The 576716-nt window shown below is 38.7% G+C and overlaps 1 protein-coding gene, 2 long non-coding RNA genes and 1 pseudogene across 12 annotated transcripts in view; 1 reads left to right on the top strand and 3 right to left on the bottom strand.

The window, feature by feature from the left end:
• Window positions 1-27289: 27289 nt before the first annotated feature.
• LOC149180579 (aldehyde dehydrogenase family 2 member C4 pseudogene) lies at window positions 27290-27909 on the bottom strand (annotated as a pseudogene). Its single transcript, XR_016256698.1, has 3 exons — window positions 27778-27909; window positions 27542-27684; window positions 27290-27388 (listed from the first exon to the last, which is right to left on the bottom strand). The product of XR_016256698.1 is annotated as an aldehyde dehydrogenase family 2 member C4 pseudogene (transcript).
• Window positions 27910-29579: 1670 nt separating this feature from the next.
• LOC149180578 (uncharacterized) lies at window positions 29580-30116 on the bottom strand. The gene has a single exon (XM_089413916.1). It carries the CDS (start codon window positions 30114-30116, stop codon window positions 29580-29582), a length of 537 nt encoding a protein of 178 aa, XP_089270042.1.
• An 81957-nt stretch (window positions 30117-112073) lies between these two features.
• Window positions 112074-462499, top strand: LOC149180577 (uncharacterized). Of its 4 annotated transcripts, none has more exons than XR_016256951.1 (4): window positions 112074-112574; window positions 151913-151991; window positions 181411-181489; window positions 462135-462499. It is a non-coding gene; the product is annotated as an uncharacterized LOC149180577 (long non-coding RNA). The 4 variants fall into 4 exon arrangements; XR_016256950.1 differs by having other exon boundaries at window positions 112074-112578; XR_016256953.1 differs by lacking the exons at window positions 151913-151991; window positions 181411-181489; window positions 462135-462499 and adding an exon at window positions 150617-150853.
• A 103717-nt stretch (window positions 462500-566216) lies between these two features.
• Window positions 566217-576716, bottom strand: part of LOC149180576 (uncharacterized) — a 21294-nt gene continuing 10794 nt past the window's right edge. For 3 of the 6 annotated variants that reach the window (XR_016256948.1, XR_016256949.1, XR_016256946.1), the window contains one exon: window positions 575175-575995. This is a non-coding gene — a long non-coding RNA (uncharacterized LOC149180576). Of the gene's footprint in view, window positions 566486-575174; window positions 575996-576278 lie in introns of those variants that run through there. The other 3 variants (XR_016256947.1, XR_016256944.1, XR_016256945.1) reach the window with 2 other exon arrangements.

Raw genomic sequence — 576716 nt, 5'->3', positions numbered from 1 at the left:
GTGAAGCATCGTCCTACAGTTCCAGATAACCAAAGGTGTTGGCAAGTGTTCCAAGATGACAAAGAAATCAAAGATTTTCTGCAAGTTGAAGGTAAATTCGAAGACATTTCAATAGATACGGAAGCTGAAGGAGTGAATCAGATGGATGTGTTGCAGCTCAAGGACAATTACATTCCTAAAGGATTGATTCCTTTGGAGGAATTGTTTGATCAAGATGATGTGGCCCGCAAACCAACTTTGAGGCCTACAGATGAAGGAGTTGAAGATGTGAACCTTGGGACAGCTGCAAATCCAAAGTTGGTAAAGCTTTCAAAAGCATTGCCGCCTAAGGTAAAGCAAGAGTATATCAGATTATTGTCTTTGTATTCTAATGTTTTTGCATGGGATTATTCAGATTTGAAAACTTATGACGCAAGCATCATTCAGGATACCATCCCCATAAAGCCAAATCAAAAGCCTTTCCGGCAAAAGTTGAGAAGAATTAATCCTAAATTGCTGCCATTGATTGAGAAGGAAGTCAACAGGTTGTATAATTCTGGAATCATAGTGCCAATCCGGTTTTCCGATTGGATCTCAAATTTGGTGCCCGTGAGGAAGAAAACTGGTGAGATTCGCTTGTGCATAGACTTTAGAAATCTGAACAAGGTGTCATTAAAGGACAATTATCCGCTGCCCAAAATGGACCACATATTGCAGCGGGTTGTGGGAGCATCTAGGATGTCATTGCTTGATGGTTACTCAGGATATAATCAGATTTTGGTGCATGAAGATGACCGTGACAAGACAACATTTACTACTCCATGGGGTACATTTCATTATGCCAAGATGCCGTTTGGATTGAAGAATGCGGGTGCCACATTTCAATGGGAAATGGACATGGCCTTTGCAAACGAGAAGGATGTCTTTTTAGTTGTTTATCTTGATGATTTGACCGTGTTTTCTAAATCAGATGAAGAGCATCTGTTTCATTTGACTAAGGTGTTTGAAAAGTGCAGAAAATATGGTATCTCATTGAATCCGAAAAAGAGTCTTTTTGCTATGAGCGAAGGCAAGCTACTGGGCCATATCATTTCTAAAGAAGGCATTCGTATAGATCCTGCACGAGTAAAAGCAATTCAGCAAGTGGAGCAGCCCCGTAGCAAGAAAGAAATTCAGTCTTTCAATGGTAAATTGAATTTTCTGCGTCGTTTCATTCCCAATCTTGCTGAACATCTTAGAGAGATAACAAATATGCTAAAGAAGGACAGCGAGCTCAAATGGACCGAAGAGGCGGTGAAATATTTTAATTTGATAAAGGTAATCTTATCTTCAGCTCCAACTTTGATTAGCCCGGATTATACACAGGATTTCATTTTGTTTTTATTTGCCTCTGAGCATACATTGGCAGCCGTGTTAATGCAAAAGAGGGATGGAGTTGAGAGGCCCATAGCTTTTTTCAGCCGCATCATAAGGGACGGAGTGCTGAATTATAATATCATTGAGAAGCAAGCATTGGCCCTGATCAAAGCATTGAAAGATTTCCGAGTTTCCATATTGAATTCTCATGTTTTAGCATATGTTCCTAATGCAGCTGTGAAGGATGTTTTAGTGCAAACGGAACTGGAAGGAAGAAGGGGTAAGTGGATCGCTGCACTCTTAGAATATGATGTAGAAATTAAGCCTACCAAGTTGATTAAAGGTCAAGGTCTAGCTAAGTTGATGGCTGAAGCAAACCTTCATGTCCTTGATATAAATCTGATTGCTGCCTTGTCCGATGAAGATGAAGAAAATTCAGTTCTACAGGTGTCCGATATCTTTGTGTCTTCTCCTTGGTATGCTGATATAGTTTATGTGCTTCAAAACTTATCTTCACCTCCTGGGATGCCTAGAAACAAAGCTAGAACATTGAAGCTGAAGGCTGCCAAATTTTGCATTATCAAATCCGCACTTTATTGGAAAGATCCTGGTGGCATCTTGCTGAACTGTTTGGTCGAAGAGGAAGCAAAAACAACAGTAGATGATTTCCATAAAGGTGACTGTGGGGGTCACTTATTTTGGAAGACTACGGCTAATAAGATCTTGAGAGCTGGTTTCTATTGGCCTTCTTTATTTTCTGATGTGTATAAAGCGGTAAAGAGCTGTCATGAATGTCAAATTTTTCAAGGAAAACAGAAATTACAGCCATTGCCTCTCAAGCCGGTGGAAATCAGTGCACCTTTTCAGCAGTGGAGTTTGGATTTTATTGGCGAAATCCACCCAGCATCTTCCGGGCAGCATCGATGGATCTTGACCGCCACAGATTACTTCACAAAATGGATTGAAGCCATTCCCACCTGGCAGGCTATAGATTTGGTAGTTATTTCTTTTCTTGAAAATAATATCTTGTCACGTTTTGGCTGTCCACAAAAGTTGATTACAGACAATGCAGCTACATTCAAATCGAAGAAGTTGGTTGATTTTTGCTATAAATATAACATCAGCTTGGGGCACTCAACCGCTTATCATCCGCAAGGTAATGGGCTGGCTGAATCTTCAAACAAATCTCTAGTGAACATTATAAAGAAATTGCTGGAAATAAATAAGAAGAGCTGGCACAAGAAATTAATAAATGCATTATGGGCTGATCGGGTAAGTCAAAAGAAGTCCATTGGTATGTAACCTTTTGAAATTGTTTACGGAGTAGATGCAGTGTTTCCTACTTCACTTAGTGTCCCAGTAGCCAAGTTGTTTCAAGAAGCTAGTGGTGAAGAGGATCCTATGCAACGACGGATCAGTCAAATGATTCATTTACAACAGACACGAGAAGAGGTACACCAGAATTCCCTTAAGTTGCAGGAGCGCATAAAGAAGATCTATGACAAAAGGGCCAAAGCAGATGAGTTTCAGATTGATGATGTTGTGTTACGGTGGGATGCCCGCAATGAAGATAAAGGGAAGCACGGAAAATTTGACAACTTATGGAAGGGTCCTTATAAAATTGCAGCATATCGTGGTCCAAATGCTTTTCTTCTCAAAGAAATGAACGGTGATGAATGTCTTGGTGGGTCGGTGAATGGCCGGCTGCTCAAAAGGTATCATGCTTGAGCATTTTCTGCTCTAATCACTCTCATTGTAAATACCATTTCATTTTCTTTCTGCAGCAAGTGTGAAGCTGATTTTCCATCTTCAGTTTGGGGCCCGTGGTGAAGGCTATAATTCTGAAAATGGTGATTAGTTGGTGTGAGTTTTACAAGTTGTTTCATGTCAGTTTATTATTTGTATAGAGTAAGTGAGCTAGTGTCCAAGATAGTCTTGAATTTCAGTCAATTTTCCAAGTCAAATAGAGTTGTGTTCAAGTTGGTCACATGTGAATAAGTTGACTCCATTGCCCAATAAAAAGCACTGGTCTGCTCTCCCAGAGGTTTGAGGTTCTTGGTACCTCCAAGGAGCTACCATCCCCATTGGAGCCAATGTTAGTGTCGGTCTTGAAAGCCCTCCATCAGTGATCAAAACTCTTTGCATTTGCATTAGTAGGTGTCTCATCAGTGTCAAATTTTTGCATCCCGTTAGGCATGCCATAACCCTGATGGAGGACCTGGTCTATTTATACCCCTCTTGGTTTTGCTGGATCAGGTCATATCAGTCATTAAATTCTTTCAAGTTTGTCTTGTTTTGTCTTGAGGTCAAAGGTCCTAGGTCTAGGATTTTGGTCATTTATCTCTGCAAGGTCATGTCTTTGAAAGTACTTGAGTGCCCAACAAGCCAGAGGGAGGATTGTAAACATGTTTCTTTGATATTTTCATCATGTACAGTTCATTTTTAACCTTGGATTTAAAAACTCTGTTTTTAAAGCCAAGGTCATGTTAAATTTTTGTAAAAAGAATGAAATTCCAAAAAGTCTTCAAAAAGGCAGCAATAACCCTGGTCCCCTTGCCAAAGTCCCTCAGATGATCTACCTACAAAGAGAATCAAGTCAAAGCACTCAAAAAGTCAATTCAGGATAAAGGAAACCAAAAAATTCAGTGTTTTAAAAAGTGTCAAAAATAAACTTTATAAAGTGGGTTTATGGATGAAATTTTTTCAAAAAGGGAGTTTATAAAGGTTCAACTTCCCTCCTTTTACTCTCATTGTGCATCCCAACGCTTGGAAGAGAAGTTTGAGAGAGTGATTGAAGAGAGGAGCAAAATTGCAGTGATTTCAGGCAGCTGAGTGGTGCGCGACCCGTTGAAAGAGGTGCGCGACCTGTTGGGCGGTGCGCGACCCGTCTAGAACCCCTCAGCAGTGCAGAATTACTACGGGCGCGACCCGTTGGGAGGCCTGCGCGACCCGTTGAACCGTTTGCCTCCAAACTTCAACAAAATTCCTCAATCTCCCTTCAAATCATCTAAATTGGTCGAGGTAGGCTCTTTACACATGGTTTTTGAGATTGGTGATGGGTGTAAGCCTTCATGCTATGATTTTAACCACAAAACTTGCAAATGAATAGATTTATATGGCTGCAATGTTCATGACCAAATTGTGCTAGGGTTTATGGTGTTTCAAGCTGTTTTTCCCTTTGATTGGTTTCCTTCCCTTCCCTTTTGCCCACACTCATATGTACATTTCTTTTCCCATGATTATTTTATAAATGAAATACAAATCCCCTTCCCATCCCTAAATCACTAAAACTGAAAACCCTACCCCTCTCCCAAAGCATCAAAAACAAAACAAAGTGAAAACCCTAATTCCCCTCTACCATATGCATATGCAAGATATCAAAAACTGTTGGTAAAATGTCAACATGTTTGGTATATGGTTTCCCTTTTGTTTTTCCCTATTAAATATGTAGGCATATATTCCCATGTTCACTTTTATGCATGTTTTTCCCATATGCAATAATCTTTGCAAATGATTTCCCTATTACAAATATGTGTTCCTATATGAATATGATTTGCAAAATTTCCCTTAAAAACTCCCTGTTATTTTTATATATTCCCATTCCTGGTTAAAAAGTTCCCTCCCCTAACATTTCCCTCATGTTTGGTTCCCCTTGAAACAGCATAGATTTCAGCACTTTTTGCAGGCAGAGACAGCAGTTCAGTTTGTCCACTTTGCTCCAAAACCATGTCAGAAACCGAAACTTATGAGCAAAGTGATGACCATTCATCATCTACAAAGGTTGAGGAACAGAGGAGGCCTCGTAGAGGGGGTAAGGGAGGACATCATAAGAGGGAGGAGCCTACTTCTTTGGCAGAATTACAGGCCTGTCCTTTGGCAGTGAATTGCTTCCAGTACATGTCTTGCTATCAGTTTTGTGAGAGGATCTCTCAGATTCAGCATCATAGAGAGTTGGCCCGCTTGTTTGTCTTACACCTCCATGATGGACATGTCACTCTGGCAGGGGTGAACTTCACATTGACTCCTGAGGTGATCTCACAGGCTACAGGGATACCAAATGTGGGTGAGGTGTGGCCTAAGCGCAGATTGCTAGATTTTGTTCACTTTGAGCCCTATGTCCGGCCATCATTTGTGAGACTTTTGACAGGTGTTTTTCCATTCAGATTTCTCCGGAGTGAGTATGCTCCCATCATGAGGCTTATTATGCATTATTTTACCTGTGAGGGCAGATTTTCACAGGTGTACTCATATCACATTCGCCTTTTGATGCATTTCACCCGAGTGAGGATGATGAACATCCCGGTCTTCATGTTTCATAACATTCAGAGGATGGTGCCCATGTTGCAGAAGAAGACCCCGGCCCAGCAGTACAGGAGCCTATGCCATTATGGTTTGATTCAGCTCATAGTCTCACATCAGTTGACTCAGCAGGGCATCTCATGGGAGGAGTTCATCTCCCGTGAGTTTTTCACAGTGCCACCTTAGCCACATCAGGAGGTCATTCATGAGGAGGGAGGACCATCTCAGCAGCCTGATGCTCCCGTCACCCGACATGTCAGCTCCACTCCTTTGGTCACTTATCAGAAAGGCCCAAGGGCCTTATTTGCAGCAGCTAGGCGAGTACTATCTCCACAGCAGGTGGAAGGGGTCTCGCCTTCATCTTCAGCTAAGCGAGTGTTATCTCCACATCAGGTGGAAGGGGCCTCGCTTTCTTCACCAGCACAGGTACTACAGAGGGGCAAAGAGCCCATGATTCATGAGGATCCGGTGATTGATCTTGAGGTCAGTTCTCCTAGCCAAGAGGCGAAGGAGATCATTCAGCATCTCAGGGCTGAAAATGATGTTTTACAGAGGAGACTTGAGGGTGCTCAATGGACTATTACTTACTTGGAGCAGCAGAACAAACAATTGGAGGAGGAGAAGGCACTTGATGAGCTATGGAGGATCCGTAGCGACCGAGTCTTGAACCGTAGGAGGCTCGGTGATCCATTGCCCGCTGATCGAGAGTCACTACTCATTCAGGAGAATGCCCACTTGGAGAAGCTGTTGGCTAAGGCCAACCAAGAGAAAAAGCTATTGAGAAACATGAAGAATCACTATTGGGCAAGAATGCATGTATGTAAAGCCAAGATGAAAGTGTTCCAAAGGAGGTGGTCCGAGGCTCTTAGGCAGAGGAAGAAGACCAATCCACTCCGTATCTTGGCTGAGGCATCCCTCAAAGATCATGGCACTCACTAGCATCAGCTACAGCACAAATCCCAAATTTTTTTGAGAATTTTGGGTAATTTTGGTATTTTTTGGAAATTTACAGGTTTTGGCTTCTCAACGGGTCTCACCCCCAGTGAGACCCTTTGTCATCGTAGCTCCGTTTTGCGAAAACTCAACATTTCTAGATTTTTCATCCAAAGTTACACATGCCTATGGATGGACTTGAGTTTTTATGGGGATTTGGGCCTCCAGAAGGTCAAAATACAGGCAAAATTTGACTTTCTGCCCCTTTTTTGAGTTGCAGAAGCAGTCTTGGGAGAATTGACTTTTGACTGGGCAAATGACCTCCAAATCCGAAAATTCCAGTTGGGTTGGAAAGTAGACTCAGATACCTTTCCAACACGCTATCCCGCACCCAATTATGACACCGAGAAGGCCTCCAAACAGAGCTCCAAAGTGCGCGACCCGTTGAGGAAATGTGCGCGACCCGTTGAGGAAACTTTGCCAGATTTGACCAGTTCAGCCCAGAAAACGCAGTTTGTCTCCAGTTTGACTTTTTGAGGTGGATGGTGGTCCTCTTGGATGTAATTGTGACACTTTTTGGATATTTTTACTCTTGTTTAACTCTTCTAGAAGATTCTTGCATGTAAAGGGTAAAAATTGAATGTATGAACTGGTTTCCAAGTTTATAGAGGCAAGTTGTTTTGACTGCCTATTTTCTAGTGCTTAGTTTAGAAGTGGTTCAAACAGCTCCTAGGATAGTGAGCTCGACCCATGGAGGCAGGGAAAGAGGTTAGATCACCTATATTATGTACTTTATTGCTCATTTTCATGGTTGGACTCTTGAGGGAGAAGCTATCATTGTATTATTCACTTGTATCTCTGCAATTTTTGGCTAAGGAAGATCAGGGTTTTGCAGTCATCTTTGGGATTCTTGTGGACTGATGTGTTGATGGTGTGTTCTTCATGTTCTTGTAAGCTTTGTTATGTGATTCATTTCCTTTCTTTACTGCTGCACATTAAACAAATGAAGTGTTAAAGTATGAATTCATGCTAGCCATGCTCTGCTTTTAAATTTGTTTAATTTCAATGTTTTCTTCTGTCTAAAGAGAATTCAAAGTGATTGTTTGCTCTCTTTAGCTCCTCATCTTTCATTCCTCACCATTCATTTCAGTTAAAGGCATCAATACAGGCTCCTACCTCGCCCCAAAGACCCCCCTGCAGAAACTGTGTCAAATCCCCACACCCTAAATTGCAGTTCCTCAATTTGCCACCAAAAACCCAAAAAACCCCAAATCCACCTTTTTAATCAGTTTACTAGCCTAATATCAGTGTTACCTAGTTGGTCATCTCATCCCATTGAAGATCTACCGAGATAGACTGGAGAGAGCCTTCTCCTGCCCCGTAGGGCTAGCTACGAGGCTGAATGGTTTGATGTAGCCTTGAGGTTTACCTTTCTTAGCCTGAGGTGAAATTTCAAGCGCTAACATACTGGCGACCATACTGGGGAGAACATTTAATCCTTTGCTCATTGAACGTGTAATTTCATAAGTCTTAGACGGAGCCTGAAGTTACGCCAGGTAGCCTTCGAAAACGCTCTTGTTTTACATCAGCGCAAGTAGATAAACGCTGCTTCAGTCAATCTCCGTGAGCTTGTGAACATAGCGCTTCTTTGACATCTTATCCCCGTGTATTTGTTAACTCTGAGCCGTGGATGATAGGTTGAGAGTTTTCACAGGCTGAATGCTTTTTCTTTCCTAGTCATTTTGAGAAAACAAGCTGGCTACAGATCCTAAACCCATTTTCAGATCTCATTCATGCCCAGCTATTTTTGATTATCTTGAAGATTTAGATTTTGACGAAAGGTTCGAGTTGTCTCTGTTTAAAGTTAAGTCTGAAAGTGCGCTCGATTCTCTAGTTCTTGACCCTGATTTTGCAGCTGTTATTGAGTTTGAGAGACATAATAAATTGGTTGAAAATTTTATCTTAAGACATCTTCAGTCAAGTGTTCAAGCTACTACCCTTGCTGATTTTGTTGAGAGTATCTCTGATCACATTGGATCTACTATCACGGCTCACGAAGAATATTACCCTCCTTATGTTTCAGTTTCACCTATAATCACCTATCCTGAATCAACAGTCGGTTCTCCTCCTTCGTCTCCCACACCTCCGACTCCCACAACTCCACAAACTACACCTCCTCTTATAATAATCCCTACTATCACAGCTCCTCCACTTCATACTCATCCTACTTCCCCTCCGAGAGCAATGGCTGCCTGGTTTGCCCCATTGGTTTTACCTGCAAATCTTCATGATATGCCAGCTGATTATCAAAGTAAAATTCCCATGTTTGATGTCACTCCACAAAGTATTACAGCACAGCAACATATCGACAAGATGACCACATTTTTTGATCTATATGAGTTAGATGAAGAAGATGTTACCATGCGGTTATTCGTGCAAACATTTGCAGGAGAAGTTAGAAAATGGTTCAGAGGGTTGACAGCCAATAGCATCACTACTTTGGAAGCACTTCAGAATCAGTTTTTAGATCGGTGGGAAATTAGAAAGGATCCGCTTCAAATTAATGCCGAATACAACAACCTCAAGCGCAATCCGGGTGAGTCTGTTCAAGATTACATAATCAGATTCAATACAGTTTATAATGCTATTCCTGATGATTTAAGGCCATCTAGAAAATCATCACTTCTTAAGTTCCCGGATGGTTTTGATCCGGAGATGGCTTATTCATTGAGAGACAGAGATCCACCTACATTGGAAGAAATGCAGAAAATTGCTGTCAGCGTTGAGGCAAATTTGAATGATAAAAGAGCAAGGATGAAGGCAGAAAAGCGAGTCACAATTAAGGAGGAAGCATCCACTTCAAATCAGTTACATCGTGATGTTGAACAGATAAAGAGGGCACTTGAAAAGATCACCCTTGACAAGCCGGAGCCTCAGATTCGTAATCCTAATTTCAGAGGTCAACAGCAGCAACAATATAGGATCAAGCAGTGCGAAACAAAGGCACAAGACACAGCAGTTCAGCAGCAAATGAAACCTCCTTTTCAGCAGAACTTTGTTAGCCAAGAGTCTGAAGATGAAGGTGATAATGTTGGCGAGGAAAATCACTTCTTCACTCCTGATGATATGCCCACATATATTACGGAAGAAGATGAATTGTTGAGTAATTCTGTCTTTCCCCAAGACGAACATTATATTTTGTCAAATGATACAATACTTGAAGAAGAATCCGAAGAGTATCAAAGAGGGTACTTAGATGCTTTATCAGCTCAGCAAGGACAGCAAAGGCAATTGAGAAGCCGAGCTATTCCTATAAATCCCGTGCAGAAGAGGAAAGACATTGCAACAAAGAATGATTCAGTTTCCTCAAAAGGCAAAGATATAGTCGGTCCTTCAACAACTCAAACATCACCAGCAGCAAAGATTTACCAGCCATCAAATGCACCGAAGGATAAAGTTGAAAAAAGAAATAATCCGGCAAAAGAAGGTGAGAAGTTTCCAGTTTTCAGTTTGGAGAATGAGATTGCAAAGTTGAAGATATCTATTCCTTTAACGGAGGTCATGAAAAATACCACTTATCGAGGGCAAATTTCTAAGTTGCTGAATGTTGATCCAATGCTAGACATGGTGAATGTACAAGATGATCAGCCGGAGTTAATCTTTGGGCCAGCTTTGAATGGTGAGTCTCCCGAAAGTGATATTCCTCCATTTTATATCAGTTTGCGTTTGCATGAGTTTGTGTTGCACAATGCCATGTTTGACTCGGGAGCTTCACATAATTTGATGCCAAAAACAATCATGGAGAAGCTGGGACTTGACATCACAAGAAAGTATCATGATCTGTATTCATTTGATTCCAGTCGGGTAAGATGTATTGGCTTGATCAAAGAATTAGTGGTGAGCCTAGATCAAATTCCAGCGAAGAATGTTTTGATGGATGTGGTGGTGGCGGATATTCCTCCACGGTTTGGCATGTTGTTGTCGAGGTCATGGGGAGCCAAACTCAAAGGTACAATTCAGCTTGATTTTTCATATGCTACAATTCCAGTTTTCGGTCAAATGAGGAAGTTATATCGGGAACAAAAGATGAAATACATGATCACTAGTAAGGAAAAGCCCGTAAATCATCCTGTAAATTATGTACAAACAGATTTAGAATCTTTTGTTTTGTTTGCGGAAAATTTCAATGAGGTAGATAGTCAGTTAGTTCAAGTAGAAGATATACCAGACATTTCAGAAAATTTCAGAGAAGTTTTGAGAAAGGAAAGTGAAGAAAGGTCTGCTGTCATAAGGCCAATTGCAGAAATAAATGGGCAGCAAGCAGAACATGAATCAAAATCAGACTTTCAGCACCTAGAAGATGATGAAGAGGGTCTTTGGACCATGGATTTTGATGGTGCAGTGGGCAGCGATGGTGCTGGTATAGGTGTGTGGATCCGAAGCCCATTCTCAGCCCGAGATCAAGTTCCAAGCAAGGTACGGGTATGTTCTTATAAATTGGAATTTGATTGTTCAAATAATGAGGCAGAATATGAAGCTCTTATTGCTGGTCTGAAAATCCTTCGGAAGTTGAAGGCAAAGAAGATAGCGGTATATGGCGATTCCGAATTAGTTATCAAGCAAGTGAAAGGTGAATTTCAGGCCAAACACCCTCGTATGAGAGCATATCAGAATGATGTTTTAGATATCTTGAAAAGATTTTCTGAACATACTTTGACATGTGTGCCCCGGATTCAAAATGGTGTTGCGGATGCATTGGCTAAGGCAGCAAGTAACCTGAAAATACCCATGAATTCCAGCAATAAGTTTGAGATATATGTGAAGCATCGTCCTACAGTTCCAGATAACCAAAGGTGTTGGCAAGTGTTCCAAGATGACGAAGAAATCAAAGATTTTCTGCAAGTTGAGGGTAAATTCGAAGACATTTCAATAGATACGGAAGCTGAAGGAGTGAATCAGATGGATGTGTTGCAGCTCAAGGACAATTACATTCCTAAAGGATTGATTCCTTTGGAGGAATTGTTCGATCAAGATGATGTGGCCCGCAAGCCAACTTTGAGGCCTAGATATGAAGGAGTTGAAGATGTGAACCTTGGGACAGTTGCAAATCCAAAGTTGGTAAAGCTTTCAAAAGCATTGCCGCCTAAGGTAAAGCAAGAGTATATCAGATTATTGTCTTTGTATTCTAATGTTTTTGCATGGGATTATTCAGATTTGAAAACTTATGACACAAGCATCATTCAGCATACCATCCCCATAAAACCAAATCAAAAGCCTTTCCGGCAAAAGTTGAGAAGAATTAATCCTAAATTGCTGCCATTGATTGAGAAGGAAGTCAACAGGTTGTATAAGTCTGGAATCATAGTGCCAATCCGGTTTTCCGATTGGATCTCAAATTTGGTGCCCGTGAGGAAGAAAACCGGTGAGATTCGCTTGTGCATAGACTTTAGAAATCTGAACAAGGTGTCATTAAAGGACAATTATCCGCTGCCCAAAATGGACCACATATTGCAGCGGGTTGTGGGAGCATCTAGGATGTCATTGCTTGATGGTTACTCAGGATATAATCAGATTTTGGTGCATGAAGATGACCGTGACAAGACAACATTTACTACTCCATGGGGTACATTTCATTATGCCAAGATGCCGTTTGGATTGAAGAATGCGGGTGCCACATTTCAGCGGGCAATGGACATGGCCTTTGCAAACGAGAAGGATGTCTTTTTAGTTGTTTATCTTGATGATTTGACCGTGTTTTCTAAATCAGATGAAGAGCATATATTTCATTTGACTAAGGTGTTTGAAAAGTGCAGAAAATATGGTATCTCATTGAATCCAAAAAAGAGTCTTTTTGCTATGAGCGAAGGCAAGCTACTGGGCCATATCATTTCTAAAGAAGGCATTCGTATAGATCCTACACGAGTAAAAGCAATTCAGCAAGTGGAGCAGCCCCGTAGCAAGAAAGAAATTCAGTCTTTCAATGGTAAATTGAATTTTCTACGTCGTTTCATTCCCAATCTTGCTGAACATCTTAGAGAGATAACAAACATGCTAAAGAAGGACAGCGAGCTCAAATGGACCGAAGAGGCGGCGAAATCTTTTAATTTGATAAAGGTAATCTTATCTTCAGCTCCAACTTTGATTAGCCCGGATTATACACAGGATTTCATTTTGTTTTTATTTGCCTCTGAGCATACATTGGCAGTCGTGTTAATGCAAAAGAGGGATGGAGTTGAGAGGCCCATAGCTTTTTTCAGCCGCATCATAAGGGACGGAGCGCTGAATTATAATATCATTGAGAAGCAAGCATTGGCCCTGATCAAAGCATTGAAAGATTTCTGAGTTTACATATTGAATTCTCATATTTTAGCATATGTTCCTAATGCAGCTGTGAAGGATGTTTTAGTGCAAACGGAACCGGAAGGAAGAAGGGGTAAGTGGATCGCTGCACTCTTAGAATATGATGTAGAAATTAAGCCTACCAAGTTGATTAAAGGTCAAGGTCTAGCTAAGTTGATGGCTGAAGCAAACCTTCATGTCCTTGATATAAATCTGATTGCTGCCTTGTCCGATGAAGATGAAGAAAATTCAGTTCTACAGGTGTCCGATATCTTTGTGTCTTCTCCTTGGTATGTTGATATAGTTTATGTGCTTCAAAACTTATCTTCACCTCCTGGGATGCCTAGAAACAAAGCTAGAACATTGAAGCTGAAGGCTGCCAAATTTTGCATTATCAAATCCGCACTTTATTGGAAAGATCCCGGTGGCATCTTGCTGAACTGTTTGGTCGAAGAGGAAGCAAAAACAACAGTAGATGATTTCCATAAAGGTGACTGTGGGGGTCACTTATTTTGGAAGACTACGGCTAATAAGATCTTGAGAGCTGGTTTCTATTGGCCTTCTTTATTTTCTGATGTGTATAAAGCGGTAAAGAGCTGTCATGAATGTCAAATTTTTCAAGGAAAACAGAAATTATAGCCATTGCCTCTCAAGCCAGTGGAAATCAGTGCACCTTTTCAGCAGTGGGGTTTGGATTTTATTGGCGAAATCCACCCAGCATCTTCCGGGCAGCATCGATGGATCTTGACCGCCACAGATTACTTCACAAAATGGATTGAAGCCATTCCCACCTAGCAGGCTATAGATTTGGTAGTTATTTCTTTTCTTGAAAATAATATCTTGTCACGTTTTGGCTGTCCACAAAAGTTGATTACAGACAATGCAGCTGCATTCAAATCGAAGAAGTTGGTTTATTTTTGCTATAAATATAACATCAGCTTGGGGCACTCAACCGCTTATCATCCGCAAGGTAATGGGCTGGCTGAATCTTCAAACAAATCTCTAGTGAACATTATAAAGAAATTGCTGGAAATAAATAAGAAGAGCTGGCACAAGAAATTAATAAATGCATTATGGGCTGATTGGGTAAGTCAAAAGAAGTCCATTGGTATGTCACCTTTTGAAATTGTTTACAGAGTAGATGCAGTGTTTCCTACTTCACTTAGTGTCCCAGTAGCCAAGTTGTTTCAAGAAGCTAGTGGTGAAGAGGATCCTATGCAACGACGGATCAGTCAAATGATTCATTTACAACAGACACGAGAAGAGGTCCACCAGAATTCCCTTAAGTTGCAGGAGCGCATAAAGAAGATCTATGACAAAAGGGCCAAAGCAGATGAGTTTCAGATTGATGATGTTGTGTTACAGTGGGATGCCCGCAATGAAGATAAAGGGAAGCACGGAAAATTTGACAACTTATGGAAGGGTCCTTATAAAATTGCAGCATATCGTGGTCCAAATGCTTTTCTTCTCAAAGAAATGAACGGTGATTAGTTGGTGTGAGTTTTACAAGTTGTTTCTTGTCAGTTTATTATTTGTATAGAGTAAGTGAGCTAGTGTCCAAGATAGTCTTGAATTTCAGTCAATTGTCCAAGTCAAAAAGAGTTGTGTTCAAGTTGGTCACATGTGAATAAGTTGACTCCATTGCCCAATAAAAAGCACTGGTCTGCTCTCCCAGAGGTTTGAGGTTCTTGGTACCTCCAAGGAGCTACCATCCCCATTGGAGCCAATGTTAGTGTCGGTCTTGAAAGCCCTCCATCAGTGATCAAAACTCTTTGCATTTGCATTAGTAGGTGTCTCATCAGTGTCAAATTTTTGCATCCCGTTAGGCATGCCATAACCCTGATGGAGGAGCTGGTCTATTTATACCCCTCTTGGTTTTGCTGGATCAGGTCATATCAGTCATTAAATTCTTTCAAGCTTGTCTTGTTTTGTCTTGAGGTCAAAGGTCCTAGGTCTAGGATTTTGGTCATTTATCTCTGCAAGGTCATGTCTTGGAAGTCCTTGAGTGCCCAACAAGCCAGAGGGAGGATTGTAAACATGTTTCTTTGATATTTTCATCATGTACAGTTCATTTTTAACCTTGGATTTAAAAACTCTGTTTTTAAAGCCAAGGTCATGTTAAATTTTTGTAAAAAGAATGAAATTCCAAAAAGTCTTCAAAAAGGCAGCAATAACCCTGGTCCCCTTGCCAAATTCCCTCAGATGATCTACTTGCAAAGAGAATCAAGTCAAAGCACTCAAAAAGTCAATTCAGGATAAAGGAAACCAAAAAAATCAGTGTTTTAAAAAGTGTCAAAAATAAACTTTATAAAGTGGGTTTATGGATGAATTTTTTTCAAAAAAGGAGTTTATAAAGGTTCAACTTCCCTCCTTTTACTCTCATTGTGCATCCCAACGCTTGGAAGAGAAGTTTGAGAGAGTGATTGAAGAGAGGAGCGAAATTGCAGTGATTTCGGGCAGCTGAGTGGTGCGCGACCCGTTGAAGGAGGTGCGCGACCTGTTGGGCGGTGCGCGACCCGTCCAGAACCCCTCAGCAGTGCAGAATTACTACGGGCGCGACCCGTTGGGAGGTGCGCGACCTGTTGGGAGGCCTGCGCGACCCGTTGAACCGTTTGCCTCCAAAATTCAACAAAATTCCTCAATCTCCCTTCAAATCATCTAAATTGGTCGAGGTAGGCTCTTTACACATGGTTTTTGAGATTGGTGATGGGTGTAAGCCTTCATGCTATGATTTTAACCTCAAAACTTTCAAATGAATAGATTTATATGGCTGCAATGTTCATGACCAAATTGTGCTAGGGTTTATGGTGTTTCAAGTTGTTTTTCCCTTTGATTGGTTTCCTTCCCGTCCCTTTTGCCCACACTCATATGTACATTTCTTTTCCCATGATTATTTTATAAATGAAATACAAATCCCCTTCCCATCCCTAAATCACTAAAACTGAAAACCCTACCCCTCTCCCAAAGCATCAAAAACAAAACAAAGTGAAAACCCTAATTCCCCTCTACCATATGCATATGCAAGATATCAAAAACTGTTGGTAAAATGTCAACATGTTTGGTATATGGTTTCCCTTTTGTTTTTCCCTATTAAATATGTAGGCATATATTCCCATGTTCACTTTTATGCATGTTTTTCCCATATGCAATAATCTTTGCAAATGATTTCCCTATTAAAAATATGTGTTCCTATATGAATATGATTTGCAAAATTTCCCTTAAAAACTCCCTGTTATTTTTATATATTCCCATTCCTGGTTAAAAAGTTCCCTCCCCTAACATTTCCCTCATGTTTGGTTCCCCTTGAAACAGCATAGATTTCAACACTTTTTGCAGGCAGAGACAGCAGTTCAGTTTGTCCACTTTGCTCCAAAACCATGTCGGAAACCGAAACTTATGAGCAAAGTGATGACCATTCATCATCTACAGAGGTTGAGGAACAGAGGAGGCCTCGTAGAGGGGGTAAGGGAGGACATCATAAGAGGGAGGAGCCTACTTCTTTGGTAGTGAATTGCTTCCAGTACATGTCTTGCTATCAGTTTTGTGAGAGGATCTCTCAGATTCAACATCATAGAGAGTTGGCCCGCTTGTTTGTCTTACACCTCCATGATGGACATGTCACTCTGGCAGGGGTGAACTTCACATTGACTCCTGAGGTGATCTCACAGGCTACAGGGATACCAAATGTGGGTGAGGTGTGGCCTAAGCGCAGATTGCTAGATTTTGTTCACTTTGAGCCCTATGTCTGGCCATCATTCGTGAGACTTTTGATAGGTGTTTTTCCATTCAGATTTCTCCGGAGCGAGTATGCTCCCATCATGAGGCTTATTATGCATTATTTTACCTGTGAGGGCAGATTTTCACAGGTGTACTCATATCACATTCTCCTTTTGATGCATTTCACCCGAGTGAGGATGATGAACATCCCGGTCTTCTTGTTTCATAACATTCAGAGGATGGTGCCCATGTTGCAGAAGAAGACCCCGGCCCAGCAGTACAGGAGCCTATGCCATTATGGTTTGATTCAGCTCATAGTCTCACATCAGTTGACTCAGCAGGGCATCTCATGGGAGGAGTTCATCTCCCGTGAGTTTTTCACAGTGCCACCTCAGCCACATCAGGAGGTCATTCATGAGGAGGGAGGAACATCTCAGCAGCCTGATGCTCCCGTCACCCGACATGTCAGCTCCACTCCTTTGGTCACTTATCAGAAAGGCCCAAGGGCCTTATTTGCAGCAGCTAGGCGAGTACTATCTCCACAGCAGGTGGAAGGGGTCTCGCCTTCATCTTCAGCTAAGCGAGTGTTATCTCCACATCAGGTGGAAGGGGCCTCGCTTTCTTCACCAGCACAGGTACTACAGAGGGGCAAAGAGCCCATGATTCATGAGGATCCGGTGATTGATCTTGAGGTCAGTTCTCCTAGCCAAGAGGCGAAGGAGATCATTCAGCATCTCAGGGCTGAAAATGATGTTTTACAGAGGAGACTTGAGGGTGCTCAATGGACTATTACTTACCTGGAGCAGAAAAACAAACAATTGGAGGAGGAGAAGGCACTTGATGAGCTATGGAGGATCCGTAGCGACCGAGTCTTGAACCGTAGGAGGCTCGGTGATCCATTGCCCGCTGATCGAGAGTCACTACTCATTCAGGAGAATGCCCACTTGGAGAAGCTGTTGGCTAAGGCCAACCAAGAGAAAAATCTATTGAGAAACATGAAGAATCACTATTGGGCAAGAATGCATGTATGTAAAGCCAAGATGAAAGTGTTCCAAAGGAGGTGGTCCGAGGCTCTTAGGCAGAGGAAGAAGACCAATCCACTCCGTATCTTGGCTGAGGCATCCCTCAAAGATCATGGCACTCACTAGCATCAGCTACAGCACAAATCCCAAAATTTTTTGAGAATTTTGGGTAATTTTGGTATTTTTTGGAAATTTACAGGTTTTGGCTTCTCAACGGGTCTCACCCCCGATGAGACCCTTTGTCATCGTAGCTCCGTTTTGCGAAAACTCAACATTTCTAGATTTTTCATCCAAAGTTACACATGCCTATGGATGGACTTGAGTTTTTATGGGGATTTGGGCCTCCAGAAGGTCAAAATACAGGCAAAATTTGACTTTCTGCCCCTTTTTTGAGTTGCAGAAGAAGTCTTGGAAGAATTGACTTTTGACTAGTAAAATGACCTCCAAATCCAAAAATTTTAGTTGGGTTGGAAATTAGACTCAGAGACCTTTCCAACGAGCTATCCTGCACCCAATTCTGACACCGGGAAGGCCTCCAAACAGAGCTCCAAAGTGCGCGACCCGTTGAGGAAATGTGCGCGACCCGTTGAGGAAACTTTGCCAGATTTGACCAGTTCAGCCCAGAAAACGCAGTTTGGCTCCAGTTTGACTTTTTGAGGTGGATGGTGGTCCTCTTGGATGTAATTGTGACAATTTTTGGATATTTTTACTCTTGTTTAACTCTTCTAGAAGATTCTTGCATGTAAAGGGTAAAAATTGAATGTATGAACTGGTTTCCAAGTTTATAGAGGCAAGTTGTTTTGACTGCCTATTTTCTAGTGCTTAGTTTAGAAGTGGTTCAAACAGCTCCTAGGATAGTGAGCTCGACCCATGGAGGCAGGGAAAGAGGTTAGATCATCTATATTATGTACATTCTTGCTCATTTTCATGGTTGGACTCTTGAGGGAGAAGCTATCATTGTATTATTCACTTGTATCTCTGCAATTTTTGGCTAAGGAAGACCAGGGTTTTGCAGTCATCTTTGGGATTCTTGTGGACTCATGTGTTGATGGTGTGTTCTTCATGTTCTTGTAAGCTTTGTTATGTGATTCATTTCCTTTCTTTACTGCTGCACATTAAACAAATGAAGTGTTAAAGTATGAATTCATGCTAGCCATGCTCTGCTTTTAAATTTGTTTAATTTCAATGTTTTCTTCTGTCTAAAGAGAATTCAAAGTGATTGTTTGCTCTCTTTAGCTCCTCATATTTCATTCCTCACCATTCATTTCAGTTAAAGGCATCAATACAGGCTCCTACCTCGCCCCAAAGACCCCCCTGCAGAAACTGTGTCAAATCCCCACACCCTAAATTGCAGTTCCTCAATTTGCCACCAAAAACCCAAAAAACCCCAAATCCACCTTTTTAATCAGTTTACTAGCCTAATATCAGTGTTACCTAGTTGGTCATCTCATCCCATTGAAGATCTACCGAGATAGACCGGAGAGAGCCTTCTCCTGCCCCGTAGGGCTAGCTACGAGGCTGAATGGTTTGATGTAGCCTTGAGGTTTACCTTTCTCAGCCTGGGGTGAAATTTCAAGCGCTAACAGTACCCTTTATTGAAAACTTTTTATGATGATCTAATAAAGAAGAAGATTTGAAAGGGTTTACCCCCTTGTGGGGTTTTTCCCTGGTCTTGGACCAATCAACTGCCTATTATGGTTGTGTAGTTGTCTTCTTTGTCATTGCATATATCTTTATATCTTCAGATACAATTTATGATTTGTTACATTGCTAATAATTGGATCCATTGTTAAATGAAGAAGTAAATAGGGCTAAAGTAATTGGTCCACCATAGAAAAATATGAAAAATTAACATAGTATCAGAGCTAAGGTGAAGGAAAATCCAAAAATAAGACAAGAATTGAAGCCCTCATTATTATAAAGAATATTGTCCAGTCAAGGTCAATATGTCTTCCTCTACCATCAAGGATCATGAAAAGTTGGGTGACACATCAAACTTTGCTGCATGGAAAGTAAGGTTGGAGATCATAGATGACAACAATGATGTGATGGGATACATTCAAGGAAGGATGCTCGAGCCTCCAGAAAATGCTTCTGCTTCCCTTAAAAACATGTATAAGAAAGGTGAGTCCAAAGCAAAGCAAATTATAGCTTATGGTTTACAAGATCATTTAGTTGCATATGTTGGGAATTTAAGAATGTCTAAAGACATGTATGACAAGATAGTCGGAATGCATGAAATAAAAAATTTGAATGAAATCATCACCTTGAAATACCAAATCAAGGACAACAAGATGAACAAAGGAGAATATGTTCAATCCTACATTATGAGGATATCTTGCCTTAGAGATTAATTACAAAGAGTTGGAGAAAATGTGCCTAACAAGGAACTAGTAGTTGTGACTCTTAGAGGTCTCCCTCCTATTCGGGAGACCTTCATTACTATAATAAGAAACAACAATTCCCTCCATTCATTTGATGAAATCGTTGGGAAGATTACTCAAGAAGAATTAAGGATGATATCAAGAGGAAGGATTCAAAATCATGAAAAGAGAGAGCCCGTTGCATATATCACTCATGACAAAAAGAAGAAGGGAAAAGGAGGTCCATCAAGGAAGCCTCCTTCTCAAAATGAAAAAGGAAGGAATGATAGATATTTATCTCATATTGAATCCCATAATTTCCACAAGAAAGGTCATTATGCTTGAGACTATCCCGAGAAGAGGAAAATGTCACGTTACAACACCAGAAGAAACAACAATAGTAAAAGAACAAAAGACAATCAAAGGAATAACCGTGATAGAAGATATGAATGAAGAAGAAGAGATTCCTCAAACAACCTATTGGAATTATGACAAACTTCTTGTCCTTGATGGAAACCTACTTAATAAACATGTTAACATGATGGTAGCAAGATAAGTATTCAGGCTAGTACAAATGTGACAGAAATATTGGACAAAGGAATATCAATTTAGAGAAAGAGGAATGATAAAGATAAAGTTTGAATCAGTATATGCAGGTTCTATGAAGCGAATCTGCATACATATGTAGGTATGGTGAAGAAAATCCACGTATATGTAGGTTCTATGAAGCAAAGTTGCATACATACATAGGTTTGGTGAAGCAAAGTCGTGTATACGCAGGTTCTATGAAGCAAATTCACGTACACATGCATGTTTGGTGAAGAAAAGTTGTGTACAATTTCAGCACCATGGTATTTTAAATACCTAGGGTCTTTAAAATGGTATTGACCCATAGTAATGAGAATGGAAATGGATATTTGATCCCGTCTAAGAATACCATCAACATTACTAAGGATTTGACCTGTGTTATTGGATAATGCATAAGATATATAAGGAGATTAAGATCAAATTGTTTGGTGGTGCAAGTGATGAATATTTAATGAATAGTTAGATATAAAGCAAGTGTGCATGTAATGGGTTATTAATGGATTTTTTGATTTGAACCTAAGTATGCACCCGACAATTTTATGATGGATCAGATCCAATAGATTTGAAATGATTATATTGATAATGCATTTATTTTATCTGTAATATTTATGTCTAACACATGATTGATTATGTATGCCAAAATATGGATTTTGTCTGAAGACCTGATGTGCAGCAAAGCTATAAGTTAATAGTTACATATATGTATGCAGGTTTGATAATATAAAAGATGTGTACATACGCATGTTTAATGCTGGTAAGCCACAGGTCGATTCTACAGTTTGGACATATCTATACGTTTTTTTGGTTCCTGAAAAGAACGTATACACGTAGAAGTGTTTTATGGAAAGCATGCATATAAGCAAGCGTTTTGGTGAATAAGATGTCTAATCAGTTTAATCAGTGTTACTATGTTTCTATTGTTTGTCAATGAATTATTACTTGATGATCTTGGTTTAACAGTGATGATTAAAGTTGAATTGATTGATTGCAAAATGATGATGATGCTAATTGTATGTGATTGAAGAACTATGATGATTCTATGATTATTTTAGAATGATTCAATGGTTCAGTCTGTAGCTCACTATTTGTTTCAGAATGATAATGATTTAGTTTCAAGGTTCAATGTTTTGAGATATATACGTAGGTATGCTTCAAGGAAGTCATGTATACACGCGGATTTTCTAAAGTAAAGTAGCATATATATATTCTGACATTTTATTGACCAAGGGTTTTAGTTGGTTCAATGAGTTGATGCAGTGTTTGGGTTCAGTATTGGTATTATGGCCACAGTGATATAACTTCTTTAGTCAGGACAAGATGAAGAACCAGATCATGGCTATAAGTTAAATAGAGAGAGAAGATCAATCAATGGCTAGAAAAAAACAACTACTATTGATGAAGGACATGGACTGGGAAACAACTATAATTGAATTGATCAAGAGAAAGGGACAAGAGAAATTAATTGTCTAATTAACTAATTAATTAATTAGTTAGTTGTTCGAACTATTAATTTCTATAAACGTAATCACTTAATATACTCTATATTATTTAAACTTATATAAAATAAATGATTATTAATTAGATAACTAAGTTAGTTATATAGATGACTAATAAAGTTTATCTATATAACTATATAAGTAAGTAAATGTGGAGTATTTTCTTAAATAAAAATGAAATGAAATTATGTAGCTATTTTTATTTTATTAGAAAATTCAATTACAAAATTTATATATGTATATATATTTTTATTCTAATAATGGGATGAATGGGGATTAAAACTAATGTTTAATAATCAATCAAGCACTTATTTTATATGTTTATAACTAGCATTTGCACCAGATGTTGCCAAGGAAACGCCGTAAGGCATAAATTGAAGAACACAAATACAACAAAAGAATACTTTGATAAAGAATAAGAATATATTGAACGCTCAAATCAATGCCCCATTAACTGGAACCACTTAGTAGACATATCTATCAACATTAGGATTATACACAATGATCAAGAAATTTCCCATATACAAACAACACCTTCCACAACAACCTTTTGTCACGTCCACATTTTAAAAAATGCCTTGGAAAGTGATTGGAATCTCCCATACTGCTGCCTTCATTATGCAGATGAATCTTCCATATTGTTATTTTCATCATGAATATTGTTAGTTCATTGTTGTAAAGTGTTAGTGTGTTGAATTCAATCTCCTCTGCCTCTGAATTTCATGCCCTGTACGCATACTTTTAACGAGTTAGTCTGATTGTGTCTGATGTTTTTATCATTCTGTGAAAATCTATTTGCATTTCAGACAGTAAACCCTTGGGCCCCTTTGAATTGCTGTAATTTAGTTATCCGTGGTAGGAGTATTGGAGACATGTTTAATAGGAATTTCCAATGGAAGAGAAGTGGAATTAGTCTGTAGTTGTACATATAGAGCAAGAGTAGGAGAAGGGTCTGCTACAGTGGGGCACTTTCGGTCCAAAAGAGGAAGAAAAACAAGTGGGGCATTATCTTTCAATTTGTGTTTAATGAAGGTCTCTTGCGTACAAACTGTACTGGCAATTAACGCGCATCCAAATCCCAAAATTAACACGACTTTCCCGCCAATACATCAGGCAGGTACTGCCAGTGGGTTAACTTCCGACCATGTAATACAAGTCCTTAAATCATATTTTGATCCAAAGCAGGCATTGGGTTTTTTCTTCTCGGCTGCCAGACAAGGACAATTTATGCACACCACATATTCCTACAATACCATGCTAGAAATCCTCGGAAGAGCCCGCATGGTGAAGGAGATGGCACGCGTTTTAGATTTGATGCAAAAGCAACGTTGTAGGCTTAATTCCCAGACCTATTTAATAATTCTCCGCAACCTCGGAATAGAAGGTGGTTTGGAGCAAATTCCTTCAGCCCTGGAAAAGATGAAGAAATCTGGGCTTATGCTTAGTGACTTTGCTTACAATGGTCTTATAGGATTACTAATCAAATCAGGGTTTCGGAAAGAAGCCATGGTGGTGTACAGGAAGATGATTTCGGAAGGATTGTTGCCAAGCCTAAAATGTTATTCTTTACTAATGGGTGCCTGTGGAGAAATGGGAGATACAGGACAGGTGATGGGACTTCTGGCTGAAATGCGAAAATTTGGCTTGAGACCCAATGTGTACACCTTCACACTCTGCATAAAGATACACGGGAGAGCTGGCAAGGTCGATGAAGCATGGGGCTTGTGGAGACAAATGAAGGAGGAGGGCTGCAAACCGGATGTTGTGTTGTTCACCACATTAATGGATGCTCTCTGTAATGCAGGTAGATTGGATGAGGCGACAGCATTACTGAAAGAGATGAGAAGCAACAAATGTAATCCTGATTCTATCACATACAATACTTTGATAGATAAATATGGGGATTGTGGCCTTGTCGATGCTGCATGGGAGCTTTGGAAGGAGATGATAGCTGATGGATGTGCTCCAACTGTAGTTACCTTTACTACTATTATCAACGCCCTATGCACAGGTGGAAAAATTGATGAGGCACTTGCAGTGTTGGATGAAATGGTGGAGAGAGGGAGTTCTCCCAATCTGTATGCTTACAATTCGTTGATTGGAGGTCTTCTCAAGAATAACAGGTTGGAGGATGCACATAAGTTTTTTCAGGTTATGCACAATAGAGGGTGTGATCCAACATCTTTAACCTACAGCTTATTCATCGATTATTCTTCAATAATATTTACAAATAAAAAATTTGCCTAGAAATCTATGCCAATAATCCAAGTCAAATACCAATCAAATTTGGTCAAAACTCTAGCAAGTCAATGTTGGTCAAACCAATCGAAAGGCAAATGTGTTGTCAAACTTCAACCTGGTCAAAATCATCCTTGTGGTTAACTCTACCTTGTTCTACAGTCAAAGTCAACCTATTTTGTGGTCAACACTTGGTCAAACAATTGATAAAGTCAATTTTCTTTTTCCACACATGCGACCAAGAGAGAGAAAGATAAAAGTATAAAAGATAACCTCCGAAAATAGATCTTAGACTTGTTTTTCGTTGATAAAAAAATGAGATGTCACATCATATATTTATACTTGTGGAATAAGGTGAAATAACCCAAAAAATACCCCTTCATGAACTAGATCGACTTGATGCTCCAAAACTCAAATTTTATTTTAATTCTTCATAATTATTTTAGTCTAATTTAAATGTGCAAAAATACTTCTAGATACTACACAAACAAAAAAAATATTTATTAATATTATGTTTTAAATATTTAAAAAACTCAATTTATTTTTATTATAAAATAAAAATTATAGAGTTATTTTAAGAACATGATTTCCATAACTTTCAAATGTAATTAGAGAGGGGTCAATCCAAATCCATGTTGGATAGATAAAAATATCCATGAATATCAATCACTAGAAATAAATAAAAACTAATAAAAAAGTAATAACTTAAAAGTAAATTAAAAAACAAGAAGATTATATTTAGAAAATATATAACATTGTAAAAAGTTTGATTATTTATGTAAGGGTTGTGTAGTTTAATAAAATCTCATTTATTAAAGGTGTTTTTGGATTTAATTCCCAGACCTATTTAATAATTCTCCGCAACCTCGGAATAACAGGTGGTTTGGAGCAAATTCCTTCAGCCCTAGAAAAGATGAAGAAATCTGGGCTTATGCTTAGTGACTTTGCTTACAATGGTCTTATAGGATTACTAATCAAATCAGGGTTTCAGAAAGAAGCCATGGTGGTGTACAGGAAGATGATTTCGGAAGGATTGTTGCCAAGCCTAAAATGTTATTCTGTACTAATGGGTGCCTGTGGAGAAATGGGAGATACAGGACTAGTGATGGGACTTCTAGCTGAAATGCGAAAATTTGGCTTGAGACCCAATGTGTACACCTTCACACTCTGCATAAAGATACACGGGAGAGCTGGCAAGGTCGATGAAGCATGGGGCCTGTGGAGACAAATGAAGGAGGAGGGCTGCAAACCGGATGTTGTGTTGTTCACCACATTAATGGATGCTCTCTGTAATGCAGGTAGATTGGATGAGGCGACAACATTACTGAAAGAGATGAGAAGCAACAAATGTAATCCTGATTCTATCACATACAATACTTTGATAGATAAATATGGGGATTGTGGCCTTGTCGATGCTGCATGGGAGCTTTGGAAGGAGATGATAGCTGATGGATGTGCTCCAACTGTAGTTACCTTTACTACTATTATCAACGCCCTATGCACAGGTGGAAAAATTGATGAGGCACTTGCAGTGTTGGATGAAATGGTGGAGAGAGGGAGTTCTCCCAATCTGTATACTTACAATTCGTTGATTGGAGGTCTTCTTAAGAATAATAGGTTGGAGGATGCACAGAAGTTTTTTCAGGTTATGCACAATAGAGGGTGTGATCCAACATATTTAACCTACAACTTATTCATCGATTATCATGGAAATAATGGTGAGGCTGATGAAGCATATGACGTGTTTCTGCAGATGAAGAAAAAAGGAATTTCTCCAAATGTTGTTTCCTTCAATGTTTGTATAGATAGCCTCGGGAGGGTAGGAAGGATTAAAGAAGTGAATGAACTTTTTGAAGAAATGAAACGGACAGGTCTGTCCCCTGATGTAATCACGTATAATATCATGATATGCTGCTATGCCAAGGCAGGAAAAGTGGATGAAGCTATTGGGATGACCTTGAAGATGATAGAAAGTGGGTGTGAACCAGACACTGTCACTAACAATACTTTGATTGATATTCTTTACAAGGAAGACAGAACAGACGAGGCATGGGAGATGTTTCACAAAATGCAGCAGATGAATCTTCCCTCCACTGTTATAACATATAATATTCTGGTAGATGGGCTTGGCAAAGATGGCAAGGTTAAGGAAGCAATAGAGTTATTTCAACGAATGAGGGAAAAGGGATGCCCACCAAATGTTATTACACACAATTCAATGTTGAATGGTATCTGTAAGAATAAAGAGGTAGATATAGCTTTCAAGATAATGCAAGAGGTGACAGAAAATGGGTGTTACCCTGATGAGATAACTTACAACATATTAATTGATGGTTTCATAAAAACAAATAGAATTGATGAAGCTTGCCAGCTCTTTGAAGATATGGAAAACAAATTTTCTCCAAACCTTGTAACTATGGGTACTGTTTTGCCAGGGCTTGCAAAAGCTAGGCAAATGGATTATGCTTTGAGAGTGTTCAAGGAGTTCTATGATGTGATGGGACTGCTTCCCGATGATGTTGCTTGTGCATCCCTAATTGATGGCCTGGGCAGAGTGGGCAGGTTGGATGAGGCAATCTTGACCTATGAAGAAATGTTGGCTAAGGGTGGTAGTCAATACATATATGTGGTACGCTCTCTCATCAAATCCCTATGCAAAGCAGGAAGAGTGTTTGACGCTCACAGAGTATTTGAAGAATCAAAAGATCGAGGCGTTGCTCTTGACACTATTGCTTACAATACTCTTATTGATTGGTTATGTAAAGCTGACCATATGCGTATTGCCTGGGATCTTTTCAAACAGATGAAGAAGTCAGGTTGTAATCCAAATGTTTACACTTACAACGCCTTCTTTGATGCTCTTGGAAAGGCTGGAAGGATGGATGATGCTTTCAAGCTTCTTGATGAGATGCATGCTAGAGGATGCAAGATGAATACAGTAAACTACAACACCCTCATATCAGGTCTTGTGATGGCCGGTAGAGTGGATGAGGCCATAGAGTGGATCCGCGAACTTGTGAAGAATGCACCCTCTTTCCTGAACCGGCAGCAAGCTAATCTGTTAAAAGAAGAAAGAGAAAAAACTCAGAAAAGAAACCAGAAAACAACATAATATAAATATAGCAGAAGATGAACAATATTGATAAAGAAAGGGAAAAGAGAAAAAAACATAATGCAGCAAAAGATGAAGGGTCTTAATAACAATTATTACATAGCCAGACATGCGAGGCCATGGCCCATGATCAAATGCTGTGCGAGCGGCTTTTACAGCCAAATCCACATCTTCTTGCCTGGCCTCTGATACGCTCGCTATCACTTTCCCTGTTCGAGGATCCAAAGTCTCGAACTTTTTCCCTACAATGATACAAATAAATCAGCCCTAAAGATCTAAACACAAATCTTGATTTGACTTTAAAATACTGTGCAATGGATCAAGAAATTAAATACCTGAAACTGAATCTACAAACTCTCCATTGATGAAAAGCTTCGTATGCTTTACTGTAACTGGGGGGAAAACGGTGGCATTCGATTGGGAAGAAAGGGACGCCATCTCGGAGTTTCTTTTGGGGCAGAGAGAGGCTCCGAATGATAATCGAACGTTGCAGTGCGTGATACCGTGATACCGTGGATGATCTAGACGAGCCTGGAAAACGGTGGGCCAGGGTTGCTATTGATGTAACAGCACAAGGTTGCTACGTATGCAGGGAAGAAAGACATGGAGAGTCTCATCGCCAGTAGGCAGTCTCTGCAAAGAGTCTCATCACCAGCAGGCAGTCTCTGCGAAGAGTCTCATCGCCAGCAGAAGAGTCTCATCGCCAGCAGGCCAGTCCTGGCTTTTCATGGCCCATTACCATGGAAAAAAACTATTTTTCTATGGAAAAAATAGATTAAACGAACGGCAGAAAACAATCCAATCATCTAACACACATAATCAATGGCTCAGGATCACACACGTCACATTTTAGGGAGGTCTTTCTCAGAGGGAACGCCTTACGGCGTAATTAATTTAGTTATGTTAGGTTATAAAATATCAATATATATATATATATATATATATATATATATATATATATATATATATATATATATATATATATATATATATATAAGTAAAGGGGAAACAACCACCACTATGAGGAGGAAAAAATCAAAGAAGAAAACACAAAAACAAAGAGAGAAACAAGGGGGAAAGCTAGGAGGAAAGGGCAGGGATCCAACAATTACTGATCTTCCATCCGTCATCCCTATTGAGATTACTCGGTCTCCTTTCAATTTCTATGGCCTCCCTAAACTTCTGGTGATGAGAATGCGCAATTTTGGAAATTACCCAGGCCTCCTCAATACATATATGGTGCTTAATCTTCTCTGCATGTTCTGCCAGGGCTGAAGACCGGGTCCTTCCATGTTTGATTTCGGCTGAGTGCTCATGAATCCTCTGATTAATAGAGTGCCCAGTTTCCCCAACATAGGGGGTCCCACATGAACATGGAATAACATAGACACCTTTCATGTCCTTGGGGTCAATAGGGTCTTTTACCAATCTAAGGGAGCTACGAATGTTGTCAAGGGGTCTAAAGGTTGAGGGAACATTGTGCTTCCTAAGGATCCTCACAATCTTGTCAGTGGTCCCTTGTATGAAAGGGAGATGAACAACTGAGATTTGATCCTTAGGGTCTTTTTTAATCTTAGGACCTCTACTAGCCTTAAGGAATTATTTCAATCCTTGGTGTCTACTATAACCATTCTTAACAAAAACATTAAGGAGGTGGACTTTCTCTTTATCAAGGTTCTTTATATCATAGATTCTCAGTGCACGAGTAGCTACCGTGTTGAGAACACCCAACTTTTGAGTAGGGAAGTGATCAGAGTTGGAATGAAGATACTTCTCATTATGAGTTTTCTTCTGGAACACTTCGTGGGAGAAAGAGCCATCATCATTCCCCGAAATGAGGACATCAAGGAAAGGAAGGCACCCATTAATTTATTGCTCCATATTATACTTTATGGAGGAGGATTGATTGTTGAGATGTTGGAAAAATAGATCTAGCTCTTCTTTCCCATGAGACCGGAGGACACCAGTGTCATCCACAAATCTCTTCCAAAGCTTGGGCCAGAGACGGGCTTAAGCTAGGGCCTTGGATCTAAAGTCTTCCATAAAAATATTAGTGATGATTGGGGAAAGGAGCGAGCCCATGGAACTCTACAAGTTTTCTCATAGAATTCCCCTTCAAAACAAAAAAAAGTGGAAGTCAGACAAATCTCAACCATCGAGTAGTATCAGGGTTGGTGAGGCGGTTAATGACATCAATAACTTCCTTAATAGGGATGCAAGTGTGAAGGGAGACCACATCAAAGCTCACAAGAACGTCCCCAGGGTAAAACTTTATGCCCTTTAACTCAGTGACAAATGAAGAAGAGTCTTTAATGAATGACTCTGTAAGGCCAACTAGGGGTTTAAGCTTTGAGGCAAGGTATTTTGCTAGGAAGAAGGTTGGCCCTCCTATGGCGTTGACAATGGGTCTAAGGGGGGTCCCATATTTATGGATATTTGGAAGCCCATAGATCCTAGGCGTATTGGGGATACTCTCAATAAGCTTATGGCAAAATGACCCCACAGCGTTACTAGACTTAATAGCTAGAGTGACTGTTCTGGAGATCCTTTTCAGTGGATTCTTGCTAAGCCTTTTATAGTTGCCACTATTACAAAGATGATATAGCATATTATTACGATACTCCTCCTTATCAGGGATAACGACATCCCCACCTTTATCGGCTTTAAGAACCATGATGTCCTTGTTTTGGTTCAAGGATTTGAGGGCATCAAATTCATCCTTGCTAATATTGCTTCTAGGGGGCTTTGCCTTCCTAAGGATAATAAAAAAATATATCCTTATAGTGTCCTTGATATTATGAGGGAGGCCCCTAATCCCAAACTCTACGTCACACATAATAGCTTCTACAGGGATTTTTCTAGGAGCGAGAGAAGAATTTAATCCTTTTTCGAGAAGACTATAGATAGAAGGGGGAAAGGAAAATTTAGAAAGATTGATTACCTTATTATTATTATTATTAACTTTTTATTATTATGAATAATAAAATCATTAAAATCCTTATCAAAACTATATTTACTATTATTCAAAATATTATTCATGTATTTTAGGTCGATATTATTCTTATTACCTAATTTTATATTATCCAAATTCAACAAATTATTATTATTATTATTATTATTCCATTCTCTATTGCTATCAATATCAAAATCATAAAAAGATTTATCAGTAATATGTTTAGCATAACTAATGCATTTGAAATCAATATTGTTTTCATCTATGATTTTCAATTCATCCAAACACACCATATTATTATTATTATTATTATTATTAGCATCATCATCATCATAATCTTCTGTAATACTGTTATTAAACTTATAACCAGCCATTTTATTATTGTCCATAAAATCGAAATTTCTAATATCATAAATATCATTGGAGCCTAATTTAATTTTACTGCAATGAATATTAGGGCTCAACAATGAGGGCTTACTAGAAAGGTGGCTAGACTAACAGATATAATAGGAATCCCAGGGGGATGGAGGGTAGGACGTGTCATGAGGATCAAGGACGGATTTGGGTGAGGGAGACCAGTCAGCATTGAACGGAATTGGGTAGAGGGGACCTAGAAAGGAGGACAATGAAGTGATAACGGCTGAGGCTGGTTGGAGAGGGGCGCCATAGCTATCGAAATTAGAGGGTTTGACTTCGTGGGGATGGGAAACAAATCGAGAGGAAAATACCATCAACTGGTCCGAGGAACAATCCACCGAAGCGCAGTTTCAAATGGAGGGAAGAACAGGAGGGACCAGATCTGGGGCATTCGATTGGCTGGACTACGGAATAAGGTCCACATAGGGAATTGGAGGAATAGAAAGCAAAGGGTGAGGGAGATGAAGTAAGAACTCCGAGACACCGTCTTCTTCACCAGAACCTGACAAAATATCTATATCCTTTAAGGAGAAGTCACTAAGAGGATGGACATTTACCCAAGACCAAAGAGTAGATAATTGATTAACAGAAACCTGGCTCTGTGACGACTTGCCTAACGATGAAGACCTTTCAATTAACTTAAGAAACTTCGAACACTGCTTCTGCCTCCAAATATCTTCCATCTGCTATGATTTTAGAGCCAAATAGGCATCAACTCTAGACCAAAGTGAGGCAGAAATAATGCCAGAAAGTTCCAGATGTAAGGAGAGAAGATGCCTTGAAATTTGATCCATAACTCTTCTAATCCTACGAATCTCAGACCTCAATAATGCTAAGATGGCCCTCAGAAATACACTCTGTATCCTAGGAGTATTGAGGTGATGATTAATCTGGGTGAACTTCAGAATGATGGAGGAATCTCTGCATCTCTTAAGGAAAGCCAGATCTGATTTCATCTTCGAAACCTGCAAGTGTGCCTGCTCAAAATGATGAACCTTTGTCACAATGGCCCTTCCGTGCAGGGATGTGATTATTGAATTTAGGCTTCTGTGATCCATATAAATATTTTTGAGGTGAGCCTTCGACGAAAATCACATCAAAAATCATTTGTCGACATGTTTCGAACCAGCAAGTGTGGTTCATTGTCAGGACAAGATGAAGAACCAAATCATGGCTATAAGTTAAATAGAGAGAGAAGATCAATCAATGGCTAGAAAAAACAACTACTATTGACCAAGGACATGGACTAGGCAACAACTATAATTGACTTGACCAAGAGAAAGGGACAAGAGAAATTAATTGTCTAATTAAATAATTAATTAATTAGTTAGTTGTTAGAACTATTAATTTCTATAAACCTAATCACTTAATATACTCTATATTATTTAAACCTATATAAACTAAATGATTATTAATTAGATAACTAAGTTAGTTATATAGTTGACTAATAAACTTTATTTATATAACTATATAAGTAACTAAATGTGGAGTATTTTCTTAAATAAAAATGAAATGAAATTATGTAGCTATTTTTATTTTATTAGAAAATTCAATTACAATATATATATATATATATATATATATATATATATATATATATATATATATATATATAGATAGATATATATATATATATATATATATATATATATATATATATATATATATATATATATATATATATATATATATATATATATATATATATATATAATTCTAATAATGGGATGAATGGGATTAAAACTAATGTTTAATAATCAATCAAACACTTATTTGATATGATTATAATTATTTTAGTCAAGTTTAGTCATAACAAGTACAATAAAGTCAAGTAAGGGGGACTAAAACTATTGTTTAATAATCAATCAAATAATTATTTTATATGTTTATAATTAATTTATTTATGTTAGGTATATATATATATATATATATATATATATATATATATATATATATATATATATATATATATATATATATATATAATAACCTATATATATAGTTGTTTGAGAATAAGTTGATTAATTTGGGTCTGAGTTGGTTCAGTGATTGGTTGATTCAGTTGGTTCAATGATTGAGTGAATTGTTGTCGTGATCAATTTCAGTTTTGATATTTCGTATTGGGATTAAATGATGGTAGTGGGTCTAGTCTGAAAATTTGATGAAAAGTGGCCTACAAGTTGTGATGTTTTGTATCATGTGGGTCCAGTGTGAAAAGTTATGAAACTTGGTCCATGGTGGTGCTGAGGGAAGGAGCCTTTAGTAATAGATTCCAAGATTCTTTCCAGTGGTAGTTGGTAAATCAGATCAGGGGGTAGGATCTCCCTTCTGGTGGGCATTGATAAACGATATCACGAGGTTGGAGCTCTCTTCCAATGGGTGCTAGAGAACAAGACAAGGTTGTAACCATCTGCAGGTGGGTGCCTGCATGTTGGTATGAGTCTGCACCAGTACAAGATTGTAAGATTTTTTTTCTTTATAATAAAATATAAAGACAGAGATGACAATAGCAGTGGTTTTTCCCACATTGAGTTTCCACCTAAAAATATTGGTGTTCATGTTTGTTGATGTATCGCTTATGTGTGATGGTTTATTCTATTCTTACAGCACATGGTTATTATTACTGTCTAAATAATTATTGATGCATTATTTCAAGTTAAACAAATGATGAATTAGTTGAAAAGTTAGTTAACTAGATATATACTACTTATCCTGATCACAGTCACATACATATGTTGGTTCACTGAATTAAATTCGTGTACAAAAATATGAATAAGAAATTCAAAGGTTTTAGTGAGTTATAAAATATTGATTCACCTCCACCCTCCCCCGTATCTCAATATTTTTCCCAACAATTGGTATCAGAGAATGTCCTTTAGAAGAGGCATGATCACGTGAAGGAGATCCATTAAGAAGATGGGGAAGAAAAAGATAGTTCAATGGAGGGATTTAGAAAAATGTGATAGTGATATATCAGATGTAGTAACATATGTCATCAAATATTCATGTTTGGGAGCACGCCACTTTCTATTGATGAAGAATGGAGAAGACGGTAATAAAGAATCAAGAGGTATGGTATTTTGTTCTGACTATGGTCCATTTCCTTGTCAATGCAATAATGATAGTGATGATGATAGTGAAACAACTAAACTTTATCTCATGAGTAAAAGTGACAATAAGCACTCTAAATTTCCAAAAATGTTGGCCCTAGAAGTTGAAAATCAAGGAAAGTAAAAAACAATAAATAATGAAGGCATTGTTGCGAACGGGTTCCCTGGGGGTCAATTTTGGGGTTAAACACCCAAGTTTTGGGGCAGAAGACCAAAGTTTGTATAAATAAATGTAAAGTCTCCGCATTTTGTGGTCGTAGAGCATGAAGATATCTAAAGTCAAAAAGGGTTTTCTGTCCTTAGTCTAGATAGGTTGTGTAAGTTTTGGAGAATTTCCCTTGGTCCGCAGACCATGGGATTGTATAAAGAAGAGGTCTTAAGGGGAGTCTAAGTCAGTGGTAGAAGAGAAAGTAAGTGAAGTAGAAGCACTAGATGAGTCTGTAAAGAGCTAAGAGCGAGAGTCTTAGCGTAGGAAGAGGCTCTGCAGCTGAGTGCACAAAGGCCTAGGGTAGAAGTCCACAGCTGAGTGCGCGGACCACTGTAGCTGTGTGCGCATGGCAGATAGAGTCTATATTGGGAATCTGAATCATCAATAAAGAGAAGTATTCGTAAATTACTGCGTACTTTCAATCTGTGTGTGCGTTATTTTACTTATGTTATGAATATTGCAATTATGTTACGCTGAATATTGAGGTTACGGATTAATGCTATATTGATGCGCAGATCTATGTATTTCACTTTGTCATATGAACGCAAGTAAGCATATATGTTTTTGTGAAGATAACTATAATGCATGTTAAAGTTAACCAATAATTAAGCTAATCTGGGTAGACACAAAAGCAAGACTAATTATAGAAGCACGTAAGCACTTCATCTATTTATTTAAGGTCCGCAAAGGATGATTAGAGACTTTCGCGGAGGTTCTAAGGATGAATAAGAGAAGTAAATTGATAAGCCCTAGAGGGCTTATAGATCTGCATGAAGGTAGAGTGAAGGTCTAAAAACCGACATCACAACCATCTTAGAGTGCAGAAACTTGGTTCCTGCATCACCGCATACTGCTTTGGGTGAGACTTCAGTCCGCGCTCTGCAGATTGATGCCAAAAGGGCCAATAGTGTAGGGATTTGCTTGGTTGCCTAATTTTGAACCTGGGTTAGGGCCCATCAAGCCAATAAATGGTTTCGTTGTCAGGACAGAGATTTGCATAATGAGATGTGTGATGTCATATCATTGGAATCCAACTAAGATAGGGATCGAAGGCTGGCTGGATAGAAAGATCCACGAATTTGTGGCGCAAGAGAACAAGAATCCACAATTGAAAAAAGAACAGTGGTTGGATAGATATCTATACATAGAAATACATGAAATCTTCTTCTTCTCCTTCCCGATTGAGTTATACGAGTGGATCACGAAGTTGGCATACGACCAAGGAAGGTGGAGGCTTGACAATCTGATTGTTTGGACATCGAAATTAGTGTAGAGATTGGAAGCCTCTAAAGATAAGATCGTGCGCGTTGTCGACCATTGGCTCGACTGCATCATAGGAGGATTTGTGACATAATTCGCGTCGATGCTTCTGTCAGTTACAGTGAAGCAGAGCATTGCTTCTTTAAAGGACCGCGAGGTAAGTATTTGAAGTCACAACTACTTGGATTAAGATGCTCTTGTGTGAAAAGAGGGCCATGCAGTTACCTTGTTTGGAGCTACGCGAAGTGGAAGGTATTTTAGGGATAGAGGAAGAAAAGGTCTTGAGTATAGCTCGTTGATCGAGCTTCCTTTGAGTGACGAAGAAGGAGAAATATAGCCTTCTCCACTGAGCGTTGTTTGGCTAATAAGACAAGGGATCTTGCAAATACCTACACCACCTAAATCCTTGTCCCATCCATCCACACCACCTCCACCACTCACCCCATCTTCCACACCACCCCCACCTCCACCATTGTTCAACATGGTGAACTCCGTAAAGCTACATGTATTCAAGGGCATAGAAAATGAAGATCCAGATGAGTTTTGGTTCATCGTGAAGGCTGTATGGGAAGCTCAGGGTATCATAGATGACCAAATGAAGAAATCCACGCTAGTTAGTTCTTTGCAAGACCATGCACTAATGTGGTCCATTAAGTATAGTACTGACAACCTGACATCCACGTTGGCAGATATCCAGGCTGCGCTGAATACAGAATTCAGTAGACCTAAGTCTCAAGCGCAATCAATTGTGGGATTCAAGGAGATCATGATGAAGCCTGGGGAGATGCCCTGGGATTTGGATCAAAGATTGAAGTGTACGATCTGTGAAGCCAACATGAACCTAACTGATGGGTAGCACTGTGAATGGTTCGTGGCCTCGCTCCTGCCCCACCTACGGGTTGCACTATCACAACAGAAGATTGGGACCTAGGTAAAATCTATGGAAATTGTGATGAGACTGCATGAGACGCCAATGCAGGATGCTAATCTGGGGGTTCAACAAATTCACGCACAGTTGCAGAACCTTTGCCTCGAAATGCAAAGTCTGAAGAAGGATAGAACAACTCGTCCAAAGGCAAATGAAGAAGTTTGGTGCCTAAAATGCAAAGGTTAGGGGTATGACAAGGATGATTGTCTAGTCTTTGCGAACTATGTTACAGCAGGGGGACCAATGCCTCTACAGCCAAAGGCTATGGCAGGGCCAAGTGTAGGGCCTGTGCTATGGTGTGATATATGCCAGGTGGTTGGGAAACATGCGACCGACAATTGCAATTTGCTGCCGAAATTCGTACAGATAACACAACAACTCTTCTGCAATTTTTGTTAATTAGTAAGTCATGATGAGCGCAATTGTCATAGTTACGAATTAATGATAGACAGGACACCTGCATACAGGGTGCAGGTAGAAATGTGGCCTCCAGACCAAGGCGTTAGGGGAACGCGAGGTGAGTATCAGGGGCGCAACCGAGGTCGAGGTGGAGGGAGGCTTGGTAGAGGCTGAGGACAACTATTTTTTTACAATTGTGGAGGTCCAAGACACTACATGAGAGACTATCTGAATCTGATGCGACTATCATGCTGCTACTCTACTCAGCTTGACCATGCAACTGAGGATTTCCCTATGTTGTTGGCTAAGATTCGTGAAAAGGGGGCATAACCAACGCAAAAACTCTAGATGATGAAGGCTGAGCCTCATGAGGAAGATCCTAAGGTAAACATTATGTTGCAAAGCAGAACGATGATTGGGGAGGATAAAGGGAAGCAACCTGCAGCAGGTGAATGGGTCCGTAAGGCACCAAAAAAGGAGACTGGGTTTGATTTTGAGCACGCAAAAGAAACATTCACTGAAGAAAATAAAAGATTCACTAAGGCCTGTACCTCAGGAAGTCAAGAGAAACCAGTTGAAGAAATGGACCCATCCAAGATCACCACGTTCTTAGAGACCTGCATGAAACTGCTCTGTGATAGTAAGGTTGTGAAAGGCTTATAGGAATTGATGTATCCGTGAACTGGCAAGGATGGCACTACTGGCGAACCATGCATAGTCAGAAATCTTGGCAAGCATAAGGCAAGGACTGAGCATGAGATGAGACTCACTGCACAGATGGGGGAATACCAAATGGACCAAGTTATCTTGGATTTGGGGTCCGACGCGAATGTTTTTCTAAAACAAACATGGGAAAGAATGGGGAGACATGCGCTCCAGTTGTCTCTAATCTAGTTAAAGATGGTGAATCAACATAAAATTATCTTGATGGGGAGGCTACAGGTGGTAACAATTGACATTGAAGGTGCGAGCGCATTGGTGGATTTTGAGGTAATAGAGATTATGGATGATAGCAATCCCTACCCTGCACTCCTTGTAATCGATTGGGCCACTAACATGAATGGGGTAATCAACCTAAAGAAGCAAAAGATGATATTTGAAAAGAAATCACTCCACATAGTGGTGCCACTGGATCCTACAGAAGGACCGCGCTATATAGAACCAGTCCATGATTATGAAAGTGATAATGATTTGGACCAGATTTATAAGATAACGGCGCGAGACAAGGATTGGGTAAATCCGACAGTAGATGGATGTATTGCATGGGACTGCGAGAGCTCCAGCACATCAGATTCATATGAAGAATTAGAGCACTGGAAGAACTGATTGCATGAAGTTTCTACGCTGCATTGTAATATGATGACCAAGTCACTACATTGTGTATCATCAAAAGCAAGGAATCTACCTCACTATGATGGGCTAACTGATTTTGAACGCTTTTTGGATGCATTTGAGAGAGAAGTTCCAGAGAAGCATCGCTTCCAGCCCTTGGATTGGGCACTGCGCGCTACGCCTGCAAGATGGTGGGGTACACACAAGGATAATTTCGGTGATTGGCACGACTATAAGATGATGATGAGAATATGTTTTAGATAGTTGAAAGTATGGATGATAGACAAGTATGATGGAAGGGATGATCTGCGTGATCACCTGGCCAAATGGACTAAGGCTTATGGAGCGGAGCCCTAGCCTAAATGGGTGCATTTGTTTTTTCATGCCCTGGATGCCATACCAATGAATTTGTACTTGGAAATAGAGCTCTGCCATGGCACTGAAGAATGGGACATCTTGCGCCAGGGGTTTATAATGATGTTCAACTTTGAGGATGGGTTTGACTGTATTGACCCGATGCTACAAGAGGTTAAAGCAGCAACCTTTAGGATACTGTAGAATCCTTTGGACCTGATTCAACCTAATTGGACTACCCAACTAAGCCACACACTGGAATGCTATAACATGACCACTAAAGAAGAAGATGAGGATCCTAGAAATATTAATATTTCAGAAATCGAGGGTCACCGCGAGGTTGAAGGTCTGTAGATAAAGGATCCAGACATAACCACACCACTAAAAACTAGGTAGGTCAACATTGGCATAGAGGTGGAGCCGAAATTTAAAAAGATTGGGGATTATTGGGACGATGCGATAGTAGACTAGGTCGCTGAGCTCCTCTGCCAATATCAGGATTTGTTCTCCTCAAAGTTTTCCGATCTGAAGGGAATAATAGGAGACCTAGGTTTCATGAAGGTCACCCTGAAACGGGATGCAAAACCTGTGAAACAAAGACCTTACTGCCTTAATCCGAAGTATAAGGAAAGGGCCCACACTGAGTTAGATAAGATGCTCGCGGCTAGAATTATTGAACAAGTGGAAGAATCTGATTGGGTAAGCCCAATAGTGGTTCAGGAAAAGAAACAAAAAGAAGAAATAAGGATATGCGTAGATCTCCAGAATTGAATGATGCTTGTGTGCATGATCCTTTCTCGACCCTGCTCACTGACGAGGTCATGGATAATGTAGGTGGCCAAGAAGCATACTCGTTCATTGATGGGTTATCTGGGTACCATCAGATCAAAATTGTGCGTGAGGATAGAAGCAACACAACCTTCGTGACTGAATGGGGATGTTTTCATTACATCATGATGCCTTTTGGGCTGAAGAATGCACCAAAAATATTTTCACGCGTAGTCATTTCGGCATTCATAGACTTCATTCATATGTTTCTACAGGTATACTTTGACGATTGGGCAGTGTTTGGATTGGTCAAGTGCCATGTGGCAAGTCTATGCTTAATGTTAGATACATGTAGGCAATAACAAATCACGCTCAATCTGAAGAAGTGTTTATTTTTTGTCCCTTTTGGGATCTTGCTGGGTCATGTGGTATGCCGACAAGGATTGATGGTAGACCTTGTGAAGATCACAGTGATAATCAACTTGGAGGCGCCAAGGAATGTGAAACAGTTGTGCGCAACTCTAGGGCATACCGGATATTATAGGAAGTTCATCAAGAGTTATGCCTAGATCATCGTGCCTATGGAGAAATTGTTGAAAAAGGATGCTACATTCTATTGGAATGATGGATGTCAGAAGAGCTTGGATATGCTGAAAGAGAAAATGGTCACCGTGCCGATCCTAGTCTTCCCGGACTAGAAGAAGGAATTTCACGTGCACATGGATGCATCATGTATTGTACTTGGGGTCGTGCTGACATAGGCCGATGAGGGAGAACTAGATCACCCTATAGAGTTAGCGAGTAGGAATTTGTCTAAAGCAAAAAAAATTATTCCACGACAGAGCTCGAAGGATTAGCTATGGTGTACGTGCTCTAGAAGTTCAGGCACTATTTGTTGGGCAGACACTTTAAGATGTATACCAATCATTCCACATTGAAGTACCTGCTCAACAAGCCTGTGTTGGGAGGGGAATATGTAGGTGGTTTTTGTTGTTCCAGGATTATGAATTTGAAGTTATTGTGAAGTTAGGACGACTGAACATGGGACCTGAGCATCTGTTGCCAATTGAAACCAGAGAGGAACCTAATAATTTGGAGGAAGGGATGCCTGACGCATAGCTCTTTGCAATGTGCATTTTGGACAAATAGTTTGAAGATATTATCCAATTCTTGATGACAAGATAGGCTCTGAAAGGTTATACAAGTCAATAGAAGAAGGAATTGGAAGTGCATGCGGCATACTTTTCTATCGTTGTAGGGCACTTGTACAAAATGGGGTCAGACAAAATATTGTGACATTATGTGCCTAACTTTGAATGAAGCAGTATCCTCACTGAGGCTCATGGAGGAGTTGTAGGAGGACATTATGCAGGAAAGCAACAACGCAGAAGGTTCTATGTGCTGGGTTGTGGTGGCCAACCCTGCATAAGTATTCAAAATCAGATTGTAGGGCATGTAACGCATGTTAAAGGACTGGAAAGTCGTCACGGAGGGATGAATTGCCTCTGATTCCGCATGTGACATTACAACCATTCGAGAAATGGGCGATTGACTTTGTGGGTCCAATTCAGCCTCAAAGAAAGAAGACGGGTGCGTGATACATCATCACCACAACTGAGTACTTGACTAGGTGGGCGGAGGCCCAGCCTGTGAAGAACTGTACAAGCATGACAGAAGCAAAGTTTATTTTTGAATATGTGTTGAAAATAATTGGATGTCCAAAGATCTTGATGAGAGATCGCGGTACACACTTTCTTAACGAAACAATCAGCATGTTGACAAAAGAATTTTAGGTGTATCATCAGAAAAGTACACCTTATCATCCATAGGCTAATGGGACGGTGGAAGCATTCAGTAAGATACTGGATAGCACACTGATGAAGGTATGCAATGCTCAGATAAATGACTGGGATGTGCGCTTACCCATGGTGCTATGGGCCTACAGAATGGCTTGCACGAAGCTAACTGGGAAAATGCCTTTCAGACTCGTGTAGGGCGTAGAAGCTGTGATGCCAATGGAATACATTGTACCTACTCTGTGCATAGCGGCACTCACAGGAATGGCAGACCACGGAGCCTTGGACGAGAGGCTCACGTAGCTAGCAAAGCATGAGGAGGACCGATTTCTAGTTGGATTTCATCAACAAGTTTAAAAGGAGCATGAAAAGGCATGGCACGATGGCACATCAAACTACGGACCTTCAAGGTAAATGATCCGGTCTTGTTATATGACAGTAAATTTGATAAATTTCCAGGGAAATTTAGGATGCCTTGGCTAGGGCCATATGTCATCAAGGAGATTACCAATGGTGGAGCAGTTCAACTGGTTAAATTGAATGGAGAACCCTTCCCATGGAAGGTGAATGGCAGCCGATTGAACCCATATACTGGTGATCTAGCTAGGTGACTATACGAAGGAAGCACAGTCTTAGCACTCCAGGCAGCTGAAAGGAAGCACAAGACTATAAACCACACTTCCCGGGTCGGAGAGTTTCGCGATCGGGGAACTACATGTAACAAAGATATGTCACAGAGCCTATGGAAGTGCATAGGGAGCTACACTACCAAAGAAAAAACCACGTAAGATAGCCAGAAAGTGACTGTTAAAGTCATTGTTCATGATTTGACAATGAGAAAATGGCCAAAGAGAGCGGGGGGCGCACATTTAAGTCAAAATTTATGGACTAGATCTTTGAAAATTTGTCGCCATTCTAGCATTAATGAACCGATTTTGGGGGGAACAATCATATTTGAATTTGAAATTGCCTATAAATTATAGGTGGTTGCCCAAAAAAATCACTTGGTGTTTTGAGAATTGAGTTGTTGAGCTCTCAGGTGCACATGAACTGTGAAACCTTTGAAGTTTTTCTAGCAAGTTCTGTATTTGAGACATTACCACATGTGACATAGGAGTTGTTGTATATCATCATGTCGATGCCCACAAAAGCTATGAGCACCGAAATAGTGACAACCAAGGGAGTTGTTCCAGAAGTGGCTATGGAAGCATAGGGAGATGCCCCAGAAGTTGTGCCTGTGGAAGTGCTGACAGAAGTGCCTAAATCCCCCAGGACACCTCGGCCAAGGCCTACGCCAACCTAGGAGGGGCCAAAACCGAAGAAGGACAAGTAGAAAATGCCACCATCAGTGCGTGCATCACCTAGGAGGCACCTATAGGCGAGAAAACCCACTGTGCAAGAAAATGCCAAAATGATTGACTTAGAGCCGAAAGAAGAGATCGAAGAAATCCCCATGGATGATGAGGATATTGCAGTGCAAATGGAGGCCGTTGAAATTGAGGGGTTGAACCCCATATCTAAGCTGCTTGAATACATTCCTTCACACAGGGGCAAGATGAAGGTGCCCAAAGATATTGATGAGAGTAAGGTCACCTTGCACACACCCATTCTATTGGACCAAATCGTCTTTGAGGGACCACGCTTGGGGTGTGTCCCCTTTTTGAACTTGGAGGAATGGGATTTAGAAGACACAGAGTGCTTCCCTCATTTAGCAACAGACCAACTTGTGCATGGTGTCTTCCATTAAAATTTGGAGTGACCATGTTGGAGCTGAGGAAGTGGCTGAAAGGTGTGGACAAGGCAGGCCTGCTAAACCTGCTATGGGTGCCACATTACAACCATACACCTATCATGCTAGTAGTGATTAAGTAGCTAATGTGTTTATTGCACGATGGGTGTCTATGGATGGAGGAGCCGATACACATCAAGGACATGCTGATCCATAGGATCACGTGACTACCATATAGAGGAGAAAATCCAGCCATGGAGTTTGGTGAAAAGGCTGGCGAGCATGCGCTTGCTAAGGCAATGAAGGAAAAATTCAAGCTAGTAAAGAAGTTACGCAGCTACGCCATTTCGAGCATCTGTGACCTTGAGGTCAAAGTGGCGATGCAAACCTTAGCAGGAAAAGTCATGCAGAAGTGTCGCACAGATGAAGTGCCAACTCTAGTGATAGCTTTGGCGGCCCAATGCACGGAGGGAGTTCAATTTCCTTGGGTGCGCTACCTTTGTGGTGAGTTCCTCGCAAACTACCGTGAGGCACAAGATCACAGTAAGACCTTTCATTATGCATGGCTATTGCTATTCATAGTGATGGTTGCGTGGGAGCTACTTGAAGATAGCTAGTTCCCTCTGGTCGCGCCAGACCTACCAGAGGTAGCAAAGCTCGCTTCGCTATGGGTGACGAAGGATCCTCAGTGGATAAAGGACAACAAGTTCTTCTGTATCTTGATGGAAATGAGCATACATATGGCCATCAACTGCAAGCTGTGGTTGACACCTACAAATTTGAGAAGTTATAGGAATACATGAAATTCAAGGCTGACTTCCACCATGTGTCAATTTGGGCACAGAAGGACCCTGAGCAGAAATGGAACGACCTGCCATACTTGGCCACTGATGATGCAATTGTAGCATGCCTCGACTGCTAGCCGACAGATTGGTGCAATGCCACGGATTTGACGACGGGGTCTAGCAAGACCACTGAACAGCAGAAGGAGGAAGAAGCCAAGTTGAATATGGAATAGCGAACTACGAAGAGGACAAAGGAAGCCGATGACAAAGCAAAAGAAGAGTGTGCTGCCGCATAGCAGTTGGGTGGACAGGCAAGTGAAGAAGAGCGTGACTCTGACCGTAGTCAGAAGTCACCTTCTCCAGAGACCGAGGAAGAAGATGATTAGATGGAACAAGGAGGAGCAGGCCTAGAGATGACTTTGTTCCACACCAAGTGCACTAGAGATCTAGAGAAAGTAGGGTCACGGAAGAAATCGAAGGCTAGAAAGATGTATTTGGACCCGATCACCTTAACAGAGGGGGACTTAAACGACGTAGGTGATACGGTGTAGGATGCCACTACGGAACTGCTGCAGCAGTTCGAGCAACAACAATAGCAAGTGTTGGGAGCTATACAAATAGATCTGCGTGAGCCGTGGATCCATGCATGATAGATACAGACCAGCGCGATGTCAACCAGCTTGGTGTCGGGCACCCTAGAAGTAGCAGGGATGTTGCATGGAAGGGATCCCCGAGCAATAGCACTTCTGAATGGAGCACTAACAACAGATACTGAAGCTAATAGACCCACTGTCAATGTACTCAAGAGAGTTGGACTCAACCTGGTCGTGCTTCCAAATGTGGCGCTTTACCTTTTGCATGACATCGTGATCGTGGAACTTCAGGCTAGTGAACATCGTGTGTTATAGGTGATCAACAAATAGAAGGTCAACAATGCCCAACTAATTATGCAGAGATACTATGCCCTTAACCTTGTCAAAGACATTATATACAAGAATCAACGCATTACCACCGTCGTAACTCAGGCGTGTAGGACTATCTCGGAGTTGGGCATTCCTAAGGTCGAGCTGATCGATGTGAGGGTTCGAAATCTCACTGGTGGAGTGCGAGATGCACGAACTAAATTAGCAAAGGTTTAGTTGGAGCTGAACCTAAAAATTGCAGAATTGCAGTTGAGGGCCCAACCTTCTACTTCGCCAAAGATCAAAGAGCAGCACGGGACCACTATGAAAGATGTTGTAGTAGTAGTAGAGAGCATAGTAAGGGACTATACCTCGCTCTTTGAGAAATCGCTTGAGGTAGTCACTTGCATGCAAGAAGATCCTAAGGTACAATGGATGGAAACAGAAGCATGAGAGCTATAGTAGCGCTACGACGAAGTCAAAGCATTAGCACGCAATGTCGCCATCACGCAGAGGTTTGCTAAGCTGCAGGAGGCCAATGCGTTGAAAGAGAAGGTAGATGTAGCTCAGCCCAAGGAAGTCGTGCTGAAGGCTCACTTGAAGCCTTGGTTGGATGAGGCCTACTTTATAATGACCACTATTGAAGGCAAGCTAGCTAGTCTATAGGAGACTCAGAAGAAGATTAAGTTCGATAGCACAGAGCCAGCGACAGAGCAGTTGGTCAAGGAAATGAAGGAGGAAAAAACACACTGTAACGCCGAGGTAGCAGTTGTCCAAGTCAATATTGGAGGTCTTCACGACAATAACTTCATGCCAACAAAGTGACTCGAGGGTGAGTCACCATGTTTGTGTTGGCGGCCTGCTGGGAACGGGTCCCTTAGGGGTCAATTTTGGGGTTAAAGACCCAAGTTCTGGGGTAGAAGGCTGAAGTTTCTATAAAGAAATGTAAAGTCTCGGCATTTTATGGTTGCAGAGTGTGAAGATATCTAAATTAAAAAAGGGCTTTTAGCCCTTAGTCTAGATAGGTTGTGTCCATTTTGGAGATCTGCCCTTGGTCCGTGGACCATGGGATTGTATAAAAAGGAGGTCTTAAGAGGAGTCTAAGTCAGTGGTAGAAGAGAAAGTAAGTGAAGTAGAAGTACTGGTTGAGTCTGTAAAGAGCTAAGAGGGAAAGTCTTAGCATAGGAAGAGGCTCTACAGCTAAGTGCACAGAGGCCTAGGGTAGAAGTCCGCAGTTGAGTGTGTGGACCCCTGCAGTTGTGTGTGTAGGGCAGATAGAGTCTATGTTGGGAATCTGAATAATCAATAAAGAGAAGTATTATGAAATTACTGTGTACTTTCCATCTGTGCGTGTGTTATTTTACTTCTTTTATGAATGTTGTGATTATGGTATGTTGAATACTGAGGTTATGAATTAATACTATATTGGTGTGCAAATCTATGTATTTCACTTTGTCATATCAGCGCAAGTAAGAATACATATTTATGCAAAGATAACTATAATGCATGTTAAAGTTAACCAATAATTAAGCTAATTTGGGTAGTCACAGAAGTAATACTAATTATAGAAGCGCGTAAGCACTTGATATATCTATTTAGGGTCCATGAAGGACGATCAAATACTTTTACGAAGGCTCCAAGGATGAATAAGAGAAGTAAATTGATAATCCCTAAAGGGCTTATTGATCTGTGCGAAGGCAGAGTGAAGGTATAAAAACTGACATCACAACCTTCTCAGGGTGAGGAAACTTGGTTCTTGCATCCCCCCATACTGCTCCGGGTGAGACTTTAGCCCGCGTCCGCAGATTGATGTCGAAAGGGCCAGTAGTGTAGGGATTTTCTTGGCTACCTAAGGCTGAACCTGGGTTAGAGCCCATCAAACCAAAAGAATACCTATGCTAAGTAATGATAATTATCACCAATGGAAATAAAATATGAAGTCTAATCTAATGAACCATGATGTTTGGTATTTAGTATGCAATGGCTACACCAAAATTCCTCCATCAGATGAGGAAATACAAAAGAATAGTAAGGCATTAAGTGACATCATTAATAGCATACCTGATTCAACATTAAACAGGATTATGCATTATGCAACTGCAAAGAAAGTGTGGGATAAGCTACAAGCAATCCATAAGAGGAACTACCAGGTAATCCTATCCCTAACAATGTGTCAAAAAATGAACATGATAGAAAACTTTTTTTATGTTAGATGGAGTTATTGGTTTAGAAGAATACAAGTTAGAAGAAATTTTTGATCATAGAACAAAACTTGATCGTGACTTGAAAAATATTGTTGATCTTAAAGATAAGTTGTAGGCATATTATAACAAGGATCATATTAAATTAGTATATGTTGCTCTTGAATATAAACAATATTGTGAAGGTCTTGAACTGAGATCATCTCTCTAAGAACAGACCTTGAAAAATCAGATAAGTAGAATGAATAACTACTTCAAGCATTTGAAGAACAAGAAAATGGGCTGAAAGAAGAAATTCTCAAATTAAAGGAGAAAGTGGAAGAAGGAAGAACAGTTGAAGAAGATATGAAGAAGGAGTACTATGTAGAAAAGGAAAAGCAATATCAAACAATGGAGGTTGAGGTAAAAATTCTAAAAGGTAAATTACAAGAAAAGGATAAACATTTGAGCTTTAAAGATAGTACTAAGATTTTTGATAATATTCTTAGTAGTCAAAGGTCTCCTGCCATGGAAACTGGTCTTGGTTCTCATGAAACTGTTGAAGGAGAGTCTACTTCACAATTTGATGCAAAGAGTTTAAAGGGAAACAATGAAAAACCTGAGATTCTCAACAAAGAGATAAGAAGTCATCTTGATCAACAACCAAGGAAAGTGAATCTTCAAAGAAAATCATTTACTCCTAACTATAGAAATGTTAATTGATTCTCTCCTCTGAGTAATAATGTTGAATGTATTGTCCGCATGGGGTAGCTCAAGCGGCAGTGGCCGTGGAAATGAAGTCTCACCGAACCGAAAGTCTTGGGTTCAAATCTTGCGCTACCCTTCCCCTATAGTGGGGTATGTAATGGACATGAAAATAGGAGAGTCCTACCAAAGCATACAAAAAAATAATGTTGAATGTATTATATGTCATAATTATGGAAACGTTGCAGCTAATTGCAGAAGTAGACTATTTCAATCACAAGCAAATAATGACTTCATAGAAAGATCATCAACTTCCAGGTACTTAGGCTTATTTAAGGGATATCGTTTTGCTTGCAATATATTTGATCACAGAGCAATTGATTGTAATAGAAGGAATATGAAATAGAAATATTATGATTCCTCTTCTCATATAGGATGTTAATATGCTTGTAACAAGTTTGGGCATGTAGCAAAATAATGTAGGAACAAAGCTATGGATCACCTCAGACAACATGGCAAGAAATTAGATAAGAATATTGATGTTAGAAGACTTGAAAAGGATGGAAACACCAACATTTCTCATAATAAGTAGAAAGAAGAAGAACATATAAGGTGTGGTCTTCCTCTCTACTCATTTGTAGAAGAAGATAAATGGTACATAGATAGCGGATGCTCTCATCACATTACTGGAGATAAGAGTAAGCTGGAATCTCTCAAGAAAAACCAATATGGTAAGGTTATTCTTGGAAATAATGCTGCAGGAAAAGTTTTGGGAAAGGGTAGAGCCAAAAATAATAAACATATAGGAGCAACTGATACTTTATTAGTTCAAGGGATAAAGAAGAATATTCTAAGTGTGGGTGAAATGGAAGATAAAGGAAATGTAATTGTGTTTACATCAACCAAATGCAAAGTTATAGATGAAGAATCTGGAAACGTCATAGCAAGAGGATATAGAAACCCAAACAAATTATATGTGCTTAAAAAATAAATTCTCGCAAATATGAGGAGGATTTAGACTCAGAGTAAACAAGATGGTGCCCATTGCAGTCCATTATTCTTAAAAGAATACTTCTAACAGTGACTACAAAAGTGATGTTAGGTACATGGACTCATGAGAACAAAAGATGATTATCAGGTCCTCAGGATTAGTAATGTGTAATCTCAGGGGGAGTAATACATATGTTGTCTTGGTGAAAACTCCCATAGTTTTTTTGATATTTGTATTAGTTACATTACTGACAGAGCATCTGATGTAGTAAGAGTGAATAGGTACATACAATACAAGCTCACAGGGAGTTTTTGTTATGAAATTTCAGCATTTTACTTTCTGTACGTGGATATTATGAAGGATAGTCACGTATATACGTGAGTTATGATACAGACAATCGCATATGTTTTCATATGGTGAAGAAACAATAGGATGGACTTGGGGAAAGGCTATGATATGCTTCAGATAGTTATTATTTTGCTTTCTTGTTTTGATGTTTATGGTTACATTCTGGGGATGCTATGTAGAAGTGGTATTTGCTAATGATGGTTTATGAATTGCTGCAATATGCCATTGATGACAAATTTACTTATTGATGAAGTTTCTTTGATGACCTTACTAATGGATGAGATGATGTGATCAGACTTGATGGTGAACATTTGGCACAAGTTCAGGGGGAGTATTTTCTGTGCTTCTAATAATGCATTGTTGGCATTATGATTGCTTGAGAATTTCTTGTTACATAATGATGCTTATGTTAATGATGTTCATGTTGCTGAAGTTTTTGAATGATGCATCATGTTATGTTGTGGTCATGGGTTTCCTATGATGAGATAATGGATGATATTTATATATTACTTGAGCCACATAGTTTTTATGATGCTACTGATCAGATTTATGGTGATAGAAGATTCTTTTGATGATTCATATGGTACATTGCTTACATGTTGATATTCATAAGTTCAAGAAGATAAACAGAACTTGATTATACAACCTCATTATTTGATGATGATCAGTGTCGCTCATTACCTTTATGCTATTGTCATTGGTATAGTTATGGATTATGATGCCTATAGTGCTTGATTCTCACATGTACATGATATGTTGCACATGGTATATTGTTATAGAATTGTTTCTCTTGATGGTGTCAAGAATATGGGTTACTAAGAAAGTTTGATAAATGATGGCGAGCTCATGGTTTTCTATTAATGACTTTTCTCATTGATGAGAAGCTAGATACATACTACTATCTCTATGTCATGGGATATCATTGATGGGTGAGTTACAAATAACGATATTATGGATGATTACTTAAGTTTCATGTTGATGAAGTGGTGTTGGTGTGATAATTTTTCTAAGAAAATGGGCCAAGAGAATGATGTTACTACAAGTTTTCATGAAGACATGGTTATTAATATACTACTATTAAATCTGCTAAATAATACTTGGAGACATGGCATATTTTGTCACATATTGTTGATGTTGAGGAATGATGCTACATTTCCCTATATTACTGTATGATGATATGCTTGGTTCTCATATATGTTGATTGATGCATGAAAATATATGTTCATATGCTTTGATGAACATGGATTGAGGCTCTTCCTATTAAAGGAAAGAACAATTTGGCCTTGATGAGGTCAATAGGATGAGTTGATAGTACATCCCTCTAGAAAATATTATGTTGCATACTTGGTCACAGGTTGATGATATTAAAGCTACATTGTCTTATCTTGAAAATTTATGATGAAAATGTGCATGTTGCTATTCATTTTGCTGGTGACAAATGCTTATGGTGCAGATCCTATATGGTGTATGATAGTTGCTGATGACTATCATGGTCTTATTGAGGTATTTGTTTTTGGTTATAAGTGGCATATATTTAACTTGATGTAAAGGTCACGTAAAGACCTATGTAATAAATCATTGTAAAATTCAGTCATGTATGCATTATTGTGGTCAACACATGTAATCCCATCTTTTTGGGCATGTGGTGTAGTTTGTAACCCCACTATGTTGGGTGATCAATGTAAGAATGAATCATTGGTGATAGGAAATTTCATTTCTGGTTAAGTCATAGAGTCATGTACTTCTTTGTATATCTTCAGAAAATTCATCATGTGCTCAAGGGGAGCATGGTCAGTATTCAATATACATACTCAATAGATCAGATCTACAATGCTCATGTCAACAAAGGGAGAGAAGAATTCATTTAGGATTGGTCAACCCTTTTCCCTTGATGTAAAAGGGGGAGAGAAGCTTGGTGTTTGGAGAATGCTTGGTATATCTATAGATGTGTTTATAGGTACCTATAGGTGGTGGTGACCAAACACCAAATTGGTTGCCATGAATGATCTAGGTGGCTCCAGGAACATGGAGAAGTCCAAGAGGGCTCAGAAATGGTCAAAATTCAAAGTGGTCAGATTGCTTGCAAACTAGCACCAGATTGAAGTGCTCATCACCTTGATCCCAACTATGTGAACAACATTCTATATGAGGAAGATAAAAGCAGTCAAAGTTCAGGGTTGACTTGCCCATGGGGCAGGCTTAAGGAGGGCACAATTTGGTAGAAACTCAACAGTGGAATCTAGCCAGTTTTCCAAGAAAATTTGTGGTATCGTTAATTTTCCTAATAACTCCTATGTTTTGAGAAAATGCCTAAATTGGCTACTGATACATCTGGAGGTGGCGTGGCTTGAACTTGCCCAACTAACTTTCCCAACCTGCCTCCTAGGTGCCCCCAAACAAAACAAAACAAAATTCAACGCGAACCGAATGCCACCATTACCAAAATTTATGCCTAAAATGGGAGGTGAAGGGTTTGACACTATGACCTCTACCCTCCTAACCTCCTCCACCACCGCTAAGCCACGAGGGTCGTCGTTGTTAGCTCTACCCACGCATTGTATTTAAACTTCATTCATTCATTTTCCCAAGGCCATGGAGGAAGCGTCGAATGACAAAAAATAGTGGAGGAATGTGGAGGCGGAACTGTGACTATGTGGAACCTTGAGCCAGGAGTGGAGTAATTATTTACACGCCAGAGGCAGAACCTTGACATGTTTTGCGAGACGAGGAATATTCTCTTGATGTCAAAGATTCCTTGGGGGTAAGTTTTCTTACTGTTAGAATGTAATCAAGTTTACAGTCATTTTTCTCATATTTTCATAGGGAACATAATGGCAAGGTTAGATTCACCTTTTGAGCAGTGAATTTACAGATTCCCAGTGCAGGAGAATCTTTGAGAATCTTGAGGGAATCTTCCATATTCCTTGGTGGCTGAAATTTCCTAGATCTAGAATGCAACCAACTTTATACTCATTCTTCTCAGAATTTCACAAGGATCTCAATCGCGAGATCTGTTTTTTGAATTGAGTTGCAGATCTCCAGTCAACCTAGAGGAGGGAATCTTTGGAGAATCATGGGGGGGAATCTAAAAGATTCCCATAGGCCCAGATTTTGTCGGTGTCAGAATTCAGAAAATGGATAGTCGATTTTACACCTCTTGATGACAAAAATTCACTGGTGGAGTTAGTTTTTGCAGCCGAGCCTTCTATTTTTTTGCTATTTTCTAGATTGGAGTGACGATGTCAGATTTCAAAGCATGGATAGTCGATTCTATGCCATTCGATGCCACGATTTCGATGGTGCATTTAGATCCAGCAACTGAGTATTCTACTCTTCAACAAACATTAGATTTGAGGTATATGAAGTGTTGTTGTCATGTACTTCTTTGATCATTTGCTGTGAGTTGTACTATGTTGTTTCGATGCCTACTTGATGTATGATGCATAATATTTGTGTCTATTTCATGTGAGATGTATTCATCATGGATTGTTATGTATGTTTTGATTGAGATCCCTTTGTTGCCATGGCGGTGGGGTACTCATTGTCACCATGGGTGTTTTGGTTGAGATCCCTTTGATGCCATGATGGCGGGATACTCATGGTTACCATGTGTAATATTATGTCATGCTGATAGGAGGGCTATTGTGAGTGATAGTTCTTGTAGCGGAATGTCTTGTGGAGAGACTTTGCCACTCATGTAGAGGGCACATTCCTTGTATGACAAAAGATAATGTGCAGGTACATATTCACCATTTCTAGTGCTGAATGAAGTGGCCAACACCATCTTGACATCCGGCCCTAAGATGTAGTCCACACTAGATGAACTCCATTATCAATGTCTCGTGTTTATGATTTGTTGATTGTCATTATGTTTCCCTTTTCTTAAGCATGCATAGATGTTCATTTATGCTCTGTTAAAATGAAATTCTAACCACATCAGGAAAGAAAAAGATCTTGGTGAAATCTGGAAGTTGAGTCAACTTGGATCAAGTTTGGTATCAGAGCAGTCTTCCCGTGGATGTGAATTGTGAGTGTGAACAATAGAACATGTAGCAATGGAGGATGATAAAGAGATGTACGGGACCATTCTCAGATTGTCCAAAAAGATGGACATAATGTATGAAGCTCTACAAGAAGAGACAGAGGAAAAGCAATGATTGCAACTTCAGTTGCGAACCATAGAAGAGGCCCTAGAAGAATTGAAGCACATCAACTAGAGTCTTCAAGCAGATAATGCTGAATTGAAGATGCCTCTACAAGAAGAGAAAGAGGAGAAATAAAGGTTTCTATGACAACTGCAAGCTAAGTACAAGGCCTTGGAAAAGCTGCAGCATGACCCATGTGAGGTAAAAAGTTATTCTATGACGCCATGTATGTGTCCTGATGATGATTTCACTGTTTCTGAAAATCATACCATAGGAATTGGCTCCAAATTGTTGAATAGAATGGGGTATGAAGGAAAAGGCTTGGGCATTAATGGCCAAGGCATTTTCAATCCCATCAACATAGAGGAATTACCCCATCAGGCAAGACTTGGGTATGTCGGGAAGGAAGTTGGGGAATGCACCAAGGCAACCAAAAAGCCACCAACAATAAATGATGAGAAGCCCTCATCAATTCTTTCTAAATCAACAGTGAAGGAAAAATATGTTGATTTCCCTTGAGTTTCATCTTCACGTAGTATAATTTATGTTGGGGGTGTGGAGATACCAATTACAGGGACAAACATCAGGTTCCTTACCAGGATGAGGTACAAGGAAGAAGAAGGACTTGGTGTTAATATCCAAGGAATAACTCAGCCATTGGAGGTTGAGCAGGGACCTGGATTTGTAGGCTTGGGATACACCGAAGGAGAATGCTCAAGGGTGTCATATACTTTCGAGACATTGTTGAAATGGTCGAGGAAAGAGAATGATGGGAACTCATCACCATCATCCCATGGAAGTGCCCATTGCAGGGAAAGAGATGATGCAAGCTCTCATCACCATAATTATGCCAGAGACAAAAAGGAAAGGTATAACAAGTCTCAATATTTGAATGTTCATTTCGATTACAATCATGTTGTTAATGATGAATGTAAAACATGGCATCGAAAAACATATCGTTTTTTTGGTCTATATAACCATTTTTTTGATGAGTGCTGGAAGAGAATGGCAACACGGAAAAGGATGAGGCATGAAAGACCCTCTCAATAGCAGGCAAAGAAGAAGGTAAAGTAGATATGGAGGAAGAAGACTTATTGTAGTCATTGCAACAGAAGTGGTCATCAAAGGGCTACATCCATAGCAATCTCGCAAGGACAAAACATCAGTGCATGAACCAGATGAAAAGTTGTTTAACCATTGAATGCGCCACAAGGAGGCGACCCATCCACTTTGATAAGTGAGAAATGGTTCTTCTAGGTGTGGTAGAATGTCATGGTATTATTTTTGTAAATCATGTATTGCAATGATGATGTGTTTTCCATCACTTGTTGTAGCAACAATGATTTCTGGCATTATTTTGTGTTGCATTTTAAACTGTGAAAGTGATGATATGTTGCCATCGCTTGTTAAAGAAACAATAGTGTTTGGCCTTATTTTTGTAAATCATGTGTTGTAGTGATGATGTGTTTTCCATCAATTGTTTAAGCAACAATTGTATTTTGGCCTTGTTTTCATAGCTGGAGTATTACTTCCATTTTGATGTGAACTTGACCATAGAGTATGTGTTATGAACTCATGGAAAGTATGGGATGCTTGGGTCATTAGTTGGTCATGTAAATTAAGCATGTAATTTGCAAAATTTTACTACAGGTTTACAGAGGGTGTAGGTGTTGGCTCATCGCTTATGGCTCTAAAGGAAAAAGGTGAAGGAGAAGGAACGGTGACTTATTAGACACCTGTGGTGCAAACAATGTACAAAGAAGTTGCATATTATTTTTCATGCTTTTGGAGGATCAAAAGCTCCTTAGCGGGGAGGATTGATCCAGGTGGATCTAGACACTTGTAGAAGTCCAAGAGGGCTAAAAAATGGTCGAAATTCAAAGTGGTTAGATTTCTCTCAAACTAACACTAGATCAAATTGCTCGTCACCATGATTCCAACTTTAAGAATGATGCTCCAATCCGAGTTCATATACGGAATATAGAAGAAGTCAAAGTTCAGGGTTGACTTGATTATGGGGTAGGCTTAAGGAGGGTGCAATTTGGCAGAAACCCAACACCAGAATCCGGCTATTTTTCTGGGAAAATTTTTGGTATCGTTAATTTTCCTAATAACTCCTACGTTTTGAGAAAATACCTAAAATGGCTAATGGTCGTTTAAAAAAAAAAATAAAAAATTATGGGGTGGCAGGCCACCAACCCCGCCACACCCAACGACCAATGTATTATTAATAGAATGTGTTATATTGTGTGGGCTTCCTACCGGTGACCCGTGCCCCTCCATATTCCACTTGTCATAACCTGAGGCGGTGGAGCTTGAACCCGCCTAGCCAGCCTAGCCGGCCCACCTCCCAGGCGCCTCCACACAAAAAAAAACAAACTACAATGCCAACCGGATGCCACCATTAACAAAAATTTATGCCTAAAATGGGAGGTGGAGGGTTCGACACCGCAACCCTTGCCCTCCTAAACTCATCCGCCATTGCTAAGCCATGAGGGCCAACTTTTTTAGCTCTGCCCATGCATTGTATTTAAACTTGATTCATTCATTCACCCAAGGCCATGGAGGAAGCGTTGAATGAGAGAAAATGGTCGAGGAACATGGAGGTGGAACTGTGAATATGCAGAATCGTGAGCTAGGAGAAGAACCATGATTTGCAGGCCAGAGGCGAAACCTTGACACGTTTTCTAAGACGCACAATATTCTCTTGATGTCGAAGATTCCTTGGGAGGTAATTTTTGTCAGTGTTAGAATGCAATCAAGTTTACAGTCATTTTTCTTAGAATTTTGCAGGGAATGTAATGGCGAGGTTGGATTTGCAGAATTTTGAAAAGTTACATACAGTTTCTGCACCATAGTATTGACCTATAGTAATGAGTGTGGAAATGGATATTTGATCCTGTCTAAGCATACCATCAACATTTCTAAGGATTTGACCTGTGGTATTAGATAATTCCTAAGCTATATAAGGAGATTAATATCAAAGTGTTTGGTGGTGCAAGTGATGAATATTTCATGAATAGTTAGATTTGAAGCAAGTGTGCATGTAATGGACTATTAATTTATTGCTTGATCTGAAACTAAGTATGCACCTAAGAATTTGATGATGGATCAGATCCAATAGATTTGAAATGACTATATTGATAATGGATTGATTTGATCTGTTTTACTATGTATGCAGAGAGATGGTTTTGTTATGAAGATCTGATGTGTAGTGAAGTTGTAAGTTAATAGTTGCATAGTTGTATGTCAATTTGATAATCTGAAAGGCACATACATACACGAGTTTAATGCTGGTAAGTCACATGCTGATTATGCACTTTGGACAGATTTGTACGTGGCTTTGATTCCTAAAAAGCTCATATACACGTGGAAGTGTTTTATGGAAAGCAAGTATATAAGCTATGGTTTTGTTGAATAAGATGTTTGATTTGTCTAAACATTCTTACTATGTTTATGTTGTCTGTCAATGAATTCTTACTTGATGATCTCGTCTTAATAGTGATGATTAAAGTTGAATTGATTGATTTAAGAATGATGATGTTACTCAATGTATGTGATTGAAGATCTGTGATGATTCTATGATTATTTCAGAATGATTTAGTGGTTCAGGGTGTAACTCAATGTTTGTGTTAGAATGATAGTGATTCAGTTTCAGGGTTCAATGTTTTGAGATCTATATGCAGGTATGCTTCAAGTAAGTCGTGTTTACACACAGAATTGCTAAGGTAAAGTAACATATATATTCTGACATTTTATTCATCAAGGTTTTCAGTTTTTTCAAGTTGAAAATAATTATATTATTTTGTATTAATGGAGAAAATGGTTACATAGTTGTAACATATCTCCCTAGTTTAGGATTAGTTCCTAGAGTTTAGGGGTTTGGTTGCAACTTCCTAATTCCTAGTGTTGTACTTAAATGATGTAATCTTTCATTCATGATGAATAGAGTGTATGAGAGTGATCTCTCTATTCTGAGTGTAGTCTCCAGGTGCAGGCCTCACCTGTGAGCTACATCTCCTTCTTTTTCAATTATATTCACATTTTATCTTGGTATTGTAGAGCTATAAAAAGGGTCTCTTTCACCTCTAATTACCTCACATTAATATGTCAATCCAGGAGCATTTGGTTATTTGAAAGAGTGTCTCAGTATGAGGCTATCATTTGTCAGAGTAATGCTAGTAGTATAGCGTTCAAAAATACAAGAGTAAATGGATGCTTGTCTACAACTAAGTTACTTCAAAAGAGTAAATCACACACGCAGAAAACTAGGCAACTTATCAGTCAAGGGTTCGACAGCAATAACCCATCCCTTTGGAAACTGATGGAAAGGAAATTAGAGAACAGACCACGGGTCTGTGAGCCAGACAGTAAATTCCGAGGCTCACTACAACCTTAGATCGTCTCCCACACCAAAACAACAAATGCTAGTAAATGGAACAGCAGATAAGAAAATGGAACAGCAAATAGGAAATCGAACAACAAATCTGGAATGGAACAACAATTCTGAAATGGAATAGCAATTCTTAAAAGGAACAACAGCTAAACAACTAAGTCTCGCAAGTAGTAATCAAACTTAATCTACTAAATCAAATGCATTAATCGTAATCAAACAACAATATTTCACTCTTAAGGCAGATCAAGCAGCACACACTAATGGAACAGTGCTGATTACTGATAAGTTAAGGAACAACACTTGGAAACCATATACGCACACAACACGCTTAAATAGTAATCTGATCTAAGCATCAATCTCAATTAAAAGGAATACGACTGCGTTTCGAAATAGAACAGTGTTACTTCTGAATCCAACAATCGTAAAGAACATAACTCTCAAGATGAATCCTGTAACATGAATGTACAGCACAAAAGCTCTGTAATAAAATAGTAACAATATTCGGTTAAGACTAATAATATTTAATCAACTCTGAAAGGAACAATAATATAATGTAGAGTCAATACAACAGTTCTATCTGTAGAAACCTTAATGAATTAATCTTAACAGAGCATGTGATGTAAACTTATAAAGCATATCAGATTACCAAAAAACGACGATAAGCAAATCACGCAGAAATCAAATCGTAATAATACAGAAGCAAGTGTCCTCTAGGGTCGGGCCCTTAGCCTCCAAGGGTACACCGCTTGAGGTTAATCCAGACACAGAGATGAAATAATCACCAAGTTTGTATTAATGCATGAAACAAAAGTACAATGAACCAGTTCTTATCGAGACTCAATGATCAAAGTTTTGATCTTAACAAAAATTACATAAAAGCATAATCATGTCTAACTCTCAAAGCTAACAATGCTATCCCTTTATATAAGGGTGATGGCGGAGATGTCTAAGTAACACGATAAATAAAGCAGTGATCCCTCAGGATCAAGGATCCTGAGGGATTCACCGAACTGTTAATCCTTAATCATCTCTTTTCCCTCCTGCGCCGATCTAGTGACTTCTCCTCCTTTTCAGGGCCGATTTTCTTTGATCTGCTTAGCCTTGTTTGCACTCGGTCTCCCGTTAAAGGGAAAACGATTACCTTGTCCTTGTCTTTTTCTTTGGAACAGTAACTCCTCATTTTCACCCCTTCCTGCACGAGAGAATGATAATTATTAGTGGTTAAGTCTTGCATATTAATCTCACATGTTTTGTTATAATTCTTTATTGTTTTCCAAGTTCATGGTGCAAAAAGGTTTACAAGTTCTACTGAAAAGCCACTGAAATGATCATCAAAAACATACCTTTTTAGTACTCCACACATCCCCCTGCTTACCCTATTTCATGTCCTCATGAAAACGTTGTAGTTGACATGCAAGGTAGTGATAGAATAGGCTGGAGAAGGAATCTCATGCAAAGGCCTACAGCCATGATGAGTAACTAGGTAGTCAAAGAAATGGCCTGTTTGACCCTCAGGCATCTCATACAGGGCTTGGTATCCGGGTGCAGGGTGCCAAATAATTGGACTGCAGAACCTATATCCTAACCAGGATTTCCCTGCTCTCAAAATGCTTTCGCCATAAAGGTGCAAAATATTGGCAGCTAATTTAAAATTCTCATACTTAAACGGTTCCCTGAGCTGGATATTCGGATTAGAGATTTGATACCGAAATTTAGCTGCATCAATGGCAAGGTCTTTGATAGAAAGAAAATATTATAATCCTTGTCGAATGAGTCCCTCATGCATGGGTCCTAATGTTTCAATGACACCCAGAGTCTTCATGAGGTTTCTATGTTCTTTCCACAGTTGTACTGGGTTCCTAGGCTCAGCCCTTACCCACAAATCTAGGCCATTTTCTTGCCTCTGGAAAGTATTATAGGCTTTGAGCCATTTAATCTGATTAACCTCGAATGAGATGAATGCTTGCAATTGGATGTCTCCAACAAAAGGGCCAGGGTTCAACTCAGTCTCCTGGTGTAGTACAAGGTTATGCAAATAGAATTCGCACAGCAGTCTCTGGACCTTCACCCCGTAGTGTTTACAACAGTCTATAAAGTCATTGACAGTGTTAATTTGTATGGGAGCACCTGCTTTAACAACTTATTGTAAATATCATTCCAGTAAAAATAGGGCATAATTTTTGGCAGGGGCCCTACATGCTAAGACGTCATTGTATAAAGAACACAAGGTATCCATCTGCTTGATAACAGTATCTAGCCTACGAGTTACCTTTGCAACTTTCTCTTGTTCCTTCTGCCAACCTTCAAAGGCTTGGCTTTCGGATTGATTGATGTTCCTAAGTTGTTGCTGTAGTTCTTCATACTTTTTGTGAGGGACCGTTTGCTCTCTAAGCTTTTCTGCTTCTTGCTGAGCTTGTTTCAACCCCTTGCGCAAGGTTATTGTTTTTGGATCTCTTCTCCATGCAGCAGTGGAGGCCGGGAGTTTTACCTGAACTTTCTTATTGCGTTGCTTCGAGTTCAGAACCCTTATCACCCCTGAGGGTGGTGCCTCCGTCTAAATTTTCTTGTCACAAGTCATCATATCATCCATTTCTATTTTAACATGAATATCAGTTTGCTGCTGTTCCTTTTCAAATGGCATAGCAGTCTGTTCTTCAGCATCATTTGGAACAACAGCTGGATTTTCAACAGGGTTTTGAACAACAGGACGAATTTTGGTCCTCCGCCTTTTTGCCTTGTGAAGTTTTACTGGAGTGGTCACTTTTTTCTTCCCTGCAGTCTTTCTTACCCTCTGCCTTGCTTTCAGGATCTTGATCTGCTGGTGGAGCTGGGCTATTATGCTCAATAATCTTTGTTGTTCCTTTCGCAGTTCTTTAATTTCCAAAATTTCATTAGAAGGAACAGAAGGCTGTCTGCTGCGGCCTGGGCCGTGACTAGTCCCTGGATCTTCCTCCTGGGGTGTTTCTTCAGTGTTCTGCTCCGGCTGTTCTGGGGTAGGAACCCTAACTGGTTCTGTCAATTCCTGGGAAACTTCTTTTTCTGCCCCTACTTCCTCCGGAATTTCTTCCGGTGCCTTAGGAACAGATTGTTCCTGTTCAGTATCTCTTATTTCTTCTTCATCATGAACATACAGATTTCCTTCTTTTGCCTCTTTTGCATGTGGTTTTTCAGATGCATTTTCCTCTTGGGGTTTGTCATGGAGGTCTGATGGATTGGAAGGTTGGCCATATTCACCCATATTGGCCAAGACTACGGCCAATTCGTCTTCTCCCACTGGGTCATGTGGCGGGCTACCTTCCTGCTGTTCCATTTCCCCCTCCTACTTGGATTGTTCAGCTTCTACTTTAGAATGCTCAGCTTCTGTTTCAGAATGCTCAGCTTCTTCCTCATTTTCTTCTTCGGATTGCTCGGCCTCCTCTTCAGATTGCTCGGCCTCTTCTTTCTCTTCTCCTTTAGATTGCTCTGCTTCTTCTTCTAGCCGTGAGGATTGCTCGTCCTCAATTTCTACTGGCTGGCTGGTGTTTTCCTGGAGCTTTTCCAGCCTTCCTCGTATCCAAGCTAACCGGACCGATTTCCTGCATTTCTCTGGCTGTTTGGGTATACCGGTGGCATGCTTATGCTTTGCCGATTCCTGGCGTGTTTCTAGATGTTCGGATGTACTAGTGACATGTTTTTGTTTTGCTAATTCTCTGTGTTTTTCTGGTCGTTTTGGTGTGCTGGTAGCATGTTTACGTTTTGGGGATGGTGCTGTCAACCCCCCCTAAATCATTGCAATTAGATCTTCCCAGCTACTCTGCTGCTGGGTGAGGCTACGACTAACAATTAATCGATTTAACCCATGGTGACTGAAAAGCGACTCTACATGCTGTCCCTTTTTTAAGCTTCGTGCAACGTCATGAAGTAACGAATTCAAAAGTGTAGGCAAATTTACAGAGCATTTCTGCTTTAAAACGGCTAAGAGTTTAATATGTAGTGGTCTTACCACGTCTTTTCTACCCTCGCAGGTGATGTAGCTTTGAACGGTCCTTTCTAATTCTGCCCAGGGCTCTCCTAGCATTGCTGGCAGAACTCCCTTCCCTTTAATTGTCAAGCTCTGGCCTTCGTCCTAGAAGATTTCTATAATCTTCTGTAATCTCTCCTTTTTTAGCGTCCATACCGGTCCGGTGGCTGGTAGTCCCGAGACTTCTGCAATTATGTCATCGGTGACTATTATCTGTCTCCCCCTTACTTGGAGTAATCCTCTTGCAGATTCTGCAGGAATTCAATTGCCACTGTCTCATTAGACTCCTGCAAACAGTTGAGATAAGTCAGCCACCCTGCTCTTGCCAGGATTTCCCGGGCAGCAGCGGAGACTATCAACACCTGCGGTTCCCTTCGGATCGCTCTTCCTCTTATGGTTTCACTTGTGAATTCTCAATGGAACAGCAGCTGTTCATGCCGTTGAAACACATAGAGGGTAATAGACACAAGACTTGTTTGAAAAAAAACAGAGTATGCAACAAAAATGGGTTATGAACAGCAACTTTTGTAACAAAAATAGATATATCATACCGTTAAGTTGTGCCATACCCTAGTACAAAACTTTCCCGAATAGTGAGCTGACACGTAATCCAGGGAATAATGAGGTTAACCTCCCCCCTGCAATGTGATAGGCTGTCCCAGCCATCAAATAAAGGAGCAACACCCGATCTGCAATAGAGTCATAAAGGAACAACGTATGAAAATATGCCATGTTTAGAAAAACAACGAATTACCGAAATCGAGGCATAAAGTTTGATCACGTATTACGTAAGAGGCTGCTGTGATATGATGCGAGGCTGGGGGGCTAGGACGTCTGTCGTACTTGCCAAATCTCATGTGGTCATTGTCACTTACTTTGCCATGATTGGTGGTAATAAATTTTCATGCGATATATTAGTCGGTAAATGATATATGATTAGTTCCTAGGATATAAAAAAGAAAAGAGTATTAGTATCTTACCTATTGGTGTAACCAATGTGACTTCAAAACCATTAGCAGTGCTCTGCTGCCGACAGGTGTCAATAACCTTGGCAGAGTTTTTTATTTCACCCCTGGAACCATGATCCTTTGTGTGTATATTAGGGAGTGTAATTTCAAAATGTAGGCCATTATGCTGGCTTGGTAACCAGTTAACAATAATGCCATTCACGAGGAAGGATCGAAAAGTGGGCAGGCCGGCTCATGATGAGACCTCTTGTTCCAAGGTTTGTTTATTTGATATACCTTTTGGACCATATCCCTCGTGTGGTGGCCATAGTGGGAATGCCACTTCACTTCCATCCTCATGATCATGGTAGGCTGGCTCTTGATGAGACCCCCTATCCTGCATTTGACAACTTATAAGTCATGTTTACTTTCTTTTTTCTTTTTCATAAAGTACTTTTCCTTATTGTACACAAAGGGTGGTTCAACACTCCTTAAGAGTAAGAATGGTGGAAGAAGTCTTATCATCTCAATAGGAAGATATAAACGCTTTGCTCTTATTCCTAAATAATAATCAAAGAGGATTAAAGGGATCGTCATGATAAAGATAACCAATCAGAGCAAAATTAGTAAAACAATGACAACAAAAGATGATGAATAAGTGTGTCCTTCCTTTTTTCCTCTTACCAATGCAGAGCCTTATAAAGATAGCGATTTATGATTTTTGGATTTCAATATGTTGTGATTTTTTATTCATTGCATAAGTACATAGTTGTATCTTAAAGAATTGAAAGAACAGGAGCAAGAAGCATCATCAATTTAGATCAGCAAAAGGAATACGCTGTTTCACAAGGAGAGAAAAAGCATTTTAGTGGTGTTCCTTTTGGAAAAAGGAACAACAAAGGACCATAGATAGCAAAAAATGCGAATGTCGTTCCTTTGAAAAAGGAACAGCAGAACACACCAATGTCGTTCCTTTGAAAAAGGAACAACAAAAATAAAAAATGCTATTCCCTTGGAAAAGGGCAGCAAAACACTCGAAATGACGTTCCTTTGAAAAAGGAACAACAACAACCAAAAATGTTGTTCCTTTGAAAAAGGAACAGCAAAAATGTCATTCCTTTGGAAAAGGAACAACATAAATAAAAAATATGTTGTTTCTTTGGAAAAGGGACAGCAAACACACAACAGTGCTGTTCCTTTTGAAAAAGGAAATATCGAAATGCTGTTAGGATACAAGGTGCTTATTAGTTTTAATTATTGTGACACATGGCTGCGCTGGAGGATATAAAACTAAATTCTTGATATTTGGTCCTTTAGTTATGGTCATATTTCCTTGCCGGCAGCCAATGTAGGCATCGGCAGTGGCAAGCCAAGGTCTACCTAAAATCAGCGGGTGTCCATCAAGTCGGGTTTTCGGATTAATTATCAGGAAATCGGTTGGATATTCCCAGGAATCTACAGAGACCATGACATCATGTAGAGTACCCTCCGGCCTAACCACAGATCAGTTAGCCAATTCTAGCAAAGTAGAGGTGGGTTCTACAGATGTAATGCCGAACTTTTGGGAAGTAGTGGTTGTTAAAATATTAATTGCAGCTCCTAGATCAACTAAGGCATTAGACAGGGTCTGACCATAAATTTGAACAATTACAATTGGATTTCCTGGGTCTTCATATTTAATGGGTGTTTCTTTCTCTGATAGTAAATCAGATAAAGTGCCGACTACTTGGACTCTTGGATTATTTGTTATATTCCTCCTTGGTTTCTTTATGCACAATTCTTCGATAGTTTTTGCGTATATGGGAATGTCTTGAATGGCTTGAAGGAATGGAATTTTTATGTACAGATTTTGTAATTCTCCCAGAATGTCAAAATCAGGATATTGTAAAGGTCGAGGTATGACTAATCATTCTGGGAATAGAGGAGAGGATGTGGTTGCTTGATTATGAGTCTTCTGCTTATTCACATCCTCTTGTTGCAACAGATGTTCTCTTGGTAATTGATCTTCAATATGAACTATTTTATCTCCCTCAGTTTCAATAATATGTCTAGATCTTAACTGAAGATCATTACATTCCCTCAGGTCGGGTCCTATTTCTGGTGATTCTATAATTTGGAGAGATTGGACTGGTCTGTTATTTGGATTAGGGTTGGGTTGGGCTGGGAGTTGTGGTCTCAGATTAGACTAGGGATTTTTTTGTAAGGCTAGCAGTATAGGTTGAGGGAGAGGAATAGTTCCTACTGGCTGATGCATCGGTCTCTGCCAGTTTGTCTGCCAGGCTGAACTTTGTGAAGTAGGGGGAGTCCATTGTGGAGGATATGGGCTACTTTGCCAATATGGTGGAGTGTAAGGGAAATTCAGCCAACCAGATTGGCTTGCCTAATTCAGTCACGGGTTTGAAGAAGGAAACGACTGTGGTGACTAGTTTGCAAATGGGGGTTGGGACTGACTTTGCCACATACTATATTGTTGAGCATTATACTGTGGAGGCTGAAAAGAAGAAGTTGGGCCTGGAAACATACCAGATTGTCTCGGTTGCCACTGGCGGCGCTGGTTGATCAAGTACACCGATTCTGGTTCTTCTTTCACTTCCTTATATACCGCTTTCAATCCAAGGAGTGAGGGGAAGCTCTCCGTAAGGTGATCTTTTGTACAGATGGCGCATGTTTGGACTGTATCCAGTGGACATTCCTTGTGACTATGCTTTTTCCTGCATCGGGGACAGAAGATCGCCAAATTCTATTCCACCTCCATTTGTTTCTGTTTAGCCTGCATAATATCAAGTTGTGTAGTTAGTGTCCCCAGGATATCAGTTTTAAAATTTTCCAATAAATTTCCAATTTCTACACATGTTACTCCTTATACTGAAATTTCGTTATCTCTTACAAACCGATCATGTTCTGCCGGTTTTACTCTTGTGCTACCTCTCGAACTCCTGATACATAAATCAATGATGTCAGCAAAATTCTCTTGATAAATATCCCCTTTTCCCATGATGTTTAATGTTTCAATCCATTGTTCCTTCACGCCCCTTATCAATGCAGTTTTTAACACATTATCAGGTAAAGGTAATGATGCATAAGGAGATCTTTGTAGATTATACTGGAAACGTTCCACATACTCCTCTAATGTTTCATTCGGTCTAGCTGTCATTTGGAATATTTCGTCCTTCAGTTCTCTAGACCTGCAATAATCCTGATATTTCTTTAGGAAAGACTCTTTCATTTGATCCCAGATGTTTATGACCCCACCACCTAATCCCATAAACCATCTTAAAGCAGCCCCCTTTAATGTAGAGGGAAATAATTTCAATTTCTGGGGGTTGGTGGTGTAATCATATCCCCTGCACAACACATCAAATTCAAATAAAAATGCATCCGGATCTTCTGATGTGAGACCGTGAAATGTAGGGATATGTTGAAGAGGGATTGCTTTCATGGGCGCATTTTCTGCAGAGTCCACTATAGGGTATTGTAATGTAGAGGTTTGAGAGTTTAGCTGATTCTGAGCCATAGGGTCGAATATATGCCAATAACCTTCTGGGATATCTAGGAGGGTATTCTTAGGCTAAGAGGGAATGGTTTTGATAGGAATAGTTTTAATAGCACTTCCTCTATCTGGGATAATGAGAATGCCTAATGTATAAGGAGATTGGGTTCCTTCAACAATGATTTTTGTAGCACTCCCCTTGTTTGGGCTATTTAATGGATCATTTGTTCCAATAGGAGATCTTGGTTCCTCGGTTTCCCCTGTTTCTCCTTCTCCTTCACAAAGATTGCTGAAATTCCCTTCTTACAATAGTTCTGGAGTAGAATTTTCAATTTCTTGAAAGTCCTGCTCTTCAGTTTGACTATGCACCTCAGCAAAGGCTACAGATGGTGATCCTGTGGCCTGAAGGGAACTAGTAGGTTGTTTATAAATGATTTTCCTGGGTCCTATTGATGCTTGAGATTCTGTTATCTTATAGATTTCTTCTATAAAGGTCGTTCGGCCAAGGATCACCGGCCCCTTAGCTTTTTCAGGTTTGGGTGGAGGTTTGATATTTTTTCTGGTTTTTTTTGCTTAGTCATGCACCCAAATGAACTACTAAATTCTATTCAAATAAAGCAACAACAAATCTGTTAGGAAAGCGGACAGGGGAGCAAGGCTTTTACATGCTCCATACGCAGGTTCTTACCTTTCGTTTTTAAAATCCAACTCTTCCCTAGCAGGTTCGTACACTACTCTAAAAAAAAGGACAAATGGCTACACTCTTTCCCCAGCAACGGCACCAAAATGTAGAGCTATAAAAAGGGTCTCTTTCACCTCTAATTACCTCACATTAATATGTCAATCCGGGAGCATTTGGTTATTTCAAAGAGTGTCTCAGTCTGAGGCTATCATTTGTCAGAGTAATGCTAGTAGTACAACGTTCAAAAATACAAGAGTAAACAGATGCTTGTCTACAACTAAGTTACTTCAAAAGAGTAAATCACACACGCAGAAAACTAGGCAACTTATCAGTCAAGGGTTCGGTAGCAATAACCCATCCCTTTGGAAACTGACGGAAAGGAAATTAGAGAACAGACCATGGGTCTAGGAGCCAGACAGTAAATTTCGAGGCTCACTACAGCCTTAGATCATCTCCCACACCAAAACAACAAATGCTAGTAAATGGAACAGCAGATAAGGAAATGGAACAGCAAATAGGAAATCAAACAACAAATCTGGAATGGAACATCAATTCTGAAATGGAACAACAATTCTTAAAAGGAACAACAGCTAAACAACTAAGTCTCGCAAGCAGTAATCAAACTTAATCTACTAAATCAAATGCATTAATTGTAATCAAACAATAATCTTTCACTCTTAAGGCAGATCAAGCAGCACACACTAATGGGACAACGCTGATTACTGATAAGTTAAGGAACAACACTTAGAAACCATATACGCACACAACACGCTTAAATAGTAATATGATCTAAGCATCAATCTCAATTAAAAGGAATACGACTGCATTTCGAAATAGAACAATGTTACTTCTGAATCCAACAATCGTAAAGAACATAACTTTCAAGATGAATCCTGTAACATGAATGTACATCACAAAGCTCTGTAACAAAATAGTAACAATATTCGGTTAAGACTAATAATATTCAATCAACTCTGAAAGGAACAGTAATATAATGCAGAGTCAATACAATAGTTCTGTCTATAGAAACCTTATTGAATTAATCTTAACAGAGCATGTGATGTAAACTTATAAAGCATATCAGATTACCAAATAACGATGATAGGAAAATCACGCAGAAATCAAATCGTAATAATATAGAAGCAAGTTTCCTCCGGGGCCGGGCCCTTAGCCTCCAAGGGTACACCGCTTGAGGTTAATCCAGACGTAGAGATGAAATAATCACCAAGTTTGTATTAATGCATGAAACAAAAGTACAATGAACCAATTCTTATCGAGACTCGATGATCAAAGTTTTGATCTTAACAGAAATTACATAAAAGCATAATCATGTCTAACTCTCAAAGCTAACAATGTTGTCTCTTTATATAAGGGTGACGGCGGAGATGTCTAAGTAACAAGATAGATAAAGCAGCGATCCCTCAGTATCAAGGATCCTGAGGGATTCGTCGAACCGTTAATCCTTAATCATCTCTTTCCCTCCCGCGCCAAGCTAGTGTCTTCTCCTCCTTTTCAGGGCTGATTTGCTTTAATCTACTTAGCCTTGTTTGCACTCAGTCTCCCGTCAAAGGGACAGCGGTTACCTTGTCCTTGTCCTTTTCTTTGGAACATCAACTCCACATTTTCACCCCTTCCTGCACGAGAGAATGAAAATTGTTAGTGGTTAAGTCTTGCATATTAATCTCACATGTTTTGTTATAAATCTTTATTGTTTTCCAAGTTCATGATGCAAAAAGGTTTACAAGTTCTATTGAAAAGCCACTGAAATGATCATCAAAAACATACATTTTTAGTACTCTATAGGTATCATAGCTCAGATTGGGTGAGCCTGATCTTATATCACCTCTTGTGACTGAAGTGCCTTTGTGGCTAGCTTTCCTTGTGGCAGAATTGCCTGTGTGGTTTGAGGTGCCTCTGTGGCCGCGTGTACACAAGAGCTTTGTGCTCAATTGAGCAGGTGGACTGCAGAACACCTGGCTCGGACTCGGATGTTTTTTTTTTCTCTGAGTAGAAGGGAATTGGCATGCTTTTCTCGCTGACAGTAGCACCAGGAAGGGCTTTTGGCGCGTATGTTCATCTATTAATCGTGCCAGAGCGACAAATTACCCAATTGGCGCAGAAAATCACGGAAAAATCGCGCCAGGAAATTTTACACTAACTGACTTAAATTGGGCGTGGTTTTCTCGCTTGGGAACGCGCCAATCCACCTGCAAGGGGATCTGTGGGAAGCCTCATCTTTGTTTGAATATTTGTGAAGGGATTAGATCAGAGAAGTTGCAGATCTATCCAGGAGAGGTAGATCGGATCAGTTTTGATTATATCGATTTTTTGGCTGTATTGAAAAACGACGAATTTTCTCATCAGAGCGGAATTGATTTTGTTGAGTTGCCTGATATTGCCAGATCTGAATCAGTGAGTAGATCATGAGATCAGCAGATTGGTGAGAGATCGATTTGAAAGGTATCAATTTTTTGTTACTATTGGGTAGATTCATTTTTTATATCTGATCAGAATGAGTAATACGATGGAATCTTACCTCCATGAGTCTGGCAAACTCGATGGATCTAACTTCACGAACTGGAAGTTTAAGATCCAGAACTTTCTTGAAGGTGCATATGCCTAGTCCATAGTTACAGGTGATGAGCAGAGGGTGAATGCGGGGACCCAGGAGCAAGACTGGGATAAAAGAGAGAACAAGGCGAAAGTTTTGCTGAAAATGTCTGTGAAGGACAACGTTATTCCGCACATTAGAGATTTTAAAATGTCCGCGAAGATCTGGACGAGCATTAAAAATCTATATCAGACCCAGAACACAAGCCGAGTTATGGCACTTAAAAGCAAACTATTTTCGATGAGGATGAACGAAAATGAGACTGCTGCTGCATTTGTTGCGCAAATCAAAGATGTGAAAGATGCATTGGGAAACATCAGAGAGGCGGTGTCTGACTCTGATCTTGTCTCAATCACACTGAACAGGATGCGAGATGAATTTAAAATGTTCATCATTGGATTGGCAGCAAGGGAGAAAGCGCCGACATTTGATGATCTGACAGGGATCTTGCTGCAAGAGGAGGAGCGGAGGCAGAACTTGAACCCCCAGAGTGATGATCTTGCACTGATGGCAAAACGGCGATCATTCAGAGGGAAGCAGCCACAACAGCAATCACAGCAGAAAGAAGGAACATTGCAGAAGAGTCCACATAAAGGTATGATTGCAAATAATTCTGTAAAGAAATGTTATTATTATGGAAAGAAGGGACATGTGCAGAATGTATGCTTTAAGAAGCAGGCTGATGATGCAAAGAGGAAGCGGGAAAAGCACAGAGGATACTTTATTGAAGAAGATAAAGATTTCAGCCATGAATTTCGACTCTTCATAGTCGACCATGCCCTTTCAGCATCTGATGAGGACGATATATGGTATGTTGATTCCGAAGCATCCTCTCACATGATAGGTAAAAAGGAATTTTTTGATAGTATTGAAGAAAGTACATACGGATCAAAAATCTATTTAGGAGATGATAGTGAATATGAGATTAAAGTTTATGGGGTTATTCCAGTCAAGTTACCAAATGGAAAAATTAGTTATCTTCAAAATGTTTTATATGTACCTAGAATTAAGAAAAACCTGATATCTGTATCCATGATAAGTGATCAAGATATGCAAGTCGAGTTCTTCAAGACTCATTGTGTGATAAAGGATTGCAGGGAAGAAATAGTTGCAACAGGCGTGCGTGTTGAAAGCCTATATAGACTAGATGTGTAGAGTATATCAAAGTGAGCCATGGTTGCAGGAGGATCGATAGCCGAACAACTCTGGCATCAGAGATTCAGTCACTTGAATTTGCAGGACCTCATGCTATTGCAGAGAAAAGGTATGGTTGAGGGGCTCCCTATCTGTTATAGACATTTTTGTGCCCTACAACTCCAAGCATGAAATGTCCATAAACCAATTGCTCCTAAGTCCCTAAAAGTGTTGTTCTAACCCCTAAAGGAACAAGGTCAACAGATTACAGCTTCTCCCAGAAGTCCTCCACCAGAAACTGCTCAGAATAAGTCAAAACAGGATCATTTCAGCTCCTCCACTAGCTAGGTGCGTTGCATTGCACCTAAATACACTATGAGAGTGCGTTGAATTTCAAAAGTCCCTTCTGTGGGGTGCGATGGGCGAGAAATGACAAATGGCAGTGTCATTCCACGAGGTGGAGAGACAATGGAAGCTTCCAGAATCTTCTCCAGTGACACTTGCCTCACTGAATTCGACCAAGGATAAGTAAGAGGCCTTCAGTCTCCAAGTGGAAGCAAGAACTGACAGAGAGAAGACACTAATCAAATGACAAGTTGACTCATCCTCCTTACAGATATCTATATATGGATCCCTCATCCCAGAGATCCAGAGGCTGGAATTTTGCATATTGTAAGGAATTGCTGTTGGTTTTTGAGACAAACATCAGATTGTTGGGTGATCTATGCTTTGTTTGAGGTGAAGAGGGGCTTCTTTGCTGGGAGGTTGATGCTGGGTCAAGAAACACTGGTTGTAACTCCTCCTGGATCTTTTCTTGTTTATCAATAAAAGCTATTTGGGTTTTCCTCCATGCTTTTGTATCATTGATGCTTGTTGCATTTGTATGGTTAACTTAAATCTGATCCTAAGTTGTTTATGAATATAGATCCATGTCTTTGTATAGTTTTCTTCTTCTGTGATCTTATAGGTACTTTGTGAAGCTGGGCAAGTAAGGGAGCAGGTAGTTGGAGACTATCAAAGAAGAGAAGGATTGGATCAAAGGACTAGCACAAGACACAGGTTTGTTCTTTCTATTCCTCTCTATCTATAGTTCATAAAGGAAATACAAAAGTAGTTTTTCTCTGTTTGTTTCTAAGGCAGCTGTCACACCTTAGTGGGATAGAGCAGTTCTAAATAGACACTTTTCCCTGTAACAAAATGTCGACTCCGCTGGGGAGCTAACTAGTTTGTTCGTTTATCATTCTTTGTTTGTTTGTTTCATAAAATTATAAGTGGCATTAGAACTACATTTGCCATAACAAATGCAAAGTAGACATCTTCTGCTTCAATCCATTCCCTGGATCTATTTATGATTTAAACAACTGATTCACAAACTATCTGATTGCCCTTGTGATAGCTCTTAGATCCTCCTTAGATCTACCCCTGATTGTTGAATTACTGATTGCTTTTTACTCGGCCAAAAACCAAAGACTGAACTGCAAACTGTGACCCGGAACCCGGACAGAGTCTCGCTTCTGGCCCAGCGCAAGTACTGTTAAGAGATCCTGAATTTCAGCACACTTCCCGAAATGGAAACCTGTGCTGCATTTCAGATTCTTTGTGTTACAGGTGCGCTGATCAGACTAGCCCTGTGCAGCTGTGGTTCTTGTGCTTCATTCTTTCTAGTTCTATCTCTGAATTTTGCTGCCTGTGATCAGTATATGTCTGTTTGAAACCCCTTTTCCTTGCTGTTATTCCAGTACGGACTTGTGCTCCCACGTACCATCAAGTATATTTTGGGAGACCCCTATAGGCTTAAATCCTTTATCCATAGGAAGCCGTGTCTGCCGCCCTATCGATCGCAATGCACTGAACACAGCATTCGGGAAGATTGACTGCCATACCGTAAAAAGTATTCTGCAGTTTTGCGATTGGTTTGGTACCCCCTCTACCTAGACTTCCAGAGGAGTCCCTTTCGTTCCTTTTTAGACTCCTTAATGGAAAAGGTCCATCTGAGCACTTGTCACTTTAGGCTCATTAAAAATCAAAGGAGACTAGAGTCATCTTTTGTTTTTTCTCGACTCTTAAAAACTGAAAAAACAAGTTGTGTCAAAGCGTCTAAAATTTATTTTAAACGGAATATTCATTACCCCTTTCCTACGTTGATCTTGGGTTGAGAAAATGGAGTCCACCAACCAAGGAATTCCTCTTGGAGTAAATCCTAGTCCCTTCTCCTCTTGGGGAGATGTTGGTGCACCCCATATGGCCACATTGTCGCTTCCAGGACTAACAATTGGTTTGCCTGTATGGCTCTTCTCAACCTATGTCGTTCAGAACACCACTATTCCTAAACAATCGAATCAGCAATTAGACGAGTCCAGAGTTACCCGCTAACCTTCTACTTCCTCTAATTCTTCCTCTCCTCCTTCCTCTTCGCTTGATGGGGCTACTAAAGCCAAAAGTCAAGTACCTAAGGAGAAGAAGGAAAGGAAGAAGAAAGAGAAGAAGACGAAGGAGCCAAAAGCAAATGGGGGCAAACGAGTGTCGTCTAACGAAAATCCACATACTGCATCGACCAGGCCTAAATCGCCATGTGTCATTTGCAAGGGAGACCACTATCACAGAGATTGTCCTTGCATCCCTCGGATCTTAAGGGACTGGTCTCCCCATTTGCACAACCCGGTGTCGTCAACCTCTGATGATCATGTTGAAAACACACCGTCAACTAGTGAAAGTGAAGCCCCAGGACAAAAAGGAAAATATAGATTTCCTTGTAAATTGTGCGAAGGCAATCATGTCGTCCACCGTTGTCCCTTCTTAGACGAGGCTAAAGGAGTTTTGGATGATCGTCCGGTTTCACCGTCACGACTTCCTCCTAGATATAAAAAGCTCTTGCCGAGTTCGTCACCAGTTGAAAATCTGGCCAGCCCGCTCAGGTGGTCGGCTGAAGCACCTATCATTGAAGATAAACCATCTGAATCCATACCAGACGAAAGTCAAAACGTCGAAGTGACAGTTGACCTGGTCTTTCCTTCAGAGGTTTCATCTTCAGATGATACAATCACTGAAGAGAACAAGGATGACACCATCCAAATTCTCTTCATAAACACAGACTCCAACAAACATGGGGGAAATTTACCCATTCCTTTACTGCAGGAAGGAAGTTCGTCAGAGCCGTACCCGGCCGTTTATTCAGTCCCACCTCCAAGCAACCTAGTTGTCTCCTTCGACTGGAATCAACTAGGCAGATCCCATTTACCAGCTAGTATACCATTCCGAATTATTGTCCAAATATATAGAATGGTTATGGCTTGTACCATCATAGATGAGGGGGCTTCTGTGAGTATCCTTTCCTCAACTTCTTGGAAAGCGCTTGGTTCGCCATCGCTTTTGCCTGAGATGAGAAGTCTGACAGGCTTTGATAAAAGAACCAGTCGACCGTTAGGGATCCTTCCCAATGTGCCCATAACATTGAGAGGGAAAACCGTTCACATGAACGTGATGGTAGTTCAAGGACCCCTGGATTACAATCTACTCCTTGGATGAGACTATATTTATTGCATGGTAGCAATTGTCTCCTCACTCTTTAGAGTAATGTGTTTTCCGCATGAAGGAAGAGTGGTCAAGCTCGTAGACCAACTTTCATTTCCCAGATCACGCATAGCAAATAGTCATATACCATCCCTGAATGGTCTTTTCATGCAAGAAATGTCTCAATCTCCAGTTCGTCCACCCGATGAGTGCGAGTGATTCGGGGGGACATGACTGAAACCCAGGGGGCATGCATCCTAGTCTGCTTCGGCATGAAAACTTCGGGTATAAGGTAGGTTTCCACGAGAGAATATGACCTCCGTACTCTCGTCTGTGATTGGAAGGAGGAGTTGGACTGGAACAAGATCCTCTTGTCAAAGTTATGTTAGGGACGGTCACGCCATACCATCCGCTCACCTTTGTTTATTTCGGTAGACATCGCAAAAGAAGTGTTTTGTTTTCACTGTGAATAGAGCAATATTTGGGTAACCTGTAAGAGGTAGGCATCTCTCGGTAAAACTAATGTTTTAACGGACTAAAGAAGGGGTAACCTTGAAACTCTGTTTTATACCTGGGGGCATGCAAACCTTTTGGAGTGCAAGCGAAGAGCGACTATTTATTTTTTTAAATTTATAGGACCTCTAACCCTTTAAACTCATAGGATTGGTCGTCTCCTAACTTGCATAAAGAAAGGATGTGGGGCAAAAATCTAAAAGCTGTCGTTTTTATATGAGACATTCTTATCATACGACTGGATTAATCGAGCAGTTTTAGCACATAGTTCAAGCTCGTTAAAAAATAAACATAAGACATGAGCAAATGTTTCTACCCGCATTTAAGTTCGTTAAAAAATGAACTATTCCCCGGTAAATAACCATCGTGAATGTAGTACTTCAGCCATTAAAGCCTTGGTCGTGTTTGCATCGTCACCTCCACTTTTTCATTGGCCGATCATTCACCTCCATTTGATTGTTTACCCATTTTGAGTAACAGCTGCGAAGAGTGATCTCGCTAGCCATCCTTGTGACACTGCCCTGATTGGAAAATTCCAAACCTTACCTGGAATCAACTGCTACCCGTTTTATCACTCATTCCTCAAAAGACCAATCTCCTTTAAGCTCTTTTCAACTGACTCGTAAAATATGAAAAGATTGCCGAGTCCTTGGCCTTCCAACTCGTTAAAGGGACAGGAAGTGCTATCCCTCCTCTAGATTTTAATCTTTTTGGACCTGAGGGGTTATTACACAAAAAGATCGAGCGCTTGTTTTGTTCGGCTCATTAAAAGTATCGAAAATTCATCCCTTCTGTATTATTTTATACTTTTTCGGACTTAAGGGATTAGATGACGAAAAAGGAATTTTGGAGTTTCCTTTATGTTCCTTTTCAGACTCTCTAAAATTGAAATGGACCGAGTTATCTTTGTCGTTAAACTTGTTAAAAAGATTAATAGCGACAAACTTGTCTTTAGACGAGAACGAGTTTCACTATCACTAGGCTCATTAAAACGTAGCGATGGGTTTGCCCGAAGGGAAAATTATAGAACAAGCATATGTTATCCTCCTCAAGCTTGAAAAAAATAAATAGGTACTGGTCAGCAATGACTGGGGAAAAATTGGGAAGAAAACTCAAAGAAACTTTGTTGGTAGCAATTCGCTCTTGAACATGACACTTCCACTCTGTGTCCGAGTTGGGTTGGGTTGTTTTATTCACCGGTCACATCGCCATGGTCACGCCATACCATCCACATTTGGGGTTAATGCTACCAATCCATCACATCAGTGTCGCCAATATGTTCAAGAGAAGTCATCCAGAGAAGTCACCTGTGTCTCACCCACTACCATACATTATACTCCATTCTTTCATGACCGCCACCCTGAACCTTATATCACCAGATCGTTTTCACCTCCATTAAAATCATTTGCTCCGTTCTGTGTCATTGATGTGGGATTCATTAAGGCCCTCCTGTGACGGATCGCTTCTTGTCGACATCAGCTCATTATCCAAGAAGTTGATCGAGGAACACCCCATTCAGTACTTTGAAGCTTGCATGCCTCAATGGCAAGTTTCTCACTTCCGGTGATAGGTTTACATCAATGGCCTTCAACCGAAAGATTTTGCGTGGTGTTTGAAGCCAAGTCCTTTATTCACACCACGTGAATTGTACTGTAGTACCTTGAGGGTCATTATTATTATCGGTGATTCCTCTCTCACTTGTTAATAGTTTACATCATTGACTGGTAATCAAGCGATGTCTTTCCATGATTGACTTCAGAACATTTCTCACATGGATCGACTTGTACTTCGAGTGAAGATCGGACGAGATTGAAGACCCGGGATATAGTTTCATCCATCCGGGCTGCGATATATATTCAGGAAAATAAAGAAATTAAATGTACATCATTGCTGCACAGATAATCATCCACTCAAAAGGATGATGGCTCTACTAGAATCATCAGTCTACACTCAGACGATTGTCTGTCCTATGTACATGAAAATGAATTTATAAAGCTGAGCATGGGAATGCCCGCCTCAGCTAGATCATGAAAATAGTATGAAGATAATGTATTGTATTGTATCTTATTACAGGTCTCCTCCCAACATTGAAAGAACTTCGGATCCTCATAATAAAGCATTTCACCCGACACCAAAAGGTTAATGGCCTCATACTTTAGGGGGCAACTGTTATAGACATTTTTGTGCCCTACAACTCCAAGCATGAAATGTCCATAAACTAAGGGCTCCTAAGTCCCTAAAAGTGTTGTTCTAACCCCTAAAGGAACATGGTCAACAAATTACAGCTTCTCCCAGAAGTTCTCCACCAGAAACTGCTCAGAATAAGTCAAAACAGGATCATTTCAGCTGCTCCACTGGCTAGGTGCATTGCATTGCACCTAAATACACTGTGAGATTGCATTGCATTTCAAAAGTCCCTTCTGTGGGGTGCGATGGGTGAGAAATGACAAATGGCAGTGTCATTCCGTGAGGTGGAGAGACAATGGAAGCTTCCAGAATCTTCTCCAGTGACACTTGCCTCACTGAATTCGACCAAGGATGAGTAAGAGGCCTTCAGTCTCCAAGTGGAAGCAAGAACTGACAAAGAGAAGACACTGATCAAATCACAAGCTGACTCATCCTCCTTACAGATATCTATATATGGATCCCTCATCCCAGAGATCCAGAGGCTGGAATTTTGCATATTGTAAGGAATTGTTGTTGGCTTTTGAGACAAACATCAGATTGTTGGGTGATTTATGCTTTGTTTGAGGTGAAGAGGGGCTTCTTTGCTAGGAGGTTGATGCTGGGTCAGGAACCACTGGTTGTAACTCCTCCTGGATCTTTTCTTGTTTATCAATAAAAGCTATTTGGGTTTTCCTCCATGCTTTTGTATCATTGATGCTTGTTACATTTGTATGGTTAACTTAAATCTGATCCTAAGTTGTTTATGAATATAGATCCATGTCTTTGTATAGTTTTCTTCTTCTGTGATCTTACAGGTACTTTGTGAAGCTGGGCAAGTAAGGGAGCAGGTAGCTGGAGACTATCAAAGAAGAGAACGATTGGATCAAAGGACTAGCGCAAGACACATGTTGGTTCTTTCTATTCCTCTCTATCTATAGTTCATAAAGGAAATACAAAAGTAGTTTTTCTCTGTTTGTTTCTAAGGCAGCTGTCACACCTTAGTGGGATAGAGCAGTTCTAAATAGACACTTTTCCCTGTAACACTATCTTTCGTAGTATTCAGTTAAATTGTGATGGATGTGCCTTAGGTAAAATGCATAGAGAATAGTTTCCTGTGCATGATAGGAGGAAGAACAGAAGTCCTACCAGGTTTCTTAGCTTCAAAACTCCTTTTGAAGCTCTATATGGATTCAAACCAGCAGTAAATCATCTAAGAGTATTTGGGTCAAAATCATTTGCCCATATACCCAAAGTTGATAGGAAGAAATTAGATCCTAAAGCTGTGAAATGCATCTTTGTTGGTTATGGAACAAAGTTTAAAGCATATAAATTGTTCAATCCTGAGACTCATAAGATATTTGCAAGCAGGGATGTATCATTTCATGAATAGTTATAGGAAGGGAAAGATGACATTGGTGATGATTGGCACATTCCATTGTTGATGGATGAAAATAGCGAGGATGAAAGAGAACAGGAGCAAAAAGAAGAGCAAAAAGAATAACAGGAAGAAGGTGATAAAGCAAGCCCATTTAGAGCTGAAGAAAACAAATTTGAGGTAAGTCCCCTACCAAGGAGATCTGGTAGGAAGACTCAAAAACCATTAAAATTGAGAGACTATGCCTTGATGTCAAATGTTTTGATCATTGTAGAGCCCACTAATTACAAAGAAGCTAGTCAATTTAAGGAGTGGAGAGCTTCAATGAATGAAGAGATGGAATCAATTCTTAGAAATGACACTTGGGATTTAGTTGAACTGCCTAAGAATAAAACACCCATAGGATGTAAATGGTTGTTTAAACCAAAAATGAATGCAGATGGAAGAATAGAGAAATTAAAAGCTAGGCTAGTTGCAAAAGGATATTCACAGCAGGAAGGTATAGATTTTGATGATACTTTTGCACCTATAGAAAAGTTAAATACAATCAAAATGCTTATCGCTTTAGCTACTAAATATAATTGGGAGCTACACCAGCTTGATGTCAAATCTGCATTTAAATGGTGAATTAAAAGAGGAAATTTACATAGTACTGCCAGAAGGGTTTGTAAAGCAGGGGCAGGAACATCTTGTTTGCAGATTGAAAAAGGCTTTATATGGTTTAAAACAAGCACCTAGGTCTTGGTATAAAAAGGTTGATTCTTTCTTTTTAGAGTATGGCTTTCATAGAAGTTTGAATGACCCAAATTTGTATACCAAGTACAATAAGCAGGGGCAGATTATTCTGATTTCTTTGTATGTAGATGACATGATTATAACAAGAGATGCAAATGATTTAATTAGAGGAATCAAAAGGCTTATGTTACAAGTTTTTGAGATGAAAGATCTTGGAAGACTTCATTACTGTCTGGGATTAGAAGTATGTAGAGATACTGGCCAAACTTTTCTTACCCAAGGGAAGTATGCTAGAAATCTGTTAGAAAAGTTTGGTATGGATCAGTGTAGATCAACAGCGACACCTTTGCAGCAGAATCTGAAGTTGAGTAGTGACGATGGCACTAAAGAGGTTGATGCTACAATGTACAGACAGCTGGTGGGAAGCTTGATATATCTTACCACAATGAGACCTGACTCAGCATACTCTGTTAGTGTGTTGAGCCAATTCATGTCAAAACCGCTTGAATGTCACTGGGTAGAAGCAAAAAGTGTGTTGAGGTATCTTTGTGGTACTGTTAACTATGGCATTTTATACACTGACGCATTTGATGTTATTCCAGCAGGGTTTTCAGATTCAAACTGGGCAGGTAACTTGGATGATCGAAGGTCCATCACAGGTTACGCATTCAGCATAGGATCCGGGGTCATAGCATGGAGCAGCAAGAAGCAGAGTACTGTAGCTTTGTCTTCGTGTGAAGCTGAGTATCAAGCATTGTGTGCAGTGACGTGTGAAGCGATCTGGTTGAGAAGGCTTCTCAATGATGCAGGAAAAGAATAGAAGAATCCCACTTCCATCAAAAGCGATAACCAGAGCACCATTAAATTGGCATATAATCCAGTGTTTCACAAAAACACCAAACATATAGACACTCAGTTCCATTTTGTCAGAGAGAAGATACAGTAAAAAGAAATTACTGTTGAATATTGTAAAACTTGTGACAATATGGCTGATATTTTTACAAAGCCTCTTGCACGTGTGAAGTTTGAATTGTTTAGAAGGATGCTAGGAGTCCAGGACAACCCTTTCTCCATTAAAGGGGGGAGTTGAAAATAATTACATTATTTTGTATTAATGGAGAAAATGGTTACATAGTTGTAACGTATCTCCCTAGTTTAGGATTAGTTCCTAGAGTTTAGGGGTTTAATTGCAACTTCCTAATTCCTAGTGTTGTACTTAAATGATGTAACCTTTCATTCATGATGAATAGAGTGTATGAGAGTGATCTCTCTATTCTGACTGTAGTCTCCAGGTGCAGGCCTCACCTGTGAGCTACATCTCCTTCTTTTTCAATTCTATTCACATTTTATCTGTTCAATAAGTTGATGCAATGTTTGGGTTCAATATTGGTATTTTGGTCATGATGATCTAACTACTTCGGTTGTTTAAGAATAAGTTGATTGATTTGGGTCTCAGTTGGTTCAGTGATTGGTTGATTTAGTTGGTTCAATGATTGGATGATTCATTTGGTTCAATGATGGAGTGATTTTTTGCAGTGATCAATTTCATCTTTGATATTTGGTATTAGGCTTAAATGATGCTAGTGGGTCCAGTATGAAAATTTCATGAAAATTGGCCTACAAGTTGTGATGTATTGTATTAGGTGGATCCAATGTGAAAAATTATGAAACATGTTCCACAATGGTGCTAAGGGTTGGAGCCTTCAGTAAGGGAATTGAAGCTTCCTTTTAGTGGTAGCTAGTAAATCAGATTAGGGGGTAGGAGCTGCCTTCCTGTGGGTGTCGGTAAACAAGATTAGGGGGTTGGAAATATCTTCCAGTGGATGCTAGATAATGAGAGAAGGTTGTAGCCTTCTGTAGGTGGGTGCCTTCGTGTTGGTATGAGTCTCCTCTAGTATACGATTGTAAGAATTTTTATTTATAATAAAAAAAAAGAGATGACAACAACAAGTGGTTTTCCCCACATTGGGTTTCCACCTAAAAATACTCGTGTTCATGTGTGTTGATGTATCACTTATGTGTGATGGTTTATTATATTCTTACTACACATGGTTACTATTTAATTAATGTCTAAATAAGTATTGATACACTGGTTCAAGTTAAACAAATGATGAATTAGTTGAAAATTTAGTTAGCTGGATATACGCTACTTATCCTCATCAAAGTCGCGTACATACACTAGTTGACTGAATTAAATTTGCATACAGAAATATGAATAAGAAATTAAAATGTTTTAGTAAGTTTTAAAATACTAATTTACCCCCCCTCCCTCAATATTTTTCCCAACATGACCGTGAATAAAATCATCCTTCTCAAAAGAAGTCAAGAGCTCCTAGGAATGTAAGTAATGTTATAAATAAATATGAATACATTATTATTTCTTCCCTTACTAGTTCTTCTCCACCGGATTCGTGGGATAGTTGGTTGGTTGATAGTGGGACCACTCATCATTTCTCTGGATACAACAAAGTTCTCCCCAATCTAGTAGAGAGGGAGACTAAGATGAAGATCATTCTTGGAGAAAAATACACTCATCCTGTGAAAGGATTTGGGTCAATCAAATTTCAGTTGAATTTTGGGGAATTAGTTCTACTGCATGCTATTATGTATGTGTCAGGATTAATGAAGCATTTGGTATCTATATCCACATTGGAAGATAAAGGAATGAGGGTTGCCTTCATCAAAGGAATTTTTTTTAATTGATCTGTCGATTCACCTATGAGAGATGCAATCACATTAGGATTAAGATATGGAGGAACCTATAGAGTCACTGGAGGGCCACTTCTAGCATTACTTCATAATACTAATCATCTGAGAGATTTGTCTCACCGCAAATTGACTCATATACACTATGATGCTCTTCTAAAATTAATGAAATTGGTCTTAGGTATTCTTGATTTTCAAGCCCATCATGATGGATTTTGTCCAAGTTGTGTGAGTGGAAAGAAAACAAGGGGACCATTTCCTTGTAATGAAAATAAGAGAAACGGCATCCTTCATCTCATTCATTATTATATATATGGTTTGATGCATGTGCATTCTATTGGTGGTTATCTCAACTACATCACCTTCATTGACAAATTCTCAAGAAAGACATGGATATATTACCTTAAGAAAAAGAATGAAGCCTTTGAAATTTTCAAGGAATTCAAAGCCTTGATGAAAAATAAAACAGGGAAGAGAATCAAAGTATTCAAGTTCGACAATGGAGGGGAATACATGTCAAGCAAATTCATAGCATTTTGAAAGAAATAAGGGATCAAGAAGGAAACAATTGTGCCATATAGTCCCAAACATAATGGTCTAGCTGAGAGGAGGAATAGGTCTATATTAGAAGCTTCCCATGCCATGCTCCATGCTAAAAAGGTGCCAAAATTCCTTTGGGAAGAAGCCACACATGTTGTTGTATATGTTCAAAATAGGGTGCCTCATCAAGCATTTGAAAACAACACCCCTGAAGAAATATTCATAGGTGTGAAGCCCGATATTAGCCATCTTTGTGTATTTGGATGGCATGTATATTTTCATTTGCAGAAGGACAAAAGGAACAAGTTGTAAGCTACAAGAATAAAAGGTACGTTTCTCAGTTATTGTGAAAATTATAAAGCATATGGAATATATATTTCTGGTCAAAGGAAGGTCGACATTAGCAGGGATGTAACATTCAATGAAGATGCAGTTCTTGGAAAAGAAAGAGACATTCCCTCGACTTCTCATACCAAGAAGGAGAATGGTGACTCAAATATTTTAGATGGTCCCTTCATGCTTGAGTTCGATATTGTTGAAGATCCCATGGAGCCTATGGATCCTTTAGATCCTCCTCCAAGTGATCCTCTGACCAAGAAGAGACCACTTTGGCTCCATGTAGGTATCAGGGATATGTTGCAGCCATGAGCACTATGATTCAAGTCAAAACATATGCATTCGAAGAAGTTGTAAAATATAAAGTTTGGAAGGATGCTATGGCCTAGGAATATGAGTCAATTGTGGAAAATGACATATGGGATGTTGTACTAAGACGGTATAGGAAGTTTGTCGTGACTTTAAAGTGGTTATTCAAGATCAAGCATGACATTCATGGAATCATTGAGAAATAAAAATCAAGGTTCATAGCTTGAGGATTCTCTTAGAAATAGGGAGAAGATTACGATGACATATTTGTGCTTGTAATTCGATATATAACCATCTGTTCAATATTTTCCCTTGCTTCTAGTCAAGGATGGTCTCTTCATTAGATGGACGTAAAGAATGAATTCATTCATGGCATGTTATATGAAGAAGTATATGTTGAACAACCGCGAGGATTTGAAGTGGAAGATCAAAGAATGCATGTTTGTAGGTTGAAGAAGGCATTGTATGGTTTGAAGAAAGCTCCCCGAGATTGGTGCCCTCGCATTGACAATTATTTAATGAAGCTAGGATTCACAAGAAGCAATCTTGATCCCAACCCCTATTTCAAGGTAGTACAAGGTATGCCATTGATTTTGGTCTTATATGTTGACGATCTATTCTTGATAGGTAGTGAGCCTTTGATGATCGAGTGTAAGAGGAAGCTAGTCTATGAGTTTGAGATGAAGGAACTTGGTCTCATGCACTACTTTCTAGGTCTTGAGGTGTGGAAAAGGCCTCATGAGATTTTCCTTTCACAAGGAAAATACCTTGTGAATATGCTAGAAATATTTGGAATGACTGAATGCAAATCCATGGCTACAACGATGGAAATGAACTTTTAAAATTTATGTGGAGAAGCTGCAAGACCTGATTTGCAAATCCACCCAAGAATAGAAAATTAATTGGGGCTTCAGTAAACACATTGATCCAATTCATGACTGAGACACTTTGTGCACATTAGATCATTACCAAACATGTCTTTATATATTTGCATGGGTTTATTACACTGGTATGAGATATTCTATTAGAGATGTTCAATTTCATGGATATAATGATGTTCGCTGGGTAGGATGTGCCCTCTTCTATGATTAGTTATCTTATTGCTCGATATGGGTGGAAGCTATCCCTCCCAAATTATTATTATCTTAGATCCGATAAAGTTTCAGTAGATACAACTGAATAAAGACAGCCAAAGCATGATGACAACATGACAAAAAGATTTCATGATCAACAAATAGATATTGGCAGGTGGGATTCTTCCTAGTTGAGAGGGAGTGTCACTTTTTCCAACTAGGGTCAAATTTGGCCTTGGAAAGCTCAGATGACTGAGATGATGATTGCATTAAATTCCTCATTTGAGAGGAAAAACATCATCCTAAATATCATCCCATTTGGACCAACGGAAGTTGATTTTTGAATTATTTTATCCACTCGTGTTTAATGGAATGGGTCAGCACTAAGCACATGAAAAATTGGTTAGGTAGGCCTCAAACCCAAGTGGACCCTCATGGAAACCTATAAATAGAAGATAACTGAAGCTCATTTCAACACATTGATCAAGCCATATTCTACTATCTTCTTTTGTCTTTGTTCGCATAGGTCTGATGGAGGAAGTTTGCGTAAGATTCTTAAATCATAGGGGTGAAGCTCACACGGATCTAAGGTTTTTGTTTCTCAGACGCAGACACATAACTGGGTATTTTTGGCCCTAAAAGCTGGCACGCATTGGCTAAGGGAGCATCCAGGAAGTCTTAGACGTTGTCACAGAAGCTTGAAGACAACGTCTAGGGTTACTAAAGCAAACCAGGATGTTTTGGTCCCCAGGTACATGCACAAAGTGGTCAAGGGTGTATCTTGGCAATCCTAGACACTCACACAGTAACTGGAAGGTAAATTATGGGGTTTGAAGTATTTCTATGAGTGTTTGACCCCAAACACACGCATACAGTCTTCCCAGGAGTGTTCGAGTTAGACACAAACACCCTCATACAATGGTCAAGGGGGCATCTAGGGAGTTACAGACGCATGTAGTTTGCCTTGCTACCAAGGTTCTGATCTATGGTTTTATAATTCTCTTCATTTTCCTTCAATGATATAATGGATGAATGGTTTCTCTTTGCTTCTCTGTAGTTCAATATTTTATTTCTACTCTGTAAATCTCTGCTGCAAGTCTATGTATAGGGTTCATTGTACTCTCTGCTGAAATTTTTTATGGTGATGTAATAAAGAAGAAGATTTTAAGGGGTTTCCCCCCTTATAGGGTTTTTCCTTGGTCTTGGTTCAATCCGTTGTCTCTTATGGTTATGTTGTTGTCTTCTTTGTCATTGCATATATTTTTCTATCTTCCGTTACGATTTCATTGGTTACATTTCTAATAATTGGATGCATTGTTAAATGAAGAAGTAAATTGGGCTAAGGTAATTGGTACAACATAGAAAAAATTGAAAAATTAACATGGTATCAAAGCTAAGGTGAAGGAAAATCCAAAAAGAAGATGAGCATTGAAGCCCTCATTATTAGAAAGAATATTGTCTAGTCATGGTCAAGATGTATTCCTCTACCATCAAGGAGCATGAAACGTTGGGTGACACATAAAACTTTGCTGCATGTAAAGTATGGTTGGCGATCATAGATGACAACAATGATGTGATGGAATACATTCAAGGAAGGATGCCCAAGCCTCCAGAAAATGTTTCTGCTTCCCTCAAAAGAAGGTACAAGAAAGATGAATCCAAAGCAAAGCAAATTATAGCTTATGATTTACAAGATCATTTAGTTGCATATGTTGGGAATTTAAGAAAGTCTAAAGACATGTATGACATGATAGTCAGAATGTATGAAATAAAAAAATTGAATGAAATCATCACCTTGAAATACCAACTCAAGGAAACCAAGATGAACAAAGGCGAATATGTTCAATCCTACATTATGAGGATATCTCGCCTTAGTGATTAATTACAAAGAGTTGGAGAAAATGTGTTTGATAAGGAACTAGTAGTTGTGACTCTTAGAGGTATCCCTCCTATTTGGGAAACCTTCATTACTACAATAAGCAACAACAATGCCCTCTCGTCATTTGATGAAATCATTGGGAAGCTTACTCAAGAATAATCAAGGATTATATCAAGAGGAAGGATTCAAAAGATGAAGAGGGAGAGCCTACTGTGTATATTACTCATGGAAAAAGAAAGGAAAAGGAGGTCCATCAAGGAATCCTACTTCTCAAAATGCAAAAGGAAGGAATGACAAATATTTATCTCATATTGGATTCTATGATTTCCACAAGAAAGCTCATTATGCTCAAGGCTGTCCTGAGAAGACAAAAAGGCCACGTTACAACACCCAAAGAAACAACAATAATAACAGAAGAAAATACGATCAAAGCAATAACCATGTTAGATGATATGAATGAAGAAGAAGAGATTCCTCAAATGACCATGAAGAAGATCATCCTTCTCCAAAGAAATCAAGAGCTCCAAGGTATGAAATTAATGTCATAAATAAATCTGTATACATTCTTATTTATGCCCTTACTATTTCTTCCCCACCAGATTCGTGGGATATGTGGTTGGTTGATAGTGGGGCAACTCATATTTTCTTTGGATACAAGCAATTTATCCCTAAGCTAGTAGAGAGGGAGACTAAGTTGAAGATCATTCTTGGAGACAACTCCACTCATCCTATGAAAGGATTTGGGTCCATCAAATTTTAGTTGAATTTTGGGTAATTATTTCTGTTGCATGATGTTATGTATGTGTGGGGATTAATGAGGAATTTAGTATCTATATCCACATTGGAAGATAAAGGAATGAGGGTTTCCTTCATGAAAGGAAATTTTTTGAGTTGGTCTACTGATTCACCTATGAGAGATGCATTCACATTAGGATCAAGATTTGAAGGACCCTATAGAGTCACTGGAAGGCCACTTATAGCATTGGTTCATAATACCAATCATTTGAGAGAGTTGTGTCAACACATACTTTCTCATCTACACTATGATGCTCTTCCAAAATTCAAGAAATTTGTCTAATTTATTCTTGATTTTCAAGCCCATCATGATGGATTTTGTCCAGGTTTTGTGAGTGGAAAGAAAACAAGGGGATCATTTCCCTCTAGTGAAAACAAGACAAATGACATCCGCCATCTCATTCATTCTGATATATGTGGTTCGATGCATGTGCATTCTATTGGTGGTTGTCTATAATACATCACCTTCATTGATGACTTCTCAAGAAAGACATGGATCTATTACCTTAAGCAAAAGGATGAAGCCTTTGAAATGTTCAAGGAATTCAAAGCCTTGTTGAAAAATGAAACAACGAAGAGAATCAAAGTATTCAAGTTTGACAATGGAGGGGAATACATGTCAAATGAATTCATATCATTTTGCAAGAAATAATGGATCAAGAAGGAAACAATTGTGCCATATACTCCCAAACAAAATGGTCTAGCTGAAAGGAAGAATAGGTCTACATTAGAAGCTTCCTGTGCCATGCTCCATGATCAAAAGGTGCCAAAATTTCTTTGGGAAGAAGCCACACATGTTGTTGTATATGTTCAAAACAGGGTGCCTCATCAAGCATTAGAAAACAAGACCCTTAAAGAAATATTCACAGGTGTCAAGTTCGATATTAGCCATCTTCATGTATTTTGATGCCTCGAATATTTTCATGTGCCGAAGGAAAAAATGAACAAGTTGGAAGCTACAAGAAGAAAAGGTATGTTTGTGGGTTATTATGAAAATTCTAAAGCATATAGAATATATATTCATGGTCAAAGGAAGGTCAAAATTAGTAGGGATGTAACATTCGATGAAGGTACAACTCTTGGAAAAGCAAGAGAACTTCCCTTGCCTTCTCCTACTAAGAAGGAGAATGATAACTAGGATATGCTAGATGGTTCTTCTATGCCCAAGTCTGATATTGTTGAAGATACAATGGAGCCTATGGGTCTTTTAGATCCTTCTCCAAGTGATCCTCCTGCAAGGAAGAAACCACTTTGGCTACGCGATACTCTACCAAATGCTAACACAACTACTACCATTCATAGATCATTTAGAGAAAGGAAGCAACCATGCAAGTATTAGGGATATGTTGTAGCTATGAGCACCATGATTCAAGCTTAACCGTCCTCATTCGAAGAAGCTATAAAATATCAAGTTTGGAAGGATGTTATGGCCAAGGAATATGAATCAAATGTGAAAAATGGCATATGGGATGTTGTGCCAAGATTGAATGGGAAGTTTGTTGTGACTTCAAAGTGGTTATTCAAGATCAAACATGGAATTGATGGCAGCATTGGGAAAGACAAATCAAGGTAGGTAGCTCTAGGATTCTCATAGAAGGAGATAGAAGATTATGATGACATATTTTCTCCTATGGCTCGATATACAACCATCCGCTTGATATTTTTCCTTACTTCTAGTCAAGAATGGAATATTCATCATATGGACTTAAAGACTACATTCCTTCATGGCATGTTAGAGGAAGAAGTATATGTTGAATAACCACAGGGATTTGAAGTGGAATATTGAATAGCACATGTTTTCAGGTTGAAAATGGTATTGTATGGTTTGAAGTAAGCTCCCTAAGCTTGGTATGCTTGCAATGACAATTTTTTAACTAAAATAGGATTCACAAGAATCAATGTTGATCCCAACCTCTATTTCAAGGTAGTCCAAGGTATGAAAATTATTTTGGTTTTATACGTTGATACTATATTCTTGATAGGTATCGAGACTCTGATGATCGAGTGTAAGAGGGAGCTAGCCTCTGAGTTTGAGATGAAGGACCTTGGTATCATGCACTACTTTCTAGGTCTTGAGGTGTGGCAAAGGTCGGGTGATATTTTCCTTTCACAAGGAAAATATGTTGTGAAGTTGCTAGAATGATTTTGAATGACTGAATGAAAATCCATGGCTACATTGATGGAAATGAACTTTTAGAAGTTCTATGGACAAGTTGCAGGACCCAATTTGAAAAATCCATCTGAGTATAGACAATTAATTGGGGATCTGATGTTCCTTGTGAATGCTCATCCAAACATATGCTATGCAGTAAACACATTGAGCCAATTCATGACTAAGCCCCTCCATGCACATTGGATCGCTACCAAACACGTATTGTGATATTTGCATGGGTCAATCACACTTGGTTTGAGATATCCGCCAAAGATTTTCAGCTTCATGGATACACTGATGCTGACTGGGAAAGAAATATTATGGACGGAAATAATACATCTAGATGTTTCTTTAGTGTTTTATCTTCCATGATATCATGGATGAGTAGGAAACAAAAGTCTGTAGCATTTAGCATCACTGAAGTAGAATACATTCCCGCTAGCATGGCTAGCTGTGAAGTAGTTTGGTTGAGGAAGCTCTTAGAGATCTTTGAGTAGGTCCCAGATACTACAGTGCTATATTACGACAACAAGATTGGGATCCATTTGTCATAGAATCCAATGTTTCATCACAAGTCCATGCACATTGAGATTGAATATCATTTTATTCGAGACATGGTGCAAAGAGGAGTTGTTAGACTCCATCACATATTGACAGATGAACAAATTATAGATATTCTCACCATGGAATTATTGAAAGGAAAGTTCTTGGTCTTCATAGAGTAGTTTGGAATGATGAATGTGGCCCCTCTCAATAAGGGGAAATGCTGATTGAGGACACTGAGCCAAATCTTCGCACCTTGTTTGAGCTCCGAGGGTGAGGAATTGGGATAGAGGGCTCCCGGGTTTGAGGGATCTTTGGACAATAGGAAGCTCCCATATCTGTTACCCATAGGGTTGGAGATGTTGCTCCCTTATATTCATAGGGTCAGATATGCTTCTCGCCTATCTCGTTTATGTAGAGTATACCCTAGCTGGCATCATATGCTAATGAAATGCTTGTTGGGAATACTGCTCCCCATTTGGCAAACAAGCTAAGAGTGTACTTGGGGTGTACAACCCAAGTCGATTATGATGTAGGTGTTTTACCACATGACTATTGAGGGTCATTGATGGGAATATTGGTAAGAGATAGGATTGGGTTGATACTTTCTCCCCTTTTGAGATTCCTGGTTGAGAATGAGGTCCCTGATGAGGTTCCAGGGTTGTAGATGTGGTCCCCTATATGATTAGTTATCCTATTGCTCAGTATGGGTGGAATTTATTTCTTCCTGATTCTTCTTCTTTTAGATCCCAAAAAGTTTAATTAGATAGAGTTGGGTAGAGATATCCAAGCATGACGAAAAATTATAGGATGATGTGATGATCAACAAACATATATTGGCAGGTATAATTCTTACTAGTTGATAGAGAGTGTTAATTTTTGCAAGTAGGATCAAATTCCACCTTGGATAGTTCAGATGCTTGAGATAATGATTGCATTAAATTCATGATTTTTAAGGCACCAAAATCAACCTAAAGATCAACCCATTGCAAGGTTGGACCAATGAGTAAGCTCTCTTGTGACCCCCTGTGTGGAAAATAAAACAATAAGTGGGAGGATGTTGGGTTTGTGTTATATTTTTTCCATGACTAGTCATACATGCGGGAAGGTTACAAGGGGGGTGGCAGTTGCCCTTATTTGGTGTGTTGGGTGTAGCCCCCCTGTCGGGGGGTTTTAGGGCGGTGACAAACCCCTATACAGGCTCTGGGGCAACCCTCCAGGAATTTTTTTTTAGACCCTATATTAGGTGGGCGAACCTACCTATGGTTTCGTGCATGGGTTTTGCACATGGTTTTGGGCATGACGGTTTTTTGCCCATGGTATTTTTTTGATCCGATCAAAGTAAATACGGTGATATTATAATCCAGGGTTAATGGATTAGGGTTTATGGATTCTTCAACATGTATATATATGTATTGTAACATTAGAAGGAACATAAGAATGAAAAATCAATCTGGTAGTCCTTGTTTTGGGATCGAGGGGAAAATCTCTCTGTATATTTGCTTTATGTTTTATGTTCTCGCTATTGTTTATTTTACATTTTTAGAATTCGTATGTAGGTAATTTATGTACGGGTTTAAAACCTACATTTGATAACAGAGTTGTTTTAGCTTCAAGGAGGCACCTTTGCTATTGAGGGGTTTTTCTAGACCCTATTCAATGGAAGATCTGCGCAATCGATTCTTGTAGTGAAAGAAGATGGAAAGAAGTGGAAAGATAGAGATCGAGACATTTAATGGTCAGAGTTTTGAGTTGTGGAAACTCAAGATGGAGGATTTGTTGGTGGATAAATATTAGTGGATCATGGTAAATCTAGGTACTAAACCAACGACAATGTCAACAGAATATTGGACGAAGTTGGAATGGAATAAAAAGAGTATAATACAATTGTGTATCTCAAATTCAGTATTGTTGAATGTATCAAGGGAAGCTATAATGAGGGATTTGTGGGTCAAGTTAGGGACTTTGTACCAATCTATGTCTCTGGTGAACAAATTGTTCCTGCGAAAAACATTGTATAGCTCGAGGATGAAGGATGGAGACTTGGTCATAGAGCATTTGAACGCCTTTCATACTGTGGTAAGCCAATTGTTATCTATTGATATAAAAATTTCAGATGAAGATAAGTGCATCAATTTAGTGTGTTATCTACCAGATTCGTGGGATAGTCTGGTTGTTGCTATAAGTAGCAATTCAACTACCTTGAAGTTTGATGAAATAGTCTCATCCTTGTTATCGAAGGAGATGAGATAGAAAAATATGAAGATGCCTTGTCGGTATGAGGGTGGTCCCAAAACATAAAAAAAAAATAAGTCCTAGAGTGGGATATCTAAATCTCTAGGAAAACCTATAAAGGTATGTTGGAAATGTGGAAAGGAAGGGCACTATCAAAGGGGCTATAGATCTAAATCTCTTGAGAAAGGAAAGGGATCTGATGATGCTCCTTCTGTAGACGAAAAACCACCTCAGATGAAGGTGGGAATGTGTACTTGGCTTCTTCTTCAAGTACACATATAGATCATGAGGCATGGTTGATTGACTCAAGTGCATCCTTTCACCTTACTCCCCATAGGGAGTGGTTCTGCGAGTATGAGAAATATGATGGTGGTGATGCATTCTTAGGGGATGATAAGAAGGTTAGAATCATCAGATACCGAAAAGTCAAGTTGAAGTTACAAGGGGAAGGATTAGAACACTTCAGAGTGTTTTGAATATTCTTGCATTGGCTAGAAATCTAATTTTTGTAAGCAATATAGATGATGCAGGTGTAAAAACAGTGTTCTAGAAATATACCTACAAGATGGTTCGGGGAGCACTGGTATTGTTGTAGGGAGTTCATATTGGAACTCTGTACAAGCTTGTGGGTAGTACTGTTATTGTTGGATGCAATAGTTTTGTGGTTTTTGAAAGTGGAGCAGAAAATCTAGTGGTATTTAGAGAAAATACCACGAAGGCTTGGAAATATTGGAGAGAAGGGCCTTTGAATACTTCATGGTAATGTTATGGTAGAAGGTACGTCTAATTTATCTCTAGATTTCGATTTCTATGAATATTGTGTATATGGGAAGAAAAATCGAGTGAGTTTCTCCTTTGGTGCTATGAGGACGAAAGGGATATTAGAGCTTGTGAACAATGATGTGTTTAGACCTGTGTCAGTTCAATCACTAGATAATTATATGTATTATGTATAATTTATAGATGAATTCTCAAGCAATACATGGATATATTTCCTCAGGAAGAAATATGAAGTCTTTGACAGGTTTAAAGAATTTAAGGCTCTTGTGGAAAACCAAACAGAGAAGAAGATAAACGTGTTGATGACAGATAATGGTGGAGAGTTATACAAGAAATAATTTGAAGAGTTGTATAAGAAGTGTGGTATAACAGTAGAAGGATACTCCATAGACACCTCAGAAAAAGGGAGTTACAGAAAGAATGAATGGGACTTTGATGGAAAAGGTAAGAATCATTCTCAGTGGTGCTGGGTAGGACAAGAATTATGGGCAGTGGCAATGGAGATTGCATGTTACCTGGTTAAGAGATCACCTTCATCAGTATTGGAGGATAAGACTCCACATGAGGTATGGACTAGTAGGAAGCCCTCTCTTTCACATATGAGGATATTTGGTTATGATGCATATGTACATGTTCCATAGGAGAAAAGAACCAAGTTGGATAGTAAATATGAAAGGTGAACCTTTATTGGGTATAAGGATGGTTTAAAAGGTTATAAGCTTTTGTAACCAAGAAATAAGAAAAGTTGTGCACAACCGAGATGTGGTGTTTAAAGAGGTGAAAGATGTTATTAAACATGAAGTCCTACTAAAAGAACCTAAGAAGATAGATTTTGAGCTAAAGGAGGAAGAATGAGACTTTGCAGCTAAACATGAATCAAAAGACGAAGATTCACAAACTCCAGCTATGAGAAGATCGGTTCAAGAAAGAGGGAAACCAGAAAGGTATAGTCCATCTGATTTTTGTTCAAATTTTTCTTTATCTATTACTGATGATGATATCAGAACATTCAGGGAGGCAGTAGATTCAGAGGATGGGAAACTCTGGAAAGAGGCCATGGTTGATGAAATGGAATCTTTGAACAAAAGTGAGGCTTGGGATCTGGTGGAGTTGTCGGTTGGAAGGAAAGCCATTGGTAGAAAATGGGTGTTTGAGAAGAAGATGAATGCAGAAGGAAAGGTGGAGAAATATAAAGCTCGGTTGGTAGTAAAAGGTTGTTCACAGGTGCTGAGAATTGATTTTGGTGGTATTTTTTCTCATGTTGCCAAGGTAGCTTCTATTAGATTAGTTTTATCTGTTGTTGTTGATTTTGATTTTGAGGTAGAACCGATGGAAGTGAAGAAAGCATTTCTTCAAGGGGATTTGGAAGAAGAGATCTACATGAAGAAACTTGAAGGCTTTACGGTGAAGGGTAAGAAATAATTAGTATGTAGGTTAAAAAAAGTCTTTGTATGGGTTAAAATAGTCACCAAGGATGTGGTATCAGAGAGTTGATACATATATACGGGTACTTGGCTTCACCATAAGGAAAGTGGATCACTGTGTGTATTTTAAATTAATTGGTGACTGTGTTATTTATCTGGTCTTGTATGTGGATGATATCTTGATGATTGGAAATTACAAAGAAATTATCGAGGATTTGAAGACCCAATTGTCCTCCAAACTTGACATGCAGGATCTTGGTGCTGCAAACTATATTTTGGGCATGGAAATTAAATGAGATCAGGAAAAAGAGGAATCTCTGGTTAAACTAGAGGAGGTTTGTCGAGACAACACTACAAAGGTTTTATATGAAAGATAGTAAACACTGAAGGTTCCTATTCTTGTAGGTGTAAATTTATTTGTTGAACAGTGTCCCAAGGCACAAGAAGAGGAAAAGGACATGTTCCATGTTCCATACACAAGTGCAGTTGGTAGCTCGATGTATGTAATGGTTTGTACTATATCATACATTACACATGTTGTGGGAGTATTGAGTAGGTTTATGTCGAAACCAGGGAAGGATAATTGGACAACGATGAAGTGGGTTTTTAGGTATTTGTGTGGCACTAGTGATTATGGTTTGTGCTACCAAGGAAGAATATGATTGGAAAATGTTTTGGACATCCGTGGCTTTGTTGATGTTGACTGGTCTGGATATCTAAATCAGAGAAGATCTATATGTGGGTATGTGTTTAACCTATTTATAGGTGAAGTTAGCTGGATGAGAAAGAGACATTCTATAGTGGCACTTTCAACTATAGAGGCAGAATACATGGCAGGCACTCATACAAGCAAGGAATCAATTTGGTCGCAGAGATTGTGTTCAAGTATGGGGTTAGTATAGAGAACTATAAGGATAGAATGCGATAACCAAAGTGAAATTTTCTTCGTAAAGAACCCTACTTATCATTCAAAGACAAAGCACATTGATGTTTGGTATCACTTTGTGATGGATATGGTTGAGGATAAAAAGGTGTTATTGGTAAAGATGGAAACTTTGAAGAATTCTGCAAATACATTGATGAAGTCTGTGAGCACTGAGAAATTTTATTGGTGTAGAGAAAAAATGGGAGTTACAGGGCTGGACCAATGAATAATCTCTCACGTGACCCCCTATGTGGAAAAGAAAATAGCAACTGGGATAATTTTGGGTGTATGTTGTATTCTTTCCAACACTAGTCACACACGAGTGGGGGCAAGATCTCCCCATGTGCGTTGCGCCAGGGGCATCTCCCCCTATCGAGGGGTTTCAAGGGTTCAGTTATATTCTAATCTAGGGTTAATGGATTGGGGTTTATGAATGCTTAGATATTTATATATATGTATTGTAACATTGAAAGGAACATATTAATGAAAAATCTATATGGTAGTCCCAGTTTTCAGATCCAGGGGAAAATCTCTGTGTATACCTGATTTATGTTTTATGTTCTTACCATTATTTATTTTATATTTTTAGAATTCATATGCAGGTAATTTCTTTCCAAGGTTAAAACCTACATTTGGTATCAGATTTCTTTTGGCTTCAAGGGGATGCCTTTGTTTCTGAGAGGTTTTTCCTTGGCTTGTGGTAGACCTTGTTTAGTGGGAGATCTATGGGATCGATTCTTGTGGTGAAGGAAGATGGCGAGGAGTGGAAAGATAGACATCAATAAATTCAATGATAAGAGTTTTGAATTATAGAAACTCAAGATGTACGATCTGCTGGTGGATAAAGATCAGTGGATCATGGTAGATTCAGGTACTAAACTGACGACAATGTTAGCATAAGACTAGAAAATGTTGGATCAGATGGCAAAGAGCACAATATAGTTTTGTATCTCAGATTTAGTATTTTTTAATGTACTAGGGGAAGCTAAAATGAAGGATTTGTGGGTCACGTTAGGGACTTTATACAATCTAATTCTTTGGTGAACAAATTGTTCCTACGAAAAAAATTGTATAACATGAGGATGAAGGATGGAGTCTTAGTGACAGAGCATCTGAACGCCTTTAATACTGTGGAAATCCAATTGTTATCTGTTGATATAAAAATTTCATATGAAGATAAGTGCATCAGTTTGCTATAATCTCTACCAGGTTCGTGGGATATTCTGGTTGTTACTATAGGTATCAATACAACTACCTTGAAGTTTCAAGAAATAGTCTAATCCTTGTTGTTGAAGGAGATAAGATGGAAAAATTTGGAAAGCCAGAATGGAGATGCCTTGTTTGTATGAGGATGGTCCTAGAACATAAACAAAAATAAGTCCTCGAGTTGGAAATCTAAATTTATAGGGAGATCTAAATCTCCAAGAAAAGATGTAAAGGTATGTTGGAAATGTGGAAAGGAATGGCACTGCAAAAAGGATTGTAGATCTAAAGCTCCTAAGAAAGGAAAGAGATGTAATGATGGTCCTTCTGCAGAAGCGAAAACCACCTTAGACGAAGGTGGGGATGTGTACTTGGATTTTTCTTCAAGTACACATGTAGATCATGAGACATGGTTGATCGAATCGTGCGCATCCTTTCACTTCACTCCCCATAGGGAGTGGTTCTGCGAGTATGAAAAATATGAAGGTGGTGATGTATTCATAGGGGATGACAGGAAGGCTAGAATAATTGGATGCAGAACATTCAAGCTGAAGTTACAAGGTGGAAGGATTAGAACACTTCAGGTGTTTTGCATATTCTTGCATTGGCCATAATTCATATTTTTGTAAGAAAGATGGATGATGCAGGTGTAAAAATAGTGTTTGAGAAAGATACCTTCAAGATGGTTCAAGGAGCATTGGTATTGATGTGGGGAGTTCAGATTGGAACTTTGTACAAGCTTCTAGGTAGTACTGCTATTGAGGGGTGCAATAGTTATGTGGTTCCTCAAAGTGGAGTAGAAAATCTAGTGGTCTTTGGAGAAAAGACCATGTTATGGCATCAAAGGCTTGAACATATTAGAGAGAAGGGCCTTCAAATACTTCATGGTAATAGTATGGTGGAAGGTATGTCTAATTTCTCTCTATATTTCGATTTTTTTGAACATTGTGTATATGGGAAGAAGAATCAGGTGATTTTCCCCTTTGGTGCCATAAGGGTGAAAGGGATATTAGAGATTGTGCACAATGATGTGTATGGACCCATTTCGGTTCTGTCATTGGGTAAGTCTATGCACTATTTATCATTTATATATGACTTCTCAAGGAATACATGGATATATTTCCTTAGGAATAAATTTGAAGTCTTTGACAAGTTTAAAGAATTTAAGGCTATGGTAGAAAACAAGATAGAGAATAAGATAAAGGTTATGAGGGTAGATAATGGTGGAGAATTATGCTTGAAGGAATTTGAAGAGTTTTGTAAGAAGTGTGGTATAGATTTTCAGAAAGAATGAATAGGATGTGATGGAAAAGGTAAGAAGCATGCTCAGTGGTGTCAGGTTAGGACAAGAATTCTTGGAAAAGGAGGTGGAGATTGCATGTTACCTGGTTAATAGATCACCTTCATCAGCATTGGAGGATAACACTCCACATGAGGTATGGACTGGTAAGAAACCCTCTCTTTCATATCTGAGGGTATTTGGCTGTGATGCATATGTACATGTTCCAAAGGAAAAAATAACCAATTTGGATAGTAAATCCGCAAGGTGCATCTTTATTGGGTATAAGGATGGTTTAAAAGGTTATAAAACTTGGAATCCATAAACAAGGAAGGTTGTGTACAACCAAGATGTGGTATTTTGAGAGGTGAAAGATGTTATTAAACACAAATTCCTACCAAAGGAACCTGAGAAGATAGAGTTTGAGCTAAAGGAGGAAGAATTAGACTGGACAATAGAACAAGAATAAGAAGATGAAGAGCCACAAACTCCAGCAATGAGAAGATTAGTTCGAGAAAGAAGGAAACCATAAAGATATAGTCCATTTGATTTCTGTTTAAATTTTTCTTTATCTATTACTGACGACGATCCCATAACTGTTAGGGAGGGAGTATATTTAGAGGATGGAAAACTTTAGAAAGAGGCCATGGTTGATGGAATGGCATCTTTGGACAAAAATGAGGCTTGGGATCTGGTGGAGTTGTCATCTGGAAGGAAACCCATTGGAAGAAAATGGTTGTTTAAGAAGAAGATGAATGCAAAAGGAAAGGTGTTGAAATATAAAGCTCGGTTGGTAGCAAAAGGTTATTCCGAGTTGCCAGGAATTGATTTTGGAGATATTTTTTCTCCTATTCCAAGGTAGCTTCTATTAGATTATTTTTATCTGTTGTTGTTTCTTTTGATTTTGACATAGAACATATGGATGTGAAGACAACATTTCTTCACGAGGATTTGGAATAAGGGATCTAAATGAAACAACCTGAAGGATTTGCGATGAAGGGTAAAAAAGAATTGGTATGTAGGTTAAAAAAGTCTTTGTATGGGTTAAAACAATCACCAAGGATGTGGTATTAGAAATTTGATACATATATCAGGGGACTTGGCTTCACTAGAAGGAAAGCAGATCACTATGTGTATTTTAAATTAATTGGTGACCATGTTATTTATTTGGTCTTGTATGTCAATGATATGTTGGTGATTGAAATGACAAAGAAATTATCCAGGATTTGAAGACCTAATTGTCCTCCAAATTCGACATGAAGGATATTGGTGCTATAAACTATATTTTGGGCATGGAAATTAAATGAGATCGGGAAAAAATGAAGCTATGGTTAAACCAGAGGAAGTGTGTCGAGAAAATATTGTAGACGTTTAATATGCAGGATAGTAAACCAGTGAAGGTTCCTATTATTGTAGTTGTAAATTTATCTATTGAACAATGTCCCAACACAAATGAAGAGGAAGAGGACATGTCCCATGTTCTATATGTAATTATAGTTGGTAGCATGACGTATGTAATGGTATGTACTAGACCAGACATTGCACATGCAGTGGGAGTATTGAGCAAGTTTATGTCAAAACTAGGGAAGGAGCATTGGACAGTAGGGAAGTAGGCTTTCAGGTATTTGTGTGGCACTAGTGATTATGGTCTATGCTACCAAGGAGGACCAAGATTGAACATAATTTTGTACATTCATGGCTTTGTTGATGTAGGATGGGATGGAGATTTGGATCAGAGAAGATATACAAGTGGGTATGTGTTTAATCTATTTGGATTTGCAGTCAATTGGATCAACAAGAGAAAGCCTATAGTGGCACTTTTAGCTACAAAGGAAGAATACATGGTAGCCACTCATGCAAGCAAGAAAGAAATATGGTTGTAGATATTGTGTTCAAGTATGGGGTTAGTACAATGATCTATAAGGATAGACTATGACAACCAAAGTGTAATTTTATTGGAAAAGAACCACGCTTATCATTCAAAGACAAAGTGCATTGATGTTCGGTATCACTTTGTGAGGGATATGGTTGAGGATAAAAATTTGTTGCTGGTAAAGGTGGAAACTTTGAAGAATGTTGCAGATTGATGAGACTCATCATTGGGTAATTATATGGGCCTTAATTCACCTCCTATCTTAGTCAAACAAACTATTCTCATAACTTATTGCATACTTTTGATTATATTTTGTTTATGAGATGAGTTAGAGTTGGATATTTTGCTTTGTGGTCTAATGTGCATTTAATGTAGGATTAAAGGAGAAAAGAAAGGAATTTTGGAAAAGAACAAGGTCAAAACTTGAATCAATCAAGGGAGAGGGATTATAGGAGGTAAATCCTCCTTATTTACTACCACTCCATTCAAATATTCCTCCATCAACTCGGAGTGAAAGCAGCCAAATCATGAGGAGTAGAAGGTAGTCGTGCAAGTGAAAGACAAAGCACTAGTTTATCTCAAGATTGGGAGTCGAGCCTCCCTAATTTTAAGGAAGTCATTGGAGACTTCAGATGTATAAGTATAGAGGCCTAGGACCTAAGTAGGTGTTATAGCTCCAAATCTCACTCTTATGGTTTGTGATGCTGCACTTATGGCCTAGGGCAACCCCTCCTTCCAGACCTGGTCCAAAAATTTAAAAAACAGTGTTTTATTCCCTGTACGCGACTTTGCCCTGTGTTAAACGTGTGTACACGCGGGTCTGTCATACCCAACCCGCGTGTATCTATTAAAACACTTAAAAAAATATAATTTCCTCTTTTTCGGGCGGTGATCGCGGGTTTACCTGCTGGATCACCTGTTAGTGCCCGTGGCCCAACTGTTCCCAACCAACTCCTAACTAAAAAACTACTTTGGAGAGGGTATAAAAAGACATCAAAGGGAAGGCCAAGGAGAGAGAAAGGAGAGCAAGATTATTATGCTGAGATTTTTCCCTTAGACCAGGTCTGAAGTCCTTGGTGCATCCTGCACTTCCCCATTTTGCATAGGAAACCCTTGTTTCCATGTGTATTGGTGATCATTCATCCTTGACATCATCATTGAGTAAGACTTGGAAGGAGCTCTTGTTGAAGGCTGGAGGCTGGAACGAATCCGGGAGGAAGCTTGCTTGGAGCCTGCTGAAGGTGTTCAGGTGATATCTTTCCGATATATGTACTTTATTTGCCTTTATATATAAAGAAACACGTCTTTGTTCCCGAATAATCTTTCTTTATGCTTATGAGATTCTTGTGTTGAATTCTTATGAAAGTAGTTACTTAAAGATTATTTATAACTAACTTTATAGCATAAAGATGATTTATACATAAACTTCTATACATGTACTGTTGAGTTCTTTGATTTGTTTGTCTTGCAGGTCAGAGAAAGAAGAAGGGAACTCCAAGAAGGGTTTGCACCCTAACGGTCTTCTCGGACGTAGGACCTTAGGTATGTACCCTAAACATTAGAATTTGCTTAAAAGTAAAAAAGATGGCTGTGTGTGTGTGTTTCTTTGTATAAGCAATTTTCAGTCTGGTAGAGTCTCAGCCCAAAGGACTCTAGGGGTACTTTCCCTTCAACCAGAATTGGCGACTCCACTGGGGACAACATTCTTATTGTTCCTAGTTTGGGTAGTCCTCAAGCCAATCTAGGCTCAGTCCCTCTGTTTGTTGGTTCTGACTGTTTGATATTTTCTTGAACTCCAAGCTGTTCCAGTTTTTCAGTTTGTGTTTTTTATTTTTCTTGAAACACTTTATATACGCACTTTTTCTGGATTACAGAAGCGTATATACGCAAGTTGCACTAAGTAAACCCGCGTATACGCAGGTTTCCTTAGTTACAGTCGCGTGTACACGCATTCTGCAAATAATTGCAGGCGCGTATATCACATAATTTTCAAGATTTATAATTTTTCTTTTGGCTGAATGTCTGCAAAACTCTACTCTATTTTCAAGCTGCAAAACTCTACTCTATTTTCAAGCTGCAAGACTTGTGACATTTTTTGGGAGTAATCTATTGTTTTGCTAATAAGAATGAGTTTTGTTTTGAGCCAGCATAGAGTTAAATCAGAGGGATGAAGCTCTTGGGTTAGGGCCCAACCCTAGCAGCCAAGGCTCCTCTTTGTTGTACATGTATGCTAGTGTAGATTCATAGCTTAATTGTTCATTTACTTACTAGATGCATTTCCATTACAGTAGTGTAGATTAGATTAGTTGTGTGATAGTTTGCTTCCATTTGTGCCTTCTTTCAAGTAGCAGGTTAGCAAGGAGAAAAATTATCACCACAAGGTTGTCAGCAGGTGTCTCAGCCTCACTTCCTCCCTCTGGGACCATGACTTGAGGAAGGGACCCTTCAACAGCCACAAAAACACAGATTTCTAGTTCTTATATGAGCTTTGGAGTTTGTTGTTTTTGATTTAGTATTTGGTTCATGTTACAAGGCAGATTTCATTGTTATCATTTTCCATCTCCATTTTTGCAATAAGATATCACTCATGCTTTCATTCCATTCAACAACTTTCTTCCTGTATAATATAGGCAATTGATTCATGCTTTTCTAGTTTATGAAAATGTATCTTGTTGCATAATTCTTGGAAGACACACATGTTTTAAGTAGAGAAGGTACTTTAGGAGGATACCAAGACTTCATCACCAACAACCACCTTCCACTTCATCCACCTTAGCCATCCATTGTTTCACCATCACCCTCACTAGTTTTTCATCATTTTTCATTAAAATTCCCCTAGATACATTGAGTGAATCTAGCCATCTCTTATCTTGGATATTGACTCCTTAGTGCTTGCAAACCTTCTAACACTCCATTCCACCCATCACACACCTTTCCAAAGCTTCCCAACACCTCCAACACCTCACAATTAGTTCTCGGTTGTATCTTGTAGGTTTCTTGTAATTCCTACAGGATTATCCTATAGGTTTCTAGTACATCCTGTAGGTTTTCCTGAAATTGACTGTTTTGAGGCCGAATTGATGGGAAACCTCTAGGAAGTCACAAAATGCCTCCTAGGACCCCTCCACACCATCCAACCACTTCATAAACCTTCTAGCCATCCTCAAACACCTTCCATCCACCTGTCATATCCACAAGAACAATTAGTTTCCATACTTGATTTTTCCTAAAAAACCCAAAAAAGTGAAAACAGATTTAGTTTAGTTTCTTTGCTTGCACATTAGTATTGTTTGATGCTTTTTACTTCTGCAACTTAGATAGTAGCATTTGGTTAGTGTTGATTTATCAATTCTTCTTAGCATAGATTCTTAAATGGTTAATTAGGGTATGGTGTGGTTTAGAATTTCATGTTGGTTTTTTTCCATTACGGTAGTAGAGTAACTCTATTAGAGTAGATTTACTGATTCTTCCATCAAAGAATCAAGCTTCTTCTGACTCTATAGAAGTCTGGCTTGGAACCACAGTGGTCTCTTTCCAGCTGAACAGTGACAATAGGCAGAACCATCACTTTTACTTGTGCATACAGAACTGTCACCTCCAAGTTCATACGAACCCCGGGCTGATAAGTAAAGTTGGCAGCCCAAGAGTTGCAACATTCTTGCTGCAATACTGGTGCTCATCACTTTTTGGCACCGTTTCCAGGGAGATGTCTGAGTAGAATTTGATTACTGCTTTATTTTCTTCCATTGCTTGTCTTCAATATCCTACCATAGTTTATTTTTGCAAAAGTAATCTAGTTGTTTCCTTTCTTTCATTTTTCATTTTTTGCTTTACTTTCCATTATGCAAGTAGGATTTCAATTCAGCAAGTAGCTTTTTCATTATGTCACTAATTTTCATTCAATCAGCGATTTCAATTCTGCAAATACTTTCCAAGTTTTAAAAAGAATACAAAACCAACCCAAAAAAATTCCTTTCATGCCTAATAGGAATAGTGACAACTTAGGGAAATTTCTGCCAAATACCCCCATTGCATCCAACAACCAACCTTCTCTCTTCTTCAATGGCTGTGAACTTGAGCAAACCTTAGGTGAGAAACCTAACATATTTGAAGAACCTATAGGGGAAGAAGAAGAAGAGGAATCCATTCCTATTGAACCAATGGTTGAAAAGCGGAATGATAGAGGGAATAGAGAGAGAGAGTTGAGGGTGCCTTCCCCATCAAGGAAACCAATGGGGACACTAGGATGAAAAATATAAAGCCCTCTGCGCTACCTCATTTCCATGGCCTAACCACAGAGGACCCCAACACTTTCTTGTTTGAGTTTGTTGTTATATGCTGAACCAATGACTATACAAATGATGATAAAAAGTTAAAACTATTTCCATCTACCCTCAAGGATGCATCATTGTGCTGGTTCATGGGTTTACCTGGAGATAGCATCACAACTTGGGCTTAGATGCAGCAGGCCTTTAATAACAAATATTAGGACTACTGTCGGTCAAAGGATACTAAAGATGATCATAGGCCATGACGAATCCTTAGAAGACTACGAAGAAAGATTCCAGCTCAGTTACAAAAGAGCAAGGTGCACACTTGACCCTGAATCACTAAAGTTGGTCCTACTTCGGGGAGTAAGAGAAGATCTTCTAGATACCTTAAATTTGTTAGCAGGAGGAGACATCTACCAATTACCCTATGAGGATATCAAGACTGTCTTTAGAAACCATTGTAGGGAGGCCAGGAAAAATGGTACGGGTAGTCAACCTATGGCTAGTACATCATCTTCCAACTCATCCATCAAGGGTGAAATTGGAAACATATTGCAAGATTTCAAAAGTGAGATGTTGCAAACCCTTGCCTTGCAAATGGACACCATGCACATTAAAAGGAAGCAGGAGTAAGAAGAGAGAGCCTTGGCCATCTTTTGTCCTAGATGCACTAGGAGGCATCCTAGGAATTAATGTCCATTGAACTATATTGAAATTTTCTCGGTCTGTGAAGAAAACCACTCCACAAACAAGTGCCCTTCTTTACTCGAACTCAAACCTATATATCAAGGAGTTCAAGGGGTCACTGAGCAGCTTTGAGCCTACATTAACCAAAGGAGACCTCATGGGCCTAGACCATACCAGGAGGGAATGCAAGGGTCATCCCATTTATATTACAACCCCAACCAAACGATAGGTATACCTTCTTGGGAACCCCTTGCTCATCCTTCCTGGTCTACACCGCCTCCTTGGTCCTATGCATCTCAGTATCATTCCTAGCCAACTAGCCGTCATTTCAACCTTAGGCTTTGCCAAAACTTGAGTGGAATACACAAATCCAGGGGTGGAGGCCAAAATGCAACAATGCTCCAGCTCTATTGCCTCCACCACCTGCCCAACCGTAGCTCCTACACTCTTCTGCACCCAAGAAACCCCAGATGTCTGCCCAGCCAAATCTGAACCTGAACAATAGGCAGGCTCAACAAGTATACAGTGGAGAGACATCATATCCAACTTATGTTGTGGAAATACAGGAGATTAACCTGAGATCTGGGAGAGTTCTCCCAGATAACCAAACTCCCCCTCCACCTAGGGAGGTTGAGGAAGAAAGAGAGTAAAGCAATCTTAAAGTAAATCCTTCCTTTCTTGAGATATTAGCCCAACCACTCTAGCCTACCCCAGAAGAGACTGAACTTCTCAGAGTATTGAAAAATCTATGTGTAAAGATCCCCCTTCTCCAGGCAATAAAATATGTTCCCATTTACAATAAGTTGATTAAGGAGAAATTTTTCAAGCATCCAGGGAGGTGAAAAAGAGATGCCCCTACCATTAATGTCATTGGGCAGTTGCCTGACTTAATGCTAGGGTAGGTAATATGTCCAAAATATTTGGACTTTGAAAGCCCTGTAGTAGATGTGCACATCAATGGCACAATTGTCCCACACACTCTGATCTATCTTGGGGATTCCATTAATGTGACCACCAAGGATACCATGCTCAATCTCAACCTCCAAGGGTCATTGAGGAAGACCACAACAGTCCTGCAACTTTCCGACCGTTCCATAATAACCCCTGAGGGAATTGTGGAGGATGTGATGGTCTCCATTGACACCTAGGAGTACCCTGTAGATTTCCTAGTTGTCCAGCCTAAGGCTAAGCTTACTGGTCATCCTCTCAACCTTGGGAGGCCGTGGTTTGCCACAACTGATGCTTACATTAGCGGCAGAGCTGGGAATATGACCATCAATAATGGGCATATGTACAAGCAATTAATCTTATACGCTCCTGCTCAACCTTCTCTAGAGCATGATTTACCTTTATGGTTGGAGGAGGAGGAAGAAGATGAAGTTTATTCCACCCAACTTTATGCTTTGGAAGCAACCATGAGAGGAGGACAACAAGATGAGGATGACTTGATTGAACACCTGATCCAAAGTCCAACTTTTAGTTCATTGCCATTAGAAGAAGCAGTAAAGGAAACCTAGAACAATCATCCAATTGACTTATGCTTGGCCGATTCCAACCCACTTCATGTCAAAACCATAGAATTTGGACCAGAGAGAACCTTGAGAATCAATCCATATTTTTCTGCTCTCAAAGAGGAGAAGCTATGCAACATGTTAAAGGAAAATATAGAAGCATTCACTTGGAGTTACAAGGAAATGAAGGGAGTGCACCCCTCGGTGTGTACTCACCACATATACATCAAAGAAGGTTGCAAGCTAGTCCAACAACCACAAAGGAGGATGAATCCAGCTCTTAAAGTTATAGTCAAAGAAGAAATGCAAAAACTGGTAGATGCAAGATTCATTTACCCTATCTCTGACCGTGAGTGTGCCTCTCCTTTGGTGTTAGTTCCCAAGAAAAATGGTAAGTGGAGGATTTGTGTTGATTATAGGGAGTTGAACAAAGCCACAAAGAAGGATCATATTCCTCTACCCTTCATTGACCAAGTGCTAGATGGCCTGGCAGGGAAAAGGCTTTTCTCTTTCCTAGATGGATTTAGTGGGTACAACCAAATCCCGATCTTCCCAAAAGACCAAGATAAGACCAAATTCACTTGTCCTTGGGGTACTTTTGCCTATAGGGTCCTTCCTTTTGGCCTATGCAATGCTCCTGCTACTTTCCAGAGAGAAATCTTGAGTATTTTCGCTGAATTAGTCCATGATGCGGTGGAGATTTATATGGATGATTTTACACCTTATGGCTATGATTTTCAAGAAGTAATGTCTAACCTACGGAAAGTACTACACAAGTGCATTGAAATGAACCTGTCTCTCAGTCCTAAAAAATGTGAATTCTTAATGACTGCAGGGACCGTGCTAGGTCATTCAATATCTTAGCAAGCACTGTAGGTGGACCCAAACAAAATAGCTAGCATCCAAAGGGTCCCACCTCCTCAAAAGAAGAGAGATGTCAAAAGTTTCCTAGGGTTAGTTGGATACTACCGAAGGTTCATAAAGAACTTCAACAGGTTGGCCTCTCCTTTATTTGGTTTGTTGGCCAAAGATTTTGAGTTTATATGGTCAAAAGGATGTCAAGAGGCCTTAGACATCCTAAAGGATAATTTAACCACTCCACCAATTCTCCGAGACCCAAATTGGGCCCTCCCCTTTCATATTCATGCTAATGCTTCACACAAAGCCATAGGAGTAGCCTTAGGTCAGATAGATGAAAAATTGCCTTATGCTATCTATTTTATCAGTAAGAACTTATCAAACGCTGAACTAAATTATACAGTGACCAAAAAGGAACTTCTGGCTGTTGTGCATTCATTAAACAAATTCAGGCATTACATTATAGGCTATCAAACATCTGTGCATACTAACCATGCTGCAATCAAATATTTAATGAACAAACCAAATGTGAATGCTTGAATTATAAGATGGTTACTTTTATTATAGAAGTTTTATCTAACCATTGTTGATAAGTCTAGTAAGGAAAATGTTGTTACAAACTTTTTATCTAGGGTAAATTTTCCTACAAGTGAAGAAGGAATGGTCGATGACCAATTACCGCATGAGCACTTATTTTCTATTTCAGTTCTCTCTCCATGGTTTGCTGATATAGAAAACTATTTGGTATCATCTCAATTCCCACCAAACTTTTCCTCCAAAGAAAAGAGCAAGATAGTCAATAAAAGCGTCCCCTTCACTTGGATTGGGGGCAATCATTTCAAACTTGGCCCAGATCAAATATTGAGAAGGTGTGTGAGGGAAGAGGAAGTCTTTGAAATCCTTCTGACTTGTCATGATGGGCATTGTGGAGGTCACTTTGCAGCAAAGAGGACAACATTCAAAGTGTTACAATCAAGCTTCTATGAACAAGAAGAGGAGACCACAACAGAGGCATGGGATGTCAAAGAGGTTACGAGAGCCATGAAGGATATGGATATTGACTAAGTTGCTCAAAGGATGAGCAACACTTTTAGTAGTGGGGTGATGATGAGCCTCATCATTGGGTAATTATATGGGCCTTAATTCACCTCCTAGCTTAGTCAAATGAACTATTCTCATAACTTATTGCACACTTTTGATTATATTTTATTTATGAGATGAGTTGGAGTTGGATATTTTTCTTTGTGGTCTAATGTGCATTTAATGCAGGATTAAAGGAGAAAAGCAAGGAATTTTGGCAAAAACCAGGATCAAAAGTCGAATGAATCAAGGGAGAGGGATTATAGGAGGTAAATCCTCCTCATTTACTACCCCTCCATTTGAATATTCCTCCATCAGCTTGGAGTGCAAACAGCCAAATCATGAGGACTAGAAGGTAGCCGAGCAAGTGAAAGACAAAGCACCAGTTTATCTCAAGTTTGGGAGCCAAGCCTCCCTAATTTTAAGGAAGTCATTGGAGACTTCATATGTATAAGTAGAGAGGCCTAGGACCTAAGTAGGATTCATATTTTTATTGTAAAACTCTACTCTATTTTCAAGCTGCAAGAGTTGTGACAGGTTTTTGGATGTAATTTGTTGTTTTGGTAATAAGAATGAGTTTTGTTTTGAGCCAACACTGAGTTAAATCAGAGGGCTGGAGCTCTTGGGTTAGGGCCCAACCCTAGCAGCCAAGTCTCCTCTTTATTATACATGTATACTAGTGTAGATTCATAGCTTAATTGTTCATTTGCTTAGTAGATGCATTTCCATTACAAAGGTGTAGATTAGATTGGTTGTGTGATATTTTGCTTCCATTTGTGCCTTATTTCAAGTAGCAGGTTAGAATGGAGAAAAAGGATCACGACAAGGTTGTCAGCAGGTGTCTCGACCTCACTTCCTTCCTCTGGGACCATGACTTGAGGAAGGGACCCTTTAGTAGCCCCAAAAACACAAATTTCTAGTTCTTGTACGAGCTTTGGAGTTTGTTATCTTTGATTCAGTATTTGGTTCATGTTGTAAGGCAGATTTCATTATCATCTTCTTCCATCTCCATTTTTTCAATAAGATATCACTCATTCTTTCATTCCCTTCAACAACTTTCTTCATGCATAATATAGGCAATTGATTCATGCTTTTCTAGTTTATGAAAATGTATCTTGTTGCATAGTTCTTGGAAGACACACATGTTTTAATAGGAGTAGGTACTTTAGGAGGAGACCAATCCTGCATCACTAGCATCCACCTTCCACTTCATCCACCTTCGCCATCCCTTATTTCACCATCACCCTCACTAGTTTTTCATCAATTTTCATTGAAATTCCCCTAGATACATTGAGTGAATCTAGCTATCTCTTATCTTGGATATTGACTCCTGAGTGTTCCTACACCTTTTAACACTCCATTCCACCCATCACACACCTTTCCCAAGCTTCCCAACACCTCCAACACCTCACAGTTAGCTCTCGGATGTATCCTGTAGGTTTCTTGTAATTCTTACAGGATCATCCTGTAGGTTTCTAGTACATCCTGTAGGTTTTCTAAAACGACCTTTTTTGAGGCCAAATTGATGGGAAACTTCTAGGAAGTCACAAAAAGCCTCCTAAGACCCCTCCACCCCATCCAATCACTTCATAAAACTTCTAGCCATCCTCAAACACCTTCCATCCAGTTGTCGCATCCACAAGAACAATTAGTTTGCATACTTGATTTTGCTGAAAAAACCCAAAAAATTGAAAATAGATTTAGTTTAGTTTCTTTGCTTTCACATTAGTATTGTTTGATCCTTTTTACTTCTGCAACTTAGATAGTAGCGTTTGTTTAGTTTTGATTGAGAAATTCTGCATAGCATAGTTTTTTAAATGGTTAATTAGGGTATGGTGTGGTTTAGCATTTCATGTTGATTTTTTTCCATTATTGCAGTAGAGTAACTCTCTTCGAGTAGATTTTCCCCTTCTTCCATCAAAGAATCAAGCCTCTTCTAACTCTATAGAAGTCTGGCTTGGAACCCCAGTGGTATCTCGCTAGTTGAACAGTGACAACAGGCAGAACCATCACTTTTACTTATGCATACAACACTGCCACCTCCAAGTTTGTATGAACCCCGGGTTGATAAGTAAAGCTGGTAGCCCAGGAGTTGTAGCATCCTTGCTGCAATACTGGCGCTCATCACAGATGCATTGACGAAGTTTGTGAGCATTGAGAAGTTTACTTGCTGTAGAGAAACAATGGGCATTGTAAGGTTGGAACAATGACTAAGCTCTCTTATGACCCCCTGTGTGGAAAAGAAGACAAAAAATAGGCGAATGTTGGTTGTGTGTTATAATATTTCCATGACTAAGTCGTACATGCCAGGCAAAATCCCCCTGTGTTCGTTGCGCGGGACGCAACAGGGGGGTCACAAGGGTGGCGCAACCCCCCTTGTCGGGGGGTTTCAGCGGGGTGGTAGCCCCCTGTATAGGATTCGAGGCAACGCCCTAGGGAATTCATTTTGGACCCTATATTAGATGGGCGAACCTACCTATGGTTTTGTGCATGGGTTTTGCACATGGTTTTAGGCATGGTGGTTTTCTGCCCATGGTATTTTGTAGATTCCTCAAGGGAGCTATGGTTATGTTCTAATCTAGGGTTAATGGATTGGGGCTTATGAATGTTTCGACGTGTATACATATGTCTTGTAACATTTAAAGAAACATAATAATGAAAAATCAATATGGTAGTCCCGGTTTTGGGATCCAGGGGAAAATCTCTGTGTATATTTGTTTTATGTTTTATATTCTTACCATTGTTTATTTTTTGTTTTTAGAATTCGTATGCAAGTAATTTCTGCACAGGATTAAAACCTATAGATAATAGAATTAGGAGACCTTTTATTTAGTTAAAAATATCCCACAATGGAAAATGAGTATCTTAGAATGTCTTGACAAAGATAACAAATATAATTGTAACTCAAAATTGAGTCATCCACAATCTCATGCATTATAGTTCTTGGAAGTATATGTTAGTGCAATCCAAATGGAATATGATCAATTGTTTAAGAAATTTCTTGAAACAAAGAAAAAATATTGAGAAAAATATTAAATTATTTCAGTTTCTCTATAAGTATTTTAGAAATAATGAAGGTAAAATGATAAAAAACTTGAAAACACTCTTAGAAGAATTTGGAGATATTTATTGAGAAAAAACTGGAATTGATTTTTTTGGAGGGAGATCAAGCAATTGCATTATGGAGAAGCCTCATAATGTCTCCTATAAAAATAAGAATAATACGATAGTTGAACTCTAGCTCGGTGGGTTAGCTCAAGTGGTTGAGCATTGTAAATTATATGTAAGAGGTGTTAAGGTAAGTCTCCATGCTAGCTACCTTTTGTGGATCTTATTGGGCCTCACTCAATGTCCCTATTAGGTTAAGTTGTGAAACCTACAATTTTCCAATTTATTTCAAGTATCATCCTCAAAATGAGAAGAAGTATGTGAAAGGTCTACCTGAGATATATTCAATTAGAAAATAAATTAATAATTAGATTCTAGTAGCATACCAATAAGATTATCCAAAATAAAATACCAAAACCTTTTTTCCATAAATTGCAAATAAATATGTAATAAACTTCTAGCATCATATCATTTATATCATATAATTGAAGTAAATATATTATTTACATTAATTATATATTGGTTGGATCATTTCATTATTAAAAAAAATAATGATTTACATATATTGCTATTTTATTTTTAATTTTGTTATCCCAAGTGACACTTTAATTACATATTCATAATGATTAAATTCTTAATCTAATGATTTAGAAATCGTGTTACAGTTTTTGGAGGTAGAAACATCAACTCAAAATAAATTACTAGTATTGGGAGTAGAGGGATAGTTATTTGGAGTTTGAGCGTTTATTAGAAAAATATCAGACTACAATTAGCCTAAATTTCTTCATGACTATTACCTTTCATGACTTTTTAGTCCCAATATAATTAATGTTACATGACTTTTTAGTCCCAATATAATTAATGTTACATGGGAGAATTTTGACATAACTCTATGACTGGAGTATTTATATTATACGGGAAAAAATCATGATTAAATTGAAATGGTGGAAGGATGAAATGCTTTTATTTATTTAGCCAAAAACGTATTTATACTTAGTAACATTCACCCATGTAAGTTTATATTGGTTAAGTATTACATGTAAATTATTGAAAGATGTATTTATGCAAGGAGTATACAGATAGATACCAAGAAAAAAATGAAGTGTTGTTTATGGCGTGAGTTCCATTTAAAAGTCATTTGACAATTGATGGTTTAAATAGAAATATAAAAGCAATGCTGTGTTTATTTTTGAATAATTTATGTTAAAAACACTCAAATTCATAATACAACAGGAGAGGCTGCATGGCAGCTAGTCCTTGCTTGCTTTGACTAGTCACAACCCCGAACAAGTCACATGCCGGAAACCTAATCTGCTTGGACCAGCGACGAAACAAGTAACGATTGGCAAGTCGTGTTCAATTGTTGCATGTTCCAGAACCTTCTTCTGCGTTTTTCCTTTCATCAACAACCAACAACAGAAGCCTTTCAATAGATATTGATTCCGCAGGGTTGCTGCGCAAGGAAGAAACAACCCCAGCAGAAGATCCAGATAATAATGAAATTAACACATTTAAGTTGAGCTAACAGCCAATATAGCAAAGATTAAGTGAAATTGAAATAGCGCTAAAAAATAATATTAGTAGAAAACAACAGAGAGTACAGTTACAAATATATCGCTTGTGCTGGTCGCTTGTTTCCTATGAAAGAACGCTATTTAATGTTGTTTAGTCTAAGGCATATCAAGTTATGAGAGATAATAAATAATAACATTATTTTACCTGAAAGGTATTTAGCCCTCAGTGTGCAGAGATGCAAATAGAAGAGAAGATGTGAAAATAATATAGTAAATAGTTCATAACGCTTAGTTGGAAGATTTTTGAACTTGATAATTAAAGCGTCGAGGATAACCATTTTATGTGAGCATAATATTGAAAATAACTATACATTATTTATAATGCGTAAACTTGCCTCACTTAATCCCTCCCTCATTTCAATTTTCAATGCTCAATAGCGGATATACCTTAACAATGTTGAAACACACTTTATTGCAACCAAAAACTGGCTTTAATTCCCGCCACACTTGTCTTCACAAAGAACTAAAAGCTGATGGATTCTTGCCATACGTGTCTTGAGAAAGAACTGAGGATGGATTCCTGCCACACATCTGTCATGACTGAGAACTGACGGATTCTTGCCACACGTCTCTTGACAAAGAACTAAAAATGGATTCCTGGCACACATCTATTTTGAGAAGGAACTGAGAACACTGCCACAGATGTGTCTTGAAAAAGATACCCTGAGCAGCAGTGAGTGCGACCTGAGTTCAGAACACTACCACCCCAGGATCCATTGCTAAGGCTGCTGTGTTGAGGCTGGTGGTGAAGGTGGCATCTCGTTAATCCGCAACCGTACTTTAGGGAATAGAATTATGCGAATAAATCCATGCGAAGGAGCTTCATATTGCAGGTAAGCTGAAGCACAGAGGAGCCGACTGAAGGGGTGAGGTCAGTAGGCAAACTTGTTCAGACATACAGATCAGAGACAGTGCGGTAGGTGGCCAAAATTTCAAGTCGGCTCATCCTGAAGATAGATCAAGGGAAGGTATCAGACCGACTCTACTTCTTACCACCCTGAATTTCTCGTCTCTGTGCCTTCTGGAGTATGGTCGTTCCGAAGTCATCCTCTCAGTGTTGGTTGCCTTCTTCTGGAGTATGGCCATTCCAAAGTCATCCTCTCAACGTTAGTTTCTAGGCAGGCAGGTACACTATGCACTTTATCCTCCTTTGAGTGTCAATAACAGCATTAAGTATATTGCTTCAGCAGAGAATTTTTCAAAGAGATGATTGCAAAATAAAAACATCATTAAGTATTGCATACTCTGTGATGATTGATTTTTGGGTTGTTTTGCAATTTTACCAATATGTTACTTAGAAAATACTAAATCTTTTATTGTTTCTCTGGCTCCAAGCTCTGATGATTGACTTTTGGGTTGTTTTGCAATTTTACCCATATGTTACCTAGAAAACACTAATATGACCAATCTTTTATTGTTTCTCTGGCTCCAAGCTCACATCCCTAAGATGACCACCGACTACCTACTATTTCTCTCTCTCCAAGTTCACATCCCTGAGCATATATGAAAAGGGGTAATTTGTTATTATGCCATAAATACCTCAGATGTAACTAGCTAATACATAATACCTGACCACCCACTACCTACTATTTCTCTCTCTCTCTCCAAGTTCACATCCGTGAGCATATATGAAAAGGGGTAATTTGTTATTATGCCATAAATACCTCAGATGTAACTTGCTAATACATAATACCTGACCACCGACTACCTACTATTTCTCTCTCTCCAAGTTCACATCCCTGAGCATATATGAAAAGGGGTAATTTGTTATTATGCCATAAATACCTCAGATGTAACTTGCTAATACATAATACCTATTTGTAGACAACCACTGGCACAACCGCAGCAAAGGCAACATCAGCTCCTCATCTAGACAAGCTCCTCATCTAGACAACCACCAGCGCAACCGCAACAAAGGCAACATCAACAACAATAGAGACAGCCTCACCAGCAACAAAGACAATAGAAACAGCAGGGTCAGAGGCCTGCACAACAAGAACCCCCGAGGAATTGTGGCCAACAGAGGCAAGCTCACACCCAAGGGAGAGGTGGTAACCTCATGGCCAGCAAAGGCAAGCTCCCTAGGCTGCTCGACAGAAGGGAGTAGTTACCAGATTTTAGTGTCTAGTTCACTAAGGTCGGTCTTCAAGATGTGAGATGTCCAACCCACCTTAACCTGCCTGGCCACACCACCACACATGCACCCATAGATAGTGGAAATACGACTATAGCAGATGCAACCACCATGTGGTGTAGCCAATTTATATACAAGCATGTTCGTGACCCTAAGCTGAGCTAACATTTAATGCCCTAGACTAATGCCAACATTAGTTTAGGTAGTATTTTAAGAGTTTGAAAATATCAAACAAGCAAAAAAGTTATAACATATTCTCTTAGCTTCAGATTACCCCTATTCTCTTAGCTTTGGATTAGCTTTCTTCCTCGGGAAGAGGCCAAATAACATGATAAACTAAAATAACATGATAAACCAATATACTTACTTTGTTTATAGTTTATGGTACTTTGTTTATAGTTTATGAGCCCGACTAAGAATCAATTCAAATAATACTAAACAACATGTTTCTGATTACTATAATCCCATGCCAGGACAAAGGGACTAATAATGAGGAGAATTGTTTTAAATTGCAATCAAGTTGGACATTCAAATTTTCACAAGAAAGTGATATAAAACAATGGTGTATTTTAATGATAAATATATCTAACTTACTAATTGGTTATGGGAATAAAAAAAAATGGAAATGAAGGATATTTAGTGGATAAGAAAGAGATATAAAACAATGGTGTATTCTAATGATAAATATATCTAACTTACTAACTGGGATGTTTAGTGAATAAGAAAGAGATATAAAAGAATGGTGTATTTTAAGGATAAATATATCTAACTTACTAATTTGTTATTGGCAACAAAAAAATGAAAATGAAGGATATTTAGGGGTGCTTGTTGAAAAATAAAATATCATATTTATAATAACTATACTTAATGCTTTTACAATCTATGAAGATTATGCGTTAAAGGTTTTGCCTGCAAATACAAAATCATTAAATAAACAATATTATATTTAATATGAATGGATTCTTGTTATATGAAATTTATATTAAATCCCTTAAAAGGAAAAGGTATTTCTAGGAAATCCATACATTTATACCTGTACAAAGATTTGTTGGGTATGAAGAGGGTTTAGACAATTATTTGAAAATTAATTTATTATTTTTGAGGTCGGCTCATGGATATCTATGCCAAAAAATATAGAAAAGTGAATATGATTTTATCATTTTTATTGGTCAAAACTATATTGAAAATGAAGTAAATAAAAGTTATACTAATATAATATGATTGTAAAACCATATAATGAAAGAGTTATGTTGGTGTTGGTAATCCATACGTATATCTCAAAACATTTAGTAAAATTTGATAGATATTGAAGGGTATTTCAGGTTGTATAGACATAGTGATTGTAGACAATTTGAAAGAAAAACATATTTGTAATGATGAAGGAATAATTATGCAGGTACTAAAGTCTATAATATGACAATTGTAGACAATTTGAAAGAAAAACATATTTGTAATGATGAAGGAATAATTATGTAGGTACTAAAGTCTATAATATGACAATGTGAATGATACATAATTGTTAGATTGACTATGGCCTTGTTTGCTACAACATAATTGTGCAGGTGACAGGATATCTATTATTAAAAAACATGAAACTAGTTTGCTAAATAATGTAATTATTTTTCTTAACATTTTCTATATATGACAACCCTTGAATTGGGAGGGAATGACGAGGCAATGCAAGCTAGGGTCCACTCTATGGTATTTTGGTGCAATGAATAGGATGAAATACCTAGATGGGGATGGAAAGGAGATGAAAAATTTCGAGCTAAAGAGGAATACAAACTAACAATATATTGGGAAAATGAAATTTACTCATTGATCCAAGGTGTGGAATGTGGATTTGTGACCAAAATAACCATGTTCTTGTTGTTGTTGGCGAATAGAAAAACATTAACATGCAACAAAATTGTTTGGAGGGGATTCTTAAGAACATTTATGTGTCCAATATATAGAGAATAGGGGGACACACATCTACCTATTTGATGAATGAAATGAAATTTAATAATCATGGGATAAGGGAGTAGAGGTATTTAGATAATTAGACCACAAAACGGGAGATAACATGGCCATGCTAGGAGATGGAGATTAAACCCTTTTCTAAACATCTTAAATGTGGTTTGGAATTCATGACTTGAATTCCTACTCTAGAATGTTTGGAAGAAGTGAAAAATATGAATGTTTAAATATTATTCACTCCCTCTAAGCTCATCTGAGGATCAAATCCTCAAGAATATTATGGATTTCATAAATGTGAATCGTCGCCATAAGAATCATGGGAACCATTAGGTGTAGAATATATTATCTTTGATAATTGGCATTTACAAATATGCACTAAAATATTAATCATTATTAAGGAGGAAATGAGGACCCCATCCTTGATGATTGATCTCCTTCATTACCTCATCAGTTCAATTTTAATTTCTATGGAACCTTAATAGGTAACCATGGTATGTCAAGAGTGGTAGGGTCTTTTAGAATTTGTGAAGGTTAAATTCAAGTATAGTTTGCTAAATATTAGGTTATAATTCCCATACCGGCACAAAGTTAGCATGCCTCACATTATGACTACAAAAGGTAAACCAATATGATTTTTATAATGTGATGATAGAAAGAGAATATTGCATGTTGATTGAAGCCTTGGAAAGAATTGTTTATGGGTCTATCCCTAACAATATATCTACTAACTAGTGCTTAGGTTTTGAATTCTGTAAGGTGGTTGGTATGATTTAAAAAAATCAAGAGCTAGTCCCATCCCACATAATAAGAAAAAGAAATTATTTGGAAAAAATACTAGCCAACAAATGGATCCTTCAAGAACCTCTTCCCCAGGTTTGGACATCTCCAAGTGTGCCCCACTACACTAAATCTAAATTGTCTCAAAATTTAGAACTTATATTTGGAATCCATACATGGAGTGATTATCTGAGGGCTATGTGAGGGGGATAACTCATGTCACATGGTATAGGTTCTTGGTTATAGTTGAAGGGTGGTGCTCGATGGTGAAGGTTCTAGGTGTCACCATGCTAAGATCATTAAGGAATGTTAGGAGTGGTAAAACTACACCTACCAATTCATTTAACAAGGTACAATACCTTTATGACTAGCATGAGAGGAGGATTTCGAATCTTTGTGGTAATAGGTAGTGGATAAGGGATTAGATAGGGCATGGTACATGCTCCTCTATACCATATCATTTGTAAAGTACAAATAATGATACCCAATCAATTAATATTATGGAAGTAAGGTTGTGGGTTTATAAGAAGGAAGTGGTTGTTATTTTAGAGCTTTTGTTGTGGGGCAAGGCCATAGTGAGGCCCTCTATGGAGAACTAGACATTATTGGTAGTGACTAACACTATTTTCAGAGGGTTCAAAGGTTACTAGAATTGCAGGGGACATAACTATGCTTGCTATATTGGCATGGTTGGTAACGGGGGAGGGATTCTAAACCCTATATTTAACATCCAATAGCACCTCCTTGATGCAAAAATGGGAGAATAAGGGGAAATCTATTCAGTTATATCTCAAGAGAAAAGGGAGAATTATAGATCACGTAAACTAACTAGGTCTAAGTAGGATATGCTTCTTGCCAAAAGTAGGTTCCTTTATGGTTGTCCCATGGGTGTAAATGAAGCTATAGAGAACCTACATAAGGCAATGAAATAAATACATAATAAAATAATATGTTGCTGAGGTAATAGAAGCATACGTGGTGCTAGCTTAGGTGGAGGAATGGGTGAAGAACCTAGGGAACTTAGGGACACATGAGACAATTTTTTGAAATATTTTTTTTTTGAAATAACATAAATGTACTAGGTGATGAATATCTTGGTGGCCCAATAAATTTCCCTATAACACCAAACAATTATGGGCCTAAAACATGAACTGAGTATATTTGAAGGGAAGTTTGAAGCCCTTGTGAAGGGGTACTCAGTATTAGTATTTTAGTTTAGAAATTAAAAGGGAAGTTTTACAAGTAAAAAGAACTAGAGGGGTCTTGAGGCTTGGGAAAAACCCATGAAAACCCTATTGTCATCCTAAAAAATCCCCAAACATAAAAACCTCAACCAGTAGAACATCCTAAGAAAAAGTTAGGAGGATGTAGTCAAGAGGAGGTGATTCTAGAAATTTTCCTATAGGAATATCTCCATCTTTTGGTAATTAATTTTGTGTCTTGAAAGCATGAGTTTGGTCTAGTCTAGTCTCTAGACTATACGTCTAAGGTTTATGTTTATACTATGTCATCTATTGAAAATTAGGCTTTCAGTTCATCAAAATTGTGGCCTTTTGGGTTTTGAGGAGGTCTTAGCTTCCCAAGTGGTAGGCATCTAAACCATTGTATCATTTTCATAATAGTTTGTGAATCATATGAAATAGAAAGACATAAATTATATATATAATTACGTTTTATTAATTTCGTAATAATTATAGAGAACAATAATTCAATGTCAAAGATGATATGAATAATATAGATTAATGTGATTGAAAATTACATGCTATTGGGGAGATTTGGGGGCAAAAAGTCAAGTTTGATCCTATGGGGAACTACTTTATGGACCTCTTTGGAGTAAATATTTTAGTTGACATATTGTTGGTTCCTCTCATTTTAACATGGAGGAATGGACGCTAGGGTAGGAAGGTATTGCGAAGAGGCTGGACCCTTTCTTGGTCCATGAAAATTTGGTTGAAAGGCTAGGCACTTTGTGCTCATTAGTTGTTCCAGCTGGGATTTCAGATCATGATCCCATTATTCTCTATTGGAAAGGGGAGTGTGATTGGGTTGGTACTCCATTTACATTTAATCATTAGTGGTTATTAGATCATGATTTTGAAAAATTGGTCTGATCTACTTGGTTACTAGGTGGTTATTATATCTAGACATCTTATATGGAATTGGTGTGTAGAAAATTAAATTTCCTAAAGGGCATGGTTCATGAATGGGAGAAAGACAAAAACTAGAACAATATAAAATAATTGGTGGAGATTTATTAAAAAACTACATGCATTATCTAACCCATCTAGGTTGGATTTCGTTTTTGTGGATCAGGAAGACTTTTCCCTAGAACTTGAGCATCAGAGGCAGTTAATTTTAAATATGAAAGAGGAGGAATGAAAACTCAAGAGTTGTACCATTTGGATTGAAGTGGGTGACAAAAATACTAAATTTTTTCATAGGTATGCTTCTAAAATGAAAAGAGATCATTCCATTTTTGAATTAAGGGATGGCAAGGGTAGGGTCATCACATCATAGGAGGACCTTCAAAGGGAGGTGATTCATTATTTTGGACACCTATGTGGCACTAAGAAAGAGGTGGATATCGAAAATCAACTTTGGGTCATGCATTCATATGTTATTATGTTTAAAGATGGTGACAATGAAAATACTTGATTTCATATGAGGAAATGGTGAATGCTATTAAATCCTTTTAAAGGACAAAATTCCTGGCCTAGATGGGTTGTCAGTGGAACTATTTCTCCATTTTCTTGACATCATGGGGTAGGATCTACTTTTGATAGTATAGGAGTCTTAATCCTCAAGTTGGATCAGTGGGGCTGTAAATTCTACTTTCATGACTTTTATCTTGAAGGTCTTTGTGCCTACTAATTTTATGGATTTTAGGCCTATATCCTTTGCAATATTATCTATAAGATGATTTATAAGCTCATTTCTTCCCAGTTAAAGGGTACATTATCCAATTTATTGCACCTGAACAATTTGGGTACTTAAAAAATAGGCAGATTATTGATGCAGTGGCAATAGGCCATGAGTGTTTGCATATTATAAAGTTAAAAGAAATATGATATTCTTATGAATATTGACTCAATCAAGGAATACAACTGTGTGGATTGGGACTACCTAAGGATGGTATTTCAAAAAATTGGATTTTCCTTGAGGAATGTTGATTGGATTATGGCTTGTGCAACTTCAGTGAATTTTTTTGTGCTTATAAATGGGATACCCACTATTTTTTTCAACAAATTTAGGGGATTAAGGGAGGGTTGTTCACTTTATCCTTTATTATTTCTGTTGTTAATTGAATGGATGAGTAGGTTAATCACTTTGGAAAACTCCATGGATTCCCTTTCCAATTTCTCGATTACTGGGTCCATTTCCATTACATACCTTATATTTGTCAATGATGTTCTCATTATAGAGAAAATTTCCACTAGGGAATGGTCCACTCTTAATATTATTATTGGTTCATTGGTGATGCCATTGGACTCATCATGAGTAAAACTAAATCACTTATGATTGTGTAGTTGTCCCATCATGCTAGGATTATGGAGATTGCAAAATTATATGAAGTGGAGGTGGCCCCTTTAGATCGTAGCTTCAAATATCATGGGTTTTGGATGAAACCAGATAAACTTGGAATAAAATATTGGAGCTAGCTTATCAAGAAATTTGAGCATAGATTTTCATCATGGAACCATAAATGGTTGACATTGAGGGGGAGGTTGATACTGGTGCAATTTGTGTTGTAGAGTATTTCGATATATTGGATGCACTTATATATTCTACCTAAAAATCATCAGAAGGATCAATACATTTAGATCAAAATTTATATGGGAAGGTACCTATGATATAAACAAGTTACATATGGTCAAGTTAGATGTGCTTTCTAGGTAGTTTGAGGATGGAGGATGGGGGGGCTTAAATATGGAGTAGCTTGGATAGGCATTATTGGTCAATATATTTTGGTGTGCAATAAATGGGGTAGGATTTTGGAAACAAATTATCAAGGATAAATACCTTCATAAGAGGTCAGTCTGAGATTGGATCAAGGATGGAGCAAAATCTCCATGTTCATTTTCATATATATGGAGAAATTTTATCAAATTTAAACAATGGTTGATGGGAAATATTTGCTGGGAGCTTGGATCGAATGATAAGGTGGGGATTTGACTTGACCCTGTTGGTGACCATATTCTTCTTGACAGTCTTATCCAACACATACATAATTTGGGATTTAACTACAATTACTAGTTAAGGGTTTTTCAAGTGTCTTTCACTATTTTTCATTCCTTGATAGATGCTTAGGACTTGGGTGTTTATGGTGTATTGGTGGGAGGTCGGGATTGATATATTAACTGCATAAAACTGGATAGTATTTCATTAACGACTGGTAAATTTTTTTTGTATGGGATGAGAAATTGGTATAGGGACAAATTATTGTAGCAGATTCTTATAGATATATCATTGTTGTGCATCATCGAATTGGGTTTGGGTAATGATTATGTAAAATTTGGAATTGAAATATGCCATAAAAGCTTAAATTCTTTGGATGGTTGATTTCACATAATAAAATACTTACATGGGAAAATCCATGTAAATGTGGTTTCATTGGAGATGTGTTTTATGCCAACTTGGCTTGGAGGATGCGGCACACTTGTTCTTACATTGTCCATTTGCGTTTGTTATTTGGACTGGAGCATTGGAGATCCTGGACTTACTTTCAAACTGGAATTCCTCTTCCATTGAAGCATGTTTAATGGACTGGTGCAAGGAATATAATGAATTTTGTATTCTTTTGAGCTATATTTTATGGGGTATTTGGAAATTTTGGAATGCCTTCTATAATAAGCCACATAAAATTAAGATTACACGATTGAATATTTTTCTTATTACAATGAAATTTAGTTGGTGGTATTTAAAGGTAATATGAGACATATAGTGATACAAAATATTTGGAGCAGATCGTTTGTTGGTTTCTTTGATAGGGAAGCTTCAAATTAAATGTGTGGTAGTGGGGTAGTCATTGTCATTAAGTCGGGTCACTATTATAATTTTAGTTGGAACAATGGGAGGGGGACCAACACTAGACCGGAAACCATTGCTCTATGGGGTGTTTTACACTGTGCTAGATGGTTGGTTATTGAGTCATTTGAGGTATATGCCAATTCAAATGCATTTATTGATTGAGTGATGGATCATTCCGCCAAGAAAAGCAGAAAAAATCAGTCATACAGAACTATTTTTAACGAAATGAACAATACGATTGACTGGATTTCTTTTTATCCAACTACTATGGAACCACCTTTTATTATTAATTGGTTGAAAATAATCAAGATATTGATTAATATGTTAAGGGAGGTGCAATTAGTCATTTATAGAGAGAAAAAAAAACATTATAGATGGTTTATCAAAAGATGGTAAAATTTTTTACCATGGGAAGATTTTATATATTGTTTACTATGATGACGGTCTTCAAGGGAGTGGGAAGATCAACAACATAGAGGTTTTTTCTTCTTTCTATGGTTGTTGTAAACTAGGTGGACATTTTGTGGTATACTGAAAAATATGTGTTGAGATATAGTAGTTTCTTTTTTATATGTTACTATATAATATAATATGTTATCTTTAGCCTACATACATGTAAACAATGGGATACCTATTGTACTTTCAAAAAGACACTAGCAGTGGTGTAATTTTAGGACAAAATTTGGTCATACTTGAACAAATAGTTATTAATATAAAAGACCTATTGGTTTTTTCTTTTTGAAAATAAAAAATCTAGTTTAGAAAGTGTTAATATTAGATTCGAAACATCCAACATAAAATTCCTAAACAACAAATATCATGTTGAAAATTAAAAAAATAGAATGTAAAAGTGTCAATATAGACTCTTGGAAGTGCAAAATATAGTGATAAAGATGCCAATATTAGATTAAAAGGTGCAAAACCCAATTCCAAAAGTGCCAATATAAATCCAAAAGTGTATTTTTGTAATTGATATTAGTAGTTTCAAAACTAGATTTTGCAATTTAGAAACCCCATTTTTGTACTTTAAAAATATCAATTTTTTGAATGAGATTAAATTGGATTTTAATCCAATTTTAAGGAAATTGCAGTTAAATATTGTTACTTAAGAATAAAAGGTAGTGATGTTTAAGTGGGATCCCATGGGAATATCCAATGTAAACAAAGTTTTATATAAGCACCATTTAAAAAAACTTAATAGATGGATTTTGGAACGATAGGAACATCATTTTTTAATATGAATGACATTGTATCATCATGGTTAATATAAGGAATATGGGAAGGAGGAATAATAAAAATACAGAGTAAGGTATTTGAAGCAATTAAGTTATAATGAGAATGAGAACATGTTGAGCAAATTTCAGAGTAAGAGTAATGATGATGCATGATAATTTATCTCGATAAATAACTCATATACTTGTTATTTTTTTAATGAATTGTATCATACAAGAGTTTATAAAGTATTAGTTGGTTTTATTTTAATATATATTTCTTTTATTCATAAGTTAGCGTTCTATTTGACCATTAGTTTTTTATGCATTACACAACACCTAAGTTTTTTTCGAGGTTAGGGTTTGAAGCAAGGAAGATGGCAGGTGTAGGGGTAGGAAGGCCGTACAGGTGGAGGCCATAGGGCCGGGACAGTGACAGGGAGGCATATGGGAGGAAGACGGATGGCTACAACACAGGAAAGGACATCAGAACTGGGTTCGCTATAGGAGACAGGTGGATGCGGACGACAGATAAGAGTAGCCCCAGAATAGTAAACCAAAACCCATGTGTGGCTTAAGAAAATGGAGGTTGGAAGGAAAACGGGGTTAAGTAGTAAGCTTAGCAGCGTTGCTGCTCTCAGCCCGTAGCACACAAATGGTGAAAGCTTGGAGAAGGGCGATTTTCATGCTCAACAGTTACCAAGGTGTAGCCAGCAGTTATCAAGGCACAACTGGCAAGAGGATGGTCAACCCAAATGACACCTTTGATCTGGACCCCAAACCTGGTGACATCTTATCGGTCTAGGGTCTGGAGGTCACAGACGAGGTTTATCGTTTCTGAACAGCCAGAAAGAATTCTCCTTCATTTAGGAGACACAGGTTTAGAAATAATCTGAAGTAGCGGCAACTAAAAAACCTCAATTAAGTTTTGAAAACCGCCATCCCCTTAGCCTCTTCTATTCCAGAGGGTTAGAAGATGTAGTGATTAACTGCGGTTTTAGAAGCAACAAGAAATATAACCTAGGAATTAAGCTGGGAGCGGAGAAAGGTAAAGTTGAAGAGCTATGTTGGAGTCTAGATTAGATAGTAAAATTCCAAAATTCCCTCAGCCGCAGTCAGGCAAAGTAGTAAAATCAGTTCTTGGGGTCTGGGTTTGAGGGGATTCTGAAATTAATAGAGGGTTTCGAGGGAGATGGGAAGGCTGTGGAGGGGGGGTTGAAGAAGGGGAAGGAAGCAAATCTCGCAGAGACAAAGGGAAGGGGTGAAGGTGGACAAGTAGAAGGTAGACTAGAAGGAGGGAGTAGGTTTACTCAGGAAGAAATGAGTACACGAACACTCCATGTAGCATCAACAAATGTGGAAGCGACCAAACAATGTAGGGAGGAAGGGAAACGATAGACGTAGGTGGGAGAGAAGAGGAAAAAGCCCAAAATAATCAAGAGAAAAGGATCAGTAGCAAATCTGGTTCTTGGCATGGATGCAACAATAGATGAAGCTATGGAAGTCGTGGATATAACGCTGGTTGGAAGGGCAAGAGGGAATTTTTTTTTTGCTAACTACATTCAGGAATGGGCTTCCCACCATTGGAAGGTGGCCCCAGATTCAGTCTTTCAAGTCTCAACACTAGTAGAGGGATGGTTTATTGTAAAACTCGAGAAAAAAGAAGAAACGGATTGGATCTTGGGAAGGAATTGGGCATTCGAGAGGTACCATATTCTAATAAAATGATGGAACCCATTGTTTGATGTGCAGAGGGAATGAGTTGACGAACTGCCAGTTTCAGTCCGCTTGCTAGGGCTCCCTCCATTTTTCTGGGTAGAATCGGTCTTCGGGACTATTGGGAATCACCTTGGGAAATATATGGAAACAGACATGTCCTTTTTGCAAACCAAAGACTAGGGGATGGCTCGCATCCTAGTAAGCCTTGCCCCTTGGGCAGGACTGGCAGAAGAAATTCAGTTGCAATACAAAGACTTCAAATACTTGCAACAATTAGACTATGAGAATTTTCCATTTCACTGCCATAGGTGTCACATTTATGGACACTTGGCAAAAGAATGCCTGATGGCATTCAGACATCGAAGGAAGAAGAGGAAGGCAGAGACAGGGGAGGCAACTGAGGAAAATCTAAAAAATAAACCCTCGGGGAAAGGCAAGGGGGAGGAGCCGATGGACACAGACAGACCTCTGGAGGATCCAGTCGGAAATATGGATGAGTAGAAGGAACCCATCCGGGGACATCAAACACCCCAACAACTTGAAGGGAATGCACAAAACCAGGACATAGTAGCAGACATTGATGAGTGCCAATCAATCGACAGAGAGGGTATGGGTCTAGATTTAATCCTACCTTTTGCTACTCCTATTATTTCTTTAAATTTAGTTGAATCTGTGCCTGGTCCCTCTAGGAAACAGAACATTGTCATTGCTATTTTAAGTTAAGATAATATGCAAGTTGAGAGTATAATTACTTCCATTCCCAATCTAGATCTGAATCGTGAATATGCCAGAAGCAATGATGCCTTTCTGAGAGATGAAACCCTCACTACATCCAACCCTTATAACCTCAGGCCTCGAGAGAAAAAACCTCCCTCATGGGGAGTGGTGGGGGTAATGGGGGGAATCAACATGTAATCCACCCAGCTAGGTGACCATAAGGTGAGAGGGAGGAAAAAAAAACCTGTCGAAGGCTCAGTTAAAAGCCAAGCTAGATATTGCAAACGACAAGAAAATGTCCATTTCTGGGGTGTTTAGAGCAGCAAAACCCCCCCTTGAGGTTGATCAATGATCATCCTCTCCTGGAATTGCAGATGTTTAGCCAACAACCCTAAAAATTTGGCCTTAAAAGAGGTAATCTGAACCTCCAATCCAGACATACTCCTCCTTCAAGAAACTTTGGGAGTAGGAGAAGAAGTCTCAAAATCATTGTCAAAATTTTTTCTTGGCTGGACCATCTAGGACTTGGATGCCAAAGGTCACTCTGGGGGCCTACCTATGGTGTTTAAGGAAGGGAAATTAAAAGACCTAAATTCCTTGGGGATGGACAAGATAATGGGGATGGTAGTATATTCCCAAGAACTATGCACTAATCTGTTGATTGCAGACATTTACAGGCCATGCCAAGGAAGAGCCCTCTTCTGGAAGACCCTTCCCTCCAAATCTTTACTTAACAACCCAAATCTAGTCATTAGGGGAGATTTAAACTTCTCCATTGGCTCATCCAAAACATGGGGCCCGTCGACTAGAGAAGATCAGTTATCATATTTTTTTACCAATTTATTTAGAGAAAACAAGCTACTGGACATAAACTTATTGAATATTAGACCTACCTAGAGGAATAGGAGAATAGGGGAAGGTCGTGTTGCAAAAAGGTTGGATCGCTTCCCCCTTCGTGAGCAAGCAACAACAAATATTCCATCCTTCCTCTAGTGGGTGGGTGAAGGGGGAATCTTGGATCATATGCCAATATTGCTAGAACTATCCAAGCCCCCCAAAAAACTGACATCCCCCTTCAAATTCAATCCTGCTTGGCTACAAGAGGAATCCTTCAACTCTCTCTTTAAGGTCACCTGGAGACCTGCAAGGGCCAGTGACTCTGAAGATAAATCTTTCCCGTTCATGGATAATCTGAAGCGCCTTAAAAAAGCTACGGTGAGCTGTGTTGTTGGGAAAAGTATCTAATACGGAATGACCCTATCCCACTCTAAGGGTGATAGTACCTCAGCAACAATCGAAGCAAAGCTATCTAAGATTTCTTCTTTATGAAAGTAAAATAGGGGAGAAAGAGATCCACTAACCCATGTCTTTCGCTAATGGTTGATCCAATCTTCTCTCCTTGCTACTTGCTCCCAGCTCCTTGCTCTTTCACTGGCCCAGCTACACCAAGATCCTGCAAAATGGCAAGAGAGGGAAACTACAAGAAGCATACATTCATAATTGATTCAAGGATTAGAGTAAATCAAATACACAAGTATAACAATACACCATTGAGACACATGCATATAGAAGAACCTCAAATGCTTTATTAATGGAAGAAGTAAAGTTCAGGAAGTGATACAACCATAAAAGGCCCAATCCAGCATCACCTCCTAGCAGAAAGAAATCTCCTCTTCACCTCCTTCAAGCAAATCACCCAATAGTTCTATACTCAAACCAACAGCACTTCCTTACATTCATAAGATTCCAGCCTCCTTAGACCTCATGAGAGAGCTCTATATATAGGAGTTTTGGAGAAAGGATGAGTCAGCTTGAGGCTGGCATGAAGCTGACTAGTGTCCTCTCCCACTTCAGTTATTCTTCAGTTTTTGAGTCCACTTGGAGGTTCTTGCTTCCACTTGGAGATCTAGACCCTCTTACTCATCACCAGTTGAATTCCTTGATCCAAGTGTCATTTTGGAAGCTTCCTGGCCATAGACACCTTGAGGAATGACTGTGCCACTTGGCCAAACTCGCCCAACGCAGGTAGCCTTCTTTGCAGTTGACATTCAGCGCAGGTACACAGTGGAGCACTTGACATTCAGCGCAGATGCTCAGTGGAGCAGTTGACATGATCCAGAATTAGCTTGTTTTTGAGTGTTTTTAGGTGGAGAACTGATATTCAGTGCTGTGGTTTGCTGACCTTGTTCCTCTAGGGGTAGGAACAACATCTTTAGGGACTTTGGATCCCTTAGATTATTGACATTTCATGCTTCATGCTGTAAGGCACAAAAATGTCTATAACAGTTGCCCCCTAAAGTATGAGGTCGTTTATCGGGTGAAATGCTTTATCAGGAGGATCCAAAGTTCATTCAATCGCCGAGAGGTGACGTGTAATAAAATACAATACAATACATTATTTTTCATTCTGATTTCATGATTTAGCTGAGGCGGGCATTCCCATGCTCAGCTTTATAAATTCATTTTGGTACATAGAACAGACGATCGTCTGATGGTAGACTGATAATTCTCTGCTGAAATTATCATCCTTTGAGTAGGATGATCATCTGCTGCAATGATGTACATGTCAAATGTCTTTATATTTCCTGAATATATATCGCAGCCCGGATGGATGAAACTAGATCCGGGGTCTTCAAACTCGTTCGATCTTCACTCTAAGTACAAGTCGATCCATGTGAGAATTGTGCTGAAGTCGAACATGGAAAGACATTGCTTGATTACCGGTCAATGATGTAAACCGTTAACAAGCACGAGAGGAATCACCGATAATGATAATGATCCTCAAGGTACTGCAGTACAATTCACGTGGTGTGAATAAAGGACTTGGCGTCGAACACCACGCAAAATCTTTCGGTCGAAGGTCATTGATGTATACCTGTCGCCGGAAGTGAGAAACTTGCCATTGAGGCATGCAAGCTTCAAAGTACTGAGGGGGGTGTTCCTAGATCAACTTCTTGGATAATGAGCTGAAGTCGACAAGAAGCGATCCGTCAAAGGAGGGCCTTAATGAATCCCACATCAGTGACATGGAACGGAGCTAATGATTTTAGTGGAGGTGAAAACAATCTGTGACATATGATTCAGGGTGGCGATCATGGGTGGATGAAGGATAATGTATGGCAGTGGATGGGACACAGTTGACTCTTTCTGAACGACATCTCTTGAACATATAACGACACTGATGCGATGGATCGGTAGCATTACCCCAAATGTGGATGGTTTGGCGAAGACCATGGTGATGAGACCGGTGAATGAAACAACCCAACCTGATGTGATACGGAGGAAAAGTGTCATGTTCAAGAGCGACTTGCTACCATTAAAGCTTTGAGGTTCTCCCAATTTTTCCCTAGTCATTTCTGATAGTACCTCTTTATTTTTGTCAAGCTTGAGGAGGATAACATATGCTTGTTCTATAACCTGCCCTTCGGGCAAGCCCATCGCTATGTTTTAACGAGCCTAGCGATAGGGAAACTCGTTCTCGTCTAAAGACAAGTTTGTCGCTATTTAATCATTTTAACGAGTCTAACGACAAGGAAAACTCGGTCCTTTTCATTTTTAGAGAGTCTGAAAAGGTACAGAAAGTTAACTCCAAAATTCCTTTTTCGTCATCTAATCCCTTAAGTCCGAAAAAGTATAAAACAATACAGAAGGGATGAGTTTTCGATAACTTTAACGAGCCGAATAAAACAAGCGCTCGACCTTTTTGTGCAATAATCCCTCAGGTCCAAAAAGATTAAAATCTAGAGGAGGGATAGCTCTTCCGGTCACTTTAACGAGCTGGAAGGCCAAAACTCGGCAAACTTTTCATATTTTATGAGTCAAGAGAAAAGAGCTCAAAGAAGACTCGTCTTTTGAGGAACGAGTGATAAACAGGGATAGCAGCAGATTCCAGGTACAGGTTGGAATTTTCCAATCACGGCAGTGTCACAAGGATGGCTAGGTGAAATCACTCTTCGCAGCTGTTCCTCAAAATGGGTAAACAATCATATGGAGGTGAACGATCGGCCAAATGGAATGGAGGTGGCAGGTGCAAACACGACCAAGGCTTTTTATGGCTAATAAATTTACGATCACAATGGCTATTTACTGGGATAGGTTCACTTTTTATTTAACGAGCTTGAATGCACCAAAACACTGCTCAATCTTATGTTTATTTTTTAACGAGCATGAACTATGTGCTAAAACTGCTCGGATCTCGCTTTTCTGTTTTTTTAACGAGCATAAATTCCGCGGTAAAACTGCTCGATATACCAGTCATAAGATAAGAAATGTCTCCCGTAAGATCCCATTTTTTATAGAGCTCGCGCCTTACCAAAGCTATGCTCCCTCTCATCCTTTATTTATGTAAGTTCGGAAACGATTAATCCAAAAAACAGATAAATAACCGCTCTTTGCTTGCACTCCAAAAGGTTTGCATGCCCCCAGGTATAAAATACAATTTCAAGGCTGCCCCTCCTCTCCCCCACCTCTGCTTTTCTTTGGGTGTTCACAGCTACTTGTCGTCTTGCTAGTCTAATGTTAACGATACTTGTCTTCTTGTTATTTTTAACAGGTCTTATGCGGTACTTGTCTTCCCGTCAGCCCAACTTTTGACAGCTCTTTTGCAAGATCACAAGAGAACAGCTACTTGCGACAAGAGAGCAGCTACTTGCGACAAGAGAAGAACACTACTCAAAGACAAAACATATGTGTTATTGAGGGAGGCTTGCCTCTTTCTGGTTACCCAAAGATTGTTTTGTTAACTTCTTCAAATGAAAACATTTCTTCGGCACCGTCTACCGAAGTAGACAATGGTGAATGACCTTTGTCAAACAAGTAACCTTGACAAAAGAATCCTATTCCAGAACAACCCCTCTTCCATCCACGGACGGGGTACGGACTAGTCATATTCTCTCGCGGAAATTCTATCTTATACCTAAGGTTTCTTCTGCCCGAAGCAGACCAGGATGCATGCCCCTTGGGTTCCAGTCCCATCTTTCCGAATCACTCGCACTCATCGGGAAGGAGGACTGGGGGTGGAGACATTTCTTGATTGAATAGATCATTCAGGGTTGGTATGTGACTATTTGCGATGCGTGATCCTGGAAATGAAAGTTGGTCTATGAGCTTGACCATCCTTCCTTCGTGTGGAAAACACATTACTCTAAAGAGTGAGGAGACTATAGCTCCCATGCAATATATATAGTCTCGTCCAAGGAGTAGGTTATAATCCAAGGGTCCTTGAACTACCATCACGTTCATTTGAACGGTCTTCCCTTTCAATGTAACAGGCACATTGGGGAGGATCCCTAATGGTCGACTGGTTCCTTTATTGAAACCCGAGAGATTTCTTATCTCAGGCAAAAGCGTCGGGGAACCCAGTGCTTTCCAAGCAATAGAGGAAAGGATACTCACAGATGCCCCTTCATCAATGATAGTTCCAGCCATTACCATTCTGTATATTTGGACGATGATTCTGAATGGTATACTGGCTGGTAACCGGGGTCTGCCTAGTTGGTTCCAATCAAAGGACACAACTAGGTTGCTTGGTGGTGGGACCGAATACACGGCCGGATACGACCCTGATGATGTTCCTTCCTGCGATAAAGGAATGGGCGCATTTCCCTGATGCTCATCAGAGTCTGTGTTGATGAAAAGAATCTGGATGGTGTCACCCTTATTCTCTTCAGTGAGGGTGTCATTTGAAGATGAATCTTCAGTGACGGTGTCATTTGAAGATGAAACCTCTGAAGGCGGAACCGGGTCAACTGCCGTTTCGACCTTTAGACTTTCGCCTGGTCTGGATTCAGTAGGTTCATTTTCAATGACTGACGCTTCAGCTGACCACTTGAGCGGGCCAGCTGTATTTTCAACCAACGAAGGACTTGGCACGAGTTTTTTGTATCCAGGAGGAAGTCTCAGCGGTGAAACCGGGCGATCTTCCAAAACTCTCTTCGCTTCGTCTAAGAAGGGACAACGGTGGATGGCGTGATCACCTTCACACAGTCTGCAGGGGGATCTTGCTCCTCCTCTTTTTCTTGAACCTTCACTTTCGTTGGTCGACGGTAAGCATTCAACATGGCTATCAGAGGTTGATGCTCCCGAATTGTGCAAACGAGGGGACCAGTCCCTTAGTATCCGGGGAATACAGGGACAATCTCTATGGAAGTGGTCTCCTTTACATATGACACATGGCGATTTAGGCCCGGTCTGTGCTGTGTGTGGACTTTTGTCAGATGTCTTTTGCTTGCCCCCAGTCGCCTTAGGCTCCTTCTTCTTCTTCTCTCTCTTCTTCTTCTCCTTCTTCTCCATGGGAGCTTGGCTTTTGCCGGCTCTACCTTGCGAAGATGAAGGATCAGAGGAAGAGTTATAGGAAGTAGAAGGCTGGTGGGCAGCTCTAGACTGATCTAACTGTTGACTCGACTGTTCAGGAACCATGGTGTTCTGAACTACATTGGTTGAGAATAGCCAAATTGGCAGGCCAATTGTCAGTCCTGGAAGCGACAATGTGGCCATGTGGGGCGCACCAACTTCTCCCCAAGAGGAGAAAGGACTAGGATTTCCATCATGTGGAATTCCTTGGTTGGGGCGTTCCATGTTCTCAACCTAAAGATCAACGCAGGAATAGGAGGTGATTATGTTCCGTTTAAAATAAATTTTATAACGACGCTTTAGACACAACTTGCTTTTTCACTTTTTAAGAGTCGAGAAAAAGCTAAAGATGACTCTAGTATCCTTCGATGTTTTAACGAGCCCGAAGTGACAAATGCTCGGGTGGACTTTTTCAGTTATAGAGTTTGAAAAAGGCCAAAAGAAACTACTCTGGAGTTCTAGGCAGAGGGTGTGCCAAACTTTTCGCAAAACCACAGAATACGTTTTACGGTACGAGTGGTCGATCTTCGTGAATGCTGTGTTCACTGCATTGCGATCAGTAGGGCGGCCGACACGGCTTCCTATGGATAAAGGCTTTGTTCCTATAGGGGTCTCCCAATATATACGCGACGGTACGTGGGAGCACAAGTCCGTATTGATACTTATCGCTTCACCGTGGAGGAATCACCCAACCACTCAACGCTAAGATATCACGTTTAACGACGCCGGAACACGTCTCTAGCTTAGACCTCTATGTGTTTGCGTTATGTTTCAATGCGTTGTTATGTAAATTCAATTTATTTTAAGGTTGATCTTGTTTAGCAGTTTGCCTTTATGGATCACCACGAGATGTATGGTAACACTCCTAAATGCAGTCTAAGATGATAAGCAAGCTTTTTCAATCTTTCAACTTTGAAAATCTTAACTACTGAGGGAAAAGAAAGACATCATCTTTTCACACAGATCATAGAGCACACACTAATGCACTTTTTCCTAAATCAACATACAAGCTGTCAAAATGCACATGCACAATGCAGGTATTTCTTTTCTCTTTCTTAATGTTGATGTAATACAAAAAGAAAGCTGTTGTATAATTTCGAATTCAATTTCAAGTGAAAGCAAACAAGCTTGTCCAAAATCAAAAGACACCTTAATATTTACTTGTTTTGACACTAGAAATATATAAATTCAAACCATATGACGAAAGCAAAAAACTCAATCAGCTATGAACAGCAAACAAACTAACTCTTAAGATCAAAACGACACTTATCACAGGTCTAGATCTAAGAGGCCACAGCAAGACTAGTTCACTTTTCGTTATGGGAAACTGCAAATGATGTAAGAAATACACAAAGAACAAATACAGTTTCTTTATACAACCGAGGCGGAATAGTGGCAAGGAAAGTTGGTTCCAGATAGGTACATTGACTGACAACAGGCTGCAAAAACAAGGATGAAAACAGGGCAATAAACAGCAGGGAACCCTAGTAGCACTAGGCAAAACTGGTTTAGCGCAGGTGGTACACTGTCAGTTTGACATTCAGCGCAGGTAGCCCCTTCGGGATCTGCGCTGAAATGCAGACTGCCTTCACAGTGCCTGCACTGAAGAGATAAAATTTCATTTTTCTCAGTTTCCGGGTCACAGATTGCTCAAAAATTCACAGTTTTTGGCCAAATCAGAAGCTATCAATCAAGTACACACTAAGGGATGAAAAGGAGGATGAAAAGCTATCACTAAGAGTTGTTCAGAGTCCTTGTGGATCAGCTCTTCAAATCATAAACATGCCCAGAAATTGAGCTAGAGTAGCTGCCCTCTACTTTGCATTTGAAATATCCAAATGCAGTTCGATTCGGTACTCCCTGTGTTTATGAAATGAATAGCAAAAACACAAACAACCAACAAGATACGATCCCCAGCGGAGTCGCCAATTTGTTGTTGGGAAAAGTATCCAATACGGAATGACCCTATCCCACTCTAAGGGTGATAGTACCTCAGCAACAATCGAAACAAAGCTATCTAAGATTTCTTCTTTATGAAAGTAAAATAGGGGAGAAAGAGATCCACTAACCGATTTCTTTCGCTAATGGTTGATCCAATCTTCTCTCCTTGCTGCTTGCTCCCAGCTCCTTGCTCTTTCACTGGCCCAGCTACACCAAGATCCTACAAAATGGCAAGAGAGGGAAACTACAAGAAGCATACATTCATAATTGATTCAAGGATTAGAGTAAATCAAATACACAAGTATAACAATACACCATTGAGACACATGCATATAGAAGAACCTCAAATGCTTTATTAATGGAAGAAGTAAAGTTCAGGAAGTGATACAACCATAAAAGGCCCAATCCAGCATCACCTCCCAGCAGAAAGAAATCTCCTCTTCACCTCCTTCAAGCAAATCACCCAATAGTTCTATACTCAAACCAACAACACTTCCTTACATTCACAAGATTCCATCCTCCTTAGACCTCATGAGAGAGCTCTATATATAGGAGTTTTGGAGAAAGGATGAGTCAGCTTGAGGCTGGCATGAAGCTGACTAGTGTCCTCTCCCACTTCAGTTATTCTTCAGTTCTTGAGTCCACTTGGAGGTTCTTGCTTCCACTTGGAGATCTAGACCCTCTTACTCATCACCAGTCGAATTCCTTGATCCAAGTGTCATTTTGGAAGCTTCCTGGGCATAGACACCTTGAGGAATGACTGTGCCACTTGGCCAAACTCGCCCAGCGCAGGTAGCCTTCTTTGCAGTTGACATTCAGCGCAGGTACACAGTGGAGCACTTGACATTCAGCGCAGATGCTCAGTGGAGCAGTTGACATGATCCGGAATTAGCTTGTTTTTGAGTGTTTTCAGGTGGAGAACTGATATTCAGTGCTGTGGTTTGCTGACCTTGTTCCTCTAGGGGTAGGAACAACATGTTTAGGGACTTTGGATCCCTTAGATTATTGACATTTCATGCTTCATGCTGTAAGGCACGAAAATGTCTATAACAAGCTGGGCCAAGGAGAAGAAACTGAAAGAAAATTAAGATCTCATACAAATAGGAAGGAATCTTCAATCGCTTGAAAGCCCTAAAGCTGACAGTTATGAAACTCAAGAAAAAAGGGAAAGAATCATGCAACTGGAATCCCCAAGGAATAAAATCCTCTCAGCAAGAGAGGAATAGTGGTGAATGAAGAGTAGAGCCATATGGGTAAGGGCAGGGGATGAGAACACCAAATTCTTCCAAAACTATGCCAGAGGAAGGAAGAATGTGAACACCACTTGGAAACTGGAGGAAGAGGGAGGAAGAGAGGCTCGATCTTTTGAGGACCTATCTTAGATGGGCATAAGACATTTCCAAAACCTATTCACCACCCTGGCGGAAGCTTCTTTGGCTGAAGTAATCCAAACAACCCAGACTTTTCCTCATTATGTGGATGAAGAGGACTCACTAGAACTAATGGGAGAAGTTACAAGGGGGGAGGTGGAAGAAATTATAAAAGAAATGCCAAAGGATAAGAGCCCAAGTCCAAACAGATGGACAGTGGAGCTATTCCAACACTTCTTTGAGCAAATTAGACACGAAATCATAAGGAAAGGGGTAATATATCCCCCTTTCAACTCAACCTTCATAGCCCTCATTCTGAAAAAAGAAGACCCATCCTCCTTTGAGTATTTCTAACCGATCTCCCTCTGTAACTATATCTACAAAATCATAGCGAAGGTGATAGCTCTCCGTGTAAAACCAATTCTATCCAGTCACATGTCAAAAGAACAGTTCGACTTTCTGAATGGGAGGCAGATCCATGAAGCAATTGGAGTGGCCCAGGAAACCATCCATAGCATCAAAAAAAAGAAAATTAAAGGAGCAGTAGTGAAAATAGACCTCTCAAAAGCCTTTGACAGGGTCAGTTGGATGTATATGCAAATGCTTCTCACACACATGGGGTTTCAAGTTGACTTTATAAATAGGGTGATGGGATGCTTAACAAGTGTAAGCTTTGTAGTGCTCATTAATGGAGCAACCTCTTCTTTCTTTCAAGGTCAAAGAGGGCTGAGACAAGGATGCCCCCTCTCACCCTTCGTCTTCCTTCTAGCGGAAGAAGGACATAGCCATCTGCTCTTAGAAGCCATAAGGAAAGGGGATATCAAATGGCTAAAAGTGGAAGTCGACTTAAAAATAACCCATCTCCTATTTGTGGACGACATTTTTCTCTTCAGTAACGGAAGGAGGAGTGAAGCACATGAATGAAAAAGCATATTAAATCTCTTCTTAAAGGCAATAGGCTTCCAAGTTAATGAAGAAAAATAACAATTTCTGCTGGAAGGTTTCAACAGGCAGGAAGTAAACCAAATTAAATATTTTCCTTTCGAAGATCAAAAGCTAGCAGACAATTTTAAATACCTAGGTTTCTCCCTGAATCCATGCTCATATAGGAAACAAGATTGGAACTGGCTGATTGCAAAAATCGAATCAAGGATCACCCATTGGAGTTTTAAATGGATATCTAGAGCTGGTAGACTGGCCCTCATTAAATCAGTCCTACTTGCTATACATGTCTATTGTGCTGCTTTAACTTGGGTTCTGAAAGGGATTCTAGAAAAAAAATATAAGGGTTTGCAACAGATTTTTATGGGCAGGCTCAAAGGAAGACTCGGTACTGCCATGGGTGGCTTGGGAGAAGGTGGCAAGGCCAAAGGACTGGGGCAGATGGGGAATAAAAGATCTAACTGCTTTCGAGCCGTCGCTAGTAGCAATGTTTGGATGGAGGCTAATCAAAATGGAGAATCTCTGGACTATGGTGTTCAAGAGGAAATACATTGATCCAATGTCGTTGGAAGACCGTATTAAAATCCCAAATAAAAATAAAGGAAGCACCTCTTTAGTGTGGAAAGAAACACTAGACGGCTTCAAGATCATTGAACAAGGGATATCCTAGCAAGTAGGAAATGGAGAACAAGTCCGAATAGGGAAGGATCCATGGGTTGGATGCAACAAAGCTTTCACTCTATCCCCAAGCCTCATCAACCAACTCGATATAAGAGGCATCCAAAATCTTAGTCAGATTGAGAACCATGGCCACTCCTCCATTTGGGGACAAGCCTGGCTTTCAGGGACGAACCTAAAACTCAATCATCAATGGAGAGGGGAATGGAACACCTTCATCACAGAGCTATCCCGATCCAAAGTTTGGCTTAGAAATAGACATGATCATCTTGTCTGGGTAGACTCAGGTAATCATTCCCCAAAACAAGGATATAATTACATAATGATGAAGAAAGGTTGGGGAAATCAAGATTGGTGGGCTACCTCAATGTGGAAACTACAATGTCTGGCAAAACCCTGATTTTTCTTCTGGTGCATCCTCAAGGAGACGGTGCCAACCTGGGATATTCTTCAAAAATGATATAAGTCAGGTCCAGGGAGATGCGCCCTTTGCAAAATTTCCTCTAAATCAATTCATCACCTCTTTGTAGAATGCTCCTTCTCAAGAGAGGTTTGGCAGGCTATTAGGGAACTAATTCATAAAAGGGTAGCATGGGATGGGAGGAAGGTAGCTAAAGTATGGCAATATTGGTGGAAGAAAAACCTTGAAGAGAACTTGAGAAACCTTCCCTTAATCATTTCCTGGGGGCTATGGCTTGCGAGGAATAAAAGTATCTTTAAAGATCAAACTCCCTCGGTGGGGAATGTAGCTGTTGGATGCGTGACTATCTTCACTAGTATTCCTGAGCCAACCCACGAGGAAATACCCTGGCCTGTTAGAGAAGAACGCATTAAGGAAGGAGTCCCTTGGGCATACTTTGACGGGACCTCCAGCCAAAGTAAAAAATGTGGCACTATGCTGGTTATTCATCTAAACTCTCATAGATGCCTCAAAACCTCAGTGGGATTAGGGACTGAAACCAAAAAATTTGTAGAACTGTTAGCCTTAAAAACTTCTACTCTGCTAGCTTACCAACCTAGACATACCCACAATTTAGATCTTTGGGGACTCTCTGAATATTATCAAATGGTTCAATGGAACCAGCAGATGTTAGAAGTACATATTATCACCATTGTTAGAAGAGACCATTCATTTAAAGTCTTTTTTTAATGAACTTTATTTATGTCACATTTACAAGGAACGTAATGATACAGTAGACCAGCTTTCTAAAGTGGGTTTGCAATAAGATCTGGGTAGTTGGAGGGTAGAGGAATCTGATATGGATGTGATTCGAGTGTCGGATCTTCCACCATATGTTTAAAAATCCATAATCTCTATGTCTACAGCCTAGATTCATGCATTTCCTTTGTTTCACTTTTTTCCGTTCAAAAACAGCAGACGATTACTCTTTTTTTCATTTCCATAGCAAACTTTTAACTCCAATACAACATTCAGCTGACTCATTCCTGTTTGGGTTGTTTTCCTTTCTGAGGAGACCCAGGAATGATTTAGCCCTATCAGTTTGTGTTCTTGCTTATATTTGAGACATATGATGTCGTTTATTTTTCTCAGAAAGCTGATCAAACATGGTTGTTTTCCTCTTTGAGGAGGCCCATGGTGTTACATATCCATTTATGCACATAAAATCCCAACATTTAGATTAGTGTTTTAGGACTCATCAAACCCTAAAATCAGTTGTTTCATGCCCTAAACAAGTCAACCATTTGAATGCCTCCTTCCCAGAGAGTTTCATGACTTGAAGACATCTAGAAATTGCCTCTAGAGGGACCAACTCAGGTAAGCCCTTATGAAGGTGCGTTGCATAGCAGTTGAGTCCACTGCTAGGGTGCTCTGCAGAGCACTTAGGCATCCTTTCACTTGCGTTGGGTGATAATGAGTGAAATTCATGTAGGGTTAGGGGAATATTCTTATCTTTTTGAGTCATCTAGAAGTTTCCATGTCTTATCAACTCCTATGAGCTCGAAAATGGATGAGGAATGAGTTAAGGATCATCCTATCCTCTCATCCCTTCCTTCATGGAACTAATTCTAAGTATGGAAGGCCATTCATTGTCACCATTAATGACAAAACCTCCTTCATCTTCCTATAAATTGACCACTCATCTAAGTGATCAAGGACTGGATTATATTGAATTGTAAGGAGATAATGCTGCTATGAGCCTTGACTTTGGAGCAAATGATGTGATGCCACAAGCCTATCTTGCTTTTGATGCGATGTGGATGGGATCCAAGCTGGAGGAATGACTTTGAATCAGACACTGATGGTTGTAATTCCTTCCTCTATCTAATAAAGTGTTTGAACCTTTTTCCATATAACAATGTAAACTTTGAAATGGGAACTATAAACTCAAAACGGGAACTCTGGCCAAAAAACCCTGAAAAACATCAAAAACAGAGCTAAAAATGAAAAGTGTGTATACTGGAACGATGTTTTTATTTTTAGGCGTCAATTTTGAACATGTTTTAAAAATGGCAGTGACTTGAAATTTACTATGAAATTTTTGTGCAAAATATAGCTTCAAAATGAAAGTGATGATACTGGAACAATGATTTTTTTTTTTAGGGTCAATTTTCAAAAATTTTTAAAAATGCTTGTAAAACCAAATTTTTATGTGCCAAACAAAGTTTTTTATGAGGAAAAAAACACATTAATGTTTTTGGTAGAATATCATTTTTCTTTCCTAAGTATAAATTCAACATGTTTTCAACCATAACATGCTAGATACAAAAGAAATTGAAACTTTTTCAACTATAAAATTAAAAAGCCATGACATTATGAACAAATTACATTACTAAATGAATTCAAAAGTCATTCTTTGTATATTGAATAAAACATACATTATATCTCTAATTTAATATTGCACTGTAGATATTTTAAACAATAAAATTTATCATAATTAAGACATATAATCCAACAACATAAAAATGCCTCATAACTTCTCATTTAACACCATATGGAAATCATTAATTTTATTTGAAGATACGATGCATACATCAGTTATATAAACTGTCTTAAACAATTATTCAAAATAACTCATATTTTCTTGCACACCATCGGAATTCACATCTTCAGATGAGTGACTGGATGCTGACGAAGATGTTCCATATTCTTCTCTTTCATCAACTAGTGCCCCATTTGAGTCCACATGCCTGCCCAACATTTCAGGTTTCAAAATTCTTCTAGATCTACGACTGGTTTCAGCAGACTCCCATCTCAACACTGTTCCTTCTAGTAACAACCTTTTCAGAATCTCTATCATCTTGAAGCGAATAGTTCCTCTCTTTGTTAAATTGAAGTCATAAACAAGTATGTCAACATCCTCCAATTTTAATATGTCTGTGCGGCAGCGATTTATATTTGTACCCTTTAATTTTCTCTTTCCACCATTATTTTTGTCAACAACCATCTCTGGCTTATACACACCATTAAATGGGTGTGTATTTGTGGCATACTAATGTACTTCGACACTTGTAACATCCTCATTTTCTGTAAATACCTTTATAACTTTAGCAACCCAGAATGGATAGCCATTGGGATCTCCACCTGCTAGCACTACAATCATGCAACCCTCCTTAATCTCTTGTACTGAACCCCTGTAAAGGTCTTCCATGGCTTCACATTGTGCACGAGATCTTCTGGAACCAATATACATCTCTCTTTCTGCTACCTGTGAAGAATTAATAATACCTTGAGATTGTTGCTGTTCAACAATGTTTATTTCCTCATGTTCATTTGACACATTTTGTGGCCAAATAAATGGATTTTTCAAAGGTATGTCTTCATTTGTTGTTGTTGAAATGATATCACTTTGATTATTGAAAAATGAATCCCACCAAACTAAATCAGCAATGTCAAAGTACTCATGTATATCTAATACATTTTTTTATTTCTTCCAGGCAATCAAAATAATTTATATCTCTATTCTGTCTGCGTGCATTCTGAACTTCACCAATTGATTGTAATAACAATATTTTTGATGCAAATATTGAATGATCTAGAATGAACTTCAAAAATTGCAAACTTGATGACGGTGCCCATTCTGCAGTAGTTGAATACTTCTTTCCCCATATTAGTGTTTTCCCATTAATTTTTTTGATACTAAATTGATGTTGGAAGCTAATGTCATTAAGTTGTTCAATGCATTTCCCCTCACCATATGATCCTAGACTAAACCTTTGCATGTCAACAGTTTCTTCAACACATCAAAAGTAGGCTCTGGCATGTATGATTTTTTAATACATTCAATTAGTGATGGCAAGCTCCCAACTTTCTTCCTCCTCAATGTGATTGAAATACGACTGAACATCTGATCAATATGGTCATGAGTGTGCCCAAAAAGAAGGAAACCAACCTTTACCTTTTGAAAATTTCTCAATTCAACAAGCGTGTTTAGATATCCAAAAACAACCTGATTTTTGTTTTCGCGATGAGTGTTGTCCAATTGTAGCTACAAAACTTTAGGAAGATTACCAGACCAATGCGAAATCACATCATGAATTATGGTTATGGTCATATTTGCATCATTATGAATATTTGGAGCAGTGAAGTACACCCTTGGCAATATTTTCCCATTGAAGACCATACAACCGACTAAGTGAAACTGAATAAAATTTTCCTCCTATAAATTTTTGGTTGTGCGAACAAAAGGTGGTAAAAGTGTTTTCTTCTGGTCCATACCATTAATTATCAAACCTAAATATTTATTTGGATTATCATAACACTTCTTTCGATGCTTTTACAACTTCTTCCTTTCATTTGTTTGTTATTCGCAATGATCCTGAAGTTCTTTGACAATTAAATCTACACAACATAAAAGAAATTCATTAAGAAACATGTTTTCATAGTATACAATTTTAGAGGTTAAAGTTATGAATGCTTACCCCTTTCTGACCCTTCATATTTATCCCTTTTCGATTTAAGAGAAGCACATGTACTGCAAATCCCCATCCTTGTCTTCTTAGGAATACGGACATTGTTGAATTCTTTCTTCCATACTTTCACAAAATATTGATATGTAATAAACCAGCCATGTCCCTCAACACCTTCTGCATATTCTTTGTATAAGTTGTACATTTTTCGTCTTGAAAAATTATCTGGAATATGTATTGTCTCTCTATTTGGCATACACTTTCCATGCTTTGAAAAGAAATCTTTCATCCATGACATTGCAATATTTGATAATGGCCCAAACTGTATTTTATGACATATTTTTGAATAAAATGTGGGATCCTTTTCCAAATTTTCTTAAATTCTCGAGAGACGAAAATTCCCAATCGAATGAAACATTTTGAAAGCTTTTCTACAGATAAATAAAGTCCCAATATGATAATCATAACCTGACAATGTAGATTGCATGCACCCATCTAAATATGAATTTTGCATGCTTTTATTCATTGACAAATATCTCTTCCTTCTTTCTAATGAAAATTTGAAATCCATATGTTTCAAGCAATCTTTCTGGCAACATTCACTTGAAATGAGAGCGCTGATAGAAATTATTCTCGTCAGATATTCTACTCTACCCCTTTTATAACTAGAACAACTTGCACTGATACGAAAAGGTCTGCTCCTACTCCTCGATACAATATTTCTTGGCAACATCTCCATCATTGGATCATCATTTGTATAAGGATTTTCATCATCATTAAGAGGAATGTTATCCACACTATGATCAGCTCTACTTTTCAAATATTGACTTGGAGGATATTCTTCATCTTCCCCTTCTTTAGTGCTATTGTCGTAGTCCTTAGAATTCGAACTGAATGGAAAATCTGACTCGATGTTTAATGGATATTCTTCCTCATGTGCATTGTCAGTGCTACTCTCATAGTCCATAGAATTAGGACTACGTTGAAAATGTGACTGTTTACTTATTGAAGATGCTACATCCTGTCCTTTGTCACTGCTACCTTTATACTCATTAGAATTAGGACTAAGTGCATCATCTTGTCCTTCATCATTGCTGCTCTCATAGTCCTTAGAATTAGGACTAAGAGGGCATAGTGACACTCAATTCTTTTGAAATTCATCATCACACTCTTCATAACTGTTGCTCTCATAGTCCTTAGAATTAGGACTAAGTGGACACCGTGACACTCCAATCTTTTGAAATTTATCATCCCACTCTTCATCACCACTGCTCTCATAGTCGTTAGAATTAGGACTAACTAGACACCATGACACTCCATACTTTTGAAATTCATCATCATGCTCTTCATCACTACAGCTCTCATAGTCCTTAGAATTAGGACTAAGTGGACACTTTGACACTCCATTCTTTTGAAATTCGTTATCACGCTCTTTATCACTACTAATCTCATAGTCCTTAGAATTAGGACTAGGTGGACACCGTGACACTCCATTCTTTTGAAATTCGCCATCATGCTCTTTAGAACTGCTACTCTCATAGTCCTCAGAATTAGGACTAAGTGGACACCATGACACTCCATTCTTTTGAAATTCACCATCATGCTCTTCAAAACCACTGCTCTCATAGTCCTCAAAATTAGGATTAAGTGGACATCGTGACACTCCATTCTTTTGAACTTCACCATCATGCTCTTTATCATTGCTACTTTCATAGTCCTTAGAAGTAGGACTAAGTGGAATTTGCGACTCTTTATTTATTTGAAATTCTCCATCCCCTTTAGGCTTTTTCATCAGTGCTACTCTCATAGTCCTTAGAATCAGTACTAAGTGGAAGAATTGACTTTCTATTCATAGTGGAAGAAGTCCCACTATATTCATCAATATGAATAGAGTTTTTACGCGATGAAGATGTTGACGGTGTATAAATCGAAACTTCACTATCAGAACAATCCATCCCTTTCAAATAGAAGATGTTGAATGATACAAATGGAGAGTCTCCTAAAGATATTATATAGCTTAAAGAATGAATTTTTCCCTCCAAAAATTTTCACGAAAATATTTCCCTCCAAAAAATTTCGTGAAAATATTTCCCTCCAAAAATTTTCGTGAAAATATTTTCTTCCGAAAAGTTTGTTAGATTTATTTACCTTCATTATTTTATTCTACAATTTATTGAAAAATGTAAACTAAATTTTTCTATGAAATAAATCATTAAAATGAAAATTGTAAACTACAACTTCTACATTAATTATTTTAATAGTTCAAGTATATAATATTTACTAAACAATTGAATTTTTTTATTTTATTTTTATAACATATTGTAAAACAAATTAATCCCACATTCAACCTATTGTAAAACAATTCTACAATATTCGCTTTATAATATTTTAAAACAAATTATCGGTAAAACATCTCCGTAATTTCACTTATATATTAATATTTCATTATCACTATTATTCACATCACATCTAGGTTTTCTGAAAATCGTTGAAAGACTCGTGAATTTGTGGAGCAGCTACATTTCTATCAACAACATATTCAATGAAGAATTCTCATAATTGAAAGGTAAGTTAAATTTTTTTCCTTGAAAATTTTCGTATTAAATTAGTTTAATGAAAATGAATTTTTTATTTCTTTAAATTAATAATTCTTCTGAGCCAAAATAACAATTACATCCGTTGTGAGCATGGTGGGCCCGATCAAACTCAATCGCCTAATAGCCGTGGGTGGGCCGTCGTGGTGTCGCAGGGTGGGTGGGGAGGTCGGGAAAGCGAGCGGTGTGCGAGGGTGGGGGGGGGGGGGGGGGGGGGGGGGGGGGGGGGTGTGGGGGTAGCCCGACGGCTTGCCTGCCTGTCGCGGGGTTGGGTGATTCTGAGAATCACCAAACCCCGACGGTGGGTAGCCGAGCTGCCAGGGTGGGCACCGCAGCCCGACACACCCACTACCTCCCACCGCCCCCCCACCCCCCCAAAACACCCTCACCCCATTCACCCACACCCTGCGCCCCTACCCCCTTAACCCCCCCTCCACATTCTGCCCCATAGACACCACCCTCATCCCCTACCACCAAACCCCCAGACCCCTCACCCCCACATCCCCGCATGATTCACCAACCCTCCCATCCCCATCCGCACCACCCCCTTCCACCTCCACGCACCCACGCCGCCCCTATCCCCTCACCCACACCTACTCACCCTCCCCCTCACCCTCATCCCCACACACCCACCCGACCGCACCCCACATCAACCCCCCAATCCACGCCTCTTTACCCGCATGCCCTCCCCCTCATGCACCCTCTCCACCGTCGCCGCCCCCCCCCACCTGACCCGCACGCCTTCACCCTCACCTGCCCTTCGCACGCTCTCCCCCTCACCCACCCTTGCCACCCACGTGCCCTCCCCCTCATGCACCCTCTCCACCGTTGCTCCCCCCCCCCACCTGACCCGCACTCCTTCCCCCTCACTCGCCCTTCGTATGCCCTCCCCCTCACCCACCCTTCGCACGCCCTCCCCCTCACCCACCCTTGCCACCCACGTGCCCTCCCCTAACCCACCATTCGCACCCCCTCACCCTCACCTACCCCCTCACGCCCTCCCCTCGCGACCCACGTGCCCTCCCCTAACCCACCATTCGCACCCCCTCACCCTCACCTACCACCTCACGCCCTCCCCTCGCGACCCACGTGCCCTCCCCTAACCCACCATTCGCACCCCCTCACCCTCACCTACCCCCTCACGCCCTCCCCTCGCGACCCACGTGCCCTCCCCTAACCCACCATTCGCACCCCCTCACCCTCACCTACCCCCTCATGCCCTCCCCTCGCGTGCACTCCACCTCACTCACCCCACACACGCCCTCCACCCCCCCGCGCCCTCCCCGCACCACCTCCCCGCTCCCTCCCCCCGCCTTCCTCACCACCCCCTCCACCTCTCCTTCCCCCCTCCCCCCCACCACACTTCCCCCCTCCCTTCCTCCCTCCCTCCCCCTCACACATGCTCCCCCTCCCCCTTCCTCCCCCCCACCCCGCACCCTCCCCCTCCCTCAACCCCCCCTGCCCCTCCCCCTCACACACGCTCCCCCTCCCCCTTCCTCCCCCCCACCCCACACCCTCCCCCTCCCTCAACCTCCCCCTGCCCCTCCCGCACACTCCCTCCCCTCCCTCCCTTCCCACCCCTCCCATTCACCCCCCCTGCCCCTCCCCCTCACACATGCTCCCCCCTCCATCCCCTCGCCACGCACCCTCCACCTCCCCCTCCCTCACCCCCCCATGCCCTCCCTCCTCTGCGCCCTCCCTCCCTCCCTCCCACCTCGTCCACGCCCCGCCCTCGGCTGGCGCCACTCTAGCGGCCGCCCCCCTGCCCGATCAGCAACCCACGCCCTGCCTTCGGTCGTGCCACCCTGGCGACTTGCCCTCCCGCTCGACCGGCAGCCAGGCGATTCCCAGAATCGTGCGACTGCCAGTCGGGTGGGGGGGCGGGTCCCCGGCCTCGGGAATTTCCCGGTCGACTATTGGGCAGGTGGGCGGGCTCTGCCCGATCGACAACTATGCGATTCTGGCCGCCCACCCCAGTGGCCCACCCCCTCGCCCAGCCGTTTATCGGGCGGGGGGGGGGGGGGCATGCCGTTGGGGTGGCGCGGCCGGAATTTCCTAGCTGCCGGTCGAGCGAGGGGGTGGGTCACCAGGGTGAGCCTGCGCCATGCCATCTAAGGGTAGGCCACAGGAGGAGGAGGGCGGGAGGGGGAAGGGGAGGGGGAAGGCATGGGGAGGGAAAGGGAGGGGGGGGCTGAGAGAGGGGGAGGGCGCAAGGAGGGAGAGGGGGAGGGGGGGGTGAAGGGGGGAGGGGAAGCGGAGGGATGGCTGAGGGAGGGGGACGGCGCGTGGCAGGGGAGGGGGGGTTGGAGTGGGGAGGAGGAGGGGGAGGGGGGGTGACGGAGGGGTAGGGCACGTGGGGGTTTGGAGGGGGGAGCGTGGGGGAGGGTGAGGGGGAGAGGGGCGGTGAGAGAGGGCGGAGGAGCATGGGTGAGCAAGAGGGTGCCATGGGGGGTGAGGGAGGGGGAGTGTGAGAGGGAGGTCGTGGGGGGGAGAGAGGGCTGGGGTGTGAGGGGTCAAATACTTTTTTATTTTCAAATTTTTTTATTCATTACATATATTTTTTGTACTTATTAAGAAAATCAGACATATATTAAATGAAATATTAAAATAAATTGTTTTAAATTTGAAAATATTAGATTTTTGGGTTTAGTAGATATCAAGATGTAAATATCATTTTGAGCGTAAAGTTAAAAAAATGTTTACATGATTTTTTATTCTTTTACAAGAATCAAGATAGATCTATGAAGGTTTTGACTAAAAAGTAATAAAATGTAAGAATTTTATTATTTTCACTATTTTCATATAATATATACATAGTTAATTTTGGAATGTTTTATTCATGATTTACTTTTTCTACATTAGAATGTTAATGCATACCCTTTTAGAATGTGGGGAGGGGGGAATGGGTGCGGGTGAGGGGGAGGGTGTGGGCATGGGCGGGTGGAAGGGTGGGCAGAGGGCATGCGGGTGAGGGGGTCAGCGTTGGTAGGCATGGGCGAGGAGGGTGTGCGGGTGAGGGGGTCAGCGTTGGTAGGCGTGGGCGAGGAGGGTGTGCGGGTGAGGGGGCGGGTAGAGAAAGGGAGGGCAAGGGAGGGTGAGGGTGGGTGGAAGGGTCGGCAGGGAGGTGGAGGCCGTGGGCGGGACTATGTGGGGATGTTTGGTGGGAAAGGGTGCACAGGAGTGCCTAGTGTGTGAGGGGGTGTGGGAGGGGTCCGGTAGGTAGGGGGGGGGGTGGGGGGGCGAGAGGGGTGGGGTGTGGGAGAGGCGGGTTTGTGTGAGGGGGTGAGGGAGTGTGGGGGGGGGGGGGGGGGGGGGGGGGGGGCGAGAGGTTTAGCGGAGAGGTGGGTGGGTGTGAGGGAAGAGGGTCAGCGTGGGTGCGTGGGGGTGGAAGGGGGCCAGGTGTAGGTGGGGATCGGGAGGTTGGCAGGTCAAGGGGGCTGGGTGCGGGTGAGGATGGGGAGGTTGGGGGCCAGCCCACCCTGCCCAGCCCCATCTACATGCTCACTCCCACCCACTGCCTGCCCGTCCACACCCGTGCACCCCTCTCGCCCACACCCACCTGACCCGCCTGCCGACCCTGCCCGCCCTCACCTGCCAAGCTGCCCACCCCGCCCCGCCATCCCTCACTCGACCTCCGGCCTGCCCACCGACCCGCCCTCCTGCCCATTAGGGGTGGCTGGGCGATTCTAATTATACAAATAAAAAATTTATGATATATTTTCATTTTTAATTTAAGTTAATATGTTTTTGTTATTTACTGATTTATGTGTTTCTATTTTTCAGGAAAATGGCATCAAAGAAAATTTTTGTGAATCTTTCTGGACCAAAGACTCTTAAAGGTGCATCTTCAAGAAACATTGGTGAATAGACTTCACCTGACCTCATGGCTACAAATCTTTCAAGTGCCTCAATTGATAAGAAGATGATTTCAGATTGGAAGAATTCAAAAGAGGTGAAATTTCCATCAAGAATCTGGTATGTGAAAGAAATAGAAAGCACAAATGTGAATATATATCTATATATTGATATACCGAATGATAATGGAATTTTTGAGGTGATGGGAAGAGTCATAGATATGTGTTCGGTAATGGACACTGAAGTATCTACAAAGTATCTACAAAGTTGCGTAAACAAATCGTAAATGAGATGACACAAAACATCGTGAGTATTGTTATTTATATTTGTATTTTGCGTTCTTGAAAGTGTTTCGCTATATTTTTTTAACTTTGTTTTTTATTGACATATGATATTTTGTTTGGCAGAATTTTATTGAAAGTTGTTCAATTAGGTTGGGAGGCATTCATTTCACAGAGCATGATATCATGAAAGTTGTCAGCAGTTTTTACTCAGTGTCAGAAGAAGATATGGAAAACAAGCAAAATGTAGTAATTGATGATGCTACAAAACTACATCCAAAGAATCAGAAAAAAAGGCCTCTGGTGGATAAATCTAGCAAGGGTAAACAAGTTACTTTTGAGGATGATGAAGTTGAAACTGACAGTAAAGCATATGTTGCCATTACTGAAGATGGCATTGGAACTGAGAAGAGCAGTAAAAGACGAAAAGAAACAATGCCCAAGAATAAATCTGTTGGGAATGTTATGACGAAGAAAAGTAAAGTTGAAGATTTTGAAGCAGTCACTACCATCAGTCAAGAACCTAGTGAAACTTCAAAAGAAAGCAGAGAAATCATTACACTAGGAGCTGATTTAGAGGATGGCATTATCAAAACAAAACAAAATGCCATTCGAGAGAATTTGACAAAGGGAAACTTAATTGATGCTGGTCGTACATTTCAGCTTAATGTTAGGCAAACCTATAAGGAAAGTGGAGGACAATGTGAATATCAAGTTAGAAAGCCACATCACCTGCATGTTCACAACTTGAAGACATCGATGAGGTACAATCCATATGCTCATGTGGTTAGTTATTTGCTTCTTGTGTATCAACTTCAAGTTCCAAACAAAGAAGCATTTGATAAGTAAAATTGTTTTGAATACAATTATTATGTGCTTGGGGGGAACCATTCTGTAGAAGCTCAAAGACAATTTATGCAGGAATATCTTAATAACCCATGTTTTGAAATAATGAAATGTATCATTTGCGCTAGTTTATCAAATACAAAAGCAAAGTTAGTGACATGGGATCATAATTCAGATAATGAATATAGGATGTCTATGACTTTCATCCAAAGGGTTAGATTTATTCATAGTGAATTTGAAGAAAAATGTGGTGGGGATAGGATAAATGTTACTACAGATTTCCAAAAGGAATGTTGTATGGAAATAGGCTGTCAAATTGAAGAGAAAACCAATTCAAAAGGTGGAAAGGGCAACAAAAATATTGATTTATTCAGAGGTGTTGATAACATTTTCCAATTGGCATTTAAAACTGGAGATGTTTGGAAGTTGATTGATGAGATTTTTAGCACGTGGGAAGACACTGCCATTAAAAACCAGAGGGTCCAAAAGTCTAAGCCATTGATATGTAACAACAGTAAATCAGCTCCTGAAATGAAGCAGCTTCTAGACGATATGACTATCACACCTTGGAGGGCGATGCAAGGAGTGAGAGATGAAAAAATTGTCAAAACAATATTATCTCGTGTGAGGTCAGGGGAATTATCATTGGAGGAAATGCCTGAAGAATTTCAAAAGTAAGTTTGTTGAATTATTTTTATTTATTTCAAGATTATAATTATATTTTAAATAAAACATGTTGTTCTTGGTATTATTTGTTATACATATCATTATATTAGCTTTTTGTTACTTTATCTATGCAGTCACAAAGTTTACATGAAAATTCAAGAACAAATGGTTAGATTGTTGAATGAAGATAGTTGGGATGATGTTGTACGCAAATATCCAGATTCAAGTTCTACATCAACATTAAAAGCTTTTTATCTTGCATTTAAAAAGGTATCTTGATTTATACATTCATTTTTATTCAACTGTGTACTATTTTTAATTTATAATTTACACATATATTTGTTTATTTTATAAAAGATGAGGAAGGATGATAATGGAGCGCTAGATAGTTTCAAAACCTTTATTGAAAAAAATAAAGATTGAAAGACTGAGGAAGAAATGTATTAAGAATGTTCAACTTGATCCAACTCTTAATCATTTCATTTGGAATGGGATAGACACTATTCAATATCAAGCAATACAAGGCGACTGTGAATACATTGCTAAACTCATACCTAAAAGGGATTATGCCCTAGTCATTGCAGATATTCCCCATGGTTTCAATATTCCAAACATTGACTATGATAGTGACCCTTATACTTATCAAGCTCTTAGTAAAGTGATTGTGGGATTTGTAGAAGTCACTTCATCACCGTTATGGAGATTTGTGACATTTCATTCAGACACACAATTGGCAATGATATTGTCGAGATTCAAGGGGAAAACAAATTCAAGAATGCAGCTTACATGGTAAGATGTTTAAAATGTATATTTGATTAATGTTGAAAAATTTATTTATGTACAAGTTAATTTAACTTTTATATTTCATGTTACAGGCAAAAGTCAAATCTTCTTAACAATGAAGATCAACAATTTATAAATGATTGTGAGTTCATTCATAGGGTAGACGGAAAGATTCATAGCCAAATACTAACTTATGATGCTATTGTGAGAAAACTAACATATGAAGACAAAGAAGAAAAAGGAGAGATAGTTAACATTTATCAAAAACCACAATTATTGATTATCTTATAAACATATGTTCAAATGAAGAAGATTGAGTTCTGGATTTATTTTTAGGCTCAAGTAAGTTTTATTATATGGAATTGAATTTCATTATGTTATTTTTTAATTAATATGTCATTGTACTAATTTAGTTCATTATTTCTTTTGTGCTTGATAATTAGGTACAACACTAGCATGTTGCCTTCAAAAAGGAAGAAATTGCATTGCAATTAAAAAAGATCCAGTACAGTGCAATTTCATTCAGTAAAGAATTAATGCTCTTCAATTTCTTCTAGATGCAATGCAAGAAATTGGGTTGAAGAAAAGGGACTTTAGTGAATCACGTGTGGCAAAAAAGGCAAAGGAACCCCAACCACCATTACATGGAATGTTTGGAAAGACATACGTTGGGAGATTCACAGACATCAAAGATCTATTAGAAGAGGAAAATGAACAAAAGGAAACAGAAAATATTGTGGAAGAAGACAATGATGAAACTCTAGAGGATGAAGATTTTGGATTACGTGACATTGTTGATTAAATTTAAGTTATGCTTGGAAATCAAGCTTTGCAATGTTTTGACTTTGACATTTTATGAGAAGAATAAACGCTCAATTAGGGTTGTTATGCGTTTAATATTTGTAATATGTGATTTGCGCATTGATTTTTAAGTTAATCATTATTTTTTGAAAAAAAAAAGTGATTATTATTTTTTTTTGACATGAAATTCATAAAAAAAACTATTATTTAACCATTTTTAGTTACAATTTTCGTATAAAAGTTGTGATTTTGACATGTCAATTCTAGCAAAAAATTATCAAAACGTGTAGTTTTTTAGTTATATTTATGTTAAAAATGGTTATTTTTATGTCCATTGTTAAAAAATATTTTTTTTAGAAACAATTATTTCATGTGTATTGAAAAATTAATTAAGGATGTATAAATATGTAGAATATCGAAAATTCAAAATATCAACTTTCTAATTTAAAAATGCAAAACAATAAAAACCTCACTACAAAAAAATTAAAATTAAAATAAAAAACAAGAAAATATGAAGAAAACGACCACTTCAAAAATGATCAAATTTACAAAATAATTATTTACATTTTATACATTAGAAAATTTAAAGCCAAAAAACAGGTCTTTTAAAAAAAGGGTGTGTTGCAGAATACCCACTTTTTTAAATCAGCATGAAAATCACTACCATTCTAAAACATAATGTACATAAAAAAAATTAAAGTGCCAAAAACCATGCTCTAAAAAAACGTGTGTTCTGCATCACCCCTTTTCAAAATCAGGTCACTTTTTTGCTATCTCTACGAAACGGGTAACAGTATCAGTTCCCGTTTCAAAGTTTACATTGTTATATGATGTGTTCTTTCATAATGCTTATATGTATGAATTTCTTCTGATTTCTTTCATTTATATTCAATGGATCATATGCTCTGATCAATTTTCGTCTTCTATTGTGTTGACAGGGTACTTTTCAAGCGATTTAAGTATGGGAGGGAGCGACGGAATCGATACAGGGGAGACGAGAGGAAACATGAACTATAGGTAGGCCTTCTATCCTCTCTTCTTATCTATTTCTTATAGGGAAAGTCTAAAACACTTTAAACTATTGTTCTGGGCATAGCTACTTGTCTAGTGAATTAGTATTTATCCATAGATGCTAAATTCTCCAAAACAAATTGGCAACTCCACTAGGGAAGAATCCTCTTTCCTAGTAGCTTATCCACCTCCTAAGGCATCCTTGTAGACTCTATTTGTGTTCATAGATTGTAATTCAGCTGTTTACATTGAAAAATTCATCAAAACTATGTCAAATTGCCTCTTGAAATGGCTTGCTATCACGAGTGCAGGCTTGTGAGGGACATAGTGCGCTACAGAGCATCCCTAGCTTAGGGACAGTGCTCTGAAGTGCACTGTCTCCCACTTTGGGCTACACTAATCCTCCTGGGGTTAGTTTCCCAGCTTTGGAAAGAGTTTTTACGAAATTTTCTCTATTTGACTGTTTGTTGATTAATAATTGAATGTTATGTCTCTAAAAATGAGTGTTTATATCTTGGTCCAGCCCAGTTTTGATTGGATTGATTAATGTTTCTTCATGTTTTCTTTGTCATTATCGATAAATAGTCAAAGTTAGGATATAATTGATTAATCTTCATTCGAAAGAAAGTGTTGTAAAGTCTTCTCTTCCTTCGAATTTGAACTTTTGTAAAAGTATTCATTCATATGAAAGATTGATTGATTGTATGTGCATATTTCCTTTTTGTTCACACATGTTAAGGGAATCGAAAAGAAATACATGCATGCTGCATTGAGAAAGTTTGTGTGTGCTGATAGGAATATTGTAGTGAAATTTCATTTAGATTGTGCTCTTTTCTCTTTGATCAAAAGAAATCTGATTGCTCTATCCCTAAGTAGCTAGGATTTTCATCATTAAATTGAATGGAAAGAATTCTTATCACGATAGTTGCATTCCTAGGAATTTGAAAATACAACATGTGGTGAACTTGAAAGGCAAATTCCTAAGCAAGATCAACTTAAAGTAAACATCAATTTACCTAATGGAGCATTATCATTAACAAGAAAATTTAGTGGTTATAGGCCAGAGACGTGTTCCGGTGTCGTAAAACAAAGCAGTTGTCGCTAACTTGTCTGCAATACATCTCGAGTGTGATACTGTTAGGCCCCTATACTACTAGTGTAACCCCTTATTGTTATTAGTATAACCCACTTATTATATTGATGTACCCATGTAGTGCCCATATTGTTACTATTGTGCCCCATAGAAGCCCACTATTGTTATTATTGTGCCCTTACATTATTATTGTTATGTCGGCTCTGATTATGTTATGACCCCTTAGACTCCTATATATAGAAAAGAGGTCTTTTCATTTGTATCATCCAAGAATTGTTCATTTATGTAATGTAAAGGAGGTTGCCCCTCGAAGAGGCTGAATTCTAAGGCGTTGATCTATCTTTTCTATATTTTCTTGAGCTGGTTTCATAACATTTGGTATCAGAGCTTTGGATTCTAGGGTTTCGCTGCTCCAAACAGGTCATCGTGGCATTTTCGCTATAACTTTTTTTTCTGTGACATTTCAGAAGTCGCAAAAAAAAACCCATTTGAGAAGAAATCTCACTGAACCTTGGGTCTGAATTTCAAATCTTTTCGCGCTATATTTGCGGAGTTATGATCTGAGGAAGTTGGTCTTTTTGCAAACTCCTGAATTACATTCAAAACAGGTGACCTGGGGAAAATCGTCATAACTTTCTCTCTACGGATCAGATTGAAATTTCGTAAGAAGTTATAGAAAGAGGACGGACTGTAGTTTCTTGTATGTATTTTTTGAGATCCAAAGGTTGAAACAGTGACTCGTGGCATGCCGTACAAGTTCGCTCTACTGAACTAGTCTATAATTAGGTCATCTTGGGAGATTGTGCATAACTCTTTCTTGGAGAATCCAATTTGGATCAGACTGGTGGAATTGGAAAGAGGACACAGAGGGCTACTATAGGTCACAATTTCAAAACTTAAAGATCCGAAAGTACAAATTTACAGTCGTTTCAAGGTAGAGCTCCTAAAATCAAGAAAAAACAAGATGAGGAAGTTTGATGGCAAGGATCCAGTAAATTGGATACTTCAGATGGAGCAATATTTTGATATACATGGTGTACAAATGTTACAAAAGGTATGTATTGCATCTTCATATTTAGAACCAGATCAATTTTTATGGTACAAAGGGCTTTGTTCTCGTAAACAACTTGTTACGTGGTCAATTTTCACGGAGAAAATGATAGCACATTATGAGGATACAAAGAGCAACACCTTATTTAGAGCAACACCACAACAATTGGAAAGAGTAAAAGGGATTTGTGACATAGTGGAAAGAAAAATTATGGAAACCAAGAAGTGTACCCCTCACAACTGTAAAGATGGAAGTGTTGTTTCTCCTAGCCTTCCACAACCTACAAGGGTTACACCACAACGATTGGAAGAAAAAAGAGAAAAAGGGCTTTGTTACAATTGTCATAGCAAATGCACTAAAGGTCATAAGTGTGCTGAGAAGAAATTATTTTACATAGAATATGAAGAGGAGGAAGAAAAGGATCAAGAAACAACAAAAGAAGAAGATATACGCCAGGACCCCACCCCAGAGAAAGAAGAAATGAATCAGACCATATCTTGTAAAGCATTGGCAAGAATTACCACTCCTCAAACTCTCAAGATAGAAGGACATATCAAGAAGAAAAAGGTGCAAGAAGTGAAAGATCACATCGAGAAAGAAGAAATGAATCCAACCATATCTTGTAATTCATTGTTCGAAATTACCACTCCTCAAACTATCAAGATAATAGGACATATAAAGAAGAAAAATGTTCAAGAAGTGAAAGATCACATCGTGCATCAAGAAATAAATCCGACCATATCTTTTAAAGAATTGGAAGAAATTACCACTCCTCAAACTCTAGAGATAGAAGGACATATCAAGAAGAAAAAGGTTCAAGCAGTGAAATATCACATCGAGCATCAACAACAATTTCTCCAACTTTTAAAGGATAACGCCACTTCGGTGCAAAATCAAATGAAACAACAGGCACTTAAAAAATGGTAACCTTACCGAACGGGAAGACTCTTCAAGGATGAGGATGTGGAAGAATTGTTTTTTGCTATTTATATTATCCAACCAGATTGGATAAACGAAGCAAGGGATGAATGGAAGAAGGACGAAGAAGTATGGCCACTTATTCAAAAGTTGCAAAAGATCCCAATTCAAACAATATTGCCAGAAATTAAAGAGGAAGGAAAAATCATATTGGAACCTGGAGCAGTCACAGAAACAAGAACCCGACAGCTATGAAATTGATCAATTTCAGAGTATCTCATCAAGTGGAAGAACTTACCTGTTGAATATCCCACACGGGAGGACAAGAATTTTATACAGAAGCATCAAGAACTACTCAAGCATTGAGGACAACGCTTTTTGAAGGAGAGGGGCATGTTAGGCCACTATACTACTAGTGTAACCCCTTATTGTTATTAGTATAACCCACTTATTATATTGATGTACCCATGTAGTGCCCATATTGTTACTATTGTGCCCCATAGAAGCCCACTATTGTTATTATTGTGCCCTTACATTATTATGGTTATGTCGGCTCTGATTATGTTATGACCCTTTAGACTCCTATATATAGAAAGGAGGTCTTTTCATTTGTATCATCCAAGAATTGTTCATTTATGTAATGTAAATGAGGTTTCCCCCTCGAAGAGGCTAAATTCTAAGGCGTTGATCTATCTTTTCTATCTTTTCTTGAGCTGGTTTCATAACAGATACCTCATTCCACGTACGTGAGTATATCGTAGCTTGTCCAAGTACCTGCGGGTATATAGGGAAGTGTTACAGTACATCAAGTATATGGGATTGCTCTCACTGTGCGGTTTTGCATTAGACAACACTTATATGGACTGGGCCTCCACATACCTGTTGGGTGTGGAGCATGATTATCATCCTAGTTTAGAGGTATTTGCTTCATCCGGATGTATACCCCAGGAAGATTGTACACCCCTCCATGCGGGAGGGACCCTTCCCCCCTACGAGGGTTCGAGGGGGGGGGGGGGGGGGGCGATCTCCCCCGGCTAGGGGGTCCGGGGGCCAGTGGTCCCCCGACAGGGGTTTCGGGGGCATTGGCCCCGAGGCTAAAAACAGATGTAAAATTTCCTTATAAAAGTATATTAATTTATAGTCAATTTGGGCCGTTCATTAGGTCGATGATCTGATGGTAGAATTTATGTTTAGTTTGGGGTTTTTTTCCCTAGAAGGAAACCCCTCTCCTTTTATGAGGGTATTGTATTAAGGCTATGGGATGTGTGTATTCTCAGAGAAAGAAATAGAGAGGTGAGACTGTGAGAGGAAACAGAAGATATTACAGTGGCTCTGCTGTAGGTTGTGTCTCTTCATTTTGTTGGATAATAGAAAGGAAGGACTGGTTGTTCGGAGTGGACGTAGCCCAAACTGGGTGAACCACTTATATTTGTGTCTCTCTGGTTTTATGTGTTTGTGTTTTTCTACATATTATATGTCATGCATTTCTCTGTCATATATAATATTTTTCTAACAACTGATATCAGAGCCGAAGGTCTATTTGGCTGATAAACTCGCAAGAAAGAAGGTTTTCTCGTTCGAGTGGGAGAAATGGCAGAAGATGGTAAGTTTAGGGTCGAGAAATTTAACGGCCAAAACTTCCCATTGTGGAAGATGCATATGGAAGATTATCTGTATCAAAAAGATCTGTACCTACCATTGACCGGAAAAACAAAGAAGCCGACGACTATGATAGATGAAGAATGGAACATTTTAGATAGAAAGGCACTCAGAACACTATGGTTGTGCCTTGCAATGTCAGTTTCCTTCAACATTTTGAAGGAAAAAACAATAGAGGGTTTGATTTAGGTGGTGGCGAAACTATATGAAAAACCCTCAGCCTCAAACAAGGTATTTCTTATGAAACAATTATTTAATATGAAGATGTCAGAAGGTGGATCTGTTGCAGACCATTTAAATGATTTTAATACAGTTACAAGTCAGTTATCTTTTGTAGGGGTAAACTTTGATGATGAAGTTAGAGCTCTGGTATTCTTGTGCTCATTGCCAGATAGTTGGAATGGTTTATTAATGGCCATTAGTAACTCTATTTCTGGATCTAGTACTTTAAAGTTTGATGATGTTGTCGGTGCTATCCTTAGTGAGGAAATGCGATGGAAAAGCTCCAGTTAGACATCGAGTAAGGCTTTGAGTATAGAGTCTAGGGGAAGAAAAATGGAAAGAGGAAAGAGATCAGGATATCACAGTAAATCAAGGAAAGGAAGATCCAAGTCCAGATCGGGGATAGTGTGCTGGAAATGCGAAAAGAAAGGACATCTAAAGAAAGATTGTAGATCTCGGAAGGGAATAAAAGGAGATTCACAACAAGAAAACAATCATGAAGCAAATGTGACAGGTGAGATGTTACAAGATGCTTTGATTCTTTCTTTCGAATATATTATTGATTCCTGAGTTATAGATTCAGGGGCCTCATTCCATGCCACATCTGATAAGAAATATTTTCATGACTGTGTTCAAGGAGATTTTGGACAAGTCCATTTTGGTGATGATAAAACCTGTAAAATTGTTGGAATGGGTAAGGTTCTTGTAAAACAGTAGAATGGAAACCAATGGCTACTAAAGGAGGTAAGGCATGTTCTAGATCTGAAGAAAAATCTGATTTCAACAGGGTAGTTAGGCGGTGAAGGTTGTGTGACAACTTTCATAGATAAAGCTTCAAAGGTCACCAAAGGAGCCCTGGTAATAGAAAAAGGTAAAAAGGGTGGTATATTGTATTTATGCAATGGTATTTCTAACTCTGTTAATGTTTTAACTTCCAAAGGATCAGATGCAGGATTATGGCATCATAGGCTCGGACACATGAGTGAGAAGGGGATGAAGATTCTTCACTCAAGGAATTTGTTGTCGGGTTTGAAGAATGTTGATTTGGACTTCCGTGAGAATTGCATTTATGGAAAACATAAGGGAGTCATATTTCTCAGTGTTGGGAAATAAAAGAAGATTGAAAAATTAGAGCTTGTGCATACAGATGTATGGGGACTTGCTCAGGTATCATCTCTCAATGGCTTTCATTATTATGTTACTTTTATTGATGATGCAACTAGAAAAACTTGGATTTATTGTATTCAAAAAAAAATCTAATGTATTTGATACTTTCAAGAAATGGAAAGCTTTGGTTGAGATTGAGACAGGAAAGAAATTGAAGTGTCTCAGATCAGACAATGGAGGTGAATATTGCAGCAAAAAGTTTGATAGGTATTGTTTAGAGCATGGAATTCGAAGAGAGAAGATAGTTCCAAGAACACCGCAAGAAAATGGTGTGTCAGAAAGGATGAATAGAAAAATTATGGAGCATGAGATTGCATGCAGGATTTCCTTTCCAATTTTGGGCAGATGCTATAGATACTGTTGTTTATCTAATAAACAGAGGGCCTTCAAATTCCTTGGATGGTGGCATTTTAGAGGAAGCATGGACAGGTAAAAAGGTAAACTACTCCTTTTTAAAGCCTTTTGGTTGTGAGGCCTTTGTCCATATTAATAAAGAAAATAGAACAAAGCTTGAGGCAAAATCAAATAAATGTACCTTTATTGGATATGGTGTTAATGATTTTGGTCATCACTTATATGATTATGAAAATCACAAAATCACTAGGAGCAGAGATGTAATATTCAACGAAAAGGTCTTATATAAGAATCAATTGCAGAAAAAGAAACAAGAAAAAGAAAACAACTAATAAACAGTTCTTGATGGGATCACTGAAAAAGTAAAGGTGCTTGAAAATAATAATAATCAACAACAACAACAACAACAACCACCACAACAGCAAAAGGCATCCCAAACACCTGAAAGTGGTGTTAGAATATCTACCAGGATAAGTATACCCCCTGAATGATACTCTCCTTCATTATATTATTTATTGTTGACTGATTCTAGTGAACCCGAATGTTATGAAGAATCAATGCAGGTTAAAAGCGAGAAGAAGTGGTAGCTAGCCATGGAAGAAGAGATGGACTCCTTAATGCATAACCAGACTTGGGACTTAGTCAGGTTGCCTGCAGGTAAAACTACATTGCATAATAAATGGGTTTATAGGCTAAAGGAAGAAGATGGAGGAAAAAAGAGGTACAAAGCTATACTTGCGGTGAAGGGATAAAGGTATTTATTTTGATGAAATATTTTCTCCTATTGTTAAAATGACTTCAATCAGAACTATTTTAAGTCTAGTAGCAGTTGAAGATTTGCATCTAGAGCAGTTAGATGTAAGGACAACCTTTCTCCATGGGGATTTGGAGGAAGAGATATATATGCAACAACAACAAGGATATGAGGTAAAAGGGAAGGAGAAACTAGTGTGCAGGTTGAAAAAGAGCCTGTATGGCTTAAAACAGGCTCCAAGGCAGTGGTATCTAAAATTTGACAAGTTTATGTCTGAACAAGGTTATACTAGATGTCACTCTGATCATTATGTTTATCTAAAAAAGCAAAATGATAGCAACCATATTATATTGTTATTGTATGTAGATGACATGCTTCTTGCAGGGTCTAACATGTAGGAAACAAATGTGCTCAAAATAAAATTTGCAAATTCATTTGCAATGAAGGATTTGGGAGCTGCAAAACAAATCCTTGGTATGAGAATAACTAGACACAGGAAAAATCGCAAATTAACATTGTCTCAGAATGAGTACATACAAAAGGTGTTGAAAAGATTTAATATGAACAATGCAAAACCAGTTAATACACCTTTTTCTAGCCATTTCAAACTTAGTAAGGAGATGTGCCCAAAGACCCAAGAAGACATGGATTATATATCTAAAGTTCCATATGCATCAACCGTTGGAAGGTTAATGTATGCAATGGTCTGCACAAGGCCTGATATTGCACATGCAGTGGGAGTTGTAAGTAGGTACATGAATAATCCAGGAAAAGAACATTGGACGACAATGAAATGGATTCTCATATATTCGAGAGGTACCACAAATCAAGAATTATTCTTTGGTGGTTCAAGCCTTTCTATACAAGGATATGTTGATGCAGATATGGCAGGTGACAGAGATAACAGGAGGAGCACTACAGGATATGTATTTACTGTAGGTGGAACAACTGTTAGTTGGGTTTCTAAAATCCAAAGTGTTGTTGCACTTTCAACAACAGAAGCAGAGTATGTCGCTGCTACAGAGGCTAGTAAAGAAATGATTTGGTTACAAAGGTTTATGGATGAATTGGGTAAGAAGCATGATATGGGCACGTTATACAGTGATAGCCAAAGTGCCATTCGTCTTGCAAATAACTCATCATTTCATTCCAGGACTAAACACATATAGCTCAAGTACCATTTCATACGATCAGTGTTGGAAGATGGAGAGTTGAAGTTGGAAAAGATACACACTAGCTAGAATCCTACAGATATGCTAACAAAAGTTGTAACCAGGGAGAAACTAAGAATATGCTCAGTTTCAGTTGGTCTTCAAGGATGAAGATGAAGATGAGAAATAACTAGGTCCAAAGAGGAGTCATTTTCCAACAAATGAAGCAATGATGGAGTTGCTACAATCATTCTCCAAGTGGGAGATTGTTGGGTGTGGAGCATGATTATCATCCTAATTTAGAGGTCTTTGTTTCAGCTAGATGTATACCCCAGGAAGAATGTACACCCCTCCATGCAGGGGGGTGCGGGGGGGACTTGTCCCCCCTACGGGGGTTCGGGGGGGGCCATCCCCCCTAGCTGGGGGGTCCGGGGGCCAATGGTCCCCTGGCGGGGGTTTCAAGGGCAGTGCCCCTAAAGATAAAAATAGATGTAAAATTGCCTTGTAAAAGTATAATAATTTTTAGTCAATCTAGGTTCTTCATTAGGCGGATGATCTGACGGTATAATTTATGTTTAGTTTAGGGGTTTTTCCCTAGAAGGCAACCACTCTCTTTGTATGAGGGTATTGTATTGAAGCTGTGGAATGTGTGTATTTTTAGAGCGAGAAGCAGAGAGGTGAGACTGTGAGAGGAAACAAATGATATTACAGTGGATCTACTGTAGGTTGTGTCTCTTCATTTTACTCGATAACGGAAAGGAAAGACTGGTTGTTCGGGGTGGATGTAGCCCAAACTGGGTGAACCACTTATATCTGTGTCTCTCTGGTTTTATGTGTTTATGTTTTTCCGCATATTATATGTCTTGCATTTCTCTGTCATATATAATATTTTTCTAACAGTACCTTTGGGTATATATAGGAGGACAACACTAGGTTGTTTTCCATCCTTAAGTAATTGAGTCGGACGCCTTGTAAACTGTGATACACTAAACATAGCATTCAGGGAGATTGCCTGTCTGTACTTCTTGGTTCGCCGGGAGGTATTCCGCAGTTCACAGTTACTTGGTAAATATTTTGCCTAGTATACCCCTTTCTATTTATTGATTTTTTGATAATAAAATTAATCAACAATCGTGGAGGAACATCAACCCATACCCCGTCATTCGTGGATAACAGCGAGAAAACTGCCTTTGCCTCCGGAAGCAACACCAATTCGGGCAAAGCAGTCTTGCTTAACTAATTCTAGTACATCAAGAACTCCTAGTTCTTCATCTGAATTACCTAAATCATCTATTTGATAAGTACTAAGACTCCAGTTACTCCAACTATTTCTGGCCCATCTGTTTTTGAAGAATAAGTTTCACAATTACCTGAGGACATTAGCACTGATCCTAGTGAAACAGTAACCAAGGTTGTTCAATAACAAGTTGATCCTCAACTTGAAATTTCTCAACAAGAAAGTATTTCTGAACTTGAATCTGTTCAACCAAATGTTAATCTAGAATCTATCTGTAGGAATTTACAGGGTAAGTTCCTCAGAAAGAACACCAAAAGGACACCGCTCACAACCAGATCACAGATCAATACACCAGTATTTTTGACGTGGTTAAAACCCTCAAAGAGGGAAACCGTCCACGGCCTGCACCAACGTGGCTACTACAGGCAATTTATTAATCAAAGAATGAAAATTTACTTAAGCTTCTCTCATGCACGGATTACCCGAACAATGACCCTCCATGCGCTTTAAATAGAACTCATGGACCAATCGGGTGTCAAGCCACGGATCAAGTGTCGGTAATACCGAGGAGAGAATGAACCGTCGGATCACTACATATCATGACCGTCGGATTGTAAGTTACAAAATGTACAACGGTAAAGAAACACACTTTACCTAACTCTATACCTCACTCTAAACTAGACCAAGTTGAACTTAACTATATCCTATGTGTCGGAATATCCTAACATCCCCCCTTAAGAACAACTTGGGATAGGATTGAAGGATTTACAAATATGACACAATAGGAGAAGGAAGGAGGCACTAGAGCCTATCCCACCTTAGTGACAACTTCCTGAACTCCAAGCATATATCGAAGTTTAGTGAACTTCGCCTCTGTGAGAGCCTTTGTGAAGATGTCTGCAACCTGATCATCTGTTGGACAATATTGCACTTCAAGAACATGGTCATGAATGAGCTTTCTGATGAAGTGCATGTGTAGTTCAATGTGTTTGCTGCGCTGATGCTGGACTGGATCTTTGCATAGCTGAATGGCACTTTGACTATCACACCAAAGTGTGGTTGGATGCTGCTGCTCAAAGCCAAACTCTGATAGGATCTGACGAAGCCACAAGGCTTCCTTACTAGCTTCCACGACACCACGATACTCTGCTTCTGCTGACGAAAGAGAAATGGCAGCCTGTTTCTTACAAGCCCATGTAATAGGTCCTGAACCAAGAGTGAAGACATAACCGGCAGTAGACTTCCGATCATCAGGGTCACCAGCCCAATCAGAATCAGTGAAACCAACTAATAGAGGAGCTTCTTTGGCAATGTAATGAATCCCAAACTGTACTGTACCTCGAACATAACGAAGTATTCTTTTGGCTGCTTTCCAATGACTTTCACGGGGGTTTTGCATAAAACGAGCAACAAGGCCAACAGCAAAGGAAAGGTCAGGACGAGTATGGGTTAAATACAAGAGTTTTCCTACAAGTTGACGGTATAAGGTAGCATCAACTTCAGGAGAAGTACAAGAGAGTAAAAGTTTGACTCCAGACTAAAAGGGAGAAGGGGCTGGCTTACAGTCTTCCATGTGAAAATGACGAAGAATATCACAAGCACACTTGGACTGGGAAAGGAAAATACCCTCCTTGGATTGCAAGACTTGAAGACCGAGAAAATAGTGTAAGTGTCCTAAGTCTGTCATTTCAAATTTCTTTTTAAGGCTGGACTTCACATGGTTTATAAGGTTGGGATCACTACCAGTAAGAATAAGATCATCAACATAAAGAACAAGGATGATAAGAGAGTTGCCCACTTTCTTGGTGTAGACAGTATTGTCAGAATAACACCTAGAAAAGCCAGATTCTAAAAGAAAGCTATCCATTTTGGCATACCAAGCCCGAGGAGCTTGCTTGAGACCATAAAGAGATTTCTTAAGTCGACAAACAAGGCTGGAGTCTGTTTGGATGAAGCCAATGGGTTGTTCCATATAGATTTCTTCATGCAAGTCCCCATGCAAGAAGGCAGATTTAACATCCATCTGATGGACTTCCCATTTTAAAGAGGCAGCAAGGGAAAGAACAAGGCGGATAGAGTTCATTTTGGCAAAAGGGGAGAAGGTTTCAGTGTAGTCAATGCCTTCAACCTGTGAAAAGCCCTTAGCAACAAGACGAGATTTATGTTTATCAACTCTCCCATCTGGTCCATACTTGGTTCTGTAAACCCATTTACATCTAACAAGTTTGCGTCCCTTTGGTAGAGGAACAAGATCCCATGTATCATTTGTCAACAATGAATGATATTCTTCATTCATAGCTGCTTCCCAATGTGGATGGCCTGAAGCTTCTGCAAAAGTGTCAGGATCATGATTTACTGGAGCTTGAGCCAGTAAAGAAGAGGCTCTTTCAAACTGAGAACGTGTACGTCGCTGATCTGTAGGATCACTGGCAAGATCACCTGCTGCATCCCGAGTAGCACGGACCCATCTTGGAAGTTGAGGATCCTGAGAAGGTGGGGGATGATTGTCATCCTCACTTTCATCATCTGAAGAAGAAATGTTTTCAAAAGTAGAAGAGATAGGAAGAGGTGGCACATCCGCCGGACTAGGCTCCCAGGCCGATTTATTTTCATCAAATTTTACATCTCTTCTAATGATAACATTTTTGGACTTAAATGGAATAAGTCTATAACCTTTTACATCTTCAGAATATCCAACAAAAGTACATTTCTCACTCTTAGGTTCTAAAGCTTTATGCTTTTCATCTGGAATATGGGCCCATGCTTCACTTCCAAAAACACGAAAGTGACTTACATCTGGTTTAATGGAACTCCAAGCTTCTTCTGGAGTGATATTCTCTAGCACCTTAGTAGGAGTGTGATTGATTATATAATTTGCACAATTAATTGCTTCGGCCCAAAAACTAAGACTGAGTCCTTTAGATTGCAGCATACAATTAGCCATTTCCTTTAAGGTGCGATTTTTCCTTTCAGCTACACCATTTTGTTGTGGAGTGTATGGAACAGTATGTTGCATTTGAATTCCATTTTCGGTGCAAAATTTGATGAATGTGTTTTTAACATATTCTCCACCATTATCAGTTCTTAGCTTAAGAATTTGATGTCCAGATTGTTTTTCAACAAAGGCTTTGAAGGCCAAAAATGTGTTAAATACTTCGCTCTTGAGTTTTAAGAAGTATACCCAAGTGCGTCTGGAGAAATCATCAATGAAAGTTAAGAAATACTTGCAGCCAGAGAATGAAGCAACAAGAAGTGGACCACATAAATCACTGTGCACAAGCTGTAAAGGGGCTGAGGCGTGCCAAGAGGCACGTTTGTCAAAACTGTCCCGATGATGTTTTCCGAGTACAAATCCGGAACAAACACCATCTCTGCAAGATACCATAGGAAGACCTGTCACCATATTTTCTTTACATAGATGCTGAAGGGAGCGATAGTTTAAGTGACCAAATCGCTCATGCCAAAGTTTGCTCACTTCATCATTATGACCAACAAATACTGAGGGAAGATTGGATGACCCAAAGTTGTGAAACTTATACAACCTTGTGGAATCATCAGCAATACCAGTAGCTAGAATCTGTTTAGGATCTCTTAGATCCTTGATTACAACATCATGAGGTGAAAATTCAACAATTTTACCTTCACCTGAATGAGTTATCTGATATACAGATAGAAGGTTGCAGGATAAGGTTGGAACACATAATACATCATTAAACTGACCATTGTCTAGATGAACAGTTCCAGTCCCTACAACATTAAGAGATCTATCATCACCAACATATATATTTTTGGTGTTACAATCATTTAAAGAAGAAAACATGGCTTGGTTTTTGGCCATGTGATAAGAGGCTCCAGAATCAATGAGCCACTCATGAGAAGGAGAAGAAGAAGATACATTTAATGCATAACCAGACTGAGATGATTGACAACAACATGCAGAAAGTGCCATTCCGGAAGTTGAAGTTGAAGTGTGCTCCACATGGATGTTATGTTTCTTCATTGTGGCTTCCAAGGCTTCCATCTTCTTAAAACATTTAGATTCTAAGTGGCCATCTCGATTACAAAAGTTACAATGTCTATCAGTCTTCTTCCATTTGTTTTTATTGGTCTTATCATTTTGCTGAAATGATCTTTCATTTTGAGGCTGAGTTGGTTTAGGACCATTCTTTTGAGGATATGATTTCTTAGGATTCTTTGAATTTGGTTGCTACTGGGCGGCTAACGCTTTCGTGGAAGAGTTTCCAAGATTAAGAAGGCCAAGGTGTAAGATTTTTTCTTGTTCTCTTATTAAGGAATCACAAAAGGAGTCAAAGGAAGGGGCCTTGTAGTCTTTTCCTTGACAAATGAAAGCTTCCCTTGTAGAATGGAAAGTGGAAACAAATACAGAGTAGGCTGGTCCCAACTTAGTAAGGATGGAATAAATAAGGTTACCATATTCTTTCTTAACCTTAACACCTTCCAAGAGATATCTAAGGGTCTTGAATTTGGACAAGAAATCTTCAATGCAAAAAAAATTATTAGGATCCAAAGTAAGCAACTCATTTTCAAGTTGATGGGCTCTAATTTCATTTTTAATCCCAAAAACTTTAGCGATTTTTTCCAATGCTTCATGAGGAGTCTCAAGTTCTGCAATATGGAATCTAAGATCAGGAGAAATAGACATCCCTATCAAACCACGTGCTTGATCTTGTCTATTTTCCAATTTTGCAGCCTTGTCTTCATCTTTTGGTTTCTTCTCTTGGTCTGTGGCTATTCTGTAGAGACCTTTACTTCTAAGTAAATCTTCCATGTAGGCTATCCATTGGAAATAGTTAGTGCTGTCAAGAATGACTTGGCATGGACTTTCCCTTTAAAAAAAAAAAAACTGAAGCTGAATATGCTGAAAGTAAGTGTTCCAATGGATAGATCTCGAAAAATTAGGCTGTTTAAAAAAAAAACGGCTCTGAAAAAGGCTTCCGGATGAAGAAGTTATGGCTTTTTGAAAAAAAAAATTGTTGAAGTTGCCGGCAAAGTGCGCGAATGTGCGGGAATGAAAAAATCCGCCCCCACAAAATGGAGACTTGAACCCAAGACCTCTACTCTCTTAAAATAGCTTTGAACCAATTGATCTATACAAAAAATTTGAGAGAGAGAGAGAGAGAGAGAGGGGGGGGGGCCTTGGTTTGCGTGCTTGCCTTGAGAAAGCTCTTTCTCCCTACAAAACACAAAACACAAAACCCAACACGAATATGCAAAGAAAAAAGAACCTTGCGGCTCGAAGTTAGCTTTAGCCAAAAAACTAGATATTTTTAAAAAAAATCTCAAAGTTAGCTTTAGCCGAAAAACTAAATATTTTTCTCAATGTTTCTGATTTTCCGAGATCACACTAAGGTGTAGGGAAAAGAGCATACGCATGAGAAAAATCCTTCCTTTCTGTTTCTGATTTGCCCAGATCACATAGAGTCGCAGGCCAAAGAGCATACGCAGAGATGAAAGGTATAGGTCCGGTTAAAAAAAAGGGCTAAATAAACCGAAACCGAAATAAGCAGAGAGAAAATAACAGTAAACTGCAAAAACACTGTATACCTCCCAATCTGAAAAATGACGCAGCTAGGGCTACCGGAAACCTTTTCGCGTGAAACGAAAGGGGTTCCTCACTGGAACAGATGCTCCGAACGCAACAGAGCAGTCCTCTCGGCTCGAAAGCAGTCAGAAACAACAGATCTAGGAAACGACAGCCGCATGTAGTTCTACCGGCTTCAGATTTGGATCACCAACGGACGCGGCCCTCAAATAGCTCTGATACCATGTAGGAATTTACAGGGTAAGTTCCTCAGAAAGAACACCAAAAGGACACCGCTCACAACCAGATCACAGATCAATACACCAGTATTTTTGACTTGGTTAAAACCCTCAAAGAGGGAAACAGTCCACGGCCTGCGCCAACGTGGCTACTACAGGCAATTTATTAATCAAAGAATGAAAATTTACATAAGCTTCTCTCATGCACGGATTACCCGAACAATGACCCTCCATGCGCTTTAAATAGAACTCATGGACCAATCGGGTGTCAAGCCATGGATCAAGTGTCGGTAATCGTCGGATCACTACATATCGTGACCGTCGGATTGTAAGTTACAAAATGTACAACGGTAAAGAAACACACTTTACCTAACTCTAAACTAGACCAAGTTGAACTTAACTATATCCTATGTGTCGGAATATCCTAACACTATCCTAGTTCAAACAGAAGTTACATCTGAACTTGAAGTTGTTCAAGAACCTCTTTTTGAAACTGTTGTTCATTTACCCAAACATCTAGACTTCAAATTTGAACATTAAGAAGTTGCTACCTTACCAGAAGACGATCAACCATTACCCCTCGGACATTAGTAACTATTGAAACTTCAACTTCATCAACACCAGAAATCTTTTACGAGCCTGATGGTGAAGTTATTCCACTAGGTTTAATTGCTATAGAGGAGGAATTGGAAGAAGATTCCACACCTGGAACCCTGTTTAACTTTGGAATTGGGCTTTATCTTTACCCTAATACTCCTGATTTTTTCACTCCATTTGATCCTCCTTCTTTTCAAGTACCGTCAATTCTTTAGGAAAACTCTTGGGTCAATTAACTATGAGTAAACAACCGCCAATATCTCAGACTATATCATCTGACGCAGCTACAACAAAATCTTCTATTGTAACTTCTTTGATGTTTTCTACCACACCTGAGTCACACTTGTATGGTGAATCGTCTGTCCCAGTTGGTTACCAATCATTGTCTGGAACCCACTTAGGGGTTGCTTCTACACCATGGTCATCAACCACGTCCTCACCAGAATTTTACTTGGTTCTTCTCTAATGGGAACTCAACAATTTGATCTTACATATCAGTATCAAGCTAGGAAATCTAGTCAACAAAGACCTATGTATCCATTAAATACTAGATTTCCACCATATGGAGAGCAATATTATTCACCGTATCCTCCTTATTCTGGAGGACTAGCATATGGTAATATCCTGTAGTATTCAGGTCAATCTGCAATTAGAGTTTGTCAATGGAAACCAACAATGCCAGTTCAACCGAAGCTTGTGTATCCAACACAACCAATGCAAGTTGTGTTAGCCATTCCTACTACACTTGTTGTTACTACTGTACCATAGTCACAAGTTCAAACTGTTGTATCTCAACCAATACAAACTGATCCTTCTACCTTGAAACCATAAGTTTTAGGTCAAGAAGTGCAAGTTCCTCAAGTTGTTGTACAACAACCACTTGTTTCTGGAGTTCAAGAACAACGTTAGGTTAGTATACCCTTATCTGGACTGACTGTTGGCATTATGAGACAAGTGTTGTCCTTGATGGCAAAATGACAGATTATAGTGCAGCAGGTCAGTAGCAAAGAATTGATGATCAGACTACAAAGAATGAAGAAATAAGAGTATATACGCAGGTTCACTATATACCAAGTAGGGTATACACGTAGGTTCACTTTATACCAAGTCGCGTATATGCAGGTTCGCTATATACCAAGTAGGGTATACACGCAGGTTCACTATATTCCAAGTCACGTATATGCAGGTTCGCTATATACCAAGTAGGGTATACACGCAGTTTCATGCACGGAAAAGCACGTACATGTCGGAAATCTTACTTTTGGTCCGTGGTAGTTATTCCTAGGTATTTTAACCTATGGTTTTGGACCATGGTATCTCGACAAGTGTGTTGATCCCAAGTATTGGGCTCTTGGTATTGATTTATTATGGTTTTGGAACATGGTATTGAGCAAGGCCTAAGTCTATAAAAGGAGAAGAAGATCATTAGGCAAGGGCATCCGAAAAGTCTTGAATATCTTATGAAGGATGAGATCCAGTATGCAGGTTATGGGTTGATGATGCATTTCTTGACCTGAGCTAAGGAGGGATCTCACCGGTGGATGGAGAACAAGATCTAAGGATAGATCAGGATCAAATGGTTTGAAATGAACTATCTCTATATGATTGATTATGTTTATTCTAAATCTGTATACTGACACATGTAATGATCTGAACTGGGTATAACTTAAGTTTGAAATCGCTGCAAGTCATGATTGAATATTTATAGATCTGTACGCGGGTTGGCTTTGGTGTAAGCATGTATGTATGCAGGTTGAGTTCATTGTAGTAGCGTATATCTTTTGAGCTATGATATTTGAAGTTATAGGTGGTTCTGGTTGTTGAAGGGTTCTGATGACAGTTTAAAGGTGCCAGTATTCTGCATATCTTGTTTGGCTGATTGTGTTTAGCTTCAGTATTGATGGATAAGAACTAATATTGGATCAGGATCATAATGACTCATATTTATGAGATCTAATGAACTAGATCTGGGTGCTAACACATATGTTATCCTTGTATATGTCATGATATGGTTATGTCTGAAGTCAGGAAGTGCAGCAAAGTATGAATAAGTGATTAATGACATATACGCTGGTTCATCTTGATGAAGTTGCGTATACACGCAGGTTCAGCACTTCCAAGTAGCGTATGCACTCTGATGCATGATTTTGATGGTATAGTTGGTTCTGATTGTTATTGCAGAGTTCTGCTCTGTGTTCTGGTGACTGTGTTATTGACAGGGTTTCAGTGTTTCACTGATTCAGAGATTGATGATGTTAGTAGTGATTATTTTGAGCTTCAATGATAGTTATGGGTCCAGTATGAAAATTGGATGAAATGTGGCCTTTCAGATTATGTGTTGTGCTTCAAGAGTATCCAGTCTGAAAATATATGAAACGTGGTACCTGGAGGAGAGAAGATTGTAGGCCGGCGCCTACGTACTAGTATCTTAGCTAGTACAAGAGCAAAGGGGGTTGGAGCTCCCTTCCAGGAGAGTCTGGAGAATGAGAGAAGGTTGTAGCCTTCTGCAGGTTGTAGCCTGCGTGCTGGTAAAGGACTGCACCAGTACATTGTAAAAGAAGTTTCTTAATAAAGGAAGATAGAAACGAATTGCAGCAGGTGGTTTTCACCCACATTGGGTTTCCACCTTATATCATGGTGTTCATGTGTGCTTCTTGTGTGTGATGATCTGTTCTGTTTTTAGTGCACCTGCTTATTTTTCATATGGTTAATGAAGTTCTGATGCACTAACTAAAGATCAACATTTAACGGATTAACTGTATCATAAGTATTTTGGATATACGCTAGTTGCTTTAGACACAGTTGCGTATACACGCAGGTTCCCTTGAATGAAGTAGCATATATGTATCTAAGTATGGAAATGAAAAAGTTTTATTGATCTGATAATACGGATTCACCCCCCCCCCCCCCCCTCAGTATTATTTCCAACACTGACCCAGGCTTACGCTGGTATAGTTTATTCACAACCTGGCCAACCTTTCATTACTGGACAAAAGCAACCATTAAATCAACAATAGTTGTACCAACAACAACAACAGTTGATTCAACAACCGTGGTAGCCTCAATTTCGACAACCCCAATTCTAGCAATTCCAACCCCAGTTTGGACTTGTTCCATAGGCTCAACCTGGTTTTGGTCAATCTCAAGCTTACCAAGGTCCTGTTCAATAAGGCTTTGCAAGTTATGGACAACCACATATTCAACTTGGTTATCAACAACCACCTTATACTGGTTTTGTTCAACAACCATACCAAGGTTATCAAACACAGATGCCCTATGTCAGTATGCAAAGACCTATTTCTCAGGCAATTCCATCTTATCCTGGGTATGCCCAACCTGAATTGAATCGACAGTTGCCATTTGTAGCAACTTTAGAATTACCAGATTTAAATCGGCTCACTAATGATCCAATCTTATATACACCTTGGTGGCCGATAATTCCGCATAAGTTACCATCTGACATTCCAAAATTTAACGAAAATCCTAGAGAAGACCCATCAAATCATGTCATGACCTTTCATTTGTGTTGTTCATTAGACTTCTTAAATGATGATTTGGTTAGACTTCGTCTTTTCCAAAGAACACTTACTGGTCCAGCTACTAAATGGTACATTGAATTACTAAGAGCTTCTTTCGATAATTTCACCACTTTAGCCACTACATTTTTGACCCACTTCCAGTTACCTATTAGATACAAGACTAGAATAAAACTAATAACCAACTTTAAACAGACTACTGCTACCCATATATCAGATCATATTCATGAGTGGCGACGTCATTGTCGAATGGTTAATACATATGTTCCCGATCAACTTTTAGCTGAGTGTTTCATAAAATCCTTGTTGCCATCAATCACTGAGGATGTGGAAAAAGGTGGAGTTGTCACAGAAGAGCAAGTCATTTCTCGTGCCCAATACTTGGATTTGATTTACACACAATTCGGGACACTTTATGATAAAATACCCAATGCACCTCGACTAACTTTCACTGTTCCACCTCCTCCACAATCGAGTAAGGACTCTCATGCTGGCGATGGTGTGATCGGTTCTTCAAGCATGCAAATGGCAGGAAGACCATATGGTCAAACTCTTTCTATTTCCAATCAAACTACCAATGCATCAGAAAATACTCTTTCCTTCGAGATTAATGTCATGTCATCTGATAATGGCAAAAATCAAAAGCAATCAGGGAGCAAGATAAAGGGGAAAAACAAAAAGAAACAAGAAAATTCCCCTCTAGAGAAATCATCTGATTCCTCTACTTCGGCAAGGAAACCTCATTATCCATGTTAGATATGTAATGACAATCATTTTACAAGAGATTGTCCACACCTCTTTGAGGTCTCTAAACTTTTAAAGACTTCAAATACATCGACAGTTTTGACTGATCCGTTTCCAACCCCGGTGACACATTTTGTTGCAACAAACCATGCTTCCACATCCCAAGTACTCATGTTATCCATCACAAATCCACAAAACAAAGTTTTGGTGTCAACGAGAAACAAATACTATGGAAATCCATCATCATCGTCGAATAATCAGGCCACTGATCAACCTAATCCTTCGAATTCAACTTCATCTGAAGTTATTCCACCCATTGTACCTGAACTGACAATAAAACCACCAAAGGGAGTTGTGCACAAATCGAAATTCAACCATCGGGCTCGAGCAGCTCAAAATTATAACATAGTGGAAGATCTTACTCAATCACCTTCTACTATGTCGACACTCAAGGTGTTGCAAAATTGTCCCTCCCAGAAGTAGGCTTTATTGTTAGCAATAGGCGGAATAGATCCTACAGATTCAAATATTTTGGTTTTTAACCATGCGGGATATACACCATAGTTATCGGTGCAGTTAGCTTTCCTAATTCAAGTAAACTCTCTCAATAAGAATGTTCATTGAACTATTATTGATGAGGTGGCATCAACTTGCATTATGTCCATGAGTTGCTGGAAAACACTTGGTTCATCATCATTGTCACGATCACCAACCATGTTGAAAGATTTTGATGGAAGAACATATACTCCATGTGGGATTTTGAGTAACCTGCAAATCAAACTAGGGAGAAAAATAGTTACTGTTGAAGTTGAGGTAGTTGGCGGACCCCTCGATTACAACATTTTACTGGGAAGGCCTTGGGTATATGCGATGGCTGTTGTGGCTTCCATGTAATTTCATACTATTGCATTCCCTTTTAAGGGTGGAATCAAAGTTATTGATCATCTAGCCTTCTTTGCCAATAGTTCACAGGCTACGGGAAGCATTCTGTTGGTACACAAACCCACGCTGTCACTTCAAAGTGTTGGAGTAGGTCTCTTTGAAGATCCTTCCCTAATGGGTACTTTTACCCTACCATCATCATCATCTAATTTAGCAGAATTGGCAAGAGTAGGGACTTGCAACGTGATTTCCTCCACCTCATCTGATTTAAGGAGGATTACCAACAATGATAGTATTATTGAGGTGATGCCATTAAGCCCCATTGAATCATCATAGCAATCAATATTTTGGGCTTGTGTGGCAAACCCAAATCTGCACTCAAAAATTGTATGGGTAGATAGATCGTTATAATATGGTACCTCTTCGGATCCTTTTTCAGTATACATTCTACGAATGAAGGAATCATCCAATCAATGGTGATAGGAGAGGAACCATGAGAAGATTATCATCATTGTTCCCATCTTCCAGATGACATTGAAGATTATTCAAATGAACTAAACCACCCATTAGTCATTGATTTCGTATCGAATTCAGTTTTCATAGACACAATCGAATCTGAGCGAAACTTGTCAAATATTGAAGAAACGATTTCTATTAATATTTCGACCAAGCCTAATATTGTAGAGAGCATTCATGTCGGCAAATCTTGTTCTCCATTAGAACTCGATAATTACCATGCTCTTTTGCATGAATTTAGAGATATTTTTGCATGGTCTTATGAGGAGATGCCAAGCATTGACTCTAGTATTGTTGAACACGAAATTAAAATGTACCCTGATGTCAAGCCAATTCGACAACGACTTTGACCTATTCATCCGAAGAAATCTACTGCAATTAAAGTAGAAGTTGAAAAAATTTTGTGGGCTGGTTTCAATTACCCTGTTCCTCTTACTGAATGGGTTTCCAACATTGTTCCTGTCACATAGAAACAAGGAACAATACGAGTGTGCATCAATTATAGGGATGTAAATCAGGCATGTCCAAAGGAAAATTGTCCTACACATTTTATCGTCCAGATTATTGATAAGTGTGTCAGATTAAAAATATTCTCATTTATGAATGGATTTTTCGGTTAAAATCAAATCAATATACTCCCATAGGACCAATCAAAAACAAATTTTATTTGTCCATGGGGCACATTCGCCTATAGGAAAATCCCATTCAGTTTGAAGAATGCTGGGGCCACATTTCATAGGGCAATGAATTATGCCTTCCATGACATCAAGCACATTGTTCAACCTTACCTTGAAGATTTACCTACTCATTCACGAAAGTGGAATGATCACCCACAATACTTGAGAGCAGTATTTTTACGATGCCGACACTACAAGATTTGACTCAATCCACAAAAATGTCTGTTTTGTGTTGGTTCTGGTCGTTTTCTTGGATTTGTAGTGTCTCGAGAAGGGATTCGACTGGATCCATTAAAGGTTTAGGCAATTCTGGATTTGCCTCCATCTTCAAATCTTTTATAGTTATGGAGACTCCAAGGGAAAGCCAACTTTCTGAGGAGGTTCATTCCTAATTATGTTGAAATGGCTAAAGGTTTTACACATCTTTTGAAAAAGGAGATACCCTTTCATTGGGATCAGGTTGTGCAAGCTTCCTTTGACACTCTTAAAGATACCTTGATTAAAGCTTCATTAATGTATTCTCCAAATTACCAAAATGACTATTACTTGTATCTCGCCATTGCAGATACAACCATTGGCATGGTTTTAGTCTAGGAAGAAAACAGGATTGAACATCCTATTTATTACTTGAGTCATAATCTCAACGATACAGAAAGTAAGTACTGTTATGTCGAAAAACTAGATTTGGCAGCTATATAAGTTGTTCAAAGATTTCACCATTATATCATGTTACAGAAAACAACTATAATTTCAGATTGCAACCCTATGACATACATTTTGTCATGTCAATTGCTGGGGGGCAAATATTCAAAATGGATAGTTATTTTACAGGAATTTGATTTAGAATTCATCAAGTCTAAATCAAAGAAATCTCTAGTTTTTGCTGAGTTACTATGTTACCTTCCCTCGACCTCCACCGATTCAACCTCCGAACCATCAATTTTGGATAAGTCTCTGTCTAATTTCATCATTTGATGCCAGTATGGAGATATACTAATTTATCTCCAAACCCAAACTTTCCAGCAAGATACCTCTTGCTTGCAACAACAACGTATTCATTACCAAGCCAAAGATTATCTAATCATTGGCGACACACTTTACCATCGTGGTATCGATACGGTTTTACGGATGTGCCTCACGCATGAAGAGGCCAAGAAAGCATTGAATGATTTCCATTCAGGTGCCTGTGGTGGACACTTATCAGGATATGCAACCGCACAAAGAATTCTTCGTGGCGGTTACTTCTAGCCAATTATATTTAAAGATTGTATTATTATTGTCAAAAGTTGTCATGCAGGCCAAATATATGGCCGAAAAACTAGATTACCACCCGTGACATTGCATCTAGTTTTTGTTGTTGGCCTATTCACCAAATGGGGCATTGACTTTATGACATGTAACCCCACCTCGGTCGGGGGCATGGGCATATTATAGTCATCGTTGACTATTTTACCAAATGGGCTGAGGCAATGCCAAAATTGAACAACAGTGACGAAACGACTGCTCTTTTATTTTTTAACCATGTGGTTGCCTGGTTTGGTGTACCACAAGCCATAGTTATAGATCATGGGTCGCATTTTCGCAATCATGTGATGGTTGAGTTGACTGCTAAGTTAGGACTTTCACATGATAGTTTTACCCTGTATTATCCGCAAGCGAATGGACAAGTTGAGGCCATCAACAAGGTCCTGAAGCGGATGATGTAAAGAATGATAGGGGTTCATAAAAGAAACTGGCTTTTAATCCTGTACTTTTCCTTGTGGGATATCAAACCTCGGTGAGAAATGCAACTAGATTTACACCCTTTAAGTTGGTGTATGGTTTGGAAGCAATCTTACCGATACCATGGGAAATTTCATCACTCAAACTCGCGATTGACCTATTTCTCGACACTTCTAAAGATGAAGCATGTTTCTTGGAATTAATCAATCTGGATGAAACCCGTCGTGATGCCACATTGGCTAATGAAGCACATAAGAAACATATTAAGGTGCAATATGATAGGAATGTCAAGCCTCATATCTTCTCAGAAGAAGACCTGGTCTTGCTTTGTGATCATGAAGTTGATAAACTTGGAGCAAGAAAATTCGAACCAATGTGGATGGGTCCTTATGTTGTCAAGCGTGTTCTGGCGAAACGAGCCTACGAGTTAGTATATTATGATGGGATTCCATTGTCACAGCCCCGAAACGGGTAGTACCTTAAATGTTACTATGCTTGATTAAGTGCAGTAAAACTCACTATATATATGCTTTCGTTGCATGTGTGTGTGTGTATTTTATATATTTTTATCTGGTTAGTAATCCACTTTTCTTTTGTTGTAGATGTCGGAGTCTTCGGAACCTTTTATTGGTTACGTTGATGGTGCTAGTTGTACTACGCAGAATTTGTCTTCTGCAACATGGGCCATTTTCGCTCCAAGTGGAAAGTTAGTGAATTCAAAGGATTTCTGTAGGTCGATCGATGAAAAATATTGCTGAGTATAGTGCGTTGATTGAAATACTCTCTGATGCCATTTCACTTGGCATTTGCCGAATCATCATTAGGGTGGACTCGCAGCTCATTGTACTACAACTAACAAACATTTATACTGTCCGAAATCCAAAAAAATTTGATATGTTCCTTAGAGTTCGTATTTTGGAAAGACATTTTGAACACATTCGATATCAACATATTTCCAGAAATTTTAACACATTAACTAATTCTCTAGTGAATTATGTGTTAAATAGACATTTGTGACATATGTAAAAGTAATATTTTCAATTCACATCATCAGTTGAATAGGATTGCGTATAACCATAAAAAACTCTGAAAGTAAAATAGATAGGTATTTTAAAAGTTTTTACAAAATTTGTGCCCAAGACACATTTGGTTGTCAAACCCAAAAACTCAAAAATGCATACAAAGTATCCCAAGTAGATCTAGTGGTGCTCATGGTAACAGGTCACAGCCTATGCTATCATGCGCAAAAGCCTAGCCCAATGGTTAGGAACACCAATAGTGTGGTGCTACAACCTCATAGGTAACTCCTCAATCTGGATATTCGGAATGCCAAGGATTAATCCCTCTATGTGATCCTACAACTCTACTAAGATCTCGGCCAAATCCAAGTACAGGAAAATTTCTCTCTCGATGTTCCTCTGCGCTAGCCCACCTACAACTTGTTGGCGTACCACGCGTCAAACAATACCCACATATGTATGCATAAGAGTAATTTTAGTTTAGTCTTGGAAACATTAAAAAACACAAAAAACATGTAGAAACTTGAAAAATCAAAAAACACTTTGGTCAAACAACTTACCCATAGAACCCCGTTGTGCTCCCACTAGTAGAATCAAATTTGGATCTCCACGATAATCCATCCCTAAGTATGGATGCTTCTTGATAATGACATGTTGTCACTCAAGCTAGCTGAAAAATGTAGGGGAAAAAATGAATCTTGACTAACCAGCATGTTGAGCCATCAATTCAACCCACCTCTGCATACGTGGATCTCTATGACCAGCCACACCTAGTGTCACATGTTGTGGTTGCATCAATGGGATTTTCTCTAAGGCAAAAGAAATAAAGATCAAACCATAGGAGAAGTTATTCGTCTTTCTACTTTTTACCTTAGTCAATTGTTCTTTCAGTAGTGAAAGTAAAGCCTCGTACTAGTTGAAAAATTTTCGCTCTAGATACTCCAGTGCATACTGCATATAATATCTATTCGCCAGATGTAGTGTCATGTTGCCAGCCAATTTTGTGATCGTAAAGAGGATCGTTCTTAAAGGAAAATCACTTACATCCCAGATGTTTATTTTTCCATCCCTGCTAGGCTGTGTACCTGTCTGACAAAACTGTCTGATGTAATCTCTCACCGATTCACCTCCACGGGAAAATCCAGAAAGTGAGATGGGGACACCTCGCCTTGAGAGTCCGATAAGATAGTAAATGTCCTTAATAGTAATAGGTACCATCTTGTCCCTAATGTGAAATGTCTGATCTGTCCGATCCCATGCACAAATAAGGAACTGCAATAGTTCTATTTGTTGCCTCATTCCAGACAACTTAAAGTATTTGAGTAACCCGCAATTCCTGAGGGCCTCAACTGCACCCGGGTTATTTAGGGCAACCATGTCTTGTTCTTCATGCTCTCTTTCTCACCATGTAATCAATATTCTGATCCGATAAAAGCTTGAAACACAATCATAAGATAAATTAGGATCCTTTCCATGCAAAAAACAAGGCAAATTTTGGAGCAAACAACTAAAAGCAGCTTGGGAAATGCGCTCAACACAGCCTAGACACAGAGATAGTGTGTTGTAGAGCATGCAACCTTCTATCTGGGTGCTCTTCATTGCAATTTTCGATGTGAATTCTTGCGTTGATCCCAGGGCAAAAAAATGAAACCCCAAGGGCCCCAAAAAGCCCTAAAACTTGCATGAATTGATAAAAGAATGGATTGAAAGAAAGTAGAGAAGTTTAGTTGCTACCTAGTCTAGACGGCTTGAGAAACGGTCCATAAAATCTTTCGTAATCAGTTGGTGAAGTTTGAGGTAAAAACTAAGCTCAAAGAAAAAAACTGAATGGTAAGCTCCAAATGGTAAAAATGATATGGTAAAAACTTTTTTTATGTTTATTTCATGTTAATTAATCGACTAAACATTAGTATTTTCCTATTTTTTCCTGTGACACTGATATTTTTAATCCATTTGGTGATGTTTTGAGCAGGTTCACAACTGATCTGCAAAATTCAACATGCTCGATTGTAAGTTGTACTTTTGACCACAAAGCACACTTTTATCTCTTTTTCGAGCTTTGTTAAAAATGAAAAACAAACCCCCTTGGAGTCTTCTTTAAGCTCTTTTCAAACGCTCTAAACGTGAAAAGATTGTCGAGCACTTGTCCTTTCCAGCTCATTAATGGATTGGAAATGATATCTCTCTTGTAGTATTTTACAAATTTTTGGACTTGAGAGATTAACTTATGAAAAAGAACTCGTGGAATTTTCTTTTTGTCCCTTTTCCAATTCTCCAAACATGAAAAGGATTGAGTTATCTTTGTCATTAAACTCGTTAAAAACATCAAATAGTGATAAACTTATCCATCTAGACAAGATCGAGTTTCACCTTTGCTAGACTCGTTAAAACATCAAATAGTGATGGATTCACCCAAAGGGTGAAATTATACAACAAGCATATGTTATCCTCTTCAAGCTTGATAAAAATAAAGAGGTACTAGTCAACAATGACTAGGGAAAATGGAAAAAGGGGAAAACCACTTTATGGTAGCAGGTCACTCTTGAACATGACACTTTCACTCCATCACCATGACTATTTGGGTTGGGTTAGTAGATTGATGGTTATCACATCGTTGGTCTATCATACCATCCATTGCTTGTTTTGGGTCAATGCTACCAATTCACTTTAGTGTTGCCGACATGTTCAAGAGAAGTCATCCAGTCAAAATCCATCTTTTGCAATACCATAAACCTTCATTTTCATGACTGCCATTCCTGAACCTTGTGTCGTCAGTCAAATTCCATCTCTAAAATCACTACACTCATTTCATGTCGCTGATGTAGGATACATCAAGGCCCTCCTATGATGAGTTGCTTCTTGTCGACATCAACTCATTATCCAAGAAGTTGACCTAAAAACACCCATTCAGTACCTTGAGGCTTGCATGCATCAATGGCAGGTTTCTCGCTTTTGGTGATAGGCATACATCAATGGCCTTCGACCAAAAGACTTTGTATGGTGTTCGACATCAAATCATCCATTCACACCATGCAGAATGTACTGCAGTACCTTGAGGATCATTATCATTATCAGTGATTTCTCTCGCATCTGTTAACAACTTACATCATTGGCTGGTAATCAAATGGTGTCTTCCCATGTTTGACTTCAGATCACATATTCACATGGTTAGACTCATACTTGAGTGAGTAGTTGAACGAAATTGAAGACCCCGGATCTAGTTTCATCCATCCGGGCTGCGATATTAGGAGTACTAAATCATATGTACAATGGCTTTACATTGATAGTCATTCTGATCATGGGTCTATATCTGTAGATGACTGTTTATGTACATGTAATGAAAGTTTATAAGTTGAGCATGGGTATGCCTTCCCTCAGCAATTCATGTAAAATCAAATATCATGATATATGTATTGTAATTGATGCAGGTTACCTTCCACTTCAATACCTCCTCATTACATCATAAAGCATTTCATTCGACATTGGCATATTTTCGACTTCATGCTTTAGGGAGCAACTGTTACAGATCCATTTGGGCACATCAAATCCCAACATTCAGATTAGTGTTTTAGGACTCATCAAACCTAAAATCAGTTGTTTCATGCCCTAAACAAGTCAACCGTTTGAATGCCTCGTTCCCAGATAGTTTCATGACTTGAAGACATTCATAAATTGCCTCTAGAGGGACCAGTGTAGGTAATCCCTTATGAAGGTGCATTGCAAAGCAGTTGAGTCCACTGCCAGGGTGCTCTCCAGAGCACTTAGGCATCCTTTCACCTGCACTCGACGAGAATGAGCGAAAGTCACATAGGGTTTGGGGAATATTCTTATCTTTTGGATTCATCTAGAAGTTTCCCTGTCTTATCAACTCCTATGAGCTCGAAAATGGATGAGGAACGAGTTAAGGATCATCCTATCCTCTCATCCCTTCCTCCACAGAACTAATTCTAAGTATGGAAGGCCATTCAATGTCACCATTAATGACAAAACCTCCTTCATCTTCCTATAAATTGACCACTCATCTAAGTGATCAGGGGCTGGATTATGTTGAATTGTAAGGAGATAATTCTGCTATGAGACTTGACTTTGGAGAAAATGATGTGATGCCACAAACTTGTGTTGCTTTTGATGTGATATGTATGGGATCCAAGCTAGAGGAATGACTTTGAATCAGACATTGATGGTTGTAATTCCTGAATCTTCTATCTAATAAAGTGTTTGAACCTTTTTCCATATGATGTGTTCTTTCATAATGCTTATATGTATGAATTGCTTCTGATTCCTTTCATTTATATTCAATGGGTTGTATGCTTTGGTCGGTTTTTGTCTTCTTTTGTGTTGACAGGGTACTTTTCAAGTGGTTTAAGTATGGGAAGGAGCGATGGAATCAATACAAGGGAGACGAGAGGAAAGTAGAACTACAGGTAGGCCTTCTATCCTCTCTTCTTATCTATTTCTTATAGGGAAAGTCTAAAACACTTTAAATTGTTGTTCTAGGCACAACTACTTGTCTAGTGAATTAGTATTTATCTGTAGATGCTAAATTCTCCAAAACACATGGTTTCAAAATAGATCAGTGATTCAATGTCAGACAAGCGAGATGGTAGAAGGAGAAACCTTCAAATAACATCTCAACAACTCTGTGATTGAAAATCATACGGTCATCTGAATGCCTAACAGCATATACAATGTAACTTTTTGTCACAGCAATAAAAAGTTCGATTTTTTCCCTAGGAAACAAAAGTTATCATTCTATTTTATTAATAATATACAAAATATTTACATGAAATTCCAATTGTAGCTTACAATAAGGATCCAAGACTACAGTGGTTAAAAATAATAATATTAATGTTTTCAATGCAAACTTAAGTAGAATTATACCTTAACGAACCTTTATTGAACCAAATATGTTTAAAATTATAATTAAAACTCTATATATTTTAATTTGATCATGGCTACTATATTTGTCTATGACCAATGGAAAGTTAAAAAAGAATTGAGAGCCAATGGGCTAGAACCTAATCCCCATATTGAATATTTGAATTGAGATGGATGATTAATTAGATGGACTTAGTCGGTTAATATATATTTAGAAAAGTTTTTGTTGTTGTCATGATAGCCCATGATTCTCCATATTTTAGATGAGTTCAATGTTGGATTCATATTTCTTGTTAAGGAATTATAATTTGTCCAAGAATATCTAAATACCTATGTTATTCATTAGCTACTTATCTAACACATTAATGATCTTGGAGATTTAATCTTCCATCAAGTAAACCACTATCAATTTAGTCATTCAATAGAATCTCCCTGTTTGAAGTGCTTTGTGTCTCAACTTTGAGAAAATATTGTATTGTGAATCCATGACATAACTTCTACATTAATACATTTGGAAGAGGTGTTTCCTTGTAACAATCCCCAATTGATTTTCCATGTAAATAAAATAAGACCAAGGTCATATGACATGTATTCGAAGTTGAGTGGTGGGAAAATATTATAGTGGGCATCACTTGTGGATTAATAATGGCTATGGAAATTAGAAAAGAATCAATAAATGGAATTTAATTATGAAAATAAAGGGAAGTATGAGAAAAGGAAGGTGAAGAAAAACAAGTTTGCATGTAAAGGAAATTAGAGGAAAAATGAAGGAAATTGAAGAAAAAAAGGAGACCAATGATAAAAAGGCATTAGAGAAACAATTCATAGCTTTTGGCTTAGATTTTGGTCATTACAACTTTTTGACAATTTTGAGTTTATCTCTTGTTCATTCTCTTACACACTTAGAGTATTCTTGGAGCACTCTAGCATTCACTTGGATTAGAGAAAGCAAGTAAAGGACAAACAAGGAATTGGTGGGAAGTTGAAGAGAAGGTTGGATCAACAACTACAACTATATTACTTTGTAGGTAACAGGTTGCATGTGTGATTTCCTTGCTATTTTTTAGATGCATGGTATATGCATGTGGTTCCTTGGTTATGTGTTGTCATTGGCATGGACATTTTCCTAGATTGACATTGGTTTCATCCTTGCCTTTCCATTTCCTATATAGCCATCTTTAGTGGGTTCCCCATTTGGTTTTTTGATTGGTTTTCAGGTTCCCTTCGACCATGTGCTGGAACAAATTCTTCGGAGCCCTGAAATAGCTTGGGTTCCCTAGATGTTGTGGGTAGAGTTACTAGTCCCTCGTGTTATCACTCAGGTTGTTCCCTGCCTCCTGAAGGGAATACGGCCGAGATAACCACTAACCAATCTTTTAGCTGTAGGTTCTAGCCTACCTACAACCAGAGAGGGCTCTCTCTTTATAATTTATCTTTTTTTTCAAGTATTTTAGGCTAGTTATGATGTACAGGGTTTTGTTTTTTAGTTTGTTGGATGGTGATTTCCGGCAAAGCTGTGATGCAAGTCCAAAAATAGTCTATACCATTGGGCAATGGAGTCAATGATGGGGTACTGCTGAAAGTTTTTCTCGGGTGAATGGTAATGCTACAGAGCGAGATAGGCAATTTTGGAACAATTTTGAAATCTGAAATTGATGGGGTGAAGTCAGGTAATGAAAGGAAATCAAGAATCTTTCATTATGCTGGCCAGGGGAGAGTGCATGGATATTATCAAGGAGCAATGAAGAATTCCTAGGTAATATTCAAAGTGAAAGAATCAGTGCAAACATGAGCAACTAAGAATTCATATTTATGACTAATTCTGAAGAATACATCGTTAATAGCAGAGATTGAACACAGGGTGCTTTTAAACAAATCCTGGGCTATTCTTCTTCTCTGTTACCAAGATTATGGAAGATATATGGAATTTGCAAACATAGAAAACATAAAACATAGTTTAAAATAACTTATTGATCCATAGAATGACACAGGAATTCTGTAGCAGGTTCCAGAACCTCAAATCCACATCCAGATGGTCATCAACAGTGAAGTTCAAAAAATTTTGTATTAAAATAGTCTCAGAATTTACAGTGCAGTCCAGAGAGAAAATCACCAACCCTAAATACATATTATGGAGAGGTACTTATAAAAAAAGGGAGATACAAAATATCATGAAGATAAGTCTTGAATTCATAATTTCCTTTACCAACTCTTAAGAAGTAGTAAATGAGGGAATAAATGCTACAGTAAATATGAATGTGCTAGCTGTCCAATTTGTCAAAGGTATTTTGACTTTCTGGGATGAGTGAGTCGGCTGGTTGTTGCGCATTCATTCTGCATTTGCTGCCTTGATGTTGCTATGTTGCTTGTCGATGTCTTGGCCTTGTCATCAGTGTTTGATTTTTTTGCATTTACGAGCTGTAGTGACCATTGCATTTTTTCTTTGTGTTGTTTTTTATCCTTTGACAAGTGGACCGTGCCTCTGTAATTATCGACCTGTAGCTAACCAAAAATAAACAAAATTACCTGAGTAATGTCTCCAGCATTCCTTTCCACCAATCCTCTGTAGGCAACTAATGTCTTTTTATCTTTATCAATGTTTCATCAACTTCAGTGTATTTATAAAAGTTGGGCTGGACTTCAAAAATATGGTTTATCTCATGTTTAATATAGAATAGATTTTCTAGTTTGTCATAAAGACTCTGTCCAGAGGGAGGCCCTATTTCTTCTAAGGTGCTTGAGGATGCTGTAATTTGATTGGAGGCATAGTTGTTTACCCTGTTGGCATATTGCTCATGTGATAGCAGTCTTCCATCACTGGTTAATAAACTGGGTATCCCTCTGCTCTGTAATGCTACAAACTTTATTCTAAACTCATTTACCTCTACTTGCATTTCTTGGCATTTTCTTTCCAGAGTTTGCACAAAATTCCTTAGGGTCAGCACCCTTTTCACTAGTAAGATGGTATCTGTCCTATTCCTGATACCTATTGCCGCCAACTGCTCTTTGGTATGAGTGTTGAGAAATTGGATCATTATATTGGCTTGCTCAGGCATATTTCCTAAAGATGTTCTAGCCTTTTGATTTTCAAATTGAGCTAAGCCTATCAATTCCATTTGCTCATGTATAGTTTCAATGGATTGCCATTGGAGAATAATGGATTGGCCAATTTTGGCCCACAAAATTTTCTTGACTTCAGCTAGAGTCTTATCAAGAGTAAGCTCCTTTTCCAGCTCCTTTATCCTTTTCTCTAGGGTTTTTACTTCTCTTGTCTTCTCAGCTACATCCATCTTCGATTTGTCATATCTTACCTCAATTTTGGCCATCTTTTCTTTGGCCTCTTTCAATTTTGCCATCTGTACTTCCAGAGCCTTTATTTCTTTCATCATTTCCTCCATACTCAGACTGGCCTCTTGCTCTACTGCTGCTGTAGTTGTCGCTGAAACTACTGCTGAAGTTGAGGCTGGAGTTGAGGTACCTAGTATTGATGTTGGATCAGAAGGAGGGGCTGCTGTGGTGACTGTAGGAGGTGTAGTCTCAATAGATATAGTTGTTTGTGCTGGCTGAGAGGCCAACTCTCCCTGTCTCCCTTGTAGTGAGGCCTCCAAGGCACCCTCTGTTTCTATCAATCTTTTATGCATCCTCATAAGCAAAGTAACCACATCCTCCTCTTCCTTTTTTTGTGCTACTTCTATGGTTTGAGGATGAATTGTAGGTGGTAGCCTGAGTTGTCTTCGGAGGGTTGCTATGTCTTCCTCTTTCTTTTTAATCAAGGCCTGAATGCCCTTAGGATCCTTGGGATCGTGTCCCAATTCTATAATAATCTCCTCCAAGGATTTGATTCTATTATCCTTAGCCATTGAGGAAGCCTTCTCTAATTCTAGCTGGGCAGAAGTATTGTGCAATGAATTTTGCAATCTATGAGCCAATAATGTTTTGTCTGCCAAGGCAGAATATACCATTTCACCGGTTTGTTTGTGTAATTCAATCTGGTCCATTGGATGGATATATTTGGAAAGCACTTCTAGATTGGTTCTGATATAGTCAGCAGCTGATTTTGGTTGCTGGATTGTAGGTCTGAAATGGCTGAGGGTCATTTTCCCTTCTTGGATCTCATAGGCTGCCATTAGTCTTTGTTGATTGGTAGGAGCCATTCTTAGCAGTTGGTTATAAAGCTGGAACCTTACTGGCTCATTCCTGGCCTTGATATCCGTGAATGCTTTTTTAATGTCAGAGCCCTGTCTGCTCTGTTGCCTAGTGGATGTAACCTCCACACCTTGTTGTCTCTCTTGCTCTGGCTGAAAGGAGCTAGCTGATGTTTCCATGCTTGGGGGAACTTGCTGTTCAGTTGGTCCCTCTGGAAATTCTTCTTCTGAATAAGGATTTAATCTTTGTCTTTTTTCTCCTTGCTGATCTATAGATGTCTCTGTGGGTGTCTCTTCCTATCTATCCATTTTCTTGGCCCTTTCCTCATTAAGAGGAGTCTGTAACACAAGGATTTCAGTTGCCTTTGCTTGTGTTGAAGGGTCTTTCCGTTGAATTTGTTCATCTGTTGAAACCGACAGGTCTGCCATTGTCTCTTACTACTCAGAATGGTGCACTTGCTATTCTGAATGCTGCACCTCTTTTCCTTTAGATGTGTCTGCTGGTGGAGCAATTACTTGGGCAGGTTGTTGGGAGACCGTGGCAGATGAGGTGCCTTCTCCAAGGTGCCGAGGACCTGTGAAAAACACCTGTACAAAAGATTCCAGGTCAACTGATTTTTCAAGGTTTTTGATTTCTCTTTTTGTTATCTCCTCTTCAGTAAGCTCTTCCACTAGTGTGCCCTCTACCCATTCTTGTTGATTGGCATATTGTCCAATTTCAAGGATTCTGTGGTGTACATACCTTGTGAGCTTGTTTTTAACTCTTCTACAGCTTATGAAATGTTTAGGGTCATAAGGTGCCCAATGGAAACTTAGTTTGAGCTTAAGTTTCTCTCTCAGAATAGTGTCAGCATCCTTCCATGCTTCTTCCCTTTTATTAAAGATAAAGGGGCCCAATTGATGTCTTATTTTATTTCATTCCTTTTTCCTAGCACCATAGAAGTGAGTTAAATCTGCACTGTTGAATTGACGATAGTACTTCAAGGCAAAGAGTCTCATGGGGACATATTTTGGCAATCTATAGGGGGCTAATTCGCAGCCATAAATCCTTATTACAGTGTGGTATTGGTATAAGTACCAGTCACCAATGCTGTATCCCTTTGAGAGATGTAGGATTCTCTGCATTTCAGCAGTGAGCCTGGGAGGAGGATTTGTTGACAATAAGCAAGTGGCTGGATAGAAAAAAAGGTAAACGAATTAATAGTATGTGTATGGGGAGTAATTAACATGATGGAACACCGAGGACCAAAATATTACAGACCTTCGCTCCCCCCTAGCATCCAATTTTTTAAGGAAAACAGGGAAACTATCTGATTGATAGTACAACAATAAATGATATATATATGAAGTATATTTTAACACCCTTTCCCTCTCTAAGTTCATGAACTGCTCATGAATCTTGTTAGCTGTGAAGGTGTCATAGTCATACTTGACAGCAGGGGGCTGTCCTAGAGTAAACATGGACATCAAAGCAAAGACAGACTCATCCACAATTTCACTTGTTCTGAATCCCAGGATGTAGGAAATCATATCTATGAGCATTTTTCCATCCTCAGTAAACCAAGCATGGTGATAGGGGATTGTGAATCTGGAGTAACACTCTGGTGGCATAAACAGTTTGGCAATTCGATCAACTTCTGCAGAGGACAATTTTGAGGCTTGATCCAGTAATTTTCTCATGGAAAGGGGGACCAAAGGCTGAGTTGGCTTGAATTGCAACATCTCATTTATGGACTGAGGGGTAATGTAAAAGAGGACATTTCCAGTAGGGTCCATCACTGCCCTTTGAGAAGGCTCTTAATTAGCACAACATTGATGGATGAGGTCAGGGAAGACATTCAGTGAGGGCAGGTAATATATAGGCATGTTGGATTCCCATATTCCAAACAGGTCAGCATTGTTTCTGAAGTTATTCCTTATTTCACAGAGAGCCTGAAGGTGAGGCTTGATTCCCTCCATATCATCAATTTGATAGTCTCTGTCAGCAAGAGGTATCCACTCTAACTCTTTATGAGGTGCATTTACTGGTGCAATATTGAGGGATACTGGAGCCTCCATGATTGACTGTGATTATAGTTGGATTTGGCCTATATTTCAACAGAAAACAGAGTCCTGACAATGGATTTTTTGACAGGGAATTTGCAGTTTGAGTTCTGTGCGAAGGTGCCCCTGCTGAGTAGAGCTCAACGGGAATAGAGAGTATGCAGGGCTCTACAACAAGGAAGCTTTAAAGGAGTGGAGATAGCAGGGATTTTGCAGGTTTTTTAGTGGTTTTGCAGGTTAACAGGAGCTGGATTTCGAGCTTTAGTGGACAGTTTATCAGAGTCACAGAAATTGGCAGGTTTTTGCTCGAAAATATGGTTACTGAGTGAGGCAGAGCGGAGGAGATTGCGGGTGATAATGCTTTTGAGTTGAATTTAGCTGTATTGGTGATCTTTTACAGAGAAATTATGAAAAACAGGGTTTATGGGCGTTCCCGGGTAAATACCTATTTGTTTGAAACTTTGCTGTGGAATGGAGTTGCAGGTAGAGCCGAGGAGGTCGGGTTGCAGGTTGAATACGCCTGGGTGGCAGACTGGGACGTCAATAGCAGATTGGATGTAATTCTCATGCACAAACTTTCACCATTGGTCGCATAAAAATAAACAAAAACATCACTTTCGTGAGTTTTAACAAAATTTGTGGTTTTCGAACTTTTTGGCGATTATTGTGCTGACGTCAGCATGACGTCACCTGGTCTTGTAGCAAGGTACGACGGGTGACGTGGCGGCTGACGTGGATGGGTGACGGGGCAGCCACGACGGACTGTACAGTAGAATGGGCGCTGGAGTGGTGTATGACATGAGCGACGAGGAGTACGAGCGGTAAGCGGTTTCCATTGGACCGCTTTTGGTACGGGGATGGTTTCTGTCAGAGCGGGCCCAATGCAATCGAAACAGGCCATGCATCCCCACATACGACGTAAAAACCGCTTTCTATCGGGAGCTAACCCTCATACAGCGGGGCGGCTCCAATATCAGCGTGAGCCGTCGGATCTGCAGGGCTGGATCGGAGGGTTGAGAGGATGCGTAGGTGCTGGTACAATATGGCGCGGGGACCTGCCCGTATTTTAATATTATAAAATATCACAGGGGTTAAAAACTTTGGGTTTATGGGTTTTGTGGTTATACGGGTGGGTGTGGTTATTAATTCGACCAAATATCAAACTAACCCCATGGTTTATATGCGCACCAAGGTTTGAATGTGTGGTATGGTGGGAGGGTTTTGAGTGGTTATTTATTTAACCTGCGGTTAAAATAAATCCCAAGGTTTATACGCAGAAGGTTTAATATAAAGTCCTGGATGGACTTAATATTTCCTGAAAACTATATTGTATGGCTATATTTGCCAAGGGTGTAGGGATATTTATATCTTTTGGGCTTTTATATAATTTTTTGTAGAATAGGGGTAGGAAAAATGATTCAGGGAGCTAAATAATAAAGTTAAATGTTAATATGACTTTATGGAATGAAACTGTAAAAGCAAATGCTAAGTTTATAAAGTGAAAACTTAGGCATAAGAAAATGAGAGGAGTGTGGAACGATGATTTTTACACAAGAAATGTGGCTCCTTTTCACTAAGTAAACTTAGAATTTAACTTAGCATTTCTCATAGAAAGAAGTGAAACAGGACTATTGGGCAGATCCCAAGGTCCTTGAGGGGATGTTAGTAAAATATTTCTGGGGGAATGATGGGGGAATTAGTCATGCTTCCATCTCTATGCAACCAAAAAACTTCCATGGTCCTTGTATCATTGATGAGATGAGTCCTTTCTTGATAAGGCAAAAGATCACAACCTTGTTTCTGCAACCTCAAACTGCCTACCCAGCCTATACCTAGAATTTTTTATTCCTATTGATTGGGTGCACTTGAACTAGCAAACCCTGAAGTTCCTCTTTTCTTTTGACTGCCCTCCCATCTAGGTCTACCCTTATCTCTTCCAAGGGCCCAAATTAAGCAATTGGGCTCCTTATTTTCTCTATTTGTCTACTTATCTGCCAAGATTGAACTGTTTGGACATATATTCTTTCTCTATTCTACAACAGCAAATTTAAATATGGAATGGTCCAGATCGAACTGTTGGGCCATCCATCAAGTGTGGTAAGCAACAATATTTGCACATTGTGGTCTTGCAAAAAGGATAGCAGTGGCATTTTGACTGGCCACTTTCCCGGTCTTTTGGTTTGGGGTTCATTTTTATTATTTTCTCTAACCAATTCATTTTTCTTGCCCTTTGATTATTCTTTTAGGGCATACCCTCTTTTCATTTTTTGATTTTCCTTATCTGTATACAAAATATGGAACCTTTGCAGCATTAAAGGATGAACATATTTGGCCCTTCCATAGTCAATCATGAAAAATGAAACCTATTGGTATAGGAACCTAACAGTGGCTCCACTTGGGGATGGCTTTTCCTGGTGAAAAGCCAAGAATAGCAGGTTAGATGACCTTATTCTTGGTCGGCTGCTGTAATTTCAGAACTTCGTTGTCCTGGGAACCAATGATCTGCACCTTTGTAGCATGTATGCACTCCTCATGAGCTGATCTGTGCAAAATTACAGCTTTGTCATTGCTGGTTTCTCTGAGTGCTTATCATCATCTTTATAAATCCCAAGCTTTCTTCTTGATCTCTTGTGGTAAATTCAAAATTTCACACAAAAAGTAATGTACTTTCCTGAATTTTCCTCAAAATCTGCTGCATCTTGTTCCTTATCTAATTGCTGTAAATGAAAACTGGTGGAAATACAACTATTTATGTATAATATACAGTTGTGTTGTGTTGATCAAAGGGAATCAAAATAATGCTTGAGCATTCACCCATTGACTGGGCCTTCCTCAGTATCTGTGCCATCCAAACTCTTTAAAAAATAGGTGTTGCTACCTTGTACTACCTGAATAACAAATGGTCCTTTCCAAAGAAAATCAAATTTCCCATGTTTCCCTTTATCTTCCCTCCTAGTGTCCCATCTCAGCACTTTGTTTACTATGAAGAAATCTTCAGCTTTTGTTCTTTTGTCAAAGATCTTTTTGAGCTTATCTTGTAGAACCTGGGTTCTCTGATATACTACTTCTCTTGTCTGCTACAAGTGAATAGTTTGATTGATCCTTCTCTGAATATCATTAGGCTTTGCTTGTATTTCTTGCAGCAACTTGATCACAGGGATTCCCAAAGATGAAGGGAATCTTGCCTCCATTCCGTAAACCAATTCATATGGACTTGTACCAATAGATCTTTTGGTGGTCAATGTGTCTGCCCATAGTGCATTCACAAGTTTTTTATGCCAATTCTTTTTATTCTCCTCCAAGACCTTTTTAATGATGTTGATGAGGCTTTTGTTGGATGACTCAGCTAGGCCATTAACTTGAGGGTAGTAGGCTGTGGAGTGGGCCAAGGTAATGTGGTATTTATGGCAAAAGTTGATAATTCTTTTGGATATGAATGCAGCAGCATTGTCTGTAATAACTTTTTTCTGGACAGCCAAATCTAGACAAGATGTTGGTTTCTAAGAATTGCATGATGATTGAGTCGTTGGCTTGCCTACAAGGGATGGCTTCTATCCATTTGGTAAAATAGTCTCTGGCAGTCAAAATCCACTTGTGTTGGCCAGAAGAGGAAGGATGAATTTCAGCAATGAAGTCTAGACCCCATTGTTGAAATGGTCTTTCAGTTGAAATAGGTTTAAGGGGCAAAGGTAACAGCTTTCTCTCGCCTTCAAAGATCTAGCATTTATGGCATGAAACTACAAACTTTTTGACATCAGCAAACAGGGAAGGCCAATAGAATCTAGCCCTTAGGATTTTATCAGCTGTTGACTTCCAATACAAGTGTCCTCCACAGTCACCTGCATGAAACTCTTTGAGTATTTTGTCAGTTTCATCCAATGTTAGGAAATTAAACAAAATACCTTCATGATTTTTCCAAAATAAAACATTGTCTATAATACAAAACTTTGATGCCTTCATTTTCAAGAATCTCTTTTTAGTCCTGGACAACCCTAGAGGAGCTTGCAGGTTTAATAATACAAAACATGTGTCAGCATACCAAGGTCATTGTAAAAAGGCTTGATTGATCTGTGGAGTCACCATCTCGTGTTCGTTATCAAGTTCATTGATGTCAAGGGCTTGGAAATTGGTTTCAGTCATTAATTTAGCTAACCCTTGTCCCTTTACGAGTTTTGTAGGTTTGATTTCAATGTCATACTCCAAAATATTGGCTATCCATTTGCCCCTTTTACCTTCAATCCATTCTTGAGTTAAAATATCCTTAACCACAACATTTGGAACATAGGCTATCACATGTGAGTACAAGATATAAACCCTGAAATCCTTGATGGCTTTTACAAGGGCATAAGCCTGCTTCTCCATGATTTGATATTTTAAGGGAGCATCTCTAAGGGCTTTGCTGAAGAAAGAAATGGGCTTCTCACACCCTTGGTCATCTTTTTTCAATAGGACAACAACAATAGTATGCTCAGATGCAAAGGAAAAAATGATGAAATCTCTATCAAACCTGGGACTTGTGAGGACTCGTGTTTTTGTTAGAGCTGTTTTGATGTCCTCAAAGGCTTGTTTAGATTCCATGGTCCATTTGACTTTAGAATCTTTCTTCAGCATATTATTCAATAGTCTTATTAGCTCGACTAAATTGGGAATGAACCTTCTTAGGAAGTTGATCTTTCCTAAAAAAGATTGTAGTTCTTTGATGTTTTTTGGATGAGGGACTTGAAGGATAGCTTGAATTCTATTTGGGTCAATTCTAATGCCATCTTTTGAAATTATGTGACCTAGGAGTTTGCCTTCTTCTAGGCCAAATAGTGATTTTTTTGGGTTCAATGATATGCCATATTTCCTACAAATTAGGAACACTTGCCTTAAATGTTCTAAATGTTCTTGGTCTGATTTTGAAAAAGCAGTGAGGTCATCAAGGTATATGACTAAGAAATCATGGATCTCTTTGGCAAAGGCTATTTCCATTGCTCTCTGAAATGTGGCCCCTGCATTTTTGAGTCCAAATCCGAGTGGACTAAAATCTGATTGAATCCTGAGAATCCATCTAATAATGAGATCCTAGAGGCTCTCACTACCCTTTGTAGGATATGGTCCAATTTTTGTAAGGGGTAATGGTCTTTGAGAGAGACTTTATTCAAATTTCTCAAATCAACACACAATCTTATCTCTCCGGTTTTCTTCCTAGTAGGCACTAGATTTGAAATCCATCCTGAGAACCTGATAGGTGTAATGATTCTAGCTTCATACATTCGATTAACTTCGTTTTCAATCAGGGGAAGGAGGATAAGATTCACCCTTCTAAGCTTCTGTTTAATTTTTTTTTCATTTTCTTTTAGAGGTATAGTGTGTTGGATGACCGAAGTATCATAGGACTTGAGGTCCTCATAACTCTAGGAAAAGACATCTTGCAACTCCTTAAACAAGTCAAGTATTTTAGCTTTTGATCAGTAGGAAATGCTTTGGAGAGTTTTACCATTTTGGGATTTTTTGTGGTTCCAATGTTGCAGTCCTCAATTTCTGCATTGAGAGGTTGCATCTTTGGCTTTCTAGGGATGCCATTTGAGTCAAATATGTCCTCTAAAGGAGTTAAGCCCGTGGGCAGAAAATTGTCTCTTAGTTCAATTAATTCAGCTTCTGCCTCAGCTATTTCATCAAAATCTGTTTGCTTTAGTTCATGTAAATTCTTGTCATCAAAAGTTGTTGGGTACAAAATCAGATCTGTTGTTTCAGCTGATATATTTTTTTCAATTTTGTCCGTCTGTTGTTGCTCATCCATGGTGCTTGTATCAATGTTTATGCTTGAGAATTCTTCTTTCAAAGTCAGGAAATTATTTATTTGTGTATCACTTTCAAAGACCTGCCAATTTTTGACATTATCTGGGACAGCAGGTCTGTGTTTGATTTCAACAGTAAAATGGTGGTTGGGTTCAAATGGTAGTTTGCAAGTGCTAGCAAAAGTTGCCAAGTTGTGTGCATGTAAATTGTGCTTTCTAGGGATTTTGGTGAGCTGAGATTCTGAGAAAGTGTTAAGTATTTCAATGGCTGCCCCTCTGTAAGCTCTCAACCTAAGATCATTTGTGACAAAATTTCCCTTCATCTGTTGTATAATCAAATCTGAATCCCCTAGAATTGAAACCTTGGTTGCCCCTAGACCTCTGATCAGTTTGAGTCCGAACGAAAGGGCTTCATACTCGGCCATATTGTTTGTGCATCTGAAATTTAACCTATATGCATGACCTTCAGCATGGTCATTTTGCATGTTGTGTATCCAAACCCCTGCCCATGCTCCAAATTCGTTCACAGAGCCGTCAAATTCCAAGTACCATAAGATTTCTTGGTTATGACTATCCTTAAGAGTTTTGGAAGTTTGTTCAGTGGGCAGATTTGGCTCTTGTATTTCATATGATATGTCATTTTCCTTTATTGTATTAATCACATCAACATTTTTTTGATCTTGGGTGCTAGATTGTTCCTTTATGCTTTGTGTTTGTGCTGTTTCTAGGAGTTTGACATCAGTTTTGGAATACATCCCAACGTTATATAAAATGAATGAATCCATTTCAGAATGCATAGAATAGATGGGGAAGTTTTGGGGTTTCTCTTGACTGCTAACAACATATCTCATTAATGTTTCCCTGTATAATTTCTTTAGGTGTCCAAATATTGAAATAGTGGCATAGGACATGTCTAGTTGCAAAGACCCTTGGAGTTTTGCACCCTAAGATCTGGACAAAAGCATACCATACTTAGGTGGAATATCAGCTACCACCACATCCATCAAGATTATCTTAGCTAGATATTGGACAAAAGATACACAAAGGTCTTTGATTAGGCCTAGACATCTGACCTGGCTGGAATCAAATGAGAACAAGTCTTTGTAGGTTCTTGTGATGTCTAGATCTAGTCTTTCCATCACAGATTTCGACAGGAGGTTATGGGAAGCTCCGGAATCAAACATAGCATTATGCAGCACTTTGCCATGAATGTTTAAGCTCACATAAAATGGAGGAACCCCTCCATCTACCGTTTTACCATTGACTTCAGGACCAAAAATCAGTTCTGGTTGGTCATCTAGAATATTAACTGCATCCTTATTTTCTGGTACTTGTAATGACCTTTTGATTTGTTGTCTGTATACTTCATGTTTAGCTAACTCAGACAGAGGAATAACTATTTTTAGCTTACCTATTTATGTTTCTAAGTTGAAAGGTTTTTCTATCTGCATTTTTCTATTATGGACAGTAGACTTTTCTTTCTCAGCTGAATTTTCAGTGATCTTTTCTTGATTACGAGTGTTGTTTTGAGGTACAACTAATTTGAAATTATTTTCAGGAGGGTAGTTTAGATTTTCTTTTGAAGAATGGAATGTGTATGGCTGATTTTTTGAGGGATGTAAGTCTGATATGTCTTCCACAGTGACTTCCTTTGGGTCTGGGTCTGCTTTAGAGGAGGGTTCTATCAGGACAACTCTATCTTTTGTTTTCTTTGGCTGCTTGGTACCCTTTAGCTTGGCAGGTTCAGGAACATCTATGGTTCTACTTCTAAGTTTGTATTGTTTATGAACCTCATAGACTGCTGCATCATAGCCTTCCCTGAAATCAAATGACTCTCCGGATTTGGTTTGAAATTGATTGAAATTGTGAGCTTCTTAGTCATCTTGTGTTAGAAAAATTTGTTGCTCACTGTTTAACCCCATTAGGTTGATTTGGGTGTCCTCTATTGGTTCGCTAGATGTTGAGGCTTTGGCATAATTCTCTTGAAATGGAGGTCTGATGTTCTGGTCAGGGCCAGCCCTTCCAACATTTGGATTTTGATTTTTTCTAAAGTTTGGGTTTCTTGCAATGTTACTTGGTTGACCTTCCCATGATGATTTCCTTTCAACAGTTTCCACCCTATCCCTAAGTCTATCCATACCTTTGATGATTGCATCTAGTTTCTGTTCAAATGCTGAAGGCTCTTCTTTGAAAGTTGTTCTTCTTTCATCTCTTGCCCGATTTTGATTAGCAATTAGGTTTGCCTCCACACTAACAGCTATATTCTACATGTCTGCTAAACTTGGAGGGGCTCTTTCCCTCAGTTGGTATGCCATGTCAGAATCAAATCCATCAGGGAATTTGATCAAAGCTAAATCAGGTGGAGGTCTAAGGTTTTGACGAATAGCATTATAAACATTGTTGAACCTAGCACAATAGTCCTGGACGGTTTCCTGTGGGCCTCTTTTCAAATTGTCATATTCTGTTGAAATGTGTAGAGGGTCTTTCTTCTTTTCCTGTCTGTTTAAGAAGGATTGATAAAGAGCTTCTGAATCAACTATAGAATTTGCAGCAAGTGCTATAAACCAAATCCTTACATCACCAGTTAGACTTTGGAGAAAAATCTTCATTCTCACATCATCATCATCTATTTCATAATTCTCAAAATAATCTTGCATTTTCTTAGTGTGTTGCTGGGCTGTGTAGGAGCTAGTACCATCAAAATATGTGATTTTTCTCTGATAATCCTGAGGCATAGCCCCTGGATTTCTAGGCAACTATGAAGGACCATAACGGTTTGGCATATTCACAGGGATAAATGGGGCAATAGGAAGAAACGGGACCATTGAAACAACGGGGACTGGAGTGGAAATATATGCGGTGGATGGAGGTGTGGAGAAGGTGCTTTGAGAGGTGGATGAAGAACTAGGAGATGCAACAGTAATGTGAGGACAAACTGACGCTTTAGAAGGAGTTGGGATATAGCTCTGTTGAACTATTTCAAGGTCTAAATCAGCAAAATTCTCTTGAGCTTCTTGTTTCCTAAGGGTCTTAGGGATCAAGTTGGGATTTTCAAAAACAGCTAGAGGATCTGGGTTAGGGTTTGACCTGGTGTACCGGGTTTTCTTCTTTGGAGACAGCTTCTAAATTAGTTTTTTAGTATTTTCTGGGAATGTTTTAAGATCATAGTTTTGGCAATATTCTACAAGATTTTCTTTGAAATATGGGAGGCTTTGGGATTTCCTTTGAATATGTTGAAAATAGGGAAATTGATCAAGTCTTTGGAACAACTGTTTAAAGCCTAAAACTATACCGGAGATTGACTGAAGCAGCTTTTATTTACTCCTGTAAAGGCAGAGCAAAGACAGTTTCAAAGGCTACCTAGCTAACTTCAGGCTCCATTTGTAGCTTTAGCAAATAGACAGCAGTTACAAAAAGTCATTCAGAGGTCCCCAGTGGAGTCGCCAATAATGTTATCACTCAGGTTGTTCCTTGCCTCCTGAAGGGAATACAGCCGAGGTAACCACTAACCAATCTTTTAGCTGCAGGTTCTAACCTACCTGCAACCAGAGAGGGCTCTCTCTTTATAATTTATCTTTGTTTTGAAGTATTTTAGGCTAGTTATGATGTACAGGGTTTTGTTTTTTAGTTTGTTGGATGGTGATTTCAGGCAGAGCTGTGATGCAAGTCCAAAAAGAGTCTATACCATTCGGCAATGGAGTCAATGATAGGGTACTGTTGAAAGTTTTTCTTGGGTGAATGGTAATGCTACAGAGCGAGATAGGCAGTTTTGGAACAATTTTCAAATCTGAAATTGATGGGGTGAAGTTAGGTAATGAAAGGCAATTAAGAATCTTTCATTATGCTGGCCAGGGGAGAGTGCATGGATATTATCAAGGAGCAATGAAGAATTCTTGGGTAATATTCAAAGTGAAAGAATCAGTGCAAACATGAGCAACTAAGAATTCATATTTATGACTAATTCTGAAGAAAACATCATTAATAGGAGAGATTGAACATAGGGTGATTTTAAACAAATCCTGGGCTATTCTTCTTCTCCGTTACCAAGATTATGGAACATATATGGAATTTGCAAATACAGAAAACAAAAAAGATAGTTTAAAATAACATATTGATCCATAGAATGACACAGGAATTCTGTAGTAGGTCCCAGAACCTCAAATCCACATCCAGACGGTCATCAACAGTCAACTTCAACAACTTTTGTATTAAAATAGTCTCAGAATTTAGAACGCAGTCCAGAGAGAAAATCACCAACCACAAATACATATTATGAGGAGGTATTTATACAAAAAGGGAGATACAAAATATCATGAAGATAAGTCTTGAATTCATAACTTCCTTTACCAACTCTTCAGAAGTAATAAATGAAGGAATAAATGCTACAGTAAATATGAATGTGCTAGCTGTCCAATTTGTCAGAGGTATTTTGACTTTCTAGGCTGAGTGAGTCGGCTGGTTGCTGCACATTCATTCTGCGTTTGCTACCTTGATGTTGCTATGTTACTTGTCATTGTCTTGGCCTTGTCATCAGTGCTTGATTTTTTTTCATTTACGAGCTGTAGTGACCATTCCATTTCTGATTTTTGCTATTTTTTATCCTTTGACAGGTGGACCGTGCCTCTGTAATTGTCGACTTGTAGCTGAAAAAAAATAAACAAAATTACCTGAGTAATTTCTCCAGCATTCCTTTCCACCAATCCTCTGTAGGCAACTAATGTCTTTTTATCTTTATCAATGTTTCATCAGCTTCAGTGTATTTATAAAATTTGGGCTGGACTTCAAAAAGATGTTTTATCTCATGTTTAATATAGAACAGATTTTCTAGTTTGTTGTAAAGACTCGTCCAGGGGGAGGCCCTGTTTCTTCTGAGGTGCTTGAGGATGATGTAATTTGATTGGAGGGATAGTTGTTTACCCTGTTGGCATATTTCTCATGTGATAGCAGTCTTCTAGCGTTGGTTAATAAACTGGGTAGCCCTCTGCTCTGTAATGCTGCAAACTTTATTCTGAACACATTTACCTCTGCTTGCATTCCTTGGCATTTTCTTTCCAGAGTTTGCACAAAATTCCTTAGGGTCAGCACGCTTTTCACTAGTAAGATGGTATCTGTCCTGTTCCTAATACCTATTACTGCGAACTACTCTTTGGTATGAGTGTTGAGAAATTGGATCATTCTATTGGCTTGCTCAAGAATATTTCCTAAAGATGCTCTAGCCTTTTGATTTTCAAATTGAGCTAAGCCTATCAATTCCATTTGCTCATGTATAGTTTCAATGGATTGCCATTGGTCAGTAATGGATTGGCCAATTTTGGCCCACAAAATTTTCTTGACTTCAGCTAGAGTCTTATCAAGAGTAAGCTCCTTTTCCAGCTCCTTTATCCTTTTCTCTAGGGTTTTTACTTCTCTTGTCTTCTCAGCTACATCCATCTTCGATTTGTCATATCTTACCTCAATTTTGGCGAGCTTTTCTTTGGCCTATTTCAATTCTGCCATATGTACTTCCAGAGCCTTTATTTCTTTCATCATTTCCTCCATACTCAGACTGGCCTCTTGCTCTGCTGCTGTTGTAGTTGTCGCTGAAAGTGCTGCTGAAGTTGAGGCTGGAGTTGAGGTACCTGGTATTGATGTTGGATCAGAAGGAGGGGCTGTTGTGGTGACTATAGGAGGTGCAGTCTCAATAGATATAGCCGTCTGTGCTGGCTGAGAGGCCAACTCTCCCTGTCTCCCTTGTAGTGAGGCCTCCAAGGCACCCTCTATTTCTATCAGCCTTTTATGCATCCTCATAAGCAAAGTAACCACATCCTCCTCTTCTTTTTGTTCTGCTACTTCTGTGGTTTGAGGATGAATTGTAGGTGGCAGCCTGAGTTGTCTTCGGAGGGTTGCTATGTCTTCCTCTTTCTTTTTGATCAAGGCCTGAATGCCCTTAGGATACTTGGGATCATGTCCCAATTCTATAATAATCTCCTCCAAGGATTTGATTCTATTATCCTTAGCCATTGAGGAAGCCTTCTCTAATTCTAGCTGGGTAGAAGTATTGTGCAATGAATTTTGCAATCTATGAGCCAATAATGTTTTGTCTACCAAGGTAGAATATACCATTTCGCAGGTTTGTTTGTGTAATTCAATCTGGTGCATTGGATGGATATCTTTGGAGAGCACTTCCAGATTGGTTATGATATAGTCAGCAGCTGATTGTGGTTGCTGCATTGTAGGTCTGAAATGACTGAGGGTCATTTTCCCTTCCTGGATATCATAGGCTGCCATTAGTCTTTGTTGATTGGTGGGAGCCATTCTTAGCAGTTGGTTATAAAGCTGGAACCTTACTGGCTCATTCCTGGCCTTGATATCCGTGAATGCCTTTTTGATGTTAGAGCCCTGTCTGCTCTGTTTCCTGGTGGATGTAACCTCCAAACCTTGTTGTCTCTCTTGCTCTGGCTGAAAGGAGCTAGCTGATGTTTCCATGCTTGGGGGAACTTGCTGTTCAGTTGGTCCCTCTGGAAATTCTTCTTCTGAATAAGGATTTAATCTTTGTCTTTTTTCTCCTTTCTGATCTGTAGATGTCCCTGTGGGTGTCTCTTACTGTCTATCCCTTTTCTTGGCCCTTTCATCATTAAGAGGAGTCTGTAACACAGGGATTTCAGTTGCCTTTGCTTGTGTTGAAGGGTCTTGTGCTTGACTTTGGTAATCTGTTGAAACCAGCCAGTCTGCCATTGTTTCTTACTGCTCAGAATGTTGCACCTCTTTTCCTTTAGATGTGTCTACTGGTGGAGTAGTTACTTGGGTAGGTTGTTGGGAGACTGTGGCAGATGAAGTGCCTTCTCCAAGGTGTCGAGGACCTGTGAAAAACACCTGTCCAAAATATTCCAGGTCAACTGATTTTTCAAGGTTTTTGATTGCTTTTTCTGTTATCTCCTCTTCAGTAAGCTCTTCCACTAGTGTGCCCTCTACCCATTCTTGTTGATTGGAATATTGTTCAATTTCAAGGATTCTGTGGTGTACATACCCTGTGAGATTGTTTTTAACTCTTCTACAGCTTATGAAATGTTCAGGGTCATAAGGTGCCCAATGGAAACTTAGTTTGAGCCTAAGTTTCTCTCTCAGAAAAGTGTCAGCATCCTTCCATGCTTCTTCCCTTTTATTAAAGATAAAGGGGCCCAATTGATGTCTTATTTTAAGTTGTGCCTTTTTCCTAGCACCGTAGAAGTGAGTTAAATCTGCACTGTTGAATTGTCGATAGTACTCCAAGGCAAAGAGTCTCATGGGGACATATTTTGGCAGTCTGTAGGGGGCTAATTCGCAGCCATAAATCCTTATTACAGTGTGGTTTTGGTAGAAGTACCAGTCACCAATGATGTATCCCTTTGAGAGATGTAGGATTCTCTGCATTTCAGCAGTGAGCCTGGGAGGAGGATCTGTTGACAATAAGCAAGTGGCTGGATAGACAAAATGGTCAACAAATTCAGAGTATGTGTATGGGGAGTAATTAACATGATGGAACATCGAGGAGCAAAATATTACAGACCTTCGCTCCCCCCTAGCATCCAATTCTTTAAGGAAAACCGGGAAACTATCTGATTGATAGTACAACAGAAAATGATATATATATGAAGTATATTTGAACACCCTTTCCCTCTCTAAGTTCATGAACTGCTCATGAATCTTCTTGGCTATGAAGGTGGCATAGTCATACTTGACAGCAGGGGGTTGTCCTAGAGTAAACGTGGGCATCAAAGCAAAGACAGTCTCATCCACAATTTCACTTGTTCTGAATCCCGGGATGTAGGAAATCATATCTATGAGCATTTTTCCATCCTCAGTAAACCAAGCATGGTGATAGGGGATTGTGAATCTCGAGTAACACTTTGGTGGCATAAACAGCTTGGCAATTCGATCAACTTCTGCAGAGGACAATTTTGAGGCTTGATCCAACAATTGTCTGATGGAAAGGGGGACCAAAGGCTGAGTTGGATTGAATTGCAACATCTCATTTATGGACTGAGGGGTAATGTAAAAGAGGACATTTCCAGCAGGGTCCATCACTGCCCTTTGAGAAGGCTCATAATTAACACAAAATTGATGGATGAGGTCAGGGAAGACATTCACTGAGGGCAGGTAATATATAGGCATGTTGGATTCCCATATTCCAAAGAGGTCAGCATTGTTTCTGAAGTTATTCCTTATTTCACAGAAATCCTGAAGGTGAGGCTTGATTCCCTCCATATCATCAATTTGATAGTCTCTGTCAGCAAGAGGTATCCACTCTAACTCTTTATGAGGTGGATCTAGTGGTGCAATATTTAGGGCTACTGGAGCCTCCATGATTGACTGTGATTATAGTTGGATTTGGCCTATATTTCAATAGAAAACAGAGTCTGACAATGGATTTTTTGACAGGGAATTTGCAGTTTGACTTCTGTGCGGAGGTGCCCCTATTGAGTAGAGCTCAACAAGGATAGAGAGTATGCAGGGCTCTACAACAGGGAAGCTTTAAAGGAGTGGAGATAGCAGGGATTTTGCAGGTTTTTTAGTGGTTTTGCATGTTAACAGGAGCTGGATTTCGAGTTTTAGTGGACAGTTTATCAGAGTCACTGAAATTGGCAGGTTTTTGCTCGAAAATATGGTTACTCAGTGAGGCAGAGCAGAGGAGCTTGCGGATGATAATGCTTTTGAGTTGAATTTAGCTGTATTGGTGATCTTTTGCAGAGAAATTATGAAAAACAAGGTTTATGGGCGTTCCCGAGTGAATACCTGTTTGTTCGAAACTTTGCTGTGGAATGGAGTTGCAGGTAGAGCCGAGGAGGTCGGGTTGTAGGTTGAATACGCCTGGGTGGCAGACTGTGACATCAATAGCGGATTGGACATAATTCTCATGCATGAAATTTCACCATTGGTCGCATAAAAATAAACAAAAACATCACTTTCATGAGTTTTAACGAAATTTGTGGTTTTCGGACTTTTTGGCGCCTTTTGTGCTGACGTCAGAACGACGTCACCTGGTCCTGTAGCAAGGTACAACGAGTAACGTGGCGGCTGATGCGGATGGGTGACTGGGCAGCCACGACGGACTGTACAATAGCGCGGGTGCTGGCATGGTGTATGACGTGAGCGACGGGGAGGACGAGTAGTAAGTGGTTTCCATCGGACCGCTTTTGGTATGGGGATCGTTTCTGTCAAAGCGGGCCCAATGCAATCAAAACGGGCCACGCGTCCCTGCGTATGACGACAAAACCGATTTCTATCGGTAGCTAACCCTCGTACAGCAGGGCGGCTCCGATATCAGCGTGAGCTGTCGGATCTGCAGGGCTAGATTGGAGGGTTGACAGGATTGTAGGTGCTGGTACGATACGGCGCGAGGACCTGCCCGTATTTTAATATTATAAAATGTCGCAGGGGTTAAAAACTTTGGGTTTATGGGTTTTGTGGTTATACGGGTGGGTGTGGTTATTAATTTGACCAAATATCAAATTAACCCCATGGTTTATATGCACACAAAGGTTTGAATGTGTGGTATGGTGGGAGGGTTTCGAGTGGTTATTTATTTAACCTGAGGTTAAAATAAATCCCAAGGTTTATATGCGGAAGGGTTAATATAAAGTCCCAGATGGACTTACTATTTCCCGAAAACTATATTGTATGGCTATATTTGCCAAGGGTTTAGGGATATTTATATCTTTTGGGCTTTTATATAATGTTTTGCAGAATAGGGGTAGGAAAAATGATTCAGGGAGCTAAATAATAAAGTTAAATGTTAATATGACTTTATGGAATGAAACTGTAAAAGCAAATGCTAAGTTTATAAAGTGAAAACTTAGGCATAAGAAAATGAGAGGAGTGTGGAATGATGATTTCTACACAAGAAATGTGGCTTCTTTTCACTAAGTAAACTTAGAATTTAACTTAGCATTTCTCATATAAAGAAGTGAAACAGGACTATTGGGCAGATCCCAAGGTCCTTGAGGGGATGTTAGTAAAATATTTCTGGGGGGATGATGGGGGAATTAGTCATGCTTCCATCGCTATGCAACCAAACAACTGCCATGGTCCTTGTATCATTGATGAGATGAGTCCTTTCTTAATAAGGCAAAAGATCACAACCTTGTTTCTGCAACCTCAAACTGGCTACCCAGCCTACACCTAGCATTTTTTCTTCCTATCGATTGGGTGCACTTGAACTAGAAAACCCTGAAGTTCATCTTTTCTTTTGACTGCCCTCCCATCTAGGTCTACCCTTATCTCTTCCAAGGGCCCAGATTAAGAAATTGGGCTCCTTATTTTCTCTATTTGTCTACTTATCTTCCAAGCTTGAACTGTTTGGACATATATTCTTTCTCTATTCTACAACAACAAATTTAAATATGGAATGCTCCATATTGAACTGTTGGGCCATGCATCAAGTGTGGTAAGCAACAATATTTGCACATTGTGGTCTTGCAAAAAAGATAGCAGTGGCATTTTGACTGGACACTTTCCCGGTCTTTTGGTTTGGGGTTCATTTTTATTATTTTCTCTAACCAATTTATTTTTCTTTCCTTTTGATTATTCTTTTAGGGCACACCCTCTTTTGATTTTCTAATTTTCCTTATTTGTATACAAAATATGGAACCTTTGCAGCATTAAAGGATGAACATATTTGGCACTTCCATAGTCAATCATGAAAAATGAAACCTATTGGTATAGGAACCTAACAGTGGCTCCACTTGGGGATGGTTTTTCCTAGTGAAAAGCCAAGAATTGCAGGTCAGATGGCCTTATTCTCGGTTGGCTGCTGTAATTTCAGAACTTCGTTCTCCTGGGAACTAATGATCTACACCTTTGTAGCATGTGTGCACTCCTCATGGGCTGATCTGTGCAAAATTACAACTCTATCATTGTTGGTTTCTCTTAGTGCTTATCAGCATCTTTATAACTCCCAAGCTTTCTTCTTGATCTCTTGTGGTAAATTCGAAATTTAACACAAAAAGTAATGTAATTTCCTGACATTTCCTCAAAATCTGCTGCATCTTGTTCCTTATCTAATTGCTGTAAATGAAAACTGGTGGAAATACAACTATTTATGTACAATATACAGTTTTGTTGTGTTGATCAAAGGGAAGCAAAATAATGCTTGAGCATTTGCCCATTGACTGGGCCTTCCTCAGTATATGTACCATCCAAACTCTTTAAAAAATAGGTGTTGTTACCTTGTACAACCTGAATAACAAATGGTCCTTTCCAAAGAAAATCAAATTTCCCATGTTTCCCTTTATCTTCCCTCCTAGAGTCCCATCTCAGCACTTTGTTTCCTATGAAGAAATCTTCAGCTTTTGTTCTTTTGTCAAAGATATTTTTGAGCTTATCTTGCAGAACCTGGGTTCTCTGATATACTTCTTCTCTTGTCTGCTGCAAGTGAATAGTTTGATTGATCCTTCTTTGAATATCATTAGGCTCTGCTTGTATTTCTTGCAGCAACTTGATCACAGGGATTCCCAAAGATGAAGGGAATCTTGCCTCCATTCCGTAAACCAATTCATATGGACTTGTACCAATAGATCTTTTGGTGGTCAATGTGTGTGCCCATAGTGCATTCACAAGTTTTTTATGCGAATTCTTTTTATTCTCCTCCAAGACCTTTTTAATGATGTTGATGAGGCTTTTGTTGGATGACTCAGCTAGGCCATTACCTTGAGGGTAGTAGGCTGTGGAGTGGCCCAAGGTAATGTGGTATTTATGGCAAAAGTTGATCATTCTTTTGGATTTGAATGCAGCAGCATTGCTTGTAATAATTTTTTTCTGGACAGCCAAATCTAGACAAGATGTTGGTTTCTAAGAATTGCATGATGATTGAGTCGTTGGCTTGCCTACAAGGGATGGCTTCTATCCATTTGGTAAAATAGTCTGTGGCAGTCAAAATCCACCTGTGTTGGCTAGAAGAGGAAGGATGAATTTCAGCAATGAAGTCTAGACCCCATTGTTGAAATGGTCTTTCAGTTGAAATAGGTTTAAGGTGCAAAGGTAACAGCTTTCTCTTGCCTTCAAAGATCTAGCATTTATGGCTTAAAACTACAAACTTTTTGATATCAGAAAACAGGGAAGGCCAATAGAATCCAGCCCTTAGGATTTTATCAGTTGTTGACTTCCAATAAAAGTGTCCTCCATAGTCACCTGCATGAAACTCTTTCAGTATTTTGTCAGTTTCATCCAATGTTAGGCAATTAAGCAAAATACCTTCATGATTTTTCAAAAATAAAACATTGTCTATAATACAAAACTTTGATGCCTTCATTTTCAAGAATCTCTTTTTAGTCTTGGACAACCCTGGAGGAGCTTGCAGGTTTAATAATACAAAACATGTGTCAGCATACCAAGGTCATTGTAAAAAGGCTTGATTGATCTGTGGAGTCGCCACCTCGTGTTCGTTATCAAGTTCATTGATGTCAAGGGCTTGGAAATTGGTTTCAGTCATTAATTTAGCTAACCCTTGTCCCTTTATAAGTTTTTTAGGTTTGATTTCAATGTCACACTCCAAAATATTGGCTATCCATTTGCCCCTTTTACCTTCAATCCCTTCTTGAGTTAAAATATCCTTAACCACAACATTTGGAACATAGGCTATCACATGTGAGTACAAGATATAAACCCTGAAATCCTTGATGGCTTTTACAAAGGCATAAGCCTTTTTCTCCATGATTTGATATTTTAAGGGAGCATCTCTAAGGGCTTTGCTGAAGAAAGAAATGGGTTTCTCACACCCTTGGTCATCTTTTTGCAATAGGACAACAACAATAGTATGCTCAGATGCAAAGGAAAAAATGATGAAATCTCTATCAAACCTGGGACTTGTGAGGATTGGTGTTTTTGTCAGGGTTGTTTTGATGTCCTCAAAGGCTTGTTTAGCTTCCATGGTCCATTTGACTTTAGAATCTTTCTTCAGCATATTATTCAATAGTCTTATTAGCTCGGCTAAATTGGGAATGAACCTTCTTAGGAAGTTGATCTTTCCTAAAAACAATTGCAGGTCTTTGATGTTTCTTGGATGAGGGACTTGAAGGATACCTTGAATTCTATCTGGGTCAATTCTAATGCCATCTTTTGAAATTATGTGACCTAGGAGTTTGTCTTCTTCTAGGCCAAACAATGATTTTTTTGGGTTCAATGATATGCGATATTTCCTGCAAATTAGGAACACTTGCCTTAAATGTTCTAAATGTTCTTGGTTTGATTTTGAAAAAGCAATGAGGTCATCAAGGTATATGACTAAGAAATCATGGATCTCTTTGGCTAAGGCTATGTCCATTGCTCTCTGAAATGTGGCCCCTGCATTTTGAGTCCAAAAGGAATTTTGACATATTTAAAGGTTCCCCAAGGTGTTGTAAAGGCGGTTTTGTCTTGGTCATCCGAGTGGACTAAAATCTGATTGAATCCTGAGAATCCATCTAACAATGAGATCCTAGAGGCTCCCACTACCCTTTGTAGGATATGGTCCAATTTTGGTAAGGGGTAATGGTCTTTGAGAGAGACTTTATTCAAATTTCTCAAATCAACACACAGTCTTATCTCTCGGGTTTTCTTCCTAGTAGGCACTAGATTTGAAATCCATTCTGAGAACCTGATAGGTGTAATGATTCCAGCTTCATACATTCGTTTAACTTCTTTTTCAATCAGGGGAAGGAGGATAGGATTCACCCTTCTAAGCTTCTGTTTAAAAGGTTTTTGATTTTCTTTCAGAGGTATAGTGTGTTGGATGACCGAAGTATCATAGGACTTGAGGTCCTCATAACTCCAGGAAAAGACATCTTGGAACTCCTTAAACAAGTCAATGTATTTCAGCTTTTGATCAGCAGGAAATGCTTTGGAGAGTTTTACCATTTTGGGATTTTTTGTGGTTCCAATGTTGCAGTCCTCAATTTCTACATCGAGTGGTTGCATCTTTGGCTTTCTAGGGATGTCATTTGAGTCAAATATGTCCTCTAAAGGAGTTAAGCCCGTGGGCAGAAAATTGTATCTTAGTCCAATTACTTCGGCTTCTGCCTCAACTATTTCATCAAAATCTGTTTGCTTTAGTTCATGTAAATTCTTGTCATCAAAACTTGTTGGGTGCAAAATCATATCTACTGTTTCAGTTGATATATTTTTTTCAATTTTGTACGTCTGTTGTTGCTAATCCATGGTGCTTGTATCAATGTTTATGCTTGAGAATTCTTCTTTCAAAGTCAGGAAATTATTTATTTGTGTATCACTTTCGAAGACCTGCCAATTTTTGACATTATCTGGGACAACAGGTCTGTGTTTGATTTCAACAGTAAAATGGTGGTTCGGTTCAAGTGGTAGTTTTCAAGTGCTGGCAAAAGTTTCCAAGCTGTGTGCATGTAAATTGTGCTTTCTAGGGATTTTGGTGAGCTGAGATTCTGAGAAAGTGTTAAGTATTTCAATGGCTGCCCCTCTGTAAGCTCTCAACCTAAGATCATTTGTGACAAAATTTCCCTTCATCTATTGTATAATCAAATCTGAATCCCCTAGAATTGAAACCTTGGTTGCCCCTAGACCTCTGATCAGTTTGAGTCCTAACAAAAGGGCTTCATACTCGGCCATATTGTTTGTGCATCTGAAATTTAACCTATATGCATGACCTTCAGCATGGTCATTTTGCATGTTGTGTAGCCAAACCACTGCCCCTGCTCCTAATTTGTTCACAGAGCCATCAAATTCCAAGTACCATAAGATTTCTTGGTTATGACTATCCTTAAGAGTTTTGGAAGTTTGTTCAGTGGGCAGATTTGACTCTTGTATTTCATATGATATGTCATTTTCCTTTATTGTATTAATCACATCAATAGTTTTTTGATCTTGGGTGCTAGATTGTTCCTTTATGCTTTGTGTTTGTGCTGTTTCTAGGAGTTTGACATCAGTTTTGGGATACATCCTAGCATTATATAAAATGAATGAATCCATATCGGAATGCATAGAATAGATGGGGAAGTTTTGGGGTTTTTCTTAACTGCTAACCACATATTTCATTAATGTTTCCCGGTATAATCTCTTTGGTTGTCCAAAGACTGAAATAGTGGCATAGGACATGTCTAGTTGCAAAGACCCTTGGAGTTTTGTACCCCAAGATCTTGACAAAAGCATACCATACTTAGGTGGAATATCAGCTACCACCACATCCATCAAGATTGTCTTAGCTGGACATTGGACTAAAGATACACAAAGGTCTTTGATTAGGCCTAGACATCTGACCTGGCTGGAATCAAATGAGAACATGTCTTTGTAGGGCCTTGTGATGTTTAGATCTAGTATTTCCATCACAGATTTCGACATTAGGTAATGGGAAGCTCTGGAATAAAACATAGCATTATGCAACACTTTGTCATGAATGTTTAAGCTCACATAAAATGGAGGAACCCCTCCATCTACCGTTTTACCGTTGATTTTAGGACCAAAAATCAGTTCTGGTTGGTCATCTAGAACATTAACTACATCCTTATTTTCTGGTACTTATAGTGACATTTTGATTTGCTATCTGTATACTTCTTGTTTAGCTAACTCAAACAGAGGAATAGCTATTTTTAGCTTACCTATTTCTGTTTCTAAGTTGAAAGGTTTTTCTATTTGCATTTTTGTATTATGGACAGTAGACTTTTCTTTCTCAGCTGAATTTTCAGTGATCTTCTCTTGATTATGAGTGTTGTTTTGAGGTACAACTGATTTGAAATTATTTTCAGGAGGGCAGTTTAGATTTTCTTTTGAAGAATGGGATGTGTATGGATGATTTTTTGAGGGATGTAAGTCTGATATGTCTTCCACAGCGACTTCCTTTGGGTCTGGTTCTGTTTTAGAGGAGGGTTCTATAAGGACAGCTCTATCTTTTGTTTTCTTTGGCTGCTTGGTACCCTTTAGCTTGGCAGGTTCAGGAACATCTATGGTTCTACTTCTAAGTTTGTACTGTTTATGAACCTCATAGACTGCTGCATCATAGCCTTCCCTGAAACCAAATGACTCTCCGGATTTGGTTTGAAATTGATTGAAATTGTGAGCTTCTTGGTCATCTTGTGTTAGAAAAATTTGTTGCTCACTGTTTAACCCCATTAGGTTGATTTGGGTGTCCTCTATTGGTTCACTAGATGTTGAGGCTTCGGCATAGTTCTCTTGAAATGGAGGTCTGATGTTCTAGTCAGGGCCAGCCCTTCCAACATTTGGATTTTGATTTTTTCTAAAGTTTGGGTTTCTTGCAGTGTTACTTTGTTGACCTTGCCATGATGATTTCCTTTCAATAGTTTCCACCCTATCCCAAAGTTTGTCCATACCTTTGATGATTGCATCTAGTTTCTGTTCAAATGCTGAAGGCTCTTCTTTGAAAGTTGTTCTTCTTTCACCTCTTGCCCGATTTCGCTTAGCAATTAGGTTTGCCTCCACACTAACAGCTATATTCTGCATGTCTGCTAAACTTGGAGGGGCTCATTCCCTCAGTTGGTATGCCATGTCAGAATCAAATCCATCAGGGAATTTGATCAAAGATAAATTAGGTGGAGGTCTAAGGTTTTGAGGAATAGCATTATAAACATTGTTGAACTTAGCACAATAGTCCTAGACGGTTTCCTGTGGGCCTCTTTTCAAATTGTCATATTCTATTAAAATGTGTAGAGGGTCTTTCTTCTTTTCCCATCTGTTTAAGAAGGATTGATAAAGAGCTTCTGAATCAGCTATAGAATTTGCAGCAAGTGCTCTAAACCAAATCCTTGCATCACCAGTTACACTTTGGAAAAAAATCTTCATTCTCACATCATCATCATCTATTTCATAATTCTCAAAATAATCTTGCATTTTCTTAGTGTGTTACTGGGCTATGTAGGAGCCAATACCATCAAAATATGTGATTTTTCTCTGATAATCCTGAGGCATAACCCCTAGATTTCCAGGCAACTGTAAAGGAGCATGACGGTTTGCCATATTCACAGGGATAAATGGGGCAATAGGAAGAAACGGGATAGCTGAAACTGCAGGGACTGGAGTGGAAATATATGCGGTCAATGGAGGTGTGGAGAAGGTGCTTTGAGAGGTGGATGAAGAACTAGGAGAAGCAGTTACAGTAATGTGAGGACGGACTGACGCATTTGAAGGAGTTGGTATATAGCTCTGCTGAACTGTTTCAAGGTCTAAATCAACAGAATTCTCTCGAGCTTCTTGTTTCCTAAGGGTCTTAGGGATCAAGTTGGGATTTTCAAAAATAGCTAGAGGATCTGGGTCAGGGTTTGACTTGGTGTACCGGGTTTTCTTCTTTGGAGCCAGCTTCTAAATTAGTTTTTTAGTATTTTCTGGGAATGTTTTAAGATCACAGTTTTTCGCAATATTCTACAAGAGTTTCTTTGAAATATGGGAGGCTTTGGGCTTTCCTTTGAATATGTTGAAAATAGGGAAATTGATCAATTCTTTGGAACAACTGTTTAAAGCCTAAAACTATACTGGAGATTGACTGAAGCAGCTTTTATTTACTCCTGTAAATGCAGAGCAAAGACAGTTTCAAAGGCTACCTAGCTAACTTCAGGCTCCATTTGTAGCTTTAGAAAACAGACAACAGTTACAAATAGTCATTCAGAGGTCCCCAGTGGAGTCGCCAATAATGTTATCACTCAGGTTATTCCCTTCCTCATGAAGGGAATACAACCGAGGTAACCACTAACCAATCTTTTAGCTGCAGGTTCTAGCCTACTGTTGATGCCATGAAAATCGTTGTATCAACATTGGGGGATAACCACCCGGTCCGGACCTTAATACAACTCCTTTTCCGTTTGGAATGGTGGCTCTGACTGGGGATAATGGGACTAGTTTCCCAGCAATGAATAAATGGGATGAATGAATGATTGATTAACTAATCTAATGATAGGCGAATAACTTAATTTATCAGCGAAATAAAAAGAATTACTACTAATCCCGGGAACTATTGTACTTTGAAGTGCAGCGCTTGATGATCTACGTTTATTAACAGGCATGTGGATGACTCCATCTAATAAACATGGACATTTACTCATTCAAGGATTACTTTGTTTAAATAGTTAAACGAGGTGATTAACGCAATATTGCTACACTCATCATTTATATCATCAATACATATATGATTAAAAGAAAAGCATTACCATAAACATCCAATAGTGGAGGGAATAAAGAAATGTTGTTAAAACACATACATATATATTCGATAATAGCAAAGGCGATCAAATAACAATTCATATAAAAAGAATGGATTCAGACATAGATAATAGTACCATATGAGCTGCGAGTCACTCTCCAATATCAATCGCTATTTGAAATTCTTACTCTAATGCAGAAATACTTTCAAACAAAGACAGTAGTGCACATTTGCATAAAAGCTTCTTTGCCAAAATAAGAATGATTGGTCCAATTTTATAAAAGAATATGCCTGAAGTACAGTAGTGCAACTTCAGGTTTTAAGTCAAGTACAAAACTTTACGACCCTTTCCAAAACAATGAAAGGTTCTATAAATACTAAATTAAACTAACTATCTATGAAACTGAAATCCTACTTAATTGGTATCAAATGATCTTGAATATATTCTTCTCAGCAACCTAGCAGTCGGCGGCATGAATCATCAAGTAGGTTGTTTTCCTTTAAACTTGAGCTGACTTATCGCAAGCATTGGCTCCACTTCGGGCGGTCTGTTGAGGCGAGAGTTAAGCTGGGCGGCATAGGTGGCATCCTGAATATCGGGGATAATATACCTGATTGCATCTGTAAGGCATTTGAGGGCGGCTCTTTGACTGTGTGGTTTTACCAAGAAGAACTAATAGGTGTCCCATGTTAAATTGTTAATTCCAGCAATTAATCTCCCCTTTTCCTCTAGATCTGGATAACATGACTGCTCCAATGTTTTCACAACTGTCAATTTACCTGGAGTGCATTGGGAAATCATATTTGACAAGTAGAGAGTATTATTAACCAATTCAACCAAATTACTTGTGGCTGATTTGCATCTTGAAATTGCCCTCTCTGCTTTCATTAACTGGGACTGCCATTCTGTAAACAATATTTCTTTATGTGACTCTAAAATTCTTGGTAAATTTGCCGCTTGTCCCTGATTGGTATCTTTCCAGTCAAGAAATTCAGTTAATGTTTCTTCAGCTTGATCCAATTCTGTTCTAGCCTTTTCTCTTTGTTTAGTTATTGATGTCATCAATTCGTATAGTGGTTTTGCCTAGGTGATTTGTTGACATAGAAGCTTGATTTGTGTTATTAATGCCTTATTTATCTGTAATGCTTCTAATTTGGATTCAGCTATCTGTGGAACGCCCTTTGTCTTCTCAAGCTGCGCTGATAGTTGAGCAATCTTCTCATCTTTTGTCTTCAGCATTTGTTCATTTGTTGCCCTCAGTTGTGCCAAGGCCTCAGACAACTCTTTCTGCTTCTGGACTGCGTTGTGATCAATCCTTTGTTTCTCTTCTCGCAATTGTTGAGTTAATTGATTATTTATTTGCTGTTGTGTTAACAATTGTTGTTCTGCCTGCTTCGCTTTCTTTTGTGCTTCTGTTAGCTGTGGTTGCAATAAAAAGATTTCCTGGTCTTTTGTTTTTAATAAAAGACTCACCTCTGATGCCTTGTCTATTGTTGCTGCCGAATAGGCTCTAGCATATTGTGATAGCTTTGTTAGGTCATCAGAGGGGTCGAATTCCTCCTTCCAAACCACATTGCCCGTCACTGTCTATTCTGGGAAAAAGGGAAGGTTGATCAGTCCTTCTCCTCTTCCTCTGTCGTTTTACCACAGCTTTGTGTCTTGGGCTATAGAAGACATCCAAAGGAGGGAATTCTTCTATCTGCAAAATAATTTGATTGGAGGGATCCTTTGGGATTATTTCTACTTCCTTTGAACTGGGTAGGCCGCTGGTTCTAGTTGGAACCTGTTTTGAAGTGGTCTCCTGTGTATCTGCCACTTTTGAAGTTTCGGTGTCTTTTGAGCACTCAAGATTACTGATAATTGAATCAAATTGCTGCCATTCCTGGAGCAATTTGGGATCAATTTGAGTATCCACATTTACCTCTATGTTGCTCTGTTCCTGCCTTTTAGTCTGGGTTTCTTCCTGCACTTTCTCCTGTTCTTTGTTCTGGGTTTCCTCCTGCACTTTCTCCTGTTCTTTTGTTGTAACCGGAGGTTCCTTAGTATGTCGCTGTTCAGGCTCGCTTGGTCTTGTTGCTGGGGCTGTTGCTAACAGATCTAGAGGCAGAGTTTGCAACCTCTGTTCTCTAAGTCTGTTGAATTCAACTAACCCTTCATCTTTGTATTCCATTATGGCCAGCGATCTAACTTGATACATTGATTCAGCCGAAGAGAACAGGTCATCAAATTTATCTTCTACATGATCAAACTTTGTCAATTTAGCCTGTTCAAGTGCATTATAGGCGACTTTGTTGGGATCAAATCACCTACTTGGGAGAGTCGCTAGAGTTAATGATTTCATTTTCGCTGCTTCTTTTTCTACATGTTTGAAATCATGCAAAGTGTAGACACCACATATCAGAGGAAAGGAGGGCCAGACCTGCTTCTTATTTTTCTTCAGAGTTTGTGTAACTCCTTCGACAATAATCTGATAGGCTATCTCCCTTGCCAGCAGTTTGTCAGGTATGTACAAAGGAAGGACATGAGGTTCGGCTTGGCTGCCGAAAATTCTTACATAAGTAAATTTCTCCTCTCTGAACCATCTTCCTATTGATGTTAAATCAATCCCTGCTTGGTAAGAAATCTTGGGAGCAGGTTTATTAAAAATAGAATAATGAATGGGTAACATGAAGCCATTACAGACTTGGTATAAATGGTGCTTATAGGAGGTCTTCCACAATTTCTGATGGTATATGTGAATAGGCGTGGGGTCTTGCATAGTCGACCTACAGCCGAGTACAGGAAACTCAAAATTAAAACACAGGGTATCTAGTATATAAGCACTGTAGTAGAATGGGGGAATAAACCTTTCTGAGATGGAAGTTTTAGTTCTAAAACTAAGAACTGCTGTCGCTAGCTTATCTGACAGTATGGTTGCCCAATCCCTAATCTCACTATTACATGCCGCATCCATCAAGGGAACCATTTCTATGGTGAAATTAGAAGAATCGTGCAACCCCCACAATCTACACATCATTATCCAAACATAACAATACGGAGAACATAGAGAATCAACAGAGTACTTACCGGAAGTTTCATGCTTGTGTTTTGCCGGATTTTGCCTCCATTCCCGAATGGGTTCGGATTTAGTTTCGTTCACACTTCAGAATTTCTAGCTCAAGTAAATGATACATTTGCCTCAAATCATCAGCCTTGAATGAACCGAAGATCCTCCCATCTCTGGTGCAGAAAGTTCTGTCAGTGATTGGGATTTCCTAAATTGCCCACTTTACTACATCCATATATGGGAGAATTTGTTCGCGAGCCACTATCCGATGAAGGAAAGAGTCGGCCAAGTATTTCAAAGTACCATCAGATTTTCTACTGGAACCCGCTGTAGCTTGCACTGCCATCACCTTTGGTTCTTCGGCTTCGATCAAATTATAGGTACTTTGCTAAGTGGTCTTGCCAAGTCCTGAACATGTAGTATCAGATATTAATCCTTTCTTTTTAGTTGTTGGATCAGCGACGGCTTTTCCTGTGGCTGGTGCAGTGGAAGCGATTGCGATTTTCTTAGACTTCTTCCCCATTTTGCTTGAATCTATTACTTCAGAAAAATTCTGCACAGTAGTGGAAATAAGCGTTACACGGAGAATTGGTAGCGAAAACCAAATACGAGTGAGATATATTGATCAATGCATGATGAGGGATTAACTTAAAGTGGCCGCGGATACAATCTATGAGAAGATTTTTTTAAGCTTACTATTTCATTAAACGGCCATTAAAACCTGCCAATCCTTTAAATGCTCATTATATCTCTTATCGGCCACATGATTTGTTTAAGCATGCCTTGGACGTTTTGGCAGTTGAGCACAGGTGAATCACTGTTTGAAAGATAAGGCCTTAAATACGAATTAATCGTAATAGCTCAGATTTAACGGCTTTTTGAAGTTTGTGCTTTTGGCTTTATCGAAATCAGGTGTCGGGGAAAACTTAAATCTTTGTATTGACACCTTTTGAAATCCTCGATCGCCGATAGTGATATCACATCGCATCGCATTGGGAGTATGGGCACTTTAAAAAGCATGCATGGTATATCCCCGATCACCGATAGCGATATCGCATCGCATCGCATTGGGAGTATGGGCACTTTAAAAAGCATGCATGGTATATCCCCGATCGCCGATAGCGATATCGCATCGCATCGGAGCAAAAGGGACGTGATTGCATCGCATCGGAGCGAAAAGCATTTAATCGCATCACATCAGAGCGGGAGGCACTTTTGTTATAGGAACTTATTATTTCCGATATCTGATAGCCTACTGCATGTCATCGCATCGGAGAAAATCAACGGGCCTTTAAGTTATGCTTCCTTTGTCATTGCGATATGTGAGCTTGCGATCGCTTTATCGCAATGATAAAAGATTAATTATTTATATTATAAGACCAAATAATTGGTTTGTCAAAAAGGTTTTTTATAATGCTTTCATTTTGTTTTTCGGACCTTTTTGAATGATACAAAGTTGATACCAATTAAAAACAAAAAGGGACCCATTTCATATTATAGTTTTATGATTAAAATTGTATGAAATGGGGGGTTGTTGTAGAGCACAACACCTACCTGCAACCAGAGAGGGCTCTCTCTTTATAATTTAGCTATGTTTTGAAGTATTTTAGGCTAGTTATGATGTATAGGGTTTTGTTTTTTAGTTTGTTGGATGGTGATTTCAGGCAGAGTTGTGATGCAAGTCCAAAAACAGTCTATACCATTGGGCAATGGAGTCAATGATGGGGTACTGCTGAAAGTTTTTCTTGGGTGAATGGTAATGCTACAGAGCGAGATAGGCAGTTTTGGAACAATTTTCAAATCTGAAATTGATGGGGTGAAGTCAGGTAATGAAAGGCAATCAAGAATCTTTCATTATGCTGGCTAGGGGAGAGTGCATGGATATTATCAAGGAGCAATGAAGAATTCCTGGGTAATATTCAAAGTGAAAGAATTAGTGCAAACATGAGCAACTAAGAATTCATATTTATGACTAATTCTGAAGAAAACATCGTTAATAACAAAGATTGAACACAGGGTGCTTTTAAACAAATCCTGGGCTATTATTCTTCTCCGTTACCAAGATTATGGAACATATATGGAATTTGCAAACATAGAAAACAAAAAATATAGTTTAAAATAACTTATTGATCCATAGAATGACACAGGAATTCTGTAGCAGGTCCGAGAACCTCAAATCCACATCCAGACGGTCATCAACAGTGAACTTCAACAACTTTTGTATTAAAATAGTCTCAGAATTTACAGTGCAGTCTAGAGAGAAAATCACCAACCCCAAATACATATTATGGGGAGGTATCTATACAAAAAGGAAGATAAAAATATCAAGAAGATAAGTCTTGAATTCATAACTTAATTTACCAACTCTTAATAAGTAGTAAATGAGGGAATAAATTCTATAGTAAATATGAATGTGCTAGCTGTCCAATTTGTCAGAGGTATTTTGACTTTCTAGGCTGAGTGAGTCCGTGGTTGCTGCACATTCATTCTGCGTTTGCTGCCTTGATGTTGCTATGTTGCTTGTCGCTGTCTTGGGCTTCTCATTAGTGCTTGATTTTTTTGCATTTACGAGCTATAGTGACCATTCCATTTCTGCTTTGTGCTCTTTTTTATCCTTTGACAGGTGGACTGTGCCTCTGTAATTGTCGACTTGTAGCTGACCAAAAATAAACAAAATTACCTGAGTAATGTCTCCAACATTCCTTTCCACCAATCCTCTGTAGGAAACTAATGTCTTTGTATCTTTATCAGTGTTTCATAAGCTTCAGTGTATTTATAAAAGTTGGGCTGGACTTTAAAAAGATGGTTTATCTCATGTTTAATATAGAATAGATTTTCTAGTTTGTCATAAAGACTCATCCAGAGGGAGGCCCTATTTCTTCTAAGGTGCTTGAGGATGTTGTAATTTGATTGGAGGCATAGTTTTTTACCCTGTTGGCATATTGATCGTGTGATAGCAGTCTTCTAGCGCTGGTTAATAAACTGGGTAGCCCTCTGCTCTGTAATGCTGCAAACATTATTTTGAGCTCATTTACCTCTGCTTGCATTTCTTGGCATTTTATTTCCAGTGTTTGCACAAAATTCCTTAGGGTCAACACCCTTTTCACTAGTAAGATGGTATCTGTCCTGTTCCTGATACCTATTGCTGCCAACTGCTCTTTGGTATGAGTGTTGACAAATTGGATCATTCTATTGGTTTGCTCAGGCATATTTCCTAAAGATGCTCTAGCCTTTTGATTTTCAAATTGAGCTAAGCCTATCAATTCCATTTGCTCATGTATAGTTTCAATGGATTGCCATTGGTCAGTAATGGATTGTCCAATTTCGGCCCACAAAATTTTCTTGACTTCAACTAGAGTCTTATCAAGAGTAAGCTCATTTTCCAGCTCCTTTATCCTTTTCTCTATGGTTTTTACTTCTCTTGTCTTCTCAGGTACATCCATCTTCAATTTTTCATATCTTACCTCAATTTTGGCTAGATTTTCTTTGGCCTCTTTAAATTCTGCCATTTGTACTTCCAGAGCCTTTATTTCTTTCATCATTTCCTCTATACTCAGACTGGCCTCTTGCTCTGCTACTGCTGTAGTTGTCGCTGAAACTGCTGCTGAAGTTGAGGCTGGAGTTGAGGTACCTAGTATTGATGTTGGATCAGAAGGAGGGGCTGCTGTGGTGACTGTAGGAAGTGCAGTCTCAATAGATATAGCCATTTGTTCTGGCTGAGAGGCCAACTCTCCCTGTCTCCCTTGTAGTGAGGCCTCCAAGGCACCCTCTATTTCTATGAGTATTTTATGCATCCTCATAAGCAAAGTAACCACATCCTCCTCTTCTTTTTGTTGTGCTACCTCTGTGGTTTGAGGATGAATTGTAGGTGGCAGCCTGAGTTGTCTTCTGAGGGCTGCTATGTCTTCCTCTTTCTTTTTGATCAAGGCCTGAATGCCCTTAGGATCCTTGGGATCATGTCCCAATTCTATAATAATCTCCTCCAAGGATTTGATTCTATTATCCTTAGCCATTGAGGAAGCCTTCTCTAATTCTAGCTGGGCAGAAGTATTGTGCAATGGATTTTGCAATCTATGAGCCAATAATGTTTTGTCTACCAAGGTAGAATATACCATTTTGCTGGTTTGTTTGTGTAATTCAATCTGGTCCATTGGATGGATATCTTTGGAGAGCACTTCTGGATTGGTTCTGATATAGTCAGCAGCTAATTGTGGTTGCTGCATTGTAGGTCTGAAATGACTGAGGGTCATTTTCCCTTCCTGGATATCATAGGTTGCCATTAGTCTTTGTTGATTGGTAGGAGCCATTCTTAGTAGTTGGTTATAAGGTTGGAACCTTACTAGCTCATTCCTGGCCTTGATCTCCGTGAATGCTTTTTTGATGTCAGAGCCCTGTCTGCTCTATTTCCTGGTGGATGTACCCTCCACACCTTGTTGTCTCTCTTGCTTTGGCTAAAAGGAGCTAGCTGATGTTTCCATGCTCGGGGGAACTTGCTGTTCAGTTGGTCCCTCTGCCAATTCTTCTTCTGAATAAGGATTTAATCTTTGTCTTTTTTCTCCTTCCTGATCTGCAGATGTCCTTGTGGGTGTCTCTTCCTATCTATCCCTTTTCTTGGCCCTTTCCTCATTAAGAGGAGTCTGTAACACAAGGATTTCAGTTGCCTTTGATTGTGTTGAAGGGTCTTGCCCTTGACTTTGTTCATCTGTTGAAACTGACCGATCTGCCATTGTCTCTTGCTGCTCAGAATGGTGCACATGCTGTTCTGAATGCTGCACCTCTTTTCCTTTAGATGTGTCTGCTGGTGGAGCAGTTACTTGGGCAGGTTGTTGGGAGACCGTGGTAGATGAGGTGCCTTCTCCAAGGTGTCGAGGATCTGTGAAAAACACCTGTCTGAAAGATTCCAGGTCAACTAATTTTTCAAGGTTTTTGATTGCTTTTTCTGTTATCTCCTCTTCAGTAAGCTCTTCCACTAGTGTGCCCTCTACCCATTCTTGTTGATTGGCATATTGTTCAATTTCAAGGATTCTGTGGTGCACATACCCTGTGAGCTTGTTTTTAACTCTTCTACAGCTTATGAAATGTTTAGGGTCATAAGGTGCCCAATGGAAACTTAGTTTGAGCTTAAGTTTCTCTCTGAGAGTAGTGTCAACATTCTTCCATGCTTCTTCCCTTTTATTAAAGATAAAGGGGCCCAATTGATGTCTTATTTTAAGCTGTTCCTTTTTCCTAGCACCGTAGAAGTGAGTTAAATCTACACTGTTGAATTGCCGATAGTACTCCAAGGCAAAGAGTCTCATGGGGACATGTTTTGGCAGTCTGTAGGGGGCTAATTCGTAGCCATAAATCCTTATTACAGTGTGGTTTTGGTAGAAGTACCAGTCACCAATATTGTATCCCTTTGAGGGTTGTAGGATTCTCTGCATTTCAGCAGTGAGCTTGGGAGGAGGATCTATTGACAATAAGCAAGTGGCTGGATAGATAAAAAGGTCAATGAATTCACAGTATGTGTATGGGGAGTAATTAACATGATGGAACACCGAGGACCAAAATATTACAGACCTTCGCTTCCCCCTAGCATCCAATTTTTTAAGGAAAACCGAGAAACTATATGATTGATAGTACAACAGCAAATGATATATATATGAAGTATATTCGAACACCCTTTCCCTCTCTAAGTTCATGAACTTCTCATGAATCTTGTTGGCTATGAAGGTGGCATAGACATACTTGATAGAAGGGGGCTGTCCTAGAGTAAACATGGACATCAAAGCAAAGACAGTCTCATCCACAATTTCACTTGTTCTGAATCCCAGGATGTAGGAAACCATATCTATGAGCATTTTTCCATCCTTAGTAAACCAAGCATGGTGATAGGGGATTATGAATCTGGAGTAACACTCTGGTGGCATAAACAACTTGGAAATTCGATCAACTTCTGCAGAGGACAATTTTGAGGCTTGATCCAACAATTGTCTCATGGAAAGGGGGACCAAAGGCTGAGTTGGCTTGAATTGTAGCATCTCATTTATGGACTGAGGGGTAATGTAAAAGAGTACATTTCCAGCAGGGTCCATCACTGCCCTTTGAGAAGGCTCATAATTAGCACAACATTGATGGATGAGGTCAGGGAAGACATTCACTGAGGGAAGGTAATATATAGGCATGTTGGATTCCCATATTCCAAATAGGTCAACATTGTTTCTGAAGTTATTCCTTATTTCACAGAAAGCCTGAAGGTGAGGCTTGATTCCCTCCATATCATCAATTTGATAGTCTCTGTCAGCAAGAGGTATCCACTCTAACTCTTTATGAGGTGCATTTAGTGGTGCAATATTTAGGGCTACTGGAGCCTCCATGATTGACTGTGATTATAGTTGGATTTGGCCTATATTTCAACAGAAAACAGAGTCCTGACAATGGATTTTTTGACAGGGAATTTGCAGTTTGAGTTCTGTACGAAGGTGCCCCTGTTGAGTAGAGCTCAACAGGAATATTGAGTATGCAGGGCTCTGCAACAAGGAAGCTTTAAAGGAGTGGAGATAGCAGGGATTTTGCAGGTTTTTTAGTGGTTTTGCAGGTTAACAGGAGTTGGATTTCGAGCTTTAGTGGACAGTTTATCAGAGTCACAGAAATTGGCAGGTTTTTGCTCGAAAATATGGTTACTCAGTGAGGCAGAGCAGAGGAGCTTGCGGGTGATAATGCTTTTGAGTTGAATCTAGCTGTTTTGGTGATCTTTTGCAGAGAAATTATGAAAAACAGGGTTTATGGAGGTTCCCGGGTAAATACCTGTTTGTTCAAAACTTTGCTCTGGAATGGAGTTGCAAGTAGAGCCGGGGAGGTCAAGTTGCAGGTTGAATACACCTGGGTGGTAGTCTGGGACGTCAATAGCGGATTAGACGTAATTCTCATGCACGAACTTTCACCATTGGTCGCATAAAAATAAAAATAAAAACATCACTTTCGTGAGTTTTAACGAAATTTGTGGTTTTCGGACTTTTTAGCGCTTTTTGTGCTGACATCAGCATGACGTCACCTGGTCCTATAGCAAGGTACGACGGGTAACGTGGCGGTTGACGTGGATGGGTGACGGGGCAGCCACGGTGGACTGTAAAGTAGCGCGGGCACTGGCGTGGTGTATGACATGAGCGGCGGGGAGGACGAGCGGTAAGTGGTTTCCATCGGACCGCTTTTGGTACGGGGATGGTTTCTGTCAGAGTGGGCCCAATGCAATCAAAACGGGCCATGCGTCGCTGCGTATGGCGGCAAAACCACTTTCTATCGGGAGCTAACCCGCGTACAGCGGGGCGGCTCTAATATCAGCGTGAGCCGTCAGATCTGCAGGGCCGGATCGGAGGGTTGACGGGATGCGTAGGTGCTGGTACGATACGGCGCAGGGACCCGCCCGTATTTTAATATTATAAAATGTCGCGGGGGTTAAAAACTTTGGGTTTATGGGTTTTGTGGTTATACAGGTGGGTGTGGTTATTAATTCGACCAAATATCAAACTAATCCCATGGTTTATATGCGCACCAAGGTTTGAATGTGTGGTATGGTGGGAGGGTTTCGAGTGGTTATTTATTTAACTTGAGGTTAAAATAAATCCCGAGGTTTATATGCGGAAGGGTTAACATAAAGTCCCGGATGGACTTAATATTTCCTGAAAACTATATTGTATGGCTATATTTGCCAAGGGTGTAGGGATATTTATATCTTTTGGGCTTTTATATAATTTTTTATAGAATAGGGGTAGGAAAAATGATTGAGGGAGGTAAATAATAAAGTTAAATGTTAATATGACTTTATGGAATGAAACTGTAAAAGCAAATGCTAAGTTTATCAAATGAAAACTTAGGCATAAGAAAATGAGAGGAGTGTGGAATGATGATTTTTACACAAGAAATGTGGCTTCTTTTCACTAAGTAAACTTAGAATTTAACATAGAATCTCTCATAGAAAGAAGTGAAATAGGACTATTGGGCAAATCCCAAGGTCCTTGAGGGGACGTTAGTAAAAGATTTCTGGGGGAATGATGGGGGAATAGGTCATGCTTCCATTGCTATGCAACCAAACAACTGCCATGGTCCTTGTATCATTGATGAGATGAGTCCTTTCTTGATAAGGCAAAAGATCACAACCTTGTTTCTGCAACCTCAAACTGCCTACCCAGCCTACACTTCGCATTTTTTCTTCCTATTGATTGGGAGCACTTGAACTAGCAAACCCTGAAGTTCCTCTTTTCTTTTGACTGCCCTCCCATATAGGTCTACCCTTATCTCTTCCAAGGGCCCAGATTAGGAAATTGGGCTCCTTATTTTCTCTATCTGTCTACTTATCTGCCAAGCTTGAACTGTTTGGACATATATTCTTTCTCTATTCTACAACATCAAATTTAAATATGGAATTGTCCAGATTGAACAGTTGGGCCATCCATCAAGTGTGGTAAGCAACAATATTTTCACATTGTGGTCTTGCAAACAATATAGCAGTGGCATTTTGACTGGCCACTTTCCTGGTCTTTTGGTTTAGGGTTCATTTTTATTATTTTCTCTGACCAATTCATTTTTCTTGCCCTTTTATTATTGTTTTAGGGCATACCCTCTTTTCATTTTTTAATTTTCCTTATCTGTATACAAAATATGGAATCTTTGCAGCATGAAAGGATGAACATATTTGGCACTTCCATAGTCAATCATGAAAAATGAAACCTATTGGTATAGGAACCTAACACCTGGAGCCTGTGCACCGCGACAAATGCTTTGGAGCCTTGAAACAACTTGGGTTCCTTGTAGGTTTTGGGTTGAGTTACTAGTTCTTGGAGCCCTTGACAACTTGGATAGAGACCAATATGTTTTGGTATTAATGATCTCTAGAATGGTTAGATGAAATGATTGTGGTTGAGGGTTGAGGTGGTGTGGTCTTTGGAAGCCCTGGTTGGTTTTATTTTGGTTTAACCCATATGATCCCATATTCATTCTTGCAATATGGTGTGGGAGTGATTGGCTGAAAGAGATATTTGGTTCATGCCATTCTATGGTCGGGTGGTACGTGGAAGTACCTGACTAGGTTAGCATTTTCATATGTTAATATGAATTATTTTTCTATTGCGATCTATGAGCACTTGTACTAGTTATTATGGTGATCTTATGGTTTCTTTGTCATATTTTCTATTTCTAGATATATGTTGGTTTTATGCATGGTTTTGTGATGTGCTCTAGTTATGGCTCTTTTTCATGATTTGATAAGTTACTAGTTGGTTGATGAATGCATGGGCTAACAAGAACTATTGCAGCTAGCTTGAGAGGGAATTGAGCCTTGTTGGTGATTTTGAGATGAATTTCATAATTTTATGATCATATATGCATTCATGATTTGTAGCTTATCTGTTCACTATCTGTTTGAAGAAATATATATCTATTATTAGGCATGTCTAGGTAAAGATCTTATTCAAGTTTTGGTTATTTAGCATTATTATAAAGATCGTCATGGTTTTGGAAAGTTGTTGCAGTTTTGGGTAGTGGTTTGGAGGCTAGCCTGTAAAAGTGGTATAGATATCCCAACCACGTGCTTTAAACTAAGGAATTGGGGTCATAATTACATGTAGGAAGGCTTATGGGTGTGGTTATAGCATCCCAACCTCATGCACAGAGTGTCAAGGGTGCGGTTCGGGAGTTTCTCTTGTGAAAACGAGTTCCAACTCATGGATTTATCACCTGGGGTAGTTGCTAGGCTCTTGAGTGATATGTAGTCTATGAGGGATATTAGTTTGTTTCAGGTTTGTAGGCTCCACTTCCATAACTAGAACTTGGAGGTCAGGTAATGACACTCAACTCATGTTTTCTCTAGAGATTTTATAAAAGTGGGTAAATGTGGGAGGAGGCATTACAGGGTGGTATCAAAGCTTCCAAGTTAAAACACTTGGACTGGTGGATTAAATGCATAGTGTTATGCATGCATTATGATGGTTATGGTTATTATGCATGTGGTCATTATTGCATTTTTGAGTTATCATGCATGATGATTGATATGTTGATGTCATTATTTATCTATATCATGCTAATCTGGATTGATTGTGAAAACGCAATAGCCTCCCCTAAAATAAACTGAGGTATGATTTTGATTATGTCACTATTTAGTTTATATAAAATGGCATGTTAGTAAGAGATAGAAGATCAATTATGAAGAGTAGACAGGTGGAATATAGTTCACATGAGTCTCCTTGTAGGCCTGATCTAAATTCTATAGAATGAGACAAGTAAGTTGAGAAACAATGAGAAGAGTACTCTTCTGATATAAGAGATACATTGAGAAGTTTGAAGGAAGAAATAAAAAGTTATAAGGAAGCTAATAGAAGGTTGATTGAGGCACAAGAAAGAATTTCTAGAGCTCAAGGAAGTCAAGCTGAGGTTAATGCAATCATCCTTTAAAGTCATTTAGATTTACAGAAGAAGGAACAACGGAGGATTAGTCATCGACATGAGAAAAAAACAAATGGGGCATATGTTAACAGGTATCGATCATGATACATGTTGGACATAGATGATACAATTAGAGGTGGAAGATATTTGCATACACCTAACAAGAAGGCTAGAACTCATGAATTTTATTCTAGTTTCAATTTCGAGAGATATCATCATCATTACTACCAAAATCCTCATAGAAGGAGTGAGAAGAATTATTTTCTAGAGGAGTTCAAGGAAGAAAAGGCTCCTACCTATGATGGGGAAGCGAAGAAATCAAAGGATGCAGAAGCATGGATTATTGGGATGAAGAAGTTCTTCAAATTGCATGATTATTTAGAGAATATGAAAGATAAGATAGTTGTTTTCAGTCTAAAGGGAAAATAAGATATCTAGTGGGAATATGTGATGTTTGTTAGAGGCATCAGGATAGAGGAGTTGATTTGGCATGAGTTTAAAGACTCTTCAGGAAGAATTTTTCATTAGAGAGATATTATGACGGAAAGGCCAAGGAGTTATATGAGTTAAAGATGGGTTCCATAATAAATGAAGAGTACACAGCTATGTTTATGGAGTTGTTGAGGTATGTGCCCTACCTCAAGGATGGGAAGGCAAAGGTCCAAAGGTTCATCAATGGATTTCCTTTAGTTTTTAAAGATCATATTTAATATTATGAGCCTCAATCATTGGAGGAATTCATCACAAAGTTGAAGTACTTTTATGAGCAGTCTAAGTGCAAGTCTAAGTGCAAGTCTAAGCCTAAGTAAGATTGGAGAGGTAATGAGAAGAATAAAGTAAAGTGGGCTAGCAAGTGAGGAAGACCTCAGGATGTAGGTGACAAGGACAATATGGCACCTTATAAGAAGTTAAATAAAGTTGATAGAGGACATGGATTTCCACATTAGGAGCAAAATAAGGAAAAATAAATGAAGCCTTTGAGGTGTTGGAATTTTGGTGGAGAGCATCGCAGGAGTGAGTGCTCAGGAGGCACAAAAAGTTAGATATGTTGGTAAAATTATTCCTTAGATTTATGCAACAATGGATAATAGGAAGGTTGATTATCAAGAATCCATTATTGAGATGGAATCTAAACTTTTGTGATCAAATTGTTTCCATTTTGTTTGACCCTTGATCTAATTATAGTTATATCAGTCTTGACTTTAGCAGCTACAAACACCCTCCAAAATTGTTCCTTAGCTTCATTCTGGAGTCTCCCTACCAACCATCCTTAGCAGCATGTCTTGCACTGTCAAGTGCATGAGATTCAGTGGTTTTCTAGTAGATTTCCAGCCTGTGCATGATAGCTTGCTTCACTCCCCTCACAGGCTGCTTCCCCAGACTTGGTCCATCTGTAGGCTGAGAAGCTCCCTTAAGAAATTGCATAATTCTAGAGGGGAACCAGCCTTCCCTCCAGAAATTGCCCAATCCAAACCGACAGCTTGCTGGGCTTAGAAATTTCATAGCTTTCCTGTCAACCTTCCCATTGAAAACTGCACAATCTAGCCTAACAGGACTACTTAACCCATAAATTGCACAATTTTGGGCAGTAATTAGCTACTCCTCCCAAAAATTGTGCAATCCCTCTAGGCAGCTAACCCAGCTCCCTCCCATAAATATGCAAATTCTCCCTCAGGAAAGTAGGTTGTTACATGTGCCATCAGGTTGATTGATTCCACCCAGGACTAGGAAAACTTGACTTTCATGCATGTGCTTCTATTTCTTGAAATAACAAAAATCAACATGCAAAAAAGAATCCTTAGATTTTAGGGAGCTATTTTTACTAGTTGGAAGTTACATGCAAAGATTGTTTTATAATCTGATGCAGGGCTACCCTTGCACATACCCACAGTATGCATGAAACACATAAAAATAATTGTCCCAGGAGTTTAACTCCCTAAGGAGCCAAAACTTCAAAGCATAAATAGTTAAGCCCTTTATAACCGTTCCTTGTTATCGGAACACAATCACCCCGCTTAAAACCCTCTATCGGGACTATTTACCCCCTCAAAACCTTCATTAACATTTTTAATGGAGTCTTCCATTTGTTCTTCCCTATCAGGATTTAAACCCGCACCACAAACTTTACTTGACCCATAATTCATATATATAACACCCTTTCCCTTTAAACCATTGGTTAATAATGCAAACCACACAAAATCATATATCGGTGTTAAAATCCTTTATGACTCACTACAAAGGAAATCCACACAAAACATCATTTCCGCCTTTTGTACAACCTCCACACAAAACCCAAGGTTGTACCTCATCACTGGTCACAATCAGCCCTACCGCGGGTCTTTTAATACATATGTATGTGACTTATCCTTCCTCTGACTTCAGTCTCCGCAATTACCATAGAGCCAGATCTCAAGGTTTATATACTCACATATATAAATATATCGGGTCCGCTTTAAGTCGCCACTCCTCCAGTAGGTCCGAACTCCACTTGGCTCGATTGCCGATCTTTGATTGATCGGCAATCGGGTGTCTCGATACCCTGTCCGTTGGCCCTCCTATCCTGCGATAAGCGATTAGTCCTCCGTCGTTCGATTAATCTAATCCAATGGTCTACGTTGCATCGCATTATCACAATCGGCGTTTGCAAAGGGTTAAGACCCGATTTATCCACAAAGACTTCTGCCAATGCGATCAATCTCAACCATTGATCTTATTGATCTAATGGCCATTGAGCCTTCCTGCAACTATTTCCTTTGATCCTGATCTCGCTTATTTTCAATGAACTCTGCGTTAAAACGATTTCTACCTCACTCCGTCTTCAATTATGATTTCTTATATAACTTCTCCGGGAAGTCTTTGGATAAATGACTAGATATAAAAACGCTCAAACACTGCTATGGGACTAAGGACAATCATACTATTTCTAACATTGTTATTGTAATTTCGCGCATAAAACAGAGAAAAGGCTACAGTTTATCTCGCAGGAAAACATACAGAGAAAAGCAAGGATCCTAGTACAAATGGCCAATTAACACATGCAATGAACTATTTATTCAATATAACAATATTTACAGAGTCTTGGCCTCTGGCTTGACTACAGCAATAACAAACCTTGTTTCAGTTTTGAAATCCTTGCTCTCTCCTTTCTGATTCTCTCAAACCTCTCGCTAACCTGTCCAACCTCTCTCTCCTAGTCTAGCTAACCTCTGACTTAGACAAAAGCTCACAATTTATACAAAAGTGGATTCATGAACCAATTTTTCTTCAGAACCAAAAATCTCTCACTCTCTCCTTAAAATTCTCTTATGTTCCACTCTTTTATAAACAACCACTAAATCAAGCTTTCAGTTTCCTCATTTTCTATTTAAACCAATTAAATCTAACAGTTTGGCTTGATCTCCACACAGGGAGGATCAATAAGCCACTATGCCCCTTTTTAATCATTTTGACAATAATTAAACATTCTCATACATTTAAATAAATAAAATTAACTAAACTCTTTGTCTTCCAACCCCTTGCTAGTCACAACATGTGATCATGCTATCACATTGCTCACTAGGCCCGAATTCTCCTACATCAAACTCCCAAAGTTGAAAGCAGGGAAAATTTTAAGAACCCCCCCTAAATTTACATGTATAATAAATGGGCGAATCTCCATGGTATATAGGAAAAATGGAAGGCGATTTTATCAATAATATGATATGTATATATAATTTTTTAGCGAATCTCTCACCACTCATGGCGAATATTTTACTCAATTATAAAATATTGTGTTTATTGAATACACAAATGAAATCATTGCATTTCATTAAAATATCTTTTGAAATCAAAATTACCAAAATTACATATCGATCACCTAATGCGTGTAGGATAAAATTCACCCGTGCCATTCACAGATAGCATGAGAAAAAACCTAATACTATATATAAAACCAAGAAAAAATCAAATTCATCACTTCTAGGGACCTCATAACCACCCTGCCAATACACAAGTATGTTCCTATTTGCAATTAGAAAAATTACCCAAATTACAATATGTTTACTCCAGCATATGTTGGAAAGTTATAGAAGGATGACTAGTGCAATCAATCCATTCCTTTTAGCCTCCGATTTGTTTCAGTTTAAAACAAAAGTATACAAATATACTTGTCCAATGTCTTTGATTTAACCATTCACCTTAAGATGTTTTTACGATATAATTTCCTAAGTCTATTTAATATCTTCATTATCATAAAAACCAACCTATATCCATCTTAACTCCACATCTACCACTCTTAGGGGGATGAAATCTATTTTTCCCTCTGAGAACTTGGTAGACCTAGAATTAAGATGGATCTAAGATGATAGAATTTCCCCTTTAAATAGTTTATGCTCACATGAATACCATGGTATTACCATGGGTCAATACCATGGGTTATCATAAACCTAGAGCTTAAAAATTACTATTAGTAATTTATAAAAATTAATAAAATTAATAGTTGATTTTTATTTTTATTTTATTTTTTATTTTAACCAAGCTAAAATTTTTAACATACATTAAATTACAACATCCATTTTTACATTAAATTACAACATCCATTTTTACTCTTGATCAGATCAAATATTTTTTGACTCTATGCTAGTTTTCATATCACGATATTTGATACGTCTCGGGGGTTAGTAGATCTAGAGTAAAGATGGATCTATGCTGGTTTAATTCCCTCATTTAAATAGGCTACATTCCAGGTGAATACCATGGGTCAATACCATGTGCCATTTTGGTGAATACCATGGGTCAATACTATGTGCCATTTTTATTTTTATTAATACTAATATTAGGGTTAATAATGCTTTTCTGCATGGTATTAATAACAGTCTAGTCCATGGTATTTGTCCCATAGTACTTACTTTGCCGATAGTTTTCACCTAAATATAACTTATTTTTTGAGTGTTCGTAAATATAAGGTGACTTATGGAGTAAATATAAGCAAATGTTTTATTTGTTTACCATACCTCTCGTTTATTTATATATTTTATTAATTTACCATACCTCTTTTACAAATATGGTATTTGGCCCATAGGATTCACTTAAATAAAACCTCTTTCTTGAGCCTTCATAAATAGAACGAGGGTTATGAACTAAATATAAAAAGAGGTTTTATTTATTTACCATGCGTCTAGTTTATTTATATTTTTATTTATTTACCATACCTTTTGAGTAAGTATAAAAAAACGTTTTATTTATTTACCATACCTCCACTTTACTTATATTTTTATTTGTTTACACCCTTGCATGTATATAAGGTGACTTATGGAGTAAATATAAAAATGTTTTATTTATTTACCATACCTCTCATTTATTTATATTTTTATTAATTTACCATACCTCTTTTATAAATATGGTATTTGGGCCTTTGGCCCATATGATTCACTTAAATAAAACCTATTCTTGAAAATGGGCGAATGGAAGGTTGTAACTCCTAATTTCAAGGGCTAAATTTACCTTTTTTACCCTCTCCCTTAAAATAAGGTGGGCTATCTGAGGTGATTTGTAAAAATGTACTATGATACAAAATATTCGCCCACTAAAAATTTAAAACCCCTTAAATTCACCAAAGGGCGAACATTCGCCCCTAAAATTTTCTATGGTTGAAAGTTTCCATGGACTCCGGTTCATTAATATTTCTACTTCCTCTATTGTAAACTTCATCAGAATTCGTTACCCAACTGGTTACCTAATCCCTTTCATCTATAAGTGCATTTACTTCCTCCTTTGTTTCTCGTGGTTGCCAAACTTTGTGTTGTGGATGTCTTTTTCTGTGCATTCATAATCATCTCCTTTGCATAATTTTTTGGTGTTGATACCATGTATAAACACCTCCTCAAACAACATAAATCTATTTTTCTCTATCCACTTTCGACTTTTGACTCGATCACCAGCATCTCCTTTTGTCTATAAATCAATTTCTTTATGTTGTCCTCTATATCCTTCATCTCCCCTTGATTTGCTGACTTTGACAATTTCTTATACTCATTATCTTTGTAGTTTTCATCATCCATCTATCAAATAGCTTAAATAGATTTTTTCCAATCTCAAAATAAGATTGGGCATTGTTTAATACAAGAACATATAGCCTTTCAACTATATATTGTTCTCTGGCTATAGATATTTTAATTATTGAGCTTTGTTCAATTTCCTCCATTCTCCTATCAAAATTAGTTGAATTGTTCACCCAATTTTCCAATTGCATCCTCAACATAAACTCTTGACATTTAAGCCTTGTTTGTATTAAGAACAAAATTTGTCTGTGTAATGTACTTCCACATTTTCTTAAATCTTCTTCCTCTTTGGAAATAACTTGTTTAAGAGCTATGCCAACTCTCCTTCCTCTATTCCAAGCTTCTAAGTCAACTTGTTGCTTACTCTCATCCTCTTGTTTCCATAAGGAAAATTGACCTTCTGCAGCTCTAGAATTTACACCTTTCCTCATATTTATTAGTGCAAACATATCTCCAAGAGTAGTTTGTCTTTCATCCTGAAAACCACATTCAACAATTGATAATTCGAAGTCAGAAAATATATTACATTTTCTATCTCTTTCTTCGTTAATTCTACTCCATAAGTTTTCTGATTTGTCATCCTCTTGATGTATATATGACATGTCAAACTTGTCACATTGTCTTGTCTTGAAATAATATCCTTTGTCTTCAATTTTTTCTGAATGTTGTCTAAGTTCTGAATTCTTTTCTCTGCTCTTCTCCTTGGCCTTCCTTCCTTTCACACTCCCTTTCATTCTTCCTGTTCCTTCCTTACAAATCTGTAAGCCACTCTGCTAATCCTCCTTCCTCCTTAGTTTCAACCAAAATCTGTTAATCTCTGAGTTTAGAACCTAAAGTTCTATTTGTTTCCATACAAGAAACAAAGTCACCATATACCATAGGTTTCCCATTCCACTATTGAGTCCCTTTCACAATAGTGAAGATTATTGTCAACATCATAAATATCACCTTCCAAGGTTCCCCTGGGTTGCTCACTACATAAATCATCCTTACCTTCATCCTCTAAGATTGCCTGTCTATTTTTAGTTTGCTATTTACACTCACCATTACTCTTTCCGCAATTTGTATAGATAGCATTGTCTTCAATCTCCAGTTGTGCATCAGTGTCTATCGACCTCTCTTTGTGTTCATATTTATCCTCTTTTCCTTTCTTCTTCATAACCTTGAATGGATTAACTGTACCTCCTTAGGTTGAATCTTTTTTATAAACTTTGGTTCTATCATTTCCCATAATACACTCTTTAGTAAGAGTCCTTTCCATTGATGATCCATTATGTCCTTTCAAGATTATTTCTTGTCCATTAACTATCAATACAGGTTCATAATTTTTGAATAACAATTGAAGAGACAATTCCCTTACCTCAAGTGTTTGTATTGCATCTACACTCTTGGTTGCTCCTTCCATAAGGTCATCTTCATACCTCTTTCCTACTTCTCCATTTGCAATCTGCAACTTCCTTTTGTCTTCAGACTGTCTGCCATCTTTCTGCCAAGTCTTACTCGATTCATCATCTTCATCCTCCTTAGTAGTCTTCAACATGTGTCCATCTCCAGTGTCCTTGAACACATGGTCAATCAAGAATTTCTCTATTACATCCATTTCTTATAATAGTTTCATTTCTTTAGCAACCTGCATAAACATATCCTCTAAAGGTTGTTGATCACCTGCATACATACACAAATCATTAGTTTCAAAAATTCTAGGCTCCTTTTTCTTCGATATTTCAATCATCACATCTCTCTGCTGATTCAAACTTGTCCAATAGTTCAAGAAATCATCGATGATTCCTTTCTCAATAAGGTAAACCTATTGATTGTGTCTACAATAGCTATCCTCCATCTCTAACTCAACTGCTCTGAGTTCTTCTCTTAATTTGATATAATTTCTCCTCTTTACCTATTTCTGCAACATCTTCCACTTTATCTTCTCTCTTTTCATAGTCCAACCATATCTTTAGTTTCCTTCACCTTTTTCTAGCAGCGTTATTATGGCATCCATAATTGCCTTCAAGTTTATAATTTCTCTGTCAAGTATCTCTTGACTCATCTTCTCTCCTTTGCCTTGTTCCTTGGCATCCTCCATTCCTCTACAAACCCCTACTATGACTGTCAGTAGTCATTTCCTCATTATCTCTATGAGCTTCTCACTCACCATGAGCTACACTAAGCCTCTGTGACAACAACTCCTTCTTGTTGTCACATACCTCACCAATCCCTTCTCTGGACTTGGCCTTTTGGTAAGCACTGGTTCTCTATCTCTGGAACCTCTTAAGCATTCTGTTCTGCTCTCTTTAGGCTTGTATCCTCAACTCACCTTCTCTTGAGAACACTTTAACTATTCTACCTATCCAACTTTCCGTTGGAATATTTAGGTTCACTACCACTAACACAACTCCTCTCTTTCTTTACACAGTCTGCTACTGTGTGTTGCTGCTACCACTCTCTTCCCTTTATAAAAACAATTTAAATGAACCAATCATCAAAATACAACTCCTGCTGATCTATCTCTTTCACATTACTCTGGCTGGAAAATACACATGTTTCTTTACCCCTCGCTGTCTACACTCCAATCCTTCTTTCAACTGAATTTCTGTTCTTGCTGAGTACATCTATATTCACTTTCTCTCCTTACAATAGTTTTGTTGTAATTTCATTGCATGCATTCACCTACACATACCATTAAAGCTTTAAAACTTACCAGATCCTCTATGATCCTAGCTTCCTCAAATCCCTTTTTCCACAGTCTCCCTTGAATAACCAAATGAAGTCTTCATTTCCTTTACATGTCAGAATTCTTCTATGCATGAATCCTTGCACTCTATTCTCCCTCAATCAATCTCCACAGAACATTGATCTGCTTTGATAACAAATGATGTAGGGCTACCCCTACACATACCTAGAGTATGCATGAAACACATAAAAATAATTGTCCCGGGAGTTTAACTCCCTAAGGAGTCAAAACTTCAAACCATAAATGGTTAAGCCCTTTATAACCATTCCTTGTTATCAGAACACAATCACCCTGCTTAAATCCCTCTATTGGGACTATTTACTCCCTCAAAACCTTCATTAACCTTCTTAATGGAGTCTTCCATTTGTTCTTCCCTATCGGGATTTAAACCCGCACCACAACCTTTACTTAACCCATAATTCACATATATAACACCCTTTCCCTTTAAACCATTAGTTAATAATGAAAACCACACAAAATCACATATTGGTGTTAAAATCCTTTATGACTCACTACAAAGGAAATCCCCACAAAACATTGTTTCCGCCTTTTGTATGACCTCCGCATAGAACTCGAGGTTGTACCTCATTTCTGATCGCAATCAACCCTACTGCGGGTCTTTTAGTACATATGTATATGACTCATCCATCCTCCGACTCCGATCTCCGCAATTACCATAGAGCCAGATCTCAAGGTTTATATACCCACAGATATAAATATATCGGGTCCACTTTAAGTAGCCACTCATGCGATAGGTCTGAACTCCACTTGGCTCGATCATCGATCTCCTATTTATCGGCGATCGCTATATTGGTGTCCTGATACCCTATCCATTGGCACTCCTATCCTACCATAAGTGATTAGTCCTCCGCTGTTTGATCAACTCTGATCCAACGGTCTACATTACATCGCACTATCGCAATCGACGTTTGCGAAGGGTTATGACCCGATCTATCCACAAAGACTTCTGCTAATGTGATCAATCTTGACCGTTGATCTTATAGATCTAACGGCCACTAAGCCTTCCTGCAACTATTTCCTTTAATCATGATCTTGCTTATTTTCAATGAACTCTGCATTAAAACAATTTCTGCCACACTCTGTCTTCAATTACGATTTCTTATATAACTTCTCTGGGAAGTCTTTGGATAAATGACCGGATATAAAAACGCTCAAACACTGCTATCAGACTAAGGAAAATCATACTATTTCAAATATTTTACTGTAATTTCATGCATAAAACAAAGAAAAGTCTATAGTTTATCTCGCAGGAAAACATAGAGAGAAAAGAAAGGATCCCGGTACAAACGGCCAATTAAGACATGCACTAAAATATTTATTCAATATAACACTATTTACAGAGTCTTGGCCTCTGGCTTGAGTACAACAATAACAAACCCTATCTCAGTTTTGAAATCCTCGCTCTCTCCTTTCTACTTCTCTCAAACCTCTCGCTAACCTATCCAACATCTCTCTCCTAGTCTAGCTAACCTATGAATTAGACAAAAGCTCACAATCTATACAAAAGTGGATTCATGAACTAATTTTTCTTCAGAACCAAAAATCTCTCATTCTCTCCTAAAAAGTCTCTTCTGTTCCACTCTTTTCTAAACAACCACTAAATCAAGCTTTCAATTTCCTCATTTTCTATTTAAACCAATTAAATCTAACAGTTTGGCTCGATCTCCACATAGGGAGGATCATTAAGCCACTATGCCCCTTTTTAATCATTTTGACAATAATTAAACATTCTCATACATTTAAATAAATAAAATTAACTAAACTCTTTGTCTTCCAACCCCTTGCTAGTCACAACATGTGATCATGCTATCACATTGCTGACTAGGCCTGAATGCTCCTGCATCATAATCTTTCCTCCAAGTTTCGCTTTCTCCTAGATTTGAGGTATGAACATTATGAGCCTCAAAATTATTTATTTGATGCTTCAGATCTTAGTTATTCACATTGATCTTGGAGCTCTGACATCCCACAACACATCCATCTCAGTTATTTATAGGTAACTCTTCTTAACTTGTCTTTTGCAACATTTCTGTCGCTTTTTGTGTTTTGGCTTGTGTGAGTGTTGTCTGCTTGATTTCTGTGAAGGCTTGTTGTCGTTTGCATGCATATTAGCTTGTACTAGCACCATTTCAGTTTTTATTAGCATTTCACTGCTGTCACATGCATGACAGTGTTTTGCAGGAACAGTCGCCGATTCAGCGAATTGCTTCACACACATGCATGGTGTTCCATTTTCTGAATCTTGCATTCACTATTTTCATTCATGATCATTCACTCTTGGTTACACTCGGTATTTCCATGCATTCACATTCACATTTTATTTCAGTTGCGCGTCGGTAGGTCTGGGCAACCTTGGCCCAGACTCTGCCTCACCAAGATAGCATTGCACAATCGTGAGAGGGAAGGATTTTCCTTCCTCTTAGGAAGTGTGCATTTTTGCCGAGTGACTATCCTCCAGTCTTGCATTACACAATTATGAGAGGCAATGACTGCTGGCCCAGAAAATTGTGCAATGCAGTCATTGGGCCCGCAACCCTAACTAGTTGAAATTGCTCATTGTGCAATTCTAGCAGTTATCAGGCCAGTCTAGATTTCACATTGTGCAATTCCAGCAGCATGTCAGCCTCCAGATAGTCTGGGCCACCTTTTGAGCATTTCTGGTAGCCAGTCTCTCGGCCTCCTAGGAAAAATTACACAATCCTTGCCAATCAATCCCCAGGTATGTTGCATGTCATTCCTCAAGTTTTCTTTGGTTTTAGCTATAGATTTATTTTCATGCATGTCGCCATATCTCCGGATCTAGCAGATGTTCGTCCGCCTCTCAGCAGTTCAAGATCAATGGCCTCCAAAAGAGCATGATCAAAGGATACTGATGGAAGTGCAACTAGATCAGCAATTGAGCAATTGTCTACAAGTTTACTGATCTATGAAGACACCAAGATGATTGTAGAAAAGGACATCGAGTTGAAATGGAAAAAGGTCAATGATGCATTTGCAATCACATTTTGGGAAGACCTCGAAGACCACCAAGTCTATGTGAACATTCACAAGTTCGATTTGCACCAGATTGCATACAGGTATCCCTTGTTCCCATTCATGGACATGATACAGTGGATCATCTCATACACTGATCCTAAGAGGATGACATTGAACAATGTCAGCGGGACAGATATTTCTACCTTTAGGCTGCAGGATTATCAACAGATGTATCATATGTCGAAGCCAGTGATCACCATGGAGATAACCTTCAACATACCCAACAAAAATGCCAACTCCAGGGATATATTGAAGAATTCACTGAAGGAGCTGGCCAAATTCAGGATGACACCCAACCAAGTTTACAAGACGAAGATATTGTGGAAGTCGTATCAATACTTGGTCATCTTTTCATCTTGCATGTATGGCCAAAAGAGCACAACCCTTCCGATAGAGTTGGGTGATTGCATTAGACCAATTGACCAGTGAAGGAAGAGAATGTAACTCATCCAACATGTTGACTCACCGGCTGAAGGAACAGGTAACAAGAGCTCAACAGAGACTAAAAGGTCAACAAGCAGAAGTCTACATGTCCGCTTACATCTTGTATGCAATCTGTGCACATTAGGAGTTCCCAGGATTGAAGTGGGCATGGACATCGGCGGAGACCTCTGTGAAAACTTATTGTAAAATGTTGTCCGAATGCAGCTTCAGAGGAGTCATCACACACCTATTCAATCATTTTGTCACCCCGATTTACAAGATGATATTTGATGCAGCATCTACCTTGCATATTGAAGGAAACAATGGAGGCATTGATCGATATACCAGATTGGTATGCGTCATCATCTGACACCTCCATATGGATGTACAACATGGAGAATCGTCCACATGTTCTATCGAAGTTTTCCTTTAACAAGCTCGTCATGAAAGATGTATCATACCACATCTCAGAAGGATTGTCAGCTAGGCTGCAATCTGAAGAAGAAGGAACCTTGGCCTGCTCTTTTGTTATGGATCGGGGTATACAAGATATGAAATTTCAAGCATGTGAATGTCAAAGTAGAGGATATCAAGAAATATCCATTCGACACCCAAAGTTACAATCCGTATGACTCACATTGTTTTGTAAAAGATCACTTCGCGAGAGTACAGTTTCAGTGGATCCACAAGGTGTGTCATTGGGTAGAGGAGGACACATGGAGATATTGTTACAACTTATCAAGGCCCAATGAACTGGTTGGCATCGTTGTGGAATGGTTAGCGAATCGGTGTGAAGCAGCATCTAGGAGAGCACCAGCAGCAGTAGCAGAGGTAAACATACCAGCACGTGACAAAGGCTTGAGGAAGATTGTCGAAAGCATGGAGGAGGAAAAATAATTCAAGTTCCGAGCAGACCCACTTGTGCAAAAATCATCTTTGGAAATAGAGGCGAAGAGGCAACAATGCGATAGGAGGAATGCACAAAGGCAAAGAGAAAAATGGAGAATGGAGGAGAGAGAGAAGGAGTTGCATGAGTTGAAGGAGCAACTCCAGAAGGAACGAGAGCTACGTAGACATGAGAATGAAGTGCAGGAGGAATAGGTACAACAGGGGGTGCAACATGTATAGACAAATGAAACAGTGCCCATATAGGTAGTTGACTCATCCAAACAGCTAGCACCAAGCAAACAAGGTGAACTGTCCTAGGAGCAGGACTTTGCTCAAGATATTGAACAAGAACTTAAGCAGATGGATATGGATATGGAGTAGTAGGAGTTAGTGCAAGACATCTACCTCATGCCTCACCACCAAGAGGTCGACCCACCAACTTTATTGGATCCAGAAGCGGAGAAAGTCCCAAGCGACCAAGGAGATACTGAAATCCTTGGAGACAATCTAGAGGGAGAGATGCGCAACATCTCATTCGATTAGTCCCAACATAGAGTTGTGCAATATTGCAGAGTGTCGACTACAGATGATCACACATCTCCTGTGCAGTTTAAGGAATGAGTGAGTGCATCTGACATGCACAAGCATCCCACAGCATTGGTTGATGCTACTAGAGAATATGCGAAGCCACTAGCTTGAGTGTTCACTTCTTGATAACTAAGAATGAGCGAATGGTTAAGGAGTTACAGATGGCCAAGTAGGGAGGAGAATTGGTTACAGCATCCACTCAACCAGAGTTGAAGAAGGCAATACTGGTTGAAGTATTGTCCCTTGACACAATCATGTGGGCATTGTATTCCAAGTTTGGTACCATGCATAAGGTAGTTGTCGATCTCAACGGTTGGTAGTAGCGATGTTCTAGGAGATCACATATCTTGTCAAACATGCATACTACTATTGATTACATGCATTCATGGATAATGAGATACAAGGGAGCCCTGTTACACTTGCCCAAGATGATGAAGCCTAGAGTGGTTGAGCTGAAGGCAAACATCTAGAGTCAGATCCGACACTATGAAGATATCCCACAAATCATGACTACTTTGAAGCCTTCCCATGCACAGGTATTCAGGGGTATGGATGATGTTGCGTACACACACATGATCCCATCTATTGGGACACTCACCTAGGCAAAGACAAAGGAACAGGTCCGACTAGAGCTTGACTTGTACTTTGACAAGTTAATGTGCATAGCCATGAGCCTAGACTTGGTAATCAGTGCAGACACCATGTATCATTATGTTGCTGGTTCAGTTGCACTCAAGACAATGATGCACATGTTATTAGACGATTTGGAAAGCGGAGCTCTAGAAGTGTACCCAAATGCTATGGAGGCAAGAGTTTGTTTCCCGAAAGATGTCACATTAGAGTACACAGAGACCACTGTAGACTACCGAGCTTGGAATCCGTTGGCTACTATCAACCACCATGAGGATGTCAAAGAGTTGGTCTTCCCACAGTTTTCCGAGTCATAGTGATGTCTTACATGGCTTTATCAAGCCTATTTTGTCTCACTTGGGTTCATGTGCAGATTGGATGTAATGCTTGTCAAGTGGAAGTTCAAGTGTCGATAGTTGGATGTAACAATCATAGAGTAGCTGAAGAGTCATGAGGGTAGATGAACTGCCACAAAGGGGAATGTCAAAGGCCACCCAACCCTTTGCTATATATAGTCCCTCATAACTCATTGTATAGGCTTTTGTTCAGGAAAGCTTCCAATAGGAGTATCTTAGAGAAAGCTTGGACAGTATTGTAATGAGCCTTGGATTTTCCACTCGGTAGAGCGAGTATATCTCTTTGGAGGATTAGGAAACAATGACTATAGAATTTCACTCTCAAAACTAGTGGTTGGTCATGGTTGTATTGTATGACTAGAACTCACACTTCTTAATATAACAAAGACAACACGTTTCATGCATATGTCATATTTTATTTCAACTATCTTGTTTACTCTAAATGATATATGTATCTATTTGCTTATGCATGCATGTGTGGCTATTTTCTGTATATGTATGTATGAATATTATTGAAATGTGTTGTTGGTTTAACCATCACTTTGGATTGCTAGCTTACTTGCCTTTCATGTTGTGATGCATATTTTCTCATGTGTTCCCTTCTTAACTCCGTGCTTTCATAGGTTTCCAAGGGGCACACTCACCTCACCCTTTGTGTTTTAGAATCACTCATGCGCCTTCCTTTACTTGTTGCATATGTCACATCCTTACTACCAACAAGGAAATCTTACTTACCTATGTGTGAAACTGTGGTCAAGGCAATACCGTACAACCCACTGTTGGGAATCCTACACCAAATGGTCTAAGGTCTATTTGGGACTTCTTATTGGGGAGATCCCCTTGATTTTCAGATTTTTTGGATGGTTCCTATGAAATTAGGGCATCTAGGTCAATTTCTGTTCATTTGTTAATTCACTCATTGTTTCAATTTTTTGATTTGCTACTTCGTTTAGCCTGTATTTTAGTCCCAGCATCTTCATTGTTTCATTTTCAACTGAATGAGTGAAAGAGTTTCATTTGTTCACTTATTTTAGGTGTCTCTTTTCTCTTTCTGAGCATGCATAGATTAAATTGCTTGGTTTATCGGTTGAAGCATTTGTATGTTTGGTTTGTTTGATTCAGGGAAGAAGTTGTTTTTAGTTTCATTTATCATGCTTTGGATTTGATCGATGCTTGTTTATTCAGAATTGTGAAATTTTCTTTAAAATGATCTATGTGAAAGATTCATTTTACATTTTATGAAAATAAGAACATCATTCTAGTTTACTTGAGTGAAAATATTGCATTAGTGGTGTCATTGAGAACCTAGAATTGCATCATCATAAGCATTGGAAATGAAATAAAACCTATTTTTCTATTAAGGGAAGATTAAGTGCATCTAGGACATGTAATAGTGAAATATTTCATTCTTTGATTGTTGCATTGATTGTGTCCTCTCTATCCCTCAATTAGTGTTAAATTTCATTGAAGAAAGATTTATTTTCTCATACAACTACATATAGGAGTTTTCATATGACAGTGGCAGGGCCTTGGAATTTAAACCTAATTCAAGATAAACCATTAAAATTTATTGAATTAACCTAAGGAAGTGTTGAAAATTAACACTCACATTTAGTGGTCTAGGCTAGAGACGTGTTCCGGCATCTTTACACCTAGCAATTGTCGTTAACTTTAGACAATGTTAGTACAAACTTGTGCTCCCCGTACAGTCGCGTATATAAAGGGAGACCCCTATAGGTTTCCATCCTTTATCCATAGGAAGTCGAGTCTACTACCTTGTAAACATGATACAATGAACACAACATTTGAGGATATAGCCTTCTCATACTTTCGATTCGTTGGGAGGTATTTTGCAGTTCATGGTTACCTGGTAATCCTTTTGCCTAAATTATAACACATATTTCATTAAAATTGGAAAAATTGCATTACAATTACATCATTCGAATTTGAGTTTTTGGTTATTTTGAAATTCTATATCCACTATTTAATTCCAAATATAATGAAATATGTGTTTTATCATGAGTATTCATTTTGATCTTCTTGACTCTTTAAATTTGAAAAGATCATCGAGAACTTGTCCTTTTGAGCTCGCTAACTCCAAAAGTGACTAGAGTCACCTTTCTCTCTTTTCTCGACTCTTAAAATATGTAAAGGAAAATTTTTGTTTCAGTGTATTAAAATTAACTACCCACGAAATATTCCTAGTTAAAGTTATCTTCCTTAGTGATTCTTTAGGGTCGATTCCAATGGAAACATTTCCAGAGTCTACCAGTCAAGGATTCCCCTCAGATGGGAATCCTGGTCCTTTTACCTCCTTTGGAAATGCTGGTGCTCCTTATATTGCGACATTGTCCCTCCCTGGGTTAACCATTGGTTTACGTATCTGGTTATTTTTTACCTTGGTGGTCCAAAGTGCCCCAACTCCTGCCCAGTCATCTCCTTCATTTGAAACACATCACGTTGATTCTAAGGTTGGCCTCTCACATTCTTCCCCTATTTCTTCACCTTCCTCTTCTACTTCACCTAGTGAAAGTTTGAAATCCAGTAACCAGGAGGCTAAGAAGAAGAAGATGATGATGAAGAAGAAGAAGTCGGATAAGCGAGAGGCCAACCGTGCAGCTGTTGGTCCAAATGCACCTCCCATAGTAAAAACTTTTGATCCTCCATAGAAGGTTAGATTCCCTTGCAAGCTGTGTATGGGTGACCATTTCCTTGGACATTGTCCTGACATTCCCAGAGTCATAGAGGTATGGTCCCAAGACCTGAACTGACCATCCCCATCAACCTCTGGAGATCATGTCGATGCTACACCTTCAGCTAATGATGGTAAGAAGAAAGGAAAGATTAGATTCCCCTATAGGTTATGTGAAGGGAAGCATCTTCTTCACCTTTGTCCTCTTATGGATAAAGCTTCCAAAATTTTGGAAAACCTTACAGCTCCTCAAACCTAACTCCCAGTTGGTTATCGGAGACTTTCTTCTGACCCTCTCCTAGTTGGTAAAGAGATTGACTTGCATTCATCTCTTTCACATCCTACTCTTCCTAAGCATGACTCTCTTCTATCTATTCCTGACCAACCATTAGTCGGAAAGAGTGGCGACTTGGTGCCACCTTCAATCGTTCACTCTATTCTCGAAGAGAGTGATGATCATACTGCTCATTTTCTTCTCGTCTCCTCAGATTCTCATGAATTGAAGAGTGGCCCTCTAGTCCCAATTGTTTAGGAGAGTCCTTCTCTTATTCTTGTAAAGCATGGGGGAAATCATATGATACCCCCACCAAGTAGTTCTGTCGTTTCTTTTGATTGGATTCAATTGAATTCTTTCTGTCTTCCATATTATGTGCCTTTCAAGATCACAATACAGGCCTATAATATGGTAGTACATGACACTATATTAGATGAAGGTGTGTTTGTTAACATCATGTCTTCTACTACTTGGAAAGATTTGGGTTCCCCACATCTTGTGCCTATCACCCAAAATCTATTGGCTTTCAACAGAGGAACCAGTCACCCCTTAGGGATCCTTCCGAAGTTCCCTATTACTTTGGGAGGAAAGACTGTTTATATAGACGTGATGGTAGTCCAAGGTCCCTTAGATTTCAATATTCTCCTTGAATGTGATTATGTTTATGTCATGGGAGCTCTTGTTTCTTTGCTTTTCCATGTGGTTTGTTTTCCACACGAAGGGAGAATAGTGAACATTGATCAATTTTCATTCATTGGTCACCAGGTGCCTCCTTTGCAACCATCGTCCCCTATTGGTTCTCATTTGCAACTAGTACCCTCCTGCCACAAGTCAATTATGTGGCTACCTGTTTCATATCCACATCTGTTGATGATCACGCAGATGGAATGGTACATTATGTATTGGGGCATTCGACCCTAATCTGTCATTTGTACCAGTTGACATGTGTTCCTCCCAGAGTGTAGTTCTCCTGTCCAGTGAGGACCTCTTGGGGGCCATGTTCTCGTATGATTCATAATCAGCTGTTGTGAGGATAGTTTGTTCCTATATCAACCTCTTTAAAAAATGAAATAGAAAGTGAGGATAGTTTGTTCTTGTATCAACCTCATTAAAAAAATGAAACAGATTGCGAGGATAGTTTGTTCCTCTATCAACCTTGTTAAAAAATGAAACAAATTGTTAGGATAGTTTGTTCCTATATCAACCTCATTAAAAAATGAAACATATTTCGAGGATAGTTTGTTCCTGTATCAACCTCGTTAAAAATGAAACATATTGCGAGGATAGTTTGTTCCTGTATCAACCTCGTTGAAAAATGAAGCAGATGTCATGAGGATAGTTCATGGTCTTGTGTCAACCTCATTAAAAAATGAAACAAAGTGTTGGAGCATGGTTCTTGGTCTTGTGTTAAGCTCCCTCGAAAATGAAACAAGGAGTCTCGAGGATAGTTATTTTACTGTGCCAACCTCATTAAAAAATGAAACAACTCCCTTTTCCAAATCGATTATTTGATTAAGATCTCATCAAATTCCAATCAAGTCTTTCCTTGACCTCGAAAGTGAAACTTCATTGCATCCACCTTTTAGCATCCCAATGTCTACTTCGGTAAATGAAATGAAGTTTGGGGGGCATGTTCCTTGGCTTTCATCATGCTGGGTGCATGCCTTTTCTTCATCTAAGCATAGTTTTTCATTTCAAGATGTGTAAACATGAAACTGAATCCAAGCATAGTTTTTCGTTTCAAGCTTGGGTAAACATGAAACCGAATCGAAGCATAGTTTCTTGTGGTTTAGGATTATATAAAAATGAACCTGTCTCCATTTTAATCCTCATGATTGCCATTTTTATGAGCCTCTCCCATTAGATAAGCCTTGGTTTTTTCTCCATTCCATCGCCACCATCTCTTTGGCCAGTCATTCACTTTCACTTGGTTGTTTTACCCTTTCTTGAGGAACCGCGACGATGAGTGGTTTTACTAGCCAACCTCTTGACCAATTAGAGTTTTAGCAGTTCAACTATAACCGGAACCAGTTGCTACCCTTTATACCACTCGTTCCTCCAGGACAAGTCACCCTTAATCTCTCTTCTGACTTGGAAAAAATGAAAAGGTTTTCTAGTAGTTTTCCCTTTTAGGCTCATTAAAGAAAATAAAAGTAGGGAGTCATCTTTGAGCTCTTTTTCGACTCTCAAAACACGAAAATATTACAGAGCTCTTATTTTTTGAACTCGTTAAAGGCTATGAAACATCGTTTACCCAGTATATGTTAACACCTTTTTTGGGCTGGGATAAACTATTTACAAAAAAGGTATACCTTAGTCAAACATGACTAGGAGGTTCTCTTGAATATTGTTTTCTACCTTTTCAGGTTCAAGAGACAGCTTTACGAAAATGGGCCCTTGGATTTTTCTTTTTCATATCTTGTTCAAACTCTCTAAACATGAAAAAGATGTTGAATTCCACCTTCGTCAGACTCGTTAAAATATTAAACAACATAGGACTTGTCATTATGACAAGTCTAAGCTACTCCTTCCTAGGGCTCGTAAAAATTACTAGGATGGATCCATCCAAAGGATGGACTTATATTAGAAGCATATGCTATCCCCATCAAGCTTGTGTAAAAATAACTAGGGTACTCACCAGAAATGGTGGGGGAAAATTGGAAGTATTTCATCAGTTGTATTCTTCACTTGAGGCAGCATGTCACTCTTGAACATTGACACTCATCTGTTGTTCATGTTGGGTTTTGGGACATCCTCACTCTGTCACTTGCCTCCCTGGGTTTGCAGTTATCCATTTTTAACCTCTCATATGATCTCTGACACGTCACCATGACCCTTGATCCTATGATATCAAATGCTGCCAAAATCCAGAGTCATGTCATCCACATGTTCAATAGAATTCTTCCAAACTGTACATTGTATGATCATATGTCACTATCTTGGATTACTCTCATTCATTATGTTTCCCGTTTCGTGTTGATGATGAAGAATTCATTATGACCTTCCTTCGACAGATCACTTCTGGTTGAATTCAACTCATTATCCAGGTAGTTGATCTAGAAACTCCTTTCCAGTACCTTAGAGCTTGCATGCCTCAATGGAAAGATCTTTGCACTCGATGATAGGTTCTCATAATTGGCCTTCGATCAAATGATTTCACGAGTGTTTGACTTCGATTCCTTATTCACACTCCATGAATTGTGTCGTTGTACCTTGAGAGCCATTGTCATTATTGGTGGTTTCTCTCGTGCTTGTTAATGGTTCACATCATTGATTGGTAATCAAGCGACTTTCTCGCATGTTCGACTTTAGCACGTCTATTCACATGTTAGAATTTGTACTTAGATTGGGTCATGTTGGAGCGCAAGACCCTAGGCTCATATTACAAAATTTCAGGTTGTGAGGAGTGATTAATTCATGATTATATACATCATTATTTAGACGGATGGCTACGACCATGTCGTGGGTCTCATTTTATATCCCCCCAATTAGATGGCTATGTCCATGGCGAGGATTCATGTGTTGGGTGTGGAGCATGATTATTTATAGGTCTTTGCTTCAGCCAGATGTATACCCCAAGAATTTTGTACGCCCCTCCACACGGGGGGGGTGTGGGGGGCACTTGTCCCCCCCGCGGGGGTTTGGGGGGGCTGATCCCCCCCAGCAGGGTGGTCTAGGGGCCAACGGTCCCCCGGCGGGGGTTTTGGGGGCAGTACCCCTGAAGCTAAAAACAGATGTGAAATTGCCTTGTAAAAGTATAGTAATTTCTAGTCAATTTGGGCCATTCATTAGGCAGATGATCTGACGGTATAACTTATGTTTAGTTTAGGGGTTTTTGCCCTAGAAGGCAACCCCTCTCTTTATATGAGGGCGTTGTATTGAGGCTGTGTAATAGATGTGTATTCTCTGAGCGAGAAACAAAGAGGTGAGACTGTGAGAGAAAAAAAAGGATATTACAACGGATTTGCTATAGGTTGTGTCTCTTCATTTTGCTGGATAATAGAAAGGAAGGACTAGCTGTTCTAGGTGGACGTAGCCCAAACTGGGTGAACCACGTATATTTATGTCTCTCTGGTTTTATGTGTTTTTTTTTTCCGCATATTATATGTCTTGCATTTCTTTGTCATATATAATATTTTTCTAACAACTGGTATTAAGGCCGAAGGTCTATTTGGATGATAAACTCGCAGGAAAGAAGGGTTCCTCATTCGAGTGGGAGAAATGGCGGAATATAGTAAGTTTAGTGTCGAGAAATTTGACGGCCAAAACTTCTCGCTATGGAAGATGCAAATGGAAGATTATTTGTATCAGAAAGATTTGTACCTACCATTGGGCAGAAAAACAAAGATGTCGATGGGTATGACAGATGAAGAATGGAACCTTCTCGATAGAAAGGGACTTGGAATAGTACGGTTGTGCCTCACAGCGTCTGTCACCTTCAAGATTTCGAAGGAAACAATGACAGAGGGTTTGATTAAGGCATTGGCGAAACTATATGAAAAACCCTCAGCCTCAAACAAGGTATTTCTTATGAAACGGTTATTTAATATGAAGATGTCAGAAGGTGGATCTGTTGCAGACCATTTAAATGATTTTAATATTGTTACAAGTTAGTTAAGTTCTATAGGAGTAAACTTTGATGATGAAGTTAGAGCTCTGTTATTCTTGTGCTCATTGCCAGAAAGTTGGAATGGTTTAGTTATGGCCATTAGTAACTCCGTTTCTAGATCTAGTACTTTAAAGTTTGATGATGTTGTCGGTGCTATCCTTAGCGAGGAAATGTGATGGAAAAGCTCCAGTGAGACATCGGGTAATTCTTTCAGTGCAGAGTCTAGGGGAAGAAAAAGGGAAATAGGAAAGAGCTCAGGATATCGCAGTAAATCAAGGAAAGACAGATCAAATTCGAGATCGGGGATAGTGTGTTGGAAATGCGGAAAGAAAGGATACCTAAAGAAAGACTGTAGATCTCGGAAGGGAAAAGAAGGAGATGCACAGTAAGAAAACAATCATGAAGCAAATGTGATAGGTGAGGTGTTACAAGATGATTTGATTCTTTCTTTCGAAAATATTACTAATTCTTGGGTGGTAGATTTAGGGGCCTCATTCCATGCCACACTTGATAAGAAATATTTTCATGACTATGTTCAAGGAGATTTTGGACAAGTTCGTTTGGGTGATGATAAACCCTGTAAAATTTTTGGAATGGGTAAGGTTCTTGTAAAACAATAGAATGGAAACCAATGGCTACTAAAGGAGGTAAGCCATGTTCCATATCTGAAGAAAAATCTAATTTCAATAGGGAAGTTAGGTGGTGAAGGCTGTGTGACAACTTTCACTAATAAAGCTTGGAAGGTCACCAAAGGAGCCCTGGTAATAGAAAAATGTGAAAAGGTTGGTACCATGTATTTATGAAATGATATTTCAAACTCTATTAATGCTTTAACTTCCAAAGGAGCAGATGCAACATTATGGCATCATAGGCTCAGACACATGAGTGAGAAGGGGATGAAGATTCTTCACTCAAGGAATTTGTTGCCGGGTTTGAAGAATCTTGATTTCGACTTCTGTGAGAATTCCATTTATGGAAAACAGAAGAGAGTCAGATTTCTCATGGTTGGGAAAGAAAAGAAGATTGAAAAATTATAGCTTGTGCATACAGATGTATGGGGACCTTCTTAGGTATCATCTCTCGATGGCTCTTGTTATTATGTTACTTTTATTGATGATGCAACTAGAAAAACTTGGATTTATTGTATTCAGAATAAATATGATGTATTTGATACTTTCAAGAAATGGAAAGGTATGGTTGAGATTGAGACAAGAAAGAAATTGAAGTGTCTCAGATCAGACAATGGAGGTGAATATTGCAACAAAGAGTTTGATAGGTACTGTTCAGAGCATGGAATTCGTAGAGAGAGGATAGTTCCAAGGACAAAAGAAAATGGTGTGTCAAAAAAGATGAACAGAACAATCATGGAGCATGCAAGGTGCATGAGATTGCATGTAGGATTGCCTTTACAGTTTTGGGCAGATATTGTAGATACTACTTTTTATCTAATAAACAAAGGGCCTTCAAGTTCCTTGGATGGTGGTGTTCTAGAGGAAGCATGGACAGGTAAAAAGGTAAACTACTATTTTTTAAAGCCTTTTGGTTGTGAGGCCTTTGTCCATATTAATAAAGAAAATCGAACAAAGATTGAGGAAAAATAAAAGAAATGTACCTTTATTGGATATGGTGTTAATGATTTTGGTTATCACTTATATGATTATGAAAATCACAAAATAATTAGGAGGAGAGATGTAATATTTAATGAAAAGGTCTTGTATAACAATTAGTTGCAGGAAATGAAACAGGAAAAAGAAAACAAGGAATACACAGTTCTTGATGGGATAGCTGAAAAAGTAAAGGTGCCTAAAAATAACAATAATTAACAATCACAACAACAGAAACCACAACAACAACATGCACCCCAAACACTTGAAAGTGGTGTTAGAAGATCTACTGGGATAAGTATACCCCCTAAATGATACTCTCATTCATTATATTGCTTATTGTTGACTAATTCTGGTGAACCCGAATGTTATGAGGAAGCAATGTAGGTTGAAAGTAGGAAGAAGTGGGAGCTAGCCATGGAAGAAGAGATGGACTCCTTAATGCATAACCATACTTGCGACTTAGTCAGGTTGCCTGCAGGTAAAAATACATTGCAGAATAAATGGCTTTACAAGTTGAAGGAAGAAGATGGAGGAAAACAGAGGTACAAAGCTAGACTTGTGGCGAAGGGGTTTGCACAGAAGAAAGGTATTGATTTTGATGAGATATTTTCTCCTGTTGTTAAAATGACTTCAATTAGAACTATTTTAAGTCTAGTAGCAGTTGAAGATTTGCATCTTGAGCAGTTAGATGTAAAGACAACCTTTCTCCATGGGATTTGGAGGAAGAGATATATACACAGCAGCCATAAGGATATGAGGTGAAAGGGAAGGAGAAACAAGTGTGCAGGTTGAAGAAGAGCTTGTATGGCTTAAAATAGGCTACAAGGCAGTGGTATCTAAAATTTGACAAGTTTATGTCTGAACAAGGTTATACTAGATGTCACTATGATCATTGTGTTTATCTGAAAAACAAAAATGATGGAAACTATATGATATTGTTATTGTATGTAGATGACATGCTTGTTGCAGGGTCTAACATGCAGGAAATACATGTGCTCAAAAGAAAATTGGCAAATTCATTTGCAATGAAGGATTTGGGAGGTGCAAAAGAAATCCTTGGTATGAGAATAGCTAGAGAAATGAAAAATCACAAATTAACATTGTCTCAAAATGAGTACATACAAAAGGTGTTGAAAAGATTTAATATGCGCAATGCAAAACCAGTTAGTACAACTTTTGCTAGCCATTTCAAACTTAGTAAGAAAATGTGCCCAAAGACCCAAGAAGACATGGATTATATGTCTAAAGTTCCATATGCATCAGCAGTTGGAAGCTTAATGTATGCAATGGTCTGCATAAGGCCTGATGTTGCACATGCAGTGGGAGTTGTGAGCAAGTACATGAACAATCCAGGAAAGGAACATTGGATGACAGTGAAATGGATTTTCAGATATTTGAAAGGTACCACAAATCAAGCATTATGCTTTGGTGGTTCAAACATTTCTCTACACGGATATGTTGATGCAGATATGGTAGGTGACAGAGATAACAGGAGGAGCACTACAGGATATGTATTTACTGTAGATGGAACAAATTTTAGTTGGGTTTCAAAAATTCAAAGTGTTGTCGCACTTTCAACAACAGAAGCAAAGTATGTTGCTACTACAGAGGCTAGTAAAGAAATGATTTGGTTACAAAGGTTTATGGGTGAATTGGGTAAGAAGCATGATATGGGCACGTTATACAGTGATAGCCAAAGTGCCATTCATCTTGCAAAGAACTTAGCATTTCATTCTAGGAGTAAACACATACAACTCAAGTACCATTTCATACGATCAATGTTGGAAGATGGAGAGTTGAAGCTGGAAAAGATACACACTAGACAGAATCTTGTAGATATGCTAACAAAAGTTGTAACCAGGGAGAAACTGAGAATATGCTCAGTTTCAATTGGTCTTCAAGGATGACGATGAAGGTGAGAAACAGCTAGGTCCAAAGAGGAGTCATTGTCCAGCAAATGAAGCATCGGTGCAGTTGCCACAATCATTCTCCAAGTGGGAGATTGTTGGGTGCGGAGCATGATTATTTAGAGGTTTTTGTTTCAGCTGGATGTATACCCCAGGAAGTTTGTACACCCCTCCATGCGGGGGGGTGCGAGGGGAACTTGTCCCCCCCACAGGGGTTCTGAGGCTTTGATCTCCCCCGGCTGGGGGTCTGGGGGCCAGCAGTCCCCCGATAAGGGTTTCGAGGGTAGCACCCCCGAAGTTAAAAACAGATGTAAAATTGCCTTGTAAAAGTATAGTAATTTCTAGTCAATCTGGGTCATTGATTAGGTAGATGATCTGACAGTAGAACTTATGTTTTGTTTAGGGTTTTTTTCCCTAGAAGCCAACCCCTCTCTTTGTATGAGGGCATTGTATTGAGGCTGTGTAATAGGTGTGTATTCTCTGAGTGAGAAACAAAGAGGTGAGAATGTGAGAGAAAATAGAGGATATTACAGTGGATCTGTTGTAGGTTGTGTCTCTTCATTTTGCTGGATAATAGAAACGAAGGATTGGCTGTTCTAGGTGGATGTAGCCCAAACTGGGTGAACCACATATATTTGTGTCTCTCTAGTTTTTTGTGTTTGTGTTTCTCCGCATATTATATGTCTTGCATTTCTCTGTCATATATAATATTTTTCTAACATCATGCACATGATCCTTTTCTTGATGGATAGTTACGCCTATACCATGGATTCATGTATTGTTATATGCCTCTCTGATTTTTCAGGAATGAATATGCATTCAGATATGTATATGTATGTTTGACTTACAGGTTTTCCAACGACGGTATCAGATTCCTTGCATCTACTCATAAATCATTTCACCCCTCACTCTTGTTCGGCCTGCGTGCTTTAGGGGGCATATGTTACAAGGCATTATGCCACTGTGCTTCTACTCCCTATTCCTTGGTCTTAGAGCACCTCTACAGTAAACCCTATGTACATCCATATCACGCAGAACATCTCTCAGAGTCACTTTCCATCTATGAATAATTTTCCCTTTACATCATTTCTAGAGATACTTCCTTTAAACCCAGTTTTAAAGGTCAATGCTATCCCTTGGTTTCTTCCCCACACTGATTTGCTGAGAATGAAACTTAGCTCCGTGCCGATCAGTGATATTATCCCTTGATTACCCACACTGATCCTCTTCTGGAAAGGTTTTAAAAATAGAGTTGAAGCTTCCAGATCTAGAAGCTTCGTGGGTGGAGGTGTGGTAAATGGTTAGTCAAGATAGAGCCGAGAGAGACTTTTTGGACTCCTTTCCCCTATTAAAAAGGAACTAACCCAAGAGATAAGGGTTCTTCCCATCATAAGAGGAACCATATTCCCTCTCTCATGCCTATATAATCCCCTTCTATTCCAACCTCTACTATCTTTGGATGCAGCTTGAATTTAGTTTGAATTTAGCTCTTAGTTTATGCTGGTTAAGAGGTTGTTGAAGGGAGAATAGCTTGTAGAATGTTTTGGTGTGAATAAGGAGAAAGATACCTTAAACTCCATGATTTAGGTGTTTGGGGAGATGTTAGAGTGATGCTTAGGATCTGGACGCATCAAAGGAAACCTGCAATGCTAAGGCGAAGGTTGTACTTTCATTTTTGTCAAATTAATAAAACTGATATTTTGTTTCCTATATCAATTGAAATACTATATTTGGTAGCTTAAGACTCCTTAGCCTCTTAAGTAGATTGAACTCTATTGTATGCTATCATGTGTGCACTGGTTTCTTGTCTAATGTTTTAGGTGTTTGATTAACAAGTAAGAAGCTCATTGCTGGAGAAAAAATACAAGGACATCATCGAACAAGGATAAGCGATACAAGAGGTAGGATTTTATCCATTTTGAATCTAAGGGAAATTATGTTAGATTGTCTTGTTTGTGGCTAGAACCTCTCTCCTAGGCTACAAAGATTATCTTTGTCCGTAGAGAGAATCTTCCAACTCCACACCTATCATCCATGATTTCACATATGTATCTTTGTCTACAGATTCACCCATTGTTGATCATTCGCAGGACACACTGAATGTAAGTCCATCATTCGACAACAGAGAGGATAAATTATTCCTTGACAATCGAGTTTAATTTTCATGTGCTTTTTCCAGAAATACGAAGGGTGAATTTGTCCACTTCTCATCTACCCCTATGTTTGATTCATCAAATCATGAGGATGCCAATGAAATCGTTGATTTTGATGATCATAGTTGTCATGATATATTTACTCCCGTATTCAATCACGATGATGATTATATTGCAGTTGGTTTTTTGAAGCCACCTTTTTATAATGATCTATCTCTCAACAAAGTTGAAACCCCCTAGAATATTGAGGCACTTCAGCCCGAGCTAATGGTTATGGCATGCCATCACTCTCTTGAGGTTGGTTTCACTTCCAATCAGGAAATTGTTGAAACACCCAAGGCTTCTCATCACTCATTTGTATGCATTGAAGATCCATCTCACACAAAGATCATACTTCCTACACTCGAATTGCACAATCCCATCACTCATGCATTGGAGGAATCTTACATAGCAAGCACACATGCACGACACAAGTTGTCTTTGTTTCTTTCATTTGCTTGCATGTCAGAGTCAAGAGTATGTGTATGCTTCATAGCTACATGTATTATCGCACAACACCATGATAAGTCCATTGACGACATGTCATATACTTGCACTCACTTATGTTCTGTGGACACATTGAAACTTGGAGTGTGTTTGTCATCATTGTTATATCTTTCATGTTTGTTGGTTTTCATAGCTATGCTGTTGACGAACCATGCCTTCACCAACATGGGTCAACCAATGCACCAGTGGCTGCATTGGATGTATCACTTCATGTGATCAGATCCATGCACTGTTAGCTTAGGAGTAGGATTAGTGTTTGCTTTTGGTTGTTTTCTTGCATGCTTGTTTTGTTACTTACCTCACATGTTTGTTTGATTGCTTGATTGTTTGCTTACTTTCTTTGCTTTCACATTTACTTCTACTTTCACTTTGTTTTTTTGTTTGTTTACTTGTTTTGTGCTCATAGGTTAGCTTAATGAAATCATGTGTGACCCTTGAAACAAGCTAGGTAAAGTACAAGAGGCCTTGTGCAGCTATCACTACTTGGTTATCTGTCGTCCTACCTCTGTATGAAGAACTTGTTATCTTTAGTCCATGATACATATATGGAAAATACGTACTGTTTGAAGTGAACCTTGGTGAAAACTATTATGAAACCAGCACAGAAAAGATAGAAAAGATAGATCAATGCATTAGAATTCAGCCTCTTCGAGGGGGCAACCTCCTTTACATTACATAAATGAACAATTCTTGGATGATACAAATGAAAAGACCTCCTTTCTATATATAGGAGTCTAAGGGGTCATAACATAACCAGAGCCGACATAACAATAATAATGTAAGGGCAAAATAATAACAATAGTGGGCTTCTATGGGGCACATTAGTAACAATATGGGCACTACATGGGTACATCAATATAATAAGTGGGTTGTACTAATAACAATAAGGGGTTACACTAGTAGTATAGGGGCCTAACATGCCCCTGTCCTTCAAAAAGCGTTGTCCTCAACGCTTGAATAGTTCTTGATGCTTCTGTATAAAATTCTTGTCCTCCCATGTGGAATCTTCAGCGGGTAAGTTATTCCACTTGATGAGATACTCTGAAATTGATCGATTTCGTAGCTGTCGGGTTCTTGTTTCTGTGACTACTCCAGGTTCCAATATGATTTTTCCTTCCTTTTCAATATCTGGCAATATTGTTTGAATTGGGATCTTTTGCAAGTTTTGAATAAGTGGCCATACTTCTTTGTCCTTCTTCCATTCATCCCTTGCTTCATTTATCCAATCTGGTTGGATAATAGAAATAGCACAAAACAATGCTGTCATGTGGAAAGAGTCAATTTTGCAGACAAAACCGACCTCCCTAGAAGCTAAGGCTTTCTAGTGACAAACAAAACAATCAAGCACTATCTTTCCCTAAATATGCATTTACAATACAAGCAACCAGGTGTTTAAAGCATACCTTTAGTCCAACGTTGTTTGTAGCAGTCCAGCCTCTCCGATTCAGATGAGCTCCTCCTTCTCTTTGAGACCTGCATTCACTAACAAGCAAACGATTACATAGCACCTGAATAACTCATAAAATAAAACATATTCATCATAAAGACCGAGGAGTATATGAAACAAATTATATATAACAACTTGTTGAGAAAAATGAACTTAATTGTATTAATTGGAAACAAAAGAAACCATTACAACCAGTGCCTTGGTGTTGTACAGGTCCCTCCTAGGGTCCAGCAAGAGTTCTCCTTTACTTTGATCAGCTCACCCACTTTCAAATGAAGCTAAGAAAGGATGGGAATCTCTCCTCTCAAGCTCTATAAGGGAGTCCTAATTTCAGCAGCATCTACCCTTAGGAATGTTCAGCTTTCAACCTCCCCTCCCTCTGGCCCAATGCCTGTATTTATAATGCTTTGTAGGAAGTTAATCAGGTCCACCATCAATGGGATAAGCCCCTCTTTCAATGGGTTAGCTCCCCTCTTGATGGGATAAGTTCCTCTTTCATAGGAATACATGAACCATCTGGAGGCGCTCAATACACGTCAAACCAACTTCTAGAATGCTCTAGAATCAACCACAAGTAACTTTTTTGAAGTAAAACTTGCGCCTTTTGACCTTTATAGGAGTACGCACCCACCCCTTTATAGACAGAGCGTACAAGTACGCAGGTATTGTGAACTTGAGGTGCGTACACGCAGGTAAGGTTAAGAGAAACTGCGTAACCAGAGTTAATTGACTTTTTAAGGACTTTCTCTCTTTCTTGGAGTTTGACATGAGGAGCAGAGGTATAAGATTTGCCAAGGAGGACAATATGTCAGTTTATGGAGCCATACTGACTGCAAATAGTCATGGTGACAAATTTTAGTGTAACAGATTGCCCCCTAAAGTGTGAAGCCTGTAGTAGATTAGGGTTTCATATCATCTAGGAAGGGTGAAGTACTTTATCATTTCAAGGATTATCTTGTGGAGAGCCCAGTCGGAACCTGCAAATATTCAACACAAAATACATATGTAAGATCATATCATTGCTGAGGTAGGCATTCCCATACTCAGATTGAAAACTTTAACTAACAAACTAACTACTACTCTGATATAGGAATGATTTCGCAGTACATCATAATCATAGACTCATGTAGACTCAGTATGGACGCAACCATCTGTTTATGATTAGTCTACTATATAATGAATACAAAACTCCTCGCAGCCTGGATGGTGGAAACTAGATCCAGGGTCTTCATTTCTACTTCCCGAAATAGTACGATTCCATCCATGCGAATAAATGAGTTGATGTCAAACATGGTAGAAACCACTTGATTACCAGTCGATGATATAAATTGTTAACAAGTGTGAGAGAGACCACCAGTGATGTCAATGGTTCTCAAAGTACCCAGTACAATCCATGAGATGTGAATGAATGTGTTGATGTCGAACATGTCACGGAATCCTTCGATCGAAAGTCAATGATGTAAACCGTTGTCAAAGGCGAGAAACCTGCCATTGATGCATGTAGATTTCAAGGTACTGACGATTTCTAGGTCATCTTTCTAGATAATGTGCTGATGTCGATAGAAAGCGACCCGTTGTAGGCAAGCCCACAACACGAAATCATAGATCAAGTTGAAGAAATGTAGCTGTAAGGACTGACTCAGGGATGGTCGAGATGGATGACGGGTGTTTTGCAGATGAATGGTTTATTTTCAGTGACCTCTTGAACACATAACGACACGACAGATGGTTTGGTGACAATTGACCCAAAGTTAATACCCGGAACCGGCTGAAGATTTTCAATGTGGTTTGATCAAATGTTAGGCAAAGGATTTCCCAACCCAGGTGAATGAAAAGTGTCGTGTTCAAGAGTGGTGATAAGGTTTTTTCTGAAATGAAAGATAACAAATAGGCTCATTTTTCTCTCTTTTCCCCCACCATTTCTGGCAACTACCTCTTTATTTTTTACAAGCTTGAGGAGGATAACATATGCTTGATTATAAGCTCATCCTTCGGATGAGTCCAACTTAGTTTAGATTCAAACCCTAAGAAGGAGTGGTTCATTCCTGTTTGTAATCGAACAGGTCCTTTACTGTGAAATTTTAACGAGTCCAGTATAGGAGAAACTCGGCGTTTTTCAATTTTAGAGAGTCTAGAAAAACTTAAGAAGACTCCAGGGTTGACCTTTTTCGTAAATTTGTGTCTCCCAAGCCTGAAAAAGTATAAAATAATACTTGAGAGAAGGTCTGCTTGATCTTTTACGACCAAAGAGTACTTTCATAATTAATGTCTTTGACCTGAAAAGTAAAAAGCGATCAAGGACACGTCGTTTTATTTCCAATATCGAATTTGAAACGACAAAAATCTGGCAATCTTTTCATGTTTTTTCGGTCAGAAAAGAGTTGTAAGAGGACCGTCTTTTAATTCTGTTTTAACGAGTGTAAAAGAAACACTCGGAAATCTTTTCATGTTTTAGGAGTCAGAAAAGGGCTTAAAGATGACTCTGATGTTTTTGTTTGTAAAAAATGACAATTTTCCCTGAAAATCCTTTATCCTGCACAAAAACCAACACATTACTCATACCTGTTTAAAGATAGATAAAAATACTTTGAAAAATACCTTTTCATGGTGAAAAATAAACAAATTTACCATTTATTTACCCAAAAAACCTATAAAAAGGGCTTTTACCAATTCATTTTTACCATTTTATTGTTGAGGAGAGAAAAAGGGATTTTGGAAAGAAACTTCCCGTGGACATTGCGGAGAATCCGACCGTCGAAATCGAATGCCGTCTCTTTCAGGTATTCTACAACATCCTCCTCTTCATTTTCATCCATTTAGAATTTGTTTTTAGGCCCTAGTTTCATTTTTTTTGGAGGCTTTGGGGTTTCAAGATCCGCCTTTCAGGGTACGTAGGTGCTCCACTGGTGACCCGTGTACCCCGACATTTTCTCAGTTGGGAAAATGATGGGCATACGCACCTTGCCTTAAAGGAACCCGCGTACCCACTCTCTGTTCCTAAAGGCGGGGTGCATACTCCGCGCAAAGGGTTTACAAACCCCAAATTCTCCAAATTGGACCAATAAATTTTGATTTTATGGATTCTAATGGATGTTTTCTGGTGTATAGATTGCCCACCATGCTTGATTGGCGTGAGAGAGAGAACGAAGATGTTGATTTGGCCGCCATTAATCATCAACCGTCCATTGATGCTTTGAAGGCATGCGACCTTTACAAATACTGGGCCATACCTGGCATGAGGGCCCAGGTGCACTTTCTAGAGTGTCTGGTAGAGAGATGGAACGTCCAGGACCAATGCTTTTACATTGGAGGGCACCAGCTCGAGATAGAGCCCTCAGATATTTATTTCCTCACTGGTTTACCCAAGAGAGGCGAACACTTGACTCTGTTCGGGACTAGGCCGGGTGGGCAGTCCATCGCTAGTCTCCGACAAGAGTGGTGTAACACTCAGCCTTAGGAGAAGGGGATATAGATCAAAACTATATCTCGACCTGAACTTATGGTGATTGCTTTTACAGTTACCAGACTTTGCGGGGCTACTGCTTTACACATTGCCACTGGATCCCAGATGCAGATGGCGATTGATTGCTATCGGGGCACCATTTTCAACTGGTGTGATGTTGTGTTGGCCAATTTAAAGGGCCAACTGACTAGAACCAAAAACGGACAACTAAAGACTTTTGGTTATGGGCCTTTAGTTGTGAGTTTTGCCTTAGAGAGGGTTCTGATGCTGATCCCATAGTAGCTCACTGTTGAGGTTGGGCCTCCCCGAGAGCCTAAATTGATGCGATGGGTTGCGGTTATGGCCCGTCATGCTGATGAGGGCATGGAGGTTGTCTGATTTACTCCGGAGTACTTTCACTGGTTGGAGGACCAGATTTTTTCTATACAGGATTTTCCTTATGTCGGAGTTGATTTTCGTGGAGATCCGGACATGGTTCTTCCACCGGGAGAACAATGGGATGACACAGGTAATTCATTTTTCACAAGTTTTTAAATTATCTATTTTTTTTTGTTTTTTATATCATCTCAAAATTGACAGTAATAATTTTCAAAATGCAGATGTAGGCCCACTTCGTCTAGCCAATCTCCGGCCTTTCGAGAGGAGACTACCAGTTGCAGCGGCACCGGCCCCACGGGACGAGGCCACAGAGACCCTAGCTGAGTTGGAACAAGACCTAGAGCGTATTACAGCAGACATACCAGAGACTACTATAGATGATATTCCTATCAGGCTTCAGCGCTATGTAGTCACAGTCCCAGGACCTTTTAGGAGGTTCTTGTGTAGGGTGGCTCGTGCAGTGGTGTCGTATAGAGAGCATCACCAGTGATTGGATGGTCGTTTTTGTAGACACATGTGACATTTTGGTTTCTTGTACTTATCATTTTTGCCAATCATAAGGTGTTTTTCAACCTATGATCGAAGACGATGTATTTTTTGACACACTCCTATCTATATATATCATTATTACCGGCTTATCTTGTTAAACATGTGTGATGAAATGTTTTTAAATTTACATGTATGATTATTGCAAATGTCTATTTAACATTCGAGAAGAAATTGCATCTGCTAATGTATTTAAAGACCTTGGAATATGCTGATATTCAGTGTAATCAAATTCACGTTCCAAGAGACGCACTCTCAAAAATAACCTTAATAACACTGGATTTCTAATGGCATACACTCTACTAAGCTGTAACACAACGAGTTCAGAATCTAACCTCACTATCAAACTCCGAATCCCAAATGAAATAGATTCAGACAATAACTCAATCACTGCACTGTATTCTGCAATGTTGTTTGTTGTTTGACCGAGGCTCACCCCATGCATAGAAACTAACTCGTCAGAGGGCGAATAGATAACCCAAGCTGCGGAAGAGATATTCCGTGTACTACGACAAGCACCATCAGCAAATCCAATGTATGTTTGGAGAGGCTTCGACATCTGTAAACATCGAGGGTAAAACCAAGATAAGTAGAATAACGACGAAAAACACACTTTTTAAGCTAAGCACACTGTCTAAACTAACAAACACACCAGCTAGAAAGAAAAACCTAACCTAACTAAAATCTCCATACCCATCATTTAAGCATAATACCTCTTTAGGTAAAGTCCATTTCTGGGTTTAGCCAAAGATTCCCCGTCAAAGTCTACTAGCTCATAGGCCCCTTTTGCTAGCTTTCGCTTGAAAATATAGGGCCCATGCCACATAGGAACGAATTTTCCAGCACCTAATTTATCGTTAGCTTGATCATATAATAGCACTAGGTCTCCTTCCGAAAAATTTCGAGGGGTCACATTTCGATCATACTGAGCTTTCATACGTTTTGCATGAGTCTCGATCGCCAATGCAGCATCACGTTGAGTCTCATCTAATTGAGCTAAGTATAATAAACGCTTCTCCTCTTCGGAAGTAGCTGGAAGTAACTTGATGGCCATTTGAAGTGACGGGATTTCACATTCAATGGGCAGCACAGCTTCCAAACCATAAACTAGTTGGAAAGGAGTGAACCCTGTTGATGTTTTCACTGAGGTTCGGTATGCCCAAAGCACGGAAAATAACATGTTGTGCCAATTCGACCGATGAATACCAATGATTCGTTGGATCATGATAACTAAAACTTTTTTGATGGACTCAACTAGACCATTCGCTTGTGGATAATAAGGAGTTGAGCTATCGTGACGTAAACCAAGCTGGCCTGTAAGTTCTGTCATCATAACGTTTCGAAAATGGCACCCATGGTCAGTGATTATCGCTTGTGGGACACCAAACCTAGCAATAATGTGATTGAATATGAAAATTACAGCTGTCTTGCCGTCTGCCTCGAATGTAGGCATCGCCTCGGCCCACTTAGTAAAATAATCTACCGCAAGGATGATATACACATGCCCCCCGGCCGAGTGAGGGTTACATGTAATAAAATCGATACCCCATTTGGCAAAAGGACCAACGACAATTATAGGGTGGAGAGGAGCAGGTGGAGCACGCATCTTGCGATCAAACACTTGACAGTTGTGGCATTTCCGGACCGCAGTAATACAATCTTTAAACAAGGACGGCCAGAAATAGCCAGCACGCAATATCTTTTGGGCTGTGGCATACCCAGACATATGACCGCCACACGCTCCAGAGTGACAGTCATTCAGAACCCTTTCAGCTTCTTCGTGGGTCAAGCAACGTCGAAAAACTAAGTCCGCCCAACGGCGATAAAGAGTATCTCCAATAATTTTGTAATTTTGGGACTGGAATCGAATTTTTCGATGTTCCGACTTTGAAACTTTGGGCCGAAAGGATTGGGTCTGGAGATAGACGATGATATCCCCATACGACGGATCTAAAGTGCTGATGAGAAACAAAGATTCGTCCGCAATGGCTTCCTCTGCCACAGTTTCTGTGTCAGCACGCGGGAAGTCACACATTAACTCTGCAAAAACTAAAGATTTCTTAGACTTAGATTTCTCAAACTCCAAGTCGAACTCTTGCAGGATAACGATCCATTTAGATTACTTGCCCCCTAGCAATTGTTTAGTCAAAATGTAGATCATAGGGTTGCAATCCGAAATTACTGTAGTTTTACGGAGTAGAATGTAGTGACGAAAACGTTGGACAACTTGAACGGCTGCCAATGCCAATTTCTCCACATGTGAATATTTGAGCTCAGTTGGATTTAATGTCCGACTAAGGTAATATATCACATGTTCCATTCTGAATTCGTCTTCCTGAACTAAGACCATCCCAATGGTCGAATGGGAGGTGGCGAGGTACAAAAAGTAATCCTGGTTGTAGTTGGGAGGTTGCAGCAACGACGCATGGGTCAACGCGTGCTTGAGTGCATCAAAAGATTTCTGAGCTATCTCATCCCAAGAGAATTGAGTGTTCTGTTTCAACAACCGGGTAAAACCGTTTGTAACCTCGGCGTAGTTAGGAATGAAACGTCGTAAAAAGTTTGCTTTCCCCTGCAAACTTTGGAGTTGGCGAAGACTCGAAGGAGGAGGAAATTTAATGATAGCTTCTACCTTCGAGGGATCGATGCGAATGCCGGCTTTTGAAACTACAAATCCCAACAATCGTCCCACTTCTATATAGAAGACACATTTGTGTGGGTTCTACCGAATATGATAATGCCTACACCTCATGAAGATTTCTCGTAAATGGACAAGGTGGTCAGCTCGATGTAATGAATGAGCGGGCAAATCATCGAGATATGGTTGCACAATGTGTTTGATGTCATGAAACGCATAAGACATCGCCCTTTGAAAAGTGGCTCCGGCATTCTTAAGCCCAAAAGGTAATTTGCAATAAGCAAATGTCCCCCATGGACAAATGAAAGTCGTTTTTGGTTGGTCGGTAGGTAGAATATTGATTTGGTTGTAACCGGAAAAAATGTCCATAAAGGAAAATATTTCACTGTCGGCACAATCGTCAATTATTTGATTGATATAGCGTTTTGGGTAGTTGTCCTTGGGACAAGCTCGATTGATATCCCTATAGTCGATGCATATTCTTATTGTTCCCTGTTTTTTGTTAACCGGAACAATATTCGATACCTAATCCGTTAATGGGATCGGATAAATGAAACCTGCTTTCAACAACTTCTCAACCTCTGCTTTAATTGCAACCGCTTTTCGTGGGTGAATCTGATGCAAACATTGCCAGACGGGTTTAGCATTCGGGTAAGTCTTGATCTCATGGACAACAATCGCGGGATCAATTCCTGGCATTTCCTCATAGGACCAAGCAAACACGTCGCGGAATTCTTGAAATAGGGCCTTGTATGTTTGTGATCCGGATTTAAACAGGAACGCAACAAATTACAGAGATAACCATATACACAAAGATGCAACGGAAATAATACTTCATTTCATTAATGGAAAATACTGAAATATGCTTACAACCAGAAATGGAAATAAACCAGCTAGGGCGATGGTAGCTTATCTCTGAGAAGAGATGTGGTGGCTACATGCCTCTGAACTGTTCCGAACTGTGTTACAATGAGGCTCGAAGGCCTATTTATTGTTGAGAAACAATGGAAAACCCTTCACATCCCGAAACCTAACCCTAGAAGATGAAACGCCAAATTGTGGGCCCCGTTTGGGTAAATTGGTACATCAATTTCCCGGGGTCGTAACTTTGGCATACGATCTTCGTTTGACGCGTACGATAGCTCGTTAGAAAGATCTATCCGAGTACTACCACTTTGGGAGGCAACATCTGTCCATGGACCCATGTTGCCCCAGATTCCCAAAAAAACGTCGTTTAGGGTCTCAAAACGGCTCCAGAAGTTCAGGACCCGAAAAACGGCTAAAAATAGTAAACTGTGCTACAATTTAGGAAACTAAAAAGACTGAAGGAGACAGTTGTGGGGGTCCAAATGGGATAGGTAGGTGGCCACCAACATCCACCTGGATCATTCCTCCACCCTTAGGAAGCAATGGTCCCCATTGCGTTGAGTTCCTCCACCTGCTGAACTTGTCTTGTAATCTCTGATGTGTCCAGTGATGGTGGGAAGCATGGTCGCCGATGGTCCACATTGAACATTTGGTGTAGGCGAAGGAATGGAGGAATGATGTGCTCTAAAGCATTGTTCCCAATAGCCTTGGTACTGCTGTAAGGACCATGTCGGAGTGGTCTGAGCTTATGATGGGTTCTGGTAAGGCGTTCTTTCTGTCGATGCAACCAGACTTTGTTGCCCACCTGAAACTTGTGTGGTACCCATGTGGGTGAGGAGAAGTTGTTCCTGTGTTTTGTCATGACCGTATCCCTTTGCTGCTGCTGCTGCATGGAGGAACCCTTTGCAGGGGTCATGGATGTAGCAACGATCTTCCCCTTATTTTGGGAGTGAACCAGACAGATGAATTTCCTGGTCTGTGATATGAGCTTGCTGCCTTTCTTGGTAGTGATCAAAGATGTGGCGGTAGGTGGGGCTACCTCCAGTATCCTGTATAATGAATTATTCAAAGAAATAATGACAGTACGAGGCCTTGACTCATACACAGCATGTCGCCTCCACAAGTATGGTTGGCCTAATAATACATCACAAACATCCAGAGGTGTAACATCACACAATACCTCGTCTGTGAAGGGCTTGATGCTGTAAGGAAGGCGGCACTGCTAGCGAACTTTGAGATCTCGTCCTTCGTGAAGCCACCCAATACTGTACGGCTGTGGGTGTGGTGTAGTCGGTAGGCCCAACCGCTTCACAACCTCTGTTGAAACGAGGTTCTTTTGGCTTCCACTGTCGACAATGAATTGTAGCGGAGAACCCTTCACCCACATCTGTGAGTGGAAAAGACGCTCCCCTTCCTCTGGATTTTCGGGCTCATCTTTCTGGATCTTGGCGGTGGCAACAGTGGCGCTGGGATCCGCATCAATGATTTTCTTCCCTTTGCCATTCCCCTTGTCGGGTTCTGGCTCAGGGTCAGAACATGCATCTGATTCGGAAGCCTTCAGCTCAGCCACCAGCGACTGCTTGGTCCGACACTCACTTGTGTTATGAGTGGGACTCTTGTGGAACTCACACCACTTCCCTGTGTCCTTCTTCGGCTTCGTGGTGTTGTTCTTTTCTTGTGGCTTCGACGGGTTGTCTTGGGTCACCCCACCTTGGCTTTGTCCTTTGGGCTTCGGATTTGCAGATCCAAAGTCTCGCTTCTTCTGTTTGAACTTTTGCTCGATTTTGACAGTGTATCGGTATGCTGTGCCGAGTGAGAAGATGTTCAAGAACACCATCTCTTCCTGGATGTATCTATGCAGGCAACCACGGTATTTGAGTACCAGATGCAGCTCAGAATCTTTGATACCCAACTGTGTGCGAAGGGTATGAAAAATGTTTGTGAACTCCGGCACATCTTGGTCTTGTCCCTGCCGGAGTGTGGTCCATTTGATGTATTTGTCCTCATAGCTTCCAACAGGGTAGTACTGCTCCTTGATGGCATCCGAGAAGTCATTCCAAGTGGGTGCAGCTGAAAATAGTGAGCCTGTACTTTCATCATTCTGCTCGCAGTAGGTTTCCCACCAGTCCTTGACGTGGGGGGCTGCTTTGAGAAGAGCGAAAACAATCTTTTCCCGACTTGAAAATTCATGAACAGAAAAATAACCCTCTAGCAGATTTAACCATTTATCTACGGCATCTGCGTCTATCTGACCCTCAAAGATGGGGATTTCAAAATTAACTTGTACCTTAAATGGCGTGGCATTTCTAGAGTCACTGTTGGAAGCTGATGCGTCGCCTCTGGGTAGCCGCTGAAGGATCTGCGCAAAGCTATCCTTCATCGCGTTCCTTTGCCGCTCGAGAGCTTCTTCGAGCAAGATTTTGATAGGATCTCCTGCCCCCTTGTCTTTCTTCTCATCTGCCATGGGAGGCCGTCGGGATTTGCGAGGCTGGTCTTGCAAAGGTTCGACCAGTTCAAGCCCTAAATCCTTATATCCCGACCTCGTTGGGGACATGCAAAGAAAAACAGAGAAAAAGCAGACCGCTCTGATACCACTGATCCGGATTTAAACAGGAACGCAACAAATTACAGAGATAACCATATACACAAAGATGCAGCGGAAATAATACTTCATTTCATTAATGGAAAATAATGAAATATGCTTACAACCAGAAATGGAAATAAACCAGCTAGGGCGATGGTAGCTTATCTCTGAGAAGAGATGTGGTGGCTACATGCCTCTGAACTGTTTCGAACTGTGTTACAATGAGGCTCGAAGGCCTATTTATTGTTGAGAAGCAATGGAAAACCCTTCACATCCCGAAACCTAACCCTAGAAGATGAAATGCCAAATTGTGGGCCCCGTTTGGGTAAATTGGTACATCAATTTCCCGGGGTCGTAACTTTGGCATACGATCTCCGTTTGACGTGTACGATAGCTCGTTAAAAAGATCTATCCGAGTACTACCACTTTGGGAGGCAACATGGGTCCGTGGACCCATGTTGCCCCAGATTCCCAAAAAAACGTCGTTTAGGGTCTCAAAACGGCTCCGGAAGTTCAGGACCCGAAAAACGGCTAAAAATAGTAAACTGTGCTACAATTTAGGAAACTAAAAAGACTGAAAGAGACAGTTGTGGGGGTCCAAATGGGATAGGTGGGTGGCCACCAACATCCACCTGGATCAGTTTGAATTTCGTCATCTGAACACGAGGCACCTATATGAATGTGCTCAACAATTTCGGGCTTGACTGAAATGTCAATGGGAATAGTTCGAGAGATGTTTCCCAAATTCAGCTCTGAATCAGGATGTTTCATTGGATTCTGAGCTTCTTTGACATATTCAGCTGTAAAGATTGATGAGAAACCGTTTTCAAAACGATCATCCTCAGGTAAAAACGAAGATCTGTGATGGAGATCTTCCCATGGTAAATCGTCTACACACAAGACTTCACGAAGTTGCTCGTCAGATGACACAACTTCGGGAAACACTATTAACTCCGAGGTTGACGTGAAAAGTGATTCCTCACGGACCACATTCATTTGGTCGATTTTGGTTAAACGCGGGTCGGTAAAAGACTGCACGGCTTCATAGGCAATTTCATATGGACTCAAAGGCATAGCATCACCAAATGAGTCTATCTCAGATTCAGAAGGAATGATCCAAGGATCGTCATAAACAATGGTGTCTGACGTAATCATATGAATGGATGCAAACGAAGACAAGGCGTTGATTGGAGGAAAAGGAAAAGTTCCCAGTAAACCGGCATCTTTTACTAATCCTACTCCAACATCCTTATAAGGGATAGTCATTTTACCGACATGCTGGATACTCTCTGAAGAGGCTGGGTCGGATGAAAAGTAAGCCAGCTGGTCTATTGTTACGATATTGCCATTATATGTAAACTTTATTACTCGAAAGACCGATGAAACGACCGTTGTCATAGCGTAAGACCAACTTCGACCCAAAAGAAGGTTGTAGTCTAGAGGGGTATCAACCACCTCCACATCTAGACTAACAGTTTTTCCTTCAACCCCTATAGGCAAATCCTGTAGAATGCCAAAAGGATGGAACCCACGGCCATCAAAGGCCTTAAGAATTGTCGGGGATTGATTTAGTGAAGGAGAACCAAGCGATCTCCAACACTGTATTGACATAATACACGTGGAAGCTCCCTCATCAATTACAGTCCGATGAATAGGCCTGTTTTTGACTATCACTGGGATCTGGAAAGCCATTTGATGAGGTAAACGCGGTGTAGTATTTTCTAGATCAAATATTATTAGCTTCGGGTCCTGAACATCAACAACTCCTATAGCCGACAAAATTAATTTACGTTGTGCTGGGCATGATTGCAGCACTTCCAAAGCCGACATTGTTGAGGGTGAAACAGCTAAATCCTCAACAATGTTGTAATTCTGGGCCGCTCTCGCATGTGGATTGAAAGCAGACCTTCGAGGTACACCCTTGGCAGGCAGTTTGATTACTAAGTCCGGGTTAGGTTTCTCGATCTGTAGTGGATCAGAACTGGAAGTTGAGGTTGATGGATTAGAATGAGAAGATTCTGCTTCTTTGCCATCAACAAGACTTTTACTACCATAATCTTGCGATGGAGTCGCAATCCGTACATGAGACATCATCAATATGGGTTCTTCAATGGCACTCGAGGAAGAACCTATCATCTTACTCTCCTGCTTTGGAAATGGATCTTTCAAAACAATAGGAGTTGGGGAACCCTTGACGATTTTCACAACCTCGGCCCGATGAGGGCAATCTCTTGTAAAATGATCCTCTTCAAAAATAAGACAAGGATATCGAGGTTTGCGTTTTTCATCATTGGTTTCCGACTTTTCAGTTTTCTCCTTTGGAGTTTTGTCTGCTTTATTCTCCTTCTTGCCTTTCTTTTTCCCACCGGATTTTGATTTAGCTGTAGATGACTCTACAGCGTGAATATCAGTGGAAACTTTAGCAAAAGATTCTCCTGTCGGGGAGTCTCGTAAGGTTATAATAGGCGAAGAATTCTTTGAGGATTTCTTCTTTCTTTTAGTATTCACTGTACCAATCATGCCATCAGCGGCATGAGACCCCGAAGGAGCAGCAGCGATTTGATTTGACTTAGGAAGATCTGGGATCTTTTCATGTAACGTACCTGACTGAGTGTAAACTAAGTCAAGGTACTGCGCTTGAGCAATCATTTGATCCTCAGTAACTACTCCGGCCTTAGCTACGTTTTCAGTAATCTTCGGTAACAATGATTTAACAAACCATTCAGCTAAGATTTGGTCCGGGATAAAAACTTTCACTAACCGCCTTCGACGTCTCCATTCATGAATATGATCAGAAATATAAGTGGAGGTCGATTGTTTTAATGAAGTTAGTAACTCTGTGCCATTATCATATCTGACCGGCAACTGAAAATGAGTTAAGAACGAGGTAGCTAACTGGCTAAAATTATAAAAAGAGGCCCATGGTAACTCAATGTACCACTTGGCCGCGAGACCAATGAGAGTATGCTAGAAAAGACGTAAGCGGATCGAATCATCCGAGATGGAATTAGAAGCACACCAGAGGTGGTAAGTCATCACATGATTCGACGGGTCCTCTCCAGACATACCTTCGAACTTGGGTATGTCACTGGGCAACTTATTTGGCATTGGCAGCCAAAACGAAAGATAATTTATTGGATTGTTTGTTAGGCGCGACAAGTCTGGTAAATCCAAAGTTGCGATAAACGGTAACTGCCGATTAGGATCCCTAAAGCTCTGGGTCACGAGACCAGTCCCAGGAGGAGGATATCCAGGATAACTTGGAATAGGAATCACGTTCGGGATATTGTATCCTCCCGGAAAGCCAGGATTAACCGGACCGTACTGGGGTTGTTGTGGTTGTTCATAAATCTACCCAGGATACGGTTGATACTGGTAAACTGGCTGCTGGATAGCAGGCCCGTATTGGTACTGTCCCTGGTACAGTTGATAAGCGAATTGTGGTTGACTTGTGACAACCATACTTAAACCAGGTTGTCCTACAGGCATCTAAACCGTAGTTTGAATCGTGGATCCAGACAATGGTAAAGATGTCTGAGGAGTAGTTACAGAGATAGTAGAAATCGGAGTTGTCGATACTCCAGAAGTAAGTGAGGTAGATTGAACAGATGTTGCGGTAGTTGCAGCAGTCGTTTGAGATGGAGTACTAGGTGCAATAGGCCCAGACTGAGAAACTACCGAAGGTACAGAAGTTTGAACATTAGACTGGACTGGTTGCTGGGGTGAACCAGAAACTAAAGGTTGTCCAGTTTGAGATGACAACTGTACACTTGGCCGCAATACCTGTTGAACTTGCGATGGATCCCACACTATGTTCATTCCGGGGTATTCACCCATGACAGGCTGAGGATATTGAGATCCATAACCGGATTGAGGGTAGGATTGATAACTGAAAGGTACATTTTCCGTACCTTGAACATAAGATTGACCTTGGGGGTGGTTGGAAACCTTGACTCGAGTACTGACCTTGGGGTAGATACCCTTGAGGTAAGTACTGATACTGGGGTTGACCTTGAGGTATAAATTGATACTGAGGTTGACCTTGGGGTACATATTGAGGCTGGGGTTGACCTTGAGGAATGTACCGCACCATGGGTACATACTGTCCTTGAGGTTGCCCCACAGACGCAATTTGTGTACCTTGAGGTTGCCCCCCAGGCGTTAATTGACGCTGCCCCCCAGGCGGTAACTGGCCACCTTGAGGTTGAGAACTGGGAATTGAACCTGACATCATGTAAATGTCTCCTACGCCCAACGGTTTATTACCATTGTTTCCAGTTAATAACCATGTTCAATGGGTTGAGGAGATGCTCCCACAAAAGTACCAGAAAGTGACTAATACCCAGAGGGAACAGAAGGACCACCGTACAAAAAAGATTCAGGAGATTGAGTAAACATGGATGACTGACCTGACATATTTACAGGAGTATAAATACCTCCAGGTGGATAAGGAGCACGAGGTGGAGAAAAACTTAACCCTGAGTTGTCCAAATAATTAGTTAAAGAAAGATACCAAGTAGTACTTCTAGGTGGACTGTAAAAAATGGATTCACGCTCCCTTAGATCAATAGTAGGTTGATTTTCAGGGATAGGGACGCCTATTTCTTCTTCTGGAGCAAGTTCTTCAATAGCTATCAAACCAGAAGGAAGATTTTCGGTGATGACTCTTTCTACCCTAGGGGAATCAGGAGCACTAGAAGTTGGAGTAACAGGCTCAGATATCTTAGGTTCTTTGCCTATATCACTAGTAGATGAAAAACTACCAGCAAGCTCGGAAACTGCAATAGCTTTGGGATTATAACCTGTTTCTAGACTTTGGTAATCTGGATGGGCTACCAATGAAGACTCTCCTTCTTCAGGTGAACCTACTTTACTGCCACTAGGAGTTACAAGGACTTTCAAACCTTCATAATGACCCGGGATGTCTTCAGGAGGTTGGCCTCGAAGTCTACGAGACTTCCTCAACAAATCGACCACGGTTACAATCTCAGGAGACTGGCCCCGAAGTCTATGGGACTGTCTCGGTAATTCAGCCACAGTTAAAAACTTTTAACTACTGCACACGCAAACAAAGTAAAATCTCAAAGCAAACCGCCTAAAGTCTCTAAAGAACCAAACAAATTCGAATCACACACCTAAAGAATCTAGGGCATCAAAACATACACAAACAGTAGCCTTCCGGACCGAAAACACTAGTTGGTGATGAAATCCAACATTGCCGAATTCAGTACAGAAGTGGCGGGTGGAACAGTTAGCCCGGCAACCTGCTTAATGAATAGACCGGCACAAGTCCTTCCACTTTAACCATCTAGAGTGAAGTGAACCCCCCGGAAAATCCAAGTGAGTCTAGCCGACATCTGCTCCAAGTACAGTGGGATCTTCCCTCCACCGTCACCTTGGGTATAACCCTAAAGATAATAGTCACTAAGGTCACCAACAACAACAAATATACCTGGGGGAACAGTCTATGATCTGATAGCACGCAAGGGCAGATTAACAAGCTCAATCCCCTTGCCGGCTCCTTGACAATAATCCAAGGTTTACTGACAAGTGACCCCAGGCTCCTCGACAATAATCCGAGGTTTACTGTTTGTAGTACGTGCGTATCTGGCGTCGTTCCCAATGAAGGAGGATTGATCCCCTCACTGGTTTGGACACGATCTCGTGCTTCTCCTTTAAGAGGAGCTTTCCCAGAGCATAAATGTAACTATTGGATTTATCCTACCACGAGATGAGCTACTTGTTTGGTTTTGCTGTCTTGGAGAGTTAATTACTCTCCTACTCCAAGACACTAGCCTGATCTATATTGGTGTTTCAGAGCCCTAGTAAATAAAAAGTTACTAAGTAAATTTTACTTTAAGCGTTAATTTTATGGCTTTTCTTTAGGACAAAAGGTAGTGGAGATGAAACTGATGGTGTGTAGACTCGACTCAAATCCACTAAAAAGATGCACCTAGGATGATTTATACTATCTTTCCTTTTCAATGAATTCCCTAGCTAAGAGAGTTGGAGAATGCAAAATTGATATAAAGACAACTTTCTTGGCAATGAAAATCAAAGAAACAATCTCTTTATCTTTTCCAAAGCATACAACACATGACCACTAATTATTTCACGAAAATTCCTTTCTCTTTTCAAAGACTTCAAATGCTACTAAAACAAACTTTTCTTCAAAAGAGATTTTTGTATTTTTTCCTATATTAACAAAGCATGTAAAACTACTTAAAAAAAATCAATTTTAAAAAATCTATGACAATCAAATCAATTTTACCTAAAAGCAAATCTAAGAGAAATTCACCTAAAAGCAAACCTAATGAGGTAAAAGCCTACAAAGTCTAATTCCAGGATGTTTTACTCAGTTACAATTCAACCAAGGACTAGTTCATGCAGAATCATAAAGCAGTCAAAAACAAAAATCAAAATCTTTTGTTCTTTTTCTTAAGAATGAAATTCACAGCTTTAACAAACAAGCTTTCTCGAAATTCCGCAAAGAGAAAACACAAAGGTAGGTTTCTCACAAAGGTGGATTTTACGAAAGTCCGACTCCTAAGAAGACTGAAAAGACCAGGGATATCCAAGGTTTTACAACTTCTAAAGCCAAAGTCACTACAGGACCAATGCAAAAATCAAACCTAGGGCTAGAACTTCTATGAATTTCACTAAAACCCTTGATACTAATGAAACAAGCTAAGATGAAAACTTTTGATAGGTAACCAGTGGATCTGGGCAGCAAAAAAACAAATTATAAACAAAATCTAGGTGGCAAAAAAGGAAAAAATTGGAATTTTCTCAACTTTTGACAGGGTACGCAGGCAGACTGTTTGCACAGGTGCGGCCACGCTCTGTGTACAAAGCTGCAGTGCATACAGGTACACACTGTGCTTAACGTAGAGGGTGCGTACTACTAGCAAAACCAAGAAAAATAAAATCTAACTTAACCCTAAGCTATTCCACCCAAATTCACAGTTAATCAGTCAAAAACCAAAAAGAAATCGACTTTTCTCAAATCAAAGTATCAATCAAATCCATGGATTCCCCAGTGAAGTCGCCATTTTGTCATGCGGAAAGAGTCAATTTTGCGAAAAAAACCAACCTCCCTAGAAGCTAAGGCTTTCTAGTGACAAAAAAACAATCAAGCACTATCTTTCCCTAAATATGCATTTACAATACAAGCAACCAGGTGTTTAAAGCATACCTTTAGTCCAACGATGTTTGTAGCAGTCCAGCCTCTCCGATCCGGATGAGCTCCTCCTTCTCTTTGAGACCTGCATTCACTAACAAGCAAATGATTACATAGCACCTAAATAACTCATAAAATAAAACATATTCATCATAAAGACCAAGGAGTATATGAAACAAATTATATATAACAACTTGTTGAGAAAAGTGAACTTAATTGTATTAATTGGAAACAAAAGAAACCATTACAACCAGTGCCTTGGTGTTGTGCAGGTCCCTCCCAGGGTCCAGCAAGAGTTCTCCTTTACTTTGATCAGCTCACCCACTTCCAAATGAAGCTAAGAAAGGATGGGAATCTCTCCTCTCAAGCTCTATAAGGGAGTCCTAATTTCAGCAGCATCTACCCTTAGGAATGTTCAGCTTTCAACCTCCCCTCCCTCTAGCCCAATGCCTGTATTTATAATGCTTTGGAGGAAGTTAATCAGGTCCACCATCAATGGGATAAGCCCCTCTTTCAATGGGATAGCTCCCCTCTTGATGGGATAAGTTCCTCTTTCATAGGAATACATGAACCATCTGGAGGCGCTCAATACACGTCAAACCAACTTCTAGAATGCTCTAGAATCGACCACAAGTAACTTTTTTGAAGTAAAACTCGCGCCTTTTGACCTTTACAGGAGTACGCACCCACCCCTTTATAGACAGAGCATACAAGTACGCAGGTATTGTGAACTTAAGGTGCGTACACGCAGGTAAGGTTAAGAGAAACTGCGTAACCAGAGTTAATTGACTTTTTAAGGACTTTCTCTCTTTCTTGGAGTTTGACATGAGGAGCATAGGTATAAGACTTGCCAAGGAGGACAGTATGACAGTTGATGGAGCCATACTGACTGCAAATAGTCATGGTGACAAATTTTAGTGTAACAAATGCTTCCACATCCTCATCCTTGAAGAGTCTTCCCATTCGGTAAGGTCGCCATTTTCTAAGTCCATGTAGTATTGCCAACATTTCCTTCTCATAAATAGCTTGCTTTAGATGTAGCAATAAAAATACCCAATCGCCTACATCAAAACATTTTTCACTATGATGTCGATCTACCTATTGTTTCATTTGATTTTGCACCGAAGTGGCACTATCCTTTAAAAGTTGGAGAACTTGTTGTTGATGCTCGATGTGATCTTTCACTGCTTGAACCTTTTTCTTCTTGATATGTCCTTTTATCTTTAGATTTTGAGAAGTGGTAATTTCTTCCAATCCTTTACAAGATATGGTCGGATTCATTTCTTGACAATCGATGTGATCTTTGACTTCTTGAACATTTTTCTTCTTGATATGTCCTTCTGTCTCGCTAGTTTGAGGAGTGGTAATTCTGACCAGTGAATTACAAGATATGGTTGGATTCATTTCTTCTTTCTTGGTGTGATTTTTCACTTCTTGCACCTTTTTCTTCTTGATATTTCCTTCTATCTTGAGAGTTTGAGGAGTGGTCATTCTTGCCAATAGTTTACAAGATATGTTCTGATTCATTTATTCTTTCTCTGGGGTTGGGTCCTGGCATATATCCACTTCTTTTGATGTTCCTTGATCCTTTTCTTCCTCCTCTTCATACTCTATGTAAAATAATTTCTTCTCAGCACACTTATAACCTTTAGTGCATTTGCTATCACAATTGTAACAAAGCCCTTTTTCTCTTTTTCTCTTTTGGAAGACTAGGGGCAACAACACTTCCGTCTTTATAGTTGTGAGTGGTATGCTTCCTGGTTGCCATAATTTTGCTTCCCATTTTTCTTGCTAACCTGAATGCCTTCTCTAATGAATCAGGTTCCCAAAGGCGAACATCATGTTGGATATTATCCTTTAAAGACCCTATGAACACATCAATCCTATGCTCCTCTGGAATATCTTTTACCCTTATGTTCAATTTTTGGAACTCCTCAATGTGCTCCATGACTGAACCCTTTTGTTTGAGACTTATCGATTGGCTAAAAAAAGTGTTGCTTTTTGTATCTTCATAATGTGCTATCAATTCTTCCATAAAAATTGCCCAAGTGATAAATTGTTTATGAGAGAAAAGCCATTCATACCATACAAACTGATTTGGCTCCAAATATACAGATGCCATACCTACCTTTTGTGTGTTTTGCACATTATTGAGATCGAAGAACTGCTCCATCTGTAATATCCATGTGGCGGGATCCTTGCCATCAAACTTCCTCATATCGATTTTTGGAATATGGTGGGTGTTAGAGTCGGTCTAGTTATCCCTCCGTCAAAGATCAAAGCTCTTTTGCATTTCATGATTAGGTTTCCCATCAGTTTTGATCAGTTGCATTTCGTTAGGCATGCCATAACTCTGATGGAGCGGTTTGTGTCATTCATTCCCCTTGTGCTTGGCACTGCTGGTTCAGGCCTGTTTATTAAAATAAGTCTTCAAAGGTCATTTACAATCATGTTTTAAATTTTGAGGTCTTAGGTCTAGGGTTGAGTCAATTTTGTCTTGAAAAGTGTTAGAAGACCAGCAGGCCAGAGGGATGTCTTTGATAGATCATCACTTCAATAATTTTCATCATTGTACAACTGAATTAGGACTTCTCTTCAAAACTCTGTTTTGAAGATAAGTCGCCATCTCATTTTTGTAAAAATTGTCAAAATTTTCAGTTCTTCAATCGTTCAAGTGCAGCCTTGGTCTCCTTTGCCAGAGCATATCAGAGCTATCCCTACAAAAAGTTATCAAAGAAAATCATTATTTCAACCAATTTTAAAGGGGAAACCAAAAGGGTCAGAGCCTATTAATTTTGAAAAAGTGTCAACAACCAAACATAAGAAAAGGGGTTTTGGGTTAAGCAAAAATCAACAAGGAGTCTATATGAAGATATTTCTCTTCATTTGCAACCCATTCCACATTCCAAGAGCAAAGAGCATTGTTATCAGGCGATTTTGTGAGTTGGTGAGCAAATTGGGCCGTTTCCGTGGCGCGCGGCGCATCAGGTTGGGCGCGCGACGCATAGGGCTCAGGCGTGCGGCGCATCAGGGTTTTTTGGCGTAATTTTCATCTTAAGCTCAGGAAACGAAGCCAATTTGACCAGTTTTGACTTGTGATGGGATTTTTCACCCTTCTTGATGTAATTAATGGAACTTTATGTTGAATTGACACTTATTTACCTATTCTAGATGATTCATTCATAAAATAGCAAAAATTTAATGAATGAATTGGTTTCCTAGCTTATAGAGGCAAGTTGTTTTGACTGCCTAGATTGTAGTGCTTTGTTTAGAATTGGTTGATACAGCTCCTAGGATGATGAGCTCGACCCCTAAAGGCAAGGGAATGTGTTAGCTTGCCTATATTATGTATTTTCTTAGTCATTTTCAGGGTTGGACTCTTGGGAATAGCTTGATACACTATTGTACATATTTTATCTGCATTTTTGGCAAAGGATAGACCAAGGTTTTGCAGCACTATTTGGGATTCCTGTGGCCTTATGTGTTTATGGTGTGTTTCTCTCAGTACTTGTAAGTTGTGTATGTGTACCACTTTCCTTATTTAATCTTCTGCAATTAAACAAATGAAGTGTTAAGGTAGAATCCATAAATTTGCTATGCTCTGCCTTTAAATTTGTTTAATTTTCCATGTTTTCTTCAGTTTAAGGAGAATCCTTGAGACTTCCTTGCTCTCATTACCTCCTCACCTGTCAGGTCTATTCATTCAATCATTTTAAAGGCATCAAAATAATTGCCTATCTTGCCCCAAGTAGACCTCTGCAAAAGTTGTGCCTCATCCTCGCACCCAAAATTGCCTTTCCCTTGAATTCAACAAAACTTCAAAAAATCAATTCCATAGTCCTTGTACTTCATACCTAGCCTAAAATTAGTCATCAATTCAGTCATCTCGAGCTTCTTTGATTACCTTTTGCCGAGATTGACCGGAGAGAGCCCTCTCCTGTCCTCGTAGGACTAACTACGAGGCTGAGCTTGGTTTGATGTTGCCTCGAGTTTTGCCTTCCTCAGCCTGAGGCAAATTCGAACGCTAACATAGTGGCGACCATACTGGGTAAGAAAACGATTTGCTGGTTGATGTGTTTATTTCATGAGTCTTGAACGGAGTCTGAAGTTATGCCAGGTAGCCTTCGAAACGCTTTTGCTATGCGTAAGTGAAAGTAGATAAACGTTGCTTCAGTCGATCTCCGGTGAGCTTGTGAATGTAGCACTTCATTTGTAATTTACCCCAGTACACTTATTTGTTCTAGACCTTGGATAGTTGAGTCTAGCAAATTGATAGGCTGAAATTTATTGTGTCCCTTTGATTGTTTTGAAACAACTCCACACTGGCTTCTAGAAGATACACGAGATTAAATCCTGATCCAGATCCACCTCCTATTTACAAAAATCCAAACTTGATTCGAAAAATCCTCCGTCAATAAAGCTCGATGACTCCCTTGGTTAAATCTCATTCATGTCCTGCAATTTTCGAGTATCTTGAAGAACTTGAATTTGACGAGAAATTTGAATTGTCGTTGTTTAAAACTCAATCCGAAAGTGCACTTGATTCTCTCGTTCCAAATCCTGACTTTGCTGCAACTCTTAAAGTTGAAAAACATAATAAATTAATTGAAAATTTTATCTTGAGGCACCTTCAGAGTGACATTCAGGCTGCAAATCTTGCTGATTTCCTAGAAGATGCATCTGCAAATATTGGTTCTGCTGTCACGGCTTCCGCTTCAAAAAATCCCACCGAACCGCCTTTTATTCCCACTATTCCCCTGCAACCTATAATCACATATCAACAGTCCGCAGTGAATTCTCCTTCCTCATCTCACGTCGCTTCTCCTCCACATACACCTCCTCATACTCCTCATACTTCGGTTACATCTACTCCACCAACTACTCCCGGACCAAATCCGCCTAGAGCAATGGCTGCTCGGTTTGCTCCTCTCGCTCTTCCTCAAGATTTGCATGATATGCCGGCGGATTATCAAAGTAAGATTCCTTTATTTGATGGCACTCCTCAAAGTGTGTCCGCTCAGCAGCACATAGACAAAATGGAAAATTTTTGTGATTTATATGAGATTGATGAAGAGGATGTAACTATGCGATTGTTTGTGCAAACATTCGGAGGAGAGGTAAGAAAATGGTTCAGAGGCTTGGGAGCCAGAAGTATACCTACGTTGGCTGAACTTAAGAAACAGTTTCTAGATCGTTGGGAACTCAGAAAGGATCCGCTTCAGATCAATGTCGAGTACAATAATATCAAACGCAATCATGGTGAGTCTGTCCAAGACTACATTATCAGGTTCAATACAGTTTATAATGCTATTCCGGATGATTTAAGACCATCTAGAAAATCAGCTCTTCTCAAATTCCCGGATGGTTTTGATCCAGAGATGGCTTATTCATTACGGAATAGAGATCCGCCTACTTTAGAATATATGCAAAAGATTGTTGTTAATGTTGAGGTGAATCTGAATGACAAGAGAGCACGGTTGAAGGTAGAGAAAAGAGTGACTATAAAGGAAGAATCTACATCAGAACCGCCTTGGCTTCGTGAGATGGAAAAAATGTTCAAAAGAATGAACCTTGAAAAATCAAAACCGCATATTCGTAATCCAAATTACCGTGGCCAGCCACAACCTCAGTTCAGAATTAAGTAGCGTGAACAAAGAGTACAAGAGCCGGCAGCCCAGCAACCGATCAAGACTCCTCTTTTGCAGAATTTTGTGAGTCAAGATTCAGATGAAGATGCTGATGTAGTAGGGGACCAAAATCACTTCTTTTCTCCTGATGATCTGCCCATTTACATCACTGAAGAAGAAGAGTATGGAGAAAGTTCAGGCGCCGAGAAAGATGAAGATTTTATCTTAGCTAATGATGCAGATTTAGATGATTACCAAAGAGGATATTTGAATGCCTTGTCCACTCAACAGAAGCAGAGTTCATTGAGAAACCGAGATGTGCCTATCAATCCGATTCAGAAAAGAAAAGAAGCTACAACACCAAAGACGGATTCACCGATACCACAGAAGAAAGGAAAGGAGACAATTGATCCCACAACTAGCAAGATATCAGCAGCAGAAAGGACAATTCATGCAAATATAATCAAAGATAGGAAAGAAGTTCCAGTCAAAGAAGTCGACAAAGTTTTAGCATTTAGTTTGGAAAATGAAATTTCCAAATTAAAAGTATCTATTCCTTTGACTGAAATCATGAAAAACAGCAGCTACCGAGGTCAAGTCTCTAAAATTCTGAATTTTGATCCCATGTTTAACACGGTGAACATTGAAGATGATCAGCCAGAATTGATATTCGGGCCAACATTGGATGGTGAGTCCCCTGATAGTGATGTTCCTCCCTTTTATATCGGTTTGAGATTGCATGAATATGTTTTGCACAATGCTATGTTCGATTCGGGTGCTTCGCACAATTTGATGCCAAAGGAGATCATGGAGAAGCTGGGGTTAGACATTACAAAGAAATATCATGATTTCTATTCATTTGATTCCAGCCGTGTAAGATGTATCGGGCTCATCAAAGATTTGGTTGTTAGCTTAGACCAAATCCCAGCGAAGAATGTCTTGATGGATGTGGTTGTGGCGGACATTCCTCCACGTTTTGGTATGCTACTTTCAAGCTCTTGGGGGGCTAAGTTGAAGGGTACTCTACAGTTAGACTTTTCTTATGCTACAATTTCAGTCTTCGGTCAAATGAGAAAGCTATATCGAGAGCAAAAGATGGAATACATGATAACCAGCAAAGAGAAGCCAATCAATCATCCTGTAAATTATGTACATACAGATTTGGAGTCATTTGTTTTATTTGCTAATAGTTTTAATGATCTAGATAGTTAGTTAGTTCAGGCGGAAGATATACCAGAGATCACTGAAAATTTCATAGAAGTTCTGCAAAAGGAAAGAGGAGAAAAGCAAGCTACTATGGAGCAATCATCTGAAGATAAGGGGCAGCAAACAGAAAAAACAGAGCTAACACAATTTCAACACTTGGAAGAAGATGAAGATGGTCTTTGGACCATGGATTTTGATGGCGCAGTAGGTAGTGATGGTGCTGGTATTGGTGTGTGGATTTGAAGTCCCTTTTCCGCTCAAGACAAAGTTCCAAGCAAGGTGAGAGTATGTTCCTATAAACTAGCATTTGACTGTTCAAATAATGAGGCAGAATATGAGGCTCTCATTGCTGGCCTTAGGATTCTTAGAAAGCTCAAAGCGAAGAAGATTGTAGTCTATGGTGATTCCGAGTTGGTGATAAATCAAGTTAAGGGTGAGTTTCAAGCCAAGCATCCTCGTATGAGGGCATATCGAAATGCAGTCTTAGATATTTTAAAGTTATTTTCTGATCATACCTTGACATGTGTGCCTCGCATACAAAATGGTGTTGCTGATGGACTTGCTAAAGCAGCAAGCAATTTAAAAATTCCGATGAATTCTAGCAACAAGTTTGAGATTCATGTGAAACATCGTCCCACCGTCCCAAACAATCAGCGATGTTGGCAAGTCTTTCAAGATGATAAAGAGATCAATCAGTTTCTACAAAATAAGGGTAAGTTCAAAGATACCTCAATAGATACTGAACATGATGATGGTAGTGATAATATACAAGTAAATCAAATGGACGTGTTGCAACTTAAAGACAACATTATTCCTAAGGGATTGATTCCTTTAGAGGAGCTGTTTGACCAAGATGATGTGGCCCGCAAACCGACATTAAGACCGACTGAAAAAGGTGTTGAAGAGGTAAACATTGGGACAGCTGAGAATCCCAAGCGAGTAAAGCTATCAAAGTCATTGTTACCAAAGGTAAAAGCAGACTATGTGAAATTGTTGTCTTTATTTTCTGATGTTTTTGCATGGGATTACTCAGATCTAAAAACATATGACACAAATATCATTCAGCATACTATTCCTATTAAGCTAAATCAGAAGCCTTTTCGTCAAAAGTTGAGAAGAATCAATCCGAAGTTGCTGCCATCAATTGAAAAAGAGGTAAATAGATTGTATAAGTCAGGAATCATTGTGCCTATCCGATTTTCAGATTGGATATCAAACTTGGTACCAGTAAGGAAGAAAACAGGTGAGATCCATTTATGTATTGACTTCAGAAATTTGAATAAGGTGTCCTTAAAAGACAATTATCCGCTGCCCAAAATGGACCATATATTGCAGCGAGTAGTTGGAGCATCAAGGATGTCACTACTTGACGGCTATTCAGGATACAATCAGATTTTCGTACATGAAGATGACCGTGATAAGACAGCATTCACCACTCCATGGGGAACATTTCATTATGCAAAGATGCCGTTTGGTTTGAAAAATGCAGGAGCCACCTTTCAGCGCGCAATGGACATGGCTTTCGCCAATGAGAAAGATGTATTTTTAGTTGTTTATCTTGATGATTTAACCGTGTTTTCAAATTCTGATGAGGAACATTTGTATCATTTGAAAATTGTTTTCCAAAAGTGCAGAAAATATGTCATTTCGCTAAATCGGAAAAAGAGTCTTTTCGCCATGGATAAGGGCAAACTTCTTGGCCACATCATATCTAAAGATGGCATCCATATTGACCCTGCACGTGTTGAAGCCATTCAGCAAATTGAACAGCCCCGTAACAAGAAATAAATACAGTCCTTCAATGGTAAACTGAATTTTCTGCGTCGCTTCATTCCAAATCTAGCAAAGCATCTTAGAGAAATCACGAGCATGCTGAAAAAGGACAGTCAGGTAAAATGGACTGAAGAGGCATTGAAATCATTTAATTTAGTGAAGTTAGCTCTTTCTTCAGCTCCTATGTTGATCAGCCCAGACTACACTCAGGATTTTATTTTGTTCTCATTTGCTTCTAAGCACACTTTGGCAGCTTTAGTAATGCAGAAGAGGGAAGGTGTTGAAAAGGCCATTGCTTTTTTCAGTCGGATTATAAGAGATGGAGCATTGAAATATAACATCATTGAGAAGCAAGCACTTGCGCTTGTAAAGGCCTTGAAAGATTTCCCTGTGTATATATTGCATTCCCATATTCTAGCTTATGTTCCTAATGCAGCAGTTAAAGATATTTTAGTACAGGCAGATCCAGAAGGCAGGCGGGGTAAGTGGATTGCTGCGTTGTTAGAGTATGATGTGGAGATTAAACCAACCAAGCTGATCAAAGGTCAAGGACTCGCCAAGTTAATGGCTGAAATGAATTTGCAAGTTCTAGACATAAATTTGATTGCTGCCATGTCTGATGAAGATGAGGAGAATTCATCCGTTCAGGTATCTGAAATGTTTCTTTCTTCTCCTTGGTATGCTGACATTTTATATGTACTTCAGCATTTTTCTTCACCTCCGGGAATGCCTAGAAACAAAAGTAGAACATTGAAATTGAAAGCTGCAAAATTCTGCATACTAAATTCTGCATTGTATTGGAAAGATCCTGGTGGAATGTTATTGAATTGTTTGGTAGAGGAGGAAGCCAAAAGAGTTGTGGAAGACTTTCATAGAGGTGACTGTGGAGGCCATCTGTTTTGGAAAACCACAGCAAACAAGATTCTAAGGGCAGGTTATTATTGGCCTTCATTATTTTCAGATGTATATAAGGCTGTTAAGAATTGTCATGAATGCAAAATTTTCGAAGGGAAGCAAAAATTACAGCCTTTGCCTCTCAAACCAATTGAAGTTAGCGCACCTTTTCAGCAGTGGGGATTGGATTTCATTGGGGAAATTCATTCGGCATCATCAGGACAACATCGATGGATATTGACAGCCACAGACTACTTCACAAAATGGATTGAAGCAATTCCTACTCGACAAGCCACAGATGCGATAATTATCTCTTTTCTTGAAACCAATGTTTTGTCACGTTTTGGATGCCCAAGTAAGTTAATCACATATAATGCAGTAGCATTTAAGTCAAAAAGGATGGTTGAGTTTTTTTATAAGTACAATATCAGTTTGGGACATTCAACCGCATACCATCCTCAAGGAAATGGATTGGCGGAGTCATCTAATAAATCTTTGGTCAATATCATTAAGAAATTGTTGGAAATCAGTAAAAAGGGCTGGCACAAGAAGTTGATAAATGAACTATGGGCTGATAGGGTGAGTCATAAAAAGTCTATTGGCATGTCTCCTTTCGAGTTGGTGTACGGAACAGACATGATTTTTCCAACTTCGCTTGCTGTCCCGGTAGTCAAATTGCTTCAAGAAGCGGGTAGTGAGGAAGATCCTATGCAGAGAAGGATTAATCAGATGATTCATTTACAGCAGACACGAGAGGAGGTATTTCAAAACACTTGCAAGTTGCAGGAGTGCATCAAAAAGATTTATGACCCGAAAGCAAAGGCGGACACATTTCAGCTAGATGAGGTAGTTTTGAGATGGGATGCTCGACATGAAGATAAGGGAAAGCATGGCCAATTTGAAAATTTATGGAAGGGTCCTTACAAGATTGCAGCATATCGTGGCCAAAACGCTTTCCTCCTCAAAGAAATGAATGGAGATGAATGTCCTAGAGGGCCGATTAATGGTCGGCTGTTAAAGAGATACTACTTCTAAGTATTTTCTGCTCATTTCATCATCCTTGTACATATTTTATTAGCATTTTTGGCAAAGGATAGACCAGGGTTTTGCAGCACTATTTGGGATTCCTGTGGCCTTATGTGTTGATGGTGTGTTTCTCTCAGTACTTGTAAGTTGTGTATGTGTACCACTTTCCTTATTTAATCTTCTGAAATTAAACAAATGAAGTGTTAAGGTAGAATCCATAAATTTGCTATGCTCTGCCTTTAAATTTGTTTAATTTTCCATGTTTTCTTCAGTTTAAGGAGAATCCTTGAGACTTCCTTGCTCTCCTTAGCTCCTAACCTGTTAGTTCTATTCATTCAATAATTTTAAAGGCATCAAAACAATCACCTATCTTGCCCCAAGTAGACCTCTGCAAAAGCTGTGCCTCATCCCCGCACCCAAAATTGCCTTTCCCTTGAATTCAACAAAACTTCAAAAAATCAATTCCATAGTCCTTGTATTTCATACCTAGCCTAAAATTAGTCATCAATTTAGTCATCTAGAGCTTCTTTGATTACCTTTTGCCGAGATTGACCGGAGAGAGCCCTCTCCTGTCCTCGTAGGGCTAGCTACGAGGCTGAGCTTGGTTTGATGTTGCCTCGAGTTTTGCCTTCCTCAGCCTGAGGCAAATTCGAACGCTAACAGTGGGTCTTTGATCCAACATTGGAGTCTATGGAATCATGATTAACATTACTTTTTTTCACATCATGAGTTTCCTTTACAGCCTTTTCACCCTTAATAAGTATTTCTTGTAGAAAATTTGTCAAATCTGTCTCCAAATCTGCCATGTCTGTCTTCAAATCTGCCATGTCTCTCTTCAAATCTATCTTCGAATCATCCATCTTGGCTTCCATGCCCTTTATCTTAGATCCCACACCATTTATCTTAGATTCCACGCCATTTATCTTAGCTTATGTTAGCTTTTGTGAGCATGACATTTGTTGCACTTGTTCTTGTAATTTTGATATATCATGTAGCATTTCTTCCTTTTCTTCATGAGTCATGCTAGAGCTTTCAGGTTCCTTACTAGGTGTTTGCATTTTCTTTCCTCGGGGCATCAGTTACCGATAATAATGCTTTACTATGCCCTTTGAATTCCGTTAAACCAAGCTTACGCAAAAATTTAAAAAAACTATACACCCTTTTTTTACTTTGTAGAAGCCTGATATTGAGTCTGATGTATATCTGTAATTTTGAATAATCTAGTTCTAAAATTGTGACTTGTAGTAGCCTTCTGCGTCCTATTTCCAATGCCACAAGTCTGACCCAAATTGGATTCTCCAAGGAAGAGTTATGTGAAATCTCCCACAGTGACTTGCTTCTAGACTAGTTCAGTAGAGCGAACTTGTACGACATGCCACGAGTCACTGTTTCAACCTCTAGATTTGAAACACGCATACAAGAAACTACAGTCCATCCTCTTTCTGTACCTTCTTACGAAATTTCAATCTGATCCCCAGAGAGAAGGTTATGACAATTTTCCCCAGGTCACCTGTTTTGAATATAATTCAGGAGTCTGCAAAAAGACCAACTTCCTCAGATCATATCTCCGCAAATATCGCGCGAAAACCTCTAAAATTCAGACCCAAGGTTCAGTGTGATTTCTTCTCAAATGGGTTTTTTTGCGACTTCTGAAACGTCACAGAAAAAAAGTTATAGCGAAAATGCCACGATGACCTGTTTGGAGCAACGAAACCCTAGAATCCAAAGCTCTGATATCAAATGTTATGAAACCAGCTCAAGAAAAGATAGAAAAGATAGATCAATGCCTTAGAATTCAGCCTCTTCGAGGGGGAAACCTCCTTTACATTACATAAATGAACAGTTCTTGGATGATACAAATGAAAAGACCTCCTTTCTATATATAGGAGTCTAAGAGGTCATAACATAACGAGAGCTGACATAACAATAATAATGTAAGGGCACAATAATAACAATAGTGGGCTTCTATGGGGCACATTAGTAACAATATGGGCACTAAATGGGTACATCAATATAATAAGTGGGTTGTACTAATAAAAATAACGGGTTACACTAGTAGTATAGGGGCCTAACAAAAACACAATGCTTGCGTGCTAACTAGTGTTACCTACTCTAGTCGGTTGTTTTTGGGTTAATCCTTGGCAGCTCAATCAAGTAGAGTAAGGTGAGGGGAAAAACCTTAACAAGCACGTCATAGTTATATACAAACTACTTCTCTATAGGAAAAGCCTCTTCTGATCTCAATAAGTTTGGATCCCTTTTCTACCTCTAAAATGAATAGGTGCTATGCATAGTTATGAAAATCAAAAGTAAAAAAAAAAAGTGAAAAGTGAAAAATTTTGAAAAATGAAAATGAATAAGGTGAAAGAAGAGAAAGGATTCCTACACAGAGAGGTGATTCAAGTAACTCCACTGGGGTACTGACCAGGCTTGCTGACAGCAGAATGATGCTTATGTTCTTGCATGACTCCCTCGGGGTACTGTCGAGGTCTGCTAGTATTGGAGCAACTCCAGAGATGAAACTAAGACTCTGATGACCATACTACTTGTGCACTAATATACCCCTCATGCCTAATTGAAACAACTGTATTGACTTGGCTTGGAATATGTGTCGACAGACCAAGAGCTTGGTAGATTATATATATTACAATCAGGCAAGTGTGGAAACCAAGATGAACTGAGAACTCAACAATACTTGTAGATGTGTTAGACTTGATTTTCATGAACAAGGTCCATTCAGAGAGATATAGTTCTACCAGTTTATCGCCAGGTGTTGTAGCAGCTACAACCACCCTCCAAAATTTTTCCTTAGCTTCGTTTAGGAGCCTCCCTACCGACCATCCTTAGCAATATGTCTTGCACTGTCAAATATATGAGATTCATTAGTTTTCTTGCAGATTGCCCACTTGTTCATGATAGCTTGCTTCACTCCCCTCATACACTACTTCCTTGGACTTGGTCCAAATGTAGGCTGAGCAGCTGCCTCAAGAAATTGTGCAATTCGGGAGGGGAACCAATCTTCCCTATAGAAATTATGTAATCTTGATTGATAGCTTGTTGGGCTCAGAAATTGTGCAATCTTGCCTGCCAACCTTCCCAGTGAAAACTACGCAATCTACCCTAGCAGGACTTCTCAGCCCAGAAATTGCACAATTTTGGGTAGTATTCAGTTGTTCCTCTTAGAAGTTACGCAATCCCTCTGGGCAGCCAGCCCAGCTCCCTCCTAGAAATGTGAAAATTTCTCCTTGAGGGATGCAGATTGTTGCATGTGCCGTCGAGTTAACCGATTCCACTCAGGATTGAGAAAAATTGAGTTGCATGCATGGACTTATATTTACCAAAATAGCAAAAATCATCCCTAGATTTTAGGAGCCATTTTTAGTAGTTGGAAGTTACATGCAAAGATCGTTTTAGAATCTTTCCTCCAAGTGTCGCTTTTACCTAGATTTGTGGCATGCATGTTATGAGCCTCAAACTCATTTATTTGATGCTTCAGAGCTCACTTCTTCACATTGGTCTTGGAGCTCTGACATCCCACATCACATCCACAAGTCTTCAACACATCCAGCTCAGCTATTTATGGGTAAGCCCGTTTAACTTTTCTTTTGCAAAATTTCTGTCGCTTTTTATGTTTTGGCTTATGTGAGTGTTGTCTGGTTGATTTATGTGAACACTTGCTATCGTTTGCATGCATATTATCTTATACTAGCACCATTTCAATTTTTGTTAGCATCTCACTATTGTTGTATGCATGGCACTATTTTGCACGAACGGTCGCCGATTCGGCGACTCGCTTCACACACATGCATGTTGTTCCATTTTATGAATCTTGTGTTCATTGTTTTCATGCACAATCATTCAACCCTCCTTACACTCAGTATCACCATGCATTCACATTCACATTTTCTTTCAGTTGCCCATCGACGGGTCTGGGCAGCCTTGGCCCAAACTTTGCCTCACCAAGACAACATTGCCAATCCTGAGAAGGAAGGCTTTACCTTCCTCTCAGGAAATGCGCATTTTTTCCCAGTGACTATCCTCCAGTCTTGCATTACGCAATTCTGAGAGGCAATGACCGTTGGCCCAGAAAATTGTGCAATGCAGTCACTGGGCCTGCAACCTTTGCCAGCTAAAATTTCACATTCGCAATTCCAACAGATAGCAATCCAGTCTGGATTGTGCATTGCACAATTACTATAGCTATCCAGCCTCCAGATAGTTCGGACTTCCTTTTGCGTAGTTCCGACAGCCAGTCTCCCTGCCTCCCAGGAAAAATTGCGCAATCCTTGCCAGTCAATCCCCATGTGTGTTGCATGTCATTCCTCAAGTTTTGTTTGGTTTTAGCTAACAGATTTCTTTCCATTCATTTCGCCATGTCTCTAGGTCTAGCAGGTATTCATCTGCCTCTCAGCATTTCAATATCAATGGCCTCCAAAAGAGCAGGATCAAAGGACGCCAATGGAAGTGCAACTATAGCAACAATTGAGCGAGTGTCTACAAGTTTGTCGATCTGTGAAGACACCAAGATGATTATAGACAAGGATATCAAGATGAAGTGGCAAGAGGTCAATGATGCATTTGTAGGGACATTTAGGGAAGACCTCAAAGACCACTAAGTCTATGTGAACATTCACAAGTCCTGCCTGTACCGAATTGCATATAGGTATGTTGTGTTCCCATGCGCAGTTATGATACATTGATCATCTCACACAGTGATAGTGAGAAAATGACATTGAGAAGTGTTAGCGGGATGAAGATTTCTATCTTCAAGGAAAAATATTATCAATAGATGTATCATATGTTGAAGCTAGTGATCACCATGGAGACACCCTTTAGCATACCCATTAGCAATGCCAACTCCAGGGATATATTGAGAACTGGGTGAAGGAGTCGGCCAAATTCAAGATGACACCCAACCAAGTTTACAAAATGAAGATACTATGAAAGGAGTATCAATAGTTGGTCATATTTGCATGTTTCTTGTATGGCCAAGACAACACGAAAACCTTCCCGCAGAGTTGGGTAATCACGTTGGACCAATAGGCCAGTGAAGGCAGAGCATGCAACTAGTCCGACATGTTGGCTCACCAGCTGAAGGAATAGGTAAACATGGTAGCCTCCCAAAGGTCAACAAGCAGAAGAATACATGTTCGCTTACATCTTGGATGCAATCTGTGCCCTTTAGGAGTTCTTGGGCTTGAAGTGGGTATGGCCATTGACAAAGACCTCTGTGAACACTTATTGTAAAATGTTGTCTCAATGTAGCTTTAGAGGAGTCATCATAGAGCTGTCTGATAATTTTTCACCCCGGTGTACAAGATGATATTTAAGTAGGATCCACCTTGCATGTCGAAGGCAGCAATGGAGGCACTGATCAATATAGAGGATTGGTATGCCTCACCATCTGACACCTTCATATGGATGTACAATGTGGATAAGCCTCCACATGCTCTACCAAAGATTGTCATGGACAAGCTCGTCATGCAAGAGGTGTCATACCACATCTCAGCAAGATTTTCATCTAGGGTGCACTAGAAGAAGAAGGCACCTTGGTCAGCTCTTTCATTGTGGATTGGGTTATACGAGATATGTAATTTCAAGCATGTGGATGTCGAAGTAGAGGAGATCAAGAAATATCCATTCGACACTCGAAGTTACAATCCATATGACCTACATTGTTTTGTAAAAGATTAATGCGTGAGAGTACAATTTCAGTGGATCCATGGGGTGTGTCATTGGGCAGAGGAGGAACCATGGAGATATTGTTATAAATTCTCGAATCCCAATGAATCAATTGACATTGTTGTGGAATGGTTAGCGAAGCATCATGAAGTAGCATCTAGGAGAGCACCAACAATAGCAGTGGAGGTAAACATACCAGCGCGCAACAAAGGTAAGAGGAAGATTTTCGACAACATGGAGGAGAAACAAAGATAAAAGTTCCGAGTAGACCCACTTGTGCAGAAAGCAGCTTTGGAGAGAGAGGCGAAGAAGCAACAACATGATAGGAGGTACATACAAAGGAAGGGAGAAAAAAAAAGAATGGAGGAAACATAGAAGAAGTTGCATGAGTCGAAGGAGAAACTCCAAAAGGAACAGGAGCTATGAAGACATGAGAAGGAAGTACAATAGGAACATGTACAACAGGGTTGAAACATGCACAGACAAATGAAACTTCACCCATATAGGTAGTCGACTCATTCGAACAACTAGCACCAAGAAAAGAGGGTGAGAAGTCGCAGGAGTAGGAATTTGCTCAAGAGATTGAACAAGCACTTGAGCAGATGGATACAGATATGGAGCAATAGAAGTTAGAGCAATAAATTGACCTCATGCTTGACCACCAAGAGGTGGACCCACCAACTTCACCAAATTCAAAAGCGGAGCAAGTCCCAAGTGACCGAGGAGACATTGAAATTCTTGGAGACAATCAGGAGGGAGAGATGCACAACATCTCATTGGATGAGTCCCAACATAGAGTTGTGAAATCTTGCAAAGTGTCAACTCCAGATGATCACACATCTCCTTCACAGTTTAAGGAACGAGTGATTGTGTCTGACGTATGCAAGAATCCAACAACATTGGCCAATTCTACTAGAGCATATGCCAAAGCCACTAGCTCAAGTGTTTGCTTCTTGATATCTGAGAACGAGTGAATGGCTAAGGAGTTACAAACGACCAAGCAGGGAGGAGAATTGGTTACAACATTCGCCTGAGTAGAGTTGAAAAATTCAATACTGAATGAAGTATTATCCCTTGTCACAGCCATGCGAGCGTTGTATTCCAAGTTTGGTACCGTGCATAAGGAAGTTGTCCATCTCAACGGTTGGCAGAAGCGATGTGCTAGGAGATCACGTATCTTGTCAAATGTGCATACTATTTTTGATTATGTGCAAACATGGAAAATGAGATACAAGGGAGCCCCATTACAATTTCCCGAGATGATGAATCCTAGAGCAGTTGAGATGAAGGCACACTTCCGGGGTCAGATCCGGAACTATGAAGATCTCCCACAACTCATCACTAGTTTGCAGGCTTCCCATGCATGGGTATTCAGTATTATGGATGTTGTTGTGAATGCACACACAATCCCATATCTCGGGACACTCACCCAGGAAAAGACAAAGGCACAGGTTCGACTAGATATTGACCCGTACTTTGACGAGTTGATGCGCATAGCCACCAGTCCATACATGGTGATTAGTGTAAACACCATGCATTAGCAAGACAATGATGTGCATGTTATAGACAAGTTGGACAAAGGAACTCAAGTAGTGTACCCAAATGCTATTTCGTTTCTAGAAAGATGTCATATTAGAGTACATAGACACCATCACAGATTATCGAGCTTGGCATCAATTCGCTACTGTCGACCAGCGTGAGGATGTCGAAGAGCTGGTCTTCCCACAATTTTCCAAGTCATAGTGATGTCTTTCATGGCTTTCTCAAGCCTACTTTGTCTCACGTGGGTACATGTGCAAATTGGATGTAATGTCTTGTCAAGTTGAAGTTCAAGTGTCGATAGTTGGATGTAACAGTCATAGAGTAGATGAAGAATCATGAGGGTAGATGAACTATCACAAAGGGGAATGTCAAGGGCCACCCCACCCTTTGCTATATATTGTCCCTCATAACTCATTGTATAGGCTTTTGGTCAGACAAGATTTTGATAGGAGTATCTTAGAGAGAGCTTGGATAATATTGTAAAGAGCCTTAGCTTCTCCACTGAGCAGAGCTAGTATATCTCTTTCGAGGAGTAGGCGGTAGTGGCTATAATGTTCCGCTCTCGGAAATAGTGGTTGGTCATGGTTGTATTGTATGACTGGAACCCACACTTCTTAATATAACAAATCCAACACGTTTCATGCATATGTCGTATTTTATTTCAGCTATCTTGTTTACTCTAAATGATATATGTATCTGTTTGCTTACGCATGCATGCATAGCTATTTTCTGTATATATATGTATGAATCATACTTAAATGTGTTGTTGGTTTAACCATCACTTTGGATTGCTAGCTTACTTTCCTTCCATGTTGTGATGCATATTTGCTCGTGTGTTCCCTTCTTAACTCTGTGCTTTCATAGGTTTCCAAGGGGCACACTCGCCTCACCCTCCATGTGTTGAAACTGCTCATGCACCTTCCTTGACTTTCCACATATGTCACACCCTTGCTACCAATAGGGACATCTTACTTTCCTCTGTGTGAAACCATGGTCAAGGCGATATCATACGACCCCCTGCTAGGACTCCTATACCAAACGGTCTGAGGTCTAGTTGGGACTTCTTACTGGGGAGATCCCCTGACATGTTAGCAGGTCTAGCACCATCAACAACTTGGTAGATAAGTGTTGATTGAATAAATAAGTGCATGCATAATATTGTTTGGTGCAGTTGGATACAAAGACAAATAGAAGAGTTCATCATTGAGTGAGATCTTATGCATTTCTGTTGAGTGGTATGCCTAAACCAACACATCTAAAAGTGTTTCCTTTGGGATCATATAAAATGATTTTGGGCATGGATTGGTTGTTCATTCACAAGACTGAAGTGGACTGCTATGATAAGACTATTGAGTGCCTGGAAGATGATGGGGAATGGATAGTCTTGTAGGAAAAGTATAATTTATAGAAAGGATGTGTCTCGTTTGTAGTTCATATTTCCAGTGAAAAAGGGAAGGATTTTGAGGATGAATAGGTCCTGAAGAGGTATCCTATTTTATGGGAGTTTTAGGAAGTGTTTCCTGTAGAGATTCTAGAGTTACTGCCTCATAGGGAAGTGGAATTTTCTATTGAGTTGAGGTCATGAGAAGCACCAACATCTAAGGCACCATACAGGATGACTACTCTGGAGTTGGTGGAATTGAGGTTGCAACTTAATGAGATTATTGATAAAGGATACATAAGGCCATGTGTGTCACCTTGGGTTGCACCCGTATTGTTTGTAAAGAAGGATGGTACTCTTAGATTGTGCGTTGATTACACAAAGTTGAATAAAGTGACTATGAAGAATAGGTATCCATTACCACATATTGATGATTTGTTTGATCAACTGCAGGGAGAAATTTTGTTCTCAAATATTTATTTGAGATGAAGATATCATCAGGTGAACTTCAAAGAAGAATACATCTGCAAGACTGCATTTTGTATGAGGTATGGACATTATGAGTTTTTGATGGTTCCTTTTGGTCTTACCAATGCTCCAACCCCCTTCATGTGTTTGATGAACAATGTGTTGCATCCTTACCTGGTGAAGTTTGTGATAGTGTTTATTGATGATATATTTATATAATCAAAGAATAAGGAAGAGAAGGCAGAGCACCAGGAAACAATGTTGAGATTATTGCGAGAGAAATAGTTGTATGCCAAGCTTAGCAAGTGTAGTTTATTTTAGTCTGATATTCACTACTTGGCGCATGTTTTTCTTAAGGAAGGGGATAGCAATGGACCTAGAAAACATTAAAGCTATCATGGACTCACCAATTCCTAGTAATGTGGATGAGGTCAGATCATTCATAGGACTAACAAGTTATTACAAGAGGTTCATCAAGAACTCTCACGTATTGGCTATCCTATTACATATTTTCAAAGGAAAAGGAAAAAGTTTGAATGGACTAATGGGTGTGAAGCTAGTTTTGAGTAGCTTAAGCATTTTCTTATAAATGCTACAGACTTGGAGATTACAGATATTGATAAGGAGTTCATGGTATGCATATATGCTTGTAAGGAAGGACTTAGTGGAGCCCTAATGTAGGAAGGGAAGGTAGTATGCTATGAGTTAAGGAAGTTGAATGAGCATGAGAAGGACTATGTGACCCATTCTTTTGAGTTGGCAGCTACTATTCATGCATTGAAGATCCAGATACATTATCTCCTTGGTAGGAGGTTTTTCTTGATGAGTGATCATAGTGGGTTGAGGTTCCCTATTTGACCAACCTAATCTAAATTTCAGGAAAGCGAGATGTTTAGCTACCCTTAGTGATTTTGACTTTGAGACCAAGTATATCAAGGGCAAGGAGAACAGGGTTGCAGATTCTCTCAATAGGAGACTACAAATGGATTGTTTTTTAGTTGTGAATTCATATGGGATAGATTTATAGGAGTCAATCTTGCATGTAGTGCACCATGATGAGAGGTATCGTCAGCTGAAGTAGAGATACAAACAACACGGTAAAGGTGATAATGATGAGGAGCATCACCTCACGGCATATGACATGGTGAGATTCAGGAACATGATTTATACGCCAAATAGAAATGAGCTCCATAATCTTATCTTGAGGGAGTTTCATGTCAAGTCATATTCAGGTCACCTGAGATACTAGAATAATTTGACATTTGTTAATAATTTCTATCATTGGCCGAACTTGAAGAAAGATGTGGATGAGTTTGTTGCAAAATATTTAGACTATTAGAAGTTGAAAGAAGAGCATAAACATCTAGATAGTTTTTTGTAGCCTATTCTGATTCCAGAATGGAAATGGGAGGTCATTTCCATCGACTTCATTACAATATTTCCAAGGATATCAAATAAGCATGATTCCATCATTGTTGTGGTTGATAGGTTGAGCAAGGTAGCCCACTTCATCGTAATGAAGTCTACTAATTAAGCTAGTGAGGTAGCTTAGATCTTCATCAAAGAGGTAGTGATGTTTCATGGTGTTCCCAAGAAGATCATATTGGACAGAGATCCCAAGTTCACTTAAAAGTTTTGGAAGGTGTTGTTTGCAAGATTGGGGATAGAGTTAGCTTTCAATACAAGTTATCATCCATAGATAGAAGGAAAAACATCGAGTGTTCATAATATTCTTGAGGAAATGTTGAGGACGTATTTCATGCATAAACATAGGAAGTGGGAGGAGTATATTCCAGTAGTTGAGTTTTCATATAATAATGGGTATAATTAATCCTTGATGATGAGCCCATTTGAGGCTCTTTATGGGTATATTTGTAATACTCCTATCAGTTGGAGTGATCCAGTGAAAAAAGTGCTAGTTAGAATGGATATGTTGGCTAAGATGAAGTAGAAGGTGTACATTATTAAGAGGAATTTATAGGTAGAAAAGAATAATAATAAGATTTATGCAGATCAACATAGAGCATCCAAGGATTTTCAAGTTGGAGAACATGTGTATTTATGCATCAAGCCTAAGAGTAGCTCTTTGAGTATTGGGTCATCTTCCAAGATAGAACCTCAGTATTGTTGGCCTTTTGAGATCATTGAGAGGATTGGACTAGTGACCTATAGGCTTGTTGGGTTGTGTTATATTCTTTCCACGACTAGCTCACCTAGTTAACTAGGGAGTTAGAGAGGGGGCGGAGCCGCCCCTTCATTGTGCTGATTGGGTAGTAGGGGGGCGGCAGTCCCCCCTGTCTAGGGGGTTCGAGGGGGGTGGGTAGGCCTCCTTTATGGGTTCTGGGATAGTGCCCCGGGGAAATTTTATTTTGGACCCTATATTAGGTTAGGCAGACCTACCTATGGTTTTATGTATGATTTTCGCACATGGTTTTGGGAGCGATGGTTTTCGGTCCATGGTGTTGGATTCTTTGACATGTATATATATATGTATTATAAAATTGAAAGGGATATAATGAAAAAAACCAATCTGGTAGTCCTAATTTCGGATCCAAGGGAAAATCTTTGTGTATGTGTGTTTTATGTGTTATGCTCTCCCATTGTTTATTTTCAGTGCTTTAGAATTCGTATGCAGGTAATTTCTATATGGGGTTAAAACCTACATTTGGTATCAGAGTTGTTTTGGCTTCAAGGTGACACCTTTGTTGCTGAGGGGTTTCGCTTGGGCCTGTGGTAGACCTTGTTCAGTGGGAGATCTACGGGATATATTCTGGTGGAGAAAGAAGGTGGTGAGCAGTGGAAAGATAGAGATCTAGACATTTAATGGTTAGAGTTTTGCGTTGTGGAAACTCAAGATGGAGGATCTGCTGGTGGAAAAAGATCAGTGGATCATGGTAGATCTGGGTACAAAACCAACGAGAGTGTCCGATGAAGAATGGAAGAAGTTGGATCGGAAGGCAAAGAGCACAATATGATTGTGTGTCTCAGATTTAGTATTACTAAATGTATCGGAGGAAGCTACAACGAAGGCTTTGTGGGACAAGTTAGGGACTTTGTACCAATCTAAGTCTCTGGTGAATAAAATGTTCCTGTGGAAAAAGCTGTATAACCTAAGGATGGAAGATGGAGATTCAGTGACAGAGAATCTGAATGCATTTAATACTGTGGTAAGTCAATTATTATCTGTTGATATTAAAATTTCAGATGAACATAAGTGCATCAATTTGTTGTGTTCTCTACTAGATTCGTGCGATAGTCTGGTTATTGCAATAGGTAGAAATGCAAATGCCTTAAAGTTTGATGAAATAGTCTCATCCTTGTTGATGTAGGAGATGAGATGAAAAAATATGGAGAGACATAATGGTGATTCCTTGTCTGTACGAGGAAGATCCCAGAACAGAAACAAAAATATGTCATCGAGTGGGAGATCTAAATCTCCAAGAAAACCTACAAAGGTGGTGTGCTGGAAATGCGGAAAGGAAGGGCACTATAAAAGGGACTATAAATCTAAAGCTCCTAACAAAGGAAAGGGATCTGATGATGCTCCTTCTGTAGAGGTGAAAACCACCTTAGATGAAGGTGGGGATGTGTACTTGGCTTCTTCAAGTACACATGTAGATCATGAGGCATGGTTGATTGACTGAGGTGCATCCTTTCACTTCACTCCCCATAGAGAGTGGTTCTATGAGTATGAGAAATATGATGGTGGTTATGTCTTCTTGGGGGATAACAGGAAGGATAGAATCATTGGTCGCGGAAAAGTAAAGTTTAAGTTGCAAGGTGGAAGGGTTAGAACACTTCCGGGTGTTCTACATATTCCCGCATTGGCCATAAATTTGATTTCTATAAGCAAGTTGGATGATGCAGATGCAAAAACAATGTTCGAGAAAGATACCTACAAGATGGTTCAGGGAGCACAGGTATTGATGCGGGGAGTTCGAATTGGAACTCTATACAAGCTACAAGGTAGCACTGTTATTGATGGGTGCAATAGTTTTGTGGTTCCTGAAAATGGAGCAGAAAATCCAGTGGTCTCTGGAGAAAAGACCATGCTATGGCATCAATGGCTTAGACATATTGGAGAGAAGGGCCTTCAAATACTTCATGGTAAAGGTATGTTAGAATGATTAATATCTCTCTAGATATTGATTTATGTGAAAATTGTATATATGGGAAGTAGAATTGGGTGAGTTTCCCCTCTGGTGGTAAGAGGGTGAAACATATATTAGAGCTTGTGCACAGTGATGTGTTTGGACCTGTGAAGGTTCCATCACTGGGTAAGTATGTGTACTATGTATGATTTATAAATGACTTCTCAAGGAATACACAGATATATTTCCTCAAGAAGAAACCTGAAGTCTTTGACAAGTTTAAAGAATTTAAGGATCTAGTGGAAAACCAGACAGAGAAGAAGATAAAGGTGCTGAGGATAGATAACAGTGGAGAGTTTTGCAACAAGGAATTTGAAGAATTTTGTAAGAAGTGTGGTATAGTATGAAAGAATACTACTCCATAAACACCTGAGAAAAATGGAGTTGCAGAAAGAATGAACAAGACGTTGATGGAAAGGGAAAGAATCATGCTTAGTTCTACCCGGTTAGGACAGGAATTCTGGGCAGAGGCAGTGGAGACAGCATGTTACCTGGTCAATAGATCACCTTCATCAGCGTTGCAGGATAAGAATCCATAAGAGGTATGGACTGGTAAGAAACCCTCTCTTTCACATCTGAGGGTATTTCGATGTGATGCAAATGTACATGTTCCAAAGGACAAAAGAACCAAGTTGGATAGTAAATCTGAAATGTGCATCTTTATTGGGTATAAGGATGGTTTAAAGGGTTATAAGCTTTGGAAGCCAGTAACAAGGAAGGTTGTGTACAAGCAAGATGTGGTGTTCAAAGAGATGAAGGATGTTATTAAACATGAAGTCCCATGAAAGGAACATGAAAACATAGAGCTTGAGCTAAAGGAGGAAGAATCAGACTCTAGAGCAGAAGAGGAATCAGAAGATGAAGAGCCACAAACTCCACGTGTGAGAAGATCAGTTTGAGAAAGAAGGCAGCTAGAAAGGTAGAGTCCATCTACTTTTTGTTCAAATTTTGCTTTATCTATTACTGATGATGATCCTAGAAATTTGAAGGAAGCAGTAGATTCAAAGGATGGAAAACTATGGAAAGAGGCCATGGTTGATGAAATGGAATCTTTGCATAAAAATGAGGTTTGGGATCTAATGGAGTTTCCAGATGGAAGGAAACCCATTTGTAGCAAATGGGTGTTCAAGAAGAAGACAAATGCATAAGGAAAGGTGGAGAAATACAAAGCTTGATTGGTAGTAAAAGATTATTCGCAGGTGTCAGGAATTGATTTTGGTGATATTTTTTCTCTTGTTGCCAAGGTAGCGTCTATTAGACTGTTGCTACTTTTTATTTTGAGGTATAATAGATGGATGTGAAGACAACATTTCTTCACGGGGATCTGGAAGAAGAGATCTACATGAAGCAACCTGAATGCTTTGCGGTGAAGGGTAAGAAAGAACTGGTATGCAAGTTAAAGAAGTCTCTGTATGGGTTAAAACAATCACCGAGGATGTGGTATCAGAAATTTCATACATTTATACGAGGACTTGGCTTCACTAGAAGCAAAGCAGATCATTGTGTGTATTTTAAATTAATTGGTGACTATGTTATTTATTTGGTCTCGTATGTGGGTGATATGTTGCTGGTTGGAAATGACAAAGAAATTATCTAAGATTTGAAGATCCAATTGTCCTCCAAATTCGACATGAAAGATATTGGTGCTGCAAACAATATTTTTAGCATGGAGATTAAAAGAGATCGGGCAAAGAGGAAGCTCTGGCTAAACCAGAGGAAGTATTTTGAGACAATACTGCAGTGGTTTAATATGCAGGATAGTAGACCTATGAAGTTTCCTATTCCTGTAGGTGTAAAGTTATTTGCTAAAAAGTGTCCCAAGACACAAGAAGAGGAAGAGGACATGTCCCATGTTCCATATGCAAGTGCAGTCGGTAGCCTGATGTATGCGGTGGTCTGTACTAGACCAGAAATTGCACATGCAATGGGAGTATTGAGCAGGTTTATGTCAAAACCAGGAAAGGAGCATTGGACAGTAGTGAAGCGGGTTTTCAGGTATTTGTGTGGCACTAGTGATTATGATTTGTGCTACCAAGGTAGACCAGGATTGGATAGAGTTTTGGATATTCTTGGCTTTCTTGATGTAGTCTGGGCTTGAGATTTGGATCAGAGAAGAACTACAAGTGGGTATGTTTTTAACCTATTTGGAGGTGCAGTCAATTGGATGAGTAAGAAACAATCTGTAGTGGCACTATCAACTACACAGGCAGAATACAGGGCAGCCACTCATGCAAGAAAGGAAGTTGTTTCGTTGCAGAGATTGTGTTCAAGTATGGGGTTAGTACAGGGATCTATAAGGATAGAATGTGACAGCCAAAGTGCAATTTTCTTCACAAAGAACCATGGTTATCATTCAAAGACAAAGCACATTGATGTTCAGTATCACTTTGTGAGGGATATGCTAGAAGGAAAAAAGGTGTTGCTGGTAAAGGTGGACACTTTGAAGAATATTGCAGATGCATTAACAAAATTTGTGAGCTCTGAGAAGTTCTCTTAGTGTAGAGAAAAAATGGGCATGGCAGGGCTGGATAAATGACTAAGCTCTCCTGTGGAAAGAAAGCAACAAGTGGGAGAATGTTGGGTTGTGTTATATTAGGATGGGTGGACCTACCTATGGTTTTATGCATGATTTTTGCACATGGTTTTGGGCGTGATGGTTTTGGGTCCATGGTATTGGATGCTTCGATATGTATATATATGTATTGTAACATTGAAGGGAATATAATGAAAAAAATCAATCTGGTAGTCCTGATTTTGGGATCCAGGGGAAAATCTCTGTGTATATGTGTTTTATGTGTTATGCTCTCCCATTATTTATTTTCTGTGTTTTATATTTCATATGCAAGTAATTTCTATACAGGGTTAAAACCTACAAGACTTGTACTACTTCCAATAGTGAAAGCCCGTGATTTTTTCCATGTTTCATTGCTTAAGATATATGTGAAGGATATTAATCATGTGATTGATTGGTCTGTATTGTAGGAGGAACTAGAGGGAGAATTCTAGCAAGAACCTTAGTGAATTTTGCAACAAAATAACTCATGCTTCAGAAGCAAGCATAGAGAAAGTTAAAGTGTAGTGGAAGAAATCTTGGCCCGATGAAGCTACATGGGAGATAGCTGCTTAGATGTGGGATTTGTGTCCTTCCTTATTTGTTGGTTGAGAAAATGTGTTTGGTATATGTGTTTTGGTTATATTTATATGTGCATATGTGTATTGTAAATACTACAATGAGCTTTGTTATAAAAGTAAAATAAGAAACATGTTGTAAATACTGCATCAAGCTATGTTATAAAGCTCCAATAAGTAGTATGGTGTTCATGGTTTTAGCAATCTGGTGTGATGTAAATGTTGCATCAAGTTGTGTTATAAATCTCCAAGAGCAACATGTTTGATTGGTTATAAGCGTCATTCAACGCCGAGAATAGTGTCCCCCAAAGGGGGAGGAGTTGTAACATCCCCTAGTTGATTTTCCAAGTAAATAAAATAAGACAAAGGTCATGGAACACGTACTCCAAGTTTAATGGTGGGAAAACACTATAGTGGGAATCACTTGTGGATTAATAATGTCTATGGAAATTGGCAAAGGCATTTGGAAAAGGAAAAGAGGCAACAAATGGAATTTGATTATGAAAATAAAGGAAAATAGGAGAAAATTAAGGTGACGAGATAAAAAACTGCATGTTAGATAAGTTAGAGGGAAAATGAAGGACAATGAAGAAAAAAGGAGACATCAATGATAAAAAGGCATCAAATAAATAATTCACAACTTTTGGCTTAAATTTTGGCCATTACATCTTTTTGAGAGCTTTGAGTTTAGATCTTGTTCATTCTCTTACAAACTTGGAGTATTCTTGGAGCATTCTAGAATTCACTTGGATTGGAGAAAGAAAGCAAAGGAAAAGAATGGAATCAATGGGAAGTGAAAGAGAAGGCTAGATCAACAACTACAACATGATAACTTTGTAGATAATAGGTTGAACATATGATTTCCTTGCTAGTTTTTGGATGCATGGTATATGCATGTGGTTCATTGGTTATGTGTTTTCATTGGCATAGAGAGTTTCCTCAATTGAAAATTATTTCAACCTTCCCATGCCATTTCCTGGATAGCCATGGTGTATTGGGTTGGCCATTTGGTTTTCTGATTGGTTCCAAAGTTCCTTATGGCTATGGGTTGGAACAAATCCTTTGGATACCTCAAACAACTTAGGTTCCTTAGAGGTTGTGGGTTGAGTTACGAGTCCTTGGAGCATGCGGGTTGGGACAAACACTCTAGAGCCCTAAAACAACTTGGGTTCCGTGGAGGCTGTGAGTTGAGTTACTAGTTCTTGAAGCCCTAGAAAACTTCGATAGAGACCAATTTGCTTTGGTATTAGTGATTTCTGGATCGGTAAGGTGAAATCAATATGGTTTAGGGTTGAGATGGTGTGGCCTTTGGAAGCCCTGATTGGTTTTATTTTGGTTTAACCCATATGATCACACTTTCATTCTTAGAATATGGCGAGGGGGTGATTGGATGAAAGAGATATTTGGCTCAGCCCAATCTATGGTTGGGTGGTATGTGGAAGTCCATGACTTGGTTGGAATTTTCATATGTTAATATGAACTATTTTTGTATTGTGATCTATAAGCACTTGTACTAGTTATTATGGTGATTTTATGGCTCTTTGTCATATTTTCTATTCTATATATATGTTGGTTATATGCCTAGTTTTATGATGTTCTATAGTTATGGCTCTTGTTCATGATTTGATAAGTTATTGACTGGTTAGTGAATGCATGGAGCAACAAGTGTCATTGAAGCTAACTTGAGAGGGCATTGAGCCTTCTTGGTGACTTTCAGATGCAATTCAGAAGTTGATGGTCAGATATTCATTCATGATTTGTAGCTTACATGTTCACTATATGTTTGATGAAATGTTTGGTATTAGGCATGTCTAGGTCAAGATCTTGTTCATGTTTTGGTTGTTTAGCATTGTTATCATTATCATCATGATTCTATAGAGCTACAAGCAGTTATATGAACTGATATGGAGGATAGACTGAAAAAGTAACATATATCTCGTGATCGCATGCTCTGAACTAAGGCATTTGGGTCAGAATCGCATGTAGGGAGGCCTAGGGGTACAGTGATAGCCTCCCAACTGCATGCAAAAAGTGTCAAGGGTGTGGTTGGGGAGATTCTCTTGTTAAAAAGAGTTTCAATGTAGGGATTGATCATCTAGGGTGGTTGGTAGGCTCCTAAGTGATCTATAGTCTCTTAGGGATTTCAATTTGTTTCTGGTTTGTAGGCCCCACTTCCATCACTGTAACTTGGAGGTTGGGTCATATCATAGTGTCACTAAACTCATGTTTACCCTAGATATTTTGTAAAAGTGGGTAAATGTGGGAGGCGGAATTACATTATCCTTTTCTCCTTGACCCTCTATTTCATTTCTTCAACATTGACTTTAATAGTAGCACTGACTCCCTTTTACTAAATTACCAATAATTCACAAGGTTCTCTACATACTATGGCAATTTTTTTGGGAGTTTACCTTGAATCCATGGGTAGACCCCTTCTAATTATAGTATTTGCATGAATATCCCTTATGAGTTTTTTTCCTTTATAATTCCTACTAGGTATGGTGGTTCACAGTGAAGGGGGTTTCAACTTGATTCCTAGTAAAACATAAGTAGAGGTTGGGATATGGGCTTATGAACCCATTGATGGGACAAAATTCACTAACAATGGTTAGGGATTATCCTTGGTGCAAAATCCCAAATAGAATCTACATCGATTGGGATGGGAGTCCCATCTAGTTAGTATATGGCCCTGACTACCATTATGTTGCTTTATGATTTTTTTGGGATATAATGGTAGAAAGAATTAGAAAACTAACAAATATTCATTCAAACACAATTTATAGAAGCTTTATGGCATACTTTACATACAATATGTCACAAACATAAAAAAAAAAAAAAAAAAAAAAAAAAAAAAAAAAACAAATTATCTGACATGAATCTTAAAGAATATTGTTCGCAAACTTCAAATAAAATGTATGTATGTAAAATAAAGACTTGTTATCGATCACAGATTAGTTCCTAATAAAAAATAATCATGAAAGAATGAATTTCATATAGTCCCAATTATAATATGTACCTAAATCAACAAAATGGTTAATTAACCAAACACATGAAAGAAAAAATATATACCATTGAATCACCAAGAGATTAGTCTTGCAATGCTCAACAACACATGTAACTTCTTGCTTGGGGTCAACTAGCTTCTCAAAATTAAGTTGAAATGCGAATAGCACTATCACATGAAGAACACATGAAACCCGTTAGTGGAGATCCTAAGCTACGACTTGAATTCTCAAAATGATCTATATCCTCTCAAAGCAAGATGCTCAAATAAAGTCCAAAACTAAAGGTCTATTCTAACTAGCCACAAGGGTATATTTATACAAAAATTGGTGATCTTTCACCTTCCTTGAATTTTTAACTCCCCTCGTGACCTTTCACCTTCCTTGAATTTTCAACTTCCCTTGTGACCTTTCACCTTCTACACTAATTTTAATTCAAAATAAATTTATTTACAAAATATATCAAATTTCAAAAGAATAACTATTTTTTTTATCGAATAATATGTATGATTGGTAGGTTAGGGGCTTCTGCATATAGCTCCTATGGTAGGTACATGTACCATGCTTTGTAGTCAACTACTACTGGTGTGAGCTTCTCTAGTAGCTCCCCCTCAAACCTCATTTGGAATTCTATGGCATCTAGCAAAAGGATGTTTTGGTCCATCTTTATCTAATAAGCGAGCATTAAAAGCTTGGTGTGTAACACAATTGGTCCTATAATAACTTCCCTTGTTTTCTCTTTAGTAGGTGATGTCATTATCTTGGATATATGCTTGCTTCATGTGTCCAATTTCTCATGGAGTTCCTATCAAAATTATTCTTTGAGTCTAATCACTTCCATTGTACCAATGGAAAATTGTTCTTTGGGCCTAATCACTTCCATTATACCAATGGATGGTATCTTATATTCTTCCATAAGAGCATCAAATTCACTAAGTCTTAATTGATATGTGTCCAAGACCCTATCTATGTATTTTGTTAACTTCTCATGTGATTTCACTATCAGTCTAAGCCTTGCTTTGGATTTTTCCATTCTCATATTATCTTTTTTCAATGGTTCTTTTAGGGCATCTGGAAACTTTCAGCTCCATTCGTAGAGGTATTATGTTGCTGAAAAGTAATTCTTTATGATAATTCATCTTCCTTTCAACTTATCTTGTATCACTAGTAGTAGATAGATGAATTTTTGTAATATAAATATCCCTTCATAATTTTTTTAATCACTTCTTCCACTAATTTGATTGGTTCTTGCGTTGCTACTCTAAATTCTTTACTATGAGAGCTCGTGATTGCTAAATTTTAGTTCTTTGTTCATAGCCTATCAATTTCCTATTGATCCTTAGCAAAATTTCTTTCAACCTCTTTACTTTGTCCATTATATTTTCAATATTTCAAATGGTGACAACAATGAATGCACTTCCTATGGTGGAAATGGTGATTGGATTGTAGTGTCTTCTACTATAATCCTTTCCTTGGTGATTGATATAGGATTTTTAAGCTTTCTAACCAAGAATTTCCTTATTTTTTCGATATATTTTCTTCTTAAAATCATCAAATTTGAATTTCAATAGATATTGAACTCACTCGTCATCAATGGTGATATTCATTTTGTTGATTGGTAAGTGACAACCAAATTAGGGGAATAGGAGGTTGGACATCCATTGATGGAATGATATCCTCAACTTGTGAGTTTTCCAATCAAGTATCACCTCCCATTATGTAAACAAACAACTCATCTTCGAGTTGTTTGGATATATATTCATCTTCTCTCTTCTTCCTTTCCTCTTATTCTCTTTTCTTCAATTCTTCTTCTTGTTTCCCTTTTTCTTCCTCCTCTCTCCTTCCTCCTCTCTCTTTTTCATTGCCTCATCTTTTCTATTTTTTCTTGAGCTTCCTCTTTCTTCTTTTTCATGACTTCCTTCTTTAACCTCTACTCTTCTGATCTTTTCCTTTTGTCTTCATTTTCTTCTTGTTTATTTCTAGGCTCCTCTTCCTCCTATTTATTATTTTATCCTTCCACTACTTGTTTCTTGTTTTCTTCTTCCTCCTCTTGTTTCTTCTTTACTTCTTCCTCCACTTGTTTCTTGGTTTTACGTCCAGTCTTCTTCTTCTTTAATATTTCCTTTTTCGCTTCTAGATCCTAGTTTATTTTAAGTGAAACTCTTATTTCCTTTAGTTTAACACCTTCTTGCAAGTCACCAAAAAAATATTTAGAATGGTGAGAAGCATTCAATACTTGAGGTGATTCCAAAGCCTTAGAATGGTGAGAAGCATTCGACATTTGAGGTGATTCTAGAGCCTTAGAATAATTGAAGAAATTCTTCACCTTTTCTTCTTCCTTGTCAATAGTAGGAGTATATTTTCAATGGTATGTGATAGCTTTGCAATGATTAGTGCGGATATTCTTGGGATTGTACTTGTGAAATCTTAGTATGTCAAACCTATAATGCTCCAAAACTTTAGCTTCCACTTCAGCCTACTTTAATTTTTTCATACAATAAACCCTAATATATAAAGGAAAAATAGGTCATGGGGATTTCTCGTATCTCACAAGGGGCTTTGCTAGCCCAGTGGTAAGTTTATATGCCACCTCTTGAAGCATAACCATTTCTGTAATTAAATTTGGTAACTGGTGAGGTGGCTTATAAGTACCATATACTCATATGAAAGTAGCATCTCTTGGGGTGAAACAATCTTCAATTCCTTTCAAAGACACCCTAGATCAATCAAACATGCGAGGATCATAATTGAAAAGTATTTCATATACTATTGAGACAAAATATTATGCAATATTCTTGTACATTCCTTTGTACCTAGGATCCCATAAAATCACACAGTAAATGTGTACTGGAAAAGGATATTTATTACCACTCCAATTCCATCTGATTCATTGAAACTCATCATGGGCACAAACAACATATATCAAATATGAAGGCATGTAGAACTCTGGTTGTTTACCTTTAACAATTATTTTGCCCAATTTGATATTTGTATATATGGAGCATGCAAAGATGTCTTCCCATTTAAACATGGATATGTATATTGCACGTGAGTCAAGCATTGGAACCCAATTCTCCTGGAAAAAATCTACATCTAGTTTTCCATATAGTCTACAACACATAACAACCAACATTTGATATGACCCTCTGAGTATTTTTTTATTATAAGTTCCATGAACTCTCTACCTAAACTTGCTAGGTAGAGAGTTCATGGAACTCTCTACCTAAACTCTCTACTTCTCACCAAGATTTCAAAATTTCTTTGGTTGTCTTCTTGTAGCTAAGAACCCACCTTGTATTAAATATCACGTGATGTTTAGGAATATTGTAATATTCCTTCATATCTATTTTTTTATAAGAAGCCACTGGCTCACCACAATCATTTCTAGCAGTAGTACTATCTTCATAAGTATCCTGCAAATTCCACTCAACAAGTTTTTCACATGGGAAGACTAGAGGGTGGGCCACTACTTTATGGAACCAGGATTGTCTCACATTGATATACACATTATGGTATTTTTCATCCAAGGGCACCTTTTGTCTGGAAAACTTTTGATATATATCTCCCCAAGTCATATTTATTATCTTTTCTATGTAATAAGTTTTGTCTCCATAAATTGTTACTGTGTTGGGAGGAATCTCAACAACACCCTCAACACTGCTCCTTGGGGCATCCAGTCTAGGTCTCTTTCTATGTGGAGACATATCTATCGTAGATGATATCAAACTGAGGGAATATATATCAATAATACATGGAAACTCAAATATATCCATAACAACTGCAAATGTTAGAAAAAACAAAAGTAAACCTTTATCTAAAGTAAAATTACAAATTACAAGGTCATTATGTGCTTAGTTCAAGTTGCAAATTTAGAACGTATATGAGCGATAAGGTTAGTCATAGGTTGCAAGGATTAAGGGAAGATAGTGATGGATTGTGATATGTGATAGCGATACAAAATTAAGGTATCATAGTGTCCATGCTGTGATTACAAGTTACGATCACATATTGCAATGATAGGGATGTAGATCCAAGTATGATGTACGCCCACAATTTGTGATTAGTGCAACATAGAGTTAAGCAAGCCATCATAGGTCACAGATCCTAATCACGAGTGGGATGTAAAACTTTGATCAACAATTCAATCATTATGTGTGATGAGAGCATTACGATTGTCGAAGAAAGGTATCTTGAGGGTGAATAGAAAGGTTGCATGCACAGAGTGTGGAAAAGGATGAGGGACAAAGGCTAATGAGGAGAGCTAGGTGGAGAAAATGCAAGGAGGCATTGACATATATAAATGAGTTTATGGGAAGGTGAAGGTTTAGGGGAACCAAAATGATAGGAATTTGAAAATAAAATTAAACAATAAAATCAAAATCTCAAAACGAAAGGATATGGAACTAACCTGGCTTCATATGCTAGTCGCCATCACAAATTGTAGAGGTAATCTAGATCGTGATGGGGTATCCCTTTCATTCAGTGATCCAGAGCTCAAATAAATCAATAAATGTGAAAATTTTATAGTTTTTTCCCTATACATATATATATGTATATATATATATATATATATGTGTGTGTGTGTGTGTGTGTGTGTGTGTGTGTGTGTTAGCTACCTATACCAATAGGTTTCATATTTCATGATTGGCAAAGAAAGGTCCAAATATGCTCTGCTTTGATGATGCAAAGATCCCATATTTCCATGAGGAGACAAGGTGTGTATATAACTTGATGTGGACTCAATTTTGATGGATGGTCCAACAGCCTAATCTGGATCATGCCATGTTTTAAATTTTCAGTGGTAGAATAGAGAAAGAAGTCTGTCCAAACTGTTTAATCTTGGCAGAAAAGTAGCTTAGGTAGAGAAATAAGGCTCCCAACTGCTTAATCTGGGACCTTGGAAGCAATAAGGGAAGCATTAGATAGAAAATCAAAAGGAAAAAGCCAGAGAAAAGGAAAGGCAAATAAGGGTCTGCAAGTCTATGTGCACCCTCCAAGAAGAAACAAAAAATGCTAGACAAATAGATGGGTAGGCAGATGGGGTTGCAGAAGTGTCATTCCTTACAATTGAAGGTGTGCTAACCTATTTCACAAAGCAAAATCAATGGATTGAGAAGGTCTTATTCTCTATCAGGTTGCAGCAAAGCAAAGAAGCATGTCTAACTTCCCAATTTTCCCCTTTTCCATTCATTCCTAACATCCCCTCATCAATTGAGATTCATGGAAAAATTGGTGGTTTTATGGTGGTTCTTAGTCCTTTAAAAGCCACATTTCTTGTCTAAAATTCTTTTCATTTTGATCTACTCCCTAAGCTAAGTGATTTTCAAATAAACTTAGTGTTATCACTCCCCATCCACCCTTTTCATCTATATCAACCCCTAACATCTATTATATAATTCCCCTATGTTACCCTTTCCCTACTATTATAACACCATGGTGTATAAACCCCAAACATGGTATAAATATCCCTCCCCTTGGCATTATAGCCATATGTTCTCTGTTAGGGATCAAATTGACATCTGGTCAGCTTGAGAAACCTAAGCCTTACCCCCCTTCTCCCTTCTGAATCCATTTGACCCATTAAACCCTTTATTGGCTAAGAAAACCTTATGAACAACCCCTTTAACCCATAACCCGCTTCAAGTGCAAAAAGCACATAAAAATCCACTTTTTTGACTTATCCAAAGTATCGGCGCCATATTATTTTTATTTAAAAATGCATTGAAAAACCATTACAATCCGCCACATCCCAAAGGTTTCCGCCGAGCACAAATCCCGAAAGAAATATTAATTTAATCCTGCCCCCCTTCCGTATTGTCCGATCACCTCACTGATCCGTCAACCGTCGGATCGGACCCCTTTGATCCGACGGCCCTCATCCACATCGGACCGGCCCCGACGTCCGACCGATACCTTCCGATATCTGTCAGAGGGTGACGTCAGGCCTCTGCCACGCGTCACCGCCACAGCGTATCGGAGGTACGCCTGACAATTCTGCTTCCGTATCAAAAGAGGAACGATGAGAAACCGCTAACCACTTCCGGTTTCGGTGGATCCGCCCGGCCAACGTCATCACCACGTCAGACCCACGTCAGTGCCACCCCGCCGTCGCGTCAGCACCCTTGTCCGCCCCTGCGCTAATATGCCTGCCACCTCATTATCCCCGTGGACCAATCACAGCTTGCCACATCACCCGATGACGTCATGCTGACGTCATCCGGCCTTGACCCCACCTGATGACGTCATGCTGACGTCATCCAAAAAAGGCGCCAATGTCCCAAAAAATCCATATTTTGGCCGAATTTTCGCGTTTTTTATACTTTTTTGCCAAAACGTTGTTGCTTTCTCTGCATGGTTTTTACATTCAAACGTGCACCACCTTGCTGAATTCGACCTGGAGACCTTCAGCGCGTCATTTCTACATGCATTCGTGACCATTGCTCGCTATATACCAGGTATTTATCCTCGTAAATCCTTCATACACCTGATTTGTCTGTAAATTCCCTCAAAAAAGCTTAAGAGACAAAGAAACTTGCAATTCGCCGGCAAAATCCCTGTGCCTAGTCCCCATTTGCAGCTGTAAGGTCGAAAATCATCAGTTGAGCCTTGTTTGCCTAAATTTTCACCAAAAAACTGCACTCTGTTCGCGCAATCGCGAACCGGTTACTCAAACTATACCTACTTGCTATAAGAGAGAGATTAAGACCAGACATTAGTCTTATCCGCACTTTAAAGCAGTATTTCAATTGCTGCAGCTGATCATTTATCCTTTATCCCTGAATAATTCACATTTCTCTGTTAAAGAAAACTCCTTTGTGTTGCTCTGCATAGCAACTCCCATCTATAATCCTAGGAGAAACCATGGATCCACCAGTGGCCCCGGTGGCATTAAACGTTGCTCCATTGAATGCCCCTCAGAGACAATTGGAGTGGCAGCCTCTGGCAGACCTGGACTATCAAATTTCAGAGGAAATGTTGATGAGAACCAAGTTCCACATCCACCTGCTCAATGAATTGAAGGCCAAACATGAGACTGGAATAGATGTGCTGGGCATATGGGATTCTTTCCTCCCTATTTTCAAGCTCCCTCAGGTTAACTAATTCCCTGATTTGATCCACCTATGTGCTGAAAACTCTGACCCTACTCAGAGGGCAGTTCTTGACCCTTCAGGCTCAGCTGTGTTCTATATCACCCCAGAAGCTATCAAAGAAATGCTCTGCTTCAGGACTGAGAAGAAACTGGTCCCTCTATCACTCATAGACTTGATAAATCAAGGAGCCATATTGACAGATGCTCAGGTCACCAAATTAAATCAACTGTACATTGACTCTGACTCGGTGAAGTATCCTCCTATCAATCAAGTATACCTCAACCAATTGGGCAGAGATCTTGCAGACATGATTAGTCCCACTTTGGGCTACAATTCAATTGAGTTTGTTGATGAAACTGTGCTGGTAATGATGCTTATGTTTGCCCCGGGCAAGTCTCCTATCTGCTATGACTATGCCACCTATATATCAGACAAAATACATGAGCAATTAATGAACCTGGCAAGAGAAAGGGTGTTCAGATACACCTCTTACATTTACCACTTAATCTTATATCATCAACATCAGAAGTTCTCTTTTCCAATCAAAAGAGTGGTTGCCCAAGGCAATCCAAGATCAGTGGTCTATTGGTCCTCTGTTTTCCACTGTAGATCCGAGTCTCCTTATACTTATTGTGAGTTCATAGATTTCTTCATCCACCCAGCTATGTCTATGTTGATGAGCTCACCTCCTCCAAGGCTCACTGATGACATGCAAAGGATCCTACAGTTATCCAAATCATACAGCATTGGGGATTGGTAATTCTACCAGAACCACACCATCATCAGGATATATGGGTGTGAATTGCCTCCCTACAGACTACCCAGATATGTGCCTATGAGGCTGTTTGCCCTAGAATACTTCAGGCAGTTTGGCAATGTTGATGTGCTTCACTTTTCAGGCAGAGGCAAGAAAGCACAGTTGAAGGTCAGGAACCAACTTGGCCACTTTATCTATAACCAGAGGGAGGATGGTTGGAAAGAAGCAGACAGGATGCTTGAGTCCCTTGGCCTTCAAACCAGTTTCCTTTGGAAACCTTATGACCCCAATCACTTCATAACTTTGAGAAGGCTCAAATATAAGCTGTCTGGGTATGATCATGTAAAGATTCCTCACATTGAAAAATATGCAAACCAAGTAAAATGGAGGAGAGGAACCTTAGAAGAGCCTGTTACACAAGAAGAGCTGAATCAAAGAGAGGTGAGAAATCTAAAGAAGATGGCTGACCTTGAACTTTGTTCACAGGTGTTTTCCCTTCCAAGCACACAAGTGGGAGCAGTTGCATCCTCCTCGACTGCAAATCAGCAAGCAGCCAAAGCCACTGAGGATATATCTAGCAAAGGCCAGGAAAAGGAAATGGAGACCGAACAGCCACCTCATGAGAAGGTGTAGCAACAACAGTAGCAGGTAGAACAACAACAACAACAGGAATTACAGCAAGAAGAAGGGCAGCATGACAAAGAGCAGCCCCCACAGCAAGAAGGGGTAGCTGAGGCCCCAATTTTCACTGAGCAGCAGACACAAAACACGGTGCCTCCTAGGCAAGAAGTTACTACCGAAGCCTCAGTCCTCCAAACTCCACAAAAGGAGGATATAAGCAAGAAAAGGGACAGAGAGACTCCCTTAACCACATCAATAAGTCATGGTGAGAAAAGACACAGAATAAATCCCTTCTCTGAGGAGGAAATGCCAATAGGGCAGTCTCTGGGCATGGGCCCACCTAGTAGAGAAGCATCTGCTAGCTCCTTCCAGCAGGGACAAGACAGAACAATAGGAGGAGAAGTCAGCTCCTCAAGCCACCAAAGAGAAGCTGAAGGAGGAATCAAACAGCAGTTTATTGATATTAAAAGGAAAAATGAGCCACTTAAAATACAGCTCTACAATCATCTGCTGAAAATGGCTCCTACCAACCAGCAAAGACTGATGTCTGCCTATGATGTACAGGAGGGCAAAATGATCATGAGTCATTTTATGCCAACTGTAGCACAGCCCCAGTCCCCTGCAGATTATATAAGGACCAATCTTGAGGTCCTTGCCAAGGACATCCACCCGATGGACAAAATCGAATTACATAAGCAAACGGGTGAGATGGTGTATGCCTCCTTGGCAGACAAGACATTGGATAATTATAGGCTAGAAAATAGCCTTAATAATACAGCTGCCCAACTTGAGTTGGAGAGAGCATCCTCTCAAGCAAAGGACAACAAAATTAGGTCCTTAGAAGATATAATCATAGAGATTGGGCATGATCCCAAGGATATCAAGGGCATACAGGAAATATTGAAGTTGAGGGATGCAGACATGGCAGCTTTGAGGAGAAAGATCAAAATTCCGGCCACTATTCACCCTCAAACAGATGAAGTTGCCCAGCAGAGGCATGATAAAGATGCCACAACCTTTTTGGTGTCTCTATATAAGCAGCTAATCCAGACTCAAGAAAATCTGGGAGAATCATAGGTAGCACAGGCAGCATTACAGGCAGCTTTGAAGCAAAAAGAAGAAGGTCAGACCTCCCAGCCTCCTCCTGAAATAATTAACCTTGAGGAAGCTGCTCCAACTACTGTTCCTCCTCCTCAACAAACTGAACAAGCAGCACCATCCACCTCAGCAGCTCCACCAACAACAGAGCAGGCCCCAAGCCTGGACATGCAAAAGCTGAGAAATGAGATTCAGGCCTTGGAAGCACAAATGACAGAATTAAATGAGGCCAGGGAGAAATTAGCCAAGGTAAATGAAAGATATGACAAATCCAAGCAGACTGTGGCAGAAAAGGGCAGGGAAATAAAAGCCCTCAAAGACAGGATAAAGGAGCTAGAGAAGGAGCTCCAACTGGATAAAGTAGTGGCTGAGATCAAGACAGTGCTGTGGGCCAATATTGGCCAGTCTATTACTGACCAATGGCAGTATATTGACACAATCCATGAGCAGTTGGAGCTCATTGCAAAAGCACAGAAGGAAATTCAAAGATCAAGGGCAGCTCTAGGCAATATGCCTGAGGTCGCCACCAGGATGATCAATGTGCTCAATAATAGAACAAGTTCTCAGTTAGCAACTATGGGAATTTCTAACAGGATTGAGACTATTTTGTTGATAAAGAGGGTCCTTACACTGAGAAGCTTAGTGCAGACATTAGAGAGAATGACCCAAGACATGCAGACCGAGGTGAACAGATTTATGGACAAATTTGTGGTATTACAGAACAGAGGTCTCCCTGGCTTACTGAATAGTGCAGGAAGACTGCTTACCCATGAGCAGTATGCCAAGAGGGTCAATACATTCGCCACAAGTCAGATCACTGAAAGGCCCAACACCTCAGAGGAAACAGGGCCAGCTACAGGACAAAGTCTCTACAACAGGGTAGAGAATTTATTCTTTATAATGAATGAAATTAATCACCTGTTTGAAGTGCCTCCTAACTTCTATAAATACACAGAGGCAGATGAGACTATGGATGCAATTCTTAGGCATCAACTACCCACATAGGAATGGTGGACTAAGGCAATACAGATGATCTTATAGACCAGGAAGCCATTCACTAAGTTTTTTCATCAAAAATACAAGGTGGCATGCACAGGAAAAGTTAATAAAACCAACATGCATGAAAAGATGAAAGCTGAGCCAACTCAGCAGAACTTTCGGCCAGCAATTCAAGATGGACAGCTACAGGTGACAGGACCGAAAAGTCACAACAGAGCAGCCACATCAGCGCATTTTCCAACATTTAAAGCAGATCATTCCAACCGACTCGGTGGCCTCCAAAGGCCAAAATATCTTCTGACTGATAGAAATGAGCATTTATGTTGTATTAAAAGCAGCAATAACTTCTTATCTGCTCTTCTGTACAAAGTTGGTGAAACATTTATTTCTCAGATGACTCAACGCCTTAGATATTTGTATTACCGTTTGTATATATTTGCCCCTCGCATAAGCTTGCAAGGGTTGTTGTTGATTTCTTTTGAAGAAATTTCCTATGCTGTAATCTTTGCAGAGTTTAATAACAGAAGTAATGGAATTCCTGAAGTTCTAAGTTGCTTGAATGCGTTCATGGTGTTTGTTGAAGTTTGCAGGATCCCTGTGCATCTCATATACAATAAGTTTTCTGTAACTCTCTTCGTTGGTGTTTCAATCTTTTACAACCCATAAATTTTTCTAAGTTCCAAGTATTTAGCAGCAAACAAAAAGAATAGCTTCAGGATTTATTCATGAAATACCCTGAGTTAAATCTATGTTGTTAATGAATGTTTTCTTCAGTTATAATCTAGATAAGTGTAATTCTTAATTGCTACACTTTCAGAATATTATCTTTCACAGTGACCCTTGTTTCAGGAATTCAAGTTTTCTCTTGAGCAATACATTTCACTTTCACAGCATTAGCTTAATGGATAATTCTTAATTGCTTTCCATTGGCTAAACATGCATCATCATACATCATCACTTAAGCTTTAAATTTTGTTTGTTGAGATACCCAATAGGCCCTGCAGTCTGAACATTCCTACTGAAGCATTTCAAACATTTCACAGCTATAGACTCCATTGCCCAATGAAATACAACTGTCTAAACATTACATCTTAGGTATTGAAAGACATCCTTCAACCAAGACATAAACAAAAACCTGAGCATAATAGCTAGCCTAAAATACTATCATAACAGAGACAAATCATAAAGAGAGAGCCCTCTCTGATTACAGTTTGGCTAGAAACTGTAATCCAAAGATTGGTTAGTGGTTACCCCGGCCGTATTCCCTTGGGAGTCATAGGGAACAACCTGGGTGTTAACATAATTGGCGACTCCACTGGGGATCGAACATACTTTTCAAGCTGTTGTCTATCCATAGGCAGTGGTTCTAAAAAGCTTAAACAGTCCCTTAAACAATCCTAAAATCTCTTAGAAAACACCAAAAAACAAATTCAGAAGCTGGCTCCTAAAAGGGAAGCCAGGCACACTAGGTCAAACCCTGACCCAAATCCACCAGCAGTTTTTGAAAATCCAAATACAATTCCCAAAATAATCAGGAAACAGCAAAGGCAGGAAAATCCTAGTGATTTAAGTCCTGAGACAGCTCACCCTGAACCAGTTCCAACTCCTATCAAGGTTCTATTTAGGTCTACTCCTATTTCCCCCAGTTCACCATCTATATCTCAAAGCCCCCCTTTCACATCTTCACCCACTGCACATATCCCCTTGACCAACACTCTAGGTGCTGCTACACCTGTTACCCCTGTGGTACACACCGTTCCTTTTATCCCAGTTGCTCCTGTAAATCCCCCAAACCTTGTGAATATGGCTAACAGATATGCACCCTTGCAGTTACCAGCTAATGCTGCAGCTCTACCCCAAGACTACCAAACTAAAATCTCATATTTTGACTCCACTGGCCATTTCACAGCTATTCAGCATGCCAAAAGGATGCAAGACCATTTTGAGACCTATGAAATAGATGATGACAGTGTGAGAATGAGGATGTTTGTTCAAAGTCTAACTGGGGATGTAAGAACTTGGTTCAGATCCCTGAATGCAAATTCCATCACAACTCCTGATGAACTTTATCAAGCCTTTACTAACAGATGGGAGAAAAAGAAAGATCCTCTGCACATACTTGGTGAATATGACACTATCAAAAGAGGTCCCCAAGAGACTGTTTTGGAGTATTGTGCAAGATTCAACAATGTATATAACGCAATCCCGCAAAATTTAAGACCTCCCCCTGATTTGGCATTGTACAAATTTCCTGATGGTTTTGACCCTGATATGGCCTATCAGTTGAAGGAGAGAGACCCTCAAACCCTTGCAGATGCCCAAAAGGTTGCTGTCACAATGGAAGCTAACCTGATTGCCAAAAGAAGCAGAGCAAGGTTGGAAAAGAGAACCACTTTCAAAGAGGAACCCTCAGCCTTTGATCAAAAACTGGATGCAATACTCACTGGTATGAAGAGATTGGGGGATAGAGTGGAATCGGTTGAGAGAAAATCATCATGGGAAGCACCACAAAACAACCCTCCTAGGAATCCAAATTTTAGGAGAACTCAAAACCCAAACATTGGCAAGGCCAGTACTGACCAAGAAATAAGACCCCCTTTCCAAGAAAACTATGCTGAAACTTCCACGTCAAGTGAACCCAATGAAGATTCTCAGATTAATTTAATGGGTCTGGATGGTGAAAGTCAAGTCTTTTTAACACAAGAAGATCATGAGAATGATGAAATCAAGCTGTTCAAAACCAAATCAGGTGAGTCATTTGACTTTAAGCAGGGCTATGACACAATTGTTTATGAAGTCCATAAACAATACAAGCTAAGGAGCAGAACTGTAAATATAACTCAGCCTGAAAAGACAAAGGACAGCCAGCAGCCCAAAAGAGCCATTGTCACAGAACCAAGTAACAAAACTGGTCCAAATACAGATGAAATAACCGTTGAGGAAATAGCTGAAACCTTTTCCTCAAAACAGCAGCCAGTAGATCCCTCACGCTTGAAGCCCAACCTAGGTAACACCTCTCAAGAGATGAGAAAGAAGGGCAAGCCTCAAGATCAAGATAAGAATCAAGAAGAAGGGTTAGTGAACAAGGAAAGAACTGTCATCCACAGCCAAAAGACCCAATCTGAAAAACCCTTCGACCTAGAAACTGAAATTAGTAAATTGAAGGTAGCTATTCCTCTTTCAGAACTAGCCAAGCACGACATTTATAAACAACAAATCAAGAAATCCCTTCAACTTACTAACAACAAGGATGATGTCAATGTGCTGGATGATACCCCAGAATTGCTGTTCGGTCCAAAAGTTGATGGAAAAACAGTGGTCACAGGGATATTACCTTTTTATGCCAGTTTACATGTTCATGACAAGATATTACACAATGCAATGTTTGACTCAGGTGCCTCTCACAACCTCATGCCCAAATCAGTCATGGAAAGACTAAACCTGGATATTACAAGACCATACAAGGACCTGTTCTCCTTTGATTCCAGCCAAGTCAAGTGCTTAGGCCTAATAAAAGATCTATGTGTGTCTCTTGTCCAGTACCCAAACAAAACAATTCTAATGGATGTTGTAGTTGCTGACATCCCACCCAAGTATGGGATGCTGTTATCAAGGTCATGGGGGGCTAAACTTCAAGGTTCCCTGCAGTTAGATATGTCATATGCCACCATCACTATTTTTGGGCAACCAAAGAGATTATACAGAGAAACATTAATGAAATACATGGTCAGCAGTGAAGAAAAGCCTCAAAACTTTCCCATATATGCTGTCCATTCAGACATAGACTCATACATTCTCGTCAATGATAATACAACTCTCTCAGATAATGAGGTTGAACCCAAGACACTCATACAAGAGGAAGACACTAATGATCAAACTGCTACCCAAGAAACAATGATCAAGCAAACATTAAACACAGCCGCTGCTCAAGAAAGCGAACAGGTTCCATCAAGTGAGGAGGCTACCCTAGAAAACAAACCAGATGGCAAACCAGAGCTTCAACTTACAATTCCAGCACACAAGGAGGTCATTAAGTTCTCCCTGGGACAAGAGATCCTATGGTTCCTTGAATTTGATGGGTCAGTCAACAAATTAGGGGCAGGAGCTGGAGTTTGGATACATAATAAACAAGACAGTCATGCAGAAGGCTGAGCCTATAGACTGAACTTCAAGTGTACTAATAATATGGCAGAATATGAAGCTCTTTTACTAGGCCTCAAGCTAGTAAAGTTCTTACAAGCCACAAGAGTCTCAATTATGGGGGATTCAGATTTAGTCATCCAACAAGTGAAGGGAAATTTTGTCACCAATGACAAGAGAATGAGGTCTTATAGGTCTGCTGTGGCTGAAATACTAAGCTTCTTCTCTGAATTCCAAATCACCAAAATTTCTAGGACCCATAATCTTCATGCTCATAGTTTAGCCACATTTGCAAGTACCTGCAAGCTACCTTTTGAGCCCCACCACTGTTTTACAGCTGAGGTAAAACATAGACCTTCTGTTCCAAACAATATCAAGGACTGGCAAGTATTTGAAGACGATGCACAAATAAACAACTTCTTGACCTTGCAACAAGAATTTGCAGGACTAAATATTGACACTGAAAGAGCAAGTCAATCACAAATACCTGAAAGAGCAAGTCAATCACAAATACAGTTTGAATAGACTAACCACCCAATATCACCCAAAACAGCAAAACAAATGCTAAATCCAACTATTTTCAACAAGAAGAACATACAACAAATTCAACAAACCAATCATGAGGAAGCAGCTGTTGTAGAGGCTGAAGTCATAGAGCTGAAAGACAACTTTCTCCCAACAGGCTTAACTCCATTAGAAGACATCTTTGACTCAAATGACATCCCTAGAAAACCAAAAATGCAGCCCCTAAATACAGCCATTGAAGAATGCAACATTGGCACTATTGATAAGCCCAAGATAATAAAGCTATCTGCATCTTTGCCTCCTGACCAAAAACCCAAATACATTGACCTTTTCAAAGAGTTTCAGGATGTCTTCGCATGGGGTTATGAGGATTTAAAATCCTATGACACCTCTGTTATCCAGCATACTATCCCTCTCAAGCCTAATCAGAAGCCATTCAAACAAAAATTGAGAAGAATTAATCCCATGCTCCTCCCTTCAATTGAAAAGGAATTGCAAAAAATGTTTAAAGCAGGCATCATAGCACCAATCAGGTTTTCTGATTGGATTTCAAATTTGGTCCCTACAAGAAAGAAAACTGGTGAAATAAGGCTTTGTGTGGATCTTAGAAACTTGAATCAAGTATTCCTCAAGGACAATTATCCCTTACCCAAGATGGATCACATTCTTCAACGAGTGGTAGGGGCCTCAAGGATTTCATTACTTGATGGATTCTCAGGCTTTAATCAGATCCTAGTACACCCTGATGATCAGGACAAAACTGCATTTACAACCCCATGGGGAACTTTCAAATATGTAAAAATTCCTTTTGGATTGAAAAATGCAGGGGCAACGTTTCAAAGGGAAATGGATATTGCTTTTGCCAAAGAGATTCATGACTTCCTTGTCATTTATTTGGATGACCTCACACCCTTCTCAAAATCTGACCAAGAACATTTGAAACACTTGAGACAGATCTTCTTAACATGCAGGAAATATGGAATTTCCTTAAATCCCAAGAAGTCTCTGTTTGGTTTGGAAGAAGGTAAGCTGTTAGGACATATCATTCCATGGCATAAGAATTGACCCAGATAGAATACAAGCTATCTTACAAATGCCCCACCCAAGAAGTATCAAAGAATTGCAAGCATTCTTGGGAAAGATCAACTTCTTGAGAAGGTTTATCCCAAACTTAGCAGAACTGATCAGATTACTAAATAACATGCTAAAGAAAGATTCAAAAGTGAAATGGACAGTTGAAGCAAAACAAGCCTTTGAAGATATAAAATTGGCCCTTACTCAAACTCCAGTCCTAACAAATCCTCAATTTGATAAAGAATTCATCATTTTTTCCTTTGCCTCCCAGCATACTACTGCTGCTATTTTATTACAGAAAGATGACCAAGGAAATGAAAAGCCCATTGCTTTTTTTAGCAGAGCTCTTAGAGATGCACCTCTAAAATACCAAATCATGGAAAAACAAGCCTATGCTTTGGTTAAGGCAATTAAGGACTTTAGGATTTATATCCTTTATTCCCATGTTATAGCTTATCTGCCAAGTCCTATTGTTAAAGACATTCTCACCCAAGAGAACTTAGAAGGCAGAAGAGGAAAGTGGATTGCCAACATTTTGGAATTTGATATTGAGATAAAACCTACAAAACTAATAAAAGGACAAGGTTTGGCCAAACTAATGACAGAAGCAAACTTCCAAGCCTTAGACATCAACCAGCTGGACAGTGAACCGGAGCTGGCGACTCCAAAGATCAAGGTAGCCTTTGAACAATCCCCTTGGTACTCTGATATATGTTATGTATTGCAAAACCTGTGTGCTCCCCCAGGATTGTCCAGAACTAAATGTAGATTCTTAAAGATGAAAGCCTCAAGATTTTGTGTTATGAACGGAAATTTGCTTTGGAAAAACCATGAAGGGATATTGCTAAACTGCTTAATTGAGGATGAGACTAACAATATCATGAAAGAGTTTCATGCGGGTGACTGTGGTGGACACTTGTATTGGAAGTCCACTGTGGATAAAATACTGAGGGCTGGTTACTATTGGCCTACCCTGTTCTCTGATGTTAAAAAGTTTACTACATCATGTCATAAATGTCAAGTGTTTGAGGGAAAGAGACAGTTACTGCCACTTCCCTTAAGACCTATTGCAACAGAGAGACCTTTTCAACAATGGGGCTTGGATTTCATTGGGGAAATTCATCCCTCATCTTCAGGCCAACATAGATGGATCTTAACAGCCACAGACTACTTCACTAAGTGGATTGAAGCTGTTCCATGCAGACAAGCAAATGATTCAACAATCATTCAGTTTTTGAAGATAACATATTGGCTAGATTTGGTTGTCCTGAAAAAATAATAACAGACAATGCTGCTGCTTTCAGATCTAAGAAGATGGTAAATTTCTACCACAAGTTTCACATTACCTTGGGCCATTCTACTGCATACTATCCCCAAGGAAATGGCCTTGCAGAATCATCAAATAAAAGCCTGGTAAACATTATAAAGAAGGTGTTAGAAGAAAATAAAAAGAATTGGCATAAGAAGCTTGTCAATGCCTTATGGGCAGATAGGCTAACAACCAAGAGATCAATTGGGGTCAACCCATATGAGTTGGTTTATGGATTAGAAGCCAAATTCCATTCATCACTAGGAGTTCCTGTTATGAAACTTCTTCAAGAAAGTCAAGCTGAACCAAATGATATGCAAAGAAGGATCAATCAAATAATATGTTTGCAACAAACTAGAGATCAAGTCTACAGTAGAGTTCAAGTTTTACAAGAAAAATTAAAGAAGGCCTTTGACAGAAGGACCAAGGCAGAAGATTTCAACATTGGTGACAAGGTCCTCAAGTGGGATTCAAGAAGGGAAGATAAAGGAAAACATGGAAAATTTGATTCCCTTTGGAGAGGACCATTTGCTGTCCAAGCAGTACAAGGAAACAATACTTATTTCCTTAAAAGTCTTAATGAAACTGATTTGGATGAAGGTCCTGTGAATGGCAGGATGCTGAAGCACTATTTTGACTACTACCCATAAGCGCAGCCTGAGTTTCCATTGTACATATTCAAGTGTATATATTACTTTCTGTCAAAAGGTAAAATGCAGTTTCTTAAGTTTTGTTAAATATCAGCAAAAGGCAAATAGAATCAGAGAGCTACCAAGATGGGAAGAACACAAATTTGGCATTTTAAAGCAGCATACTTCAAATGTTGGTGAAAGCAGGCAAGGGCCAAGGCATTCTGACCTGCTGTTCTTGGTCTTTCTAATGAAAAACCATCCCCATGTGGAGCCACTGTTAGCTACCTATACCAATAGGTTTCATATTTCATGATTGGCAAAGAAAGGTCCAAATATGCTCTGCTTTGATGATGCAAAGATCCCATATTTCCATGAGGAGACAAGGTGTGTATATAACTTGATGTGGACTCAATTTTGATGGATGGTCCAACAACCTAATCTGGATCATGCCATGTTTTAAATTTTCAGTGGTAGAATAGAGAAAGAAGTCTGTCCAAACTGTTTAATCTTGGCAGACAAGTAGCTTAGGTAGAGAAATAAGGCTCCCAACTGCTTAATCTGGGACCTTGGAAGCAATAAGGGAAGCATTAGATAGAAAATCAAAAGGAAAAAGCCAGAGAAAAGAAAAGGCAAATAAGGGTCTGCAAGTCTAAGGCACCCTCCAAGAAGAAACAAAAAATGCTAGGCAAATAGATGGGTAGGCAGATGGGGTTGCAGAAGTGTCATTCCTTACAATTGAAGGTGTGCTAACCTATTTCACAAAGCAAAATCAATGGATTGAGAAGGTCTTCTTCTCTATCAGGTTGCAGCAAAGCAAAGAAGCATGTCTAACTTCCCAATTTTCCCCTTTTCCATTCATTCCTAACATCCCCTCATCAATTGAGATTCATGGAAGAATTGGTGGTTTTATGGTGGTTCTTAGTCCTTTAATAGCCACATTTCTTGTCTAAAATTCTTTTCATTTTGATCTACTCCCTAAGCTAAGTGATTTTCAAATAAACTTAGTGTTATCACTCCCCATCCACCCTTTTCATCTATATTAACCCCTAACATCTATTATATAATTCCCCTATGTTACCCTTTCCCTACTATTATAACACCATGGTGTATAAACCCCAAACATGGTATAAATATCCCTCCCCTTGGCATTATAGCCATATGTTCTCTGTTAGGGATCAAATTGACATCTGGTCAGCTTGAGAAACCTAAGCCTTACCCCCCTTCTCCCTTCTGAATCCATTTGACCCATTAAACCCTTTATTGGCTAAGAAAACCTTATGAACAACCCCTTTAACCCATAACCCGCTTCATCTGCAAAAAGCACATAAAAACCCACTTTTTTGACTTATCCAAAGTATCGGCGCCATATTATTTTTATTTGAAAATGCATTGAAAAACCATTACAATCCGCCACATCCCAAAGGTTTCCGCCGAGCACAAATCCCGAAAGAAATATTAATTTAATCCCGCCCCCCTTCCGTATTGTCCGATCACCTCACTGATCCGTCAACCGTCGGATCGGACCCCTTTGATCCGACGGCCCTCATCCATATCGGACCGGCCCCGACGTCCGACAGATACCTTCCGATATCTGTCAGAGGGTGACGTCAGGCCTCTGCCACGCGTCACCCCCACAGCGTATCGGAGGTACGCCTGACAATTCTGCTTCCGTATCAAAAGCGGTGCGATGAGAAACCGCTAACCACTTCCGGTTTCGGTCGATCCGCCCGGCCAACGTCATCACCACGTCAGACCCACGTCAGTGCCACCCCGCCGTCGCGTCAGCACCCTTGTCCGCCCCTGCGCTAATATGCCTGCCACCTCATTATCCCCGTGGACCAATCACAGCTTGCCACATCACCCGATGACGTCATGCTGACGTCATCCGGCCTTGACCCCACCTGATGACGTCATGCTGACGTCATCCAAAAAAGGCGCCAATGTCCCAAAAAATCCATATTTTGGCCGAATTTTCGCGTTTTTTATACTTTTTTGCCAAAACGTTGTTGCTTTCTCTGCATGGTTTTTACGTTCAAACGTGCACCACCTTGCTGAATTCGACCTGGAGACCTTCAGCGCGTCATTTCTACATGCATTCGTGACCGTTGCTCGCTATATACCAGGTATTTATCCTCGTAAATCCTTCATACACCTGATTTGTCTGTAAATTCCCTCAAAAAAGCTTAAGAGACAAAGAAACTTGCAATTCGCCGGCAAAATCCCTGTGCCTAGTCCCCATTTGCAACTGTAAGGTCGAAAATCATCAGCTGAGCCTTGTTTGCCTAAATTTTCACCAAAAAACTGCACTCTGTTCGCGCAATCGCGAACCGGTTACTCAAACTATACCTACTTGCTATAAGAGAGAGATTAAGACCAGACATTAGTCTTATCCGCACTTTAAAGCAGTATTTCAATTGCTGCAGCTGATCATTTATCCTTTATCCCTGAATAATTCACATTTCTCTGTTAAAGAAAACTCCTTTGTGTTGCTCTGCATAGCAACTCCCATCTATAATCCTAGGAGAAACCATGGATCCACCAGTGGCCCCGGTGGCATTAAACGTTGCTCCATTGAATGCCCCTCAGAGACAATTGGAGTGGCAGCCTCTGGCAGACCTGGACTATCAAATTTCAGAGGAAATGTTGATGAGGACCAAGTTCCACATCCACCTGCTCAATGAATTGAAGGCCAAACATGAGACTGGAATAGATGTGCTGGGCATATGGGATTCTTTCCTCCCTATTTTCAAGCTCCCTCAGGTTAACCAATTCCCTGATTTGATCTACGTATGTGCTGAAAACTATGACCCTACTCAGAGGGCAGTTCTTGACCCTTCAGGCTCAGCTGTGTTCTATATCACCCCAGAAGCTATCAAAGAAATGCTCTGCTTCAGGACTGAGAAGAAACTGGTCCCTCTATCACTCATAGACTTGATAAATCAAGGAGCTAGATTGACAGATGCTCAGGTCACCAAATTAAATCAGCTGTACATTGACTCTGACTCTGTGAAGTATCCTCCTATCAATCAAGTATACCTCAACCAATTGGGCAGAGATCTTGCAGACATGATTAGTCCCACTTTGGGCTACAATTCAATTGAGTTTGTTGATGAAACTGTGCTGGTAATGATGCTTATGTTTGCCCCGGGCAAGTCTCCTATCTGCTATGACTATGCCACCTATATATCAGACAAAATACATGAGCAATTAATGAACCTGGCAAGAGAAAGGGTGTTCAGATACACCTCTTACATTTACCACTTAATCTTATATCATCAACATCAGAAGTTCTCTTTTCCAATCAAAAGAGTGGATGCCCAAGGAAATCCAAGTTCAGTGGTCTATTGGTCCTCTGTTTTCCATTGTAGATCCGAGTCTCCTTATACTTATTGTGAGTTCATAGATTTCTTCATCCACCCAGCTATGTCTATGTTGATGAGCTCACCTCCTCCAAGGCTCACTGATGACATGCAAAGGATCCTGCAGTTATCCAAATCATACAGCATTGGGGACTGGTACTTTTACCAGAACCACACCGTCATCAGGATATATGGGTGTGAATTGCCTCCCTACAGACTACCCAGATATGTGCCTATGAGGTTGTTTGCCCTAGAATACTTCAGGCAGTTTGGCAATGTTGATGTGCTTCACTTTTCAGGCAGAGGCAAGAAAGCACAGTTGAAGGTCAGGAACCAACTTGGCCACTTTATCTATAACCAGAGGGAGGAAGGTTGGAAAGAAGCAGACAAGATGCTTGAGTCCCTTGGCCTTCAAACTAGTTTCCTTTGGAAACCTTATGACCCCAATCACTTCATAACTTTGAGAAGGCTCAAATATAAGCTATCTGGGTATGATCATGTAAAGATTCCTCACATTGAAAAATATGCAAACCAAGTAAAATGGAGGAGAGGAACCTTAGAAGAGCCTGTTACACAAGAAGAGTTGAATCAAAGAGCGGTGAGGAATCTAAAGAAGATGGCTGACCTTGAACTTTGTTCACAGGTGTTTTCCCTTCCAAGCACACAAGTGGGAGCAGTTGCATCCTCCTCGACTACAAATCAGCAAGCAGCCAAAGCCACTGAGGATATATCTAGCAAAGGCCAGGAAAAGGAAATGGAGACCGAGCAGCCACCTCATGAGAAGGTGCAGCAACAACAGCAGCAGGTAGAACAACAAAAACAACAGGAATTACAGCAAGAAGAAGGGCAGCATGACAAAGAGCAGCCCCCACGGCAAGAAGGGGCAGTTGAGGCCCCAATTTTCACTGAGCAGCAGGCACAAAACACGGTGCCTCCTAGGCAAGAAGTTACTACCGAAGCCCCAGTCCTCCAAACTCCACAAAAGGAGGATATAAGCAGGAAAAGGGACAGAGAGACTCCCTTAACCACATCAATAAGTCATGGTGAGAAAAGGCACAGAATGAATCCCTTCTCTGAGGAGGAAATGCCAATAGGGCAGTCTCTGGGCATGGGCCCACCTAGTAGAGAAGCATCTGCTAGCTCCTTCCAGCAGGGACAAGACAGAACAATAGGAGGAGAAGTCAGCTCCTCAAGCCACCAAAGAGAAGCTGAAGGAGGAATCAAACAGCAGTTTATTGATATTAAAAGGAAAAATGAGCCACTTAAAATACAGCTCTACAATCATCTGCTGAAAATGGCTCCTACCAACCAGCAAAGACTGATGTCTGCCTATGATGTACAGGAGGGAAAAATGATCATGAGTCATTTTATGCCAGCTGTAGCACAGCCCCAGTCCCCTGCAGATTATATAAGGACCAATCTTGAGGTCCTTGCCAAGGACATCCACCCGATGGACAAAATCGAATTACATAAGCAAACGGGTGAGATGGTGTATGCCTCCTTGGCAGACAAGACATTAGATAATTATAGGCTAGAAAATAGCCTTAATAATACAGCTGCCCAACTTGAGTTGGAGAGAGCATCCTCTCAAGCAAAGGACAACAGAATTAGGTCCTTAGAAGATATAATCATAGAGATTGGGCATGATCCCAAGGATATCAAGGGCATACAGGAAATATTGAAGTTGAGGGATGCAGGCATGGCAGCTTTGAGGAGAAAGATCAAAATTCCGGCCACTATTCACCCTCAAACAGATGAAGTTGCCCAGCAGAGGCATGATCAAGATGCCACAGCCTTGCTGGTGTCTCTATATAAGCAGCTAATCCAGACTCAAGAAAAGCTGGGAGAATCAGAGGCAGCACAGGCAGCATTACAGGAAGCTTTGAAGCAAAAAGAAGAAGGTCAGACCTCCCAGCCTCCTCCTGAAATAATTAACCTTGAGGAAGCTTCTCCAACTACTGTTCCTCCTCCTCAACAAACTGAACAAGCAGCACCATCCACCTCAGCAGCTCCACCAACAACAGAGCAGGCCCCAAGCCTAGACATGCAAAAGCTGAGAAATGAGATTCAGGCCTTGGAAGCACAAATGACAGAATTAAATGATGCCAGGGAGAAATTAGCCAAGGTAAATGAAAGATATGACAAATCCAAGCAGACTGTGGCAGAAAAGGGCATGGAAATAAAAGCCCTCAAAGACAAGATAAAGGAGCTAGAGAAGGAGCTCCAACTGGATAAAGTAGTGGCTGAGATCAAGACAGTGCTGTGGGCCAATATTGGCCAGTCTATTACTGACCAATGGCAGTATATTGACACAATCCATGAGCAGTTGGAGCTCATTGCAAAAGCACATAAGGAAATTCAAAGATCAAGGGCAACTCTAGGCAATATGCCTGAAGTTGCCACCAGGATGATCAATGTGCTCAATAATAGAACAATTTCTCAGTTAGCAACTATGGGAATTTCTAACAGGACTGAGACTATTTTGTTGATAAAGAGGGTCCTTACACTGAGAAGCTTAGTGCAGACATTAGAGAGAAGGACCCAAGACATGCAGACCGAGGTGAACAGATTTATGGACAAATTTGTGGTATTACAGAACAGAGGTCTCCCTGGCTTACTGAACAGTGCAGGAAGACTGCTTACCCATGAGCAGTATGCCAAGAGGGTCAATACATTCACCACAAGTCAGATCACTGAAAGGCCCAGCACCTCAGAGGAAACAGGGCCAGCTATAGGACAAAGTCTCTACAACAGGGTAGAGAATTTATTCTTTATAATGAATGAAATTAATCACCTGTTTGAAGTGCCTCCTAACTTCTATAAATACACAGAGGCAGATGAGACTATGGATGCAATTCTTAGGCATCAACTGCCCACACAGGAATGGTGGACTAAGGTAATACAGATGATCTTATAGACCAGGAAGCCATTCACTAAGTTTTTTCATCAAAAATACAAGTTGGCATGCACAGGAAAAGTTAATAAAACCAGCATGCATGAAAAGATGAAAGCTGAGCCAACTCAGCAGAACTTTCGGCCAGCAATTCAAGATGGACAGCTACAGGTGACAGGACCGAAAAGTCACAGCAGAGCAGCCACATCAGCGCATTTTCCAGCATTTAAAGCAGATCATTCCAACTGACTCGGTGGCCTCCAAAGGCCAAAATATCTTCTGACTGATAGAAATGAGCATTTATGTTGTATTAAAAGCAGCAATAACTTCTTATCTGCTCTTCTGTACAAAGTTGGTGAAACATTTATTTCTCAGATGACTCAACGCCTTAGATATTTGTATTACCGTTTGTATATATTTGCCCCTCGCATAAGCTTGCAGGGGTTGTTGTTGATTTCTTTTGAAGAAATTTCCTATGTTGTAATCTTTGCAGAGTTTAATAACAGAAGTAATGGAATTTCTGAAGTTCTGAGTTGCTTGAATGCGTTCATGGTGTTTGTTGAAGTTTGCAGGATCCCTGTGCATCTCATATACAATAAGTTTTCTGTAACTCTCTTCGTTGGTGTTTCAATCTTTTACAACCCATAAATGTTTCTAAGTTCCAAGTATTTAGCAGCAAAGAAAAAGAATAGCTTCAGGATTTATTCATGAAATACCCTGAGTTCAATCTATGTTGTTAATGAATGTTTTCTTCAGTTATAATCTAGATAAGTGTAATTCTTAATTGCTACACTTTCAGAATATATCTTTCACAGTGACCCTTGTTTCAGGAATTCAAGTTTGCTCCTGAGCAATACATTTCACTTTCACAGCATTAGCTTAATGGATAATTCTTAATTGCTTTCCATTGGCTAAACATGCATCATCATACATCATCACTTAAGCTTTAAATTTTGTTTGTTGAGATACCCAATAGGCCCTGCAGTCTGAACATTCCTACTGAAGCATTTCAAACATTTCACAGCTCTAGACTCCATTGCCCAATGAAATACAACTGTCTAAACATTACATCTTAGGTATTGAAAGACATCCTTCAACCAAGACATAAACAAAAACCTGAGCATAATAGCTAGCCTAAAATACTATCATAACAGAGACAAATCATAAAGAGAGAGCCCTCTCTGATTACAGTTTGGCTAGAAACTGTAATCCAAAGATTGGTTAGTGGTTACCCCGGCCGTATTCCCTTGGGAGTCATAGGGAACAACCTGGGTGTTAACAATATGTATATATATATATATATATATATATATATATAGGCCTTTAATCACATGTGCAAGTGAAAGTCATATTAAATGTTGGGTCAGGTTGAGGTGGTGTAATGTAGAGGCATCACCAGAAGATTGTGCATCAGGTCAATAAGAATCACAATGATAATGTATTGGTGCATTTTGGAGCTTTAGGTAGGTACACATATTATAAAGCTACAGATGAGGTATGATTCATATATTCAATAAAAGCATGATGTATGTTGAGGGAGTTGTGCTGAATGGTTTCAATCAATCTTAATCACATACTTTCAAAGTAAATTTGTGATGCACTTTGTTGCATAATTTGTGATCATAATATTTAAGGTAGATTTAGAGTAGAAGAAGACTTAGACTGATTTTTAAAGGATATATATGCTTAGGCTAGTCCTTCGATGTATCCTTAGAGAAATTTCAAGTGTAGGGGACTCCAAATTTTGAAGGTGTCAAAATTTGGGGTTGTTGTAGCAGCTACAACAATTGGAAATTTATAGGTAGAACCTCAAAATATCTATTTAGCCCTTATTTAAAATGAAATCTAATCCTTAGGAAGTATTGTCTTAGACTTATGGATCCCACTAGCTTCATTGTTCATCCCCAGTCATGGATGTAGTCCCTTTGTCACTTATATTGCATTTCTTTTAACACACTTCACAAATTAGGAATCAAACACCAATGGCCTCGATAGGGGATTAAGATAGTAAATATGTGAGCTACAACCCATCCATAGTAAATGAACATAGCCTCAATGGAGTCCCTTAAGAAATCACAAAAATTTCTTAGCTACCAATGAGCATCTATAGCCTCAATGAAGTTGCTTGCATCACCTCTCTGTGCAAGAAGCCTTTCTCATGCCTCTACCCATTTTATTATATTTTTCTCTTTTCATGCAATTTTCATATTCTTAGGTGGTCATTGCACCAATGTGAATGAGGGATCCCAACTTATTTTATGACCGGATAGGTTATTTCTTGTTAATTTCCATTGTTATATGTTGTTACAATCATTTTAGCCCAGTTATTTTCTTTAATTAGAAACCAAATTTAATATTCCAATGATCAATATCAATTGTAGATAGAATAGTAAATGCAATGTATAGTAGAAGACAATCAAGGGTAATAACAAGAGACACCATTTTGGTCAAAGACTAGGGGAAAACCCCACAAGGGGGAAAATCATTTCAAATTCTTCTTCTTATTAGAGTGTCATAAAAATTTCAATAGAGAGCTTACACTGATCCAATTCATCAACAAAGAGTCAAATGTAAAAAACTATGACTTTCCAACAAACCAATATTCAAAATTCAAAAGGTGATCGCAAAAGTCAAATTTGATCAAACTATCAAATATTGTCAAATTCAATAATAGTCAAAGATGCCCTAACTAGTTCACAATTCAATGGTCAAACAATATCTAAATGAGTTTCGTTAAAGGTAAAAGTATTCGGCCTCCTAAGTAACTCAAACCTCAATGAAAATAGCCCTAAACAACTTGGTCAAACTTGGTCAAGAAAGAGAGAAAGTCCACAGTCAAACCTATGATCAAATGCATTCAAAATGCCTAGAAATCCTCGATCTCTATGCCAAATAATGTGGCCTCCAATAATAGATCCAAAACTAAAGACAAACAAAGTCAAAGTATGCCCAAACACCCAAAACATCAATTTTGTCAAAGACATATTTCATCCCACTTGAAGTTCTCTATCTCCTACTTGCATGTGTGAAGAATACCTGCAATTTTGAAACGTGTACGAACCTCCAAGAGAAGAAGAAGATGTGTGTGATGTGCGTCCAAATGTGGTAGCCTTGACTTGTATTTATACATTTATTTGGAGACCCATTTTAGCTTCAAATTCAACTTGAACTTTTGTGCACGTGTGAGGTTTCATATTAAAAATATATTTTCCCTTGACAAAATTAAAGTCTTCCAAGGTAAAATAGGCTCTTCCTTGGATGAGGAAGGTTTTGCAAAGGAGGGAATTTGTCCCTGAGCTACCAAATTAACACTCCCTCTCAACTAGGGAGAAATTTCTAGCTGCATCATAAATCTCATCTCAAATGTCTTATCATTGTCAAGTCAAATGTCACTATCTCTATTGAACACTCTCGAATGTAAAAGAAGAATTATTTAATATCATAGTGAGATAAAGCTACCACCTCTATCAATAGGTGATATTTACTTACTACAAGGGAAAGGATCACACTTTGTCCTATTGACCTGGGACAATAGGCGATATCTTCTCAAGGATCACACTCTATCCTATCATCTAGTGACAATAGGCAAGATCGACTTGAGGATCATACTCTATCCTATTTTCCACTGATCCTCCATAAAGTCCATTAAGAGTCAAGTGGTAAAAATCCTGCATCCAAGACTTGAGTGAGATCGACTTATCATATGGGTAAGGAGACAAACCCTATCTCAAGTTACCTCAACCCATTGACTAGATAGGGAGGTCCAATCCCAACAAGCCTAGCTTGTGGGTAGGATGCCAACTGAGGTATACTCTATCAAAGAGACAACAGGTGAGATCGAATTACCATATGGGTAAGGATTCACATTCTATCCTATTGTCTAGAGGTTCCCCAGCCCTATGAGTCGTTACTACTACATTCCCACCCTGGGATCTCAATAGGGGGAAAGAGCACGCTCAGTGTTCTTAATCAGTTGAGACCCTTACCTAAGAGGGTCACATCCACTAGTCGAAGTTTCTCTTTGAAGACCAAGAACTTCCCTTTTGGAAAAGACTTAGTGAGTATATCCATTATCTATTCATCATTCAAAATGTGATGGAGCCTCACAACTCCTCTCTTCACCATGTCTCAAATATAATGATACTTGATCTTGATATTTTTGGACTTATCATGAGATACAAGTTTATCAGCTAATTAGATACCACTCTTGTTGTAACAATATATAATGGTCGTATCTAGGACCTACTCAAAAAACTCTCCAAAGAGCTTCCAAACTACCTCATTTCTGGCCATGCTAATTGAAATATATTATGCTTCTGTTGTGCTCAAATCTATGGAATATTATTTCCTACTCATCCAAGATATCGTAGAAGAACCCAAACTAAAGTATCATTTGGATGTGCACTTCCTATCAATAGCATTGTTAGCCCAGTCAACATCCATGCATTCATGAAGTCATACATCTCTAGTAGTTTATCTCAGACCAAGGTTAACCATCCCATGAAAATATCTCAATACATGACTGGAAACCATCCAACGTGCATGAAGGGACCCAGTCATGAATTGACTCAAAATGTTCACTGTAAAGCATATGTCTGAATGAGTATTCAGTAGGAATATCAATTCCCTAATAAATTATCAGTACTCAAAACAATTTGTCAGGTCTATTCCAAAACATCCCCACACAACTTGTTGAAGTTTATCTCCATTGGTGTGGCCAGGTACTGTCATTCTACCATTCCAAATCTTTAGAGCATCTTCATGACATATTTTTCTTGAGAAAGGAAAACTCCCTGGGTCTCTACCACATCTCTAGTCCTAGGAAGTAATGTATCACACCAATATATTTCATTTCAAACTCAAAGGCTGGCTCCTTCTTACACTCTAGCATCAGGGGCTCACTACCTATCAAGAATATATCACCAACATATAAAACAAAAATCAAAGGCATACCTTGGACCACTTTGAAGTAGATGTTTGGGTCAACACTACTTCTTATGAATCCAAGCCTCACTAGATATCTATCAATGTGGGCATACTAGGATCTAGGGGCTTACTTCAAACCATATAATGATTTCTTCAATCTGTAAACATGATTCATCATATCCTTGACTTCAAATCCCTAAGGCTACTCAACATATAATTCTTCTTGTAGTATGCCATGAAGAAATGTTGTCTTTACATCCTTTTGGTGAGAGGTCCATCCTTGACTAAAAATATGGACAACGATCGATCTAATGGTACTGTAGTAAGAAAATGGAGAAAATATATCATCATAGTCTTCTCCATCTTTCTGAGAGAAACCTCAATCCATGAACCTTGTTTTGTACTTCTCAATGCCTCCATCAACGCCATGCTTGATATTGTATAACCACTTTGAAGTTACGACATACTTTCCTTTAGGTATTAGAACAACATCCCATACATCATTCTTCATAATCGACTCATACTACTTGACCATGGAATCCTTCCAAACTTGTTCTTTTGCAACTTGTTCAAAGGTGGGAGGCTCGACCTAGATGGTAGTGCTCAAAGCTACAACATATCCATATTACAGACATGTCTTCTTACTTTCCCTAAAGGTACCTTTAGCAGAAAAATGTCTCTCAACATCCTATAAGGTATCACAAATCCATAGTGGTCTCTCCCTGGAAGGGAGATCACTTGGAGGAGCATCTAAGGGGTCCATAGGCACCACATGATCATCAATAATATCCATCTTAGAATCCAGCACAAAAAGGCCTTCTAGTAGGTCCATGTCATCATCTCTCTTCTTAATAACAGGAGGTGGAGGAAGGTCCATTGCTTTTCCAACGGTAGTATTTTCATTAAATATTACATCCTTGCTAAACTTGATTTTCCTTTGACTAGATATATATTCTAAAATCTTTAGAAATTTCACGATATCCAACAAACATACCTCTCTTTCCAGTGGCTTCTATATTTTTCCTCTTGTCCTTCAACACATGGAAATATACTGGGAAACCAAATATCCTGAGATGTCCAATCTTGTTCTTCACACCTATGAATGCTTCTTCAAGAGTCTTGTTTTCCAAATCTTAATGAGGAACCCTATTTTGGACATAGACCGCTATATTCGTAGCTTCTCCATAAATGAACTTCGATAGCTTTTTATCATGTAGCATAGCTTTGACAACTTCCACGATGGACCTGTTCTTTCTTTTAGCCACATCATTCTTCTCGGGGTTGTAAGGTACAATAGTTTCCTTCTTGATTCTAGCATGTTTGCAAAATTCAATGAACTCATTTGATGTATATTCTCCACCATTGTCGGTCTTCAAGTATACGATATTCTTCCCTGTTTGATTCTCTATCAATGCCTTAAAGTCCTTGAAAATGTAAAAATATTCATCCTTATGTTTTAAGTAAATATCCATGTCTTCCTAGAGAAGCCATCAATAAATATTATATAGAAGAGATGTCCACAAATAGTGTGTACTCGCATGGGTCCACATAGATCTAAATGAATTAGTTGAAGAAAATCACTACTCTTGTTCTTGCTGGAGGGATGGTCTCCTTGTCTTCTTTCCACTCACACACCTCAGACATACTCCATCATGACTAGCTTGAACATCACACAGCCAAGAAACCAACTTCTTTAATTTCAGTAGGCCTTCATAATTTAGATGTGCTAAGATATGGTTCCATAACTCACTTTGATGATTGATGGTGTGGACCATTTCTCATAGAGTTCTTCCATTGAGTTTATAGATTCGTTCAACTCTAGATCCAAAATTTAAATCATCCCTCACATGCGATTCCATAGGACATGTGAGGACTTTTCCTCTTATAAATTCTACTCTCATCCCTTGGTCTTCAAAAGAAGATATAGATAACAAGTTCTTCTTTAGTATTGGAACATACATCACATCATGAAGAAGAATGGATTCACTAGAGTCAAAATGAAATTTGACAAAAAAAAACATATCACAGGATGAGTATATTTATCTCCAATGATTATTTTCAAATTTGACTCCCTCTCAACTAGGTTTGAGAGGACTTCCTAATATCCAGAGAAATGTCTAGAAGCTCCACAATATACCAACAAACTATCATATTAATATGTTAACAGTGCTGGAAATCCATCAACCAAGGGGGTCTCCATGATGTGAGGTCCCAATTAGACATCACATTGTTTCGAATAGGAGCCATATCTGAATTATTGGTATGGATGCCATATATTCTTATAGATTTTCCTTGTCCTAAGTTGTCAGCAAGAGAGAGAAGCACATATGTTCCTTTGCAAAAAATAAATGTGCCAAGTGAATGTTTGGTTGCAGGTGTATCAAGGTTCTTCTACTACAGAGGGAGGGAAAGTGAGCATCTAAGATAGAGGTAATATTACCACCCTAGTAGAGGCACACACAATAGAAAAGAGAATTGCCTAACATCAAGAAGAATAGTCCACATAGATGCGACGATTGTTACAACCATTACAACACATTTTAAATAAGATAAGTGCTAAAATAACTGAAATAGTTCAACTAATTTAGTATAGGTGAAAGATAATATGAATCATAAACATTCACAAACCAATCTTACAAATATTCACAATCCATGCATGAAAACGTGTTGGCCATTAGGCTTCAAGTATTAAGTAAAAGTCCCAAGATACATGAATACAAAAAACATCACTAGCACTAATAGTGGAGCATTGGAGTCAAGACTTGCTCCTCAAAAGTATTGACTCTATCTCCCTGATGCCCTATGGGAGAAGCCAAGGTGAAAAGTCCCTTACATGAGCAATGAGGGTGTATATATAACAAATGGGGTGATACTTCACCTCCCATATGACTTTTGGACTACCCTCATGGATGTTTGACTTCTCATAACCTTTCGACTTCCTACATGACTTTTCACATTACATAGATGACTCTTGGACTTCCACTTTACATTACATTTTCCAATATTGAATTTACATAATCCACAAAATGATGTGGCACATGATGACTCGTGACATAACATGACATGACACTACTAACATGAAATGAATGATGACATGGAAATGTCAAGCCACTCATTCTTATTTCTTTCTTTGATAAAAGATGTATCCAATACATCATTTCATAAGAGATATGCTTTCCTCTTTATATCCCCCTTCCTAAGGGTCATGAATCAACATGGAGTCTTTATGCGGTCCTGATCTTTGATCTTCTATTATATTCTGGTTCTCCTTTATCTTCATGCTCGATGATCATCTTCTCCCCTCAACCCCTAAGGTATCTTCTAGTATGGTTTCCTTATCCATCTCCATCATCATCATCCTGTCATGACATAATATAATACCTGTGACTGCAATCCACTCATGAAGAGATGACATCAGTCTAATAAACCCTTAGTATAATATGCTTCATGAAATGACCTTTTAGGGCTGGAACTAGTGACTGGTTGAGTGTATCATTAAGGGATTATGCAGTTATAGAGGCCAAGATTGCACAATGCATAGCTCAAGATGGCCAGGGTCAAAGGATTCCACGGTTGAGGTACTCAAGGACTCAGGCTAGAGGCTTGAGCCTTGAGACTATGCAATGCGTAGTTCTGGAGGCCTAGACGGAGGGACTGTGCAGTTGAGGGACCCAAGGGCTCAATATAGAGGCTTGAGGCTTGACACTATGCAATGCACAATTATGAAGGCCTCGATTGAGTGACTTGATAGTTGACGAACTCAAGAGGTCAAGCTTGAGGCTTTAAGTTTCGTAATGCATAGTTTATATAGGAGAATAGGCTAGGAGATTGCGTAGTTGAAGGGTTCAAGGCCTCAAGCTTGAGGCTTGAGGATTAAAGTTCCCTAATGTGTAGTTCTGGAGGGAGAGAGGCTAAGTGATTGCACATTTCCACAATTCAGGAGCTCAAGGTTGAGGCTTGATGCTTGAGACTGCGCAGTGTGTAGGGAAGGATGGCTAGAGGAAAGGATTACATAGTTTTGGAGCTCAAGGATAGGGACTAAGCACTGAGACTATGTATTCCATAGTTACAAGGGGAAAGGTCAAGGCTTGAGGCTTGAGACTGCACAATGCACAGTCTTTCAGATAAGGTTAAGTGTGGGACTAGTGAGGGATTGTGAAGAGGATGAAGAAAATGAACAAGAAACATCAAAATAAGAATATATGCACCAAGAAAAAACCCCCGGGTGTTTTAAAAGAAGAAAACAACCTAACAATATCTTATAATGCATTGGCAAGAATTTCCACTCCTTAAACTCTCGTGATAGAAGGATGTATCAAGAAGAAAAAATTAATATTGCTTATTGATTGAGGAAGTGCCCACAATTTTAATCATTTTAAGATATCCAAGGAGTTGAATTTATTTATATATATAGCATGAGAGTGTCAAGTGATGGTTGCAAATGGAGGAACTATAAATTTCTCAAGGAATTTCCATAACATTAATCTCACCATGGGGGAATATGTATTGAATATTCTAATGCTTGCGATTCCAATGGGTGGTGCTGATGTTGTATTAGGAGTCCAATGGTTACAATCTTTTGGGACGAAGGCTTTTAATTTTCAAGAACTTTTCTTGAATTTTTTTGGGGAAGGAAAGGAAATTTAATTAAGGGATATCACAAGGAAACCTAGAAATATAATTAGCTCTAATGGCATGAAAAATATTTTGAAGAAGGAGCAATGGAGGTTAATTGCACAATTATGCTCACTATATGTTAGAACATTTAAGTCATATATTTCTCTAGATCTCCAAAGTGTCCTTGAAAATCATTCCAAGGTATTTGAGACTCCCAAAGGTCTTCCACAAATTCTCGACCATGATCACATTGTTCACTTGATTCCAAGAACTGTTTCTCCAAACATCAAGCCTTATAAATATCCCTATGCCCAGAAGAGTGAAATTGAATGTATGGTTGTAAAAATGCTAGAGGAAAGTATCATTCAACCTAGCAAAAGTTCCTTCTCTTCTCCATTAGTATTAGTCCACAAGAAAGATGGATAATTGTGTATGTGTCTTGATTATAGAGATCTCAACATGCTCACTATTAAAAATAAATTTCCCATTCCAGTCATCGATGAATTGTTGGATGAACTAAATGGAGAAATTTACTTCACCAAGCTAGATCTTCACTTAGTATATCATCAAACTAGAATGAAGACAAAGGACATTAAAAAAAAACATTCATAACTCATGAAGGTCGCTATGAATTTTTGGTCATGCCTTTTGGTCTTACTAATGCAACTTCCACATTTCAAGGTTTGATGAATTCTACTTTCAAACCTTTCCTTAGAAAATGTGCTTTATTAAGTTTTAATGATATATTAATATAAAATAAGTATTAGAAGGATCATCTTAAACATGTTGACAGGGTGCTCAAACTATTGGAAGAGAAAAAATCATATGCAAAAACCTCCAAATGTTTCTTTGGGGTACATGAAGTGAAACATCTCGCTCATATTGTATCTCATGAGGGTGTTAATATATACCCTAAAAAAATTAAATCCATAAAGGAATGGAAAATCTTGACAACCTTAAGGCATCTTCGATGATTTCTCGAGTTGACCAGGTATTATCACAATTTTGTTAATAATTGTGGGAAAATAACAATGCCATTAACAAAATTACTAAAGAGTGCATTTTTTTGGAATCTACAAGAAAATAATGCCTTTGAACATATTAAAGAGGAAAATTGTTGAGAATCGCTCTTAGCTACACCAAGCTTCACAAAAACCTTTATTGTGGAATGTGATGCCTCAGGAAATAGAATTGGTTTTTCTTTAATGCAAGAAGGAATACTCATTGCCTTTGAAATTCATCCAATCAAGTAAAGTATTTACAGAAACCTATTTATCAGAAGGAAATGCTGGAAATACTACCTTCTCTAAACAGATGAAATCCTTGCCTAATGGGAAGTTGCTTCAAGGTAAACAAAAAAATAATGGTAGTCTTAAATACTTCTTGGAACAAAGATTATCTTCATAGGAGCACCCAGTCACAAAGATCTTCGGTTGTGACTTTGAAATCATCTACAAAATGGGGAAGCAAAATGTTGTTGCGGATACACTTTCAAGATGAGATGAAGATGTGGAAGCATTTTTCTATGCCATTTCTATTATCCAACTTGATTGGATGACTAAGCCAAGGTTGAATGGAAGAATGAAAACGAGGTCTAGACACTCGTTCAAAATTTGCAACAAAATCCTATTTCATCTGATACATTTATATGGGAAAATAATTCATTATGGCATAAAGATCACTTATATCTATGTAAAAACTCCCAATTCAAACAAAAGTTAAATTTGGAATTGTGCACCTCTCTTATATGAGGGCACTCAAGATTTTTAAAAACTTACCACAGGGTCAAAAAGGAAATTCTTTGGGATGGCCTTAAATCTGATATTCAAAAGTTTGTGGAAGAATGTTTTATTTGTCAAAAAAATAAAGTTGACACAATTAAGACCTCGAGTATTTTAAAACCATTAGCCATTCCAAGTCAACATTGGCAGTAAGCCTCAATGGATTTTATCATAGGTTTTCCCAAATATAAAGGAAAGAGTGTCATCTTGGTGGTAATTGGAAGATTTACCAAATATGCACACTTTTGTGCACTATCTCATCCTTTCAAATCCAATACAATCACTACTTAATTTGTGGAAACACTACAAAATCTACATGGAAACCCAAATATTATTGTAAGTGAAGGAGATCACATTTTCATTGGACATTTTTGGATAGAATTTTTTTTTCTTGGTACTCAATTAGCTCATAGCTCATCTTATCATCTTCAATTGTATGGGAAAAATGAGATAATGAAAAAATGTTTGGAAGGCTATCTTGGTTTCTTTATATTTGATAAACAACACAATGGGTCAAGTGGTTGCCTCTCGCAGAATAGTGGTATAACACTTCTAGATTTCATACCACAACAAAAATGACCCCATTTATAACACTTTTGAATATCATCCACCATCCATCACATCATATTTAAGAGACGATTTTAAGGTTCAAGTAGTGGAAGATCAAATTGAGCGTCAAAAACAAGTTCTCCAAATCTTAAAAGAGAACCCGACTCTAGCACAAAATCAAATGAAACAACAGGAAGATCAACAACACATTGAAATAAGTTTTGATGTGGGTGACTGAGTATTTTTATGGCTACAACTATACAAACAAATTTCAGTCAAACAAGCCAACAAGGATAATAAATTATCACCCAAGCATTATGGCCCTTGCAAGGTATTTCAAAGGATTGGTACTATGGCATAAAAATTGAAGTTATCTGCATCTTCACAAGTACGCTGTAATAGCCCTGGTGAAAATTCCATGTAATCAAAGTTAAAAATAATAACCACAGATGATTAGGACACTTATTCCAAGTTGAATGTTGGGAAAGACATTTAGAGGGTGTTCATTTGGTTGTTTACAGCTAAGGAAATTGGAAAATTCAATGGCTAAGGCATTAAAAGGCATTTTTACACATTTATTTATGAAAATAATGGAAATTAGGAGAAAAGGAGTTGAAAGGTCACAGGTTTCACGTGAGGAGGAAAATGAAGTAAAATAATGGAAAATGAATAAAATAGAGGCCTCATTCATAAAAATCGTTGAAAGGATTAGTTGGTAACCTTTTGTTGGAGCTCTCTCTCTCATATTGTTGAATACCTAGAGTTTCCTTGGAGCACTCTTGGAGCGTGTGGCATACTTGGATTCTTAGAGCAAGTAGGAAAATGAAGAGCAGGAAAACACAATAAGGCATCAACATCAGTAGCTAAATCAGATTTCTTGCAAGTACCAAGTTGAATGTATGATTTCTTCACTAGTTTTGGCATGCATGGCATATGCATGTAGATTCTTGATTGTGATCTATCATTGGCATGGAGGATTGTCTTGATCAACATTGGAATACTTAGACTTGTCATTTCCTGGATAGCCATGGTGATTGTGGGTTTACTTTCATTGTTTTTTTTGGTTGGTTCTCAAGTTTCCTAAGCTTGGGTTGAGTTATTAGTTTTGGAAACCCTGGTTGAGCAAATGCTCTGGAAGCCTTGTAACAAATTGGGTTGACTTACTAGTCCTGGAAGCCCTGGTTAGAAAAACACTTTGGAATCCCTTGGTGGGTTGAGTTACTAGTCCTAGAAACCTTGGTTAGACAAACGATTTGGAAGCCCTATATAAGATGTGGGTTAAGTTTCTATTTCTGGAAGCCTTGGTTGGACAAATGCTTTGGAATCCCTGAAAGGCTTAGATGGAGACTAATCTAATGATGGTTTTGGTGATGTCTGACCGTGATGTGTAATCATTGCTTGATTGGTTGAGGTGGATGGCCTCTGGAAGCCCTAGATGAGTTTTAATTGATGTGTTTTATGAGATCCCACATTCATGCTTGGAATATGACACGAGGGTGAATGACTGAAGAGAGATTTAGCTTATCCATTCTATGGTCGGGTGGAATGTGGTAGTCCCATCTCTGGTTGGTTCATTGCATTCATTAATGAGAAAACCATTCCCTTGATTTTCATGTCTATAGGTACTTAGTTATTTATGGATTTATGGCTGATATGTTTATTGTATATATGTTCCTATTATATTGGTTATATGCACATTTTATGACAATAGTTATGTATGTCTCTTAGCATGTTTTTACTTGTATGTGAATGGATAATGTGTCTATGACCTAATAGATGATAATGAAGCAAATGGCATGAGGAAACAATGGTTCATAGTGATTCTTAGATAAGTATGAGATCCCTACGATTAACTCTATTATTTACACTTGTAGATTACATGTTGATGATATGTTTGACGAAATGCCTGTCATGGCTAATAGGGATCTAGTAGAGGTCTTGAACAAGTATTTTCTTTAGTACTTTCATTTCCCTATTACTTTATTGATTTGAAGAGATGGACCAGTTTTGGGTTGTGACTTGAGCTCTGGGCCTGAAAAATTGGCTCAAATCCTGGAGTCGCTGGCACAACAATAACAATTCTAGTCCATGGTCACTGGCAGGCAGGCTTGTGAGAGCCACTTTGGGTTGCTAGTCACTCTGTTGCCCATAGCATGAGAGTGACTATGGCCTAACAGATATAAAACAACAGTGGGACCCAGGGACATGATGTCTGAGTGGCTAACTTATCCTTTGAGGGTTTTTTTTATGATGTTCGATGTACATAGCACGTGTTTCCGTCGGTTCCACTTCCTTAAGGTGATGTAGGAGGTTGAATCATATCATAGTGGCTTCTCATCGCATGTTTAACCCAGCTGGTTGGTTGCTTGGGAATATGTGGGAGGGGGATGTTACAGAGTGGTATCAGAGCATGGTTCACCCCTCAGACTGGATGGGTTATGTGTTGGTCATGCATGCATGTCAATTGCATGCGTGTATCTTACACTTATATACTTGTTATATTTGCTTGATGATTGATTAGGGTTGTAGTACAGTCATCATGGAGAATTCAATAATGATTTCATGAAACACATTTTCATAAGTATGTGACGGGATATGTATGGATTATATGTCACTTACATGTTGATTTTATGGTGCCTACTTACATCCTTATATGTTAGGTTATATTCTTGAATATTTGGACTACATGTATCAGTCTTGTAGGTTTATTACAAAATTTGATAGCTTATGTTTGGCTACATGCATTTATGCATATGTGTATTTGATTTGGAATTGCTTATGCATAATGTAGGTTGCATGTGGCAATGGGTACAATGGAGTAATGGTTTTTTTCATGCATGAGGTCATAGCATGCATTGCTGATATGGCCTTACATTGGTGATTGGATCCTAGTTAGAGTGATGTTTATGTGTTGATACATTTATTGGTGTATGTCTATATGATGTTATGATTATGTTATAAACGTATCATGCTGATTTGGTGATCTTGCAGACAAGGTATCCTACCCAAGCTATACTAAGGTACGTTGGTTTGTTGTGATTTGGTTTATCTAACATATTATTCCTTGCAGGAATAAATATCAAATGGTTAGCAATATGGTTGACTACAAATATTTTCCCTACGAATCCGAAGACTAGTATGGTGTTGGGAACTCTTCCAACTTGGTAGTGAAACTGAGAATCCTAAAGGAGGAGATAAGGAGTTGTAAGGCAAATAATGATAGAATCATATAGTCATAGCAAAAGTTAGCAGAGGTGAATGCAATAATACTTCAAAATTTTTTTGATTTGTAGTGACAAGGACAACAACAAATCAATCATGAGAAGGAATATATAAATAATGGGGCATATGATAGTAAATATCATGGAGGTCACCAATCATATAGAGAAGACACAATCCAAGATGGAAAATTGTTGGACACTCTGGAGAGGGGATGGGATAGACACATGTATGATCCTAGTTTTGATTCAGATAGATACTATGTTCGTCATTGGTATCATCCTTATAGGAGGAATGATAGGGGATACTTTCCAGATGAATTTAAGAAGGAAAAGCCACCTACTTTTGATGGAGAGATAAATAGATCACAAGATGCAAAGGCATGGTTGCTTGGTATGAAGCCATTCTTTAGGTTGCATGACTACTTAGGGAACATGAAATCTAGAGTGGCTACTTTCAGTCTTAAAGGTAAAGTAGACATCTAGTTGGAAGATGTGAAGAATGTCAGAGATATAGATGAGGAAGATCTGACTTGGAGTGAATTTGAGCATTTATTCAAGAAGAAGTATCTATTGGAGAGATACTTCGATGACATGGAAAAAGAGTTCTATGAACTAAAAATGGGATCCATGACAGATGATGAATACACTAGTAAGTTCTTGGAACTGTTGAGGTATGTGCCTTACCTCAAGGAGGAGAAGGCTAAGATTCAGAGATTCATTAGTGGAATACTATTTTGATTCAAAGATAGGATTGAGCTTGATGAGACTAGATCATTGGAGGAGGCCATTCAAAAGCTAAAGCATTGTTATGAAAAATCAAAGCGCAAAACTGAGACTAAGCCAGACTGGATAGGTAATGTTAAGAACAAAGGAAAATGGGATAAAAAATGAGCAAGGCCATAGGGTACAGATAAAAGGGAAAATGTTGCACCACCTAAGAGGTTCAATGCATCAGATATAGGACAAGGACATCGAGCTAAAGAGAAGAACAAGGATGGAGGCTGTAAGCCCATAGAGTTTTGGACTTGTGGAAAATATCACCGCAGGAGAGATTGTCCATAGAATCAGGGTGGTAGACCCCATATATATAGTGCACAAGAGGCATAGACTATTGGAGATGTTCGCCAGAGTATTCCTCGTATCTATGTAGCCATGGACAAAAGGCAACCATAACACCAGACATCTATCATTGAGATGGATGGTAAGATTTGTGATCAAGTTATTTCTATTTTGATTGACCTTCGATCTAATTATAGCTATGTTAGTCCTAACTTGGTGGATAAGTGTGGGTTGAATAAGGAGTTTCATGTAGAGTCTTGCGCATTTGACTTGATTGGTATGCCTACAACATCACATCTAAATGTATTATCGTTGGATTCATACAATATGTTATTGGGCATGGATTGGTTGTATTTACATAGAACCAAGGTTGACTGATGTGACAAGGCTATTGAATGTGTGGATAACAATGGAGAACCAAGAGTCTTGCAGGTAAGAAGAAATCTGCATCGGTTAGGATGGTGACAACTATGCAAGAAAAGAATAGGTGCAGGAAAGGGTGCAAGCTATTTGTAGTACATATTTCTAGTGATAAGGGTAAGGAGGTTAAGGATGTAGATGTGTTGAACAAGTACCCAGTTTTACAGCAGTCCAGTGATGTATTTCATGAGGACATTACAGAGTGTCCACCTCATAGAGAGGTAGGCTTTTCTATTGAGCAAGTGCCAGGGGAATCTCTTGCATCTAAAGCACCTTACAGGATGAGCACACCTAAGTTGGTTGAGTTAAAATTGTATTTGAAGGAGATGTTGGACAAGCGATACATTAGGATAAGTGTATCACCTTGGGGTGCACTGATCTTTTTTGTAAGGAAGAAATATGCTACCCTCAAATTATGCATTGATTATAGGTAGTTGAACAAAGTTACTATCAAGAACATATATCCTTTGCCAAGGATTTATGACTTTTTTGATCAGGTGAAGGGAGCAGTAGTGTTCTCGAAGATTGACTTGAGATCCAAATACCACCAGGTACACATCAAAGAGGAGGATATTTACAAGACTACATTCAGGACCAAGTATGGGCATTATGAGTTTGTTGTTGTTCCATTTGGCTTGACAAATTCTCTAGCTACATTCATGTGTTTGATGAATAGTGTGTTGCGTCCATATTTGGATAAGTTTTTTTTATTTTTTTCATTGATGATATGCTGGTATATTCTAAAAATGAGAAAGAGCATGCTGAGCACTTAGAAACAATGTTGAGATTATTGAGAGAGAATTAGTTGTATACTAAGCTCAGAAAATGTAGTTTCTTTCAGACTGAGGTGCACTAATTGGGATAGGTTGTCTCCAAGGAGGGCATTGCAGTATATCTAGAGAAGATAAGGGCCATCATGGAGTGGGTAGCTCCTAAGAGTGTGGATGAGGTGAGATATTTCATGGGGTTGGCAGGATACTATAAGAGGTTCATTAGGAACTTCTCATAGATTTCTTACCCCATCACATCATTGCACATGAAAGGTAAGAAGTTTGAATGGAATGAAGAGTGCGAGACTAGATTTGAGTATATTAAGAAGTTGTTGACACATGCACCAGTACTACAGATTGTAGATACGGATAAATAGTTTGTGGTATGTACAGATGCTTGCATGAGAGGGCTTGGTGGAGTCCTTATGAAGGATGGATAGTGGTACGTTATGAGTCCCAAAAACTAAATGAGCACGAGAAAAACTGTCCAACGAATGATCTCAAGTTGGAAACGATTATACATGAATTGAATATGTGGAGACAGTCTCTTATTGAGAGACGGTTTGTTCTTATGAGTGATAACATTGGGTTGAGATATTAGTTTGATCATTCGAATATGAATGCCAAGCAGGCTAAATGGTTGGCCATGATCAACGAGTTTGTCTTCGAGATCAAGTACATCAAAGGTGAACATAATAGGGTGGAATATGCTCTCAGTAGATGGATATAGATACATCACTTGGTAGTTATGAGCTCTTATGGGACATATTTACATGACAAGATCTTGCAGGCAGGAGAGTAGGATGTCAGATACATGGGGATTGTGCACAGGTGTTAGTAGAGTACAGGTACATGTAGAGGTGATGGTACATGTACAAGTACAAGTGATAGTATAGATATAGGTATAGGTGATGGTACAGGTACATGTACAGGTGATAGTATAGGTATAGGTATAGGTGATGGCACAGGTACTGGTAGTGGTACAGGTATAAGTGCAGGCTCACAGGGCTTGGATTATTGTGTTATGACAGATGGATTGGTTAGGTTCTAAGGCAAGATATATGTGCCAATGACATTGATCTCAAGAGTTGATCTTGAGGGAGTTTCATGCGAAACCATATTAAGATCACGCAGGTTATTAGAAGACACTCACAATGGTGAAGCGATATTACTATTGGCCAAATCTGAAGAGGGATGTAATACAGTTTGTGGCTAGATGTTTCGACTGTCCGTGAGTGAAAGTAGAGTGAAAACATCCAGGTGGACTGCTATAGTGTATCGTGATTCTGAAGTGGAAATGGGAGGTCATTTCCATGGATTTCATCATAGGGTTTCCGAAGACAATGAAGCAGCATGACTCGATCATGGTCATTGTGGTCAGGTTAACAAAGGTCGCACACTTTGTTATAGTAAAGTTTACATTCTTAGCTAGTGATATGGCACATGTATTCATCCAAGACATGGTTAGACTACATGGTGTTCCAAAGAATATTGTGTCAGACATGGACGCAAATTTCACTTCCAAGTTTGAGAAGGAGTTATTTGTAGGTTTGGGCATTGAGTTGGCCTTCAACATACTTGTCATCCACAAATGGATGGACAAATAGAGAGGGTCAATAGGATATTGGAGGACATGTTGAGGATGTATGTGATGCATCAACAGAGGAAATGGGAAGAGTATCTCCCTTTGGTCGAGTTTTCATATAACAACGGTTATCAGGAATCATTGAGGATGAGTCCTTTTGAGGCATTATATGGGTGGAGTTGTAACACTCCCATTAGTTGGAGTGATCCAGTTAGCAGGATATTCATTGGAACAAATATGTTGGCAGACATGGAATAAGAAATGCAGGTGATCAAGAAAAATATTGAGGCAGCATAGGATAGGCATGAGAGTTATGCAGGTAGGAACAAGTTATTCAAGGAGTTCCAGGCTAGGGAACATGTGTACTTGTGCATCAAACCAAAGAAGAGCTCCTTGTAGATTGGCTCATGTGCCAAGATAACACCATGGTTTTGTGGAGCTTTTAGTATCATTAAGAGGATTATTATAGTAACCTATTGACTCGTACTGCCTCTGATAGTGAAATTCCATGATGTTTTCCATGTCTCATTACTTAAGAAGTATGTTAAAGATGTTGATCATGTGATTGACTGGCATGTATTACAAGTGGAACTAGATGGAGAATTCTAGCTAGATCCTCATTGTATATTGTAGAAAAAGGTTCTCATGCTCTGGAACCTAGAAATAGAGAAAGTTAAAATGAAATGGAAGTACTTTGGGCCCAATGAAGCTACATGGGAGATGGAGGATCAAATGTGGGCCATGTCTCCTTCCTTGTTGGCAGGTTGAGGAAAAGCATCTTTGATATAGTGGTTTGGTGATTGCTTATGGTGGTTGGTAGTTTCTTTATGGTGGTTTACTATTTTCTTATGATGGCTTGGTATATGCTTCATGGTGGTTTAGTATTTGCTTATGTTGGTTTAGTATATGATTTATGGTGATGGATATATGATTTATGATGGTTGATATATGCTATATGATTTTTTGATATATATACTTATATATGATGTTGGTATATGTTTGATATATGTTTCAGTATATGATTTGGCATATGTTTTGGTATATATGTTTTGATGATGTTGTTATATGTACACCCGTGCATGGATGTAAATATCGTAACAAGTTGTATTATAAATCTACACTATGCGGTATGGGTGTTATGTGATTATGCTATCACATGGTTATGTTGTCATGATGTTATGATGTCATATGAGTTGGAACTCAACAAGATGATCATTGTAAATACCATAATGAGTTGTGTTATAAAGCTCCATTATGCAGTATGTTTTCATGTTGTCATGATGTTTTGTCTTGAGCAGATCTTTCATTGTAAATATTGCATCAATTTGTGTTATAAAGCCCCATAAGAAGTATTTCTTCTGTTAGCAGGTTGTTAAAGTATATGTGTGATTGAACACTGAGGACGGTGTCCCCTAAGGGGAGGGTTTTGTAATAGCCCTGGTGAAAATTCCATGTAATGAAATTTAAAAACAATAACCATGGATGATGGAGGGTTTTCAAATCTGGATGTTGGGAAAGGCATTCTAGGGGGGTGTTCATTTGGTTGTTCATGGCTAAGGAAATTGGAAAAGGTAATGGCTAAGACATTAAAAGGAATTTTGGCACATTTATTTATGAAAATAATTGAATTTAGGAGAAAAGGAGGTGAAAGGTCACATGTTTCATGTGAGGAGGAAAATCAAGGAAAATAATGGAAAATGGAGAAAATAGAGGCCTCATTCATAAAAAGGATTCTGAGGATCAATTGGTAACCTTTTGTCATTTCAGTGTTGGAGCCCTCTCTCTCATTATTCTCTCTCTCATACTCTTGGATACTTTGAATTTTCTTGGAGAATTGTTGGAGGGTGTGGCATACTTGGATTCTTGGATGAAGAAGACAAAGGAAGAGTAGGAAAGTGCAAGAAGGTATCGGCATCAATAGCTACATTAGATTGCTTGCAGGTACCAAGCTACATGTATGATTTCTTCACTAGTTTTGGCATGCATGGAATATGCATGTGTATTCTTGTTTGTGATATATCATTGGCATGGAGGATTGCCTGGATTGACAGTGGATTGTTGAGCCTTGCCATTTCCTAGATAACCATGGTGATTGTGGGTTTACTATCATTGTTTTTTTTTGGTTGGTTCTCATGTTTCCTTAGCTTGGGTTGAGTTACTAGTTCTGGAAGCTTTGGTTGGACAAATACTCTGGAAGCCCTTGAAGGATTGGATGGAGACCAATATGATGATGGTTTTGGTGATTTCCAACCATGAGGTGGAATCATTTTTTGATGGATTGAGATAGATGGCCTCTGGAAGCCCTAGATGATGAGTTTTGATTGATGTGTTCTATGAGATCCCACATTCGTGCTTGGAATATGGCATGGGTTGAATGGCTAAAGAGATATTTGGCTTAGCCATTCTACGATCGGGTGGAATGCAGTAGTCCCATCTCTCGTTGGTTCATTGCATCCATTAATAAGAAATCCATTCCCTTGATTTTCATGTGTAAAGGTTCTGAGGTATTTATAGATTTGATGGATGATATGTTTATTGTATTTATGTTCCCATTGTGCTAGTTATATGCATATTTTATGACAACAGTTATGTATGGATCTCAACATGTTTTTACTTGTATATGAATGGATAATGTTTATATGACCTAATAGATGATAATGCAGCAAATGGCATGAGGAAACAAAGGTTCATAACGATTCTCAAATAAGTGTGAGATTCCTATGCTTAACTCTGTTATTTACACCTGTAGATTACATGTTGGTGATATTTTTGACTAAATGCTTGTCATGGCTAGTAGGGATCCAGTCAAGTTCTTGAACAAATATTTTCTCTAGTACTTTCATTTACCTGTTACTTTACTAATTTGAAGAGATGGATCAGTTTTGGGTAGTGACCTGGGCTTTGGGCTTGAAAAAGTGGCTCAAATCTAGGAGTCACTAGCACCACACTGGTAATTCTGGTCCACAGTCACTGGCAAGAAGGCCTATGAGAGAAAATTTACATTGCTAGTCACTCCCTTGCCCATAGCATGAGAGTGACTATGGCCCAAGAGACCTAAAAAAATAGTGGGACCCAGGGAAATGTTGTTTGAGTGCCTAACTTGGTCCTCTGAGTGTTTTGTTAATGATGTTGGATGTTTGTATGGTGTGTTTCCGTCAGTTCCATTTCCTGAAGGTGACTTAGGAGGTTGAATCATATCATAGTGGCTTTTCATTGCATGTTTACCTCGGCTGGCTGGTTTCTTGGGTAGATGTGGGAGGAGGGTGTTACATACACCTAGTTTTCCATGTTTCATGCTTAAATAATGCTATAGGTGACAACTAGTTCAAATATATTTCTAGAATTTGATGAGGTAGGAAAAATCATATTGGAGCCTGAAGAAATCACAAATAAAAAACCTTGACATCTATGGAATTGATCAATTTCAAAGTATCTCATTAAATGGAAAAACTTACATGTTGAAGATTCCACATGGGAGGATGAGTGTTTCATACATAAGCATCCAAAACTACTCAAGCATTGAGGACATCACCTTTTTAAAGGAGAGGGGAATCTTAGATCCCTATAATACTAGTACAATCCCCATATTTTTATTGTTGTACACCATAGAAATCCATATTTTATTGTTGTGCCTCATAGAAACCCACTATTGTTATTGTAGATCCCTTACATTATTATTTTTATGCAGACCCTAATTATATTATGACCCTTTAGACTCCTATATATACCAAGGAGGTCTTGTCATTTGAAGCATCCAACAATTGTTCGTTTATGTGATGTAAAAGGAGGTTGACCCCTCAAAGAAGCTTACTTTCAAGTCGTTGATTTGTATTTTGTTCTATTTTGTGATTGAATTACGTAACATTCTGACCTGTAATGAATCTCATAATAAATTCAAATTAATTGTGACTCTTTATTTCTTACAATAAGTTTCTCCCTCAAACAATGGATCCATAAGGTGGTCCTCTCCTTAAATATTCCATAATTTTAAATAATTTATTTTATGTGATCAACATAATGTCTTAGCTAGTCATGGCTCCTATGCTAGCATTATAGTTACAAATTAGCATTACAAAAATAGGGTTAAAAATGTGGGATTGTTACAAATGGGGAGACTTTAATGAATTGGTTTTCAAAGACTCATCTACATAATAATTGGAATCATGAATGGATTAGGTGTGTCCAAGAAAACAATGAGTTCATTTGTTCCATATGGAAGCCTTATCAAGCGACAAACAACCATGTAGGAATTTGTTGGAATGTTAGGATGCCTAGAGATAACTAGACCATGAAAAATGAATATTATTGCTCGAAGTGGAAAATAATGACATGGAATGTCACTGATATAAAAGTGACATATCCCTTCTTCTGCATTGAATGGCCCTATAGATGGTAGAACAATGAGGATGATGTTCCTCTTGGCTATGTGGGGGTCTGATCTAGGTTCAACGTTAGTTAGCCAAACAAATCCCTACACTGCTGGCCCTTTTGGCATCATCCCACGGAGTGATGACTAACATCTCACCCGAAGCAGTATGGGGGGATGCTGGAACCAAGTTCTGCACCTTGAGATGGGCATGATGTCACTTTATACCCTTTGTTCCTATAGTTGACTAAGATTTTGGGTTCTATCAGTCTACCCTTTATTCTCCCCTTCAGTACCTCCACGAAGGTATACAATTGACCATCGCGTAGCCTTAACCTGTGATCTAAGTACTTCCGCATAGCTATGATAGTGTACTGTATAGGTTCCCAAGTTATCTTAAGTGTTCTACTAATCTTACTAATAAATCACAGTTAGCACCGCAGAAATTGATATTCTTATGTGTGTTCAATTAACCAATATTATCACATATATGTGCGCATCACATAAACATTGTAAATTAAACCCAAATTGCAATATAAGAAGATTCATTAACAAGACATAAGTATAGAGAATTTGCAGAATACTTCTCTTTATTGATATCTTCAATTTAATATAGACTCTATCTGCCCTGCGCACACAGCTATAGGGGTCCGTGCACTCAGCTGTGAACTTCCACCCTAGGCCTTTGTGCACTCAGTTGTGAAGCGTCTACCTACACTAAGACCTAAAACACTTAGACTTCTCTACCAAGACTCCAAAACTTGTCTACTAACTTCTTCACTTTCTAGAGCTTACTTACTTAACTCTTTTTTATATAATCCCATGGTCGACGGACCATGGGTGGATCTTTATAGACGACTTTACACTTTACAAAATAAGGATGAACAACCCTTTATGACTCTCAACACCTTCGTGCTCTGCGACCACAAAATGCGGATACTTTACAACTTTATTACAAAATTTGTCTCAAAACATGGGCTTTTAGCCCCAAAACTATCCATGGGGGAACATGTTCCCAACAACCCCCCAACACAAAAATGGTGACTCGCCCTTGAGTCACTCTACGGGCACAAATATCTTGGCACGAAGACCTAACAGCTCGACTCGTATGATGGTAACCTCGACAATGCACCGTGTGGCCTCTTGCTTCACTTCTTTAACCAACTTCTAGGTCGCTAGTCCTAAACTGTCAACCTGAAGCATCTGCTGATTTTCTGTAGATGAGAAAGCTTGCCTTCAATAGAGGTCATGATTGAATAAACCTCATCCAACCAAGGCTTCAAGCACACCTTCATCATTTCCTCTTTGTGTTGCGCTGCATCTACCTGTTCTTTCAATTGTTTGGCATCCTGCACCTTCGCCAGTCTCTATGTGATAGTGACAATTCACGTTGTACATTTTATTTCTTCATAGCGCTGTTGTAGTTCTCATGCTTCTATCTCCAACTGTTGTACATTAGGGTCCTCCTGTAGGTTATTCAAGACCTCAAATGATTGTTTAAAAAGTTGTGTGTAATCTCCTATTGCACTATCCATCGCCACTATCGCCTTTGTGACAACAATTTCACATTTCTCCTTTACTTTTGGTGGAGTTGAAGGCAAGGCCTTCAATCGTAAATCTGCAACCTGTAGGTTCAGATCCAATTTAAAATTAGCCAACTCTATGCGAGCATCACACACCCCTGTAGCAAGATTGCGAACATGCACCCAGTTCTTCCACAGGAATGGACAACTCTATGACCGTTCAACGTGCCTCCTCTATGACCTGAGCTATGCACTTGTTATATTCAATTACCTCGGTCATGATGGCAATGGAAAAGTCTCATTGTAGGGCCATCTATTCATTATTAATATTTTTCTCACTGATCACCTGCAAAGCGCGGTGTTCGTAGGCCCTCAACTTAGCGATCACTCCATCCTGCAATAGGTGGAGCACCTCGCCAAGGAGCGTTGCCAAGTTCAACCCCACTCCCTTGAGGGCTCTAATAGTGGGCCTATCAGCTTCCTTTTCTATGGTCAGTTCTCCAACTAATAGCACTATCGTGCAGGAGACCTTTGCATGCAGCATCTTGGCAGCTTCTGAAGTACCGATAGCAAGGCCGGTGGGCACCGTGCCAACTTGTGATGCATGGGTCCATAGCTCCTACAGATCCATCTAGATGGCCCCCAATAGTAGCTGTTGTTGTTGCTCGAACTACTGCAGTGCCTCCATGGTGACATCCCACATTGTGTCTCCAATGTCATGCAAATCTCCATCTGTGAGGGTGATTGGGTCCAGCGACACCTTACTGGCCTTGGATTTCTTCCTTGACCCCAATTTTTCTTATTCCCTTAGACACTTGATGTGGTTCGATGTCGTCTATGGGTCCGCACCATGCTACTTTGTTTGCTCATCTTTTTCTTCCTCTATTTTAGGCAAATGCGACCTTGCGACTTTGTCAGAGAAACACTCTATTTTTCCTATCTACTTTTCCATCTACTAGGCAACATCGTGCTCTGCCTGGGCCTTGTCAACGGCCTCCTTCTTCCTCTTCTCGGCCAACTGTGCCATCTTGAGCTTGGCTTCCTCATTTTTGTGATGTGTGGTGGACTTGCCAAACCCACCTGCGAAGTCGAGGTAGTGCGCCACTCTACCAGCAGTGATCAAGTGCTGCATCAATTGCACCATCCATTGCCATGTAAGGAAAGTCATACCATGTCTCTACAGGGTCCTTCCATGCCCTGATTGACACATGGTGAAATTCTGCCTTGAACTCTATGTACCCCTGCAGATTGGCAAACACGGTAGGTGACAACTACAATTTGCGATTGATAGCCATGTGGATGTTCATTTCGAACAAGATCTAGACTTGATGTGTTGAGCATTCTTGGTCGCCCACAGTGAAGCATACTTCGCTGTTTCTGGAAAGTCAGACACGACCGATGGGAATTAACTGTCTTCTGGTAGCTCCCAGGCTACCAACACAATAGACGACAAGAGCCACACATAGTGGAAGGTTTTGCTGACCTCCTGTGCCTCACTGAAGTTCGCAAGGAACTCACCATAGGGATAGTGCGCCTAATTAAACTAGACTCCCTCAACGCATTGGGCTACAAGAGTGACGACTAGTGTTGACATTTCATCTGCGTGACACTTCCTCATAACCTTTCCTGCCAAAATCTGCGTGGCCACCTTGACCGCAGGGTCATAGATACTCAAGATGGCATAGCCTCACAGCTTCTTCACGAGCTTGAATTTCTCCTTTATTTCCTGCGCGAGGGCTTTCTCGCCACCTTTTCTTCCAAACATCATGGCTTGATTTTCCGCTATGTAGGGCATCTGCATGTTCCTATGTATCAATCTATCGGTGATGGGTATTGGATCGTCTAGCCACAGACACCCATCATGTAGCAATCATAGCAACTGCTTGATGACCAATACTGTAATGGGGGTGTGATTGTAGTGCGGTACCCATAGCAAGTTGAGTAGACATGCCCTGTCTTCTCCCCTGAGCCACTTCTGTGGTTCTAATGCAGTCATCCCGGTGGTTGTATCAACAACGCAGCACATTAGCTGCTTTGTCACAAAGTGTGGGAACTCCTCATGGTCAGCTCTATCCCAATGTTCTAGTTTTAACAGAGGAACCTGATCCAAGCGTGGTCCTTCAAAGACAATCTCATCCGACAGTAGTTGGGTGTGCAAGGAGACCTTGCTCTCATCAATGTCCTTTGGCACCTTGGTCTTGCCCTTGCACGAAGGGATGTACTTTGGCAACTTAGTCATAGGGTCAGAACCCTGGACTTCAACTTCCTCCACCTCTACCCCCAAATCCTCATTATCCATCCGGATGTCCTCAATTTCTTCCTCCTCCAGCACCAGGTTAATAGTTTTTCCCTTTTCCTGTGAAGTGGGCTTGTCCTTTTGTGGGTTTCTTGTGGGCAACGTGCGCACCGGTATTGCAGCCTACTTTCCCTTCTTATCCTTCGCACTCTCCTTGTTTGGGGTTGGATTCGGTCTAGTCATCTGTGGTGATTTGGGAACTTCAACTAATACCTATACACCCTCTGGAGCAGCTCCCTTTGCCTCCCTAACAAACTCCGACATAGCCGCCTCGACTGTCACTTCTTCGGTGTCCGTAGCTTCTACGGGCATCGACATGATGCTATGAAACAACTCCTGTGTCTCCTTTGGCAACGTCTCAAATATTGAACTTGCTAGCAAAGCTTTGTAGTTTTCATGGTTCATGTGTGCCTGAGAGCTCAACAACTCAATTCTCAAAATGCCAAGTGTTTTTCACTAGGCAGCCACTTGTAATTTATAAGCACTTTCAAGTTCAAATCTGACCATTCCCCCCAAAATTGGTTCATTAATGCCAAATTGGTGGCAGATTTCCAAGAATATTACCCATAAATTTTGTCTTAAATGTCTGCCTCCCACTCCATTTGGCTGCATTCTTACCATTAAATCATGAACATTGACTTTAACGACCACTTTTCGACTGACCTGCCCAATTTCTCCCTGGGTAGTGCAGCTCTCTTCGTATTGTCATGAACCTTGTGAAATTTCCTCATTTCGCACAATCCTCCAATCGTGGAGTTCCCTAACCCGAGTAGTGTAGTTTATAGTCTCGTTCCTCCTTTGAGCTGCCGGGAGCACTAAGACTATGCTACCCTCATATAGTCACCTGGCTGGATCACCATTTTATGCCTACAATCGGGTGCCATTCATGTTTCCTGAGAAGGGATGACATTCAATTTAACCAACTGAATTGCTCTGCTATTGGTAATCTCCTTAATGACATAGGGCCCTAACCAATGCATTTTGAAATTCCTTGGAAATTTATCAAACTTGCTGTCATATAAAAAAATGAGATCATTTACCTTAAAGGTGTGCAGCTTAATGTGCCGATCATACCATGCTTTTTCGCGCTGCTTTTGGACCTGTTGGTGAAATCCAACTAGAAATCTCACTTCCTCAAGCTCAGCCAACTATGTGAGCCTCTCTTCTAGGGCGCCGTGATCTGTCATACCCATGAGTGCCGCTATGCACAGACTAGGTACAATGTATTCCATGGGCATCACTACTTCAACACCATATACAAGCCTAAAGTGTGTTTGTCCAGTCAATTTTTTTCATGTCTTCCGATAAGCCCATAGTACTGCGGGTATGCATAGGTCCCAATCACTTCACTGAGCATTGTAAACCTTTGTCAACACGTTTATAACACCTTATTGAATGCTTCCACCATCCCATTAGCTTGTGGGTGATAAGGCATCCTTTTCTAGTGATATACCTAAAATTCCTCCATCAGCACACTGATCATTTCGTTTAGAAAGGCGTACCACGATCACTCATCAGAATCTTTGGACACCCAGATCGCGTCAATACATACTCAAAGAGGAACTTCACAGAATTCATGCCTCTGTAATCCTTCACAGGCTATGCCTCTGCCCATTGAGTCAAATATTTAGTCGTGATGATAATGTACCATGGTCCTGTCGTCTTTCCTTGGGGCTGAATGGGTCCCACAAAATCTATCGCCCATTTCTCGAAACGTTGTAATGTTATTTGTGGGTTCAGAGGCAACTCATCTCTTTGTGATGGCATGCCAGTCCTTTGACACACATCATATGCCTTGCAGTAAGATTTTGAATCCTAATGGAGGGTTGGCCACCACAACCCTGCGCATAGAATCTTTGTGCGGTCACTCTTCCTGCATAATGGTCTCCCGCGGCACCCCCATGAGCGTCCACAAGGATACTTCTCCTTTAAAACTCTAATACATATCATCGTAATACTTCATTCGACCCATTTTGTATAGATGCACAACAATGACAGAAAATTGTGCCGTGTGCACCACTAACTCCTTCTTCTATTGGACGGTGTAGCCTTCTAGGGCGGTTCCTGTTGTTAGGAAGTGTATGATGTCTTCAAAATGACCATCAGCGACGCATGTGAAAATAGTTGCGCGTCAGCCAATCCCTCCTCCAAATTAGTGCTCTCTTCCCCTATTGTGATGTGTGACAGATGGTCTCGTCATGCGTTCAATCATCTAGGCTTCACAATAACTTCAAAATCATATTCCTGAAACAATAACAACCACCTACAAATTCTCCCCCCCAATACAGGCTTATTGACCAAGTATTTCAACGTAGAATGATCCCTATCCATCTTAAAATGTCCACCCAGCAAATATTGTCTAAACTTTTGGAGCACGTATACCATGACTAACCCTTTGCACTCGGTAGTGGAATAGTTCTTCTCAGGCTTGGATAACCTCCTGCTTGCGAATGCTATAGGATGGTCCAATTATCCTCTACCAGCTTGTGTCAGTACTGCTCCCAGTGCTATACATGATGCGTCTACATGTACATGAAACTGTCAGTTTTAACCCTGAATAGGAATTACCTGCATACAAATTCTAAAAAACACAGAAAATAAACAATGTGAGGGATAACACATAAAACACATATACATAGAGATTTTCCCCTGGATCCCAAAATCGGGACTACTAGCTTGATTTTTCATTATGTTCCTTTCAATGTTACAATATATATTTATACATGCCGAAGCATCCAATACCATGGACCAAAAACAATCTCATCCAAAACCGTGGACCGAAAACCATCACGCCCAAAAAACATGTGTGAAAATCATGCACAAAACCATAGGTGTGGGTCCGCCCAACCTAACATAGGGTCCAAAACCAAAATTTTCCAAGGCGCTGCCTTGGACCCCATAAAGTGGGGTTACAAGTACTCCTCAAACCGCCTGTGACCCCCCCCCCCCCTGCTACACAATCAACACAACGAAGGGGGCCTCTGGCCCCCCTCTAATCCCCTAGTTAACTATGTGGGCTAGTCATCGAAAGAATATAACACAACCCAACATTCTCCCACTTGTTGTTTTCTTTCCACAGGGGGCCACAAGAGAGCTTAGTCATTTTTCCAACCCTGCAATGCCCATTGTTTCTCTACACCAATAGAACTTCTCAGAGCTCACAAATTTTGTCAATACATCTGCAGTATTCTTCAAAGTGTCCACCTTCACTAGCAACACCTTTTTTTTCTTCTATCATATCCCTCACAAAGTAATACTAACATCAATGTGCTTTGTCTTTGAATTATATGCGGGGTTCTTTGCCAAGAAAATTTCACTTTGGTTGTCACAGTCTATCCTTATAGCTTCCTGTACTAACCCCATACTGAACACAATCTATGCAACCAAACTGCTTCCTTGCTCACATGAGTGGGTGCCATGTATTCTGCCTATGTAGTTGATATTGCCACTACAGATTGTTTCTTACTCATCCAGCTAACTATAGCTCCAAATAGGTTAAACACATACCCACTTGTAGATCTTCTTTGATCCAGATCTCCAACCTAGTCTGCATCAACAAAGCCATGAATATTCAACACTCTGTCCAATCCTGGTCTTCCTTGGTAGCATAACCATAACCACTAGTGCCATGCAAATACCTGAAAACCTGCTTCACTACTGTCCAATTCTCCTTTCCTGGTTTTGAGATAAACCTGCTCCATGTGCAATGTCTGGTCTAGTACAGACCATTGCATACATCAGGCTACCGACTGCACTTGCATTTGGAAAACAGGACATGTCCTCTTCCTCCTCTTGTGTCTTGGGACACTGTTCAGCAGATAAACTCACACCTACAAGAATAGGAACCTTCACCAGTTTACTATCCTGCATATTGAACCTCTACAGTATTGTCTCAACATACTTCCTCTAGTTTAACCAGAGCTTCCTCTTTGCCTGATCTCTTTGAATTTCCATGCCCAAAATATAGTTTGCAACACCAAGATCTTTCATGTCGAATTTGGAGGACAATTGGGTCTTCAAATCATGGATAATTTCTTTGTCCTTTCCAACCAGCAACATATCATCCACATACAAGACCAGATAAATAACATGATCACCAATTAATTTAAAATACACAAAGTGATCTGCTTTGCTTCTGGTGAATCCAAGTCCCCGTATAAATGTATCAAAATTTTGATACCACATCCTTGGTGACTATTTTAACCCATACAGAGACTTCTTTAAATTTCATACTAGTTCTTTCTTACCCTTCACCACAAAGACTTCAGGATGCTTCATGTATATTTCCTCTTACGGATCCCCATGAAGAAATGTTGTCTTCACATCCATCTGTTCTACCTCAAAATCAAAAGCAGTAGCAACAGATAAAAGTAATCTAATAGAAGTTACCTTGGCAACAGGAGAAAAAATATCACCAAAATCAATTCCCGGCACCTGAGAATAACCTTTTGCTACCAACCGAGCTTTGTATTTCTCCACCTTTCCTTCTGCATTTGTCTTATTCTTGAACACCCATTTGCTGCCAATGGGTTTCGTTCTAGCCAACAACTCCACCAGATCCCAAGCCTCTTTTTTGCGCAAAGATGCCATTTCATCAGCCATGGCCTCTTTCCATAGTTTTCCATCCTCTGAATCTACTGCTTCCTTCACAGTTCTGGGATCATCGTCAGTAATAGATAAAGAAAAATTTGAATAAAAAGTTGATGGACTATACCTTTCTAGCCACCTTCTTTCTCGAACTGATCTTCTCACACCTGGAGTTTGTGGCTCTTCATCTTCTAATTCCTCCTCTGCTGTAGAGTCTTATTCTTCCTCCTTAAGCTCAAACTCTATCTTCTTAGGTTCCTTTGGTTGAACTTCATGTTTAATAAAATCTTTTACCTCTCTGAACACCACATCTCGGCTGTACACAACCTTCCATGTGACTAGGTTCCAAAGCTTATAACCCTTTAAACCATCCTTATACCCAATAAAGATGCACTTTTCAGATTTACTATCCAACTTGGTTCGTTTCTCGTTTGGAACATGAACATATGCATCACATCCAAATACCCTTAGATGTAAAAGAGAGGGTTTCTTACTAGTCCATACCTCTTATAGAGTCTTATCCTCCAATGCTGATGAAGGTGACCTATTGACCAGGTAACATGCAGTATCCACTGTCTCTGCCCAGAATTCTTGTCCTAACTCAACACCACTAAGCATGCTTCTTGCCCTTTCCATGAACGTCTTATTCATTCTTTCTGCAACTCTGTTTTGTTGAGGTGTATATGGAGTAGTCTTCTGTCATGCTATACCACACTTCTTACATATTTTTTCAAATTCCTTGCTGCAAAACTCTCCACAATTATCTATCCACAACACCTTTATCTTCTTCTCTGTCTGATTTTCCATGACAACCTTAAATTCTTTAAACCTGTCAAAGGCTTCAGATTTCTTCTTAAGGAAATATATCCATGTATTCCTTGAGAATTCATCTATAAATTATACATAGTACACAGATTACCCAGTGATGGAACCTTCGCAGGTCCAAACACATCACTATGCACAAGTTCTAATATCTATTTCACCCTTTTACCACTAGAGAGAAAGCTCACCCGATTCTGCTTCCCATATACACAATTTTCAGAGAAATCAAAATCCAGAGAGCTATTACTCATACCTTCTACCATACCTTTACCATGAAGTATTTGAAGGCCCTTCTCTCCAGTATTTCCAAGCCTTTGATGCCACAACATGGTCTTCTCTCCAGAGACCACTAGATTTTCTGCTCCACTTTCAGGAACCATAGAACTATTGCACCCATTAATAAAAGTGCTACCTTGCAGCTTGTACAGAGTTCCAATCTGAACTCCCTACATCAATACCAGTGCTACCCAAACCATTTTGCAGGTATTCTTCTTGAACACTGTTTTTACACTTGCATCATCTAGATTGCTTATAGAAATCAGATTTCTAGCTAATTCAGCAATATGTAGAACACCTGGAAGCATTCTAACCCTTCCACCTTGCAACTTCAACTTTAATTTTCCATGAACAACAATTCTAGCCTTCCTGTCATCCCTCAAGAAGACATCACCACAATCATATTTCTCATACTCACATAACCACTCTCTATGGGGAGTGAAGTGAAAGGATGCACCTGAGTCAATCAACCATGCCTCATGATCTACATGTGTACTTGAAGAAGCCAAGTACACATCCCCACCTTCATCTGAGGTGGTTTTTGCCTCTACAGAAGGAGCATCATTAGATCCCTTTCCTTTATTAGGAGCTTTAGATTTACAGTCCCTTTTGTAGTGCCCTTCCTTTCCACATTTCCAGCACACCACCTTTACAGGTTTTCTTAGAGATTTAGATCTCCCTCTAGATTTAGATCTCCCACTCGATGAATTATTTTTGTTTCTATTCTGGAACCATCCTCGTATATACAAGGCATCACCATTCTAGCTCTCCATATTTGTCCATCTCATCTCCTCCGTCAGTAAGGATGAGACTATGTCATCAAACTGCAAGGTAGTTGCATTGCTACCTATTGCAATAACCAGACTATCCCACGAATCTGGTAGAGAATACAACAAACTGATGCACTTATCTTCATCTGAAATTTTAATATCAACAGATGCTAACTGACTTACCATAATATTAAATGCGTTTAGATGCTCTATCACCGAATATCCATCTTTCATCCTCAGGTTATACAACTTTTTCTGCAGGAACAATTTATTCACTAGAGACTTAGATTGGTACAAAGTCCCTAACTTGTCCCACAAAGCCTTCACCGTAGCTTCCCCTGATACATTCAGCAATACTGAATCTGAGACACACAATCGTATTGTGCTCTTTCCCTTCCGATCCAACTTCTTCCATTCTTCATCGGACACTCCTATTGGTTTAGTACCCAGTTCTACCGCGATCCACTGTTATTTATCCACCAACAGATCCTCCTTCTTGTGTTCCAACAGCTCAAAACTCTGACCATTAAATTTCTGGATCTCTATCTTTCCACTACTCGCCATCTTCTTTCACCACCAGAATCGATCTCGCAAATCTCCCACTAAACAGGGTCTCCCACAGGCTCAAGTAAAACCCCTCAACAAAAAATGCATCCCCTTGAAGCCAAAACAACTCTGGTACCAAATGTAGGTTTTAACCCTGAACAGAAATTACCTGCATATGAATTCTACAAAACACAGAAAATAAACAATGCGAGGGCATAAAACATAAAACACATATACACAGAGATTTTCCCTGGATCCCATAACCAGGACTACCAGCTTGATTTTTCATTATGTTCCTTTCAATGTTACAATACATATTTATACATGCTAAAGCATCCAATACCATGGACAGAAAAACATCGCGTCCAAAACCATGGACCAAAAATCATCACAGCCGAAAAGCATGTGTGAAAATCATGCACAAAACCATAGGTGGGTCTTCCCAACCTAACATAGGGTCCAAAACCAAAATTTTCCGGGGCGGTGCCCCGGACCCCATAAAGTGGGGTTATGGGTACACCTCAAACCCCCTGTGACCCCACCACCCACCCCCCCCCCACTACACAATCGACGCAATGAAGGGGGGCTCCGCCCCCCCTCTAACCCCCAGTTAACTACATGGATTAGTTGTGGAAAGAATATAACACAACCCAATAGAAGCTCCTTCTTCCCATCTGGGAAGACTAAAATTAGTGCGGTGACCCTTTTCCCTTTCAATACATCCAAGCTCTTCTCACAGTCCTCGTTCCAACAGAATGTGACATCCTTTTTCAACAACTTCTCCATAGGTGCATTGATCTGGGCATAGCCCTTGATAAACTTCCTGTAATACCCAATATGTCCTAAGGTTGCACGCAGCTATTTTACATTCCTCAACACATCCAAGTTAAGTATCACTGCAATCTTTGTGGGGATCTACCATTAGTCCCTGGCTACAAACCACATGACCCAGGAGAGTCCCAAAAGACACACAAAACATACATTTCTTTAAATTGAGTGCAATTTGGTACATTCGACAAGTATCTAGCATTATGCACAAACTTTCCACATGGCGTTTTACCTGCCCAAACATAGTCCAGTCATCATAATACACCTCTAGAAAGTTATGAATGAACTCTTTGAATGCAGCAACAACTACGTCCAAAAACGTCGCAGGCGCATTCTTCAATCCGAAAGGCATTACAGTGTACTGAAAAAATCCCCACTCAGTCACAAAGGTCATCTTGCTTCTATCCTCAGGCGCGATTTTTATCTAATGGTACCTAGAGAACCCATCAGTAAAGGAGTATGCTACCTGGCCACCTACATTATCCAATACCTCATCAATGAATGGAGTCGGGAAAGGATCATGAACGCAAGTATCATTCAATTTCCTGAGATCTACGCATATCCTTATTTCATCCTTTTGCATCTTTTTTTGCACCACCATTGGGCTTACCCAATCAACTTCTTCTATGGGCTCAATGATTCCTGCCGTGAGCATCTTGTCTAGCTCTAAGCAGACCTTCTCCTTATACTTTGGATTGAGACGGCAAGGTCTTTGCTTAACCAGCTTCACGTCAGGTTTTAACATGATTTTCATAATTCCTAGGTCTCCTATTATCCCCTTTAGCTCTGTAAACTTGGTAGGGAACAAATCTTGGTATTCGTGGAGCAATTCAGTAACCTTATATACCGTTGCGTCCTCCCAGTGATCTTCAATCTTCACGAATTTGGGCTCTTCCTCCGTATGAATATTTACCTATTTCGTTTTCAGTGGCACAGTTATATCAGGATTCTCAATCTGTAGTCCCTCGATCTCATAGTGACCCTCAATTTCAGGAATAGTAATCATTCATGGATCCTTATTTTCTTCTTCAGTAGTCATGTTATAGCATTCCAACATGTGGCTCAACTGAGTACTCGAATTGGGTTGAATCAGATCCAAAGGATCCTGCGGTATCCTAAAGATTGCTGCTTTAACTTCTTATAGTGCTTTGTCAATATAGTCAAACTTATCTTTGAAGTTGAACATCATTATGAATCCTTCGCGTAGAATATTCCATTCACCTGTGCCATGGTGGAGCTCTGTTTCCAAGTACCAGTTCATCAGGATGACATCCAAGTTATGATAGAACAAGTGCACCCATTTAGGTTTGGGCTTCGCTCCATAAGCCTTAGCCCATTTTTCCAAGTGTGCGCATGGATCATCCTTCCCATCATATTTTTCTACCATTCATACCTTCGGCTTCCCAAAGCATGTTCACGTCATCCTTCTACACTCGCACCAATCGTCAAAACTACCCTTGTGCGTACCCCACCATCTCGCGAGCATAGCACGCAGTGCCCATTCCAAAGCCTCGAAGCACTACTTCTCTAGTACTTCCCTCTCAAATGCATCCAAAAATACATCTACATCATTCAAGCCACCATAAGTGGGCATATTTCGTACCTCTAACGATATACAGCGCAGCAACCGGGTCACCTTCTTACAGCTCAGCATGGTTAATTCATGTAGTTGATTCTTCTAGCGCTCTAATTCTTCATCAGAGTCTGAGGTGCAGGAACTCTCACAATCCCATGTAATTCATCCATCCGCTGTCGAATTCACCCAATCTTGGTCTCACGCTATTATCTTATATATGCAGTCCAAATCGTCATTGCTCACATAATCGCAGAATGGTTTAGTAGAGTACGCTCCTTTAGTAGGATCTAGGGTACTATTACGTGAAGTGATTTATTTTCAAATATCATCTTTCACTTCTTTAGGTTGATTACCTCGTTCATGTCAGTAGCTCAATCAATGCCAAGGAGTGTAGGGTAGGGGTTTCTATCATCCACAATTTCTATCACTTCAAAGTCAGCTAATGCGCTCACACCTTCAATATCTATAGTTAGTCCTTAAAGTCGTCCCATGGGGATGACCTTCTACTAATTTTCCATCCTTAACTAAATCGGAGACCACGGTAGTGTGGGTCTCCCCATCGGCTCCCAAATCTGCTTTGGTAAAACATTTGTGGCTAACCCCAGATAAAAAATAACTTGATCCATTTCATATTCTCCTACCTTCACAGTCAGTCTCATCTCACGCCCTCTCCTTGCTTTATGCTTACCAATCCTCCGTACCATGTGTAGTTCAACCAGAGTGTTTCTGGTGCATCTATTTATAAGTTCCTGTAACCCTTTCATAGCCTTGCTATCGTGCAACAACTTCATGCATGTCTCTAGAAAGGTCGTAAGCATAGAAGGGTCTATTTCTTGATTAGGCCTATCCATGCTCTTTGAGGTAGAGGCCTTAGCGAAGCTCTTTTTTTCTTCCATGAATGTTTTGCATGTGCACTCTAAATAAAATTCAGCCCCTTTCACTGGAGCTCTGCGAACCCATGTATTGTCTTTAGGTTGTTTCCCCTTATTGTCACCTGTTAAAATTCCACTTCGGATCACTATATTCACATTCAGATCCTCCTCGTGAGGCTCAGAACTCATCATCTGCAGGTTCTGAGTCGACTATGGTGGTAGCACCCCATTGTCACATATTCTTGCTATTAGTGTAGGACTTTCCTTCCTTCATCTCATGGTCAAACTAAGTACAATATTTGCACGATGGATGCGTCAGGTTAGTGCATTCATGGGCATAGTGTCCTAGTCCTCAACAATTGTAGCGAATTAGTTTTCCCTGACCTCTGCCAGGTCCTCCTCCACCTCGGCCTCATCTGTGCCCCTGAAAGCCTGTTCGCACCATCTTAGCGCTCTAGTCAGGGGGTCACATTTCTGCCTGAACTCTATAGGGGGGTTTTATGTCTATCATCAATTCATAACTTCAGCAGTTGTGCTCATTATGCCCTACCGACCTGCAGAAGTTGCAGAACAATTGTTGTGGTGTTTGTACAAACTTTTGCAACAAATGGCAATTATCTATTATATTTTTTCTTGCTACCTGACATATATCACACCACAATGCAGGCCCCGTAATTGGTCCTATCTGGGTTTCTAGACTCAAAGGTATCGATCCTCCTCCTGCAATATAGTTCACAAAGATCGGGCAGTGGTCCTTGTCATGCCCCTGACCTTTACATTGCAGGCACCATATCTCTTCGCACACCTTCGTTCAAACTGTTCTGTCCTACTTCAAACTTTGCATTTCAAGGAAAATATTTTACAACTACGCATGGATCTATTGAACCCCAGAATCGGATCTCACATCAGCATTTCATGTAGTCTTATGGCAGTCTCCAAGTCCTCTGCCCGAGTTGTAATCTTCTCTTGTGATAGTGCAACCCTTAGATGAGGCAGCAGTGAAGCCATGAACCACTCGTGGTGCTTTCCATCTGTTAAGTTCATATTAGCTTCACGAATTTTACACTTCATTCTTTGATCCAATTCCCAAGGGGTATCACCTGCTTTCATCACGATTTCCTTGAACCCCACAATCAACTATGCCTCAGATTTAGGCCTACTAAACTATTTATTCAGCACGGTTTGGATCTCTGTCAACCTGGCATTTGGGTTATCATTAGAGTACTTGATGTCCCAAGTTAGCGCACGATCCTACAAAGCACTAACCAATGTTTCCTTCTTCACTTGAACATTTGTGACACCCTGAGCTTCCCATACAGCTTTCACGACAAACCAAAACTGGTCCTGGTCCTCATTTCCCAAGCCCTTAAACAAAGGTAGCTTCACTAAATTTTCAATGTTGAACTACGGTGGAGGTGGTGGTGGTATGGGTGAAGTCACAGGTGAAATTTGTGAAGTTGGAGGTGGTGTTGGTGGAGGTGGCAGTCGCGGGAATCCTTTTCCTATTAACTAAGCTACACTTCGTGGAGAAGCATGCACTAGTTCCTCTTCGTCACCAACAGGGGTGGAATCAGTGGGCTATATTCAAGACCCTTTCTCCCTTCATTCTTGTAAGTCTTTCCACTTCGCGTAGCTCTGAACATCAAGGTAGCTCCATAACCCATTTTTTTCACAGTAACATCTTAATCCAAGTATTTAAATACTTCAAGTACTTACCTCGCGGACCTTTGAAAAAGCATCGCTCAACCTCACTATAACTAACTGAGGTATCAAATGTGAATTCAGTCACAAATCATCCTATGATGCAATCGAGCCAATGATTGACAACACAGGCGATCTTATCCTCAGAGGCTTCTAGTCTTTATACTAGCTTCGAGGTCCAGACAATAGGACCATAAAGTTTCCACCTTCCTTGGCTATCTGCTAGCTTCGCAATCCCCTCGTATAACTCAACTGGAAAGGAACATAAAAATATCTCATGTATTTCCATATACAGGTACCTGTCCTACCACTGTTCCTTTGTCAACCGTGGATTTATCTTCTCCTGCACTGCAAATTCGTGGATCTTCGACCTCTTTCTTAGTTGGATTCCATTGATACAACATCACACACCTCTCATGTAGATTTCGGTCCTGACAACATAACCATCTGTTGGCTTTGTGGCCGCCTGACCTAGGTTAGCGTTAGTTAGCCAAACAAATACGTACACTACTAGCCCTTTCAACATCATCCCACGGAGCACAGACTGAAGTCTCACCTGAAGAAATATGGGGGGATGCTGGAACCAAGTTTCCGCACCCTGAGATGGTCATGATGTCGGTTTATACCCTATGTTCCTACTTTTACGCAGGTGACTAAGATTTCAGGCTTTGTCAATCTACCCTTTATTCTGCCCTTCAGTACCTCCTCAAAGTTGTATGATTGACGTTTGTGCAGCCTTAACCTACGATCCAAGTACTTTTGCGCAGCTATGAAAACATACTATATAGGTTCCCAAGTTATCTTAAGTGTTCTACTTATCTTACTAATCAATCACAGTTAGTGCCATGGAAGATGATATTCTTACTTGCGTTCGATTAACCAATATTATCACATATATTCGCACATCACATAAACATTGTAAATGAAACCCAAATCACAATATAAGAAGATGCATTAACAAGACATAAATACATATAATTTGCATAATACTTCTATTTATTGATATCTTCAGTTTAATACAGACTTTATTTTCCCTGTGCACACAGCTGTAGGGGTCCACGCACTCAACTGCGGACTTCCACCCTAGGCGTCTGTGCAGTCAGCTGCAGAGCCTCTACCTACGCTAACACTCAAAACACTTAGACTTCTTTACGAAGACTCCAAAACTTTTCTACTAACTTCTTCACTTTCTAGAGATTACTTACTTATCTCCTAATTATAAAATCCCATGGTCCACAGACCATGGGTGGATCTTTACAGTCGACTCTACACTTTACAAAATAAGGGCGAACAACCCTTTATGACTCTTGACACCTTCGTGCTCTGTGACCACAAAATGTAAAGACTTTACAACTTTATTACAAAATTTGTCTCAAAACATGGGCTTTTAGCCCCAAAACTGTCCTTGGGAGAACCTGTTCCCAACAGTTCCTTAAAGGGGCATGGGATTACGACACCATTTTCATTACCCCAAATTTTATAATGTAATTAAGACAATATAATTTTGGGGTGGAAAAAATAATGTTATGATGTCAAACTTTATTATATGATGTAATGTTTATTTTTATTAATAAAAATTCTAGAGCTAAAGAAAGAGGAAAACCAATAGATTATGATTCGTTTGGGAGGGGGAAATCTTGACCAAAGAGGAGAAATGATAGCTTGGGTGAATATTTCCCTTTGATTTGATGGTTAGTGATGGGCCTCCAAAATAGGTAAAACATAAGCCCCATATGATCACTCTGAGGCACATAAAGGTTATATTAAACTTATGTCTTTGCACTTAATGACACACTTTCCTAGATTAATGAGTTTTGAGGAGAGTTAATTAGGTTTTTCATACTTTATGTGCCTAAAATGATCATTATTGTGCGGGATTTTGAAGAGATTTAGATAAATATCTTTTTGGGACTTTGTCCTTGCTACAAGAGAGTGTCAACTTGGCTAGCTCGTGGAATTCAATGCCCCTTCGTTCTATTGCATGGTGAACTAGGAAGCAATATCCTCATTTATAGGGATTTATAGAGGGAAATGTAGTCCTATACTAGAGGATACTAATCCATACTCATTGTATAAATTAGAGGCTCGAATAACCTAGTAGAAAAGTTTATAGAAGTGTGTGAAGCATAGGAGAGAAGTCTAGATTAGTTTTTTCAAGCAAGTTTTGCAACTCTCTCTTGTACAAGCAATGTTTTAGTTAATGGAATTGATTCTTGATTTCATCTCCTAGCTTTTCCTTTTTCTAAGGGTTATGGGATTCCATGGGTTAGGTTTGACCCTAGGTGCTATATATACCTTTTATATTATTCTTGTTATGCATTTGTTTTAGTTTTTAAAGAATTTTTGAAAGTTATTCCTATTTATAATGTTCATGCATTGTTAACTAGGTATTTCTCATGAACATTCTTTTCCTGCAGGTTATCTGAACACTTGGTTATAATGGTTATAATATCTACATTAATTAAATGAAATTTTCACTTAGCATCAAGTCCATTCCAATTTTTTTCTTTCACTTTCTATTCATTGTTCATTCTTTACTATTTCATGCACTATAACTTGATTTGCAGCTACAGAAAACTATTGATGGTGTTGGATTCCACCAACATACATGGGATCCCCCCGATATGAGGTCCCAATTAGACCTCACACCATTTGGTGTAGGAGTCCCATTCGATATATGACTTGACTACTGTTTACTTATATATATGCCATGGCTTTAGTAGTCAGCATGAGAGAGAAGTGCACACATGCTTTCGAATGAGAAATAGAGTGTTCCTTGTTAATGTTCAATTGCAAATGTATCAAGGTTATTTCACTGTAGAGGGGAAATAAATGAGCCTCTAAAAGAGAAGTAATATTACTAATCTAATGGAGACATACGCACATAAACATGAGATAATCATTGAACATCAAGCAAAATAATTCACATAGATTCTGTTATCGTTAAATCATTAGAACATATTTCTAACAAGTTTAGCAACAAAGTCAGCAAAATAGTTCAATTACTCTAGTACATGTGAAATTGAATATGAATTAAAAACATTAGAATAAAAATTTTAAAAACATCCAAAACCCATGCATGAAAATGTGTTGGCCAAAAGGCTTCAAGTATTAAGTAAAATTTTTAAAGATACATAAGTACAATGGACATCACTAGTTCCATTAGTTGAGTGGTAGAGCCACTATTTTCTCCCCAAAGGTACTATCTCTATCTCTCTAATTCCTATGGGAGAAGCTAAGGTTAAAATTCCTTTGAATGAGTAGTGAAGATCCTTTTATAACTTAAGTCATGACCATTACATCCTCATGACTTCTTACTTTCAAACTCCTAATGACCTCTAGACTTCTACAACCTTTTGACTTCTAAATGACTTTTTAGAATTACATATGACTCTTGGTATTACATGTCTTTTCGACATCCATGGCTCTTTTGTCCATACATGGCTCTTGGACTTCCACTTATTTGTCTCTATAATTATTACATAATTACATCATCATGTGATGAGACATGACAATTCACTATCTTTGATGACCGAGACTCATAGAGACTGATGACATGGACTTTCTTCAGTAGGTGACATGGTTTCCACTTGTGTCTTTGTTTGGAATGCAAATTCCAATAGTTGATGTATTTACCCTCCAAAGGGTTTTTGATCTTGTGGAGTCTTGAATGTGCTTTGGTCATTAAGACTTACATATGTTCTTTGTTATTTAATACTTCCTTTGTTTGTCTTATTTTCCCAATATCCTTCATGCATGCTCGCTGTGATGTTCTTGAAATACCTGTAACTATAATCACTCATAACAAGCAACCATCAACCTAAAAAATATTCTATTCTAACATGTTTCATGAAAATTTTCTATTCAGGCCTTAACAATTCACTTGGAAGGAGCAAGGAGAGATTTTGGGCACAAGGGCACACTTCAAAAGGCTGAAGGGTTGGAGGGAAGTTCCATGGTTTCAAGATGTGCTCATGTGCTCAAGAGAGAGAGACACTCAAGGGAGGGCACAAGACTCATGGCTAAAGGACGAAGGACAAGGCTTCAAGCTTCCCAGGTGCACTATGTGCTGAAGGGAGACAAGGAGGGTGTGTGGCATAGAGTTGAAGGATAAAGGGAGGAGATTCATCACTTTCGGGTGCACTCATGCACTTATGAAGGAAAAGGAGGGTGCATGGTGATTGTCAACGGACAAAAGATGAAGCTTCAGGGCTTCAAAGTGTGTTCATGCGCTCAAAGGTCAAGGAAGTCATAGGGTGAATTTCTGAAGGATGAAGGAGTTGAGATTGGAGTCTTTTGGGTGTTCTCACGTGTTCAAGGAGGGCACACTTCTTTGAGCCAAAGGAGTGTGCCCAAAGGAAGAATTGGTTTCCAAGGGCATATTTCGAAACAAGGAAGGGGAAATATGGTTTGGGAGTTTGTTATGCACTCTTGAAGGGCACAAGGTGCACTTTTGAACAACGAAGGGTTACCAATCAAGGCTTAAGGGTGAACTCATGTTCATCTTGCCTTACTGGGTTCATTTTGTAACCAAAATTTTCCTAAGCCTGAAAGATAAAAGAAGGGGTGAACATGATGAGTTTAGACATAAAATCATGTGTGACATAAACCAACTCATCAAGAGAACTTAGACAAGTTTGAAATATGATAAATATACATAAAAATTACACTTTAAATACATTCCCTAAGTACAACAACCAAAGTGTGTGCGACTATGACCCAAAAGTGTCATTTTACGACAACAAAGTTGTTACGATCATGAAATACACTAAATATGTTATATTAAATGCAGTGACACGTAAGGATGATGAAGAACAATTCAAAAATATAGTATGACTTGAAATGACACTCAATGAGCAAGGCAACACTAGATACAATGTTGAAGTAGGCTCCAAAATTTGAATGTAGTGAATTTTTTGGAGGATGTTGTAGTGAAATTAGTGACAAACCACATATTTGAGTTTTGCTAGGTTAAAATTGCAACCAGATGTCTTGATGCTTTGAACAAGTTTAGTTTATCATTTTATAGCTTATCAATAGTTTCCTTACTTCTAAAACTTGTATTTGTCTTAGTTACCTACTCATTGGACTATCTCTTGTAGCAAAATAGGGACTCTTGTAATAGTTTGTAACTAGTCTTTTGAACTCATTCAAATTTGAAATAAACTCATGACTTATCTTGCTTGGTATATTACAACACTTGGAACCCTGATAATGGAACTTGGAGGTAGATATAACTTGTATAGGATCTAATTGGTTTTCTTTATAAATCTTTTTTTTTCTGAAAATTAGGGTTTACAATTTACTTATGTAGTGTGTTTTCCTTTCCTTGCAAGATAGCCTAGAGGTGTGTTAGTTTACTTTCATTTCATTGCAAAAAGTATAGAAGTGTGCAAGTGTGCATTCCTTTATTATAAGTAGTCTAGGTTTTCATTGCATTTTCCTTCCAACAAGTTTTTTCCTAAAACTGTAATTTTCCTGTAGCATAGATCAGTCAACTTGTTCTCTATGCATCTATATTTCACTTCAGCATTTCAACCTACATAAATCAATAAGAGAAAGAGATAGTTTTTGCTACAAACATAGTGTCAACCTGTCTTAAGTTTGTATGAACCTTGGGTCGAAAATTGAAACAAATATTTGTGGTAGTTGTAACATTTTTGTTGCAATACTGAGGGTCATCACTTCTTGGTGTCATTGTTGGGGAGGTGTCAAAGTATGTAATTCATTTTTCCTTAGTTGATTTTCTCTTTATTTCATTTCATTTTTTGTAAAAATAAAAAACAACAAATTAGCATCTTCTTTTTCAAAAGTGCAGAAAAGAAAAAAGAAAAAATGCATTCTTGTATGTCTCAAAGAATTATGGATATAACAAGAAAATTATTACCCAAAACCCCCACTTCCACTTGCAATCATCCCTTTTTAGCTAACTATGAACCTCCTGCCCCAACCACGAAGACCTATGAGGCCCTTTATTTGTGATAAAGTGAGGATTGTTATCGAGATTGTAGAAGGAAAAATACCTTCACACTCGACCAACGCCATGGATGAAGATAGACAACTATAAGTGTTGCCATTTTCCATTAGATAAACAATTGGAGAGGCTAAAATGAAAAACATTAATCCATCTATCCACCCAGACTTCTATGGTTTGATTACATAGGATCCTAATACTTTCATATTTGATTTCATGTAGTATGCAAGGCTTATGACTATAAAACTCATGAGGAGAAGTTCAAATTACTCATGAGGAGAAGTTCAAATTATTCTCTTCCACCCTTAAGGATGCAACCCTTCGATAGTTCATGAGCCTAGAAGGAGATAACATGACTACATGGGAACAAATGCACTAGCCTTCAACAAATGGCACCGAGATTAATGTAGATAAAGGGATACCCTAAATGAGATATATAGAATGATCTAAGGAGAAAATGAGACTATGGAATATTTTTTGGAAGGATTCTAGTTGAGTTATAGAAGGGTGCATAATTTCACCTTGGATCTAGACTCCTTGAAGCTAGTTCTACTACGAGGAGTCACATAAGATCTAGTGGAAACACTCAAATTCATGGCTAATGGAGACATATACAAAATCATTATAATGATATCAAAAGGGTATTCAAAAACCATTCAAGGGATACTAGAAAAGAGGCAAAGAAAACAAAATCTCAATAAGTGGTGAGCTCTAGTATTGCAGCAATAATGCTGCAACTCTTGGGGCTTCCTTCTTTACTTTTATCAACCCGGTAGTTCATAACAAACTTGGAAGCAACGATGTTGTATGCACAAGTACTATCTCTTACTACAAGCTGTCACTTGATCAGTTGACACAAGTTCGCTAGGAGCTTAAGCCAACTTCTATGAGTTCCCAAAAGAAGCTTTACTATGATGGCAGTAAGCTAATTCTACAGGGGCTATTCTACTTGCAAAAAGAGAATGGAAACTGAAATGAAATGCAAACCCTAGCAAACCCTAGTTTACCCACTAACCCTACTTGTGTAAGAAAAGAGATGGAAACTACTAAAATGGATGCCATTGACTACTGAAAATTTATATTGCATTTATTCAGGCTACTTTCGAAGAGAAATGAGAAGAAATCATCTTTTTGTACTTTTAAGTATTTTTATAGGAAATTATTATGCTTGTGACTTGACTGGTTGTGACTGTGCAGAGATTTGGTGGCAAAGGAAGATGGAGTTGGCTTTTTCTAAAGGTGAGGAAGGTGTGGAGACTTCCATTGTGATCAGTCGAAAAATCACTCGCATGAACTTCTACAGGAGGCTGCAGGGGATCTACAGGAGGTTCTACAGGAGGATCTACAGAAGGAGGCCGAAAGTGGTTTTTTGAGGTTTGGAGGTGGGAAAATGATGGAAAAAGAGAAATGAAGGCTAGATGAAGGTTTTGTGGGGTCTAGAATATTGTCAACGAAGATTAGGAATGAAGGAGATGGTTGGATTTGTTCGAAGGTCAAGAAAGAAACTTTGTGAAAAAACACAAAAATTAGGGTAGATTGGTGAAATGAGGCGAATGAGTGGGGAAATATTGAGAGATGGACCAGTACACTTTGTGGTATGGAGGAATGATAAGCTGGAATTTTATACAAGTGAGCTGCACACTTACTTCTCAAAACTGACCCAACCAAGAACCGAAAAACAGAGTTTTGTCTATTTTAACCTAAAACTAGAGAAATGCCAAAAAAAATTGTATGGATAGAAAATTATGCAAGAAATCTATGGTGAATGAACATGAAATGATCTAAGCATGTGAATCCAAACTAATATCAACTTCTCCAACTCGAAATATCACAGAAGCAATTGCATTGGAAGAGCAAAGATTGTGTTTTTGGTGGCAGCAGTGGTGCCTTGACCTCAAATCATGGTCCCAAGGAGGGAGAAAGGAGATCAAGACCTGCTGGAAGCCTTTTTGGATATTTTTTTGTTACTGTAGCAAACTACTCAAGTAACTTGAACCAATAAAAAATATTCTAACCATCAAAAGCAACCTAATTTAACATTTAAGCAAGATTTAACCTAAACAACAGAAATTATCTTATGAATGCAAGCAAAAAGTATATAAATACACGAAGGGTAAATACACAAGACCTTATAAGGACGTATACTCCTTCGACTCTAAGAGGGTAAAATGCTTGGGAATGATAAAATATCTGGTGGTGAAGCTGGCTCAGATCCCTGTGAAGAGTGTATTAATGAATATAGTAGAAGCAGATTTTCCTCCTCGATTTGGCATGCTCCTATCTAGGTCTTGGGGTTCCAAGGTGGGGGGTTCTATCAAATTAGATCTAACTTATGCCACTATTCCCACTTTTGGAGGTGAATAAATGAGGTTGTAGAGAGATTCTAGATTCGTAAAGACTGTGACCCCAGTTGAATGTTCTAAGAATTCTCCTATGTATGGAAAATAAAGTGACCTCTCCTAATTGTTTCTAGAATAAGATAAGACAATTTAAGAAGAAACAAAAGCACATCTAACAATGTAGTTAGAAAACTAGCACAAAGATAAAAACAAAGTATGGAAATTATACTTTGATGGAGCAAATTCCAAAGAGGGAAATGACACAGGGGTATTGTTGGTATCTCTTGAGGGAAGCTTGATACCCCTTTCATTCACGATGGAATTTGAGGCAACCAATAACGTGGCAGAGTACGAAGAATTTCTCCTTGGGCTACAAACAAAAAGGAATATGAATATTGAATGCTTAACTGCACATGGAGACTCTGAGCTGATTGTAAAGAAAATTAGAAATCAGTGCCAGGCTAAAAATCCCAGATTGCGGACATACCAGAATGAAGTATGGGATTTAATTGATAAGTTCTTCTTGGCCTTTAATATCCAATTTATGCTGAGGGAAGGAAACATAATGGTTGATTCTCTTGTTGTAGCAGCAAGAAATTTCAAACCTCCTCAAAATCTGCTTCTGAGATATGAGGCACAGGTTAGACAAAGACCCTCTATACCTAATAATGTTAAGCAATACCAGGTATTCGAGGATGATTAGCAGATCAAACGATTTACAGAGGTAGTTGGGGAGTTCTTTAGCTCAACTATTGATTAAGGAGAGGAAAATGAGGAAGACCAAGAACTAACTTTGTGGGAAGACACGTGGCTAGACATAAAATTCTACAATTGAAAGGGAATACCATTCCTCATGGGCTAGTCCCATTGGAAATATTACTTAACAAGAATTATGTAGCCTCCAAAAAAAAGGCTCCAGATATGGACGAATAGGTAGAAGATTACAATATCAGATCAGAAGGTGAACCCCATATGGTCAGGCTATCAAAAGGAATCCCCTCACAATATAAATAAATCTATTTAAATCTGTTCAAAATCTATAAGGATGTTTTTTCTTGGTATTATGAGGATTTAAATACATTTGATACTAACATTATACAACATAAGATTCCTTTAGTAGTGGAGTAAAACCATGCAAGCAGAAGCTCAAGAAGATTAATCCACTCCTACTCCCCTCTATTGAAAAGGAAGTGAGGAAACTTCTATAGGCTAAAATCATAGTGCCTTTAAGGTACTCAAAGTGGGTGGCTAACTTAGTCCCAGTCTTTGAAAAGAATGGAGAAATAAGGTTATGTGTAGATTTTTGGAGCCTTAACAGGGCATCATTGAAATATAACTACCTGATGGATAAGATGGATTACATATTGTAGAAGGTGTTTGGATCAGCTGGAATGTCCATGATGGATGGGTTCTCTGGTTACAACCAAGTGGCAGTTCAGACTGATGACCAAAAAAAGACTGCTTTCACCACCCCTTGGGGAACTTTCATGTATGCTCAGATGCATTTCTGTCTTATTAATGCTGGGGCCACATTTCAAAGAGCTATGGAAATAGATTTTGCATGGGAGCAAGAGAAGTTCGTAGTGGTATATTTGGACAATATCACAGTCTTCTCTAAGACCGCTGAATAGCACATCCTCCACTTGAAGCTCACCTTTCAAAAATGCAGGAGGTATGGAATATATTTGAATCCCAAGAAATATTAGTTTTCCCTATGTGAGGGGAAGCTACTAGGACACAAAGTATCACAGGGAGTGAAAATTGATCCTAAGCGAGTCAAAGTTATCAGACACATTCCTCTACCTATAAATAATATAGAGGTCCAAGTCTTTTTGGGGAGAATCAATTTCATGAGAAGGTTCATACCCAACTATGCATAGATAATGAAGGGTATTACATATATTCTAAAAAAGTAAAATGAATTCAAATGGAGCCTTACCTCTCGAGATTCTTTTACTAGAATTAAAGAAGATTTTGTTGAATAATACGTACCAGTCATCTCTTACTAATCAACACCTTTTTATATCTTTTCTTTTGCTTCTCCACATACTATTGTTTTAGTTATGCTACAAAATAATAAAGATGGTTATGAAAAACACATCGACTTCTTTAGATAACTCCTATGCACTAGTCAAAGCTCTAAAGGCATTTCAAGTGTATGTGCTACAGTCAGAAATCACAAAATATGTTCCAATGACAATAATCAAGGACATTCTTGTGCAAGGAGACAGTGAAGGAAAAAGGGGTAGGTGGATCACAAAGATACAGGAATATGAGTTAGACATAAAGTGTACTAATCTCATAAAAGGCCAAGTGTTGGCCAATATTTTATTAGAATCTTATTGCTAGGCTTTGGGAATAAACTTGGTAACAAAGGAAGGCAGAACCAAATTTCAGCAGAACGGGATAAAAACATGAGAGAAAAAGATTTGTGCTAGATATGAGGGATCACCCTAAAATACGAATATTATCCATTATATTTTATTCCTGAGGTTCCCACTAGGGCTGGATAAATCTAAATACAGGATGTTGAGACTCCAATCTCAAAAGTATATCATATCTAATGGTCAACTCTACTGGAAGGACCCAATGGGAGTTTTTCTATTATGTTTGGTAGAAGGCGAAACTCATAAAGTGCTTGACAAATTTTATGGAGGAGTTTGTGGAGGTCATTACAGCTAGAAGACCACAACTCAAGAAATCCTCAAGGTAGGATTCTACTGGCCTACACTTTTTGGAAACGTTCATCACAAGTCAGGTCATGTCAAAAGTGTTAAGTATTTTCTAAGAGACACAAACTTTATCCTCTCCCCATGATCCCAGTGCATGTGGAAGAACCCTTCAGACAGTGGGGACTAGACTTCATAGGTGTGAAAAACCCACCTTCCGATGGCCAACAAAAGTGGATATTAACAACCAAAGATTGTTTCACCAAGTGGGTAGAGGCCATCCTAGCTAGAAACACTATAGACTCAATGGTAATCAAGTTTATGGAGGAGACCATATTGTCATGTTTTGGTTGCCCTATGAAAATCATCACTCACAATGCTCAAGTCTTCAAATCTGCAAAATTCATCAGCTTCTGTCAGAAGTTCAATATCATCATCGGACACTTCACTACCTACTATCCTCAAAGAAATGGTTTAGTTGAGTCCTCAAACAAAATTTTGGTGAGAGTGATGAAGAAGACCATCACTGAGAATCAGAGAAACTGGTACACTCAATTGAAGTTCTCCCTCTGGGCCAATTGAGTGACTCCTAAACGATCAACTAGAAAATTTCCTTTTGAGCTAGTATATGGTAAGGCTACAATCTTCCCAATCCAATTGGAAATGCCAGTGGCAAAGTTACTGCAAGAAGTCGAGAAAGAACCATGTGCTTTGATTCGAAGGATAAACCAACTAGTTGAAATTCATGAAAACAGGGAACAGGTGGGGGCTAAATTAGCAAATTCACAACTGAAGATGAAATCCCTATTTGAAGAAAAGGCTAAAGATGGACATCTTAAACTAGGAGATTTAGTTCACCGATGGGATGTTCGACAGGAAGAAAAGGGTAAACACGGAAAATTTGATTCACTTTGGTTTGGCCCTTCCAAAATTTCAGAGGAGTAAGGAAATAATATGTACGTACTCGCAAATCTGGAAGGAAAATTGTTGGAGCTGCCAGTAAATGGTCAATTTCTAAAACTCTATTTCCAGAGTTAAAAGGTACCTATCTTGCACGCATTGTAAATACCAGTGTGTACATCATAATTATCATATGAATTTCCAGTTTTCTTTTTAAATATTTCACTTTCATAAAATTTTCACTTGTTTAAAAATACTCCATGCCCAAAAAAGATAAGTTCACAGGCTGCAGGTTCTCAATGCATTGCAATCCAATGCACCTTCCCCAGGTGTATCCAATGTTATCATTATATAGCACTAAGGCTTCTTCCTAGAATCAATATGAGATGTTGTGAGCATAAAGGTCATAAGCCAAGTTCGAAGGAAGAATTCCCTAACTTACAAAGAGTAAAAAATGCGCATTCATGGGTGGATAAGGCAATTATATAAATCAAAGGTAAATGGACAATGTCCAAACAAATGATGCGGGAGGAATTGTATTTTGAGGATTATGAAATTAAAGATCGGGATTCTCCCCTCCCCACAATCCACTTATGGCCTCATCCAAGTGCAGTTTCAACAGCATAACCACAAGCATTTTAACACTACCAGAGGCCGCAACATTGAATAAGTTAGTAGCAGATGAATGGCCATGATCAATTCCAGCCTCAATATAATATTTCTTCGCACCATGGTACCCATCGCTGAAATGGGTATGGACCACCCGACAGGTGGACTCCTCTCATTCATGGCTCAAAGATTCAGGTATCAGCAAGTGATGTCTGCTTAAAAGGTAAAAGGTAAAGTTATGTTTTGGTAATATGAGCTCATCCCCTGCCCTTCACGACCAACCCTTCACCTCCACATGTCCTATTCTCACGCCTTCATTTCCCACCACCTGGGCATAAATCGTCAACTCTGCATAAAACAAATAAAACCCTAAAACTATTTCCCGACAACAATTCGTCATCATGGTCAAAGAATCTCTCACCTGGAAAACTGTGCAGGAGCCTTCTATCTATTTTCCCAGAGACCATGGGCATCCTCCCAAGTCACTTTCATTCTCTTACGTGCTCCTGGTAACCCGACACCACCCAGTCACCTTGTTTTCTCATTTTTTTTCAATCGAAGCGATGAAACACACAACAAACACCCATGAGATCAAGAACCCTTGTGCCAGTCCTCTAGCCGACACTGAGGCTCATATCACAGACCTCGATTGTCCCTTCTCTCTCACCGAGCTTCATTATGAAATATTCTCAAGCCATGTGAAGAATGAAGACCCGTTCTAAGTTGTGGCTTCTGGGTTATACTACTAGATTGCTCCCCGAGTACATCATCTCCCTGAGTTTTTGATTTGGTTTCTGGACTCCAACAAGTTGAGAAGAACCATTTTTTTCTTCGTCAAGGAATGTAATCCTAGAAATAAGCCCTCTTCTAATGCAGAGAGCTCTCAACTTCCCCGCATATTCCTCCATGTGCACCTTCACCGATTCAACAGTAGAGGGGCATTTCATGGCACTCCCTATGAGAGAAACGCATTCCTTCCTAGAGAAAATTCTCGCCCTCAAATCCAAAACCTTACCCTTAGATATTCAACTCCCATTAACTCCTTTTTAACCCTCCATTCAACCAATATTAGCCTCTATAGTTGGTCTTTTAGGAAGGCACCCCACTCTGCAATTAAGAAGGGTGGATCTCGAATATCTAGACAAGATGAAACAACCTGGATGTTAGTTGAACATCCCAAAATACCGTTTGGACTCCATCTATTTTCAATTCAGCTACCTCAGAGCCATTGCCTCCTTCTATTACTATTCACTATTATTTTATTTGTTTCTCTATACTCACATTGAAGAATTCCAATGTCTTCACTTGGATGTGTTTACCCCTAATAAGGAAAGAAATTTATTATTCTACTGGAACATTTATGTAAGGAAAAGGCTAGGCTTGGGAGGCTATTCTCAAGTCCTTTCATCCTTCATGGAATCTCCCCCCTAGAATTTTCCTTGACCAAAAAGAGCTCCTCCAACTTCATGAGAAAGTTTCCATTAGGGACTGGTACCTCTATGAAGATTACACAAAGATCCATGTCCACAAGTGTGAGCTTCCCCCTTATCATTTACCAGTGTTCCTACCAATGAGAGTGTTTTCCCTTGAGTTCCTTAGGAAAATCCTCCATCTTGATCTGCTCCACTTTGTACCAGCTATGAAAGGTTACATCTTTAAGATGGGTTAGCCAGTAGGTCCTTTCGTTATAAGCACCAAGCAAGCCTTTAAAACAATTGAAACTATGCTCAATGCCATGGAATTCAAGAAAGGTCAAATTTGGAATTACGATTATTGAGGTATCTGTTAACACCCAGGTTGTTCCCTATGACTCCCAAGGGAATACGGCCGGGGTAACCACTAACCAATCTTTTAATCACTGTTTCTAGCCAAACTGTGATCAGAGAGGGCTCTCTCTTTATGATTTGTATCTGTAATGATAATGTTTTAGGCTAGGTATTGAGCACAGGTTTTGTTTATATTTTGGTTGGAGAATTTCTTTCAGATCTCTTGTGATGTAATATTCAGAGAGTCAAGTATCATTGGGCAATGGAGTCTGTGGCTGTAGGTGTCTAAAAACTTTGAGATGAACCGGTGAAACTTACAGGGCCATTTGGATGCTTCATAGAACAAATTTTGATTAATAACAGGAAACAGGTAAGACAAACAATGAAAGCATTCAAGAATTTTCACTCATTTTTAAATGTTTCCACCAAACTGGTTATGAGGAAAGACAGATGTCACAGGGGCAAACTTGAATCCCTGGGAATGTCTATCACAGCGAAAGATATAGTTTCAAAGTGCAGCAACTAAGAATTACACTTCTGTTACTGTATCTGAGGAAAACATGGATAATAGCTCAGTTTGAGTTCAGGGTAATCATGGATTAAGTCCTGGAACCATTCTTCTACTTTGCTATTAAGTGTAAAACATCTGAACAATAAAAGAGAACAAAAGACTCGAAAACATGTAATACAGAGATTTGAGAAAACTTATTGTTTTATGAAAACAGTCTGGAATCCTGCAACATTCACCATTCACCACAACGCATCAAAGTACACCAAGCTTTGGAAATTCCATTCTCCCTTTGTATTATTTCTCTGAGAATCTTACAGCAAGCGAGAGCTCTTCAAAGGAAAATTACAACAACCACTGCTCTATCATGCGCAGGGGTTTATATAGAAATAAGTATACAAAATATCTCAGGCATTGAGTCATCTGAGAGAGAGAAAATATCTTCAGTAGTGTTCAGAAAGTAGGCAGGGAGTTATTACAACGTTAAATGCAGAGTAAATGCCCTTTATGTCTGTCAGATGATTGTTTTGACTTTAAGGAGTCACTGAGTCGGTTACATTACTATGTATCGATCCTGTAGGTACGCATTTACTTTTGCCTGCGCAATGAATTTCTCGGCTTTGCCAGCTGCGTTTGTCTTTCCTGCTTTGTTGGCTGCTCCATCTGCTGAGTTGGCTCAGCTTTGACTTTATGATGCCTGCTGATTTTGCTGACTGTTCTTTCCATCAAAATTTATAGAAAAAACAGAAATTGATGCATGGCTTAATGTTTACAAAATTCTCTGGATGGCATCTGTCCACCATTCCTGTGTAGGGAGCTGATGCTTGAGGATGGCCTGCATTGTCTCTTCAGCTTCTGTATACTTGAAAAAGTTGGGAGCTACATCAAATAGATGATTCATTTCATTCATTATAAAAAGTAGATTTTCTATCTTACCATAGAAAATTTGTCCTGTGATAGGCCCTGTATCCTCTGAGGTGCTGGCCTTCTCATTTACCTGTGATGAGGCAAAAACATTCACTCTCTTGGCATATTCTTCATGGGTGAATAATCTCCCTCCATTGTTCAGCAAGCTAGGGAGTCCTTTACTTTCCAATACCCGAAACCTCTCAAAGAACCTGTTTACCTCAGTTTGCATATCCTGGGTTCTTCTGTCTAAGGTTTGCATCAGACTTCTAAGAGTAAGAACCCTCTTGATCATTTGGATAGTATCAGTTCTATTTGCGATTCCCATGATGGTCAACTGAGAACTGGTCTTATGATTGAGCACATTGATCATTTTTGTTGCAATTTCAGGCATGTTCCCCAACAAGGCCCTTGATGTTCTGATTTCCCTCTGTGCTTTTGGAATGAGCTCCAGTTGCTCATGGATTGTCTCAATGTATGGCCACTGGTTATTGATGGACTTACCAATATTGGACCATATCATTGCTCTGATTTCGGCTATGATTTTATCTAGCTTTAGCTCTTTCTCAAGCTCCTTGATTTTGTCTTTAAGAGCTTTGATTTCTTTGGCCTTCTCTCCTACTTCTCTTTTTGTTTTGTCATGCCTTTCATTCACCTTGGCCAGCTACTCCTTAGTTTCATTCAGCTGCATCATTTGTGCTTCTAAAGCTTGTATTTCGCTTTTTAGCTTTTGCATGTCTAAGCTCTGATCTGTGCTGGTGGGTGCTGCTGAAGTAGATGTGGCTGGTTGTTCAACCTGCTGAGGTGGAGGTGCAGTAGTAGGAGCAGTCTCCTCAAGATTAATGACCTGTGGAGGGGGCTGAGATGTTTGCCCCTCTTGCGCTTGTGTTGATGATCCTTTCAGAGGTGCTTGTGTGGCCTCATATTGCCCCAATTTTTCTTGTGCCTTCAGAAGTTCTTTGTAAACAGAAATTAACAGAGCAGTGGAATCCTGCTCATACCTTTGTTTTGCCACTTCATCGGTCTGTGGATGGATAGTGGCTGGAAGTTTAACCTTCTTCCTTAGTGCAGCCATATCAGCATCTCTGATTTTTAAGATCTCTTGTATCCCTTTAATATCATTGGGATTGTGCCCAATCTCTATGATGATTTCTTCCAGGGTTTTGATCCTGTTGTCTTTGGCCTGAGAAGAGGCTCTCTCTAGCTCCAGCTGGGAAGCCGTAGCATTCAGACTGCTTGTTAACTTGTAGTTGTCCAAGGTCTTATCGGCCAATGAAGCATACACCATTTCCCCTGTTTGTTTATGCAACTCAATTTTGTCCATGGGGTGTATGTCTTTGGCAAGGACCTCTAAATTGGTCCTGAGATAATCAGCAGAAGACTGTGGCTTGAGTGCCGTAGGCATAAAATGACTCAATGTCAGTTTGCCCTCACCTACATCAAAAGCAGACATGAGTCTCTGCTGATTGGAAGGAGCCATGTTAAGTAGGTGATTGTATAATTGAACTTTGATTGGGTCACTCCTACTCTTAATGTCTATGAACTGCTGCTTTATGCTCACTCTTTCCTCTTTCTGCTGGCTGGAGGAGGTGACTTCCCCTCCCATTGTCCTGTCTAGTTCCTGCTGGGAGGAACTTGCTGAAATTTCTTGACTTGGTGGGCCCATGCCCAATGCTTCTCGGATGGCTATATCCTCTTCTGGAAAATCGTTGAGTCTTTGCCTTTTCTCTCCTTGATTGATAGAGGATGTCAAGGGAGTTTCTCTTTCCCTTTTCCTAAAGAGAAATGTGTCCTCCTTTTGAGGGGTTTGGAGGACCGAGGCATCAAATGTAGAGTCTTGCCTTGTAGGCATGACTTGTTCAGTGGTCTGAGGAGTATCCACTGTTTCCTTTTGCTGGGCAGGCGGCTCCTGCCCTTGTTTTTCTTGCTGCTGTTCCTCTTGCTGTCCTATGTCTTCCTGCTGCCCTTGCTGTAGTCCTTCTACTTGTTCTTGTGTTTGCTGACTTTGATTTTGCTGCTGTTCCTGCTGTTGCTCTTGCTCTGCCTCCATTTCCTTTTCCTTTCCTTTTTCTGATACTTTTCCAGCAACTTTTGTAGTTTGCTGTGGAGTAGTTGAAGAGGAGGCTGCTGCTCCAATTTGTGTGCTTGGCAGTGAGGGGACCTGTGCATAAAACTCAAGGTCAGCCATCTTCTTTTGATTGTTCAGAGCTCTTTGATCAAGCTCTTTTTGAGTTATATCTTCTTCTAGAGTTCCCCTTTTCCACTTGCTTTGATTGGCATATTTTTCAATTTGGGGGAGGCTATGATGACCGTAAGCAGACAGTTTATATTTGAGTCTCCTCATTGTGATGAAGTTGTTGGGGTCATAGGGTTTCCATATAAAACTGTACTTCAAACCAAGTCCCACCAGTATTCTATCTGCCTCCTTCCACCCTTCATCCCTTTCATTGTAGACTAAATGGCCAAGTTGGCTCTTGATTTTCAGCTGTGCTTTCTTGCCTCTGCCTGAGAAGTGGAACATATCCACATAGCCAAACTGCCTGAAGTATTCTAAGGCAAATAGCCTCATGGGCACAAATTTGGGTAGTCTAAATGGGGGTAACTCACACCCATATATTCTGATAACGGTGTGGTGTTGGTAAAGATACCAGTCCCCAATACTGTATACTTTTGACAAATGTAGGCACCTTTTCATGTTAAAAATTGGTTTCAAATGCGCCTGCCACGATTGCGCAGACAGGGCCTGGTTTCTTAGCAGAATGCCACTGGGAAAAGGCTCGGCTGGTGTTTTTCGAAGTGATAATTGGAACTTCAAGGCTTTGCTGAGGAATTCAGTGGTGAATCTCTGATTTTCGGCTTTCTTTAAGCTTTCTAAGGCGTTAAATAGATAATTGCAGGCGCACAGAGGATGAATGATGAGGAATACCTGGTAAAACAACGCGCAGAGGTCGTGACCGCAGGTTGAACTGGTGCGCTGGAGGTCTTCTGGTCAGTTTAGCAGGTTGGTAGACAATTTGGACGTTGTTTGCATGCAGAGCAGAATAACGATGAACACACAAAATGACCAAAAAACGCGAAATTTTGGGTGAAATAGACCTTTTTACGCTTTTGGCGCGAATACGTGCTGACGTCAGCATGACGTCATTGGGTGGGGTCAAGGTCGGATGACGTCATACTGACGTCATCGGGTGACGTGGCGCTGTCTGGTTGGTACACGGTGGCGGTGACATGGCAGGACAGGTGGACCAATGGCAGGGACAGGAAGGTCGACGGGGCAGCGTACCTGGGTGACGGGGCGCTGACGCGTTGCTGATGCGGTGATGACGTGGGTGGGCGGGATAAGGAAATCCGGAAACCAGCAGTGGTTTCATATCGCACCGCCTCCTGTACGGGGCGGTATCGGTCAGTAGTACCTCCGACGTATGGTGGTGAGGACACGTCGCAGTGGAATGACGTCCTCCAGATACGGACGTCGGGAGATATCTATCGGTCATCGGATGGGCTCCGACGTCACGATGATCGTTAGATCTACGGATTTTGATCAGACGGCGGACGCGAGGCAGATGTGACGGGAGGTTAGTACAGGTATCGGTCAGACGTCGGAAGGGGTCCAACGCGATCAGGGCCGTCGGATCTGTAGGCCTTTGATCTAATGGTCGTCGGGGAGGTGACATGTGTGGAATATACGGATGAGGGCGGAGGCAAATAAACCTGCTTTTGAGCGCTTTTCTAATGTATTTTGATAAAAACAATTATATGCGCCAACCTTGGCTAACAGGCGGAAAGTGGGTTTTATGCTCTTTTGGCTCTTTGAAGCGGGTAAGGTGGGGTTTAGGGCCTTTTTTTTTAAAGGTTTTATGTGCAAAAGGGGGTAGAGATAGAGGAACTGGCTTATGAGGAAAAGGGGTATTTGGCATAGGTTTATCAACATGACCTGATGTCATTTGATCCCTGACTTGTAACTTTATTGGCTATAATGCCAAGGGGGTGGGTATTTATAAGAGTTTGGGATTTATACACCTTGGTGTTAGTAATATTAGGGGAAGAGGCGATATGAGGATTTATACAATAGAATTAGTGTTAATATGAATGAAGGGAGCAAATGAAGGGGATCTCACTGAGTTTATATGAAAGTGATTTAGTTTTGAGAGTAGATCAAAATGAAAAGATTTTAGACAAGAAATGTGGCTTCTGAATGAACCAGAACCACCTAAAAACCATGATCTTTCTCCATAAATCTCAGCTAAAAAGAGAGGGAATGTTAGTGATGAAATGAAGGGGGAGAGGGAGGTTAGTCATGCTCCTGCTGTAGTCTTTTACTTTGCTGCCCATCATCACCATTCTTGCAATGATAGGACTCACTTTCTGCAACCCCAACTACCTACCCAGCTGCTTACCTAGCATTTTTTGTTTCTCCTTGGAGGGTGCACTTGGACTTGCAAACCCTTACTTGCCTTTTCTTTTCTTTGGCTTTTTCTTTATTCTTTTCTCTATCTATTTCTACCCTTATCTCTTCCAAGGTCCCAGATTGAACTGTTGGGATCCTTTTCTTCTCTACCTAAACTAGTTGTCTGCCAAGATTAGGCTGTTTGGACAGACTTCTTTCTCTATTCTATAACACAAAATTGAAATATGGCATGATCCAGGTTAAACTGTTGGATCATCCATCAAAATTTGTAATAGGGTCATCAACGTTTGAAACACTTTACACACCTCCTTGCTCTTTAGGAAATATGGGATCTTTGTGAACTCAAAGCAAAGCATATTTGGACTTTCTCTTGCCAATCATGAAATATGAAACCTATTGGTATAGGTATCCAACAGTGGCTCCACATGGGGATGGTTTTTCTTTTGAAAGACCAAGAACAGCAGGTCAGATTGCCTTGCTCCTTAGCTGCCCATACCAATCTTTGAAACTAGCTGCCTCAATGTGTCAAAATGGTGTGCTTCTTTCTTGGAAGGCCTCTGATTCTATCAGCCTCTTGCTGCTTGGTGAATTACTTGGGAAAACTGCTCTTTACAATCTAAAACAGAAGATAATATGTACATCTGTATATATACAATGAATCTTTAGGTTCCACTCATGGGGAATAATCAAAGTAGTGCTTCAGCATCCTGCCATTGACAGGACCTTCATCCAAGTCAGTTTCGGTCAAACTTTTGAGGAAGTAGGTGTTATTACCTTGCACTGCTTGGACAGCAAATGGTCCTATCCATAAAGAATCAAACTTTCCATGCTTCCCTTTCTCTTCTCTTCTTGCATCCCACTTTAGAACTTTGTCCCCTACATTGAAATCTTCTGCTTTGGTTCTTCTATCAAAGGCCTTTTTCAGTTTCTCTTGTAGTATCTGCACTCTGCTGAAAACTTGTTCTCTGGTCTGCTGTAAACAAATTATCTGGTTAATCCTTCTTTGCATGTCATTTGGCTCTGCTTGGCTTTCTTGTAGAAGTTTTATAACCGGCACTCCTAGTGATCAAGGAAATCTGGCCTCTAATCCATAGACTAACTCATATGGGCTGGTCCCAATTGATCTTTTAGTTGTTAGTCTGTCTGCCCATAAAGCGTTTACTAGTTTCTTGTGCCAGTTCTTTTTGTTCTCTTCTAGCACTTTCTTTATGATATTTATCAAACTTTTGTTTGATGATTTAGCAAGGCCATTTCCTTGAGGATAGTAAGCTGTAGAATGGCCCAAAGTAATGTGAAATTTATGGCAGAAGTTCACCATCTTCTTGGATCTGAAGGCAGCAGCATTGTCTGTTATTATCTTGTCTGGGCAGCCAAATCTAGCCAGTATATTGTTTTCCAAAAATTGAATGATTACTGAATCATTTGCTTGTCTGCATGGGGCAGCTTCAATCCACTTGGTGAAGTAGTCTGTTGCTGTTAGAATCCATCTGTGTTGCCCTGAGGATGAGGGATGAATTTCCCCAATGAAATCCAAGCCCCATTGTTGAAAAGGTCTCTCTGTTGCAATGGGCTTCAAAGGAAGTGGCAGCAGCTGTCTTTTGCCTTCAAACAGTTGGCATTTGTGGCATGAGGCTGTGAATTTCTTCACATCAGAGAACATAGTAGGCCAGTAATAACCAGCCCTCAATATCTTGTCCGCGGTGGACTTCCAGTACAAATGTCCACCACAGTCTCCGGCATGGAATTCTTGTATGATATGGTTAGTTTCATTCTCTATTAGACAGTGCAGCAATATACCTTCATGGTTTTTCCAAAGTAGATTTCCATCCATCACACAAAATCTAGCTGTTTTCATTTTTAGGAATCTACACTTAGTTCTGGACAGTCCTGAGGGAGCACACAGGTTTTGTAACACATAACAGATATCAGAGTACCAAGGAGATTGTTCAAAGGCTACATTGATCTTTGGAGTCGCCAGCTCTGTTTCACCGTCCAGTTGGTTGATATCTAAGGCTTGGAAATTTGCTTCTGTCATTAATTTGGCCAAACCTTGCCCTTTTATCAGCTTTGTAGGCTTTATTTCAATGTCAAATTCTAGTATATTGGCAATCCATTTTCCTCTCCTACCCTCTAAGTTTTCTTGGGTGAGAATGTCTTTGACAATAGGACTTGGTACATAAGCCACAACATGGGAGTAGAGAATGTAAATCCTAAAGTCTTTAATAGCTTTGATCAAGGCATAGGCTTGTTTTTCCATTATTTGGTACTTTAGAGGAGCATCTCTAAGAGCTCTGCTGAAAAAGGCAATAGGTTTCTCATTCCCTTGGTCATCTTTCTGTAATAAAACAGCAGCAATAGTATGTTGGGAGGCAAAGGAGAAAATGATGAAGTCTCTGTCAAACTGCGGATTGGTTAACACTGGGGTTTGAGTCAAGGCCAACTTTATACTTTCAAAGGCTTGTTTTGCTTCAACAGTCCATTTGACCTTTGAATCTTTCTTTAGCATATTGTTTAGTAATCTGATTAACTCTGCTAAGTTTGGGATAAACCTCCTTAAAAAATTGATTTTCCCTAAGAATCCTTGCAATTCCTTGACATTCCTTGGGTGAGGCATTTGTAGGATAGCTTGTATCCTATCTGGATCAATTCTTATGCCATTTTTTGAAATAATATGCCCTAGAAGTTTCCCTTCTTCCAAGCCAAATAATGACTTCTTGGGGTTTAAGGAAATACCATATTTCATGCATGTTATGAAAATCTGTCTCAAATGTTTCAAGTGTTCTTGGTCAGATTTTGAAAAGGGTGTAAGATCATCTAAGTAAATGACCAAGAAGTCATGAATCTCTTTTGCAAAAGCAATGTCCATTGATCTTTGAAACGTTGCCCCTGCATTTTTCAATCCAAATGGCATTTTCACATACTTGAAAGTTCCCCATGGGGTTGTAAATGCAGTTTTGTCTTGATCATCAGGGTGTACTAGGATTTGATTGAAGCCTGAGAATCCATCAAGCAATGATATCCTTGAAGCCCCTACTACTCTTTGAAGAATGTGATCCATTTTGGGTAAGGGGTAGTTGTCTTTGAGTGACACTTGATTTAAATTTCTTAAGTCTACACAAAGTCTAATCTCACCAGTTTTCTTTCTTGTAGGGACCAAATTTGAAATCCATTCAGAGAACCTAATTGGTGCTATGATACCAGCTTTGAACATTTTATGCAACTCTTTTTCAATGGAAGGAAGGAGCACAGGATTGATTCTTCTCAGTTTCTATTTGAATGGTTTTTGATTAGGCTTGAGGGGAATGGTATGCTGGATGACAGAGGTATCATAAGACTTCAAGTCCTCATAACCCCAAGCAAAAACATCTTGAAATTCTTTAAAGAGATCAATGTATTTGGGCTTTTGATCAGGGGGCAAAGAGGCAGATAGCTTTATTATTTTAGGCTTGTCAACAGTACCAATGTTGCATTCTTCAACTCTTGCATCCAATGGCTGCATCTTTGGCTTTCTAGGGATGTCATTCGAGTCAAAAATATCCTCTAGTGGGGTAAGGCCCACAGGAAGGAAATTGTCTTTGAGTTGTATGATTTCAGCCTCAATGCTACTCATCTCTTCACAGTCAATTTGGTTAATTTGCTGAATGTTTTCTTTGTTGAAAATGGTTGGACTGAGTAATTGTTTGGCTGTTCTAGGTGACATTGGGTGGGCAGACTGTTGAAACTGTAATTGTGATGGACTTGCTGTCTCAAGCATTTGTGATTGACTTGCTGTCTCAAGGTCAATATTTAATCCTGTGAACTCTTGTTGCAAGGTTAAAAAGTTGTTTATTTGCATGTCATTCTCAAATACTTGCCACTCTTTGACATTGTTTGGAATAGAAGGCCTATATTTGACCTCTGCCGTGAAACAATTGTTGGGTTCCAATGGGAATTTGAAGGTGCTGGCAAATGTTGCCAAGCTGTGTGCACGGAGATTGTGGCCCCTTGGAATTTTTGTGATAACAAACTCGGAGAAGGTCTCTAATATTTCAATTACAGCAGACCTATAGGACCTCAATCTTTTGTCATTGGTAACAAAATTTCCTTTCACTTGTTGAATTACTAGATCAGAGTCTCCCATGATGGAGAGTTTAGGAGCCTGTAGTGATTTTGCTAGCTTTAGGCCCAACAGCAGAGCTTCATATTCTGCCATGTTGTTAGTGCATCTAAACTTCAATCTGTAAGCCCTACCTTCTGCATAATCTTTCTCTTTATTATGTATCCATACTCCAGCCCCTGCCCCTAACTTGTTGACTGAGCCATCAAACTCTAGAAGCCACAGAATATCTTGCTGAATAGGAGATTTAACATTCTGTTCATGGGATGGCAATGTGAGCATGAGTTGGGGTTTCTTTTCCCATTTGTTTTCTGGGATAATTTCATCACTTGTTTGACAGTTTTTGACAACTAGAGGAGGGTTAATGTGTATTGTTGGGCTAATTGAAGTTCGGCAGGTGCTACTTGTTTGATCAATGTTTTGTTCTTGTATGAGTGTTTCGGTCTTAATGTCATTGTTTGAGAGGCTTGCGCTGTCATTGAAGAGGATGAAGGAGTCTATGTCCGAATGGACAGCATATATTGGAAAATTTTGAGGCTTTTCTTCACTGCTGACCATATACTTCATGAGTGTTTCCCTATAAAGTCTTTTTGGTTGCCCAAAGACAGAGATGGTTGCATATGACATATCTAATTGCAGGGAGCCTTGGAGCTTGGCTCCCCATGATCTTGATAAGAGCATCCCATATTTGGGTGGGATATCAGCAACTACCACATCCATTAGTATGGTTTTGTTGGGAAATTGAACCAGGGACACACATAAATCTTTTATTAGGCCCAAACATTTGACTTGACTGGAATCAAAGGAAAACAGGTCTTTGTATGGTCTTGTTATATCCAAGTTTAATCTTTCCATGACAGCTTTTGGCATAAGGTTGTGAGAGGCACCTGAGTCAAACATTGCATTGTGCAGTATTTTATCATGTACATGCAGGCTGACATAAAAAGGTAAAACCCCTGTGACTACTGTTTTTCCATCTACCTCTGGGCCAAACAGTAATTCTGGAGTGTCATCTAGCACATTTACATCATCTTTGCTATTGGTGAGCTGTAGGGATTTCTTTATCTGTTGCTTGTATATGTCATGCTTGGCTAGCTCTGAGAGAGGAATTGCTATCTTTAACTTGCCAATCTCTGTACCTAGGTCAAAAGGTTTATCAGCTTGGGTTTTGGAATCACGGATAACAGTTCTTTCTTTGTTCATTAAATCTTCTTGATGGATTTCATCTTGATTTTGGAATCTGCCCCTTATACTCATGTCTTGAGGGGTAATGTTTGGGTTAGGGTGAGAGGACGGGGTTGCCATGGGCTGTTCTAGTGGGGACAGTAGTTCAGTAACCTCCTCAACCCCTACTTCTTTTGTAGGCACGTTTGTGTTGTCATTAGGTTCAGTGACCATGGTTTCTTTGGACTGTTGTTTCTCCTTTACCTTTTCAGGCTGATTTACATTTACAGTCCTACTCCTTAGTTTGTATTGTTTATGGACTTCATAGACAGCAGTGTCATACCCTTGTTTAAAGTCAAAGGATTCTCCTGATTTTGTTTGGAATGTTTTGCTTTCATCCTCCTCATGGTCTTCTTGTGTTAAGAAAACATGGCTTTTACCATCCAGACCCATTAAGTTGATTTCAGGATCTTCATTGAGCTGATTGGCTGAGGAAGTTTCTGCATAGTTTTCTTGAAAAGGGGGTCTGATATCTTGGTCTGCACTTGTTTTTCCTATGTTTGGGTTCTGCGTTCTCCTAAAATTTGGGTTTCTAGGAGGATTGCTTTGTGATGCCTCCCATGATGACTTTCTTTCAACTGATTCCACTCTTTCACCCAGTCTCTTCATGCTGTTTAGTATTGCATCCAACTTTTGATCAAGGCCCGAGGGCTCTTCTCTGAAGCCAGCCTTCTTTTCCAGCTTTGCCCTGTTTCTCTTGGCAATTAGGTTGGCCTCTACAGTGACTGCAACTCTTTGGGCTTCTGCAAGGGTTGGAGGATCTCTTTCTTTCAACTGATAGGCCATATCAGAATCAAAACCATCAGGGAAGTTATACAGGGCCAAATCAGGAGGGGGCCTTAAATTCTGGGGGATAGCGTTATATACATTGTTAAACCTAGCACAATATTCCAGAACCGTTTCTTGGGGACCTCTTTTAATAGTGTTGTATTCACCGAGTATGTGTAGTGGATCTTTCTTTTTCTCCCATCTGTTGGTAAACTCTTGGTACAGGACCTCAGGGGTTGCAATGGAATTTGCATTCAGGGATCTAAACCAAGTTCTAACATCCCCGGTTAAGCTTTGAACAAAAATTCTCATCCTAACACTGTCATCATCTATTTCATAGGTCTCAAAGTGGTCTTGCATCTTCTTAGCATGCTGGACAGCTGTCAAAGGGCCATGGGAGTCAAAAAATGAAATTTTGGTTTGGTAGTCTTGGGGTAGAGCTGGAGCATTGGCTGGTATCTGCAGAGGTGCATATCTGTTGGCCATGTTTATAGGGTTTATGGGGTTAATAGGAACAAATGGGACAGCTGGGATTACAGGTGTAACAGGGTTAATAGGATGGGTAATAAGCGGGGGGCTGGCTAAAAGAGTATGTGCAGATGGTGAAGATGGAAGAGGAGGACTCTGAGGGGTTGATGATGAACTAGGGGAATTAGGTGTGGAACGGAAAAGGACTTTGCAAGGAGTTGGAATGAGGATAGGTTGGTCTGAACTTATATCTGAATCAGCAGGCTTCTCCTGCTTTTGCTGTCTCCTTATGTTCTTTGGAATGATATTTGGATTATCAACAATGATGGGTTGATCAGGGTCAGGGTTTGCCCTAGTGTGCCTTGGGTTTCTTTTGGGAGCCAGCTTCTAAGTGTTCTTTTAGAACTTTATACAGGAGGTTATATATGTACAAGGACTAGGTAAGGATTCTGGAATGACTATATATGTTTCAAAGCTAGGATGAAGATTCCCTAGTTAGCTCTTCCCTAAAGCTGTCCCTGTGTTTGCAGAAACAGTCCTAAGGCCTCTTGGCTAGTTTCAGGCTTGATGGTAGCTTTGGAAGATAGATAGTAATTGAAAAAATCTTAAGTCCCCAGCGGAGTCGCCAATTATGTTAACACCCAGGTTGTTCCCTATGACTCCCAAGGGAATACGGCCGGGGTAACCACTAACCAATCTTTTAATCACTGTTTCTAGCCAAACTGTGATCAGAGAGGGCTCTCTCTTTATGATTTGTATCTGTAATGATAATGTTTTAGGCTAGGTATTGAGCACAGGTTTTGTTTATATTTTGGTTGGAGAATTTCTTTCAGATCTCTTGTGATGTAATATTCAGAGAGTCAAGTATCATTGGGCAATGGAGTCTGTGGCTGTAGGTGTCTAGAAACTTTGAGATGAACCGGTGAAACTTACAGGGCCATTTGGATGCTTCATAGAACAAATTTTGATTAATAACAGGAAACAGGTAAGACAAACAATGAAAGCATTCAAGAATTTTCACTCATTTTTAAATGTTTCCACCAAACTGGTTATGAGGAAAGACAGATGTCACAGGGGCAAACTTGAATCCCTGGGAATGTCTATCACAGCGAAAGATATAGTTTCAAAGTGCAGCAACTAAGAATTACACTTCTGTTACTGTATCTGAGGAAAACATGGATAATAGCTCAGTTTGAGTTCAGGGTAATCATGGATTAAGTCCTGGAACCATTCTTCTACTTTGCTATTAAGTGTAAAACATCTGAACAATAAAAGAGAACAAAAGACTCGAAAACATGTAATACAGAGATTTGAGAAAACTTATTGTTTTATGAAAACAGTCTGGAATCCTGCAACATTCACCATTCACCACAACGCATCAAAGTACACCAAGCTTTGGAAATTCCATTCTCCCTTTGTATTATTTCTCTGAGAATCTTACAGCAAGCGAGAGCTCTTCAAAGGAAAATTACAACAACCACTGCTCTATCATGCGCAGGGGTTTATATAGAAATAAGTATACAAAATATCTCAGGCATTGAGTCATCTGAGAGAGAGAAAATATCTTCAGTAGTGTTCAGAAAGTAGGCAGGGAGTTATTACAACGTTAAATGCAGAGTAAATGCCCTTTATGTCTGTCAGATGATTGTTTTGACTTTAAGGAGTCACTGAGTCGGTTACATTACTATGTATCGATCCTGTAGGTACGCATTTACTTTTGCCTGCGCAATGAATTTCTCGGCTTTGCCAGCTGCGTTTGTCTTTCCTGCTTTGTTGGCTGCTCCATCTGCTGAGTTGGCTCAGCTTTGACTTTATGATGCCTGCTGATTTTGCTGACTGTTCTTTCCATCAAAATTTATAGAAAAAACAGAAATTGATGCATGGCTTAATGTTTACAAAATTCTCTGGATGGCATCTGTCCACCATTCCTGTGTAGGGAGCTGATGCTTGAGGATGGCCTGCATTGTCTCTTCAGCTTCTGTATACTTGAAAAAGTTGGGAGCTACATCAAATAGATGATTCATTTCATTCATTATAAAAAGTAGATTTTCTATCTTACCATAGAAAATCTGTCCTGTGATAGGCCCTGTATCCTCTGAGGTGCTGGCCTTCTCATTTACCTGTGATGAGGCAAAAACATTCACTCTCTTGGCATATTCTTCATGGGTGAATAATCTCCCTCCATTGTTCAGCAAGCTAGGGAGTCCTTTACTTTCCAATACCCGAAACCTCTCAAAGAACCTGTTTACCTCAGTTTGCATATCCTGGGTTCTTCTGTCTAAGGTTTGCATCAGACTTCTAAGAGTAAGAACCCTCTTGATCATTTGGATAGTATCAGTTCTATTTGCGATTCCCATGATGGTCAACTGAGAACTGGTCTTATGATTGAGCACATTGATCATTTTTGTTGCAATTTCAGGCATGTTCCCCAACAAGGCCCTTGATGTTCTGATTTCCCTCTGTGCTTTTGGAATGAGCTCCAGTTGCTCATGGATTGTCTCAATGTATGGCCACTGGTTATTGATGGACTTACCAATATTGGACCATATCATTGCTCTGATTTCGGCTATGATTTTATCTAGCTTTAGCTCTTTCTCAAGCTCCTTGATTTTGTCTTTAAGAGCTTTGATTTCTTTGGCCTTCTCTCCTACTTCTCTTTTTGTTTTGTCATGCCTTTCATTCACCTTGGCCAGCTGCTCCTTAGTTTCATTCAGCTGCATCATTTGTGCTTCTAAAGCTTGTATTTCGCTTTTTAGCTTTTGGATGTCTAAGCTCTGATCTGTGCTGGTGGGTGCTGCTGAAGTAGATGTGGCTGGTTGTTCAACCTGCTGAGGTGGAGGTGCAGTAGTAGGAGCAGTCTCCTCAAGATTAATGACCTGTGGAGGGGGCTGAGATGTTTGCCCCTCTTGCGCTTGTGTTGATGATCCTTTCAGAGGTGCTTGTGTGGCCTCATATTGCCCCAATTTTTCTTGTGCCTTCAGAAGTTCTTTGTAAACAGAAATTAACAGAGCAGTGGAATCCTGCTCATACCTTTGTTTTGCCACTTCATCGGTCTGTGGATGGATAGTGGCTGGAAGTTTAACCTTCTTCCTTAGTGCAGCCATATCAGCATCTCTGATTTTTAAGATCTCTTGTATCCCTTTAATATCATTGGGATTGTGCCCAATCTCTATGATGATTTCTTCCAGGGTTTTGATCCTGTTGTCTTTGGCCTGAGAAGAGGCTCTCTCTAGCTCCAGCTGGGAAGCCGTAGCATTCAGACTGCTTGTTAACTTGTAGTTGTCCAAGGTCTTATCGGCCAATGAAGCATACACCATTTCCCCTGTTTGTTTATGCAACTCAATTTTGTCCATGGGGTGTATGTCTTTGGCAAGGACCTCTAAATTGGTCCTGAGATAATCAGCAGAAGACTGTGGCTTGAGTGCCGTAGGCATAAAATGACTCAATGTCAGTTTGCCCTCACCTACATCAAAAGCAGACATGAGTCTCTGCTGATTGGAAGGAGCCATGTTAAGTAGGTGATTGTATAATTGAACTTTGATTGGGTCACTCCTACTCTTAATGTCTATGAACTGCTGCTTTATGCTCACTCTTTCCTCTTTCTGCTGGCTGGAGGAGGTGACTTCCCCTCCCATTGTCCTGTCTAGTTCCTGCTGGGAGGAACTTGCTGAAATTTCTTGACTTGGTGGGCCCATGCCCAATGCTTCTCGGATGGCTATATCCTCTTCTGGAAAATCGTTGAGTCTTTGCCTTTTCTCTCCTTGATTGATAGAGGATGTCAAGGGAGTTTCTCTTTCCCTTTTCCTAAAGAGAAATGTGTCCTCCTTTTGAGGGGTTTGGAGGACCGAGGCATCAAATGTAGAGTCTTGCCTTGTAGGCATGACTTGTTCAGTGGTCTGAGGAGTATCCACTGTTTCCTTTTGCTGGGCAGGCGGCTCCTGCCCTTGTTTTTCTTGCTGCTGTTCCTCTTGCTGTCCTATGTCTTCCTGCTGCCCTTGCTGTAGTCCTTCTACTTGTTCTTGTGTTTGCTGACTTTGATTTTGCTGCTGTTCCTGCTGTTGCTCTTGCTCTGCCTCCATTTCCTTTTCCTTTCCTTTTTCTGATACTTTTCCAGCAACTTTTGTAGTTTGCTGTGGAGTAGTTGAAGAGGAGGCTGCTGCTCCAATTTGTGTGCTTGGCAGTGAGGGGACCTGTGCATAAAACTCAAGGTCAGCCATCTTCTTTTGATTGTTCAGAGCTCTTTGATCAAGCTCTTTTTGAGTTATATCTTCTTCTAGAGTTCCCCTTTTCCACTTGCTTTGATTGGCATATTTTTCAATTTGGGGGAGGCTATGATGACCGTAAGCAGACAGTTTATATTTGAGTCTCCTCATTGTGATGAAGTTGTTGGGGTCATAGGGTTTCCATATAAAACTGTACTTCAAACCAAGTCCCACCAGTATTCTATCTGCCTCCTTCCACCCTTCATCCCTTTCATTGTAGACTAAATGGCCAAGTTGGCTCTTGATTTTCAGCTGTGCTTTCTTGCCTCTGCCTGAGAAGTGGAACATATCCACATAGCCAAACTGCCTGAAGTATTCTAAGGCAAATAGCCTCATGGGCACAAATTTGGGTAGTCTAAATGGGGGTAACTCACACCCATATATTCTGATAACGGTGTGGTGTTGGTAAAGATACCAGTCCCCAATACTGTATACTTTTGACAAATGTAGGCACCTTTTCATGTTAAAAATTGGTTTCAAATGCGCCTGCCACGATTGCGCAGACAGGGCCTGGTTTCTTAGCAGAATGCCACTGGGAAAAGGCTCGGCTGGTGTTTTTCGAAGTGATAATTGGAACTTCAAGGCTTTGCTGAGGAATTCAGTGGTGAATCTCTGATTTTCGGCTTTCTTTAAGCTTTCTAAGGCGTTAAATAGATAATTGCAGGCGCACAGAGGATGAATGATGAGGAATACCTGGTAAAACAACGCGCAGAGGTCGTGACCGCAGGTTGAACTGGTGCGCTGGAGGTCTTCTGGTCAGTTTAGCAGGTTGGTAGACAATTTGGACGTTGTTTGCATGCAGAGCAGAATAACGATGAACACACAAAATGACCAAAAAACGCGAAATTTTGGGTGAAATAGACCTTTTTACGCTTTTGGCGCGAATACGTGCTGACGTCAGCATGACGTCATTGGGTGGGGTCAAGGTCGGATGACGTCATACTGACGTCATCGGGTGACGTGGCACTGTCTGGTTGGTACACGGTGGCGGTGACATGGCAGGACAGGTGGACCAATGGCAGGGACAGGAAGGTCGACGGGGCAGCGTACCTGGGTGACGGGGCGCTGACGCGTTGCTGATGCGGTGATGACGTGGGTGGGCGGGATAAGGAAATCCGGAAACCAGCAGTGGTTTCATATCGCACCGCCTCCTGTACGGGGCGGTATCGGTCAGTAGTACCTCCGACGTATGGTGGTGAGGACACGTCGCAGTGGAATGACGTCCTCCAGATACGGACGTCGGGAGATATCTATCGGTCATCGGATGGGCTCCGACGTCACGATGATCGTTAGATCTACGGATTTTGATCAGACGGCGGACGCGAGGCAGATGTGATGGGAGGTTAGTACAGGTATCGGTCAGACGTCGGAAGGGGTCCAACGCGATCAGGGCCGTCGGATCTGTAGGCCTTTGATCTAATGGTCGTCGGGGAGGTGACATGTGTGGAATATACGGATGAGGGCGGAGGCAAATAAACCTGCTTTTGAGCGCTTTTCTAATGTATTTTGATAAAAACAATTATATGCGCCAACCTTGGCTAACAGGCGGAAAGTGGATTTTATGCTCTTTTGGCTCTTTGAAGCAGGTAAGGTGGGGTTTAGGGCCTTTTTTTTTAAAGGTTTTATGTGCAAAAGGGGGTAGAGATAGAGGAACTGGCTTATGAGGAAAAGGGGTATTTGGCATAGGTTTATCAACATGACCTGATGTCATTTGATCCCTGACTTGTAACTTTATTGGCTATAATGCCAAGGGGGTGGGTATTTATAAGAGTTTGGGATTTATACACCTTGGTGTTAGTAATATTAGGGGAAGAGGCGATATGAGGATTTATACAATAGAATTAGTGTTAATATGAATGAAGGGAGCAAATGAAGGGGATCTCACTGAGTTTATATGAAAGTGATTTAGTTTTGAGAGTAGATCAAAATGAAAAGATTTTAGACAAGAAATGTGGCTTCTGAATGAACCAGAACCACCTAAAAACCATGATCTTTCTCCATAAATCTCAGCTAAAAAGAGAGGGAATGTTAGTGATGAAATGAAGGGGGAGAGGGAGGTTAGTCATGCTCCTGCTGTAGTCTTTTACTTTGCTGCCCATCATCACCATTCTTGCAATGATAGGACTCACTTTCTGCAACCCCAACTACCTACCCAGCTGCTTACCTAGCATTTTTTGTTTCTCCTTGGAGGGTGCACTTGGACTTGCAAACCCTTACTTGCCTTTTCTTTTCTTTGGCTTTTTCTTTATTCTTTTCTCTATCTATTTCTACCCTTATCTCTTCCAAGGTCCCAGATTGAACTGTTGGGATCCTTTTCTTCTCTACCTAAACTAGTTGTCTGCCAAGATTAGGCTGTTTGGACAGACTTCTTTCTCTATTCTATAACACAAAATTGAAATATGGCATGATCCAGGTTAAACTGTTGGATCATCCATCAAAATTTGTAATAGGGTCATCAACGTTTGAAACACTTTACACACCTCCTTGCTCTTTAGGAAATATGGGATCTTTGTGAACTCAAAGCAGAGCATATTTGGACTTTCTCTTGCCAATCATGAAATATGAAACCTATTGGTATAGGTATCCAACAGTATCCTTGCTCGGAGAAGGGTAAAGATTAAATCCTCAAACTATGTGCATGATCCTAAGCCCATGGTCGAATGGAAAGCTAACTTTGATTCCTGACCTCCTAATACAGACATGGAGACCTAATCCCTAATCAACACAAACAAGGCACAAAAGGGGACTGTTGACGCCTCAGGGACAACTGACATGGACGGAGGACTAGCTCATAAAAGAGCCAAAATTCAAGGGCAAGGATAGGAACAGGAATCTGAACAAGTGACTGAGAACCCAGGTTTTCAAGTTAATTTGGAGATACCTCTTGAAGTTTCAACAACATCCTTGACTATGGTAGTCATCCCAGAGTGTGAGGAAAGTCTTTATGCAGCAGGAACAAGTTGGGCACTGGACAAGAACATACACATGAGAAATAGAAGGGAAAAGGAGAAGATACATCATGACATGACTTCACATGTCACCCCTCAAAACACTCAACTATTAGCTAAAATTGATCTAGAGAAAGAAGAGATGAAAATCAGGTTGAAGCTACCATATGTACAAATGTTACCTTTGGCTTCCAAGTTTCAGGACCTAGATATGTCTCTCGACTTGACCAGTATCCCTCTAGTGGATAAGGTCAACCTACATAGGCAAGTGGGGGAAATGTTGTACAATGATATCAATAGGAATTAAATTAATATGGATCAGGCCCAAGATTACATAGATAAGCTCGTTGAGAATGTAAAAGTTGAGAAGCTCAAATCTCATGCTCTCTTCCAACAAAAGGAGTATTATAAAGAGATGGCCTTGGAAATGGGACTAGATCTAGACGATGATGCAGCTATGTGGTAGTGATCTGATTAGTTTTCTAATCCTCATATGCTTCAAATGGTTCATCCACAGGGTTCTACAACTTCTCAGAAAGCATGCATGTCTTCTCATCGACAATGATTTTCTTCTTTATTTTTCCAGGGATAGATTTTGTTTTTTACTTTCCGGTTATGTTTACTTTAAGTTTGTTATGATTTTAGCAAAACATTCTATTATGAGAGCGATTCCTTTGCGCATGCTCAAATTTTGGTTCATAATTTTTGTAATGATGTAAGATATAAAGAAATAATATATTCTTAATGGCCTAAGCTTTAGAGGTTGTTTCCGGTATATATACCTTCCCAAAAGAGAGAAATAGGTTCAAAATCTGAAACTATAACTCTATGTTATTTTTGACATTATATGACTTTAAGAGATGCATCTTTCAGAATATTAATGAAATGGTGGTGATTCCTCATTCGAGTACTATAGTATGTTAACTCTATGTTGAAATTCCATTATGTTCATGTTTCCTCTCTGATTTCATGTAGCTACCAAAAATGTTTCATAATTTCTCACTGCGTCATTTTTATTAACCTGTTAATGCCTATGTCTATATGAATCATTGAGATTATATCTTTAAATTTCACTCCATGAATCATCACACCCCATCCTCATTCATCCATCAGGTCTATCCTTAACTTAGATAAATGTAGAATATATGATGAGTTATTCTATCTCCGTATCTCCTTTCATTGCTTTGTTAAAGTTGATTAAATTGTAGGTCATCGAACTGCTTGTCCTCCATGAGTTTATATATATATATATATATGTGTGTGTGTGTGTGTGTGTGTGTGTGTGTGTGTGTGTGTGTGTGTGTGTGTGTGTGTGTGTGTGTATCTGTGTGTGTGTTGTATATGTGTAAATAAGTACCACGAGATACATGGATTATGTCTTTTGATGAACGAACCAATCCATTTTGTTTATTATATATACATGTATATATGTGTACACAAATGTATGTGATGTTTTCGGTCTCCTGAAAATCATACGAGATACACAAAATCTAGATGTTCCAGGCACTGGTGTTGTAAGCAATATGAGGCTATCTCTAGAAGCGACAACATCTTTTGGCGTCGTTGTTGGGGAACATATTAAAGGATTTCCCCTCGGGATACAATAATTCAGGAACTTTTTGTATATGTGAGAAAATACATTCTGATGGCATCCTCATCACCTTGGCGACTCCACAATTCTAACTCTCATTTATCATCCTGGATTTTAGAATGCCTCACACTTGCTCAAGTACCTCTCAACAGAAAACCCCATTTGTATCTGACCAGAGAAGCTAATTTTCAAGAGAGTCTAGAAGGAGAAAAACCCTACTACAAATGTTAATGTCTCATCATTGTTTGAAGCTTCCTCTTCTAGCTCCCAACACGCTATCATTCACTGTTCATATTTTAATCCTAAGGTCCTTACATAACCTGTAGAAGACAACCTAGGACATCATACTCCCAAATCAGAGGTTAAAGAGGAAGAAATTTCAGTTACAACTCCTTTTGTTTCATTTCCTCCTCATCTTGAGATTGGAAAAGGTAAAGATATCCTCAATAGCGAAAATATCCACTCTACACTCAATCATACTGCTCTCAGTCTAGCTACTCCAATCACTACGATTCTAGCCCAAGTTCCTCCAACAAATCTCAATCCTCCCCCATTAATTCAAATGGTTGTTCCAGGTTTCTTACTGAATAAATATGCCCCTCTTGTTTTAACTCAACCCATAAGTGCTATGTCTCAAGAATACCTAAATATTTTACTTAGGTTCAATGGGGAGGACGAGAACACTGCATAGAGACACACTGAAACCTTTTGTGCTTTTTTTGAGAATCTAAATGTAGAACAACTGGACATGGTCCTGAGACTCTTTGTGCAATCCCTTGATGGAGAAGCCAGAAAATGGTTTAAATCCCTACCTAATGCATCCATCACCACCTGGGAAGAACTAGAAAACTCTTTAACACAAAAATGGGGTGAAAAGAGAGATCATGAGTATGTCCTCACAGTTTCAATGCTATAAGGAAGAAGCTAGAAGAAGATATTTCAGAATTCATAAAAAGGTTCAACAAGCAATATAATAACCTGCGTGTTGAGATAAAACTTCCTCAACCTGCTTCTCGCGTAGTATTTGTGGGAGCCTTTGAATATGAATTTGTTTTTACCCTATGAGATGGGAAGTCTCGCACTTTGCATCAAGTCCAAGTTGATGCTCTTGAGGTAGAAGCAAATTTCACTTCGGTAGGGAATTCAAGAGGAAAGAATGAACCTACTGAGAAGAAAAGGGGAAAGAGGAAACATCCTCCTTTGGTCAAGCTAAAGAATTACTAGATCTAAAGTGGGAAGAAATGGATAAAATCATTAAGAGTTTATCACATAAGGTGGTGAAGCGTGAGCTTGAGAACAAGTGTCTCCCAAAAAATAATGCTCAAGGTAAAAACTGAGGTTATAAGCCACAGTACAAAAGGCCAACATTGCAGATACTTCAAAGAGAAAGAAAATATCAAATCGATCAGATCTCTCCTCCTCTATATATAGAATATGACCCATATGAACAACTACCGGATACCCATGAGATACAGGGTAACTTGTATTCCTCATACTCGAAAGGAGAATAGGAAAACATGGCTCACCAAGAGACATGTAATGATAGGGAAGAATTAGTAAATGAGGAGGATGTAGGTGATTATTGTTAAAAAATTTCATATTTCATGCAAGCACAACTACATCGAAGGTACGATCTCATATATTAAAGAAAGAGGTCGAGGGAACTTGAACAAAAATAGGGAAACACTCTCCAGGATACTCCCCCCAGTGCCCAATAAAGGGAAAGGGAAGCTCAATCCTAACTCATCCAAGGTAAGAGTTCCCTTAAATAAGGAATGCAATAGCTTTGAGGAACACAAAGAAGAGAAGGTGCCTAATCTCATAAAAAATACCTATGAGAAGGAAAGAGAAGTAGAACGAGGAGGTGTAGAGAAAGGTTAATCTACATTCAATCTTCAGAAGGAACTCAAAAAGGTAAATATTCTTGTTCCTCTAATCAAACTTCTAAAAAAAACCACTTATAAAGCCCAAGTCTCTCAGTTCATGCTTCCATCCACCTCAATACCGACCCATGACTATTTAAACCTTCAAGAAGAAAGACCAATGGTTGTCTTTGGGCCTCATATTGAAGAACTTAATCCTTACACTGCACCCTTCTATGTGACCTTGGTAATTCATCACCTCTTATTGCATAATTGTATGATGGACTTTGGAGCCTCACATAACCTCATGCCCTTAGCTGTGATCGAAAAACTCGGCTTATAGATCACCAGATATTATAAGGACCTATACTCCTTTGACTCTAAGAGGGTAAAATGCTTGGGAATGATAACATATATGGTGGTGAACCTAGCTCAAATCCTTGTGAAGAGTGTAGTAATGGACATAGTAGTAGCAAATATTCCTTCAACATGCTCCTATCTAGGTCTTCGGGTTCTGAGGGGGTTCTATCAAATTAGATCTAACTTATGCCACTATTCCCACTTTTGGAGGTGAAGAAAGGAGGTTGTACTAGGAGTCCATATTCGTAAAGGCTATGACCCTAGCTGAAGGTCCTAAGAATTCTCTTATGTATGGAAAATAAAGTGACCTCTCCTACTTATTTCTAGAAGAAGATGAGACCATCCCAGAAGAAACACAAGTACATATAACGATGTAGTTAGAAGACCATCACAAATATAAAAACAAAGTATGGAAATTATACTTTGATGGAACGAATTCCAAATAGGGAAATGGAGCAGGGGTATAGTTGGTATCTCCTGAGGGCATCTTGATACCCCTATCATTCAAGCTAGAATTTGAGGCAACCAACAACAAGGAATATGAATATTGAATGCTTAACTTTACATGGAGACTCTGAGCTAATTGTAAAGAAAATTAGAAATTAGTGTCAGGCTAAACATCCCAGATTGAGGATGTACCAAAATGAAGTATGGAATTTAATTGATATCTTATTCCTAGCCTTTTATATCCAATTTCTGCCCAGGGAAGGAAACAGAATGGCCGATTCTCTTGCCGCAACAGTAAGAAATTTCAAACCTCCTCAAAATCCGCTTCTCAGGCATGAGGTGGATTTCATACACAAACCCTCTATACCTCATAATGTCAAGCATTGGTAGGTATTATAGGATGATGAGTAGATCAAATGATTTATAGAGGTAGTTTGGGAGTTCAATAGCTCAACTATTGATCAAGGAGTGGAAAAAGAGGCAGAACAAGAACCAATTTCGTGGGAATACACATTGGCTGGACATAAAATTATACAAATGAAAGGGAATACTATTCCTCCTAGGCTAGTCCTACTGGAAAGATTATTTAACAAGAATGATGTAGCCTCCAAACCAACGGCTCCAGAGATGGACAAACAAGTAGAAGATTCCAATATCGACTCAGAAGATGAACCCCAGATGGTCAAAATATCAAAAGGAATCCCCTCACATTATAAACAAAGGTATTTAAATCTATTCAAAATCTATAAGGATGTTTTTTCTTGGTCTTCTGAGGATTTAAAGAATTTTGATACTAACATTATAAATCGTAAGATTCCTTTAAAGAGTGGAGTAAAACCATGCAAGCAGAAGCTCATGCAGATTAATCCACTCCTACTCCCTCTATTGAAAAGGAAGTGAGAAAACTTCTACAGGATAAAATCATAGTTCCTTTAAGGTACTCCAAGTGGGTGGCACACTTAGTCCTAGCATAGAAAAAGAATGGAGAAATAAGGTTATGTGCAGATTTTTTGAACCTTAACAGGGCATCTTTGAAAGACAACTACCTGTTGCCTAAGATGGATTACATATTGTATAAGGTGGCTAGATTAGCTAGAATGTCCATGATGGATGGGTTCTCTAGCTACAACCAAGTGGCAATTCACCTTGATGACCTGAAGAAGACTGCTTTCACCACCACTTGGGGAAATTCCATGTATGCTCGCATGCCTTTCCGTCTTATTAACGCAGGGGCCACATTTCAAAGAGCTATGGATATAGCTTTTGTAGGGGATCAACACAAGTTCTTAGTGGTATATTTGGATGATATCATAGTCTTCTCTAAGGCTGATGAAGAACACATATTCCACTTGAAGCTCACCTTTGAAAAATGCAGGAGGTATGGACTATCTTTGGATCCCAAGAAATATCAATTTTCCCTAAGTGAGGGGAAGCGACTAGGACACATAGTAGCGCAAGGAGTGAAAATTTATCCTAAACGAGTCGAAGCTATTAGTCACATTCCTCTACCTAGAAATAAGAAAGAGGTTCAAGTCTTTTTGGGGAGAATCAATTTCTTTAGAAGGTTCATACCCAACTATGCAGAAATAGTGAAGGGTATTACAGATATGCTAAAAAAGGAAAATGAATTCAAATGGAGCCATACCTCTCAAGATTGTTTTACTAGAATTAAAGAAGCTTTTGTTGAAGCACTAGTACTATTCATCCCCGACTACTCAACACCTTTTTATATCTTTTCTTTTTCTTCTCCACATATTATTGCTGCAGTTGTGCTACAGAAGAACAAATATGGTTAATAACAACCCATCACCTTCTTCAGCCAAGTCCTGAGGGATGTTGAGCTGAAATACAACATATTGGAGAAACAAGCCTATGCACTAGTCAAAGTTGTAAAGGAATTTCGAGTGTATGTACTATAGTCAGAAATCACAACATATGTTCCAACAAAAATGGTCAACGACATCCTTGTGCAAGGAGATAGTGAAGGAAAAAGGGGTAGGTGGATCACAAAGATCCAGAAATATGAGTTAGACATAAATCCTACTAAGCTCATAAAAGGCCAGGGCTTGGCTAATATTTTATTAGAATCTAACTACCAAGATTTGGGAATAAACCTGATAACAGAGGAAGGCATAACATAAATTCAACAAAACGAGATAAAAACATCAGAGAAAAAGATCTATGCTAAATATGATCGATCACCTTCGTATAAGAATATCATCCATTATCTCTTATTCCTAAGGTGCCCGCTAGGTCTAGATAAATCTAAATACAGGGCGTTGAGATTGCAAGCTCAAAACTATATCATATCCAATGGTCAACTCTACTGGAAGGACCCAGTGTGAGTTTTGCTGTTATGTTTGGTATAAGGAAAAACTCATAAAGTGATTGAGGAATTTCATGGAGAATTTTTTGGAGGTCATTACAAATGGAATACGACAACTCACAAAATCCACAAGGCATGATTCTACTGGCCTACACATTTTGGAAACGTTCATTCAAAAGTTAGGTCATGTCAAAAGTGTCAAGTCTTTGATGAGAGACAAAAAATTTATCCTCTCCCCCTGATCCCTATGCATGTGGAAGAACCCTTCAAATAGTGGGAACTAGACTTCATAAGTGAGATAAACTCGCCTTCTAGTGGCCAACATAAATGGATAATAATGGCCACGGATTATTTCACCAAGTGGGTAGAGGTCGTCCGAGCCAGAAATGCCACCAAATCAGTGGTGATCAAGTTTATGGAGGAGACCATATTATTGTGTTTTGGTTTCCCTATCAAAATCATCAGTAACAATGCTCAAGTCTTCAAATCTAGAAAATTCATCAACTTATGTCAAAAGTTCAACATCATCATTGGACATTCCACTACCTACTATCCTCAAGGAAATAGTTTAGCTGAGTCTTCAAAAAAAATTATGGTGAGAGTATTAAAGAAGACCATCATTGTGAATCAGAGAAATTGGGACACTCAATTGAAGTTTTCCCTCTGGGCCAACCGAATGACTCCTAAATGATCCACTGGAAAGTCACCTTTCGAGATAGTATATGGTAAGGTTTCAATCTTCCCAATCTAATTGGCAATTCCAGTGGAAAAGTTACTGCAAGAAGCCAAGGAAGAACCAAGTGCTTTGACATGAAGGATAAACCAACTAGTTGAACTTCATGAAAATAGCGAACAGATGGGGGCTACATTGGAAAATTACCAATAGAAGATGAAATCCCTGTTTGACAAAAAGGTCAAAGATAGACCTCTTCAAAAAAGTGATTTTGTTCTCTGATGGGACGTCTGATGAGAATAAAAGGGTTAACACAAAAAATTTGATTCATTTTGGTTCGACCCTTTCAAAATTTCAGAGGAGAAAGGACCCCTCAGCAACAAAAGCATCCCCTTGAAGCCAAAACAACTATGATACCAAAATTGTAGGTTTTAACCCCGTACAGAAATTACCTGCATACAAATTCTAAAAAAACATAGAAAATAAACAATGTGAGAGCATAACACATAAAGCACATATACACAGAGATTTTCCACTAGTTCTGAAAACCGGGACTACCAGCTTTATTTTTCATTATGTTCCTTTCAATGTTACAATACATATTTATACATGCTGAAGCATCCAATACCATGGACCGAAAACCATCGCGTCCAAAACCATGGACCGAAAACCATAGGTAGGTTCACCCAACCTAATATAGGGTCCAAAAAAAAAAAAATCCCGGGGTGCTACCCTGGACCTTGTAGATGGGGGCTACCCGCCCCACTCAAACACCTCGAACAGGGGGGGCTACCGCCCCCCCTGTGACCCCCTTGCTGCATAATCGACGCAACAAAGGGGGGTCTATGCCCCTCCTCTAACCCCCCAGTTCACTACGTAGGTTAGTCGTGGAAAGAATATAACACAACCCAACATTCTCCCACTTGTTGTTTTCTTTCCACAGGGGGCCACAGGAGAGCTTAGTCATTATTCCAGCCCCGAAATGCCCATTGTTTCTCTACACCAGGAGAACTTCTTAGAGCTCACAAATTTTGTCAATGCATCTACAGTATTCTTCAAAGTGTCCACCTTTACCAGCAATAGCTTTTTGTCTTCTATCATATCCCTCACAAAGTGATACTGAACGACAATGTTCTTTGCATTTGAATGATAAGCACGGTTCTTTGCCATGAAAATTTCACTTTGGTTGTCACAGTCTATCCTTATAGCTCCCTCTACTAACCCCATACTTGAACACAATCTCTGCAACCAAACTACTTCCTTTCTTGCATGAGTGGCTACCATGTATTTTGCCTCTGTAGTTGATATTGCAAATATAGATTGTTTCTTACTCTTCCAACTGATTGCACCTCCAAATACGTTAAACACATACCCACTTGTAGATCTTCTCTGATCCAAATATCCAACCCAGAATACATCAAAAAGGCCATGGATATCCAAAAATCTATCCAATCCTGGTCTTCCTTGGTAGCACAAACGATAATCTCTAGTTCCACGAAAATACCTGAAAACCCACTTCACTGTTGTCCAATGCTCCTTCCCTGGTTTTGACGTAAACCTACTTAATACTCCCACTGCATGTGTAATGTCTGGTCTAGTACGGACCATTGCATACCTCAGGCTACTGACTACACTTGCATATGGAACATGGGACATATCCTCTTCCTCTTCTTGTGTCTTGGGACACTGTTCAGTAGATAACTTTACATCTACAGGAATAGGAATCTTCACCGGTTTACTATCCTGCATATTAAACCTCTGCAGTATTGTTTCGACATACTTCCTCTGGTTTAACAAGAGTTTCCTCTTTGCCCGATCTCTTTTAATTTCCATGCCCAAAATATAGTTTGCAGCACCAAGATCTTTCATGTCAAATTTGGAGGACAACTGGGTCTTCAAATCCTGGATAATTTCTTTGTCATTTCCAACCAACAACATATCATCCACGTAAAAGACCAGATAAATAACACAGTGACTAATTAATTTAAAATACACACAGTGATCTGCTTTTCTTCTGGTGAAGCCAAGTCCTCGTATAAATGTATGAAATTTCTGATACCACATCCTTGGTGATTGTTTTAACCCATACAGAGACTTCTTTAACTTGCATACCAGTTCTTTCTTACCCTTCACTACAAAGCCTTTAGTTTTCTTCATGTAGATCTCCTCTTCCAGATCCCCATGAATAAGTGATGTCTTCACATCCATCTGTTCTTCCTCAAAAGCAAAAGCAGCAACAATAGATAAAAATAACCTAATAGAAGTTACCTTGGAAATAGGAGAAAAAATATCACCAAAATCAATTCCCAACACCTAGGAATAACCTTTTGCTACCAACCGAGCTTTCTATTTCACCACATTTCATTCTGCATTTGTCTTCTTCTTTAACACCCATTTACTGCCAATGGGTTTCCTTCCAACTGACAACTCCACTAGATCCCAAGCCTCATTTTGTGCAAAGATTCCATTTCATCAACCATGGCCTCTTTCCAGAGTTTTCCATCCTCTAAACTACTGCTTCCTTCATATTTCTAAGATCATCATCAGTAATAGATAAAGAAAAATTTGAATAGAAAGCAGATGGACTATAACTTTCTAGCTGCCTTCTTTCTCGAACTTATCTTCTCACACCTGGAGTTTGTGGCTCTTCATCTTCTCATTCCTCCTCTGTTGTAGAGTCTGATTCTTCCTCCTTTAGCTCAAACTCTATCTTCTCAAGTTCCTTTGGATGGACTTCATGTTTAATAACATCTTTCACCTATTTGAACACGACATCTCGGTTGTATGCAACCTTCCTTATTGCTAGGTTCCAAAGCTTACAACCCTTCAAACCATCCTTATACCCAATAAACATGCACATTTCAGATTTACTATCCAACTTGGTTCGTTTCTCCTTTGCAACATGTACATATGCATCATAAAAAAATACCCTCAGATGTGAAAGAAACGGTTTCTTACCAGTCCATACCTCTTCTAGAGTCTTATCCTCCAACATTGATGAAGGTGATCTATTGACCAGGTAACATGTTGTCTCCACCGCCTCTGCCCAGAATTTCTGTCCTAACCTGGCACCACTGAGCATGCTTCTTTCCCTTTCCATCAACGTCTTATTCATTCTTTCTGAAACTCCGTTTTACTGAGGTGTATATAGAGTAGTCTTATGTTGTGCTATACCACACTTCTTACAGAATTCTTCAAATTCATTACTGCAAAACTCTCCACCATTATCTATCCTCAGCACCTTTATCTTCTTCTCTGTCTGGTTTTCCACCATAGCCTTAAATTCTTTAAACCTATAAAAGACTTCAGCTTTCTTCTTAAGGAAATATATCCATGTATTCATTGAGAAGTCATCTATAAATGATACATAATACACAGACTTACCTAGTGATGGAACCTTCACAGGTCCAAACACATCACTGTGCACAAGCTCTAATATCTATTTTGTCCTCTTACCACCAGAGGGGAAACTTGCCCGATTCTTCTTCCCATATACACAATTTTCATAGAAATCAAAATCTAAAGAGAAATTACTCATGCATTCTACCATACCTTTACCATGAAGTATTCGAAGGCCCTTCTCTCCAATATGTCCAAGCCCTTGATGCCACAGCATTGTCCTCTCTGCAGAGACCACTAGATTTTCTACTCCACTTTCAGGAACCATAGAACTATTGCACCCATTAACAACAATGCTACCTTGCATCTTGTACAGAGTTCTAGTTCGAACTCCCTGCATCAATACCAGTGCTCCATAAACCATCTTGCAGGTATCCTTCTCGAACACTGTTTTTACACCTGCATCATCCAGCTTGCTTACAGAAATCATATTTCTGGCTAGTGCAGGAATATGCAAAACACCAAAAGTGTTCTAACCCTTCCACCTTGCAACTTCAACTTTACTTTTCTGCGACCAACGATTCTAGCCTTCCTATCATCCCCTAAGAAGACATCACCACCATCATATTTATCATACTCGCATAACCAATCTCTATGGGGAGTGAAGTGAAAGGATGCACCTTAGTCAATCAACCATGCCTCATGACCTATATGTGTACTTGAAGAAGCCAAGTACACGTCCCCACCTTCATCTAAGGTGGTTTTTGCCTCTACAAAAGAAGAATTATCAGATCCCTTTCCTTTTTTAGGAGCTTTAAATTTACAGTCCCTTTTGTAGTGCCCTTCCTTTCCGCATTTCCAGCACACCACCTTTATAGGTTTTCCTGGAGATTTAGATCTCCCTCTAGATTTAGAACTCCCACTCAATGACTTATTTTTGTTTCTGTTCTGGAACTGTCCTCGTACAGATAAGGTATCACCATTCTAGCTCTCCATATTTTTCCGTCTCATCTCCTCTGTTAGTAAGGAAGAGAATATTTCATCAAACTGTAAGGCAGTTGCATTGCTACCTATTGCAATAACTAGAATATCCCACGAATCTAGTAGAGAACACAACAAACTAATTCACTTATCTTCATCTGAAATTTTGATATCAACAGATGCTAACTAACTTACCACAGTATTAAATGCGTTCAGATGCTCTGTCACCAAGTCTCCATCTTTCATTCTCAAGTTATACAACTTTTTCCGCAGGAACAGTTTATTCACCAAAGACTTAGATTGGTACAAAGTCCCTAACTTGTCCCACAAAGCCTTCATCGTAGCTTCCACTGATACATTCAGCAATACTGAATCTAAGACACATAATCGTATTGTGCTCTTTGCCTTCTAATCCAACTTCTTCCATTCTTCATCGGACACTCCCGTTGGTTTAGTACCCAAATCTATCGCAATCCACTAATCTTTATCCACTAACAGATCCTCCATCTTGAGTTTCCACAACTCAAAACTCTGACCATTAAATTTCTCGATCTCTATCTTTCCACTGCTTGCCATCTTCTTTAACCACCAATATCGATCCCATAGATCTCCTACTGAACATGGTCTACCACAGGCCCGAGCGAAACCCCTCAGCAACAAAGGCGTCCCCTTGAAGCCAAAAAAACTATGATACCAAAAATTTAGGTTTTAACCCTGTACAAAAATTACCTGCATACGAATTCTAAAAAAGCACAGAAAATAAACAATGCGAGAGCATAAGACATAAAACAAATATACATAGGGATTTTCCCCTAGATCCCAAAATTGGGACTATCAGCTTGATTTTTCATTATGTTCTTTTCAATTTTACAATACATATTTATACATGCCAAAACATCCAATACCATGGACCGAAAACCATCCCGTCCAAAACCATGGACTAAAAACCATAGGTAGGTTCACCCAAGGTAGGCTACTCATGGAAAGAATATAAAACAACCCAACATATCCCATAGGCCATGGGCATCCTCTCACATCACTTTCATTCCCCTATGGGCTCTAGGTAACTCGACACCACCCAGTGTCCTTGTTTGCTCATTTTTTTTTATTTGAAGGGATGAAACATGAGGCCCCTGTAACCCCAAACACTCATGAGGTCCAGAACCCTAGTGCCTGTTGTCTAATCGATACTAAGGCTCATATCACGAACCATGTTTGTCTCTTCTCTCTCAATGAATTTCGTTATGAAATATTCTCAAGCCATGTGAATAATGAAGACCCATTCAAAGTTGTGGCTTCTGGGTTATACTACTAGATTTTTGCCTTAGTACATCATCTCCCTGAGTTCATGATTTGGTTGTTGGACTCCTACCAAGTCGAGAAGAACCGTTTTATTTCTCCCTTAAGGAATGTAATCCTAGAAATAACCCCTCTTCTAATAAAGATATCTCTCAACTTCCTCGCATCTTCCTCCATGTGCACCTTCACCAATTCAACCCTAGAGGGGAATTTCATGACACTCCCTACGAGATAAATGCATTCCTTCCTAGAGAAAATTCTCACCCTGGAAGAAAAAACCTTGCCCTCAAATATTCAGCTCCCATTAATTCTTTTTAAACCCTTCATTCAACCAATCTTAGCCACTATTATTGGTATCTTGGGAAGGCACTCCACTCTGCAGTTAATTAGGGTGGCTCTCAGATGTCTACACAAGATGAAACAACCCGGATGTCAATTGAACATACCATAATGCCTTTCAGACTCCATCCATTTTCATTCCAGCTACCTCAAAGCCGGTGCCTCTTCTGTTACTATTCACGGATATTTTATGTGTTTCTCTATACTCGCATTGAAGAATTCAAATGTCTTCACTTGGATGTGTTTACCCTTGATAAGGAAAGAAATTCAATCTTCAACTGGAATGTTTTTTTAAGGAAAAGGCCAAGTTTGGGAGGTTATTCTCAATTCTTTTCATCCTTCATGGCTATCGCCCACCGAATCATTCATGAAATCTCCCCCCCAATAATTTTCCCTGAGGAAAATGAGCTCCTCCAACTTCATGAGAAATTTTCCATTGGGTTTGGTACCTCTATGAAGATTACACAAAGATCCAGGTGTACGGGTGCGAGCTTCCCCCTTATCATTTTCCACTGTTCCTACCAATGAGAGTGTTTTTCCTCGAGTTCCTTAGGAAAATCCTCCATGTTAGTCCGTTATACTTTGTATCAGAGGAGAAAGTATCCCCTTGAAGCCAAAACAACTCTGATACCAAAAATGTAGGTTTTAACCTCGTATAGAAATTACCTACATACGAATTATAAAAAAACACAGAAAATAAACAATGTGAGAGCATAACACATAAAACACATATACACATCGATTTTCCCCTAGTTCTGAAAACTGGGACTACCAGCTTGATTTTTCATTATGTTCCTTTCAACGTTACAATACATATTTATACATGCCAAAGCATCCAATACCATGGACCGAAAACCATCGCGTCCAAAACAATGGATTGAAAACCATAGATAGGTTCACCCAACCTAATATAGGGTCCAAAAAAAAAAATTCTCGGCGTGCTGCCTTGGACCTCGTAGAGGGGGGCTACCCGCCCCACTCAAACCCCCCGGACAGGGGGGGTTACCGCCCCCCCTGTGACCCCCCTGCTGCGCAATTGACGCAACAAAGGAGGGTCTTCGCCCCTCCTCTAACCCCCCGGTTCACTACGTAGGTTAGTCGTGGAAATAATATAACACAACCCAACATTCTCCCACTTGTTGTTTTCTTTCCATAGGGGGCCAAAGGAGAGCTTAGTCATTTTTCCAGCACCGAAACGCCCATTGTTTCTGTACACTAGGAGAACTTCTCAGAGCTCACAAATTTTATCAATGCATCTGCAGTATTCTTCAAAGTGTCCACCTTTACCAGAAATAGCTTTTTGTCTTCTATAATATCCCTCACAAAGTGATACTGAACAAAAATGTGCTTTGTCTTTGAATGATAAGCATGGTTCTTTTCCAAGAAAATTGCACATTGGCTGTCACAGTCTATCCTTATAGCTCCCTGTACTAGCCCCATACTTGAACACAATCTCTGTAACCAAACTACTTCCTTTATTGCATGAGTGGCTGCCATGTATTTTGCCTCTATATTTGATATTGCAAATATAGATTGTTTCTTACTCATCCAACTGACTGCACCTCCAAATAGGTTAAACACATACCCACTTGTAGTTCTTCTCTGATCCAAATCTCCAGCCCAGTCTGCATCAACAAAGACATGGATATCCAAAAATCTATTCAATCCTGGTCTTCCTTGGTAGCACAAACCATAATCTCTAGTGCCACGCAAATACCTGAAAAACCACGTCACTGTTGTCCAATGCTCCTTCCCTGGTTTTGATATAAACCTACTTAATACTCCCACTGCATGTGTAATTTCTGGTCTAGTACAGACCATTGCGTACATCAGGCTACCGACTGCACTTTCATATAGAACATGGGACATATCCTCTTCCTCTTCTTGTGTCTTGGGACACTGTTAAGTAGATAACTTTACATCTACACGAATAGGAATCTTCACCGGTTTACTATCCTGCATATTAAGCCTCTGTAGTATTGTCTCGACATACTTTCTCTGGTTTAACAAGAGCTTCCTCTTTGCCCGATCTCTTTTAATTTCCATGCCCAAAATATAGTTTACAGCACCAAGATCTTTCATGTCGAATTTGGAGGACAATTGGGTCTTCAAATCCTCGATAATTTCTTTGTCATTTCGGATGAACAACATATCATCCATGTACAAGACCAGATAAATAACACAGTGAATAATTAATTTAAAATACACAAAGTGATTTGATTTGCTTCTGGTGAAGCCAAGTCCTCGTATAAATGTATGAAATTTTTGATACCACATCCATGGTGACTGTTTTAACCCATATAGAGACTTCTTTAACTTGCATACCAGTTATTTCTTACCCTTAACTGCAAAGCCTTTAGTTTGGTTCATGTAGATCTCCTTTTCCAGATCCCCATGAAGAAGTGATGTCTTCACATCCATCTGTTCTACCTCAAAAGCAAAAGCAGCAAAAATAGATAAAAGTAACCTAATAGAAGTTACCTTGGAAACAGGAGAAAAAATATCACCAAAATCAATTCCCAGCGCCTAGGAATAACCTTTTGCTACCAACTGAGCTTTCTATTTCTCCACCTTTCATTTTACATTTGTCTTCTTCTTTAAAACCCATTTACTACCAATGGGTTTCCTTCAAACCAGCAAGTCCACCAGATCCCAAGCCTCATTTTTGTGCAAAGATTCCATTTCATCAACCATGGCCTCTTTCCAGATTTTTCCATCCTCTGAATCTACTGCTTCCTTCATAGTTCTAGGATCATCATCAGTAATAGATAAAGCAAAATTTGAATAGAAAGAAGATGGACTATACCTTTCTCGTTGCCTTCTTTCTCGAACTGATCTTCTTACACCTGGAGTTTGTGGCTCTTCATCTTCTGATTCCTCCTCTGTTGTAGAGTCTGATTCTTCCTCCTTTAGCTCAAACTCTATCTTCTCAGGTTCCTTTGGATGGAATTCATGTTTAATAACATCTTTCACCTCTCTGAACACCACATCTCGGCTGTATGCAACCTTCGTTGTTGCTAGGTTCCAAAGATTATAACCCTTCAAACCATACTTATAGCCAATAAATATGCACATTTCAGATTTACTATCCAACTTGGTTCGTTTCTCCTTTGGAACATGTACATATGCATCATATCCAAATACCCTCAGATGTGAAAGAGACAGTTTCTTACCAGTCCATACCTCTTGTGAAGTCTTATCCTCCAACACTGATGAAGGTGATCTATTGACCAAGTAACATGCTGTCTCCACTGCCTCTGCCCAGAATTCCTATCCTAACCTGGCACCATTGAGCATGCTTCTTTCCCTTTACATCAACGTCTTATTCATTCTTTCTACAACTCCATTTTACTAAGGTGTATATGGAGTAGTCTTATGTCATGCTGTACCACACTTCTTACAGAATTCTTCAAATTCCTTACTACAAAACTCTTCACCGTTATCTATCCTCAGCACCTTTATCTTCTTCTCTGTCTGGTTTTCCACCATGGCCTTAAATTCTTTAAACCTATAAAAGACTTCAAATTTCTTCTTAAGGAATTATATCCATGTATTCATTGAGAAGTCATCTATAAATGATACATAGTACACAGACTTACCTAGTGATGGAACCTTCACAGGTCCAAACACATCACTGTGCACAAGCTCTAATATCTATTTTTCCCTCTTACCACCAGAGGGGAAACTCCCACGATTCTTCTTCCCATATACATAATTTTCACAGAAATCAAAATCCATAGAGCTATTACTCATACCTTCCACCATACCTTTACCATGAAGTATTCAAAGGCCCTTCTCTCCAATATGTCCAAGCCCTTGATGCCACAGCATGGTCCTCTCTCCAGAGACCACTAGATTTTCTACTCCACTTTCAGGAACCATATAACTATTGCACCCATTAACAACAATGCTACCTTGCATCTTGTACAGAGTTCCAGTCCGAACTCCCTGCATCAATACCAGTTCTCCCCAAACCATCTTGCAGGTATCCTTCTCGAACACTGTTTTTACACCTGCATCATCCAGCTTGCTTACAGAAATCAAATTTCTGGCTAGTGCGGGAATATGCAGAACACCCAAAAGCGTTCTAACCCTTCCACCTTGCAACTTCAACTTTAATTTTCTGCGACCAACGATTCTAGCCTTCCTATAATTCCCTAAGAAGACATCACCACCATGATATTTATCATACTCCCATAACCAATCTCTATGGGGAGTGAAGTGAAAGGATGCACACTAGTCAATCAACCATGCCTCATGATCTATATGTGTACTTGAAGAAGCCAAGTACACGTCCCCACCTTCATCTAAGGTGGTTTTTGCCTCTACAGAAGAAGAATTATCAGATCCATTTCCTTTTTTAGGAGCTTTAGATTTACAGTCCCTTTTGTAGTGCCCTTCCTTTCCGCATTTCCAGCACACAACCTTTACAGGTTTTCCTCGAGATTTAGATCTCCCTCTGGATTTAGATCTCCCTCTAGATTTAGATCTCCCACTCAATGACTTATTTTTGTTTCTGTTCTGGAATTGTCCTTGTACAGACAAGGCATCACCATTCTAGCTCTCCATATTTTTCCTTCTCATCTCCTCTGTCAGTAAGGAAGAGAATATTTCATCAAATTGCAAGGCACTTGCATTGCTACCTATTGCAATAACTAGACTATCCCATGAATCTGGTAGAGAACACAACAAACTAATGCACTTATCTTCATCTGAAATTTTGATATCAACAGATGCTAACTGACTTACCATAGTATGAAATGCGTTCAGATGCTCTGTCATCGAGTCTCGATCTTTCATTCTCAAGTTATACAACTTTTCCTGCAGGAATAGTTTATTCACCAAAGACTTAGATTGGTACAAAGTCCCTAACTTGTCCCACAAAGCCTTCATCATAGCTTCCCTTGATACATTCAGCAATACTGAATCTTAGACACACAATCGTATTGTGCTCTTTGCCTTCCGATCCAACTTCTTCCATTCTTCATCAGACACTCCCGTTGGTTTAGTACCCAAATCTACTGTGATCCACTATCCACTAACAGATCATCCGTCTTGAGTTTCCACAACTCAAAACTCTGACCATTAAATTTCTTGATCTCTATCTTTCCACTGCTCGCCATCTTCTTTCACCACCAAAATCGATCTCGTAGATCTCCCACTGAACATGGTCTACCACAAGCCCGAGCGAAACCCCTCAGCAACAAAGGCGTCCCTTTGAAGCCAAAACATCTCTGATACCAAAAATGCAGGTTTTAACCCTGTACAGAAATTACCTACATACGAATTCTAAAAAAACACAAAAAATAAACAATGCGAGAGCATAACACATAAAACACATATACATAGAGATTTTCCCTTGGATCCCAAAATCGGGACTATCAGCTTGATTTTTTATTATGTTCCTTTCAATTTTACAATACATATTTATACATGCCAAAGCATCCAATACCATGGACCGAAAACCATCCCGTCCAAAACCATGGACCGAAAACCATAGGTAGGTTCACCCAACATAGGCTAGTCATGGAAAGAATATAACACAACCCAACATATCCCATAGGCCATGGGCATCCTCCCACATCACTTTCATTCCCCTATGGGCTCTAGGTAACTCGACACCAACCAGTCTCCTTGTTTCCTCATTTTGTTTTATTTGAAGGGATGAAACATGAGGCCCCTGTAACCACAAACACTCATGAGGTCCAGAACCCTGGTGCCTGTTGTCTAATCGATACTGAGGCTCATATCACAGACCATGTTTTTCCCTTCTCTCTCAATGACTTTCGTTATGAAATATTCTCAAGCCATGTGAATAATGAAGATCCATTCGAAGTTGTGGCTTCTGCGTTATACTACTAGATTTTTGCCTTAGTACATCATCTCCCTAAGTCCATGATTTGGTTGTTGGACTCCTACCAAGTCGAGAAGAACCGTTTTATTTCTCCCTTAAGGAATGTAATCCTAGAAATAACCCCTCTTCTAATAAAGATATCTCTCAACTTCCTCTAATCTTCCTCCATGTGCACCTTCTCCAATTCAACCCTAGAGGGGAATTTCACGACACTCCCTGCGAGATAAATGCATTCCTTCCTAGAGAAAATTCTCACCCTCGAAGAAAAAACCTTGCCCTAAAATATTCAGCTCCCATTAACTCTTTTTAAACCCTTCATTCAACCAATCTTAGCCACTATCGTTGGTCTTTTAGGAAGGCACTCCACTCTGCAATTAAGTAGGGTGGCTCTCAGATGTCTACACAAGATGAAACAACCTGGATGTCAGTTGAACATCCCATAAAGCCGGTGCCTCCTTCTGTTACTATTCACCAGTATTTTATTTGTTTCTCTATACTCACATTGAAGAATTCCAATGTCTTCACTTGGATTCGTTTACCCCTAATAAGGAAAGAAATTCAGTCTTCGACTGGAATGTTTTTTTAAGGAAAAGGCCAGGCTTGGGAGGTTATTCTCAATTCTTTTCATCCTTCATGGTTATCGCCTACAGAATCATTCATGAAATCTCCCCCCCCCCCCCCATAATTTTCCCTGATAAAAATGAGCTCCTCCAACTTCATGAGAAAGTTTCCATTGGGGTTTGGTACCTCTATGAAGATTACACAAAGATCCAGGTGTATGGGTGTGAGCTTCCCCCTTATCATTTGCCAGTGTTCCTACCAATGAGAGTGTTTTCCCTCGAGTTCCTCAGGAAAATCCTCCATGTCAATCCATTCTACTTTGTATCAGCTAAGATAGGGTACATGTAGGAAAGCCTTTAAAACAATTAAAATTATGCTTGAAGCCATGGAATTCGAGAAAGGTCAAATCTGGCATTATGATCCTCAAGGTCTCCTGGCTCAGAGAAGGGAAAATATTAAAGCCTCAAGCTATGTGTATGATCCTAAGCCCAAGATTGAATGGAAAGCTAACTTTGATTCTTGGCCTCTTAATACATACATCGATACCGAATCCCCAATTAGAATGAACAAGACACAAAACAAGATTGCTAACATCTCAGGGACAACTAACATGGAAGAAGGACCAGCTCATAAGAGATCCAAAAGTCTGTAGAAATTTTGAGTAATTTAACACATATTTACAGAGATTATCCTGATCATACAATTATAAGTAGAACATGTATAATACATAATATCCTCTACGTTGATAATCAATTTACAGAAGCAGAAACATTCACAGGCACACATAGAAGCATCAATCGAACTCATTAACACAGTATGTATCCCGGGGAAAGCATCTCGCTAAAAACCCCACACTGTCTATATATTATATTTATTGAATCATGTAACATTACAAAGTACAATGCTTATCACAAGCAATCCAGTACCAGCTCCACCTTTTACACACAATACAGCTCAGATCTGATCTCCAAATCTATTCCCTTGCTTGCTTGCCTCTCCAGCTCAATACCTACTCAAGAACTGATGAGAATGGCTTACCAAACTCGTATTTGACTTGGAAATAATCACTCACACTCTGTTGGACGTGAGCACAGGCTACAATTCTTGATATTTGCCAATTCATTGGCATACTCAATCCCTCTGATTGTGCAAATCATCATGCACAACTATAGTCACAACTGATAGCAATCTGATCCTCTAACACCTGTCCCTGCTGAACTGAACATGCACTGACATGAAACTGAGTTAAATGATGTATTCTATAGTTGCATTATGAGTTAATAACTTGTGAATAAATTAATAGCTAATTCACCCAACTCATCTCTAGTCTATTGATCAGTTAGGCTAAATACAACCAGTAAAACAAAGCTAAACTGAACACAACTCCATCAACTGCACCTCCAGTCCACTAAACTGAACTCACTTGAGTTCTAACTGAAGTCCTGCATGCAAATATTAGTCATCCCATAGGTAACCACGTATTTCCCTCTAGGATCTACATGTACCACATCCGCAGCTCATCCTGAAGTGCTCCAAGAGAATAAGATCAAGTTTATAGTCCAAATATTATTATGAGACAATAATATTTGAGTTTTCTATTTTTGACAGCCAGTCTAAAAATAGACTTTGATCACTCACACTGTGATCACTCACATTGTGGTCACCCACACTTTGATCACTCACACTGCGATCACTCACACTGTGGTCATCCACACTGTGATCATCCACATTGTGATAAAAAATAGAACTTGCGCCATAATTTGCTTGCGGGCCCACTTAGTGAAGGCGACTCTTTTCACTAAGCTCCATCATCTTGTTGCATTCTCAACAAGCATTTCTTGTTGCACACTTTTCAACACTCCCTCTCAACAAGAAAGGCTTCCACTCAAACCCGATCTTGTAACTCTGGAATGTTCTCCATGCAACACATCTGGCCGGTCCACTTGCTCTGTCATCAAAGTCTCTAACTACTATTTCCTCTGTCGACTGAAACTCTGCATCTATGTGCTCTTCAGTTTCTGACTTCTCTAGCCTCTGTCACTTTGATCTCTGACTACATCTGTGCTGCTGCTGGTTCTATCTCCGAGCATTGCATCCGCACTGCACCTCCCAACTGATCTCCATGTTGGGCTAGAAACATCCTCTAATGCTGAAGCTCTACCTACTGCTGACAAGTGCTCCCTCTCTGACATCTGCACTTACTGCAACATATCCATGCATCTCACACCATTGCACACTTCTCTGTGCCACCTAGCACTGTGCAAAACACTTGTGCCTCTCGCATTGCTGCAGCCTGCTAGCTATGCACTGTCCTGGGATTCCATGCACTGTTGCTCTCTCTGCCACTCCATCCGCATCTGTCTCTACCCAATCAGTCAGTTCCTACTACTCCACATTGGGGCTCCCATAGCAAGGTCTCATCCAAGAGGTTGGGTACCTCAAGGATCTTGCCCCTCCTCCTTGGGACAATCAATCCACATCACCCCACCTCCTACCTGGAGGTATGGCTGCATGCGATCTCTCAGCCCACCTGGCTCGAAGTTTCCCCCTACTGGAGTTCTCTGGATGAGTAGATGTCTCTACTTGATCTCCTCTCAGCTTCCCCTGTTGTGGCTCCTCCACAACCTCCTGAAGCTACTGCACCAATCGTGGCCCCTCCACAATCGTCTGAGACTTCTTCTGGCTCTGCATGTTAAGAGGTAATATACGCTCCCTCTCAACCACCAAGTCTCCATCAGTTTCCTCGCTGCTCAAGGCTTTGCATGCATCTTGAACCTCAAGAGCATACAGGTTCTTGACCCGTGAACCAATCTGCTTCACCTATCTAGTGATGATGTGTCTAAGGAAAACCTTTCCCTTACTGAAGACTACATCATAGCCTCTGTCTTCCAGCATCACGATCGACACCAAGTTTCTCTTCAGTCCTGGTACATACTCGACATCGGTCAAGGTAAGGCGAGCTCCATGCTCCCTTTGAAAAATAACCGTGCCTACACCTGAGACACTATACTTCTCATCATTACCCATCCCTATGATTATCTCGAGATCTTTCTCCTCCAAAGTACTGAACAAACTTTTGTCACCGGTCATGTGGAAATAAGCTCCACTGTCAAGAAACCAATCACTTCCCATCATGGATGAAACCATGCATGCGAAGAGTGTGAAATCCAACTCAAACTGTGAAGCAAGTGCCTCACCTTCAGATCCTTCCCCGGATCCCTTCTTGGACTTCTTCTTTGGGCAATTAGTAGCATAATGACCCAACTCATGACAAAGAAAGCATCTCACCTTCACCTTGTCAACCTTCTTCCCGTCATTGGAAGAATTGGATTTGGAAAGAGAAACCTTCCCCTTCCCCTTCTTCGCCTTACTCGCCAAGGCACAGTTCTCCTCATCCTGCATGGATGAAGAACCGTCTTTGGTGCTCTGTCTGATCTCCTCTTGCACAAGATCTGACCAAAGTCTCTCCCATCTTGGCAATTTCTCCCTTCCATTCACCGAGTCCTGGTAGCTATGCCAACTCTTAGGAAGGTCAAGGAGTGCTAGACTCACCATCCTCATCCGACAGTCACCCCCACACTTCCCAGCTCATCCCGGCATTGGGTGAACTTCGTGAGATACTGGGGCATACTGTGACCATTCTCACACTGAATGTTTCTGAGTTTATCCTTGAGCGCCAACTTCCTCTGGTCACTCTTGCTTTGGAATAAACGAATTCCACCAGCTCAAAACTCAACTGCTTCCGATCTAAAATTCGTGAGAACAAGGTATTTCTCGTACAGAGATTGACTGTACGGGCATTCACCGGATATCTCACCTTCCAAAAGAAGGATGAATCCAGAGGCTACCTGGCCCGATTACAGACTCTGCCTGAAGAAATAAAATGTAAACACTTTCTGAATAATAGATCTGATTATCAATCCTCGCTTGATATCCTGTCAAAATTTCTTCTACAAATCAAGCAGGTCCGATACCATGTAGAAACGTTTTCTACAATTATCTAGCTCTGTTACCATGTAGAAATTTTGAATAATTGAACACATATTCATAGAGATTATCCTGATCATACAATTATAAGCATAACATGTATAATACATAATCTCCTCTACGTTGATCATCAATTTACAGAAGCAGAAACATTCACAGGCACACATAGAAGCATGAATCAAACTCATTAACACAATATGTATCCTGGGGAAAGAATCTCGCTAAAAACCCCACACTGTCTGTATATTATATTGATTGAATCATGTAACATTACAAAGTGCAATGCTTATCACAAGCAATCCAGTACCAACTCCACCTGTTACACACAATACAGCTCAGATTTGATCTCCAAATCTATTCCACTGCTTGCCTGCCTCTCCAGCTCAATACTTGCTCAAGAACTGATGAGAATGGCTTACCAAACACGTATTTGACCTGAAAAAAATCACTCACACCCTGTTGGACGTGAGCACAGGCTATAATTCTTGATATTGGCCAATTCATTGGCATACTCAATCCCTCTGATTGTGCAAATCATCATGCACAACTATGGTCACAACTGATAGCAATCTGATCCTCTAACACTGTCCCTGCTGAACTGAACATGCACTGACATGCAACTAAGTTAACTGATGTATTCTATAGTTGCATTATGAGTTAATAACTTGTGAATTAATTAATAACTAATTCACCCAACTCATCTCTAGTCTATTGATCAGTTAGACTAAATACAACCAGTTTAACAAAGCTAAACTGAACACAACTCCATCAACTGCACCTCCAGTCCACTAAACTCAACTCACTTGAGTTCTAACTGAAGTCCTGCATGCAAATATTAGTCATCCCATAGGTAACCACGTATTTCCCTCTGGGATCTGCATGTACCACATCCGTAGCTAATCCTGAAGTGCTCCAACAGAATAAGATCAAGTTTATAGTCCAAATATTATTATGAGACATAATATTTGACTTTTCTATTTTTGACAGCCAGTCTAAAAATAGACTTTGATCACTCACACTGTGATCACTCACATTGTGGTCACCCACACTTTGATCACTCACACTGTGATCACTCACACTATGGTCATCCACACTGTGATCATCCACACTGTGATCAAAAATAGAACTTGCGCCATAATTTGCCTGTGGGCCCACTTAGTGAAGGCGACTCTTTTCACTAAGCTCCATCATCTTGTTGCATTCTCAACAAGCATTTCTTGTTGCAAACTTTTCAACAAAGTCAAGGGCAAGGACAGGAACAGGAACATGAACTAAGCACCTAGCTCCAGGAACAAGTGACTGAGAACCCAGGATTTCAAGTTAGTTTGGAGATACCTCCTGAAGTTTCAACAACATCCTCGACTGAGGTAGCCATACCAGAGTGTGAGGAAATTCTTTATGCATCTGGAATAGGATGCACATGGGGAAGGAACATACAGGTCAGAAATAGAAGGGAAAAGGAGAAGATACATCAAGACATGAATTCACATGTCTCCCCTCAACACACTTAGCTATTATCTACAACAAATATGGAGAAAGAAGATATGAAAATTAGGTTAAAGCACCCATCTATCCAAACCTTACCTTCGAGTTCCAAGTTTCAGGATCTAGATGTGCCTCTCGACTTGACCAGTATCCCTCAGGTGGACAAGGTCAATCTACATAGGCAAGTGGGGGAAATGTTGGACAATGATATCAATAGGAATCGAATCACTATTGATCGAGCCCAAGATTATGTAGACAAGCTCGTCGAGAATGTAAAAATTGAGAAGGTCAAGTCTCGTGCTCTCTTCAGACAGAAGGAGTATTATAAAGATCTAATCTTGAAAATGGGACTAGATCTAGCAGATGAAGCAACTATGTGGCAGTGATGCGAGCAGTTTGTTAATCGTCTCATGCTTCAAATGGTTCATCCATGGGGTTCTACGACTTCTCACCAAGCTTCCACTTATTCTCATCGACAATGATTATCTTATTTAATTTTCCATTGATGGATTTTCTTTTTTACTTTCCAGTTATGTTTACTTTAAGTTTGTTATGATTTTAGCAAAACATTCTATTATAGGAGCGATGCCTTTTCACATGCTCAAATTTTTTATTCATAATTTTTGTAATGATGTAAGAGATCAAGAAAGAATATATTCTTAATGGCCTAAGATTTAGAGGTTTTTTTAGGTAGATATACGTTCCTAGAAAAGAGAAACAAGTTCATAATCTAAAAGCAGAACTCTATGTTATTCTTGAGATTGTATGACTTTAAGAGATGCATCTTTAATAATATTAATGAAATGGTGGTGATTCCTCATTCGAGTACTACAACATTATAGCTCTCTGTTTAAATTCCATTATGTTCATGTTTCTTCTCTGATTTCATGTTATTGTAGATGCCAGAAATGTTTCCTAAGTTCTCACATCGTCATTTGTATTAACTTGTTAATGCCTATGTCTATATGAATATTTGAGATTATATCTTTAAATTGTGCTCCATGAATCATCGCACCCCATCCTCATTCATCCATCAGGTCTATCTTTAACTCAAATAAGTTTATAATTCTTAATGTTTTCAAGCTCTATATAATGAGTTATTCTATCTCCTTATCTCCTTCATTGCTCTATTAAATTTGATTAAACTATAGGTCCTCGAACTTCTCAGCCTCAATGAATTTATATCTATATCTATATCTATATATATATATATATATATATATATATATATATATATATATATATATATATATATATATATATATATATATATATATATTTATGTGCGTTGTATATGTGTAAAAAAGTACCAATAGATACATGGCTTATGTCTTTTTATGAATGAACCAATCCATGTTGTTTATTATATATACATGTATATATGTGTACAAAAACATATGTGATGTCTTCGGTCTCATGAGAATTATATGAGTCACAAAATCTAGATGTTACAGACACTGGTCTTGTAAGAAATCTGAGGTTGTCTCTAGAAGCGACAACAGATTCCTAGAGATGTAATTCAAAATTTGATGAGTGCCAAAGTATGGGAAAACCTACATGGAAGGACGAGATTTCCATCCAACCTCAAGTGTCTTTTGAGCTATTTGAGAAGTGGAGCATGGAGTTCATTGGCCTTATTAATTCTCCATCAGGGAAAAATAAGTACATCATTGTATGCATTGTCTATCTCACCAAGCGAGCTGAAGTGAAGGAGGTCAAAGTAGAAAGAGAATAAAAATTTGCTAAGTTCTTAAGGGAAAATATCTTCTACAAGTTCGATTTTCTGGTAGAATTGTGTTAGAAATAGTGGAAACTAGGAAACTACTGAGGGCGGCGGGTGGGGTGAACTGCTAGTGTGAAAAAATTATAAAATTTTCACAAATTTTAATTTTCAATCACTTTAGAAATTGTTCATTGATCATCAACACAACTAAATCATGTAAAACATAACATAATCACCAAGCACATGAGCAAGATATTCAAGACACCAATCTTCATTTTATTACAAGCTTAAACCTGATTACATCAATGCCCCACAACCTACTACTTGTAGGTTTATTAGTTGCTACTAAAAGGCACTTATATCCCTGCTCACTTATCAGTCTTCACTGAAAAAGAATGCTTCCCCTGATCATTTATCAGCCTCTACTGAAAGGAAATCTTTCCACTTCTTATTCATCAGATTCTACTGAAAGGAAATCTTTTCCCTGCTTGTTTATCAGTCTTCACTAAAATAAATTGATATTCGCAAACATTTACTAACATCCACTAGAAGGAGCTACAACCCCTAATATACAAGCTACCACTTGATTTCCCTTTTGATTAATTTTTCATCCATTTTCAAACTAGAACCAATAGACCTCTTACCTAATAAAAAACTATATTTTCCTCACTACAACTACCCAAAAAAACGATCTTACAAACACCTTATGTGATTAATAATAAAAACACCATCACCTTAAGCAATTTCTCGTCACTGAACAAATCACCAAACTATATGCACCAACAACATCAACACCAAAAGTCACCTTTAATGAACATGTCAAAGCACTAATCACCAATTCATAATTCACCTATCTAATATCAAATCTAATATCTGATACACCCTTGATGCACAATGCATGTTGTTTAACCAATAACCTCTCATTGACACATGAGAAACTTTCTTGCTCAAATTCTGCTTTTAAAAAATTATTGACTGATATTTTTGGTGTGAGACTTTAGTTAACTTATTCATTGATTCTTGCATGATTTTTTTTTCTCCTTTCTCTTATTCAAATTATTCTTCTAATTTTGCGCTTTTGGTATTCTTTTACTACTCACCTTTACTTCAAGAAATTCTAAGTTAGACTATTGTCATCCTCACTTTCGGTGAGTTACAAGTTTTGGAAGTGTCTTCTCTATTTTTCATGAGCCTCCAGATTTGTCAAAACTATGAAATTTTCCTCACAACTATTTTTCTTCCATTCATCATTGCCAATTCATTTAGCACTCTATTATTATGTTTTTCTTAACTTCCAAAATCCACCACTAAATTGTCACTTATCAAATTTGTCAGCCCATTTTTTCGTGAGCCCAAATGCTCTACTAAAAACATCATGCTTCCAAAGCAGTTGCTGACTCATTACATCTAGACATGTGCCCAAGGAACTTTCCTATAGGTGCAAATCATTTAAATATGTCGTCACTTCCAAACACAGTGGCACTACCAAACTCCATTGCTCTGTTAAATTATATTAAAAATTGATGCCAATTTTGCCAAATTTTTCATTAACACCTTTTTGTTGGCACGTTTTCTAGCCACCGGACTAGGCGCTATGACATTGTTCTTATCCTTCAGGCACTTAACCTCATTTAATGCCTTTGAGGGCTTACTTTCTTCATTATTCTTCACACTCTTGGCCTTTATATTCATGCGTAACCTTGTGTCAGCACTTAGCTCGTAGCCCTCTATCCCAATGTGCTTACTTGTGCCTTCTTTTAGATTTTTGTGCTCCTCTTTGTGGGTTTAGCTGTCCTATACAACTGCCTTGACTCATTATCATTTGTTGTCACTCTGCTTGATGTTAGTCTGACATGTCCTGTCACCTACTACCTGCCCTTTAATTGCATGTTCCTTTTAAAAACTCGTCAGAAATTCCTTTATGGGTTGTGCTTTCCAATGGGTTCCACTATTGCAACCAAGAGCTAATCACCATGCATCTAAGCTTAGTCAGCTTTGACCCTACCATGTATACTCGCACCTAATCAGCCTTCATGTTTCTCAAGTGCACCGCTTATTTCTTTTGGGCACTAACCATTGGGATGACATCATGCTAACATCACCTATGATACATGTCATCCTATGATTACTCCTTGTGTCTCTAAAAAGGGGACAATTCATTTACCCAAAAACATCAAATTAATTCCACACGTGTCATGGTCCCATTGGTTGGTGCTTACATCATTGTCCTTCATCATCTGGGCCAATAAAACACTATGATGTGTACACTATCGGAGAGGAGAGAGAAGGGCCTGAGGCCTTAATTTTCTGCATATTTCCTTTATAAAATTTTTAAAGGGTCATGACCATTTCTTTGCATTTCTCACTTTGGTCTAACTCTCCTTTGGTGTGCTTTTTCGTTATCCCTTTGGGGTGACCTTTAGTAGGTTGAGTTTTTAGGGTGGGGAATGCCCGCTCAATTATCTTCTAATGACTACTTTTTCATTGCACTATGTACGTTCACATCTGCCTGCTTATTGTATCCCAACGCATTAACTTTGTGCACCCTTTTCTTTCTCTATTTTTTTACCTTCAGGATGAATCCACTAGGATGGCGTCATCTATTGGGGCCATCCTGCCCATTTTATCTAAGCATTCTTTGTAAACCTATGGGGTACATTTGTCGGGGTGCCTCTACTGGGTGAAGTTGTTAAGTGGGCTCCACCAAGAGAAAATAAGAATGCTTTTCGTTGCTATGTTGTAAATCTACATGCACCTGATGCTCTTTATGGAAGTTCCACTATGCTTGCCACTGGGTTTTGGAACTCTTTAAAACTTTAATTAAGTTCCAAAAAGCGTCTCCAAACCTCTTTATCTCTAGTAAATTTTGCTTAGGGTCCTACACCTTTGACGGGCTTTACCACAAGGCCATTTTTACACTTCCACATATCACTAGAAACATTTTTCAGAGCTCTCATCATCTATGTGGGTTTCACCTACATTTGAAATAATCTTATATTTTGGAAATATCTCCAAAGTATTTGCACTTACCTCACCATGAATGTTGATCATCATTCTTCTTGTAACTGATCTTGAGCACCTATGTCATCCTTTCCCATCCTTTAAAATATTTTCCATCCATTTAAAAACACCATCAACAGTTCTCTACACTTGCCATGATTTTCCTTTGCCATCGATGAAAACATAATTATCAATGCATTTGTAATTATCATTGCTTGTCTTTTCCAATATTTTCCATTTACTTTACCTTTCCCATCAATGAAAATATATTTCCAACAATCTCCCCCTTCGGAATTGATGGAAACACGAATATCAAAAAAGACACCATCATCAATGGTCAAGCAAACGCAAGTGTAATTCTCTTCTTTGATGCTTCATTTGATTTTTTTCTTGAAGTCCTTGTCCCACTTTTTATGAGGTTATTTACCATATTTTGTTTTATCAACAATACTTCTCCCTCTTTGACATCAATGGAAAAGATACTAGCATGCTCCCTTTGTCAACAATCTCCCTTTGTCATCTAATCTTGTGGACCTACCAACTGCTTCTTTTATGCTGAAACCCTCAGGTGCCTATAATTTGATCCAAGCAACTTCCTCTTTGTCTTGTGAAGAATATTGAGTTGAAGGGAAAGGAGTAATTACTACCAATATTCACCTCAAGTGGTCAAGATGGATATTAGCTTATGTGACTGAACCACGAGAAAAAAATCATACTAGTATGAGTCTTAGCTAGGATTACATTCAGAAGCATACACTTGACCTATAGAAAAAAGTACAGCCTTTCCTATGCATGACACCATCAATTTGTCAATTGATGAATAACAAGATACAACACTTTTGACAAACATAGAGGGACTTTAACAATGCATACCTATAACAACAACTGAACTTGTATTTTACATGGTCGACTTCTAATGAAAACAAACTCACCATGATACATTCAACTCATTATGAAAAACATTCATATAAATTAGGACTTTCCTACCAACACTTGGACTTAAAGTATCAGATTGATAACATGAACACCATACTCTGACAAAAATATGACAACTGTAAATACCAATTGATAGTATCTTTGATACTAAGTGTTGAAATAAAGAAAATTGTTGAATTGATGCCACTAGTAGCAATTTTTGGGAACTTGATAACTGAGTGACATCATCCTTCACACCTTTCACCACGAATATGATGCTTGATACCAATTACCAATAGAACAACATTACAATAGCAATCCACTCTACAGAAAACACCATTACCCTTTTTCTTGTAGCAAACAACTGATACCAATTAATGATACTAATTATTAGTGAGTAATTTCATACTCAAATCTTGGCTTGAGTATACTCCCCCTGTGGCCATGCTACCTCTTTTCCTTAGGAATATGTAAACAATACTTTCTAAAGAAACTTTAGTAGTAAACACATCATCACTATATATATATATATATATATATATATATATACTTAGACTACCAATCTGATTCAAAAACAACGTTCAATCAACCATGCTACACAACAATCAACATAAAATGGCATATTTCCCTTTATCCTTCATATGCATTCCTTGGCATTTTCATTTTTTCTCCATGCTTCTAACATTTATGGCTTCCCTTGAAGCCAACCTCTTCATTTCAATGAAGAGGAGAAAGGGATCTACTCCCCCTGAGTAGATTATCTTCCCTTTTCTTCCATACTACGATATGAGCTAATTTCTTGCACTCATTTGCCTGACTGGGTGACGTTTTTCCATTGCCTGAGAATACAAAGAACTAACTATTCCTTTTGTTAGAACCAATTAAAGCTAAACTATGATTTACCTCTTGTTTTTTTCCTTTCTTGTGCCTTCTTTCTTCCTATACTACAATGAAGAACCAGTGGAGCTACTACTCCTTTATGCTTATTGGAGTCTCTATCTATTAAAAATTACATGAGAGATCAACTACGAAAATTTAAGACTCTGATATGCTAAATCTTTGTTGATTATATTCACAACCAAACATTGTTTTGTGCTGCCTCCATGAACCATTTGATCTCCTCTCTTAAGAGTGCTAAAATAGCTCTTGTACAATTGTCCTTATTGGATCTCATCATAATCCATGCCTCTTATTGATGCATTCTGAAAAGAGAATTATTTTCACAATTTTCATGTAGCTTCTTTGTGCCCATAATTCTTTCCCATGTAGAATTCAACATTATCAAATAGGGGATAAAGGAATTTTATTTTCTTACCAAGGCTTCCATCTATCCAACTTATTGGATTAATACTCATTCTGTTGGTGGTTTTGGGCCACTGAAAATATTTCCTTTAAGGGAAAAAGGCTCTCTGTGCTTGGCTGTTCGAATTTCTCTTAACAACTCATGGTTATGGATGAAATACCATGTTATTACTATGTTGTTGCACCTTCTTTTTCCTCTCTGGACACTTGGAGGAAAAGTTCCATGTGTTACTGCAATAGAAACATATGCAGGGTTGCATACCTTTATTTTGATTTCTAGAGGTATTTTGGTCTCCTTGATGCAACATTGTTTTCTCTACCACTGCAATGTTGTGGGATATTCCTTTACCCAAATTTGTGGGTCGCTTTAAAGTTTTTGTTGAGTTCCTGTCATTTTCGAATATTATCTTGGCCTAAGAGGAAAAATGGTTGGTCTGAATGTCTTCAAATGCCTAAGAATCCTTTGGTTGCTTATGAAGATTCATCAACGTCCCTTTTAATGTCTTATTCTCCTTCTCCAGATCCATATTGCTAGCTATGAATTTATTGACATCCTCAAGAGTTTATATGAATTTCCTCTTCAAATAGATCTTTTGTTCAAGATCTTCCATGATAATAGAGGAATAGTTGGATTCACAACAAATGTTAAATTTCACTCTAGGGAAATCAATTTATGAATCTAGGGATTGTTTTGTTGACACATCGATGTCCTTTCTCCGTCTTCACCAAAGGTGGATGCATTGTCTTCATGAACAATGTACAAATCTTTTATTGTTATTAAAGTAGATCCTTCTTTGCTACAACTAGATGAGAAACTCTCACTTTCACCAATACTTGCAGTTTGAAAGCAAATGGCATATTATTCTATAATAACAAAAAAACAACAAATTACTTCCATATTTCACCTCCTTCGAGTGTTGATCAGAAATTTTACCTCTTGTTATAGGAGAATCATTCCTTGATTCATGATATTCAATTTTGTTCAATTTTTTGACTGCTCCATCTTCCAGGGAAAGATTCTTGACATCACATGCAACTTGGATATCTATATCATAGATGAACTACAATTTATTACATACGTTCTTGGAAATATCATAATATATTACTTTCTCAATATCTGACTTAGACAACCCTCTCATGACTTCCTTCCTAGTTTGTTTATAAAACTTATCATTTATCTCTCGATTCTCCACAGATATCCATACATCCAAATCAAGAGCTTGTAAGTATATTCCCATCCTTATCTTCCATGTTGTATAATTTGAGCCTTTAAAAAATGGAACTCCATTTGAGGTAATCTAGTCCTCGTTTTCCATTATACCTGATCTTCCTTCTAACTATTAAATTGATCTTGAAGGAACTGACTCTTATACCAATTTTTAGAAATGATGGAAACCAAAATTCTATTGAGAGGGGGGTTGAATAAGTAGTGTGACCAAATTATACAATTTTAACAAATTATACTTTTCAATCACTTTAACAATTGTTCATGGATCAACGACACAACTAAATCATGTAAAACATAACATAGTCACCAAGCACATGAGAAAGATATACATGACACCAAACTTCCTTTTATTACAAGCTTTAAGTTGATTATGTTAATGCCCCATAAGCTACTACTTGTAGGTTTATCAACGTCTACTGAAAGGAACTTCTATCCCTACATTTTTATCAGTGTTCATTGAAAGGGACTGCTACCCCTACTCATGTATCAAGCTCTGTTGAAAGGGACTCTTGCCTCTGCTAGTTTATCAACATTTCCTGAAAGGCACACTTTCCCTTGCTCATTTATCAGTATTCGTTAAAAGGGACTTCTTCCCTTAAACCTTTACGAACTCCCACTGGAAGGAGCTGCAACCCCTAGTCTGCAATCTAGTACTTATTAGCCCTTTTGATTCATTTTCCATACATTTTAAAACTAGAACCAATAGGCCTCTTACCTAATAAACAAATAATTTTTTCTCACTGCAACTACTCACCAAAACATCCTTACAAACACCTTCAACAATTTGTGATTATTGATAAAAACAATATCACCTTCAACAATTTCTCATTATTGAACAAATCACCAAACTATATGCACCAACAACATCAACGCCAAAAGTCACCTTTGGGAACACATCAAAGCACTAATCACCAGTTCATCATTCATCTATTAGATATCAAATATGATGTCTGATTTACCCTTGATGCACAATGCATCTTGTTGCGCTAACGACCTATCATCCACAGACACAAAAAATTGTGTTGCTCAAATTATGCTTTTAAAGAATTCTTGAAAGATATTTTTGGTGTGAGACTTTAGTTAACTTATTCATTGATGCTTGCATACTTTTTTATTTTTTTCCTTTCTCCTATTCACTTTTTTCTTCTAATTCTTCTATTTAAGTCATATTTTACTCCTCACCTGTTACTTTAGGAAATTCTAAGTTAGAATGTTGTCTTCCCCAATTCTGGTGAGTTACATGTTTTGGTAGTGTCTTTTCTATTTTTGGTAAGCCTCCATATTTGTCAAAACTACCAAATATTCCTCTTAACTATTGTTCGTCCATTCATCACTACTAATACATTTAGCACTATCTTGTTATGCTTGGCTTAGCTTAAAAACTCCACCACTAAACTATCACTTATCAATGTTGCCAAATTGTTCCATCATGAGCCCAAAGGCTCTGCTAAAAACATCGTGCTACCATAGCATATTTCATTTACTCGCATCCAAAAATGTGCTCAAGGAAATTTACTATAGGCCCAAATCCTTTTAATATGTCATCACTGCCATACATATTTGCACTACAATAATCTACTTCCATTTTAAATTATATGAAAAACTCTTACCAATTTCGCTGAATTTGGCTTCAGAGCCTTTTTGTTGGAACTTTTATCCATTTTCTACCCATTGGACAAGGCGTTGTGACCTCTTCCTAAGCCTTTAGGTGCTTAACCTCCTTTAACTCCTTTGAGGGCTTACTTTCTTCATTAGTATTTGAACCTGTTGACCCTACCGCCTAGACCTACCTACAAGTCAGTGAGAAATGCCTTCAACCCCACTAAGTGTGGCTGGTCGCAGGAAACTCAGAGAAGGGGTTGTCACACTAATCCCTACTCTCTTCATTTGAGCTATCTCCTAGGTTAGCTAGGGGGGTGGTCCCTAATGAAAAGTTAAGTTAAAATATGTGAGTTTCTAGGAGAGTGTTATAGTGAAAATGGATTACTTTTAAGGATATATGAGCAAATATGAAGTGAGCAACTTGAAATAACAATGCCAATCATTAATATGATTAAAAACCATAAAACCAGTGCCTTATAAGGAATTTTCTCAATAATTTCAAGATATATTTTCTCAAAGTAAAATACAATGCTCTCAAAAGAGAAAAAAAGTCACCCTAAAATGTAAATAAGAATTGGTAGGACAAGATATGTAAGATACAAAATGCTTTTGAGGTAATCAACTTTATAAATAAAAACATGTGAAACATATCTTGCCAAAACCCAAAAACTAGTAATTAACTTGAAAATGTAAAAGAAAGGAAGTGCTAAACCAAGACATCAATATGCAATTAGACTTGAAACATGAAAAGAAAACACTTGTTTGAAATGATTACAATACTTTCTTTTGGAATAGACTTTGCATATGAAAACACAAACCATCAAGAGACAGGTAAAGTGAATGTAGTGGAAAGTGCTCTTGGTTAATTTTATTAATTAACTCTACAATGAGATTACAATTTAACTCTTCAATCTTCAGACCTCACCCCCGCCCAACGATATGGATCTCACAAGGAGGAGTCAATAGTGGAGTAGAGGATCCCTTAGATTTCTACTTCAACCAACTTATTTTGGAGGTAAAATTTTAATGAGGCTTGGGGCCTTCTTACACTAAAATTCCTAGATGAAATGCAAATTGTGTTAATTCCCCAAATTAAAATAATGATACATGCAAATGTTTCAAAGCGTTTGATTTGCAATGCTTGAAAATGAAATGTTGTTCAACATAAGTTGAAATTATAACTTCAATTGGAGGAATAAAATTAGCTTACAAGTGTTGCACGTGTTTCATCAATGAATTAAAATGATACAAGTAATTTTCTTGAAAGTAAAATTTGTTTCAAATAGACACTGACAATAAATTGCTCCAATAACGAAGATAATAATGTAGCATAAAATTGAAGCATGTATTCAAGTGCTCATGAAACAATTTACCTAGGTAAATGAAAACGATCAAAGTTTGTTAAGAATATAAAATGCTTGCATGTAAAGGATGAATTTCCCAAAGTAAAGTGTAAGCTTGTAGCTCCAAGCAACAATGAGAAAGAAAATGCAAAGATCAAATGAAATTGTAACAAACCTTAACTTAATGAAATGCGATAGTGAGGTTGTGTTAATTCCATATTAAAGCATGCATGTAAGTGAATGAAGTATGAAAGCTTAAACAATGAAAATGTCAATCCACCCAAGAGAAGTATCCCTCTAAATGGGGAGATAGGATACCATGGGAGAAATCCCAAGCTCCCATAAGAAAGTCATATCTTTTATTAATATTACAATGAGAAGAGGGCCCTTCAAAGTTCTGAACTATACTCCAAGGAGAGTCCTCACAATAATTGCTTGAAACTTGGACACTAGACCTCTTTTCTTGAGAAATTAGTGACAAAATCTCACAAAACGTATGAAAGGGAAACAAGGTGTGAGTTTTCTCCAAATGCCCATGGCTTAAAGAAGAAAATGGGCAGCCCTCTAGTGAACTCGACTTGGCCAAAATAAGAGTCAAAAGGGCTCACGACATTCTTGGAAATCAAACTCGCAACACTTTCCAAAGGTCTTGCAAACACTTGTTAGATGTTGCGGGAAGTTTCTCTTCAAAATATGCCACACAAGAGTAAGCAAACAATCCAAACAATGGCTGCAAAATAAGTGAAGTACTAATGGAAAAATCAACAAGATAAAATTTATATGTACAATTATAATTTAGAAAAGGAAAAGCTAAATAGTGAGAGTAAACTCTCATTTTTTCTTAGCCATCTTCAAGCTCTTAGATAACAAATGAAACAAATGAAGTACAATGTTTTTTTTAAAAGAAAATTAAATTTAGAAGTTCTTGGCTTGTGTACAAACTATGCGCCGAAATCCCTACAAAACCACTTTGTAAGATAATACTTATGAAGCTTCAAAGAACAAATGAGAGCTCTATTAAAAATGTATCAAGAGTGGGTTGGTCTCTCCAAAGACTTCCCCTCATGCTTGATTCTGTAATCCCAACAAGATTGTTCCCTCTACAAAACTTTAGTCAAGAATTAGTTCCATATAGATTTCACAATGAACAATGATAAGAAACTATAGAGATTTATTTAAAACCAACTAGAGAATTCTATACCAAGAGCATACTTCTAAATCAAATGTCAATGCAAGATAGCTCTACATTAACAAATCTACAAGAGCATATGGAAGAAAATTAGATCAAAACACGAGTAAAAGGAATTATACCAATGCTCAACAATTCATCACACTCGAAAAGGTGGAACACCTCATGAATGAAAGCCCAAAGTATTTATTGATATTTCTGAAAGTGTACAAGGCAGCAACGCTTCCATAAGCACAATAGCGAGTAACAATATTGTACAATGTGAGAGCCCAAGGCTCTATTATATAGAGAGTTGGGAGCAAATCCCAATGAAGAATGACAATGAAAAATGGCATTGGAGCCAATCCCAATGTAGAAGTGATTAAACAAGTGGCATGAGGTGACAATCCCAAAGATAAATTTGAATTTGTTGAATGGAACTCCAATGCGAAGTGTAAAAATCGAATTCTGGCAAGTGGACATCATTTTCTTCTTCCCTTATGTTCCAAATTCGAATTTTATGGTGGAATGAAAAGTGTATATGGGTAGTAAACCATGTGGGGACAATTTCCCACAAAAATATACATCAAATATTCTCCCAAATCCTCCCAAATGTGCATTAACTTCACAAATTCGAATTTCCAAATAGCTTTTTCATTTAATGCCAGAAATTCGATTTTATTTGAGCACGTCATTTCCTTGATTTTAGGAGTCCAAATCACCTTAGGACTTTACTTTAACTTCCTCCATAATTTTCCACCTCATTTCTACAATATTTAGCATGTGTGGATATTTATTTTTCTCCATTTATTTAATTTATGGCTTAATTAATTACCAGATTCCCCACTAAACTTAGAAAAAGTGGGTTTTGAGAGTCCAAAACACATTATTAACCCCTCAAAGTGTGTCATAGTACAAATTTGAGGGTGAGAGGTGTAATTTTGATTACTCATTCCCCATAAAACTTCTCTAGACTACACTTATTACAATTTAAATACAATTTTATTTGCAATTTTTGACCTGCGGGAAATCTAGAAAATTAAAAAATGACTACCTAGACCTAACCAAATTCCATGAATTTTTTTGTGTGATCTAGTATGGTAATATACATCGACTCTAGACACTACGATTTGTCAGGGGCTCAACCTTCAAACTGTCACCCTGGATTTGGGGTAAAACGTGAGTGGAAAAACCCAAAAAATTATCCACCTCTGAAAAAGAACGGGTAATTAACCAGATAAAAAAAACACTCCAAGGTGTAATCATTTGCTGATCGAGTCCCAACATCTTAGGCCTATTACAGACTCAAATCTCATCATTACTATTATCACTTATTACAATTCCCCGTAGGGTGTGGAATCTAGGTACAAGAAAGATGATGAGAAGATAGAATTAGAGTTAAAAAGCTTCGTTCACTGACGATATTTGATGGTACAAGTGTCCTCTGGATCATCCCTGGGCATGGAGTCTTTGTGTAATCATCAGGTGCCACTCCAGTGGTCAAAATTTGGCTCCATATGGGGTTTCATGCTGTACACAGAGTGATAGTGTGCAAGAACCTGGAATCTGCATCAACTGACAAAAGACATATATCAGTAGCATCCATTCAAAATATCATCAAATGAAATAAAATACAAAAATGAATAAATGGAAATTTATTCCAGTAGCATAAATGACAATTTAGTCATGAAATAAAACTACTTAAACAAAAATTACATAAGATAAGGTTAGAAATATGATACAAAAAGATGCCCCATGGCATCAGATGTCTTCGGTGAAATCCATATTGAAAACCTGCCTACTCACAGGCAAGTCCATAGGCTCTTTCTTTGATGTGGCTTGCCCAATTCTGGCTATCTTGGGACTATGACTTGCCCCAATATTAACATGTTTGTGGCCATCAAATATACCAAACCTCTTCCTTTCCCTTTTCTGACTATTGATGCGTTGAGGCTTGATCCTGCTCAAAACTGGTGCTTCATTTTTTATGTCTTTTTTCTTTTCTCGCTTTTTTATTTTCTTCTTGGTTATTTGTGATGTCGATGATGATGCATTTATTTCCAATCCTACTACTTTGTCTTGAAAATTCTCTGACGGAATATTTGAAGTACCCAAGCTTTTTGAGCTATGCCTAATCTCTTTGTTTTGAATCTGTTCTGTTTTGAATCTTCAACATGATATATTTTCGCTAACTCTCGATCAAGTCTGAAAAAGGTATTATCAAGCATGGGGATGGTGGCATATGATAAGTCCATTTGAAGGCTGCCACCTAGATCTGATGCACATTTTCTTGATAGGAGCATTCCCCATGAATCTGGAACATCTATCACAACAATATCCATAGTCATTATTCTATCTGTGTATGCAGCTAGGAAAACCTGTAAATCTTTAATTATCCCACACACTTCAATTCTTTTACAATCCATTGAACATATGTTGTGATAGAGCCTAGAAACCATTAAACTCAGTTGCTCCATGACTTTCTTGGTCATGAAATTTGATGAAGCCCCTGAATCAAGCATGAAGTTGTGTAAAAGACGATCATTCACTACCAAAGAAACATAAAATGGTAGATGATCTTTATTCCCCACATAACAGTTCATACTTTTGAATACAATTTCCTCATCTTCTGGTTTGTCACTATGCTTTTATTCCCTTTGAGTAACTTCAATGGCACTTAGTAACTTGGCCCTTTGAGTTGGTATCTTTAAAATTTTTGTCACTGGAATAAAAACCTTTGCATTATTCAACCAATAGCCTAAGTCAAAATTCTATTATGAGGTAGGAGGAGAAAAATTTATGTGATTATTCTTGTCTTGGATATCCCTTCTATGATAAGTCATCCCTTTGTGTTTTACCATAGCAAGAATCTATCCAAATGTAGGTTTTCCCCCAAAAGTCTTAGTGACCTCGTCAAAATTTGCAATCATATTATAAACCCCAAGATTATTAGGCATATGGTCAATCTCTTGATTTCTCTCAATGGTGTATATCTAATCCTCCATGGAGAACATATAGATTTGACCAATTGTCCTTACATGTTCATCTCCTAACATGCCACTTTCCATATAGGCATGTGGCTTCTTCATGGAACTGATTACATGGCCTACAAAAAGGGTGAATTTGATCTACCATGTTGGTGGATTCCAATGGATTTGGAGGCCTATGCTCCTGTTGAGGGCCTTTATTCTTTTGTCATCTATCATTTGGCCTAGGTTGGAATATTTGCACTTGTGATCTCTCCATGGCCACCAACCCATTTTTCATGGTTTTCATTTCTTTGATGTGATTTGTGTCCATGCTCTTGATGAGTTGAGTTAATTCTTTAATAGAATCATTTCTAGTTTCTTCCTTGGCATCTCCTTTGTAATCATTTGGTTTTGACGGCCCTTTATTGAAACCAGGAATTTAAGAGTTTTCCTGACTGCTTTCTAGCCCTTTCTATCTTCAAGGCTTCAGATTGAGCTACACTTAGATTCGTAGGCTCCTTCCTCCTCAAATCATAAGCAGTGTCAACCCCAAAAGCATCTAGATATGAGCATAAAAGAAATTCACCAGGAGGTTTAACACTAGCAGGCATGCTTTTTACTAGTTCATTGTAGCCAATCACCATGCATCTAAGCTTAGTCAGCTTTGACACTACCATGTATACTCGCACATAATCAACCTTCATGTTTCTCAAGTGCAATGCTTATTTCTTTTGGGCACTGACCATCGGGATGACATCATGCTAACATCACCTGTGCTACATGTCACCCTATGATTATTCCTTGTGTCACTAAAAAATGGAACATTCATGTACCCAAAAACATCAAATGAATGCCACACGTGTCATGGTCCCATTAGTTAGTGCTTACATCATCATCTTTCATCATCTGGGCCAATAATACACAATGATGTGTACATTGTCAGAGAGGAGATAGAAGGGCCCAAGGCCTTTATTTTCTGCATATTTCCCTTATAAAAATTTTAAAGGGTCCCAACCATTTCTTTGCCTTTCTCCCTCTGGGCTGACTCTCCTTTGGTGTGCTTTTTTGTTATCCCTTTGGGGTGACCTTTAGTAGGTTGAGTTGTTAGGGTGGGAAATTTTCACTCAATTATCTTCCAATAACCACTCCTTCGTTGCACTATGTACTTCCACATCTACCTGCTTATTGTATCCCAGCACTTTAACTTTGTGCACCCTTTTCTTTCTCTGGTTTGTTACCTTCAGGATGAATCCACTAGGATGGCGTCATCTCTTGGGGTCATCCTACCCATCTTATCTAAGCATTCTTTGTAAACATATGGGGTACATTCAACGGGGTGCCTCTACTGGGTCAAGTTGTCAAGTGGGCTCCACCAAGAGAAAATAAGAATGCTTTCCATTGCTATGTTGTGCATCTGCTTGCACCTAATGCTCTTTATGGTAGTTCCACTATTCTTACCACTGGGTTTTGGAACTCTTTAAAACTTTAATGAAGTGCCAAAAAGCATCTCCAAACCTTTTTATCTCTACTAAATTTGACTTAGGGTCCTACAAATTTGATGGGCTCTAACTTTCAAACCAAGAGGCCATTTTTGAACTTCCACATATCACTAGAAACACTTTTCAGAGCTCTCACCATCTAAGTGGGTTTCACCTACATTTGAAATAATCTTAAATGCTAGAAATATCTCCAAAGTCTTTTCACTTACCTCACCATGAATGTTGATCATCATTCTTCTTGTAACTGATCCTGAGCACCTATGCCATCCTTTTCCATCCTTTGAAATATTTTCCATCCATTTAAAAAAACCATCAACAATTCTTTGCACTTGCCATTCTTTTCCTTTGCCATCAATGAAAACATATTTATCATTGCATTTGTAATTATCATTTCTTGTTTTTTCCGATCTTTTCGATTAACTTTACCTTTTCCATCAATGAAATATATTTCCGACAATCTCCCCCTTTGGAATTGATGGAAACATGAATATAAAAAAAGACACCATCATCAATGGTCAAGCAAAGGCAAGTGTAATTCTCTTCTTTGATGCTTCGTTTGATGTTTTTCTTGAGGTCCTTATCCCCCTTTGTATGAGGTTATTTACCATATTTTGTTTGATCAACAATACTTCTCCCTCTTTGACATTAATGGAAAAGATACTAACATGCTCCCCTTGTCAAGAATCTCGCTTTGTCATCTAATCCTATGGACCTACCAACTGCTTTTCTTATACTGAAACCCTCAGGTGCCTCTGATCTGATCCAATCAACTTCCTCTTTGTCCTATGAATAATATTGAGTTGAAGGGAAAGGAGTAATTACTACCAATATTTGCCTCAAGTGGTTAAGAGGGATATTAGCTTATGTGACTGAGCCATGAGAAAAAACTCCTACTGGTATGAGTCTCAGCTAGGATTACATTCAGAAACATACATTTGACCTCTAGAAAAAAGTACAACCTTTCCTATGCATGAGACCATCAATTTGTCAACTGATGAATAACAAGATACAACACTTTTAACAAACATAGAGGGACTTTAACAATGCATACCTAGACCAACAACTCAACTTGTATTTTACCTGGCAGACTTCTAATGATAGCAGACTCACCATGGTACATTAAAATCATTATGAACAACATTCATATAAATTATGACTTGCCTACCAACACTTGGACTTAAAGTATCAGATTGATAACATGAACACCATACTCTGACAAAAATCTGACAATTGTAAATAGAAATTGATAGTACCTTTGATACCAAGTGTTGAAATGAAGAAAATTGTTGAATTGATGCCACTAGTAGCAATTTTTGGGCACTTGATAACTGAGTGACATCATCCTTCGCACCTTTCACCACGAATATGATGCTTGATACCAATTACCAATAGAACAACATCACAATATCAATCCACTCTGTAGCAAACACCATTACCCTTTTTCTTGTAGCAAACAACTGATACTAATTAATGATAATAATTATCAATGAGTAATTTGATACTTAAATCTTGGCTTGAGTATACTCCCCTTGTGGCTATGCTACCTCTTTTCTTTAGGAATATATAAACAATACTTGCTAAAGAAACTTTAGCAATAAACATATCATCACTATATATATATATATATATATATATATATATATGTATGTATGTATGTATGTATGTATGTATGTATGTATGTATGTATGTATGTATGTATGTATGTATGTATGTATGTATGTATGTATACTCAGACTACCTATATGATTTGAAAACAACTGTCAATCAACGATGCTACACAACAATCAACATAAAATGGCATATTTCCCTTTATCCTTCATATTCATTCCTTGGCATTTTCATTTTTTCTCCATGCTTCTGACATTTATGGCTTCTCTTGAAGCCAACCTCTTCTCTTCATTGAAGAGGAGAAAGGGATCTACTCCCCCTGAGTAGATTATCTTCCTTTTTCTTCCACACTGGGATATGAGCTAATTTCTTGCACTCATTTCCCTGAATAGGGACATTTTTCCATTGCTTGAGAATACAGAGAATTGACTATTCCTTTTTTTAGAACCAATTAAGGCCAATCTGCAATTCACCTCTTGCTTTTTTGTTCATTGCATGTGCCTTCTTTCTTCCTATACTACAATGAAGAACCAGTAGAGCTACTACTCCCTTTGTCTTATTGGAGTCTCTATCTATTACAAATTACATAAGAGAGATCAACTATGGGAATTTCAAACTCTGATATGCTAAATATCTGTTGATTATATTCACAACCAAACATTGTTTTGTGCTACCTCCATGAACCATTGGACCTCTTCTATTAAGAGTGCTAAAATAGCTCTTGTCCATTTGTCCTTACTAGATCTCATCATAATCCATGCCTCCTATTGAAGCATTCTGAAAAGAGAATTACTTTCACAATTTTCATGTAGCTTCTTTGTGCCCACAATTCTTTCCCATGTAGCATTCAACATTATTCGAGAAGGGGATAAAGGAATTTTATTTTCTTACCAAGGCTTCTATCTATCAAATTTATTGGATTAATACTCATTCTCTTGGTGGTTTTGGGCCACTGAAAATATTTCCTTTAAGGGAAAAAGGCTCTCTATGCTTGGTTGTTCGAATTTCTCTTAACAACTCGTGGCTATGGATGAAATACAATGTTCTTCCTATGTTGTTGCACCTTATTTTTCCTCTCTGGAAACTTGGAGGAAAAGTTATACGTGCTACTACAATAGAAACATATGAGGGGTTGCATACCTTTATTTTGATTTCTAGAGGTATTTTGGTCACCTTGATGCGATATTCTTTTCTCTACCACTACAGTGTTGTGGGATATTCCTTTACCCAAATTTGTGGGTCCCTTTAACGTTGTTGTTGAGTCGTTGTCATTTTCGAATATTATCTTGGCCTAAGAGGAGAAATGGTTGGTCTAAATGTCTTCAAATTCTTAAGAATTCTTTGGTTGCTTATGAAGATTCATCAACTTCCCTTTTAATGTCTTATTCTCCTTCTTTGGATCCATATTGCTAGCTGTGAATTTCTTGATATCTTCAAGAGTTTATATGATTTTCCTCTTCAAATAGAACTTTTGTTCAAGATCTTCCACGACAATAGAGGAGTAGTTGGATTCACAACAAATGTTAAATTTCACTCTAAGGAAATCAATTAATGAATCTAGGGATTGTTTTGTTGACACATTGGTGTCCTTTCTCCATTTTCACCAAAGGTGGACCCATTGTCTTCTTGAACAATGTACAAATCTTTTATTGTTATTAAAGTAGCTCCTTCTTCACTACAACTAGATGAGAAACTCTCACTTTCACCATTACTTGCAGTTTGAAAATAAATGGAATATTATTCTATAATAACAACAAAACAACAACTTACTTGCAGATTTCACCTCGTTTGAGTGTGGATCAGAAATTTGGCCTCTTGCTATTGTAGAATCATGCTTTGATTCATGATATTCAATTCTATTCAATTTTTTTATTACTCCATATTCCATGGAAATCTTCTTGACATCACATGCAACTTGGATGTCTATATCATAGATGGATTGCAATTTATTCCATACGTTCCTGGAAATCTCATAATATATTACTTTCTCAATATCTGACTTAGACAAACCTCTCATGATTTCCTTCCTAGTTTGTTTATCAAACTTATCATGTATCTCTCCATTCTCCACAGATATCCATACATCCAAATCAAGATCTTGTAAGTAGATTCCCATCCTTATCTTACAAGTTGTATATTTTGAGCCATTAAAAAATGGAACTCCATATGAGGTAATCTAGTCCTCGTTTTCCATTACCCCCAATCTTCCTTCTAACTATTAAATTTATCCTAAAGGAACTAACTCTTATACCAATTGTTAGAAATAATGGAAACCAAGATGCTATTGAGATGGGGGGTGAATAATTAGTGTGAGCAAATTATACAATTTTCACAAATTATACTTTTCAATCACTTCAACAACTGTTCATGGATCAAAAACACAACTAAATCATGTAAAACATAACATAATCACCAATCACATGATCAAGATATACATGACACCAACCTTCCTTTTATTACAAGCTTTAAGCTGATTATGTTAATTCCACATAAGCTACTACTTGTAGGTTTATCAGCTTCTACTAAAAGGAACTTCTATCCCTACATTTTTATCAGTGTTCACTGAAAGGGACTACTACCCCTACTCATGTATCAACCTCTGTTGAAAGGGACTCTTGCCTCTGCTCGTTTATCAAAATCGGCTAAAAGGCACACTTTCCCTTTCTCATTTATCAATAGTCACTAAAGGAAATTCTTCCCTTAAACATTTACGAACACCCACTGGAAGGAGCTGCAACCCCTAGTCCACAATCTACTACTTGTTATCCCTTCTATTTAATTTTCCATCCATTTTAAAACTAGAACCAATAGGCCTCTTACCTAATAAACAACTAAATTTTTCTCACTGCAACTACTCACCAAAACCACCTTACAAACACCTTCAACAATTTGTGATTATTGATAAAAACAACATCACCTTCAACAATTTCTCATTATTGAACAAATCACCAAACTATATGCACCAATAACATCAACACCAAAAGTCACCTTTGATGAACACATCAAAGCATTAATCACCAATTCATCATTCACCTATCAAATATCAAATATGATCTTTGATTCACCCTTGATGCATAATGCATCTTGTTGCACTAACAACCCATCATCCACACATGAAAAATTGTGCTACTCAAATTATGCTTTTAAAAAATTCTTGAAAGATAATTGTGGTTTGGGACTTTAGTAAACTTATTCATTGATTCTTGCATAAATTTTTTATTTTTTCCTTTCTCCTATTCACTTTTTTCTTCTAATTCTTCTCTATAAGTCGTATTTTCTTCCTAACCTGTTACTTTAGGAAATTCTAAGTTAGATTGTTGTCTTCCCTATTTCTGGTGAGTTACAGGTTTTGGTAGTGTCTTTTCTATTTTTGGTAAGCCTCCATATTTGTCAAAACTACCAAATATTCCTCTTAGCTATTGTTCTTCCATTCATCACTACTAATACATTTAGCACTATCTCATTATGTTTGGCTTAGCTTCAAAACTCCACCACTAAACTATCACTTATCAAAGTTGCCAACTCATTCCATCGTGAGCCCAAAGGCTCTGCTAAAAAAATCATTCTACAAAATCATATTTCAATTAATCACATCTATAAATGTGCTTGAGGCACTTTACTATAGGCCCAAATCCTTTTAATATGTAGTTGCTACCATACGTATTTGCACTACAATAATCTACTTCCATTTTAAATTATATTAAAAACTCCAACCAATTTCGTTGAATTTGGCAATAGCACCATTTTCTTGGAACTTTTTTCCAATTTCTGCCCATAGGAGAAGGCGCTGTGACCTCTTCCTAAGCCTTTAGGCACTTCACCTCCTTTAACTCCTTTAAGATCTTACTTTCTTCATTTGTCTTTGCACCTGTTGACCCTTCCTCCTACACCTACCTACAAGTCAGTGAGAAAAGCCTTCAACCCCACAAGGTGTGGTTGGTGGTAGGGAACTCAGAGAAGGGTTTATCACACTAATCCTGACTCTCTCCATTTGAGTTATCTCCTAGGTTAGCTAAGGGGGGTGGTCCCTAATGAAAAGTTAAGTTAAAAGATGTGAGTTTCTAGGAGAGTGTTATAGTGAAAATGGATTACTTTTAAGGATTTATGAGCAAATATGAAGTGAGCAACTTGAAATAACAATGTCGATCATTAATATGATTAAAAACAATAAAAACAGTGCTTTATAAGGAATTTTATCAACAATTTAATTATATATTTGCTCAAAGTAAAATACAATGCTCTCAAAAGAGAAAACAAAGTCACCCTGAAATGTAAATAAGAATTGGTAGCACAAGATATGTAAGATACAAAATTCTTTTGAGATAATCAACTTTATAAATCAAAACATGTGAAACATATCTTGTGAATACCCAAAAATTAGTAATTAACTTAGAAATGTAAAAGAAAGGAAGTGCTAAACCAAGACATCAATATGCAATTAGGCTTGAAACATGAAAAGAGAACACTTGTTTGAAATGATTACAATACTTGCTTTTGGAATAAACTTTGCATATGAAAACTCAAACCATCAAGAGAAAAGTAAAGTAAATGTAATGGAAAGTGCTCTTGGTTAATTTTATTAATTAGTTCTACAACAAGATTACAATTTAACTCTTCAATCCTCAGACCACACCCTTGCCCGATGATATGGATCTCACAGTGAGGAGTCAATAGAGGAGTAGAGGATCCCTAAGATGTCTACTTCAACCAAATTATGTTGGAGGTAAAACTTTAATGAGACTTGAGACCTTCTTACACTAAAATGCCTAAATGAAATGCAAATTGTGTTAATTCCCAAAATTAAAATAATGATACATGCAAATGCTTTAAAGAGATTGATTTGCAATGCTTGAAAATGAAATAGTGTTCAACATAAGTTGCAATTATAACTTCAATTGGAGGAATAAAATTAGCTTACAAGTGTTGCATGTGTTTCATCAATGAATTAAAATGATACAAGTAATTTGCTTGAAAGTTAAATCTGTTTCAAATAGACAATGACAATAAATTGCTCCAATATTCAAGATAACAATGTAGCATAAAATTGAAGCATGTATTCAAGTGCTCATGAAACAATTTACCAAGGTGAATGGAAATGAATCAAATTTTGTTAAGAATATAAAATGCTTGCACGCAAAGGATGAATTTCCCAAAGTAAAGTGTAAGCTTGTAGCTCCAAGCAACAATGAGAAAGAAAATGCAAAACTCAAATGAAATTGTAACAAACTTTAACTTAACGAAATGTGATAGTGAGGTTGTGTTAATTCCCAATTAAAGCATGCATGTAAGTGAATTAAGTATGAAAGCTTAAACCATGCAAATGTCAATCCACCCAAGAGAAGTCTCCCTCTAAATGGGGAGATAGGATACCATGGGAGAAATCCCAAGCTCCCACAAGCAAGTCATATCTTTTATTAATATTACAATGACAATAGGGCCCTTCAAAGTTCTAAACTATACTTCAAGCAAAGTCCTCATAGTAATTCCTTGAAACTTGGACACTATACCTCTTTTCTCGAGAACGTAGTGACAAGATCTCACAAAAATTATGCAAGGGAAACAAGGGGTGAGTTTCCTCCAAATGCCACAGCTTAGAGAGCAAAATGGGCAGCCCTCTAATGAACTCCACTTGGCCAAAATAAGCCTCAAAAGGGCTCATGACATCCTTGGAAATCAAACCCCCAACACTTGTCAAAGGTCTTGCAAACACTTGTTAGATGTTGCGGGAAGTTGCTCTTCAAAATCTATCACACAAGAGTTAGCAAACAATTCAAACAATGGCTACAAAATAAGTTAAGTATTAATGGAAAAATTAGCAAGATAAAACGTATATGTACAATTATAATTTACAATGGATAATCTAAAGAATGAGAGTAAACTCTCATTTTTTCTTAGCCATATTCATGCTCTTAGATATAAAATCAAAGAAATGAAGTACAATGTTTTTTTTAAAAGAGATTTAAATTTAGAAGTTCTCGGCTTGTGTGCAATCTATGTGCCAAAATCCCTACAAAATCAGTTTGCAAGATAAGACTTATGAAGGTTCAAAGAACAAATGAGAGCTCCTTTAAGAAGCATTAAGAGTGGGTTGGTCTCTCCAAAGACTTCCCCTCATACTTGATTCTGTAATCCCAACAAGATTGCTCCCTCTACAGAAATTAAATCAAGAATTAGTTCCCTATAGATTTAGCAATAAAAAATTATAAGAAACTCTAGAGATTTATTTAAAACCAACTAGAACATTCTATACCTAGAACATACCTCTAAATCAAATGTCAATGCAAGATAGCTCTACATTAACAAATCTACAAGAGCATATGGAAGACAATTAGATCAAAGCATAAGTAAAAGGAATTATACTAATGCTCAACTATTCATCACACTTGAAAAGGAGGAACATCTCATGAATGAAACCCCAAAGTCTTTATTGATATTTTTGAAAGTGTACAAGGTAGCAACGCTTCTGCAAGCACAATAGCTAGTAACAATATTATACAATATGAGAGCCCATGGCTCTATTATATAGAGAGTTGGGAGCAAATACCACTAAAGAATAACAATGACAAATGGAATTGGAGCCAATCCCAATGTAGAAGTGATTAAACAAGTGGCATAAGGTGATAATCCCAAAGATAAATTCGAATTTGTTGAATGGACCTCCAATGCCAAGTGTAAAAATCAAATTCTGGCAAGTGGACATCATTTTCTTCTCCCCTTATGTGCCAAATTCGAATTTTATGGTTGAATAACAAGTGTATATGGGTGGTAAACCATGTGGGGACAATTTCCCACAAAAATATCCACCAAATATTCTCACAAATCCTCCCAAATGTGCATTAACTTCACAAATTCGAATTTCCAAGTATTGTTTTCATTTAATGTCAGAAATTCGATTTTATTTGAGCACATGTCCTTTCCTTGACTTTAGGAGTCCACATAACCTTGGGACTTCACTTTAACTCCCCCATAATTTTCAACCTCATTTCCACAACATTTAACATGTGTGGATATTTATTTTTCTCCATTTATTTAATTTATGGCTTAATTAGTTGCCAGATTTCCCACTAAACTTAGGAAAAGTGGGTTTTGAGGGTCCAAAACATATTATCAACCCTTCAAAGTGTGCTATAATAGAAATTTGAGAGTGAGAGGTGTAATTTTCATTACTCATACCCCATACAACTTCTTTAGACTACACTTATTACAATTTAAATACAATTTTATTTGCAATTTTTAACATGCGGGAAATCTAAAATTAAAAAAATGACTACCTAGGCCTAACTAAATTCCACGAATTTTTTTGTGTGATATAGTATGGTAATATACATTGAATCTAGACATTACAATGTGTCAGGGGCTCAACCTTCAAACCATCACCCTGGCTTTAGGGTAAAACGTGAGCAAAAAAGCCTAGAAATTATCCGCCTCTGAAAAAGAAGGGATAATTAACCAGATAAAAAAACACTCCAATGTGTATTCATTTGTTGATCGAGTCCCAACATCCTAGGCTTGTTACAGACTCAAAACTCATCATTACTAGTATCACTTATTATAATTCCCCGTAAGGTGTGGAATCTTGGTACAAGAAAGATGATGAGAAGATAGAATTAGAGTTAAAAAACTTTGTTGACTAACATATGATGGTACAAGTGACCTCTAGATCATCCTTGGGCATGGAGTCTTTATGTAATCATCATGTGCCACTCTAGTGGTCAACATTTGACTCTGTATGGGGATGCATGCTAGATACAGAGTGATAGTGTGCAAGAACCTGGAATCTGCATCAACCGACAAAAGACATATATCAACAATATCCATTCAAAATATCATCAAATGAAATAAAATACAGAAAGGAATAAATGGAAATTTATTCTAAGAGAATAAATGGAAATTTATTCTAAGAGAATAAATGAAAATTTATTCATGAAATAAAACTACTTAAACAAAAATATCACGAAATAAGGTTAGAAATATGATACAAAAAGATGCCCCATGGCATCAGATGTCTTCGATGAAATCCATCTTGGAAACTTACCTACTCACAGGAAAGTCCATAGATTCTTTCTTTGATGTGTCTTTCCCAATTCTGATTATCTTGGGACTATGACTTGCCCCAATATTAACATGTTTGTGGCCATTAGAAATACCAAACCTCTTCCTTTTCCTTTTCCGACTATTGATGCGTTGAGGTTTGATCCTGCTCAAAACTGGTGGTTCATTTCTTATATTTCTTTTTTCTTTTCTTTTTTTCACTTTTTTCTTTTCTTCTTGGTTAGTTGTGATGGTGATGATGATGCATTTATTGCCAATCCTACCTCTTTGTTTTGAAAATGCTCTGATGGAAGATTTGAAGTACCCAAGCTTTTTGAGCTATGCCTAATCTCTTCATTTTGAATCTGTTCTGTTAAGGGGGGAAAGAAATTTGTCAACACTGCATCACTCCCTGTTTGGCATGATCTACAGATAATCTCATTATTGAGTTTCCTTGGATCTTCAATATGATATCTTTTCTCTAACTTTCAATCAAGTCCGACAAAGGTATTATCAGGCATGGGAATGGCGGCATATGGTAAGTCCATTTGAAGGCTACCACCTAGATCTGATGTCAATTTTCTTGATAGGATCATTCCCCATGAATCTGCAACATCTATCACAACAATAGCCAAAGTCATTATTCTATATGTGTATGCAGCTAGGAAAACCTATAAATCTTTAATTATCCTACACACTTCATTTCTTTTAGAATCCATTGAACATATGTTGTGATAGGGCCTAGAAACCCTTAAATTCAGTTGCTCCATGACTTTCTTGGTCATGACATTTGATGAAGCCCCTGAATCAAGCATGCAATTGTGAAAAAGATGATCATTCACTATCAAAGAAACATAAAATGGTAGATGTTCTTCATTCCCCACATAACAGTTCATACTTTTCAATACAATCTCCTCATCTTTTGGTTTGTCACTAGGTTTTTCTTCCCCTTGAGTAACTCCAATGGCACTTAGTAACTTGGCCTTTTCAGATGGTATCTTTAAAATTTCTGTCACTGGAATAGAAACCTTTGCATTATTCAACCAATAGCGTAAGTCAAAATTCAATTCTTAGGTAGGAGGAGAAAAATTTATGTGATTAATCTAGTCTTGGATATCCCTTCTCTTATAAGTCATCCTTTTCTGTTTTACCATAGCAAGAATATGTCCAGATGTAGGTTTTTCCCCAAAAATATTAGTGACCTCATCAAAATTTGCAATCATATTGTAAACCCCAATATTATTAGGCATATGGTCAGTCTCTTGATTTCTCTCAATGGTGTATATCTAATCCTCCATGGAGAACATATTGGTTTGACTAGTTGTCCCTACATGTTCATCTCCTAACATGCCACTTTCCATGATTCTCCACATATGGGCATGTGGCTTCTTCATGGAACTGATTACATGGCCTGCAAAAACGGGGAATATAATCTACCATGTTGGTGGATTCCAATGGATTTGGAGGTCTGTGCTCCTATTGAGGGCCTTTATTCTTTTGCCATCTATCATTTGGCCTAGGTTGGAATCTTTGCACTTGTGATCTCTCCATGGCCATCATCCTATTTTGCATGGTTTTCATTTCTTTGATGTGATTTGTGTCCATGCTCTTGATGAGTTGAGTTAATTCTTTAATAGGATCATATCTAGTCTCTTCCTTGGCATTGCCTTTGTAATCATTTGATTTTGATGGCCCTCTATTCAAACCAGGAATTTTAGATTTTCCTTATTGCTTTCTATCCCTTTCTATCTTCAATGCTTCATATTGAGCTACACTTAGATTCGTAGGCTCCTTCCTCCTCAACTCATAGGCAGTGTCAACACCCAAAAAATCTATATATGAGCATAAAATAAATTTAGCAGGAGGTTTAACAGTAGCAGGCATGCTTTTTACTAATTCATTGAATCTCTTGTTAAACTCCTCCATGGTCTCATTCTCATTTTTCTTCATGTTATTAATGGAATTGATCAAATTCCTGTTTTCCTTCTTCTCTCCAAACTTATCTAAAAATGCATTCAGAATGGCTTGTAAAGAGTTAGATGAGTTAGCAATTTGTCGAGTGAGCCAATCAAGAGAATCCTCTTCTAAAGATAAAACAAAAGGCCTCATCTTCACATCCTCATAATTAGCAGTGTTACGCCATTTAAAGATACAGACAATCAAGTTTTTCATATGTGATGTAGCATTAATGGCATTGTTACCTTGAAAGGATGAAAACTTTTTAATAGCCTTGTGAGGGATATTGTGAGGATAGCCATTTATGTTAGTGAAGTCACAAGGAGAAAAAAGATCATTCATGATGCTAGGCTCTACTTGTTCTTGAAAAAGCAAATGAATATCAGAAATAGTCTCTTGCCTAAGACTAGCAAGAGCTCTACTACGAGAAATTCTATTCAACCTCTCTCTAAAAACCCTTTCAGAGTTAGGAGAGGGGCTAACTAGACCCCTTGAATTCCTCCTAGTAGAGACTATTGCAAAATTTGGATTAAGTGGAGTCACCACTTGAGCAAGAATCTAAATCTAAGCTTCAAAATTCTAAAACCAAAAGGTTAGTCAATTTTTCCTAGGTACAAGAAGACTTCTCCACGACAACGACGCCAAAGATGTTGACCCTGTCGCCTACACCTACCTACAAGTCAGTGAGAAAAGAATTCAACCCCACAATGTGTGGTTGGTGGCAGGGAAATCAGAGAAGGGGCTGTCAGAGTAATCCCAAATCTCTCCATTTGAGTTATCTCATAGGGTAGCTAAGGGGGTGGTCCCTAATGAAAATTTAAGTTAAAAGATGTGAGTTTCTAGGAGAGTGTTATAGTGAAAATGGATTACTTTTAAGGATTTATGAGCAAATATGAAGTGAGCAACTTGAAATAACAATGCCGGTCATTAATATGATTAAAAACAATAAAAACAGTGCTTTATAAGGAATTTTATCAAAAATTTAATTATATATTTGCTCAAAGTAAAATACAATGCTCTCAAAAGATAAAACAAAGTCACCCTGAAATGTAAATAAGAATTGGTAGCACAAGATATGTAAGATACAAAATTCTTTTGAGATAATCAACTTTATAAATCAAAACATGTGAAACATATCTTGCGAATACCCAAAAACTAGTAATTAACTTGGAAATGTAAAAGAAAGGAAGTGCTAAACCAAGACAACAATATGCAATTAGACTTGAAACATGAAAAGAAAACACTTGTTTGAAATGATTACAATACTTGCTTTTGGGATAGACTTTGCATATGAAAACTCAAACCATCAAGAGACAAGTAAAGTAAATGTAATGGAAAGTGCTCTTGGTTAATTTTGTTAATTAGCCCTACAACAAGATTACAATTCAACTCTTCAATCCTCAGAGGTCACCCTCGCACAATGATATGGATCTCACGGTGAGGAGTCAATAGAGGATTAGAGGATCCCTAAGATGTTTACTTCAACCAACTTTTGTTGGAGGTAAAATTTTAATGAGACTTGGGGTCTTCCTACACTAAAATGCCTAGATGAAATGCAAATTGTGTGAATTCTCCAAATTAAAATAATGATACATGCAAATGCTTCAAAGAGATTGATTTGAAATGCTTGAAAATGAAATAGTGTTCAACATAAGTTGCAATTATAAATTCAATTGAAGGAATAAAATTAGCTTACAAGTTTTGCATGTGTTTCATCAATGAATTAAAATGATACAAGTAATTTGCTTGAAAGTAAAATTTGTTTCAAATAGACAATGACAATAAATTGCTCCAATATTCAAGATAACAATGTAGCATAAAATTGAAGGATATATTCAAGTTCCCATGGAACAATTTACCAATGTAAACGAAAACGAATCAAAGTTTGTTAATAATATAAAATGCTTGCATGTAAAGGATGAATTGCCCAAAGTAAAGTGTAAGCTTGTAGCTCCAAGCAACAATGAGAAAGAAAATGCAAAGCTCAAATGAAATTGTAACAAAATTTAACTTAATGAAATATGATAGTGAGGTTGTGTTAATTCCAAATTAAAGCATGCATGCAAGTGAATGAAGTATGAAAGCTTAAACCATGCAAATGTCAATCCACCCAAGAGAAACCTCCCTATAAATGGGGAGATAGGATACCATGGGAGGAACCCCAAGCTCCCACAAGTAAGTCATATCTTTTATTGATATTACAATGAGAAGAGGGCCCTTCAATGTTCTCAACTATACTTCAAGGAGAGTCCTCACAATTATTGCTTGAAACTTGGAAACTAGACCTCTTTCCGTGACAAAGTAGTGACAAGATCTCACAAAACTTACGCAAGGGAAACAAGGTGTGAGTTTCCTCCAAATGCCCACGGCTTAGAGAGGAAAATGGGTAGCCCTCTAGTGAACTTGACTTGGCCAAAATAAGCCTCAAAAGGGCTCACAAAATCCTTGGAAATCAAACCCCCAACCCTTGCCAAAGGTCCTGCAAACACTTGTTAGATGTTGTAGGAAATTGCTCTTCAAAATTTGTCACACAAGAGTTAGCAAACAATCCAAACAATGGCTGCAAAATAAGCTAAGTATTAATGGAAAAATCGGCAAGATAAAATGTATATGTACAATTATAATTTACAAAGGGCTAAGCTTAAGAGTGAGAGTGAAATCCTATTTTTGTTTAGCCATATTCAAGCTCTTAGATAGCAAATGAAATAAATGAGGTACAATGGTTTTTTTAAAAGAGATTTAAATTTAGAAGTTCTCGGCTTGTGTAGAAGCTATGTACTGAAATCCCCGCAAAACCACTTTGTAAGATAAGATTTATGAAGGTTCAAAGAAGAAATTAGAGCTCCTTTAAGAATGTATCAAGAGTGGGTTGGTTTCTCCAAAGTCTTACCCTCACACTTGATTTTGTAATCCCAGCAAGATTGTTCCCTCTACAAAAAGTTAATCAAGAATTAGTTCCATATAGATTTAGCAATAAACAATGATAAGAAACTATAGAGATTTATTTAAAACCAACTAGAGCATTCTATACCTAAAGCATACTTCTAAATCAAATGTTAATGCAAGATAGCTCTACATTAACAAACCTACAAGAGCATATGGAATAAAATTAGATCAAAGCACGAGTAAAAGGAATTATACCAATGCTCAACAATTCATCACACTCGAAAAGGAGGAACACTTCATGAATGAAACCCCAAAGTCTTTATTGATATTTCTGAAAGTGTACAAGGTAGTAACACTTAGCAAGTGCCATAGCTAGTAACAATATTATACAATGTGAGAGCCCATGGCTTTGTGGGGTCCTGACCCAGGTTCATCGTTATTTAGCCAAACAAATCCCTACACTACTGGCCCTTTCGGCATCAACCCACGGAGCATGGACTGAAGTATCACCCAAAGAAGTGTGGGGGGACATTGGAACCAAGTTTCCGCACCTTGACATGGTTGTGATGTCAGTTTATACCCTATGTTCCTACTTTCACACAAGTGACTAAGCTTTCAGGCTCTGTTAGTCTACCCTTTATTCTACCCTTCAGTACCTCCACGAAGGTGTATGATTAACCATCGCGCAGCCTTAACCTATGATCCAGGTACTTCAGCATAGCTATGACAACATACTGTATAGGTTCCCAAGTTATCTTAAGTGTTCTACTTATCTTACTAATAAATCACAGTTAGCACCATAGAAACTGACATTCTTACTTATATTCAATTAACCAATATTATCACATATATTTGCACATCACATAAACATTGTAAATTAAACCCAAAATGCAATATAAGTAGATGCATTAACAAGACATAAATACATAGAATTTGCAGAATAAGTTTATTTATTGATATATTTAGTTTAATACAGACTCTATCTGCCCTGCGCACATAGTTCCAAGGGTCCGCAAACTCAGTTTCGGACTTCCTCCTTAGGCCTTTGCACACTCAGCTGCAAAGCCTCTACCTATGCTAAGACCCGAAACACTTAGACTTCTCTACCAAGACTCCAAAACTTCTCTACTAACTTCTTCACTTTCTAGAGCTTACATACTTATCTCCTTTTTATACAATCCCATGGTCCATGGACCATGGGTGGATCGACCATGGGTGGATCTTTACAGCCGACTTTACACTTTACAAAATAAGGGTGGACAACCCTTTATGACTCTTGACACCTTCGTGACCACAAAATGCAGAGACTTTACAACTTTATTACAAAATTTGTCTCAAAACATGGGATTTTAGCCCCAAAACTGTCATTGGGAGAACCCATTCTCAATAGCCCCCCAACACAAACATGGTGACTCGCCCTCGAGTCACTCTGCGGGCGAAGAGATCTTAGTGTGAAGACCTCCCAGCTTGACGTGTATGACAAAAACTTCGACAGTGCAATGTGCGTCCTCTTGCTTCACTTCTTCAACAAACTGCTCCGTCACTTGTCCTGAACTGTCAGCCTAAAGCATCTGCTAAGTTTCTTGTAGATGAGAAATCTTACCTTCAATAGAGGCCATGACCGAATAAGCCTCATCCAACCAGGGCTTCAAGCATGCCTTCAACGCTACCTCCTTGTGCTGTGCTGCATCTACTTGTTCTTTCAATTGTTTGGCCTCTTGCAGCTTCACCAGTCTCCGCGTGAGAGCGATAGTTCATGCTGTACCTTTTACTTTGTCATAGCACTGTTGCAGTTCTCGTGCTTCTGTCTTTAGCCATTGTACATTTGGGTCCTCCTATAGGCTCTTCAGGACCTTGAATGACTGTTCAAAAAGTTGTGTGTAGTCTGCTACTGCACTGTCTACCGCCACTATCGCCTTTGTTAGAGAGGTTGCATGTTGCTCCTTTAATTCTGGCAGAGTTGAAGGTTGGGCCTTCAATTGTAAATCTACAATCTGTAGGTTCAGCTCTAGCTGAAACTTAGCTAACTCTATGTGAGCATCGCGCACCCCTGTAGCAAGCTTGTGAACATGCACCTCGACTTGTTCTTCCTCGGGAATGGAAAACTCTGGGACCATTTAGCATGCCTCCTCTACAACCTAAACTATGCGCTTGTTCTGGTTAGTTATCTTGGTCACAGCGATGATGGCAGAGTCTCATCGTAGGGCCATCTGCTCATTATTAATCTTCTTCTCACTGATCTCGTGCAAAGCACAGTGTTCGTGAGCCCTCAGCTCAGCAATCACTCCATCCTGCAATAGGTGGAGCGCCTCGCCAGGGAGTGCTACCAAGTTCAACCCCACTCCCTTAAGGGCACTAATAGTGAGCCTGTCAGCTTCCTTTCCTGTGGTCAGTTCTCCAACTAGCAGCACTATCGCGTGGGAGACCTTTGCATGTAGCATCTCGACAGCTTCTGAAGTACTGATAGCGAGGCTAGTGGACACCTTGCCAACCTATGATGCGCGGGTCTACAACTCCTGTAGACCTATCTGGATGGCCCCCAATTGTAGCTATTGCTACTGCTCAAACTGTTGTAGTGCCTCTGCAGTCACATCCCGCACCGTGTCTCCAATATCATGCAAATATTCCTTTATGAGGGTGATTGGGTCTAGCGATGCCTTACTAGCCTTGGATTTGTTCCTTGACCCCACTTTTTCTTGTACCCTTGGACGCTTGATGCAGTCCGACATCGTCTACAGGTCCATGCCATGCTGCTCTGTTTGCTCATTCGTTTCTTCCTCTATTTTGGGCGAAGGCGACCTTGTGCCTTTGTTAGAGCCACGCTCTATTTTGCATGTCTCCTTTTCTGTCTATTGGGCGACTTCATGCTCCACCTGGGCCTTGTCAAGGGCCTCCTTCCTCTTCTCAACTAACTATGCCATCTTGAGCTTGGCCTCCTCCTTTTTGCGTTGTGCAGCGGACTTGCTCAACCCCACCACCAAGTCTGAGGTAGTGCGCCACTCTGTCAGCTAGTGATCAAGGACTGCATCAATTGTGTTGTCCATTGCCAAGTAAGGAAATTCATACCATGTCTGTGTAGGGTCCTTTCATGCCCTGATCGACACATGGTGAAAGTCTGCCTTGAACTCTGCGTACCCCTGCAAGTTGGCAAACACAGTAGGTGACAACCACGGTTTGCGATTAATAGCCATGCAGATGTTCATTTCCATCAAGATCCAGAAGATCTTTCTATCCTTGATGCAATGAGCATCCTTGGTCACCCATAACAAAGCATACTTCGCTGCTTCTAGCAGGTTAGCATGACCGAGGGGAATTGACTGTCTTCTGATAGCTCCCAGGCTACCAGCGCAATAGACAGCAAGAGCCACGCATAGTGGAAGGTCTTGCTGAGCTTTAGTGCTTGGTGGAAGTTTGCAAGGAACTCAACACAAATATGTGCACCCAATTAAACTGGACCCCCTCGGTGCATTAGGCTACAAGAGTGACGATTGGTTCCGACACTTCATTTGCGCGACACTTCCTCATAACCTTTCCTACCAAAATCTGCATGGCCACCTTGACGGCAAGGTCACAGATACTCTAGATTGTGTAGCCTTGTAGATTCTTCACGAGCTTTAATTTATCCTTCATGGCCTTCGCGAGGCCTGCTCGCCGCTATTTCTGCAAAACATCGTCGCTATATTTTCCCCTATGTAGGGAAGCCATGTGATCCTATGGATCAATCTGTCAGTGATGGATATTGGCTCCTCTAGCCATAAACACCCATCATGTACCAAGCATAGTAGCTGCTTGATGACCAACACTGTAATGCGGGTGATATTGTAGTGCAGCACCCATAGCAGGTTGAGCGGACCTGCCGTGTCTACTCCCCTGAGCCACTTCCATGGTTATAATGCAATCATGCCAATGGTTCTATCAACAACGCGACACATTAGTTGCTTTATCACAAAGTGCAGGCACTTCTCGTGGTCACTAAGTCCCAATCTTCTAGTTTTAATAGAGGAAACTGACCCAAGTGTGGTCCTTTAAAGACAATCTCGTTCGGCAGCAGTGAGGTGTGCAAGGCGATCTTGCTTTCGTCAATGTCCTTTGGCACCATGGTCTTTCCCTTGCATGGAGGGACGTACTCGGGCAACTTAGTGATAGGGTTAGAACCCTAGACTTCAACTTCCTCAACTTCTACCCCCAAATCCTCATCATCCATTGGGATGTCCTAAATTTCTTCCTCCTCCGGCTCTAGGTTAACAGTTTTTCCCTTTTCTTTTGTTGTGCGCTTGTCCTTCTAGGGATTTCTTCTACACGATGCATGCACCGTATTGCAACCTGCTTTCCCTTATTATCCTTCCCACTCTCCTTGGTTGGGATTGACTTCAGTCTAGGTGTCTGTGGTGATTTTGGAACTTTAGATAATACCTCTATAACCTCTAGAGTAGCTCCCTCTGCCTCCCTAAAAACCTCTGGCAAAACCCCCTCAGTTGTCACTGCTTCGGTGTCCATAGCTTCTACGGGTGTTGACATGATGCTATACAACAACTCCTGTGTCTCCTTTGGCAACATCTCAAATATTGAACTTGCTAGCAAAGCTTTGTAGTTTTCATGGTTCATGTGCACCTGAGAGCTCAACAACTCAATTCTCAAAATGCCAAGTGTTTTTTGCTAGGCAGCCACTTATAATTTATAGGCACTTTTAAGTTCAAATCCGACCATTCCCCCCAAAATCGGTTCATTAATGCTGGATTAGTAGTAGATTTCCAAGAATCTTACCCATAAAGTTTGTCTTAAATTCTAGCCGCCCGCTCCATTTGGCCACATTATTATCGTCAAATCATGAATAGCGACTTTACCAATCACTTTTTTGCTGACCTCCACGATTTCTCCCTAGGTAGCGCAACTCTCTCCGTACTGTCACAAACCCTGTGGCATTTCCTCATTCTGCATAATCCTCCAATTGCGCAGTTCCCCAATCCGAGTAGTTAGTTTATAGTTTTGTGCCTCCTTTCAGCTTCCGGGAGCACTAAGACTATGCTACCCTCATATAGTCACCTGGCCGGATCACCGGTATATGCCTTCAATCGGCTGCCATTCACATTTCCTGAGAAGGGATCTCCATTCAATTTAACCAACTAAACTGCTCCACCATCGGTAGTCTCTGTTGGGTCTTGAAAATGTCATTCATTTCCATTACACTTTCACTATTATGTCCATTATATCACCTCCATTTCACCTCCATTTCACTACTATGTCACTACATTCATCCCATTTTCATTATAATTGGGCCAGATTTATGTTTTTCCAAACTTTATTAATTCTCAGCCTTTTAAAGTAAATTTGTGGTTAAAAATTAGAAAATAATGTGCATATACTTATACCTAACAAATGGATTGATATTGTTGCCATGTGTAGGTTGAAAGGAGGCTTCTAGAAGACCCTTATGTGGCACTCTAAGGCCAAATTCGAATTTGAGTGGAAAAAATCATGGGATCATGAGGATATGTTTCACATCTCCTAATTATATTGTAACTCTAAGAAGACGTGTCTTATCAGTTCCTATTTTGATTAGGACTCTAGAGGTAGAGGGAGAGATTCATGGACTCTCATTAATGAGATGGCTTCTCATCTTTTTTTATAAATAGGATATTTCTCTCCTTCATTTGTTAGCTGGTTAATTCTTAAGCTTGTTAGCTTATGAGATGGCTTTGGAAGCCTTAGAGAGTTTTTTGTACTTTGTAGTTTTGAAGAATTTGAATAAAGCTTTGATGTTCTCAACATGGAAGGAGATGTGAATTAGATGTCATGGAGCATATTAGAATGTAAGGTAGAGTAGATTTCATTTTGTAATTTTGCTTTGATTTCATTATGTTATTTGATTGCTTCTAAGTTTGATAGATTAGATTTTCCATTCATGCAATTTTAATTCATGTAAGTGTGTTCAACTGGTTGATTGTAGATTAGTTTTTCTTTACATGTTTTTGCATCAAATAGTGACATGAGATTTGCCTCTCTGCTGACTTTGTTTTTTAGCTTTTCAATTTTAATTATGCTTTGATTTCAGTCTTATTCATTTTCTTTGTCAGTTAGTTTAGATATCAAATTCCTCATATCATTGATGATTATCTCCGAAAGCCATAGCTTAGACTAACTGGTGAGGAATCGAACTATGAATGATGTGATTTGATTTTAGTTTTACTTTTCTGCAATTAGATATCAGCTTGCTCATATCATTGACGATTATCTCCGAAAGCCATAGCTTAGACTAACTAGCAAGGAATCGAACTATGAATGATGTGATTTGATTTTAGCTTTACCTTTCTACAATTAGATATCAACTTGCTCATATCATTGACGATTATCTCTGAAAGCCATAGCTTAGACTAACTGGCGAGGAATCGAACTATGAATGATGGGATTTGATTTTAGTTTTACTTTTCTGCAATTAGATATCAACTTGCTTATATCATTGACGATTATCTTCGAAAGCCATAGCTTAGACTAATTAGTGAAGAATCAAACTATGAATGATGTAATGTGATTTTAGTTTTACTTTTCTGCAATTAGATATCAACTTGCTCATATCATTGACGACTATCTTTGAAAGCCATAGCCTAGACTACCTGGCGAGGAATCAAACTATGAATGATGTGATTTGATTTTACTTTTATTAGTTTGCAGTTTTTGATTTGTTTGAGTGCAATCGCTTAACTTTTATTTCCGTATTTAGACAAGCAGCAGAGACAGTGATTTCATGATTAGTATTTAATCTTTTGTTTGATTTAAGTAGCTACATATTTTCACTTTTGTTTTGATCAATAGCATGTTTTGAGATCTTTTGAAGTGATAAGTTTTGGAAGTTAACATTAGGGACATAAACCTTGTCTTGAAATCTACATCCATACTTGACCTTTAAAAGTATTTTTAAGACTTTAGAATAGGATTCCCATTTGCATCAAACACTTTATGAGTTCAACAAAAACAAAACCCCAAAAGAAAATAAAATCTATAAAACAACGAAGTAAGAAAAATGTTAACTAAGCACATATGGTGCACCACACTTCATCACTTTACGATACCCGGATTGATAATTTATGTAGAGAAATTTAAGACATTAAATTGACTACACATTTTGGCGTTGTTGTCGGGGAAGTGTAATTAGGAGACCTTATTTCTTACATCTAAAAAAAAATTAATAATTCTTGAGTATGCTCTCCTCCTGCACTTTGTGTGATCTGGAGGATCAGAAAAATGATTGTTATGTAAAAAAAAAATTAATAATTCTTGAGCATGCTCTCCTCCTGCACTTTGTGTGATCTGGAGGATTAGAAAAAGAATTGTTATGTTAAAAATAAAAAATAAAAAAATAACAAGAAAAAAAAAGAAAAAAAATGAGACAAAATAAACTTCATCATTTCAATTGATTCAAAAAAAAAAAACCCAATTGCTTTGATAGGTTCAACTGTCCAAGATTGACTAGTTATGGTTTGTAGTGGTCCTCAAAAAACTGTATCCTGTTTTAATAAGGTTTTGCAACTTAGTTGCGGAATGTAACCTGATTCCGCAGCTGATTTCAAGGTTTAATAGGTTATAGGCATCCAATGAAGAAACCGACCGCATGGGCATCTCCAGAATTGTCCCGACATGGATCCTATCCTAGTCACCCAGCCCAGATTGATAAAAAATCAGCTTAAGACCTCAGTCAAGGTCCTGTTTTTAGCATGTTTTCCTTGAAATCCTTGCTACCTGAAATTGAAAATCATTAATCCTTCTTATAAAAATTTACAATTTCAGGAAAAGAAAAAAAAAAAAAGAAAAAAAAAAGAAGAGAAAAACAATCTATGGTTATCCTCAATCCTAGCTTTCTCTGTGGCTTCAATAGAAATCTGCATCCCTATTCAAGTTTTGGCCTTAAAACAAACCTGCAAAAACATTTAAAAATAATAATAATAAAATCTGCAAAAGCCTCCTATAGTTGTTTTCCTGACTCTTGTAATCAACAATAGAAGGCCAATGTTAGTAAAAATCCTTTATATGCCAGAACATCCCAACTGAGAACATACCTATATGGAGATGCCTGCTAACATTTATGAGAAAGTCACTGCCTTTATGGAGTGCCATCTCTACTAGATTGTCCATACTTTTGGAAAAAGCGTGGCTTATGTGTTAGTGCTAAAATTGGGTTGGGTTTCTCTACTGCACTGCTTGTTATAATGCTGCTCTCAGTATTGTATTGGTACTTCATACGGAGGCACAAAAATGACTATGACTTTGGTCTTAGCCTGCCACATGATCTTATCTCAAAGACCAATAAAAAAACAGGATGGTTTTTTTACTCTGAAGATCAGAACTTGAATTCTTTTCCAACCTCACACGGATTTGCATCAAATTTGAATCCACTATAAGATTCCCATCTGTTTCTTTTGCAAGCGTTTGAAACAAACTTCTGAGATGCTCCAACTAGAATAGATCTCATTATTTAGAGCACTTGCTTAATATGATAGGAAACATTTTTACGACATCCCCTCCCTGAAACTGACTAATTCATTTGCTATTGATTGCATCTAAAAACAAAATTTTCCTGAAATCGATTTTATAGGCAGAATGCAACAACTCAGAAAAAAACATAAAATAGAGAAAAATGTCAAAATTAAGATGCACGATTTGGGAAAACTAAGGTGAATTTGGAAAAAATAAAACATGGTTTTTTCGCCAGTAGGGTCAATTAGATAACCCAGAAATCGTTTTAAGAAATTTGTGGTAGTTTGAGAGAATTGCTTGGTTCTCTGAAGCCTCTTTTTGCTTGCCGAGTGAGAAACACAATGGTTTTCTTTAACAGTTGCGGCCATATTTCAATTTCTTTGAGAAATCGACTCAGATCCGATTTCCTTGGCTACCAAGTCATCCACTGTGTCACTGAATATGTAAGAAAAAAAGATTTTTATTAAATGAACAAAGAACAATTTAAACACGACACGCTTTGGTTATTTGAGGAAACACGTCTTCCACCACCCTTCTAATCTTGTTCCACTACTTCCTGTTTGATAGTAAGATGATCAAATACGACACTTCTTCAAGCACCCATCTAATAGCTATTCCTATGACTCGACATTTTACTTGCTAAAATATCAGCACAGGTGTTGATACTCATGGATTTTGTATCCACTGACAAGTTCTGTGTACGTGTTTAACTTTATTATGACGTGCTTGGCAGTCTGACCATACTTTCAGCCAAAAACTCTGCAATAAAACAACCTCTATTAACCCATAATCCCATGAAAAGCACCAATCAAGCTCATCTTTATTAAACTGCGCTTATAGCGAGGCTGGATTATATGCTCTGGTTTTAATTAATTTGAGTAAATCAATAATTAACATATGGCTTAATCCTGTTTCTAGAATTCCTTTAATCAGCAGCCTTGAGAACTATGCCTTCGAACCAATGGATTTTGCTATTGATAATACAGAAGTAGGAGGATTGCGTGCTAAATTTCGAAACTGATGGTTGGTTGTTTTTTAGCTATGGAATGCAGCCTGATTCCGCAGCTAACTGATAATTTCGAGCCATTTTATTACTTCTATAGGTTATAAGTGTCAAGAGACAAAAAAAACCACATGGGTAGCTGGGAAAATGTCAGTACATGAATGGTGTCCTATTCATTTGATCCAAGTTGATGAAAAAGACCCCAGTCAAAGGGAAGTCAAGGTGTGTGTTATCACTAAGTCGCCACACTAAGTCGCCGCATGTCAAGAAAAAAATAATAATTTTGAATCAATGAAATGAATAAGTTATTTGCTCACTTTTCTAAAGGTATTGATTAATTTTGGACTGATGATGAAAGATGAATGGCTAACTTTTTATTCAAGATTTTTAGCTACAGAAACTGTCGACATTTCGCAGCTAAAGTCCAATTCCGTAGCTGTTCTCCAATTCCGTAGCTGAAAAACCTCATTGTTCAAATCAGCCTAACTTTCTCATACAAAATCAGATTTTGATGATTTAAGTATCGTTGGAAAGATCTCAACAAGATCTACACAATGAGAAATCCATCATTAGAGTTTGAAATGGCAAATAATGAAATAAATTGCTGAAAAGAAGCAACATTCAACTTGGGGCACCAATTCCAAAGCAAGTATAAATTCTTTTGATTTTTCCTTTAAGAACTTGTTTCATTAATACAAATTCTTATTTTTGTGTGTAAATATCATAACTAGAGAGATTGGTCATCTCTCTCCTTTGATAATCTTATATTCAATTGCAGAAAAAGTATTAGTTTTTTTTGCAGGTTCCAAGAGGAAGAAAAAATGACTATAAGAGAATGGTGTCTCTCTAAGAGACCAATTTGTTTCATAAGAGGATGATCAGCAACAAAGAGGAAATATGCTGATGCAAAATCAGATCCAAACACTTGAAAAACTTTTAGATACTATTGTCTCCATCACATCCATACTTCATAATAAACCATTCACCTCATTTCACTCCATATTTTCCATTTACATTCACATACACTTTCCATCTCTTTTTTTCCATTCATAACGCACAAATAAAAGCAAGAGGCTCATTCACATGCTTATTGTACATTGCCGTTTCTACTCTTCATTGCCATCTTCCATTTTCATCTTCCATTTCTTGTCATTTTCATTTCGCAAATAAGCCCTGCTTCAATGCAAATTATTGAGTCCATAGTCCTTTGAGTCTAAGTTCTTTGTAAAAACACCTTGAGGCTTGCATGCCTTAGTGGCAAGTTCTCATGCTGACAAACAATGGGAATACATTAATGTCCCTTGTTCGTTAGATCTTCCAGGTGACTCGACATCGGAAAAATCATTTGTACCTAGCAAGATGTGTTTGGGCATCTTAACCCTCATTATCATCAATAGTGAGAGTTCTCGTGTTCACTAGTGGCATCCATTAATGGCCACTAAGTCAACAATTTCCTACTATGTTTGACATCAGAACATGTTTTCACATAGTAGGAATTGTGCCAATGAGTTTTGAAGACATGAAGACTATTATTTTCAGCATTTTGGAGCAGATTTAGCAAGTTTTAGTAGAAGCAATATAAAGTCATCTTATATCTTTATCCATGACTCCTCTTGTTCAGCCACTTGAAGAAGAATATGGTAAAAATTTTGTAGCCACCACACATACAACTCATCCATTCCAAAAGGTAAGTTAAGGTACGTCATTTTCTAACTTTTGACCATAGAATTCCATAAAAATCTAGAATGATAATTGTTGGAAAAACATTTCTCTTCCACATTTCATAAGATTGTCAATACCATCAGTTGGGGGGGGAAATACATTCATCTTAATATCTTGCCATGTCCATATCATACTGAGGAGCCCACATACTTCCAACATATATTAACTATTACATTGTTATTATGAGCATACAATGGCTTTTCAAAAAAGTACTTAAAGGATAAATTGGATACAAACAAAATCATGGTTGTCACACAAGAACCAACCATCATGCAATCCAATAAAGATATACTTTGCAAAAATAATCAAAATATCATTATGCAAAGTTCAAAGATCAAAATAGAATGCAGCAAAAAAAAAAAATTGGTTGTAACATAAGAACCAACCATGTTGCAATTCAAGTAAAACACTTTGCAGAAATATGAAGTTATCAAATGATATCATGCAAAGTTAAGCCAAAGCTCAAGGATCAAAAGAGTTAATGTAATATATATTGCATGAGGACGTGCAATAACTTCAGTTGGGGTTATGCTGGGTCTTGAAAATGTCATTCATTTCCATTACACTTTCACTATTATGTCCATTGTATCACCTCCATTTCACCTCCATTTCACTACTATGTCAGTACATTCATCCCACTTTCATTATCATTGGGCCACATTTATGTTTTTCCAAACTTTATTAATTATTAGCCTTTTCAAGTGAATTTGTGGTTTAAAATTAGAAAATAATGTGCATATAATTATACCTAACAAATGGGTTGAGATTGTTGAATGTGTAGGTTGAAAGGAGACTTCTAGAAGACCCTTAAGTGGCACTTTAAGGCCAAATTCGAATTTGAGTGGAAAGAATCATGGAATCATGAGGATATGTGTCACATCTCCAAATTATATTGTAACTCTAAGAAGACATATGTCTTATCAGTTCCTATTCTGATTAGGACTCTAGAGGTAGAGGGAGAGTTTCATGGACTCTCATTAATGAGATTGCTTTTCATCTTTTTGTATAAATAGGAGATCTCTCTCCTTCATTTATTAGCTAGTTAGTTCTTAAGCTTGTTAGCTTATGAGATGGATTTGGAAGCTTTAGAGAGCTTTGTTGTACTTTGTAATTTTGAAGAATTTGAATAAAGCTTTGATGTTCTCAACATGGAAGGAGATGTGAAGTAGATGTCATGGAGCATATTAGAATGTAAGGTAGAGTAGATTTCATTTTGTAATTTTGTTTTGATTCCATTATGTCATTTGATTGCTTTCAAGTTTGATAGATTAGATTTTCCATTCATGCAATTTTAATTCATGTAAGTGTGTTCAACTAGTTGATTGTAGATTTGTTTTTCTTTACATGTTTTTGCATCAAATAGTGACATGAGATTTGCCTCTCTACTGACTTTATTTTTTTTAGCTTTTCAATTTCAGTTATGCTTTGATTTCTGTCTTATTCATTTGCTTTGTCAGTTAGTTTAGATATCAAATTCCTCATATCATTGACGATTATCTCCGAAATCCATAGCTTAAACTAACTGGCGAGGAATCGAACTATGAATGATGTGATTTGATTTTAGTCTTACTTTTCTGCAATTAGATATCAACTTGCTCATATCATTGATGATTATCTCTGGAAGCCATAACTTAGTCTAACTGGCGAGGAATCGAACTATGAATGATGTGATTTGATTTTAGTTTTACTTTTCTGCAATTAGATATCAACTTGCTCATATCATTGACAATTATCTCTGAAAGCCATAACTTAGACTATCTGGTGAGGAATCAAACTATGAATGATGTGATTTGATTTTAGTTTTAATTTTCTGCAATTAGATATCAACTTGCTCATATCATTACGATTATCTCCAAAAGCCATAGCTTAGACTAACTGGCGAGGAATCGAACTATGAATGATGTGATGTGATTTTAGTTTTAATTTTCTGCAATTAGATATCAACTTGCTCATATCATTGACGATTATCTCTAAAAGCCATAGCTTAAACTACCTGGTGAGGAATCGAACTATGAATGATGTGATTTGATTTTACTTTTATTAGTTTGAAGTTTTTGATTTGTTTGAGTGCAATAGCTTAACTTTTATTTCCATATTTAGATAAGCAGCAGAGACAGTGATTTCATGATCAGTATTTCATCTTTTGTTTGATTTAAGTAGCTGCATATTTTCACTTTTGTTTTGATCAATAGCATGTTTTGAGATCTTTTGAAGTGCTAAGTTTTGGAAGTTATCATTAGAGACATAAACCTTGTCTTGAAATCTACATCCATACTTGACCTTTAAAAGTATTCTTAAGACCTTAGAATAAGATTTCCATTTGCAATAGACACTTTAGGAGATCAACAAAAACAAAAGCCCAAAACAAAATAAAATCTATAAAAAAACGAAGTAAGAAAAAGGTTAACTAAGCACATATGGTGCACCACACTTCATCAGTTTATGATACCTGGATTGATAATTTATGTAGAGAAATTTAAGACGTTAAATTAACTAGACAATCTCCTTAATAAAATAGGGCCGTAACCAATGCATTCTGAATTTCCCTGGAAATTTATCAAACTTGTTGTTATATAACAAAACTAGATCATTTACCTTAAAGGTGTGTGGCTTAATGTTCCAATCATGCCATGTTTTTTTGCGCTTCTTTTGGACCTGTTGGTGAAATCTATCTAAAAATATCTCTTCCTCAAGCTCAGCCAACTGCATGAGCCTCTCTTCCAGGGCTCCATGATCCATCGTACCCGTGAGTGTCATTATGCATAGACTAGGCACAATGTATTGCATGGGCATCACTGCTTCAACACCATATACAAGCCTAAAGTGTGTCTTTCCAGTCAACTTTTTGCATGTCATCCAATAGGCCCATAGTACTACGGGTATGCATAGGTCCCAATCACTTTGTTGAGTGTTTCAAACCTTGGTCAGCATGTTTTCCAACACCTTATTGAATGCTTCCACCGTCCCATTAGCCTGTGGGTGATAAGGCATGCTTTTCTAGTGATATATCTGAAATTCCTCTGTCAGCGCACTGATTGTTTCATTTAGAAAGTGCATACCACGATCACTCATCAAAATCTTTGGAAATCCGAATCATGTCAATACATACTCAAAGAGGAAATTCACAACAGTCATTCCTCTGCAATCCTTCAAAGGTTGTGCCTCCACCCATCGAGTCAAATACTTTGTCATGGTGATAATGTACCATGCTCATGTCTTCTTCCCTTGGGGCTAAATGGGTCCCACAAAATCTATTGCCCATTTCTCGAAAGTTTGTAACGTTATTTGTGGGTTTAGAGGCAGCTCATCTCTCCATGATGGCATGCCAGTCCTTTGACACACATCACACGCCTTGCAGTAAGCTTTTGAATCTTGATGGAGGGTCAGCCATCACAACCCTGTGGATAGAATCTTATGTGTGGTTGCTCTTCCTGCATAATGGTCACCCGCATTGCCCCCATGAGTGTCCATGAGGATACTTCTCCTTTCAAACTCTGGTACATATCGTCATAATACTTCATCTGACCCCGCCTTGTATAGATGCCCAGCAATGACAGAAAAGTCTGCCACACACACCACTAACTCCTTCTTCTACTGGACGATGTACCATTCTGGGGCATTTCATGTTGTTAGGAAGTGTATGATGTCTTCAAAGTGACCATCAGCGACACACACTGCAAATAGTTGCACATCAAGAAATCCCTCCTCCAAATTAGTGGGACATTCCCCTGTTTTGATGCGTGACAGATGGTTTGGTCCTGTGTTCAGTCGTTCTTCACAATAACTTCAAAATCATATTCCTGAAACAATAACAACCACCTATAGATTCTCCCCCCCAACACAGGATTATTGACCAGGTATTTCAACGTAGAATGATCTATATACATCTTAAAATGTCCACCAAAAAAATGGTGTCTAAACTTCTGGAGTGTGTATACCATGGCTAATCCTTCGCGCTCGGTGGTGGAATAGTTCTTCTCAGCCTTGGATAACCTCTTGCTTGCGAATGCTATAGGATGGTCCAATTATCCTCCACCAGCCTATGTCAGTACTACTCCTAGTTCTATATATGACGTGTATACATGTACATGAAACTTCTTCTTCCAATCCAGGAAGACTAAAATCGGTGCGATGACCATTTTACATTTCAATACATCCAAGCTCTTCTGACAATCCTCATTCCAATAGAATGTGACATCCTTTTTCAACAACTTCTCCATAGGTGTGGTGATTTGGGCATAGCCCTTCATAAACTTCCTGTAATACCTAGTATGTCCTAAGGTTGCGCGCAGTTGTTTTGCACTCCTCGGCACCTCAAAGTTAAGTATCACTGCAATCTTCACAGGATCTACCATGAGTCCCTGTATAAAAACCACATGACCCAGCAGAGTCCCAAAAGGCACACAAAATAGAAATTTCTTCAAATTGAGTGCAATCAAGTACCTTCGACAAGTATCTAGCATTAGGTGCAAACTTGCCACACGATGTTTTACTAGCCCAAACATAGTCCAGTCATCAAAGTACACCTCTAGAAACTTATGAATGAACTCTTTGAATGCAGCAATGACTATGCACAAAAAAATCGTATGTGCATTCTTCAATCCGAAAGGCATTACAGTGTACTTAAAACATCCCCACTCAGTCGCGAAGTTCATCTTGCTTCTATCCTCAGGCATGATTTTGATATGATGGTACCCAGAGAACCCATCAGTGAAAAAGTACACTTCCTAGCCACATACATTATCCAACACCTCATCAATGAATGGAGTCGAGAAAGGATCATGTATGCAAGCGTCATTCAATTTCCTGAGATCTATGCATATCCTTATTTCATCCTTCTGTTTCTTTTCCTGTACCACCATTGGAATTAACCAATCAGATTCTTTTACAGTCTCAATGATTCCTACCGTGAGAATCTTGTCTAGCTCTAAACAAACCTTCTCCTTATACTTTTGATTGAGATGGTAAGGTCTTTGCTTAACGAGCTTCGCGTCGGGTTTTAACGTGATCTTCATAACTCCCAGGTCTCCTATTATCCCCTTTAGCTCCATAAACTTAGTAGGGAACAAATCCTGGTATTCGAGGAGCAATTCGGCGACCTTATATACCATCACATCATCCCAATAATCTCCAATCTTCATGAATGTGGGCTTTGCCTCCGTACCAATATTTACCTGTTTCTTTATCAGAGGCGCAGTTATATCAGGATTCTCAGTCTGCAGTCCCTTGACCTTGCAATGACCCTCGGTTTCAAGAATATTAATCTTTCGTGGATCCTCATTTTCTTCTTCAGTAGTCATGTCATAGCATTCCAGCACGAGGCTTAGCTGAGTAGTACAATCGAGTTGAATCAAATCCAAAGTATCATGTGGTATCCTAAAGATTGTTTCTTTAACTTCTTGTAGCGCTTTGTCAATACAGTCAAACTAGTCTTTGAAGCTAAACATCATTATGAATCCTTTGCGCAGAATATCCCATTCACCTGTGCCATGGCGGAGCTCTGTTTCCAAGTACCAATTCATCGGGATGACATCCAAGGTATGACAGAGAAAGTGCACCCATTCAGGTTAGGGCTTCGCTCCATAAGCCTTAGCCCATTTGGCCAAGTGTGCACGCGGATCGTCCTTCCCATCATATTTGTCTTCCATTCATACCTTTGGCTTCCCAAACCATGTTGGCATCATCCTTTTACACTCGCGCCAATCATCAAAACTACCCTTGTGCGTACCCCACCATCTCGTAGGTGTAGTGTGCAGTGTCTAGTCCAAAGCTTGGAAGCACTGCTTCTCTGGTACTTCCCTCTCAAATGAATCCAAAAATACATCTACATCATTCAAACCATCGTAAGTGGGCAGATTTATTGCCTCTGATGATACACAGTGTAGCAACCGGGTCACCATCTTACAGCTCAGCGTGGTTAATTCATGCAGCGGATTCTTCCAGCACTCTAATTCTTCATCAGAGTCTGAGGTGCAGGAACTCTCACGATCCCATGTAATTCATCCATCCGCTATCGTATTCACACAATCTTGGTCTTGTGATGTTATCTTATATATGCAATCCAAATCGTCATCACTCTCATAACCGCGAACTAGTTCAGTATAGCACGATCCTTCAGCAGGATCTAGGGCTACTATTACACGAAGCAATTTCTTTTAAAATATCATCTTTCAATTCTTTAGGTTGATTACCCCATTCATGTCAGTAGCTCAATCAATGCCAAGGAGTGCAGGGTAGGGGTTTTTGTCATCCACAATTTCTATCACCTCAAAGTTAGCTAATGCGCTCACACCTTCAATATCTATAGTTACTCCTTGAAGTCGTCCCATGGGGATGATCTTCTGCTGATTTTCCATCCTTAACTGAATTGGACACCACTGCAGCACAGGTCTCCCCATCCACTCCCAATTCTTCTTTGGTAAAATTTTCGCGTCTAACCCTAGATCCAAAATAACCCGATCCATTTCATATTCTCCTATCTGCAGGGTCATTCTCATCTCATGCCCTATCCTTGCTTTATGCTTACCAATCTTCCATACCATGTGTGGTTCACCTGGAGTATTTTCGGTGCATCTATTTATAAGTTCCTGTAACCCTTTCATAGCCTTGATATCATGAAACAAATTCATACAGGTCTCTAGATAGGTTGTAAGCATAGAAGGGTCCGTACCCTGATCAAGCCTATCCCTGCTCTCTAAGGTAGAGGCCTTAGTGAAGATCTTATTTGCTTCCATGAACGTTTCGTGTGTGCACTCTAAATCAAATTCAGCCTCTTTCGTTGGAGCTCTGTGAACCCATGTGTTGTCTTCAGGATGTTTCCCCTTCTTTTCACCCATTGCAATTCCACTTTAGAGCACTATATTCACATTCGGATCCTCCTCACAAGGCTTAGACATCATCATCTGTAGGTTCTGAGTCAGTTGTGGTGGAAACACCCCTTTGTCATGTATTCTTGCTATCAGTGTAGGACCGTTCTCCATCTCATGGTCAAACTAAGTACAATATCTGCATGACGGACGCGTCAGGTTAGTGCATTCATGGGCATAGTGTCCTGGTCCTCCATATTTGTAGAAAGTTAGTTGTCCCCAACCTCTACCAGGTCCTCCTCCACCTTGGCTTCGTCCATGCCCCTGAAAGCTTGTTCGCACCATCCTTACGCTCTGGTCAGGGGGTCTCGTTTCTTCCTGAATGTATAGGCGGGTGTTTTGTCCATCATCAATTCATAACTTCGGCAGTTGCGCTCATCATGCCCTATCAACCTACAGAAGTTGCAGAACAGTTGTTCTAGTGTTTGTACAAACGTATGCAACAAATGGAAATTATCTATTGTATGTTTCCTTCTACCTGACAAATAGCACACCATAATGTAGGCCCCGCCCTCGGTCCTACTTGGGCTTCCAGAATCAAAGGCATCGATACTCCTGCAATATAATTCGCAGAGACTGGGCAGTGGTCTTTGTGATGCCCCTGAGCTTTACATTTCATGCACCATATCTCTTCGCGCACCTCCAGTCGAATTGTTTTGTCCTGCTTCAAAATTTGCATTTCAAGGAAAAGATTTTGCAACTACACATGGATCTTCTAAACCCCCAGATTCAGATCTTGCATTGACGTTTCATGCAGTCTTTTGGCAATCTCCAAGACCTTTGCCTGAGTTGTATTCTTCTGTTGTGACAATGCAACCCGTAGGTGAGGCAGGAGCGAAGCCATGAACCACTCGCGGTGCTATCCATCTATTAAGTTCATATTAGCTTCATGGATTTTACACTTCAGTCTCTTATTCAATTCCCAAGGGGTCTCACCTAGTTTCATCATGATTTCCTTGAACCCCATAATCAATTGTGCCTCAGGTGTAGGCCTACTAAACTCTTTATTCAGTGCTGTCTAGATCTCTGCCAACCCAGCATTCAGGTTATCATTAGAGTACTTGATGTACCAAGTTAGCGCACAATCTTGCAAAGCACTAACCAATGTTTCCTTCTTCATGTGATCATTTGTGACACGCTGAGCTTCTTATACAGCTTTCACGATGAACCAAAACTGGTCCATGTCCTCATTTCCCAAGCCTTTAAACAAAGGTAGATTCATTGAATTTTCCATGTTGAACTGCGGTGGAGGTGGTGGTGGTATGGGCAAAGTTGCAGGTGAAAGTGGTGAGTTGGAGGTGGTGTAGGTGGAGGTGGCAGTCGCAGGAATCCCTCTCTTATTAACTGAACTGTACTTCACAGAGAAGCCTATGGTACTCCCTCTTCATCACCAATTGGGGTGAAATCAGTGGGCTATGTTCAAGACCCTTTCTCCCTTCATTCTTGTAGGTCTTTCCACTTCATGTAGCTCCAAACATCAAGGTAGCTGCATAACCTGATTTTCACACAATAACATCTTAATCCATGTATTTAAAGACTTCAAGTACTTACCTTGTAGACCTTTGAAAAAGTGTCACTCAACCTCTCTGTAACTAACTGAGGTATCGAACGCGAATTTAGTAAAAAATCATCCTATGATGCAATCAATCCAATGATTGATAGTGCAGACGATCTTATCCTCAGAGGCTTCCAGTCTTTGTACTAGCTCCGAGGTCCAGACAATAGGACCGTCAAGTATCCACCTTCCTTGGCTATCCGCTAGCTTTGTGATCCACTCGTATAACTCAACTGGAAAGGAACAAAAAAACATCTCATGTATTTCCGGATAGAGGTACCTGTCCAGCCACTGTTCCTTTGTAAGTCGTGGATTTTTGTTCTCCTGCGCCGTGAATTCATGGATCTTCCTATCCAACCAATCTTCGACCTCTTTCTTAGTTGGATTCCATTGATATGACATCACATATCTCTCATGTAGATTTTGGTCCCAATAATAGAACCATTTGTTAGCTTTGTGGGGGCTTGACCTAGGTTCAGTGTTAGTTAGCCAAACAAATCCCTACACTATTGGCCCTTTTGGCATCAGCTCGCGGAGCACGGACTGAAGTCTCACCTGAGGCAGTATGGGGGGATGCTAGAACCATGTTTCTGCACCCTGAGATGGTCGTGATGTTAGTTTATACCCTCTGTTCCTACTTTCACATAGGTGACTAAGATTTCGAGCTCTGTCAGTCTACCCTTTATTCTGCCTTTCAGTACCTCCGTGAAGGTATATGATTGACATTCGCGCAGCTACGATCCAGGTACTTCCATGCAGGTATGACAACATACTGTATAGGTTCCCAAGTTATCTTAAGTGTTCTACTTATCCTACTAATCAATCACAGTTAGCATCACGGAAACTGATATTCTTACTTGCATTCAATTAACCAATATTATCACATATATTCACGCATCACATAAACATTGTAAACTAAACCCAAAATGCAATATACGCAGATGCATTAACGAGACATAAATACACAGAATTTGAAGAATACTTCTCTTTATTGATATCTTTAGTTTAATACAAACTCTATCTGCCCTATGCACACAGCTGAAGGGGTTCACACACTCAGCTGCAGACTTTCACCCTAGGCCTCTGTGTACTCAGCTGCAGAGCCTCTATCTACACTAATACCCAAAACACTTAGACTTCTCTACCAAGACTCCAAAACTTGTCTACTAACTTCTTCACTTTCTAGAGCTTACTTACTTAGCTCCTTTTTATACAATTCCATGGTCCGCGGACCATGGGTGGATCTTTATTGTTGACTTTACACTTTACAAAATAAGGGCGAACAACCCTTTATGACTCTTGACACCTTCGCGCTCTGCGACCACAAAATGCTGAGACTTTATAACTTTATTACAAAATTTGTCTCAAAACATGGGCTTTTAGCCCCAAAACTGTCCTTGGAGGAACCTGTTCCCAACAGTTCCTTAAAGGGGCAGGCGATTATGACACCAATTTCATTACCCAAAAGTTTATAATGTAATTAAGACCATATAATTTTGGGGTGCCAAAATTAATGTTACTATGCCAAACTCTATTATATGATGTAATGTCTATTTTTATTAATAAAAATTCTAGAGCTAAATAAAGAGGAAAACCAATAGATTATGATTCGTTTGGGAGGGGGAAAGCTTGACTTAAGAGGAGAAATGATAGCTTGGGTGAATATTTCCCTTTGATTTGATGGTTAGTGATGGACCTCCCAAATAGTTAAAACATAAGGCCCATCTGATCACTTTGAGGCACATAAAGGTTATATTAAACCTACATTTTTGCACTTAATGACACACGTTCCTAGATTAATGAGTTCTGAGGAGAGTTAATTAGGTTTTTCATACTTTATGTGCCTAAAATGATTATTGTGCATGATTTTGAAGAGATTTTGCATACATTTCAAGGAGATTTAGTAAAGATATTTGTGGGACTTTGTCCTTGCTACAAGAGAGTCTCAACTTGGCTAGCTCAGGGAACTCAATGCCCCTTCGTTCTATTGCATGGTGAACTAGGAAGCAAGATCCTAATTTCTAGGGATTTATAGAGGGAAATGAGGTCCTCTAATAAAGGATACTAATACCTACTCATTGTATAAATTAGAGGCTCGAGTAACCTAGTAGAAAAGTTTAGAGAAGTGTGTGAAGCATAGGGGAAAAGTCTAGATTAGTGTTTTCAAGCAAGTTTTGCAACTCTCTCTTGTATAAGAAATGTTTTAGTTAAAGGAAGTGATGCTTGATTTCATATCCTAGCTTTTCCTTTCTCTAACGATTATGAGCTTCCTTGGGTTAGGTCTAACCCTAGGTGCTCCAGATACCTTTTGTATTATTCTTATTATGCATTTGTTTTAGTTTTTAAATAATTTTTGAAAGTTATTCCTATTTATAACGTTCATGCATTGTTAACTAGGTATTTCTCGTGAACATTCTTTTCTTGCAGGTTTTCTGAACACTTGGTTATAATGGTTAAAATAGCTACACAAATTAAATTAAATTTTCAGTTAGCATCTAGTCCATTCCAATTTTTTTCTTTCATTTTCTATTCATTGTTCATTCTTTACTATTTCCTGCGCTATAACTTGATTTGCAACTACAAAAAACTATTGATGTTGCTGGATTCCGCCAACATACATGGGATCCCCCGATATGAGGTCCAAATTAGACCTCATACCATTTGGTGTAGGAGTCCCATCCGATATACGACTTGACTACCGTTTACTTAAATATATGCCTTGGCTTTAGTAGTTAGCATGAGAGAGAAGTGCACACATGCTTTTGAATGAGAAAGAGAGTGTGCCTTGTAAATGTTCAATTGCAAATGTATCAAGGTTATTTCACTGTAGAGGGGAAACAAATGAGCCTCTAAAAGAGAAGTAATATTTCTAATCTAATGGAGACGTATGCACATAAACAGAGATAATCATTGAACATAAAGAAAAATAATTCACATAGATTATGTTATCATAAAATCATTCCAACACATTTCTAACAAGTTTAGCAACAAAGTCAACAAAATAGTTCAATTACTCTAGTACATGTGAAATCGAACATGAATTGCAAACATTAGAATAACAATTTTAAGAATATCCAAAACCCATGCATGAAAATGTGTTGGCCAAAAGACTTCAAGTATTAAGTAAAATTTTAATGATACACAAGTACAATGAACATCACTAGCTCCACTAGTGGAGCGTTAGAGCCACTATTTTCTCCCCAAAAGTAATATCTCTATCTCTCTAATTCCTATGGGAGAAGCCAAGGTCAAAATTCCTTTGCATGAGTAATGAGGATCCTTTTATAACTTAAGGCGTGACCATTACATCCTCATGAATTTTTACTTTCTAACTCCTAATGACCTCTGGACTTCTACAACCTTTGGACTTCTAAATGACCTTTTAGAATTACATATGACTCTTGGTATTACATGCCTTTTGGACATCCATGGCTCTTTTATCTGTACATGGCTCTTGGAATTCCACTTATTTGCCTTTATAATGATTACGTAATTACATCATAACTTCCACATCATCATGTGATGAGACATGACAAGTCACTATCTTTAATGACTGGGACTCATAGAGACTGATGACATGGACTTTCTTCAGTAGGTGACATGGTTTCCACTTGTGTCTTTGTTTTGAATGAAATTTCCAATAGTTGATGTATTTACATTCCAAAGGGTCTTTGATCTAATGGAGTCTTCAAGGTGCTTTGATCATTAAGACTTACATATGTTTTATGTTCTTTAATACTTCCTTTGTTTGCCTTATTTTACCAATATTCTTCATGCGTGCTCGCCATGATGTTCCTGAAATACTTGTAACTATAATCACTCATGAAAAGCAACCATAAACCTAAAAAATATTCTATTCTAACATGTTTCATGAAAATTTCCTATTCATGCCTTAACAATTCACTTGGAAGGAGCAAGGAGAGGTTCTGGGCACAAGGCCACAGTTCAAAAGGCTGAACGGTTGGAGGGAAGTTCCAGGGTTTCAGGATGTGCTCATGTGGGAGGGTAAAAGACTCATGGCTAAAGGACAAAGGATGAGGCTTCAAGCTTCCTAGGTGCACTGTACACTCAGGGGAGACAAGGAGGGCATGTGGTATATAGTTGAAGGCTAAAGGGAGGAGCTTCATCACTTTGGGGTGCACTCATGCACTTATGAAGGAAAAGGAGGGTGCATGGTGATTGTCGAAGGAAGAAAGATGAAGCTTCAAGGCTTCAAAGTGTGTTCATGTGCTCAAAGGTCAAGGAAGTCATAGGGTGAATTTCTGAGGATGAAGGAGTTGAGATTTGAGTCTTTGGGGTGTTCTCACTATTGGTCATGGAAACGGTATGTGTTTACTATTAATCTCATCATCCTTTTCCTTTATTCTTATCTTTTCTATATCCTAATGTGGTAATATATTGAGAAATTATGGTAAGAAATGAAGGAATTATCTGCAGTTACGATTTAGCTAATTATTACCCTTCTTTATGCAGGAAAACAACAAAAAGGACAATTGTTGTTCCCTAACGAAGGAATAGCAAAAATCAACAAGCAAAGAGAAGAATGCGGTGGTTGCGGATAAGGCCAAAGGAAAATCAGAAGGATCAGTGCGAGAAAGGAAAGGATGTCTGAAGTTATAAATCTGTTGTGAATCCCTCAGGATCTCTCGATCCTGAAGGATCACATTTACCATTTATCTTTCACCCTTTCTGATTATAAAAGGAGACGATTGTAAGGAGAAATGGGAGGAAGCTCTGTTATTATTGAATTTGTAATTTTAATTATAGACTCTCGTTGTTGAGAGAACATGGTTATATTGTAATGCTACATTCATTTGATGATTAATACATAAGCGAAGTTGTTGTTCCCTCGAGTTAACTCAAGTAACTTAGCAGTGTTCACTGGAGGCTAAGGGCCCAGCCTTTGGTGGATTCAACTGCTTTATTTGTGTCATATATTTCCAATTCTCGGAAGTGTGATGGTTTGATAGTATTATTGCTCTTCGTGATTTTATCTCCTTCACTTTTTATTGTTTTTCGGTGTTGAAAGAATATCTTTGCTTTATGTAACTTACAGTATTGTTGTTGATTCAGTTTATTTTCATTTCGGATTGAGTTACTTATGTAAATATTCTGCTTGATTTAATCAACTGTAAAGAGTATTAACTATCACTATTGAAACTCCCAGATTGATATCATTGTTGTTTAGATTATTTACAAAAGAGTGAGTTTGGTTTAGATTAAATCAGTTGAGAAGAGACAAGTTATTGCTACTGTACTCTCTGCTAATGCCATTGCTAGTTGAATTTCTTGAGTAAGAATTATAAGATTGAGTCTTGAAGTTAAGTTGTTATATTCCCTCTAATGATTGTTGTTGGAATTTATTAGATGCATCCGTTTACTCTTGTATTTAAAGATCTATAATGAAATTTAGGAAACATTACTCTCTGAATTAAATAACAGCCACATACTGTGTACACTCTTGAAATAAGAAGACTTGCCCATATTGATAATTAATGTGAGGATAATTAGGAGTTTTAAAAGGCACCTATTATCAACCAACATTTTGGCACCATTTCTTGGGAGAGTGTAGCCATTTATAAAGAGTGATGTACATCTAATAATTGTTGTTGAGGAAGAATTGGGTATTGAAAACAGAAGGTAAGAACCTACGTAACGAGCAAGTAAAGTGCTTGCTCCTCGCCCACTTTTCAACACAATTACAGAAAGCTAAAGTAGGTGTTTGATGCTTGTCTGTTGAGAGAGAACTAGGTATTAAAAATGAAAGGTAAGAACCTATGTACGGAGCACGTAAAATGCCTGCTCCCCCACCCGCTTTCCAGCAGAATCATTAGGTAGAGATAAACATATGAATTGTTTGCATGAATGACTAAGAAGAAAAAACACAAAAAAATGCAATTCCACAACCCAAACCCGACAAATCTAAGGGACCTTTGACCCTTGGATGATTGACATCTTAAAGAAAGTTGAATCTTAGCCATCAATAGGTCCTCGAAATGTTGCTTCGAGACAACCTACTATCTCCCTTCGGGCCACAGGCTCACCATCTGTAGCCTATGCTGAGGTCCATAACAAAATAGTAGGAACTGAGCAGAGTTTTCAAGAATTTGAAAATTCACGCCCAATTTCCTCACAAGAAGGGAATTCTTGTAATATTCGTGAAGGAGGAGGAGAAACAGGGGAAACAAAGGAGCCAAGATCCCCTTAGATAGTAATTGAGCAAGAAACACCTAGTATCCTAGACCGAGGGAGTGTTGTTAAGATCATTTCTAACCCTTCCAGACACCCTAGGGTTAATACTCCAGCTCCAGAAATCCCGGAAGGGTACTAGCATATATTTTATCAAATGGCCAACAATCCACAATCACCCCAAACCTCCACATTGTAGTATCCCATCGTTGACACAGTTTTCAACGCACCATTGAAAGCTATCCCTCTATAAAATATCCCCACCTTTCATGGACTCACATCAAAGGATACAAATGCATTTCTATTTGAATTTGTTGTATTATGTCAAGGTTAGGATTACACCACCAACCCCCAAAAGATAAAGTTGATTCCCTCCACGTTAAAAGGAGCATCCTTGCATTGGTTTATGGGGCTAGGTGGGGGAACCATAAATGCTTGGGATCAAATGAAAAATGCTTTCCTTAAAAAATATCAGGACTATTGCAGATCTAGGGAATTTAAAGACGAAATATTCCAAATGGTAGCAAGACCCAGTGAAACGTTGGAATAATATGTGGAACGTTTTCAATATAACCTCCAGTGGTCTCCCTATGCAACTCTGCCTTTGCTTGATAATGTGCTAAAAACTAAATTGATTAAAGGAATGAAAGAACAATGGATAGAGACATTAAATATTATGGGTAAAAGTGATATATATCAAGAAGACTATGCTGATATTATTAAATTGTGTATCAGGTGCTCAAGAGGCAATACGAGATTGAAACCAGCAGAACGTGACATGACCACCAGGGACAACAAAATATTTGGCGGAAGCATTACTCATGCAGAAATTGATAACCTGCTAGAGGATTTCAAAATAGATATCTTGGGAACTTTGACAACACAACAAGACATCATGCAAGCCAAGTAGAAGCAGGCTAAAGCATAACAAAACTTGGTGATATTTTGTCCTAGATGCAGGAAAACGCATAGTAATAAAGAATGCCCATTGGATATGGTACAAACCTATGCCATATGTACCAAAGATCACGCCACAGAAAGCTTCCCATCACTCCCAGGATTAAAAGTAGTCTATAAGGAGGCAGAAGAAGAAACAGAACCAGTCTACCTGCTAAATCAATGTCGCCAATGGCAAGCACGAAAAACAGGTACGCCTACTGACCCATCTTCTTTCTTTCAACCCTCGCAATATAATTCACAAAAATACCCAGAAGCTATGTGGCAGAACCAACCACCTTTTCCTAATTGATCACAACAACCATTCTCTATGCCACCTTGGTCCAACCAATCAAATCAAAACAACAATTGGACAAATTCCTCTTACTTCTCACCATTCTGGTAGAATAATGCATATCAATCTCAATGGCCACTCTCCAATTCACAAAACTAGAGTTGGCAGTCAAGCTGGCAAAGACCTACAAACTAGCCAGCAAGAACGATCCCTCTACCTCAACCTACATTGCTAATAGCCTACACATTGCAACAGAACCCTCATACCAACCTACGACCACAACTCCCAGCCCAGCCCAACCCGAACCCCAACAATAGACCGATCCAATCTGTGCAAATTATTCAAGGACCAGAGCTAGAAACTGAGTTAAGGGAGTGTAATGAGCTTAAATTAAGGTTTGGACGAATAATAGAGTCAGAGGAGGATAAAAATATTCAAACTAAAGATCTATTACCTATAGAACAAGTACCACAAGTGGAGAATCTGGTTAGACAGAAAAATCATGATCAAACTATTACCTCTTCTCCACCATTCCCAGAGAGATTAATTATACCCCACTCAATCGAATATCCTAATTTTGATCTTCTGGGAGAATTGAAAAATTTGTGTGTAAAAATACCTCTCCTCCAGGCTATTCAGGACATTCCAATTTGTGCAAAAAATATTAAGGAATTGTGTACAAAAAAGCCAAAGAGGAAAATAAAAACAACCCCAACTCTCCATGTAGTGGGTACTTTGTCTAATTTATTATTAGGCAGAGAAACACCAGTAAAATATGAGGACCCAAGAAACCCTATAGTCATGGTACAAATAAATGGATTCTCCTTCCCTAATGCATTAGTTGACCTAGGAGAAACAATCAATATTCTCACAACAAAAACTTGGCATTACATCCTTGGACCCAACCACGACCTTCTTGGAACTGGCTGACCGATTGGTAGTCAAACCAGAAGGCACATTATAGGATGTAATGGTGTGTATAGATTCTTGGGAATACCAAGCAAATTTTTTGATCATCAATCCTAGAAACTGGCTAGATGGACATCCCCTAATTCTAGGAAGACCTTGGCTAGCAACCGTAGATGCTTACATGAGCTGTCGAACAGGCAGCATGACTATAGAAATAGGAAGTAATGTGAAGAATTTTGCCTTATATCCTCCATCTTAGTCAAGTATAACAATAATAAAAACTAGAAAACAACATGTATAATATCTAACTGAAAACATTAGATCACCACTAACTATAGAAGATGCTCTTGACTAAGAAAGATGCACCACATCTATACAGAGAAAGATGCGAGGCCCATTCAACAACCTCAACGGAGGTTAAACCCTCACCTTAAAGATATTGTTAAAGACGAACTACAAAAACTGTTAGATGTAAATTTCATCTATCCTATATCTGATAACAGATGGGTCTCTCCATTAGTAGTGGTGCCTAAAAAGAATGGAAAGTGGTGTATATGTGTTGACTATAGAGAGCTTAATAAAGAAACCCAAAAATACCATTTTCCCCTTTCGTTCATTGACTAGGTCTTGGACAGATTGGCAGGAAAGAAACTCTTTTCTTTCCTAGACAGCTTCAATGGCTACAATCAAATTCAAATTGCCCCTAAAGACCAGGATAAGACTACCTTTACCTACCCTTGGGGGACATTTGCTTACAGGGTCTTACCTTTTGGACAATGCAATGCACCGACCACATTCCAGAGGGCCATACTTAGCATTTTTTCAGATCTGATAAATGAAGGACTCGAGGTATACATGGATGACTTTACACCTTACGAAGATGACTTCGAGCCGACATTACAAATACTAGAGAAAGTTCTACAAAGATGCATTGCTACCAGGCTCTATTTAAGCCATGAAAAATTCCACATGATGATGACCGAGGCCCTCATCCTGGGTCACTATATCTCAGCAGATGGAATTCAGGTAGATCCAACAAAAATTCAGATAATTCTTTTAATACCTACCCCCTCCATAGAAACTGAGGTATGCAGTTTCTTTGGATTTTCTGGATATTATAGGAGATTTATAAATAATTTCTCTCAAATTGTTGCACCATTATATGCATTAACAAGAAATATCAATTTCATGTAGACTAACAAATTTGACACTGCTTTTGAAGATTTAAAATGGCTTGTATCAATAGCCCCAGTGTTACGGGGCCCAAACTGGGATTTTCCATTCCAGATTTCATCTGACGCTTCTGATACGGCCATTGGAGTAGTTCTTGGCCAGGAGGAAGATAAGAAACCTTATGTGATATATTACATTAGCAAGAATCTATCTCCGGCTGAGTTGAATTACACTATGACTGAAAAGGAATTTTTGGCAATAATCTATGCTATTAATAAATTCAGACATTACATAACAGGATACCCTGTGGTTTTGTATATTGATCACTCTGTTATTAAATATCTAGCTAGCAAACCTGTTACAAATGGAAGAGTGACAAGATGGTTGATCCTTTTGCAGGCTTTCGACATAACAATCAAAGATTGACCAGGAAAAGAAAATCCAGTAGCAGACTTCCTTTCACGTATGCCAAAGACAGACGACTCGGCAGCAATAGAAGACCAGTTCCTTGATGAACACTTATTCGCTGTCACCGTGAAAACATCATGGTACGCAGATGTCACAAACTACCTAACAGTGGGAAAATTACCCAAGCACCTAACGCCCAACGAAAGAAAACAAGTAGTACAACATAGCACTCGATTCTCCTAGATCGAAGGATATTCATTTCATACAGGGGCCGATATGTGCATTCGAAGATGTGTCAGGGAAGATGAAGTCTTCGACATCTTGAAAGGTTGCCACGATGGGCCTTGCAATGGACATTTTGTAGACCACAGGACTAGTCACAAAGTCTTATAGATGGGCTATTATTGGCCCACCATTATTAAAGATGCCAAGAAGTTTGTCCAGGCATGTGATAGTTGCAAAAGAATGGGACGACTTGGGCAGTCTGATGAGATGCCTCTGCATCCATAATAGTCATTGAACCTTTTGAATGATTGGCGTTAGATTTCATTGGTCCAATAAACCCATCATCTAGTCAAAAGACATGCATACTAGTCACAACAGACTATGTGACTAAATGGGTGGAGGCAGAAGCATTACCAAGGGCAATGGAGGACTCATAATCCACTTTATTTTCCAACTGTTCGTGCGATATGGCTTGCCTAGAGAAATAATTAGGGATGGAGGGCCACAATTTATAGGCCATAAGATTGCCGCGACATTAAAAAACCATCATATCATACATAGAATCACAACTCCATACCACTCGCAAGAAAATGGCCAGGTTGAGAGTACCAATAAAGTAATCGAGGCAATACTCACAAAGATAGTTGCATCACATAGAAGTGACTGGGCTACCCGATTGCTAGAAGCCCTGTGGGAATACCGCATGACATGGAGAAATACCATGGGATATTCCCCATATCAGCTAGTGTTTGGCAAAGAACCTATCTTCCCAATCAAATTTAAAATTCAGACATTAAGGATAGCTCAAGAGGTAGGCTTGGACTTAAATGAAGCAAAAATTAATAGGATACATCAAATCAATGAATTAGATGAAATCTGGTTATCAACTCTTCAACATACCGCACTGATCCAAAGACAAGGAGCGAAATGGCATGATGCCCTCATCAAGAAGAATATATTCCACGAAGGTGATTGGGCACTTCTATATGATTCTAGGTTCCAAGATTTCCCAGAAAACTCCAGACCAGATGGTTAGGCCCCTATGAGATACAAGAGGTGCATGATAATGGCACCCTCACACTAGCCACCATTGATGGGTCTGGATACACTTTTAAATCAAATGGACATTGAGTATGCCTCTATCGCAAACTGCTTACCAGGGAGTCCTTTCGCCAATAGTTACGAGAAGATTCCACTATAAAAATTCTTTCTGAGGAGGGCAACCCATCCACAACATTGGTCCAGTGAAGAACTTATTTGTTTTTGAAATTTGTACATAAATTTTCGTTTTTGTTTGATTGAATTTGCTTGCATAAATTGTATATAAGTTGTTTTTTTTCTATTTTTCCTTTGTTGTTCCCTCTAAGGAATAGTTGTTGTTCCCTTTAAGGAACAACAGTTTTCTGCGCAAATTTTCTTCTTGTTGTTCCTTCTAAGGAACAACAAATTGTGTGTAAATTTTCTTGTTGTTCCCTCTAAGGAACAACTATTGTTCCCTCTAAAGGAACAACCATCATTCCATCTAGAGGAACAACAATTTCATGTGTAATTTTTTCTTTCTGTTGTTCCCTCTAAGGAACAACAATTTTGCGTGTAATTTTTTTTCTTCTCTTTTCTTATTGTTCCAATTAAGGAATAGTTGTTGTTCCCTCTAAGGAATAGTTGTTGTTCCCTCTAAGGAATAACTGTTGTCCCCTTTAAGGAACAACAATTTTGAGTGCAGTATTTTACTTTTTTTATCTTTTTGTTGTTCCCTTCAAGGAACAGCTATTGTTCCCTTCAAGGAACAATTGTTGTTCCCTCTAAGGAATAGTCATTGTTCCCTCTAAGGAAAAACAATTTTGTGTGCAATTTTTTTTCTTTCTCTTCCCTTTAAGGAATAGCAGTTGTTCCCTCTAAGGAACATCACTTTTTGTGTGAAGTTTTCTTTTGCTGTTTCGTTTAGGAAATAACACTTTGTGAATATTTGTTTGAGAACACCCTTTCTTTCCTTTGCTCACTCTTTATGATCCTCCATAAGGCACAAGTGTACAAATATGTGTAAGGATACAAATCTAAAGTTTACTGGAACAAGCAAATATATTGAATATTATCATCTTTAACAAGATTGCTTTGTATTGATCGAAAAAGAAAGGACACAACCATCTATATCACTTCATTGTCCTCATTTCCACTATAAATCGAATTGATTGATTATTTGTACCATGTTGGTTCTCCCCTATCCTTATAATTCTCTCTGTTCATTATCCCCAAATAAGGTTAAGGGCATACTTTTTTTCTATTGATATGTTCAGACTTATTCCGCCATCCCTACTCCTAAGGAGTGTTGAACCACCCTCCATATATAAATAGGAAGTGCTATTATATATATATATATATATATATATATAGAGAGAGAGAGAGAGAGAGAGAGAGAGAGAGAGAGAGAGAAACATATACATATGTTTCCTAACGATTCTATGATTTTTATAGATGGAGGATAGGGGTCTCATCCCGAGCCAACCTACCATGATCATAAGGAAGAAGCGAAGTGGCATTCCAACTATGGCCACCACACCAGGGATATGATCTAATGGATGCATCAAGAAATAAAGTCCTTGGAAGAAGAGGTCTCATTACGAGCCGGCCTGCCCACTTTTCACTCCTTCCCAATGAATGGAAATGTTTTCATCTGGTTACCATGCTAGCACATTGGTCTCTATTATGATATCATAATGCACTTCCCCAATTATACATAGAGGATCATGGTTCCAAAGGGTGAGAAAGCAACTCTGTCGAGGCTATAGACGCCTGCATGCAACAGAAGCTCTACTGATGGTATTGAAGTCGTATTTTCAACATCAATAGTTATTATAATTCCCTTTTCTTATTTTTTTATCTTTACTACAGAGAGATTATGTTCCTAATTTACTTTGAACCTTTATGCATGCGTTATCTTTTAAAAATCAATCATAATAGCTTTAAATGGAATGATGATGGTAAAGCATATTTCCTGTGTCAGTTGTCCTTTTCCCTTTTCAAATCACCTCATGACATCGCCTCACTTATTGATAATTCTCGTTATATGGATTGATTTCAGCACTCTCATATCTTTTGGGATCCTTTCATTAGTATGTGTACCTTGCCACTTTCATCATCTGTGTACTTCGCCGCCAACACATTATTCCTTCACTCATTCCATCGAGGGTGACCTATTATTTCAAAGGGGGGTGAGGAGAAACCTCCAGTGTACTTATGTATGCGTTCCAGCTCTTTATTTGATTTTGTAGGGCAATACGACATTCTATGATTATGGAGTATGTGGTATAATAGCAAGTCCTAGATAACAATATTTATTCTTGTAAAATATCATCTGATATAACCATTATAACAACTTGTTGTTCCATCACTAGGATCTATCTATTGTTGTGCTATCTCTGCTATACTAACCATTTGTAGAATTCAGGCAGTATGGGAGGAAGAACAGTGCGTAGGGAGCTGTTAATACTAGTTGTTTCTGATGTAGCCAGAGAAATTTTAGCCCGAGCTGGGTGGATAGCACAATTCACGTGATTTCAACCATCCAACAAAGAAACTGCCATTGAATTCCTACAAAAATTATAGAACGAACAATCCAGGGTAAGAGGCAGGGAAATCACAGTATCGAATGTTGTGATAGCTGAAGTATCTTGGTTACCAGTAGAAGGACCTGTATGGGCTAACAAAATATTGAAGTTGCATGATGCCATCGAAGTCTTTAAGGACAAAGGACAGGAGTTGATCATCAAAGGCAAAGGTGTTTGACCATAATCCCTTGGAGAACCGTGGGGAGAACTATCTAAAGTCGTCCAAAATTACATCACATGTGACAGGCGAAAAGACATGGTAAGGCCGCCTCAACTTAAACTCTTAGCAGTCCTGAAACAAAAGTGTTATGTGAATTTACCTGCATATTTGAATTTTTTACTACATGACACCGCACGATAAAAAAGTCCCAACACATAGAAACCGTCGTAAGCCACCACTGTTTGATTAGGCTAATAGTTAGCTACAACCTCACCCAGTAGCAATCAAGTTGGGAGGAAATAATATTTTCTATTGAAGGGGGTTTAAATTTGCTTGCACCTAAACCTATTCTGAAAAGGAAGAGGACTACCCTTACAGTGAACATTCCCAAAAAGCGCAGACATTCCACTAGGCTGGGGACAAACTTAGGAGCGGCTGAAATCCATAAGGCAGTATCAGCCAGCCCATAGAACTATCAAGTCTAGGAAGTGAGCAGTATTTGCAGTTACAAGGACGGGATGACCCAGAATCAGACCATGAGGAAGAAACAAGGCATTCTTGAGATGAGGAAAGAATGAATTAGGACTCCCCTCAACATCAAATACAAGTCCCCCAGGAGATTTATTTCATGATATTGAATTGGCCCAGATCCTGGCCAATATGAATGACTTCATACAACTTGAAATCCCACTCAATTTGAATTTGGGAGCAACCTAATCTCTAGATAACTATGACCATGAGAAATTTATATTAGAAAATGTAAGATGTGGAGTAGAAACAGGCATAGAGGCCATTCAAGAAGAGGTGAACCAACCTGGTGACATGCCTCTAGGAGAACCCATCCAAGAAGGCCTAAACATGGAAAATATAGGCCAAACAGATGAAGTAGAAATAAAACAAGAAGACAAATACCAATCTTGGACACAATTCTTTTAGAACAGAGTCAGGAAGAGCAATCAGGCTCATTAGAAGTAGAAACTATTAACAAAATATTTTCTCCTCTGAATAAGTACAGAGCCAAAATTAAAAATCTTAGGAAGGAACAACAGAGGCTTATAAAAATGGTAAAAAGGCTCAAGAGAAAGATAAAAGAAATATCAGCAGGGAAGGTTCTAGAAAAAACCTTGGAGACAGTAAATGCAACAGTTCAAACTAAATTATACGAAAGAAGAGCTACGGGGACTCAAACGGAGCCCACACTCACTCAACTTGTTAAGGAGAAACATGCAATTCTTGCAGAAGTAGCTACCTAGATAGAGGCGGTACCCTCTTATAACATAGCTATTCAGACAGAGATGGTACCCTCCTGCAGCATGGCCACCTAGACAGAGGTTGGGACCTCCCATCATAGAGGAACACAAATAGTAGGCATTCCTTCTCATAACAAAAGTACTCAAACAACCATTCAAGCCAAAGATATAATGACCAACAATGACCCCAGTATATTGAATCTTCAAGAAGATTTAGCACAGGCTCGGCTTGCCATATAATGGCTTGAACAAGAAACTATCTCCCAGCAAAAATATCAAGAATTACAGAGGCAACTTCAGGACATGAATACATTAGAAAGCGAGACCTTTAATAAATATCAAAAAGAAGAGGAGAAAACTGAGAAAATGAAGCTCAGATTAGAGAAGGTCATGAGTCAAATGGACATTATCTACTCATTATACACTGATGTTTTAGCATGTAGATCACCTGCCAATAATTATGCCTTATTTTTGCTAGAAAGATACTTGCAGTTGAAAATCAAAGCAGTTAGAGCTAAAAAACCCATCGAATTAAAAACAATTGAGGATTTTATAAATTGTTGCAAACAACACGGGGTAAAAGTTCAAAGGTTTCTTTGTGAATTTTACTTACACAATTTTGTATTAGAGGAAGAGGTGGAAAATAACCCCAACCCTTTTGTGGGGGATGTTCAATTCCAAGCCTTTATCTCATTTTCTGTCAATCAACTAAAGTGGTTCAATGGTCATAACGAGTTCCAAAGACAAGAGCATGGGTTGTATCTTTGGGTTCGAACTGAACCCAAGCACCCTTTACAAATGCTGGCCAATGACAAGAGTCTAACGACAAGGGAAGGAGTAATTCAAATTTTGGGACCTATAAAGAAAGAGATTGTACAAAAGGGAGTAGAATACTTCCTCTCCATTCAGGAGAGCTCCTTAGTTGTAGCCAAGCTCAGGTGGACTGTCTCCACTAGTAATGTACAGGATAGAGAGGCTTTTAATTATAAAAATTTTAAGCTAGCTGCAGACCATTTTGTTACATATAGAAATCTCATTTTGAGAGAAGGTCCTTATTGACTAGGATGTCAGTTCCGTAGCCCCGTCATTTGGTATCGTGCTGAAGGTTATCAGGCTATATATGAATTTCCCGAAGGACAGACAAGGCCCATCTTTGAGCTCTTGGCCAAGAACCATGGTTTTAGACCACTTTATGACATTCCTTCTCCAGCTTATTCTTTAATTGCTCTGCATACAAATTACTTGATTTTCATGGGGCCATGAAAAAGGGTATGTGTTTACTATTAATCTCATCATCCTTTTCCTTTATTCTTATCTTTTCTATATCCTAATGCGGTAATATATTGAGAAATTATGGTAAGAAATGAAGGACTTATCTACAGTTACAATTTAGCTAATTATTACTCTTCTTTATGTAGGAAAACAACAAAAAGGACAATTGTCGTTCCCTAATGAAGGAACAACAAAATCAACAAGCGAAGAGAAGAATGCAGCGGTTGCAGATAAGGCCAAAGGAAAATCAGAAGGATCAGTGTGAGAAAGGAAAGGATGTCTGAAATTAGAAATCTGTTACGAATCCCTCGGGATCAAGAGATTCTGAGGGATCACATTTACCATTTATCTTTCACCCTTTCCGATTATAAAAGGAGACGATTGTACGGGGAAAGGGGAGGAAGCTCTATTATTATTGAATTTGTAATTTTAATTACAGACTTTCACTATTGAGAGAACATAGTTATATTTTAATGCTACTTTCATTCGATGATTAATACATAAGTGAAGTTGTTGTTCCCTCGCATTAACTGAAGTAACTTAGTAGTGTTCACTGACGGCTAAGAGCCCAGCCTCTGGTGGATTCAACTACTTTCTTTGTGTCATATATTTCCAATCCTCGCAAGTGTGATGGTTTGATAGTATTCTTGATTTCTATGATTTTATCTCCTTCGCTGTTTATTGTTTTCCGGTGTTGACAGAATATCTTTTCTTTGTGTAACTTACAGTATTATCATTGATTCAGTTTATTTTCATTTCGGATTGAGTTACTTAGATGAATATTCCACTTGATTTAATAAAATTTAAAGTGTATTAACTATCATTGTTGAAACTATCAGATTGATATCATTGCTATTTAGATTATTTACTGAAGAGTGGGCTTGATTTAGATTAAACCAGTTCAGAAGAGATGAGTTATTGCTACTGTACTCTCAGCTGATGCCATTGCTAGTTTAATTGCTTGAGTAAGAATTAGAAGATTGAGTCTTGAATTTCAGTTGTTATATTCCCTCTAATGATTGTTGTTGGAATTTATTAGATGCATCCATTTACTCTTGTATTTAAAGATCTATACTGCAATTTAGGAAATAGTACTCTTTGAATTAAATAGCAGCCACATATTGTATACACTCTTGAAATAAGAAGACTTGCCCGGATTGATAATTAATGTGAGGATAATTAGGAGTTTTAAAAGGCACCTATTATCAACCAACACTCACGTGCTCAATCAAGGCACACTTCTTTGAGTCGAAGGAGTGTGCTCAAAGGAAGAATTGGTTTTCAAGGGCGTAGTTCAAAATAAGGAAGGGGAAATATAGTTTGGGAGTGCGTTATGCACTCTTAAAGGGCATAGGATGCACTTTCGAACAATGAAGGGTTACCAATCAAGGCTTGAGAGTGAACTCATGTACTTCTTGCCTTAATGGGTTCATTTTGGAACCAAATTTTTCCTAAGATGAAAGATCGAAAAAAGGGCGAACATGATTATTTTATACATAAATTTATGTGTGACATAAACCAACTCATCAAGAAAACTTGGACAAGTTTGAACAACGATAAATATACATAAAAATTACACTTTACATACATTCCCTAAGTACAACAACCAAAGTGTGTGCGACTATGACCCAAAAGTGTTGTTTTACAACAACAAAGTTGTTACAATCATGGATACACTAAATATGTTCTATTCAATGCAATGACACATAAAGATGATGAAGAAACTTCAAAAATATAGTCTAACTTGAAATGACACTCAACAAGTAAGGCCACACTAGATACAATGTTGAAGTAGGCTCCAAAATTTGAATGTAGTGAATTTTTTGGAGGATGTTGTAGTGAAATTAACGACAACATAAACCCACAGATTTGAGTTTTGCTTGGTTAAAATGCAACCAGATGTCTTGATGCTTTGAACAATTTTAGTTTATCATTTTATAGTTTATCAATAGCTTCCTTAATTCTACAACTTGTATTTGTCTTGGTGACCTACTCATTGGACTATCTCTTGTAGCAAAATAGGGACTCCTGTAACAGTTTGTAACTAGTCTTCTGAACTCACTCAAATTTGCAATAAACTCATGACTTATCTTCTTTGGTATATTACAACACTCTTGGAACCCTGATAATGGAACTTGGAGGTAGATATAACTTGTATAGGATCTAATTGGTTTTCTTTATAAATATTTTTTTTTCTTCTGCAAATTAGGGTTTACAATTTACTTATGTAGTGTGTTTTCCTTTCCTTGCAAGATAGCCTAGAAGTGTGTTAGTTTACTATCATTTCATTGCAAATAGTATAGAGGTGTTCAAGTGTGCCTTCCTTTATTGTAAGTAGTCTAGGTTTTCATTGCATTTTCCTTCCAACAAGTTATTTCCTACAACTGTAATTTTCTTGTAGCATAGATTAGTCAACTTGTTCTCTATGCATCTATATTTCACTTCAGTATTTCAACCTACATAAATCAATAAGAGAAAGAGATAGTTTTTGCTACAAATATAGTGTCAACCCATCTTAAGTTTGTACGAACCTTGGGTCAACAATTGAAACTAATATTTGTGGTATTTGTAACATTTTTGTTGCAATACTAAGGGCCATCACTTCTTGGCATCGTTGTTGGGGAGGTGTCAAAGTATGTACTTCATTTTTACTTAGTTGATTTTCTCTTTATTTCATTTCATTTTTTGTAAAAAGAAAAAAAAAAACAAATTAGCTTCTTCTTTTCAAAAAGTACAGAAAAAAAAAAAAAAAAAAAAAAAAATGCATTCTTGTATGCCTTAAAGAATTAGGGATAGAATAGGAAAATTATTACCCAAAACCCCCACTTCCACTTGCAATCATCCCTTTTTAGCTAACTGTGAGCCTCCTACCCCATCCACAGAGACCTATGAGGCCTTTTATTTGTGAGAAAGTGAGGATTGTTATCAAGCTTGTAGAAGGAAAAATACCTTAACACTCCACCAACACCATGGATGAAGATAGACAACTATAAGTGTTGCCATTTTCCATTAGATAAAGAGTTGGAGAGGCTAAAATGAAAAACATTAATCCATCTATCCACCCACACTTCTATGTTTTGATTACATAGGATCCTAATACTTTCATATTTGAGTTCATGTAGTATGCAGGACTTATGACTATAAAACTCATGAGGAGAAGTTGAAATTATTCTCTTCCACCCTTAAGGATGCAACCCTTCGATAGTTCATGAGCCTAGAAGGAGATAACATGACCACATGGGAACAAATGCACTAGCCTTCAACAAATAGTACTGAGATTAATGTAGAGAAAGGGATACCATAAATGAGATATATAGAATGATCTAGGGAGAAAATGAGACTCTGGAATATTTTGTTGAAGGATTCCAATTGAGTTATAGAAGGGTGCATAATTTCACCTTGGATCTAGACTCCTTGAAGCTAGTTCTACTACGAGGAGTCACATAAGATTTAGTGGAAACACTCAAATTGATGGCTAATGGAGACATATAAAAAATCATTATAATGATATCAAAAGGGTATTCAAAAACCATTCAAGGGATACTAGAAAAAGAGGCAAAGAAAACAAAATCTCAGTAAGTCCTTCTTGGGGAAAGTTTTAGGGGCTAATATTCACCCATGGGCTAATTTCCTATACTTTTTCCAAAAAAAAGATTCGCTAATTTCCATTTTTTTCCAAAAATGATTCACCCAAATTTTATAGAATGAAATGATTTTACCCTAAAAATCGCCAAAAAGTTATATATAGACTATATAAAAATATTATAAATTTGAATAGTTTTACAATAATATCTCCAAACCTTTTACAAATTTCATATTATGGACTAGTGGGATTCGCCAAGGTTTCTAAACTTTTTTTTTTTTTTTTGTAAGGTTAGGCATCTTCATTCCAAAAAACAGCAAAATACAGTTATACTAGAGTTCGGGTGGTTGGCCTGCCCGAGGGAAACCAGACCGCCACCTTTTGGCTTGAAAGATCGACCAAAATTTAAAAATGTTTAACTCTTTCTTCCTATCATAACCACTATTCTGCTTATTCAAAGCTAGACTGATTACTGTAGCAGTGGAAGGAACCCAGACGTTCAAATTCATCACAAAACTTTATGGAAATAAACACACCATTAATCTTCATCCGACAGATTCACCGGGGCATGCTTGGAGTCACTATCGCCTAGCTTCAGGATCTTCTGCTCAATAGCCCATTTGAGCTCCAGTGTCAATTGCTCTATGTTTTTGAGCATCAGATGGTTTCTGGAGACTTGAACTTGGACCGCCGTGAGTTCTTTCAATAGAATGTTTTTTATGGAGGCAGATTCATCTGTTAGTTGGCGTTTGAGGAGGTCTTCTGCTTGCTTGCGTTCTTCATCTTCCTCCTCGCACACCGCTTGGTTGACCTCCATGGCCCTGCCAACCACATGCTTCATTATCTAGTAGAATTGTAACATTCTATTGAATAACGAGTCCCTGCCTCTGGAAGTGCCTGGATCGGAGATTATAGTCCAATCCTCGCAGGGAATTTCCTGGTCCACACTTATTTCCCTCAGTTCGCATTCCCATTCATGGATGAGAGCACGAACTTCAGGAGAGATTCTAGACATGTACCCATCGATTAGTTGAAGGAGTTTATCTAAGTCAGGCATTCTGCCTCTTTTTTTTGGTTGGTTGCTGGTGCCGGCTTCCTTCTTCTGTTTAGGGGTGTTCCTTTTAGGGGCCATGTTTCCTCTGGTCTTACCTTCCACATCAGAAAGCCGAGAGTCAGTGCAAGAGATATAGAGCCTGGACAGAGTCTAGTCTATGATGGTAGCATTCATAGCTTCGGAAGTCATTCTTAACTTTAGAGTAGGGCCAGAATGATCTCGACGGTAGAGGACCCGCCATCTATTAACAGGAGTTTGGAGAACATCACAGATTGCAGAGAAGAGAGACCAATCTACTTTGGACAGCGGGATGGAGGACCAGAATTGGAGCCGGCCACAGAATTAAACCAGGGAGTAGAGAGGCATGGCGAGGCTCAGCGGAGTCTCCTGAACTACCTGACTCTTTGAGTAGGACATGACAATATCATAAATCAGGACTTTCCCAACCAGGGACTGAGGAAGGAGGAGCCAGAAGGAGTTCGAGGGAGCCATAACTATTCTGCTACAGGGGTTTTGCTTGCAAGGCCATAGCATATTTGACCAAACCAAGAGACCAGAAAAATTAGCTTACATGCCGGAGGGATGAGGATAGAGGGAAACATACCACCATTCCTTGCTGAGGCCGATGAGGAGGGCTGGTCGCAGAGATGTGCAGGCGTCTTTTCGTTCTCTGTCATTCTCCTTGCTGGTGGAAATGAGCCTGCCATCTGTTTGCTTGGGTTTATTAACTCGATGTCGTGTCGAGCATGCTGCCACTTGGCTTAAGGGAATTCCGGCCTCCGTTGGTTCATTTAATTTTCTGTCATGCCAACCGGTTGAACCATCTCGGAATGTGGCATGGATTTTCCTTTCCATATCATGCATCATCATACCTTTCTCTGTCCAGCTGCTCTTGCCGTAGCCCGACTTGACTTCTGTTGCCATCTGTCGTCCTTTCCCTGTTCATTCTCTCGAGTTCCGGAGTTGGTTCTATATTTTTCTTTAATGATGCCGCAGCTCGCATGTCCTCTCCGTTTAATCAGCCATCATGGTCCTGCCCCGTTACCTGCCTGTCATGTACCTGCCTTACCCTTCTACCCATTCCCACTTAGGAGCTGTCCGAGCCTTGCTGATGTGGATGATCTCCGCCTCCGCTGCGTGCCGCCTAATCTTGGTCGTTCGTTTCTCCCTTGCTTTGCCTTCACGTATCGTCGTTTAGAAGTTGCTGGAGTTGGTTTTGCTCTTCTTGATGCAGAACAGGCAGACCCTCGCTATCAATTTCCTTGCCACGGTTTCGGAAACCCCAATTCGCAAGCCAATCTGTCGGCTAGTTACCTGCACGCCTAGTGTGAGTCGGGAGGAGATATTCAATTTTTGAAATGAGCCTTCCAATTTCGGATATCAGCCAAGTGGTTCGCCAACTTTTGCTTATTCTCTCCACTGGGATTTGCTTCTGGAGCTTCCTGACTATGTCGATTACCAGCTTTGAGTCCCCGTCAATTTGGAGTCGTTTAAAGTTTTCTTGGAGAGCTATTTCCAGTCCTCATTTCAAAGCGTGCAGCTCTGCTTCATTGTTCGAAGCTTCCCCACAATCCATCGCGAAGGTTCTGAGAGTGTTTCCTTCCGCGTCTCTGAAGACTCCGCCAATGCCAGCCTCGCCTGGGTTGTGCTTGGCTGCACCGTCGAAGTTCAATTTTGTGAACCCAAGTGGAGGGTCTCTGTACTAGTTACTTTATGTTACCTCTTTGGCCTTATCTACATGAGACTCCCTGTATTTTACCATACTCTGTCTGATTTCCAGTTTTATGAGGATGTTTTCTTCCAAATTCGAGGCTTTCCAGTCATCGTCTTTCCAACATTCCGAAAGGATTGTTTCCCGGAGGTTTTTGGTGACCTGCTCCCAGATTATAGCCATAGATCTAGTTTCTACTTTGAAAATGGCCCCATTTCGGGCTTTCCAGATATTCGAGAGGAGGAATCCAGCGGAGAGGAGCCAGTCGCAGTTGACAACTGGGTTCAGGTAAGGTTTCTTTGGCCAATTGATGATTGTGCTCACAATATTTTGTTGATTGCGGTGTTGTCTCTCAAACAAATTGCAGTGGATGCTCCATAGGGAGGCGCTGACGGAGTAGCGGTTCAACAGGTGCTCCATGGTTTCCTCTTGGGCAAGGCAAAGGGCACAGCGAGATGGGCCATCGCTACCTTTCCGCAGGATTTGGTCCCAGGTAAGCACTATACCCTGTAGAACTATCCAAATGAAGAAAGAAATTTTAGGCCAATGTTTAATTTCCCAAAGATTTTTCCATTGGTTATTTTCCGGTAGGTTGTTGTTGGAATGAAGGTAGTAGGCTTCAGTTGTAGTGAAATTTCCTTGTATGCATTTGCCCCACCTGAGAATGTCAGACCCTGATTTCTTGGCTATTTTCCGTGATGCCATATCTGTATGATAATCCTGCCAAATGTCTGTTTCAGGTGCTCCTGCCCAGTCGTCTTTATATTTCCAATTGCGCTAGGATCCTTCCTTGTCTTGCTTCCAGAAATTTCCAACCGTTGTAGCCCCTGCCTGGGTCGAGAAAGTGAGGATGGCATGGAGGTTGTCCTTCTGATTAAGGCAATCTCTTTGTTGCCAGGATTCCTCCCAGAAACTGGCTTTGTCTCCTTCCCGGATTTCCCAGAAACTCTGCTCCCTTATCAGATTCTTGTTGCTTCTAGCTAGGTTCCATATCGCTGAACCTCTAGTTTCTGTCATGCTTCTAAATTTGTCTTCTATTTCCCCTGTTTCGTAATATTTTCATTCCTAAAGTGTCTTCCACAAGTCTGGGTCCCCCTGAAGCCACCGCCACCAGAGCTTTGCACCCATTACTTGATTGAGGGCAAAGGGGTCACAAAGTCCGAGCCCACTGGCTTTGGGATGTCGACATAGCCACTCCTAATAGATAAGGGCCCACTTTTTGATTTTGCTAGTCCCTTGCCAGAGAAAATTTTTGAACAGGGAGACTAGCTTTTGGCTCGCAGCCTTAGGAATTACTTGGCAAGAGAGCTGGTACTTTGGGATTGCCTGTAGAACGGATTTCAATAGGGTTACCCGACTTGGGGCATTTAGTGAACGATGGGTCCAGTTCTCCATTCTGTTGCATATTTTCTTGATTAGCAAGTTCTAGTTGGCCGACCGGAATTGGTGCTCATTTAACATGATTCCCAGGTATTTGGAGGGGAATGATCCGCTGTTGAAGCCTAGAGTACGTGCCAGGAACCTTTGGACAGCCAAGGATGTGTTGAAGAAGAACACTTCCGATTTTCCTTTATTTATTTCCATCCCGGAGGCTCTGCTAAATAGGGAAAGGGATTTGATAATTTTTTGGGCTTCCTTGAGGGTGGCCTGACTGTAGAGAATTACGTCATCCACAAACTGCTGGTGGGAGACCGGGATATCATCCCCGCAAATGCGGAGGCCTTTTATCTAGTCTTTAAAAACCTGAGCCTTAACCAATTTGCCTAGGCCATCTGTAGCTGGGATGAAGAGGAAGGGGACAGGGGGTCGCCCTGCCTTAGCCCATGGGAAGGAGTGAAGGCTTCGGTGGGGGAGACATTTAGGAGAATTGACATGACGGGGGAGCTAACCATTGACAGGATCCATTTTATCCAACATTGATCAAACCCATAGGCTTTTAGGATTCCTTCCAGATAGACCCAGCTGAGCCTGTCAAACGCCTTGGCCAGATCCAATTTGATAAGCATGCCTGGGGCTCGAGAGCTTTTCAGGGAATGGATCACTTCCTGGGCGACTATAATGCCATCAGTGATCTGCCTTCCTTGGACAAAGCCAGTTTTCTCCGGGGCTATGAGGTCCGGCAGGATGGGCTTAAGCCTATTGACCATGATAGTTGCAAGAATTTTATAAACCACATTACAGAGTGAGATGGGCCTAAAACCCTGTGGTTCATCTGAGCATCCAGATTTAGGAATTAATGCTAGGAAGGTGGCGTTCAAGCCTTGGTGCATGCATTTGGAGCATCTGGATTCTTCCACTAGATCAAGTAGATCATTTCCTATGAAGCTCCACGTTGCCTGATAGAATTCAATAGTGAATCCATCGAGACCTGGGTCCTTATTTTTGGCCATTTTGTTAATTGCTTCCTCCAGTTCCTCCTTGGAGATTTTCCGAAGAAGGGCCATGTTTTGATCTCTAGAGACTTTCTTGGGAATATGGTGGCTGATTTTGTCTATGTCCTCAGCTCGGTTAATATTTGGTTCAGAGAGAACACCTTTGAAATGCTCCACCAAAAGATGTTCTATTTCTTCTTGTTGAGTCACTCTGTTTCCTTCCTTGTCCTTTAGGGAGAATATTCTGTTGTGTTGGCGGTGATTTATCATGGCTTTATGGAAGAATTTGGAGTTTCTGTCACCTTCCTTGAGCCATTGGATTCTAGATTTTTGCCTCCACAAGATTTCCTCCTGTTTTCTCCTTTCCTCTAATTGTGTGATTACTCTCCCTTCCTCCTCTGCAAGGGCCTGGCTTCGACCGTCCATAATGAGTTGATGTTGGATTCTTTCCATTTTGGCTTGGATTTTGCCCTGCTCCTGCTGGATATTACCAAATTCTTCCTTGTTCCACTTTTTAATTTTTCTTTTAATTTCTTTGAGCCTTTGCTAGAAGGAGCGCATTTTGTTGAGGCCCTCCTTACTGCTTTTGTTGTCCTGCCACCATCCTTTTACTTTATCTAGGAAGTCAGGGGCTCGGAGCCAGAAGGACGCGAACCGAAAGGGTCTCCTTTTGCTCTGATTATTTAAGGCTATTTCCAGTTTTATTGGCCAGTGATCCGACCCTGCTAAGGGTAGGATAGAGGCTTCATAGAAGATATCTAGCTCAATTATGGGTTCTGAAATGAGGAATTTGTCCAGTCTGGAAGCTATCTGTTTGGTTCCACCTCTTCTGTTGTTCCATGTGTATTTTCTGTTGATGGTTGGGATATCTACTACTCTTAATTCTGTCTGCACTTCCCTGAATCTTTCCATTTCTGTGTCTTCCCTACTTATTCCACCTTTTTTCTCTTCTCGAGAAGCAATTAAGTTGAAGTCCCCAGCCAGGATCCATCTCTGTTCCTGGTGTAAACTTCGGAGCTTAGTCAGCTGAGTGAGGAACAGGTCTCGGTCTGCGCGGGTGTGGGGCCCGTAGACAGCTGAGATTGCAACCCATTCACTTTGACCTATTAGTCTAAATCTCCCAGTGAGGATTCTGGGCATTCCTATCCACCAGTCAGCTAGGACTTCAGCTGGGTTCTAGAGGATAGCTATTCCTCCTGCAGTGCCTTTGGGGTCTATAGTGACATGGTCATATCTTGGCTTTATTTTGTTAAGGATTTCCTCCATTTTCTGTCCTGGGATTTTGGTTTCTTGGAGAAGCATGATCTGCGGTTTGTCTTGTTTGAGTCGTGCTGCTAAATATCTCTACTTTCCTTTACTATTTAGGCCTCTGATATTCCATGAGGTCAAGATCATTGATTAACTTGAGAGAGGGTATGGAACACCGCTGAAAGCGGTACTACTTTCCCAGTGTTAACTAGGGTTTCTCCCATAAGTTGTATGGTTTCCTTGATGTTTTTTCTTCCTCTTTTCTTTTTTTCCCCCCTTTATTTTGACCAGTCTGATCTAATATGGTTTCTTTTTGAATCTCTTGGTTCTCTGCTGATGAGGCTTTGACTTTTTCTAATTTGGTTTTGTAATGTTGGAAGGTTTCAGTATACAGCTTCTTTTGGTCTTCGGGGATAAACCTTTCGTCCAGGTTCTTCCATTCTTGTAGTAGATTTTCCAACACTTCCTCTTCCTGGCTTAGGTCCTCCTTGCTGGACTCCTGGTCTGTCTCCATCTGTCCTGTTTGTTCGTCTGTTTCCTTCTCCTGTTCATGTGTCTCACTCGGGGCCTGCAATATAGCAAAACTGTTTGGTTTCACTGTGTCTGGTTGTTTACCTTTCCTATCTTTCTGGGGGGGTTCCTTGTTGGGTTTCTTTTTGTTTCTCACTTCTTGTAATTCCTCCCGTTCCGACTCTCTCTTGTTTCTTTGGGGCCTTCTGGCTTCTTCATCCTCTTGGGCTAATGGGAATTCCTTTGCGAGATGTCCATGGGCGTGGCATCAGCGGCACCTAAACAAAATGTGCTCATAGTCTATGCTTTGCTGCCAGATCTCTTCGTGGTATTCAAGATCAATAGTGTCAGGGATGGGGTTTGCTAAATTCATGTAAACACAAATCCTGGCATATAAGGTGTATCTACCTTTCTTAGTGGTATCTGCTATCTTCACAAAGCTTCCTATTGAGTTACCTATTCCTTCCAGAATGTTCGGGTCCCAAAAGTCCGTGGGAAGCCCAAAACGATGGAACCAGACAAGAGCAGCCAGAAAGGTTTCTTTGTCTGGGTTATAATAGTCTTCCCAGAAGCGTAAAAATAGACCGGCATTATTATAAAAATAAGGGCCTTTATCAAAGACCTGTTCTCTATATTTCAGGTTAAAGAAGATTACTATAAAGAATCCCTTCGCTCCCAGCTTGAGCTCGATGTGTCCTTGAGGCTGCCATTTCTGTTGTATCCACTTTGTGAGGTCCCTTTCCGACGGCCAAACTCTGACGAACTTGCATATGAAGGCGTGGTCTCTCATGAAACTTCGGTACTTTTCCAGCTTGTTCGCTGGGATGACATATCTAGGTTTTTCTGTGGTACATGGCAGACATTTCCCTCATCGGCCTGATTGCCAGGCCACTCCTAAAATCGGTCCCGTGCTCTTCCGTTCCTCTGACTCCTGGTTGCTTTGCCTGTCGCCTACCGCCACTTCTCTGTAGGAGGGGATCTCTCCCCTCTTGACATTTTCTGTAATTCCTTTTTTTCTCTGGCCTTTTTCAGTTGTGCTGGGCTAGACTGCTTCGGTTGTCTTCGCTCTCGTCCCAACTTCCTTAGGTTTTCACCGCTTTGCCACCATTAGGGTTTGAGTTGCAGAGCTCTCGTTCGCTAAGGTTTCTAAACTTTAAGATAAATTTCCATCCTTAAAAATTTCCCCAGTCCTTCTTATTCCTCCCTGATTACTAAAAATGAAATAGGAGATATGATAGATGAAATGACTATTGAAATATTACACACCTTTACCATGTAGATGGAATCCTTACAAATCAAAAGAAAATAAGAGGAATAAAAAAATGGATTAACCATATCTTCCCCTCAATGGACTAAACTACATCCTAGGAATTAGTGTCCTTTAAATATCATAGAGCTATGCTATGTATGTGAGAGGAACAATTCCATTGATAAATGTTCATTTTTTCCACGTTTGAAGGGTGTGTACTAGGGAGAAAAAGGGGCATGGAGAAATTATTCTTGTTAAACCAAAAAAGGACATAAGCTTCTAGGAAATTCCAACACGGTATGAACTTCCCCTGCCCTTTAAGTGCTCATTATTAACCTTGGTTCCCTCCTCACCCTTTACACTATCCTATTCCCACTCCTTGGCCATATCCTCCTCCAAAATGTTATTCCTCCCCTCCAACCATATCCTACTCAACATCCTCAATGGGGAAATCCATAAGAAGAATGGAGAATTAGGGTTATTTTAAAGTCTACAATGGGACTCCTAAGGAAAAAAAAAATTAATAGTTAAAATAATAAAATAAGAGTTCAAAATTTTAAAAGAAAATAAACGGATACTACCTTTTTATTGTAATTTTGACATATCTCCTTGTGTTTTTACTCAAATTTCAAGTGCAGACACCCATTGGATGTGGAATTAAATTCTTCATCCAATGAGTACCAACTTTGCATACTTCTAAGTAGAGCAACATTAAAAAAAAATGAAAATAAATGAAAAGTTTGTGTTCAACATTATTTTTACATATATTTTCATTTTTTTCGATGTGGGTCTAGTCAAAAGTATGCAGAGTGGGTACTCGTTGGATGTGAAATTTAATTATGCATCGAACATGTGTCTACACTTGACATTTGAGGAAACCCACAAGGATATAAGCTGAAAATAAAAGTAAAAAAAGTAGGTTTTTTCTTTTCCCTCGAAAATATTGTCCCTTAGGGATGACATCACCATCCTGAATCCTATTCGTTCTTTCAATGTTAATTTAATTAGTACACTTTTTATTTTTAGGCCCACTTTTTACCTCAAAATTCCCCTAATGGCCCCATTTTTCCCATCCACCTACCTAGATGCCTCCTCCTCAACAGCCACAAGAACCCCACAACATTCCTCCAAAGAAACCATAGATGGTTTCCCATCTATGTCCAAATCCCAACAATACACAGGCTCAACCAGTCTGCAATGGAGAAACTACCTACCTGAATTGTCCTATAGAAATATACGAAAACAAACTTAGATCTTGGAGGATTATTCGATATTTTCACCCACATTATCCAATAGAAAATATTGAATAAGAGATGGAGGATATTGTACCTCATGTTACCCAGCCAAAACCTACCTTTCCTAAAAGTTTGACAACCAAAAAATCACACACCTCAAAAGAGATTGAACTTCTAGGAGAACTTGAGAACATGTGTGTCAAAATACCTCTCTTGTAAGCAATAAAATATCTTCCTATCCATAACAAGTTCATTAAATTGGACTATATTAGAAGGTTTGTGAGAAAGAAAAGGGATGCCCCTACTATTAATGTCACAGGGAACTTATCCCATCTTATGCTTGGAAGAGAAATCATCCCCAAGTACCAAGGTCCTAGAAGTATAGTAGTATATGTCTACATCATTGAAATAATAATTCCAAAAAATCTCATTGACTTGGGATTTGAACATCATGATCAAGGAAACCATGCTTAAACTCAAACTGCAAGGATCTATAAGAAATACCTCTACTGTGCTACAACTTGTTGATAGATCCACACTAGCACCTGAAGTTATAAAAGAAGATGCAATGGTATCTATTGATTTATGGGACTATACCACCAACTTTGTTGTCCTTTTTCCCAATACCAATTTTAATGGCTATCCACTCATATTAGAAAGACCCTGGTTAACCACTACTAATGCATTAGCCATAGCGATGGAAAAACGATGATCAACAATGGGAAATCAAGAAAAGAACTTATATTATACCCACCAACTCAACCTATTGTTGAGAATGAATTTCATACATAGGTAGAGGAAGAAGAAGAAGAAGAAGAAGAAGAAGAATAAGATGAACAAGATTCTTGCCTTTCATCAACCTATACTATGTGTACATTAGAAACAACCGTTGCCAACATACATAATTATGAAGATAATATGATTGATAAATTTATTCAAAACGAATACCCTATTTTCATGAATATTGATGGATTAAAACAAGAATCATCCTTAGATTAGCCTAGTTTTTACCAAGGAAGTTCATGGGAATAATTCTTTACTAGTGGTTCTAAACAGAACAATGTAAAAATAGTAGAAATCAACCCCTCTAAAACACTAAAAATCAATCCCTTTCTCTCATATGATAAATACAACCAACTTCTCAATATCTTAAAAAAACATATTGATACATTTGCATGGGACTACAAGGGGATGAAAGGAGTACATTGTTTTGTGTGCACTCACCATATATACATCAAGGAGGATAAAAGATGTGTTTAACCACAGAGGTGAATGAAGCCTACATTGAAAGATATTATGAAAGAAGAATTGCAAAAAGCATTAGATGTATGATTCATGTATCTGATCTTGAATACTAAAGGATGTCTCCCTTGGTCATTGACCCTAAGAAAAATGGAAAGTAGAGAATATGTGTTGATTACATACAACTCAACAAAGTCACCAAGGAGGATCATTTCTCCTTTCCCTTAATTTACTAAATTATCTATGTGCTTGCAAGGAAAACATTATTCTCTCTTATAAATGAATTTAGTGGGTACAACCTAATCCAAATCAGTCATGAGGATCAAGATAAGACCACTTTCACATGTCCATGTGATGAGCACCAGTATTGCTGCAAGAATGTTGCAACTCCTGGAGCTACCAGCTTTACTTATCAACCAAGGGTTCGTACAAACTTGGAGGTGACAATGCCATATACACAAGTAAAAGCGATGGTTCTACCTTTTGTCACTGTTTAGTTGGCGAGAGACCACTAGGGTTTTCAAGGCAGACTTCTATGGATTTAGAAGAAGCTCGATTGCTGACAAAGAAAGAGAGATCTACTCTAGGATAAAGCTTGACTACTGCAAATAAAGAAAATGACTGAGAGCCCATGCTAAAAACAAACCCTTCTATAACTAACAGCTGAGAAACTATGCTTTACAAAAATTCCAAGCCAACATGTGTGAACTGCTACTATCTACAGCATGGAAATTCAAGACATAAAACATCACTACTGTGCATGTAAAGGACTAAAATAAATATGTTCTGTTATTTTTATTCTTTTTCTAGAAAGTCAAGTGTAAATGCTAATCTATTTTGGAGATGTGACAGGTGGATTAGCGATGCTGGTGGATGGTTGCAAGGTTTAGGAGATGGTTGGGAGTTTTGGGAGACCATTGGGTGACTTGGTGTGGCTTCCTAGAGGTTTTCCCTCAATTAGGCTTCAAAACAGACCACTGCAGGAAAACCTACAGGATGTACTAGAAACCTACAGGATTCCTTGTATTTCTACAAGATACAACTGAGAGAAAAATGATGGTTGTTGGAGGTGATGGAAAGCTTAGGGAAGGTGGTGTATGGGTGGAATGGAGTCAGAAAATTCCTAGGATTACTTAGAACTCAAAACCAAGGTTAGGAGATGGTTGGATTCGCTCAACATGCTTGGAGGAATTTCTATTTAAAATGATGAGATTGGTGGAGATTTTGGTGAAAGCAAGGGATGATTATGAATGGATGAAGTTGGAAGGTGGTTGCATGATATGGGATCCCTTTAGATTTCTGAAGCACCTATTGTGCATCAAACATTAATAATTTCCACAAAGTTATGTAAACAAGAAGAATTCTAACAAGCTAGAAAAGCATAATTTAAGGAACTAGCTGTCTACTTCATACATGAAGAATATTGTTGAACAAAATGGAATCATGGATGAGATCTACTGAAAGAATGAATATGGAAGAGATGGCAACTAAATCCTACACTTTCAAAAATGGTCAAATGCTAGTTTAAGTACAGTAAACTCTAAATCTTATGAGGAAATGGAAATCTGTCTTTTTGGGGTTGCTTAAGGGTCTTTTCCTCAAATCATGATCCCCAAGGGAAGAGATGAGGCCAATACACCTACTGAAATCTTTGTGGTGCTCCTTTTATCTCTTCCACACTGCTACTGAAGTAAAGCACAAATGGAAGCAATCTAATAAACAACTAATCAAATGCACAATACTTGCAATGAAATACTTCTAGAGACAATTTAACCATGATTCTATGAAACTAAGTTAATCATACATATATGAGAAGTGGATATTTTGCTACTAGGGTTGGGCCCTAACCCAACAGCTTTAGCCCTCTCAGTCAACTCAGTGCTGGATCACGAAAATGCTCATTTTCATTATCAAAATAGAAAATTACATCAATGTCTTCCACAAGTCTGGAGCTCGAAAATAACTAGTGTTTCTTACAACAAAAAATCAAATCCTAATGAGGCTCTCGGTCTATCTACTTATACCAGTGAAGTCTCCAACGAATTCCTTAAATCTAGGGAGGCTCGTCTCCCAAACTCGAGATGAACTAACTCTTTGTCTATCACTTGCTCGGCTGCCTTTTGATCTTCATGACTTGGTTTCTTGCACTCCAAGCTGGTGTGATTAATGGAGGAATATTCGAATGGGGGAGGAGTAAATGAGGAGTATTTACCTCCTACAATCTCTCTCCCTTGTTCCATTCAAGTTTCAATCCTTAGTCTTGCCAAAATTCCTTGATTTTCTCTTCCAAACCTGCATTCAATGCATATTAGTCCACTAGGCATAATGTCTCACTTTAACTCCTCTCATTAAACAAAATATAATCAAAACATGTAATAAGTTGTGAGAATATTTGATTTGACTAAGCTAGGAGGTGAATTAAGGCCCATATAACTACTCAATGATGAGGCTCATCACCATGGGGGAAATTTTCTTACAAATTCCTCCCACTTGGCTTAAACAATTCCCATGCCACCTTCCAAAGGGTTATTCTTTGATCTTGTGTCGATTCGGTGGAAATCTACATGGATGACTTCACACCTTATGGGGATGATTTCTAAGAGGCTCTATCAAACCTTAGAAAGGTCTTGCAAAGGTATGAAAATATGAACCTCTCCCCAAGCCATGACAACTATCTATTTATGATGAATGAGGGAATTTTCTAAGGACATTTCCTCTCTTCAAAAGGAATCTAAGTCGACCCTAATAAAATTTCCATCATAAAAAATGTTCTTGTTCCTCAAAGTGAAGAGATGTTAGAATTTTTTTAAGCCTTGTAGGATATTATTGAATATTCATAAAATATTTTAGTAAAATTGCTTCCCCTTTATTTTCATTACTAACGAAAGATGCAAAGTTTTTTTTGGACAAATTCACATTAGGAAGCATATGATGGTATAGCATAACAACTAATGACAACACTTATCCTCAGAGGCCCAAATTGGAACTTGCCCTTTCACATCAATGAAAATGCATTAGACAGGCAATTGTGGCAGCTTTGGGAAAATTTGAAGATAAACTCCTCTATGCAATTTATTTCATTAGCAAAAATATGTCCAAGGTTGAATTAAACTCTACAATAACTAAAAAAGAGTTCCTTGCCATTGTCTATTCTTAAAATAAATTTAGACATTACATCACTGGTTACCAAGTCTTTGTCCACTCTGGCTATGTAGAAATCAAGTACTTAATGAATAAACCAGATGTGAATTTTTGTATAATTAGGTGGTTATTACTATTGCAACAATTTTACTTGACTATTGTTGATAAACATAAGAAGGAGAATGTTATTGCATATTTTCTATCAAGACTAGCCTTTTCTGTGGATGAAGAAGTGATATATGACCAATTCCCTAATGAGAATATATTTTCCATATTGCTTCTATCTCCATGGCTCAAGACATTTCCAATTTCCTGGATACTAGCCAATTCCCTCCTCACCTATCTTCAAAAGATAAAAGTAAGATTGTCAAAAAGAGTTCCTCCTACACTTGGATTGGGGGGAAACTCTTCAAGTTGGGACCTAATAAGGTTCTCAGAATATGTGTGAGGGAGGATGAATTTACAACATCATCTCAACTTGACATGATGGACCCTGTGGGGCCATTTTCCTACAAAGAGGAGAGCTTAAAAAATATTGCAACTAGGATAATTTTGGCCAACCCTTCACAAGGATGCCTAGAGATATAATTCACAATTTGATGAGTGCCAAAGTATGGGAAAACCTACTCAGAAGAATGATATTTTCCTACAACCTCAAGTGTCTTTTGAGCTATTTGAGAAGTGGAGCATGGGATTCATTAGTCTTACTGATCCTCCATCAGGGAAAAATAAGTACATCATTGTATGCATTGTCTATCTCACCAAGCAGGCTAAAGTGAAGGATGTCAAAGTCACTCCTAGGAAGGAAGGCCACCATTGAAGATACTTCAAAGAGAAAGAAAACATCAAATCGATCAAATCCCTCCTCGTCTATATATAGAAGATGACCTAGATTAACAACTACCGGATACCCATGAGATGTAGGGTAACTTGTATTCCTCATTCTCGGAAGGACAACAGGAAAACATGGCTCACCAAGAGACATGTCATGACAGGGAAGAAGTAGTAAATGAGGAGGAAATATGTGCTCATTGTAAAAAATTTGTATCTCATGCAAGAACAACTACATCAAAGGTACGATCTCAAATCTTCAAGAAAGAGGTCGAGGGAACCAATCCCCATGATACTCCCCCAATGCTAGATAAAAGGAAAGGGAAGCTCAATCCTGACTCATCGAAGCTAAAAGTTCCCTTAAATAAGGAATGCAATAGCTCTGAGGAACACATAGAAGAGAAGGTACATGTTCTGATAAAAACTACCTATGAGAAGGAAAGAGAAGTAGAACTAGGAGGCATAAAGAAAGGTCAGTCTGGATTCAATCTTCAGAAGGAACTCAAAAACGTAAAGATTCTTGTTCCTCTAATTAAACTTCTAAAACAACCCACTTATAAATCCCAATTCTTTCAGTTCATGCTTCCATCCACCTGAGTACCAAAGAATTATTGATTAAACCTTCAAGAAGAAAGACCAATGGTTATCTTTGGGCCTCATGTTGAAGAACTTGATCCTTCCACTGCACCCTTCTTTATGACCCTGGTAATTCATCACCTCTTATTGCATAACTATATGTTTGACTATGGAACTCGCATAACCTCATTCCCTTAGTTGTGATCGAACAACTCAGCTTACAAATCACAAGACCTTATAAGGACGTATACTCCTTCGACTCTAAGAGGGTAAAATGCTTGGGAATGATAAAAGATCTGGGGGTGAACCTGGATCAGATCCCTGTGAAGAGTGTATTAATGGACATAGTAGTAGAAGACATTCCTCCTCAATTCGGCATGCTCCTATCCAGGTCTTGAGGTTCCAAGGTGGGGGGTTCTATAAAATTATATCTAACTTATGCTAGTATTCCCATTTTTGGAGGCGAAGAAAGGAGGTTGTACAGAGAGTCCAGATTCGTAAAGACTGTGACCCCAACTGAAGGTTCTAAGAATTATCCTATGTATGGAAAATAAAGTGACCTCTCCTACTTGTTGCTAGAAGAAGATGAGACCATTTCAGAAGAAGTACAATTACATCTAATGATGCAGTTATACAACCAACACAAAGATAAAAACAAAGTATGGAAATTATACTTTCATGGAGCGAATTCTGAAGAGGGAAATGGAGCAGTGGTATTGTTGGTATCTCTTGAGGGAAGCTTGATACCCTGATCATTCACGATGGAATTTGAGGCTTTTAATAATGTGGCAGAGTATGAAGCATTTCTCCTTGGGCTACAAACAAAAAGGAATATGAATATTGAATTCTTAACTATACATGGAGACTCTGAGCTGATTGTAAAGAAAATTAGAAATCAGTGCTAGGCTAAAAACCCCAGATTGAGGACATACCAGAATGAAGTATGGGATTTAATTGATAACTTCTTCTTGGCCTTTAATATCAAATTTTTTCCCAGGGAAGGAAACATAATGGCTGATTATCTTGTTGTAGCAGCAAGCAATTTCAAACCTCCTCAAAATCTATTGAAATGTGGCAACAAGAATATTCCAATTTAATTTGTCTGAATTAAATTGTGAATTAAAATTGAATTTAGTCTTAACAGCTACTTGGAAATATTTAATTAATTTATTTTAAATTAATTAGTTGGAGAAATTCAAGTTGGAAGTCTTTCTGAAGTCATGCAAGAGTTATCCCTTAAATTAAGGAGATAAGATTGAGTTATATTTGAGTTTTAATTAGTTAACTTAGTTTACTGAGTTAAGTCCAGTTAAATTAGTTCCAAACTATTTGAGGAACTAATAGTGAGTTAATGGTCAGTTGATGCATTAATGCACTCAACTAGTGCTACTCTAGTTAACTGAAGATTCCCTCATCAAAAACTCATGCATGTCTATTATGAGAAAGACCCAGTTGAGATTAATGTTCAAGGATAGTTTACTATCAGTTTCATGTGTTTTCTCATGGAGAAAACTCATGCATCTAGTCAAGGATTCATCCTTGAGGATTGCACAGTTTTTGAAGGCTTGTTTTTCCACTTAGTAATAGGCTAATAATCCACAAGGAATAGTGCAAGGAAATAGGAACTTGGAGGGCAGAGAGGAAGGATGGAGAGAACCCAAGATTGCTTGTGAGCATCTGTGAGGATTGTATTGAGAGCTGGCTAGTTGTGAGAGCTAAGGATTTGTATAATTCCTATGTATTTCCACCATGTATGATAATACAATAGTGTGGGGTTCTTATTTGAGACTTTCCCAAAGTATTTTCATATGTATTGTGCCATTGATTCTTCTTCTTTTGGTTATATTGTTCAGCTCAATCTTTAAGCTTCCGCAAATTGATAGTAGAAGTAGGTAATAGTATTCTACTTTGATATACATTGCATTATCGGGTTAACCTATCACAGATTTTCTACATGGTATCATAGCTATGAACAGTATACTAGGAAGAGAATTCGAAGTTTGAAGTTCGGGGTGGTAGGTGCAAATCGAATTCATATCATACTTCAAGGTTGGCTAAGGGCATTCTATGGCTTGAGACTCGAGTATGCCTTGGAAGGTAGCTTGAATTACATAGCATGGAAAGATAGAACGGAGGTTGTATTAGAAGACAATGGCTTGAAGGAATTCATTAATCAAGAAATCCCAAATCTAGCTTCAACTAATGCATAAGAGTTGGCTGAGTGGAAGAAGTGTGTGACGAAGGTGAGACAGATCATCCTTGAGGGAGTTTGAGACCATATTGTCTCGAGTCTCCATGGGAAGGATACTCCATTTTCAATGTGGAAGACATTTAAGGACCTCTACCAGAACAATAGCGACCAGAGGAAATTGGCGCTCAAGGATAAGCTTCGAATAATCAAGATGGAGAAGGGCGATATTATTTCCAAATATCTGAACAAGCTCACCACCTACAGAGATGAGCTTGGTAGTGTGGGAATAACTACTATCGATTATGATATGGTGAGCCTCACTCTCCTTGGCCTTCCAAAGAGTTGGAATAGCTACAAGGACTCTGTGAATGGAAGGGAGAAACTGCTAGATTGGGAATGACTATGGTCAGATCTTATGCAGGAGGAGATCATGAGGAGCAGACGAGATCATTCTTCATCAAAGAATGATGATGAAGAAAATCTGGCCTTAGCAAGTAAGGGAAGGAAAGGGAAGGGGAAGGCTTCCCATTTCAAATCAAATTCTTCTCATGGATGGAAGAAGGGTGACATGTCTAAAGTAAGATGCTTTAATTTTCACAAGATGGGACATTATGCAACTAATTTCCCATTGAAGAAGTCCAAGAAGGGATCCTCGGAAGGATCGGAAGGTGAGGCATTAGCCTCTCAATTAGAAATGGACTTTACCCTCCTTGCATGCATGGTGTCATCGATGATGGGTTGTGTCTGGTATCTTGGCAGTGGAGCCTCATTCCACATGACCGGTGATAAAAATTTATTCAGTTCCTTGGAGGAGAAAGACCTCAAGATGCGCATAGAGATGGGTGATGATGGAAGGTATATTGTTTCAGGAGTGGACATGGTTGCTTTTCAGAGGGAGAATGGAGCTCCTCTCACCTTGACATATGTGATATATGTGCCTGGACTAAAGAAGAACTTGGTATCGGTTGCAATGTTGGAGGCCAAAGGCTACGATGTTGTCTTCAATAAAGGAAAGGCATTCCTAAGACAAATAACCACGGGTCAGACCAAGAGGATAGGGATTTGGGTGAAGAATCTCTATAAACTAGAGGTAGATGATTGTACAACATTGAGTACGAAAGAAGAATTGGTGCAAGGCCAAGAAATTAGCAAGTTGTGGCACACGTGGTTGGGCCATTTGCATCATGGGGATTTGAAGATAATGCAACAGATATCTACAAGACTTCCCAAAGGTAACCTTGAGCAAGTTGACACATGCAAAGGTTGTACCTTGTGATAGTACACCAAGCCTTCCTTTCATGATTGAGATAGTTGAGCAGAGGCTATCTTAGAGTGAATTCATACTGATTTGTGTGGACCATTCTCGATGGTATCCACGGTGAAGCAAAGGTATTATGTGATTTTCATTGATGACTATTCTCGTAAATGCAAGATTTATTTCATGCAAGAGAAGGACCAAAATTCCACAAAGTTTTTTGAGTTCAAAGCTTTGGTCGAGAATGAGTCAGGGAAGAAGATCAAGGCCTTGAGAAGCAACAATGGTGGAGAATATGTCTCTCAAGAGTTTAAGGACTTCTATGTAACGGAAGGAATTAAATGGGAGTTGACATAACCTCATAACCCACGGCAGAATGGGGTGGTCAAGAGGAAGAGCAGAACTATTATAGGGGCAGCAAAAGCAATGCTACTTGAACAAGGCCTACCACTTCACTTGTGGGCTGACGCATGCAACATAGCGGTCTATTTGTAGAATAGAAGCCTGCATCGCATACTTGGGATGAAGACACTAGAGGAAGCTTTCTCCAGTAAGAGACCAGATATGGGTCACTTTAGGATCTTTGGCTCATCGGTATATTGCCATGTGACAAAGGATGCATGGAAGAAGCTTAAGACGACAGCAGAGTTGGGGATATTTGTGGGGTACACTAATACACCTCACAACTATCGGGTGTACTTTCCTGCCAGTAAAAGGACAGTGGTTCATAAAGATCTCAAGTTTGATGAGTAGAAGACCATGCAAGTTACCCTTGAGAGGGAGCTCTAACTATAGGCTATGGAGGAACTATTGGTTCCTAAGGAGGAGGATCCTCAGACTGATGTGGAGAAGCTACATGTAGAGGTTCCAGGATTGGATACATCCACTCAAGCAGAGTCTTCCAAAGATGCATGAAAATGCACAAGAGAAGCTGACAAATTGTTGGAGGATGTGAGAGAGAATGTGGGAGCACCATCTTCTCAGAATAGACAGAGGAGGTCACCTAAGAGGTACACTGGATACATGGCCCTTGTTGGGGAATCTGTTGAGACCGAGCCATCTTCCTTTGAGGAAGCAATGCAGTAACTGATTTGGGTAGATGCTATGGTAGATGAGTATGACTCCATAGTTCGTAATAGTGTTTGGGACGTGGTTCTGAGACTGGAGAACAAGTCAATTGTGAGTTATTGTTGGATTTACAAGGTAAAGCAAGCTATTGATGGTAGTGTGGAGAATCATAAGGCAAGATTTGTTGCCCGTGGCTTTTCACAGGTTGAGGGGATTGACTATGATGAGACTTTTGTTGCTGTCACAAGGTACTCATCTATCAGATCTATTTTGGCACTATCAACACAGATGGGTTGGAAGATCCATCAAATGGATGTGAAGACTGCATTCCTCAATGGCCAGATTGAGGAAGAGGTGTACATAGAGCAGCCAGAAGGTTTTGATACCTTCGATCGCGAGTCGCATGTGTGCCGAATCAAGAGAGAGTTGTACGGGCTGAAGCAAGCACATTGTGCTTGGTACACTAGGATAGACAACTACTTCACCAGGTTGGGCTTCATAAAGAGTGAAGTGGGTGCGAACCTGTACCACATCATGGTGAAAGGTAAGATGTTTATCATCGTACTTTATGTTTATGATCTCATATTGATTGGTGATGATCAGTTGATCATGTCTTGTAAGGAGGACCTTGCAAGAGAATTCGAGATGAAAGACATGGGTCTCATGCATTACTTCCTTGGCATGGAAGTGTGGTAGAAGGATGGGGAGTTGCTTGTGTCTCAGGGAAAGTATTCCAACGAGATACTCAGGAGATTCCACATGGAGAAGTGCAATCCCATGCAGACTCCTCTAGTAGGTAACTGGAGGAAGGAGGTTACTACTTCAAGAGAAGTGGTAGAGGCTATTGTGTACAGGCAGCTTGTGGGTTCACTGATATACTTAATGAGCACATGACCAGATTTGTACTATGTGGTGAACCAACTGAGTCAAGCGGTGTTTCAGCCTACCAAGATGTTTTGGAAGGTGGTAAAGCATGTATTGACATACCTCATAGGCACATCTCAGTATGGATTATGGTACAGACGGACAGAGGGAGTGATGCTATAGGGATTCATTGATGTAGATTGGGCATGGACTCCATCAGATTAAAAGAGCACATCAGGAGGGATTTTCAACCTTGGGTCAGTGGAAATTTCTTGGTACAGCAGGAAACAGAGGTCAGTTGCACTCAGCTCAGTAGAGGTAGAATACATGGCTGCAAGTTAGGCAACATGTGAGGCGATCTAGATGCAGAAATTCCTAGTTGGTTTGTTTGATCAGAGGATGGATCCAACTATGATCTATTGTGATAATCAGAGTTGTATCAAACTATCTGAGAATCCAGTATTTCATTATAGGTCCAAGCACATAGACATCCGGTATCATCATCTCAAAGACTGTGTAGTGAGGAGGATCATGTTGTTGTCGTATATTTTGACAGAGGAGCAAGATGCTAACATTTTGACAAAGGCATTGTCAAAGTGTAAATTCAAGTTCCATAGAGACAAGATCGGGGTGGCAGATAATCCCTTTCTTGTTGAGAGGGAGTGTTGAAATATGGCAACAAGAATATTCCAATTTAATTTGTCCTTGAATTAAATTGAGAATTAAAATCGAATTTAGTCTTAACAGCTACTTGGAAATAATTAATTAATTTATTTTAAATTAATTAGTTGGAGAAATTCAAGTTAGAAGTCTTTCTGAAGTCATGAAAGAGTTATCCCTTAAATTAAGGAGATAATATTGAGTTATATTTGAGTTTTAATTAGTTAACTCATTTTATTGAGTTAAGTTGAGTTAAATTAGTTCCAATCTGTTTGAGGAACTAATAGTGAGTTAACAATCAGTTGATGCATTAATGCAGTCAACTAGTGCTACTCTAGTTGACTGAAGCTTCCCTCATCAGAAACTCATGCATGTCTATTCTGAGAAAGACCCAGTTGATATTAATGTTCAAGGACAGTGCACTATCAGTTGCACGTGTTTTCTCATGGAGAAAACTCATGCATGCAGTCAAGGATTCATCCTTGAGGATTGTGCTCCTTTTGAAGGCTTGTTTTTCCGCTTGGTAATAGGCTAATCATCCACAAGGAACAATGTAAGGAAATTGGAGCTTGGAGGGCAAAGAGGAAGACTAGAGAGAAGCCAAGATTGCTTGTGAGCATCTGTGAGGATTGTACTTAGAGCTGGCTAGTTGTGAGAGCTAAGGCTTTGTATAATTCCTATGTATTTCCACCATGTATGATAATACAATAGTGTTGGGTTTCTATCTGAGATTTTCCCCAAAGTATTTTCATGTGTATTGTGTTGTTGACTCTTCTTCTTTTGATTATATTGTTCGGCTCGATCTTTAAGCTTCTGCAAACTGATAGTAGAAGTAGGTTATAGTATTCTTCTTTGATTTATATTGCATTATCGGGTTAACCTATCATAGATTTTCTACAAAATCTGCTTCTCAGATATGAGGTGTAGGTCACAAAAATACCCTCTATACCTAATAATGTTAAGCACTAGGAGGTATTCGAGGATGATGAGCATATCAATTAATTTACAGAGGTAGTTGGGGAGTTCTCTAGCTCAACTATTGATCAAGGAGAGGCAAACGAGGAAGACCAAGAACCAACTTTATGGGAAGACACAGTGGCTGGACATAATATTCTACAATTGAAATGGAATACCATTCCTCATGGGCTAGTCCCATAGGAAAGATTATTTAACAAGAATGATGTAGCCTCCAAAAAAATGGCTCCGGATATGGATGAATAGGTAGAAGATTGCAATATTGGATCAGAAGATGGACCCTAGATGGTCAGGCTATCAAAAGGAATCCCCTCACAATATAAACAAAGATATTTAAATCTCTTCACAATCTATAAGGATGTTTTTTCTTGGTATTATAAGGATTTAAATACATTTGATACTAACATTATACAACATAAGATTCCTTTAAATAGTGGAGTAAAACCATGCAAGTAGAAGCTCAGGTAGATTAATCCACTCCTACTCCACTCTATTGAAGAGGAAGTGAGGAAACTTCTACATGCTAAAATCATAGTGCCTTTAAGGTACTCGTAGTGGGTGGCTAAATTAGTCCTAGTCTTTGAAAAGAATGGAGAAATAAGGTTATGTGTAGATTTTTGGAACCTTAATAGGGCATCATTAAAAGATAACTACCTGATGGCTAAGATGGATTACATATTGTAGAAGGTGGTTGGATCAGCTAGAATGACCATGATGGTTGGGTTCTCTGGTTACAACCAAGTGGCAATTCACACTGATGACTAGAAGAAGACTGCTTTCACCACCCCTTTGGGAACTTTCATGTATGCTCGCATGCCTTTCTGTCTTATTAATGCAGGGGCCACATTTCAAAGAGCTATGGAAATAGCTTTTTTAGGGTAGAAATACAAGTTCGTAGTGGTATATTTGGATGATATCACAGTCTTCTCTAAGATCGATGAAGAACACATCCTCCACTTGAAGCTCACCTTTCAAAAATGTAGGAGGTATGGACTATATTTGAATCCCAAGAAATGTCAGTTTTCCCTATGTGAGGGGAAGCTACTAGGACACATAGTACCACAAGGAGGAGTGAAAATTAATCCTAAGCAAGTCGAAGCTATCAGTCGCATTCCTCTACCGAGAAATAAAAAAGAGGTCTAGGTCTTTTTGGGGAGAATCTATTTCTTGAGAAGGTTCATACCAAACTATGTAGAAATAGTGAAGGGTATTATAGATATTCTAAAAAATTAAAATGAAATAAAATGGAGCCCTACCTCTCGAGATTCTTTTACTATAATTAAAGAAGATTTTGTTGAAGAATAGGTACTAGTCATCCCTTACTAATCAACACCTTTTTATATCTTTTATTTTGCTTCTCCACATACTAATGTTGCAGTTATGCTACAAAATAATAAAGATGGTTATTAAAAACACATCAAATTCTTCAGATGAGTCCTATGCACTAGCCAAAGCTCTAAAGGAATTTCAAATGTATGTACTACAGTCATAAATCGCAGCATATGTTCCAATGACAATAGTCAAGGACATCCTTGTGCAAGGAGACAGTGAAGGAAAAAGGGGTAGGTGGATCACAAAGATCTAGGAATATGAGTTAGACATAAAGCGTACTGAGCTCATAAAAGGCAAAGGGTTGGCCAAGATTTATCAGAATCTAACTGTTAGGCTTTGGGAATAAACTTGATAATAGAGGAAGACAGAAGCGAAATTCAATAGAACGGGATAAAAACATGAGAGAAAATGATCTGTGATAAATATGAGGGATCACCCTGGTATAGGAATATTATCCATTATATTTTATTCTTGAGGTGCCCACTAGGGCTGGATAAATCTAAATAGAGGACATTGAGACTGAAAGCTCAAAAGTATATCATATCCAATGGTAAACTCTACTGGAAGGACCCAGTGGGAGTTTTTCTATTATGTTTGGTAGAAGGCAAAACTCATAAAGTGATTGAGGAATTTCATGGAGGAGTTTGTGGAGGTCATTATAGTTGGAAGACCATAACTCACAAAATCCTCAAGGTAGGATTCTACTGGCATACACTTTTTGGAAATGTTCATTCACAAGACAGGTCATGTCAAAAGTCCCAAGTCTTTGCTGAGAGACAAAAACATTCTCCTCTCCCCATGATCCCAGTGCATGTGGAAGAACCCTTCAGACAGTGGGGACTAGACTTCATAGGCGAGATAAACCCACCTTCCGGTGGCCAACAAAATTGGATATTAATGACCATGAATTGTTTCACCAAGTGGGTAGAGGCCATCCCAACCAGCAACGCTACCGACTCAGTGGTAATCAAGTTTATGGAGGAGAACATATTATAGTGTTTTGGTTGCCCTATGAAAATCATCACTCACAATGCTCAAGTCTCCAAATCTGCAAAATTCATCAACTTCTGTCAGAATTTCAATATCATCATCAGACACTCCACTACCTACTATCCTCAAGGAAATGGTTTAGTTGAGTCCTCAAACAAAATTGTGGTGAGAGTGTTGAAGAAGACCATCATTGAGAATCAGAGAAATTGGGACACTCAATTGAAGTTTTCCCTCTGGGCCAACCGAGTGACTCCTAAATGATCCATTGGAAAATCTCCTTTCGAGCTAGTATATGGTAAGGCTACAATCTTCCCAATCCAATTGGAAATGCTAGTGGCAAAGTTATTGCAAGAAACTGAAGAAGAACCATGTGCTTTGACACAAAGGATAAACCAACCAGTCAAAATTCTTGAAAACAGGGAACTGGTGGGGACTAAATTAGAAACTTACCAACTAAAGATGAAATCCCTACTTGAAAAAAAGGCCAAAGATCGACCTCTTGAACCAACAGATTTAGTTCTTCGATGTGATTTCTGACATGAAGAAAAGGGTAAACATGGAAAATTTGGTTCACTTTGGTTCGTCCCTTCCAAAATTTTAGAGGAGAAAGGAAATAATATGTACCTGCTCGCAAATCTAGAAGGAAAATCATTGGAGCTGCCAATAAATGGTCAATTTCTAAAACTCTATTTCTAGAGTTAAAAGGTACCTATCTTGCACGCATTGTAAATACTATGTGTACATCATAATTATCATATGAAATTTCCAGTTTTCTATTTAAATATTTCACTTTCATAAAATTTTCACCTGTTTAAAAATATTCCATGCCCAAAAAAGATAAGTTCACAGACTGTAGGTTCTCAATGCATTGCAATCCAATGCGCCTTCCCCAGGTGCAGCCAATGTTATCATAAGTTATCTCTAAGGCTTCTTCCTATAATCAATATGAGAGGTTGTTAGCATAAAGGTCATAATCCAAGTTCGAAGGAAGAAGTCCATAACTTATAAAGAGTAAAAATTGCGTGTTCAAGAGTGGATAAGGTAATTATATAACTCCAAGGTAAAGGGACAATGTCCGAACAAATGATGTGGGAAGAATTGCGTTTTGAGCATTACGAAATTAAAGATCGGGCTTCTCCCCTCCCTGCAATCCACTTATGGCCTCATCCAAGCGCAATTTTGGCAACATAAGCACAAGTGGTTTAACATTGCCACAGGCCCTAGCATTGAATAAGTTAGCGCCAGGTGAATGGACATGATCAATTTTGTCCTCGATATAATATTTATTCGCACCACGATACCTGTCGCCAAAATGGGTAGGGACCACCGACAAGTGGACTCCTCTCATTCACGGCTCAAAGAATTAGGTAGCAACAATATAGTGATGTCTGCTTAAAAGGTAAAAGGTAAAGTTATGTTCTAGTAATATAACCTCATCCGCTTCCCTTCATGACCAACCCTTCACCTCCATGTGTCCTATTCTCACACCTTCGTTTCCCACCACCAGGGCATAAACCTTCAACTATGCATAAAACAAATAAAACCCTAAAGCTATTGCCCAAAAATGATTCTTCATCATGGTCAAAGAATCTCTCGCCTGAAAAACTGTTCAACAGCATTCTATCTATTTTCCCAGAGACCACGGGCATCCTCCCAAGTCGCTTTCATTCTCTTGTGGGCTCCAGATAAATCGACACCACCCAGACTCCTTGTTTTCTCATATTGTTTCAATCGAAGGGATGAACCATGTGGCCCCTACAACCCCAAACACTCATGAGGTCAAGAACCCTTGTGTCAGTTCTCTAACCGACATTGAGGCTCATATTGCGGACCCTGATTGTCCCTTCTCTCTCACCAAGATTCACTATGAAATATTCTCAAGCCATGTAATGAATGAAGACCCGTTCTGAGTTATGGATTCTGGGTTATACTACCAGATTTTTCCCCAAGTACATCATCTCCCTGAGTTTGTGATTTGGTTGCTGGACTCCTAGCAAGTTGAGAAGAACCATTTTTTTTCTCCCTCAAGGAACGTAATCCTAAAAATAACCCATCTTCTAATGAAAAGAGCTCTCAACCTCCCCACATATTCCTCCATGTGCACATTCACCGATTCAACACTAGACGGGAATTTCACGACACTCCCTGTGAGAGAAATGCATTCCTTCCTAGAGAAAATTCTCGCCCTCAAAGCCAAAACCTTACCCTTAGATATTCAACTCCCATTAACTCTTTTTTAACCCTCCGTTCAACAAATATTAGCCGCTATCGTTGGTCTTTTAGGAAGGCACTCCACTCTGCAATTAAAAAGGGTGTCTCTCTAATGTCTACAAAAGATGAAATAGCCTAGGTATTAGTTGAACATCCCAGAATACCTTTCGAACTCCATCTGTTTTCAATTCAGCTACCTTAGAGCCGCTACCTCCTTCCATTACTAATCACTGTTATTTTATTTGTTTCCCTATACTCACATTGAATAATTCCAATGTCTTCACTTGGATGTGTTTACCCCTAAAAATGAAAGAAATTTAGTCTTCAACTGGAACATTTCTGTAAGGAAAAGGCTAGGCTTGGGAGGCTATTCTCAAGTCCTTTCATCCTTCATGGCTATCGTCTACAAAATCATTCATGAAATCTCCCCCTTGGAATTTTTCTTGAGAAAAAAGAGCTCCTCCAACTTCATGAGAAAGTTTCCATTGGGGACTGGTACCTCTATAAGGATTACACAAAGATCCAGGTCCAAGGGTGTGAGCTTCCCCCTTATCATTTACCAGTGTTCCTACCAATGAAAGTGTTTTCCCTAGAGTTTCTTAGGAAAATCCTCCATGTCGATCTACTCCACTTTGTACCAGCTAAGAAAGGTTACATCTTTAAAATTGGATATTCGGTAGGTCCTTTTGTTATAAGCACCAAGCAAGCCTTAAAAGAAATTGAAACTATGCTCGACGCCATGGAATTCGAGAAAGGTCAAATTTGGAATTACGATCACCAACGAATCCTTGCTCGAAGAAGGGAAAAGATTAAATCCTCAACCTATGTGCATGATCCTAAGCCCGTGGTCAAATGGAAAGCTAACTTTGATTCCTGGCCTCTTAATAGAGACATGGAGACCAAATCCCCAATCAACACAAACAAGACACAAAAAGGGACTACTGACACCTCAGGGAAAACTAGCATGGAAGAAGGACTGGCTCATAAAAGAGCCAAAATTCAATGGCAAGGATAGGAACAGGAATATGAACAAACGCAAGAGAAGGAAGAACTAAGTATCTAGCTCCAAGAACAAGTGACTAAGAAAAAAGGTTTTCAAGTTAGTTTGGAGATACCTCCTAAAGTTTGAACAACATCGTTGACTAAGGTAGTCATCCTAGAGTGTGAGGAAAGTCTTTATGCAGTAGGAATAGGTTGGGCACAGGGCAGGAACATACACGTGAGAAACCTAATGGAAAAGGATAAGATACATCAAGACATGACTTCACATGTCACCCCTCGACATAGTGGACTATTAGCTATAATAGATCTAAAGAAAGAAGAGATGAAAATTAGGTTGAAGCTACCATCTGTCCAAACACTACCTTTGGGTTCCAAGTTTCAGGACTTGGATATGTCTCTCGACTTGACCAATATCCCTCTAGTGGACAAGGTCAACCTACATAGGCAAGCGGGGGAATGTTGTACAATGATATCAATAGGAATCAAATTACTATTGATCAAGCCAAAGATTACATAGATAAGCTCGTCGAGAATGTAAAAGTTGGGAAGGTCAAATATCATGCTCTCCTCCAACAGAAGGAGTATTATAAAGAGCTAATCTTGAAAATGGGACTAGATCCAGAAGATGAAGCAACTATGTGGCAGCGATGCGATTAGTTTTCTAATACTCCTATGCTTCAAATGGTTCATCCACAGGGTTCTACAACTTCTCACCAAGAATGCACATCTTCTCATTGACAATGATTTTCTTGTATATTTTTCCAGTGATGGATTTTGTTTTTTAATTTCTAGTTATGTTTACTTTAAGTTTGTTATGATTTTGGAAAAACATTATGTTATGAGAGCGATGCCTTCGCGCATGCTCAAATTTTGATTCATAATTTTTGTAATGATGTAAGATATAAAGAATGAATATATTCTTAATGGCCTAACATTTAGAGGTTGTCTCCAGTATATATACCTTCCCAAAATAGAGAAATAGGTTCAGAATCCGAAAGCAGAACTCTATGTTATTTTTGACATTGTATGGGTTTAAGAGATGCATCTTTTAGAATATTCATGAAATGGTGGTGATTCCTCATTCGAGTACTATAGTATGTTAACTCTGTGTTTAAATTCCATTATGTTCATGTTTCCTCTCTGATTTCATGTTATTGCAGTTACCATAAATGTTTCATAAGTTCTCATAGCATCATTTGTATTAACCTGTTAATGCCTATGTCTGTATGAATCTTTAAGATTATACTTCATGAATCATCGCACCCCATCCTCATTCATCCATCAGGTCTATCTTTAACTCAGATAAATGTAGAATTATTGATGTTTTCAAGCTCTATATGATGAGTTATTCTATGTCCTTATCTCCTTTCATTGCTTTGTTAAAGTTGATTAAACTGTAGGTCCTTAATTTGCTTGGCCTTCATGAGTTTTTATGTGTGTGTGTGTGTGTTGTATATGTGTAAATAAGTACCAAGAGATACATGGCTTATGTCTTTTGATGAATGAACCAATCCATTTTGTTTATTTTATATACATGTATATATGTGTACAGAAATGTATATGATGTCTTTGGTCTCCTGAGATTCATACAAGACACAAAAAATCTAGATTTTCTAGGCATTGGTGTTGTAAGAAATATGAGGCTATCTCTAGAAGTGACAACATCTTTCGTCATCATTGTCGGGGAACATATTAAAGGATTTTTCCCCTGGGATATGACAATTCAGACACTCTTTGTGTATGTGAGAAAATACATTCCGATTGCATCCTCATCACCTTGGAAACTCCACAATTCTCACTCTCATTTATCATCCTGGCTTTTAGAAAGCCTCACACTTGATGAAATACCTCTTAGCAAAAAACCCCATCTGTATCTAACGCAGAGAAGCTAATTGTCAGGAGACTCTAGAAGAAGAAAACCTTTGCTACAAATGATAGTGTCTCATCATTCTTTGAGGCTTCCTCTACCAGCTCCCAACACACTATCATTCATTGTTCATATTTTAATCCTAAGGTCCTTTCATAACCTGTAGAAGACAACCTAGGAAATTGTATCCCCAAATCAGATGTTAAATAGAAGAAATTTCACTTACAACTCCTTTTGTTTCATTTCCTCCTCCTCTTGAGATTGGAAAATGTAAAGATATCCTCAATAACAACAATATCCACTATACACTCAATCATACTGCTCTCAGACTAGCTATTCCAACCACTGTGATTCTACCGCAAGTTCCTCCAGCAAATCTCAATCCCTCCCCATTAATTCAGATGGTTGTTCCGGGTTTCTTACTGAATAAATATGCCCCTCTTGATTTACCTCAACCCATAAGTGCTATGCCTCATGAATATCTAAATATTTTACCTAGGTTCAATGGGGAGGACGAGGACACTGCACAAAGGCACATTGAAACCTTTTGTGCTTTTGCTGAGAATCTAAATGTAGAACAATTGGACATGGTCCTGAGACTCTTTGTGCAATCCCTTGATGGAGAAGCCAGAAAATGGTTTAAATCCCTACCTAATGCATCCATCACCACCTGGGAAGAACTTAAAAACTCTTGCACACAAAAATGGGGTGAAAAGAGAGATCATGAGTGTGTCCTCACATATTTCAATGCTATAAGGAAGAAGCCAAAAGAAGATATTTGAGAATTCATAAAAAGGTTCAACAAGAAATATAATAACTTTCATGTTGAGATAAAACCTCCTCAACCTACTTCTCACGTAGTATTTGTGGGAACCTTTGAATTTGAATTTGTTTTTACCGTAAGAGAGAGGAAGTATCGCACTTTGGATCAACTCCAAGTTGATGCTCTTGAGGTAGAAGCAAATTTCACTTTGGCAGGGAATTCAAGAGGAAAGAATGAACCTACTAAGAAGAAAAAGGGAAGAGAGGAAACATCCTCCTTTGGTCAAGCTAAAAAATTACCAGATCTGAAGTGGGAAGAAACAGATAAACTCATTAAGGGTTTATTTCATAAGGTGGTGAAGCGTGAGCTTGAGAACAGGTGTCTCCTGAAAAATAATTCTCAAGGTAACAACCGAGGTTATAAGCCACAGTACAAAAGGCCACCATTGCAAATACTTCAAAGAGAAAGAAAATATCAACTCGATAAGATCCTTCCCCCTCTATATATAGAATATGACCCATATGAACAACTACTAGATACCCATGAGATACATGGTAACTTATATTCCTCATACTCAGAAGGAGAATAGGAAAACATGGCTCACCAAGAGACATGTCATGATAGGGAAGAATTACTAAATGAGGAGGATGTAGGTGATTATTGTAAACAATTTTCATATTTCATGCAAGCACAACTACATTGCAGGTACGATCTCATATATTAAAGAAACAGGTCGAGGGAACCTGAACGAAAAGAGGGAAACACTCTCCAGAATACTCCCCCAGTGCCCGATAAAGGGAAAGTGAAGCTCAATCCTAACTCATCCAAGGTAAAAGTTCCCTTAAATAAGGAATGCAATAGCTCCGAGGAACACACAAAAGAGAAGGTGCCTATTCTCATAAAAATTACATGTGAGAAGGAAAGACAAGTAGAATTAGGAGGCGTAGAGAAAGGCCAATATGCATTCACTCTTTAGAAGGAACTCAAAAAGGTAAATATTCTTGTTCCTCTAATATAACTTCTAAAAAACCAACTTATTAATCCCAAGTCTCTCATTTCATGCTTCCATCCACCTCAGTACTGACCCATGACTATTTAAACCTAAGAAGAAAGACTAATGGTTGTGTTTGGGCATCATGTTGAAGAACTTAATCCTTCCACTACACCCTTCTATGTGACCCTGGTAATTCATGACCTCTTATTGCATAACTGTATGTTGGACTCTGGAGCCTCACATAACATCATGCCCTTAGCTGTGATGGAACAACTCAGCTTACAAATCACTAGACCTTATAAGTACTTATACTCCTTCGACTCTAAGAGGGTAAAATACTTGGGAATGATAAAATATCTGGTGGTGAACCTAGCTCAGATCTGTGTGAAGAGTGTAGTAATGGACATAGTAGTAGAAGATATTCCTCCTTGATTCAACATGCTCCTATCCAAGTCTTGGGGTTCCAAGGTGGGTGGTTCTATCAAATTATATCTAACTTATGCCACAATTCCTTCTTTTGGAGGTGAAGAAAGGGGGTTGTACTAGGATTCCAGATTCATAAAGACTGTGACCCTAGCTAAAGGTCCTAAGAATTCTCTTGCGTATGGAAAAGAAAGTGACCTCCCATACTTATTACTAGAAGAAGATGAGACCATCTCAGAAAAAACCCAAGTACATGTAATGATGTAGTTAGATGACTATCAAAAATCTAAAAACAAAGTATGGAAATTATACTTTGATGGAGCGAATTCCAAAGAGGGAAATGGAGCAGGGGTATAGTTGGTATCTCCTGAGGGCATCTTGATACCCCTATCATTCAAGCTATAATTTGAGGCAACCAAAAACGTGGTAGAGTATGAAGCATTTCTCCTTGAGCTACAAACAACAAGCAATATGAATATTGAATACTTAACTTTACATGGAAACTCTAAGCTGATTGTAAAGCAAATTAGAAATTAGTGCCAAGCTAAACACCCTAGATTGGGGACGTACTAGAATGAAGTATGGGATTTAATTGATAACTTCTTCTTTGCCTTTGATATCCAATTTCTGCCTAGGGAAGGAAATAGAATGGCTGATTCTCTTGCCATAGCAGCAAGAAATTTCAAACCTCCTCAAAATCTGCTTCTCAGGTGTGAAGTGGAGTTCATACACAGACCCTCTATACCTCATAATGTCAAGAATTGGAAGGTATTCGAGGATAATGAGAATATCGAATGATTTATAGAGGTAGTTGGGCAGTTCAATAGCTCAACTATTGACCAAGGAGGGGAAAAAGAGGTAGATTAAGAACCAACTTCGTGGGAATACAGATTGGCTGGACATAAAATTCTACAACGAAAAGGGAATACTATTCCTCATGGGCTAGTCCTACTGGAAAGATTATTTAACAAGAAAGATGTAACCTCCAAACCAACAACTCCAAAGATGGACGAACAAGTAGAAGATTCCAATATCGGCTAAAATCATAGTTCCTTTAAGGTACTTCGAGTGGGTGGCTAACTTAGTCCTAACATAGAAAAAGAATGGAGAAATAAGGTTATGTGTAGATTTTTGGAACCTTAACAGGGCATCGTTGGAAGAAAACTACCTGTTGCCTAAGATGCATTACATATTGCAGAAGGTGGTTGGATCCATGATGGATGGGTTCTCTAGTTACAACCAAGTGGTAGTTGACCTTGATGACGTGAAGAAGACTACTTTCACCACCGCTTAGGGAAATTTCATGTATGCTCGCATGCCTTTCCATCTTATTAATGCAGGGGCCACATTTCAAAGAGCTATGGATATAGCTTTTGTAGGAGATCAACACAATTTCTTAGTGGTATATTTGGACGATATCATAGTCTTCTCTAATGCCGATGAAGAACACATCTTCCACTTGAAGCTCACCTTTGAAAAATGCAAGAGGTATGGACTATCTTTGAATCCCAAGAAATATCAGTTTTCCCTGAGTGAGGGGAAGCTACTAAGACACATAGTAGCGCAATAAGGAGTGAAAATTGATCCTAAGCAAGTCGAAGCTATAAATCACATTCCTCTACACAGGAATAAGAAAGAGGTCCAAGTCCTTTTGGGGAGAATCAATTTCTTGAGAAGGTTCATACCCAACTATGCAAAAATAGTGAAGGGTATTATAGATATGCTAAAAAAGGAAAATGAATTCAAATGGAGGCATACCTCTCAAGATTGTTTTACTAGAATTAAAGATTATTTTGTTGAAGCACTTGTACTAGTCATCCCTGGCTACTCAACCCCTTTTTATATATTTTCTTTTGATTCTCCACATATTATTGCTGCAATTGTGCTACAGAAGAATAAATATGGTTAATAAAAACCCTTTGCCTTCTTTAGCCAAGTCCTCAGGAATGTTGAGCTGAAATACAACATCTTGGAGAAACAAGCCTATGCACTAGTCAAAGTTGTAAAGGATTTCGCGTGTATGTACTATAGTAAGAAATCACAACATATGTTCCAACGACAGTGGTCAACAACATCCCTGTGCAAGGATACAGTGAAGGAAAAATGGGTAGGTGGATCACAAAGATCCAAAAATATGAGTTAGACATAAAGCCTACTAAGCTCATAAAAGACCAGCGGTTAGCCAATATTTTATCAGAATCCAACTGCCAAGCTTTGGGAATAAACCTGATAACAGAGGAAGGCAAAAAATAAATTCAACAAAACGAGATAAAAACATCAGAGCAAAAGATCTGTGCTAAATATGAGGGATCACCTTGGTATAATAATATCATCCATTATCTCTTATTCCCGAGGTGCCCACTAGGGCTAGATAAATCTAAATATAGGACGTTGAGAATGCAAGTTCAAAAATATATCTTATCCAATGGTCAACTCTACTGGAAGGACCTAGTGGGAGTTTTGCTGTTATGTTTGGTAGAAGGAAAATCTCATAAAGTGATTGAGGAATTTCATGGAGGAGTTTGTGGAGGTCATTACAACTGGAATACCATAACTCACAAAATCCTCAAGGAAAGATTCTATTGGCCTACACTTTTTAGAAACATTCATCCAAAATTCACGTCATGGCAAAAGTGCCAAGTCTTTGCTGAGAGACAAAAACTTTATCCTCTCCCCCTGATCCCTGTGCATGTGGAAGAACCCTTCAAATAGTGGGAACTAGACTTCATAAGCAAGATAAATTCACCTTCCAGTGACCAACATAAGTGGATATTAACGGCCATGGATTATTTCACCAAGTGGTTAGAGGTCATCCCAGTTAGAAACACTACCAAATCAGTGGTGATGAAGTTTATGTAGGAGACCATATTATTCTATTTTGGTTTCCCTATCAAAATCACCACTGACAATGCTCAAGTCTTCAAATCTGGAAAATTCATCAGCTTCTGTCAAAAGTTCAATATAATCATTGGAGACTCCACTGCCTACTATCCTCAAGGAAAAAATTTAGCTAAGTCCTAAAAAAAAACTGTGGTGAGAGTATTGAAGAAGAGCATCACTGTGAATTAGAGAAACTAGGATGCCCAATTGAAGTTCTTCCTCTGGGCCAACCAAGTGACTCCTAAACGATCCACTAGAAAATCACCTTTTAAGCTAGTATATGGTAAGGCTACAATCTTCCCAATCCAATTAGCAATTCCAATGGAAAAGTTACTGCAAAAAGCCAAGGAAGAACCAAGTGCTCTGACACGAATGACAAACCAACTAGTCGAACTTCATGAAAATAGGTAACAGTTGGGGACTAAATTGGCAAATTATCAACAAAAGATGAAATCCCTGTTTGAGAAAAAGGCCAAAGATCGACCTCTACAACCAAGAGATGTAGTTCTCCGATGGGACGTCCGATGGGAATAAAACGGTTAACACAAAAAATATGATTCACTTTGGTTTGACCCTTTCAAAATTTTGGAGGAGAAAGGAAATAATACATATCTACTCAAAAATCCAGAAAGAGAATAGTTGGAGCCGCAAGTAAATGGTCAGTTCTTCAAACTCTATTTTGAGAGTTAAAAGGTATCTATCTTGCACACATTGTAATTACTGGTGTGTACAATGTAATTATGATATGAAATTTCTAGTTTTTTGTTTAAATATTTCACTTTCATAAAATTTTCACTTGTTTAAAAAGACTCCAATCCCAAAAAAAGAAATTCGTAGGCTGAAAGTTATCAACACATTTCTATCTAATGCCCTATTCCCAGGTGGAGCCAATGTTATCATCAGATATCGCTAAGGCTTCTTCCTAGAATCAAGATGAGATGATGTGAGCATAAAGGTCATAAGCGAGGTTCGAAGGAAGAAGTACCTAACTTACAAAAAGTAAAAATTTATCGTTCACGGGTGGATAAGGAAATTATATAAACCCAAGGTAAAGGGACAAGGTCTAAACAAATTATGCGGGAGCAATTTTGTTTTGAGGATTATGAAATTAAAGGGTGGGCTTCTTCGTTCCCTGCAATCCACTTATGGCCGCATCCAAGCGCAATTCTGGCAGCATAAACACAATTGGTTTAACACCACAACAGGCCCCGACATTGAATAATTCAGTGCTAGATGAATGAACCTGATCAATTTCGGCTCGGATATAATATTTCTTCGTGCCACGATACCCCTTGCCGAAATGGGTAGGGACCACCCGACAAGTGGACTCCTCTCATTTATGGCACAAAGATTTAGATATCAGTAATATGGTGATGTCTGCTTAAAAGGTAAAAGGTAAATTTGTGTTATGGTAATATGAGTTCATCCCCTACCCTTTCCAATGAACCTTTCACCTTCCCATGTCCTCCTCTCGCACCTTTGTTTCCCACTGCCAGGGCATAAACCTTCAACTTTGCATAATACAAATAAAACCCTAAATCTATTACTCGACAACAATTCTTCATCATGGTTAAAGAATCTCTCACTTGGACAACTGTGCAGGAGCTTTATGTCCATTTTCCCATAGACCATGGGCATCCTACCACATCAATTTCATTCCCCTATGGGCTCCAGTTAACCCGACACCACCCAATATCCTTGTTTTCTCATTTTGTTTTATTCAAAGGGATGAAACATGTGGCCCCTGCAACCCCAAATGATTGTGAGGTCCAAAACCCTGGTGCCAGTTGTCTAACCGATGCTGAGGCTCATATCGCAAACCCTGTTTGTCCCTTCTCTGTTAACAACTTCCGTTATGAAATATTCTCAAGCCATGTGAAGAATGAAGACTCGTTCTAGGTTATACTACTAGATTTTTCCCCAGTACATCATCTCCCCGAGTTCATGATTTGGTTGTTGGACTCCTACCAAGTCGAGAAGAACCATTTTATTTCTCCCTCAGGGAATGTAATCCTAGAAATAACCCCTCTTCTCATAAAGAGATCTCTCAACTACCTTGCATCTTCCTCCATGTGCACCTTCATCGATTCAACCCTAGAGGGGAATTTCACGGAACTCCCTACAAGATAAATAAATTCCTTCCTAGAGAAAATTCTCACCCTCGAAGCCAAAACCTTTCCCTCAGATATTTAGCTCCCATTAACGCTTTTTAAACCCTTCATTCAACCAATCTTAGTGACTATTTTTGGTCTCTTAAGAAGGCACTCCACTCTGTAATTAATCAGGGTGGCTCTTGGATGTCTACACAAGATGAAACAACTTGGATGTCAATTGAACATCCTAGAATACCTTTCAGACTCCATCTACTTTCAATTTAGCTACCTCAGAGCTGTTGCCTCCTTCAGTTACTATTTGCAGGTATTTTATTTGTTTCTCTACATGCACATTGAAGAATTTCAATGTCTTCACTTGGATTTGTTTACCCCTGATAAGGAAATAAATTCAGTCTTTGACTGGAATGTTTCTGTAACGAAAAGGCCAAGCTTGGGAGGTTATTCTCAATTCCTTTCATCCTTCATTGCTATCACCTACCGAATCATTCATGAAATCTCCCCCCCATAATTTTCCCTGAGAAAAATGAGCTCCTCCAACTTCATGAGAAATTTTCCATTGGGGTCTGCTACCTCTACGAGGATTACACAAAGATCCAACTGTACAGGTGTGAGCTTCCCCCTTATCATTTGCCAGTGTTCCTACCATTGAGATTGTTTTCCCTCGAATTCTTCAGGAAAATCCTTCATGTTAATCTTCTCTACTTTGTATAAGCTAAGACAAGTTACATGTTTAAAGTGGGACAGTCGGTAGGTCCTTTTTTGAAAAGCACCATGCAAGTCTTTAAAATAATTAAAACTATGCTCGAAGCCATGGAATTCAAGAAAGGTTAAATCTAGCATTACGATCCCCGAGGTCTCCTTGCTTAGAGAAGGGAAAAGATTAAAGCCTCAACCTATGTGCATGATCCTAAGCCTGAGGTTGAATGGAAAGCTAACTTTGATTCTTGGCATCTTAATACATACATGGAGACCGAATCCCCAATCAGCATGAACAAGACACAAAACAGGGTTGCTAACATCTCAGGGAAAACTGACATGGAAGAAGGAACATCTCATAAAAGAGCCAAAAGTCAAGGGAGAGGACATGAACAGGAACATGAACTAAGTATTTAGCTTCGGGAACAAGTGACTGAGAACCTAGGATTTCATGTTAATTTTGATATACCTACTAAAGTTTCAACAACATCCTCGACTGAGGTAGCCATCCTAGAGTGTGAGGAAAGTCTTTATGCAATAGGAACAGTATGCACACGAGGAAGGAACATACAGGTGAGAAACAAAATGGCAAAGGAGAGGATACATCAAGACATGAATTCACATGTCTCCCCTCGACACACTCAGCTATTATCCACAACAGATCTAGAGAAAGAAGAGATGAAAACTAGGTTGAAGCACCCATCTGTCCAAACCTTAGCTTCGAGTTCCAAATTTCAGGACCTGGATGTGTCTCTCGACTTGACCAGTATCCCTATGGTGGACAAGGTCAATCTACATAGGCAAGCGGGGAAAATGTTGGACAATGATATCAATAGGAATCAAATGACTATTGATCGGGCCCAAGATTACATAGATAAGCTCGTCGAGAATGTAAAAGTTGAGAAGGTCAAGTCTTGTGCTCTCTTCCAATAGAAGGAGTATTATAAAGAGCTGATCTTGAAAATGGGACTGGATCTAACAGATGAAGCAGCTATGTGGCAGTGATGCAAGAAATTTCTTAATCCTCCTATGCTTCAAATGGTTCATCCATGGGGTTCTATGGCTTCTCACCAAGCTTCCACATCTTCTCATCAACAATTATGATCTTATTTAATTTCCCAGTGATGGCTTTTGTTTTTTACTTTCCAGTTATGTTTACTTTAAGTTTGTTATGATTTTAGCAAAACATTCTATTACAGGAGCGATGCCTTCACAAATACTCAAATTTTTTATTCATAATTTTTGTAATGATGTAAGAAATCAAGAAAGAATATCTTCTTAATGACCTAAGATTTAGAGGTTTTTTCAGCTAGATATACGTTCCCAGAAAAGAGAAACAAGTTCAGAAACTAAAAGAAGAATTATATGTTATTTTTGAGATTGTATGACTTTAAGAGATGCATCTTTCAAAATATTAATGAAATGGTGGCGATTCCTTGTTCGAGTACTATAGTATTACACCTCTCTATTTAAATTCCATTATGTTCATGTTTTCTATTTATTTCATGTTATTGTAGCTGCCAAAAATGTTTCATAAGTTCTCACAACGTCATTTGTATTAACCTGTTAATGCTTATGTCTGTATGAATATTTGAGATTATATCTTTAAATTGTGCTCCATGAATCATCGCACCCCATGCTCATTCATCCATCAGGTCTATCTTTAACTCAGATAAGTTTATAATTCTTAATGTTTTCAACAACTATATAATGCGTTATTCCATCTCCTTATCTCCTTTCGTTGCTCTGTTAAAGTTGATTAAACTATAGGTCCTCGAACTGCTCGGTCTCAATGAGTTTATATATATATTTATGTCCGTTGTATATGTGTAAAAAAGTACCAAGAGGTACATGGCTTATGTATTTTGATGAATGAACCAATCCATGTTGTTTATTATATATACATGTATATATGTGTACAAAAATGCATGTGATGTCTTCAGTTTCATGAGAATCATATGAGACACAAATTCTAGATGTTACAGACACTATTCTGAGTTTGTCTCTGGAAGCGACAATAGAATTCCTAGAGATATAATTCAAAATTTGATGAGTGCCAAAGTATGGGAAAACCTACTTGGAAGGATGAGATTTCCATCGAACCTCAAGTGTCTTTTGAGCTATTTGAGAAGTGGAGCATGGAATTCGTTGGTCCTATTCATTCTCCATCAGGGAAAAATAATTACATCATTGTATGCATTGTCTATCTCACCAAGTGGGCTGAAGTGAAGGAAGTCAAATTATAAGGAAAATAAAAAGACGCTAAGCTCTTAAGGGAAAACATATTGTACAAATTTGATGTTATGGTAGAATTGTGCTAGAAATAGTGGAAACTAGGAAACTACTGAGGGTGGGGGGGTGAATTTCTAGTGTTAAAAAATTATAAAATTTTCACAAATTTTACTTTTCAATCACTTTAGAAATTGTTCATCCATCATAAACACAACTCAATCATGTAAAACATAACATAATCACCAAGCACATGAGCAAGATATACAAGACACCAATCTTCGTTTTATTACAAGCTTCAACCCGATTACATCAATGCCCCACAAGCTACTACTTGTAGGTTTATTAGTTGCTACTAAAAGGAACTTCTATCCCTTCTCGCTTATCAGTCTTCATTGAAAGAGAATGCTTCCCCTGCTCATTTATCAGCCTCTATTCAAAGGGACCATTTCCATTTCTTATTCATTAGATTTTGCTGAAAGGAAATCTTTTCCTTGCTAGTTTATCAGCCTTCACTAAAAGAAACTAATATTCACAAACATTTAATAGCATCCACTAGAAGGAGCTACAACCCCTAATATACAAGCTACCACTTGATTTCCCTTTTGACTCATTTTTCATCTATTTTCAAATTAGAACCAATAGACTTCTTACCTAATAAACAACTAAATGTTCCTTACTGAATCTACCCAAAAAAATCATCTTACAAACACCTTCAACAATCTGTGATTACTGATAAAAACACCATCACCTTAAGCAATTTCTCATTACTGAACAAATCGCCAAACTATATGCACCAACAACATCAACACCAAAAGTCACCTTTAATGAACAGGTCAAAGCAATAATCACCAATTCATAATTCACCTATCTAATATCAAATGTAATCTCTGATACACCCTTTATGCACAATGTATGTTGTTTCACCAATAACCTCTCATCGACACATGAGAAACTTTGTTGCTCGAATTCTGCTTTTATAAAATTCTTGACTAATATCTTTGGTGTGAGACTTTAGTTAACTTATTCATTGATTCTTGCATGAATTGTTTTTCTCCTTTCTCCTATTCAATTTATTCTATTAATTTTGCGCTTCAGGTATTCTTTTACTACTCATCTAATACTTCAAGAAATTCTAAGTTAAATTATTGTCATCCTCAATTTCGGTGAGTTACAAGTTTTCGAAGTGTCTTCTCTATTTTTGGTGAGCCTCCAGATTTTTCAAAACTATGAAATTTTCCTCACAACTATTTTTCTTCCATTCATCATTGCCAATTCATTTAGCACTCTATTGTTATGTTTTTCTTAACTTCCAAACTCCACCACTATTTTGTCACTTATCAAAGTTGTCAGCTCATTCTATCGTGAGACCAAATGCTCTACTAAAAACATCATGCTTCCAAAACAGTTGTTATTCATTACATCAAAGAATGTTCCCAAGGAACTTTACTATAGGCCCAAATCATTTTAATATGTCGTTGCTTCCAAACACAGTGGCACTACCAAACTCCATTGTTCTTTTATCTTATATTAAAAATTGCTACTAATTTTGCCAAATTTTTCATTAGCACCTTTTTGTTCGCACGTTTTCCAGCGACAGGACTAGGCGCTATGACATTTTCCTAATCCTTTAGGTGCTTAACCTCATTTAATGCCTTCGACAACTTACTTTCTTCATTATTCTTCACACCCTTGTCCTTTATATTAGCACATAACCTTGTGTCAGCGCTTAGCCTGTAGCCCCCTATCCCAACGTGTTTACTTGTGCCTTCTTTGAAATTTTTGGGCTCCCTTTTTGTCAGTTTAGTTTTCCTGTACGCCCACCTTGCCTCATTCTCATTTGTTGTCACTCTACCTATCGTTAGTCCAACATTTCCTGTCACCTACTACCTGTAGGAATTTACAGGGTAAGTTCCTCAGAAAGAATACCAAAAGGACACCGCTGACAACCAGATCACAGATCAATACACCAGTATTTTTGACGTGGTTAAAACCCTCAAAGAGGGAAACAGTCCACGGCCTGTCCCAACGTGGGTACTACAGGCAATTTATTAATCAAAGAATGAAAATTTACATAAGCTTCTCTCATGCACGGATTACCCGAACAATGACCCTCCATGCGCTTTAAATAGAACTCATGGACCAATCGGGTATCAAGCCACGGATCAAGTGTCGGTAATACCGAGGAGAGAATGAACCGTCGGATCACTACATATCGTGACCGTCGGATTGTAAGTTACAAAATGTACAACGGTAAAGAAACACACTTTACCTAACTCTATACCTAACTCTATACTAGACCAAGTTGAACTTAACTATTTCCTATGTGTCGGAATATCCTAACATCCCCCCTTAAGAACAACTTGGGATAGGATTGAAGGATTTACAAATATGACACAATAGGAGAAGGAAGGAGGCACTAAAGCCTATCCCCCCTTAGTGACAACTTCCTGAACTCCAAGCATATATCGAAGTTTAGTGAACTTCGCCTCTGTGAGAGCCTTTGTGAAGATGTCTGCAACCTGATCATCTGTTGAACAATATTGCACTTCAAGAACATGGTCATGAATGAGCTTTCTGATGAAGTGCATGTGTAGTTCAATGTGTTTGTTGCGCTGATGCTGGACTGGATCTTTGCATAGCTAAATGGCACTTTGATTATCACACCAAAGTGTGGTTGGATGCTTCTTCTCAAATCCAAACTCTGATAGGATCTGATGAAGCCACAAGGCTTCCTTACTAGCTTCCACGGCACCACGATACTCTGCTTCTGCTGACGAAAGAGAAATGGCAGCCTGTTTCTTACATGCCCATGTAATAGGTCCTGAACCAAGAGTGAAGACATAACCGGCAGTAGACTTCCGATCATCAGGGTCACCAGCCCAATCAGAATCAGTGAAACCAACTAACAGAGGAGCTGCTTTGGCACTGTAATGAATCCCAAACTGTACTGTACCTCGAACATAACGAAGTATTCTTTTAGCTGCTTTCCAATTACTTTCACGGGGGTTTTGCATAAAACAAGCAACAAGGCCAACAACAAAGGAAAGATCAGGACGAGTATGGGTTAAATACAAGAGTTTTCCTACAAGTTGACGGTATAAGGTAGCATCAACTTCAGGAGAAGTACAAGAGACTGAAAGTTTGACTCCAGACTGAAAGGGAGAAGGGGCTGGCTTACAGTCTTCCATGTGAAAATGACGAAGAATATCACAAGCATACTTGGACTGGGAAAGGAAAATACCCTCCTTGGATTGCAGGACTTGAAGACCGAGGAAATAGTGTAAGTGTCCTAAGTCTATCATTTCAAATTTCTTTTTAAGGCTGGACTTCACATGGTTTATAAGGTTGTGATCACTACCAGTAAGAATAAGATCATCAACATAAAGAACAAGGATGATAAGAGAGTTGCCCACTTTCTTGGTGTAGACAGTATTGTCAGAATGACACCTAGAAAAGCCAGATTCTAAAAGAAAGCTATCCATTTTGGCATACCAAGCCCGAGGAGCTTGCTTGAGGCCATAAAGGGATTTCTTAAGTCGACAAACAAGGCTGGAGTCTATTTGTATGAAGCCAATGGGTTGTTCCATATAGATTTCTTCCTGCAAGTCCCCATGCAAGAAGGCAGATTTAACATCCATCTGATGGACTTCCCATTTTAAAGAGGCAGCAAGGGAAAGAACAAGGCGGATAGAGTTCATTTTGGCAACAGGGGAGAAGGTTTCAGTGTAGTCAATGCCTTCAACCTGTGAAAAGCCCTTAGCAACGAGACGAGCTTTATGTTTATCAACTTTCCCATCTGGTCCATACTTGGTTCTGTAAACCCATTTACATCTAACAAGTTTGCGTCCCTTTGGTAGAGGAACAAGATACCATGTATCATTTGTCATCAATGAATGATATTCTTCATTCATAGCTGCTTCCCAATGTGGATGGCCTGAAGCTTCTGCAAAAGTGTCAGGATCATGATTTACTGGAGCTTGAGCCAGTAAAGAAGAAGCTCTTTCAAACTGAGAACGTGTACGTCGCTGATCTGTAGGATCACCGGCAAGATCACCTGCTGCATCCCGAGTAGCACGGACCCATCTTGGAAGTTGAGGATCCTGAGAAGGTGGGGGAGGATTATCATCCTTGCTTTCATCATCTGAAGAAGAAATGTTTTCAAAAGTAGAAGAGATAGGAAGAGGTGGCACATCCGCCGGACTAGGCTCGCAGGCCGATTTATTTTCATCAAATTTTACATCTCTTCTAATGATAACATTTTTGGACTTAAATGGAATAAGTCTATAACCTTTTACATCTTCAGAATATCCAACAAAAGTACATTTCTCACTCTTAGGTTCTAAAGCTTTATGCTTTTCATCTGGAATATGGGCCCATGCTTCACTTCCAAACACACGAAAGTGACTTACATCTGGTTTAATGGAACTCCAAGCTTCTTCTGGAGTGATATTCTCTAGAACCTTAGTAGGAGTGCGATTGATTATATAATTTGCACAATTAATTGCTTCGGCCCAAAAACTAAGACAGAGTCCTTTAGATTGCAGCATACAATTAGCCATTTCCTTTAAGGTGCGATTTTTCCTTTCAGCTACACCATTTTGTTGTGGAGTGTATGGAACAGTATGTTGCATTTGAATTCCATTTTCAGTGCAAAAGTTGATGAATGTGTTTTTAACATATTCTCCACCATTATCAGTTCTTAGCTTAAGAATTTGATGTCCAGATTGTTTTTCAACAAAGGCTTTGAAGGCCAAAAATGTGTTAAATACTTCTCCTTGAGTTTTAAGAAGTATACCCAAGTGCGTCTGGAGAAATCATCAATGAAAGTTAAGAAGTACTTGCAGCCAGAGAATGAAGCAACAGGAAGAGGACCACATAAATCACTGTGCACAAGCTGTAAAGGGGCTGAGGCGTGCCAAGAGGCACGTTTGTCAAAACTGTCCCGATGATGTTTTCCGAGTACACATCCGGAACAAACACCATCTCTGCAAGATACCATAGGAAGACCTGTCACCATATTTTCTTTACATAGATGCTGAAGGGAGCGATAGTTTAAGTGACCAAATCGCTCATGCCAAAGTTTGCTCTCTTCATCATTATGAGCAACAAATACTGAGGGAAGATTTGATGACCCAAAGTTGTGAAACTTATACAACCTTGTGGAATCATCAGCAAGACCAGTAGCTAGAATCTGTTTAGGATCTTTTAGATCCTTGATTACAACATCATGAGGTGAAAATTCAACAATTTTACCTTCACCTGAATGAGTTATCTGATAGACAGATAGAAGGTTGCAGGATAAGGTTGGAACACATAATACATCATTAAATTGACCATTGTCTAGATGAACAGTTCCAGTCCCTACAACATTTAGAGATCTATCATCACCAACATATATATTTTTGGTGTTACAATTATTTAAAGAAGAAAACATGGCTTGGTTTTTGGCCATGTGATAAGAGGCTCCAGAATCAGTGAGCCACTCATGAGAATGAGAAGAAGAAGAAGATACATTTAATGCATAACCAGACTGAGATGATTGACAACGACATGCAGAAAGTGCCATTCCGGAAGTTGAAGTTGAAGTAGGCTCCACATGGATGTTATGTTTCTTCATTGCGGCTTCCAAGGCTTCCATCTTCTTAAAGCATTTAGATTCTAAGTGGCCATCTCGATTACAAAAGTTACAATGTCTATCAGTCTTCTTCCATTTGTTTTTATTGGTCTTATCATTTTGCTGAAATGATCTTTCATTTTGAGGCTGAGTTGGTTTAGGACCATTATTTTGAGGATATGACTTCTTAGGATTCTTTGAATTTGGTTGCTGCTGGGCGGCTAACGCTTTCGTGGAAGAGTTTCCAAGATTAAGAAGACCAAGGTGTAAGAGTTTTTCTTGTTCTCTTATTAAGGAATCACAAAAGGAGTCAAAGGAAGGGGCCTTGTAGTCTTTTCTTTGACAAATGAAAGCTTCCCTTGTAGAATGGAAAGTGGAAACAAATACAGAGTAGGCTGGTCCCAACTTAGTAAGGATGGAATAAATAAGGTTACCATCTTCTTTCTTAACTTTAACACCTTCCAAGAGATATCTAAGGGTCTTGAATTTGGACAAGAAATCTTCAATGCAAGAAAAATTATTAGGATCCAAAGTAAGCAACTCATTTTCAAGTTGATGGGCTCTAATTTCATTTTTAATCCCAAAAACTTTAGCGAGTTTTTCTAATGCTTCATGAGGAGTCTCAAGTTCTGCAATGTGGAATCTAAGATCAGGAGAAATAGACATCCCTATCAAACCACGTGCTTGATCTTGTCTATTTTCCCATTTTGCAGCCTTGTCTTCATCTTTTGGTTTCTTCTCTTGGTCTGTGGCTATTCTGAAGAGACCTTTACTTCTAAGTAAATCTTCCATGTAGGCTACCCATTGGAAGTAGTTAGTGCTGTCAAGAATGACTTGGCATGGACTTTCCATTTTTAAAAAAACTGAAGCTGAAGATGCTGAAAGTAAGTGTTTCAATGGATAGATCTCGAAAAAATAGGTGGTTTAAAAAAAAACGGCTCTGAAAAAGGCTTCCGGATGAAGAAGTTATGGCTTTTTGAAAAAAAATTGTTGACGTTGCCGGAAAAGTGCGCGAATGTGCGGGAATGAAAAAATCCGCCCCCACAAAATGGAGACTTGAACCCAAGACCTCTACTCTCTTAAAATAGCTTTGAACCAATTGATCTATACAAAAAATTTGAGAGAGAGAGAGAGGGGCGGGGGGCCTTGGTTTGCGTGCTTGCCTTGAGAAAGCTCTTTTTCCATACAAAACACAAAACACAAAACCCAACACGAATATGCAAAGAAAAACGAATCTTGTGGCTCGAAGTTAGATTTAGCCAAAAAACTAAATATTTTTCTCAATGTTTCTGATTTTCTGAGATCACACTAAGGTGCAGGGAAAAGAGCATACGCATGAGAAAAATCCTTCCTTTTTGTTTCTGATTTGCCCAGATCGCACAGTGTCGCAGGGCAAAGAGCATATGCAGAAATGAAAGGTATAGATCCGGTTAAAAAAAGGCTAAATAAACCGAAACCGAAATAAGCAGAGAGAAAATAACAGTAAACTGCAAAAAACACTGTATACCTCCCGATCTGAAAAATGACGCAGCTAGGGCTACCGGAAACCTTTTCGCGTGAAACAAAAGGGGTTCCTCACTGTAACAGATGCTCCGAACGCAACAGAGTAGTCCTCTCGGCCCGAAAGCAGTCAGAAACAGCAGATCTAGGAAACGACAGCCGCATGCAGTTCTACCGGCTTCAGATTTGGATCACCAATGGACGCGGCCCTCAAATAGCTCTGATACCATGTAGGAATTTACAGGGTAAGTTCCTCAGAAAGAATACCAAAAGGACACCGCTGACAACCAGATCACAGATCAATACACCAGTATTTTTGACGTGGTTAAAACCCTCAAAGAGGGAAACAGTCCACGGCCTGTCCCAACGTGGGTACTACAGGCAATTTATTAATCAAAGAATGAAAATTTACATAAGCTTCTCTCATGCACGGATTACCCGAACAATGACCCTCCATGCGCTGTAAATAGAACTCATGGACCAATCGGGTGTCAAGCCACGGATCAAGTGTCGGTAATACCGAGGAGAGAATGAACCGTCGGATCACTACATATCGTGACCGTCGGATTGTAAGTTACAAAATGTACAACGGTAAAGAAACACACTTTACCTAACTCTATACCTAAATCTATACTAGACCAAGTTGAACTTAACTATTTCCTATGTGTCGGAATATCCTAACACTACCTGCCCTTTCATTGCATGATCCTTTTAAGAACTCGTCTGAAATTCCTTTATGGGTTGTGTTGTCCAACGGGGTCCACTACTGCAACCAAGAGCCAATCACCATGCATCCAAGCTTAGCCAGCTCTGACACTACCATGTATACTCACACCTAATCAACCTTCATGTTTCTCAAGTGCACTACTTATTTCTTTTAGGCACTGACCATCGGGATGACATCATGCTAACATTACCTATGCCACATGTCACCCTGTGATTATTCCTTGTGTCACTAAAAAATGGAACAGTCATGTACCAAAAAACATCAAATGAATGCCACACGTGTCATGGTCCCATTGGTTGGTGCTTACATCATCATCCTCCATTATCTGGGCCAACAATACACTATGATGTGCACATTGTCAGAGAGGAGAGAGAAGGGATCGAGGCTTTATTTTTCTGCATATTTCCTTTATAAAAATTTTGAAGGGTCCCAACCATTTCTTTTCATTTCTCCCTCTAGTCTGACTCTCCTTTGGTGTGCTTTTTTGTTATCCCTTTGGGGTGACCTTTAGTAGGTTTAGTTGTTAGGGTGGGGAACACCCGCTCAATTATCTTCCAATGACTACTTTTTCGTTGCACTATGTACTTCCACATCTGCCTGCTTATTGTATCCCAATGCTTTAACTTCGTGCACCCTTTTCTTTCTCTGGTTTGTTACCTTTAGGATGAATCCAATAGGATGGCATCATCTCTTGGGGTCATCTTGCCGATTTTATCTGAGCATTCTTTGTAAACCTATGGGGTACATTCATTGGGGTGCCTCTACTGGGTCAAGTTGTTAAGTGGGCTCCACCAAGAGAAAATAAGAATGCTTTCTGTTGCTATGTGGTGCATTTGCATGCACCTAATGCTCTTTATGGCAATTCCACTATGCTTGCCACTGGGTTTTGGAACTCTTTAAAACTTTAATGAAGTGCCAAAAAGCATCTCCAAACCTCTTTATCTCTACTAAATTTGACTTAGTGTCCTACAACTTTGACGAGCTTTAACTTTCAAACTAGGAGGCCATTTTAACACTTCCACATATCACTAGAAACATTTTTCAGAGCTCTCACCATCTAAGTGGGTTTCACCTACATTTGAAATAATCTTATATGTTAGAAATATCTCCAAAGCCTTTGCACTTACCTCACCATGAATGTTGATCATCATTTGTCTTGTAACTGATCCTGACCACCTATATCATCCTTTTCCATCCTTTGAAATATTTTCCCTCCATTTAAAAAAACCATCAACAGTTCTCTGCACTTGCCACTATTTTCCTTTACCATCAATGAAAACATATTTATCAATGCATTTGTAATTATCATTGCTTGTCTTTTCCAATCTTTGCCATTTACTTTACCTTTGCCATCAATGAAAATATATTTCCAACAATCTCCCCCTTTGGAATTGATAGAAACACGAATATCAAAATGAAACCATCATCAATGGTCAAGCAAAGGCAAGTGTATTTCTCTTCTTTGATGCTTCTTTCAATGTTTTTATTGAGGTCCTTCTCCCCCTTTTTATGAGGTTATTTACCATATTTTGTTTGATAAACAATACTTCTCCCTCTTTGACATCAATGGAAAATATACTAACATGCTCCCCTTGTCAACAATCTCCCTTTGTCATCTAATCTTGTGGACCTACCAACTTCTTTTCTTATGCTTAAACCCTTAGGTTCCTCTGATTTGATCCAAGCAACTTCCTCTTTGTTTTGTAAAGAATATTGAGTTTAAGGGAAAGGAGTAATTACTACCAATATTTGCCTCAAGTGGTCAAGAGGGATATTAGCTTATGTGACTGAGCCACGAGAAAAAATTCATACTGGTATGAGTCTTAGCTAGGATTACATTCAGAAGCATACACTTGGCCTATAGCAAAAAGTACAACCTTTCCTATGCATGACACCATCAATTTGTCAATTGATGATTAACAAGATACAATACTTTTGACAAACATAGAGGGACTTTAACAATGCATACCTATACCAACAACTCAGCTTGTATTTTACCTGGTAGACTTCTAATGACAACAGACTCACCATGATACATTCAACTCATTATGAATAACATTCATATAAATTAGGACTTGCCTACCAACACTTGGACTTAAAGTATCAGATTGATAACATGAACACCATACTCTGACAAAAATCTGACAATTGTAAATAGAAATTGATAGTACCTTTGATACCAAGTGTTGAAATGAAGAAACTTGTTGAATTGATGCCACTAATAGCAATTTTTGGGCACTTGATAACTGAGTGACATAATCCTTCACACCTTTCACCACAAATATGATGCTTGATACCAATTACCAATAGAACATCACAATATCAATCCACTCTGCAGCAAACACCATTACCCTCTTTCTTGTAGCAAACAACTAATACCAATTAATGATAATAATTATCAGTTAGTAATTTGATACTCAAATATTGGCTTGAGTATACTCCCCCTGTGGCTATGCTACCTCTTTTCCTTCGGAATATATAAACAATACTTTCTAAAGAAACTTTAGTAGTAAACACATCATCACTATATCTCTCTCTCTCTCTCTCTCTCTCTCTCTCTATATATATATATATATATATATATATATATACTTAGACTACCAATCTGATTTGAAAACAACCTTCAATCAACCACGCTACACAACAATCAACATAAAATGGCATATTTCCCTTTATCCTTCATATGCATGCCTTGGCATTTTCATTTTTTCTCCATGCTTCTAACATTTATGGCTTCCCTTGAAGCCAACCTCTTCTCTTCAATGATGAGGAGAAATGGATCTACTCCCCCTGAGTAGATTATCTTCCTTTTTCTTCCACACTAGGATATGAGCTAATTTATTGCACTCATTTGCCTGACTGCATGACCTTTTTCCATTGCCTGAGAATACATAGAACTGACTATTCCTTTTGTTAGAACCAATTAAAGCCAATCTGCAATTTACCTCTTGTTTTTTTTTCATTGTCTGTGCCTTCTTTCTTCCTATACTACAATGAAGAACCAGTAGAGCTACTAATCCTTTTGTCTTATTGGAGTCTATGTATATTACAAATTACATAAGAGAGATCAACTATGGGAATTTAAGACTCTGATATGCTAAATCTATGTTGATTATATTCATAAACAAACATTGTTTTGTGCCACCTCCATGAACAATTTGATCTCTTCTATTAAGAGTGCTAAAATAGCTCTTGCGCAATTCTCCTTACTGGATCTCATCATAATACATGCCTCTTATTGAAGTGTTCTAAAAAGAGAATTACTTTCACAAATTTCATGTAGATTCTTTGTGCCCATAATTCTTTCCCCTATAGCATTCAACATTATTCAAGAAGGGGATAAAGGAATTTTATTTTCTTACCAAAGCTTCTATCTATCCAATTTATTGGATTAATACTCATTCTCTTGGTGGTTTTGGGCCACTGAAAAAATTTCCTTTGAGGGAAAAAGGCTCTCTGTGCTTGGTTGTTCAAATCTCTCTTAACAACTCATCGCTATGGATGAAAATACCATGTTATTCTTATGTTGTTGCACCTTCTTTTTCCTCTCTGGACACTTGGAGGAAAAGTTCCATGTATTACTGCAATAGAAACATATGAGGGGTTGCATACCTTTATTTTGATTTCTAGATGTGACATTCTTTTCTCTACCACTGCACTATTGTGGGATATTCCTTTACCCAAATTTGTGGGTCCCTTGAATGTTGTTTTTGAGTCACTGTCATTTTCGAATATTATTTTGGCCTAAGAGGAGAAATGGTTGGTCTGAATGTCTTCAAATGCTTAAAAATTCTTTGGTTGCTTATGAATATTCATCAAATTCCATTTTAATGTCTTATTCTCCTTCTCTAGATCCATATTGCTAGCTGTGAATTTATTGATATCCTCAAGAGTTTATACGAGTTTCCTCTTCAAATAGATCTTTTGTTCAAGATATTCCATGACAATAGAGGAGTAGTTGGCTTCACAACAAATGTTAAATTTCACTCTAGGGAAACCAATTGATGAATCTAGGGATTGTTTTGTTGACACATTGATGTCCTTTCTCCCTCTTCACCAAAGGTGGACCCATTGTCTTCATGAAAAATGTACAAATCTTTTATTGTTATTAAAGTAACTCCTTCTTCACTACAACTATATGAGAAATTCTCACTTTCACTAGTACTTGCAGTTTGAAAATAAATGACATATTATTCTATAATAACAACAAAAAAACAAATTACTTGCAGATTTCACCTCCTTTGAGTGTTGATAAAAAAATTTGGCCTCTTTTTATGGGAGAATCATGCTTTGATTCATGATATTCAATTCTGTTCAATTTTTTGACTACTCCATCTTCCAGGGAAAGCTTCTTGACATCACATGCAACCTGGATGTCTATATCATAGATGGATTACAATTTATTCCATACGTTCTTGGAAATCTCATAATATATTACTTTCTCAATATCAAACTTAAACAACCCTCTCATGACTTCCTTCCTAGTTTTTTTATCAAACTTATCATTTATCACTCCATTCTCCATAGATATCCATACATCCAAATCAAGAGCTTGTACGTATATTCCCATCCTTATCTTCCAAGTTGTATAATTTGAGCCATTAAAAAATGGAACTCCATCTGAGGTAATGTAGTCCTCATTTTCCATTATCCCTCATCGTCATTCTAACTATTAAATTGGTCCCGAAGGAACTAACTCTTATACCATTGTTAGAAATAATGGAAACCAAGATTCTATTGGGGGGGGGGGAGGTGAATAAGTAGTGTGACCAAATTATAAAATTTTCACAAATTATACTTTTCAATCACTTTAACAATTGTTCATAGATCAACGACACAACTAAATCATGTAAAACATAACATAATCACCAAGCAGATGAAAAATATATACACGAAACCAACCTTCCTTTTATGACAAGCTCTAAGTTGATTATGTTAATGCCCCATAAACTACTACTTGTAGGTTTATCAGCTTCTATTGAAAGGAACTTCTATCCCTAAATTTTTATCAGTGTTCACTGAAAGGGAATGCTACCCCTACTCATGTATCAACCTTTGTTGAAAGCGACTCTTGCCTCTACTTGGTTATCAACATCTGCTAAAAGGCACACTTTCCCCTACTCATTTATCAGTATTCACTAAAAAGGAATTCTTCCCTTAAACATTATGAACACCCACTGGAAGGAGCTGCAACCCCTAGTCTGCAGTCTACTACTTGTTAGCCGTTTTGCTTCATTTTCCATCCATTTTAAAACTAGAACCAATAGGCCTATTACCTAATAAACAACTCAATTTTTCTCACTGCAACTACTAACCAAAACCTCCTTATAAACACCTTCAACAATTTGTGATTATTGATAAAAAAACATTAGCTTCAACAATTTCTCATTATTGAACAAATCACCAAAATATATGCACCATGAACATCAACACCAAAAGTCACCTTTGATGAACACATCAAAGCACTAATCACCAATTCATCATTCACCTATCAGATATCAAATATGATCTCTAATTTACCCTTGATGCACAATGTATCTTGTTGCACTAATGAGCCATCATCCACACACACAAAAAATTGTGTTGCTCAAATTATGCTTTTAAAGAATTCTTGAAAGATACTTTTGGTGTGAGTTTAGTTAACTTATCCATTGATGCTTGCATAAATTTTTTTATTTTTTTCCTTTCTCCTAATCACATTTTTCTTCTAATTCTTCTATTTAAGTCGTATTTTACTTCTAACCTGTTACTTTAGGAAATTCTAAGTTAGACTGTTGTCTTCCCCAATTCTTGTGAGTTACAACTTTTGGTAGTGTCTTTTCTATTTTTGGTAAGCCTCCATATTTGTCAAAATTACCAAATATTCTTCTTATCTATTGTTCTTCCCTTCATCACTACTAATACATTTAGCACTATCTTGTTATGTTTGGCTTAGCCTCAAAAATCCACCACTAAACTATCACTTATCAAAGCTGCCAACTCATTCCATCATGAGCCTAAAGGCCCTGCTAAAAACATCGGGCTACAAAAGCATATTTCATTTACTCTCATCTAAAAATGTGCTCAAGGCATTTTACTATAGGCCCAAATCCTTTTAATATGTTGTCGCTGCCATACATATTTTCACTACAATAATATACTTCCATTTTAAATTATATTAAAAACTCTACCAATTTCGCTGAATTTGGCATTAACACCTTTTTGCCAGAACTTTTATCCATTTTCCTCCCATTGGACAAAGCGTTGTGACCTCTTCCTAAGCCTTTAGGCTCTTAACCTCCTTTAACTTCTTTGAGGGCTTACTTTCTTCATTAGTCTTTGCACCTATTGACCTTGCCGCCTACACCTACCTACAAGTCAATGAGAAAAGCCTTCAACCCCACCAGGTGTGGTTGGTGGTAGGGAACTCAGAGAAGGGGTTGTCACACTAATCTCGACCCTTTCCGTTTGAGCTATCTCCTAGGTTAGCTAAGGGGGTTGGTCCCTAATGAAAAGTTAAGTTAAAAGATGTGAGTTTCTAGGAGAGCGTTATAGTGAAAATGGATTACCTTTTAGGATTTATGAGCAAATATGAAGTGAGCAACTTGAAATAGCAATGCCAATCATTAATATGATTAAAAACCATTAGACCAGTGCCTTATAAGGAATTTTCTCAACAATTTAAAGATATATTTTCTTAAAGTAAAATGCAATGCTCTCAAAAGAGAAAACAAAGTCACCCTGAAATGTAAATAAGAATTGGTAGCACAAGATATGTAAGATAAAAAATGATTTTTAGATAATCAACTTTATAAATAAAAACATGTGAAACATATCTTGCCAAAAACCAAAATTAGTAATTAACTTGGAAATCTAAAAGAAAGGAAGTGCTAAACCAAGACATCAAAATGCAATCAGACTTGAAACACGAAAAGGAAACACTTGTCTGAAATGATTACAATACTTGCTTTTGGAATAGACTTTGCATACGAAAACTCAAACCATCAAGAGGCAAGTAAAGTAAATGTAATGGAAAGTGCTATTAACACATATTTCATTAAATTTGGAAGTTTTTTATTACAAGGCCTTCAACAACATTCATTCTTTTGTAAATCGCCATATTAACTTAATTCAACATAAAAATAACTTTAGTAATTTCAAACCAAGTAGAGATCATGAATAGATGAAACACAGAGTTGCTATGTACAATAGTATCAATACACAATAGGAGTGTGAAATCAAACTCTTAGAAGCAATTGATTTAATCTAAATCATATTAGTATGTCTAACATACAATGAAGATATTATAGTTATGGATAACAGAATAGATTCCTCGATGTTTGAATTTTGTGTCTAGTGACTCTAACCCCCTTTCCCACAGCCTACGACGGATTTATTGATTGAATGATGGTGATGTGAGGATCTTAGTGTAAATGGCAAGGATGTGTGTCCCTTGTGTTGCATTGAAAATATTCTATTAAAAACCTAGTAAAATGTTTTTGTGCTCAATTTTCCTACAATCCCTTCATGCCTTTATGAAGCACTAATGAGGGGATGATCATTCATCTTCGTAGCATCCAGGCATCCATTATAAAAGTTAGGCATTTTTGATCTAGGTATTTCAAGAAGGTTAGGCACCATTGATCTATCTCCACTCAAAGCCAAGGACATCAAATGAGAGTTCTTAAATGGGTATTCAAGTCGTTCCATTGCGATGGACAGTGTCACAAATTGAAGTAAACAAGAATTAGTGGTCTTCTTGTAAGTAGTGGAGGCAAGGGTTTTCAAATATTAGTACAGTTGATGATAGTGTGGATATTGATATCTCCTTGTAAACATTGTCAAAACCAATAATAGTCTCGATGTATGTAAATGCTAGTCTCAATTGTATGGAAAACCATGATTGACCATTACTTTCACTAAGAGGAGAAAATGAAAAGATTTTTTAATATGGAAAAAATGACTGTGAAACATAACTCATGGATTTTAGTTGAAATTTATATAAGTCCTCGTGTTCTTTAATTATTAAATACTTAATGTAAATACAAATAAATTATCATTAAGATATTGATTTTGAAGATTAGATATGTATTAAAAGGCATTGATCTATGACACTTGAATTTTCATATAGTCTAAATATACCACTTAAAACTCATTATCAATTAATTCTAATTAGTTTTGTAAATGTATATATTTACTTACGTTAAGAGCTTTATTTCAAAAATAAATTACATTTATAAAATTATATCAATACATATAACTAAATGGAATTCAATAAATAGCTTGTGAGTCTTGTTGGATTATAAGAGATTATTTTAAGTAAAAAATAATTTCTTTAAGAATTGAAATTTACAAAATGTTAATCTTGATGGGAAAATCATGTCATATGGTGCAAAAGTTTAAAGACATCCATTTATGTCTCATCTATACAATGATCTTAAATAATCTACTTGATGCTCATTGTGAATTCATTAATCCATGTTTTATAGAAAATGCATTTTTTACATGGATTTTTATTCTAGAAATAGCAATGTCACATTTATACATTCATATTAAACCACATGATAGTTAAATAAAAATCAATTAATGGTTTCTTGACTTACTAACTTATATGACATGATTACATATAGAAATAATTGATTTAAAAATGCATAGTTAAAAAAAGTTGTCAATTCAAAATAGAATAAACCAATTAGAACTCATCAACAATTGATTTTAAATTATTAATTTTCTAAAAAATATATTTTTACTTACATTAAGAACTTTATTTCAAAAATAAACTGCATGTATACATACATACATACATAATAGAATTTAATACATACTTGTCTTATTGGCTTCTATGAGATTATTTCAATTACAAATAATTTATTTAAGAGTTGAAATTTACCAAATGTTAATAGGGGTGGGAAAATCAAATGTCGTATGATGCAAAAAGTTTAATTACATGTATTTATGACCCATATCCTAAATGAACTTGAACGATCTACTTAACATTCATAACCAATTAATTATTCCATGTGTTGTTAGAAAAATCATTTAATTTTACATGGAGTTTTATTTCAAAAAAAATGTCACATTTATACATTTATATTAAACCTCATGATAGGAAAATAAAAGTCGATAAATGGTTTTATATAGACCACTTAGAACTCATTATCAATTACTATATATATATATATATATATATATATATATATATATATATATATATATATATATATATATATATATATATAAAGCTACATTTCAAAAATGCATCACATTTATAAACTTTTATCAATCCATATAACAAATAGAATTCTTCAAGTCCTATTGGATTCTATGAAATTATTTAAACCACAAATAAACTATTTAAGAATTGAAAATGACAAAATGTTAATATGAATGGGAAAATCAATGTTTTATGGTGCAAAAAGTTTAAATACAACCATTTTTTACCCATCTCTTTAATGAGTCTAAATGGTCCACTTAACACATTGTTAATTAATTAGTCCATGTTTTATTAAGAAGATAATTTTGTTTTACATGGAGTTTTGTTTCAAAACAATACAATATGAAATTAATACTCTTAATAAATTAAGTGATAGAATTATGGATTAAAAATAGAATGCCCTACAATTTAACTAGTATTCACCTATGTGTCATCACCCATTAGCCTAAAGTGTCCACTTAATACTTATTACCAAGAAATTATAAGACTTATTTTTGGAAGAAATGCATCATAGAATATGGCTATTATATATCATATTTATACACTCATATTATTGGACATAACTAAGTACAAGTCAATATAATTCTAGCTCAAATGATATGATTTCAGTTTATTTAAAATACAAATTTACAAAAACATAACTTTAATGAAATTAGATGCCTTATAGTTCAAAGACATAATTCATCCATGACAGTGTCTAACCATACCTTGATAGTCCACTTAGCAATCATCATCTTAATTATATGTTTTTCGAAGAAATGCAAAACTATTTACAATATATTTTTATCCCAAAAATTACAAATCATATTTATGCACTCATATTAGTGCATTTTATATGTAAAAAATGAATAACTTACTTTTAGCCTTGTTGATTTTCAATATGATATGATTGTAGCTACAACCATTAATTGATTTAAGCATATAAATTTATGAAAATTATGAATTGAGAAATCACATATCTTATGCTTCAAAAAATTCAAATCATTCACCTATGACACATTTCCCATTAGCTTTGATAGTGAATAGTGAGTGCACATATCATTTATCAAGTAAATTATTATAATTTCTTTAGTAAGAATTACACCTTTGTTTGCAAGGGGTTCTATTTCAAAACTCATATTCCACATTTATATATGATTATTGATGCATATAAGTAAGCAGAAATCATTAAAAATAACATGTCTTGATGGTCCATGTAAGATAATTTAAAAGGTAAACAATTCATTTCAGAACACGCACACACACATTTTAGATTTAAAAAAAAATAAAAAATAAAAAATCCATACAACAAAGTCATTGCAAAAAAATTATAAATAATAAGAAATATACATATTAATATAATTGGCAATTCCCATATATTTCAAAAAATATAAAATCATACAAATTGATAAAACAAAAGATAATTTAAAAGGCAAACAATTCATTTAAGAATACGCGCGCACACACACACATTTTAGATTTTAAGATAACAAGACAAAAAAAATCGATACAATAATGTCCTTGCAAGAAAATTTATAAATAATAAGAAATATACATATTAATATAATTGCCAATTCCCATATATTTCAAAAAATATAAAGTCATACAAATTGATACAACAAAAACTATGTCCAAAATGTATTAAAAAATTGGAATGTACTTTTCAACAAATTTATAAAGGAAATTATCTCCATCCACTATAATGAAGTACATGTTCTATTGAACATTTGAATGTAATCGTGTTTTTGTTTGATACAATGAAGTGTCTTAAGAAAGGGGAATAAAACTTGCATAAGTCAAGTATCTTGCTCTTTTCCTGTATAGGATTTTTATCAAGACGTGGTTTGATCGATATCCAATGAATTGAAAAGTATGCTTTGTTGTATCTATTAATAATACATTTGATTCTTCATAATCATCTCCATATTGGACCACACATCAATCAACATTTTCTCATAAATTGTCTTGTTCTCCCTGCTTCCAATTTTGTTTGCAAGTGACAATGAGACCTGTCCCATGCAAATTTAAAGTCCTCTATATCAATATTTGATTTTTCAAGTACTTTTCGGATGTACTTGTCAATGACATTTAATGTCCATATTGTGACATCATAATTTTTTAAGCAACATTTTAATACTTTTGACTGAAAAGGCCTTAAAAAAATAGGACCTATCACCAAATTATCAATCTAGTTCTCTTTGAATATGAAAATTTTGTTCATCTTTGGTGTATGATTGGAACAATACTCCTTCCATTTCAAATATCAACATCTTTTGATTTGTAGTAATGCCCATCTGCATCTACATTGCAACCACATGTATGATATTAAAATATCTACACTTCATTGCTTAAAGACATAAACACTTACAAATTTAAAAATGATATTAACATTTATTATGAATTATTTCCATTTGTATGCAAAGGGAATTTTACAACGAGTTAATAGCATTCACAAAATACAAATACAATGGCTCCATTAAAATGAACAAACTAATGATATGTTTAATTTATCCATACAATCTAATAACTTTATTTAATTTGTATGGAATAAAATTTTTCTAAGAACGCATTGACCCACCATTTAAATCATTGATTTTAATACTTATAATGATTTCTTTAATAGCAATTAGAAAATATAATTACAATGGTCTAGTGCAAGTAAACAAACTAATTTTTTATTTTTTTTGTAAGTTACGGCGTTTCCATTTCTATTATATACATCAAAAATAAAATATACATGCAAAGGCAACCTCAACCTGCCCCGAAGGGAAACCAGGTCTGTTGGTCCCTCAAAAATATTGTCTGGAGCAGTTTACTTATCCCACTTATAACCATCGTCTATAAAAAATCCTTACAGTTTTCTGTCTGCAATTTGTTCCTAGAAGTCTATAATCAGAGACTTGACAAGCTACCTTAAACATAGGAGCACTACAGTTTATAACAGCATGCAAAAAACAAAAAGAGTGACTCGGCAGACACTTCAATATACCGTAATTTCTTGCTTGGGCTCGTCTTCTCAATTTGCTTTTATCAGGTCCTTTAGCATACCTCTTATTTCCTCTATTTTGATGTCCTGTTTCCGAGTCATAAACTGCAGGCTGACCATCTCTTTCTTCATGTCCGGCACCCCTTGGGCAATCTCTGTCATCTCAACTGCAACTTGCTCCATGGCCCTGGCAAGCAGATGCTTCATCACCCAGTACATATGTAATGCTTGCTTGTACAACGTTAATCTCCCTCTCGTGTTCCCAGGGTTCGGCAGCAGGGTATCCCACTCTTCCATTTCAGGGTCCGAAGGTTCTTCCAACACTTTGTTCTCCAACGCATCGATTATCCTCCTTACGTCTCCGTTTGTTTCCTTGTTGTACGTTGCCTCCGCTCCCTGAGCTGCCTTCCCGATAGAGCATCGTCCTCTCTTCGGCTGATCAGAAACTGGAGTCTCCCTTCCACCATAATCCTCCTGCCTCGTTCTCCCTCGCCCTCTGCGTCTCCTTCCTTTCCCTCTTTTACCTGGCCTACCTCTGTTGCTATTTCTACTGCTTTGCCCGACTTCAAAGGTCACTCTCACCCCGCCATCCTCCTTCCCTATTTCCATATCCTTTTTGTCAGAGCTATCGATCGCCACCGTCATATGTTCCTGCTCTCTCCCGATGGTCTTCCCTTCACCCTCCTTCTCCTGTCTTCCCCTTCTTCCTCCCTCCATCCTAATACTTAGGCAACGTCTGAGTCATTGATTTACGTCTCTCTGCCAGACTAATTCTTCCCTCTCCACCTTCCCTGCCTTCTGGTTGTCTGTCATTCTGCCTACGTTTCTTCTTAAATGAGTTTCGCCACCTAGCATCTGACGCTGCAGATAATCGCCGCCGGACCTTTCTCCTGCCCTTGCCATGATTTGTTTCGCTCCTTTCCTTGGTTTGCGTACTACTCCACCACCCTTCACCTCAGCTCTATTAATGATCGTCGTTCTGTATGACGCCTGCTGACCACCTCCCCATCCCATCACTGCCCTGTATTGGCCGTAGTTCTCCACCCCGATCGGGGCAAGTAAACAAACTAATTATATATTAATTTCCACATACAATATATTACAATTTTTAAATTTCAAACCTAATTAATTATATGCTAATTTTTAGAGCCTCTACCTTAGTTGCTTTTGGTGTTTCTTTTAGTACAAATTGTATGTTTATTGTTGGTGCTACGTAGAACCTAATATAGTTTTTCAACTTATATGGAATAAAAAAGTTATAAGAATGCAATGGGCCATCCTTCACATTACCAATTTCTAAGAGGTACAATGATAACTTAAACCACAATTGAAACAAATAATTGTAATGATTTAATTCAAACAAATAGACTAGTTATCTATTAATTTTTACATATAATGTAATCCATTGTAAAAATTCGTATAGCATGGGAAATTTTGATATGAAAACATTAAATGGCCATTGAAATGAATAATTGTTATCAAGATAATATCTCACCAAAAATAAATAACACAAAAATATTTTATTTTAGGTAATGACAAACCAAATCAACAATTATTTTATTAGTGTTGTGAAATAAAAACAATAATTCATGATGACATACATATAATAGCATGAAATAGACATCGGTCATCTTAAAGTACTTCTAAATGTAATTGAACATCTTTCAAAGTAGCTCACACATCTGTAGCCTTCTTGAGTTTATGCAACATTCTCCATAGTTCATCGATCAACCAATTATCCTCTTGATTTGTTCCAATGAATGGGGGGGCGGGGGGGGGAAGAATCACATTTTCTTTGAGATTCTCTTTCTCCCTCAAGTGAACAATCCACTATAATAATATTGGTTGCATCATATTGGGTATGCATTTCCCACATTTTTTTCAATGATTTAGTATGTAACTTTGGTTGGATTGTCAATGACCTTATGTCCATTTTGTGGTTTACAATCTTAAGCAGTCCACATCAACACAAATTTATCTTGTAATGTTTTTGAAACCCCAGTTTTTTTAAAACTCTTCTTGTGCTTTGTTTCAAAGTTGTCGTCCAAATTGAAATGTCAAGAGATTCATTTTTTAAACACATTTCAAAAAATGTTTTTCCATGTGAATGAATCCAAAATAACATTTTTCTCGAATGCGTAATTAGCATTAGTTCCATTTTTCTCCATATGTCATTTGTTTGTTGCTTCATCATCGATGCTATGATAAAAAAATGTCTTTTAGTTCAAAAATAACTAATTTCTTTTTAGTTATTTTAACTGCAACAGAATTACAAATAATCTAGTCAAACCGTTTTATTCATGTTTCTAAAATTACTAAAAAATTGTTAAAACAATACACTTACCTTGAGTGGTGTTTTCACTATTTATAGATGAAATTATAATTTATTTTATCATCTTGATAGAACCTAGAGTAAACACATTAAACCTTCAATGAAATACCAATAGTACTTCTTACTAAACCTTCAATCAAATACCAATACCAAGAAAAACATTAGTAATGCAACCTTTAAAAAGAAACACACACACACACCTTTAACATTATTTTGATTGTTAATTTTATCATTTTTATTTGTTCTTATAATAAAAATGTACAATGTTATGGTAGTTACAATCATTAGAGTTTGAAGAATAATAAGATAAATAATAAGACAAGTTATAAGTATCTTATATGATATTATCTTCATATTTGTAACTTTGCACCTCATCATCATCTTTGTTACCTTTATTTGTCTCTAAATTAAACACATAAAATATTTTGAATTCTAAAAATGAATAAAATCATTAAATAATAAGAAAAACAAGTGGACAAATTATAAGTACTTGATATTATATTTTGTCCTGATTAAAGCTTTGTTTCACATTCATTTGATCAATGTTTTTGTTCTCCTTGCTTGTCGCTATAATAAACATAAAAAACATTATAAATTGTGACAATGAACAAAACTCATTAAACAACTATACAAAAAACGAATCATCTTTAATCATCCATATAATATTTTGGTCTTGATTGTAGTTTTGTGGGACATTCCATTGGTCACTATATTCATTCTCTTTATTTCCTACAATAATCAACATATGAAATGCTATGAATCACAATAATAAAAATAAAAATTTAGATTAAAAGAAAAAAGTTACAATGATTAATACCAATTTCTATCTCCATCATTAAACACATAATATCAATTTAGATTAATTTCATTCTTCTCATAATTCCCTATAATAGACATCCAAAAATGTTATGAATATGGAAATTAAATAAATTCAAAAAGTAACAAGAGCGACAACCAAACAAATTATGTACATGGTATGATAACTTTTTCTCCTCCTCATGTTTCCATATCTAAACTTTTTTCAACACCATAAGCATTATATTGATTATTTTTTTGCTTACCACTTTCATTATTCTTTGTTTTAGAATCTCCATCATTAATCATTTTAGTAAACACTTTGAATATTAAGAAGCCCGAATAAATAGTATCCAAAGTATTATAAGAGAAACAACAAATGAACTATGGTACCTAAATTTTCCAAAAAGTTAATGGATCCTAGATTTGATAATTGAAAAGATTTGTAATCATTCAACACGATTATCCTTTGTGACTCTGTTTACACAACACATGCAATTCTTCTTCCATATGTACAAGCAACCTTGATTAATTTTTCCCCGCATAAAGAGAAATAACCACTTTCGCATCACTACATTGTTGGTGTTTTTCAATAAATCCATTCATAAATCATAATCTCTCCCATTTTCATCAAATATGTCTTCAAATGTGTGAGAGTATTTTGAAGCCTCCAAAATTTTTAATTTTGAAATAATAAATGTATAGTAAAGACTATACCATAACTATAATTGTTTTGAGACTTATATTCGTAAATGCCACTAGTCATTTTATAGTTGAACTTGGAGTTCTTTATGGAAATTTCCAAAGACTCGCATACATTATTACAAAACCAAATTTCTACTAAGAGAATTGTAGTAAAGTCATTCAACACATTTTTTTGATAAGTCGTCAAAAATATTCAATATAATATCCCTTGTGGAAAGGTCCTATTTTCAAAGCCAGTGTATCCAAAACAACAAGGTGAGTATGTAAAATTGGTTGCAACTGACATTGGAAATGAGTGCAAAAGTGTTGACAAAATAGTAGCGCCCCGAAAATGATAACCAAATTCAAAATTGTTGTCAACCTATTAAACACTTGTTGATCCATTTATCATTTTGTCAAGGAGTCCACATGCTTGCTGAGAAAGGGACTCTATCTTTGTATTATGTGTTCCTTTTACATAAGTAGACCCCTTCACCATGTTGAAAAATTTTGAAAATATGATATCGTTAATTTCATAATGCTCAAGAATGTTGAATGTGGTAAGAGTCTTCTCATTCAATTTCTCATCATGAATTTGACAATATGTAACCATTACATCCAATATTGTTCTATTGGTTTTCAATTTAGAACAATAATATTTTAGTTTTATGACATCTATTGGATGATTAAGAAGAATATAAAACCAAATGGTTCCATCCAATAGCTTATTTACTACTGAAGCAATTTCTTCCATGGTCAACCCCTGAAGGGGCCGAAGAGTAGTTGTTGTCAAACTGTGTAGACTATTTCTCTTGTAGTTCTCAAAATCAAGTTGGCTTGGAGAACACTTTATTGTGCCTAGTTGGTAACAATTAAAAACAATGTCATGTTTATCCCAAATAGGTTGATCAAGTTATAAGAGAATTTGTTTATTAGAAAAAATTGTAATTGGACAGTCTAAGGAGCACAACATTTTATCATCGATCTGATGAAATAGTAAATATAAACTAATCAACAACCATTTATTAGCATAATGTTTAACCATTGTAACAAAGTATAAACTTATTTTAAAATTGTCATACCATTTACAGATTTTGGTGTCGTGTTTTTTCAACTTCATTTTTCCTTTGATGCTTCCTTTGAATTTTCACTAGCTTCATAGTCCATGGTTTCTTAAAAAAAAAAAAAAACACTATTATCACAATTTTGAATTATTGAAGAAAGTATGAATTTATAAATACTATAACCACTCGCATCATTATATGTGTAAACAATGTAAACTTTGAAACGGGAACTGATACTGTTACCCGTTTCGTAGAGATAGCAAAAAATGACCCGATTTTCAAAAGTGGTGATGCAGAATACACATGTTTTTTTTAGAACATGGTTTTTGGAACTTTAATTTTTTTTCATGTTCAAGGATGAAATCAAGTTTTAGAATGGTAGTGATTTTCATGCTGATTTTAAAAAGTGAGTATTCTGCATCACACCCTTTTTTTAAAAGACCTATTTTTTTACTTTTAATTTTCTAGTGTGTGAAATGTAAATAATTATTTCGTAACCCTTTTTTTAAAAGACTTATTTTTTGACTTTAAATTTTCTAATGTATGAAATGTAAATAATTATTTCGTAAATTTAATAATTTTGGAAGTGATCTTCTTCTTCATATTTTCTAGTTTTTATTTTTTATTTTTTATTTTTTGTAGTGGGGCTTTTATTGATTTGCATATTTAAAGAAGAAGGTCGTATTTTACATTTTCGATATTCTACATATTTATACATCATTAATTAAATTTTCAATCCACATGAAATAATTGTCTCTAAAAAACAAATATAAAAATATATATAAAAAAGACAAAAACAAAAAATAAAAAATGTTAAAAAAAAATTATATCATAAACCATAAAAGAATTTGGAAAAAAAAAAACAATTATAAAAATATATATATATATATATATATATATATATATATATATATATATATATATATATATATATATATATATATATAATTAAGTAAGTAAATATTGAGAAATATATATATATATATATTAACAAAAACTAGGAAAAAAAAATAGAAACAAACTATTTTAAAGAAAAAAATTGAAAAATAACGAAAAAAGTTTTAAAAACTAGTGAAATTAATATTAAAAAAAAAAAACAAAAAATGTAAAAAAAATAAAATCTCACAAACCATAAAGAATTTGGAAAAAAGAAACAAAATTAATATATATATATATATATATATATATATATATATATATATATATATATATATATATATATATATATATATATATATATATATATAAGTAGAAATAGAGAAATTAAAAAAAAAAACATTAGAAAAAACTAGGAAAAAAAATAAAAATAAAAATAAAAACAAACTAGTTTTAAAAAAGAAGAAGAAAATTAACGAAAAAAATAAAAAACTAGTAAAATTAATATTAAAAAAACAAAAATAAAATTAAATTATAAAAAAAATAAACCAAAAAAATGCTTATTTTTTATTAAAAAAAACAAAAATACAATTATCTTTTATTAAATATACCTATTTTATTTAAAACTAAATAAATAATTTTTTTTTTTAACAATCTTGTCTTTTATTAAAAAAAATAAAATTAAACAATTTTTATTATTATTATTTTTTAATTTAAAAATTCAAATTATTAAAACTACATTTTATATTTTCAAAAAAAAATAAATTAAACATACATTTTATGTTTAAAAAAAAAAAAATTAAATTTACATTTTTTTTTAAACCAACTTTTTTTAATTAAAAAAAAAATTATAATGTTTTTTAAACTTATGTCAAAATATAAATCATAAAAAAACAAAAAAAAAATTAAAACAAATTTTAATTTTTTAATTTAAAATTTAAAACAAAATTTAAATTTATTTTTAATTTATTAAAACAAATTTTTTAAAACATATTAAATTTTTTAATTAATATTAAAACATATTAAATTTATTTAAAACATATTAAATTTTTTAATTATTTTTTTTAAAACATATTAAATTTATTTTGTAATGTTTTATTTAAAAAAAAAATAAAAAAAAAAACCCCGCCCCCTCCGTCCTACCCCCGGGCCCCCGTCCACCCCCCCCCCTCCCCGGCCTCCTCTGCCCACCCCTCCCTCCCCTCGCCCCCTCCCCGGCCTCCTCCACCCGCGCAGGGTCACCCCCGGGCCGCCCCGCCCCGCCCGACAGGCGGCGGGTCGATTCCGGGAATCGACCCGCCGCCCGTCGGGCGGGGCGGGGCGCGCAACGCCACCCGCGGGCCACCCCGCCCCGCCCGTCGGGCGGGGCGGGGCGGCCCGGGGTGGCGCTGCCTCTTCATAATTATGTATAGGGCTCAGGGCGCTGCCTCTTCAGTTGATTGTAGAAATCCCTGATAAACTCATCTGCTTTCTCATTCACATCACCGATCCCTGGGCTTTTGGCGTTTAAATCAGAAATATTGCTCTTCTGAATACTGACCTCTCCCCCTTTTGGAATACTCACAGCTCTTCCTTTTTCACCAGAAAAACTTCGAGGAATACTCACAGCACTTTGTTTTTCTGGTTTTTCACCAGACAAACTCCCAGGAATACTCGCAGCACTTTGTTTTTCTGGTTTTCCACCAGACAAACTCCCAGGAATACTCGCACCAATTTGTTTTTCTGGTTTTCAACCAGACAAACTCCCAGGAATACTAACAGCACTTTGATTTTCTGGTTTTTCACCAGACAAACTCCCAGGAATACTCACAGGACTTTGTTTTTCTGGTCTTTCACCAGAAGAACTCCCAAGAGTACTCACAGCTCCTTCCTTTTCAGCGGAAAAGCTTTTAGGAATACTCGCAGCTCTTTCTTTTGCACCAGAAAAACTCCTCTGAATAGTCACCTCTCTCAGCACTTTTACCTCCTCCGGCTGCCCTGTTTTGGGCGAGTCCTTGGAGCTATTCATCTGACGATCAGCGCCATTTCCACTCGGCGTTCTTGAATAACGAACACGCGGATAAGACGAGTGAGAAATTTTGGGAATTACTATGTTAAACATCACACCATAAACTCTTTCGCACATAGTCAGATCCTTATCAGCAGACATCCTGAGTAGACTGCTCTTATTAATTCTACACACTCAAGCCAAAGATTACAGGCAGATCCCAGGGTTACAACAGATAGATTAAGCGCTTCTAATTTATATGTCAAAAACCGCGCTCATTTCCCTTTCCCTTTACTTGCGTGATCATGATAATAATTTTCCACATTATTTCATTTCCCTCTCCGAAAGAGAAACGAATACGAATCTACTGAACAAATGCAATATTTTTCTTGCGTGGTCCCCAGATTCTGTAATGTTTGGCAGGGGTTAACTACTGGGGAAGCATCTCATTTATGGTGAATAAATGTGAACCAGACGACCACTCAAAATTGTGTGCGTTGACAGCAATTGTACCAAAATCGAAATTGTGTTGTACATTCTGATTCTCTGATTTGTTTAAGGCTATTTTTGCTTCGGCAACACGGCAAATCGGTACATACTCAATCAGTTTGGACGATATTTTCTGATGACGACGGTGATCACTGATATTCTCCTACGCCATTATATCCTCAAATCATTAAAAGGTGATTACATGAGATTATGCTACGCCATGATATTCTCAAGCAACAAATATTTGTCACAAGATATTAGTCGATCTGCAATCATGTGAAAATTGTTAAAATATGTGGATCTGGTACCGTGAGAATCGATGCCGGGAAAAGAAGAAAGCATGTGGCAAGACAAAATGTCCCTCATAGACACCCAAAAATTAAAAAAACAGACAATGTAACTGTTCAATTTTTGGTGGTTTTTTTAGAAATTTCTTTTATCAATTTTATTTTATTTAACATGTAGCCAATAATTTTTGAAATAATAAACTCAAACGGAATAGTTTGTATAACTCAAGTGCGTTAAATATTTTTTTTTTTGAAATCTGAACATATTCATGCATTCAACCAACTAAAATTCATAAGCAGTTTCGTTTACATCAAAGTTCTGTTAAACTCTAAATTCCAAACGAAACCAAGTTCGGTTAAAATTGAAGTTCCAAACGAAATCAATCTTGTTTTCTTTGGCTCTTGCTAGGATTAAGTGCCCCACAACCAAGTTCCAAGTTCGGTTAAAATTCAAGTTCCAAACCAAACCAGTGTTGTTTTCTTTGGCCCTTGCTAGGATTAAGTGCCCAGGGGCTCAGTAATATCAACGTTGTTTTCTTTTGTCTTTGGTAGGGCATACTCAATCTTTTCGAAACTTTTGAATTTGATACTATTCAAGTGAATAGATTTGAAAGAACATTAACGAGGACTCATACATAATTGATATAATCAACTTTTGATAATCATTTAAATGTAGGTAAATAAACAACTTATTATTTATTTAAAAACAAAAAACAAACCAGTTAACAATGAGACTGAACGATGTCGTTGGTGCTGTGGTTTACAATATGGCTATGACTCGGAATCTTGATTTTTCACCATATCTCAATTATTTAAAAAAGTTGAGTATAATGTTATCAGATTATTCCCATTCCCATGGGGTGGAATACAGTCACAATGGAAAATCCAAGACTTCTTATTTTTTAAAAATTGTACTTCTCTTTACAATGAAGTTGACCACCAGATTATTCCCATTGGGTCCGAATCGAAATCCAAGAGTAACATATTTTTTTTAAAATTGTACTTCTCTTTACAATGAAGTTGACAAGGTCATTATTCTTTGCTATATTTTAGATTAAGATGACAAGATCATTAGCACACCATTATTGCGATGTGCTTTTCATAAGGTAGTATAAAGAATTGATATTGGTACATAATTATGAAAAATTGATAATGTTTATATGTTCTTTATGTTGTAATTTTAAATTTAAATTTTTTTTTTTTTTTTCGGGGTCATGATAAAATATTTTATGCTATTATTTTGAAATGTTGAAATTTCACCCTTGAAAAAAAAATTGTTATCCCAGCATCAACACTTTTCGTTTTGAGGGTGTTTTTTGCACAAAATTTACCATTGAGAAAAAAAAAATGTTATTCGAACATCAACACTTCGTTTTGAGGGCGTTTTTTGGACAATTTTTGCACCAAAAATTGGTTTTCACCGTCATTTTTAAAACATGTTGAAAATTTAGCTTGGAAAAAAAAAGGTGTTATTCCAGCATCAACACTTTTCGTTTTTAGCACTGTTTTTGATGTTTTTTCGGGGTTTTTTTGCCAGAGTTCCCGTTTTGAGTTTATAGTTCCCGTTTCAAAGTTTACATTGTTTGTAACAAAATGAACAAGAACAATAACAAGTGTAGAACTCACAATAATATCTAATCATGGTGTTGATTAGAAAAAAGGCACCCCCAAATAATTTATTATATTCTTTTAATCGTGACTATAGGCAAGCTAGCACCTACTAGCCTTCTTTCTAGCACGAGCATAAGCACATTTCCAAAAGACATTACATTGTGAATAAATAAAAACAACTGTAGAAACTACAACATCATATTTACACAAAATTTATCTTTTATAGTCATGTATAGTCTTAGCTTGCTTTAGAAACCATAAAAGCAAAATACAATGAAAGAACATTAAGTATGGAAATCATTAGATTTTCTTCTAGATCTTCGTCTAGCACAAAGACAAACACATAACAACATTGTAAGGTGAAAGAAATAGAGAATGTGATAGAATTACTTCTAGCAGAAACACAAGCATATTGCCAACAAGAATGTTGCAAAGCAAAATCAATATTTGCATCCTAGATTTCTTTCTATCACAGACACATGGATATTGCCAATAAAAACATTGTATTGTGAAATAAGTCTAGCACATGCTAGAATTATTTTTAGCACGAACACATGCATATTTCCAAGAAAAACATTGCAAACCAAAAAAAAAAAAATCTAACACAAGCTAGATTTCCTTCTAGCACAAACACAAGCACGTTGACATTAAAAATATTGCAAGGCAATGGAAATGTAACACATGCTAGACTCCCTTCTATTGCATAAAAGAAGATTCCCAACAACAACATTGCATTGTAAAGTAAATCTAGTGCATGCTAAATTTCCTTCTAGCACAAACACAAACACATTGTCAATAAAAACATTGCAATAATAATATTTCCTAAGACATCTCCATGCTTATCAAAATTGACCTTGCTTTTTAGAGACAATGAGGTTTTAGTCCATACCTACATAGACTGTTGTTACAATATAAAAAATCTTAAACCCTCAAATTACTTGAAGGCCCTTCATATGGAATATGTGGTCTAAGAATGGGATATCGTACAAACATAAGCATGTTGCCAACAACAACATTGCATTGTGAAAAGAAATGTTCTATATTACCCTCTATCACAAACACAAGCACATTGCCAATAAAAACATTGCAAGGTGAAATAAATATATCGTACGTTAAATTTCATTTTATCATAAAAACAAACACATAACAACATTGTAGGGTGAAATAAATCTAGCATGTGTTAGAATTACGTTTAGCAAAAATACAAACATGTTTCCAACGACAATATTGCAAAGAAAATTTAATGTAGCAGATGCTAGATTTGTTTCTAGTACAGACACAAGAACATTTCCAATAACAACATTTGCAGGGGAAAGAAATTTAAGCATAAGATAAACCAAAAAAAAAAAAACTTGTATCAACAATGGTAGGTGAAAGAAATCTAACATGTGCTAGATTTACTTATATCACAAACACAAATATGTTGTCAACAACAACATTACAGCAGGGTAAAAGAAAATCTAGCACATGCTATATTTCTTTCTAGCACAAACATAAGTAAATAGCATTATTGTATGGCTAAAAAAACCTAATACATGTTGGATTTACTTCTAGAGCAAACACGAGCATATTACCAATAACATCATTATAAGGAAAAAGGAATCTAGCACCCACAAGATTTTCTTCTAGCACAAACAAAAACACATTGCGAATAATAACATTGTAAGGTGAAAGAAATCTAATGTGTGTTATATTTCATTCTATCATAAACACAAGCACATAACAACATTGCAAGGTGTCAGAAATCTAGTATGTGCTAAATATACATCTATCACAAACACAAGTATATTGTCAACAACAACACTGCAAGAAACCTAGTGCATGATAAATTTCCTTCTAGCATAGACAGAAATACATTGCAAAATAAAAACAATGCAAGGCATTTGATTTCCTTCTAACACAAATAATTATATTTTCAAAATTAATATTGCATTGTGAAAAAAATATAACGTGTACTAGATTTCCTTCTAGTACAAATTCACAAACATATTGCCAACAACAACATTAATAGACAAAACAAATCTAACACATGCTAGATTTACTCCTATCAAAAACACAAGCACGTTGCAAATAGAAACATTACAAGGTGAAAGAAATATAATGCATAGTATATTTCCTTCTAATTCAAACATAATCACATAACAACATTGTAGGGTGAGAAAAATTTAGTCTGTGTTATATTTACTTCTAAAACAAACATATAAATATTTCCAATGATAACATTACATGACAAAACAAATCTAGCACAAGCTAGATTTCCTTTTAGCCCAAACAAAAACATGTTAGCAATAACAACATTGCAAGGTAAAAGAAAATCTAATGTGTTAGATTTCCTGTTGGCACAAACACAAGCACATAACCATTATAGAGTGAAAAATCTAGCAAATGCTAGATTTATGTCTACCACAAATAAAAGCACATTGAAACAACAACATTGTAGAGTAGAATAAATCTAGCCTATGCTAAATTTTCTTCCAACACAAACACAAGCACATTTCAATTTGAAAGAAATCTAGTGCATGTTATATTTCCTTCTAGCACAAACACAAGCACATAACAACATTGTAGGACTAAACAAGTCTAGTGCATGCTAGATTCATTTCTATCACAAACACAAGCAAATTGCAAGCTGAAGGAAACAAAACACATGCTAGATTCATTCTAGCACAAGCAACCATATTTCCAACAACATTGCATTGTGAAATAAATCTAGTGCATGCAAAATTTCCTTCTAGCCCAAAGATAAGCACATCACCAATAACAACATTGCAAGGTGAAAGAAATCTAATGTGTTTTAGATTTACTTCTAGTATAAACACAAACATTGTAAGGTGAAAGAATTATAGTGCATGCTAGATTTACTTCTAGCACAAACACAACCATGTTGACAACAACAACATTACAGGGCAAGGAAATCTAGCGCATACTAGATTTCTTTCTAACACAAACACAAGCACATTACAGGATGAACGAAATCTAACCCGTGCTAGATTTCCTTCTAGCACAAACACAAGAACATAACAACATTGTAGGGTTAAAGAAATATAACACACTAAATTTATTCTAGCACAAACTGAAAGATATTGCCAATAACAATATTGCAATAAAAGAAATCTAGCATGTGCTAAATTTCCTTCTAAGACAATCACATGCAAAATTCCAATAACAGCATTGCAAGGTCAAAGAATTCTAGCATATTTCCTTCTAGCACATACAACCAAATTTCCAACCACCACATTGCATTGTGAAATAAATCTAGTGCATGCTAACTTTCCTTCTAGCTCAAACATAAGCACATAAAAGCAATGTAAGGTGAAAAAAATATAACATATGTTATATTTACTTTTAGCAAAAACACAAGCCTATTGCCAACAACAACATTATGAAGCAAAAGAAATCTAACACATGCTAGATTTCATTCTATCATAAACACAAGTGTATTGCTAATAACAACATTGTAAGATGAAAGAAATCTAACGAATGTTAGAATTCCTTTAGCACAAATAAGCACGTAACAACTTTAACCCTTAGTAGCTCCCACACACATACTTTTATTTGCATGTCTCTTTTTTGACACCTAGAACCCCTCAAGTCATGTCATGGACTTTCTTTAGAAGCCGATGCACTTTTATCATAATTATTAAGTTATATGAAACCCGCTTTGTATGCACATGGGGTCTTACCCCCCCATACTCTTTTCATCTTATTTGGTCTACAGTGCTAATGCGTTTATTGGTGTGCATAAACACCAGACTTTTTAGCCTCAAAACATATAAAAGCATATGCCCACCAATACTTTGGTCCCAAAACATATACACATACATGCACTTTGCATTTAACACCCGTTACCTTTCCCATTTATTATAAGCATTGTAAATTAATTTAAATAAAAATGTGTCGAGTTTAGGGACACATCCCAGAGTTAAGGAGGGAGGGAATTGTCTAGGATATTGATTGTTTGATAGCATCCATGGAGGCTGACAAGTGTGGACAAGGGACATGTTGTAAAAATATCAGCTAAGGATGAGGGCAAGAGTATGCCTTTGAGTAACTGAACATGGGACAACAAGACCAATGGAAAGTTGGCCACGTAGCAAGGAACCAATTTGTGACTAGGTGCATATAGGATTGTTGGCCACCTGTGGTAACAATAGAAAATTCTAGGAGACAAGGGGGAACAACACATAATTTGGAGTGTCGAGAGGACACGGGCAAGAGAGGAGCAGCAAAGAGGGTGGAGGTAGTGAGCTCCTAAGAGAAATTGAGAATAAATAGCAATGGTAGAGGACACTATGTCGTAAACAAAAGAGGAGATCCTTCGAAGAAGCTTGGGGAAAGTTTGACAGAGGTCTAAATGGTGAACAAACAGCATCGAGAGCCCTTGAAAATGTTGGAGAAAAACTTGTTGTGAAATCTAGAGCATTGAGATTAAGTGATTTCTCTTCGATTGATAATTGCTTGTGAATGTTTTTTACTTCTTAGGTTAGGATCTTCTTTTACCAATGCATAAACCATAAAGAGATAAGAGACACAAAATATAGGCTATCAAACAGGGCCTAAACCTCTCCCACTTCAGAGGAAAATCCAAACGAATTCTTCTTCTTATAGAGACTTCAATAGACGAATACGAAACCTAGACCCTTGACCAAGAGCCCTCTAAGACCAATACACAAATCTTATGAGCTTGACCCTTTCCGTCCTTGAGTCAATGATGGTCAAATTGCTAATTCTTCCTTCCTTCTCAGCTACTCTTTAGACTTCGATTTTCTGTTGTACTTAGCTTACTTCAGAAACCCTAGCACGTGTGAATCATCAGGATTGTAACATTAATTTCCTTTGCTTTAGGTGGAGGCTACTTGTTTGTCAACTCGGCTTGAGATACACCCTTGCTTCTTCCCTAACTTAACCTTCCAATGGGACTACAATATTTCGGCTTCTTCTGCAACAAGGACAATCCCTTTTCTTCGCATGTGTGAGATCAAAGTGACCCAAAAACATATCCAAATGATGCCAAAGACTTCGCTCTACTTCTCTCCCTTCTTTGCTAATGATTAGGCTTCCTTTTAAGTGAACTTCGCATATCTTTATATCATACCGAATTCTTCACCGAAATTTTGCCTTCTAGAATGAGGCTGAGCTGCCTATTTATAGTTGTTCCCCAGTCAATTAAGCTAACTTGAGAGAGGATGAGCCAATATGTCCTTTTTTGAAGATTATTTATTCCATCTTGTAGCCGACTTGTAGGAGGTGCCTTTGCTTGATCTTGGAGGGCCCTCTTATACATGTAAGGACTCATACAAAAATGTAACATGCCCAAGAAGGGTCCTTCATACATGACATTGACTCAATTTGGCTTCTATGACTAGATAACAATACCTAAAGGTTCACAATGGGAACCTTAACTAAAATAAAATCCCTTGATCATAAAAGCCATGATTCAAGTGCTTACATAGATAATTTTATTTTCTTCTTTTCATAAAATCACAATTACACATATCATTATGAAGACCGAACCTAGTTACACTTTTCAACAAAACTAATTGAACATCACACAAGTTGGATTGTCAATAGAATGCAGATAACCTGGGAGGGCATTTGAAAGTTTGGCTAGGGAGAGAAGAAGAGCTCAACCAAGATCTATGTAAACAATTCATGCATCCATAGTGTGAGCGAAGAGTACGAGCTGGAGTGAATAGTGACGAGGAATTCTAGCATTGTTGGAGGGAGCTATGCTATGAGAGTGCATTCCCATAGATTTGCCTTGATGTAGTGGTTGAACGAAGTCAAAAAACACAAGGTAGAAGAAGAAAGGAGTTGAGCACGATAGCTCATAAGAAGCTAATAAATAAGTTGCCTTGTTACACCATTGACATCTTTGAAGGTCCCTATGCACAATCTGACTTTCGTGTCTCAGCTGATGGGTGGAGGTAGTTGGACATCTGGAACCCCTATTTCAACTGGCGGATCTGGTTTTAATCTTTTGAGAAAATCCCTCACTCATGCTCTGGAATCTGGCTCGAGGGTGATTGGAGTCTTGGATTGCAAGAAAGACCATAGTGTAGCCCAATCTAAGGTTGGGTGGAGAGTTGCAGTCTCGGACTCAGTTGTCGGTCCATACTTCAAGATAAGTATCTATGCCATTTAGCATATGCCATGAAATTTCATGTTATATAACCTATTGTTATGATCACTAAATGCTTGAGCATGGTTTACTCGTGTTGGATTGAATTTAAGCTGATGGTTCATAGACTATTGATAAGCATATGATGGGTTCCACGTATAATGCTGACTTACTAACCTGCCTAGAAATTATGCAACACCCCATGTGGAAGGTTATTAGTGTTACGGTTGGATCACATAAAGCAGACTCATGGTAGTAGAATCATAACATATATATACATTATTAATCTCTGCTCTATAGCAAGGCTGATCATGTACTGATGGGCTTGGAATTCCTTATATATATATATATATATATATATATATATATATATATATATATATATATATATATATCCATCCCTGTGCAATAGTTACAACTTACAACCCTGTTAGCTTAAAGTTTGAAATATGCATATGCATTGATATGTGTGCAATTAAGGTGAACAAACTGTACTCCTTTCAATACCAGGGTAGTGACCATAGCCCATAACTTGCAATGACTACCATGCTCAATTAGTTATAGGAAAATATATGTGTTTTTCCAATTAGACCTAGGCACATATGGCATGATGATGAGAGTCATGGGATATTATTCTCTGGCCGCCTTAGTCGCTTTTATGTTAAGTGGTTGGGAGTATTAAGACTCCTACATTCATTATTTAAATCACGTAAATGATACTAGTAGATCTGAGTGAGATTCTGTAAATTAGACCTGTTTATCCAACTAACTGTGCTATTATTTATTCTCGAGCACCTGAGAATGTGCTTTGAAAGGCAGTCTCCCAGACAGGCCTGCTTCTACTTATTTTTTGGAGAACACATGTCATCTGATTGTTCTATACATCAAAACCCAATAGACAAACTCATTCCTATACCTCCTCGGTCTTCTCCATTCCAACTATGCTGAATGGTCCTCAATTCAGAGACAAAGTACCAGTATTCTCTTCATGCAATCTCAAAAAAACTCTGAGGGCCAACCTACCTTCATTGGATGAATGGAAGGTATTAGCACATCTATTTAGTGTGCATCTAGATGTGCATTTGTGGCTTCTTCAGCACAGGTGTACACCACAGTGATGATTCGGTTTTGTGCTTGTGCAGAGGTGAGACATGGCATTTTATGAACAATGCTGCTCAGTGTTCCTGGAACAGAGTTTAGATTTTTATCATCCTTGCTGGCATGTGAAGGTTTGTCAAACCTTGAATATTCTCATCATGTAGATGTATTGATTAAGTTAGTGAAATTGCCACCTCCCCATTGACATCTTTTCATTACCAAATTGCCAAATGCTATAAAAAAGGTTGACCAAGGTTGTAGTGTGTGAACTCCAGTGTTTTTGCTGAGGCAGAAGCCATGCTTCTTTCAAGTCAAATGTCTAGTGCTACAATTCTTAGGGTACTTCATGGCTTGAGCTCTCTTGCTTCCTCACTTAACAAGGCAAAGGATTATTAGTTACTACCTTATAGAGATCATGATGAAAGTGTTATTATAATCAGGAGTCTTAAATTAGCCGCTGAACTTCTATGGTAACAACTGGGTCTCTGTATCAGTAAGATAGAAAAACTGGTCATCTTCATTGTCTATTGTACTTGTGTCTTCTGGTGCTAATGGAGTTTACTCCCTCTACCACCAGGCACACAAAATATCTTGCCATATATTGACGTATTTTTGTAATATGTGAAAAGTTGCAACCTCATCCAATGACACCTACACAGCTAGAATACACCAGTGCTACCTCTAGTGAGATAAAATCAGCTGCAAGTTCATCTGATTCCTTAGTGCTCAAGATCCTGGCCCATTGATTACACATAATCGAAGGGAATATCCTTCACTTTGACAAGTGAAACAACCATTAAAATCAAGGCAGCAATATCAAGATGAGTCCACACATGCTATATTATTAGATTGACATGGTAAACTGATATCTTGTTCTCTGTTCAGATTGCTGGGGCTACCTTTAGATTCGTTATCTTTTATTGTACAGACTTTAAACTAAACACATACCCAACCCATTTCCTTGTAAGCATTACTAAGCATAGGATGATAACATGGGGCATTTTCCTAGATCGGATTCCAGCTTAGCTATTGCCTTTGCTTTTGGGCATATGGAAAGTTAAGTGCATTCTAGGGGAATTTGATTGCTTGTTTCTTTGTGTCAAGATATCTGCAAATGTCCTTTCTGACACTGTGACATCAATGTAAGAGAAGTCCTTATAATGAAATGGGTATTTATCTCAGGAGTTTATTCTTGCGCATTCTCACACTTTCAAAGCTTGCATATGTGCCAGAAATCATTGACAAGTACCTAGACTTGGAAGAAAACTCAAAGTTGCTATGTAGTGACCTAACCCAATTCCAATTCAAGAGGTACAGAACTTAATCAATAATAGAACTCGAAGGGTTATGCTGCTACTGAGCTCCATTTCATAGAAACAGAGATCTCAACGAGTTAAAACTCAATCCATGGACCATTGAAGAGTTAGATCCAACATTCAGTATTGGAATGAGAATATATTAAATACACCAATCTTATCTATGCGTTCATAAGCAACATCTGACAAACACCTTTGGCATCTAGCCCTTAGTTTTTACTAGAGATGCCTGAAGCATCATTACATAAAAAGAATGCAATCTTTTGGGAAGTCCATTCAAATGTGGAATCCAAGTTAAGCATTGATATTAGACCTTGCATGCACATTTCATGGATTGTTGTAGTAGTGACATAAAAATGGACTAGGTCAGTTATATCATATATGTCAAAGATAGTCTAACTCGGAGTATGAAACTGCCATCTAATCTAGAAACCTGACTAAATGGTCCAAACTTGAAACTGTGACCCTTCTTTGCAAATTGCATGTGCTACCAATTAACCATACTTAAAAGGCTTTAAATTCAATACTAGAGTAATCTTATGGAGGAGCTGTTGGGTTTGGAAAGTCACCACAGAACAAAGGCCATTAGGTTAATCTCCTGAAACAAGGTGTTAACATAGTCTTCTGAGAGGCACATTTTGCATCAGGAGGTTTGGAAAGTCACCACAGAACAAAGGCCAGTGGGTTAATCTCTTGAAACAAGGTGTTAACATAGTCTTCCGAGAGGCACATTTTGCATCAGGAGAAACCCTAGACTGATCTCTTTTTATGAGGAAGCAAAAACATGAAAAATGTTTGGTTAGGTAGGAATACAGCTTGTCAATTTGGTCTAGCTTGAGTGATTAAAAGAGAAGGTTGTTAGGCTCTCTACCATTTCATGGATTGATATAGTGATGAGACAAAAGAGGCTCCCCCTTGAGACTTAACTAGGTCGTTCATAACAGTTGTGGTGTTGGTGCCTTAACTTAGCCAGAAAATGCCAAAACTCTATTGATGCACAAAATTTATTACTGAATCGACCTCAGAATATGCCATAGTCACTGAATATGACATGCATGGCTGTACCAAGGAGGCCCTAAACTTTTGAACAATGGAACCTTACATTGGTATGGTCAACCTACATGGGGAGAAACAAAAGATTTTAATAAGATGCCAGCAAAACCTAGACACTGTTGTGTGAGATTATTGCTTGGTACCTGCAGATTGCACAACGACATCTGTGGTTGAGCCAGCAAGAAGTGATCCCTTCAGGTGGATCTTACCAATAAAATATACATAGCGGTCTCCGATCTCCGGGGTCTGTGAACCACATAGACATAAACCAAATGAAAAATAAATAAATTTACAACAACAACAAAAAATCATAGGTCTAACCAGCAAATATATATATATATATACACATGCGTCCCATTTCAATGGTGTACATTCCCAAAACTCATGTCCGTCTGTCCTAGTGTCAGTGTCATGTGTGACTTAGATTGAGCATAAACAAATATATGTGAGAAAGCAAAAGCATTTACTATGGAAGCCAAGTTAAGCATTGATATTAGACCTTGCATGCACATTTCATGGATTGCTGTAGTAGTGACATAAAAATGGACTAGGTCAGTTATATCACATATGTCAAAGATAGTCTAACTCGAAGTATGAAACTGCCATCTAAGCTATAAACCTGACTAAATGGTCCAAACCTGAAACTGTGACCCTTCCTTGCAAATTGCACGTGCTACCAATTAATCATAGTTAAAAGGTTTTAGATTCAATACAAGTAATCTTATGGAGGAGTTGTTGGGTTTGGAAAGTCACCACAGAACAAAGGCCAGTGGGTTAATCTCCTGAAACAAGGTGTTAACATAATCTTCCGAGAGGTAAATTTTGCATCAGGAGAGACCCTAGACTGCCCTCCTTTTATGAGGAAGCAAAAACACGACAAATGTTTGGTTAGGGAGGAATACAGCTTGTCAACTTGGTCTAGCCTGAGTGATTAAAAGAGAAGGTTGTTAGGCTCTCCACCATTTCA

This window comes from Pinus tabuliformis, chromosome 3_2 (assembly GCF_031772625.1).
Source record: "Pinus tabuliformis cultivar Carrire ecotype Pingquan chromosome 3_2, CPIR1, whole genome shotgun sequence".
Taxonomy (NCBI): domain Eukaryota; kingdom Viridiplantae; phylum Streptophyta; class Pinopsida; order Pinales; family Pinaceae; genus Pinus; species Pinus tabuliformis.
Note: the sequence above shows the minus strand (reverse complement) of the source record. Positions and strands in the feature narration are given on the sequence as shown.

Bases quoted from the DNA above. Each gene is read 5' to 3' on its own strand.
- LOC149180578 (XM_089413916.1), bottom strand. From the start codon at position 30,116: ATGGTTCTTAAAGCCGATAAAGGTGGGGATGTCGTTATCCCTGATAAG.